Source organism: Oryx dammah, unplaced genomic scaffold (genome assembly GCF_014754425.2).
Source record: "Oryx dammah isolate SB20612 unplaced genomic scaffold, SCBI_Odam_1.1 HiC_scaffold_27, whole genome shotgun sequence".
Classification (NCBI taxonomy): Eukaryota; Metazoa; Chordata; class Mammalia; order Artiodactyla; family Bovidae; genus Oryx; species Oryx dammah.
Window position 1 is genome coordinate 134,018,554 of NW_024070211.1, and position 561,468 is coordinate 134,580,021.

The following is a 561,468-nucleotide window of genomic DNA, read 5'->3' on the forward strand; positions in this document are numbered from 1 at the left end:
TCTTTCACTTTCATCAAGAGACTCTTTAGTTCTTCTTTGCTTTCTGCCATAAGGGTGATGTCATCTGCTTATCTGAGGTTACTGATGTTTCTCCTTGCAATCTTGATTACAGCTTGTGCTTCCTCCAGCCCAGCATTTCGTGTGATGTACTCTGCATATAAGTTAAATAAGCAGGGTGACAATATACAGCCTCAACGTACTCCTTTCCCAATTTGGAACCAGTCCATTGTTCCATGTGCAGTTCATACTGTTGCTTCTCGATCTGCATCAGGTTTCTCAGGAAGCATGTAAGGTGGCCTGTCATTCCCATCTCTTGAAGAATTTTCCACAATTTATTGTGGTCCACACAGTCAAAAGCTTTGGCATAGTCAATGCAGCAGATGTTTTTCTGGAACTCTCCTGCTTTTCCATGATCCAACGGGTGTTGGCAATTTGCTCTCTGGTTCTTCTGCCTTTTCTAAATCCAGCTTGAACATCTGGAAGTTCTTGGTTCACATACTGTTGAAGCCTAGCTTGAAGAATTTTGAGCATTACTTTGCTAGTGTGTGAGATGAGTGCAATTGTGTGGTAGTTTGAACATTCTTTGGCATTGCCTTTCTTTGGGATTGGAATGAAAAGTGAGCTTTTCCAGTCCTGAGGCCACTGTTGAGTTTTCTAAATTTGCTGACATGTAAGTGCAGCACAACCAAGTTGTATAATATGGCATTTATTCCAAAAAATAGTGCTGATATATTTTGGTTGTTATCATTTACTGTGGCTTTCTTATGGGGTGTTCCACCTCCTGATAGCTCCTAGGAAAAAAGATGCTCACCTGGTCACTTCTAAGTCATGGTCCCAGCCGTATGAAAGCACTCTGTGATCTGGCACAGAACAAGAAACACTGGATGAATATGTTAGAATGCAGTAAGTGATATCAGTGATACTCAGAGAATGTGAAGGCCAAGCATCTCAGTCTAGTTGGGATGCCTCTGAATGCCACTCAAACCCCAGCACTGCCTGAGTCAGCAGAAGCTGTCAGCAGCCTTCCCAACACTGGATTTGTCCCCTTCCCACTCTTCGGTTCAGTTCAGATTCTCAGTCGTGTCCAACTCGGCAACTCCATAGACCACACCACACCAGGCTTCCCTTTCCATCACCAACTCCGAAACTTGCTCAGACTCATGTCCATTGAGTCGCTGATGCCATCCAATCATCTCATCCTCTGTCATCCCCTTCTCTTCCTGCCTTCAATCTTTCTCAGCATCAGAGTCTTTTTCCAGTGAGTCAGCTCTTCAATTCAGGTGGCCAAAGTTGGAGCTTCAGCTTCAGTATCAGTCCTTCCAATGAATATTCAGGGTTAACTACCTATAGGATTGACTGATTTGATCTCCTTGCTGTCCAAGGGACTCTAGAGAGTCTTCTCAATCACGATAATTTGAAAGCATCAGTTCTTTGGCACTCAGCCTTCTTTATGGTCCAACTCTCACATCCATACATGAATACTGGAAAAACCATAGCTTTGACTAGACAGACCTTTGTCAGCAAACTAATGTCTCTGCTCTCAAATACACTGTCTAGGTCTGTCAAAGCTTTTCTTCCAAGGAGCAAGCATCTTTTAATTTCATGGATGCAGTCACCATCTGCAGTGATTCTGTAGCCCAAGAAAATAAAATCTGCCACTGTTTCCATTTTTCCCCATCTATTTATTTGCCCTGAAGTGATGTAACCAGATGCCATGATCTTAGTTTTTTGAATGTTGAGTTTTAAAGAAGCTTCTTCACTCTCCTCTTTCATCTTCATCTAAAGGCTCTTTGCTTACATGAAAGTGAAAGTGAAGTCGCTCAGTCGTGTCTGACTCTTTGTGACCCCATGGACTGTAGCCTACCAGGCTCCTCTGTCGATAGAATTTTCCAGGCAAGAGTACTGGAGTGGGTTGCCATTTCCTTCTCCAGGAGATCTTCCCAACCCAGGAATTGAACCCAGGTCTACCATACTGCAGGCAGATGCTTTACCGTCTGAGCCACCAGAGACTATTTTCATTACATGAATATGTCTCAAAAAAGAATATCCAGTTGTTGCAGGAACTTTCTCTACTATATTTCCTTTGTGTTTTTGTCAAAATAAGCTTGGTCTGTTTCTTAATTTTTATGGGCCCAATTCCATTAACCTATTATTCTGTGTTTATTGTTTATTACTGTAGTTGTATAATAAGTCTTAAAACCATGGAGTGTTAGCTTTTCTATTCTCTACTTTAAGTTGTTTAGGCTATTCTAGATAATTTGAATTTTAATATAAACTTTAGGATTACTTTGTCATTTTCTATCAAAGAAATTCTAGTACTGTTTTCTTTGGGATATCCTGGAATCCTAAGAATCTATTTGGGGAGAATTGGCTTTTAAGAACATTAAGCCTTTCAACCTCTAAACATGGTATATCGCTACACTTATTTTGGTCATTTTTATTTCTTTCAGTAATATCTGGTAGTTGTGAATGTACCCAGGCCTTTCATATCTTTTATTTTGTTTATGTCTGAGCATTTCATCAGTTTTATATTATGTCAATAGAATAACTTCTGATTAATTATTACTAGTATATAAAATTACCATTGATTTTTCTATGTAGATCTTTTATCTTGCAACCTTGCTAAACTCTTTATTAGTTCTGCTGGCTTTTTTATTGATTCCACTGGATTTTCTTCATATTCAGGTACATGCCCTCTGTAAAAATAACTTTACTTATTTATTTCCAAATTGGATGCTTTTTATTTATTTCTCACAACATAGTAGATGGGCTAGAAATTTTAGTACAACTTGAAGATACAAAATCAGATGTCTTTGGTTTTTAGCTCATCTTTGAGAGAAAGCATTCAGAATTTCAAAATTAATTATGCTGTCACATTTGATCAAACATGCCCTTTATCAGATGAGGGAGTTTCACTTTTATTTTTATCAAAAATGGATATTAAAGGATATCAAATGGTTAGTGATATATAATTACATTTGTAATATACACTTCATATATATAATGCGTATATTATCCATACATTCATTGGTGGACACTTAGGTTGTTTCCATATCTTAGTGACTATAAACAATGCTGCAATGAACACAGGGGTACATATATCTTCTTGATTTAGTGTTTTCATTTCAGTTGGGTAAATATCCAGAAGTGGAAGAGCTGGAACCTATAGTGGTTCTATTTTTTACTTTTTGACGACTCTACACATTGTTTACTATAGTGCCTGCACCAATGTACCTTCCCACCAGCAGTATACAAGTACAACCTCACTAGCCCTTGCTATTTGTTGTCTTTTTTTTACTTTTTCTAAATTTATTTATTAATCAAAAGATAATTACTTTACAAAATATTATTGTTTTCTGTCAAACATAAGCATCAATCAGTCATAGGTGTGCATATTACTTCCCTCCCTCTTGAACCTTCCTCTTATCACCCTCCCCTTCCCACCCCTCTATGTCTGTACAGAGCTCCTATTTGAGTTCCCTGCATCATACAGCAAGTTCCCATTTTGCTGTGCTTAGTCATTCACTCGTGTCTGACTCTTTGTGACCCCATAGACTGGGGCAAACCAGGCTCCTTTGTCCATGGGGATTCTCCAGGGAAGAAAACCGGAGTGTGTTGCCATGCCCTCCTCCAGGGGACCTTACCAGCACAGGGATGGAACCCACATCTCCCACATTGCAGGAGGATTCTTTACTCTCTGAGCCACCAGGGAAGCCCAGTTCCCGCCAGCTATCTAGTTTGTATATGGTAATGTAAGTTTCCATGCTACTCTCTCCATACATCTCACCCTCTTCACCTCTCTCACCCATGTCCATAAGTCTGTTTTGTGTGTCTGTTTCTCCATTGCTGACTGCAAATAAATTCATCAGTACTATATTTCTAGATCTCTGGTCTTTCCCATTCTGTTCTTTCCCTCTAATTCATTGCATTGATCGCTGAAGAAGGCTTTCTTATCTCTTCTTGTTATTCTTTGGAACTTTGCATTCAGATGTTTATATCTTTCCTTTTCTCCGTGGCTTTTCACTTCTATTCTTTTCACAGCTATTTGTAAGGCTTCCGCAGACAGCCATTTTGCTTTTTTGCATTTCTTTTCCATGGAGATGGTCTTGATCCCTCTCTCCTGTACAATGTCACAAACCTCATTCCATAGTTCATCAGGCACTCTATCTATCAGATCTAGGCCCTCAAATCTATTTCTCACTTCCACTGTATAATCATAAGAGATTTGCTTTAGATCATACCTGAATGGTCTAGCGGTTTTCCCTACTTTCTTTGATTTAAGTCTGAATTAAGTAATAAGGAGTTCATGATCTGAGCCACAGTCAGCTCCTGGTCTTGTTTTTGTTGACTGTATAGAGCTTCTCCATCTTTGGCTGCAAAGAATATAATCAATCTGATTTCAGTGTTGACCATGTGTAGAGTCTTCTCTTGTGTTATTGGAAGAAGTTGTTTGGTATGACCAGTGCATTTTCTTGGCAAAATTCTATTAGTCTTTGCCCTGCTTCATTCTGTATTCCAAGGCCAGATTTGCCTGTTACTCCAGGTGTTTCTTGACTTCCTACTTTTGCATTCCATTCCCCTATAATGAAAAGGACATGTTTTTTGGGTGTTAGTTCTGAAAGGTCTTGTAGGTCTTCATAGAACCGCTCAACTTCAGTTTCTCCAGCATTACTGGTTGGGGCATAGACTTGAATAACTGTGATATTGAATGGTTTGCCTTGGAGACAAACAGAGATCATTCTGTTGTTTTTGAGATTGCATCCAAGTACTACATTTCAGACTCTTTTGTTGACCATGATGGCTACTCCATTTCTTCTGAGGGATTCCTACGCACAGTAGTAGATATAATGGTCATCTGAGTTAAATTCACCCATTCCAGTCCATTTTAGTTTGCTAATTCCTAGAATGTCAGCATTCACTCTTGCCATCTCTTGTTTGACCACTTTCAATTTGCCTTGATTCATGGACCTGACATTCCAGGTTCCTATGTAATATTGTTCTTTACAGCATCGGACCTTGTTTCTATCACCAGTTACATCCACAACTGGGTATTGTTTTTGCTTTGGCTCCATCCCTTCATTCTTTCTGGAGTTATTTCTCCACTGATCTCCAGTAGCATATTGGGGACCTGCTGACCTGGGGAGTTCCTCTTTCAGTATCCTATCATTTTGCCTTTTCATACTGTTTATGGGGTTCTCAAGGCAAGAATGCTAAAGTGGTTTGCCATTCCCTTCTCCAGTGGACCACATTCAGTCAGACCTCTCCACCATGACCCACCCATCTTGGGTTGCCCCACGGGCATGGCTTAGTTTCATTGAGTTAGACAAGGCTGTGGTCCTAGTGTGATTAGATTGACTAGTTTTCTGTGAGTATGGTTTCAGTGTGTCTGCCCTCTGATGCCCTCTTGCAACACCTACCATCTTACTTGGGTTTCTCTTACCTTAGGCGTGGGGTATCTCTTCATGGTTGCTCCAGCAAAGAGCAGCTGCTGCTCCTTACCTTGGATGAGGGGTATCTCCTTACCACCGCCATTCCTGACCTTAAACATGGGATAGCTCCTCTAGGCCCTCCTGTGCCCCCGCAGCCACCACTCCTTGGACGTGGGGTGGCTCCTCCCGGCCATCCCTGTGCCATCACAGCCTGGCAATTTCAGCCACTGCCTCTGACCTCGGATGTGGGGTAACTCCTCTTGGCCACTGCCCTTCGGGCATGGGGTCCTCCCAGCTTCTGCCCCTGACCTCGGACATGGGGTAGCTCCTCTCGGTGGTGCTTAGTGCGCCAGTCACAGCTGCCTGCGCTTAACAGAATGGGAAAGACTAGAGATCTCTTCAAGAAAATTAGACATACCAAGGGAACATTTCATCCAAAGATGGACTCGATCAAGGACAGAAATGGTATGGACCTAACAGAAGCAGAAGATATTAAGAAGAGGTGGCAAGAATACACAGAAGAACTGTACAAAAAAGATCTTCATGACCCAGATTATCACGATGGTGTGAACCCTCATCTAGAGCCAGACATCCTGGAATGTGAAGTCAAGTGGGCCTTAGAAAGCATCACTATGAACAAAGCTAGTGGAGGTGATGGAATTCCAGTTGAGCTGTTTCAAATCCTGAAAGATGATGCTGTGAAAGTGCTGCACTCAATATGCCAGCAAATTGGGAAAACTCAGCAGAGTCCACAGGACTGGAAAAGGTCAGTTTTCATTCCAATCCCAAAGAAAGGCAATGCCAAAGAATGCTCAAACTACCACACAATTGCACTCATCTCACATGCTAGTAAAGTAATGCTTAAAATTCTCCAAGCCAGGCTTCAGCAATACGTGAACCATGAACTTCCTGTTGTTCAAGCTGGTTTTTGAAAAGGCAGAGGAACCAGAGATCAAATTGCCAACATCCAATGGATCATGGAAAAAGCAAAAGAGTTCCAGAAAAACATCTATTTCTGCTTTATTGACTATGCCAAAGCCTTTGAATGTGTGGATCACATAAACTGTGGAGAATTCTGAGATAGATGGGAATACCAGACCACCTGAACTGCCTCTTGAGAAATCTGTATGCAGGTCAGGAAGCAACAGTTAGAACTGGACATGGAACAAGAGACTGGTTCCAAATAGGAAAAGGAGTACATCAAGGCTGTATATTGTCACCCTGCTTGTTTAACTTCTATGCAGAGTACATCATGAGAAACGCTGGACTGGAAGAAACACAAGCTTGAATCAAGATTGCTGGGAGAAATACCAATAACCTCAGATATGCAAATGACACCACCCTTATGGCAGAAAGTGAAGAGGAACTAAAAAGCCTCTTGATGAAAGTGAAGAGGAGAGTGAAAAAGTTGGCTTAAAGCTCAACATTCAGAAAACGAAGATCATAGCATCTGGTCCCATCACTTCATGGGCAATAGATGGGGAAACAGTGGAAAGAGTGTCAGACTTATTTTGGGGGGGCTCCACAGTCACTGCAGATGGTGACTGCAGCCATAAAATTAAAAGACGCTTACTCCTTGGAAGAAAAGTTATGACCAACCTAGATAGCATATTCAAAAGCAGAGACATTACTTTGCCAACTAAGGTCCGTCTAGTCAAGGCTATGGTTTTTCCAGTGGTCATGTATGGATGTGCGAGTTGGACTGTGAAGAAGGCTGAGCGCCAAAGAATTGATGCTTTTGAACTGTGGTGTTGGAGAAGACTCTTGAGAGTCCTTTGGACTGCAAGGAGATCCAACCAGTCCATTCTGAAGGAGATCAACCCTGGGATTTCTTTGGAAGGAATGATGCTAAAGCTGAAGCTCCAGTACTTTGGCCACCTCATGCGAAAAGTTGACTCATTGGAAAAGACTCTGATGCTGGGAGGGATTGGGGGCAGGAGGAGAAGGAGACAACAGAGGCTGAGATGGCTGGATGGCATCACTGACTCGACGGACGTGAGTCTGAGTGAACTCCGGGAGTTGGTGATGGACAGGGAGGCCTGATGTGCTGTGATTCATGGGGTCGCAAAGAGTAGGACATGACTGAGCGACTGAACGAACTGAATTGAAGATCTTTTTTGTATAGTTCTTCTGTGTATTCTTGTCACCTCTTCTTAATATCTTCTGCTTCTCTTAGGTCCATACCATTTCTGTTTTTATTATGCTCATCTATGCATGAAATATTCCCCTGATGCTCTAATTTTCTTGAGGAGATCTCTTGTCTTTCCCATTCTGTGGTTTTCCTCTATTTCTTTGCATTGTTCAGTTAGAAAAGCTTTCTTATCTCTCCTTGTTATTATTTGGAATTCTGCATTCATATAGATATATCTTTCCTTTTCTACTTTGCCTTTTGCTTCTCTTCTTTTCTCAGCTATTTTAAGGCCTCCTCAGACAATCATTTTGCTTTTTTACATTTCTTCTTCTTGGGGATTGTTTTGATCACCACCTCCTGTACAGTATTCATGAACAATGTTCATTTATCATGAAACTCTGTCCATAGTTCTTCAGGAACTATGTCAGATATAATCCTTTGATTCTATTTTTCACTTCCCTGTATAATTGTAAGGTATTTGATTTAGGTCATACGTGAATGGCCTAGTGGTTTCCCTACTGTTTTAATTTTAAGTCTGAATTTGGCAATAAGTACTTTGTGATCTGAGCCACAGTCAGCTCCTGGTCATGTGTTATTTATAATATTTATCTTTCTTTTTCTCACTTATTTCACTCTGAATAATAGGTTCTAGGTTCATCCACCTTGTTAGAACTGACTCAAATGTTTTCCTTTTCATGATTGTGTAATAGTCCGTTGTATATGTACTACAGCTTCTTTACTCACTCATTTTTCAACAGACATCTAGGTTGCTTCCATGTTCTAGCTATTGTAAATATTGCTGCAATAAACACTAGGGTATATGTGTCTTTTTCAGTTTTGATTTCCTCAGGGTATATGCCCAGGAGTGAGATTGCTAGGTCATATGGTGGCTTTATTCCCTGTTTTGTAAGGAATCTCCATACCATCTTCCATAGTGGCTGTATCAATTTACATTGCAACCAACACTGCAAGAGGGTTCCCTTTTCTCCCCACCCTCTCCAGCATTTATTGTTTGTAAACTTTTTGATGATGGCCACCCCGACTGGTGTGAGGTGATACCTCATCGTAGTTTTGATTTGCATTTCTCTAATAATGAGCTTTTGAACTGTGATGCTGGAGAAGACTCTTGAGAGTCCCTTGGACTGCAAGGAGATCCAACCAGTCCATCCTAAAGGAAATCAGTCCTGGGTGTTCATTGGAAGGACTGATACTAAAGCTGAAACTCCAATACTTTGGCCACCTCATGCAGAGAGTTGACTCATTGGAAAAGACTCTGATGCTGGGAGGGATTGAGGGCAGGAGGAGAAGGGGACAACAGAGGATGAGATGGTTGGATGGTATCACCGACTCCACGGACATGAGTTTGAGTAAAGTTCGGGAATTGGTGAGGGACAGGGAGGCCTGGCGATTCATGGGGTCGCAAAGAGTCCATGGGACACGACTGAGCGACTGAACTGAATAATGAGCAATGTTGAGCATCTTTTCTTGTGTTTGTTAGCCATTTTTCTTATATGTCTTCTTTGGAGAAATGTCTGTTTCAGTCTTTTTCCTGCTTTTTGATTAGGTTGTTTTTCTGGTGTTGATTTGTATGAGTTGCTTGTATATTTGGTAATTAATCCTTCGTGAGTTTTTTCATTTGTTACTATTTTTTCCCTTTCTGAAGGTTGTCTTTTCACCTTCCTTATAGTTTCCTGTGCTGTGCAAAAGCTTTTAAGTTTAATGAGGTCCCACTTGTTTATTTTTGTTTTTATTTCCATTACTCTAAGAGGAGGGTCATAAGGAATCTTGTTTTGATTTATGTCATCGAATGTTCTGCCTATGTTTTCCTCTAAGAGTTTTACAGTTTCTGGTCTTATATGTAGGTTTTTAATCCATTTTGAGTGTATATTTGTGTACGGTGTTAGGAAGTTTTCTAATTTCATTGTTTTGCATGTAGCTGTCCAGTTTTCCCAGCACCACTTATTGAAGAGACCTTTTCCCATTATATATTCTTGCTTCCTATGTCAAAAATAAGGTACCCATAGATGTGTGGGTTTATTTCTGGGCTTTCTATCTTGTTCCATTGGTCTATATTTCTGTTTTTGTGCCAGTACCATACTGTATGATGGCTGAAGCTTTATAGTATAATCTGAAATCAGGAAGGTTGATTCCTCCAGCTCCATTCTTCTTTCTCAAGACTGCTTTGGCTATTTGGGGTCTTTTGTGTTTCCATATGAACTGTGAAATTTTTTGTTCTAGTTCTGTGAAAAATGTCATTGGTAATTTGATAGGGATCACATTAAATCTGTAGATTGCATTTGGTGGTATAGTAATCTTCACAATATTGATTCTTCCTACCCAGGAACACAGAATAGCTCTCCATCTATTTATGTCTTCTTTAATTTCTTTCATCAGTGTCTTGTAATTTTCTATATACAGTTCTTTTGTCTCCTTAGGTAGGATTATTCCTAGATATTTTATTCCTTTTGCTGCAAAGGTGAATTTCCTTAATTTCACTTTCCGGTTTTTCATTGTTAGTATATGGGAATGTAGGTGATTTCTGGGTATTGATTTTTTCTCCTGCGAATTTGCTAAATTCACTGATTAGTTCTAGTAATTTTCTGATGATGTCTTTGGGGTTTTCTATCTATAATATCATGTTATCTACCGACAGCGAGAACTTTATTCTTCTTTTCCAATCTGGATTCCTTTTATTTCTTTTTCTTCTCTGATTGACATAGATAGGACCTCCAAAACTATGTTGAATAATTGTGATGAGAGTGGACACCTTTGTCTTGTTCCTGATCCTAGAGGGAATGCTTTCAGTTTTTCAACACTGAGAATGTTTGCTGTCAGTTTATCACATATGGCCTTACTCTATTGAGGTAAGTTCCTTATATGCCAATTTTCTGAAGAATTTTAATCATAAATTAGTGCTAAATTTTGTCAAAGACTTGTTCTGCATCTATTGACTTGATCATATGGTTTCTATCTTTCAATTTCTCAGTACGGTGTATCACATTTATTGATTTGCATATATTGAAGATCCTTGCATTGCTGGAATAATCCCAACTTGATCATGGTGTTTGAGCTTTTTAATGTGTTGTTTAATTCTGTTTTCCAGGGTTTTGTTGAGGATATTTTCATCTATGTATATCAGTGCTATTGGCCTATAGTTTTCTTTTTTATGTTGTCTTTCCAATCCCAAAGAAAGGCAATGCCAAAGAATGCTCAAACTACTGCACAATTGCACTCATCTCACATGCTAATAAAGTCATGCTTAAAATTCTCCAAGCCAGGCTTCAGCAATATGTACACCATGAAATTCCAGATGTTCAAGCTGGTTTTAGAAAAGGCAGAGGAGCCAGACATCAAAATGCCAACATCCACTGGATCATCAAAAAAGCAAGAGAGTTCCAGAAAGAAAAAAAAAAAACTATTTCTGCTTTATTGACCCTGCCAAAGCCTTTGACTGTGTGGATCACAATAAATTGTGGAGAATTCTGAAAGAGATGGGAATACCAGACCACCTGACCTGCCTCTTGAGAAATCTGTATGCAGGATAGGAAGCAACAGTTAGAACTGACATGAAACAACAGACTGGTTCCAAATAGGAAAAGGAGTACGTCAAGGCTGTATATTGTCACCCTGCTTATTTAACTTCTATTCAGAGTACATCATGAGAAATGCTGGGCTGGAAGAAGCACAAGCTGGAATCAAGATTGCCAGGAGAAATATCAATAACCTCAGATATGCAGATAGATATGCAGATATGCAGATGACACCATATGCAGAAAGTGAAGAGGAACTAAAAAGCCTCTTGATGAAAGTGAAAGGGGAGAGTGAAAAAGTTGGCTTAAAACTCAACGTTCAGAAAACTAAGATTACAGCAGCCAGTCCCATCACTTCATGGGAAATAGATGGGGAAACAGTGAAAACAGTGGCTGACTTTATTTTTCTGAACTCCAAAATCACTGCAGATGGTGACTGCAGCCATGAAATTAAAAGATACTTGCTCTTTGGAAGAAAAGTTATAACCAACCTAGATAGCATATTAAAAAGCAGAGACATTACTTTGTCAGCAAAGGTCCATCTACTCAAGGCTATGGTTTTTCCAGTGGTCATGTATGGATGTAAGAGTTGGACTATAAAGAAAGCTGAGCACCGAAGAATTGATGCTTTTGAACTGTGGTGTTGGAGAAGACTCTTGAGAGTCCCTTGGACTGCAAGGAGATCCAACCAGTCCATCCTAAAGGAGATCAGTCCTGGGTGTTCATTCGAAAGACCGATGCTGAAACTGAAACTCCATTACTTTGGCCACCTGATGAGAAGTGAGAACTCATTGGAAAAGACCCTGATGCTGGGAAAGATTAAGGGCAGCAGGAGAAGGGAACGACAGAGGGTGAGATGGTTGGATGGCATCATCGACTTGATGGATATGAGTTTGGGTGAACTCCGGGAGTTGGTGATGGACAGGGAGGCCTGGTGTGCTGCCGTTCATGGGGTCACAAAGAGTCTGACACGACTGAGCGACTGAACTGTCTGATTTGGGCATCAGGGTGATGGTGACCTCATAGAATGAGTTTGGAAGTGTTCCTTCCTCTGTAATATTTTTAAAGAGTTTTAGAAGTATAGGCATTAGCTCTTCTGTAAATGTTTGATAGAATTCACCTGTGAAGCCATCTGGTCCTGGGCTTTTGTTTTTTGGGAGATTTTTTATCACAGTTTCAACTTTAGTGCTTTTAGTTGGATTGTTCATGATTTCTATTTCTTCCTGGTTCAGTCTCGGAAGATTGAACTTTTCTAAGAATCTGTCCATTTCTTCCAGGTTATCCATTTTATTGCCATATAGTTGCTCATAATAGTCTTTCATAATCCTTTGTATTTCTGTGTTGTCTCTTGTAACCTCTTATTTTTCATTTCCTGTTTTGTTGATCTGATTCTTGTCTCTTTTTTCTTGATGAGTCCAGCTAAAAGTTTGTCGGTTTTGCTTATCTTCTCAAAGAACCACTTTTAGTTTTATTAAGCTTTACTATTGTTTCTTTCATTTCTTTTTCACTTATTTCTGCTCTGATCTTTATAAATTCTTTCCTTGTGTTAATTTCATGTCAGTTTTTGTTGTTGTTATTGTTGTTGTTGTTCTTCTTCTTCCAGTTGTTTTATGTGTAAAGTTATCTTTTTGTTTTTCTTGTTTCTTTTTTTTTTTTTATTTTCTTGTTTCTTGAGGTAGGATCGTCTTGTTATAAACTTCCCTCTTAGAACTGCTTTTGCTGCATTGTGTAGGTTTTTAGTTGTCATATTTTCATTGTTTTTCATTTTTAAGTATATTTTTATTGCCCTTTTTATTTCAATAACTTGTTTGTTATTTAGAAGTGTACTTTTTAATCTCCATGTGTTTGTGTTTTTTAGTTTTTTTCTTGTAATTGATATTGAATCTTACAGCATTATGGTCAGAAAAGACACTTGATATGATTTCAATTTTCTTAAATTTACTGAGGTTTGATTTGTGACCCAGGATGAGATCTCTCCTGAAAAATGTACTGTATGCACTTTACAGGTGTTTCTTCTGCATTTGGATGGAATGTCCCAAAGGTATCAATGAGATGCTTCTTGTCTAATTTATCATTTAAGACTTGTGCTTTCTTATTAATTTTCTGTATTGATGATCTCTCCATAAGTGTAAGTGAAGTGTTAAAGTCTCCTACTATTATTGTGTTACTGTCAATTTCTCCTTTTATGTCTGTTAGTGTTTGTCTTATGTATTGAGGTGCTCATATGTTAGGTGCATAGATATTTACAATTGTTATGTCTTCCTCTTGGATTGATCTGTTGATAATTGTGTAGTGTCCTTCCTTATTTCCTGCAATTGTCTTTATTTTAAGGACTATTTTTCTGATATGTAGATTGGTAGTCCAGGTTTCTTTTGATTTCAATTTGCATGGAATATATTTTTCCATCTACTCACATTCAGTCTAAATGTGCCTTTAGATCTGAAGTGGGTTTCTTGTAGACAGCATATATATGGATCTTATTTTTGTATCCATTCAGCCAGTCTTTGCTTTTTGGTTGGAGCCTTTTATCCATTTACATTTACAATAATTATTGATATATATGCTTCTATTACCATTTGCTTAATTGGAGTTTGTTTTTGTAGATCTTTTTCTTCTCTTGTATTTCCTGACCATGTAAGTCCCATAACATTTGTTGTAAAGCTGGCTTGGTGGTAATGAACTCTCAACTTTTGCTTGTCTGTAAAGCTTTTTACTTCTCCATCCATTTTGAATGAGATCCTCGCTGGGTAGAGTAATCTTAATTGTAGATTTTTCCCTTTCAGTACTTTAAATATATCCCGCCATTTCCTTCTGGCCTGCAGAATTTCTGCTGAATGACCAGCTGTTAAGTGTATGGGGTTTCCTTTGTTTGTTACTTATTCCTTTTCCCTTGCTGCTTTTAATATTCTTTCTTTGTGTTTAATCTTTGTTAATTTAATTAGTATGTGTCTTCACTTGTTTCTCCTTGGGTTTGTCCTGAGTGGGACTCTTGACAATTTCCTTTTCTATCTTGGGGAAATTTTCAACTATAATCTCTTCAAAAATTTTCTTATACACTGTCTTTTTCTCTTCTTGTTCTGGGACCCCTATAGTTCAAATGCTGGTGGTTTTAATCTTGTCCCAAAAGTCTCTGAGACTATCCTCAGTTCTTTTCAACTTTTTACTTTATTCTACTCTTCAGCAGTTATTTCCACCATCTTATCTACCAGCTCACTGATCCACTCTTCTCCTTCATATATTCTGCTATCAGTTTCTTCTAGAGTATTTTTAATTTCAGTTATTGTGTTGTTTATCTCTGTATGTTTATTCTTTAATTCTCCTTAATTTAAGTTAGGCTAAGTTAAGTTAAGTTGCTCAGTTGTGTCTGACTCTTTCCAACCCCATCAACTATAGCCTACCATGCTCCTCTGTAATTCTCCTAGGTCTTTATTAATTGATTCTTGCATTTTCTCCATACTATTTTCAATGTTTTGGATCATCTTTACTATCATTATTCTGAATTATTTTTCAGGTAGTTTTCTTATTTCCTCTTCATTTATTTTAACGTGCATTTCTAGTTTATTCCTTCATTCATGCTGTATTTGTCTGCATTTTCATTATTTTTTTAACTTATTGTGTTTGAGACTTCCTTTTCTCAGGCTTCAGGGTAAAATTCTTTCTTCCTTTTGTTTTTTTCAACATAATGTTGGTCCAGTGATTTATGCAAGCTTTGTGTAAAGTTTGACTTGTGCCTGCATTCCATGGGGAGCAGGTGTTTTTTCTTTTCCTCTGATGGGCAGGGCTGATTGAGGTAGTAATGTTGTCTGTTAAAAATTGGTTTTGTATTTTTGCCTTCTTTGTTTTTTGGATGAGGTGTCCTGCACAGGGTGCTACTGGCAGTTGGGTGATGTCAGGTCTTATATACTTTGGTTGCCTTCATGGGAGTTATCACTATTTGATACTTACTAGGGTTGGGAGTTCTCTGGTAGTCTAGGATTGTAGAGTCAGCGCTCCCACTCCAAAGTCTTGGGGCTTGAATTCTGGCCACCAACAAGGATCCCACAGGTGGAGTGATGGCATTAAATGGGATTAAAACAAATAGCTAAAAATAAGAGACAAAGGGCAATTATAAAATCAGGCAAATAATAATTAAAATAATGGAATACATACATAAATGTCCATCAACATAATCAAAAGAGCCCAACAAAAATGAAGTATAATAGACTGATCTGGTGAACAAAGAAAGCCAAAAATTATATCCACCAGTTAAAAACAAAACTAACTAAACCACTGCTAGTCTGGATGAAGCACAAGCTGGAATCAAGATTGCTGAGAGAAATATCAATAACTTCAGATATGCAGATTACATCACCTTTATCACAGAAAGCGAAGATCTAACGAGCTGCTTGATAAGAGTTTAAGAGGAGAGTGAAAAAGTTGGCTTAGAACACAACATTCAGAAAACTAAGATCATGGCATCTGGTCCCATGGTCCATCAATTCATGGCAAATTGATGGGAAAACAATGGAAACAATGACAGACTTTATTTGGGGGGGGGGCTCCAAAATCATTGCAGATGGTGACTGCAGCCATGAAATTAAAAGATACTTACTCCTTTGAAGAAAAGGTATGGCCAACTTAGCATATTAAAAAGCAGAGACATTACTTTGCCAACAAAGGTCAGTCTAGTCAAAGCTATGGTTTTTCCAGTAGTCATGTATGGATATGAGAGTTGAACTATAAAGAAAGCTGAGCACTGGACTATTGATGCTTTTGAACTGTGGTGTAGGAGAAGACTCTTGAGAGTCCCTTGGACTACAAGATCCAACCAGTCAATCCTCAAGGAAATCATTCCTGAATATTCATGGGATGAACTGATGCTGAAACTGAAGTTCCAATACTTTGGCCACCTGATGCAAAGAACAGACTCATTGGAAAAGATCCTGATGCTGGGAAATATCGAAAACAGGAGGAGAAGGGGGCAACAGAGAATGAGATGGTCGGTTGGCATCATCAACTCGGTGAACATCAGTTTGAGTAAACTCTGGGAGTTGGTGATGGACAGGGAAGCCTGACATGCTGCAGTCCATGGGGTCACAAAGAATAGGACATGACTGAGTGACTGAACTGAACTGAACTAAAGCAAAAGCCAGAAAACAAAACTAAACCAAGGTGCCAACTGGGGAATAAAACAATGAAAACAAAACTAATGAATATGGTGATAAAAAGAAAGGAACAATAAGAAAAAAAAGAATACAAATCGAAATGTAAATAGAGGTAGATAAAGAAGAGTTATATATATTAAAGATTAGCTGCAAGGAGAAATGACAGAAGGAAGAGCAAACAAAGGAATAAAGGTAGAAAAAAATAATAATAAATTTTAAAATATTTTAAATTTTAAAAGTTATATTAAATTTTCTTAAATTAAATTTAAACTTGTAATTAAAATTTTATGAGAGGGAAAAAAAGAAACAAAAAATGAAAACTCCACAGAATTGCAAAAGGCCAATGTAGAGGCAGAAGTTTATAACAGAAATAAAAAGTGTGATTTTTAAAAATCCCAAAAGCTTAGATTTAATAGTACTAATAAAATAGACAGTGGGGTAGGGAGGGAAAAAAGTGAAAGCAAAACAAAACAAAAATCCAAAAGAAACTACAGAACAATCAAAATTTAAGAATAATAAATATTTTGGCAGTCCTAAGATGGTGGAGGAATAAGACAGTGAGATCACTTTATCTCCCACAGATTCATCAAAAGACCATTTGAACAGTGAGCAGATTCCACAAAAACAATTTCTGAACACTGGCGGAGGACACCAGGCACCCAGAAAGGCAGCCCATTCTCTTCAAAAGGAGGTCACCTCTATCACTTCCCTTCCCCTGCTCTTCTCTACCCAACTCTGTGAATCTCTTTGGGTGTTCCGGGCTGTGGAGAACACTTAGGGAACTGATTAGTGGCTCACAGAACAAAGGACTGAGCAAATACCAGATGAGAGCTAGCCGACTGCGGATGGCCCTGCCCCATGCCAGAGGCAGAGAGGCAGGCAACAGACAACCAGAGCTGGAAGGTGAGGAGTAATCTCAGCCCCAGTGATGGCATCCTCCACCAAACTTTGAGCAAGCTTCCAGTTGCTATCCAAGTCTTCCTGGGATCCTGGACGGCTGAGAACCGCCAGGAGGGCCGAAGTCAGAGATCAGCTCCCCAGACGAGACACACAGCAGACCTGAGGTGGCAATCCCACTACATACAGAGCAAACTGAAGGACTGGAACCAGGGAGGTGGTAAGATGCCCCACCCACCTGGGGAGAGTGCACTTACCAAGCACCTGGTCGGCTGAGCTGCTCAGACCTGGGAAGGGCCCAAACGTAGGCCCAACTGAGTCTATGCCTTTGTGGAGTATCTGAGAACTTGAACTTGAGTGGCTTAGACCTGGGAAGTACACAAAAGCCAGGGCCTGCTTAGGACAGTTCCCATGCAGAGCAACCTGGAGCCTGAGCAGCGTAGACCAGGAAAGCACACATGCCATGAGCGGGGGCAAACCAAGTGTGGCCCAGACACTGTGAGAACTCCCCACACACACTAGTGATATTTGTTTGCAGTGTTCCTCCCTCCCCATAGCACAACTGAACAAGTGAGCCTAAATAAATGACTACCCTCAACCCTTGTGTCAGGGCAGAAATTAGACACTGAAGAGACTTGAAAACAGAGGAAACCAAAATAAACACAAAAGAGGTAACTGCTTTGGAAGTGACAGGTGCAACAATTAAAACCCTGTAATTTGCAATGACTACACTGGAAGGGGCCTATAGACCTTGAGAAGAAGTATAAGTTGGAACAAGTGAGTATCTGTAACTGAACTGACCCCACACTGCCCTCAAGAGCTCCAGAGAAATTTCTACATATATTTTACTATTATCATTTTTTAATTTTTTTAATTTATTTTTATTTTTAAGTTCTTTATTACTCCTTTAGCTTTTATTTTTATAATCTACTATTACTTTGCAAAAAAATACCCTATTTTAAAAGCAAATTTCATATATTTTTTTTAAATAATTCTTGTAATTGCTTTGTTTTTTTCAATATTGTATTTTTGAGAGTCTAACCTCTACTCTAGATTTTTGGTATCTGTTATAAATTTTGTATTTTAAGAATCAAGCTTCAGTACCTATTTTTACTTAGGAGTGTAATTACTGGCTTGATTGCTCTCTCCCCCTTTTGACTCTCCTTTTTAAGCCCAGGTCACCTCATCACCTCTGTGAATCTCTTTCAGTGTTCCAGGCTGTGGAGAACACTTAGGGAACTGATAACTGGCTAGATCTGTCTCTCTCCTTTTGACTCCTCCTCTTCTCCTCCTGGTCACCTCTATCTCCTTCCTCCCTCTTCTCTTCACTATGTAACTCTGTAAACCTCTCGGAGTTCCAGAATGTGGAGTGCATATAGAGAATTAATTACTTGCTAGATTGCTCTCTCCCCTTTTGATTCTGCCTCTTCTCCTCCTGGTCACCTCTATCTCCTTCCTCATTCTTCTCTTCTCCATGTAACTCTGCGAACCTCTCTGGGTGTCCCTCACTGTGGAGAATTTTTTCACCATTAGCCTAGATGTTTTATCATTAGTGCAGTATGGATGGAAAAGACTTGAGGCTACTGTAAGAATAAGACTGCAAGGCAAAGGCAGGAGACTTAAATCCAAAACTTGAAAACACCAGAAAACTCCTGACCAAAGAACATTAATTGACTGGAGCTCATCCAAAAGCCTCCATACCTACACTGAAACCAAGCTCCACCCAAGAGCCAACAAGTTTCAGAGAAAGACGTACCAAGCTAATTCTCCAACAAAGCAGGAGCATAACCCTGAGCATTAAAATAGTGGCCAAAAGTCACACCAAACCCATAGATACCTCAAAACTCACTACTGGACACTTCATTGCACTCCAGAGAAAAGAGATACAGCTCCACCCACCAGAACACCAAAGCATGCTTTCCTAACCAGGAAACCTTGGCAAGCCACTTGTCCAACCCCACCCACAGACAGAAAGATCCACAATAAAGAAGAAACACAAACTTCCAGCATACAGAAAGGCCACCCCAAACACAGCAATATAAACAAGATAACAAGGCATAGAAATATTCAGCAGGTAAATGAACATGATAAATGCTCACCAAACCAAACAAAAGAGGAGGAAATAGGGAGTAGGGAGTCTACCTGAAGAAGAACTCAAAATAATCATAGTAAAGATGATCCAAAATCTTGAAAACAAAATGGAGTTACAGATAAATAGACTGGAGACAAGGACTGAGAAGATGCAAGAAATGTTTAACAAGGACCTAGAAGAAATAAAAAAGAGTTAATCAACAATGAATAATGCAATAACTCAGATCAAAAACACTCTGGAGGGAACCAACAGTAGAATAACTTAGGCAGAAGACAGAATAAGTGAGGTGGAAGATAGAATAGTGGAAATAAATGAAGCAGAGAGGAAAAAATAAAAAAGAATTAAAAGAAATGAGGACACCATCAGAGACCTCTGAGACAATGTTAAACACCCAAACATTCAAATCACAGGAGTCCCAGAAGAAGAAGACAAAAAGAAAGGCCATGAGAAAATATTTGAGGAGATAAAAGTTGAAAATTTCCCTAAAATGGGGTAAGAAATAGCCACCCAAGTCCAAGAAACCCAGAGAGTCCCAAACAGGATAAACCCAAGGTGAAACACCCCAAGACACATAATAATCAAATTAATGAAGATCAAACACAAAGAGCAAATATTAAAAGCAGCAAGGGAAAAACAACAAATACCACACAAGGGGATCACCATGGGATAAAACCTGATCTTTCAATAGAAAGTCTTCAAGCCAGAAGGGAATAGCAGAACAAAATTAAGTGATGAAAGTGAAAAACCTACCACACAGACTACTGTACCCAGCAAGGATCTCATTCAAATATGAAGGAGAAATCAAAAGCTTTACAGACAAGCAAAAGTTGAGAGAATTCAACACCACCAAACCAGCTCTTCAACAAATGTTAAAGGATCTTCTCTAGTCAGGAAACACAGAAAAGGTGTATGAACTCAAACCCAAGACAACAAAGTAAATGCCAGCAGGATCATACTTATCAATAACTATCTTAAATGTAAATGGGTTGAATACCCCAACAGAAAGACAGAGACTGGCTGAATGGATACAAAAACAAGACCCCTATATATGCAGTCTTCAAGAGACCCACCTCAAACTTAGGGACACATACAGACTGAAAGTGAAGAGCTGGAAAAAGACATTTCACACAAATGGAGACCAAAATAAAGAGAGGTAGCAATACTCATATCAGATAAAATAGGCTTTGAAGTAAAGGCCATGAAAGAGACAAAGAAGGACACTACATAAAGATCAAAGGATCAATCCAAGAAGAAGATATAACAATTATAAATATATATGCACTCAATATAAGAGCAATACATAAGGCAAATGTTAACAAGTATGAAAGGGGAAATTGACAGTAATACAATAATAGTGGGAGACTTTAACACCCCACTCACAGCCATGGATAGATCAACTAAACAGAAAATTAGCAAGGAAACATAAACTTTCAAGGATACAAGGGACCAATTAGACCTAATTTATATCTATAGGACATTTCACCCCAAAACAATGACTTTCACCTTTTACTTAAGTGCACACGGAACCTTCTCTAAGATAAATCACATCCTGGGCCACAAATCTAACCTTGGTAAATTTTTAAAAATCAAAATCATTCCAAGCATCTTTTCTGATCAAAATGCGGTGAGAATAGATGTCAATTACAGGGGGGGGGGGGGAAACTATTAAAAATACAAACATATGGAGGCTAAACAACACTCTTCTGAATAACCAATAAACCACAGAAGAAATCAAAAAAGAAATCAATATTTGCATAGAAATGAATGAAAATGAAAACACAACAATCCAAAACCTATGGGACACTGTAAACCAGTGCTAATGGGTTCATAGCAGTACAAGATTACCTCAAGGAACAAGAGAAAATCAAATAAATAACCTAACCCTACACCTAAAGCAACTAGAAAAAGAAGAAGTTAAGAACCCCAGGGTTAGTAGAAGGAGAGAAATCATAAAAATCAGGGCAGAAATAAGTGAAAAAGAAACAAAGGAGAACATAGCAAAATCAACAAAGCTAAAACCTGGTTCTGTGAGAAGAAAAATAAAATAGACAAACCATTAGCAAGACTCATCAAGGAAAAAAGGGAGAAAAATCAAATCAACAAAATTAGAAATGAAAATGGAGAAAGACGGCTTCACAGCTGAATTCTACCAAAAATTTAGACAAGAGCTAACACCTATCCTATTCAAACTCTTTCAGAAAATTGCAGAGGAAGGTAAACTTCCAAACTCACTCTATGAGGTCAATGTCACCTAATAGAAAAACCAGAAAAAGATGCCACAAAAAAAGAAAACTACAGGCCAATATCACTGATGAACAAAGATCCAAAGATCCTTAACACGATTCTAGCAAACAGAATCCAACAACATATTAAAAACATCATACATCGTGATCACATCGGCTTTATCAAGGGATGCAAGAATTCTTCAATATTTGCAAATCAATCAATGTGATATACCATATTCAGTTCAGATCACTCACTCAGTTGAATCCGACTCTGCGACCCCATGAATTGCAGCACGCCAGGCCTCCCTGTCCATCACCAACTCCCGGAGTTCACTCAGACTCGCGTTCATCGAGTCAGCAATGCCATCCAGCCATCTCATCCTCTGTCATCCCCTTCTCCTCCTGCCCCCAATCCCTCCCAGCATCAGAGTCTTTTCCAATGAGGCAACTCTTCGCATGAGGTGGCCAAACTACGGGAGCTTCAGCTTTAGCATCATTCCTTCCAAAGAAATCCCAGGGCTGATCTCCTTCAGAATGGACTGGTTGGATCTCCTTGCAGTCCAAGGGACACTCAAGAGTCTTCTCCAACACCACAGTTCAAAAGCATCAATTCTTCGGCGCTCAGCCTTCTTCACAGTCCAACTCTCACATCCATACATGACCACAGAAAAAACCATAGCCTTGACTAGACGGACCTTTATTGGCAAATTAATGTCTCTGCTTTTTAATATGCTGTCTAGGTTGGTCATAACTTTCCTCCCAAGGAGTAAGCGTCTTTTCATTTCATGGCTGCGATAACCATCTGCAGTGATTTTGGAGTTCAAAAAAATAAAGTCTGACACTGTTTCCCCATCTATTTCCCATGAAATGATGATATCATTTCAACTATATGAGCCTTATAACAATATACACCCATTTTGTTCTCTTAGCCTTTGTGTTATTGTTGTCACATATATGTTGTAAATCTCACAATGTATTGTCATTATTTTTTGCTTTAAACGATTGATTCTCTTTTTAATAGATTAAAATAAAAAAATTTCCTCATGTTTAACATTTATATTGCTTTTCAGTCTTTTATATAGGCTCAAATTTCCATCTGGTAATTAAATCAGCCTTATTTCTTACAGCACAGACTTACTGGTGATGAATTTTTTCATATTTTTCATATTGGGAAAAAGAATATTTTGCTTCATTTTTGAGATATTTTTCTCAATAAAGGGGCTTTTTCCTTTAATACTTAAAAAAAAACATTTAATTGCCATTCTACTTGCACTGTTTTTATTTTTTTATTTTATTTTATTTTTTTTACTTTATTTTACTTTATAATACTGTATTGGTTTTGCCATACATTGACAAGAATCTGCCATGGGTGTACATGAGTTCCCAATCCTGAACCGCCCTCCCACATCCCACCCCATATCATCTCTCTGGATCATCCCCGAGGCACAAGGTTTATAATGTGATTACCCTCAGTAATTTTGGGGGATTTTGTTTATACTTTCTCACGCTATTTTAAAAAATTTTGGTAAGTTACAGATAACATAAAATAATTGTTCTCAACTTTTTAAAAGGTACAACTCATATTATTAAGTGCATTCCTATTGGTGTATATTTCTCTTAATACTTTAACACATACATCTAATTGTTTTTTTTCTTATAATATCTAGTTTGCACTGTTTTTAATGAAAATTTTTCTTTCATCTTTATCTCTGTTTCATTGTACATAATGTTTCTTTCTTCTTTGATTACTTTTAAGGTTTTCCCTTTGTCACTGTGTTTGACCAATTTGACTACAGTGCTTAATACAATTTTCTTCATGTTTACTGGGTTTAAAGTTTGTTGAGCTTCTTGAGTCTAAGAATTATAGTTGCATCAAATTTGTAAAATTTGAAGAAATTGTATTCCTTCAAAATTTTCCCCACCCACTTCCCCTTTTATGACTTTAACTACTTGTATATTTGGATAGTAAACCACTTGAAGTTGCTTTAGAACTCACTGATACTCTATTTGTTGTCAGTCTTTTGGTTCTTCTGTTTTGTCTTTTCTCTCTTGTTTGCATTTTTATAGTTTCTATTGCCTTGTCTTCTATTTAAGTAATATTTTCTTCTGTACTTTCTAATTTTTAACTCCCTCCCATGTATTTTTAATCTCACATATTGTAACTGTCATCTCAAGAAATTTGATTTGAGTCTTTTAAAAATCTTTCTTGTCTCTAATTAACATATCCAATCTTTTCCTCTATTGTACTGAGTGTATGAAATATTGTTATAGTGGTTGTTTTAATATCCTAGTCCACAAATTTTATCAATTGCCATTTCTGGATCACTGTTGACTGACTGATGTTTACCCTTGTTATGGGTCATATTTTCTTCTTTGCAAGCCTGGCAATTGAGTGTCAGACATTGTGAATTTGATTTTGCTGGGTGCTGGATATTCTATATAAGCCTTGAACTTTGTTTGACATGTGTTTAATTTACTTGGAAACAATTTGATATTTTGGATCTTTCATTAGTGCTTTGTTAAGTGGGACCAGAAAAAAACATTTAGTCTGAGGCTAATTTTGCCTCTACTAAACAAAACTCCTAAATATTCTATCCAATGCCATGTGATTTATTCTTCTTCACTCTGGTAGTGAGAACAGGCATAATTCCCAGCCTGGTTTGATCTATGGAGAAGGTGTCCTCTAATTCTTCTATGTCCCAACCAGTTTCCTCACACACATGCACTAATCAGTACTCAGCTGAATACTTGGTGATAACCCTCTGCAGATTTCTTTAGGTCTTTTGCATGCAGTTCTCTCCTCTGGTATTCTTCCTTGTAAATCGTAGCTGCCTTGGACACCGTAAACTTTAGCCTTGCTTTGTTCATGTCAGTGAGTCTGCTGAGCTTTGCCTGGTTTCTCTTTTCCTGCTCAATGGCCTAGGAACTTTTTGCAAGTAATGTTCTGAAGCAATTCAGAACATTGGGTTTACTTCACTTATTTCCCTCTTCTCGTGGATCACTCTGCCACATTGCCTTGTGCCCAAAGTCTTGAAAACTATTGTTTCAATCATTTGTCCTATTTTTTTTAATTGGGCAAGAAGATAAATCCACTCTATTTTTGCCTGATATGCTTTCGAATTGTGGTGCTGGAAAAGACTCTTGAGAGTACCTTGGACTGCAAGGAGATCAAACCAGTCAATTCTAAACGAAATCAACCCTGAATAGTCATTGGAAGGACTGATACTGAGCTGAAGCTCCAGTACTTTGGCCACCTGATGTGAAGAGCTGACTCAATGGAAAAGACTCTGATGCTGGTAAAGATTGAGGGTGAGAGAAGTAGGTGGCAGAGAATGACATGGTTAGATAGCATTACTGACTCAACAGACATGAGTTTGAGCAAACTCCAGGAGATAGTGGAGGACAGAGGAAACTGGCATGCTGTAGTCCATGGGTTGGCAAAGAATCAGACATGATTTAGCAACTGAACAATAACAACATCTTTGCCTGTAGTGGAAGATATAGATATGTTCATGTCAGGCACAAAATGAATTTTGGCTGTATCCGTTCATGCACAGTCTCTAGAAGGTGATACTCTGCCAGAGGACAGTTGCATCTGGTTTGACAGACAACCTCAGCCCTCATATGCAGATTAAAGCCTTATGCTCTCTGAGCTTGATGCTCTTTGGAAACTTGCCTTAACAGCAAGGAAAGAATGTGCAAACTAGATGGATGTGAGCATCTGTTACTTGCATTCCTCGTAGGCATTAGTAAATTGGCAACTTTGTGGTTCCAGTTTCTCCTAGGAGCTCTATTATCCCAAGTCAACCTCAGGGACATCAGGATGTGAGGATGGTCATGCAACATAATTGCAAAGGGTCTGGGACAGTGTTAGCAATTGACAATGTCAGTTCCTTCCACTTCTGGAAGCACTAAATGGTTGTGTGACTGAGGCTGAGTCTGTGGCCCTTCTGGTTCTGCTTCTTTACCTGAAATGGTGACAACAGTAACTTTTATGCCTGTGGCTCAAATTCTGTGGTAGCTTTCAGTCTTTTGAGAACCATAAACTGTAATTCAAATATGTGATGACTCCAAAAGCTCTTGTCTTTGTTAAATGTCACATCCATCATGCAGTCAGCAAAATCAGTCAAGTCATAAGATTCCACCATATCAAATAAAACACTTCCCAGTGGAGACCTTTGTCCCTACTAATAGTGTGTTTTCTTAATAGAAATATCCTGTTAAATGGTAGAGCATATGGCTTAGAAAAGCAGTCCCTCAATGTTGTTATTTCTTTTTCCATACAGGTTATCCCCAAAGGGATAATCTTGGATTTTAGGAAATATGACTAACCAAATAAGTATTAGGTATTTACAAAGAGAATTGGGCAAAGGTCTCAGCAACATCCCCACATGAGTGGAAGACAAGTTACCTTGAAGACATTTTATGGGGAACTCACTGCATCAAAATGAGAGATTGAGTTGGTATTTATACCTCAGAAAACTAAAATCTATCAGCTCCCCATCCAACCCCAACCATCATCTCCTCCTCCTGTAGCCCACCTCTTCCAAAGAATGGTCCCACTTGTTCCAGTGGAAGGCTGGGAGCCATCCTGGATGTAGCACCATAGGAAGTGAGTCTGATCCACATCATCTCCCTGCACTATCAATCCCCCCTCACATCCAGACACCACAGTCTACCATCATCTCTCACCACCACTCTACCACCTCCTTCTGTCCAACACTTGTTTACAAATCTATCTCCCTCACCACCTGAGCTTCTCTCTATTCCCATTACACTACTGATAACCTCAGTGTTTGAAGAACACTCACCATCCAAGACAAGTTCAATAAAACCTATCTGACTCCCCTTCTGTTCCCTAAATTCATACTCCCGTGGTTCTAAGAGTGACAATCTGACAACATCCCTCCTGCTTACCCCCTTCTATGAATCACTCAGGCCTTTGTATGGTACTAAAAATCTACTATGCCTGGTCTCTGCCTTTCACCCGAGTTGCAGCTCTTCCTATGGCCTCCTTGAGGTCCCTTCACTCCCAATCACATACAGCTTTTCAAAAATGGCAGAGCCAAGGTGAAGGGAGAGATAGCCCACACTGAATAGATGAAAGTGGGTAGAGAAAAAGCTTAAAGGTAGAAAAGAGCACACGTCTTTCTATTTGCAATCAGATCCCATTTACTGAGCACCTACTGTGTGCCAGGACAGGTGCTAGGAGGTGACTTAAAAGCTGTGACTTCCAATCTAAGGGATCAATTTGGGATAGACATTAAGTTGAAAGCAATAATACAGTAATATGACTCATGTTGGGGACTTAGATGAGGGAAATTAAGTTTGCCTTGGAGTTGGAGAGGTGCTCAAGGAGGTCTTCCCATAAGAACAGTCATTGGAATTGTGTGTGAGAGGATGAGGAGGCAGAGGATGGTGGGAGCCCCATGGAGCTTGAAAACAAAGGATAGTGTTTGTGGTACATTCAGGAAAGAGTAAGCATAGGATAAGAAGAAAACTCCTCCTTGTCAAACACATTCTTTGGCTCAGTTCCCTCCGCTTGCTTCAAGAAGCTTCCATGAAAAAGAGATGTGAAATTTTGTGGGAAAAGAAGTCCTACATATCAGATTCCAAATAACAGTACTTACAGACATGAAAATATCCACCATAAAAGGGAGCGAGGTCCAGTTTTTTAAATGAAAATACAGCAGGCTTCAAATCCTGCCAAGGTGTCTTCTTTGTCCTCTACTTAGTCACTCAGTCATGTCCAACTCTTTTGCGACCCCATGGACTGTAGCCTGCCAGGGTCCTCTGTCCATGGGGCTTCTCCATGCAAGAATACTGGATTGGGTTGCTATGCCATCCTCCAGGGGAACTTCACAACCCAAGGATTGAATCCAGGTCTCCTGCATTGCAGGCGGTTTCTTTACTGTCTGAGCCACCAGGGAAGCCCAATGTCTTCTTTAATGGTCCCCAAGCTTTACAATGTGAGCTACTTCCAATATGGCCCACAAACTCCTCTCTATCCCCTACCTCTCCCTCCCCATGGTCAGCTGATGTCAATACCCAGTTGACCTTGGAAGCCACATTTTGATGACGAGTTCCTGAATGACTCCATGGAGGAGGCCTCCTCTTTGTTGCCGTGTCATTGATCAGACCTTCTATGAGGCATAAATAAATGTTGGCTTTATTAAGCCATTAGGGCTTCCCAGGTGGCGCTATTGGTAAAGATCCTGCTTGCCAATGCAGAAGATTTAAGAGGCTGGGGTTCGATCCCTGGGTGGGTAAGATCCCCTGAAGAAGGGCATGGCAACCCACTCAAGTATTCTTTCCTGGAGAATCTCATGCACAGAGGAGCTGAGTGGGCTGCAGTCCAGAATCTCAAAAAGTGGACACAACTGAAGCAACTTAGTGCATACACATGTGCTAAGCCAGTGAGAGTATGGGGCTTTCTGTGTATCTACTACCATTTTTTTTTTAAAGACAGACAAGAAATGTCCAGAAGAGCAAAGGGAAAAGGTAAAATCCATGCAGAGACTATGGGGGAATATTCATACAACTTTCAACAGCATACATAATTGCTGCTCTGCATACATGTGTTTTTCTAAAAAGAGAGTCTATGACATTTACTAGATTTTCCAATGGGGTCAGCGATTCACTGTTTTAGATTATCTCACTTAATCATGTGAGTTAAGCATTATTGAGGCTCATTAGTCTAAGTTTACTGAGCCAGTTCATTCATCAATTCACTCAGCACACATCTATTGAGCTACCTTTCTGCCCCCATCACCCTCTGTGCTCTTGGAATGCACTGGAGAGCAAGAGAATCTAGTCCCTGTGGAGGTATGCAGGAGAGATGGCAATGCTGGAGGGCCCATGGCCTGGGGGTGTGCCCACTCTCAGGATAATGGAGGATACTCTGGAAAGGAAGATGTAGCGCTGAGCCATTCATACCTGGGCTAGAAGGATGTTGCCTCCTGTGGGAGGGGCTCATGTGGAGGCTCAGCAACAGGAAGGCAGTCAGGGCCATCATGAAGCCAGAACGCTCTGTGCAGGAGCCTGGAGCTCTAGGGAAGAGGAGAAGCTGGGGAGGTAGCAGTGCTGAGTCAGGGAGGGCCCTGTGGGCCGTATAACAGCCCAAAACCACTCAGAAGGAGAAACCGTGCAAGAGAGTCCTCTGACCCAAAGTCAGTGCCATCACTTCTATAATTCATTCAACAAACCAGCTGTGAGCCCCTCAAACCCCAGTGAGTACTCTGTGGAAGCATTCCCCAGGTGATTCTGTCACCTGACCTGAGTCCACATGGACACACTGTCATCTCCCACCCTAGGGCCAGCCTGTCTCAGGGGAAAGCTCCAGTGACTTAGCACATCTTAGGTGCAACAGGTGTGGGTGAAACAGCCAGAACTTAATTCATAATTGGCACCTTTTATCTACATTTTCCTGATCATCAAGAATGAGGAATAGCAGCCTTTTAGACTGTATCTATCTGAATTTCAGGGCTGCCACTCAGCTGCTTTGATGACTCAGTGCCTAACAGTTTGAAGTGGAAAACTGTCACATTAAGAAGATTATGCAGAATTCATTTGTCACCAGCATTTTCCCATGGCGGAGATGTCTACTTACCACCTGCTGTTAAAGTCATAATGTAAAAGACAGAAGTAAGGGAAACAAGTTAAGGTGCCAGGAGCATTGTATGGTTATAGGAAATTTAAAGAAGGGATCAAAGTCCAGTTTTGTTTTGTTTTGTTTTGTTTTTAATGTAAATACAGCAGGCTTCAAATCCTGCCACGACCTCTCCCCAACAACAAAGGCTCTGGAGAGAACGCCAACCCCCTCACTGGTTACTGTTTGGCCAACCCAGCTTGCCTGCTATACAGTGAATTGACAAAAAGGCACTGTGATAGCAGAGATTATCAACCAGCCCGAATCTGAATTAATGCAATGAAGCTGCCAGGTGAAACTATCTAGTGATACTGATAAAAAGCACATTTGAAAGCTCTCCTCAAAGAGCCAGTAAGTAAGCAGTTCAGGTCATAGTTGGTGAGGCAAGAACCTGGACCCAGTCGTGTGGTCATATCATGCTTTCCCAGAGAGCTAAGCCCAACACTAACATGTGGTTGTCCCAGAGCCAGGACAACTGGTTATCCATATGAAAAAATGAGCTTGGGTTGCTATTGAACAGTCTACTGAAGTTTCTATGCCAGGTGGATTAAAGATGTAAACATGAGCAGAGACTACAAAGCATTTAAACGATAACATAGAAGAATGACTTAAGACTTTGGGATAAGAAAGGATTTCTTTTTTATTTTTTTTTTATTGAAGTATAGTTGAGTTACAATGCTTTGTTATTACAATTTCTGCTATACAGAAAAGTGATTCAGTTATATATATATATATATATTCTTTTTTATATTCTTTTTCATTATGGTTTATCACAGCATATTGAATATCATTCCCTGTGCTATACAGTAGGACCTTGTTGTTTATCCATTCTATATATAAAAGGTTACATCTGCTAACAGCAACCTCCCACCCATTTTTCCTCCAACCCCATGGCAACCAACAGTCTGTTCTCTATGCCCATGATTTGTTTCCACTTCATAGATAGGTTCATTTGTGTCATATTTTATATTCCACATATAAGTTATATCGTATGGTTTTGTCTTTCTCTTTAGGAGAGCACTCTTTAAACAAGATATTAAAAGCACAAACCATAAAAGAAAGATGGATAATTTTAACTACATTGAAGCTAAGAACATCTGCACATCAAATGACATCACAAAGAGAGAGAAAAAGCAAATCAAAAACTAAGAAAATGCTCACAATATATGTAACTGAATTATCATGGAATACATGCAAAGAATTCTTCTGACTTAATAATGAAAGGGAGTTGGACTGTGAAGAAGGCTGAGCACCGAAGAATTGATGCTTTTGAACTGTGGTGTTGGAGAAGACTCTTGAGAGTCCCTTGGACTGCAAGGAGATCCAACCAGTCCATTCTGAAGGAGATCAGCCCTGGGATTTCTTTGGAAGGAATGATGCTAAAGCTGAAACTCCAGTATTTTGGCCACCTCATGCGAAGAGTTGACTCATTGGAAAAGACTGTGATGCTGGGAGGGATTAGGGGCAGGAGGAGAAGGGGATGACAGAGGATGAGATGGCTGGATGGCATCACTGACTCGATGAACGCGAGTCTGAGTGAACTCCGGGAGTTGGTGAGGGACAGGGAGGCCTAGCGTGCTGCAATTCATGGTGTCACAAAGAGTCGGACATGACTGAGCAACTGAACTGAACTGAACTAAACTGAACAAGCCTTCCAAAAAATGGGTGAAATACGTGAACAGGCGTTTGCCAGGACAAAGACAACCATGACCCCCAAACACATGAAAATTTGCTTAGTCTCATTTGTAAACAAAAATTGGTATAATGGAGCCATAAGAAAAGACCATTTCACATTCACAGGTTTGGAAAAATTAAGGAGCTAAAACTTTCAAGGATGTGGGTTTGCAGGAAGTCTTTACATTGCTTCTGGGTATCATTGGTCCAGTTAAGGCAGAAGTAAGTTAAAGATGCAAAAGTCTCTTTTTCAAAATATACCAAGAGCAGCAGTGCTCACACACTTTATACTCTTACACCATTTACATGCTTGGAAATAATTGAGGAAACTAAAGAAATTTATGTGGATTCTACCTATAGGTAATATATCTACCTATACTTACACCACATCAAAAATTAAAACTAAGAAAGTTTTAAATATGTATTAGTTTGTTTTAAAATAGCAATAATATTCCCATTTTATGTAAGATAACATTTTATCTGTTTTCCAAAAATATCTGACTTAATAGAAACCTGACAGCTGGATTCTCATGTCACCTTCTGTTGTGATATATTGTTTTAGTTGACTATAAGAAGAAAATCCAGCCTTGTAAAGCTAAGGAGTCAGTAAAGGAAGGAGCTATTATATCTTTCAGATAACTCTGGATATTTTTCTTGGTTTTATATCAAAACTTAATCAATGACTCTTCCTTAAAGATTAGCAGTAATGTGGAATCAGAAACTGCACCAGTGAAATTTTTGTACTCAGTTATTTTAAAATCCACTGGCCTAGCTTGACTTCCAATGGCTCTCTTAGCCACATATCAGTTTTGTAACAATGTGCAGCAGTCATTTGGAAAGTACTGAGTCTCTGAGTTGTGCAGACCTTCCAAATGAATACTTATGAGAAAATGGCAGTGAAAGGGGCAAATGATATTTTAGACTTATTATGAAAATGGTTTTGACCTCAGGAAACCCTCTGAAACTGTCTTGGGAACTGCAGGTGTCCCCAGACCAACTCTGAGAGCCACGCTATCCAGAAACTGTTGCAGATCTGCAACCAGGCAATACTAGGTATTAGAATGTTCACAGCAGCAGTGTTATGATAGGAAAATATGGCAATGAACCAAATGCTCGCCAAGACAGCAACAGAAAAATGAATTGTGGTAAGTGCACCCAAAAGAACACTGCACAAAGTAAGGCAAAGTGAACAGCTACAGCTATATCCATCAATGCAGACAGGTCTCCAATGTGTAAAAATGAGCAGAAGGGACTCACAAGAGAACACATAGTGAGAGGACTATCCCAGGTCCTCAGAGTTCAAAAACATACAAAAATTAAGCAATGTAGAGTGGGGATGCACACGTGGGTATACAAAGTACTGGATCACAGGCATCTCTTCTGGGAAGGAAAGGGACAGCAAGTTTTAGTAATCTCTTATCTCTTAACCTCTAAGGGTAGGTATGTGAGCATCTGTTTTAGCATTAGCCTTTAGATTGTGAATCCATTTTTTCACTCTTTTGTATAAATGGTACATTTCATAATAAAAAATAAACTGTTGAGGATAAGAGAAGAAAAGAATAAAAAATGAGAGAAGACAGATGAAGGTAGTTTGCTGAGAATTGCTCTCTCTGAGACTGTTTCACTATGTGAACTCTGTCTTCACAAACAGTTCTCCCCTTTATCTGGGTCATCTTCCTAAGTAAGCCATTAGCAAACCTATAAACCTTGCTGTTTCCAAGATAATAGAATCTTTGGCAAATGGACACTTTCTCAGGAATCCTGCTGTGACCTGGCTCTGGTCCTTTCATCAGAGCCCGCCCACTGATGCAGGGCATCTGAGTCTTCCCTGCCTTCCTATGAGATCCCCAGGGCAGGACTCATGCCTCACCCAGGGTCCCTGCAGAACAGAACTTCTATTGCTGTGCCTGGAGGCCAGTGTCAAATGCCAGTCAATGAATGGTGATGAGATTTCAGAGGAGAGGTAATGCTGCTTCAGGGCAGTATGCACACACCCTCACCCCACAGCACCTCTACACTCAGCTCCACTCTGTCCTGCTCCCTGAGGCAGGACCTAAGAGACCCCCCTTCTCTCCAGCATCTCTCCCCTGTCTCCCTCCACAAAGGACACTGGAGGTTTCCCAGCCTTGCCTTTACCTGAGCAGGCCATCAACCTGGGCCTGCAAACCCTCTCCCCTAGATCTGGCCACCTTCAGTTCTCAGTCATTTGTCACCTCTTCCAGGCAGCCCTCCTTGTGCCTCGCCTCCCCACACTTGTCCCCACACCAAGTTACAGACCATGAGAAAATATCCTCATCTGTCCCCTCTGTGCCCTGAGTTCCCTATATCTCCAGTGTTAAGCATAGGATCTGGCAGGAGTAGATGTAAAATCATTTTTGAATGCCACAAGGAATAGAAGGGACCCTTATCTCTTCTGGTCTTGTTGCAGAGAAGAAGCCAATTCTGACTCCAGGTTGGAAACTGTTTCTTTGGCTTGCTTTTTGTTGCTTTTGTTATTATAATCATACATAATAGCCTGCCTTAGAGGATCCTGTCCCTCTGCCTGACTGTAAACTAAAGTGCCTGTATTCAGTTTATAGAGAAATAATCTGACCCTGCCCACCTGTGAATAGCTACAACAAAAAGAAGTGATTAACACACCCCTTCCAGAGGCTGGCCATTCCTGGAGATGTTTCAAAAGACTTAGGACCCTTTCAGTTTACTTTCCCACTGCCTCTCCTTCTTTATTCTGCCTTTTGACTTTAGTTCCTCATTGCCCCTCCCTCTGGCTCTGTAAAAGAACTTGGAATCAAGGTCCTGAGAAGATGGTTACTCTAAGACATTAGTCTGCCATCTGCTATATCAACTAGTTTTTTGAATACAATGGTATTCCTTGCCTCAACGCCTCATCTTTCTGATTCATTAGCCCAATGGCAACCCACTCCAGTACTCTTGCCTGGAAAATCTCATAGGCGGAGGAGTCTGGTAGGCTGCAGTCCATGGGGTCGCAAAGAGTCGCACACGACTGAGCGACTTCACTTTCACTTTCATGCATTGGAGAAGAAAATGGCAACCCACTCCAGTGTTCTTGCCTGAAGAATCCCAGGGATTGGGGAGCCTGGTGGGCTGTCATCTATGGGGTCACACAGAGTCAGACACCACTGAAGCGACTTAGCAGCAGCAGTGTGCAGAGTGAGCTTGGACTCAGTAAGTTTTCCCTGGCCCAACCTTGGCAGAAGGACCTATAACCTGCTCATCCCCCAGAGGATTGGAAGCCCAGCCAGCAGGCTCTGTGGGAAGGTGCTGAGAAGACCAAAAGCCACCCATGCTAAGTCACGTGGCCCTGAACTATAGAAGCCTCAGGCCTATAATCTGAGATCAAATCCCCTACACACAAACAACTGCCCAGAGCAGCCAGAATCCTAGCTCATCTATCCCAAGCACACCAAGCCTGCATCAGGAAGACAGCCACACCCTTGCCTTTCCCACACTCTTGTGCCACTCAGGGGACACAAACAAGATCAGCCCTTGGGGCAGGGCAAAGACACCCCAGGGGACCTCACCACCATTCTCCTCCTCTCTGGTGTGGTTTAAAATGCAGGCAGCAGGATCTCAGATGCAGGTACTGGGATGGTTAATTCTAAGTGTCACCTTGGCTGGACCAAACAATATTCTGGATGTTTCTGTGAGAGTATTTTTGGATATGTTTATCATTTAAATCAGTGGGCTTGAGTAAAGCAGATTGCCTCCCACCATGCAAGTGGGCCCCATCCAAGTGTCAACTACAAATTGGCACTTATCAAGAGCATTGCCAGTGACTGAACAACAAAAGAATTTGCCATCTGCCTCTCTGGAGATTGAACCCCACACTGCTATAGCTTTGACCTTCAACAAACCTGAGGGAGTTCGGGGTGGAGTGAGGCACTCTGTGCTCCAGGGAATCTGATGAGACAGGTCGTTAGATAGTTGGATGTTTTCAGGAACAGATTTTATGATCTCAATCCTTGCATCTCCCCATATCTAGAAAAGCACTAAACCCCTTCATGGTGACATCAGATCTTCATGACTAACAAAAAAACGTTGTAAAATGAGTGCTTAATGGTATTGAACTCCCCCTTCACCAAAACTTTATATATTGACCTTCCCACCCACTGCCCCACCACCCACCCCTGCTGCTTTGGAGCAGTCTCTCAGAGCTATCTGAGATGCTGCCTTCCGGGCTGCAGTCCTCATGTTGCCCCAAATAAAACTTAACTTGCAGCTCTCAAGTTGTGCATTTTTTTAGTCAACACATCACCTGAAAGCCCAAATAGAACAAAAGATTGCCCTCCCTCAGAAGAGAGGATTTCTAAGCAGGTAGTCTTCAGCCTTGAACTGCAGCACTCACTCTCCCTGATCTCCAGCATGCTGGCTTGCTCTGCATGTTTTGGACTTACGGGCCTTAGTAAGCACAGGAGGCAATTCCTCAAAATAAGTCTCTATTATATGCATACATATACATCTTGTTTGCTCTATTGGTCTGGAGAACCCTGATCTGTTTGCTAGCATCTCAGGGCCAGGAGCAGCCTCTTTAGGCCTGAATTGCTTACCTGTTATATGGAGTAAGAACGACCTCATGGGAGATCTTGAAAATTAAATGAGCAAGCAGGGATAGCCGGCATTGCTCAGAGGGGCATACAGTGAATGCTGGGGCACTGGTGGGGAGTGGAAGAAAAGTGTGAGAAAAGGAGTTCAGTTCACTTCAGTCGCTCAGTAGTGTCCGACTCTTTGCAACATCATGAACTGCAGCAGGCCAGGCCTCCCTGTCCATCACCAACTCCCAGAGTCCACCCAAACACATGTCCATCAAGTCACTGATGCCATCCAACCATCTCATGCTCTGTTGTGCCCTTCTCCTCCTGCCCCCAATCCCTCCCAGCATCAGGGTCTTTTCAAATGAGTCAGTTCTTCACATCAGGTGGCCAAAGTATTGGAGTTTCAACTTCAACATCAGTCCTTTCAATGAATGTTCAAGACTGATCTCCTTTACGATGGACTGGTTGGACTTCCTTGCAGTCCAAGGGACTCTCAAGAGTCTTCTCCAACACCACAGTTCAAAAGCATCAATTCTTCAGTGCTCACCTTTCTTTATAGTCCAACTCTCACATCCATACATGACCACTGGAAAAACTATAGCCTTGACTAGACGGACCTTTGACAAAGAAATGTCTCTGTTTTTTATATGCTGTCTAGGTTGGTCATAACTTTCCTTGCAAGGAGTAAGCGTCTCTTAATTTCATGGCTGCAATCACCATCTGCAGTGACTCTGGAGCCCAGAAAAATAAAGTCAGCCACTGTTTCCACTGTTTCCCCATCTATTTGCCATGAAATGATGGGACCAGATGCCATGAACTTAGTTTTCTGAATGTTGAGCTTTAAGCCAACTTTTTCACTCTCCTCTTTCACTTTCATCAAGAGGCTTTTTAGTTCCTCTTCACTTTCTGCCATAGGGGTGGTGTCATCTGCATATCTGAGGTTATTGATATTTCACCCAACAATCTTGATTCCAGCTTGTGCTTCCCCCAGCCCAACGTTTCTCATGATGTACTCTGCAGATAAGTTAAATAAGCAGGGTGACAATATACAGCCTTGATGTACTCCTTTTCCTATTTGGAACCAGTCTGTTGTTCCATGTCCAGTTCTAACTGTTGCTTCCTGACCTTCATACAGGTTTCTCAAGAGGCAGGTCAGGTGGTCTGGTATTCCCATCTCTCTCAGAATTTTCCACAGTTTATTGTGATCCACACAGTCAAAGGCTTTGGCATAGTCAATAAAGTAGAAATAGATGTTTTTCTGGAACTCTTTTGCTTTTTCCATGATCCAGCGGATGTTGGCAATTTGACCTCTGTTCCTCTGACTTTTCTAAAACCAGCTTGAACATCTGGAAGTTCATGGTTCACGTACTGTTGAAGCCTGGCTTGGAGAATTTTAAGCATTACTTTACTAACGTGTGAGATGGGTGCAATTGTGCAGGAGTTTAAGCATTCTTCGGCATTGCCTTTCTTTAGGATTAAATGAAAACTGCCCTTTCCCAATCCTGTGGCCACAACTGCATTTTCCAAATTTGCTGGTATACTGAGTGCAACACTTTCACAACATCATCTTTAAGGATTTGAAATAGCTCAACTGGAATTCCATCACCTCCACTAGCTTTTTTGTAGTAATGCTTCCTAAGGCCCACTTGACTTTACATTCCAGAATGTCTGGCTCTAAGTGAGTGATCACAATATCATGATTATCTGGGTCATGAAGATCTTTTTTGTATAGTTTTTCTGTATATTCTTGCCACCTCTTCTTAATATCTTCTGCTTCTGTTACGTATGTACCATTTCTGTCCTTTATTGAGCCCATCTTTGCATGAAATGTTCCTTTGGTATGTCTAATTTTCTTGAAGAGATCTTTAGTTTTTCCCATTCTGTTGTTTTCCTCTATTTCTTTGCATTGATCACTGAGGAGGGCTTTCTTATCTCTCCTTGCTATTCTTTGAAATTCTGCATTCAAATGGATATATCTTTCCTTTTCTCCTTTGTTTTCACTTCTCTTCTTTTCACAGCTATTTGGAGGCCTCCTCAGACAACCATTTTGCTTTTTTGCATTTCTTTTTCTTGGGAATGATCTTGATCCTTATCTCCTGTACAATGTCAGGAACCTCCATCCATAGTTCTTCAGGCACTCTTGTCTATCAGATCTATTCCCTTAAGTCTATCTCTCACTTCCACTGTATAATCATAATGAATTTGATTTAGGTAACATCTGAATGTTCTAGTGGTTTTCCCTACTTTCTTTAAGTCTGAATTTGGTAATAAGGGGGTCATGATCTGAGCCACAATCAACTCCCAGGCTTGTTTTTGCTGACTGTATAGAGCGTCTCCATCTTTGGCTACAAAGAATATAATCAATCTGCTTTCAGTGTTGACCATCTGGTGATGTCCATGTGTAGAGTCTTCTCTTGTGTTGTGTTTGCTATGACCAGTGTGTTCTCTTGGCAAAACTCTGTTAGCTTTTGCCCTGCTTCATTCTGTACTCCAAGGCCAAATTTTCCTGTTACCCCAGGTATCTCTTGACTTCCTACTTTTGCATTCCAGTCCCCTATAATGAAAAGGATATCTTTTGGGGGTGTTAGTTCTAGAAGGTCTTGTAGGTCTTCAGAGAACCATTCAACTTTGGCTTCTTCAGCATTACCTGTTGGGGCATAGACTTGGATTACTGTTATATTGAATGGTTTGCCTTGGAAATGAACAGAGATCATTCTGTTGTTTTTGAGATTGCATCCAAATACTGAATTTCTGACTCTTTTGTTGACTATGATGGCTACTCCACTTTTTCTAAGGGATCCTTGCCCACAGTAGTCGATATAATGGTCATCTGAGTTAAATTCACCCATTTCAGTCCATTTTAGTTCACTGGTTCCTAAAATGTTGACACTCTTGCCATCTCCTGTTTGATGGCTTCCAATTTGCCTTGAATCATGGACCTAAGATTCCAAGTTCCTATGCAGTATTGCTCTTTACAGCATCAGATATAGTAGAATTAATTTACTCATTCTCTATTGTGGGACTGTTTCATCATTTCCATTTTTTTTTTCTATTATAGATGATGCTGCATTGAAAATCAACATACATAAATATTTGATTATATCTTCATTTACTTCCTTATAGATAGAGCCTGAACCAAGGTTTATTGAGTCCAAGAGTACTCATGTGAATTTTTTGTTATATAATTCCAAGCAGCTTAAAAGAAAAGATTATTATCAATTTACACTCTTACAGTTGTGTTTCAAAATATTCTTTATATCTTTATCTTTTTAAGAGGCAAAATATTGTATTGTTTCAAATATTTTCTTAGGTTGGAGAAAGAAAGACATTCCCCAGAAGCTGCAAAGTGATTGTTATTTTGATGTCTGTTGTTTTCATTTCAATTATGTATCCTCTGCTCACTGATCAATATGGATTTTTTAACATGTAAAAAATACTATTGCCTTGAAGTACACTGTTATTTTCAGTGTGTGCCTGCCTTTAAGTTTTATTTATGGTGTTTTGGAAGCATAAAATTTTCTTTTAATTTTTATATACTTAAATCTTACCATATTCTTTATGCCTTTGGTGATGCGCTAGTAAAACTTACCCTGGCACAGTTTGTATAAAATATTCAATTACATAATCTCTCGATGTTTATATTTTCTTTCTATACACATAAATCTTAATTACACCTAGAATTAATTTTGGTATATGATGTGATATATGGCTTCATCTTGATTTATGCCAATGGCTAACAAACTTTCCAGTGCTATCTTTTATGAAACAATCTATAGTCAAGTTGAAATGCCAACTTTATCATAAACTAAGTATATGTGTATATATAACAAATACATTTATAAGTTTATATATATAAAGCATGCTCATGTTTCTAAACTTTCTATTCATCATAATGGTTTCTCTGTAGTTTTGTCCTCATAAAATAGTTTCTCAACCTTGTCATAACTGTTTTCAATTTCAATTTTCTTTTTTTTTTTTTTATTCTATTTGCTAGAAAGGTTTATAAGATAGATCCTTTTACAATAGTCAGAGACACCTAAAATCTAAAGCCATCTAAAAATAGGTTTCTAGTTTGATATTATAGGGTTGGGCACATAGAAATTTCAAAAAAAGGAAAGATGATGCTGAAGAGATGTTGTAGGCAGCATGTACAGAAGTGTTAGTCATCGCAGAGACAGTAAGAGGGGATTGTAACTGGAAGAGAGCACAGCACAGGTTCTGGCGTACTGGTAACATTCTATTTCTTGATCTGGGTTAATATATGTGTTCATTTTGAGAAAATTAGACAAGAAGTGGTTTTTCTTTCCCCCCAACTCTGTACCCTTTTCTGAATGAATTTTATCATCCAGTTTTAAAAAGTTAACTAAAATAGTGAGAAAAAATTTAGGAGCTAATTCATAAACTACTTGATGACAGCCTCAGACTCATGAGAGGACAGTTCATGTGACGGATGCCACCATGTTACCTTCCCCTTGACCATGTGCTGAACTGAACTGCAATTCCTTGCAAGAGATAATCAGGTCAGTTCAGTTCAGTCGATCATTCATGTCTGACTCTCGTCACCCCACGGACTGCAGCATGCCAGGCTTTCCTGTCCACTACCACCTCCCGGAACTTGCTCAAACTCATGTCCAGAGAGTTGGTGATGCCATCTGACTATCTCATCCTCTGTCTTTCCCTTCTCTTCTTGCCTTAAATCTTTCCCAGCATCAGGCTCTTTTCCAATGAGATCTTCCCATCAGGTGGCCAAAGTGTTGGAGTTTCAGCTTTAGCACCAGTCCTTCCAATGAATATTCAGGACTGATTTCCTTTAGCATTGACTGGTTTGACCTCCTTGCAGTCCAAGGGACTCTCAAGAGTCTTCTCCAACACCACAGTTCAAAAGCATCAATTATTTGATGCTCAGCCTTCTTTTATGGTCCAACTCTCACATTCATACATGACTACAGGAAAAACCATAGCATTGACTAGATGGACCTTTGTTGGCAAAGTAACATCTCTGTTTTTTATATGCTGTCTAGGTTGGTCATAACTTTTCTTCCAAGGAGCAAGCATCTTTTAATTTCATGGCTGCAGTCATCATCTGAAGTGATTTTGGAGTCCCCCAAAATAAAGTCTGTCACTGTTTCCACTGTTTCCCCATCTATTTGCCATGAAGTGATGGGATCGGATGCCATGATCTTCATTTTTTGAATGTTGAGTTTTAAGCCAGCTTTTTCACACTCTTTCACTTTCATGAAGAGGCTCTTCAATTCCTCTTTGCTTTCTGCCATAAGGGTGGTGTTTTCTTTACAAATTTAAAAAATCTCAATTTCTTTTAAATTGTGTTAAAAGTGTGTACTAAATTCCATTCTCCACAATATCCATTCTGTTCATTGAGAAATATTACTATTAAGGAACATCAATTTTCTCAAATCTTGTTTGTGTTCATTGGCCAAGTTTATAGTTTTCTTCAACTAGTTTTTCTAACTTGATTAAGCCACTATTTGGGGGATTTTCTGTTATTCTCAGCCAAACTTAACTCTACCTAATAACAAATACTTCATTGAAGATCATTTTTAATTCTAATAAGTTGTTCTATTGTAGCTCTTGGACTCTCTCAGTAGACAAACATGTTGCCTGCAAATGATTAACAGCTCACAGAGCTATGTCTGTGCTCTGGTTGATAGAGATGTACCTGGTATCCATCAGGTTGTTCACAGTTATTAGTGACTTTGATTCCATTGGAATTTAAGATCCAACACAGAGAAGGCAAGTCAGGCCCTTCTAGTGACTATCTTTGAAGGCAGAAGCCAGCCACCCCATTATTCTGATTGACTATTTTCTTGTCTACACTTTATATTAGATTATAAGTATTTTGAGAACAAAAACCATTTCCTATGTCATTGACATATATTAGGTACTTAATAAATATTTGGTAAAGGCAGGAAGGGATGACAGAAAGAAGAAAAGGAGGGAAGGGGATAAGAGAGCTCTGCATGGAATTCATGCTCAGAATCCCTCATCTTCACTTGTAAAAATCATAGAGAATTATATTTTCCTTAAGGCTGCTATTCACTTAATAAAATAGATACTATTTTCCTAACTTCCTCATAAATGAATGTTTTAACCAGTGCCTACTTTCAGTATCTTCAAAGACCCTTGCTTTTAAAAGAATTCTCTTGGGCACACACTGGGTCCAAAATGGGTCAAAAGAAAATTCTGGGTCTTCACAGGACATGTTTTCAACAAGGACCTCTGTCCAGAATGATGATATTGGAGGAGAAAGCAAGAATAATAAGAAAGTTGTAGTTAGAGGTAGTGAGAAATATTTCTGTTGGTGTCTTCTTTCCTAAACTTGACTTGTTGGTGGAGAGTGCTCTAGAATGTGGCATGAGAGACCCCAACTCTGGTCCATGAAGTGAAATATGTAAAAGACCTAGAATAGGGCCTAACATCTAAACAGTACCTAGTGATTAGGGGTCCTGATCACTAGTAACTTTGATTACATGGGAATTTAAGATTCAACATGGAGAAGGCAGGTCAGGCCCTTCTAGTGACTATCCTTTGAAGACAGAAGTCAGCCACCTATTATTCTGATTGTTTATTTTCTTATCTATATGTCATACTAGATTATAACTTTTTGGTTGCACATGGGCAATCAGTATGCTCTCTGTTGATGTTATTTCAAGTGATTCTTTGGACTATTTCAAAATATTTCTGTATGAGAAGGAAATGCCCTCCCATACTCATAGTGAATTAAGCCAATTCCTTCTTTCTGTCTGTCTGTCACATGTTGGCATATCAGTGGTTGCTCTATGACCACTCCAGCTGCTCAGCACCACTCCTCCAGAGAGTAGGCCTGCATGGAGCCATGCTCACTGGGCACTGTCCTGCTGGTAATCCTGTTTTCTTTTGTCCCACTGATAATCAAGCTAGTCTTTAAAGCTCAATACTAAGTGAATTAGGCTTACAAAGATGATTTCATTCAAAAATATATTTATATGGCAATCAGATATCCTTGAATTCCTTGATGTAATAAGTTTCTACCTTACCTGTCACAGGAGCAGGATAGAGTTGCATGTTTAAAACTCATCTTACTGACTGCCTGCAGGCTCTGACTTTCCCATGCCCATCACATAGGCAGTCCTGGGCCTAACTATTCATCAACTAAGTGTAAGTCTGTGGTCTGAGCCAGGGGCTGAACTTCACGCTGAAGGTGGAGAAGCATGTGCAGATGGTACTCAGCCACAGGGAGCATCCATTCTGCTAAGGGAAGTGAGTGGCCACAGACCATGGTGGGAGCCTAGTGGGAAACAAACATTGGAGCTTGACTGAGTGGGTGATCAGGAGACCACCTGGGAAGACGACTGAAGAACAAAAAGAGATTCCCTCACAAACAGCCAAGAGAAAGTGTCCAGTAAAGGCAACCACAGAGTTCCCAGGGAAGGATGAGATCACATTCAGGCACAGGTCAGGTGGAGATGTGGCAGGAAGGGCTGCCGGGCAGACATGAACAGGGTCTGAGTTATATCTGTCACAAAAGCTGGAGCATTGATGAACATTTTTAACCCCAGAAGTTGCACAATCTGATTTATATTTTCCAAAGATGACTTAGGCAGCTGTGTGGAGGTGGATTGAAGTAGGGTATGAGGACAGGGAGTGAGAACAACAGGTTTGTTGGCTTAGAACAATGGCAATGTTTTCAAACTACAAGTTTAAAAGAACAAGATTTTACACTTACACTAATGTAGCAGATGAGATACACCTCCCTCCCACCACAAACAAAAAGAAATAGTAGGTGATATACAGAAAAGTGGGGCTTTCCCAGTGAATCCGTGGTAAAAAAATCCACCTACAATGCAGGAGCCACAAGAGACATGAGTTTGATCCCTGGTTTGGGAAAATTCCCCTGGAGAAGGGCATGGCAACCCACTCCAATATTCTTGCCTGGAGAATTCCATGGACAGAGGATCCTGGCGAGCTACAGTTCATGAGGTCGCAAAGAGCTGGACACAATTGAAGCAAGTTGACATACACACATATATACAGTAAAACATATTTTTAAAGCAGCATTGAATATAAACCAAAAAGTAGAGAAAATCTTCAGGAAAAAAAGCAAATGGTAACTAAAAATTACATTGACAAATAGGTGAGTGAGCTAATTCTATGGCTACCAGGGCCAGGTGGGTAGAGATGATTGCCCATGTTGGTAACCTAGGAGACTGAGTTTTAACAATCATGAAGAAATAAGAGGCAAAACTTTGAGCATTAGCTAGATGAAGAGTTGGGACTGAGAACCTCTATATGGAGTTAGAAACTTAGAATGGCTGTAACCTCGGGGGGCGGGGTGGGGGACGAGAAAATACATCTTCAAAGCATTAAAAAGACAAGAAATTTTGTTATCTTGGACTAAACACTCCCCTGAGAACTTCTAATCATTTCCCTGCCTTTATGCATGTTTAAGTTTCAAATTATTATACTTATGCAGTCTGAGGACCTCTAAGAGAAGAAGTGAACATAAAAGTGGTCTTCAGAATATCATATCCCTGGAAACTACCAGAGCAACAAGTGAAAAGTTTCTCTGGGATAATACACCATCAAAGCAGGCTTCACAAAGCCCCTGCGGAAGACAGAATTCTGAGATGCACCAAGATTGCTATCTGTAGTGTATACACACAGCTTATCCCAGTTATTCAATCATATGCAAACCTATGTGCTGCTGGGAAGAGATGCAACTGTAACCAAGACCTAACTTAATGACTTAGTTGACGTTAAGAAAGGGCTAGTATCCTAGGTGGACCCTTAGTCAGGGGAGCCCTTACTTATCAAGGAATAAGGCTCTTACTGGCCAAAAGAACTTAAAGGCAAGGAAATTTGATGCACAAGAAATGCTCCATTGCTGATTTTGAAGGAGAAGGGGTCCACATGGCAAGGAATGTGGGCAGCCTCTAATGCTGACAGTCAGCAAGGAAACAGGGACTCAGATGTTCAAAGAAGTGTGCTGCACCAGCAAGCTGGAGGAAATTTTAAGTATCTTATTTCCTGTTGAGAGTCATGTTAGGCATTACCAACAAAATGGAGGCATGGCCTCAACCCCCTCTCCTCATCCCGCAGGCACAGTCCTGGGATGAAGGAGTTAGACCTTGTGATTCTGACTTGTTCTTTCCTTTCTTCAATTGAGTTGTCTGGAAAGAATGTTAAGGCGCTTATTGTTCTTGAGAGAAGCATGAGAAAGCACAAAGCCTTCTGCAGTTGTGACCAGAAAATAATCTATAAAGTAACCATTGAGATTTGTTCAAGGATCTTTACAAAGAATGTTCCAGAATGAGCACGTAGGCCACAGCTTGAGGCCATGGGAAGGATTGTTATCTGAGACCTGTTTGCGAGGGGAATGTTTATGGCAAAGGAAGTTTGCTGAGCTTAGGGTTTAGGAATAATTAAGAATGGCTAGAAGCCTTTTTAGGAGATAGTGAGCTTAAGATACTAGGGTCAAGCAGGATTTAGAAAGATAAGATATAAACTGAGGAATGTGGTATGCAGCCCAGACATAAGCATGAGTTACAATGTAATCACAAGTAAACACGATTCTGAGAGAATCACTGAAGCAGGAATTCTGTTTGAAGGGCAACAAAGAGACAACAAATCTGGGTGAGGGGGAGCTGAAAATGTAAAACCTCTGACCTAATGCTTTTGTCTAAGTATAAAAGAAGACCTGATGCTTGCAGTCCCGCACCTTGAGTCAGAGGCTGCATCATCCTCCGCTGACACCACTCATCCCTTCAGGCTGATTCCCTGGCTGCTGGAGCTGGACTCTGGCACTTTCCCAGAGCCTCAGATGAAAACTCGGCCCAATCAACACTTTGATTTCAAGCTGGTGAGACTGAGCATAAAAACTAAACATGCTTTGCCAGATTTCTAACCTTCAGAATGATACTTCAAATGATTTAATGATTTACATATTTAACTATGTAAAAGATAATAAATAGTACCATTTTGAACCTCTAAGTTGGTGATAATGTGTTATGCATCAATAGAGAACTAATACTGGTTTTGTTACCTCGAAGTGGCATGCTGTTGTAATTAATACCTAAAAAGGTGATAGTGGATTCAGAATTGGACAGCAAGAAGATGGAATAATGTTGAGAAGCATGACCCAAAAAAGCCTCAATTGCAGTGACCAGTGGTAAATCTGTATGTGGAGTGTACTATAGGTGAGGTTGAGAAGGAAGTAACAAACAAGTTATTGAAACTAATGGATGGGGGATCCTTATTATTTATTGGCAGAACTTTGGCAAAATTGAGTCCAACAGTTAGGTGGAAAGCAAAACTCATAAGCAATAATCTTGGATATACAGCTAAGGAGATTTTTAAGCAATGTTTAAGATGCAGCCAGGATTTTTATTGCTGCTTGTGAGAAAAGAGATGTATTGAGAGAACTGTCAACCAAAAAAGAAACAGGAGTGGATGATTTGGGAGATTCTCAGCCTATCCAGGTGGCAAAAGCTAATAAAATTAAAAGAGATTGCTTTCAAAAGCATGAAATAGAGAAAAAGTTAAAGGTGCAACTGTATAACATTTTGCTTAAAAAGATCAAAATGGCACACTGAGAAAATCAGAATTGAAAAAGACATGTGTACCCCAGTGTTCATCACAGCACTGTTTACAATAGCTAGGACATGGAAGCAACCTAGATGTCCTTTGGCAGATGAATGGATAAGAAAGCTGTGGCACATATACACAATGGAATATTACTCAGCTATTAGAAAGAACACATTTGAATCAGTTCTAATGAGGTGGATGAAACTGGAACCTATTATACAGACGGAAGTAAGTCAGGAAAAAAAAACAACAACCATACAGTATATTAATGTATATATATGGAATTTAGAAAGATAGTAATGATGACCCTATATCAGTTCAGTTCAGTTCAGTCACTCAGTCATGTCCGACTTTTTGCAACCCCATGAACCACAGCACACAAGGTCTCCCTGTCCATCACCAGTTCCCAGAGTTCACCCAAACCCATGTCCATCGAGTCGGTGATGCCATCCAACCTTCTCATCCTCTGTCGTCCCCTTCTCCTCCTGCCCTCAATCCCAGCATCAGGGTCTTTTCCAATGAGTTAGCTCTTCGCATCAGGTGGCCAACGTATTGGAGTTTCAGCTTCAGCATCAGTCCTTCCAATGAACAACCAGGACTGATCTCCTTTAGGATGGACTGGTTGGACCTCTTTGCAGTCCAAGGAACTCTCAAGAGTCTTCAACACCACAGTTCAAAAGCAGCAATTCTTCAGTGCTCAGCTTTCTTTATACTCCAAGTCTCACATCCACGCATGACTACTGGAAAAACCATAGCTTTGACTAGATGTACCTTTGTAGGCAAAGTACTGTCTCTGCTTTTTAATATGCTGTCTAGGTTGGTCATAACTTTTCTTCCAAGGAGCAAGCTTCTTTTAGTTTCATGGCTGCATCACCATCTGCCGTGATTTTGGAGCCCTAAAAAATAAAGTCTGTCACTGTCTCTACTGTTTCCCCATCTATTTGCTATGAAGCGATGGGACCAGATGCCATAATCTTAGTTTTCTGAATGTTGAACTTTAGAAAGCCAACTTTTGGGGGGCAGTCCTAAGATGGCAGATGAATAGGACAGGGAGACCACTTTCTCCCCCACAAATTCATCAAAAGAACATTTGAACACCAAGCAAATTCCACAAAACAACTTCTGAATGCTGGAAGAGGACATCAGGCACCCAGAAAGGCTGCCCATTGTCTTTGAAAGTAGGTAGCCTGGAGAATCCCATGGATGGAGGAGCCTGGTAGACTGCAGTCCATGGGATCTCTGAGAGTCAGACATGACTGAGCAACTTCACTTTCACTTTTCACTTGCATGCATTGGAGAAGGAAATGGCAACCCACTCCAGTGTTCTTGCCTGGAGAATCCCAGGGATGGGGGAGCCTGGTGGGCTGCCGTCTATGGGGTCGCACAGAGTCGGACACGACTGAAGCAACTTAGCGGCAGCAGCAGCAGCAGGACAAAAGATAAAAAGAGAGACAAAAGAGGTAGGGATGGAGATCCATCATGGGAAGGGAGTCTTTAAAAAGATAGAACTTTCCTAACACCAGGAAACTCTCTGGCGGGTCTTTGTTGAGCCTTGGAATCTCAGAAGGCAAAATAACCAGGAGGAAAAATAAACAAATAATTAAAACCCACGTATTACATGCCTAACAGCAACTCCCAGTGGAGCAGCAGCCCAGACGCTCGCATCCCCCACTAGCAAGCAGGGGCTGGACAGGGAGGCGTGGGTTGCATTGCTTAGGGTAAGGACCCGGCCTGAATGCCCCGAGGGCAATCTGAGGCAACTAGCTTGAGATAGCAACCCAGACTGTGGGATAGCTATCCTGTGAAAAGCCCTAACCAATGGCACGCCACTCCAGTACTCTTGGCTGGAAAATCCCATGGATGGAGGAGCCTGGTGGGCTAGAGTCCATGGGGTCGCTAAGAGTTAGACACGACTGAGTGACTTCACTTTCTCATGCATTGGAGAAGGAGGTGGCCACCCACTCCAGTGTTCTTGCCTGGAGAATCCCAGGGACGGGGGAGCCTGGTGGGCTGCCGTCTATGGGGTCACACAGAGTGAGACACGACTGAAGCGACTTAGCAGCAGCAGCAGCAGCAAGACACCGCCAGGCCTGCTCACAGAACAAAGGACTGAGCAGAGCTATCTGGCTGTGGACTGGCCCATCCTCCACTGAAGACAGGCAGGGGAGGGCAGCCAGAAGGGGGCAATAGCCACCCCAGAGAGGCATCCTATACCAAACTGCAAGGAGACTTCATTGCTAACCAAGACTTCTTGGGATTCTGGATGGTTGACATTTACCGGGAGGGTCGCGGCCAGAGATCAGTTCCCCAGAAGAGACACACGGCACACCTGAGAAAGTGCGCCCGTTGTACACCCAGAAAGCCAGGTGGCTGGGATGGGGGAGGCGATAAGTCACAGCCTTCAACTGGGGGCCACTGTGCTCACCAAGCACCTGGTCACCTGAGCTGGACCTGGGATGGGCACAAAACACAGGCCCAACCGAGTCTGTGCCTTTGAGGAGTACCCAAGAACCTGAACCTGAGTGGCTTAGACCTGGAGTGTGCATACAACCCAGGGCCAGCATCAGACAGCTCCCAGCAGAGCAACCTAGAGCCTGAGCAGTGTAGACTGGGAAAGCACACACACCATGAGCGGGGGCAAACCCAGTGTGGCTGAATCACTGTGAGCAAATGCCATTGATATTTGTTTACAGTGTTCCTCCCTCCCCACAGCACGACTGAACAAATGAGCCTAAAAAAAAGTGACCACCACCACCCACCTTGTGTCAGGGTGGAAATTAGACACTGAAGAGACCAGCAAACAGAAGAAGCTAAAATAAACAGAGGGAAGTACTTTGGAAGTGACAGGTATAATAGATTAAAACCCTGTAGTTAGCACTAACTACATAGGAAGGGGCCTCTAGACCTTGAGAAGTACACGCTGGACCAAGGAGCTATCTGAAAATGAACTGACCCCACACTGTCTGCAACAGCTCCAGAGAAAGTCCTAGATATATTTTTTACTATTATCATTTTTTTAATTAAAAAAAAATTTTTTAAGTACCCTATTACTCCTTTAATTTTCCTTTTTAAAACCTACTATTACCTTGGGGGAAAAAAAACACCCTATTTTTGAAGCAAACTTCATATATATATATTTTATAATTTTTGTAACTTTTTTTTAATATTGTATTTTTGAGAATCTCACCTCTATGCTAGATTTTTAATCTTTGCTTTTTGGTATTTGTTATCAACTTTGTACCTTTAAGAATGCAATCTTCAATACCCATTTTTACTTGGGAGTGAGATCACTGTCCTGATTGCTCTCTTCCTCTTTTGATCTCCTTTTTCTCCACCAGGTTGCCTCTATCTCCCCCCTCCCCCTTTTCTTCTCTACCCAACTTGGTGAATCTCTTTGTGTGTTCTGGGCTGTGGAGAACACTTAGGGAACTGATTACTGGCTGGATCTCTCTCTCTCCTTTTGATTCTTCTTTTTATCCTCCTGGCCACTCTTCTCTTTCCTCTCTCTTCTCTTCTCTATGTAACTCCGTGAACCTCTCTGAGGGTTCCAGACTGTGGAGAGGACATAGGGAATTGATTACTGGCTAGCTTGCTCTCTCTTTTATTCCCCCTCTTCTCCTCTTGGTCACCTCTATCTCCCTCCTCCCTCTTCACTTCTCCATGTAACTCTGTGAACCTCTCTGGGTGTCCCTCACTGTGGACAATCTTTTCACCATTAACCTGGATGTTATATCATCAGTGCTGTATAGATGGAGCAGTCTTGAGGCTACTGTGAGAATAAGACTAAAAACCAGAGGCAGGAGGCTTAAGTCCAAATCCTGAGAACACCTGAGAACTACTGAATCCAGGAAACGTTAATCAATAGGAGCTCATCAAACGCCTCCATACCTACACTGAAACCAAGCACCACCCAAGGGCCAACAAGTTCCAGAGCAAATCTTACCATGGAAATTCTCCAGCAACACAGGAACATAGCCCTGAGCTTCAATATACAGCCTGCCTAAAGTCACACCAAACCCATTAACATCTCAAAACTCATTACTGGACACTTCATTGCACTCCAGAGAGAAGAAATCCAGCTCCACCCACCAGAACACCGACACAAGCTTCCCTAACCAGGAAACCTTGACAAGCCACCTGTCCAACCCCACCAACAGCAAGGAACCTCCACGATAAAGAGGAACCACAAAATGCCAGGACAGAAAGGCCACCCCAAACACAGCAATATAAACAAGATGAAAAGGCAGAGAAATACCCAGAAGGTAAAGGAACAGGATAAATGCCTACCAAACCAAACAAAAGAGGAAGAGATAGGGAATCTACCTGATAAAGAATTCCAAATAATGATAGTGAAAATGATCCAAAACCTTGAAAACAAACTGGAGTTACAGATAAACAGCCTGGAGACAAAAATCGAGAAGATGCAAGAAAGGTTTAACAAGGACATAGAAAAAATAAAGAAGAGTCACTATGTAATGAATAATGCAATAAATGAGATTTTTAAAAAACACTCTGGAGGGAACAAATAGTAGAATAATGGAGGCAGAAGATAGGATAAGTGAGGTGGAAGGTAGAATGGTGGAAATAAATGAAGCAGAGAGGAAAAAAGAAAAAAAAAATAGAATAAATGAGGACAATCTCAGAGACCTCTAGGACAATGTTAAATGCCCCAACATTCGAATCATAGGAGTCCCAGAAAAGGAAAACAAAAAGAAAGACCATGAGAAAATACTTGAGGAGATAATAGTTGAAAACTTCCCTAAAATGGAGAAGGAAATAATCACCCAAGTCCAAGAAACCCAGAGGGTCCCAAACAGGATAAAACCAAGGTGAAACACCCCAAAACACATATTAATCAAATTAACAAAGATCAAATGCAAAGAACAAATATTAAAAGCAACAAGGGAAAAACAACAAGTAACCCACAAGGGGATCCCCATAAGGATAACAGCTGATCTTTCAATAGAAACTCTTCAGGTCAGAAGGGAATGGCAGGACATACTTAAAGTGATGAAAGAAAATAAACTACAGCCTAGATTACCGTACCCAGTAAGGATCTCATTCAAATATGAAGGAGAAATCAAAAGCTTTACAGACAAGCAAAAGCTAAGAGAATTCAGCACCACCAAACTGGCTTTCCAACAAATGCTGAAGGATCTTCTCTAGACAGGTAACACAGAGAGGGTGTATAAACTCGAACCCAAAACAATAATGTAAATGGCAACGGGATTATACTTATCAATAATTACCTTAAATGTAAATGGGTTGAATGCCCCAACCAAAAGACAAATACTGGCTGAATGGATACAAACACAAGACCCTTATATATGTTGTCTACAGGAGACCCACCTTGAAACAAGGGACACATACAGACTGAAACTGAAGGGCTGGAAAAAGATATTCCACGCAAATAGAGACCAAAAGAAAGCAGGAATAGCAATACTCATATCAGATAAAATAGACTTTCAAACAAAGGCTGTGAAAAGAGACAAAGATGGACAATACATAATGATCAAAGGATCAATCCAAGAAGAAGATATAACAATTATAACTATATATGCACCCAACATAGGAGCACCGCAATATGTAAGACAAATGCTAACAAGTATGAAAGGGGAAATTAACAATAACACAATAATAGTGGAAGACTTTAATACCCCACTCACACCTATGGATAGATCAACTAAACAGAAAATTAACAAGGAAACACAAACTTTAAATGACACAATAGACCAGTTAGACCTGATTAATATCTATAGGACATTTCACCCCAAAACAATGAATTTTGTCTTTTTCTCAAGTGCACATGGAACCTTCTCCAGGATAGATCACATCCTGGGCCATAAATCTAGCCTTGGTAAATTCAAAAAAGTCGAAATCATTCCAAGCATCCTTTCTGACCACAATGCAGTAAAATTAGATCTCAATTACAGGAGAAAAACTATTAAAAATGCCAACATATGGAGGCTGAACAACACGCTGCTGAATAGGCAACAAATCACAGAAGAAATCAAAAAAGAAATTAAAAGATGCATAGAAACAAATGTAAATAAAAGCACAACAACGCAAAACCTATGGGACACTGTAAAAGCAGTAGCAAAGGGGAAGGTTCATAGCAATATAGACTTACCCCAAGAAACAAGAAAAAAGTCAAATAAATAACCTAACTCTACACCTAAAGCAACTAGAACAGGAAGAAATGAAGAACTCAAGGGTTAGTAGAAGGAAAGAAATCTTAAAAATTAGGGCAGAAACAAATGAAAAAGAAACAAAAGAGACCATAGCAAAACTCAACAAAGCCAAAAGCTGGTTCTTTTGAGAAGATAAATAAAAAATTGACAAACCATTAGCCAGACTCATCAAGAAACAAAGGGAGAAAAATCAAATCAACAAAATTAGAAATGAAAATGGAGAAATCACAACAGACAACACAGAAATACAAAGGATCATGAGAGACTACTATCAGCAACTATATGCCAATAAAATGGACAGCTTGGAAGAAATGGAAAAATTCTTAGAAAAGTATAACATTCCAAAACTGAAACAGGAAGAAACAGAAAATCTTAACAGACCCATCACAAGCACAGAAATTGAAACCGTAATCAGAAATCTTCCAACAAACAAAAGCCAGGACCAGACGGCTTCACAACTGAATTCTACCAAAAATCTAGAGAAGCGCTAACACCTATCCTCAATGGCAAGCCACTCCAGTACTCTTGCCTTGAAAAATCCCATGGGTGGAGGAGCCTGGAAGGCTGCAGTCCATGGGGTCATGAAGAATCGGAAACCACTGAGAGACTTCACTTTCACTTTTCACGTTCATACATTAGAGAAGGAAATGGCAACCCACTCCAGTCTTCTTGCCTGGAGAATCCCAGGGATGGGGGAGCCTGGTGGGCTACTGTCTATGGGGTTGCACAAAGTCAGACACGACTGAAGTGACTTAGCAGCAGCAACAGCAGCAGCAACACCTATCCTACTCAAACTCTTCCATAAAACTGCAGAGGAAGGTAAACTTCCAAACTCATTCTATAAGGCCATAATCACCCTAATATAAAAACCTGACAAAGATGCCACACAAAAAAAAGAAAAATACAGGCCAATATCACTGATGAACATAGATGCAAAAATCCTCAACAAAACTTTAGCAGACAGAATCCAAAAACATATTAAAAAGATCATACATCATGACCAAGTGGGCTTTATCCCATAGATGCAAGGATTCTTTAATATCCTCAAATCAATCAATGTAATACTCTACATTAACAAATTGAAAGATAAAAACCATATGATTATCTCAATAGATGCAGAGAAAGCCTTTGACAAAATTCAACATTCATTTATGATAAAAACCCTCTAGAAAGCAGGAATAGAAGGGAAATACCTCAACATAATAAAAAAGCTACATATGACAAATCCACAGCAAACATTATCATCAATGGTGAAAAATTAAAGCATTTCGCCTAAAGTCAGGAACAAGACAATGGGGCCCACTCTCACCACTACTATTCAACATAGTTTTGGAAGTTTTGGCCACAGCAATCAGAGCAGGAAAAGAAAAAAAAGGAATCCAGATGGGAAAAGAAGAAGTAAAACTCTCATTGTTTGCAGATGACATGATCCTATACATAGAAAACCCTAATGACTCCACCAGAAAATTACTAGAGCTCATCAATGAGTTAAGTTGCAGGATATAAAATCAAGACACAGAAATCTCTTGCATTCCTATACACTAACAATGAGTAAATAGAAAGAGAAATTAAGGAAACAATTCCATTCACCATGCAATGAAAATAATAGAATACTTAGGAATCAGTTCAGTTCAATTCAGTCGCTCAGTCGTGTCTAACTCTTTGCGACCCCATGAATCGCAGCACGCCAGGCCTCCCTGTCCATCACCAACTCCTGGAGTTCACCCAGATTCATGTCCATCCAGCCATCTCATCCTCTGTCATGCCCTTCTCCTCCCACCCCCAATCCCTCCCAGCATCAGAGTCTTTTCCAATGAGTCAACTCTTCACATGAGGTGGCCAAAGTACTGGAGTTTCAGCTTTAGCATCATTTTTCCAAAGAAATCCCAGGGCTGATCTCCTTCAGAATGGACTGGTTGGATCTCCTTGCAGACCAAGGGACTCTCAAGAGTCTTCTCCAACACCACAGTTCAAAAGCATCAATTCTTTGGCGCTCAACCTTCTTCACAGTCCAACGCTCACATCCATACATGACTACTGGAAAAACCATAGCCTTGACTAGATGGGCATTAGTCGGCAAAGTAATGTCTCTGCTTTTGAATATGCTGTCTAGGTTGGTCATAACTTTTCTTCCAAGGAGTAAGAGTCTTTTAATTTCATGGCTGCAGTCACCATCTGCAGTGATTTTGGAGCCCAAAAAAATAAAGTCTGACACTGTTTCCACTGTTTCCTCATCTATCTCCCATGGAGTGATGGGACCGGATGTCATGATCTTTGTTTTCTGAATGTTGAGCTTTAAGCCAACTTTTTCGCTCTACTCTTTCACTTTCATCAAGAGGCTTTTTAGCTCCTCTTCACTTTCTGCCATAAAGGCGGTGTCATCCTCATATCTGAGGTTATTGATATTTCTCCTGGCAATCTTGATTCCAGCTTGTGTTTCTTCCAGTCCAGCGTTTCTCATGATGTACTCTGCATAGAAGTTAAATAAGCAGGGTGACAATATAGATCCTTGATGCATTCCTTTTCCTATTTGGAACCAGTCTGTTGTTCCATGTCCAGTTCTAACTGTTGCTTCCTGACCTGCATACAGATTTCTCAAGAGGCAGGTCAGGTGGTCTGGTATTCCCATCTCTTTCAGACTTTTCCACAGTTTCTTGTGATCCACACAGTCAAAGGCTTTGGCATAGTCAATAAAGCAGAAATAGATGTTTTTCTGGAACTCTCTTGCTTTTTCCATGATCCAACGGATATCTACCTAAAGAAACAAAGGACCAAATATGAAAACTATAAAACACTGGTGAAAGAAATTAAAGAGGGCACAAATAGGTGGAGAAATATATCATGTTCATGGATTGGAAAAATCAGTATAGTGAAAATGAGTATACTACCCAAAGTAATCTATAGATTCAATGCAACCCCTATCAAGCTACCAACGGTATTTTTCACAGAACTAGGATAAATAATTTCACAGTTTGTATGGAAATACAAAAAATCTCAAATAGCCAAAGCAATCTTGTGAGAGAGGAAAGGAACTGGAGGAATCAACCTGCCTCACTTCAGACTATAGTACAAAACTACAGTCATCAAGACAGTGTGGTACCAGCACAAAGACAGAAATATAGATCAATGAAAAAAATAGAAAGCCCACAGATAAATCCATGCACCTACGGACACCTTATCTTTGACAAAGGAGGCAAGAATAGACAATGGAGAAAAGACAAATTAACAAATGGTGCTGGGAAAACTGGTCAACCACTTGTAAAAGAATGAAACTAGAACACTTTCTAACACCATACACAAAAATAAACTCAAAATGGTTTAAAGATCTAACTGTAAGACCAGAAACTAAAAAACTCCTAGAGAAAAACATAGGCAAAACACTCTCCAACATAAACCACATCAGGATCCTCTATGACCCACCTCCCAGAATATTGGAAATAAAAGCATTAATAAACAGATGTGACCTAATTAAAATTAAAAGCTTCTGCACAACAAAGGAAACTGTAAGCTTGGTAAAAAGAGATCCTTCAGAATGGGAGAAACTAATAGCAAACGAAGCAACAGACAAAGAATTAATCTCAAAAATACACAAGCAACTCCTGCAGCTCAATCCCAGAAAAATAAACGACCCAATCAAAAAGTGGCCCAAAGAACTAAACAGACATTTCTCCAAAGAAGACATACAGATGGCTAACAAACACATATGCTCATAAAGTAATGCTCAAAATTCTCCAAGCCAGGCTTCAGCAATACGTGAACCGTGAACTTCCTGATGTTCAACTTGGTTTTAGAAAAGGCAGAGGAACCAGAGATCAAATTGCCAACATCCCCTGGATCATGGAAAAAGCAAGAGAGTTCCAGAAAAACATCTATTTCTGCTTTATTGACTATGCCAAAGCCTTTGATTGTGTGGATCACAATAAACTGTGGAAAATTCTGAAAGAGATGGGAATACCATACCACCTAACTTGCCTCTTGAGAAATCTGTATGCAGGCCAGGAAGCAACAGTTAGAACTGGACATGGAACAATAGACTGGTTCCAAATAGGAAAAGGAGTGCGTCAAGGATCTATATTGTCACCCTGCTTATTTAACTTCTATGCAGAGTACATCATGAGAAACGCTGGACTGGAAGAAACACAAGCTGGAATCAAGATTGCCAGGAGAAATATCAATAACCTCAGATATGCAGATGACACCACCCTTATGGCAGAAAGTGAAGAGGAGCTAAAAAGCCTCTTGATGAAAGTAAAAGAGGAGAGTGAAAAAGTTGGCTTAAAGTGCAACATTCAGAAAATGAAGATCATGGCATCCAGTCCCATCACTCCATGGGAAATAGATGGAGAAACAGCGGAAACAGTGTCAGATTTTATTTTGGGGGGCTCCAAAATCACTGCAGATGGTGACTGCAGCCATGAAATTAAAAGACACTTACTCCTTGGAAGAAAAGTTATGACCAACCTAGACAGCGTATTCAAAAGCAGAGACATTACTTTGCTGACTAATGCCCATCTAGTCAAGGCTATGGTTTTTCCAGTAGTCATGTATGGATGTGAGTGTTGGACTGTGAAGAAGGCTGAGTGCCGAAGAATTGATGCTTTTGAACTGTGGTGTTGGAGAAGATTCTTGAGAGTCCCTTGGTCTGCAAGGAGATCCAACCAGTCCATTCTGAAGGAGATCAGCCCTGGGATTTCTTTGGAAGGAATGATGCTAAAGCTGAAACTCCAGTACTTTGGCCACCTCATGTGAAGAGTTGACTCATTGGAAAGACTTTGATGCTGGGAGGGATCGGAGCAGGAGGAAAAGTGGACGACCGAGGATGAGATGGCTGGATGGTATCACTGACTCGATGGACGTGAGTCTGGGTGAACTCTGGGAGTTGATGATGGACAGGGAGGCTTGGCATGCTGCGATTCATGGGGTCACAAAGAGCTGGACATGACTGAGCGCCTGAACTGAACAAACACATGAAAAGATGCTCAATGTCACTCATTTTCAGAGAAACGGAAATCCAAACCACAATGAGGTACCATTTCATGCCAGTCAGAATGGCTGCTATCCAAAAATCTACAACCAATAAATTCTGGAGAGGATGTGGACAAAAGGTAACCTTCTTACACTGTTGGTGGGAATGCAAACTAGTACAGCCACTATGGAGAACAGTGTGGAGATTCCTTTAAAAACTGGAAATAGAACTGCCCTATGACCCAGCAATCCCACTGCTGGGCATACATACCAAGGAAACCAGAATTGAAAGAGATACATGTACCCCAATGTTCATCACAGCAATGTTTATAATAGGCAGGACATGGAAGCAACCTAGATGTCCATCAGCAGATGAATGGATAAGAAAGCTGTGGTACATATACACAATGGAGTATTACTTGGCCATTAAAAAGAATATATTTGAATCAGTTCTAATGAGGTTGATGAAACTGGTCCCTATTATACAGAGTGAAGTTAGCCAGAAAGAAAAACACCAATACAGTATACTAATGCATATATATGGAATTTAGAAAGATGGTAACAATAACCCTGTATGTGAGACAGGAAAAGAGATGCAGATGTATAGAACAGTCTTTTGGACTCTGTGGGAGAGGGCGAGGGTGGGATGATATGGGAAAATGGCATTGAAACATGTAAATTATCACATGTAAAATGAATTGCTAGTCCAGGTTCGATGCATGATACAGGATGCTTGGGGCTGGTGCACTGGGATGACCCAGAGGGATAGGATGGGGAGGAAGGTGAGAGATAGGTTCAGGATGGGGAACACATGTACACCCATGGCAGATTTATGTCAATGTATGGCAAAACAAATACAATATTGTAAAGTAAATAAATAAAACAGATTTAAAAAAAATTTTTTTTACCCTCTCCTCTTTCACTTCCATCAAGAGGCTCTTTAGTTCTTCTTTGCTTTCTGCCAAAAGGGTGATGTCATCTGCATGTCTGAGGTTATTGATATTTCTCCCGTCAGTCTTGATTCCAGCTTGTGTTTCATCCAGCCCAGCTTTTCTCATGATGTACTCTCCATAGAAGTTAAATAAGCAGGGTGACAATATACAGCATTGACATACTCTTTTCCCTATTTGAACCAGTCTATTGTTCCATGTCCAGTTCTAACTGTTGCTTCCTGACCTGCATACAGATTACTCAAGAGGCAGGTCAGGTGGTCTAGTAATCCCTCTTTTAGCAGAAATCTTAAGCTTACATGCCCTCTCTCCATCCTCCAGAGCCAGATTCGGTGCGTTGTCTTCCCTAAGACAGTACTGAATGCTCAATTTTGTTATTTTTCCCAAGCTGAAAGACTTGGGGTGGCTTTCTGTGTGTGCTCACTGAAAGTGAAGTTGCTCAGTCATGTCTGACTCTTTGCGACCCCATGGACTGTAGCCCACCAGGTCCTCTGTCCATGGGATTTCCCAGACAAGAATACTGGAGTGGGTTACTATTTCCTTCTCCAGGGGATTTTCCTGACCCAAGGATCGAACCCGGGTCTCCAGCATTGTGGGCAGACACTTTACCGTCTAAGCCAACAGGGAATACTAGCCATCTGCAAAGGTTTTCTCCTGCACTGTTGAGAGCATACACAGGAGCTTGACACGAATTGGGAATGGAGTAGTGTTTGGACAAAATGCTCACAGCAGTGGGCCAGTTGGGAGGATCTGCAGGAAAGGCACCCTTACTGGCACATAGGTGGACCTCCTGATGGTGTGTGTGATACAGCTAGTACTACTAGTAGTTCTTGTGATACTTTCTTTTCTGAGCCCTGCCTGCTATTCTTCAAGCCACTCACTGGGTCCCCAGCTATACAGTTTATGACTCAGTCTTCTGAATGGGGCAAGAAAGAAATAGGACTCTTTGGCAGCACTCCACAAAGCTGAGTAAGCCAGACATTCAGTCATATTGTTACTGAGTCCAAGCTTGCTCTGATCACCACACAACAGGCCAATGAATTAGAGACAAGGAGTTGAGACAAAGAATACAACTTTATTCAAAAAGTCATCAGATCAAGAAGATAACAGACTAATGTCTCAAAATAAACATCTTGTCAAGGTCTAGATACAAGGTTCTTTTATAGAATGTAGAGGGGAAGGAGGTGACAAAGTAAATTAAAAATGCCATTAATCTTGCAAATATCTTCTGGAAAGGCCAGACTCACAGAGCGGGAGGGTGTTAATTTCTTCTATTCTGCAACTATGTGCACAGGGTCAGATTTTCTCCGTGTAAGCTGAAAAAAGGGCACTTTATTAAAACAATCATACATAGAACCAGAGTTCTCTGAGGCAGACCATTATGTAATCTCACAATAACAAAAGCAAAGATTAAAGTCAGAGAAGCAGATCCAACATGGAGTTAATATTAGCTCTTCCCTGCAACAGTTCCACACTGTCAGTGTCCATTCCACAATCTTGTGGAAAAGAGGTGACAACAATTCTAACTGCTTGTCATATGGATCCTTCTGGAAATGTCTGCCATCAGTGCCAGTGTTCCAAATACTGAGATATGTCTTCATTCTGTGCTCCAAGGCCAAATTTGCCTGTTACTCCAGGTGTTTCTTGACTTTCTACTTTTGCATTCCAGTCCCCTATAATGAGAAGGACATCTTTTATGGGTATTAGTTCTAGAAGGTCTTGTAGGTCTTCATAGAACCACTCAACTTCAGCTTCTTCAGCATTGCTAGACTTGGATTACTCTGAAATTGAATGGTTTGCCTTGGAAATGAACAGAGATCATTCTGTCATTTTTGAGACTGTATCCAAGTCTATTTCAGACTCTTTTGTTGACCATGATGGCTACTTCATTTCTTCTAAGAGATTCTTGCCCATAGTAGTAGATATAATGGTTATCTGAGTTAAATTCACCCATTTCAGCCCATTTTAGTTTGCTGATACCTAAAATGTTGATGCTCACTCTTGCCATATCCTGTTGGACCACTTCCAATTTGCCTTGATTCATGGACCTAACATTCCAGGTTCCTATGTAGTATTCCTCTTTACAGCATCAGACTTTGCTTCGATTACCAGTCATATCTATGACTGGCTGTTGTTTTTGCCTTAGCTATGTCTCTTCATTCTTTCTGGGATTATTTCTCCACTAATCTCCATTAGCATATTGGGCACCTATAGACCTGGAGAGTTCATCTTTCAATGTCCTATCTTTTTGCCTTTTCATACTGTTCATGGGGTTTTCAAGGCAAGAATAAGGTTTGACATTCTCTTCTTCAGTGGACCACATTTTGTCAGAAAATGGCTATCTCAGGAGGCCTTACAAATAGCTGTGAAAAGAAAAGAAGTGAAAACCAAGGGAGAAAAGGAAAGATATACCCATTTTAATTCAGAGTTCCTAAGAATAGCAAGGAGAGGTAAGAAAGCCTTCCTCAGTGATCAGCACAAAGAAATAGAGGAAAACAATAGAAGGGGAAATATTAGAGATCTCTTCAAGAAAATTAGAGATACCAAGGGAACATTTCATGCAAAAATAGTCACAATGAAGTACAGAATGGGCCTAATAGAAGCAGAAGATATTAAGAAAAGGTGGCAAGAATACACAGAAGAACTATACAAAAACGATCTTCATGACCCATGATGGTATGATCACTCACCCAGAGCCAGACATCCTGGAATGTGAAGTCAAATGGGCTATAGGAAGCATCACTCTGAACAAAGCTAGTGGAGGTGATGTAATTCCAGTTGAGCTATTTCAAATCTTCAAAGATGATGCTGTGGAAGTGCTGTACTCAATATGCTAGCAAATTTGGAAAACTCAGCAGTGACCACAGGACTGGAAAAGGTCAATTTTCATTTAAATCCCAAAGAAAGGAAATGTCAAAGAATGCCCAAACTACCACACAATTTCACTCATCTCACATGCTAGTAAAATAATGCTCAAAATTCTCTAAGGTTTCACTAATACGTGAACTGTGAGCTTCCAGATGTTCAAGCTGGATTTAGAAAATCAGAGGAACCAGAGATCATTGCCAACTTCTGCTGGATTATAGAAAAAGCAAGAGAATTCCAGAAAAAACATCTACTTCTGCTTTACTGACTATGCTAAAGCCTTTGACTGTGTGGATCACCACAAACTGTGTAAAGTTCTTTAAAAGATGGGAATACCAGACCACTTGACCTGGCCCTTGAGTAATCTGTATGCAGGTCAGGAAGCAACAGTTAGAACTGGACATGGAACAACAGACTTGTTCCAAATAGGGAAAGGAGTATGTCAAGGCTGTATAATGTCACCTTGCTGATTTAACTTAGATGCAGAGTACATCATGAGAAAAGCTGGGCTGGATGAAGCACAAGCTGGAATCAAGATTGCCAGAGAAATATCAGTAACCTCAAACATGCAGATGACACCACCCTTATGGCAGAAAGTGAAGAAGAACTGAAGAGTCTCTTGATGAAAGTGAAAGAGGAGAGTGAAAAGGTTGGCTTAAAACTCAACATTCTGAAAACTAAGATCATGGCATCAGGTGCCATCACCTCATGGCAAATAGATGGAGAAACAGTGGAAACAGTGGCAGACTATTTTGGGGGGCTCCAAAATCACTACAGATGGTGGCTGCATTCATGAAATTAAAAGATGCTTACTCTTTGTAAGAAAAGTTTTGACCAACCTAGACAGCATATTAAAAAGGAGAGACATTACTTTGCCAATAAAGGTCCATCTAGTCAAAGCTATGGTTTTCCCAGTAGTTTTGAATAGATGTGAGATTTGGACTATAAAGAAGCTGAGCACCAAAGAATTAATGTTTTTGAACTATGGTGTTGGAGAAGACTCTTGAGAGTCTCTTGGACTCCAGCAATCCTCAAGGAAACCAGTCCTGAATATTCATTGGAAGGACTGATGCTGAAGCTGAACCTCCACTATTTTGGCCACCTGATGTGATGAACTGACTCATTTGAAAAAATCCTGATGCTGGGAAAGGCTTAAGGTGGGAGGAGAAGAGGACAACAGAAGATGAGATGGTTGGATGGCATCACTGACTCAATGGGCATGAGTTTGAGTAAACTCTGGGAGTTGGGTATGGACAGGGAAGCCTGGTATGCTGCAGTCCATGGGGTCACAAAGAGTTGGACACGACTGAGTGACTGAACGGTACTGAACCCTACAAAAGTGAGCCCATCAACCCGCAGAAGTTTGTCAGTTCCTTGCTTCATCTGCCAAGTGCTGGGGCAGTCAGTGCCACTTCAGGGAATTCTGAAGGGAAGATCCTCAGGACAAACAGTCCCAGTAGCTACTAGGGCCTTGCCCCAATATTTCCTGACCAGGGCCAGGTAGTCATGAGCAGCATGGCTCCTAGCTGGCTCACCAAATTTTTTACTGAGTCCAAACTCACTCTGCTCGCCACATGACAGGCCAATGAATTGGAGATGAGGTGTAGAGACAAAAAATACAACTTTATTCAAAAAGCCAGGAGTCTGAGAAGATGGCAGACTAATGTCTCAAAATAACTGTCTGGTCAGGGTCTGGATGTTGGCTCTTTTGTAGAACAGAGAGGGAAATGAGGTGAGGGAGTAAAGTAAGAAGGACATTAATCTTGCAAGTATCTCCTGGGATGGCCAGACTTGAGAACAGGGTGCGTTAATTTTTTTCTTTTCTGCAATCATTCACAGATGGACAGGGTCAGATTGTCTCTTTGTGAACTGAACAAAGGCACTTCAGATTAAGTTAGGCAGAGGGGCAGGGTTCTCTGAGGCAGGCCATAATGTATGATTACAATAACAAAAGCAACAAAAAGCAAAGGTTAAAGTCAAAGAAACAGATCCAACATAGATAGATTCAGCATTGACTCTTCCCTGTAACAATATGCTCTCTTTCTCACACAGAGGAAATTACAGGGTTTTCCTGGCACTGAGCTGTGCCATTCCTGAATGGCACAGTAAGATACAAATGTTACACTTACCCTTATCAGTGTATCAATGTTGCACTAGTTAGAATGTTCACAGCAATACTGACTAGAAGTAGTGATAGTAGGCATTCCTTTCTGGTTGCCAATTTCAGGTAGAAAGCTTTCAATATTTCATTATTAAATATGATTTTGCTTTAGTCATTTAAGATATTTTTAATCATAGTAAAGAATTACCCATTTACTCCTGGTTAGTTAAAAGCTCTTGATATGATCTTATTTATATGTGGAATCTGAAGAAAACAAATTTATAGAAATAAATAACAAATTTATGGTGGGAATGAGGTGTTGCTGGAGAGGTAGGGGTGAGAGAAAGGGTGAAGGTGGACAAAAAGTTTAAACTTCTAGTTTAAAAAATAGAACTTTTGTCATGAAACCCCATGAAATGATTTTTTCATCTGTTTACATAATCAGATGATTATTTTCTTTATTCTGATAATATACTGAATTGTGCTTTTTAGTGTTATTCCAGTCTTACAACTCTTATGCAAACCTAAATTAATGTGGTATATTTTCCTTTGTTGAATACTTTTTTGGATATTTTGCAACTATGTTTTTCAGTAAAATTACCTTGTGATTTTCCTTTCTTTAAATGTCTTTATCAGGTATTGGTATGAGTCCAAACTCACTTTGTTCTCTGGAGGAGTTTTTATAATATCTGTATTATTTCTTTTTAAAATGTTTTCAAGAAGTCACCAAAAAAGCTATCTGAACTTGTGTATTTATTTATGAGAAAGGTTTTAAGTAAAGACTAAAATTTTTAAGAACTATGAGAAAATATATAATTTTGATTTTTCCATGTCATTTTCAGTAAGCTGTGATTTTTTTTTTCTCTTGGAAATTTATTTCATTTAATTTCCCTTCTTTATTGACATTAAATTTTTACAATCTTTCTTATGATCTTTTTGATGACTTTAGATTCTATAGTGATATTCTATTTCTCATTCTTGTTGTTGGTAATTTTCATTCCTGATATTGGCCAAATCAATCACATGACTATGCCCAGCTTCAAGGAACCTGAGAAGTACCATTGTCTCCTGTGCCCAGAAGTAGACAGAGTCAGGTATCAGTGAACATAAATATGTTTATCACTACTTCCAAGAATATGGAGGTTATTCAAAGGAGAAACCAGGATTCCATCTCCTCAGCCATGCTTGCACACAGAGCACTCACTCTCTCCTGGGGAAAAAAAGCAGTGTCCCCAGCTAGACATGATCCTGCCCTTCCATCCTCTTGAAACAAGTCCCATGGATTGTTGTCCAGTGATTTTTTTGGGCCTTGACCTGGACCCACAGACACAATTCCTTTTGGAGTAGACAATTCTTAGAATATGTTACATCTTTATTTTGTTTCAAAGGTAGCAATCTTCCCTGGCAAAGTTTTGCAGTGAGTGAGCTAGTGTTAAACTTACTATAAGAAAATTACTCTTGTTAATGTTCTGAACTTTCAAAAATCCATTTTCTATTACTGAAATGAGATATCTCAATTTCTTTCCACATATTATTTGTTTCATAGCACAAATTGGAAATAGTATCAATTTTCTACCAGCATATTAAAACATGTTTTTATTAACTAATAATTGAAATGAGACTTGGAAATCAGCAACAAAATGCTTTTGGAGAATTGAATATGTATACTTCTAATTTCATTAATAAAAATTATAACTCTATAGTTAGTTACTGTAGTTTTTTATGTTCATCCTTCCTGGTACAGCAGTGCATGGCAAGAATTTTCTCAACTTTTTCCCAACACATTAATATTGAGAAGCTCAAGGTTATAGATAAGTCTAAAGACCATAAATTAGCCTTACTGTAAGTACACTAACTTTTGGAGGATTTCATAAATATAGCTGATGGCATGGAATGACATTGATTTATTGAAACATAATCCAAAGATCTCAACCTGGGAGATACAGTGGAAAAGTAGAAAGGGCTAGGTGTGAGAGTCTGACATACCAAACCCAAATACCAGCTATCCTGATGTGTTACCTAAGAAAAGCTCAATCTCACTGAGCGTTTGTTTCCTTATCTGTATAGACAGAAGTCTGAGCTTAGCTTGCAAATTTGCCATGAAGATCAACTGTGACATATGTAAGTCAAATTAGCATAATGGTTTCTAGACCACAGTACACAACATAATGAAAGTGATAATGACTATTGTCATTTCCCTTACAGGACCTTCTCCAGGACTGGTTGATGTCTTTGAGGATGGCACAGCCGAAGTACTTGATGTTAGGTACTAGAGACAGGAAAGATTTATCAGTGTTAGCCAGAAAGTGTCCACAGTCCAACTTCAGATCTGAGCCCAATCAAGAAGTGATGTTGTTTGCCAAGTGGATTTCCCAGGGAACAGAGGGTGAGGCAGTTCTAGGCATGTCCAGTGGAGGAGAGGATATTAATCAGATAAAGTCATAAATGCCAATTTCTTCTGAAGAATCTATGAGAAAGAAACCAAGCATTCTTAATGAAAGTAAAGCTCATTTGTGGTGAGCTTAGGAAAGATGTGCAAGCAAAGACATCTAAAGATTTTTCTGAGAGTACTAATAAGGCCTTGGATAAAAGGTGGGATATGTCAGCAGAGGGCACCTACAAGGGATCTGAGGAGAAGCTACTAGCTGACCATTACAGAACTGGAATTCTCTCTGCTGAAGGCTTTCCCCAAGTCCAATGAAGAGGAGGAACTAAAGCTTCCTTTAGATCTTACTGAAGAGGTGTTGGATTTTCACTCTGCTGTGTTCTTCACAAATGCCTTTTGGATCTTAATAAAACTTCCAGGTGTATGAGTCACTCGAAGTATGGACTCAGATAAATGTCTGGGGTGGTCTAATGCCATATGAATGCTGTGAATACAAGTGTCAGAATGGACAGAAGCAAGGGCTTCATCCAGAAACAGCACATGTCCCAGAACCAAAGAGCTTTGTTGGAACATGGCTCTGCTCACCACCAGCTATAGAACTGCAGGCAAAATCATTAGATGCCAAATCTACAGGGAAATTTCTAAGAAGCGGGATATTTGCATGGTCTTAAGTTGGTCTCTCTGAAAGGCTTCAGAGGGTGCTGCCTGAAGGTAGGGGTAGGGGTGGCAAGCCCCATGTCCCTGGTAAAGAGTCACTGAGCAGGTCTGGGTATTTCAGAGACTGCCCTGCACATGTTTCCAGGTCTCAGTCTAGAGAGGTGAGGCGATCTCCCAGAGTCCTTGAGGTTTGGGGCACTAGAACTGGGGTCGGGAGGAGGCGGTCCCTGTCCCCGATCCTGGGACCAGAAGACAGCTCCAGGAGGCAGCCCTCCTTTCTCACCACTCTCTGTCCTGTCCTGAGCTCGGCTTGTGACGGTCCATTGTGATGTCCACACATGGTAAATCCTAGGGCTCCTGGAAGGCAGCTGCCAGTTTGGTGCAAGAATCATCTGTCATTCGTAGACTTTGTGCGTCTTACAAAGCCACTGGCCTGTTTCACTGCTATCGTCATGATACTCAGACAATACCCACCCTTGATCAGAGGCTGCACATGGCAAGTCAGTGGCTCTTGAGGGACGAATCTTCAAGTTTCCTGCTTCTGTACCACGAGGCGAGTAAGCATCCCCTTGGCCTCCCTTGTGGCTCAGCTGGTAAAGAATCCGCCTGCAATGTGGAAGACCTGGATTGGGAAGATCCCCTGGAGAAGGAAATGGCTACCCACTCCAGTATTGTGGCCTGGAGAATTCCATGGTCTATATAGTCCATGGGGTCACAAAGAATCGGACATGACTGAGTGACTTTCACTTTCACAAGTTGGTCTCTACAGATTGCTTATTAGATGAGTTACAAGAAGAAAAAGTGTTAGTGCAAAATGGAAAAACTGGACAACATCATGACCAAATGATTAAAATCAATATCAGCATTGAGGAATAGATGGATTCTGTACGTTTTTAGATGTAATGTCTTCAGTTCAGTTCAGTTCAGTCACTCAGTCGTGTCCAACTCTTTGCGACCCCATGAATCGCAGCACACCAGGCCTCCCTGTCCATCACCAACTCCCGGAGTTCACTCAGATTCATGTCCATCGAGTCAGTGATGCCATCCAACCATCTCATCCTCTGTTGTCCCCTTCTCCTCCTGCCCCCAATCCCTCCCAGCATCACAGTCTTTTCCAATGAGTCAACTCTTCGCATGAGGTGGCCAGAGTACTGGAGTTTCAGCTTTAGCATCATTCCTTCCAAAGAAATCCCAGGGCTGATCTCCTTCAGAATGGACTGGTTGGATCTCCTTGCAGTCCAAGGGACTCTCAAGAGTCTTCTCCAACACCACAGTTCAAAAGCATCAATTCTTCGGCACTCAGCCTTCTTCACAGTCCAACTCTGACATCCATACATGACTAGTGGAAAAACCGTAGCCTTGACTAGACAGACCTTAGTCGGCAAAGTAATGTCTCTGCTTTTGAATATGCTATCTAGGTTGTTTTTCTAGTATCCTCACCTAAAATATGCAACCCAAATTCAGCCATGAGAAAATATTTATTCAACCCAAAATAATTATTGTATTTTAAAAGCTGAAAGAGACAGAGAAAGAGAAAAGAGACAGAGGGAAAAGATTTATTATGAAAAATTGGCACATGTGATTATGCAATCTACCATCTGCAAACTGTTCTAGATTAAAGGACACTAAAGAGATGCTGAAACTAAATGAAATACCTGATCCTAAACAGGAGAAAACTCTTGAGAGTCCCTTGGACTGCAAGGAGATCCAACCAGTCCATCCTAAAGGAGATCAGTCCTGGGTGTTCATTGGAGGGACTGATGTTGAAGCTAAAACTCCAGTACTTTAGGCCACCTGATGCAGAGAGCTGACTCATTTGAAAAGACCCTGATGCTGGGAAAAATTGAGGGCTGGAGGAGAAGGGGACAACAGAGGATGAGATGGTTGGATGGCATCACTGACACAATGGACATGGGTTTGGGTGGACTCCGGGAGTTGGTGATGGACAGGGAGGCCTGGCGTACTGTGGTTCATGGGGTCACAAAGAGTCCGACACGACTGAGCAACTGAACTGAACTGAAACAGGATCCTGTAATGCTCCAAGAAAAATGCTATACAGGACATTATTTGGTCAATTGACAAAACTGGAATATGATCAATACATTAGACAAAAAGTTAAATTTAATTAAGTGAATAATTGTACTGAAGATTATGAGAACACCATCTCTTAGGAAACACATACTTAAGTATTTAGAGATAACGAAATGGCTTAGAAATTTTGTTTAGAGAAATAGAGAAAGCAAATGGATGAAAATGTTAACAGATGAATCCAGATATATGAATGCTCTATGTTATATTCCAGTCTTGCAACTTTCTGTAAGTGTGAAAACTAAAATATTTTTAAGTGACTTTTATTACCACCAAACTCACTTTAAAATCATTTTTGCTGACCTATTTGGTTATAGCTAAATAGAGAGCTTCAAAGACAAATTTGACCAAGAAAAAAAAAAGTGATTTAAAATTATCTAGTCAGGGGACCAAATAATAGCTGAGGAAGTTAAGCACCACTAGACCCACCATATAAGGAATTCCAAAGTGTGTTCTTCAAGAAGAAATAAATATGCTATTTAACATCATAGAAACATACAAATATGTAAAACTCATCAGTAAGTGTAAATATATAATCAAAGTCAGACTATCTAATATTGCAATGGTACATAAATTCCTTACGACTCTACTTCAAAAATTTGAAAATAAATATATAAAAAATAACTAACTATAATAATTTATTGTTGTACACAAAACAAATAAGATGCAAATTGTAATATCAAGCACCTAAAATCTGAGAGGAGGTGAGAAATATAAAGTTTATGTTAATTATCAAAGTTAAATTGTTATCAGCCTAAAAGAGGATGTAATAACTATAAAATCATTTACATATGAGTAGCCAGAAAAGTAAAATCTCCACTATGTATGCAAAAACTTATAATAAAATCAAAACATACCGCTAAAAAAATTCATCAAATTACAAGACAGCATGAGAAGAAGCAAGGAACAACGGATCTACGAAACAGTGAGAAAGCAATAAAATGGCAATAGCAAATCCTTATCAATAGTTACTTTGAAGTAAATGAATTAAATTATCCAGTCAGAAGACATAATAGCCAAATGGATTTTTTTAAATAAATTGAAAAAGAAAAATCAGGAGAACAGGATGGCGGGGGAGTAGGTGGCCATGGAGCATGTCTCTCTCCATGGATACATCAAGACTACAGATTCACACACACAAGTGCATGCAGAACACCAGCTGAGAGTGGACAGGAGTGCCTGACTAGTGGAAAGGAATATAAAAAACCACGCAAAACTTGGTAAGACAAAGGAACTAGGGAGAAAAATAGGAGTGTTAGTGGGACTTAACCTGGATGTCCTGATCCAACGTCGAGGTTGTAAATCCTATTATCGATATGGACTCTTGAATAGGATGGTGCTGTTATCCCTAGGGTAACTTGTTCCATTGATCAAATTTTGGGATCAATAAGTGATAGTGTGATTTGACTTGTGGGTCTAGTCTTTAAAATCGCTTGGAGGATTTTTTATTCTCCAAGGTCACCCCAGCCAAAACTGTTAGTCCAAAAAGAGTGTTATTCCCCCCTGGTGGTTGAGTTTACTTTCTTTGGACTAGTTAGTTAAAGCTCCATAAGGTCTTCTCGTCTTATTAGTCTATTCCTGCCTCTTCATGGGGAGGTCAATTTCACTGATTGGAAGTAAAAGACAGTAAAACCCTCGTGTGGTCATTCATACAAGTCCTTATTTAGAGAACAAATGATTATGCTACCTTTGCATGGTCAGAATACCACGGTGGTTCAACAATTTTCACTGGGCAGGCAGTGCCTCCAATACTGGGGATGCTGGAGGTGATGTTTTTGGTAAACAGGCAGGGTTTATGTTTCCCGAGTTTCTTTTACTTCTTTTAATCTTTCCTTAAGTGCATTCCTGTGTTGGATTAACAGTATAGTTAATAAATTGCTTATTATTGCATTATCTTTATTCACTATTAATAGTCAGAGTATTATCAGATACTGACTTAAACTTATGCAAGGAGAAGGTGTTTCTTGTTACTCATATTAACATTATCACTTCTATTTTTTAATAGATTAGTCCAGTATTAGAGATAGGAGTTGGTTATTTATTGTTGGGGTTAGTGTCATTTTTACTGTCATTTTTACTTTAATGCTTTCTTAATTGGTGGCTGTTTTTAGGCTTACTATGGTGTTGTTGGATCTTACTCTCTAATTAAGACTGTATCTGTTTCTAAAAGGCTGTACCTTTTTAGACTAACTTTTAAAAATACAGTGGGATCTATTTGGATTTTTTGGTATCTTTAAAGCTGAACCAAGATTCATTTTCTGGACAACCAGCTATCACCAGGTTCGTTAGGCGTGTCACCTCTACTTACAAATCTTCTCACTATTTTGCCACATAGATGAGTTGGTTCTTGATAAACTGTTCATAAGTAGCTCCTCTGGTTTTGGGTCACTTAGCTAAAATTCATTTTGTTAAGTCTTATGCTAGCTAATTCATTATGCAAAATGTTCAAGGGATAATCTTTGCTTTTTTGTACTTTAATTTTTTCTTTTATCATTCCCTTGTGGTACTTTCTCTATAGCACCATGTTTAAAATTTCTATCTCCTATACTTTAAATCAGAGGGTAAATGTTTTATTTTATCTTATTTTGGTCATTTAATTAGGAATAGAGTTATGGGCTAGGTTTAGTTCGAGATATTCATAATATGTGAAATCTTCTAGGTGTAAACTAGGTGCTTTTTTTAAGCTATATCTTGGTTTGTCCAAGCACACTTTCCAGTATGCTTACCTTGTTATGACTTGTCTCCTCTCATATAGTTGATATATGTGAATAGGTTTAAGTGCATCATTTTTATTTGAGGAGGGTAACGGACAGTGTGTGCCTGCTTCATGGCCTAATTCAACTAAGCACTCTATTCTTAGTTTACTACTAAATCCTCCTTTGGTTATTAGTTTCATAACTTTTGTATTGGGTTTTCTTAAAATAGCTCATTTCTTCCTATTCCAGAGGTTACACCTTGACCTAACATTTTTATGTACTGTTATTGTGCTTTCTGTTATTCCTTTTTAGGGTTTGCTGAAGATGGCAGTATATAGACTGTATTAGCAAGGATTGGTGAGGTTCATCAGGGTTTATTGATTATAGAACAGGCTCCTCTAGAAGGGTATAAAGCACCGCCAAGTCCTTTGAGTTTTAAGCTGTTGCCAGTAGTACTCTGGCGAATAATTTTGTTTGTACAATTATTTGTGTTATGGGGTCATACAGAGTCAGACACGACTGAAGTGACTTAGCAGCAGCAGCAGCAGCAGGGCTAAGCATAGTGGGGTATCTAATCCCAGCTTGGGTCTTAGCTATAGTGTATCAGCTATTATAGAGTTACTTTCATCATTTATTTCTGTTATAATTATGGCTTTTTACAGCTTAATTAGAATTAAACTCTATTTGGTGTAATGCTTTAGCATGCTTTACGCCATATTCCTGTTAACTTGGGCTAATTGTATGAGCACAGTGGCTGGCACGAGATTTACCAACCCTAATCAATATAACTTAGTCAAACTTTCATTTATGGCTTAATTTTTATCACTGCTCTCTCCCGTGGGGGTGTGGTTAAGCAAGGTGTCATGGGCTACAGGTGTGTGCTTGATACCAGCTCCTCTTAGTCTTATTGACCCAGAGGGCATTCTCACCCGGGTGTGGATACTTGCATGTGTAAGTTTATTGAAAGTCAACAGGAAGGCTGGGACCAAACCTATGTGTTTATGGAGTTGATATACTCATCTAGGCATTTTCAGTGTCTTGCTTTAGCATTTAAGCTACATTAACTACACGTCATAGGGCAGACCCAGGCACTTATATACTTACTTTATTTGGAATGCTAATTTGAGTATTGAAAGTGCAATGAATTTAAATAAGTATCTAGGGGGGAGCATGTTAAAAATGGTGGTAGATATTTAAGGCGGGTGGAGAATGGGTGGGGGGAAATGGTTGACATGTGTAATGTAATGTCTATGTCCCATGACCATTGACTGTGATGCTCATGCCTACCATTACGGTGATGTTTAAGATGCAGTTAAGTCCAGCTACAATACATGCTCTGGGTCAGGGCCTCATACAGCCACAGCTCAGTCCAAGCATCCCCCAAAATTAAAAAATACCAAATGCATGACATCACAGTTATGTGTGAGCATGAGCTGATTAGCCATTAGTCCATCGAGATGTCTTATTTAAGGGGAAAGAATGGGTGATTCTAGATGAGATGGCCCTGAAGAAAGAACCAGATGTCTGATAAAGTTCATTAAATAGCAACTCCCACAATTCACGGGCCTAGAGCGAGAAGAGGGATACCTGCCAAGTGGGTTGCTGGTTTCACGTGGCATGGTGATCAAGCTTGTGATCTAAGGGGCAGGATACGCATGTTGACGAGGATGGATTTGACTTAATGCACTATGTGCGATCAATGACTACATGTATTATGTATTATTAATAATAGAATGTACTTGCTTATAGGCATGGGGCATATAATATAATGTACTATATATACATAATTATATCCTATTACATTAATATTATGTATGTACCCATGTGCAAAGTAGCATTTCATGCACTAACATGCATGAAAATATGTACATACTATTAATGGTAGCAGGACTATAATATGTGGTTGTGAAGTGTGAAATTTGTGTTAGGTTGTTGAAGCTTTTGGAAAATTTAATACTAATGAGATTCTTGGTATTTGTGGGGCTATATTAATAGTTTTTCAGGAAATAGTTTAAATAGAACTTCAGCTTTGGGTGTTGATAGTGGGGCTATAGCTTCTTCCTTGAGTCTTAAGGAGGTTCGTTGTTCTCCTTTTCTGGTTTACAAGAAACTACATTTCTACAAACTACTTTGTATACTACAAAGACTTGTCTTCATTTTAAGAGATTGTTTTCGATTATGCTAGCTATTGGTATTAGTACTAGGATAAGGAGGAAATATATAATAGAAGCTAGTTGTCCAAAGATGATGTATGGGTGTTTGACTGGCTGTCCTCCAATTCACATGAGTGTTAGTAGGTCTGCTACTAAAATTCAGAATAGACATTGACTGAATGGTCAGAATATCATACATCGTTGCTTAGATGTGTGGAGTAGGGGTATAAGGATTAGGATTAGGATGGAGAGAACTAAGGCTAAGACTCCTCCTAGTTTGTTAGGGATTGATTGTAGAATTGCATATGTGAATAGAAGTACCACTCAGGTTTGATGTGAGGGGGTGTGTGGAGTGGATTTGCTGGGGTGTAATTGTCTGGGTCTCCAAGTAAGTTGGGTGTGAATAATACTAATTGTATTAGGGCTAAGACTAGTAGTAAGGCACCTAGGATGTCTTTAACGGTATAGTAGGGAGGGAATCGGAAAAGGTGATGGCACCCCACTCCAGTACTCTTGCCTGGAAAATCCCATGGATGGAGGAGCCTGGCGGGCTGCAGTCCATGGGGTCGAGAAGAGTTGGACACGACTGAAGTGACTTAACAGCAGCAGCAGCAGGGGTGGGAATGTTTTGTCTGCATCTGATGAAATTCCCGTTGGGTTGTTAGATTCTGTTTTTTGGAGAAAGAGTAGGTGGACTGTGGCGAGTGCTATGATGATGAATGGGAGGATGAAGTGGAAGGCAAAGAATCGGGTAAGGGTTGCTTTGTCTACTGAAAATCCCCCTCAGATCCATTCGACTAAGCTTGTACAGATATATGGAATTGCTGAGAGATGGTCAGTAATGACTATTGCTCCTCAAAATGATATTTGTCCTCACAGTAGGACATATCCTATAAATGCTGTGGCTATCACTGCAAATAGGAGAATTACTCCGAAGTTTCATGTTTCTAGGAAGGTGTACGATCTGTAGTATAGGCCTCGTCCTACATGTATAAATAGGCAGATGAAAAACATTGATGCTCCATTTGCGTGTATATATCGGACAATTCAGCCACAGTTGACGTCTCAGCAAATGTGAGTGACAGAAGAGAATGCTGTTATTGTGTCGGATGTGTAGTGCATTGCTAGGAATAGGCCTGTTAGGATTTGTAGAACTAGGCAGATACCTAGTAGGGAGCCAAAGTTTCATCATGATGAGATGTTTGATGGGGCTGGGAGATCAACAAATGCATTGTTTACAATTTTTATTAATGGGTGGGATTTTCAAATGTTGGTCATTAGTGTTCTTGTAGTTGAATGACAATGATGGTTTTTCATATCATTAGTCGTGGTTAGATTCCATGAAAGAATAATGATAACATACATTGTATTTATTTTAAGTATTATTTTTGTGATTGGTTTTGTAGGGTTTTCTTCAAAACCTTCACCTATTTATGTGGGGCTAGGCCATGAAATTAAAAGATGCTTACTCCTTGGAAGAAAAGTTTTGACCAACCTAGATAGCATATTGAAAAGCAGAGACATTACTTTGCCAACAAAGGTCCGTTTAGTCAAGGCTATGGTTTTTCCACTAGTCATGTATGAATGCGAGAGTTGGAATGTGAAGAAAGCTGAGCACTGAAGAACTGATGCTTTTGAACTGTGGTGCTGGAGAAGACTCTTGAGAGTCCACTGGACTGCAAGGAGTTCCAACCAGTCCATTCTAAAGGAGATCAGCCCTGGGTGTTCTTTGGAAGGAATGATGCTAAAGCTGAAACTCCAGTATTTTGGCCACCTTAGGCAAAGAGTTGACTCATTGGAAAAGACTCTGATGCTGGGATGGATTAGGGGCAGGAGGAGACGGGGACGACAGAGGATGAGATGGCTGGATAGCATCACCGACTTGATGGATGTGAGTTTGAGTGAACTCCGGGAGATGGTGATGGACAGGGAGGCCTGGCGTGCTGCGATTCATGGGGTCGCAAAGAGTCGGACACAACTGAGCGACTGAACTGAACTGAACTGAACTGAGGGTTGATTGTGGTGGAGTTGGTTGTGGTATCGTATTAAATTTTGGTGGGTCTTTCTTGGGTTTAATGGTTTTCTTAATTTATTTGGGGGTATAATAGTGGTTTTTGATTATACAATGGCTATGGCTACAGAACAGTACCCTGAGATTTAGGTCTCTAATAAGACTGTTTTAGGGCCATTTATTACTGGTTTGTTAATAGAATTTTTGATAGTTTATTATGTGTTGAAAGATGAAGAGGTGAAAATTGTATTCAAATTTAATGGTTTAGGGGATTGAGTAATTTATGATACAGGCAACTCTGGGTTTTTTACTGAGGAGGCCATGGGAACTGCAGCTTTGTATAGTTATGGTACTTGGCTAGTTATTGTAACTGGTTGATCTTTGTTAATTGTCTTTGTTAATTGGTGTTGTGGTTATTATGGAGATTACTCATGGAAATTAAATAGGATTATACTGATGGGGATTATAACTAGGAAGGAGAGGAAATACAGCTTGATTAGGCCCTTTGGGCTTGTAACCACGGTGGATGTTTTTATTTGAATTAGCGAGGTAGTTTTTGGTAAGATATTTTTTAATCAGATTAGGTCTAGAAGGGAGGACGCTGATTTTTGGCTTGTCGTTAGGTTTATGTAAGGGGTCAGGTGGTGTATGATTGTGGGAAAATATCCCAATAGGTTGGAGAATTTGAAGGCACTCGATGGATAATTAAATTTTAGGTTTGGGGTTGTGTTGCTAATTTCTAGTGCTAGAATAAAGCCTAGGATTGTTACTGCTAGAGCTATTATTTTTAGATAGTAAGGTATGGTTATTTGGGGGACTGTTGTTGGAGAAATATTGTTAGAGATAACAAATCTTGTGAAAAGGCTTCCAATTAGTAGGCATTTGATGGAGTTAATTAGAAGGGGATTGTTTTCATTGATAATGAATAGGGTTGGGAATTGGAGTTGTTCTAGAAGTGCAAAGAAGATAATATGAGTACTGTAGATGGCTATGAAAGAGGTGGCAACTAGTGTTATGAAAAGGGCTCAGGCGTTGATACATGACATGTTGGCAGCTTCGATGATCAGATCTTTGGAGTAAAATCCAGTAAGAAAGGCATTCCTGTTAGTGCAAGACTGCCAATGATGAGGGCTGTTGTGGTTAATGGTATAGCTTTGAATAGGCCTATTTTTTGGATATCTTGTTCGTTATTTAGACTGTGAATAATAGAACCAGAGCATATGAATAACATGGCTTTGAAGAAGCCATGGGTGCAAATATGGAAGAATGCTAGGTAGGGCTGTTTAATGCCAATTTTTACTATTATAAGGCCTAGTTGGCTGGATGTAGAGAAAGCAAAAATTTTCTTGATGTCATTTTGGGTGAGGGCACATATTGCTGTGAATAGCGTGGTGATAGCCCCTAGGCATAGTATAATGGACTGGGCGTATTTATTGTTCTCTATTAGTGGGTAAAAGTGGATTAGTAAGAAAATGCCTGCTACTACTATTGTGCTTGAGTGGAGTAGTGCTGAGACGGGGGTGCAGCCTTCTATTGGAGGGTAGTCATGGATGTAAGCCAAATTGGGCAGATTTTCTGGTGGCAACCAGTACGAGGCCTATTAGAGGCAGGATGGAGTTGTCTGGGTTTAATATGAAAATTTGTTGGAGGTTGCAGGTGCTGAGGATAGTTAGGAATCATGCTATTGCTAAAATAAATCCGATGTCACTGATGCGGTTATACAGGATTGCTTGTAAGGCTGCTGTGTTTGCATCTGCTCATCCTTATCATCATCCGATGAGCAAGAATGATATAATTCCGATGCCTTCTCCCCCAATGAATAATTGAAATAAGGTTGTTGATGGTAACAAGGATAAGTATGGTGATGAGGTCACTTCAGTTCAGTCGCTCAGTCCAGTCCGACTCTTTGCGACCCCATGAATTGCAGCACGCCAGGCCTCCCTGTCCATCACCAACTCCCGGAGTTCACTCAAACCCACGTCCATCGAGTCAGTGATGCCATCCAGCCATCTCATCCTCTGTCGTCCCCTTCTCCTCCTGCCCCCAATCCCTCCCAGCATCACAGTCTTTTCCAATGAGTCAACTCTTCGCATGAGGTGGCCAAAGTACTGGAGTTTCAGCTTTAGCATCATTCCTTCCAAAGAAATCCCAGGGCTGATCTCCTTTAGAATGGACTGTTTGGATTTCCTTGCAGTCCAAGGGACTCTCGAGAGTCTTCTCCAACACCACAGTTCAAAAGCATCAATTCTTTGGCACTCAGCTTTCTTCACAATCCAACTCTCACATCCATACATGACTACTGGAAAAACCATACCCTTGACTAGACTGACCCTTGTTGGCAAACTAATGTCTCTGTTTTTGAATATGCTATCTAGGTTGGTCATAACTTTCCTTCCAAGGAGTAAGCGTCTTTTAATTTCATTGCTGCAATCACCATCTACAGTGATTTTGGAGCCCAAAAAAATAAAATCTGACACTGTTTCCACTGTTTCTCCATCTATTTGCCATGAAGTGATAGGACCAGATGCCAAGATCTTAGTTTTCTGAATGTTGCTCAGCCATAAAAAAGGAACATATTTGAGTCCGTTCTAATGAGGTGGATGAACCTAAAACCTATTATATAGAGTGAAGTAAGTCAGAAAGAGAAAGATAAGTATCATATTCTAACACATATATATGGAATCTAGAAAAATGGTAATGAAAAATGTATTTATAGGGAAGAAATGGAGAAACAGACATAGAGAATAGACTTAAGGACATGGGGAAAGGGGAGGAGAGGGTGAGATCTATGAAACGGGTAACATGGAAAGTTATATTACCATATGTAAAATAGATAGCCAACGGGGGTGTGCTGTATGGCTCGGGAAACTCAAACAGGGGCTCTGCATAAACCTAGAGGGGTGGCATGAGGAAGGAGATGGGAGGGAGGTTCAAAAGGGAGGGGATGTATGTAGATAGCATATTGAAAAGCAGAGATATTACTTTGCCAACAAAGGTCCGTCTAGTCAAGGCTATGGTTTTTCCTGTGGTCATGTATGGATGTGAGCTGAGTGCCAAATAATTGATGCTTTTAAACTGTGGTGTTGGAGAAGACTCTTGAGAGTCCCTTGGACTGCAAGGAGATCCAACTAGTCCATTCTGAAAGAAATCAGCCCTGGGATTTCTTTGGAAGGAATGATGCTAAAGCTGAAACTCCAGTACTTTGGCCACCTCATGCAAAGAATTGACTCACTGAAAAAGACTGTGATGCTGGGAGGGATTGGGGGCAGGAGGAGACGGGGATGACAGACGATGAGATGGCTGGATAGCATCACCGACTTGATGGACATGGGTTTGAGTGAACTCTGGGAGTTGGTGATGGACAAGGAGTCCTGGCATGCTGTGATTCATGGGGTCACAAAGAGTCAGAAATGACTGAGTGACTGAACTGAACTGAACTGATATGTATACCTATGGCTGATTCACATTGAGGTTTGTTAGAAAACTACAAAATTCTGTAATGTAATTTCCTTCAATAAAAAATAAATTTTAAAAAAGTCAAATGACATGCTGCCCACAAAAGACTTGTATTAGCTTTAAGGACTCACATAGATAAAAATGAAGTGGTGGAAAAAGATATTTCAGGGAATTTTAAGCTAAAATAAAGCAGGAGAAGTATATACATAAATCATACAAAGTAGACTTATAGATAAAAATGGTCAAAAAATAAATAAAAATGGTCACAAGACACAAAGAAAGTCATTATATAATGATAAAGAGTAAATTCATCAAGTATATAAAACAATCATAAGTATTTATGTACTCAACATCAGACCACCTAATTTAGAAATAAAATACCACAAAACTAAAAGAAAAAATAAACAGCAATGCAGTAACAATTGAGGACTTTAAAATTTTATGCTCAACAATGAATAAATTATCCATACAGAGAAAAAAGGAAACTATAGATCTAAACAACAGCATAGAACAAATGAACTTAATAGACATATATTGCTGTTGCAACAGCAGTAGAAAAAACATTCTTCTCAAGTGTATGTGAACTGTTTCCTAGACTATATTGCATGTTAGGCCACAAAATAAGTGTCAACAAATCCAAGAAGATAGAAATTATATCAGATATCTTTTCTGAACACAAAGTTATGAAACTAGATATCAAAAAGAGTGGAAGCAACCTAGATGTCCATCAGCAGATGAATGGATAAGAAAGCTGTGGTACATATACATAATGGAGTATTACTCAGCCATTAAAAAGAATACATTTGAATCAGTTCTAATGAGATGGATGAAACTGGAGCCGATTATACAGAGTGAAGTAAGCCAGAAAGAAAAACACCAATACAGTATACCAACGCATATATATGGAATTTGGAAAGATGGTAATGATAACCCTGTATGTGAGACAACAAAAGAGACACAGATGTAAAGAACAGACTTTTGGACTCTGTGGGAGAGGGAGAGGTGGGATGATTTGGGAGAATGGCATTGAAACATGTATAATATCATGTAAGAAATGAATCACCAGTCTATGTTCGATGCAGGATACAGGATGCTTGGGGCTGGTGCACTGGGATGACCCAGAGAGATGGTATGGGAAGGGAGGTGGGAGGGGGGTTCAGGATTGGGAACACGTGTACACCCGTGGTGGATTCATGTTGATGTATGGCAAAACCAATAGAGTATTGTAAAGTAAAAGAAAGTTTAAAAAAAAAAAAAAACACTGAATAGGATACAGTAGTGAAAAGCTGAATTGCTTTCCCTATGAGCACATAAAAGGATGTCTGCTCTTGTCATTTATATTCAACATTGTTCTTGCCATTTTATTGTGCAATAAGGCACACACAAAAATTAAATTAAAATGTTATTGAACTAAAAAGAAAAAGAGTAAGAAAGAGGAAAATTTCACAAATACCTTGAAATTTAAAAACACATTCCTAAACAATTATAAAATTAACTAAATAAGAAGGTCACTAGACTGAGATGGTCAGAAGTAAACTTATGATTCTATAGTAATCCATGACAAAGGAGGCAAGAATCTACAACAGGGAAAAGACAACCTCATTAATAAAAAAACATTGGGAAAAGCGGACAGCTACATGAAAAAGAATCAAACTGGAGTACTTTCTCACATGGTATGCAAACGTAAACTCAAAAGGATTTAAAGACTTAAGAGTAAGACTAGAAACCATAAAACTCTGAGAAGAAAACACAAGCAGTACATTCTTGGCCATTGGTCTTATTGATATTTTACTGGATCTGTCACCTCAGGCAAGAGAAACAGAAGCAAAAATAAACAAATTGGATTATATCAAACTAAAATCTCTTGCACAGTGAAGGAAACTACAAAATGCAAAAGCCACCTATCAAATAGAAGAAGATATTTGCAAATTATATGTCTGATAAAAGGTTCATATCCAAAATATATAAAGAATTCATACAACAGCATCAAGAAAAACCAAACCCAATTAAAAAGTAGGCAGAGGATTTGAATAGGCAGTTTTCCAAAGAAGACTTAGAGGTGACCAAAAGGCATATGAAAAAAGGCACAACATCAATCGTTAGCAGTTCAGTTCAGTTGAGTCATTCAGTCGTGTCCGACACTTTGCAAACCCATGAACTGCAGCACGCCAGGCCTCCCTGTCCATCACCAACTCCTGGAGCTTGCTCAAACTCATGTCCATCGAGTCAGTGATCCCTTCCAACCATCTCATCCTAAGTCATCCCCTTCTCCTCCTGCCTTCACACTTTCCCAGCATCAGGGTCTTTTCCAATGAGTCAGTTCTTCACATCAGATGGCCAAAGTATTGCAGTTTAACTTCATCATCAGTCCATCCAATGAATATTCAGGACTGATTTCCTTTAGGATTGACTGGTTTGATCTCCTTGCAGTCCAAGGGACTCTCAAAAGCCTTCTGCAACACCACAGTTCAAAAGCATCAATTCTTCGGTGCTCAGCTTTCTTTATTGGGGATGATCTTGATCACTGCCTCCTGTACAATGTCACGAATGTCCATCCATAGTTCTTCAGGCACTCTGTCTATCAGATCTAGTCCCTTGAATCTCTTTGCCATTTCCACTGTATAATTGTAAGGGATTTTATTTAGGTCATACCTGAATGGTCTAGTGGTTTTCCCTACTTTCTTCAATTTATGTCTGAATTTTCCAATAAGGAATTTATGATCTGAGTCACAGTTAGCTCCTGGTCTTGTTTTTGCTAACTGTATGGAACTTTTCCATCTTCGACTGCAAAGAATATAATGTAATCAATCTGATTTCTGTATTGACTATCTGGTGATGTCCATGTGTAGAATTGTCTCTTGTTAGAAGAAGGTGCTTGCTATAACCAATGTGTTCTCTTGGCAAAATGATGTCAGCCTTTGCTCTGCTTCATTTTGTAGTCCAAGGCCAAACTTGCCTGTTAAACCAGGTATCTCTTGACTTCCTACTTTTGCATTTCACTCCCCTATGATAAAAAGGACATTTTTTTTTCTTTTTTTGTGTTAGTTCTAAAAGTTCTTGTAGGTCTTCATAGAACCATTCAACTTCAGCTTCTTCAGCATTACTGGCTGGGGCACAGACTTGGATTACTGTAATATCAAATGGTTTGCCTTGGAAATTAACAGAGATCATTCTGTCATTTTTGAGACTGCACCCAAGTACTGCATTTTGGGCTCTTTTGTTGACTATGAGGGCTAGCCCATTTCTTCTAAGAGATTCTTGCCCACAGTATAGATATAATGGTCATCTAAATTAAATTCACCCATTCTAGTCCATGTTAGTTCACTGATTCTTAAACTGTCAATGTTCACTCTTGCCATCTCCTGTTTGACCACTTCCAATTTACCTTGATTCATGGACCTAACGTTCCAGGTTCCTATGCAATATTTGTCTTTACAGCATTGGATACTACCTTCACCAATCACCTCCACAACTGGGCATTGTTTATGCTTTGGCTCCATCTCTTCATTCTTTCTGGAGTTATTTCTCCACTCTTCTCCAGTAGCATATTGCACACCTACCAACCTGGGGAGTTTTTCTTTCAGTGTCATATCTTTTTGCCTTTTCATACTATTCATGGGGTTCTCAAGGCAAGAATGCTGAAGTGGTTTGCCATTCCCTTCTCCAGTGGACCACGTTTTGTCAGAACTCTTCGCAATGACCCATCCATCTTGGGTGGCCCTACACAGCATGGCTCATAGTTTCATTGAGTTAGACAAGGCTGGTGGCTCAGTGGTAAGGGACCCACCTGCCAATGCAGGAGACATGGGTTTGATCCCTGGGTCACGAAGATCCCCTGGAGAAGGAAATGGCAACCTACTACAGTATTCTTGCCTGGGAAATCCCATGAACCAAGGAGCCTATTGGGCCATAATCCATGGGATCACTAAAGAATTGGACACCCCTTGACAACTAAACAACAACAATAACTAGCAATGTTGAGCATCTTTTCATGTACCTGTTGGCCATTGAATCTCTTCTTTGATGAAATGTTTCTTAGGTCTTTGCCCATTTTTTGAATAAGTTGTTTGATATTGAACTGTATGAGCTGTTTGCATACTTTAGAAATTAATTCTTTGTTTGTCACATGATTTGCAAAGTTTTTCTCCCACTCTTTTTGTTTTGTTTATGGTTTCCTGTGTTGTGCAAAAACTTATAAGTTTGATTAAGACCTATTTGCTTATGTTTGCTTTTATTTCTTTTGTCTTGAGTGATTGACCTTAGAAAGCATTGGTACAATTTATATCAGAAAATGTTTTGCCTATATTCACCTTTAAAAATGTTATGATGTCATGTCTTACGTTTAAGTCTCTAAGCCATTTTCAGTTTATTTCTGTGTATGGTGTGAGGGAGTGTTCTAATTCCACTGATTTGCATACAGCTGTCCAGCTTTCCCAACACCACTTGCTAAAAAGACTGTGTTTTATCCATTGTACATTCTTGCCTCCTTTGTTGAAGATTAATTGACCATAGGTGTGCTTGAGGACACTCTGTTTGTTTTGCTGCATTGGGTCTTAGTTGCAGTACATGAGTCTTTGTTGTGTCATGTGGTATCTTTCATTGCAGCATATAGACTCTCTAGTTGTGGCACCTGGGCTCCAGAGCATGTGGGCTCAGTAGTGGCAGTGTGATCTTAGTTGCTATGTGAGATCTTAGTTCCCTGACCAGGGATCAAACCCACATTCCCTGCATTGCTCGGCAGATTATTAACCACTGGACCACCAGGGATGTCCTGAGGAAATCCTTATAAACTGAAGCAAGTGTCTAAAAATCTGATCTTCATCAAAAATACTGAGTCAGCATCTACTTGTACTAAAAAAAAGAAAAAAAAAAACCTGGGCATGGAGTTTTGTCAGTGTCCTTCAGCTCAGCTCACAGCCCCAACCTGAGAGCAAGATTCAAACAGATGTAGAGAATATCTTGCTGATGTCTCTGGATGTCACATTATTCACCACTGGAGAGAAAGACCTCATTTCATGCAAGCTGGGGATTTGGGCTGTCCCCTGAGAAAGACAATCCCTTTGATTCAGTTGGTAGAGAAGAGACAGATGTTCTGTCTAGGTGGGAGCATGGGCTGAAGGAAAATCTACCTCACTGCAGTCAGGACACCTTACGTTGTGAAAACCAAGTGCCGTCATGCATTTGATTCCTCCTTTCTCACAGCAACACTGTGGTGGAGGCCAGTGAGCTGTTTACCAAACCCCTTCCTTTCCCTTCCGGGCACAAATAAGAAATACATTTCCCAGAAGGTTTTGTAGCTTATGCTGTGTGACGTGGAATGTGAATGGAGGTGATGTGTGCTCTTCTCCACTGTCTGGAGCCAGATGTCAATGCCAAGGGCATCCCAGGAGCTGAGTCCAGCCTGGGTCAGTGGATAATGACACAGAGTGCCATCCACCCCCACCCTCCATGAATTGACTGAACTTTGTGTTAGCAAAGAACACAGTGCTAAGGTGTTTAGCCAAGCCACCCAGAAGCTGAGGTTTACCTATTGTAACAGCAGACTTTATCTTAACTGATAAAAACTGAGTGACACCCAGGATCACATTCAGCCATTAGCCAAGAAAGAAAGTGAAGTCACTCAGTCCTGTCTGACTCTTTGTGACCCCATGGACTGTAGCCCACCAGGCTCCTCCTTCCATGGGATTCTCCAGGCAAGAGTACTGGAGTGGGTTGCCATTTCCTTCTCCAGGGGATCTTCCCAACCCAGGGACTGAACCCAAGTCTCCAGCATTCCAGGCAGACACTTTAACCTCTGAGCCACCAGGCAAGCCCTAAGCCAAAGAAAACTCAAATCACAGTAGCTTAAACATAAAGGGGTACTTATCTCTAACAATAAATCCCAAAGGGGAAAGTCTTAGGCAGGCACATGCCCCCACTTCTGGCTACAAAGAGCTATTCCTCTGGCCACATCTTTGTCTACTAACAAGAGGGAAGCAGAGAAAGAATATCCCCAGGTCATAAAAGCAAAAGCTTTACTGGAAACTATCAGCTTGTAACTCATCAGCAAGACTGCATTGCTTGGCAGTAGGAGTTGCACAAGAGGCAGAGAAGCGAAGGTTTTATTCAGGCATATTAACAAAACCAAGATTCTGTTACAAAGGAAGAAGGGCAACAGATACTAGAAAGACAAATAGCTACGTCTGCCACCTTAGACAACATAAAGAAGAATCACTCTTGAAGAGCAGCCCAGGCCTGGTGTTGACACTCTGTGTCATGGTTGCCATTTGTAAGGACCAAGCATCTGCCAGATCTGCGGGAGCCTGGCCTGAAAGGGCATGCATGTGGGTTTTATGAATGCATGAAACATATCACAATTTCATTCCATCCTCAAGCTTCCATCTACAGGTGCTGCATGCCCACCACAGAGCATGAAAACAAAGTTTGTGGTCACCTCTATACATTCAAAATACCTCAATAATTACCAGGGTACCAAGCAGTTGGCCATACCTCTTGGGGGCCCTCTTTCCCTGTGAGTTGTCTAAGAGGCCCCACAGGCCATGAACAACTCAGCTGGTACCACAAATTCTAAAGCTTTCTGGACCACATTTATGTTCAGATTGCCTAACTGGTTTCCAAGTATTAATCAAACAAGTCAACACCAAGAGCAAGGCTGAGAGCAAGGCAGCCATCAAGGAGTCCCTGTGGGAAGAATTGTGGGCATGCAGGGGCACTACCCCAGTGGACACAAGGGCTATGACACCTCTTCACTTGATACCAGGTAGAGAGGTTATGAAGAAAACCACTCAGAGGTCACGCAGAGACCTCCAGGAGTGTGCAATTTGCAGGAACATCTCTGACTCAGCCAAGAGAAGAAAAACACAAAGGGTAAGTTCAGGACATCTAAGACACAAAACACAAAGATGAGTGCAGCATCAGGAGAGGGCCAAACTTCTTCCAAAAGTGGGGAAAGGTCACAGGCCTCCCCAACATCACAGAAAGGAACAAATCTATAACCCTCTCAAAAGGAAGCACACCTAAAAAGTCACCAGGTAGAGGGAGATGGAAAATCCTCTAATGAGGAGTGGTCCAAGGACCCCATTGAGAGATGGAAAGAAGATCTCATGAAGCCTCCAAGGTACCCATGAGACAAAGTCAGAAACTATGCATGACTGATGTCCAGTGCTAGGTGACAACCACACCAGCCAGGTGAGACATCCTTGCCTCTTCTGTCTCATACCAGCCCTGCAGGACCAGAAGTAAAAGCTATCAGGCAAGGTGAAGTAAAGCAAGATAATAGTGAAGATGGCCTCCTAGGCTCTGTCCCCATGTCAGGCTTTCAAACCTGGTTGAATTTCCAGGGTAGGGGGAAAGAAGGGAGGAAAGAAGACTCAAATTGGATGTATTAGGAGTTTACTATTACAGAGGAACTAAGAGATATTTTGAAGCCTATCCAAAATACTCAGAAAGAGTATTGAAGGGGGCAGTGAGAAAATGAATAAAGGTGGTGTCTGCTTTGATTTTATGAAGTATGCTAAGACAATGAAATAGCTAAACCTAATTTACTTATAAATATCTTTCCAGAATCAAAGTAAGGTTATTAGGTTAAAAAAAATTCTCAGAGCAAAAAATAAAACCAATAGAATTATATAAAGCCTTCTTCATTTATGGGCTTCCCTGGTGGCTCAGAGGTTTAAGCGTCTGCCTCCAATGGAGGAGATCCGGGTTCAATCTCTGGGTCAGGAAGATCCCCTGGAGAAGGAAAAGGCAACCCACTCCAGTATTCTTGCCTGGAGAATGCCATGGACAGAGGAGCCTGGTGGGCTGCAGTCCACAGGGTCAAAAAGAGTCGGACACGACTGAGTGATTTTACTTCTTCATTTATATTCCAAAATTCATTCTTTAATTTTAAATGTTTCAGTTCCACAGAGTTCAAAAGCTTGAAGAAACTCCACTAAAAGGAGAGTTTTTCCAAAATATCTCTACTGGGAAAATTCCAGTGAGGTGTGATGCTCATACCTCATCCTTTACAACAGAACAGAGGAATTCCCAAGAAAGATGTCTCTTATTATTTCAGTTCATTCTTGAGGTATGTGCCACCTCCAAGTATGTGAAGTGAGAATTCAGGCTTCTTTTATACTAAAAGGGGAGGGGGTGTGGTTGGTTGTTTCAGCTTCTTGGTGTCAGAATCCCTTGTTCTTGCTGCTTTCCACGTGGGTGAGGTCAGGAATGCTCCTGTGAACCTCCAACAAGACAAATGTTATTCTCTGTTCTGCAACTTTTTATCCCTATATGAATGGAAAAGTCTTACACCTTTAAAGGCCAGAGCCTTAAGAATGAGATATCCTGGATATATCAGGCTATAGACAACATTCTTCAGTTCAGTTCAGTTCAGTCACTCTGGTGTCTGATTCTGCAACCCCATGAATCACAGCACACCAGGCCTTCCTGTCCCATCACCAACTCCCAGAGTTCACTCAGACTCACGTCCATCGAGTCAGTAATGCCATCCAGCCATTTCATCCTCTGCTGTCCCCTTCTCCTCCTGCCCCCAATCCCTCCCAGCATCAGAGTCTTCCAATGAGTCAACTCTTCGCATGAGGTGGCCAAAGTACTGGAGTTTCAGCTTTAGTATCATTCCTTCCAAAGATATCCCAGGGCTGATCTCCTTCAGAATGGACTGGTTGGATCTCCTTGCAGTTCAAGGGACTCTCAAGAGTCTTCTCCAACACCACAGTTCAAAAGCATCAATTCTTTGGCACTCAGCTTTCTTCACAGTCCAACTCTCATATCCATACATGACCACAGGAAAAACCATAGCCTTGACTAGATGGACCTTAGCTGGCAAAGTAATGTCTCTGCTTTTGAATATGCTATCTAGGTTGGTCATAACTTTTCTTCCAAGGAGTAAGCGTCTTTTGATTTCATGGCTGCAATCACCATCTGTAGTGATTTTGGAGCCCAGAAAAATAAAGTCTGACACTATTTCCACTGTTTCCCCATCTATTTCCTATGAAGTGATGGGACCGGATGCCATGATCTTCGTTTTCTGAATGTTGAGCTTTAAGCCAACTTTCTACTCTCCACTTTCACTTTCATCAAGAGGCTTTTTAGTTCTTCTTCACTTTCTGCCATAAGGGTGGTGTCATCTGCATATCTGAGGTTATTGATATTTCTCCCGGCAATCTTGATTCCAGCTTGTGCTTCTTCCAGCCCAGCGTTTCTCATGATGTACTCTGCAGATAAGTTAAATAAGCAGGGTGACAATATACAGCCTTGACATACTCCTTTTCCTATTTGGAACCAGTCTGTTGTTCCATGTCCAGTTCTAACTGTTGCTTCCTGACCTGCGTACAGATTTCTCAAGAGGCAGGTCAGGTGGTCTGGTATTCCCATCTCTCTCAGAATTTTCCACAGTGTATTGTGATCCACACAGTCAAAGGCTTTGGCATAGTCAATACACAACATTCCTAATTTGTAACAAAAACAATAGTGTACAAATGTTAGAGTAAAAGAAACATGCTGTACGGAATCAGATTTGTTTTTCCCTATTACATGGGCTACCCAAGTGGCACTAGAGATAAAGAATCAACTTGCCAATGGAGGAGACAAGAGACACAAGTTCGATCCCTGGGTCATGATGGTCCCCTGGAGCAGGAAATGGCACCCCATTCCAGTTTTCCCTGATAGCTCAGCTGGTAAAGAATCTGCCTGCAATGTGGGAGACCTGGGTTCGATCCCTGGGTTGGGAAGATCCCTGGGAGAAGGGAAAGGCTACCCACTCCAGTATTCTGGCCTGGAGAGTTCCATGGACTATGTCGTCCATGAGGTTGCCAAGAGTCAGACATGACTGAGCAACTTTCACTTTCCAGTATTCTTGCCTAAAAAATTTCATGGGCAGAGGAGCCTGGCGGGCTACAGTCCTTGGGGCTGCAAAGAATCAAACACAACTGAGCACATTACATGTATACTTGAGCACACACACATGTGCGCATACATGCTCACACACACACATCTCTCAGTTAATTCAAATATTACACTAAAATTATCAGAGTATTAAGTGCTGTCTATTTACCTAGCTGTTATGGTAAGCAGTTCCCCTCATCTCACCACATATTAAGTATTACCAGCTGTCTCCAAGCTGTCTCTTTTACCAAGTAAGTTTAATACCAACTGGAAAAGGGAAAGCTACACACATACCCAGAATTTCTTTAAGAATATTGTTACAATTATCTCACTTTGGGAAAAGAATATGAGACTCAAGAGAAAGCTGAAAATGTTAAGATTGGATTTATTGTTTTGTGGAAAGGGAGTAGCTAAAACCCCATACTGATGAGCAGAATCTTCCTTTTTTGGTTTGTGTTATTAAACTGTATTTCACTGCATAGATAAAGCCAATAAAATGAAAATTTGACTTCTTCTGTTGCTATTCTGGGAGCACTGGAGCTTAACCTTGTGTCTGACCACAGTGATGCACACAGGGCAGAAGGAAAGCCATGGCCTCAGACAAGCCGCAGACAGACGCCGCCTTGGTGCCTGACCAAGCGGCTGAGGCCCAGCCTGGCCGCCTTACCCAAGGGTGAAGGCACCAGCAGCTAGAGATTAGGGGGTAAGTGATTGGTGCCTCCTTTGTTCCCTGTGTGCCTAACAATTAGGTCTCTACTTTGAGGACCCAGATCGTAGAGTGCTTAATAAACTCAACCCACACACAGGAGTTTAGAAAGGGCTGTGTTCACACATGAACATGCAAATAACACCTGCACAGCACAGACACACCTAAAGCAACAATAAGAGCTCTCCTCCTGCTCTCCCCAAGGCCATGACTTGTAGTACACCACCCTTCAGGACAGAGGTCCCCAAAGCATCTAAAAGGAAAGCCATCCACTGTCTTCTGCCCCCACAAAGATGATCCTCCTCCTCCTCCTCCTAGAAAGAGATGTATCTCTGGAGCATCCATCCCATAGGATTCTACCCTTTGCATTCTTCTATGCTCAAGTCCCTGACATTTGCATATCTGTTTCCAAATTGCTTAATTACAGGACCTCTCTTATTTTCCCTTTCTTATTATCTTCCACACCCAGAGAAACTACAGTGAATGACTGATGAGTTAAAGGCTTTTTGCCTCCAAACCTCACTTTGTTCCCAAGAAATCTTATTTCTCCTCTCACAACCAGCACCCCACCCCTAGACCTTGATAATTTCTGTAGTTTACTGCCATGTTTTGCACTGCCATTTATACAGATTTCCCTAGAATTTGAAAAAGAATTCATTTTTCCACTGATGGACCCAAGAAAAAAAAAATTATCCATTCTGGAAAAAAGTGCCAAATCCACACTTGAAGGCAGCCACCAACTGGCCAGTTCCTTCTCAGCAAATTGGCATCTGCCACCCAGGGAGGGTAACATTGTAATAGGGAAAAACAAATCTGACTCCACATTAGATCTTTTTTTTTACTTTAAACTTTATGCTCTGTTGCCTGTGCTTAGTCATACTGGCTCTGCACTGTTTGTAAAAGAATGTTGCCTCTAGCCTGAAATATACAGGCTAGCCTAATCTCAAGAATCTGAACCTAAAGAGTCCATTCATATGAGACTTTTAAAAGTTACAGAACAGAGAATAACATTTGTCTTATTGGAGGTTTATAGGAACATTGTGACTGATGTACTGTAGACAGCTGAAAAAACAAAGGATTCCTACGCAGAGAAGTTTGCAATAACTTAACCACACTCCTCACTCATCTTGCCTTTAAAATGCTTTACCCTTCAAGAAGTTCAGGCCTGTTGGGCACAAGCCAGCTTTCTTCTTACATGGGCTTTCTATAAACCTTTGTTTTCTCCAAACTGTAATGTTTCAGCTTCCTTGGCCTCATTGTGTGTCAGGCACGTGAATTTGCATTCAATAACAAATTCAGTGACTGCTACTCTGCACAGTTCACCTTGGCCAAGAGTTGGCATCCTTCTGGCAGGCAAGAAAAATATAGCTTCCTTGCTGCACCCAAGCTGTTGCATCTTTCAATATAAACAATTTCCTCAGGGAACAGGATCCCCATTGAATGCTAAGGGATACCCAACTTTACAACTGAGTTTATAATTTAAGCTTTTTATCATGAGAGTTTTTAATCATAATTTGTTTTTTATCATGTTATCATGAAAATAACTTAAATAGAAAAGAACATAAAACATACATTTCAGTTCAGTTCAGCTCAGACTCTCAGTCATGTCCGACTCTTTGCGACCCCATGAATTGCAGCATGCCAGGCCTCCCTGTCCATCACCAACTTCCAGAGTTTACTCAAACTCATGTCCATTGTGTCGGTGATGCCATCCAGCCATCTCATCCTCTCTCATCCCCTTCTCCTCCTGCCCCCAATCCCTCCCAGCATCAGAGTCTTTTCCAGTGAGTCAACTCTTTGCATGAGGTGGCCAAAGTATTGGAGTTTCAGCTTTAGCATCAGTCCTTCCAATGAACACCCAGCACTGATCTCCTTTAGGATGGACTGGTTACATCTCCTTGCAGTCCAAGGGACTCTCAAGAATCCTCTCCAAAACCATAGTTAAAAGCATCAGTTCTTTGGCACTAAGCTTTCTTCAAGTCCAACTCTCACATCCATACATGACCATTGGAAAAACCATAGCCTTGGCTAGATGGACCTTTGTTGGCAAAGTAATGTCTCTGCTTTTGAATATGCTATCTAGGTTGGTCATAACTTTCCTTCCAAGGAGTAAGCATCTTTTAATTTCATGGCTTCACTCATCATCTGCAGTGATTTTGGAGCCCCCAAAAATAAAGTCTGACACTATTTCTACTGTTTCCCCATCTATTTCCCATGAAGTGATGGGACCAGATGCCATGATCTTCGTTTTCTGAATGTTGAGCTTTAAGCCAACTTTTTCACTCTCCTCTTTCACTTTCATCAAGAGGCTTTTGAGTTCCTCTTCACTTTCTGCCATAAGGGTGCTGTCACCTGTATATATCAAGTTATTGATATTTCTCCTGGCAAACTTGATTCCAGCTTGTGCTTCTTCCAGCCCAGCATTTCTCACGATGCACTCTGCATAAGCAGGGCAACAATATACAGCCTTGACGTACTACTTTTCCTATTTGGAACCAGTCTGTTGTTCCATGTCCAGTTCTACCTGTTCTTCCTGACCTGCATATAGGTTTCTCAAGAGGCAGGTCAGGTGGTCTGGTATTCCCATCTCTTTCAGAATTTTCCATAGTTTATTGTGATCCACACAGTCAAAGGCTTTGGCATAGTCAATAAAGCAGAAGTAAATATTTTTCGGGAACTCTCTTGCTTTTTCCATGATCCAGCAGATGTTGGCAATTTGATCTCTGGTTCCTCTGCCTTTTCTAAAACCAACTTGAACATCTGGAAGTTCGCGGTTCACGTAATGCTGAAGCCTGGCTTGGAGAATTTTGAGCATGACTTTATTAGCGTGTGAGATGAGTGCAATTGTGTGGTAGGTTGAGCATTCTTTGGCATTGCCTTTCTTTGGGATTGGAATGAAAACTGACCTTTTCCAGTCCTGTGGCCACTGCTGAGTTTTCCAAATTTGCTGGCATATTGAGTGCAGCACTTTCACAGCATCATCTTTCAGGATTTGAAATAGCTCAACTGGAATTCCATCACCTCCACTAGCTTTGTTCATAGTGATGCTTTCTAAGGCCCACTTGACTTCACATTCCAGGATGTCTGGCTCTAGATGAATGATCACACCATCATGATTATTTTGGTCGTGAAGATTTTTTTTGTACAGTTCTTCTGTGTATTCTTGCCACCTCTTCTTAATATCTTCTGCTTCTGTTAGGTCCATACCAATTCTGTCCTTTATCGAGCCCATTTTGCATGAAATATTCCCTTGGTGTCTCTAATTTTCTTGAAGAGATCTCTAGTCTTTTCCATTCTGTTGTTTTCCTCTATTTCTTTGCATTGATCGCTGAAGAAGGCTTTCTTATTTCTCCTTGCTATTCTTTGGAACTCTGCATTCAGATGCTTATATCTTTCCTTTTCTCCTTTGCTTTTCGCTTCTCTTCTTTTCACAGCTATTTGTAAGGCCTCCCCAGACAGCCATTTTGTTTTTTTTGTATTTCTTTTCCATGGGGATGGTCTTGATCCCTGTCTCCTATACAATGTCACGAACCTCCATCCATAGTTCATCAGGCACTCTGTCTATCAGATCTAGTCCCTTAAATCTATTTCTCACTTCCACTGTATAATCATAAGGGATTTGATTTTGGTCATACCTGAATGGTCTAATGGTTTTCCCTACAGTCTTCAACTTAAGTCTGAATTTGGCAATAGGGGGTTCATGATCTGAGCCACAGTCAGCTCCCAGGCTTGTTTTTGCTCACTTTATAGAGCTTCTCCACGTTTGGCTGCAAAGAATATAATCAATCTGATTTCAGTGTTGACCATCTGGTGATGTTCGTGTGTAGAGTCTTCTCTTGTGTTATTGGAAGAGGGTATTTGCTATGACCAGTGCATTCTCTTGGCAAAACTCTATTAGCCTTTGTCCTGCTTCATTCCATATTCCAAGGCCAAATTTGCCTGTTGTTCCAGGTGTTTCTTGACTTCCTACTTTTGCATTCCAGTCCCTACATTACATTTTACAATTCACCAAATAGTAAAATGAATACCGAACCACAGCCAGCTAAAAACAAAGGACACTATAGCCATTCAAAAGCCCACAAGTCTTTTCCTGATCCTTGCCCCACATCAAAGGTACTCTTATGAATTTTATGATTGTCAGTTCCTTGCTTGTATTTTGTTTTTCCACTAAAAACTAAATATGAATGGGATATGAATCTCTAAACTATTTATCATATTTCATAACACCTAAAACTCTGTTGCTTATGAAATGTGTCATTATTTATGCTCCTCTGTCCGTGGAATTTTCAGAATAGAATACTGGAGTGGGTTGCCATTTCCTCCTCCAGGGGGTCAAACCTGTGTCTCCAGTGTCAACTGACACCTTCTCGACTAGAATTTTTCTTTTATACTTATTGAAAAAATACATGGCTTATATGAACATAGATTTTATCACATATTATCTTGGTGCTTACATTGAAAAGAAAAATTAAGCAAAATATATTGGCTAAGGTTGTCTTAAAACGTTTTTTATATTCAGATTCCACACCAATGTTGTCCACCTTTGTCTTACTCATGATACATCATCCTCTGTGCAAAAAGTGTGCTGGAAATTGGTAATTTCCTGTAATGGTGCTTCTTCACTGTCTCCTGGCTCTCTCGCAAATCACTGGCATTCATTCAACAAGCTTGAACGTCAGTCTGTTCATCGTGACCTTTACAGTAATTACCATAATAGTCACGAATATTTGACTTCTTTAGCCAATAGGTGGCATCATCTTCAAACTTGTAACTTCATCACAATTAAAATAAATAAATTTTTTTAAAAAAGAAAACAGTTCTCAAACGCTTAAATAGATTTAATACTACTAATGAAATCAATCAATACAACACCAGAAAGGGGAAAAATGGGAGAAGAAGTAAAAAAAAAATCCAGAAGAAAGTACAGAAGGAGTTAAAATATAAAAATAATAAACGTTTTTCTTTAAAAAAAAAAAACTCACATAGAGATGCTGTTTGTACCTTTGCTTGATATCTGATTGAGGCCCTTTGCACAGCTGGCCATTTTGGCAGTTTAGGCTACTTAAAAAAAATTTAAGTTCACTTTCTTTCATGAGGTATTAACTTGGGTTATTTTCATTTATGCCATAATTTATGGGTCAGGAATTCAGACAGGGCTCAGCTGGGCTGTTCTGAGTAAGCTGTTCTGCTTACTTAGCAATGCTCAGCTGATAAACAGGTTTGTCTTGGAGGTACAAGACCAGTTCACTACAGTGGGCTACCTTGGAGGGGATGGCTGGAAGACCAGGCTCACCTGAGACTGTTGATCACAGTGTCTACATGCGGTCTCTTCAGCAAGTCATCCTCAGGCTAGTTGGCCTTCTTACATGGTAGCTCAGGGCTCCCAAACAGAACGTTACAGGAACAAGAAGATCAAGAGATATCAGATGAAATTTTTATCTTGATTATTGCTAGAGGCTCTGCTATTATTTTTTTCAAATTTTCTAAATAACTTTCTGCTCCCTGCAGTTATTTCCAAGCATGTCCTTAATTTATTAAATAGAGTAAGCAGAGTTGTTTTATATATTTGTCTGATGATTTCAATACCTGAGTCTGAGTCCATTGTTAATTTCTCAGAGTGATGGGATGATGCTCCTAATTTTCATTCATGGTATTGTATTTCATGTGTATCCTATTATCTTTGACTACAAGTACGCATTATAGTTGAAAAATTGCTTCAGGACTAATTTTTGAAGTCCTGGATGAAAGTATCTTCCTCCAAAGAAAACTGAAAATACCTCCTAAAATACTATTTCATGCCCCACAATATCTGCATAACCCATAATATTTTATGTCCTTCTGCTCGGCTTTGCCTGGTGTTTGGTTCTCTTGTGAGGACAGCAGGAGCCCGCTTCTTCACCTCGCATGCTTTGTGGTCAACAGGTAGAGTCTGCCAGTTCCTCACTTCCCATGCAGATCTCAGATCTCCAACTATTTTCTAAATCCCTCTTAACAAAAACAAAGAAAAAGCTTGTTCCATTTGGATTAACAGCATTCAGTTAAATAATGCCCTAAATCTCAAGTGTTTTATCCCCTAGCTATATTGTATGAGATTTTCCCACCCAACCCACAATTTTCCTTTCCATCAGAGACAGGAGGGACAGGGCAGAACATAGCTGCTAGATACATGAAGAAGAGCACCACTGTTAGGATGCACTGAAAACCAGCTGGAAATCCAGGTGACTTTGAGGATGGCCTGGTCATTGATCTTTAGCTCATTATATCTTCATAATAATGCTACAAATCACTCCCCTTTACTCCATGACAATTCACAGGAAGATCATAAAAAGCCAAAAAGTGGGCAATGACCCAGTTCCTCTGAACCCCAACTCTTCCCCAAATAGCAAGAATATTCCTCTAATTCATTAGCATATGAAATAACTCAGCCGGTAAAAACCAACAACCCCAGGCTCTGGGGCCACTCTCACTTTCTGAGAAGGCTCTGGGGCCACTCTCACTTTCTGAGAAGGACCACATTTGGTCTATGCATCTCTCTAAATAAACCTGCTGTCATTTTGCTTTGGCTCACTCTTGAATTCTCTCCTGCAGGAAGACAAGGAGCCTCACTTGGCAATTCTCCCTAGTGGGGCAAGCCCTGGGATCCAACATTTCCCTCTCCTGCAACACATCCAACTTCTATTTTCAACCAGAGTGACGTAAACATTTATCTACATAACCACCTTAAATTCAGTGTGACCAAAAATGAGTCCTACAAACCTGCACCCTCATCCAATATTTCCATAAATGGTGAAAGTCACAACTATTCACCCCACTGCCCAGTCCAAAAGTCTAGCCCACTTTCCTAGAGGCTTCTGTTAAGGGAAACCACCCACTCTGGCCAAGCACCACAGTAGCAATTTGCATGAGTTATTTTACTACAGGAGATACTGGTAAAGAACAAAGAACTAACAAGCCACCACCAACCAGAAGAATTCAGGAAAGGTCTAAAGGAAAGAGGAGATGCCAGTCCATATGGCCTTCTAGAATCCATCTTGGATTGTCCTTCACTGAAATCCATCTTGACTGAACACTGCCTGTACCACTGAGTCAGAGTAGTTGACCAGAGACAACCCAGAAACTAATCCTATCACCATAAGACCTGAAGCTGCAAGCCACATGGCAGAGCAGCTACCCTGCTCTCTGCCCAGGCACCCCTTCCCAGTGAAGTTTCTAACTTTGTCAGCATGTGTGTCTCCTCCGACAATTCATTTCCAATGTCACTCTTGGGTCCTGGAAGGAGTCTCCCTTCCTGTTACATTTCCTTCCGTCTCCTTGACCTTCTAGTCAGCACCAAGTACTTTCTTTATATTTATTCCATTTATCCCTGTTCCTGTCCTCACTGCCCAGCCTAAACACAGCCTGCCCCACCCTGCAGGCTTCAATGGCCTCAGTGCCTCCATATCCCACACCCCACCCCCAGCCTCCACAGAGCCAGACTGAATTATAGAAATGAGGTGATGAACTTTTAATGACTTCAGCAAGTCAGCAATTAGTCTCCCTTGTGATATTTTTGCTCCCATTAATGTTAGAAAACATTTTCTTGTTTTCATTTGCCTCCTAGCATGACACACCCAAACACATATTCACTATGAGTACAGATATTCCCATTAAGACCAGTGGCTAATTTAACAGCTCATCTAACAGCTGTGAGTTCCAGGGCTTGGGATGGTTTTATGTTTGGGAGAACATCAGCCTCTAAAGTCCTCTGAGGACTATTACATATGACACTTGCATTTTCCTGTGTGTCTCTCACATAGGCTCCATTGGTGAACAGTATAAGTCAACATTAGGAATAAGAATGTGCGATGAATCAAAACAAGACTGAGAGTTTTCCTCTGCAGCTGTGAGGTGGTCATGTTCACCCATCTGCTCAGGATCTAGCAACAGTGTGGCTGGGTTCCAGAGTTCACCCCTGCCTAGCATCACATAGGATTAGACAATAAGGCCTGCAGCCCATTGACAAGTGTCATAGGAATGTGGAAAACTGCAGTAAGGCCTAGATTCACATGAGGAAGTCAATGCCCCAGAGTCACAACCGTGCACTTTTCAAGCAGAAGCACTGCTGGTGTGACTCCTGAACAACTCAGCATCCAGAGTACACGCAGGTGAGACAGGAGGGGAAGGGACAGGGAACAACCTTTAAAAGAATGGCATAGCCATTGTGGATACAACATAAACTGGTTAGAACTCACCAGGTCCAAGATGGCAGAAGGTTTAACTTCCAATGGACCTTGAGCCTCCCTTATATGATCTTCGTAATACATCAGCTAAATAACACACCCACATGTGCCATGAACAGTTCTGAGGCTGACCATAAAAGGCCAAAAAGTGAACCATGGCCCAAATACTAGAAATCCCCACCCTTCCCCAAAATAGTTGGAATAATCCTCTCACTCATTAACCTATAGAATTAGCCAGCCTACAAAAACTAACCAGCCCCCAGGATTTCTCTGGTGGCACAGTGGATAAGAATCCATCTGCCAATGTAGGGAACACAGGTTTGATCCCTAGTCTGGGAAGAATTCACATGCCTTAGAGCAATCGGGCCCACATGCCGCAGCTGCTAACCCTGCACTCTAGAGCCCAAGAGAGGCAACTACTGACGCCCACGCACCTGGAGACACTGCTCCACAAGAGAAGCCACTGCAGTGAGAGACCCGTGCGCCACAACGAAGCCCACGGCAACTAGAGAAAGCCCAAGCCAAGCAGCAAAGACCCAGGGCAGCCAGAATAAAAAGAGAGAAAATGCTTTGAAAAGACTAACCTCCCCCACACGCCAGGGCTGCTCTCTTTGCCTATGGAATGTCTATCTCTGATTTCATTTCACTCTGGTTCACTCTTGAATTCTTTCCTGTGTGAAGCCAAGGACCCTCACTTGGCAGCCCATCCCAGGGACTCACTAGGGTTAAGACATGACCATCCTCTTGTGCCCCATTTTCTAGCAATATCTTTATAGAGGAAGAGGATGAATGCAGTCTTCTCTCCTTCCTCACTTTTCCTTTGGTTATAAAAATGTAGCCTACTTAGTTCTCAGGGCAGAGCCACCTTGCCTGCTTACATCCTTCACAAGCATCCTGTATTAATAAATCTACTTCTTGCCTAACACTGCCTCTCTCTGAATTCCTTCTGTGCTGAAACATAAACAACCTGAGCTTCATTAAGTCCTGAGATGAGTTGTGTGGTTTCAGCTGGAAGATTATGGTGTGAGGTGTGCAGATTCACAGGTAGACAAGCGGTTAATTTGGGTAAGCATAAATTTTGAGTAAGAATACCACCAACAGCCCCCTGTTCTTCTGCAGTAAAGATGGAACAGTTTATCAACGAGGAGCTCCTAACACAAGTGTGAAAACAGTACTTGCAAAGTTGGAAACCTTTATTTCTTTGGACCACATTAAGTAAGCATGAGTGATGCCTGCTGCACCACCTCTGTGAGTGGCTGAGCCTCTCAGAGAAGGCAGGGATCCTCAGCGTGGTGCAGTTGCTCCTCGTGGTGGGTCATTTCATTTGTAAAATAGGTTGGCTTGGGGATGAAACTGTTTTCCACTCAACAACTAATAACAAATATCCCAAATACTTGACATCAGTGTAACAATATTGTAAATTATCTAGGACGGCTTATGTTCTTGAGAGGCTAAAATTTTAGTAAAGCTCAAGTATCTTCTTTACAGGCACAGAAAGTGTTAACTATCTAACTAAGTTTTGGAAAATACATTTTATACACACACACAGCATTTTAACTGATAGGCAAGGGACATAAGTATTTCCTAATGGCCTTGCTTAATGACTCTAAATTACCTTGTGTCTCCTTCATTAAGAAGGTGCTTTAATTTTCCCTAGATTATGAGATGCTCTCTGAAAATTAGTTCAAACAACTCCAGTGAACATGGATTCATTTTTCAGCTTCCTATTAATCTTATTCCAAAAAGATGTAAATTCTCCATCTGAAACATTTCCAAATTCCTTTCAATGTGGTATTTTGATATTCATTTGAAATTATTTACCAGAGTGATCCAAAGAAAATAATTTGCTTTTGTTTGAGTATGGAGGTAAGTTGCAAGTGTCCCACAATTAAAATCCTTGAAGATGTTTAATTACCTCAAATAGACACTGAAGAGAAGTTGAATAGGGCCCTGGTGGGTGATCAATTTAAGAACAGCACTAATAACTGAGAAAGGAAAATAACATTTACCTGTATGCTTGTCTTTCAAAGATCTATCAAAAGATCATGTTTTATAGCCTTTTAAAGTAACTTTGCAATGGGAGCAAGAATGTCTAACACAGAAATCAATTGGTGTCCATCCCTGTTTAATGTATAATAACAGGGAGTCAGCAAGCACTGCCCAAACGAAGTGAATTATCCAGAAAAGAACTGTAGCAATGGCCAAGGAGAAGTTTCTACAAAAGGTCCCCACTAATGGATGGAGCCCAGAGTATAGCACACCCAAATGCTTTCTGGCCAACTGTGATTCCTCAATGCTTCACAATGTGAGGGTAAACAGAAACACAAGGCAGCAATTATAATACAACTGTGTCTCAATTACCACGTTGACTTGAGGGGTCTGTCACTCTGAAGCCTCTTAGGAATCATTTTTGCTTTCTGCCACCATGGAGTTCAGAACAGCAAGAGAATCAGACAGAAAAAAAAACGTTATCACTGCACAACCTGTCAGAATGATTGTGAGGACACTCCAGACAGAAGGCATCCCAAGATGTGGTTGAAATGACAGTGTGGCCCAGTCACCTTGCTGATTCTGGAAGAGACTCAAGGGTGCCACCATAACCAGTGTTCCATTTCAGCTGATCAGGCCCTACCTTCAGCCCTGCTCAAGGAAGCAATGTTGGACTGCCTGTTGCCTGGGGGTAGTTGTTTTGTGTACCTGAATGCACATTCCCACAAAGGTAGCCCATCGGTAAGTTATCAGCTACGCCCCAGCTAGATTGCTCATAAAGATCTCACACTCAAGGAATGAGTTTACTTACTAAAGTAATCAGAACAGTTCCTTCTGGAATTTGGTCTGAGAGGTCAGTTCAGAAGCAAGAGAACAAGAAGTTACTTTGAGAAGGCAAGAGAGGCTCTTCCTAAATGGTACTACAATTCCAGTTCATAGACATCCCTGCCATAATTCCCCCTGGAATTAGGTTCTTTGCCCACATATAAGCTCAGCCTTCACCAGGGCCACTCGAGCCACATTTCTAGGAGTGGGGAAATGTACTCTTGGCTTGGACTTTAGACAAGATGGACATTTCCTTGCCTCAGATCCCACTCCCATGGCACAGAGGGAGAGATAAAGAGCTTACCATTCCTACTTATTCTAAATCCTAATAGATAGACCCAGCATCCAGTGCACAAAGAATGGTAGGAAAGCAAACCCACCATGGCAATCAGGTGATTAGGTCTGAGCCCTAAGTGGCCAGGCCAGAGGCATGTGCAGAAGAAAACCAAGATCTAGCTCTGCTGCCCCAGAAGGAAGATGTTGGCATCCAGGACCTCCAGACCATGTATGGAATATGAGAAAACCTCAGGAGAATTCCAACATGCCACAAGTATTCCTTATGTTCTATATGCCCTGACTTGCCAGGGATGGTCCAAGTTTATGTCTGTCATTCCAGCATAATTTTATTCTCAGAATTGTTCCAAATAAGGTGGTTAATTATATGGTCTCCCTACTTAAAGCAGATTTACAGGTTCTTGGTAGGAGTAGGAAATGTAATAATTGCTTATTGCTGCCTAACAAATTATCCCAAAACTTGTCTACTTAAAACAACAAGCAAGGAATTCTGTGGCTTCCCAGTGGTTAGGACTCTGAATTCCATCCTTGGTCAGGGAACTAATCTTGCATGCAGTATAGTGCAGACAAAAGCAAACAAACAAAAAGGCGAATATGAACTCACAGTTTTTGCAGGTCAAGAATTCAGGTATGGCTTATCTGGGCATCTCAGACTCAAGATCTCTCTTGAGGTCACTGTTAAGCTATTGGTTTCATCTTGTAGTCTCATCTGAATGCTCAGCTGTGGTAATGGGGTAGGGATGGTGGGGCAACCCAGCTCCAAGGTCATTCACAAGATTGTTAGTGAGCTTCACGTCCTCTCAGACTACTGGACTGGAGCCTCAGTTCCTTCCTGTGGTCTCTCCACAGGGTTGCTCACAAGGAAGCTGGCTTTCCCACTGCAAGTGAGCTAAGACTGAGAAAGAGAAGGGCAGAGAGAAGAGAGAAGAGAGCCCATGACAGCCACAGTTTTCTTATAACCTTATCTTGGGAGTGACTTCCTAACATTCTGCCGTATTCTATTCTTTAGGAGTGTATCGCTAGGTCCAGCTGACACACAAGGGGAGGAGATTCCATGAGGGCCCAGCACCAGGAGGCAAGTTATGGAGGCCAGGTAAGAAGCTGCCAGGGCTTCCCAGGTGGCGCAGTGGTACAGAATCTGCCTGCTAATGCTAGAGAGGCTGGAAATGTGGGTCCAATCGCTGGGCTGGGAAGATCCCCTGGAGGAGGAAATGGCAACCCACTCCAGTATTCTTGCTTGGAGTATCCTATGGACAGAAGACCTTGGTGGGATGCAGTCCATGGGGTCACAAAGAGTCAGACACGACTTAAGGACTAAATGACAACAAGAAGCTGCCAACTACAGTGAGTGTAAGTCCTTTGTGGTCTTGCATTGTCCCCAGCGATTGTTCTCACCCGTTTCTGTTTCACCTCATTGCTATCACTTCCAGAGCTCTGGATTGAAGGAATCTTTCTGGAGACCACTATTGATGTAAGATGCAACTGGTGGACATCATCTGGCTATTGGAGAGACAGAGGTGCTGTGGCATCACCCTTGAGTGGAAACCAAAATTGGACTACTAGGTTCAAACCCCAGCTCCTCACCATTACCTTTGTGACCTGACCTTGAGCACATTATATTTTCTCTGCCCGTCTGTCCATCTTGGTGGTTAATAGTGCCTATTTTTCAGAACCATTCTGAAAATTAATGGACCTACCACACATAAGATATTTAATGGACTTTCTTGGCGGTCCTGCTGCTGCTGCTGCTGCTGCTACTAAGTCACTTCAGTCATGTCCGACTCTGTGTGACCCCATAGACGGCAGTCCACCAGGCTCCACTGTGCCTGGGATTCTCCAGGCAAGAACACTGAAGTGGATTCTTGGCGGTCCAATGGTTAAGAATCTGCCTGCCAGTGAAGGCGATATGGGTTCCATCCCTGATATGGAACGATTTCACATTCTGCAGAGTAACTAAGCCAACACACCACAACTACTGAAGCCTGCACACCTAGAGCCTGTGCTTTGCAACAAGAGAAGCCACTTCAAAGAGAGCCCTGCTCACCACAACTAGAGAAAGCCCATGTGCAGCAATAAAGACCCAGTGTAGCCAAAAATAAATACACATTTTTTTTTAATGCTTAGGATTATCAGCTCATAGGAAATGCTCAGAGGATGGTTGTCATCCTCATTCTTATCTTTATGGAGAACTGTGCCCCTCGAGTTAGAAGAGCAGGGATCTGTACCCCTAACACATGGGTCTCAGCAAGGCCAATTTCCAAGTGAATATCCGCACTGCTCACAGTGGCTCCACATTTCCTCCCCAGCCCAGATGACCCATTCTCTGAGCCCTCATCTCCAGGGAAATGGTCCTGGAAGCTAGCCCTCTGTCCAGGCCCCAGTCGCTCTGCCGATTTTCCTGAGATAAGCTCCCAGCTACCCCCCACCCAGCCTCTTTCTCCCCTTTCCTCCTCCCCTGCTCTCTCTAAACCCATAGTTCCCAGATCTGCAATTTTTTCTCAGCTCTCTCACTATGTCTCTCCCCACCACAAAGATGTACACTCCTGACACCCAGCTCTGAGCTGGCATCCCTTTCCAGTGGAGCATGCAAACATCACAAACGATCTGACTCACTTCAAATCATTTGCCTGCATTTTATCAGTAGAGGGGTAGTTGCCACAAGAGTTCAAACCAACAGATAAGAAAACTGAGTCAATCTGTGAGGGGAATTTGTAAAGCAAAGAAACATGTGCTCCTAACCCAGAAAACCACTCAAATCCTAGCCCTTCCTTTTACAGACATACAAGCTGGAGCCCCGACCTCCCCTGCTTTTGCCCCATGGGAGACACACTTCACGGCTCTGTGGGAGGATGAACCAAGGCCATGCCACCAACATACACACAAGCTCAGGCAGGTCCTAAGTCCTTCAACAGAGCCCCAGAGCGAGGGAAGACACACCAACTCGGACAATGGATACACTGAGTTCCCTTGCAGGTAACATGGGATTTCCAGCATTAGCTATCTTGCTAACATTAGAGCAGAGGCCAGAGGACCGAGAGCTGCCCAGCCCCAGGGCTGTGACCCTTGCCTGCTGGTAGTCTCTGATGAGCTCCCAGGGGAATGACACCTACCTGCCCTTGTGACCTCTGCAAGCCTCTCCTAGGCACAGGGCCAGTGTGCTTCCTGTTGCTTTTTTGCTTTTAGTTTCTTTTGGTATTTTATTCTAAGAATAACCTGTTTGGATATATAAAATCTAACTTTCCTCTCATTCTTGTCACTCTCCAGTAGTGCAGTGGGCCTGGTTGAGCAATAAAATCCATTAGAGGACCAAGTCTGACCCCTGTGTGCTGGTGGCCAGGCAGCTCCCTCAGTTTCAGGAAACAGGACTTTTGGGCTTTCACTCCTCAGAAATCAGTAAGGGTGGGCTGCTTGGCCACCTGTGACACCTCGTATGGACAGGGGCAGCCCCCACCAGCAGACACACAGACAGGGGCAACCTATGTCATTAGATTCTTGGACAAGGCAGGCCCTCACCACCAGGCAGCCAACAAGTTGGAAAAATAGGAGTTGGAGTGAGGGAAGGCAAAGCCCACCAGTTCCAGATTGATTGCACAACGCCACCTTTTCATCCGGCAGACTGTTTTGAGCTGTGTGGATTGTCCCTCTTTGGTACAAGGAGGCTGGGCCTCTGGGGGACATGACATGTCCAGAGATATACAGCTGGTATGTGGCAGATCTCACTGAGTCTGGTCTGAACTCCAAGCCCATGCTGTGATGACCAGGCTTTCTTCAGCTGGGTCCAGGGTGGCATTTTCTAAAGCCATCCAGAAGTCCTCATTCTGGGTGTGGGGGAAAGCATTAAACTGAATCCACTGGTTTGTAGCCTTCACACAACACCAGCCTCCTGAAGGCTCAAATGCACAGCCATACACTAGCCCCTTGGCCCTCCAGGACTGAAGTCTGTGCAGACAGCAGTGCTTGACAACCAGGGCCTCAGGGACAAACCCCAGCTCTGCCTTTGTCAACTATGGGATCCTGGACATTTCACTTTCCCTCCTCATGCTTTAGTTTCATCCTCTATAAAGTGAGGTAAGAACTGCACCTACTTCAAGGAGAAAGTGAGAAAATTAAGTGAACAAAACATGTACAACCCTGGCAGCTGTGTCCATACTGTACAGCATCTGGAGGCTGGAGAATGGAAATTTATAACAGTAAGCTCGAAGCTTTGAATATATGCTTGAAAATATCCACAGTGTTAAAATAGAGCCTTCAAAATGGTAATACCATACTCCTCATACAAATATAAAATAAATACTTCCCAAAGATTTCATTCAACTTATTAATTAATGATAGATTCAGATGTTGAAATAGTGCAAACAAAACTGACTTATAGAGATTTATATGTTCTCAGTTCAGTTCAGTTCAGTCGCTCAGCCATGTCTGACTCTTTGTGACCCCATGGACTGTAGCACGCCAGTCTTCCCTGTCCATCACCAACTCCTGGAGCCTACTCAAACTCAAGTCCATCAAGTAAGTGATGCCATCCAACCATCTCACCCTCTGTCATCCCCTTCTCCTCTCGCCTTCAATCTTCTCCACAGGGTGCTTTCCAATGAGTCAGTTCTTCGCATGAGGTGGCCAAAGTATTGGAATTTCAGCTTCAGCATCAGTCCTTCCAGTGAATATTCAGGACTGATTTTCTTGAGGACTGACTAGTTTGATCTCCTAGCAGTCCATGGGACTATCAAGAGTCTTCAACACCACAGGTCAAAAGCATTAGTTATTTGGCACTTAGCTTTCTTTATAGTCCAACTCTCACATCCATACATGACCACAGGAAAAACCATAGCCTTGACTAGATGCGCCTTTGTTGGCAAAGTAATGTCTCTGCTTTTGAATATGCTATCTAGATTGGGCATAGCTTTTCTTGCAAGGAGCAAGTGTCTTTTAATTTTATGGCTGCAGTCACCATCTGCAGTGATTTTGGAGCCCAAAAAAATAAAGTCTGACACTGTTTCCACTGTTTCCCCATCTATTTGCCATGAAGTGATGGGACCAGATGTCATGATCTTTGTTTTCTGAATGTTGAGCTTTAAACCAGCTTTTTCACTCTTCTCTTTCACCTTCATCAGCAGGCTCTTTAATTCCTCTTCACTTTCTGTCAAAAGGGTGGTGTCATCTGCACATGTTAGGTTATCGATATTTCTCCCTGCAGTCTTGATTCTGGCTTGGGTTTCATCCAGCCTGGCATTGTCTATCTGGGCCTTATATTTTTCCCTTTTTCCCCGACAAGAATTCCTGACAGGGCAGCAGGGAGACAGAGCAAGTGTGAGATATAACATTTCCTGGCCTCTGTCAGCTATAGAATCATTCATTGCCAGAGGCCAAGACCCCAGCTGTTGGCCCAGGACAGGGCTCTGCCTAAAGAAGCAGCAAGGAGAAAGGGAAAAGCAAGGGCTTCATGTTCAAATAAATCCAGGTACAAATCCCCTCCTCAGCACAAACGAACTGAGATTGTGCCACAGTCATGGAATATTCCAAGACACTAAATGAGGTTTTATTCCTCAGATTTCTCTGTACCCCTGGGCCACTCTCAGCCTGACAACTGAGGGAAGCATCCCACAGGTAACAGTTGTGTTGGGCATTTCAAATACTCAGACTCAGGGGAGGAACAAGAGGTTCAGAAGAATATGAAAAAAGTCAGAATAAATCCTCCCCCCATAATAGATATTGTTTCCTAAATTGAGGGAAGAGAGGAAACCAGAGGGAAAGTAGAGACAGTTTGTTGTGGCATCTGTGAGAAGGGCCACCTGACTGCCCACCAAGTCTGAGGGCTGAGCGCTGCATAGAGGGCAGAGAGATAGGCCTTCTAGTCCCATACCAACTTCCAGAGAGCAGAAAGGGGCACTCAATTCATTCTATGAGTCAACGAGAACCTGGATGTCCAAACCAGGCAAGAACAGTATGGGAAAAAAAGAGAAACTTATAGAATGATTTCACCTATGAACATAGATTATCTTAAAACAATCATTCATTTTGACCAAATGGGTCTATGCCAGAAACACAAGGTTAGCATAACAGCAGAAAATCAAAACAAAATCTACATAATAGATCAAAGGAGAAAAACTATTATTTTGTTAAAGTCAGGGGAGAAGCATTTTATAGAATCCCTAAATGTATTTAGTATAAAAGTCTTATAATAACTGAAACAGAAGGGAACTTTTTTGGCCCAAAGAGCTCATCCACCAAAAACCCCAGAGCAAACATTATTCATCTGTGTGATACAGTCATAGCTTCCCCTTTAAAATTTGGAATAAGACCAGGTTGCCATTATCCCCATTTCATGTTTGATTTTATACTGTAGTCAAGGCAGAAAGACAAAAAAATGAAATTTAAAACTATACAAAATGAAAAAGAAATGGGAAAAATCTCTTTTGATAGCTGACATAACTGCCTTTATTTTTAAAAAGACACCTTCAGATAAAATTTTAGAAATATTAAGACTTTTTCAAAGTAGTGGTGAAAATAAAATAAAATCAATTATACTTCTTCATATCAGCAACAACCTGTTCAAAAATGTAATTTTTTTAAATATATGCCATTTCCAACAGATATAAAACATATGAGGTACATAAAGATAAATCTAACAAAAGATATTACAAACATATAAAGAAAACCATATAGCTATTAAAAGGAAGTAAAGAAGAGGTATCTAAATGGAGAGATATACCATACTCCTGATCAGGAAAACTCAATATTAAAAAGAGGCTGGTTTTCTCTAAACTGAACTATAGATTCAATAAATTCCAATCAAAATCCCAATACGGTTTTGAAGGAACTTGACAATTTGATTCTAAAGTTTTCAGAAGGTCAGGGAATTCATAAAGAATTGGGAAGGGGAGTTTGCTCTATCAGTTATCAGTTCAGGGACATACAAAATGACCAGTGGAACACAATAGAGCGTTCAGAGAAAGGCAAACCATCACAGACTTCATAACTGATGTTAGTGGAAACATAGATTGTTGGGGACTATTCAAAACATGGAATAAACAATTCTAAGTTTATCTGTTTGGGGGAAAAAACTGACATCTCTTCACTCCAAAGGGGACTATTCAAAACATGGAATAAACAATTCTAAGTTTATCTCTATGGGGGAAAAAACTGACATCTCTTCACTCCAAATGACTTAGTTATTTAAATTTTAAAACTTTTCATTAAAAAATCATAGAAGACTCTTTTCATGACTTTGGAGTAGGAAAGACTTTCTTAAACCCAAACAACAAAACACAAAATATAAAGGGAAAGACTGGTAAATATTGTTGCATTAATACTAAAATTGTCTGACATCAAAAGATACCATAACAAAGGTAAAAAGACAAGACACAAGTTTGGAAAAGATATTTGTGACACATACAACTGACTGATGATGAGTATGCAAAATATACATAAAAAGAATTTCATTAAAGCAAAAAGAAAAACAACCCATAAAAAATAAACAAAAGACATAATAAGCATTTCATAACAAAAGAAACACAAATGGCAAATAAACATATAACCTTTATATATGTTCATATAGATATAAACACATACATATAGCATCTTTAATCATAAGGTAAATAAAATCAAGATCACACTGAGATATTACTCTACTCCCACTAGATTGGTAAAGAGATAGAAACCTGATCATTCTATGTGCTGAGATGTGGAGCAAGCGACAGTTCTATATGCCACCAGAGGGCGAGTACATTAGTTCAACCACTTGGCAAACAATTTAGCACCATCTGATAATGCTAAGAGCACCTTTAAAAAGCAAAATAAAATGACATTGTTTAGTGATAACATATATTTAATAAAACTGTTTTAAATAAGGAAATAATAAACAGATTTCAGAATGACGTTACCTCTGGAGAGGCTGAGGATTAAGAAGAAAGACATGTGACCCTGCAGACATTTTAGGACAAGCTATGAAGGGCTTCAAGGAAAGTGCTATATTGTCATTGTACTCCACAAACTACAGGTATGCTGATGTTTTGTTTTGTGTACTAAATAGTACATAGTAAATACTCTTTTTTTTTTAAGAAAGAAAAAAGAAAAACACAGCAGCCGGGACTACTGGTACCCCCACTTTCTAGCTCTGAGGGACACCGTCCCCATCACCCCACTGCAGAGTCTGCACCAGACCCCAGACATGACGCCTGCTATCCTTCTGCCTCTCCTCCCCTGGTCTCACTCACTAGTTCCTCCCAGCGTCTCACTTCCAGAAGACAAACTTGGCCCCCCTCCTCTCTGGCCGCTCTCAGACCTTTCTGAGGCTCATCCAATCTCCTGGCAATGACACTCACTGAAAACTACCAAGGCATGAGTCCAGCAGGTGGCTCTCCCTTAATCCATCCCCCTGTCCCCTGAGTCCTGCTGTCTGCTCTCCACCCACGGGCATCGCAGCCCCACACCCGGAATGGCCTGCCCTGTCCATCCTGGCCATCACCACTCCAGGCAGCCAGCTGCTCAGCCACAAACCACGGTGTTTCAGCTTCAGTCCCACTTGGGCTCCTGTACAACCAGACAAGGCATCAGCAGTCTCCGCGTTCAAATAGACTCGGGTTTCAAATGCTTCTCACCACCCCTCTGCTAACCCCTGGCCCGAGGCACCCACTATCCTGCTGCGTTCCTGCTCGGCACCCTGTTCCTCCCCCTACTCCTGCCCTTTAGTTTCCTCTTTAAACGAAAGTCAGCTCATATCCATCCTTCCCGCTCTCTGGCGACTTCCCAGTTCACTGACAGCGAGGGCTAAGCCTCTGAACTGGCCCAGCACACTCACCACAGGGCCTTTGCATATCTCTTTGCCTGGAACACTCCTCCCAGACTTCATACGGCTTCCTTCCTCATCTTCTTCGGGCTTCTACTCAAACAACTTCTCAAGTCACCTACTTGTAGTCACAAATCTCCTACTTGACACTCCACTCCCTCCACCTTTCCTTCTCTTCTTAGCATTGGGTTGGCCCAAAAGTGTGTTCAGGTTTTTCCATAACATGTTACAGAATACACGAGTCAACTTTTGGGCCAACATAATGTTATTTTCCATGTCACCTGTTCTACCTTTTATTGACCTGTTTGTTTCTGCACAATATGTAGGCTTCTGGAGGGCAAAGGTGTCTGTTTTGATCACTGCTGAATTTCTAGCCCTTAAAGTGGAGACCTACACCTGGGAGGCACTTAGTGTGTATTTGCTGGACATGGAACATCAGCTGAATCGAGCTTTGGTAATGTGATGCAGCATCAGTGCAAGCCCCACCCTGGCATCCAGGGAGAATAGGCATTCAGGGTGGCCATTTCCTTCCATACTCCCCTCAGAAGACACAGAACTAGAGGAAGGGCAAGTGAGACAATGGAGGGGAGGGGAAGGGCAGGTATCTTAACAGCCCTGCTAAGAAGCAGAGGTCATAGTCAGAATTTTGCAAAGTGAGAAAACCAAGGCTGTGGAAAGATAGGACCACTCAGACAGCCCTTGGTCAGGTCAGCTTTGCCCCAAACTCTGTCAACAGCAGAGTCTATCAAAATGCACTCATCACACTCTGCCCACTGATGTTTGGGAAGCTGGTCATCTGTAAGGGAATATTGAGTCTTTTTACACAGTCTCATGCAGACAGCTGACCTTGGTTCAGAACCAGAAAGTCTATTGGAGGGAGCATACTGATGGAGAGAAAGCCACAGAATGGGAGACATGTGGCCTCCTTGGACCTGAAAGTCCCTGTAAGACAGGGTGTACGTGTGCACATCACAGGACTTCCCTGAGGAGTTGGTGGGGCTGTGAATGGGAAGGGAGGCCTCACTCCTCATGCATGAGTGCAGTCAGCCTCTTGGGCTCCACAGACCCAGCCTCGTCTCTTCAGCTGAGGTATCCCCTGGGAGTCAGGAGTCCAAACTCCTGACAGTCTTCGTTCAGCCCATAATATTCCACTGGCCCCTCAGTTCATGTCCTTCTTGCAGACAAAGTGCATTCATAATATTTCAACAGCCCCAGAACTGAACTCCAGCATCAATGCTAAGGGCCAAAGTCTCAACCAAACATCACCTAAATCAGACATGAGTGAGAGAGCTTGATAAAATGGCTGGATTTTCCACGTCTCAGAGGCAGGGGAACCTGATTTCATAAGAGAAGAGAGCTGAAGCAAAACTCTTCTCCAGCTTGACATATGAAACCAGACAAGTTATGCTTCCAAAATACAATGGTAAGACAGGCAGGGGATAGACAATCCCATTCCAAAACAGTGAGGGGGGTAATGAGAGGGAAGGAAGGGGTGATGGGTCCCAAAGAAGTACAAAACCTAGCAAAGAAGCTCCACCAGATCTCAAGGCTGGAGAACAGCCTCCTTGGTTTGATACTCTGCCCTCCAGGCTCACTGGGTGGCAGTCCCTTCCACAGTGCTGCCCTGAAGGTCTTGTGACCCCAAGGCTGGGACCACCTCTCCCCTAGGGTTCCACAGAATGGTCCCAAAGAATGGTCCCACAGCATGGTCCCACAGCTTAAGCCAGACACCATCTGGCCTGTTGAAATGAAGACATGGCCCTGATGATCTCTGAAAACCTACAGTTTCTTTGCTGTCCTTGAGTTGCTCACATCTGCATCCTAACAGGGCTTCCATGGTAGCTCAGCTGGTAAAGAATCCTCCTGCAATTCAGGAGACCTCAGTTCGATTCCTGGGTCAGGAAGTTGCCCTAGAGAAGCGATAGATCACCAACTCCAGTATTTTTTGGCTTTCTTGGTGGCTCAGATGGTAAAGAATGCACCTGTAATGCAGGAGACCTGGGTTCAATCCCTGGGTTGGGAAGATCCCCCAGAGGAGGGCATGGCAACCCACTCCAGTATTCTTGCCAGGAGAATCCCCATGGCAGGCTACAGTCCATGGGGTTGCAAAGAGTCAGACAAGACTGAGTGACTAAGCAGAGCACAGAAGCCTAATAGCTCTTGGTCAGTTCCCCTGAAATACGACTCTTAGTTACATGGCTTACAAGGAAGGAAGAAAGCTTGATAGAAAGACTGGATTTTCTGCCACTCTGGAGGAGGGAAAACTGACTTCATAAGAGAATAGAGTCATCAAGTTTCTATATTTCAATGCTTTTAAAGTGTGTTTCATAAAAACAGAGGCAATTTAAATAAATTCATGTTAAGAAAGGAGGATTTGGGAGAAACTTAGCCACGTCTCCATGGGAAAGCTCAATCCAATAACAGGCTCCACTCGCAGGAGAGATGTTTATGGCATTCGTGAAACATTTCATTTCAAGGGACTCAACCCCAGAAATATCTAACATTATAACTATAGGAAATTGGAAAGGTCTATTTTAAAAGATCAATAGTGAGACTGGACATGAAATTAGCAGAGAGAAAAAGTATCCCAGAAGCCACAATATGATCACCTAGGAAATATGGTTATCAGAGAAGTTAAGTTAAAATGAGCTCATCCTCTGGATCTGGTGGTTGTCATCACCTGGATTCTCCACGGTCTCATCAGCATCATTTCTCTGCAGTTCATTAAAGGACAGCCCAGGCAGGACGGGCTTCAGTGGAGCGTGTGGGTGAGACATGGCAGGTTAAACTCTCCCACCGTCGATTTCACTGCATGTGTATCATTGCGCTTCACCCAGTTTTCTCATTTCAGTTTTGAAAATGCACCTAGGCTTTTAGAATCTGCAGACATGTACACAATATTCACAAAGACTAAAAAAATTGTATACCCTGACTAACGTTTTCTGGCAAACGTAGGCCTGGTTGTGAGAGCATATACAGAGATAAAGACTTGAGTATTCTCACTATTCTCCCAGACTCACACCTCGCAGAGGCAGGACTTCTCTGGGACCTCGAGTTCCTTGCACAGTGACTGGGGAATCTTAAAGCAGGACTGAATGAAGACCACACAGGGATTTGTTGAAATGGCTGAGCCCAAGTTCTGGAATGAAAACTATATCATGGTGAGTCTTGCAAACTTAAGCTAGTTAAGCTCTAAGACGCCCAGGGCACACCTGGGGCAGTCTCAGTTAAAGTGACTTCATCAAGAAGACACAGCAAACCCAAGGCATTGCTAACAGTGAGTGTGGGTAATCTCCCATTCCCAGGCATCTAGCTCCCTCCTGCAACTGACCTCACCCCCTACCCTTGCATCCTTGGCAGGACGCTCTGCCAAGTGTGGCATCACCACACTTGTGCCTGATAGCAGGCCACATCTAGATGTGGAAACACCTTGAAGCAGAGAGGGGCCTCCTTGCTTCCCTTGCATGGAAGGGGCTTTGACTCAGAGCTAAGACACTTTCCCAGAGTCCCAGCATCTGCCTCCCCCACCCAACCCCACTGGGCCTAAACAGCAAGCAGTGGGAGGGCAGCCCCCACACAGGTACTCCCATAAGTGACAGTGACAGCAAGGTTTCTGCTCACATAGGAAGCAGGTCAAGGGACAGGAGCTGAGTGAGCAGAACTTCCCCAACCACCTGTGCCGCTGACTAGTTTTGGGATCTCGCATAGGCTAGTTGTCTGAAGGTTTGTGAGATAATGTACAAGAAGTGCTGGTTTATTGTAAACACTCAAGAATGCATGGCTTGATGTTGTTATTTTTGTCACAAAAAGATCTCATTTAAAAAAGTATTTATTATTGTTCAGATCCTCCAATTATTCTCCTACCTGCTGGCTGAGGGCTCAGAGTTTTCTGTAATCTAATCAGGCATGAGACTGTAAATAGAAATCCTGCAGTGAGATCATGATGGCTCAGAGGGAGGAGTAAAGCAAAGTGATGATAGTAACCTGTAACTGGTCAAAGCAAACTCCACATGAGCCCAGCCCTGCTCCACAAATAAGCCTGGCTGGTTCCCGGGCAGGATGTTGTCAAACCCTTGCCTGAACAGATTTATACCTGCGGTTGGGAATGAGACCATCAGAGAAAGGAGGACTCCTGAAAGGGAAGGACAGGGACAGGGACAGTGGTTCTGGTACAAGCCTGAGGTTCTTCTATTTCTGCTGTTTGTGCATTGGGTGGACCGTGGGCTTGCCTCTAGCCCAGGTTCTCCATCTCTGAAGCTGGACTTAGTCTGTCCTCTTCCTCCTGCACTAGTGACTATAAGTTGATAGGTTAGAGGGTCCCTGGAGAAAGAAAACCAAGCATGGCTTTCTTGACATAAGAGAAGCCATTTTGGCCTAAGTCATTTGGGGATGGAATCTAAGCCTGGCCATAATGCTTGCCCTTAAACAGGTCTCAACAATAAAGGATCTTTAAGAGAAGCCAATGGCACCCTACTCCAGTACTCTTGCCTGGAAAACCCCATGGACGGGGGAGCCCGCTCCCCCGTCCATGGGGTCGCTAAGAGTCGGACACGACTGAGCAACTTCACTTTCACTTTTCTGTTTCATGCATTAGAGAAGGAAATGGAAACCCACTCCAGTGTTCTTGCCTGGAGAATCCCAGGGACGGGGGAGCGTGGTAGGCTGCCGTCTATGGGGGCACACAGGGTCAGACACGACTGAAGCGACTTAGCAGCAGCAGCAGCAGCAAGGGAACAAAGGAATGCGGGAACAAAGGGAAAGCAGCCAAGAAACGATAGTTCAGTCATAAAACAGAGTCCTAGTTCCTCCCTAAGTTCTATGTGCTATTCAGGTAGCCACTGTCTTTTTCAGGTGCTGAGTTGCTTCAGTCATGTCTGTCTCTTTGCAAACCCATAGACTGTAGCCTGCCAGGCTCTTCTGTCCAAGGGATTCTCCAGGCAAGCCTACTGGAGTGGGTTGCCATGTCCTTTTCTAGGGGATCTTCCCAACCCAGGGATCGAACCCTCGTTTCTTATGTCTTCTGCATTGCCAGGTGGGTTCTTCACCACTAGCACCTCCTCTTTATGATGGAACCAAGGCCCTGACCCAGTGGAGGAGGCAATGATGATGTTGACCCTCCTGATGTCAATCAACTAAAGCTTGGACTCTAGAATTTTGCCGCAATTTTACGCTGAATTCTCTGCTCAAGCCCCATTCATAAATATGCATGGACCCTTAGCTTAAAACTTCCCCAGTTTTGATGTTCAGTAGAAGTGACTTAGCAGCAGCCGCAGCAGCAGACGCTGCTTTACGAAAGATCCCCAGTGTTTTCCTTACTTGCTGCAAGTCGTAATAAATCTTTCCTTCTTACAATTTTTGGCTTGATTTTATCTTTTGGCTTGACGCTCACCGAAAAGAAAACCCAGTTTGTGGGGTAACATAACTTGACTGCTCTTTTCTGTCTGCCTGACCAGTGGGGTCCACCGGCTGCAATCCAGGGAGGTCCTGCCTTCCTCTGGTTACCCATGGAGCAGCTCTGAGTCAGGAGCCCAGCCCTGAACTTCTGCTGCAGCCTCCAGGGTCCTTATCTCTAGAAACTTCCCTGCCGTTCCTGGAGAAGGGTGTGTACCTTGCCAGGGCCCACAGAGTGAGAGCAGGGAACTGCAGTCTAATGCTCTGGGCCAGACGCCCAGCCAGCCCTGTGTCCTGGGCCCCACACCTGCCCCTAAATCCTTAAACCTTCTGCTTGCGTAAGATAGAAAGAGGCAGTCTCTTTCTGGTGGATCTGGTATGAGATTTACCCTCTGGCTGTGGGCTACTTCTGACTCACTGGAAATGCCCCAGCTCATCTTCCATCCACCGTTGCATGCTTCTGGGCTCTACCTGGAGGGCTCACACATTTAGGCAAGTGTGGGGAGAGAGCAAATTAGCCAAAATGGCATGTTCAGTCTCTCTCACCCCATGTTTTGTAAATAATGACTACGTAACAGCTGAGATCATTTGTAGCGCTGTGCATGCGCGTCACGAGGAGGTCGTTTGGTCACGACATACTTTGTGCTGTACAGATATGTGAGCTCCGCCTTAAAAAGCAGCAGCAATTACTGTTGCATCATGGCCATGTCCACTGTGTCAGCCAGGAGAGAGGTTGTGTGGTGTTATGTTATGGCTGCTGCTAAGGCTGCCGAGTCAGCCAGGAGAGAATAAACGTGTCTGCAGTTCCTATGGCTCTTCGCATCTCCTTCCAGCCTCTGAGCTTGCACCTTGCCTACCCTGGGTTCAACGAACAGAGTGCACAGTGTGAACAGAGAGACAGTTGGCCTCACAAATACGATGAGAAACAACACAACTGGCGTAAACGGCAGGATACCCGGTGGATGGAGGGACCTGAGTTTCCACAGAAGAAGAGCCAGCAGAATGCCCAACACAGGGGAGCCTGAGGCTCCACTGGATGTAGGAAGCCAGTGGCCACCATGTAGCATGTGGTACCATTTGGCCACGATTCTCTCAGTGTGGGCTCCAGCTGAAGACTGGAGGGAGGTGGGGGGTCACTGGATAGCACTGAAAAGGCCTTAGAGGCGGTGAGCTCCCATCTGCTGAACAAGGCAGCGGGGACTGCCACTGGCACCGTGGGCGGATTTTCCTGACTGCCCTGCATGCGATGTGGATGGTGCCCTACACGAAGCCACACCAGCACTCCGTGTGCGGTGACGCCTGGGAGAACTGGAACAACATCTATTGGTGTTAGAGCAAGAACCCCGCAGCCCTGGGAACCTAGGGTCTCTGACAGAGAGGAGGTAAGTGACCGTGATGATGAACATTATGAGACTGCGGGTCCCCATTTGTCAGTGAGACCCACTGTACAGCAGAAAGTAAGCCATGAGCAGCCTATGGCCCAGGAGCAGGCATCCTCAAGGGGCCCCCAATGTGACTGAGTTCACGACGTATCATCCGTGTACACAGGCAGAGCTGGTCGACTCGGGTAAGCAGTTTTGGCAAAAGCAAGGGGAAACTTGGCAGCTTGGCTTCTGCGATTCTGGGACACAGGGGTGCACCCAGAACCTGTGGGGGGTTTTGCGGGTCCTTATTGAGAGAAGTAGAGGAATGGCATGAGAGACACCGTTTAGAAAGTCTGAAGACCCCGAAGGGGGCCCAAGCTGGCAGCGGTCCCATCCAGGTTATGCAGATACAAATGTGGGCTGATTTGTGAGGAGGTATACTGTATAGGCTGTGTCCTATATAGAACATTCTACTGTAAATGCCATGTCCTCTCTTGCAGATTTAGAACAGAGTGCTGTAAAGTCTGTGTCCTGTGATGTAGATTTAGCAGAACAGTGCATAAAGGCCGTGTCCTATGATATGCTACTACCCTCTGATTCTCTTGCAGATTTAGAATAGTGTGAAAGCATTTTTAATCCCTTCCTTGAAGAGGTGGGCCCAGCACCTGTGGGGGTGTTTTCAGGTCCTTAATAAAAACCCTACAGGGTTGGAGTTGCCCCTGTGGAGCTTTCCCGCAATTTCACAAGGACAGATGGTGGAATGGACTTGGCCATGGAAGATAAAGGCACTCCACATGTAGTGATTGGCTCTTCTAGCCCCCTGAGGGCGAGGATTGCAGCGTGAGTTCACGTGATACCTGGCACTGGGTTTTGTTATATATTGGGCATGTGTTTGTTGTTGTACCTCTGCTGTGGCAAGACATACATCCAAGGGTCTGTTGTCACTTGCCAAGGAAATATCACAGATGAACTATGCATAGAATATAAGGCAAGAGACCCCAAAGGGGTGGAGTGTGGGGAGAGAGCAAATTAGCCAAAATGGCGTGTTCAGGCTCTCAACCCATGTTTTGTAAATAATGACTACGAAATAGCTGAAATCACTTACAGCATTGCACATGAGTGTCATGAGGTACTCGCTTGGTCATGGATTGTGTGCAGAACGCTTGTACAAGCTCCACCTAAAGAGTGGTGGCAATTACTGCTGAGGCACACCCATGTCCATTGGGTCAGCCAAGAGAGAGGTTGTGTTGTGCTGGGTTATGTTATGGCTGCTGCTACAGCCACTGCATCAGCCAGAAGAGAATAAATGTGTCTGCAATTCCTATGGCTCTTCGAGTGTTCTTCCAGCCTCTTAGCTCGTGCCATGCCTACCCAGGGTTCAACAAACAGTGTGCACAGTGTGAACGGCGAGACACGGACAGGATGAGAAGCAATACAGCAAGTCTACCAGACTCCTGGGTGTTAGTCCTTCTACCTCCAGGCTACACTACTGGACCTGCTTCCAACAGAGAAGTGCCTCCAAACCCACTTGACCCAAGTCAGGATTTCCACCCTGACAGCTCAGGCCACAGAAGACAGAATTGTCTTCTTTAAGCTCATTCCTCAGGAAAACAAAAGCTCATGAGTTTCTACCAGCTCAGTGAGAGCAAAGCAGACATTCCCCAGGGCTATGCAAGCAGGCACCTCTTTGCATCCATCCTCAACCAGTCATGGCTGCATGCTTTCCCCTCTGCCACTGCCTTCGCATTTGTTGGATGAGCAAACACAATTTCAGAGCTTGTCTCTGGGGTAGGTAGGTCATGCAGTCAAAGTGTGGGGAGCATGCTCTCTCCACAACCCTCCCAGAGCAGCAAGAGCACCCTGATGCCAGGGCAGGGTCTGTGTGGATCAGAGTCTCTTGGCACCTGCCTCTCATCTTCCTCCAAAAGCCTGGGGTTGCAGTTGCAGCCCATGCTCTGCTTTGTAAGAATCAGAGGAGAAAAAAAGTAGATCCTCCAGAGAAAAGAAAGTCAAGGAGAGTGATGGAGGAGGCCCATGTCTCCTGCTGGCTTTGCCAGGCCAGTGGCTGATTTAGTTCCATCAGATTGCAGCAGGCCTCCCAAGTCAGCCAAAATCAGTCAACACCGACCATGTCAGGAGAGGAGAGGAGGGCCTCCTTGTAAATTACAGCATGTAATTTTGTAACATTTTTTTCTGATTATAAATCTGTGTTTATTGCAGAAAATTAGAAAATGAGGGGGAAGAGGGAAGGTGAAGAAGAAATAAAAGCTATTCATAATTCTCCTGCCCAGAGAAAACTGCTGTTAATAATTCAGTATTTTTCCTACTGGTCTATATGTTTCAAAGGTGAGCTATTGAATATTCATCTGAGTACCCTGCTTTTTTCAGTTAATACTTTATACTATCATTTTCTTACTTCCTTAAATATTGCCTAAAACAAGACCTTTTATAGCAGTGCTACATTATACTAAGTAGATATTTTTGCTAATATCTCACTGCTAAACACCAGTTTTTCACCATTGTAAATAGCAGTACAATGCCAATTCATGTTCACAGAGAGTTTCTGTCATCTCTAAAGCATCCTTTGTAATTGTAGCAGTGGCTAGCTGGTCATCCCTATCCGCCAGTTGCTAGCTGGTCATCCTCTTTGGTACATAGTCAGGCTCCACTCAGCCACTGTGCCTGTGCCTGCACCCTGGCCACCCTCGAAACCCCCACACTCCTCCCCTTGGAAGTCACATGTTCAAATGGCAGAACCACTCTCAGCTCTGCCCCTGAGTAACTACATGGAAAAGAATGCCCCTAGGGATCTGCTGAGCAGCCCAGGAGAGCCATATGAACAACAATTCAGCTTCTGTTGTATTGACCCATTTGGGTCTTGTGAACCATTTAGCTGAGCTACTGCATGGTGCTGCTGCCTTGATAGCCACTTTGGTTGGCCAAGGGGGGTGATGGGGCCTTAAACTGGCTTCAGTTCAGTTCAGTTGAGTTGCTCAGTCATGTCCGACTCTTTGTGACCCTATGGACCACAGCACGTCAGGCCTCTCTGTCCATCACCAACTCCTGGAGTTTACCCAAACTCATGTCCATTGAGTCAGTGATGCCATCAAACCATCTCATCCTCTGTCATCCCTTTCTCCTCCTGCCCTCAATCTTTCCCAGCATAAGGGTCTTTTCAAATGAGTCAGCTCTTCACATCAGGTGGCCAAAGTACTGGAGTTTCAGATTCAACATCAGTTCTTCCAATGAACACCCAGGACTGATCTTTAGGATGGACTGGTTGGATCTCCTTGCAGTCCAAGGGACTCTGAAGAGTCTTTTCCAACATCACAGTTCAAAAGCATCAGTTCTTCAGTGCTCAGCTTTTCTTTATAGTCCAATTCTCACATCCATACTTAACTACTGGAAAAACCATAGCCTTGACTAGACAGACTTTTGTTGGCAAACTAATGTCTCTGCTTTTTAATATGCTGTCTAGGTTGGTCAAAACTTTGCTTGCAAGGAGTAAGTATCTTTTAATTTCATGGCTGTAGTCACTATCTCCAATGATTTTGGAGCCCCCCAAAAATAAAGTCAGCCACCATTTCAACTGTTTCCCCATGTATGGGAATTGATGGGAACAGATGCCATGATCTTCATTTTTCAAATGCTGATCTTTAAGCCAACATTTTCACTCTCCTCTTTCACTTTCATCAGGAGGCTCTTTAGTTCTTCACTTTCTTCCATAAGGGTGGTGTCATCTGCATTTCTGAGGTTATTGATATTTCTCCCGGCAATCTTGACTCCAGCTTGTGCTTCATCCAGCCCAGCGTTTCTCATGATGTACTCTGCATATAAGTTAAATAAGCAGGGTGACAATATACAGCCTTGACATACTCCTTTTCCTATTTGGAACCAGTCTGTTGTTCCATGTCCAGTTCTAACTGTTGCTTCCTGACCTGCATATAGTTTTCTCAAGAGGCAGGTCAGGTGATCTGGTATTCCCATCTCTTTCAGAATTTCCCACAGTTTATTGTGATCCACACAGTCAAAGGATTTGGCATAGTCAATAAAGCAGAAACAGATGTTTTTCTGGAACTCTCTTGCTTTTTTGATGATCCAGTGGATGTTGGAAATTTGATCTCTGGTTCCTCTGCCTTTTCTAAAACTAGCTTGAACATATGGCAGTTCACTGTTCACATACTGTTGAAGCCTGGCTTGGAGAATTTTGAGCATGACTTTACTAGAGTGTGAGATGAGTGCAATTGTGCAGTAGTTTGAGCATTCTTTGGCATTGCCTTTCTTTGGGATTGGAAGGAAAACTGACATTTTCCAGTCCTGTGGCCACTGCTGAGTTTTCCAAATTTGCTGGCATATTGAGGGCTACACCTTCACAGCATCATCTTTTAGGATTTTAAATAGTTCCACTGGAATTCCATCACCTCCGCTAGCTTTGTTCATAGTGATGCTTCCTAAGGCCTACTTGACTTCACATTCCAGGATATCTGGCTCTAGGTGACTGATCATACTATTGTGATTATCTGGATCATAAAGATCTTTTTTGTATAGTTATTCTGTGTATTCTTGTCACCTCTTCTTAATATCTTCTGCTTCTGTTAGGCCCATACAATTGTTCTCCTTTATTGAGCCCATCTTTGCATGAAATATTCCCTTGGTATCTCTAATTTTCTTGAAGAGATCTCTAGTCTTTCCCATTGTATTGTTTTCCTCAGTTTCTTTGCACTGATCACTGAGGAAGGCTTTCTTATCTCTCCTTGCTATTGTTTGGAACCCTGCATTCAAATGTGTACATCTTTCCTTTTGTCCTTTGCTTTTTGCTTCTCTTCTTTTCACAGCTATTTGTAAGGCCTCCTCAGATAGCCATTTTGCTTTGTTGCTTTTCTTTTTCTTGGGGATGGTCTTGATCCCTGTCTCCTATATAATACCACGAACCTCCATCCATAGTTCATCAGGCATTCTGTCTATCAGATCTAGTCCCTTCCACTGTATAATCTTAAGAGATTTGATTTAGGTCACACCTAAATTGGCTTAGCCTCTCACATAAGCACTTGTCTCAGACAGCAACCCACAGGGTCACAAGTAAATATAAGTTACTTGCAGGACTGCCCCTAAGGCAGGAGACAGATGGGTCCCAGATTGAGCAGGTGGAGTCTGTCCCATGTGGACAGATACTCCAAGATGGAGATAATGGCAAGAATGAGAAGGAGCTGAGTCCTGCCCAGGTCAGATATAAAGAGACCACATATTTCTCATTCCCAAGTTCAAGGAGACCTTCCTGATTACACAAGTATAGAAAGTTTCCTCTGGGATCAAAAATGGAGGATGCACCACTGCTTAGTAGGTGGTGTCAGTCTACTCATAGGCCTCTCCTAGGATCCATCTTGGCTAAGAGATGCGTGCACACATTGGAGAACCCTGAGATAAACCAAATATGGGCTCAGAATAAGGCAAAAAAAGCAAGATGACTGGCCAGAGGAAACTTGGAAGAAATGCCCCATATAAGTGATTTAAACTACTGCAAGGGTGCCACTCTCTCTCTCTCTCTCTGGGCCTGTGCATGTATGCCTATTCACATGTACTCTTTTCCTCCTAATAACCATTTTTACTTGTTTCACCACTTTCCGTTTCTTTGCTGAAATTCATTTCTGTGAACAGACAAGCCAGGGCCTTGTCACTGGCCACTGGCCCTCGTGGTCTAGTGGCTAGGATTCAGTGGTCTTGCTGTAGAAGCCTGACTTCAATCTCTGGCTGGAGTACTGAGATCCTGCTTCAAGTCACTGCAGACCAAGGTCACCCAAGATCACCTCAATGACCCTTGGATGAGCAGTCTCCCCCCACCTCCCAGGGCTTCCCTTTGTTGGCCCCTTGGGATAAGACCCAGTAGAGCTTTACCAAAACTCCACTCTGGTTCAGACTGAGCAATCCAGACTTAGCCCAGAAACAAGAAAACACACTGCCACAGACTCAAACAAAGGCATGTGCCCGAGGCCTAATCTCACTGTCTGTCTGCACTCTACCTGGACCTCCCAGTGTACCCACTCCGAACCCAGGCCTGCTACAAACATCCTCCAGGACTGGAAATAACAACTTTCTATTGCACTTCCTCTGCTGCTCTATTGTTGAATCTCAGCTTGCCCTCCAGCAGCCTGTGCTCCACTTAAGGAAATTTAATCTAACATTGTCATCAAAAACAGGAGGATGCCTCATGAAGACCTCCCATATTACTCAGCAGGCCTTGGAGGGTCTAACACAATGGCCTCCTGAGAACGAACCATTCATCCAGACTCCCAGGTTCTATAGCTTCAAAGCAGCTCACAACCCCAAGGACAGGCAGGCCACACAACCCACCTCACAGAGCAGGCTCTTGGCTCCTGGTCCTGGAGCCCTCATGTCAACATGGTTAGGAGAAAGCACTTGGGGTGGTTCTAAACAGTGGAGGGCCTTATGTTGGCACCTCTGCCAGTCGGGATCCCCAACACTCTTATATCTGGGCAGTCCTGGTGCAAGTTCCTCTCCTTAAAATAAGCCATTGCTTCACCCCAGACTCCAGTCTCAAAGGCCCAGACAGACGCCTCAAAAGGCATGTATTAGAGGCCTTCAGAGAGTCGTGCAGGCCCCTCTGCTACAAGCACTTCCCAATCTGCAGCCCCCCAGAGCATTCCCCTGGGAATGCCAGGGATGGTCACTCATTTAGAACTCTGGTGGTCCACTGGGACGAAGGCCATCATCACCAGACTATTCTGGCCCAGTCACAGTGATTTCACAGTGACTCTAAATCCCCCAAGAGAACCTCATACAGCCTAGAAGGCACAGCAGGTAAAACGGAAAGGGAGTGCCAATGCAGCTGGGTGTTTCTATCGGCACCATGTTTCTAAAATGGTTTCCAGTGGTGGTAGCCACCTCTGGCTCCCTTTTCCTATTAACTTAACCAGAGACACACTCGGAATAAACCTAAATCCCTGGACTTCCTCATAGGAGCTGCCAAATGGTAGCCTTTCCAACTGCCTCCTCCACTACAAACAGGAAATGCATCACAATATAGGCTAAAATAAGATGTAGACGACCTTGGCCCATCATTAGAGATAAGTTTGATATTAGGTCATAAGGCCATCATCTCACCCTGTAATAGCCTATGTTGCCAGAGTCAAAACTGACCATCATTGAAGGAGATTAATAATTGATTAATGATACTCTTAAATGCACAAGTTCCCACCATTAAGGTCCTCATGCCCAGCATCTTAGAGATAGTAGATGTTGTCCAGAAGATTCTAGGCTCCAACTTTGCTGCCCTAGATCTAGCCAACATGATCTACTTGGTCTTGATAACTGAAGACTCACAGCCTCAAATTGCCTTCAATTTCAAGGGTGTCCACCATACCTTCCTTGGGTGCCCATGGTTTTGTTGATCTGAATTCACTTAGAATAACCCACTCCTCCTTTTAGCATTATATAGACAGCATCCTACCACAGGGGTTCCCTTAGGATGCCATCTGAGAAGGCTTGTACCTAATTACACAATACTTACAGCAAAGAAGATGAACCATTTCTGCCATAAGATCCAAAGACCACCACTTTGTTTGCCAAGCTTCTGGGCATAGAGTCATCAGCAGGCTGTAAAATTCCTCTTGTTAAAAAATGTCAGCTCCTCACAATCAAGGCTCCAGCACACTATAACAGATATGGCATGTATTAGAGGAAACACCTCTCCATACCTACCCATTCAACTTAGGTTATTTGTGCCATGACACAAAAATTTGTTTCTTTCCACCAGAACTCGGCTAACTGCTTTATGATGGGCCAGCCAGCCACACAGCAGACCCTGGCCTTAGTCCCTCTGGCCCAGACGGCTGAGCTGAATCACTGGTGACATCTGACTACTCCTCTTAGAGTCTCGCTAAGCACAGTTCCACGGAGCTGTGCATAGGGCTCTGGATAAAATGTCCAGCCAGAGAGCAGCCACTTCGGTGACAAATCTCAGAGCCCACTGGGCTTCACGCACAACTCCCCACTCAAACAAGACTCTGGAAGGCTCCCATGTGGGGATGCGTGTCTCAGGGTGACAAACCGAATCATGATGGCAAATTGACTTTGTTGGGCCGCTGCTGCCCTCTGCTGGAACTAGAAGGTGTGCACCCACCATCGGAGATACCTTGCCTGGACTTCTGCTGGCTACACCAAGTCACCTTCTTAATCAGGTATGTGCTCACGCTCTTTGGCCCACCAGACATGATAGATTCACATCAGTGTACCCATTTCACCAAGTTGTTCGGCCAGAGGCTCTAGATTGTGGAATCTTGTGAAATTTCCACCTGGCTGACCAGCCCCAAGCAGCTGAACATAGAGAAAGGCCCAGTGTCCTCCTCAAACATGTGTTCCTCACGCTTTCAGACAATAGGTTGTCCCTCATATGGACAGAAATTTTACCCCAGATTCTAATCCTGCTCAATGTGTGGGCCTCAGGTCTCCAAACTCCCAACCAACAACCAGTCTCCTACAAAGACTCCTCTACTATTATTTACAGGGACTGCCACCTCTTTGACATCAGAGAGGATGTCATTTATATTTGCTCACCAGATGAATACTCCCCTTATATCATGATTTTTCTATCGTCTTACCATCTTCTATGAGCTGGCAACCCAATTGAACTTGGATTATGCGATACGATCCCCTTATAATAGAAAGCCAAGGGGACAAACCCTACCGACTTGCTTAGAGACTGTGATTATACAGATTTCCTTGGCCCACATGGTGGCCTAGTGCCAGCCACAAAGCAGGCTAAGGCTACCAGCTTTGCCTCACTATTTGGGTTATAAGTGAAAGTGAAAGTCGTTCAGTCGTGTCCGACTCTTTGAGACCCCATGGACTCTACAGTCCATGGAATTCTCCAGGCCAGAATACTGGAGTGGGTAGCCTATCCCTTCTTCCCAATCCAGGAATTGAACTGGGGTCTCCTGCATTGCAGGCAGATTCTTTACCAACTGAGCTATCAGGGAAGCCCTGTATTATAAAGCCTGGTTAATTAAGCCAAATTCATCACAAATTTTGCAAGATAGTGATATTATGGCTTCAGGACAAACAGCAGAATTGTGTGGGTCTCAGAACATGGGAAAAAGTTTCTCCATCCAGTGGATGGCAATCACACTAGGAAATGAAACCCAAACCCAAACCCTGGAATCTAGCAACCTCTGCCCTGCCCTAGAGGAAGAGGGAAGAAACATCTTGCCCCAAAGCAACAACACTTGGCCTTTGGTGTTCACTCCCCAAAGGAGGTCTCCTGGACACTAACCCAATTCAGATGTTCTCTTTGGGTGGCTCCTACCATTACCATGTACAACCTGGATAACAGGGATGCCAGTAGACCCCTCTGGCCTAACCCTGTCTCAGGTAATGTGCTGGAACAAAATAGGGTGACTACCAGGCATGGACACTGACCCAGAGAACACCACCCTCTATATTTAGAGGTGCCAACAGAAGTGATGCTTGAAAGAGTTGCTCCCTCCTTATACCAAGCCTCAAATTATATCTCAGACAGGATGGCTGAGATGTAATTGGTTACCCTCCCAGGGTAACTGAGGCAGATCCATCTGGCTGACAGGTTTGTGCTTTAATGGTTTTATAGTTTGAACAGGGCTAACTCTGGATTGTGAATCTGTCATCAGCAAAATGTCACTACAGTTAGCCCAGAATCTATATGCATTGTGGGTGGAGTCCACACAAAGCTTGGTTATGGACATCACGTGCTCTTTTGTAAGGGGCACCCCTGAAGACCTGCTGAAGAAGAGAGCCTGCACTTGTGGGGCTTCCTGACCCAGGCCTCCAGCACTCACATGCAGTCACCCTGACCTCTCATGACTCTCCACCTGGGAAGACTCCTCCCCAGTCAGCTCCGATTACCCCCAAGCAGACCAGTGCCCCAGACGACCTGGCCCTGGCCCAAGAGCTCGCTTTGTGAGGTGGCTGTACCAAGGCTTTCCAGAAGGGACCCTCCATTCTGCTCAGCATCCCTGTGTGCTGGCCTCCTCCCTGGATGACTGGGCCTTCTCCAATTTTACAGATAGCCTTTTTGTGGACATGATGTTGGTCTGGTTGTGTTCATCATCTTTAGCCAGCGCCCTTCCCCGGCCTCTTCTTAGGCAGAGGTAAACTGACACCATATCATCACCACACACCAAGAATTTGCCACTTGGACTTTCACAGACACTGCTTATAAGGGCCAGCCGGGCACTAGCACTCTAGTCACCACCAGAAGCTTTGAGAAGAGAGTGTGGCCCCCAGCAAACTATAGAGTCACCCAGGAGGTTCCTGTACCACCAGTGAACTTGGGAAGCTGCTGTGGGAGGCACCGCATCACTCCAGTGTCCTCACCAGCTTCCGACAGTTCTGGGGTCCTCAGAGGTCTGCCTCCATGTGCAGTTCAGATCCACCCACCCCTGCTCCTCCACTGCTGTCTGAGGCATTTAGTCAGATTTCCATAGAAACAGTGGCCAAATTCTAGCCTTGGACTTCTGTCTGCAGCTGAATCAACCTTCCAGTCATTGGATTAATCTCTTCACGTGCTGAACCATTTTTTGCCTTTTCATTCCGGTTGTTTCCACTCCTGCTCCTTGTTTTCTGTCAAGTGGAGGAGGGTGTCTTATTAGTGACTCATCCAGCTTTGACTAAGAAATTTGGGGGAAGATAAGAAGGGCAAAGAAAGACTCACCTTAAATCTACTGTGTCCCCTGCAGATTCTTGGGAGGGAAAATGAATTACATGCAGAAGGGAGCGTGCTACAGATGCTACCGGCCTCTGGGCTCCCTCCCTCAGACCCACACTCAGTGCATCATGCTCTGCCGCCTCATGACTGGGCAGTTGCTTTGACAGACGGGGTTCCAGCAGCTGCATCACCCATGTTGACATGGTCAAGAACCCAACTGCACTTCTACCAGGACTTTGCATCTCGGCTGCCTCCTAGCCTTGGAGCTTAGCCATCCTAGCCAACCCACAGGCCTGAGAGCAAGAAATACATGCTGGTGGCTGTAAAAACACGGAGGTGTTGTCAATGCATGTTACAGGGCAAAACCTGACTGGGGCAGAGAGCAGTTTCTCCACTACATGAGTTCATCATCATGTCCCAGGGTGGCGACCACAAGTCCCATACAGCCTGAGGCCAGCAGTGGCATGTGCAGTGAGAGCTTTGACAAGGGGACATTGAGTGGAAGACTGGGCAGAAGTGTGAGCAGGCGGGTGCGGTGAGGAGCAGTGACCCCAAGACAAGAGGTGTGCGCCTGCATGTGAAGGACACAGGAGAAGGGCCAAGGTGACAGCAGGAGCAGGGGGCAAACAACCAGGAGTCGATCCAGAGGAGCCTTAGGGAGTCCCTGGAGGGCAGGAAGTGTCAGAAATTCCAAGGGTCTCCCCACAGACAGGCGGGAGGCAGTAGCAGGACCCAAATAGAACCCGGTGCCCTGGGCCAAGCCAATGGTAGGGAAGGGGGTGCAGTTAGGTCTAGAATCCATCTTGAAGACAGAGGTAAATGCCTTTGCTGCAAGGCAAAGAGGGTTGCATAGGAAAGAGAGGCATGAAAGGTGCCAAGGTCTGAAGAGGGGTGTGAAAGAGAGCCAAGCTGCCTTCCACCGGAGGATCTAAGCCTTCCCTCGGAGAAGACAGTGGGATTTGGTGTTCCCTCCCTGGGCACTGACTGAGAGAGCACCCCACAAACCACTGCCACCCTCAGGTGCTTGCCGACACTGCCCAGGCTAACGCAGATGCATGTGTGTCCCCAAGCCCAAGAATGTTAATCTACTCCATCTTCCTGGAAAGCTGCTGGATTCTGCTAACACAGAAAGAAGGACAGCCCAGGAGGATGTGGCCAAAGTCACTTTCTTTTCTCATAATCACCAGGGCTCATTTCCTCCAGGCAAATATGAGCCAGAAACACCAGTACATGCCCCTTGGAGATCCTGAAAATCAGTCTCTATCACCCAAAACACCGTGGTGTGTTTATTGTGTGCCCCTAACTTTGTCTTTCATTCCACATCCAACATTCCAGAAGCTTGTATATTACCTGGACAGGCACATAAAAATGGGACCTCAGGTCACATCAATTCAAAAAGGTCCTAACTCGTGTTGTGCACAGAGAAGGCCATACAGCGCAGCATGGTACAGCACAAGAAAATGCTGTAAGTACAGAGCCTTTAAGGAAAACTAGGACACACACTCAAATTCTGTGACTTTGATAAGCTACTTAATCTCTCTGATCCTCAGATTATTCACGTGGGGAAAACATAAGAGAGCCCATTTCACAGGTACTGGTGAAATTTGATGAACTCATATGTGAAACTCCAGCCCATCCAATTCACCACCAGTCCCCACCACAAAAAAAGCCTTCATAGAGTGGTCAGGACATCTGATGACAGTCAGAGAGGAAACAATGGGCCCAGAGGATGGAGTGAATGAGCCAGATTCTCCAGGACATCTGCAAGGCCCAAAGGACACCACAATAACATAGTAGGGTCTGCTCACTAACCACAGACAGCAGATAAGCAGCAGCTGGTGACCACAGCGAGCTGCTCTTATTCACAATTACTTTCTAAGTGGGCATCAATCATCTCCTTTATTCCTCCAGCAACCTCAGGAGGAAAGTGCAGGCGATCACAGCTGCAAAACTCATGGCTGTGGCTCAGCCTCATGGCCCCACATGGCAACAGAAGGCCCATGTGCAGCCCAGTGTCCCCATACTCTACAGCCAGGCTCCCCACTTCCTGGGCAAACTCTCAGACAGCACCAAAACCCAAGGCACTGATTGAACCTCTAGCTAACTCTCACCTGGGTCACCAGTGGCTGACACCTGACCTCTTCTAGACCTGGGTCCTCTGTAAGAGGAAGAAGATCATGGCCTGGCACTGCCAAGGTATCCTAAAGGAAGGACAATGCATGGAGAAGGTGCCAAAAGCCGCCAGGTAATCCTGGACCCCTCTGTTCAGAACGCATCATGGGCCTTCCAGCTGTTGTGGTTTAGCACTAGCACAGCCTGGCCCCTCCATCTCCACCTGGCTCCCACCTCCACCCCCACGGAGCATTCCTCCCCACCAGCCACAGTGGGCCCCTCCTCAGGAGTGAGTGCCTGAGCCCCACTCTCCCTCTGCTGTCTCATGCTTGTCAGGGAAGGACTATTTACCACGGTGGGAAGAATTCTTCAGTCAAGCTGCCATCCTTCAGCAATATTTATGAGGTTGTCACAAGGTGAAACACAAATATTCACGAATATAAGAGGGCCTGCCTCCTGATACCTATATATTATAGTAAGCTATGGATGCAGACAGTTTTGGCTACACAGAAAAAAAATGACTCTGGCATGATTATTAAACTCATGAAGCAAGTCTTTCCACATTTATCCACAGATGGAGCCTCAAAGTTATCCCAACAAAGGGTGCTCTACAGTGCCTGAATCCACCCCATGGTATCTCCCCTACGTGTCATACAAGGTCCTCCCGTGTTCCCAGCAGCCAGCTCCACGGGGGCCAGCAGGGCAGCAAGGGGGAGGGGAAGAGGACAAACACAGAGGATGCCACGGTGGGCCAGCCAAGGGCACTTACTTTCCACCCCAAATCAATCTTGCCTGTTCTGCTGCTCAATGAAATGTTGCTGCTGCGAGCCATGTGTTACACCACGATTTGTGACCTCCAGAGGATAGGATTTTGATCCAGGGTCAGAGGTGAGGCTTGACCACTTGGAGCTTTTTGTGTAGCAAAGTTTTATCGAAGTATAATAGAGATAGGGAAAGCTTCTGACATAGACATCAGAAGAGGACAGAAAGAGTGCCCTCTTGTAGTTTTTAGCAAGGCATTTTATGTCTGTTAGCAAGCTGCTAATCAGATAAGAGAGACTCCTCAAGGCTGAGGGAGTTTCACCAGGTCCCTCTCCCGAGGTGTGTCATCCCCGGCCATAAGATGATTGACATGAATACTGGTTTGTTGAGCCATTATCAGTCCAAGGTCTGAGAAAAGAAAAAAATAAAAAGTTAGTCTTCGGCAGAGCTAGTTTCGTCAACAGAGAACAGAGTTGGCGGGGGCGGGGGGAATGTCTGCCATTTGCAGTTTATTTCTTCTTACCACTTGGGGACCTCTGGCCTTCCTACCTGTTCCCCTCTCATTTTCCCTTTTCTTTTAGGAGAATTATGTTGCCTAGGGGAAGGGGCAGCGTTCTCATTCCATAACTGCTTCTGAGCTGATAAGGGGCATCATCCCTAAATTGGTGAGGCAACATATTCCCCTCACCCTCATATTGAGAGTCTCTGGTCTAAAGGCCCCAAGTAGTAGTTGGAGGAAGCTGTGGCACCCAGTAGGAGTTTGGACAACCTTTTGTAACTTAAAAGCCTTCATGCAACCAAAAGCAAATCAAGCTACACATTTACAGATGCAGGGAACAAACAGCAAGAACAGAACAATCAGAATTTTTACAATTAAGATACTTTTCCACCATGGGGAACTAGTTAACATCTCCCAAAGTGAAGGGACTGAGACTTCAGGAGTATCCATAGCCTGGATCATCATGTTCATGTGTTTAGTAAAGTGAGTAACATTAGTGCTCATATCTGGTATATATGTACAACATTGGGTATGAATAATGGCCCAAGTTCCTCCTTGTGCAGCTGTTAGAATATCTAAGGCCAATTTGTTTTGTAAAACCACCTTTCTAATTTGTATTTGTTCAGCATTAAGGGCTGAAATAGCTTTTTGAGAATCTTGTAAGGTTTGTTGAGTAAAGGTAGTCAGAGGATCAACTTGTAGCATAACGTCTGTAGTTCCCAGAGAGGGAACGAATATTGCAGCCAAATAATCATACCAGGAAAATACAGACCTTATCCAGTGAGTTCCAAGTTGTGGCAAAGTAGCAGGCTTCTTTGGAAGCTCTGAAAATATGAAGCCATGAGTAAAAGCTGGACCTAGGGTGCATCTCCCTATCCAGCTAGGGTGAAGCCATGCCCATAGGTAAGAGTCACGTATCCAACAGGCCCAGTTTGAAGCAAGCCAGCATGCCTGAGGGATCCAGTCCCAATCAGTGCCTGGCCAGGCAAAAGCAGGACCTGTACTGGGGTTAGAAAACACAGGAATTATTATATTGCATATTTCATATGAGGCAAAAACCCCAATTGTTTCCAATCATTATAATTAAGCTGTCAGCTAACTTCTGGAAATGGTTCTGTTTGTCCCCAGCATATAGGGTCACTAGACATTAGGCACCCCTTTTCAGGAGTTAGCCATATGACCTCATCCCATATTTGATAAACATCAGGTAAAAGACCATTAAATCTAGACCATTTGTCTTCTTATGTACAGCAAATAGTAAACCAAGACAAAGTATAATCAAAGTTAAAAGTTACAATATGTCCATAGTTAAGGTACAAAGTGTTTCATCAGTCCATTTTAGGATTATTAAATGTGATCAGATTAAGAAGAGACACCACATATGATTGTTGCTGGCAAAGGTAGTCACAGACTTGGAGAAAGTCCTTTCCCTGAAGTGGAGATGCCAGCCACGGGAAGGCTTCCACTGAGGATGGGGGAAGTGCCCTGCAGATCCAGCAAGTAGACTGATTGTGGAATGCAGCATAGGAGTGAGCCCAGGACAGGAAGGCATTGCCTTGAGGGTCAAATGGTAGGCTCAGGATTTTTGGAGTTAGCAGAAGCAGGCCCATACAGATTATCAGGAACATCTAAAAAGTGAAGAGTAAAATCAAAGAAAATAAAGACATAAAAATGACATGGCTTAGCCTGAGGGGTCAGGATGCCACTTTTTAATTAGAGTATGGTACACCCACGAATTAATTCCTGGCACCTTGACAGTTGTGGGAGAAGAAAGAATTACCTCATAAGGGCCTTCCCAGAGGGGCTCTAGAGATTGTTCCCCCAAGGTCCCAATGTCTTTATCAGGATCTCTGTTCCTGGCTCAAACAACAGCTTGTTTGACTCAAAGGCTGAATCAGGAGTCACCTCCCAGAGTTCCGATAAAGTCTGTTGAAAAGCTGAAATTTGAGTTATATAACAAAAACTGATATTTAAGAAGCCAACTGTCTGTCATCCAAATATTAACTTTAGAGTTTAAGATTCCACTCACATCATGAAAAGTCAGTACAAGAAGATTTCACCCATTAGTAAACTAAAGAGCTTTAGGCACTATTAAAGCAATAAAAGCAATTACTCTTAGACGATGTGGCATCTAATTTTCTACTCAGGTATCCTATACATTTCTGGTGAGGCCCTTGGGGTTGTGTCATAACTCCCAAGGCCATACTTTTTCTTTCAGTGACAAACAAATTAAGCTCTGACACTGTGGGCAATCTCAAAGCAGGAGCTTGCAAGAGAGCAATTTGAAGAGCCTTAGAAGCAGAAGATATTAAGAAGAGGTGGCAAGAATACACAGAAGAACTGTACAAAAAAGATCTTCATGACCCAGATAACCATGATGATGTGATCACTAATCTAGAGCCAGACATCTTGGAATGTGAAGTAAAGTGGGCCTTAGAAAGCATCACTATGAACAAAGCTAGTGGAGGTGATGGAATTCCAATTGAGCTGTTTCAAATCCTGAAAGATGATGCTGTGAAAGTGCTGCACTCAATATGCCAGCAAATCTGGAAAACTCAGCAGTGGCCACAGGACTGGAAAAGGTCAGTTTTCATTCCAGTTCCAAAGAAAGGCAATGCCAAAGAATGTTCAAACTACCGCACAATTGCACTCATCTCACATGCTAGTAAAGTACAATTGCACTCATCTCACATGCTAGTAAAGTAATGCTCAAAATTCTCCAAGCCAGGCTTCAGCAATACGTGAACCGTGAACTCCCTGATGTTCAAGCTCGTTTTAGAAAAGGCAGAGGAACCAGAGATCAAATTGCAAACCTCTGCTAGATCATTGAAAAAGCATGAGAGTTCCAGAAAAACATCTATTTCTGCTTTATTGACTATGCCAAAGCCTTTGACTGTGTGGATCACAATAAACTGTGGAAAATTCTGAACGAGATGGGAATACCAGACCACCTGAACTGCCTCTTGAGAAATCTGTATGCAGGTCAGGAAGCAACAGTTAAAACTGGACATGGAACAACAGACTGGTTCCAAATAGGAAAAGGAGTACGTCAAGGCTGTATATTGTCACCCTGCTTATTTAACTTCTATGCAGAGAACATCATGAGAAACGCTGGACTGGAAGAAACACAAGCTGGAATCAAGATTGCTGGGAGAAATATCAATAACCTCAGATATGCAGATGATACCACCCTTATGGCAGAAAGTGAAGAGGAGCTAAAAAGCTTCTTGATGAAAGTGAAAGAGGAGAGTGAAAAAGTTGGCCTAAAGAAGATCATGGCATCTGATCTCATCACTTCATGGGAAATAGATGGGGAAACAGTGGAAACAGTGTCAAACTTTATTTTTTGGGGCTCCAGAATCACTGCAGATGGTGACTGCAGCCATGAAATTAAAAGACGCTTACTCCTTGGAAGAAAAGTTATGACCAACCTAGATAGCATATTCAAAAGCAGAGACATTACTTTGCCGACTAAGGTCCGTCTAGTCAAGGCTATGGTTTTTCCTGTGGTCATGTATGGATGTGAGAGTTGGACTGTGAAGAAGGCTGAGCACCAAGAATTGGATTCTGGGTTATGTGAAACTTGCCTGGCCTTTATATAAACTTATAACTGAAACTCAACAAACCCAAACCCAGCTTTTGAACTGTGGTGTTGGAGAAGACTCTTGAGAGTCCCTTGGACTGCAAGGAGATCCAACCAGTCCATTCTGAAGGAGATCAACCCTGGGATTTCTTTGGAGGGAATGATGCTAAAGCTGAAACTCCAGTACTTTGGCCACCTCATGCGAAGAGTGGACTCATTGGAAAAGACTCTGATGCTGGGAGGGATTGGGGGCAGGAGGAGAAGGGGACAACCGAGGATGAGATGGCTGGATGGCATCACGGACTCGAGGGACGTGAGTCTGGGTGAACTCTGGGAGTTGGTGATGGACAGGGAGGCCTGGCGTGCTGCGATTCATGGGGTCACAAAGAGTCGGACACGACTGAGCGACTGAACTGAACTGAACTGAAGTGTCTTTTGACTATCTCAAAACCAAACCAGTTTGTCAGTTTGGGTTTGCTGAGTTTCAGTTATAAGTTTATATAAAGGCCAGGCAAGTTTCACATAACCCAGAATCCAAATGCAGCCATAGCCTGTGATGCCCTAGAATCTTCTCAATTGTCTTAAAGAAATAGGTAAGGGATGATTTAGCATAGGCTTACTTCTCTGGGGCCTATGGCCCTCGAACCTTTGGCTATGATTAGGCCTTCAAATCAATGACTGAAAAATATTTGGCTCATTCAGAATTTCAGATAATAGATATACCTCACATCCTTTCATGGAGAAGGAAATGGCAACCCACTCCAGTGTTCTTGCTTGGAGAATCCCAGGGATGGGGGAGCCTGGTGGGTTGCTGTCTATGTGGTCGCACAGAGTCGACACGACTGACGTGACTTAGCAGCAGCAGCAGCAGCACATCCTTTCAAGTAAGGTCATAAAGGAGAGTAGCACCCTTAAAGGCTCTAATATATTTTTCTGGGTCCTCCAAACAGTCTCCCAGATCCTCCTTGATTCTCTGTATTTCTTGATAAGAAAAGGGCTTATTAACTCTCATCGATTGATTGTTTTTCCCGGTGGGTGCTTCATGGAGAGGCAACAGCTTCTGTAGCTGTTCCTCAGCCTCTCTGGCTGCCTTTCGCATATGATCCAGGAATAGATTGGAGAAAACTGTTTTTTCTTATCTGTCTGTCTCCTGTCCTCCATCTCAACCTGTATTTCACCCTTCATTTTACCTGTCTGAGCTTCCCTTACTTCACTGATCTGAGTTTCACTTGAAACCTGTGTAGTCCAAAGTCATATTGAGACAGGAATTTGAACCTCTACTGAGACTGGAGCAGTTTGAATTTCAGTTTGAGTTTCTACCAAGAACAAGGCCACCATCCCCTGAGGGGTGCCCTGACTCTCAGTTTGCTCAGATGGAAGCCCTGGATATGGGGCAAAGTAGGAGGACAGGAGGGAGCTGAAGGTTTCACACCCAAATCTATACCCTTAGGACAGAAGTCTGGCATGTCACACAGAGAAAAAAAGGTAACACCTATGCCATTTCTACCCATTTCCCTTATTTTCTACAGAACCGGTCTAATTGTAAGACAGTATTGTAATTAAGAGACCCTCCAACTAGCCATTGTTCGCTGTCCTCCAATGGAGACTGTGGCCATGCAGTATCACATAGGAAGTTCAGGCCTGTCTTCTTGAAGCTCTGGGGGTCAAATCTATCTCAGTTTCTCAGGATGCAGTTCAAAGGAGTGAGGCTTGAATTGTTAGCTCCCATCAGTAAGAGAGAAAAAGCAGCATCCAGCAGCCTTTTCTACCGGAGGCATCCCTCCCTGCTCTAGATGGAGGTGGAGACAGGTCTTCCACCTAAGCTTCCTTCCCTGGACAGAGTTAACCTATCTCTTACCAAAGCAGATGTGCACTACCGTTCCTTCTTGTTCTATCACCAAGGTGGGCTGGAGGTGCATCAGGGGTTAGACCTGGTGGCCTCCCAGATTGATGTCCTGTTCCTCACCATTAAAACTTTGCCTGATTTCTGCTCCTCCTCTGATGCTACCCTGGGTACAACAGAGTAGCCTTCCAGAATGCCTCTCAACCTAAGACCACCAGGGGAAATATCTGTCTCCTGCATGGCTGTGCACAGTCCTGAGTATATTCCTGACCATAATAGAACTATATAGTGAAGTCACTCAGTCGTGTCCAACTCTTTGCGACCCCATGGACTGTAGCCTACCAGGCTCCTCTGTCCATGGGGTTTTCCAGGCAATAGTCCTGGAGTGGATTGCCAATTCCTTCTCCAGGGGATCTTCCCAACCCAGGGATTGAACCCGGGTCTCCCGCATTGTAGACAGACGCTTTACCGTCTGAGCCACCAGGGAAGTCCGATAGAACTGGCAAACCATAAAAGGACGAACATAAAAGCCAAGATGTCCCTTTTGAGTGTCACCACACCAGTATATGTGATAGCAAAAGAGGTGGTGAAGGGTTGGCCAGCAAGGAAAAAGTGATTTTTGTCCTCGAGCTATTAGGGCCAATTCTTCCAAAGCCACAAGAGAGCCGCCTCTGGTCCACTAAGAGCTAGCTTTACCAAAGGAAGCATTACCATTGCACCTCCAATCTGACCAGATCCTTGGATTCCAGATCTGTGTCCTCAAAACCTCTGTATCCTCAAAAGCACTAGTCACCAGCAGTGCTTCTATCCACATAGATCAGAGGCACAGCCATAATAAAGACTCACTTTCAGGTCACTAGCCCCTGAGGCAGGCAGCTAAGAGAGCACCTTCTAGCCTGAGAGATGTTCTTGGAACTAGAGCTCCACCTAGCTACCAAACGTGCTCTTGTCTGTTGCTGCTGCTGCTAAGTCGCTTGAGTCGTGTCCGACTCTGTGCCACCCCATAGACGACAGCCCACCAGGCTCTCCCGTCCCTGGGATTCTCCAGGCAAGAACACTGGAGTGGGTTGCCATTTCCTTCTCCAATGCATGAAAGTGAAAAGTGAAAGTGAAGTCGCTCAGTCGTGTCCGACTCTTCATGACCCCATGGACCGCAGCCTTCCAGGCTCCTCCATCCATGGGATTTTCCAGGCAAAAGCACTGGAGTGGGGTAGTGCACAATAAAACAACCAACAGCACAGAACTGCAAGTCCCTTGAAAGTCTGTGATCCGACAGGTTTGGTTAGTAGTTCTAATTCCTCAGGCAGTTACAAAATGGCCAAAGAGACCAGGAGAAGGTGACTGAGAAAGGAAGGTTTTCTCCACATGAATCACCCATATCTGACCATTCCTCTGGCAGGGACATTGGGTGCCTCTTGGTATTGGCGGGTTGGTATAAACCCCCAACAAATCTCCCCTTGAGGGCTGCCTTCAGTCACTATGAGGCACCGCAAAACTGCAGAGCAGCGTTCAACACTCACTTCGTGCAACACTTTTTTTATGTCAGTTAGCAAGCTGTTAATCAGATAAGAGGGACTCCTCAAGGCTGAGGGAGTTTCACCAGGCCCCTCTCCCACAATATGCGTTTTTGAGATAGAATGGCGCAAGGTGTATCATCCCCGGCCAGAAGATGATTGACATGAATCCTGGTTTGTTGAGCCATTATCAGCCCAAAATTTGAGGAAAAAAAAAAAAAAAAAGGTTAGTCTCAGGCAGAACTGGTTTCATCAACAGAGAAGGGGGTGAACAAACATCTGCCACTTGCAGTTTATTTCCTGCCACTTGCGGACCTCTGGCCTTCCTACCCGTTAGCCTCTCACCAAACAGTGCCGGGAGGCTCAGACGGAAGTGATGCAGGGAACTGGCTGGCAGCCTGCTTGTGAAGCCCACAGTGCTCCAGGCACTTTGAGTGGTGGACTTCTTTTCCAAATGAAGATTTAAAAGGAAGTACCACATATGAAACAGGAATGAATGACACAGATCTGGATACAGTGGGTGAGGGGACTCAAGAGTCCAGTCCCCTCTGCTTTCCCTGCCCACCTCCAGCCAGCACAGGGACCTCAAGGCAGAAATCCGTAGAGAAAACACTGCTCCTGTCCCTTGCCTCAAACCCGCTGTCAGTTGCAGTACAATCTGGAGCTCTGTGAACTGCACAGCCTAAGGCTGGTCCCAGGAAACCAGCTGCATCTCTTGTGGAAGGCAGTAGCCAGGGCCCTGTCCACACAGCACGCAGGGCACCTGCTCAGCCTTTATCCCTGGGACACTGTGACCCATGCCCAGGGCCCCCAGGGAGGCAGGACATCAGTCCAACGAATCTCCACCTGAAGCCTGCTGGCTCCACAGCGACAGACCAGGTTTCCCATCTCTCAAAGAGGTCTGTTTTTACTAAAGACATAAAAGCAGAAATGTAACCTCCCATCACAATATTTTTATAATCTCTGATTTGAGTTCAACTTCTTTGTCTCTCCCACCTGACCCATAAAGAAAAGAGGTGGTCAAGGCCACACTGTCAGTACAGCATGGAGATCTCAGGACAGGACTCCTGCGCTGGGCAAGCAGCAACGCCATGCCGGGCTCCCACCTGACCTCAGGACCGCCCCCAGCCTTGGCCTCAGTTATAACAAGCGAACACCTGCAAATAAGCCTTGTGCAAGGATGAAGGGGAACCATATGGAGGCTGAAGGAGCCTTGGCCTTGCAGGGATTCTGTCTAATTCTCAGTAGACAAGGAAATATGAAGGCCACTATCTGAGACCAAGCCCTGCATAGATGTCAGCTCAAGACACTGCACCCCAGGCCCCACCACAAAAACAAATTCCAGACATCTTACCTTTTTTCTTTGACCAGGAGGAAGCCCCTGGACAGGTCTCATTGTGTGTGTTCTGTGTGTGGAGCCCCTCATCCTGGCCCATCTTATTTCCTTCACCAACAGGTCTTATTTGCTTGTTTGTTGTTACCATTGGGCTCTCAGTAAGGAGCCCTGGATCTTCCCAGCATGTGAAGACGGTCAAAGCCCAACAGCTGAGTGACAGATGAGGCTGGGTACTAGGAGAGAGGGGTGCACCCTCCATGTGGCCCAGGAATGTGTGCAGGCTGCCCCTGTCATAGCAGGAGCAGCCACGGGAAGACCACATAGACAAGGGGTCAGCTCCCAGGTCTCCATGCAGGACCGGACTCCCTTGGGCAAGGTGGCCCAGCAGGGGCATGGCTTCTCCACATCTCACCACGCACAGCCTGGTGACCCAGTGGCCAGTGTGGGATCTGGGCCCAGGTGAGAGCTGGGACATCACTCACTTCTCATGCCACCCCCACTTCATACAAGAGAAGTACAATAATACCACGTCCCAGGGTTGGCTCCTCCCCTCTGGCCCCCTGCTGCAGCCCTCTACTCCTCAGACCACCCCAGCCCAGCCCCAGTTGCCACCAGGCCTCCTGCTCTCCCCATTCCAGCAGGAACACAGTCCTTCCCATCCGTGGGCCTGAGGACACGACACGACCCTGGAGGCCACCACACCAGCTGCAGGACCACGTACCCAATCTCAGTGGGAGGGGATTAGCCCTGCTCAGCTTCCTGTCAGGCTGCCGTTTCCAGGTGCTGGGCAGCTCCTGTCAACAGCTGGCACCCCAACCCAGACCACCCAGTGCTGAGCATGTCTGCTGCTCACAGGCACAGAGAAGGCTGCTTTCACTCTCACCCTAAAGGATGGCCATCAGTAGGGCAGGGCTCCCTCCCCTGGAATATAACACCCTAGTGGAGGAACGAGAAAATCAGGGGACTCAGGCTTCCTCTCTTCTGACTTCTCTTCTCTCCAGGGTCTATGTGAATGCTCCCTGCCAGGCATATTCCTTGATCCCTATGGAGTGACATCACAAACTGGCCAAGACAGGCAAGTAGCCTCTGCAGGGAGAGTAGAACAGGCCAAGCCCGGGGCATCAGTGGACAGGGCAGTCTCACAGCAGGGGCTCTGCCCTGCCAGTCAGTCAGGAAATACTCAGGCTGCTACTGTGATGAGCCAGGCCTACCGAGGGCAGGTGGAGGGCAGTGCAGTAAACAGAAAAACCCTTGGCCCTCAGGGAGCTTACCTTCTAGTGAGACTGAACAGGCAGTAAACAAAAGATTAAGTGTGTTAGATGGTCTTCCCTTGGAGAAAAAACACAGCAGGGAACACGGGGACAGGGAGGGGTGCAGATGCAGACACTCTTCCATCATTGAGGCTTTCTGTGGACTCATCTCAATGAAATAGTATTTGGGGGAGTCCTCTGTTGAAATAATATTTGGGGGAGTCCTCTATTTGCCACAGGCATAAATGTCCAACCAACTGGCCAGAGCATAGCCTCCCATAGTCTCAGATCAAGAGAACTGGGAAAAACAGGAACTCAGTTTATTCTGTACTTAGACAAATGCCAAAGAATGACTCTTGTCATAGGAATCTTCTAACTCCCTTTCCATTTGTAAATCAGCATCCTAAACAGCACTGCTTTAGTGAGCTGGTGACAGATGCACTAGAAATGCATTCTCCCGCATGCCCATAAATTGATTTACTGTTTCAATTAATCTTGACTCTTCCTCTTCCACAATTCATGTGGCTGCTTTTTAAGTAAGTCATCTTTGGAGCTTAAATGAGCACAAGCATAGACACTAGTTAATTCATGTTTTCACTGTAGATGATTCCACATCCCTCAAGTATCTCTCAGTCCCTTAAATGGGCCAGCAGAAGGGTTCCCCCAACCAGCAATGGGGTGACAGTAGTCCCTTAACCGCTTGGCCAGTGAGAGTACCCAACATATTGTGTCTTGTCTACTTGGAGAGACCATAATTTCAGATGCCCATATGAAAGAAAAATACTCATTTCCCCCACAGAAAAGAGTGCTGAGCCTGGGCAACCCAGAAATGGAAATAGGAGGAGGCTGAGGGAGACTTGTGGAAGGAGCAGGGAGCAAGTGGCCAGCAGCCTTGACAGCATAGAAGGTGTGTCAGCCAGCATTGCTGATCTAAGTTCAGTTCAAAGACTTGCTGTTCCCTACAGAGAAAACACTGGAAAGCCCCACCGTAACCCCTCTCTGGATCCTGGCAAGGAGATTTCAGGTAGGTTAAAGAAGAAAGTCACATGGCCTGTTCCCAGCCTGGCAGGAGAGCTGGGAGGACACTGCAGAAAGGATGGGAAACCAGACTACACGTGACCAGACTACAGTGTGGAGATGCTGGGTGAAAGAGCAGGGCATCCCAGGAGCTGAGTTGGAGAGATCACTCAGGCACAAACCCACAGTCTCTAGGCTTTGTCCCTCCCTTGCCACCCCTCCCCTGCCTCCTCTGGCACTATCACCCCACCCCCAGAGGACCCGGCCTCCTGGACCTTCCTTTGGCCATCTCTTCAGTCAGCCTCTCCCTTCCCTTCACACCCTTCAGTGATTCCTCAGGGCCTCAGGATAAAGTCCCAAGTCCTCTGATGGCATTCCATGGCCTTCCTGATTTTCCTCTTGAATCTCACTCCCCATCCCCACCTGGAGGTCCATTCTCACTAAGGGGCCTGCAGTCCCCAGGACAGTCCAAGCCTCCAGGTACCTGCAGGCTAAGGCTCAAGTGACAAAACTCTTCCCACCGCTCCTGTGCCTGACAACTCAGACTTGAGTCCGACCTCAATCATGACCAGGTTTTCCACCCATCTCCTGATCCTGATGTTTCCCTGGTGCTCAGTGCTCCCTTGGGCTTTACCCATCAGAACCTTTCTCATCCAGTCCTGGACTCTGCCTATTTCTCTCCACTACCAGCCTGTGAACTCCCTTAGCAGAGGAATGGTGCCTCCTTACTGACTCAGTAAGACATGCAGCCACAGACGTCTGTGTAAGGGAAGACTGGATGGATGGAGGGATGGATGGAAAATATATTATAAACCATAAATACTTACAGAGAGGGACCTAATCACTTTCAGGAAACTAAGTCTTTGAGTCTCAAAGAGCCAAAAAGTGAAATACCATTTAGTGTGTGGTGTATTAGGAGATAGCATGTTCTTTTTTAAATATATATTTATTTAGCTTTGGCTGCTAAATAAAGTGAGTCTCAGTTGTGGCCACAGGCTTTTCATTGCAGCATGTGGGCTTTGTAGTTGCAACACACTGGCTTAGATGCCCCCACAGCATGTAGGATCTTAGTTCTCATTAAAAAGTGTGTTAGTCATTCAGTCATGTCCAACTTTTTGTGACCCCATAGACTGTAGCCCACCAGGCTCCTTTGTCTATGGAATTCTCCAGGCAAGAATACTGGAGTGGTAGCCATTCCCTTCTCCAGAGGATCTTCTTGACCCTGGCATTGAAACAGTATCTTCTGTATTGCAAGGATATTCTTTACTGTCTGAGCCTCCAGGGAAGCCCAGACCAGGGATCAAACCTATGTCCATTGGAAGGCAGATTCTTAACCACTGAACCATCAGGGAAGTCCCAGGAGATAATGAATTCTTTTTCAAACTCTGCCATGGACTTGCTGGTTGATTTTGGCCAAGACACTTCCCCACTGTGGACTCAGTCTCCCCATATAAACAAAATACTCTGATTTCCAGGTGTTATAAGATGGTGGAATAAAATAACCTCAAAACCCTTCTAATACAAAAATCAAGAAATACTCAACCGAGTACTGAACCAAGAAATACTAAGAGTATAATAATTTTTAAATGCATAACTGGGCACATAAGATATAAATGAAGGGACTTCCTTGGTGGTTCAGTGGCTGAGACTCTGTGCTCCCAATGCAGGGGGCCAGGTTCAACACTTGCTCAGGGAACTAGATCCCACATGCTGCAACTAAAAAAGAAAAAAAAAAAAAATGATGCCACAGCTAATGATCCCACGTGCTACAACAAAGATCAAAGATCCTAAGTGCCAGGCACAGCCAAATAAATAAAGAATTAGAAATAAATGAACATCTTTACATGTCAGAAACAAAAGGAACACTAAAATCTGCACCCTGAAATATATAAGCTGATGCTGTGACTGTCCAGTTAGTGGCTTGAGAGAGTTTTGGATCCAGCTGATTACAGCCTAAAGTGTTTATACCTACCCAAGACTCATGAAGATGACGTAATTCTTCTAAAGCACAGAATTTTGAAAGTTACACAAATAAAACCTCCTGAATGAAAAATATATTAATTCAAATTAAAAATCCAAAGGGATGGATTCAATAGCAAATTAGATATATTTGAAGAGAAAAATAGTAAAGTAGAAGAAAGAACTGAAAAAGTTAGAATAAAGATCAAAAGATAGCAAGTATGACAATAAGGTTAAGAAACATGGGGTAGAGAATGTGAAGGTACAACATCCACTGAACAGATGCTCCAGAGGAGAGAATAGATAGAATGGAAGACATGTAATTTTTAAAAAGAAAACGGCTGAGAATTTTCTCAAAAATTTATTAAAATATGAACCTTCAGAACTTGCCTGGTGATCCAGTGGTTAAGAATCTGCCTGCCAATGCAAGGGACATGGGTTCACTCCCTGGTTGAGGAGGATCTCACATGCCACAAGGCAAATAAGTCCATGCACCGCAATTACTGAAGTCGGTGCAGCTAGAGACTGTGCTCTATAACAAGAGAGGCCACTGCAATAAGAAGCCCTTATACTGCAACAAGAGCCCTTGCACCTCCGCTCACCACAATTAGAGAAAGCCCACATGCAGCAATGAAGACCCAGCACAGCCATAAATAAATACATAAAATTAAAATAATAATAATATATGTGAGATATATGTTGTATTATAATTATTTTTTAAATGAATCTTCAAAAAGGAACCCTCCTTACACTGATGGTGGGAATATAACTTGGTACAGCCACTATGGAGAACAGTATGGAGAGTCCTTAAAAACCTAAAAATAGTTTCCATGTGATCCTATATAGTCACTCCTGGATATATCTGAAGGAAATTCTAATTTGAAAAGATGTGTGCACCCCAGTGTTCATTGCAGCAGTATTTACAATAGTCAAGACATGGAAGCAACTGAAATATCCATCAACAGATAAATGGATAAAGAAGCTCTGGTGTATATATTTGCAATGGAATGTTGTTGTTGTTTTTCAGTCTCTAAGTCATGTCTGACTCTTTGTGACCCCATGGACTATAGCACACAATGCTCCTCTCTCCTCCACTATTTCCCGGACTTTGCTCAAATTCATGTCCATTGAGTCGGTGATGTTATCTAACCATCTCATCCTCTGCTGCCCTCTTCTGCTTTTGTCTTCAATCTTTCCCAGCATCAGGGTCTTTTCCAATGAGTTGACTCTTTGCATCAGGTGGCCAAAGTATTAGAGTTTCAGCTTCAACAACAGTCCTTCCAATGAATATTCAGGGTTGCTTTCCTTTAGAATTGACTAGTTTGATCTCCTTGCAGTCCAAGGAACTCTCAAGAGTCTTCTTCATCACCACAATTTAAAAGTATCAATTCTTCAGGACTCAGCCTTCTTTATGGTTCAGCTCTCATATCAGCACAAGACTACTGGAAAAACCACAGTTTTGACTGTTGGCAAAGTGATGTCTCTGCTCTCTAGGTTTGTCATAACTTTCCTTCCAAGGAGCAAGTATCTTCTAATATCGTTTAACAGTAGTCAATGTCCACAGTGATTTTGGAACCCAAGAAAAGAAAATCTAAAGTGCCTCCACACTGCCACCCTCTACTTGCCATGAAGAAATGGGACTGGATGCCATGATCTGAGTTTTTTTATTGTTGAATTTTAATCCAGCTTTTTCACTCTCCTCTTTGACCCCCATCAAGAGGCTCTTTAGTTCCCCTTTACTTTCTGCCATTAGAATGGTATTATCTGCATATCTGAGGTTGTTGATACTTCTCCCAGCAATCTTGATTCTAGCTTGTAATTCACCCAGCCCAGCATTTCACATGATGTACTCTGCGTAGAAATTGAACAAGCAGGGTGACAATATTCAGCCTTGTCATTTTCCTTTCCCGATTTTGAACCAGTCAGATGTCTTATGTCTGGTTCTAAGTGTTGCTTCTTGACCCTCATACAGGTTTCTCAGGAGACAGGTAAGGTGGTCTGTTATTCCTATCTCCTTAAGAATTTTCCCTTAGAAGAAATGGGGTAGCCCTCATAGTCAATAAAATTGTCTGAAATGGGTGCTGGCTCTGCTGCTGCTGCTAAGTCACTTGAGTCGTGTCTGACTATGTGCAACCCCATAGCTGGCTCTGCAGCAGGGAACAAATGCTTACATTGAAAATGTATGATCAACTTTTATTATTTTATTAAATATTCAGTAAGCACACTTGTTTACAACATACCAGATACTAGAGATTGTATAAATTTTTTGAAAGTGTCTGAAATGCAGTACTTGGGTATAATCTCAAAATGGAGTATTGCTGCTACTGCTGCTGCTAAGTCACTTCAGTCGTGTCCTACTCTGTGTGACCCCATAGACGGCAGCCCACCAGGCTCCCCTGTCTCTGGGATTCTCCAGGCAAGAACACTGGAGTGGGTTGCCATTTCCTTCTCCAGTGCATGAAAGTAAAAAGTAAAAGTGAAGTCGCTCAGTCGTGTCTGACTCTTAGCGACCTCATAGACTGCAGCCTACCAGGCTCCTCCGTCTGTGGGATTTTCCAGGCAAGAGTACTGGAGTGGGGTAAAATGGAGTATTACTCAGCCATAAAAAAGAATGAAATAATGCCATCTGTCACAACATGGATGGACCTAGAAGTTATCACACTAAGTGAAATAAGCCAGACAAAAAAAATCACTTATATATGACATCTTTTAAAAAAGTGATACAGATGAACTTATATATAAAACAGAATCAGACTCACAGACATAGGAAACAAACATGTTTATCAAAGGGGAAAGGAGAGGAGAGACAAATTGAGAGTTTAGGGTTAACATACACATACTAATATATATATATAATAGGTAACAAGGACCTACTGTATAGCACAGGGAACTATACTCAATATTTTGTAATAACCTATAACAGAAAAGAATCTGAAATATATATATATATGTATGTATAACAATCATTTTGCTGTACACCTGAAACTAACACATTGTAAATTAACTATACTTCAATTAAAAATACATAAATATAAATAAATAAACAAAGGAAATCTTCAGATGCTTAAATCATGACTTTCAAAATAAATTATATTTAAACTATACATGTTGTAATGAAACTGATAAAAAGCAAAGACAAAGAAAAAACAAAGAAGTAACTAGAGAGAAAAGATACATTACTAACAAAATGAAGAGAAATTGTATTGAAAGCAAGCCCCAAAATCACAAATTTTCACAAAAGATTGTGAAATACCTTAAATGTTGATCCAAAAGAAGAAGAATAACTATCAACATAGTCTTCTATTTTAAGTTGCAAACACTCATTCAAGAGTGATAGGAAAATAAAGATATTTGCAGACAAAAGCACAGAAAGTTTATCATTCGCATACCCAACAGAATGACTACTAAAGGAAAGAGATTGCACACAGAAGGAGAAGGGGATACAAGAAGTCAGGATGAGCAAAAAAAATAGCAAATGTAGAAAATATAAATATCTGTTTACCATAAAAATAATAATGACAAAAAAAGATGGAACTAAAATACTAGACAATAATAGAGGAGAATGGCTGGAGATGATAGGAGTTAAAACATTCTAGGGATCTAGCATCATTGAGGAGGAAAATTTGACTTTATCAAGTCTGTTATGCAGACTGAAGAATAAGCACTAGAATATATAACCTCCAAGTCATGGAGGGGAGAAGGTTAAAAAAAATTTTTTTTTTTAATGGAAAATTCCCTGGTACTCCAGTGGTTAGGACTCTGTGTTTTCACTGCCAAGGACCCAGGTTCAATCCCTGTTTGGGAAACTAAGATCTCACAACCTGCACAGTGTGGTCAAAATTTTTTTTCTTTTCTTATTCACTCAAATAAAAAGAGCAAAAGAGAAAAGTATACTTAAAAAAAAAAAGAAAACAGAACTACTAGTTCTGCACAACATAGCACAGACCCAATTCTCCCTGCTTCTCTCCACCAAGTACAATTATAAACCCTGGAAATGACACAAAAAGCAGCAAAGGAGAATTCTAAAATGTAGTAAGAAGGAGGAAAACTAGCTTAGGACCCCAATTAGGACTGGAAGAGCATACTTATATCTTACATCCCTCCACCCAAGAGAAGGTGCCCCAGACCTGATGTTTCCCAACCGAATCAGAACAGGTGGCACAGGAAGGGTCAGGCTTCTTCTAGATGTAACAGGAGTCCCTCCAATCAAGTCAGCACCCCAGGTAAGGTGGCTGATCAAGAAAGAACCCAACTGACAATTAGCAGCAAGGTAGGCCCACTTCTTCCTGGCCAGGCCTGAGACTCTTCAACCCTAGTGGCCAGTTACAACTAGCAGCCCAGGCCAGGGAGCCTATTCACTGCTGGGGCCTGAGACTGCCCTGGCCATCAATAACCCAGGGGCAGCAGAGAGGAGTTGGGAAGCACAGGGGAGAGGGCTTCCACTACAGTGAGTGAGCTGAGCAAAGATAGGCAAAGAGGATTTTTTATGCCCTTGAACCAGAGAGGCCCTTTCATGACTGGGAGACACTGAGACAGCTGAAGGGAAACATTGCACTAAGCTGGGGACCCAAAACTCATCTTTGTGCTGGTGGGCCTGAGATGCCAAGATGCACTGAGAAATTACAAGAAGTTACAGGGAATTCCCTGATTATCCAGTGGTTAGGACTCATCACTTTTACTGTCAGGGCCTGGGTTCCATTCCTGGTCAAGGAACTAAAATTCCACAAGCTTCACACTGTGGCCAAATAAACAAATAACAATAAATTACAAATTATCTTGAAACAAGTAAAAAATAGAAAAATTATAATAAAAGCTATTTTGAAAAACAAGTAGAAATTATAAAGTTGAAAATTTCAATAACAGAGATAAGAAACTCACTGAATTGGCTCAGTAATATAAAGATGACAGAAGATAGAATCTGTGAAGCTGAAGACAGATCAATAGAACTTACAAAAGAGAGAATACAGAAAATAAATCAAACTAATAGAGCCTCAGAGTCCTGTGGGAAAAGATCAAAAGAGCTAACATTCATATCTTCAAAGTCACTGAGAGGAGAAAGAAAGTGGGTTTGAAAGAATATTCAAATCAATAATGAGTAAAAACTTGCTAAATTTGATAAACAACACATACTCACAGATTTAAGAAGCTGAGAAAATCCCAAACAAGATAAACCCAAATAAGTCCATTCCACGATATGTCGTAATTAAACTTCTGAAAACTACAGACAGAAAAGAATCTTGAAAGCACTGAAGAAAAACAACATGATACCTATAGAGGAACAACAATTAGAATGACAGAGGACGTTTCAACTGAAACCATAATGGAGAAGGAAGTGGCACAATATCTAACAAGTGCTGAAACAAAAAACTGTCAAGGGTGACTCTTTTCTGAAAGGACAATTTATTTTTTATTGAGGTCACATTGATTTATAAAAGTATATAAACTTTATGTGTACAATATTATATTTCTATTTCTGGATCGCCTACAACATGCATGCATGCATGCTCAGTCACTTAGTCATGTCCAGCTCTTTGTGACCCTCTGGACTATAGTCCACCAGGCTCTTTTGTCCATAGGATTTTCCAGGCAAGAATGCTGGTGTGGGTTGCCATGCCCTCCTCAGTCCACAACATGCTAACCACCAAAAATTTACTTTCTATCTATCACCAAATAGTCAATCCCGTTTAACCATTTTACCGTCTGCCCCACCCCTTCACCTCTGGTAACCACTATTCTGTTCTTTATATCTACATGTCTATTTTTGTTTGGCTTGGTATGTTCATTTATTAATACTTTAGTTTTTCATTTGTATTTATACTGCACATTTGAATGAAACCGTACATTATCTATCTTTCTCATTTCATTTAGCATAACACCCCCAAGATTCATTTATGTTATATCAAAGTATAATATTTAATCTTTTATGGATGAGTAATATTCCATTGTACTTAAATTCCACATTTTCTTTATCCATTCATCCATTGATTGATATCTAAGTTGCTTCCATATCTTGGCTATTGTAAATAACATTTTCAATTTAATGTTTTCATATTCTTCACATGAACTCCCAGAAGTGGGATAGCTGGATCATCTAATAGTTGTGTTTTTAATTTTTTGAGGAACCTCCATACTGTTTTTCATAACAGCCGCATGGATCTACATTCCCACCAATAGTGTCCAAAGTTCCCTTTTCTCCACATCCTGGCACACCCTTTTTATTTATCTTTTTGATAACAGCCATTCAAACAGAAATAAGAAGATACTACATTGTGGTTTGATTTGCGTCTCCCTAATAATTAGTGATGTTGAACATCTTTTCCTGTGCCTGCTGGCCATCTGTATGTCTTCTTTGGAAAAACATCTATTCAGGTCCTCTGCCTATTGTTTAATCAAATTATTTTGGGGTTTTGTTGTTGTTGAGTTGTATGAATTCTTTGTACATATTGCTTAATCAGATTGTTTTGGTTTTCTGTTGCTGCTGAGTTGTAGGAATTCTTTATATATATATATCACATATATAGTTTGCAAATAGTGTCTCCCATGCAATAGGCAGCCTTTTATTTTGTTTATGGTTTCCTTTGCAGTGAAGAAGCTTTTAGTTTGATTTAGTTTAATTTGTTTATTTCTGCTTTTGTTTCCTGTGTCTAAGGAGATATACCTAGAAATATTTTGCTATCACCTATGTCAAAGAGCATACTGCCTATATTTTCTTCTAGGAGTTTTATAGTTTCAGGTCTTACATTATTTAAGCCATTTTGAATTGATTTTTGTATATAGTGTATAACAGTTGTCTAGCTTCATTTTTTTTACATCTGGTTGTTCAGTTTTCCCAACACTATTTATTGAAAAGACTGTCCTTTCTCTATTGTAGGTTGCTTACTTATAAGTTAGCCATTCCTACATGTATGTGTTTATTTCTGGGCTCTCAGTTCTGTTCCGTTGATCTATGTATCTCTTTTTTCTGCCAACACCATGTTGTTGCTGTTGTTCAGTCGTCCAGTCATGTCCAACTCTTTGTGGACTCCCATGCACTGTGGCTCTCCAGGCCTCCCTGTACCTCACTATCTCCCGGACTTTGCTCAAATTCATGTCCATTGAGTCGGTGGTGCCATCCAATCATCTCATCCTCTGTCATCCCCTTCTTCTCCTGCCTTCAACTTTTCTCAACATCAGAGTCTTTTCCAATGAGTCAGTTCTTTGCATCAGGTGACCTAAGTATTGGAGCTTCAACTTCAGCATCAATCCTTCCAATGATTATTCAGTGCTGATTTCCTTTAGGATTGAAAATGTTATAAGTTAGTTGTTCCTATATGAATGCGTTTGTTTCTGGGCTCTCAATTCTGTTCCACTGATCTATGTGCCTCTTTTTTCTACCAATCAACACCATACTGCTTTGATTATAGTATCTTTGTAATATTGCTTAATATTAGGACATAGGATACTTTCAGCTTTGTTGTTTTTCTCAGAATTGCTTTGGCTATTCAGGGTCTGCTGTGGTTCTGTGTAAATTTTAGAATTTTTCTTTTATATGAAAAAATGGGATTTTGATAGGGATTACATTTAATCTGTATATTACTTTTGGAATAAAGGACACTTTTCACAACGTTAATTCTTCTAACCCATGAACATGGGCTATCTTTTCATTTATTTGTGTTTTCTTCAATTTCCTTCAACAATGTATAACAATTTTAAGTGTATGAGTCTTTCACCTCCTTGGTTAAATTTACTCCTAAGTATTTTGTCTGTTATAATTATGTGAAATTGTTTTCTTAATTTCTCTTTCTGCTAGCTCATTGTTAGCATATAAAAATGCAACAGATTTTTTATGCTTATTTTATAGCCTGAAACTTTACTGTATTCATATATTTCTAATAGTTTTGATTGAAATATTTAGGGTTTTCTATATATAAAATCATGTCAAGGTGCTGGTGAGGGACCTCTGACAACCAGGCAGACAGGAGGAACCCCCAAGTGACTGGGGAGGATGTGGGAGGAAGCAAGGAAGGAAGAAGAAATAAGGCCAGACAGGACCAGTGCACATGACGGGTAGCTGGGGGAGGGAAGAGGAGAGGTTTACAAGCCAGAAGAGGAATGCTTGCCAAGGGGGGACCCTTGGGACTTGGAGGACGGGGGAAGGTGCTTGGCATTCCCTGCCCCACCCACTTGATCCCAGGGAGCCTGCTGAGACCCTAGGACTAGTCCCATACATCCTAAGGCAAGAGGCACTCCAGAGGCCCCGCTAGGAGGGGCTGAGCCTGGGCCTTGCCCACCAACTCACCCAAGGTCTTTCCAGTGGCATAGGTCCTGAACCTAGACCTTGCCCCCACCTAAACCCCACCTTCACCTAAGCCCTTCCCTAGCTAAGGCCTCTCCCCTGGCTTTTTCCTTTTTTTCTTATTGTTGTTCTTTGCTATTGGAGTTCAGTTTTACCCTCAGGTGATTGTTTCACATATAGTCTAATTTTTTTCTGTTATACCCATTAGTTTCATAAATATATTTTATTTTTATTCTTGGTCATTGTTCTCTTCCTTTTTTTTTTTTCTGTTGCAACCTGTGGCTTGCAGGATCTCAGTCCATGGGCCAAAGATTGGGTCTGAGTTCCTGCGATGGAAGTGCCAAATCCAAACCACTGGACTAACAGAGAATCTCAGGCTCCAGGGAATATGAATTGCAGTGAGGTATTCCAGAGGTCTACATCTCTACCAAGACCCAGCTCTACCAAACTGCCTGAAAACTCCACTGCTGGAAACCTCAGGCCAAACAACTAGTAAAAGAGGAACACAGTCCCAAAAATCACAAAGAGAGAGAGAGACAACAGAAAAATATCTTACAGATGAAGGAGTAAGGTAAAAACCTACCAGACCAAATAAATGTAGAGGAAATAGGCAACCTATCTGAAAAAGAATTCAGAGTAATGATACTAAAGATGTTCCAAAATCTCAAAAATACTATGAAGAAAATAAAACAAATATTTAATAAGGAGCTAGAAGAACTAAAAAATAAACAAACAGTAATGAACAACACAATAACTGAAATTAAAAATACTCTAGAAGGAATCATTAGCAGAATAATTGAGGCAGAAGAATGAATAAGTGAGCTGGAAAATAGACTAATAGAAATAACTGCTGAGGAGTAAAATAAAGAAAAAAGAATGAAAAAAAATTGAGGATAGACTCAGAGACCTATGGGAAATATTAATGCAACATTTGAATCATAAGGGTTTCAGAAGAAGAGAAAAAGAAAAGAATCTGAGGAAATATTTGAAGACATTATAGTTGAAAACTTCTCTAACATGGAAAAGGAAATAGCTACTCAAGTACAGGAAGCACAGAGTCTCATACAGGATAAGCCCTAGGAGAAACACATCAAGACACATATAAATCAAATGTTTAAAAAAATTAAGACAAAAAAATGTTTAAAAAAACAGGAAGGGGAAAGGAAAAAATAACATACAAGGGAATCCCCATAAGGCTATCAGCTGATTTTTCACCAGAAACTCTGCAGGCCAGAGGGAGTGGATATCTTTAAAGTAATAAAAGGGAAAAACCTACAATCAATATTACTCTACCCAGCAAAGATATCATTTAGATTTAATGGGGAAATCAAAAGCTTTCAGTTCAGTTCAGTCAGTCAGTCGTGTCCGACTCTTTGTAACCCCATGAATCACAGCACGGCAGGCCTCCCTGTCCATCACCAGCTCCCGGAGTTCACTCAAACTCATGTCTATCGAGTCGGTGATGCCATCCAGCCATCTCATCCTCTGTTGTCCCCTTCTCCTCCTGCCCCCAATCCCTCCCAGCATCAAAAGCTTTACAGACAAGCAAAAGCTAAAAGAGTTCAGCATCACCAAATCAGTTTTACAACAAATGCTAAAGAAACTCCTCTAGGCAGGATACACAGGAAAAGAAAAATACCCTCAAAAACAAACACAAAACAGTTGATAAACAAACATGTTGATAATTACATTAAATGTAAATGGATTAAATGCCCCAACGAAAAAGACACAGACTGGCTGAATGGATACAAAAACAAGACCTGTATATGTGCTCCCTATAAGAGACCCACTTCATACCTAGGGACATATACAGACTGAAAGTGAGGGAATTTAAAAAGAAATTCCATGCAAATGGAGATCAAAGGAAAGCTGAAGTAGCAATACTCATATCAGACAAAATAGACTTTAAAATAAAAACTGTTACAAGAGATATGGAAGGACAATACATAATGATGAAGCAGCTATAATAATTATAAATATTTATGCACCCAACATATGAATGCCTCAATACATAAGGCAAATACTACCAACCAACCATAAAAGAAGAAATCAACAGTAACACGATGATAGTGAGGAATTTTAACATTCTACTTATACCAATGGACAAATCATCTGGACAGAAAAATAAGGAAACACAAACTTTAACTGACACAATAGACCAGATAGATTTAATTGATATTTACAGGACATTTCACCTGAAAGCAGCAGAATAAACTTTCCTCTCAAGTGCACATGGAACATTCTCCAGGATAGACCATATCTTGGGTCAGAAATCAAGCCTAGAAAAATTTTAGAAAGTGGAAATTGTATCAAGCATCTTTTCTGACCACAACACTATGATATTAGAAATCAATTATATGAAAAAAAGTACAAAAAACACAAACACATGGAGGCTAAATGATATGCCACTAAATAACCAAGTGATCTTTGGAGAAATTAAAGGGGAAAATAAAACAATACATGGAAACAAAAGACAATGAAAACACAATGACCCAAAACCCATCATGTCTTTTTTTTTTTTTTTTTTTTTTGCTTAGTCACTGAGTTGTATCCAACTTTTTGTGACCCGCATGGTCTATAGCCTACCAGGTTCCTCTGTTCATGGGATTTTGCAGGCAAGAATACTGTAATGGGTATCCATTCCCTTCTCATGACTGCAGTCACCGTCTGCAGTGATTTGGAGCCCAAGAAAAAAACTCTATTACTGTTTCCATTGTTTCATCATCTATTTGCTATGAAGTGATGGGACCGGATGCCATGATCTTCATTTTTTGAATGTTGAGTTTTAAGACAGCTTTTTCACTCTCTTCTTTGACCTTCAACAAGAGGCTCTTTAATTCTTCTTTGCTTTCTGCGACTAGGGTGATGTCATCTACATGTCTGTTGTTGCTCAGTCACTCAGTTGTGTCTGACTCTTTGCAACCCATGTACTGCAGCATGACAGCCTTCCCTGTCCTTCACCATCTCCTGGAGTTTGCTCAAACTCATATCCATCAAGTTGGTGATGCCATCAAACCATTTCATCCTCTGTCATCCCCTTCTCTTCCTGCCTTCAGTGTTTCCCAACATCAAGGTCTTTTCCAATGAGTCAGTTCTTTGCATCATGTGACCAAAGTATTGGAGCTTCAGCTTCAGCATCAGTCTTTCCAGTGAATATTGATGGTTGATTTCCTTTAGGATTGACTGGTTTGATCTCCTTGCAGTCCAACGGACTCAAGAGTCTTTTCCAACAACACAGTTCAAAAGCATCAATTCTTCAGTGCTCAGCCTTCTTTATGATCCAACTCTCACATCCACACTTAACTACTGGAAAAATCATCACTTTGACAAGATGGACCTTTGTTGGCAAAGTAATGCCTCTGCTTTTTAATACACTGCCTAGGGTTTGTCATAGCTTATCTTCCAAGAAGCAAGCATCTTTTAATTTCAAGTCTGTGGTCACCATCTGCAGTGATTTTGGAGCCCAAGAAAATAAAGTCTGTCACTGTTTCCATTCTTTCCCCATCTATTTGCCATGAAGTGATGGAACCAGATGTCATGACCTTCGTTTTTTGAATGTTTAATTTTAGACCAGCTTTTTCACTCTCTTCTTTCATGTTCATCAAGAGTCTCTTTGGTTCCTCTTCACTTTCTTTCTCCCAGCAATCTTGATTCTACCTTGAGCTTCATCCAGCCTGGCACTTCACATGATGTACTCTGCATAGAAGTTAAATAAGCAAAATGACAATGTATAGCCTTGACTTACCCCTTTCCCAATTTTGAACCAGTCCACTTTTCTATGTCCAGTGCTAACTGTTGCTTCTTGACCTGCATACAGATTTCTCAGGAGGCAAGTCAGGTGATCTGGTATTCCCGTCTCTTGAAGAATTTTCCACAGTTTGCTGTGATCCACACAGTCAAAGGCTTTAGTGTAGTCAGTGAAACAGAAGTAGATGTTTTTCTAGACTTCCCTTGCTTTCTCAATGATCCAACGGATGTTGGCAATTTGATCTCTTGTTCCTCTGCCTTTTGTAAATCCAGGTTGTACTTCTGGAAGGCCTTGGTTCACATATTGTTGCAGCCTAGTTTGAAGGATTTTGAGCATTACCTTGCTAGCATGTGAAATGAGGATAATAATATGAAGGTTCTTTAAAAAGCTAAACATAGAACTACCATATAACCAAGCAAGTAATTCCACTATTGGGCATATACCGTTAGAAAATCATAACTCAAAAAGACACATGTACTCCAATGTTCATTCCAGTACTATTTACAATAGCCAAGACATGGAAGCAACCTAGATGTCCATTGAAAGATGAATGGATAAAAATATGTGATACATATATACAATAGAATATTTACCATAAAAAGGATCGAAAATGAGTCAACTGTAGTGATGTGGGTGAATCCAGAGCCTGTTATACATAATGAATTAAGTCAGAAAGAGAATAACAAATATTGTATATTAACACATACCTATGGAATCTAGAAAAAATGGCACTGAGGAACCTATTTGCAGGGCAGAAATAGAAATGCAGACATAGAGAATGGACTTGTGGATACAGGGGGAAGGAGTGGGTGGGATGAATTGAGAGACTAGCATGACACACATATACTACCATGTGTAAAACAGATTGCTAGCAGGAAGCTCAGCTTGTTCCTCTGTGATGACCTAGAGGGACGGAAAGGAGGAGGGGGTGGGAGGGAGAATCAAGAGGGAAGGAATGTATGCATACTTATGTCTGATTCATGCTGTTGTACAGCAGAAACTAATACAACATTATAAACCAATTATATTCCAAACAATAAAAATAAATAATTTTTATTAAAGCATGTCATCTGATTTCTCCAGACATCTGGATGGATAATAAACACATGAAGAGATGCTCAACATCACTCATTATTAGATAAACACAAATCAAAACTACAATGAGATGTCACCACACATTGGTCAGAATGGCCATAACCAAAAAATGCACAAACAACATGTGCTGGAGAGGGTGTGGAGAAAAGTGAACCCCCTTGTACTGCTGATGGGAATGTAAATTGATAGAGCCACTGTTGAAGACTATATGGAGATTCCTTTTAAAAATAGGCATAAAGCCACCATATGACCCAGCTATACCACTTCTAGGCTTATATCCTGAAGAAACTGAAAAAGACACCTGTACCCCACAGCTACTTACAATAGCTAGGACATGGAAGCAACCTAGATGTCCACCGACAGGTGAGTGGATAAAGAGGCTGTCGTACGTATACACAATGCAATACTCAGCCATAAAAAGGAATGCATTTGAGTCAGTTCTAATGAGGTGGATCAACTTAGAGCCTATACAGAGTGAGGTAAGTCAGAAAGAGAAAAACAAATATCGTATATTAACACATTTACATGGAATCTAGAAGGATGGTACTGATGAACCTGTTTGCAGTTCAGCAATGGAGATGCAGACATAGAGAACAGACTTATGGACAAGGGTAGGGGAGAAGAGAGAGAGTGAGATAAATTGAGAGAGTAGCATGGAAACATATGCACCAACATATGTAAACAGATAGCCAATGAGAATTTGCTGTATGACTCAGGGAATTCAAACTGGGGCCCTGTAATAACCTAAAGAGGTGGGAACCTAGGGAGGTGGGAGAGAGATTCAAGGGGGAAGAGACATATGTACACCTATGTTTAATTCATCTTGATGTATGACAGAAATCAAACCAATATTGTAACGCAATCATCAATCAATTAAAAATATTTTAAAAAATGTCATCCGCAAATAGTGACAGTTTTACTTCTTTCTTTCCAGATTTGATGACTTTTATTTCTTTTTCTTGCCTTTCACTCCGGCTGAGACTTCCAATACAATTGTGAATAAGAGTGGTGAAAGTCGGCATCCTGGCCTTCTTCCTGACTTTAGAGGGATTGTTTCATTTTTTTTTGTTGTTTTTTTTTTTTTTTTTTTAATTTATTTTTTATTTTACTTTACAATTCTGTATTGGTTTTGCCATACATTGACATGAATCCACCACGGGAGTATAATGTTAGCTGTGGATTTGTCATACAAGACCTTAATTATGTAGAGGTGCATTCCTCTATGGGTTTCCCAGGTGACACAGTGGTAAAGAATCCACCTGCCAGTAAAGGAGATGCAAGAGATGTAGGTTCAGTTCTTGGGTTGGGAAGATAAGATCCCCTGGAGTAGGAAATGGCAACCTGATCCAGCATTCCTGCCTGGAAAATTCCATAGACAGAGGAGCCTGGTGGGCTACAGTAGTACATGGGGTCACAAAAAGTCAGACATGACTAAGCAACTGAATGCACACACAGACACACATTCTTCTATGCCCATTTTATTGAGAGCTTTTTAAAATCATAAGTGGGCTTCAAATCTTGTCAGATGCTTTTTTCTGTATGTACTGAGATGATCATATGATTTTTATCCTTTATTTTGTTACTGTGATGTAGCATGTAGATTGATTTGTGGATGAACCATCCTTGCATCCCTGGAATAAATCCTACTTGATTTGGGGATCCTTATAGTGTATTGCTGAATTTAGTTTGCTAATATTTTGTTGAGGATTTTTTCATCTATATTCATTAGAGATATTGACCTGTAATTTTATTTTTTGTCTGATTTTGGTATTAAGCTTCATAAGATGAACTAGGAAGCATTCACTCCTCTAATTTTTTTGCTATTTTGAGACGTATAGATCTTAAGTCTTCTTTGACTGGTAGAATTCAACTGTAAAGCCATCTTGTTTGGGGGAAGTTTTTTAATTACCGTTTCAATCTCTTTACTAGTGATTGGTCTAATCAGATTTTATATTTATGATTCATCTATAATGTTGTATGATTCTAAGAATTTTTCCATTTCTCCTAGGGTGTTCAATTTGTTGGCATATAGTTGTTCATAATATTCTCTTATAATAATTTATATTTCTATGAATGTTATTTCTCCTCTTTCATTTCTGATGTTATTTTTCAGTCTTCTCTCTTTTTTAGTCAAAGGTTTGTCAATTCTTTTTCTTTTCAAAGAACCAATTATTAGTTACACTGATCTTTTTAATTTTATCTTTAGTCTGAATTTAATTTATTACTGCTATGATCTGTATTTTTCCTACCTTCTACTGACTTTGGGCTTTGTCTGGCCTTCTTTTTCTAGTTTCTTTAGGTGTAAGGTTGTGTAAGGTTGTGTCTGTGTGTGTGTGTGTGTTCACCCATGTGTGACTCTGCAACCCCATGGACTGTAGCCCACCAGGCTCCTCTGTCCATGGAATTTTCCAGGCAAGAATACTGGAGTTGCTATTTCCTACTCTAGGGATCTTCCTGACTTCAGGGATCAACTCTCTTGTGTCTCCTGCATTGGCAGGCGGATTCTTTGCCACTGAGCCACATGAGAAGTTTCGAGGTCGGTGTAAGGTTAGGTTGTTTATTTAAAATTTTGCTTATTTCCTATTGTAGGCCTGGCCTGTTATAAACTTCCCTCCCAGTACCAGTTTTTGCTGCACCCCATAGATTTTTTCCTATGTTGTATTTTCATTTTCACTTGTCTTCAGGAAATGTAGATTTATCCTTTGATTTTTCAATAGCATGGTGTTCAGTCTCCACATATTTGTGATTTTTCCAACTTATTTATAGTCAATTTCTAGTTTCATAACACTGTGAACAGAAAAGATTGATATGATTTCAATCTTCTCAAATTTAATTAGACTAGTTTTGTGTTGCAAGATAGGAATTGCTCTTGAGAAGGTTCCATAGGCACTTGAGAAGAATGTGTATTAGGGTGCATTTAGATGGAATGTTCTGTATAAACCTATTAAGCTCATCTCATCTAATATTTCATTTAAGACTGCTATTTCATTGTTGACTTTCTGTCCGAATGAGCAATCCATTGATGTAACTAGAGTGTTAAAGTCCCCTAGTGTTATTGTGCTGCTGTAAAGTTCCTTTCAATTTTTCTTACAAATCTAGTTTTGATGAACTCTCAGTATCAATTCATCTCTGAAAGCCCTTATTTTTCTTTCACATCTAAAGGAAAATTGCAGAAGTAGGATATTTTTGGATGATAGTTTTAATCTTTCAATATTTTGAGAATGTCATTTCACTCCCTCCTGGCCTGTAGAGTTCCTGCTGAGTAATCTGCTGATGGCCTAATGGAGGTTCCTCTGTAGGCTACCATCCTTTGGTCCCTGGCTGCCTTTAAAATTTCTTTGTAATTTATTTTGATAATTTTAATATAATGTATCTTGGAAAGTATTTTTGCATTGAGGTAATTAGGTATTATCTTAGCTTCATGGACTATTCAATTCCTTCCCCAAGTTTGGGAAGTTCTCAGCTATTATTTCTGGGAACTCTTTCCTCCCTCTGTCTCTTTTCTCTTTCTGGGATGCCTGTTACCATGATGTTTTCCTTCCTAAAAGAGTTTTATAGCTCTTGTAGAATTTTCTCTCTTTTTAGGCCTTAAATCTCTTTCCTATTCTGCTTGCATCATTTACAGATTTCTATCTTCAAGCTCAGCTAATTCTCTCTTTCATTAGGTTTGTTCTGTTTTAATGATTTTAAGGCAGTCATCATCTCATTTTTTGAGTTCTTCAGCTCTAGAATTTCTGTTTTGTTTTTTTTTTTAAGTTTCAGTCTCTTTGGTAAAACAAAGAGAATTTGTTCCTTACCAGCATATCCAAAGTAGTGAATATCTTTCTACTTTCGATAAAACTTAAAAAAAAAAACTTGATTCTAAGTATCCAGTTCAGTTCAGTCAACTCAGTTGTGTCCGACTCTTTGCAACCCTGTGAATCGCAGCACGCCAGGCCTCCCTGTCCATCACCAACTCCTGGAGTTCACTCAGACTCACGTCCATTGAATCCTTGATGCTATCCAGCCATCTCATCCTCAGTCATCCCCTTCTCCTCCTGCCCCTAATCCCTCCCAGCATCACAGTCTTTTCCAATGAGTCAACTCTCGCATGAGGTGGCCAGTGTACTGGAATTTCAGCTTTAGCATCATTCCTTCCAAAGAACACCCAGGGATGATCTCCTTCAGAATGGACTGGTTGGATCTCCTTGCAGTCCAAGGGACTCTCAAGAGTCTTCTCCAACACCACAGTTCAAAAGCATCAATTCTTTGACGCTCAGCTTTCTTCACAGTCCAACTCTCACATCCATACATGACCACTGGGAAAACCATAGCCTTGACTAGATGGACCTTTGTTGGCAAAGTAATGTCTCTGCTTTTCAATATGCTATCTAAGTATTCAACATGTTAGAAATTATGGGCCTTTCTTTTGCTTTTCAGTAGCTGAACATATGTTCTTGGTTTCTCTTACCTGAGAAGCCTCTGCTTAACTGCGAGTCACACTTTCCAACTCTCCACCATCTCAGTCAGAGGCATCACACAGAGTCATCATCACTGTTCGCTGCTTTGGAGTGATGGGTGCTTGGCTTCTGCCAGGTTGCTGACATGCCGCCTGGAGCACCAAGATGGTGGGCTCTACCACCATGTCCATGATATCCTGGCTCACAGGCTCCACCCCCACAAGGGGAGAGAGAGGGTGGGAAGGTCGCAGGAGCCTCTGCTGTGTCAGGTATCGTCAGGTTTGCAGACTCTACCACTGTGAGGCATGGGAGTACCAGGCCCCACTGCTGCTATTACCCAGTTACCATGGCTACAGGCAACCAGGAGGGCAGAGTCCTGTGCACCGCCTCCCCTACTCCTACCAGGTTCCCTGGGGCTGTGGCTCAGTAGCTCAGCCAGGGGACCAGGATTGCAGACACCAACTCCACTGTTCCACAGTTCCACCTCCTCTATGTGTCCAGTCCAACTACCTATTCGCTGGCATCCTGGTGTGCTGGCCAGAGGTACCTTTCCTGAGTTATGTACATTTTGCTGGCTATAGACTGAAAGAGAGAGACAAAGAGAGCATCTTCCTCTGCCATAATGCTGAGGTAATTCCAAATATAATTTTCTATATTTAGTGAAATTATCTTTCAGAAACAAAGAGGAACTAAAGGTATTTGGAAATGAAAGAAAATTAAAATAACTTGTAATAAACAGACTTAAAGATAGACTAAGGCTAGTACTTGCAATATTTCAAACATTAAGGAAATGATCAAAGAAGAAATAAAAAAGAAAAACAGTAAGAGAAGAAATATAAATATATACAATAGATTATACTTCTCTCTAAATAACTTATAAATTATACTTGGTGACTAAAACAGAAATCATTTATATCAAAAACAGCAACATTTTTAAATAGGAGAGGTAAATTGAACTAAAAGGAAGGATGTACAATTATGATTTATAGTTATCACCATTTTCTTCTGCCTATTCAAATTTGCTGTTGAATGACTCTAGTGATCTTCATTTCAGCCACTGTGCTTTTCACTTCCAGAACACTGGTTTTATTCTTTTTTATAATTTTATGTTAACTGATATTCTCATTTCAGGAGAAATATATTTCCTTACTTACATTTAGTGTCATCTATCTTCATATATATGTATATATATACACGTTTGTGTGTATTTAGAAAAGTCACTAAATGATGGTCAGCCCTCAAAAACTAAACTCAGCAGTCTTTAAAGAGGGAAGAAACAAAATTCTAGAATAAACACATTATAATATTCAGTATGTCCAGCTCTGAAAAACACCAACAACAAAATTACAAATCATACAAAGGAAAAGTTGATTCACAGGAAAGTAACTATTTGACAGAAACCATTCCTGAGGAAGCCCAGACAATGGAGGGAAATATTTTCTAACACCACACACAAAAATAAACTCAAAATGGATGAAAGATCTAAACGTAAGACCAGAAACTATAAAATTCCTAGAGGAGAACATAGGCAAAACATTCTCCGACATATATCAGAGCAGGATCCTCTATGATCCACCTCCCAGAATACTAGAAATAAAAGCAAAAATAAACAAATTGGATCTAATTAAAATCAAAAGCTTCTACACAACAAAGGAAACTATATGTCAGGTGAAAAGACACCCTTCTGAATGGGAGAAAACAATAGCAAATGAAGCAACTGAAAAACAACTAATCTCAAAAATATACAAGCAACTTATGCAGCTCAACTCCAGAAAAATAAACGAACTAATCAAAAAATGGGCCAAAGAACTAAATAGACATTTCTCCAAAGAAGACATGGATGGCTAACAAACACATGAAAAGATGCTCAACATCACTCATTATCAGAGAAATGCAAATCAAGACCACAATGAGGTACCACTTCACACCAGTCAGAATGGCTGTGATACAAAAGTCTACAAGCAATAAATGCTGGAGAGGGTGTGGAGAAAAGGGAACCCTCTTACACTGTTGGTGGGAATGCAAACTATACAGCCACTATGGAGAAGAGTGTTGAGATTCCTTAAAAAATTGCAAATAGAACTGCCTTATGATCCAGCAATCCCACTGCTGGGCATACACACCGAGGAAACCAGAATTGAAAGAGACGTGTGTACCCCAATGTTCATTGCAGCACTGTTTATAATAGCCAGGACATGGAAACAACCTAGATGTCCATCAGCAGATGAATGGATAAGAAAGCTGTGGTACATATACGCAATGGAGTATTACTCAGCCATTGAAAAGAATACATTTGAATCAGTTCTAATGAGATGGATGAAACTGGAGCTGATTATACAGAGTGAAGTAAGCCAGAAAGAAAAACACCAATACAGTATACTGACACATATATATGGAATTTAGAAAGATAGTAATGATGACCCTGTATGCGAGATAGCAAAAGAGACACAGATGTATAGAACAGACTTTTGGACTCTGAGGGAGAGGGTGGGATGATTTGGGAGAATGGCATTGAAACATGTATACTATCATGTAAGAAACGAATCGCCAGTCTATGTTCGATACAGGATACAGGATGTTTGGGGCTGGTGCATGGGGATGATCCAGAGGGATGATATGGCGTAGGAGGTGGGAGGGGGATTCAGGATTGGGAACTCATGTACACCCGTGGTGGATTCATGTCAAAGTATGGCAAAACCAATACAGTATTGTAAAGTAAAATAAAGTAAAAATAAAATTTAAAAAAAAACCATTAAATAAGCTATCCTATAAAATAAATAAATTTATATTTTTTAAAAAAGCTATCTTAAATATGCTCAATGACCTAAAGGAAACCATGGAAAAGACCCAAAGGAAATCAAATACAACTATGTGAGCAAATTGAGAATATCCACAGATACAATTATTAAAAGGAGTCAAACCAAAGTTCTGGAATTGAAAAACACAATGGCTGAAACAAAAAACACTAGAAGTCTTCAATAGAAGATGTGAGCAGGCAGAAGAAAGGATCAATGAACCTGGAGATATGGCAACTGAATTGAACCCGTTATGACCAACCTAGATAGTATATTCAAAAGCAGAGACATTACTTTGCCAACTAAGGTCCTTCTAATCAAGGCTATGGTTTTTCCAGTAGTCATGTATGGATGTGAGAGTTGGACTGTGAAGAAGGCTGAGCACTGAAGAATTGATGCGTTTGAACTGTGGTGTTGGAGAAGACTCTTGAGAGTCCCTTGGACTGCAAGGACATCCAACCAGTCCATTCTGAAGGAGATCAACCATGGGATTTCTTTGGAAGGAATGATGCTAAAGCTGAAGCTCCAGTACTTTGGCCACCTCATGCGAAGAGCTGACTCATTGGAAAAGACTCCGATGCTGGGAGAGATTGGGGGCAGGAGGAGAAGGGGACGACCGAGGATGAGATGGCTGGATGGCATCACAGACTCAATGGACATGAGTCTGAATGAACTCCAGAAGATGGTGATGGACAGGGAGGCCTGGCATGCTGCGATTCACAGGGTCGCAAAGAGTCGGACACGACTGAGCAACTGAACTGAACTGAACTGAAGACATCCACACCAACTCACATTACAGTAAGTTATCAAAGGCCAAACATAAAGAATGCTTAATGCTTAATACAGACTCATCACATAAAAGAGATTTTCAATAAGATTAACAGCTGATATTCCACCTGTACCATGGAAGCCAGAAGACATTGGATGGCATATTTAAAATCCTGAAAGAAAAGAACTGTCAGCCAATAATTTTATATCCAGCAAACCACCCTTCAAAAATGAAAGTGAAATTAAGACATTTTCAGATTAATAAAAACTGAGGGAGTGAATTACAAGTGGACCTACACTACCAGAGATGCTAAGAGAGTCCTTCATGCTGATATGAAGACCGTAGACATTAACTCCAAGTTAGAAGAAATGAAAAACAATGGCAAAGGTGACTGCATAGGTAAAGATAAAGGCTGGCACTTTAGGTTTGTAACTTCTCTTTTTTTCTCATATGATTTAAAAGGCAACTACATAAAGCAATAATTAAAAATCAACATCAATGAGTAAATAATGCATGAAGATGTAATCTGTAACAATAATGATTTAAAATGCTTGGGGCTGGTGCACTGAGACAACCCAGAGGGATGGTACGGGGAGGGAGGAGGGAGGGGGGTTCAGGATGGGGAACACGTGTATACCTGTGGTGGATTCATGTTGATGTATGGCAAAACAAATACAATATTGTAAAGTAATTAACCTCCAATTTAAATAAATTTATATTTTTAAAAAATAAAAAAATAAAAAAAAAGTAAGGGATGGCAAGGTATACAAGCAGAGTATTTCTATATTGTTGATACTAAGTTGATATTATTCGAATAAAATTTGTTTAATTGAAACAGTGGTTAATGGTTGTTAATTGTTAAAGGTAACCACTTTAAAATAACTAAAAATTATACAGAAAAGTAAAAAAAGAATCAAAATGTACACTACAAAAAAAAAATCAACTAAACACACACAAACAAAAAATAAGAGAGATGACTGTTATTAAAGTGTATCAGTTAAATATTATAAAAGCATAAAAAAAAAAATAAGAGAGAAACAAAATATATGTAAGACACAGGTATAACAAATAGGCAAATGGCAGAAGTAAATGCTTCATTGAAGTAAATTTCTTTAAATATTAGTAAACTCTCCTATTAGAAGGCAAAGGTTGGCCTCCCCATAGGGGCAGTGCCAGCTATTTCCAGACTGGAAGTGGGTCATGCAGTGGGCATGGAAGAAAGCTGGACCACACACAAGTCTGGCATTGTGGGGCCTAAACCGCCCAATGTGGGCAGTCCTCATGAATGGAGATCCCAAAGGTCCCCTCTCAAGCAGGCTTTAAATTTCCTCAGAGTGCCTGAAAGCCATGGTGGGCTCTTGTCTCTGGTGACTTCCGCTTGCAAGTGATAGGAAGAAAATTGAGATAAATAAATGGAAGTTCATTCATTCAGTATCTCCAGTCCCCCACTGCCACAGGAGGCCTGAAGCTAGAAAAGGAACAGAGATAAATTCCACTCAGTGACTGAGAGTCTTGATTGGATAATTACAAAAATATACATGTATTGAAGAAGGAGCCCCAGAGGATTAGTAAAGAAAAGGAAAGCACCATAAGAGAAATGAGACGCTTGTCTCCAAGGTCGGGGCAGGAGGTGCAGTTCCCTGAGAAAGTGCTCTTTTGGTTGAGAGTTGGAAGATGAGCTGCAACTAACTGGGGAGCAGATACATGCTGTGAGGGAGGCAGAATAGGGTGGGGAATGGGAAGCCGGTGGGTAGGGAGCAATGTCCACACTGGGAAGACAGTGAGTGAAGAAAGTGGGGGGGGACACTGGGGCAGGGAATGTTCAAGGGGTAAGAACAGCAAGTGCAAAGAGCGAAGAGGGGTGGGGGTGGGAGACGCTGGGACAGGGGACAGTGTCCATGAAGGGGGAAGAAGCCTCCCGTGGCTGAAAAGAAGGGAGGCTTGGGACAGTGCAGTGCTGGGAAGGTGCGCAGCCTGAATCCTGCGGGAAATGGGAAGTCTGCAGTGCCCAAGGACTCTGTAGCTACGGGACCAGAGGCCTTTCCCATTACTTGGTACCACGTTTCCTGCCGCTTCCTGATGTAGTCTGGAAGAACTGGCCAGTCAGTCTACACTGTCTATACTCTACACTGGCCGCTTCAGTCCAGGACAAGCTGACATCACTCCTTCATCAGCGTGGTCACTCTTTGGCCCAAGTGTTGGTCTAGTAAGATGCTTCTGTTCATCCCTGAATATTCAACAAATGTTAGTGCATTCCACCACTGCTAAGCACCTAGCCCCATGTCATCCACAAGTACATGCTGGAACCCAGTTCTAAGAGAGGGGACAGTCCCAGGAGCCCTGACTGGGTTACCTTCCTGGGCTTTGGTGTCCTCACCTGTGAAACCAGTCCTAGGAGCTGCACACAGGGTGCTCACCTATGCTGGACACTCTTTAAGAGTGTCCTGCATGTTAGCTCTGGGGCAGCTGCTGCCACGTCTCCCTTTTACAAATGAGACTGCTGAGGCTTCAGAGGGGAGGAGGGCAGGAAAGGAAACAGCTGGGCACATCTCTCTCCAAGGCTCTCCTTCCTGGTCACTGAGCAGGCACTCACCTTCCTGCACTGGTGATCAGGGCTTTCTTACAGACCTTGTGGCATGTGGCACACAGGCGCCAGGGACAGCCTGGCCCAGACACTCAGAGTGGGTGCAACTCAGGGCCAGACTCGACCCTGGCAGCAAATGACAATAATGGTGATACCCACTTCCAACTTTAGATGTGAAGTGCACCTTGAGGGTGCCATCTGGAGAGCACATACAAACTGTGTGTGCACAGCTGAGCGTCTCCTTGTGGCTCCTCCTGAAGCCAAAATGTGGCCCCTGGACCTCTCATCCTCATGTGCCAGAGCCCCCTTGGTGAGGGTCTCAAAGTAGATGAAACCCGCATGCACTGCACTCTCAAAAGATGCTCAGCTTACATCACCTGGTGTGCTCAGAGGCTTAACCCCCAAAGAAGAAGAGGAGCTTCAGAGCTGGCTGATAGCCCTAATGCCTGAGACCAGGCCCTTGAGATAGGTGCTTGGGGATGGAAAGCCGGGGTGGAAGTGTCGGCGGGGGCGGGGGGGTGTGGTCTGTGTGCAGGCCTTGTCCCAAATCGATACTCCCGCCCTCTCCATTTTCCACTGAAGCATGTCAAGATAATGACAACCTCCACTTGCCAAACCTCTATGGCCACATCCCCTGACCACTGTGTCCACACCTCCAGTAGCCTAGCTACTCTCTACATGCGCCCACCACCCCGTCAGCCTTCCTTATCCCTCACCCTGGCTGGTTGACTGGATGGCTGGCAGGGTGGTTGCTGAGTCCTTGCAGACTCCACAAGGTGGCAGCCTTATCTGTTTGGCCCAGGGCTGTGCCTGGCACCAAGCAGGGTGCAGGAGTTTGCTGAGCACATGGGAGGGTAGGCTCTGAGTGGGCTTGAGCCGATTCACACAGAGGAAAGGACAGGGCAAAGACCTCACCCTGACAAGGCTCAGGGGTGATCTCAGGCAGGCCCCTTAGCCTCTCAGGACCTCCCTGAGGCCCCTTCTCAGCCCAGAAACATTGGAGGCAGAGCCGTGGAGCAGGTGCTTCAGCCCAAGCCTGTGACAAGGAAGCAAAGCATGGGTACAGGACTTTGAGACACTGCAATCAACCCCATGCCCGGATCCAAGCACTTCCCCTTCTTCTGGGCTATGTCTGGGAAGCCCCAGGAGACAACAGCAGACGTTGGAAGGACCTGAGAGCAGGTGTGACAGCAGGGACATTCCTGGGGCTGCTCTGACACCCAGTGGTGACTCTCAGAACCAGTTGTGGCAAGGAAGAAGTGCAGCTGCTCCCAAGGTAGACAGAAAGAGCATGGGGGAGAAGGAAGAGAGGATGTGAACGAGTCTATTCTAGACCAGTGATTCTCAAGATCTGAACATACAGTGGAATCAATTTAAAGGCCAGTTGGTGACTCAAGTTTCTAAGCTGAGCCTGAGAATTTGTTTCTAATAGGTTCCCATTGGCCACTAAAGAACCACAGCTTAGGAGCAGAATAGAAGAGAAGGGATGGATGTGTTAACACTGTGTCCTCTGGGGTGGAACTTCCACTATTACCCTTACTTTATGGAAGAAGTGGGCTTCTCTGGTGGCTCAGCTGGTAAAGAATCTGCCTGCAGTGCAGGAGACCTGGGTTCGATACCTGGGTTGGGAAGATCCCCTGGAGAAGAGAACAGCTACGCACTCCAGCATTCTGGCCTGGAGAATTCTATGAACTGTATAGTCTATGGGGTCACAAAGAGTCAGACAAGACTGAGCAACTTTCAGTATGGAAGAAGTAGCTGAAACTTGCAGAGCCCATGCTATGTTCCCACAGTGCTGGCCCCAGTTCTTTCATGTGGTCCCTACTGCATATCTGTGGGGGTGGTTATTGCCTGCTCTTGTACCTGCCGTACCTATTTGGACAGGTGAGGTGGCTGAAACTGGGATAAACAGCCTCCATGGCACATTGCACAGGACACCTCCCTGCAGAAACTCTAGGCCTCAGTCACCCATTGCACCCAGATGTATTCCCTGCCCAGGCAGTGCTCACCTGGCCCCTAATGGGTAACTGAAAGAACCAGGGAGGCCCTGCCTGAGAGACTAAAGAGCACAGCAGGGCAGTGGAATGTCACCTGGAGGGCACAGCGTCACCAGCCCTCCTAGGCCCCATAGGGAAGCACTTCTGATTTAACTTCCCATCAGCCAGGCAGAGAAAAGGCCAGACAGACAAGCAAAGCCAATGCCAGGCACCCATCCCTCACTGTGTCCCACTGTGTCACTCCTCTCATCAGAGCTGGAAGGGGGAGAAAGTCTTCCTAGGTTGTCAGCAGGCACTGAAGACTGCAGGAAGGAAGATGCTCCTTGCAGAGGTGAGAGAAAGGCAGAAGTGTTCAGGTCAGGTAGGGCACTAGGAAGATAAGACCGGGTAAAAGTCAAGGCTGGACAGAATCCCCTGGGGGCTGCTGGAAGTGCAGACTCCAGCGCACCCGGGACCCCCTCGGGACTTATGCTTGAGTCCCAGGAACACGCATTTCTCAGCAGCCCCTGGGCACAAGAGTTTGGACCTCAATGTTTCTGAGCCAAAAATCACCATACGCCACATCTCAAGTGAGGTAGGGAGGTCTATTCCTCCCAGTGCAAGAAGAGACCCTGAAAATAACAGAGCAACAGGCAAGAATGTGTAACTCACAAGCACGGAAATTGAAACTGTAATCAGAAATCTTCCAGCAAACAAAAGCCCAGGTCCAGACGGCTTCACAGCTGAATTCTACCAAAAATTTCGAGAAGAGTTAACACCTATCCTACTCAAACTCTTCCAGAAAATTGCAGAGGAAGGGAAACTTCCAAACTCATTCTATGAGGCCACCATCACCCTAATACCAAAACCTGACAAAGATACTACAAAAAAGGAAAACTACAGGCCAATATCACTGATGAACATAGATGCAAAAATCCTCAACAAAATTCTAGCAATCAGAATCCAACAACACATTAAAAAGATCGTACACCATGACCAAGTGGGCTTTATCCCAGGGATGCAAGGATTCTTCAACATCCGCAAATCAATCAATGTAATTCACCACATTAACAAATTGAAAAATAAAAACCATATGATTATCTCAATAGATGCAGAGAAGGCCTTTGACAAAATTCAACATCCATTTATGATAAAAACTCTCCAGAAAGCAGGAATAGAAGGAACATACCTCAATATAATAAAAGCTATATATGACAAACCCACAGCAAACATTATCCTCAATGGTGAAAAATTGAAAGCATTTCCCCTTAAGTCAGGAACAAGACAAGGGTGCCCACTTTCAACACTACTATTCAACATAGTTCTGGAAGTTTTAGCCACAGCAATCAGAGCAGAAAAAGAAATAAAAGGAATCCAAATTGGAAAAGAAGAAGTAAAACTCTCACTGTTTGCAGATGACATGATCCTCTACATAGAAAACACTAAAGACTCTACCAGAAAATTACTAGAGCTAGTTAATGAATATAGTAAAGTTGCAGGATATAAAATCAACACACAGAAATCCCTTGCATTCGTATACACTAATAATGAGAAAGTAGAAGAAGAAATTAAGGAAACAATTCCATTCACCATTGCAACAAAAAGAATAAAATACTTAGGAATATACCTACCTAAAGAAACTAAAGACCTATATACAGAAAACTTTAAAACACTGATGAAAGAAATCAAAGAGGACACTAATAGATGGAGAAATATACCATGCTCATGGATCGGAAGAATCAATATAGTGAAAATGAGTATATTACCCAAAGCAATTTACAAATTCAATGCAATCCCTATCAAGATACCGGTGATATTTTTCACAGAACTAGAACAAATAATTTCAAGATTTGTATGGAAATACAAAAAACCACGAATAGCCAAAGCAATCTTGAGAAAGAAGGATGGAACTGGAGGAATCAATTTGCCTGACTTCAGGCTCTACTACAAAGCCACAGTCATCAAGACAGTTTGGTATTGGCACAAAGACAGACATATAGATCAATGGAACAAAATAGAAAGCCCAGAGATAAATCCACATACATATGGACACCTTATCTTTGACAAAGGAGGCAAGAATATACAATGGAGTAAAGACAATCTCTTTAACAAGTGGTGCTGGGAAAACTGGTCAACCACTTGTAAAAGAATGAAGCTAGATCACTTTCTAACACCGCACACAAAGAGAAACTCAAAATGGATTAAAGATCTAAATGTAAGACCAGAAACTATAAAACTCTTAGAGGAGAACATAGGCAAAACACTCTCTGACATAAACCACAGCAGGATCCTCTACGATCCACCTCCCAGAATTCTGGAAATAAAAGCAAAAATAAACAAATGGGATCTAATTAAAATAAAAAGCTTCTGCACAACAAAGGGAAACATAAGCAAACTGAAAAGACAGCCTTCCGAATGGGAGAAAATAATAGCAAATGAAGCAACTGACAAACAACTAGTCTCAAAAATATACAAGCAACTCCTGCAGCTCAATTCCAGAAAAATAAACGACCCAATCAAAAAATGGGCCAAAGAACTAAATAGACATTTCTCCAAAGAAGACATACGGATGGCTAACAAACACATGAAAAGATGCTCAACATCACTCATTATTAGAGAAATGCAAATCAAAACCACAATGAGGTACCACTTCACACCAGTCAGAATGGCTGCGATCCAAAAATCTGCAAGCAATAAATGCTGGAGAGGGTGTGGAGAGAAGGGAACCCTCCTACACTGTTGGTGGGAATGCAAACTAGTACAGCCACTATGGAGAACAGTGTGGAGATTCCTTAAAAAACTGCAAATAGAAATGCCTTATGACCCAGCAATCCCACTGTTGGGCATACACACAGAGGAAACCAGAATTGAAAGAAACACATGTACCCCAATGTTCATCGCAGCACTGTTTATAATAGCCAGGACATGGAAACAACCTAGATGTCCATCAGTAGATGAATGGATAAGAAAGCTGTGGTACATATACACAATGGAGTATTACTCAGCCATTAAAAAGAATACATTTGAATCAGTTCTGATGAGATGGATGAAACTGGAGCCAATTATACAGAGTGAAGTGAGCCAGAAAGAAAAACACCAATACAGTATACTAACACATATATATGGAATTTAGGAAGATGGCAATGATGACCCTGTATGCAGGACAGCAAAAAAGACACAGATGTGTATAGCGGACTTTTGGACTCAGAGGGAGAGGGAGAGGGTGTGATGATTTGAGAGAATGGCATTGAAACATGTATAATAACATGTAAGAATCGAAATGCCAGTCTATGTCTGATGCAGGATATGACACGCTTGGGGCTGACGCGCGGGGATGACCCAGAGAGATGTTGTGGGGAGGGGGGTGGGAGGGGGGTTCATGTTTGGGAACGCATGTACACCTGTGGTGGATTCATGTCAATCTATGCCAAAACCAATACAGAATTGTAAAGTAAAAATTAAAAATAAATAAATAAATTAAAAAAAAAAAAAAAAAAGAATGTGTAACTCACAGAGAATCAGGGGACCGGAAATAGTGAGGAGGCAGGATACAATCTGCCATGATGCTCAATGAATACTTGATAGACGGAATAAATTTAATGTATTAAAGAATGGATGTAATGACTATGTTCCTTGTTGGAAAGGGTGAATGTCTTTCTCTAGGTGCAAACCTGCCAACCAGTTGGTAAGAGGGGAAAGAAAGAATGAAGCAACAAAAAAATTGTGACCCAGCAACATCTGTATTACATGAACCAAAAATTTACATGTAATTTGCAACTGTCCACTGTCAGCTCAGTTCAGTTCAGTCACTCAGTCGTGTCCAACTTTTTACGAGCCCATGAATTGCAGCAACCCCCTCACCGTCCATCACCAACTCCCGGAGTTCACTCAAACTCACGTCCATCGAGTTGGTGATGCCATCCAGCCATCTTATCCTCTGTTGTCCCCTTCACCTCCTGCCCCTAATCCCTCCCAGCATGAGTCTTTTCCAATGAGTCAACTCTTCTCATGAGGTGGCCAAAGTACTGGAGTTTCAGCTTTAGCATCATTCCTCCCAAAGAACACTCAGGACTGATCTCCTTCAGAATGGACTGGCTGGATCTCCTTGCAGTCCAAGGGACTCTCAAGAGTCTTCTCCAACACCACAGTTCGAAAGCATCAATTCTTCGGCGCTCAGCTTTCTTCACAGTCCAACTCTCACATCCATACATGACCACTGGGAAAACCATAGCCTTGACTAGATGGACCTTTGTTGGCAAAGTAATGTCTCTGCTTTTTAATATGCTATCTAGGTTGGTCATAACTTTATTAACCAGTAAATGCTGTACAAGTGAGGGTTAATAGAAATCTGACTTCCACTGAATGTTAAGGATAGTTGATCATCAGTAGATCAGCCCTGGGTATTCTTTGGAAGGAATGATGCTAAAGCTGAAACTCCAGTACTTTGGCCACTTCATGCGAAGAGTTGACTCATTGGAAAAGACTCTGATGCTGGGAGGGATTGGGGGCAGGAGGAGAAGGGGCCGACAGAGGATGACATGGCTGGATGGCATCACCAACTCGATGGACATGAGTTTGAATGAACTCTGGGAGATGGTGATGGACAGGGAGGTCTGGCGTTCTGCGATTCATAGGGTCGGAAAGAGTCAGACACGACTGAGCGACTGAACTGAACTGAATTACCATTTACTCTGGCTCATCAGCAGCTGCAGCCAGGGCAACTTGTTCCTGAGCTCAGATTTATACCTCCCCAGACCCCTTGCAAGAGAAGGCAATGGCAACCCACAGTGCTCTTGCCTGGAAAATCCCATGGATGAAGGAGCCTGGTAGGCTGCAGTCCACGGGGTCATGAAGAGTTGGACACGACTGAGTGACTTCACTCTCACTTTTCACTTTCCTGCACTGGAGAAGGAAATGGCAACCTGCTCCAGTGTTCTTGCCTGGAGAATCCCAGGGACGGGGAAGCCTAGTGGGCTGCTGTCTATGGGGTCGCACAGAGTCGGACACAACTGAAGCTACTTAGCGGCAGCAGCAACAGCAAACACCTTGCATGGCACTAGGGCCACGTGACTAGCTCTCACCACTGGAATGAGAGAAGATTGAGCACCACGGCCAAGCTGAGAAGGACTCTTCCCCATCGTCTTCCAGCGGGATGCAAAAGCTCCCTGAGGACTCCAAGGTACCAGTTGGAAGCAGCCCTTATCTCCACATGACTACCAGAAGCAAAAGTCTTGCTCCCACACAGGCCTCATGGATGCAGACTTGAGCAATAGAGATTTTGGCCTTCGGCCCCTGAGGTCGCTTATCACAGCAGTCAGCCTCTGTGCACACCATTCTCCAACTCCCAGTCTCAGATGTTGGTGTGATCCTGGAGACATCAACCAATGGAGAAGCTCCAGATATGCTCCAAATAACCTTGTCATCCACTAGTTCCACAAGGTAAAAAAAAAAAAAAAATACCTCCACAAGCCCCACACTGAGATAATATATTTGAACTATATTTCATTCCTTGTTAGTGAAAGTACTGGGCTGGTCAAAACCTTTGTTCAGGTTTTTCGTAGCATTTTAGGGAAAAACCCAAATGAACTTTTTGGCCAACCCAATAAAAGGGTATGAATGGGCAAATTCCTTACGTACTGATATGGAATTACCTCAGATATGTTAAGTGAAAAAATGGATAAAACAGCATATATCAGCAGTTTTCAAGGTATGATACAAGGATCCCTGAGGATGCAAAAGACCCTTTCAGAGGGTCTACAAGGTTCTCCAACTCTGTGTCTACATGAGGCCTTATTTCCTTCTATCCTTCAATCAAAAACAAAAAAAACAGACTGAATGCATAAGTAGATAAACAAATCGAGCTATTAAGCCAGATGCTACAATCTTTCAAATATAAAAAAACAACTTGGCCTCACTGATTTTATATTGGAAAATAATTTTTATAAAGTCTATTTTTCAAATACAATGGGTTTACAATTTTGTAAAGTTTTCAAATTTTTCAACTTTATTATCTAATATAGTAAATAATGATAGATATAACTCACCCTAAAGAGTTCTTGGAAGGCCTCAAAACTTTAATCCTATAGAAGGACCCTGAGACTAAAAAGTCTGACTACCACTGGTGTATATACTATTGTTTTCATAAAAAAAAAAAAAAGGCAGAAAAATAAGAATTTATCTTTGTACTAGTTTATATATGCATGAAGAAAAACTCACAAAGAATAAATAAATCAGTATAAGTAGTTAAGCAAAGACAAAGTAGGAAATGGGCAGATAGAAGACCCTTTAGTGAATCTTTTTCATTCTGAATCTGTGTGTGTATGACTTCGTGTGTGTGTGTGTGTGTGTGTGTGTGTGTGCATGTGTGTGTATGACTTCCCTGGTGGCTCAGATGGTAAAGTGTCTGTCTACAATGTGGGAGACCTGGGTTCGAGCCCTGGGTTGGGAAGATCCCCTGGAGAAGGAAATGGCAGTCCACTCCAGTAGTATTGCCTGGAAAATCCCACAGGCAGAGGAGCCTGGTAGGCTACAGTCTATGGGGTCGCAAAGAGTCGGATATGAATGAGCTATTCAAAAACAACTAAAATATTTTTAAGAAAAGAGCCAGAGACAGCATGACAGAAGATGAAAATGAAGTCCAGCTGAAAAGTAAAACAGCTTACAAAGTTTGTGTGGAGTGTCACCCCTCCCCCATACCCAGAAATAACTGTCCCCAAGCAAAATTCTAGAGAATTATTCTCTGAAGAAATGAAACCAAGAGACTCAGAGCTTTCAGTATGAAGACCCCTCCTCTTAAACTATAACAAGCAACCACACATCACAACTTAATGGAGGTCTGCAACAGAGGAGATAGACATAAAAGCCCAGAGGAGAGTAATTCAGAAACGAAAGAAAATTTTAAATAATTTTTTAAAACAAAACAACAAAAACACGAAGTCGTACCCAAAGATATCTGAAAAGTTATTGAACCCACACTGCCAAGTTGAGGAACACACTGTCAAGTTGAGGAAGATAACTGTGCTCTCAAGAAAAGAATTTTAACTTCTGAGCCTCAATTTCATTCAGTGTAGCCCAGATAAATACCTCCTTTACAGAGTTAAGACAGGAATTTAATGAGGTATTGTTTTCCAATGTGACAATACATTCCCTAGCACTTAGGGAAAGCTCAATAAATGGCATTCTTATTGCCTGTGATGCAGCAGAAAATGGTGTTACTACAAAATAATTTTTAAAAAACTAGATCGGTGTTTGCCAGAGGAGATAGTGGGGAATGGGAGAAATGCCTGAAATTTTTTATCTTTATAGTTTAAATAAACTGAATTTAAAAAAAACAATAGAAGTCAGTGAAATATGCTTTAAGGTTAACAATCATTTAATGTATTAACATTTTCACTTATAAACATACAATTTGCATATACAGGGAAAAACTGGTTCAGAGGACACAACTGAATACTGGAGACAGGCAAGCAATCAGAAGAGAAAAGAAAAGATCAACCCGAGGGGAAAAAAATGGAACTGCATTCCATGCCGGTGTCTATAAACTTGGGAGGAGAGAAAGATCGCACAGAATCACAATTAATGTAGAAAACAAACGTGGGTCATTCTGTATCAATGGCAGGAACTTTTCCCACGATCCAGATCTTGCATCCCGGTCCAGCCCACTTCATGAATGTTGATCTGAAACACAGTCGATCATCTCTCCCTTCTCTTTAAATCTAACCCTGAATTTTAACTCAAGAAATTAAACGCACAGAGCTAAGAAACAAGCAGACTGGCATGTGTGCAATAACAGCAGCCAACTATTTAAAAGTGCACGTGGAAATAAAGTGCTGACTAAACATTTTACTTCAGTTAAAGTGAACAAGTTCCTTCCAACTCACCTAGCTTCTTGATTTAGGACTACCTAAGCGAGGTGACCAAAAGATTGGCATCTATGAGAACTGGAGCCAGGGAAATGAAGCAGCTCAGCCCATCATTATGCTGAGCACGCATTTCCTCCCAGGATCAAGTCACTAGGGACAGTGAACTTCCAGACTCAACTACAGTTGCCCAGCGTGGCTTGCTTGGCGAGGGACAGGGACTGGAGATGGGGAAGCACATGCATGTCGGGACTTCAGTCCACAGCTCCCCCCACTCTGTCAGGGGGTGGAACACAGGGAGACCATCTGCTTCAAGGGCATTTCAGCGACATAACTCAGAATCTGTGGTTCCAGTAATTCCTAATTCAAAATTAACACTCCAGTGCAACATTAAAAACTGAGTTTAGTATTTTGCTTGTAAAGGATACAGCTTGAATAATGATTACCATCTGAACAAAGCTATTCTTATTACATATGATGTAAAATAAGTAACATTTTAACCATCAAAACCAGTGTTGTCACACATCACATGTGGCAACTTTCCACCACACGACACATCCAAAGAGATGACAGCCAAGTATACTTCTTTTCAGCTGGAAGCAGACTCTCCAGTGTCAACAGGTACAGTAGAACTGGCTGGGAAACAGACCTGTGGTCACCACAACGTTCATTTGGCATCTAGTCTCCATACAGAGATAGATCTATTTAAGTCTGCCTTAGAGGTGGAGTGGACTGATAAGTGAAACAAAAGACTGAGTCTGTAACTGGCCACATAAAATAAAAACAGAATTTGTGCTACCAGGAGTGTATTTTAGGAAACATGGCCACATGGAGTATACGGGCAGAGACCTTCAATATGCCTTTATAAATGTACATTTTTTAAAACATGAGGGACAGAAAACTGGAATAACTTAAGTTTTAAAACTTCCTAGCTAAAGAAATAAGAAAATTACAGAAATGCAGGACCCTTGGTTTTTCAGAGCTTCACATATAAGTTGGGGCTCAAAATTAAATGGCTCAAGCTTCTCTGTGACACTAAAGTCAGAAATAAAAGCAAGGCTGGTGTCCTGGTCAGGTGGAGAGGTATCTTGAGCAGGTCATTCATGTCTCTGGGCCGAAATTCCCATCTATAACCTGAGTTTCCCCCACCATGCAGCACAGGCTCAGGGGCAGCAACAGTGCCCAGTCCTACACAGGACAGGAGATGGGCTCATCAGCAGCCTTCAGAAGGACATGAACACGTCCTCCATGCAGCCCAATCCCCTGGAACAGGGGCACTGCAACTGTTGCTCTCACTTCACTCTCCTCCCCACTCTCTTAATAAGACTTTCTCAACAAGTAGAAAAATAAGCTCTAAGTAGGCTGAAGTGGCAATAAAAATGCCCAAAGCAAACACTAAAACCATGATGCCTCTGAAAAAAATAAACCTACCTCCACACACCTTTTTGTAGCTGTTGTGCCTTCTTCAAGTTTTAAATGATAAAGCCCTAAAATGTTGACACTCAAGTCTACTCCTAATTTGGGATGCTTTCCAAGTATCACTACCAAAAACAAACAAATAAGAATAAAATGAAAAAGCATCGTTTTCAAGGGGGGACACTGCCATCCCATCCATCGTCCTGAGCAGTCAGCTTTGCTGGAGCCCCAGAGGCTGTGGGATATCACACCGCTGCCTAAGGAAGGTTCCAGCCTATAACTCCTGAAGTAACATGCAGCCAGTTCTGGTCTGAGGTTTCAAAGTCCAACATTAAACCAAAAAAACTGCAGTTTTTCTCGCCACGGTCATTCACTCACTCATACATCACCATGTTACCAGCAAAACACTAAAATAAATTATCCCTTAAGTAAGACCTAACTCTAAAAAGAAAATGGCCTTTCAAAACAGGTGTGTTCAAATAAAGCATTGAGAGAGTTTTATAAGGAAACCCCTCAAATGAGCCAGTGCTACCACAGAGTCCACATTTTAGCTAAACAGCAGTCCAAAGCTTTCTCTGCAGTACTTCCAAGTACTTATAAGCATTCTGTCACTACTTTCAAAAGAACTATTAAACCTATTACTAAAAACATTTATAACAAACAGAAATGCCCTGCAAATCATATTGTTGCACACGGGGTATCAGAAGCTATGCACACCGAGGGTCCACGGACTCTAGAAGACCCAGAACAGAGACCCCAGGGCCATGCCTGTGGCTGCTCCGGCCAGCATGCCCAGTGCCAGGTCGCTGTCGTTGTCTCGGTACCGCTCACGAATGATGACTTGGTTGGCAGGCTGCTGTCCATAAAGCCCTGGAAAAGAAGGGAAGAACAGACTCCTGAGGAGCAGTTTGTGAAGGTCAACACTCACTCAAAATGACAGCTCACTTGCCTGGGACCCTTCCTGAGGTTTCTCCAAGCACAGCACTCTTCCTACAGACTCGTCTCCCTTGGAGAGCTGGGCGTGGGGGGTGACTTTGGTGAGTGCTCCCAGCTCTCCTTCACCACAGGTGAAGGGGACTCGGCTTGGCCGAGTGAGGGGGACACCCCATATCTAAGATGGAACTAAGAGAAAATCAAGATGCTCAGTTTCCCAAGGTCCACAGTCCCGGACACTACAGAGAGCAGAATCCTAATGAAGCTGCAAACCCCAGCCTACAATGTCCGCTTCAGTCCCCCCAGTGTTCATCAGGATGGCAGGCAGACCAGGAACACAGGAGACACACAGAGCCTAGAAACTGTGGGAGCACCAAGGATCCCCATCCAGAAGTTAAACAGCTTCTTAGTATTCATGGAAACGATATTTAAATTAAATTAAACCTTAAATCTGCTAACATAATCTGCTCATTTTTAACATTATGCCTTTATGGAGAAAAATATTTGTCAGAGGGAAAACATCTAAAAAACAAACTTTAAACAAATTTAAACTTAGTTGCACAATTAAAAGTTCTCAATTGGAAATGTTTTCTTCTATATTTCACAATATGTTGTCCAAAAGCTAGTTAGCTTTAAAATTGTTCCCACAGGACTTCCCTGGTGGTGCAGTGGATAAGAATCCACCTGCCAATGCAGGGGACAAAGGTTCGATTCCCAGACCAGGAGGATTCCACATACTGCAAAGCAACTAAGCCTGTCTGCCACCACTACTGAGCCCACATTCCAGAGCCCACAAGCCACAACTACTGAGCCCACAGGCTCTAAAGCCTGTGCTCTACAACAAGAGAAGAGCCCCCAGTCTCTGCAACTAGAAAAAGCCCACATGCAACCATGAAGACCCAGCACAACTGGAGATAAACTTCCTCACATACAGTACTAACTTTCCTCCTTGATCCATTATTCTCAGTTCAACCCTAGGAAAGTGAGAAATTGATCCAATAGTGATATGTCCATAAAGAATGAAGATACTAAATGATAAGTGCTTACCAGTCTAAGCACATACAGTATTACAAGCATATATATGTACAGACTCACTCAATCCTCACAACAATCCTAGGAGTTGAGCTTACTGTTATCCCTATTCTATAAACAAGCAGAGAGAGAGGTACATGGGGCCTGAGCGCACTGAGTGCATGCCAACCCAGGCACTCTGGCTACAGTGTGCACTCAGACACCAATGCCCCTAATATGATGAAGGAAAGAGGCATCAAAGCCACAGAGTAGGAAAATGGGACCATTATAAACCCAGAGGCTTATCAAGGTCAAGCAATAACATTAGAAGCAAAGATTTTTTTAAATGTAATATTTAAACTACATAACTGGTGAACTGTAGCATTCAGAATCACAGCCTTGAAATTTTAAAAATTTCAACTAGGCAACTCCAATTAGTAACATGTAATACAGCAGGACCCTATAGCTGACCTAATTTAAAGACCCCTGGAAAATCTAAATCTGCATTCCAGCTTTAGCTCCACAGAAGGACCCCCTCACTCCATGACCAGGAGCCAACTTCTCCTGCAGCTCATCTCTGTTCCTACCAAAAGCTAAGTCTTTACCAAAGTCAGCTGGGGAACATTTCCAGACTGTACTCATTTTAATTATCTAATTTAATCTTTACATAAATGATCCAAACATGAATAGAAAAGAAGATGCTGTTAGATATTTTAAGAACAACTAAGTCAGATACTTTTCAGCTTCCCTGGTGGCTCATATGGTAAAGAATCCGCCTGCAATGCAGGAGACCTTGGTTCGATTCCTGGGTTGGGAAGATCCTGGAAAGACTAAACAAAGGCAGATAACTTTTACAAATTACTATCAAACCAAGAAATTGCGAATTACAAAATGTAGAGGTGTTCTCTCAGACTTGGCCCTGGAAACTGCAGAGCAATTACGTCTCATGAGTACCATCTCGACAAGACAGAAACAGAGGACTCCAACCAAAGGAGCCAATTCAAACCAAAGACCTGAAGCTCACATCAAAAGACAACTGAACAAATGTCTACTAGTGTGGGAAAATTAAAACAGAATACTTACAGTGTGTACACAGCACTTTTTAAATTGGTTTACTGACCACCAGTTCCAGTAATATTAAAGAGAAGGCCTTTAACCTTCTCTGCACAACAAGGGCCTCTATGGGCACTGCAAGGCAGTGCGTCATGAAGCTGGCAAAGCACCAGAGTCCTAGAAAGGCCGACTGAAGAGCTCCTGTCTGGTTACCAGCATGATGCTGCTGTGGGACGGCCACAACTGAGCAGCACTTTCACAGCAAGCACACTTACAGTGTGTACACAGCACTTTTTAAATTGGCTGGTAGGCATTTGGCTGTCATGATGCAAATGCCAAATGCCTACCAACTGCACTCAGCCTTCAGCAGCAAGTTATCTGAGGTTGCACTGAGAATGCTGTCTCGTTTTTCATGATGAAAGTCAAAGGCAGGGATGGAATCCTATACATAAAAATTCCCTTCACAAGCACAAAACTTCTGCTCTTCTACAGAGTAAGAAACAGCTAGGATTATCCCAATCTATGGCCTAGGGGCTGAATAAAAGTCTGGCTCTCATCAGACAAATAGGCTAGGACTTAAAAACTGAACACAAACCCCAAAATAAATGGGAAAAAATAATTCATACAAGAAAAGAATTAATTTGTAAACAATTAATTATACAATCTTTATCTTTGCCAGTAATTAGAAATGTAAACTAAGGCAACCTTGTTGCATGTTAAGACCTAATGAGGTTATCAAAACTTTCAGAGCACAACAAAAACAGCAGGTAATCTTGATGCAACTGCAGAGAAACCAGCATATCAGTAACTCCTGCTGCTGCTGCTGCTGCTAAGTCACTTCAGTCGTGTCCAACTCTGTGCGACCCCATAGACGGCAGCCCACCGGGCTCCCCCGTCCCTGGGATTCTCCAGGCAAGAACACTGGAGCAGGTTGCCATTTCCTTCTCCAATGCATGAAAGTGAAAAGTGAAAGTGAAGTCGCTCAGTCATGTCCGACTCTTAGCGAGCCCATGGACTGCAGCCTACCAGACTCCTCCGTCCATGGGATTTTCCAGGCAAGAGTACTGGAGTGGGGTGCCACTGCCTTCTCTGCAGTAACTCCTAGGGGCATTATAAACTGGTGAACTACTCTGAGAAATAACTTAGTAAATGCACAGCATCAAGAATTACTGTAATACTGTCAGATGAAATAAAGTATAAACTTCCCTCAAAACAATCCAGAGCTGGGGGAAAAAGGTACAGATGAAACAAGATGCTGTAACTGTTAAAGTCGGTAACAGGTAAATTTAACAGCTCATTTACTGTCCTTACAGTAAACTTTTATAATTTTAAAATGTATCAAAAACAAAATGTTTATGCCCTTTGACATATTAACATACAGAAATCAAAAATGTATTCTAAGACATACTTAACAGGACTAAAAAACAAACTGATTAGAAACAGTCAAAGCAATATCTATGACGGAAAAACTTAAAAGAAAAAGTAAACAGTCAATAAGTACTAGAAGATTTAATATTACTGCATATGATAGGATGTAACCATTAGAAATACTAATGAAGATTATGTAGCACTCGACAAAATATATAAAATTTTTAAATGAGAATGAAATGTAAAAAAGTAATGTTAATGCCATTAACAAAATAAAACATAATAAAGCAAACACGCTCCAAAAAAGTAATGTAAGATAACAAAGATGAAACTATTATTTTACAAGAAGAAAATAATTAAACAAAAATAGCTGTGCTAGGATCAGAGGATAGACAAATAGCTCATTTTTTAGTATCATTATTTCACTGGTTTTCAACTTGACACGAAAATAAAGAAAAATCAAGCAAGGCAAAACTCTTCAGAGTCTACGCTACCTTAGTGATCAGCATCAGATTTCCAAAACAGGTAACTGGAGAAACTCTCCTCTATTAGGTGCTAACGCACCATTAACCACCACTAACTGTGAGTCTGGGGAAATCCAGACTCTGCGGCAACCTCACTGGCTTCTTTGCGGCATTAATACCAGTGACCACTCACTCTTCTGGTAACACTGTCCTTCCACTGCTTCTGCGATAAGGCACTGTGCTAGACTGCTGATCTCTCAGCAACCTGTGGGCTCCCGTTCCAATCCATGCATCAATTCGCTCTGATGTGTGTCGCTCTGACATGCCATACTCACTGAGAACGGCCCCCTGACTTCACCTGCTCACTGGGGTCAGGGTACGGCCTCACTCTGCAGGCCATCAGCCACACAATTCAGGTCACCACTGCCCTGGCTGTAGGCTCCAGCACCATTCCCCGCATATTCCTGACCTCCACCCTACAGAAATCCCCCTGCCCAGGCTGCACCCAGGACCTGACGCTATCTCAGTTCAGTTCAGACACTCAGTCGTGTCTGACTCTTTGAGACCCCATGGACTGCAGCAGCCAGGCTTCCCTGTCCATCACCAACACCCAGAGCTTGCTCAAACTCATGTCCATCAAATCGGTGACGCCATCCAACCATCTCATCCTCTGTCATCCCCTTCTCCTCCTGCCTTGAATCTTTCCCAGCATCAGGGTCTTTTCCAATGAGTCATTTCTTCACATCAGGTGGCTAAAGTATTAGAGTTTCAGCTTCAGTATCAGTCTTTCCAATGAATATTCAGGACTGATTTCCTTTGACACTATCTACACAGGTCAATCGCTCACACCTAACACTTAGTTTCAGGTGAGATGAAAATGAAAGGAGTAAATATAAGCCTTCCCCAGAGTAAATGTAAGACTTTCTATGCCTCTACTTCATCTTCAAAATGAAGCATCACCTCCGTAGTGAAAAATTTTTTTTTTTAGTGAAAATTTTTGAAAGCTATAACCAGAAGGAAAAAAAACAGGAGAAAGATTACCTCTTATTCCTTAAAATGGGACTCTTAGATTATTTCTTAATGTAAATGTATTTCAGTAAGTACAAATTCTCATCTTGGGAATGAATCTGAATACAACAGTGAAGTTTTAAAAATCAAGCCTACTTTAACTTTGTAAAGTAGTGTGAAAATACATAATGCTTTCTTTTTTTTAAATAGCACAGTGACTCGTCATCTATAACCAGAAAAATTACAATTCACTTACCCCTAAACTGAGAAATAAAAATTCCTCAGGCTTCACTGATCTACACACTAAATGACAAGAAACTAGGAATGAAAGGCTGGCATGAGTTACCTGCATACGGGTACTGATAGGGTACAGCATAAGCCTGTCCGTTCGCAGCATAGACAACTTGAGTTCCTGGTGGGTATGCACCACTGTATGGACCATAGCCATATGCCTGCTGAAAAAGATATAAGCCCATTAGAAATACAATTTTAAAATTCAACATCCATTTATGATAAAAACTCTCAACCAAATGGTTATAAAGAAAACATACCTCAACATAAGAAAAGCTACATATGACAGGCCCATAGCTAGCATCAACACTCAACTGATGATGAAAAGCTAAACAATTTCTCTATGATCAGGAACAAGACAATGATGCCTACTGTACCCATTTTTTTTCAACATACTATCAGAAGACCAAGTCAGAGCCATTTAGACAAGAAAAGGAAATAAAAGGCATCCAAACTACAAAGGAAAAAGTACTGAGTTAGCCAAAAAGGGGGCTGGGGCTTTTCTGTAAGATGGTATGGAAAAAAACCAAATGAAAATTTTGTCACTATTTGCTGATGACAGAATAGTATATACAGAAAACCCTAAAGACTCTACAAAAAAAACTAAGAATAAATGAATTCAGTAAAGTTCCAGGATACAAAATTAATACACAGAAATCTGTTGAATTTCAATACACTAGGAACAAACTTTCAGAAAGAGAAATTAAGAAAATCATACTATGTACAATTGCATCAAAACAATAAATTATGATCTTCCCAACCCAGAGAGCAAATCAGGGTCTCCTGCACTGCAGGCAGATTCTTTACCATCTAACACACCACGGAAGCCCATGAGAAACATACTACTATATATAAAATAGATAATCAACAAGGACATACTGCACAGCACTGGGAACTCTACCCAAAACTCTGTAATAACCTATAAGGGAAAAGAACCTGAAAAATAATAGACATACATATATGTACAGATGAATCAGTTTGTTGTACACTTGAAACTAATACAATATTGTAAACCAAGTATGTTGTTGTTCAGTCGCTCAGCCATGTCCAACTCTCCCATCGCATGGACTGCAGCACGCCAGGCTTCCCTGTCCTATCTCCTGGAGTTTGCTCAGATTCGTGCCCACTGAGTCAGTGATGCAGTCCAATCAGCTCATCCTCTGATGCCTCCTTCTCCTGCCCTCAATCTTTCCCAGCATCAGTGTTTTCCAATGAGTCAGCTCTTCTCATCAGGTGGCCAAAGTATTGGAACTTCAGCTTCTGTCCTTCCAATGAATATTCAGGGTTAATTTCTTTTAGGATTGACTGGTTTGATCTCCTTACTGTGCAAGACACTCTCAAGAGTCTTCTCCAACATCACAGTGCAAAAGCATCCATTCTTCAGCATTCAGCCATCTTTGTGGTCCAACTCTCACACCCTACGTAACTACTTGAAAAACCATAGCTTTGACTATACAGACCTTTGTCTGTAAAGTGATGTCTCTGCTTTTTAATACACGGTCTAGGTTTGTCATAGCTTTTCTTCCAAGGAGCAAGTGTCTTTTGTGGCTGCTGTCACCATCCACAGTGATTTTGGAGCCCAAGAATATAAAATCTGTAACTGTTTCCACTTTTTCCCCTTCTGCTTCCCATAAAGTGATGGGACCAAATGCCATGATCTTAGTTTTTTGAATGTTGAGTTTTAAGCCAGCTTTTCACTCTCCTCTTTCACAAAGAGGCTCTTTAGTTCCTCTTTGCTTTCTGCCATTAGAGTAGTATTATCTGCATATCTGAGACTGTTGATACTTCTCACAGCAATCTTAATTCCAGCTTGGGATTCATCCAGCCTACATTTTGCATGATATACTGTGCAAATAAGTTAAATAAGCAGGGTGACAATATACAGCCTTGACGTACTCCTTTTGCCAACTCTGAACCAATCTGTTCCATGTCTGGTTCTAACTTCCTTCTTAAGCTACTTACAGGTTTCTCAGGAGACAGGTAAAGTGGTCTGGTATTCCCATCTCTTTAAGAATTTACCACAGTTTGTTGTGATCCACACAGTCAAAGGCTTTAGCATAGTCAATGAAGCAAAAGTACATGTTTTTCTGGAATTCCCTTGCTTTTCCTATGATCCAACAGATGTTGGCAATTTGATCTCTGGTACCTGCCTCTTCAAAACCCAACTCGTTTATCTGGAAGTTCTTGGTTCATGTACTCCTAAAGCCTAGATCGAAGAATTTTGAGCATAACCTTGCTAGCATGTGAAATGAGCGCAACTGTATAGTAGTCTGAACGTTCTTTAGTGTTGCCTTTCTTTGGGACTGGAATAAAAACACCTTTTCCAGTCCTGTGGCCACTGCTGAGTTTTCCCAATTTGCTGACATATTGTGTGCAGCACTTTAACAGCATCATCTTTTAGGATATGAAATAGCTCAGCTGGAATTCCATCACCTCCACTAGCTTTGTTTGTAGTAATTAATTCTTCCTAAGACCCACTTGACTTTACACTCCAGGATGTCTGGCTCTAGGTGAATGACCACACCATTGTGGTTATCTGGGTCATTAAAATCTTATTTGTATAGTTCTGTATATTCTTACCACTCTCTTAATTTCTTCTGCTTCTGTGAGGTCCCTGCTGTTTCTGTCCTTTATTGTGCCCATCTCTGGGCACAATAAAGATACCATGAAACTGGTATCTTCCAATTTTCTTGAAGAAATCTCTAGTCTTTACCATTCTGTTGTTTTCCTCTATTTCTCTGCACTGTTTACTTTAAAAGGCCTTTTTAATCTCTCCTTGCTGTTCTCTGAATTCTACATTCAATTGGGAATATCTTTCCCTTTGTCATTTGCCTTTTGCTTGTCTTCGTTCTCAGCTGTTTATAAGGCATCCTCAGACAACCACTTTGCCTTCTTGCATTTCTTCTTCTTTGGGATGGTTTTGGTGACCACCTCCTATTCAATGTTACAAACCTCCATCCACAGTTCTTCAGACACCCTGTTTACCAGATCTAATCCCTTGAATCTATTCATCACCTCCACTGTATAATCATAAGGGCTTTGATTTAGATAATACTTGAATGGTCTAGTGATTTTCCCTACTTTCGTCAATTTAAGTCTGAATTCTTCAGTAAGGAACTCAATCTGAGCCACAGTCAGTTCCAGGTCTTGTTTTTGCTGACTGTAAGAACTTCTCCATCTTTGGCTGCAAAGAACGTGATCGATATAATTTCAGTGTTAACCATCTGGTGATGTCCACATGTAGAGTTGTCTCTTGTGTTGTGGAAGAGGGTGTTTGCTATGACTAGTGCATTCTCTTGGCAAAACTCAACCTCTGTCCTGCTTCTTTTTGTACTCCAAGCTAAACTTGTCTGTAACAGGTATCTCTTGACTTCCAACTTTTGCATCCCAATCCTCTAAGATGAAAAGAACATTTTTATGGTGTCAGTTCTAGAAGGTCTTGTAGGTCTTCATAAAACCGGTCAACTTCAGCTTCTTTGGCTTTAGTGGCTGGGGCACAGATTGGATTTACTGTGATGTTGAATGGTTTGCTTGGAAACAGATGAAGATCATTCTGTCATTTTTGAGATTGCAACCAAGTATTTCACTCTAAACTCTTTTGTTTACTGTAAGGGCTAGTCCATTTCTTCTAAGGGATTCTTGACCACAGTAGTAGATACAATGGTCATCTGAATTAAATTCACCCATTCCCATCCATTTTGGTTCACTGATTCCTAAAATACCGATGTTCACTCTTGGCATCTCCTTCTTGACCATGTCCAACTTACCTTGATTCATGGACCTAACATTCCAGGTTCCTATTCAATATTGCTCTTTACAGCACTGGACTTTATTTTCACCACCAGACACATCCACAGCTGAGCCTCATTTCCTCTTTGGCCAAGCTACTTCATTCTTTCGGGACCTATTTCTCCACTCTTCCCCAGCATCATATTGGATAACTACTGACCTGGGAGGCTCATCTTCTGGTGTCATATCTTTTTGCCTTTTCATTCTGTTCATGGGGTTCTCAAGGCAAGAATACTTCAGGGATTTGCCATTCTCTTCTCCAGTACATCACATTTTATCAGAACTCACTACCATGACCCATCTATCCATCACAGTATGGCTCACAACTTCACCAAGTTACACAAGGCTGTGATCCCTGTGATCATTTTGGTTTGCTTTCTGTGACTGCGGTTTTCATTCTAAAGGTGGTGGGATTGTAGTCAAGTATATGCTAATATAAGTACACTTGATATCTAAGTGTATCAAGTATACCCTAATATAAAATGAAAATTATAAAACAAAACGAAAAAGCCATAAAATGGCTAGGATAAATTTAATCAAGGAGGTGAAGGGCCTATACACTGAAAACTATATGACAGTGATAAAAGCTATTGAAAATACAAATAAATGAAAATATATTCCAAGCTAATGGACTGGAAGAATAATTAAAATGTACCTACTATCCAAAATAATCTATAGATTCAATGCAATTCCTATCAAATTTCCAATGGCATTTTTTGTAGAAATAGAATAATTCTGTAATTTGTATGGAACTACAAAAGACCCAACATAGCCAAAGAAAGAAGAATAAAGCTGAAGGTATCATGCTCCCAGATTTCAAACTAAACTACAAAGTAATCACAACAGTATGGTATTGGCATAAAAACAGACACAGAATCAATGAAACAGGAGAGCCCAGATACAAACCCACATATATATGGTAAATTCAGTCAGTTCAGTCACTCAGTCGTGTCCGACTCTTTGTGACCCCATGAACCGCAGCACACCAGGCCTCCCTGTCCATCACCATCTCCCGGAGTTCACCCAGACTCACGTCCATCGAGTCAGTGATGCCATCCAACCATCTCATCCTTGGCTGTCCCCTTCTCCTCCTGCCCCCAATCCCTCCCAGCATCACAGTCTTTTCCAATGAGTCAACTCTTCGCATGAGGTGGCCAAAGTACTGGAGTTTCAGCTTTAGCATCATTCCTTCCAAAGAAATCCCAGGGTTGATCTCCTTCAGAATGGACTGGTTGGATGTCCTTGCAGTCCAAGGGACTCTCAAGAGTCTTCTCCAACACCGCAGTTCAAAAGCATCAATTCTTCGGTCCTCAGCCTTCTTCTCAGTCCAACTCTGACATCCATACATGACTAATGGAAAAACCATAGCCTTGACTAGATGGACCTTAGTCAGCAAAGTAATGTCTCTGCTTTTGAATATGCTATCTAGGTTGATCATAGCTTTCCTTCCAAGAAGTAAGCGTCTTTTAATTTCCTGGCTGTGGTCACCATCTGCAGTGATTTTGGAGCCCCCCAAAATAAAGTCTGACACTGTTTCCACTGTTTCCCCATCTATTTGCCATGAAGTGATGGGACCGGATGCCATGATCTTTGTTTTCTGAATGTTGAGCTTTAAGCCAACTTTTTCACTCTCCTCTTTCACTTTCATCAAGAGGCTTTTTAGTTAACTTACCACAAAGGAGCCAAGAATAATCAAAACAATGGGGAAAGGAGAGTCTCTTCAATAAATGGTGCTGAGAAAGTTAAGATAGTCATATGCAAAAGAATGAAATTTGACCATACATGGTATCTTATCACAAAGAATCGGACACGACTGAGCGACTTCACCTCACCTCACCTCTGGTATCTTATACCATACACAAAAATTGACTCAAAGTGGATTAAATATGTAAGATCTGAAACCCTAAAACTCCTAGGAAAAAGTCATACGTGAGAAGCTCAGCAGTGGTTACAGTGATGATTTTTTTGGATCTGATTCCAAAATCAAAGGCAACAAAAGCAAAAAAACATGTGAGACTACATCAAACTAAAAAGCTCCTGAACAAGAAAGGAAATCATCAACAAAATGCAAAGGCAAGCTATCAAATGGGAGAAAATATTCACAAATCATGTTATCTGATAAGAAGTTAATATCTAAAGTATCAACATATAAGGAACTCATACAACTCAAAGGCAAAAAACAATCTGATTAAAAAACAGACCAAAGAACTAAATAGACATCTTCCCAAAGAAGAAATACAGATGGCCAACAAGCACATGAAAACGATACTCAACGTCACTAATCATCAGGGAAATGCAAATCAAAACCACAATGAGTATCACTTCACACTTGTTAGAATGACTGTTATTAAAAAGACAAAAAATAACAACTGCTGACAAGGATGTGAAGAAAAGGGAACCCTCATACACAATTATGATAAGATTTTATCTTATCTGGTGCCTCCTGAATCTAAAACAATAATAGAAGGGAGTTTCTCTAAAAATTAAGAACAGAATTACCAGGTGATCCAGCAATTCCACTTCTGAGTAATTATTCAAAGGAAACAAAAACTAACACAAAAAGGTATCTGTTCACTGCGGCATTATTTACAATAGCTAAGATATGGAGACAATGTAAAGTGTCCAACAGTTAACAAACATATAAAGAAAATGTGATCCAAATATCCAATGGAATATTATTCTACCATTAAAAAAGGACATCTTGCCTTTTTTGCCCGCATGGACAGACTCTGAGTTTTTGAAAGAAGTCAAAGACAAATACCATACGAGCTCATCTGTATGTGGAATCTATCTTTAAAACAAAAAAAAAGTTCAGAGATAGAGAACAGACTAGTAGTTGCCAAAGAGAAGGGGGAACCAGAGAGGTGGGGTTGCAGGCTGGGCAGGGGATGAAAAAATTGGTTAAGGGAATCAAAACGTACAAACTTCCAGTCATAAAATCAATAAGCCGTGGGGATATAATGCACACCACGGTGGTTATAGTTTACACTACTAGATTGCATATTTGAAAGTTGCTAAGAGAGTAGATCTTAAAAGTTCTCAGCGTTTAAGAAACAATTTTTTATATACGGTGACAGATATTAAACAGACCTACTGCAGTGATTATTCTGCAATATTATTTTGCAATAATACCAATACAGATTATGCTATACACTAGAAACTAACATAATGTTGCATGCCAAATATACCTCAATATTTTTAAACACAATTTGAAACCACTGGCAATGTATTAAAATTGGTTCTCCAAGTTCCAGTCTATAAAGTATGGTAGTCTATTAAAAAAGTAAAGAATATGAGACAGTATGCTTATATACTTTAAAGTTCTAAAAATACAAACCCATAACTGAAATCTACTTTCAAGCTATAAAATAAAGAAAGCAGAAAAATACAACAAAAAAGAGAACCGGACTTGCCAGTGATTCCAATTTCAATTCAGCTCTACCATTAACCTGACCTTCAGTAAGTCATCTATCTAACTACTGTAGGCCTTATTTGGTTCATCTCAAAAATGATCAGTTTGAACTAAGTGATAAATGAGATTCATCCAACGTCAGTTTTGTCTTGGTAAAACCAAGCTAGTAGCAAAACCCTTCCCACAAAACCCTCCCCAGTCCAATTTCCAGAAGTTCCTGTGTGGAGAATATAAAAGACTGAGGCTATTGAGGAGTCTGAAGACAGAGGCCTGGACAGGTAACTGGCAGTTTTCCAACAGGACATGCCTATGAAAGAACACAGCCAGAAATGAGCAATGGACTGCTTCCATTGACCAAGTAAAGGACTGGAAAGCATGGAGATAAAAGGCCTGGCCTCCCTTACCGGCTCACAGCTGGTGGGAAGGTAGATGTGTTTACAGACAATTACAATTACTGTTACTATGTGGCAAAGGCGACTGCACAGGGAGCAGCTGCAGCCTGGCAAACACACAGGTAGATCCGAATCTGTTATCTTACAAAAGCAGGAAATAAGATTTATGCTTTTGCAGGATAAAATAGATGCAGATGTTTTCCCTATTCTTCCTGCTACATACAACTGAAAACCCTGGACATTACACATACAACAAACGTTAAGGAGACTCTGAAAGGTGGAGAGAAGGCGGTCAACTGTCTGCAGACTTCATGACCCTAAGGACATGCAGTGAGTCCCCTGAATTTTCTTTTTGCCTCCTACATCCTAGACTGGATAAAGCAGAAGTGGCAACACAGAAATGCCAGTATGTATGTGCAGACCTTTCTTTGTCTGCCTCAAAGAAAGCCTGCTGTCTCTACCCAAAGAACATGGGAAGGAAAAGGGTAATCTAGCAAGAGAGACCATTTTTAGGCAATAACTGCTCCAAGTGAGCCAAACAACACAAAAACAGCTGCGGCTGTTACTTCCACCAGCAAAGTCAAGTCTGGAGAAAGGCTCTCACCCACCCCATCCTGAAGAGTGTCAGAGAAGGTCAAGTGGGAAGCCAGAAATATCATCCCTGTCGGACAGAAACACGGCAGGCCCAGTCCCATGCCAGTGTCAGTGGAGACCATGCAGGGAGCCAGAACTTCCATCTCTGCCCAGCGGAAAGAAGGTGCCCCTTCCCATCCTGCTGGGGTAGGATCAACAGAGACCAAGTGAAGAACAAGTACGTTTACAACCTCTTACCAGTAACTATGGTTATGTAGTTATAGAGAGGCTTATGGGAAACAGCAGAAAAAGTCCCTCCAACTCCCAGGCAGGCTGGTGTCAGCAGAGACCTGGAGAAGGGCCTAAATTCCCAGGCCTGCAAGCAGTGACAAGGAGCCACAGTCAATTGGGACAGAGTGGAAGACCTGGACTTCCACCCCTTACATGGAAGAAACAAAGCAATCCTCACCCACCAGAGAAGCATTAGAAGGAACTCTGCTAAAATGCAGGACTTGAATAGATTCAGTCTTATAATATTTAAAATTTCCAGGTTTTGATAAAAAATAATTTGTCATACCAAGAACCAGGAAGATCTCACACTGAAGTGAGAAAAGACAAAAGAGACCAACATCAAGATAACAAAGATGTTGAAATTACCTAGGAAGGACTTTAAAGCAGCTACCATTAAGAAATTACAGACAGGTCGTAATGACCTTGGCTTTCCGGGTGACACAGCTGTAAAGAATCTGCCCACCATTGCAGGAGATGCATGCCGGTTCAATCTCTGGGTCAGGAAGACCCACCAGAATAGAAAATAGCAACCCACTCTAATATTCTTGCCTGGAAAACTCCATGGACAGAGAAGCCTGGCAGGCTATCATCCATGGGGTCACAAAGAGTCAGACATGACTGAGAGACTGAGCAAGCGTGCACCATTAAAATATTTCAATAAGTAAGAACACATTTGAGATACACTTAAAACAAAAACAGGGTCTTCACAAAACCAGAAAAATCTCTGTAAAAGCTATATAAAGATATATATCAAGAATAACCAAATAAAAATTATAGAAATAAAAAAATAATATACTGTTCAATGAAAAGACTCAACAGCAAATAGAGATGATGAATAATCAATGAACATGAATATAAAGAGTAGAAATTACCCAGTTAGAACAGAGATAAAACAGATTAAAGAAAAAAAATGATCAAAAACTTTTAAACATGTGGGACATCTAACATCTGTGTCATTAGTTTTAGAAGAGAAAGAGGGTGGGGCTAAAAAACATTCCAGAAATAATAGCTTAAAATTTCCCAAATTTAGCAAGAAACATAAACCTGTGTGAAACTGAATGAACACCAAATAAGACTAACCCCAAATGTACACTTCACAGGCAAACCTCTGAAAACCAAAGACAGAGAGAGCAGCCAGAAACTATGTACTGCCTTAAGGGGGAAGAAAATTCGAATGATAGCAAATGTGTCGTCAGAAATCAGGAGGGCCAAAGGAAAAAACACATTTCCCCAGTGCTGAAAGAAATGTTGACTCAATTCTATACTAGTGAAAACATTCTTCAGAGAAAAAGATGAAATTGAGACATTCTCAAATGAAGGAAAATGGAGAATTTGTTGCTAGCAGATCTGTCCTAAGAAAATGACAAGAGGAAGTTCACTAAACAGTAAATAATAAAAAAAGAAATCTGGAAACATTAGGAGGTAAGAAAGTATGGTCACACCAGAATACATGTAAATATAATAAAAACGACATATTGATTTTTCTAAGTTTGACAGCCATATTTTTTTATACGCCATCTGATTCTCAATACATGTAAAAGAAATACTTAAAACAATGATACCATGAAACGAGAGAGAAAAATGGAATTTAGAGGCAGTGGTTTGGGCTTCCCTGGTGGCTCAGCGGTAAAGAATCCGTCTGCCAGTGCAGGAGAGACAGGCTCAGCACCTGATCTGGGAAGGTCCCACACGCCACAGAGCAACTAAGCCCATGCACTGCAATCCTGAGCCTGTGCTCTAGAGCGCCGGAGCCTCAATCCCTGAGCCCGCGTGCCGCAGCTCAAGAGGCTCCCACACCCTGGAGCTGCTGCTCCGCAACAACAGAAGCCACTGCAATGAGAAGCCTGTGCATCAGAACTACAGAGCAGCCCCCACTTGCCGCAACTAGAGAAAAGCCCCTGGGCAGCAACGAAGACCCAGCACAGCCAAAGATAAGTACATACACACAATCACAGAGGCAATGGTTTGACACTTCACTGCACTTGATAAAATGCAATCATTCGACTGAAAAACATGTATATATGTATAATAACTAGAACAACCACTAAAATATTAATAGCAATACAAAGAGATACTCAAAACATCACAGGTAAGTCAAAATGTAATTCTCAAACATGTTCTATGGGAATTCCCTGGTGATACAGTGGCTAGGACTCCATGCTTTGATTGCTAAGGGCCCAGGTTACATCCCTGGTCCAGGAAATAAGGTCCCACAAGCCGTGTGTGGTACAGCCCAAAAAAATAAAAATAAGTAAAATAAAATAAGACATGTTCCAATAACCCACAAAAGGCTCTTAAGACAAAGAACAGAGACATGAAAAATAGAGCCAAAAACACAAACAATAAAACAGCATGCTTAATGTATCAAAATCACATTATATGCAAATGATCTACAGGAAAGGATGACTGATGTGTTTTGATACAAACTTGAAACAAGTATTATACAAGCTTTGAGATCCAATTCATCATATAATGACTAGAGACAATAATATTATATTGTAATTATGTAAAGTAATAAATGTGGCCACACTGGCACTCATTTACCCTATATAAAGGTCTCAAAGTAACATGGCACATCTTAAACTTACACAATAAAAATGAAGATGTCCTAAATATACCAACTACAAGTTAGAAATTTGTCAGATGAGGGGGTGAGGGCAAGACCCAACTACATGTTGCCTACAAGAAACTACATGCCGTCTATAAGAAACTCGCTTCAATGTAATATGTACATTGAAAGAAAAAAGACTAAGCGCATGCGCGACCACCACTGAGTTGTAAAGAATCTGCCTGCAATGCAGGAGACATGGGAGGCCCGGGTCTGATCCCTGGGTCAGGAAGATCCCCTGGAGAAGGAAACGGCCATCCACTCCAGTAGTCTTGCCTGGGAATTCTCATGGACAGAGGAGCCTGGGGGGTACCATCCACGGCTGCAGAAGAGTCGGACACGACTGAGCACAGAAGCACAAGCTTTACTTGCGTGCCCGCTATGTGTGTGTGCATGCTGGAGCCTGGGAGCTGGCACCGCTGAGCCCACGCACTCCGACTACTGAAGCCAGCGTGCCCTAGAGCCCAGGCTCCACCACAAGAGAAGCCACCACAGTGAGAAGCCCACGCACTGCAGCTGGAGAGCAGCCTTCACCTGCCACAGAGAAGAGCCCACCCACAGCAGTGAAGGCCCAGCACCGCCAAAAGTAAATGTAAACAAGTAAACAAACACATGAATTTAAAAAGTTAACTGCTATTGGAAATGACTCGTACGTAAACGCCAGGACTATGAACTACCAGAAGGTAACACAGGAGAAAACCTTGGGAAGCGTGGTCTCGGTGAAGTGTTAAATGTGGCAACAAAGCACGATCCATACAAGCAAAGACCAATAGATTAGACTGTATTTAAAACTGTGAAAGGCACTGTCAAGAGGATAAAAAGATACGTTACAGATCACATATCTGACAAAGGATTATTCCTATCTCAAACATATATATAAGAACTCTCAAAACTCAACAATAAAAAAATAATTAAAACAATTAGAAAATGAGCAAAAGACAAGAAAATACAGCTTACTTGAACAGCATACACAGATGGCAAATAAGCACAAAAAGATGTTCAGCATCACAGACTACTACAGAAATGCAATTAAGACCACAATGAAATATCACTACACATCTATTGAACAGTTAAAATAAAAAACAGTGACAATACCAAAAGCTGGTGGGATACAGAGAAAATGAATCTTTCACACACTACTGATGGAAAAGTGAAATGGTAGAAAAATTCTGAAAAGTAGTTTGCCGGTTTTTTAAAAAACTAATCATATACTTTAATATAGTCAACTTAGCCACTGCATTTTTGGGCATTTATTCCAGAGAAATAAAACTTTACGTCTGCACAACAACCTGTACATGACGGTTCATAGTAGGTTTACTGGTAACAGCCAAAATCTAGTAACAACCAAAATGTCCCCCAACAGGTAAATGTCTCTCAATACAAAATGTGGTACACCCATATCATGGCACACCACTCAGCAATAAAAAGGAAAAGACCACTGACACATGCAACAATTTGAGTGTTGCAGTTTAACAATGCAACAAGGGCACTGTGCTGAGTAAAGAAAACATCAGACTCACAGGCTACAGGATTCTGTTCACACACACTGTGGAAATGACACAATTATATAGATGGCCAACAAACCAGTGACTGACAGCAGTTAAGGAAGGGGAAGGAGGGTATGACTAGAAGAGGGTGTAGTAGGAAGAGGATGTTGTAACAGTTTTACATCTTGACTGAGGTAGTAGATATACATATCTACATGCATGATAAAATGACAGAACCAGATATAAACACTACACCAACTTCAAACATCTGGTTTTGATTTTATTCACCATGTAACAGCTAGGGAACAGGGTAAATAGTACAGGAGATTTTTCCATATTATCTTTGCAACTTCTTGTAAGTCTATAATTATTTCCAAATTAAAAGTGAAAAAAAAAAAAAGCAGAAGTGCCTCCCGCGACAGAGGCTTCCATATGCAGCACTGAACCCCGGCCCTCTAATTAGGGCACACCCAGACCCACTCTGGTGTTCTTGCCTGGAGAATCCCAGGGACGAGGGAGCCTGGTGGGCTGCCGTCTACGGGGTCACACAGAGTCAGACATGACTGAAGTCACTTAGCAGCAGCAGCAGAAGGGTTTGGCATGTGACTTTAAGGTTCTGGTTTTGTTTCTTCAAATTAAAAAAGGATTTTTTCTGATTATAAAGAGTATCCAAGTAAAAAAATAAAGTATAAACTTAAATCATCAGAATCATATTATTAATACCATGATTCATTTTTGGGTCTATCTTGAAAATATGAACATGAAGATTATATAAAGCAGTTGCTTTATAAAAGCAAAAGATAATACATAATCTGTTTAAGATAGAAAAAAGTTTAAAGAAGGAAAGGGTTTCAAGTACATTTCTAATTTCTCTAATACTGTTTCGCTCAAAGTTTTCTTTTCGTTTTAAAAGCATGGTAGCACAGAGACCCCAAGTTTCCCTCAGTTGGATTCTGTAAAGTGAATATCTGCTCCCTACCTCAGGGGTCGGTGCAGCATATGCTGTGTAAGGAGGTGGGGAGGAAGCCACAGCTGTCTCATCATACATGACTTCTGAGCCAACATAAGCCTTGAGAGGAGAGAAATTGTGGGGAAAAAAAAAAAAATTAAAGGCCAAGAAGTTTAATCTTTGAAGGGGAAATATAACAACTCTGAGAAGCAATGACTAGCAAGATGACCTTCTCCTTGCCCCCACCCTGCATTTAGTGTCCTGTGAATTAAAGAGGAGTTGGTCCTCCTCAGTCACCAGTAGGGGGTAAAAGAGTTCTCACTGCCCAAGAAAGCCACAGAGCCTCCAGTGTTAACCCAGGCCCTTTAAAAGATGTTATACCACTCTCAACAAGACTTTTGTTCACAAATAAAAATCCTACAGTCTAAAATGTAGCAGGCAGGGATATGTCCTGCACTCACAATCTGGTTTCTACATTAAAAACTTTTTCAATCTTTCATTAAATTACCCCTCAGTGGAAAACAAAAATATATGCGCTCCTTTAAAAAAAATCCACATAGAGAATCACCTTGGCTCTTGTCCCTAACTATATGAATCATCAATACTAAATAACTTCATTCGAGTAGAGGATTTTCATCAAAGAAAAGGTAATGGGACTTTCAGAGTAAGCTTAGGAGGAAGAATAGTCCTGAGCTAACAAAAGTAGTAAAAAATAGCATTTGAATATTAAGTCTTTTTACTTTCTTTTCCCACCTGTACAAATCATTTTAAAAGCTCCATCTATCTGTTTCTTTTCCTCTAGAGAAATAAAGGAAAAAATAAAATCCTATCTGAAGAATGAAAGAAAATGTTGACCATAGAGGGAACTGCCTTTTACTCCCTGACAGACACAAAGATGGTACCACTATCCTCTACAAATGGGGTTTACTGTCTCAGTTACCTCCTAAAGTCAAAAGAAACTAGTGACAAGTACAAGACTCAAAAATGTCTATTTCACAGGCTGAGATGCTATACATGGAAAGAGCCCTGTAATCCCTTTTGTGCCTTCTCTGCAAACCACAGCAGAATTCAAAGTGCTGTAAATCTTTGTGAGATACAGACATTTCTAAAAAATAAAACTGGGATTAATGTGCCTGTGTTAGATTGGCTCCTGCCAAAATGTTTTCCAAAATCCAGCTGTCAGTGAAACTCAGCCTGTCTATCTCTGCTTGCTCATCCAGGGCCAAGTGGCAAAAAACACTGCCATTTTCCTTCTCACCCTCCTATTCTCCCATTTTTTACAGCAAGACTATGAGAAAACATTGTAAGTGACTGCCATTAGCAACTTACTGTGTTTGTCCTGGAATCCTGGAGAGTAAATTTCCAGGCCCTGAAGAAAAGAAAAAGAAAAAAAGGTACTTTATTTGAGGCAATCTAACATCCATCTCAAACCTGCAGTGGTATCAGAATTTTTGTAAAACCTTGTTTTAATAACAGACTTTTAGCCCTTTTCATACTGTTCGTGGGGTTCTCAGCCACCTTACCTGCCTGCTGAGAAATCGGTATGCAGGTCAAGAAGCAACAGTTAGAACTGGACAAGGAACAACAGACTAGTTCCAAATCGGGAAAGGAATACGTCAAGGCTGTATACTGTCAGCCTGCTTATTTAACTTATATGCAGAGTACATCATGTGAAAGACTGGGCTAGATGAAGCACAAGCTGGAATCAAGACTGCCGGGAGAAATATCAATAACCTCAGATACACAGATGACAACACCCTATGGCACAAAGAAGAAGAACTAAAAAGCCTCTTGATGAAACCGAAAGAGGAGAGTGAAAAAGTTGGCTTAAAACTTAACATTCAGAAAACTAATATCATGGCATCTGGTCCCATCAACTTCATGGAAAACAGATGGGTAAACAATGGAAACAGTGACAGACTTTATTTTGAGGGGTTCAAAATCACCGCAGATGGTGACTGCAGCCATGAAATTAAAAGACACTTGCTCCTTAGAAGAAAAGCTATGACAAACCTAGACAGCAGAGTAAAAAGCAGAGACACTACCTACTTTGCCAACAAAGATCCATCCAGTCAAAGTTATGGTTTTTCCAGTAGTCATGTATGGATGTGAGATCTGGACTATAAAGAAAGCTGAGCACCAAAGAGTTGATGCTTCTGAACTGTGGTGTTGGAGAAGACTCTTCAGAGTCCCGTGGACTGCAAGGAGATCCAACCAGTCAATCCTAAAGGAAATCAGTCCTGAATATTCATTGGAGGGATCGATGCTGAAACTGAAACTCCAGTACTTTGGCCACCTGATGCGAAGAAATGACTAATTTGAAAAGACCCTGATGCTGGGAAAGATTGAAGGCAGGAGGAGAAGGGAACAACAGAGGATGAGATGGTTGGATGGCATCACTGACTCAATGGACATAAGTCTGAGTAGGCTCCAAGAGTTGGTGATAGACAGGGAAGCCTAGCTAGCATGCTGCAACCCATGGGATCGCAAGAGTCAGACATGACCAAGCGACTGAACTTAGCCCTTGCTTCAAGACTCACTCAGTCAACTCACTTGAGACATGCACTAGGAATATATAATATGTAAAGAAAAAAAACTACAGTATTGATACATATGTAATATTTAAACTATAATCTATACTACAGTTTTTCCTTTTTTTTCTCTTTAATTTTTGGCTGAGCCGCAGGTATATAGGATCTTATTTCCCTGACCAGGGATTGGCCCTGCCTCCATGTAGTGGAGGCATTGAGTCTTAACCACTGGACCACAAGGGAAGTCCTTTACTTTTTAATATATGTAAAATGCACCATGCTTAATTAACTACACTAAACAGTCAAGGCTATGGTTTTTCCTGTGGTCATGTATGGATGTGAGAGTTGGACTGTGAAGAAAGCTGAGTGCCAAAGAATTGATGCCTTTGAACTGTGGTGTTGGAGAAGACTCTTGAGAGTCCCTTGGACTGCAAGGACATCCAATCAGTCCATTCTAAAGGAGATCAGCCCTGGGTGTTCTTTGGAAGGAATGATGCTAAAGCTGAAACTCCAGTACTTTGGCCACCTCATGCAAAGAGTTGACTCACTGGAAAAGACTGTGATGCTGGGAGGGATTGGGGGCAGTAGGAGAAGGGGATGACAGAGGATGAGATGGCTGGATGGCATCGCCAACTCGATGTATGTGAGTTTGAGTGAACTCCGGGAGATGGTGATGGACAGGGAGGCCTGGTGTGCTGCGATTCATGGGGTCGCAAAGAGTCGGACACGACTGAGCGACCGAACTGAACTGAAGTGAACTGAAACCTTTATTTATCAGGTCATGTTACATACACAGATCTATTAATATTTGACTTTTTTAATGGCCACATAAAGTTCCACATATGAGATATAGAAGGTCAGCAATATTTTGTACTTAAAAATATTGCTGGTATTTGAGAAGCTGATATATAACAAATTAAGTTTAAGGTGTACAATATGATGACATGAATCACATATAACATAAACTGATTGCTACAATAAGGGACCTCTACCCCTACACACCTGATTAATTTTTTACTTTTTTGGTGATAACATTTAAGATCTACTCTCTTAACTTTCAAGTATATGAAACAGAACTATTAATTATAACCACTGCTGTACAAGAGATGCCAAGAACTTACTCATCTTACAGCTGGAAGCTTATACCCTTTGTCCAATATCTCACCATTTCCCTCAACCACTGGTAAACACTATTCTGCTCTCCACTTCTATGAAAATGAAAATGTTAGTTGTTCAGTCATGTCTGGCTTTTTTAGATTCTTCACATTAATGAGAAATACAGTCATTTTTCTTTCTCTGTCTGACTTACTTCACTTAGCATAAGGCCCTCAGGATCCATTTATATTGTTCTGAAAGCAGAGTTTCTTTTTCCATAGTTGATTAACAGTCCATTGCCCACACATGTGCAAGTCTGTGTGTGTGTGTATATATGCATCATTTTATTTATCAACTCATTCACTCTTCAGACACTTAAGCTGCTTCCATGTGTTGGCTACTACGATTTAATGCAAGAGATACAAGGTGCAGCTAGCTCATCAACACAACCATTTAATCCCCTTCAAATATATGCTGAAAAGTGGCATTTCAGAACCATATGTCAGTTCTATTTTTGTTTTTTTGAGGAACCTCCATACTGTTTTCCATAGAGGCTTCACAAATTTACATTCCCACCAAAAGTGCACAGGATTCCCTTTTCTCCACATCCTCACCCAACAACTTATGTTTTGTCTTTTTGGTAACAGCCATTCTAAGGTAGCCATACAATTGCACTCATTTCGCATGCTAGCAAGGTAATGCTCTAAATCTTTCAGGCTAGGCTTCAACAGTACATGAACTGAGAACTTCCATATGTACAAGTTGGATTTAGAAAAGGCAGAGGAATCGGTGATCAAACTGCCAATATCCACTGGATCATAAAAAGCAAAGGAATTTCAGAAAAACATCTACTTCTGCTTCACTGACTACCCTAAAACCTTTGTGTCGATCACACCAAACTGTGAAAACTTCTTAAACAGAGGGGACTACTAGACCACCTTATCTGCCTCCTGAGAACCCTGCAGGCAGACCAAGAAGCAACGTTAGAACTGTACATGGAACAGTGGACTGGCTTAAAACTGGGAATGGAGTGCGTCGAGGCTGTGTGTCATCACCCGTGCTTGTTTAACTCACACACAGAGTACATCATGCAAAATGCTGGTGTGGATGAACCCAAAGCTGGAATCAAGATTGCTGGGAGAGGGCTTCCCAGGTGGCCCGGTGGTTGAGAATCTGTCTGCCAATGCAGGGGATATGGATTCAATCCCTGCTCCAGGAAGATCCCACATGCCATGGGTGGAGCAACTGAGCCCATGTGCCAGGCGACTGAGCCAGCCAGCACTCTAGAACACATGCTTCACCACAGGAGAAGCCACTGGGGTGAGAAGCCTGCGCACCACAGCTGGACAGTTACCCGCACCCTCCAAAACTAGAGAAAGCCCTAGGGCGGCAGCAAAGACCCCGTACAGCCACAGATAGATAAATCTTAAAAAAAAAAGAGTGCTGGGAGAAACATAAACATCAACAACCTCAGATATGCAGCTGATACCAACCTAAGGCCAGCAAGTGAAGAGGAACTAAAGAGCCTGTTGGTGAAAGTAAAACAGGAGAGTGAAAAAATTGTTTTAAAAACAGGGTTCTATAACAACCTAGAGGGGTGGAATGGGGAGGGAGGTGGGAGGGGGGTTCAACAGGCAGGGGACATAAGTATACCTATGGTTGATTCATGTTGATAATTGGCAGAAAACAACACAATATTGTACAACAACTATCCTTCAATTAAAATAAATTTAATTTTTTAAAAATTCAGCATTCAAAAAACTAAATAAGCTCATGGTCTCTGGTCCCATCACTTCATGGCAAATAGATGGGGGAAAAATGGCAACAGTGACAGACTTTATTTTCCTGGGCTTCAAAATCACTATGGATGGTGACTGCACCCATGAAATTAAAAAACACTTGCTCCTTGGAAGAAAAGCTATGACAAACCTAGACAGCATACTAAAAAGCAGATAAGACATCATTTAGCTGACAAAGGGTCTATCTAGTCAAAGCTAAGGTTTTTCCAGTAGTCATGTATGGATGTGAATTACCATAAAGAAGCTTGAGTGCTGAAGAACTGATGCTTAAAATCAACACATTAATAAACCTCTATTTTCCCATACAGGTTAAGAAACAACCTCCTCTGACTCATCTAGCTCTTCAAATCCAAAACAAAGCAAGTCTTTCAGTGTATTTTTAACTCTTCTCCCTCCTCAATGACAACACCTCCCATGTTTCATTATTAAACTATTCTAAAATTTTAGTTCTAGATGTTTCTTTCCACTATTACTTAAAGGAACAGTCCGCACATGACATCTCAGCATAGTAGAGCAGTTAAGAACAAAGGGCTATAAAGACAAGCAACCTCTTCCAACAACCCAAGAGATGACTCTACACATGGACATCACTAGATGGTCAATAGCGAAATCAGACTGATTGAAATCTTTAAAGTCAAAGGAGAAGCTCTATACAGTCAGCAAAAACAAGACCAGGAGCTGAATGTGGCTCAGATCATGAGCTCCTTATTGCAAAATTCAGGCTTAAATTGAAGAAAGTGGGGGAAACTATTTTCTTCCACTCAGGTATGACCTAAATCAAATCACTTATGATTATACAGTGGAGGTGATGAATAGATTCAAGGGATTAGATCTGGTAGACAGGGTGCGTGAAGAACTATGGATGGAGGTTCACAGTATTGCACAGGAGACAGTGACCAAAACTATTCCACAGGAAAAGAAATGCAAGAAGGCAAAGTGGTTGTTCCAAGAAGCCTTGCAAATAGCTGAGAAAAGAAGACAAGGAAAAGGAAAAAGCGAAAGATATATACCCAACTTAATGCAGAGTTCCAGAGAATAACAAGGAGAGATAAAAAAGCATTCTTAAGGGACCAATGCAAAGAAATAGAGGAAAAACAGAATGGGGAAGACTCAAGAGATCACCTCTTCAAGAGGTGATCTTCAAGACCTTCAAGATCATCTCTTCAAGAAAATTAGAGATACCAAGGAAACATTTCATGCAAAGATGGGCACAATGAAGTACAGAAACAGTATGGATCTAACAGAAGCAGATGATATTAAGAAGAGGTGACAAGAATACACAGAAGAACTGTACAAAAAAGGCCTTAATGACCCAGATAACCATGATAGTGTGGTCACTCACCTAGAGCCAGACATCCTGGAGTGTGAAGTCAAGTGGGCCTTAGGAAGCATTACTACGAACAAAAGCTAGAAGAGGTATGGAATTCCAGTTGAGCTATTTAAAATCCTAAAAGATGATGCTATTAAAGGGCTGCACTCAATATGTCAGCAAAGTGGGATAACTCAGCAGTGGCCACAGGACTGGAAAAATGTCAGTTTTCATTCCAATCCCAAACAAAGACAATGCCAAAGAATGTTCAAACTACCAAACAATTGTGCTCATTTCACATGCTAGCAAGGTAATGCTCAAAAATCCTTCAAAGTATGCTTCAACAGTATGTAAACCCAGAATTTCCAGATGTACAACTTAGATTTAGAAAAGGCAGAGGAACCAGAGATCAAATTGCCAATATCCGCTGGTTCACAGAAAAAGCAAGGGAATTCCAGAAAAACATCTACTTCTGCTTCATTGACTACACTAAAGTTTTTGACCGTGTGGATCACAACAAACCCTGGGAAATTATTAAAGTGATGGGAATACTAGACCACCTTTTCTGTCTCCTGAGAAACCTGTATGCAGGTCAAGAAGCAACAGTTAGAATCAGACATGGAACAATGAACTGGTTCAAAATTGGGAAAGAAGTATGGCAAGGCTGTATTTTGTTACCCTGCTTATTTAACTTGTATACAGAGTACATCGTGCAAAATCCCGGTCTGGGTGAACCCCAAGCTGGTAATTAAGGTTGCTGGGAGAAATATCAACAACCTCAGATATGCAAATGATACCTCTATAATGGCAGAAAGTGAAGAGGAACTAAAGAGCCTCTTGAATTTTTTTAAATTAATTTTTTATTGAAGGATAATTGCTCTACAGAATTTTGTTGTTTTCAGTCAAACCTCAACATGAATCAGCCATGGGTATACATATGTCTCCTCCCTTTTGAAACTCCCTCCCATTCCTCTCCCCATCCCACCCCTCTAGGTTGATACAGAGTGCCTGTTTGAGTCTCTTGTTAAGTGTCAAAGAGGAGAGCAAAAAAGCTGGCTTAAAACTCAACATTCAAAAAACTAACATCATGGTATCCAGTCCCATCCTGTTCAGTTCAGTTCAGTCGCTCAGTCATGTCCGATTCTTTATGACTCCATGAATCACAGCACGCCAGGCCTCCCTGTCCATCACCAACTCCCAGAGTTCACCCAAACTCACGTCCATCGAGTCGGTAATGCCATCCAGCCATCTCATCCTCTGTCATTCCCTTCTCCTCCTGCCCCCAATCCCTCCCAGCATCAGGGTCTTTTCCAATGAGTCACCTCTTTGCATGAGGTGGCCAACGTACTGGAGTTTCAGCCTCAGCATCAGTCCTTCCAATGAACACCCAGGACTGATCTCTTTTAGAATGGACTGGTTGGATGTCCTTGCAGTCCAAGGGACTCTCAAGAGTCTTCTCTGACACCACAGTTCAAAATCATCAATTCTTTGGCGCTCAGCTTTCTTCACAGTCCAACTCTCACATCCATATATGACCACTGGAAAAACCATAGTCTTGACTAGCCTTTGTTGGCAAAGTAATGTCTCTGCTTTTTAATATGCTATCTAGGTTGGTCATAACTTTCCTTCCAAGGAGTAAGTCCCATTACTTCATGGCATATAAATGGGAAAAAGTAACACAGTATCAGATTTCATTTTCTTGGGCTCCAAAATCAGTCCAGTCAGTGACTGCAGCCATGAAATTAAAAGATGCTTGGTCTTTGGAAGGAAAGCTATGACAAATCTAGACAGCATAATAAGAAGCACAGACCTCACTTTGTCAACAAAGGTCCATCTAGTCAAAGGTATGGTTTTTCCAGTAGTCATGTACAGACATGAGAGTTGGACCATAAAGAAGGTTGAGCACCAAAGAACTGTTGCTTCAAACTGTGGTGCTGGAGAAGAATCTTGAGAGTGTCTTCGACAGCAGGGAGATCAAACCAGTTAATCCTAAAGGAAATCAATATCATGGAATATTCATTGGAAGGACCGATGCTGAAGCTCCAATACTTTGGCCACCTGATGCAAAGAGGTGATTCCTTGGAACAGACTCTGATTGTGGGAAAGACAAGGCAGGAGTCATCGACTCATGGACATGAGTTTGAGCAAACTCTGGGGGACAGTGAAGGCCTGGTGTGCTGCCATCCATGGGGTCACAAAGAGTCAGACACAACTGAGCGACTGAAAAACAACCACCCACGTTATAAAGTAAAGATTAAACAACATATATAAAGCAGTCGGCACAGAGCCCAGGTCAAAGGAAGTGTTCAATGTACACAAGCTTAAATTAATGACTAGTAAAATACACAGAGATCCAATTTATAAAACAGTAGCAAACTGGCTTGATGTGTTCATGTCTCCATTCGTCTGTATGAAAGCTACATCTCTTCCAGAAAGTGACATTTATGATTCACTAATATATAAATAAGAATGTAAAAAAGAAACTACATCTGGCATTTAAACTAAAAAGTTCAGCATGCCTATATTAAGGATAAGCCTATATGTACAATGCAGGGTCAGGCACTCTAACAAACTGGCCACCTGGATTTTATAAAAATGTCACATACATATGAGTATTTTAATATACAGGAATATTATTATAATCTCTGTTAATGAATTCTCAAAATGTCTAGAGTTAACCTATGGTAGTGGTAGAGTGTGGACAGAAAAGAAAAAAAAAAATCAGTTTTCAAGATTCTCGTCCTACATTAATGCTATATATGGGATGTTCTGGGATGAGAATTAATAAAGTTGGGCTTTCCTTCTTGTATTTCTATACTCTTTCTTGAGAGATAGCAAATGGGAGTGAGAACCATCAAAAGAGGGAAAAGGCTATATAATACAGATGTCAGTGCTATTTAAAAAGACATTTACATTAAAATAACAAAATTTAATGGTAATTCCTTGCTAGTCCACAGGTTAGGATTCTGCACTGTTGTGTGCCCAGGTCTGATTACTGGTTAGGAACTGATATCCCACAAGCCAGGCAGCGCAGCCAAAAAAATCACAAGATTTCAGAACCCACTTAGCCTTGCCCAGCATCCAGTGCACATCTAATAATGAGGAAAGAATGCAAATCCAGTGTATCTAATACTTCCTGCCATACTCAGTGTATCAGGACACTGCATGAGCAGCTCTGCAGAGGCAGAAACCAGCATCAGGGCATCAGATATGGACTAAGACACTGTTAACATTCCTTTCACACACCTCTAAGTCATTTATTCTGCTGCCTAAAGGAAAACTTAACTCCTATTCTTTTCCCTTCCTGCAACTGGAAATTAAAACAGAAAGTACTTTTTAAGTTAAAAAACTTACAAACAATCATCTGTGCTTTCTGCACAAAGACTGATGGTTTTTCCATCTCGGCAAACAATCTGCAGCATACAGTCTTTTGGCTTCCCATCTGGTGGCTGAATATCTATAAAAAATATACAGAAATATTAACACCACTTTTCCCCCCCAAGGATTTCTTCTTAATAGCTCAGATAAGCAAAGGACCAGTACTTCAGAACACTGTAATTATAAAACATCTTTATTCTGCCCTACAGAACCAAACACATGAATCATTACTCCGTACAGGACTGCCTGTAGGAGAAACAAGTAAGGCTCTTCAAGAGGGCATCCACATATGATGACACACAGAACAGCCCAGACATCAGAACAATAAGCACAATGAAAAGTGTTGCAAAGCATCAGTTACTAGAATACTTACTTCATTTAGTCACAGGAAGCATCAAACTACATCACTGCTTTAGAAGTGAACATCAGATGTTCAGGTATCTCTGGGACTTCTCTGGTGGTCCAGTGGTTAAGAACCTGTCTTCCAATGCAGGGAATGGGGGTTTGATTCCTGGTTAGGGAACTAAGATCCCACATGCCACGGGGCAACTAAGCCCGAGCAAAAGCCCGTGTGGCACAACCAGAGAGACTGTACGCCACAACTGCTAAGCCCACACACTCTACAGCTCATGCACCACAACTAGAGAGAAGTTTGCATGCTGCAACAAAATACCCGGCAACAAAGATCCCACGTGCGGCAGCTAAGACTTGACACAACCAAAATAAATATTTTTTTAAAACAAACAAAAAAAACTCATAAAAAGAAATAAAGTATATCTGTGTACCAAAAAGGATAAGGCCTATGATATCTGAGCCTGGTTCAAGTAAGTATTTCAACACTAGTCCATAGAAACTTGTGTTTCAAGAACTTATATGGGCAGGATGTTATAACACCAATGGTTACTACAGCAGACTCTGTACTCCAGAGCTAATAAAACAAACAGAAAAGTCCACATATGCCATTAATTAGAAAAGTCTGTGCTTATTAAAAAACTATTCCTTCAAAATTTATATAAGAGGTAACTCCAGGAAAGACATCAGATTTTTAAGAAACTGACTGGAGCTGCTATCAATAAGCCAGTTTCTGAGTCACAAAATCTAAACTACCTAGAGTAGCTCCATCCTTCTTGGGGTTCCCAGCACTCTGATTCCTTAGTTCTCCACTACTTTCTTCATAAGAGAGAACAGAAATGTGGACCGATGGGTCTATTCAGAGGAGAAAATTAACCTGCAGACCCATATGGGTTATAACCAGGCATCTGGTTTCATCTGGCTACCTCTTCCTACACGAAACCCTTCTTTGATCTGTAAATGAAAGCAAAGTGGCTAAGAAAGAGGAATCACTCCCACCAAGAATGGGGAAGGGTAGGTGACAGAAGCTGGACACGGCAAGCCCACTTACCCCGACACTCATGTCCCATGCGGATGTTGATGCAGTCCACTGGCATGTGGACCTTATCTTCCACACTCTGCCGAGTTTGGTCATCATAATAGATCAGGTGACCATCTGACCACAGGTCAAACCAATTCTTCTTCCAGCGCTTCAAAATAGTACCTGAAAAAAAGTGGAAATGCTGGCTTTGAGTGGAAAAGCAAGGACTCTGTCCTCTGACTCACAGGTTAACAGAAACAAAAGAAACTTTCCTCTTGACCCAAAAGTATCCCTGCATATGCCTGCCCAGGGCAGTCTATCAAAATGGAAGTGGAAGCAGACCCGGGCTGCACGAACACTCACGCTGCACCAGGGTTGCAGGCAGCACACGCTAAGATGACAATTCCACTCCTACTGAGAACGCTGCCACTTAAGTTTCAAAACACAAAAGAAAACAAAAGCTGAATAAATTTTGAGCTGATGAACTATGTCTAGCATTTAACTCTCCATGTGGTATATCTAAACCTTCCGAGTGGTATCTAACTGCTAAATTGATTAGAAAATGTTGGACTATCAACTCTCTATTTAGAAATAATAGTGATACCTTCCTCTCCTGGAAAATATCTTCTCTTTTTCTTGAAAGGCCTTCACGTATACTTTTCTCTAACATTCACCTTCCCTTACAGCCCACAGTGTAGGAGAGTCTCCCTGCCTGAGGCTATGCAGAGGCAGGCTCAGATACTGGACAGATCCACTCCCAGGGCCTGGCTCCCGTCCAGCATGCATCCATCACAGTCTATCAGTTTGAGAGAATGCATCCTTTCATTTGTAATCTTGGACTAGGCATTTAACTTCACAAAACTCTAATTTCCTTGTCAGCCAAAAAGGAAAACTAAAAGTCATCCCTGCACCATATCTATACCTAACAGCTACATCTTTTGTTCCTATAGATCCCAATTCTAGGCCAAATGTGCACAAATTCCATTGCATGCACCTCTCTACATCTCCCATGTCCACTGCAGGTATCAAAAGAATACTCATCACAGCAGCCTTCCGAATTTCTTTTACCACTATCAAGCACCCACCTTGCTGAGAGGGGTAGCCACAGCACTTGCCCAAATTGATAAACAACTGGCATCCAGTATCTATTTGATTGGCAGTGCCTGAGCTGTGCAAAAACTACTGAAGAGAGCCACCCAAACACAGACAGGTGTGATCACGAGGCTGGGGAGTACCAGCCAAGCACCACAGCTGCCGCCAAAACCCCAACTGCAGAATCCTAAACCAGACTGTCACACCCACAGAGACGAGTCCAAGAAAATGAACTCAATCTCACAGGGAAAGAACTGAGTCTCTTCTCCAGAGTCCTTTAGGAGATAAAAAAGATTTGGTTTTAGGTAAACATACTCCCTCAGATCAAATCTTAATCTATAATCGAAGACTCCAGTATTTCAGAATCTCATCACCGTTCAATTCCGAGGATGAGACAGCTATTTCCTACAAAGTAAGCAGTACCTTCATAGTAATATACCAGCTCAGCTTGGGTAGACTTAAGAACCTCAGGTCAGCCATTAATAATAGAGAATGCTAGTAAGAAAAACCAGCAGAAACTACTATCCCCTGGTTCCTGTCAAGGCAGCAAGCAAGAAGAAGCTTCATGTGTGCAGAAAAACAGTTCACAGAAATCTGAAAATCTGCAAGAGGAAATCCAGAGCGGCAAGCATTAATAAGACTTTGTTATTTGTTTGTAAATGTCAGCAGTATCAGCCACAGAAATAAAAGATGAGTCCTAAGGCAACTCTAAACCCAGACCAAGGGCTCATGTCCTATACTTACTCTGTCGCAGCAACCATCCACTCTTCACAAATGCCATTTTCTCACCTACAGAAAAAAAAACAGGCAGGTTCAAAATCATATTCAGAAAAGAGAATGACCCATATGAGCTGTTTTTACTCACTTCTGACACCAAATGTGTGTGGTTTTTCCATACCAGTAACCAATTCTCCAATTCTCAGGACACCAACTGGATGTCTACTGATTCAGGTGGATTCCAACACTAACTATGTGGAGTTAGCATCAGACCTCACAGCTTAAAGGTTCAGTTCCACAAGAGTGCTCCCACTTTAAAGAAAAGTCCTAGGCCTACTGTATTTCTGATGTATAAATTGGGAGGTTGATACATATAAATTGATTTATTTATACATACAAATTCATATAAATATATATTGACTCCCTCCTGAGATTTAATAATCTGCTATGGCTCACAGAACTCAGGAAAGCACTTTACAATTTTCTGTTTATTATAAAAGGATTCAACTCAGGAACAGCCAAATGGATGAGATGAAGAGCGCAGAGATGCAAGCAAAGCTTCCACTGCCTCTCCAGGCACCACTTCCCAGCATCTCCATGTGACCATTCAAACTCTGTCATTTATGGGGTCCTAAGGAGATTCCATTGGGTAGCCATGATTACATCACTGGACACTGGTGATTAAGCGGCAGTCTCTCTGCCATCTCTGGAGGTCCAGGAATGGGATTGAAAGTTCTAACCTTCTCATCACAAGCTTGGTTCCTCTGGCAACCAGCCCCATCCTGAAGTCACCGAGGTGCACCCCACACCAAGAGTCATCTCATTAGTATAAACTCAGGTATGGTGGAAAGGGATTTATTGTGAATTTAAAAAAAAAAAAAAAAACTCCTAATGTCTCTAATCTCTCAGAAAATGCCAACATTTTAGAAGTTCATGTTTCTTATCATATCACAAAATCACAAGTCGTTTGGTCTCTCTGTCCTTACTCCTTTCAGCTGGGTAAAGGACCAAAGTCATTTTATCTCACTGGCCATCTGGACTTTACCTAATACCTCGTTAACGGGGCCAATACAACCACCACACTTACATTCTAGTTTTTAGCCTCAGCACCCTGCCCACCTTTTTAAAAGTAAGACTGATGCTGAAACTCCAATACTTTGGCCACCTGATACAAACAGCCAACTCATTGGGAAAGACCCTGAAGGTGGGAAAGATTGAAGGCAGAAGGAGAAGAGGACGACACAGCCTGAGATGGTGGGATGGCATCACCGACTCAATGGACAGGAACTTGGGCAAATTCCAGAGATGGTGAGAGACAGGGAGGCCTGGAATGCTGCAGTCCATGGGGTCGCAAAGAGTCAGACAGACCTTGGCAACTGAAAAACAACAATTCTGCCCACCTTACTAAGTCTAACTCCACTTAGGTCTAATAGACATAAAGCAGCCCCTGAACCCAAACATTCAGCTTTGTCAAGGACTTGTGACTTCTCCTAACATGCCTGGAATGGTGGGGCTCTGGGGTCCAGCTGCCTAAACCCTACCCTGGGTGTACCCTGCTGCTGCTGCTGCTGTTGCTAAGTCACTTCAGTCATGTCCAACTCTGTGCGACCCCATAGACAGCAGCCCACCAGGCTCCCCCGTCCCTGGGATTCTCCAGGCAAAAACACTGGAGTGGGTTGCCATTTCCTTCTCCAATGCATGAAAGTGAAAAGTGAAAGTGAAGTCGCTCAGTCATGCCCTACTCTTAGTGACCCCATGGACTGCAGCCCACCAGGCTCCCCCCGTCCATGGGATTGTCCAGGCAAGAGCACTGGTGAGGTGAGGTGAAGTCACTCAGTCGTGTCTGACTCTTTTCAACCCCATAGATTGTAGCCTACCAGGCTCCTCCATCCATGGGGTTTTCCAGGCAAGAATACTGGAGTGGGTTGCCATTTCCTCCTCCAAAGGATCTTCCCAACCCAGGGATCGAACCCAGGTCTCCCACATTGTAGGCAGACGCTTTACCGTCTGAGCCACCAGGGAAGCCTGGAGTGGGTTGCAATTGCCTTCTCTGGGTGAGCCCTAATGACTTTACATAGCCCAGTTACAGTTGGGCATGCATGGGTGTCAGCCGGTGGAGTGGCCAGGTCAGAGCAGAACAAAAAACTCAAAGAGCAGAACTCACCAAAAAAAAAAAAAAAAAAAAAGTCTAGTAACTTTAACTCCATAAAAATAAAAATCTGAGTGGCAAAAGTAAAGAAGACCAATAAAAGACTAAGAAAAATACATTTTACAACCATACACATGGCAGCAGTGAGTTACTTTCCTTCACTTACAAAGCCGACTGACAACAGAAACAGCAATCATTTGGCAGTTCAGAGAAAAAGAAACAGGAATGGGCAAAAAACTCAAAAGCTACTCCATTTCTCTCTCAATTCAAATAACAAAATTCAAATCACAAGTTAACAACACTACCTATTATAGGGTCACAAATGAAACAAACTATGATACCCAGAAAGGAGAAAGCATGTCAGGAATGAAAACCACTGTAATCTCTTGGGAGGAGAATTTGACAATATCCATCCAAACTTTAAATACTGAAACACTCTGACCTAGCAACCTCACCATTACTAGGAATATGCCTCCTTGACAGACACATGCAGTTTCACCCACATATGCATAACACTATCCCCAACCAGAGGCCCCTCCACACACGGCAGGTCATTATACGGGTGGGAAGAGGACTCAAGCAGAACAGTGTGTGCTACTGAACACACAGAGCTGCTATCAACCAGCACAACTGTTTTCTGGAAGGTATCATAAAACTGTTAATAATGTGTACCTCTGAGGAGAGGAATGAGGCAATGCTGAGTGTCAGAAAAGAGGGTGAATACTCAGGCCTATTACAACTTTCTGTACTATTCAGATTTTTAAAAACAACTTGCAAATGTTGTATCATTTTATTTATTTGTTTAATTCTTGGCTGCACTGAGTTCATTGTTGCCTGAGGGTTCTCTCTATGTGTGGTGAGCAGGGGCTACTCTCCTCTCGGGGAGCACGGGTTCTGGGGTGCGGGCTGCAGCGCTCCTGGCACACAGGCTCCGTAGTTGCAGCCTGCGGGCTCAGAGCATGGCTCAGTAGTCGTGGCACACAGGCTTAAGCTCCCCGCAGCATGTGGGATCTTCCCAGGCCAGGGACTGAACACATCAACAGATACTATGTGGAGGCTGAAATTATGAGCTACTTTTGTTTTCTACTTTAGCATTTTTAGGTATTCTCTTAAGACATATAAGTTTTGGAAGGTTGGCAAAACGGAGCACAAGCCCAAGTAGCCACCTCAAAGGAACAAATGAGCTCTCCCTCGTTTAATGTTTCCCACGCCTAAGTACGGCTCACGAGTCATCCTACACTTCAGCGTCTTCAAAAGGAATGTTCTTAGTCTCCCGGAAGTTTTTGCCAATTCATGCTGCTTGTCCTCACCAAGAAAGAAAAGATGTTTCTTCATCTTTCTCTCCCACATTTAGGTACTCAAACATACAGTCCCAGATGAACTCGATGCACAGTCAGTCTCTTCCTTCTCCCAGAGGATGTGCGTGCTGCTTACTGCTGCTGATGGAGAGGGTACACGCCCGAGGCAGCTGACTGTTGAGAAGGCAGTGCTAACTGCTGAGCCACTGACTCACCCCAGCAGGAAAATTCCCGCTAATGCAAGGCTTTCCATTAAGCAAAATGATGGGTTTCGTCATTACTTAAACTGAGCTGAACTAGTTTTCTGCAACTTGCAGCCTATAATAAGGGCTCCCAGCCCCCAGGAAGCAGACTGGTGTGGTCTGTGACACGGCAGAAGGTGGGTGGCAGACAAGCAGAGCCTGCTGCCCATAGCCTGCTGGCCCCTACTCCACGAAAACAGTCCCTGGCGCCAAAAGAACGGGTGGCCTGTAACATTCCTGAAACAATCATTTACTTCCAAAAGCCTTTGAGGCAGAGAAATAATACTATTATATCTTCATTCAACAAATATTCTTTGAACATCTGATGTGTGCCCAGCCTTGAAGCAGACACTAAGGATAAAGCAGTGACCAAGCCAAAACCCCAGCTTTCATGTTAGTTGACACTCTAATGGAAGAAAAAGATTAAACTTGGAAGTTAAAAAGACAGGGGATGGATGTTATAGATGCCATCACATCTCTCCAGTGATATTATTACCCCAAAACATAAAACTGAAGGGTATTCACTCAGGCCAAATCCTGGATATTTATACTAAAACTTCCTACAATCGTTAACAGAAACTCGTTTATTTTCATGTGGAAAGGAAAATAGTGGGGATTAGGCCAAAAATTACCTGTAGGTATTGAGAGCCACCTATTTTACAATACATACATAAAACCTGACTGAAATGCTGCCACACAACTTTGCTGGTGAATGTGGAACCAAGTGAACAGTGTAAAAATGTGGAGCAATAGGAAGGAGTTTCCCAAACTTCTGTGGCAAATTTTTTAAAATATCTAATGATTGATATTCCTTTGGTTATATTTGTTGACATTCATACTGGTCAAAATGGCAGCTCAGCCTAACATGAAATTAACAGCAGCTTCATTTAGTGACAGGTCTTCAAGAATCCGAGACCAACAACTTTATCTGCCTGTAAGATTAACATCCCAAGTTTGAGCAAGCTCCAGGAGTTAGTGATGGACAGAGAAGCCTGGCATGCTGCAGTCCACAGGGTCGCAAAGAGTTGGACACAACTAAGTGACTGAACTGAACTGAAAATTAACCTCCAGATTAATCCAGAACTGACCATTCACATCCTGGATCCTCTAGCATCCAGGAAGATAAAGACTTAAAAAGAGAGTTCCTTAAGGACCGAGAACTTTCCAGTTATTTACTAACTGTATACATCAACATTTGAGTTGCCAGATATCGTGCCTACGTTTTCTTTGGCATTTGCTTGGAAGTGAGGCTGGGTTTCTTTCACTTTTCAGGTAGATGTGACTCAAGGGGATGTCAACAAGAGAAAACTGAAAACCCAACTTGGAAATCAATTTCAGGCCACTTGAGGCAAGATTTAAAACAGGAATAAAATGGGAAAAAAAAAAACAAAACTTCTACATAGATAGGACAACATTACAAATGTATCTCTAGCATGGCTAAATAGTTCAAAACAAATGAAGAAAGGGAAAGGTAGATTACTACAAGGTAGAAAGAAACAAACTGAAATTAGCAACAAAAACTCATGACTTTTTGAAAAAGGGTAATTGTTCTGCAGACTCAGGTAGCTTCTTATCTGGTATTATCCTGTCTAACCTTAGTCATTATATAGACAATCTTACATGCCCAGATATTTATCCCTAATACTGGTCTCCTCTAAAAGGAACCTGTACTCCTTGAAAATGAGCTGCTTACAATTCACGGACAAGATACCTCAAGATGTGCCTAAGATGTCTGTCAAAAAAAAACAAAGGTGCTCTCAAGAAAAAAAGTCAACCAGCTAAAGAAGGCATTTAATGGCCAAACTGTGAGAGCACAAGTGCCAATGTGAAAACAGTAATTACAGTTCATTAGAACCAACTGAGGCTAAAAGGCATTCTAAGTATAAAAATGATTAAAACCATACGGTCACATCACTACAGAATGTGCTTGAGAAAACATATACTGTGACTTCAATTTCACAATGAAGGGGATGGTGGTTAAAAAAACAGGTCAAACCATGTGATTTGTGTAATTCCTTCCCCTTACGAAATAACTCAAAGATACAGCATTAACAGTAAGAGATATTTGTTATTTACAGTCTAAGATGTTAGAATTTCTTTTTTAAGACAAAAAGTCTAGAGTTCTGAGTTAAGGACTCAAATGTACTGAAACACAGGCAGCAGAGAAGACTGTAGGAACAGGCTACAAACCATCCAAAAACTTAAAAAACAAGCTCTTTATCTCCATTAAAGAGGCGTGCTTCCTTTGTGTATGCCAGCCTCTTCTGTCAGGCACCATGTCAGACCACTACGTGGAGCATATTGCCTCATTAGCAGGAGCATCCTCAACCTCTGGCTCCCAACCCATAAGTGAGACATAACACAATACAGACCCCAACACTGGGCCGCATAAATAAGAGACACCAAGGGTAACAAGTACATCAACAAGAGCAGCTGCTTCATCTGCTCCTAAATGACCCACCTTACCAATGCCGGACCACAGCTACATCTTTTTATCTAGAGTCTGTCCCCTGCCAAGCTCCTCCAGTATATCCTGAGCCCTGATCACAGAGCGGAGGAGGAGGGATACTGCCCATCACTCAGCCTACTTGCCCTCAGCCTTGTAGAGCATTCACAGGCCACTGCCCAAATCAGGTCCATCATCAGCCTAGACCAATTCCTGGTCCTGGATCCTGCTAGCCTGCCCTGCCTTGAGGTTACCTAGGATAGGATAGCTGAGTGCTCAGAAGGGAAGAAGAAAAAAAGGCAGACTTTAAATATCCATCTTCCCCTTTTCCCATCTACGGTATTCAGAAATATTACATATTTCTAGAAGTCCATATTTCTTGTCACTAAACACTTCAATTCATATGAGAGTTAGTTTCAAAGAGAGAAAACGCAACTGCTAAGTCACTTCAGTCATGTCCGACTCTGTGCGACCCCACAGACAGCAGCCCACCAGGCTCCCCAGTCCCTGGGATTCTCCAGGCAAGAACACTGGAGTGGGTTGCCATTTCCTTCTCCAATGCATGAAAGTGAAAAGTGAAAGTGAAGTCGCTCTGTCATATCCAACTCTTAGTGACCCCATGGACGGCAGCCCAACAGGCTCCTCCGCCCATGGGATTTTCCAGGCAAGAGTACTGGAGTGGGGTGCCATTGCCTTCTCCCGAAAACACAACAGTGACATTAAAATGAGAATCCAAGACAAACAATCTATTAATAATGTAAAGATCACCCCTCCTGGTGACTGCTTTGCTATTTTCAACATTAATGACAAATTAAACACCTAATCTGCTTTCTCATGAAATGAATTTTAGTTGCATAAATCCACAAAGGCAAAAAGAACGGCAAAAGAAACAAAAGCAGATGAGCTGCTAAGAACATAGTGAAAGGTCTAAAGTAAACGAACAAGTAGTAACTAATAAATATAAAATTTAGCTTTCTCTACTTTTCATGTGCTAACAATCAAAACACAGCAAGCCAACCCTAGTCACAGAACACTGTGAAGGTTCAGGATTTAGAAGTATGAGATAATTCTAAAGGTGGGGGAGATTATCAGAATTTACCGAAAGTCTTTAAGAAGAGTCACTAGGCCCTCTTAACACATCCAGGCTACTATCCTCCGCAATCCTGAGGATTTCCTTTCTGGAAAGGCTGAAACACCGAGGATTTATTTACCTACTCTTGGTGACATCAGGGATAGCTCAGACTGAAAGTGAGATGCCACACTTAGAGCTGAGTAACAGAGTAAGTGAACATCCTGAACTTCCCGTTCTCTTCCTTTTCTTAACTCCCAGACTCTTCAGGTGTGGGCAAAGGCCACAGCCCAAGGCTCATTAATACTGAAAAAAAAATTTTTTCTATAAAACAACTGACGTCTGCCTAAAACCCTAGAAGAAAGCTCACCAAGTAGTAAACTTTAAACAAACACACAAACCTCCAGTCAGTATTTTTAAATTTTAAATAGAAACAGCATTTGTGTTCGGGCTTCGCAGGTAGTGCTAGTGGTGAAGAATTCGCCTGCCAATGCAGGAGATATAAGAGACACAGGTTTGATCCCTGGGTTGGAAAGACAGCCTGGAGTAGGAATATCCCCTGGAGTGGCACCCTACTCCAGTATTCTTGCCAGGAGAATCTTGGTGCCTGGTGGGCTACCATCAATATGGCTACAGAGAGTAGGATCTGACGGAGAGTCTGAGCACAGCATATATGTTCAGGCATCTGAGGAAGCCTCAAGATAAGAGACTAAATATAAGATTAGAAAAAAAACAAAAAACTGAAACTTTCACAGGAATTAGAAACAACTGCAGGGAGCAAAGGAAAACTTTTAAGAAAGTTATTACATTGGTGAAAAAGTAACTACAGTTTTTCACTGTTGAACTTTGCCATTTGATATTGGAAGACATTCTTAAATAAAAATAGTTATGTTATACATCATCTTAATATGCATTTCTCGATTTATGTTTTTTGGCTAATGACTTATTACTTGCAGTTTATTTTATATTTATTTTAGACCATGGAAATGATGTTAGACAAAAAGCAAATTCGAGCCATTTTCTTACTCGAGTTCAAAATAGGTCATAAAACAGTGAAGACAACTCAAAACATCAACAACCCATTTGGCCCAGGAGCTGCTAATGAATGTACAGTGCAATGGTGGTTCAAGAAATTTTGCAAAAGAGATGAGAGTCTTGAAGATGAGGAATGCAGTGGCTAGCCATGAGAAGTTGATAATGACCAACTGCAAGCCATTACTGAAGCTGATCCTCTTAAAACCACAGAATAAGTAGCCAAAGAACTCAACATCGACCACTCTACAGTCATTAGGCATTTGAAGCAAAATGGAAAGGCAAAAAAGCTCGATAAGTGGGTGCCTCATAAGCTAACCACAGATCAAAAAAACGCTTGAAGTGTTTGTTTTCTCTTACTGAACACAGCAACAATAAACAATTTCGCAACCTGATTGTGACATGTGACAAAAAGTGGATTTTATACAAATGGTGAAGACCAGCTCAGTTGGTGGATCAAGAAGCAGTTTCAAAGCACACCCAAAGCCAAACTTACACCAAAAAAAGGTGGAGGTCACTGTTTGGCAATCTGCTGCCAGTATGATCCACTCCAGTTTCCTGAATTCTGGCGAAACCATTACATCTGAGAAGTATACTCAACAAATCGGTGAGATGCAACGAAAACTGTCCCACAGTGATCAACAGAAAGGGCCCAACTCTTCTCCGCGACAACACCCAACTGCATGTCACACAACCAGCGCTTCAAAAGTTGAATGAATTGGGCTACGAAGTTCTGCCCCTTGCGCCATATTCACCCGACCTCTTGCCAACCAACTACCATTCTTCATGCATCTCAACAGTTTTTTGCAAGGAAAACGCTTCCACAACCAGGAGGAGGCAGAAAATGTTTTCCAAGAGTTCATCAAATCCAGAAGCATGGATTTTTTTATGCCACAGGAATGAACAAACTTATTTCTCATTGACAAAAATGTGCTGATTGCAACAGTTTCTGTTTTAATTAATAAAGCTGTATTTGAGCCTAGTTACAATGATTTAAAATTCATGGTCTGAAACCCCAACTACATTTGCACCAACCTAATACTGTTACCAGAGAAATGACACGCAATATTGTAGCCAAAAAACAAAATGTTCTAAAATACAAACATTCAGAGCTCTCAGTTTAAAATGATTAATCAAATCTAAAATACAAGAGCATAAAAGATCATAATGGGAGAACTCTCTCTGAAAGGGGGAAAAAAAAAGGCCAAGAAATGAAAACAAACAAATAAAGGATAACCCTGGATATAAAGCATCCTGCTTACAGGAGAGTTACATAAATAAAACACTGGAAAAAAGTAGAAAAAATACTATACAAACATTATCCAGAAGATGACAATGCATTTCTAGACACAAAAGCTTCACTGAGTGTCCAGCAAGATGAATTTAAAAAGATCCTCAGTAAGATTTAATTGAAATTGCAGACTCCACAGACAAAAAATAGAACTTAAAACTTCCGGGGGGGGTGGGGGGGTGGTGGCAGGGCACAGAGTCACATAATGGATAAACAAAGCATAAGGGCATTTTTATCAACAATACTGGAAGCCAGAAGGCGATGAATCAGTATCTTCAAAATGCTGAGAGAAAATTATTTTCAAGCCAGAATTCCATACCAAATTATTAATCAAATAGATAAAATAAGGACATTTACACACATGCTCAAAGAGTTAAGATTTACCTTCCATGCACCCGACTCTGTTTCCAGAACCTAGTGAAGAACGTATTCCACCATAAGAGAGGAACTAGGGAGCCAATAATGAAGAAAGGAAAAGAAAATGCCCAGGATGAAGGTGAAGGAAGGTCACAGGAAGATAACTGTGCCACAGGCCCAGAAAAGAAACCAGTCCAGATTGGAGGACAGTGAAAAGGGACAGAAGCTGACATTATTTAAGAGACTCTGGTAAACTCAAAGAGTGTGTACAGGAGGCAAAAGTCCTCCATGGCAGGAAGTCAAAGATTACATCTAAATCAATAGCAATGTTACTGTATCTCAAATATAAAAAAGGCAGCTAAAAAAACTAGTAGTCTCTAGTTAATGGAAAGGGAGTGGGTTTTTGACTCTTAGGTTTAAAGTGCTATTTGGATTTTCAATTTATGTATATACATTATTTTGATAAATGTGAACATGTAAGCAATAATTTTTATTATTCTTAAATATATTTCTTTAAAATCCCTAAATGAACAGCATTTACCTGAACCTTCCTTCTAATAGTTCTTTGTTTTCAAAATGGAGGGAGAAACTTGTTATATTTTCAGGAATCAAAAATCATAAAGTATGATTCTGATAATATGCTTTTAAAAATTCATAGAACCTAATGCTTCAGAGTACAGGGTTTGAAGTCAAAAGAACTGCGTTTAAATCCTGGCTCAATCACTTAGAAACCACCTTGGGCAAGTTACTTAGCTTTTCCAAGGCTTAGTTTCTTCATCTATAAAGTGAGAATACTAATTCCTACTTGGATAAGATGTTTGGAAAATTGGGTAAAATAGCTTGTGCTTGCACAGTGTGTGACAGCTACTAAAACCAACAAATGGTAGCTACTCCCACAGCAATTATTACTACTATTTTTGCTATTATTTCCTCACCATCCACCTAAAATTTGCCCAAAACATTCTAGAAGACAGAAGCACATGAGGCTGCTTCTCAAATGGCTTAGGAGACTTACTAAGAGGCCCCTGGCTGTCAAAATTTGAACACGCAGTAGAAGGAAGGGGAAGAAAAAAAAACCATAAACCAAAAAACCCTTCCCAGAATACCTAACTAAATCAGTCTCTGAAGAAACAGTAATAGCTTTCTGACATACCTTGCTGAATTTCACTTTCCGTGTGTGTTTGTGTGTGTGTGCACACGCACACAAGGGCTTAATCACTCAATCGTGTCCAACTCTTTGTGACTTCACGGACTGTAGCCTGCCAGGCTCCTCTATCCATGGGATTCTCCAGGAAAGAATACTGGAGGGGGTTGCCATTCTCTTCTCCAGGGGATCTTCCCCACCCAGGGATCAAACCCACATCTCCTACACAGCAGGCAGATTCTTTCCCTTCTGAGCCACCAGGGAAGCTATACCCTGAATAAACTAAAACTCGGTTCTACAGGACAGAATACCTACCAGCAAACTAGCTGCAAAATAGCCACCTTACTCACATACCAATAAAACCTACAAAAAGTTTTAAAAATACAAATCATATTCAACACTTCATTTTTGGGGGGTGTACCTCTTGGCTTATGGGATCTTAGTTCCCCACCTAGAAATCAAACCCAGAATCCACACCCTGCCCTCCCCCCAACCTTGGGGCAGTGAGAGCACCCAGCCCTAACCACTGGACTGCCAGGGAATTCCTCAAGTCACTTTGAATATGAACTCAAATCACTTTAAAAATCATTGAATCTTAATGGGGACCAATTTAAAAGTTGGAAAGAATATTGCCTTTGGAATCTGACAGTTCTGAACTAAAAGCCCACTTTACCTGGCTCATTTAGTTAGCACTGTCTACCTTTCCAAGGAATATGACTACCTCAAGAGTGGTATCTGGAGACTTCCCTAATACTCCAAACTCTCACTGCCAAGAGCAGTTCAATCTCTGGCTGGGGAACTAAGACCCCACAGTTGCACAGCTGGACAAAATTTTTTAAAAAGTGGTATCTGTTCTTTCTGTACCTACACATTTCACAAATTCCCCCCCCCCCCCGCCGAGATTATCAGGAAATTTACTTACTAGGGGCTTCCCTGGTGGCTCAGACGGTAAAGAGTCTGCCTGCAATGCAGGAGACCCTGGGTAGGGAAGATCCCCTGGAGAAGGGAATGGCAACCCACTCCAGTATTCTTGCCTGGAAAATCCCATGGACAGAGGAGACAATCCATGGGATCCCATAAGAGTTGGACACGACTGAGCAACTAACACTTTCACTTTCAGAGGAACTAGTATTTTAGCTGTAAAATTACTTCCTTACCAAAGGAAGGAAAACTTTGTTCTTCAAGGACTCCAAAACAACACAGGGGACAAGGACTGGGTAATCTATTATCATTCAGAGGTCAGTTCATATTTGGTGTTGGCCATTTCACATACCAATCAATTTTTAATAACAAACCCAATACAAGCACCCATCAAAGAACAGACAGACAAACACAAAGAGGCGAGAAAGTTCAATACTCTGTACTCAGGATCAAATTCAGAAGCAGATATACAGCCAATAAAGTAGGACTGATTCAACTAGCCCACTTTTTGTAACTTTTCAAAGAATATTTGTTTGGCTGCGCCAGTCTTAGCTGTGGCATGCACGATCTTCCATCATCATTTTTATTGCAGCATGTAGGATCTTTAGTTGCAGCGTGTGGATCTAGTTCTTTGACCAGGGATTGAACCCCAACCCGTGCATTGGGAGTGCAGAGTCTTAGCCACTGGACCACCAGGGAAGTCCTTTTGTAACATTTTTCATAGTTAATTTTACTCAGCAGTTTTTGTAGTTACTGACACTAATAAAGTAATTCTTTAATTTCTTTAGACATCCAGTAAGAAACAAAAAAGAGGACAGGAGAAAGAACCCAAATATTCATGTAGGATAGCAAGCTGGTAAGTACAGCAAACCTTCTAGAGTGAAATCAAGAAAAACCTCTGTTTTCCCAAGAAGTAATATGACTACCTCAAGAAGGTATCTGTTCTTTCTACACCACTTACATACACATTTCACAAATTCAGTCCCTAAGATTATCAGGTTATTTACTTACAGAATATGCTAACACCATTAAAAACATGCTAGTAAAGAAACAGCATTAGGTTCTGAGTTCTTTTCTGCAATCTCCTTCAGTAAGCATTTACTGACCACCTATATTGTACCAGACACTCTCACCTGCCAGGATAATCCTGCAACATATGTTTGATTCCTGCTCTCAAGAGATTTGAGGGGGAGTGGGGGGAAGGGCCGGGGCATTAGTTAAGTCATCACTACCACACAACAGTAAACACTAATCACAGGGAAGACCAGACAAGCACCTGCCCAGCTCTCTCCCCAGCAACTACCTTCTATCAATAACCATCAGAACAGTCCAACCCTGCCCAGGGTTAAGAACTTCCTGGGCCCAGGGGACGTGCTGAGCACAAGAAAACCAGCTGCAGGAGCAGTCTTGCTGCACATGCACATAACACGTCTATTGTACTTTGGTCATTATTTGTCAGACAAACATTAAGGCTCGTAAACAAACAGGTAGTTAACAGGTAAGTAGCTCGGGGCCCTAATTCCCCCTCCCTTCGTGACTGAGACAAGTCACTTCCTGCCCTGGAACTGGTCTCCTCAAAGTTCAACAAGACCCAGGAACTTCCTTTCCAAAGCGCTGCTCCCTCTGGCAGTGGCTCTACCCCGTCCTAGTCAGAAAAGACATTTAAAAAAAACGAAAGGTTCTCAAGAGTCAATTCCAACATGATTTAAAATTAACTATGTCCCCCTAGATTTTTTTGATACTGCGACCGTCTCACCTCATTGCTTTCCCCCGCTCACTCTGGAAACCTGGAATTTTACTATTCGGTCATTTATAAACACGTTCCTGTGTAAGTTACTCTACTTTTGAGTTAAAAGAACAAAAAACACTACTCTGACGCGAAATGAAAACCCCTGAGCTCTGAGATTCCTAATGTAACTGGCAGGCGAGACAATCAACTGTCAAAAAAAGACGTAATACAACTAGGAGCACTTAAAAATTAAGACACTGCAAAACCGAGAGTAGATGAAATCAAGCGGAGAAGGGCCCCACACGGGAGCGCAAAGCTTCAATGCCGTTCCAGACTCCTTCTTAAGGAGGATGAGACCTCCAGGTGGGAGGAGAACCAAAGAGTCCAAATCCCCGGGGCTGGCGGGACAGCAGGGGCGGAGTTCTGCGCCCACACTGCAGATACGCAGCGGGCCGGCGGGGGGCACCTGCGGGAAGGGGGGCAGCAGCAGGAGCTCTCCAACTGGCCGGGCGGCTCCAGAGGAGGTTCGAGGGAGGGAGGGAAGGAGCCGCTGAGGGGTCAGCTCGGATGGGGCGCGGTCGCGCAGCTCCAAGGGAGGCTCCAGAAGGAGAGAAAAAAGGGACGAACGGGGGGGGAGGGGGGGGTGGTTCCTCTGGAGAAGACACAGGCGGACGGCTATGGGAGAGGCTCCGAGGGATCGGAGGGGCGGAGCGCGACGGTCTGGAAGGGGGGTCGGCTTGGAGGAGGCAAGGGCGGCGGCTCCTGGACAAGCTTGGGAGGGCCCGGGGGAAGGAGGGAAGCAGAGAAGGAGGGTGACATGGAGGAGAAAGGAAGGGGAGGGGAAGGGAAGGGCTCGGGAGGGGCTGGGGGCGCGGATGGGCCTCTCCAGAGCAGACTCCGGGGGGACCGCCGCCTGGGCGGGGAACGGAGGGCGCGGGCCTGGGGTCTCCTCGGATGGGCGCAGGGTGGGTGGGCCCGGCCTGAGGGCGTCTGGGTCGCCGAAATCGGACAGGAATATTCACCTGGAAAGCCTCCGGCCACCACCGCGCACAGAAACAGGTCCGAAGCGAAAGGACACGGCCGGGTTACTCGGCACCGGCGGCCTCACGCTGGCGTCCCGGCCGCCGTCAGACGTCACGCCGCCCCGGCGCGCATGCGCAGGGCGCGCAAGGCAGGCCGGAGCTGCGGCGGGGCCCAAACGAGCCTGACTAGTGGGGGCGGCGTGGGCGGGGTCGGGCTTAAGTTTCAGCTGGGAAGGAACTGCAGACTCCCCTGATATTGCTTGTAAATACCACTTTCCCGCAAAAGGAGCTGGGCAGGGCTCTTGAGAGATACCGGCGACTCTAGAACTGGGACAGGGAAAGCACGACTGAGTCTGCAGCATCCCACAGCGCCATAAGTCAGGAATACTCAAAAATACGTGTAGGTGTGTCGAGGGACAAAGGACTCAACCTGCAACAGCTCCCAGTGCCCAAACCTGGCACAGTTTTATTTAGAATATAAGGTAAGTATACTAGAGTCTATTCTGCTGTAAATAAATATATTATTTGGGAAGGGAGCTAAGTCTTCCTTATAGAAGAATTCTAATGAATCACACTCCATCCAGAGGATTTGTTAATCGCCACCCACCAATCCCTCAGCATGAGCTGTCCATAGTCATTTCCTCCCACGGTAAGTGTTGGCAAAAGGAAAAATTACTTCACGGTGAAGAAACCTGTCAAACACTGTTCAACCACATGATCAAGGTTAACATAAACAGCAATGTCTTTTTGGTAGTATTTACCCTTGATATGACATAATGACAAGGTCACTTTTCCTACAGTCTTACTCCCCCGAAAAAGCATAGCCCTAGTCTAACTATGAGAAGAACATCAGACAAATCTCACTTGAGGGATATTCCACAAAATGCTTCACCAGTATTCCTCAAAACTCGGGTAGTGAAAAACAAAGACTGAGAAACTCACATGCAATGTAGTGTCCTGGATGGGATCCTGTAACAGAAAAAAAGAAAAGATGTTAGTGAAAGAATTCATAAATTCCAAATTCTCATTTTAGTTAACAGTAATTATTAGCCATTTTTAGTTCTGACAATTGTACCATGGTTATGTAAGATGTTAACATTAGGGGAAACTGAGTGACAGAAATACTCTTTCAGTATCCTGGGGGATGCTGACCGTCTCAGTAGAGCTACAGGTCTAACTCTGACTACCTTCAGTGTTAGCTATCTTTCAGAGCTTGGATTTGGAGGGTCCAAAAAATACACTAGCATATTGTCTTTGAGTGACAGGACTCCGGATGACTTATTTCTTCTTCCTGCTTTTCTGTACTTTCGAAATTTTCTTTAATGAATCAGTGAAACAAAAATCACTTAAGCAAATTAACAAGTTGTACTTGAGTCCAGTTTTAGGTAGAAAGATGTTCTGGGAACTGGAGCAGGTACACCTGTTAGTAAGTTTTCTGCTTTAGTAAAATTGGCTTTCTGTCCAAGCTTGCTGACAAGAAAAGTACAGTAGGGAGAAACCTAACCTTGGGTAATTCACACATTTCCCAAAACTGAATATGTGGCCAATACTTAAAGGTGTGCCTCAGGGAACCACACTGAAACTGTTTCCATCAGTTGCCTGATTCCTTGTCTCCATTGATTGTGTGGTACTCAACTCAAGCAAACCAAACTATGATCTGATTAGCCCCACTTCCCAATCACTAGTACTGCTTTAAATTGAAAAACTGAAAGTGATAAGTTCTTGTGGTTAAAAAAGAATGTCTAGATAAGACATGGAACTTGCCTGGTGGTCCAATGGTTAAGAATCCACCTGCCAATGCAAGGGACACGGGTTTGATCGCTCATCTGAGAAGATTCCACATGCTGCAGGGCAATGAAGCCCATGCACCACAACCACAGAGCCCACGCTCTGGAGCCAGAGAGCCGCAAGTACTGAGACCCGAGCCCCGAGAGCCAGTCCTCCTCAGCGTGAGAAGCCACCACAATGAGAGACCCGCACACCACAAAGAAGAGTAGCCCCTAATCGCTGAAACTAGAGACCAGCAAGGAAAACCCAGGGCAGCCAAAAATAAATTTTTTTAATTTTAAAAATAGGACATGAAGTAAAATGTCATCTCCCTGCCACACCCCACATAATCTGGAATGAGAATCTTCCAAGCAACAGGAGGTAGTAGACATATAGACGTTCTTTTATTTCCCATTTCCTTTACCTGTTCTAAATGAATCATAACTGCTCCTGTTCTATTTATGGATTACTGTCCCCCCGCCCGCCCCTCACAGTATCTGTCTGTCTATCTAAAGCAGAGGTACCACTTGGGGTAGAGCAGTGGAACTTCACCAGCTTCACAGTTTTCATCAGTACCCCAAATCTCTCCCAATAGACATACAATTCTAGTGAGAACTGACTGTGGGGCAAGTCAAAGCGAAGTCCAACCCAGAACAGAAGCTCTTACACCATACTTGATACACTTTTGCTCCTACTATGAGGACGTGCAGGAACTGCCGCTAAGAAACAAGTTTTTGTACGCTTAGATTTGACTTTATTTTGCCCTCAACATCTGCTGAGAAGCCTTGGCTTTCTTCAGTTGAGTTCATTTCTTCTGAGGAGATCAGTTAGGTTTTTGCTTACTATAAACATGAAACTAACATCATATGAGAATGGGGAAGACAGATGAGGTCCAGCTGTGGCACAGGCAGCCTTGCAGTTACCATTCCTGTTTCCAGCTTCATTTCTCACCACCTTTCCCCTCTGCCCCCATCACACCTGCTCTGGGTTGCAGCTTTTTCTGCCTATTTGAATTATCCACTTGAAAGTGAGTCCCTTCGCTCCCCAACTGCATGCACCAGGGCCTCTACTGCTGCTTCAGTTTTCTCTGATGTCTATTATTTTTTAAACATTTATATATTTCATAAAAGTGTAAGAAGAAATGGAAAAGTATGTTCTTGATCTGCCATCTTGAATCAGAAGCCTCCAACCCCCAATTGCTTTCTTTTATGATCAGTTATCTCAAATTTTCAGTTAACTGACAGTGTCCTTTAACTTGTGTTCTGGAACTATTCGGGACTTTAAAAAATACCTTCTTGGGGGACTTCCCTGGTGGTCCAGTGGTTAAGAAGCCCCCTGTCAATGCAGGGACACCAGTTTGGTCCCTGGTCAGGGAAGTTTCCACATGCCGCGAGGCAACTAAGCCCGTGAGCGCACCTGTGTCAGCACACTAAAGCCTTCGGGCCTCAGCAGTGGGACACAGCGCAGGTAGAAGCTCGTGCACCACACACTGCCACTAGAGAGCAGCCCCCGCTTGCCCCCACTAGAAAAAATCCACAAGCAGGACCAAAGACCCAGTGCAACCAAAAAAAACACTTTGGGGGACTTCCCTGGTGGTCCAGTGGCTAAGACTGAACTCCCAAAGCAGGGGGCCTGAATTTGATTCCTGGTCAGAGAACTAGACCCCACATGCCACGGCTAAGACCCAGTGCAGTCAAATAAATAAATATTGAAAAATAATTTTTAAAATACCTTTTCTTTTACCTTAACAGGGCCTTGGAAGGGAAGAGACATAGATCTCTGTGTTCATCCCAATGTGCAAAACCAGAACAGAGTTATACGTTGCCTCCAAAAACGTTGCCTCCAGATAGTGAACAGAAAACAGTATGTTCGTACTAAACCCTCAATTTATATATAGCTGACGAGAAAAAACACTGACTCCAATTTAAAAAAAAAAAAAACAGGCAAAGTATATATGAATAAATCATTCCTATAAGAAAACATGCAAATATAACAAAGATTTTTAAATAACTCTTGGCTGGAATCTAACAAATGCAAATTAAAACAAATGAAATATCGATTTTCAGTGATCAATTTAAAAAAGATTTTAGTGAAATACTCAATAGAAGTGATAGGGGGAAAAAAAAAGAAGTGATAGGGACAGAGTAAAGGGACAAAGCAGGTGATTAAGTAGCTAATCCACTTGGAGATTAAAGTAGAAAAAAGTATGAGACACCCCGTAAGTTAATGATTACTCAAGAAAGCAGGTATACTTAAGCACAAAACCAAGCAGGCTTTCTTAGCAATAAAACCATGCATCAGAAGCATGAGACAAGACCCAAAACAATAAAACAGTGGTGGCAAGATCCATATCCTGCTCGCAGAGCTCAGTGTTAATGACCCCTAGCACATGTTCTCTGCACACATAAAAAATAATTTATGGGAAGGTGACATTTCAAAGTGAAAGACCCTCATTGTACTGAGACCTAAATTTATTTTTTCATAGTGCCGTGACAGTCCTGGCTTGACAACGTAGGGAAAATAAAACTCTCCTGCCCAACGTGGAAGAGGAACTGATGATGGCAAGCTGACGTCCGTCTACTCATGGATGAGGAAGAATGTGGTTTTTCTCCCTCCCCACTTTTCCTTTGATTATAAAATTGCAGCCCACCAAGTTCTCCCTCTCACACCACTGCTTGTAAGCCTCGCAAGCATCCCACTCTAATAAATCACTTCTTTCCTTGTTGGAGCTTCAAGTAACTTCTTTGTTGAATGAGATAGTAATAGTTTTTGAATATTAGAAGAAGAGTTTTGTGCTATTCAAGGTATGACACCTACATACACTATCCCTTTAAATTCTTCATCTGTATTGTTAATACTGTTTCAATCATGTTCATAAATCCATAAAATTAAAAAATTAACAAAGCAAGAAATCAAGCCCGGATCGCTACTATCCCATGAGTTGCATTCCTGCCATGGTGCGTTTCAGGCTCTAGAGGCAGTACTGTGAAAGGGACACAGGAAGGGAGCCCAGAGCCAAATATTAATATAATAGCTCAGAGTTTCCACCTGGCAAAGCCCAGAGCTCCCCAAAACCTTAGGGAACAGGCAACAAGAAAGTAATCAGAAAAGTTTGAATTGTATTTATTCCTTTTGTTTTTACATCAAGTTCCTATAATTCAATGTTTAACAAAGTCTGGCTTGCCAAATTCCTGGAAATGTACTCTTGGATTCCCAGAGATGGGGCAAGCACTGAAAGCAACCTGCACACCACTGAGCCTGCATAGCTATCGTTCTCCTAAGGACTGCCATGTTGTCTTATCTGAAGTTTGGGGTGTTATCAATAAAACTGCTATGAACATTTCTGTACAACTCTTTTCATGGAAGAATGCTTTCATTTCTCTTTGGCGGATACCTTCAATTTACTGGCTGACAGGATAGGTGTATAGGTGTGTGTTTTTCTAAAGAAATGACCAGACCTTTTTCCAAAATGATTATGCCATTTTATATTCTTCAAAATATGAAAATGTTATTTCTTTTCAATTTAATTGTATAACATGTGATACATTCCTGTTGTTGTTTCAGTCACTAAGTTGCATACGGCTGTGACCCCACAGACTGTAGTACACCAGGTTCTACTGTCGTCCACTGTCTCCCAGAGTTTACTCAAATTCATGTCCATCAAGTTGGTGATGCTACTTAACTATCTCATCCTCTGCCATCCCGTTCTCCTTTTGCCTTCAATCTTTCCCAGCATCAGGGTCTTTTCCAATGAGTTGGCTCTTCACATCAGATGGCCAAAATACTGGAGCTTCAGCTTCAGCATCAGTCCTTCCAAAGAATATTCAGGGTTGATTTTCTTTGGGATTGACTGGTTTGATCTCCTTGCAGTCCAGGGGAGTCTCAAGAGTCTTCTCCAGCACGACAATTCACAACGATTTATTCTTCAGCACTCAGCCTTCTTTATGGTCCAACACTCACATTTATACATGACTACAAGAAAAACCATAGTTTTGACTAGACAGAATTTGTCGGCAAAGTGATGTCTCTGCTTTTTAATATGCTGTCTAGGCTTGTCATAGCTTTCCTTCCAAGGAGCAAGTGTCTTTTAATTTTATGGCTGCAGTCACCATCTACAGTAATTACAGAGCCCAGGAAAATAAAATCTGTCGTTGCTTCCATTCTTTCCCCTTTTATTTGCTGTGAAGTGATGGGGCTGGATGCCATTAATATTAGTTATTTTTGATGTCGAGTTTCAAGCCAGCTTTTGGATTCTCTTTCACCCTCATCATGAGGCTCTTTAGCTCCTCTTCACTATTTGCCATTAGAGTGGTATCATCTGCATATCTGAGGTTCTTGATATTTCTCCTGGTAAACTTGATCACAAGCTGAGTTGCTGGCATTTCACATGATGTACTCTGCATATAAGTTAAATAACCAGGGTGACAATATGTAGTTTTGTCATACTCCCTCCTCAATTTTGAACCAGTCAACTATTCCATGTCTGGTTCTAACTCTTGCTTCTTAATGCACATACAAATTTCTCAGAAGACAGGTAAGGTGGTCTTGTACTCCCATCTATTTGAGAATTGTCCACAGTTTGTTATGATTCATATAGTCAAAGGCTTTAGCCTAGATAATGAAGCAGCATTAGATGTTTTTCTGGAACTCCTTTGCTTTCTGCATGATCCAATGAATGTTGGCAGTTTGATCTCTAGTTCCTCTGCCTCTTCAAAACCCAGCTTGTACATCTGAAAGCTCTTTGTTCACATACTGCTGAATCCTAGCCTGAAGGATTTTAAGCATAACCTTGCCAGCATGTGAAGTAAGTGCAATTGTATGGTAGGTTGAACATTCTTTGGCATTGCCTTTCTTTGGGATTGGAATGAAAACTGACCTTTTTCAGTCCTGTGGCCACTGCTGAGTTTTCCAAATTTGCTGGCATACTGAGTGCAGCACTTTAGCAGCATCATCTCTTAGGATTTGAAATAGCTCAGCCTGAATTCCATCACTTCCACTAGATTTGTTCACAGAAATGCTTCTTAAGGCCTACTTGACTTCAGACTCCATAAGGTATGGCTCTAGGTGAGTGACCACACCATCACGGTCATGTGGGTCATTAAGACCTTTTCTGGTATAGTTCCGTATATTCTTGCCACACTTCTTAATCTCTGCTGCTTCTAGTAGGTCTTACCTTTTCTGTCCTTCGTCATTCCCATCCTCGCATGAAATGTTCCCTGATAGCTCCAGTTTTCTTGAAAGGATCTCTAGTCTTTCCATTCTATTATTTTCCTCTAACTCTTTGCATTGTTCATTTGAGAAGGCCTTTTTATCTCCCTTGCTCTTCTCTGGAAGTCTGCATTCATTTGAGTATATCTTCTCCTTTCTCCCTGCCTTTTTTTTCTCTTCTTTCCAAAGCTATTTGTAAAGCCTCCTCAAACCACTTTGCCTTTTTGCATTTCTTTTTCTGTGGGATGGTTTTGGTCGCTACCAATGTGGGAGACCTGGATTCGATCCCTGGGTTGGGAAGATCCCCTGCAGAAGGGAATGGCTACCCACTCCAGTATTCTGGCCTGGAGAATGCCATGGACTGTATAGTCCATGGGGTTGCAAAAAGCCAGGCGCGACTGAGTGACTTTCACTTTCAGTTTTCCTGTACAGTGTTACAAACCTCCATCCATATTTCTTCAGGCACTCTGTCTATCAGATCTAATCCCTTGAATCTATTAGTCACCTCCAGTGTATAATCATAGGGAATTGACTTATTAATAGGTCATACTTGAATGGCCTAGTGGGTTTCCATTTGCTCAGTTACTCAGTCATGTATGACTATTTGTGACCTTGTGGACTGTAGATTACCAGGCTCCTCTGTTCATGAGATTATCCAAGAAAGAATACTGGAGTGAGTTGCCATTTCCTCATCCAAGGGACCTTCCTGACTCAGGGATCAAACCCATATCACCTGTGTCTCCTACACTGGCAGGCAGATTCTTCACCACTGAGCCACCTGGGAAGCCCAGTGATTCTCCCTGCTTTCTTCAATTTCAGCCTGAATTTTGCAATAATGAGTTCATGATACAATCCACAGTCACGTGGCAGAGCTGTTCTCCTGGGTTCCCTTACCCTACTGCTCTCCACCCAGGTGCCCTTTCCCAATAAAATCTCTTGCTTTGTCAGCACATGTGTCTCCTGGGACAATTCATTTCCAAGTGTTAGACAAGAGTCCAGTTTCAGGCCCTGGAAGGGGTCCCTCTTCCCGCAACAGTTTGATAATCTTTTTCATGTAATTTAACCAACCAAATAAACACAGTTTAATTTCGCTCTTTGGGATGTTTCAGTTCAGTTCAGTTCAGTTCAGTCGCTCAGTCATGTCCGACCCTTTGCGACCCCATGAATGGCAGCACGCCAGGCCTCCCTGTCCCTCACCAACTCCCAGAGTTCACTCAGATTCACGTCCATCGAGTCAGTGATGCCATCCAGCCATCTCATCCTCTGTCGTCCCCTTCTCCTCCTGCCCCCAATCCCTCCCAGCATCACAGTCTTTTCCAATGAGTCAACTCTCCGCATGAGGTGGCCAAAGTACTGGAGTTTCAGCCTTAGCATCATTCTTTCCAAAGAAATCCCAGGGCTGATCTCCTTCAGAATGGACTGGTTGGCTCTCCTTGCAGTCCAAGGGACCTCAAGAGTTCTCCAACACCACAGTTCAAAAAGGGGCCCTCTAAATCATCCCAAAATTAGCTAGAGGTCAAATGAACTTCAAAAGAATTTGATTTAGGAAGTTTTATCAAAAAGATCAATTAAAAGCATTTAGAACATTTGGTCAGATTTAGTCAATGTTGATGGGTGTATCATTTAGCTTGTTGATATGTCACAATGGGAGTAAATACCAAGACTCGAGGTCTAATGAAAGTCAGCTCCACCATCTTGGACCTAGTTGACTCTAACCAGTTTTTTTTATGGCTGTGTAATTTTTAACAAAATCCATTTATCTACCTGTTTGTAATCCAATTTTAGAAAATCCTGATCATGCATAACTCTTTTTAGTATTTTTTAATACCTTTTTCTTTTTTTTTTACTGAAAACATACTTCCTACTTTCCTTTAGCAACCAAGAACGAACTTTTATATTAGCATTTTATAGATTGGTGAGCATAAATACCAGTGATAATTTCTAAAATCCTTGCTTTCTTAGAACATTTTGCTGCTGCTGCTGCTAAGTCACTTCAGTCTTGTCTGACTCTGCGCCACCCCATAGACAGCAGCCCACCAGGCTCCCCAGTCCCTGGAATTCTCCAGGCAAGAACACTGGAGTGGGTTGCCATTTCCATCTCCAATGCATGAAAGTGAAAAGTGAAAGTGAAGTCGCTCAGTCGTGTCCGACTCGGCAAGAGTACTGGAGTGGGGTGCTAGTGCCTTTAAGATGGCACCAACAATTATTTATTTATAGCCCCAAATCTCTTTAGTTTCTCTGTAAAAGGAAATTAGTGTTTAGTAGTAAATGTTTCAAAATCTTATTTTATTTGGAAACGACCTAACTATTTGATAGATTTCCAACACTTATCACACTTGGCACAACTTTTAGAAATTTAAGTTTCACCAATTTGGAGAGACTATTTTAGATAGATATTTCTAAAGAATAATTATTTTTAATAGCTTTTATATAAAAGCTCATATTCATTTACATTTTTTTAGAAGTTTCTTCACTTGAGGTAATTTCCTTGTTGACAAACTAGTAATAGGTATAATATTTAACTTATATTAAACCTAGGTACAATGAAAATATCATACTTAATGTTAATTACTCTAAGACATGTCTATATTAGATAGGTCAACAAACAAACATTAATATCAAGTATTTAATACTAAATATTTCCCAGTTCACATGAACCTGGAATTTATTGTTTAATTTAGAATTATTTGATTTGTAAGTGCTTACTTTTTTTTAAGCCAATTAAATAGAACTCATTTACAAATTAACCTCAAAAATATTACCCAGAGACAAAGACATATTTAGACAGACACAGTGCAAGATCTAGCTTCATTTTCTAAGTTTAGTCATGAATTAGATATTACAATATAAAATTTACTAGTTTATAAAAAAACAGTTGAAATAAATAAAAATTTTAAAGTCTTTTTCCCCTTTTCCCTCAATCTCAGGAGTTAGAGATGATCTAGATAAGTGTTCCTGAGAGCCCTGGTCTCAAGGCACAGGGAAAGAAAATCAAGTTCTAACAAAATGGCGGCAGGCCTAAACCAAATGGTGGCCAGACAAAGCAAAATGGCCATCAAAAATCACAACATAGAACACAGAGTTAAAACACACACATATAAACCTGGCAGTCCTCATCAGACACTCCCTTAAATATAAGAGTATAGTCTCTCAGAAAGCCTCCTATAGCGACACAGAACTTCAGATCCAAGTACTAACAGCTTCAAAGATTTCACAGGGAGGAAAGGAAGCCAGCTTGAAAGAAAAAGGGGGAGGAGGCAGGAGAGCAGGGCAAAAGGGGTAGCCTTACAGATGTCTCCTGCCACTTGCAGCTACCCAGGCGTTATGGGACTTTTCCCTGGGCCTCCAGAGAATGGAGGACTAGGACTCAGCCCTACCAGAAATCAGACCAGAACGGAACCAGAATTCAAGTTCTCTACCAAGAGGAGGTGATCAGTCTCCAATCCTCAGCTCAGGCTGAGGCTCTTCGACCAGATTCCTGCATCCAGGACTGGGGAACTAGAAAAATGGGGAAGGATAGGAAGGGTTAAGGAGAGGAAAGAGAGGGAAGGGGAGAGAGGTCAATAAAGTCTCTTGTTCCTTACCCGGTCGGGGCACTCTGGCCAGTTGTCCGCGTCAAGAGGAGACCAGGGACAAAAGGGTCCCAGTTATGGTTGCTGGGTCTGGTCCATTGGCAGGCAAGCTGGCCCCTGAGTACCCCGAGTGGTCAGGATGTCAGTCTCAGGGAAGAAGAGTCCTCGCCAGAGTCGCCATTTGTAGCGGGAAGGGAGACCCCTTCCAGGGCCCAAAACTGGGCTCTTTGTCTAACACTCGGGAATGAATTGTCCCAGGAGACACATGTGCTGACAAAGCAAGAGATTTTGTTGGGAAAGGGCACCTGGGTGGAGAGCAGTAGGGTAAGGGAACCCAGGGAAACTACTCTGCTGCATGGCTTGCAGTCTCATGTTTTATGGTTATCGGATTAGTTTCCGGGTGGTCTTTGGCCAATTACTAATTTAGAGTCTTTCCTGGTGGTGCACGCGTTGTTCAGCCAAGATGGATGCTACCGAGAGGGATTCTGGGAAGTGGACGGACTCATGGTGTCTCCTTTAGACCTTTCCCAAACTCATCCGGTTGGTGGTGGCTTATTAGTTCCATATTCCTTATCAGGATCTCCTGTCATAATACAATTCATGAAAATGGTTACTATGGTGCCTGGCCAGGGTGGGCGGTTTCAATCAGTGTGCTTCCCCTAACAGAAATTGATGTTCTCACAGTTCTGCAGACTGGAAGTCCAAAGTGCCAACAAGTTAGGCCTCTCCTGAGGCCTTTCTCCTCTCTCCTTGGCTTACAGATGGTCACCTACTCACTGTGTCCTCACTTGGTTGTCCATAGATCTATATTGTCTGTATCGTAATCTCCTCTTCTTATAAAAACATCAATCAGATTGAATAAAGGTCCATCCTACTGACCTCATTTTAACTTAATTACCTCTTTAAAGCCCTATCTACAAATACAGATCTTTTGAGGCAATGGGCTTTAGGGCTTCCACACACGAATTGAAATTAGGTGACACATCTCAGCCCATAACAACAGTTCTACTCTTTGCTTTGTCCATTTAACAGTTTCAGTCCAGTTCAGTATTCAGTCGCTCAGTCGTGTCCAACTCTTTGCAACCCCATGAACTGCAGCACACCAGGCCTCCCTGTCCATCACCAACTCCTGGAGTTCACCCAAACTCATGTCCATCAAGTCGGTGATGCTATCCAGCCATCTCATCCTCGGTTGTCCCATTCTCCTCCTGACCCCAATCCCTCCCAGCATCAGTCTTTTCCAATGAGTCAACTCTTCTCATGAGGTGGCCAAAGTACTGGAGTTTCAGCTTCAGCATCAGTCCTGCCAATGAACACCCAGGACTGATCTCCTTTAGAATGGACTGGTTGGATGTCCTTGCAGTCCAAGGGACTCTCAAGAGTCTTCTCCAACACCACAGTTCAAAAGCATCAATTCTTCCGCACTCAGCTTTCTTCACAGTCCAACTCTCACATCCATACATGACCACAGGAAAAACCATAGCCTTGACTAGATGGACCTTTGTTGGCAAAGTAATGTCTCTGCTTTTCAATATGCTATCTAGGTTGATCATAATTTTCCATCCAAGGAGTAAGCGTCTTTTAATTTCATGGCTGCAATCACCATCTGCAGTGATTTTGGAGCCCCAAAATATAAAGTCTGACAGTTTCCACTGTTTCCCCCTCTATTTGCCATGAAGTGATGGGACCAGATGCCATGATCTTAGTTTTCTGAATGTTGAGTTTTAAGCCAACTTTTTCACTCTCCACTTTCACTTTCATCAAGAGGCTTTTTAACTCCTCTTCACTTTCTGCCATAAGGGTGGTGTCATCTGCATATCTGAGGTTATTGATATTTCTCCCGGCAATCTTGATTCCAGCTTGTGATTCTTCCAGCCCAGCATTTCTCATGATGTACTCTGCATATAAGTTAAATAAGCAGGGTGACAATATACAGCCTTGACATACTCCTTTCCCTATTTGGAACCAGTCTGTTGTTCCATGTCCAGTTCTAACTGTTGCTTCCTGACCTGAATATAGGTTTCTCAAGAGGGAGGTCAGGTGGTCTGGTATTCCCATCTCTTTCAGAATTTTCCACAGTTTATTGTGATCCACACAGTCAAAGGCTTTGGTATAGTCAATAAGGCAGAAATAGATGTTTTTCTGGAACTCTCTTGCTTTTTCAATGATCTAGCAGATGTTGGCAATTTGATCTCTGGTTCCTCTGCCTTTTCTAAAACCAGCTTGAACATCTGGAAGTTGTTTACCTTGACGATATTTCCATTTTAGTATATAGACAACCTGCTCATTTCTATCTTGAGTTATGGAGTCAACTATGCAGTCAGTCCCATTGTGACAAACACTGGGATTGTTTCAGATATTTTGCTACTCCTAGCAAAGCTGCAATGAATAAGCCTGAACCTATTTCATTTTACACTTCAGAGAGTATTGCTGTAGGCAAACTCCTGGAAGTGGAATTGTAAAATGAAAATTTTTCTTCTGTATACTTTTCTTGATTTGTTGTTGTTGTATAGCTGCTAAATTGTGTTTGACTCTTTTTCAACCCCATAGACTGTAGCCTACCAAGCCTTTCTGTCCATGGGATTTTCCAGGCAAGAATACTGGAGTAGGTTGCCATTTCCTTCTCCAGGGGATCCTCCCCACCCAGGGACTGAACCTGAGTCTCCTGCACTGGCGGGCAGTTTCTTTACCACTGAGCCACCTGGGAAATCTATATTTGTCTTGATATACATCACTGAATGGTGCCCTCTGCAATCCAGCTATGTGTCTGCTTCCCCACAGCCTCACCAATAGAGAGTATTTCTGGTCGTATGTCAAAATTTCTTTTTGGTGCTTGCCAATCTAAGAGGGGAAAAGATGCTATCTCAAAGAGGTTTTTTTTTTTTTTTTTTTAAATATTTATTCTTTTTTTTATTTGACTGTACCGGGTCTCAGCTGTAGCACTCGAAATCTTCCATCCTCGTTGTGACTTGCAGCATCTTTAGCTGTGGCATGGGAACTCTTTGTTGTGACACGTGGGATCTAGGCCCCCGACCAAGGACTGAACCCAAGCCCCCAGCGTTGGGAACGCGGAGTCTTACCACTTGACCCCCAGGGAAATCCTCTCTCAAAGAGTTTTAACTTTCTTTTTATGAGTGAGGTTGAATCTTTTTATTTTTTATTTTTCATGTAATTAAGAGACATTTATTTCTTTTTCTGTGAACTTTCCTCATTTTTTGATTGGATTTTAGGGCTTTGTTTTATTGACTTCTGGAAGCTCTTTAAATACTAAGGAGATTAGTTCTTTGCCTATGGTATGTGTTGGAGCTATTTGTTAATGTTAATCATTTGTCTTTTAATGTTAATCATTTGTCTTTTAATGTTAATCATTTGTCTTTTAAAGTGAAATTGAAAGTCACTCAGTTGTGTCCGACTCTTTGTGACCCCACAGACTATGCAGTCCATGGAATTTTCCAGGCCAGGATACTGGAGTGGGTAGCCTTTCCCTTCTCCAGGGGACCTTCTCAACCCAGGGATTGACCCAGATCTCCCATATTAAAGACAATTTGTCTTTTAATGTTAATGTTAATCAAAGACAAATGGTTAATCATTTGTTAATCTGTCTTTCGGCTGTTCTCATGGTGCTTTTTTTTTGTCAAACCAAAGCTTTTCATACCCATGATGTCTAGATTTTGATAGGCAGCTTAAAAAGGTTTTCTTGGAACTCTGCTCAACGTCATGTGCCATGCTTAATGGGAGAGACGCTTGGGGGAGAATGGTATGTCATATCAGTTTACTTCTCTTCCTGGATTCTTGTCTCATTGCAACAAAAATTTGGAGCAATGGGCTAAACGGTCTGACAAGTTACAGCTTAGTTCAGGTCAAGCAGACAGATCTTTTATTCTGAGAAGGCAATGGTAACCCACTCCAGTACTCTTGCCTGGAAAATCCCATGGATGGAGGAGCCTGGTAGGCTCCCGTCCATGGGGTTGCTTATTAGACACTCGAACGACATGAGAAAAGGCCCACCCCAAAGGAATCCTCATTCTTCCTGTTGATCCCTCCTTTCATACTTCCAGTCTCCTCCTTTTGGTCCATGCAAAGTAGCGCTTATCATGGAAAAAGCAAGAGAGTTCCAGAAAAACATCTATTTCTGCTTTATTGACTATGCCAAAGCCTTTGACTGTGTGGAACACAATAAACTGTGGAAAATTCTGAAAGAGGTGGGAATACCAGACCACCTGACCTGCCTCTTGAGAAATCTGTATTCAGGTCAGGAAGCAACAGTTAGAACTGGACATGGAACAACAGACTGGTTCCAAACAGGAAAAGGAGTACGTCTTATTTAACTTCTATGCAGAGTACATCATGAGAAATGCTGGACTGGAAGAAACACAAGCTGGAATCAAGATTGCCGGGAGAAATATCAATAACCTCAGATATGCAAATGATACCACCCTTATGGCAGAAAGTGAAGAGGAGCTAAAAAGCCTCTTGATGAAAGTGAAAGAGGAGAGCGAAAAAGTTGGCTTAAAGCTCAACATTCAGAAAACGAAGATCATGGCATCTGGTCTCATCATTTCATGGGAAATAGATGGGGAAACAGTGAAAACAGTGTCAGACTTTATTTTTGGGGGCTCCAAAATCACTGCAGATGGTGATTGCAGCCATGAAATTAGAAGATGCTTCCTCCTTGGAAGAAAAGTTATGATCAACCTAGATAGCATATTCAAAAGCAGAGACATTACTTTGCCGACTAAGGTCCGTCTAATCAAGTCTATGGTTTTTCCTGTGGTCATGTACGGATGTGAGAGTTGGACTGTGAAGAAAGCTGAGTGCGGAAGAATTGATGCTTTTGAACTGTGGTGTTGGAGAAGACTCTTGAGAGTCCCTTGGACTGCAAGGAGATCCAACCAGTCCATCCTGAAGGAGATCAGCCCTGGGATTTCTTTGGAAGGAATGATGCTAAAGCTGAAGCTCCAGTACTTTGGCCACCTCATGCAAAGAGTTGACTCATTGGAAAAGACTGTGATGCTGGGAGGGATTGGGGGCAGGAGGAGAAGGGGACGACAGAGGATGAGGTGGCTGGATGGCATCACTGACTCGATGAACGTGAGTCTGAGTGAACTCCGGGAGATGGTGATGAACAGGGAGGCCTGGTGTGCTGCGATTTATGGGGTCGCAAAGAGTCGGACACGACTGAGCGACTGAACTAACTAAAGTAGTGTTTGTACTCACCTGCAATCAATGAAAGGGAACGCAAATAGGCATATGCTATATAACAGTAGACTGTGCTGTTTATCGGAGAAGGAAATGACAACCCACTGCAGCGTTCTTGCCTGGAGAACCCCAGGGACTGGGGAGCCTCATGGGCTGCCGTCTATGGGGTCACACAGAGTCTGACACGACTGAAGCGACTTAGCAGCAGCGGCCTGCTGTTTATGTCTTTCCATAATTCAGTCTGTTTTAATTAGGTGTAGAATATTCATGATCCCTTACTGGGCTCTTAACTGACTAAGGTTACTTGGAGAAGCCCCTGTGGTCATTTTGTGGTGCCTAGGACACAGATGCAGAAGTTGAAAAGTCTCTGTCTTTATTTTGCAGCCTATCCTTGAGCTCTCCTGGGTGTGTCTAAGATGGAGTTCAGAGATCAGCTTGCATCCCTTTCAGCCAGGCCTCCCCTTGTTGCTTTTGTCTAACTTCCTACCTAACAGATACATGTATATGTGAGGCTAAGTCCTTTAGCTGTTCACCTGAAACTACCACAACATTATTAATCGGCTATACCCAAATAAAAAATAAAAAGTTTAAAGTTTGATTTTTTTGAAAAGGCTTTTTTACTCCAAGATAAAAAAATTTGTTTATTTCTTGTTCTTTTATAATTCCATTGTTGTACATTTTATCTTTTTGATTTGGATTTTATTCTGGTATGGTAAGCTATAGATTCAATATTATATTTTTTCAGATGGCTGTTTCTGTCCAAATACCATTTATTAAGTAGTCCATCTTTCTTCGCAGTGACTTGAGATGCTACCTTTATTAGATATCACTTCTGAAAATAATCTGAGTGTATTTCTGAATGTTCTATTTCATTGATCTGTCTATTCATGTATCCGTGACACACTGCTTTGTTGGTTGAGTGTAAGGCTCGGAGAACCGAGCTCTGAAGGGAACATTCAGGGACAGCCTCTAGTGGACTGACAAAGTTTATTATTCAGCTGCACAGTTTTATGGTCTCAGGGAACAGAGCATAAAGCAGACTTGCACGTAGCCTTTCTCGATAAAGCATTCAAGCATAAAATACAGTTCCCACTGCCCAAGACATAACATAGCCTTGTCGAAACTCTAAAGGGAGTCTTATCATGAAACAACAGTCCTTGCTCCAAGAAACAGGTGGTCAAAAGGAAGCCTTTGAACGCCTCAGGGCCGGGCGTATTGACCCTTCTTCATCCGTTCCCAGCCTCAGGCACTCGATGAATGCTCATCACCCTCCGTTATGGTTGTTCCAGCTCCCAACCTTCATCATGAGTGGAGCAAATATTTGCTCAAAGCCTTCCAGCTCCTCCGCATTGAGGATTTTAAATATGTTTTCTTATTTTGATAGGTCTAGTAGCACCCTTACTATTACTCTTTGCCCTCAATGTTTTCCTGGCAAATATTCTTTTATTTTTTGGCTTGAAGGATCTTAGTTTCCCAATCAGGAACTGAGCCTGGGTCCTGGGCAATGAAAGCTGAGTCCTAACTGCTAGGGAATTCTCCAGATACTCTTGCTTTTGATTTTTCTTGTTGATTTTTTCATGTGTAAATCAGAATCACTTTACCTAATTAAAAGTAATTATTGGTGTTTGATAGGAATTGTATTACATTCATAAATTTAGAAAAAATTATCCAAGAATAATATGTTTTTCTCCATGTATTTAAGAGGTTTTTTTGTGTGATTTGGTGCATATTTTAAATTTTATTCATATAGACCTTTCACAACTATTATGCAGGTTTTATCTCTGGGTATTATTGTTATTTTTATATATTGTTTTATTTTGTCTATAAGTAATCAACCTTGTATAAAATGGATCTTCTCTTCCATCATATCTTCCAATTCGTTAATTTAGATACCTTATATTTTTTCCCATTTCGATAATCACTGGTTGCTCTTATTGTTAGTATAGTTTTTTAGATAATTCCACTTGCTCCAGATGTGATGTTTAAGTGAGAAATAAACTTCTCTATTGTGTGAAAACACTGAGATCTGGGGCTTGTTACTGCAGCATTTCCTAGCTATCCTGACAGATACAAGTGATTTTATAAAATAGAGAGACTAAATACACAAACATATTAATATTAGGGTTAAATTCTGTGCGGACAGTGGTATGCAAGCAGGAGTTTAAGAAGAAAAAGCACAATGGAATTCTGTACTGTTACAGAACTTATTCATCTGTTTCTAAATTATCTTTGGCTTATTGGGTCTTCCTTAAACTGCAAGGACTTTTTCTAGTTTCCGTGAGCAAAGGCTACTCTTCCTTAGGATACATGGGCTTCTCATTGCAGTGGCTTCTCTTAAGGTGGAGCACAGGATCTAGGGCCGGCAGGCTCAGTAGTTGTGCTGCTCTGGCTTAGTTGCTCTTCTGCATGTGGGATTTTCCCAGACCAGGGATCTAACTGCATCCCTTGCATCAGCAGGTGAATTCTTAAAAATTAAACCACCAGGAAAGCCCTTTATTCATGTACTTTTAAAATGGAAACTAAGGAAATGGCAACCCACTCCAGTACTCTTTCCTGGAAAATTCCATGGATGCAGGAGCCTGGTGGGCTACAGTCCACTGGGTCGAAAAGAGTAGGACACGACTGAGCGACTTGACTATCACTTTTCAGTGGGACTCAAATCACCATAGTGTCTATATTACAACCGTTAAGAGTAACATCTAGTTGTATTTAAAACCATCTTCTATCGTGTGACAAAAATCAAGTCCTTTGCAACTATTTTAGTGAATGTGGCTCAGTCATGTCCGACTGTTTGCAACCCTATGGACTATACAGCTCATGGAATTCTCTGGTCCAGAATACTGGAGTGGTAGCCTTTCCCTTCTCCAGGGTAGTTTCCCAACCCAGGGATTGCACCCAGGTCTCCCACATTGCAGGCTGATTCTTTACCAACTGAGCCACAAGGGAAGCACAAGAATACTGGAGTGGGTAGCATTTTAACGTGCACTTCTATCTCAGAAATGCCAACCAGTCTTTAGGAACTGTAGTAGATGTTCTCGGCTTGGTCAGGGAAAGATAGACTGCCTGGACCCTCCCAGCTGAACAGAGACCACAGGATTCCTCCACCTTTCTCCAAGGCAGAACCATTGGCTCTCAGATCCACGCAGGGAACCTGGGAGCCCTAGTAACGTTACAGAAATAGTTGAGAGCAGCTCTGGGAAAGGGCAAACCCCAAAGTCCCCTTTTAAGAGGAAGTGTCCTGAAGTCAGACGTTCGGCTTTCAATCTGGTCGGCTTCCAAGAAGTTGTCTGCTCTCAAAGGAACTTGTCAGCCTCTTCGTGCCTTAACTGCTTCATTTGTAAAACGACTTTATTGTATCAAGTGACTTAATGAATGCAGAGCACTCAGAACGGCGAACGCGAAGAGCGCCGAGCGCGCGAGCTCGGGAGGTCCCGCAGTTAAGCCGACAGCCGACCGACCACACAGGCCGGGGGACCGGAGCCTGGCATTGGGGAGGAGCGCGCCCCCGCCGCCGCGCCTGCATTTACACAAGGGTTCCTGTAGTGCGGGGCTATTTAGACACACGAAATCGAATACATTTTTTTCCCTTAAGAAGTTAATAATTATGTTCCACTGTAATTATGTTCCATTGGGCCCTTTCCATACCATGAGAGTAGGAGCCCAAAGATGGCCTAAGGAAAAATATTCCACATGAGCGTTTATTCGAATGAGTCAACAGATATCCTCCGGGCGCCATTTGACTTCTGTCTGAACACCCCCAGCCCCGGACGCTCCAGACGCCGCGACCACAGAAATTCGGCCCGACGGTCTCTGTACGCGACAGTTCCCGGAAGCCTCCGGGTCCCGTCGCCTCTCGGACGTCGGCGGGAGCGCGCACGCCGACCCGGAGCCCGGAAGGCGCCGGCGGGTCACGTGTCGGCGCGCCCCCGCCAAGGCGGGCTCCAGGCGGAAGTGAGGTTTGGGCTAGGCGGCAGCGCAGCGTCGGCGAGGAGCGCGGGCTGCGGAGAGGCGGGCCGGCAGAGCGGGGCGAGCGGGAGCGCGGGCCGGGTAAGCGGCGGCGGCGGCGACCCGGGCCTCGCGGCTCAGCCCCGCAACGGAGCAGGCCTACGCAGCGCGCGTCTCTCACCGACCCCGACCGCTGAGCCCGCCCTGGGCCGGCGAGCTCTGATCACTGAGGCCCAGTCTGCCCTCGCGGCGCGGTGAGTGCGGGCGGGGCGGGCGGCGGACTTGGCGGCGGCGTGCGCGGCCGGAAGTGCGGCGCTTTGTGCGGCCGATTTGGGCGGCGCCAAGGTCGGGCCCGCGGCGGCGCTTTGTCCCGCGGGGCCAGGCGGGCGGGTGCTGCCGGAGGGAGGCGGGGCTGGGCTGCGGGGCGCGCTGGCAGGTGCGGCGTGGGCGGCGGGGAAGCTGCCCCTGGGCGGGCGAGAGCGGCGTTTGTTGCACAACAGTGTTCTCTGGGTCTTTTTTTTTAAGGTCCAGGTGATCAGATCACGAAAATGCAAAAAATGGGGAAGCAGTGGGGTAGTGTTTCGGTTCGTAGGATCTTATCGTTTCCAGTGTGTAAACTATCCACTTTTCTCACAAAGTAAACATTATTCCATTTGCCTGGCAGAAGCTTTAGCTTGAAAAGATTTCAATGTTTTATCCAGAAAAGACGTGTCGTGGCCCAGCCTTGGTTCACTTTGAAAGAGAGGTGCGCCTTTACAGCGTCCACGAATAGGGTCTTCCTGTTTTATAGTGTATATAAGCGTGCATCTAATGGATTGTATGAGTTAATGCTTCATTAAAGTCATACATAAAAGTATTTTTGAGTGTTTTGCCGAGCAAGGCTTTCTTTAAGTGAAAAGGTTTGTCTCCTTCCCCCTCCTTAAATTCTCAAGTCACCCTTGTGTAATTTTTAAGATTATTGTCTCAAGTAGTATATGAAAAACTTGGCAATAATAGTAGGGACACATTTTAGAACTTTGGTTAAGTAAACAAGGATTCGGTTATTTTTGCTTTGACAGGAAAGAATTAGGCCAATTGTTCTGTTGTTGAAGGTACTATGGTGCACATTGTGAAGTTTTTTTGTTTGTTTTGAGGTTTATAGGGTGGGCTTGCTTTAGTATATGTTTGCATAATTACTTCCGTTCAGTCGTATTTGTGACTAAATGGACAAACTAAGGTGTGCCAACAAAGGTGCCTCTAGTCAAAGCTGTTTTTCCAGTGATCTTGAATAGATGTGAGAGTTGGACTATAATGAAAGCTGAGCGCCGAAGCATTGATGCTTTTGAACTGTGATGTTGGAGAAGACTCTTGAGAGTGCCTTGGACTGCAAGGAGATCCAACCAGTCCATCCTAAAGGAGATCAGTCCTGGGTGTTCATTGGAAGGACTGATGTTGAAGCTGAAACTCCAATACTTCGGCCGCCTGATGTGAAGAACATTGGAAAAGACCCTGATCCTAGGCAAGACTGAAGGCGGGAGGAGTAGGGAACTGCAGAGGATGAGATGGTTGTATGGCATCACCGACAGGATGGACAGTTTGAGCAAGCTCTGGGAGTTGGCCATGGACAGGGAAGCCAGGCAAGCCAGGCATACTGCAGCCCATGGGGTCGCAAAGAATCTACACAACTGAGCAACTGAACTGAAGGTGTGGTAGAGGTCCCTGCAGGCTTTTAAGAGTTGGAAACTGCAGCCTTCCTCTAGGTTCTGTGTAGCAGTCACTCTAGACACGCTGAGCAGATAGCATCCCCTCTTCCTGCCTCCTGCTCTTCAGAATAGGGGAAGGATCCTACAAGCCAGAAGGGTGGAGGAAGCTGCTGTTGGTATTACTGCCTCTGCCCTCTTATCCAGGCCTGATAGATTTGTTAGATTTTTACTTAGTATTCTACTCTACAACTGCCGTTCAACTCATTTCCGTTTTAAGGTTAGACAGAATTGTGATGTCAAAATTATTTCAATTTTCAAATGAGAAAATGAGGAGTGTAATGCCACAGAGGTAGAGTATTAGAATTGGGAACAAGAAGCTTAAGTGCGTATAAAGAATATTATTTTAAGTTTTTTTTTTTAATAGGTTCAGTAGCTTAAAGGCAAATTTTTGCCTCCCAAACTTGTCTTATTTAATCAGCTTCCTTTCACTGATCAGTTGAGAGCAATTTTAAAACAGTAGCACACCAGCCAAATAGAGGTATGGTTACTTTTCTTATGCCTGTGTTCCACTTTATGTCTATATCTTTGAAGTTCTGTGCAGAAATATGTGGATGTCTCCCAGTAGAGTGGAAATCTTGATAGTGAAGCTCGAGTTTGGAGACGTTCAGAGTCTATCTTATTATGTGCTCTTCTTGATGTTATCAGATGTTACCCAGACTTTCCAGTGTTGATTGTGTTCGGATTTTATCTTGTGTATTGCTGTCTGAGAGAGAGAATTTAAGCCCCTTGACCTTAGTTTTCTTGGTATGAAGAAAAATAATACACAAGGCCTCTACAGTCCACAGGGTAGCAAAGAGTCAGACACGACTGAGCAACTTCACTTTCTTTTTTTCTTTTTTAAAGTTTTAGAATTACTGTTTTGTGTGGGAACTTTGTGTAGGTCATGGTATATTTTGAGACTAGAGAAATTAGTACAGTGATGGATGTTAACTATACTTTCTTTCTGAGGATTATTAGATTTCAAGTTGAGAAATTTTTGCTGTTATCTTTTTTAAACCCTAATCTGCTGCTGCCAAGTCACTTCAGTCGTGTCTGACTCTCTGCGACCCCATAGGTGGCAGCCCACTAGGCCCCACTGTCCCTGGGATTCTCCAGGCAAGAACACTGGAGTGGGCTGCCATTTCCTTCTCCAATGCATGAAAGTGAAAAGTGAAAGTGAAGTCACTCAGTCTGACTCCTAGTGACCCCATGGACTGCAGCCCACCAGGCTCCTCTGTCCATGGGATTTTCCAGGCAAGAGTACTGGAGTGGGGTGCCATTGCCTCCTCCGAAACCCTAATCTGAGACTTACCTATTTTGCTGCAGGTGTCAAACCCCCCATAGGAATTCTGACATTTTCATCATTACAAATGCGAAACTTAAAAAAAAAAAAAAGTGACACTAGCCTCCCTGGTGGCTCAGAGGGTAAAGCGTCTGCCTGCAATGCGGGAGACCTGGGTTCGATCCCTGGGTCAGGAAGATCCCCTGGAGAAGGGTATGGCTACCCACTCCAGTATTCTTGCCTGGAGAATCCCATGGATGGAGGAGCCTGGTAGGCTACAGTTCACGCGGTCGCAAAGAGTCGGATAGGACAGAGCGACTTCACTTTCTTTCTTTCTTTCTTTCTGGCTCTAGCCTTGAAATTGGGATTCTTGGACCATACCAAATCAGAATGGGAAATTGGTGGTTTCTGAGTGACCATAGGCACTAAAATCCGAGGCAGAGTGGTGATGGTGGTTTTTTACCTTTAACTTTTCATTACTTAAAAAGTATGCAAATACAACATACAGACATATGCCCAACATATCAATCCCATTATATAGCTTGCTCAGGGCTGGTGCACTGGGATGACCTTGAGAGATGGGATGGGGAGGGGGGGAGGTGGGAGCGAGGGTCAGGATGGGGAACACATGTACACCCATGGCTGATTCATGTGAATGTATGGCAGAACCACCACAATATTGTAATTAGCCTCCAATTAAAATAAAAAGAAAAAAAATGTTTTAGATTACAGACATCATGTCATTTTTACCCTTGTACAGTTTAATACATATTTCTAAAAATCAATGCATCTTTACATAACAAAATGCTATTCTCACATATAACAAAATTAATGATTGTTTAATGCCATTTGATATCTAGCCCATGTTTGTTTGTACCCCTCAATCCTTAAAATACCTTTTTATAATTTTTTCCATCTTAAAATCAGGATTCAAACAAAACCCTCCTGTGGCCTTTGTTAAATCTATGTTAATCTAGAACCATCCTTCTCCCTACTGTCTGCCTTTTCCCAGACCATTGACTTACTGAAGAAGTGACCCCTTGCCCTCTAGATTCCCTCCTTTTGGCTTTGTCTGATTGCTTTATGGTGTTCAGTATTTTTCTCTAACTCCTGCCTTTTTCTGTCACCTGGGAGGTAGATGTGTAGGGTGCATTGGATTCAGATTTAGTATTTTTGTAGGAGTATGTCTCAGATGATGCACAGTGATTTCATCATATGAGGATACACGTAATAAGTAGCTTGGGGGGCTTCCCTGGTGGCTTAGTGGTAGTAAAGAATTCACCAGCCAATGCAGGAGACATGGATTCAATCCGTGATCTAAGAAGATCCCACTTGCCTGTGTGCCACAACTATTGAGCCTGTGCTCTAAAGCCCAGGAGTGGCAGCTATGAAGCCCACATCCTGTGCTCTGTAACAAGAGAGGCTGTCAAATGAGAAGCTGGAGCAGCAGCTGGAGAGTAGCCACCTCCCAGCACAACTAAAGGAAGGCTCGAGCAGCAGTGAAGTCCCAGCACAGCAGGGAAAAAAAAAAAAGTAGTTTGCTCTTATTGATGTTAAGATTGGTCAGTGGGTTCAGCATTCATGTCCACTAATCAACAAACTGAGCACAATTATATGGTAGTTTGAACATTCTTTGATGTTGGAGTGAAAACTGTCCATTTCCAGTCCTGTGGCCACTGCTGAGTTTTCCAAATTTCCTGGCATATTGTGTGCAGCATTTTAACAGCATCATCTTTTAGAGTTTGAAATAACTCCGCTGGAATTCCATCACCTCCACTAATTATTTGTAGTAATGCTTCCTAAGGCCTGCTTGACTTCACACTCCACGATGTTTGGCTCTTGGTGAGTGACCCCACCATTGTGGTTATGTGTGTCAGTAAGACCCATTTTTGGTACAGTTCTTCTGTGTACTCTTGCCACCTCTTTTTAATCTCTTTGTCCTTTGTTAGGTCCTTAACATTTCTGTCCTTTATAGTGTCCATCCTTGCATGAAATGTTCCCTTAATATCTACAATTTTCTTGACATGATCTCTAGTCTTTCCCATTCTATCTTTTTCCTCGATTTCTTTGCACTGTTCACTTAAGAAGGCCTGAGTTTAGAAAAGGCAGAGGAACCAGAAATCAAACTGCCAACATTCACTGGATCATAGAGAAAGCAAGGGAATTCCATCTACTTTTGCTTCATTGACAGTGCTAAAGACCCACTTTGACAGTGTGGGTCACAACAAATTGTGGAAAATTCTTAAAGAGATGGGAATATCAGACCACCTTACCAGTCTCCTAAGAAATCTATGTGGATCAAGAAGCTACATTTAGAACCAGACATGGAACAACAGATTGGTATAAAGTTAGGAAAGGAGTATGTCAAGGCTGTAATATTGTCATCCTGCTTATTTGATTTCTGTGCAGAGTACATTATTCAAAGTGCTGGCTTGGATGAAGCACAAGCTGGAATCAAGATTGCTGGGAGAAATGTCAATAACCACAGATATGCAGATGATACCGCCCTAATGGCAGGAAGTAAAGAGAAACTAAAGAGCTTGATGAGGGTGAAAGAAGAGAGTGAAAAGGCTGGCTTAAAACTCAATATTAAGAAAAAACTAAGATTGTTGCATCTGGTCCCGTCATGTCATGTCAGATAGAAGGGGAAAAGGGGAAGGAGTGACAGATTTTACTTTCTTGGGCTCCAGAATTACTGTAGACAGTGACTGCAGCCGTGAAATTAAAAGGCGCTTCCTCTTTGGAAGGAAGCTAAGACAAACTTAGTGTATTAAAAAGCAGAGATATCAGTTTGCCACAAAGGTCTGTATAGTCAAAGCTGTGGTTTTTTCAGTAGTCATGTACAGATGTGAGAGTTGGACCATAAAGAAGACTGAGTGCCAGAGAATTGATGCTTTCAATGGGTGCTGGAGAAGACTCTTGAGAGTCCCTTGCACTGCAAGGCTATCAGACCTGTCAATCCTAAAGAAAATCCACCCTGAATATTCACTGGAAGAATTTTAGCTGAAGCTCCAGTACTTTGGCCATCTGATGCGAAGAGCTGACTCATTGAAAAAGACCCTGATGCTGGGACAGATTGAAGGCAAAATGAGAAGGGGGCGACAAAGGATGAGATGGTTAGATAGCATCACCGACTCTGGACATGAATTTGAGCAAACTCTGGGAGATAACAAAGGAAGGAGATAACAGGGAAGCCTGGCGAGCTGCAGTTCACGGAGTTGCAAAGATTCGGACATGATTTAATGACTGAACAACAACAATCAATAAGCATATATTCCAACAGTTCTAAATTAGATTTTATATAATCTCAATTTCATGTTTATTGCTATGAAGATTCCTGTATTTTCTGTTGGACAGTTTATTTATTAAAGAGCATTCAGAGCATATGAACTGTCTTTGGACCAGAGAGATGCAGGGGGCCAGGGCTGAATAAGCTGTTTTCCCTGCCCTTGAGGGTCATCATCTTGGGGGAATCTCAGCATTTGAACAAGTAACTTAAGAAGCTGGTACGGTATTGTTCATAGACCTTGTGCAAACCTTTTTGTTGAAGTGGGAACTGCAACTTTTTCTTTCATTAATCCTGTTATTTTTTTACCTGTAAGTTTTCATTATAACTTCTTAATCACTTTAGGAAATAGTTATTAGTCTCTTGGGAAGCATAAATGCTTTTAGGAACTATAACTTCTGGGTAGTTTGGATGTATGGTATTTAGAATTCAAGTGTAATTCTGCACTTTTTTTTAGTGGCAAATGTAGAGTAAGATTTTATTAGTGGTTTAGACTGTAAGGTTGTGAAAGGAAAGCCTTTGTGGTATTCAGTGCTTTGAGTTGTCTACAGTTCTTGGCTGTAATGAATAATTTTGTTACAAACAGTTCAGGTACAAGTTTTTGTGTGGATATGTGTTTTCACTTCTCTTGGGTATATACCTAGGAGTGGAGTTGCCAGGTCAAATGGTAGCTCCTGTCTTTAACTGCTATGCTGTTCATCAGCTGCATTGCCTACCAAATGACCTCTCCTGCGCAGCCCCACATTTAAGGGTCTGCATGTGATAGTTCAACCTAACCTGCGTCTCTGTAATCTTCTTCGTTGATTCACATGTAGCCCAAGCTCCAAACAAGCCCAGTTGCAAAGTGTCCCTAAAGTGCATCTTGCATTTTCTAATTTCTGTGGCTTTTCAAGATCCTACCTGTTGAGAGCTTATACCACCTTTGTAATCCAAGTTATTCCTGACCATTCTCCTCCTCCTGCATTAAACTTTTGCTCTTTCCACTCAACCCTCACAACACTTTATTCCTTTATGGCCCTTAACACTCTGGCCCCGAGTCATCATTGTTACGTCTTCTGACTTGCAGACCTGCCTGTCCAGTACAGTACCCACCACCTACATGTTACTATTCAGAGTTCAGCTAACGTGTAGGTCTTTGGTCTAGCCACATTTCAAGTGTTCGGGTAGTGACTACTGTATGTGGACAGAGCAGATGTACATTTCCATCTTCACAGAAAGTTCTCTGGGACAGCACTTTTCTAGATGGTGAACTCAGAACAGGGACTGTGACTTGTCTTTTTCCCCGCTCTGTGGCCTTTGTGTAAGTGCTTTACTTATTCAGTTAAGAAAATGAAATTAGATTCTGGCACAGAATAGAGAAATAGAGTATTGAAAAGTATTCAGTTTTCCAGAAATGATTGTTGAACCAGAGAAGTAGATGAAGTATGTGAAAAATCTCCACATCTTATGTTGTAGATCCACCAAGAATGGGTTAAAAATGCAAGCTAATGGGGATTGACAAATTACCAGTTTGTTTCCTCTTAAACTGTGATGTAAAATACAGTTGGTTTTCGTGTCTACTTCTTACCCTTTGCTCTCCTTGTTTCTTTCTGAACTCTTCTGTAGATTTGCATTGTCCAGTACGGTAGCCTACAGCCAAACACGACTATTTAAATTCAGACTGAAGTTAAATAAAAAATCAGATCCGATCCTAGCCACGTTTTTCAGGTGCTCATTGTTTCCTTGTGTTAATAGCTAATGGATGCCCTGCCAGACCGCACAGATAGGGAGCATCTTCATCCTTGTTCTTTTGGACAGCACTGATCTAGATTTCTGTCTTAGCTGTGGTTGTGGATGTCATGTCAGACTTTGTTCTGCCATTTGGTTTGTAAGTTAAAGAAATAAGACAGTTATTTAGGTAATGAATGTCCTCATCACTGATATCTCCAATTAATTTCTACTTTAGAACTTACTGCACAGGCTAAGGACTTGACCAGGTATACTTTTGTATGTACTGAACTGCTTGGTTGTAAATATTCTAAGTCAGTAAGCTGAGGTAGCGATTTGAAGTGGTGTGTTTTTGTATTTTGTCTTTGTAATGGACTTTGATGCCAAGAGTGTTTGGAAGTACATGGGTCTTTTAGGAAGTCAGCAGGTGGCGGCACCATTTTTTGTGTGTCATTCTCTTTGGTGCTAGAGGTACTGCAAACAGGACTAAGTTCCGGTTCCCTGTCTAGATTCTAGCTGAGGATGCAGTGGGGCAGGCAGACACTGGCAAATACAGGTACACTTTACGTTTTTCTTTTTTTTTTTTTTGGCCATACCACGTAGCTAGTGGAATATCAGTTCCTCAGCCAGGGATTGAACCTGGGTCATGGCAGTGAAAGCCCAGAATTCTAATGGCGAGGTCACCAGAGAACTGCCTGTTTTTCTTTTTAAATAGATTTAATTTTTTAAGAGCAGTTTTGGGTTCGGAGCAAAACTGAGCAGAAAATGCAGAGTTTCCATATGCCTGTTGCCCCCTCCCCCATTGCTGTTTTTATTTTTAAATTTAAGATCCGTTTAATCCTTACTACCAAGTAAGTCAGTGATTGACTTCCTGGATAAGGTATACTGAATAGTCTTAATTAAGCTCACGCTTTAAGAATGCATTGGGTGATAAAATTCAGAGGAAGGGTTAAAACCATGGTTGGTAGCTGTGCAAATTCTTGAACTTGTCAGGCAAAGAAGATTGTGAATTATAGAACATTGACTGGGTTAGTAGAGTTGCTGTAGTTAATTTGTCTCTTTTAGGAAATATACATATATTTTATTTATTTTTAGGAAGTATATAATTTAACGTGTTGTTTCAGAAATAGAGAAAGGTGCAAAAAGAACATTGAACCGCTCCATCTAGAGGCAGTCACGGTTCACGCTTCCTTCTCCTCCCAGATAGTCTTCTGTCTGAGCTGGAGGTGCGCATGCCCAGGGCGTAGGTGCACATTTGGGATCACACTTCATTACAGTATTGCACTGCCTCCCCTTTTACCCCAGTTATCGTTATAACATCCTGTGCTTTTAAACACTTAAAAGAAAAAAGCAGCTGCACGGTATTTCATGCTCTGGATAGATCTGGTTAAGACTGTTCTCTGTAATAAGGACATTTAGATTATTTATAGTTTTTTTTTAACTGTTTTGAAAAACAGGGACATGGAGAACACTTTTTTCCCTTAGCTTCTGATGGACTCGAGAGTTATAAAGCAAAGCATGCAGTGTCCTGGTGGGCACCCGTTAGGGCTTTGGCATTCCTTTTCTGTTCTCTGTTGGTTAGCAGCAGCGTGGAGTGCCTTGTTTCTACATTTCAGAATTGATTAGAGAAGGGCCTCTTGCTACTTGCTCTTTTGAGACTGATGATGGAGAAAAACCTGAGAACAAAAGTGTTTGGCTAAATCCCTTTTTTTCCCTTTTTAGTTCTTGAAATCATGAATCCTGTTTATAGCCCGGGTTCTTCTGGGGTACCCTATGCAAATGCCAAAGGAATTGGTTATCCAGGTAAGCACGTAAAATTTTGTTTCCGTTATTAAACTTTGAATACATGGTCCATTTCTGTGTCATTAAGAATGCTTTTGATGGAATGACCCAGCTCAAGTGGCTTAGATAAGGAAGAAAATGTGTCAGCTCATGGAATTGAAAAAGAGCCTGATCTGGTGGTTCCAAGGGAAGGGACTCGGTCTGGTTTCTTTGCTTCCTGTGCTCAGCTTCACTTCCCCAGTGTTGTCGCAGTGTGGGTCACAGGTCACACTTCTCCCGGCTGTGGTTGTGTGGTGCTCAGCCCCTCCGTTGGCTGTGAGTCTCTCCATCCGGCTCTATAGGAAAGCCCCGTGGGACTTCTTGTTCTCTTCATGCCAGCACCCTGGATCAGGAAGGGGAGTCCACTGATGAATTTATGCCTGAGCCACATTCTCTACCATGATGAAGCCTACTAGTCAAACATGGGCTGAAATAGGGTGAAGCAAAATTTGTGAGAATAGGAATTGATGGTCAGAAATAGCAAATGGTTGCCCTAGTTGAAAGGAATAGTTGTCTGTAACATTACAATTTTGGGTTTAGAGAATATGGTGGGACAGATACTCTTAAAACCCTGTTGCTCAAAACCCCTGAAAACTTGAAGAAACATTTCAAAAATGTTTAACTGAACTTTTGCAAGAAAGCCATTTCTACAGCTAAGTATGAAGGTGACATAAAAACCAGAGTATTCGGCCATTGAGTTGATGTGCCTACCCTAGGGGCATTTGTTCTTTGTGGGTTTTAGCAACCCTTTTGGGGACGAAGTGAAGTCTCTGCTCTTCTTAAGGCTGGGATTTGGAATGGGACCCCTCGTCAGTCTGATTCCTCCAGAGGGTGATACTCCTATAAGAGAGGTAAGTAAATCAGTCCATACTGGTTCCATGGAGAAGTTCATTTCAGCTTGGGCTCTGGGAAGGAAGAAGTCTTTTCTAAGAATTTTTAACCATTCAAGGATGTTTTGGATTCTGCTTTGAATTACTTGTCCTTCTAAGGGGTCCATAAATTGAGAAACTAACAAAAAACATAGTCTCTGGGCTGCATTACCGCTAAAGCAGCTGACAGCAGCAAGCGCAGAGCTGTGTGAAGGCAGGCGCTCCCAGTCCAGGCTGTGCGGGTGGCTCAGAGTTCTGCCTGGTAAGTCAGAGTTGTTGTGAAACACCTTGCTGTTGTTCATCGTGTCTGCGTCACCAGTCATGATAGACAGCAGGAACGGAACATCAGGTGGAAACCACCTCAGACAAGCGTGCTGATAATAACTGAAGATGCAAGAGAAAGAATCACAGCAAAAAGAACCAACTGGAACTTTAAAAAAAGCATTTGAACAGAATTCCAGTTAAACCACAGGCAAAACACTGCTAAAGGAGGGACCAGTATGCAGCATAAGGAAGGGGAAGTAGACTGGTTACGAAATAGAGGTGTTAGGATGAGAAGTTTTGAGGAGAATTAAAAGCTCCAGAAGGACTAAGTAGAGAGACTAGAAGAAAAATAGTGACAGGATTTTCTGGAATTGGTAAAAAATAATTTAGTGGTGAGACCTCCTGTGTTTAATGTATTTGCACTAGTTTAAACAGAGTTCCAGGTAATCTACTGAAGAGAATCCTGTGTGGATCTGAAATCAGGGAATAGGTAACACCTGATGGTGTTAGCATTACCTGATAGACTATGTAATGAAATATTGGTTGCCTGTCATATACCAGGTCTGTGTACTTTTTAAGGTTTTTTTGTTTTTGGTCTTTCAAAGGAAATTTCTAAAACTTTAAATCTTTAACATTTTATAACTGATCCTTCTTTTATTCATTTCTTTATACCTTGGTGAAGGCAATGGCAACCCACTCCAGTACTCTTGCCTGGAAAATCCCATGGATGGAAGAGCCTGATGGGCTACAGTCCATGGGGTTGCGAAGAGTTAGACACGACTGAGCGACTTCACTTTCACTTTTCACTTTCACCCATTGGAGAAGGAAATGGCAACCCACTCCAGTGTTCTTGCCTGGAGAATCCCAGGGATGGGGGAGCCTGGTGGGCTGCCGTCTATGGGGTCACAGAGTCGGACACAACTGAAGTGACTTAGCAGTTATACCTATCTCTTGCCTTGCTTTTAGTATTTTGGTTTCCTTGACTTTGATAAAACTCTCTGATCAGCAAAAGTTCAGTATAGAAACTTGTAGCCACTCTAGGTATTTTGATTTTAAGGCTAGGATAACTTTAGTACCAAAAACAAGACATCACAAGGGAAGAAAGTACCTTTATACCGTTTTATGCTTACCGTTCTGTACTTTAATACGAACAGATGGAGAGGCTTGTCCATAATTTTCTAAAATTCACACTTAATGGGAAAAAAGGAACATCTAATTGTAGTTCCATGAGAGCTGACATACAGTCCTTCATATCTGTGGATTTGGGGTATCATGTCCTGGAACCTTGGATACTGAGGGATGACAATAATTGGGTTCATATATACCATCTTACTATTGTTTTCTAATTCATAGCTCCTGTGTTTTGTTCACTTCCTTTTTCTTCTTTTGGATTAACCAAATATTTTACATTAAATTTTTCCTTCTGTTAATTTTTGAAAAAATTACTGTTTAATAATGACTAACAATTACATTTTGCCCCCCCCCTGCCTTCTTTTGTGTATCATTACCATGCCTTAAGACATTACTGTTTTTGTTTTGTGCAGTCAACATTAACTCACACGTTATTTTCATTGCTTTCTGTATCTGTATGTTTTTTGTTTGGGGTCATTTTCCTTTTACTGGGATAAATCCCTTTAGTTACCCCTCCTCCCCCACTCTTACTGCATGTCTGCTAGCAGGGAATTTTCTTTGTGAAAATGTTTTTATTTTGCTTTCATTTGAGCCTATTTTTGATGAGTGTACTGGTTTTCTGTGACTGTTGTGACAAATTGCTACAAGGATGGTGGCTTTAAAACCATAGAAATTGATTCTCTGACAGTGTGGGAGTCAGAAGCCAAAATCCAGGTGTGGCAGGGCCTCACACCCTGTGGAAGCTGGAGGGGAGAATCCTTTCTTGCTTCTTGAAATTTCTGGAGCGTAGATTGCTTTGTGCACACATCATCCCGGCCTCTGTTTTCATGGTTACATCATTTCCTTCTTATCTGTGTTTCACAGTGTGGACACTTGGGTTTAGGCCCCCACCGCCTGTAATCTATAATGAGTATCTTGAAATCCTTAACTTATGTCGACAAAGAACCTTTTCCCAAATAAGGTAACATTTATAGGTTCCAGGGATTTGATGATATTTCTTCTGAGGAGTTCCTTTTTTATTTTTTTTGCCTGCCACACTGAGTGTACAGTTTTAGGCTGGCAGTTATTTTCTCTCAGCACTTTAAAGGTAGTTGTGTTGTCCTCTGGTTTCTGTCATTTTTGTTTCTTTGAAAGTAGTACTTCCCTGCTCCCTCCTTGCTGCTTTTAACATATCTATGTTTCTCCTGTGGAGTGAGTAGACGTGACTGTGTTTGGTGTTTATTCTGCTTAGTGCTCAGAGGGTTGTTTGACTGGCTTGATTGTTTTTTTTTTTTTAAATTTGTTTAGGTTATGTCAGATCTTAGTTGCAGCATGTGGAATCTAGTTCCCTCACCAGAGATAGAACCTGGGCCCCCTGAATGGGGAGTGCAGAGTCTTAGCCGCTGGACCATCAGGGAAGGAAGGAATGGGAAGAAAAGAGTATCTCCTCTGAAGTGAAGGTAGTTTTTCCAAAAGAGTAGAGTTTAGTCTCAATTTAAGGAGAACACTTTTAAATAGCTTGGACAGCTCAAAACTGCTATTTAGGGAACTGAAAACCAAGTAAGCCAAGAACAACATTAAAAAAAAAAAAGTTCTGGCAAAGCAGCAAGAGGATGAAAAGTTGGGTTTGTATAGTTTTCAACACAGAAGTAAGGGAAGAGGCATCTCTTCTCAAAAGGCTCTGAAAACCTGTGGCATCAATGGATAGTTGCAGGGGGTTGGGGTTTCTTTCTCAAAGGCTCCTAGGGCACTCACCCCTGTCTACCCTACCCCGTTACTACATTCACCCTTTCTCCCTCCACTTCCACACCGAAGGGGCAGCACTTTTTAGACTTGAACCTCCAGGGACCATCTCTGCAGCCTAGATTCTCCCTGGAGCCTGGGGAGTTCTGACTTGCACAAGTCTTGGAAGCCAGACTTGCAAGGCTGCCAGAGGTGCGTCGGACCTGGAAAGAGCTGGATGCAGGCGACTGGAGCCTTAAAGCTCACCCACCAAGGGGGAGAAGGAGACATGTTTTTATGGAGCAGGATCAGCCTGCTCCCTACCCCTTTGGTGATCAATATTCACTTGATGAGACAGGTACCACCTTCTGACTGTCCCCCTGGACTCTGCCCTAAGAGGCCTCTGGTATCTGTGACAGTGTGGGTCCCAACCTCCTCAGTGAGCTGAGGCCAGCGCTTCAGGGGTCCCTCCAGTCCCATCTCAGACCCCTCCTCCCTGGAGCACCGAGGGACTTGGCTGAATCAAGGGTTCCATGAGCCTATGGACTAGTTTTAATCCCTAGAGCTTGAGATTCAATTAAATATTACTGGAATCTACTGTAAGGTAGGTAGTCTTCCCTGTAGCCCAGATGGTAAAGAATCTGCTTGCAGTGCAAGAGACCAGCTGGGTTGGATTCCTGGGTTGGAAAGATCCTCTGGAGAAGGGAATGGCAGTCCACTCCAGTATTCTTGCCTGGAGAATCCCATGGGCAGAGAAGCCCGGCAGGCTCCACTCTGGCCGCAAAGAGTTGGACACGACTGAGCGAGTAACACTATTGCTACTACTGTAAGGTTGGGAGACTAGGAGACTGAGACTCAGCACTGTGGGTGCAGCCCTGGGACCTTGCACAGGGCACCCCCCTCAACTTCAGGAGGAGGGTTGCTGCAACTCCGCCAGGCCCTCTGCAGCTCCTGCTCCCAGATTCCCCCTGGACTTGTAGGTTACTGGTGGAGCAAGCCTGGCTGGTGGAGGGCAGGGGCAAGATGAGGGACCAAAGGCTTAGACACTGTGCACAGGTCTCCTAAACAGCTGCAGCAGCTCAGAGCGAACCTGAGCTCTCGTTTCCAAAGAAATACGGAGTTATTTTGAAGACCACGTTGCAGTGTCTGGATCTGTGGTCTGTTATCAGTTTATCTTTTTTGTTCTTTTTCACTCATATATGGTCCTATGCCTTACCATTCCTAGTATTTTTTTCATGGAATGTAATACATGGTGTATTAAAAAATATAGGTGGTCCAGTTGATGTCTTACCCCCCCATTTGAGGTATGATAAGAAAAAAACTGTATGTAGTTAGTTTGTACAGCACTTTTTAAAAAGTGTATGTGATGATTTAATGTATGTATATGTTGTAAAATGACCACCACAATTGAGTTTCCCCAAATAACACCACACTGGGGATTCGAGTTTCAGAGAATAAATTTTGGAGGGCACATTGACATTCAGTCATATCATGCCCCCCGTCCAACTGTGTCCATATATTCTAATTTATCCTTTGTCATATAAAGGGTGTTGTACACTGAGATGGAATTAGGAGTGCAGACATCATTGTGGTGGATGACACTTGTGAAGGAGCCGGTGGGTGGAAGCAGGATAGGGGAGGGGGAGCCTCAGGACTGTGGTGCACGTTGAGGAGCCCTGTGGTAGCATCGGCAGGGGGGGTCTCAGCAGGCACAAGTGGCCCGAGAGTGTGCTGCTGCTGAACGCTGTCAGCCTCCTTCCTCCTTGAGGCCGAATAGGCTTCTGGAATAGAGGTGCAGGTGGTGCTGTTCGCTTTGCTTTGTCAACTTCATCACTGTTCCTCAGCTCAAAGGTTTGCCTTGTTCTTTGTGTTTTACGTAATACTGCTGCATAAGCCTGCAAGTTGTGGTGTTTTCATAGTTTCATAATTCAACCAGTTCTTTGGATGGATATGTTGTTTGAAGGATTTTGCTATTCCAGTAATACTGTAGTGGATTGCGTTTGAGGAAATTATCTTCAGGGTGGATTCCTTGAGGTGAAATGGCCAGGGGAGCGAGTGCATGCAGATGTAATTTTTTTCCTGTTCTTAAAAATTTTTTTAATTTTGTATTGGAGTAGAGTTGATTGGCATTGTTGTGTTAGTTTCAGGTCTACAGCGAAGTGATTCAGTTATACATGTACGTGTATCCTTTTTCAAATTCTTTTCCCATTTAGGTTATGACAGAATATTGAGCTGAGTTCCCTGTGCCATATAGTAGGTTCTTGGTTATCTGTTTTAAATATAGCACCAACTTTAAGTAAAGAGTAAAGTTTTACCATAAGTTCTTCTCTAAGTCTGTGAGTCTGTTTCTGTTCTGTAAATAAGTTCATTTATATCATTTTTTTTTAAGATTCCGCATGTAAGAGATACCCCATGACGCTTGTCTTTGTCTTGCTTCACTTAGTAGGATGACTTCTGGGTCTGTCCATGGTGCTGCAAATGGCATTATTTCACTCTTTTAGTGGCTGAGTACTATTTCATAGTATATATACTACATCTTCTAATGCAAATGTAATTTTAAAGGTACTAGGAAAAAATCGTACTTCTTTGTATTCCTACCAGAAGTGTGTGAGTCTGTTGTTTCCCCCACAGCCTTGCCAGCAGAGTGTGTTGTCTCCTTTTGGATTTTCTCCAGTCTGAAGTTAGAAATGTGGTTGGCAGTTCTCTCTGTTCATGTCTTCTGTTGATTGCATTTTTTCTATTTTTTTTTAACTTTAAAAATTATTTACATATTGTGTATTTGCCCATTGTCTAAATAATTTGCAAGTATGTTTCTTGTGAAAAGCTTTTTTACTCAGCTAATAGTATTTTTTGCTATTCTGAAGATTTTGTTTTCATGAAGTGATTAGGATTTGAGATCACTTCCAATTTCTTGCAAGAGAGGAGTGCAGTATTTAGCTTTCCAGCCCCTGTGTGCCCGAAGAGAGGTCGAGTAGATGTTGGAGACAGTTTATGGTGCTTGCCAAGGGGCATTTTCAGGAGGACAGCTCTGTGGCCAGCGCATTGGGCAGGAACAGGAAGGGACAGTGGTTCTCAACCTTGCTGATTGGAGCCCTGCAAATTAGAATCTCCTAGAGGGATTATAGCTCCTCACAGCTAGTTATGTTGTTAGTGAAGACTAGCAGACCTTGGCTCTGTGCCCTGTAGTGCCCCAGTGACTCGTAACTGGGTCCAGCTGAACTGTGAGGGCCCTAGAGCAGATAACTGAGGCCCCTCTGGTTTTGACCGAAATTTCTTTTGTGTTCACGTGATTGATAAGTGGTTATAATTTAGTTATATTAAGGATCCCCCATTTGTGTTAATAAAAGTCAGGTTGCTTGCAAATGGATTGTGAGGTTGGATTTTTCCCAGTTCCATGTGTATATACACTTGTATATGGTTAGAGCTTCTTTAGTGCACGAAGCTCCTAGCACTCTTATTAATCTTGCTAAGTAATGAATTATGTGAATAAACTCTAGAGTAAAGCTGCCAGAAATATTGTGAGTTTTCTGACTTCATTTTGGGTTCTTGTTTTTCCTTCTTCATTTAATTCCACTTCTGTCAAATGTTTTCAGTTATAGAAAGTTGTAAGCATTTACTCATAGGTTTAAATGACATGTTTATGATCATGACCCACCACAACTCTGAGGCAAGGAGACAACTAGAGGCAGCCTGCTGAGTACCCACCCACGTGCTGTTGGGCTCCTGAGCTCAGTCTGGGAGTTGTGGTGAAGAAGATGAGAACAGGTTTTTGGGAGCCCTGGTTTTAAAATCACACTGTTTTTTATTTTTCTCCAGCTGGTTTCCCAATGGGCTATGCAGCAGCAGCTCCTGCCTACTCTCCCAACATGTACCCTGGAGCGAATCCTACCTTCCAAGCAGGTATGCAAGCCCACATGTACTGGGTTACAAAAGTGGTTTGTTAATGTGACTGTGGGAGAATGCAAAGGGGGTGAATTTCAGGAAGAGTGGTGATAGAATTAGAATTTGGGGTTTGTATTGATTTTTTGGTTCATAGGATTAGGCTTCTTGATAAGTAGAATAAAAACTTAATTCGTTTTGCATTTAAAGCTTTGTATATTGCATTTCAAATATCCTTCCACAACACGGAACTTCATTCCAGTCATAGCTTGTTTGTGCCAGACTTTGTATGTATTTATGAAATAGTGTTATTACTCGAAACTAAAGATCATCTTGCCATGTTAATGGGTATAATTTCCATGTTGCTAACATTTTTAGAGATAACTGATCTCTCTCTAGTACTTCAGCACTTTGATTATGGTTTTAAAAGAAAGTCTTATTTTCTTTGTAAGGTCCATAAGAATATTTTCAGATTTTAGAAATCAGTGGTACAGTTGAAAGTGGAATTTGAGTCTGGATCTTGTAAAGATAGTTTTTCTTAAATGGGACTTTCCTCTGTGAGCCTTCATTTTGGTGTTGGCTCATTCCAGGCTTTATTCACCCAGAGTGGACTTTGTGATTCTGCTGCAACTGTGGTGGCCTACACTCTGACCCAGAGGCTCAGCCTCCTGAGTCTGCTGGGGTGTGTCTGTCCCTCGGAACCCATAGCCTCACGTAGTTAGCTTCACAGGAGAGGAGACAGCAGATGGGAAGATGATCTTTAGTTTCGAGTAATAACACTATTTCATAAATACATACAAAGTCTGGCACAAACAGGTACTTGTACCAAGCTATGACTGGAATGAAGTTCCGTCCTGAGTTCTTGGTTTGATAATCATAAAATTCTTCCTTCCTTCTGCCCATGTCTCCCATTCCAGTCCCATCCTTGCTGCCTTTGTTCGCCTTGTAGCTCACACCCAAAGGAAGACCTTCTTGGCGTGGCCTTCTTGCCTCCAAGGTTTCTCTCCTTGACTTCGTGTTCCTTGGCCTTACACCAGAGTCATGTTTGCAGGTTGATTCCCATGACTCTTAAGACACAGTGAAGCCTAGAGTCTCCAGCTTAGAATTCCTAGGTCTTTGCCATATTGACCTGTTCTTTCCAAAAAATATTCTTCTTTTGTTTTTGCCTGGCTTTTACTTGCACTCTTTCTCTTACACCTGGACTGGAATACCTGCTCCTTCATCCGTCTTTTGGGATCTGTAAGGGAACATCCCTTCCCTGGGATGAAGCAGTATTTTTCTCTGTTATTACTCACTGAATTCTTAAACCGCTAAATGGTACTACCATCTCCTTTAACTTTCTAAACACAGCTGTCTGCAGGTATGACTGCCTCTCAGTAAACTGCATGCATTTGAAGGGCACTCGATACGACGCATGGCATCCTTTCAGTTTCATGTGTTCACTCATTCCTCATCCCCACAAGTTTTCTCCTGCCCCTTTGTGACCTTGCCTAGGCTCCAGGAAATAGCTCATTTGTTTTCCCTCACTGCAGATTACTTGTAGTTAATCTAAAATTTTGTATAAGTGAATCATATAAAACGTATTTTGTAGGGTGCTGGCTTTCATTCAGCACAATTTTTGACATCCACGTTGTAGTTTATATCAGTAGTTCATTTCTTATTATTTTTCCATTGTACAGAAATTCCACTAATTGCTTATTCGTTCACCAGTTGATGAACATTTGGCTTGTTTGCAGTTTGGGGCTGTCACAAATGAAACTGCTGTGAATATTTGTGTACATTCTTTATATGAACATACACTTTCATTTCTCTTAATGAATACTTCAGGCAGGTAGGTATACGTTTAACTTTGTAAGAAACCGCCAAACTGTCTTCCAAAGGGGTTGTGACATTGTATGCTGCCACCAGCAGTGAAGGAGAGTTCAAATTCCTTTATATCTTTGCCAATACTTGGTAGTCATTCTTTTTAATTTTAGACATGCTAGTGAATATGTAGTGATATGTTAATGCAGTTTTAACGTGAACTTATCTGATGACTAATAATGGTGAATCTTGATTCATGTGCCTGTTTGCCATTTGACTTTGGTTAACTGTGTACGTCTTTTTCTGCCTGTTTTTGTTTTCTTATTATTGGGTTTGAGAGTTCTTTATCAGATACATGATTTGCAAATATTTTTTCATAGTCTGTGGCTCTTTTCAGTCTCAACATCGTCTTTAAAAGAGCAGGAGGTTTAAAATTTAACGAAGTTCAGTTTATCATTTTGTTCTTTTATGGATCATGATTTTGGTATCATTTCTAAGACATCTTTGCCTAACCCAGCATAACAACAGTTTTCTTCTAGAAGTTTTACAGTTTTAGATTTTACTTTTAGATATATGACCAATTTTAGGCTAATTTTTCTATATGGTGGTACGAATGAATTGAAGTTATGTTTTGCATGAGTAGTAGTTTTTCTGCTGTATGTGATCATGCTGCAGACCTCCAGAAAATGTCATTGTTCTAGAATTCTTCAGTGTAGCTCACTTGTACTCATTTTCTGTGTGGTACAAGTTAATGTAAAAATGTACTAGAAGCTTCCAGTTTTTTCTTATCTTTTACAAAAAGAGCCTCAGGTTTATTTGCGGGTGGTCAAGCTGCTTTGCTTGGCCTGCAGGTATGAAGTGCTCCCCTGAGGAGGAGGTTTGGTGTGTAGAAGGCAGGTACTGCTGTCTGATAGCTTTCTCCTCTTGCCAACCTGTAGAACAGCTGCCATTCCTCTTCCTTCTTGAAGAGAACTGGGTCCTTTCTTTTCCAAGACTCCTCTCAAGCTGTTCTCTAACCCAGAAGCTGGGGCCTGCAGGGGGGAGTAGTGGGCGTAATGGGCATGGTGGCTGCCGAGAGGACCTGCCTTTGAACGGGTGTCCCCTGCTGAGTGCTGGATGGTTGTCGACTGCCGCACTGCTGGCCCAGCATTGCCAGATCTTCAGATTGTTAGGAGATGCTGGGAATAAAGATGTATGTAAAATTTGCAAAAAAAAAGAAAAAAAAAAAAGGTACTTTGAAAGCCCCACCAGTGTCCTGTTGAGTGCTTTCAGCCACCTGACTGGAGTCTGAGCTACAGCTGTGTCCCTTCTTTTTCTGAGATCCTCTCAGTATTTTTATAACTTGAATTTTTAAATTTCCTTTTTTAGTGGGCCTTTTATCTTATCTGTTGATTAAGTCAAAATTTGTCACTGTAAAAAAATTAAAAATTTTCTCCATTTCTGCTGCTTTCTCAATCTTCTGGTTCTCTCACCACCAGGTTTTCAGACAAAGCTGATGTATAGTGTGTGGAATGTGTATGCGTATGTGGCCTTTAAAGCACTTTTGAAGCCCTAACACTGTTTATGTCTTAGTTCTTAGAAGTGTGACATAGCGAGGGTTTAGAGAACCTTAACGATGAGATGTCGAGTCTTTTGCTGAAAGATTGCATTACTCAGAATCTGGAGATGAGGGTGATATTAATTGCATTCTCATGAACAAGCATAGTAAGCTGACTACATGTGCATCCGGACAGGAATGTCCGTTTTTGGAATCAGAACAATATATTGGAAAGTGTTCAGGCTGTTGTGTTAGCAAGATGTGGCGCAAATCGTGACTGTGTCTCTCCTGGGAAAGACGTTTCACTTTTGGCATTTATTTAATGACTCATTACATCTCCTCAGCTATGTTATTTGAGGATTCTAGCAGCAAGCATGCAATTGTACTCGCAAGGCACATTCAGGCACACATTCAGGATTCTTTTCTACTCCCATTTACAGCCAGCAGTATCTGTAACTAACGTCGTATCTGCATTGATCATCAAGAAAACATTCAGTTTTTTGTAGTAAGCACTGTGTAAGAGGTGATTTAGGTATTACATTGGCAATGTCTTTTTACAAGATGAAAACATTGCTAAGAGTGATGCAAAGGCTTCTGTGATTGCTTCCATGCATGGCTTGATGGTGGATAAATTAGGGAAACATGTTTGGAGGGACAGTTTGGCAGTATAATAGAAAGAAGGTTAAAATTGAGATCAGTATGCAAATAGTTATGTGTAAGTGCAGATCTACCTGGTAAAGTAATGATTTGATTAAACTGTTGGTTTATTTCAGTGTTTAACTGGTCTTACTATTTGTTTGAGAGGGATATTAAATAAGTGAAAATGCTTTGTGATATGCTGCTTTTTTTCTTTTTAAACTCAGAATTATGTCCATGAAGTAAGATCCCAGATTCGTTAAAAATTAAGGTTCACTTTGAACTTACGGTTGATGTGGGGAAAGGGTAGTTAGGGAGTTTGGGACAGACATGTACACATTGCTGTATTTAAAATGGATAGGGCTTCCCTGGTGACTCGGTGAAGAATCCACCTCCCAGTGCAGGAGAACGTGGGTTTGATCCCTGATCTGGGAACACCCCACATGCTGTGAAGCAACTAAGCCTGTGCGCCACAGCTGTTGAGTCTGTGCTCTGGAGCCTGGGAGCAGTAACTCCTGAGCCCACATGTTGTAACTGCTGAAGCCCAAGCACCCTGGAGCCTGTGCCCTGCAACAGGAGAGGCCGCTGCAGTGGGAAGCCTGTGTGCGCTGCAGCTGGAGAGGAGCTCCCAGCCTCTCTCTGCTGCGGTGACCGTGTCGGTATGCACGCTGCTGTGGACGTGTGGCTGCTTTCTTCTGCAGTTACTTGTTTCTTCCCTGGGCCTAGTGACCTTTATTAGATTTCTGTAACTGCATAGTTAATTCAATCCTCAGCTTCCGCCCAGGTGTGGAATCTCTTCTTAGCTTTTTAGACCATGTAAGGTGTTTGTGTTTTCCCCTCTTGGTGATGTCTTTTTGAAACCTTCTCTCATCTTCTGGCCTTGGCTGCTTGTCCTCTGGGGCTTAAGCTGGGTCTTTTCTCCTCCATCATCCCAGGGAGTTCCTGCCTCTTCCCTTCCACTTGATTCTTTGTCTACTTTTTTAGTTTATTCCCTGGTGTTAGTGGAGGATTTTTGCTCAGTAATCTCTCAAGAGAATATTAGAAAATCATAGTTTTAAGGTTTTTCATGTCTGAAAACAATTTATTCTGTACTCACAGTTCATGGTTAGTTTGTCTGGATATAGAATTCTAGGCTAACAGTTATTTCCCCTTAGAATTTTGGGAACATTGCTGAATTATTTGCCAGTTTTGTTGTTGCCATTAAGAATGCCATTATCAAAAAAAAAAAAAAGAATGCCATTATCAGAACGTTTTATGTATCTGTTGGCTGTGCTAGGTCTTTGTTGGTGCACATGGGTTTCTCTGGTTGCAGCGAGCAGGGGCTGCTCTTCACGGTGGTGCGCAGGGCCCTCATTTCTGTGGCTGCTCCTGTGGAGCACAGGCTGTAGGGTGTGGCTTCAGCAGTTGCAGCATTCGGCGCTAGGGCTGTTGCTCTGCATGTGGGATCTTCCTGGACCAGGGACTGAAGCCCTGACCCCTGCATTGGCAGGTGGATTCTTAACCACTGTACTCCCAGGAAGACCCAGTGTCTTTGTGATGCTTGGTTGGCTGAGCTGGGCTTGTCTTTGGTGCTCTGCCTCCGGGTTCTGAAATTTCATGATGCTGTGTTTGGTGCAGGTTTTTCCTCTTCACACGTTCTATGTGTTTCTGAATTTCCATATTTCCTAAATAAATGTCTTATACTTGGAAAGTTATTATATGAAATCTGTGTGGTATGCAGTATTTTGGGGGGAAAATGATCTGTTTCCAAGTAAAAAGCTTCTGCCCCTCCGAGTTCACAGTCGGAGAGCTATGGCCCTGTCTGTGCGTGAGTTCTACCGAGAGAGGTCAGCCCGTGGCAGTGTGTGTTTCCTGAGAGTCCTTATGAATGATCTCTAGGTAAGGAGCATGTGGAAAGCTGTTAACTGTTTTTGAAAGACCAAGCAATGAATGTATTTGGTTTTGCATTATGAATCATTCGCACATCTAAAAATTATTTCACAAAAGCTTTGTCTGTTTTTGATATTATGAGATGTATATGCTTTTGTTTGTATTTTTTAATTTTAGGTTTGTAAGACTCCTATTGAGGTTGTTTGTTGTGACACAATGTATCTAGTGCTATATAAAAGAAAAAGGAATGTGTCTACACACATTTGGTTTTTAATTGACTGAGAGACAAGTTTGCATCCCTTGAAATTGATTCACATTGGCCTCCCTTGAAATTGATCTGTCTTCAGTATTGGATAGAAAGTGATGTAATATTTGTGCCCATACGAAAAGCCAAAATCAATTTCTAAGTTTAGGACATATTCACAGTTATAAGAATAAGCAGTAGGATAATATATATATTAGAAATTGTTGTTATAATTAGCAGAAATAGTGGGTGACTATTTTTCCAATATACAGAGAAGCTGGAAAAAACTCAGTGAACATCGATAAATGGACTGTCAGAGTTCTACAGTTAAACTTTAAAATCAACTTTTAAAATTAAACATTTTACTCCATCCATCCTAAAGTGTGCCTTGTTTTTTCGTGTGTTTTGAAGTAAGCTGTGAACGTTGATACACTTTCCCCTATTTATTTCAGTGTGCATATTGTTTGTATTTGTTTACAGTTCTTTTAGGTTTTGATTTTAGGTGAAATATACACATATGAGATGTGTACATTTTAAGTACATCATTAGTCATATTTTTATCTTCAGTAAAATGTACATATGAGGCAGGTGTTGAAAAGGACACTTCAGGTGATTAAGAGACCTCAGGCCAGCTGGATGGACCTCTGCCACAGTAAGCCTCTGCTGCTGCTGCTAAGTCGCTTCAGTCATGTCCGACTCTCTGTGACCCCACAGACGGCAGCCCACCAGGCTCCCCCATCCCTGGGATTCTCCAGGCAAGAACACGGGAGTGGGTTGCCATTTCCTTCTCCAGTGCATGAAAGTGAAAAGTGAAAGTGAAGTCGCTCTGTCGTGTTCAACTCCTAGCGACCCCATGGACTGCAGCCTACCAGGCTCCTCCGTCCATGGGATTTGCCAGGCAAGAGTACTGGAGTGGGGTGCCATTGCCTTCTCCAGTAGGCCTCTAGCGTCTCTTAAAAAAGAAGCTTGACATCTTCTGTTGGCCTATCGTTGATTGTGGTAAATAAAGGACTTCACCTTTTTTCATTGGGTGTGGTGGGGCAAAAGACTGCTTCTGAGTCAGAGGGCTCAGACTCTGGAGGGGTGGGTTCTTAGATCTTCCTAACTTTGCTTTATACTATGTCCTTGAGGCTTATTTAGGTGGACAGCTTCCTTTTTCTCTTCAGTCCAAGCTTCAGGCTCTTGCTGAAGTTAGAATAGTGACAAAATGGTCATGGACTTTCTTATTAGGAATATTGAACTTTGAATATTCAGTATTGAATATTGAATAGTTTTTCTAGAGGCTCTTTTCTCCTGATTTTTCTTTCAGGTCGTGGACGTGTTACTTGTATGTTTTCACTTCATCAGACAGTTCCTCTGTTTTCTGTTCTGTTTATGAAATAGTTTGTCCTGTAGAGCTATGCCTTTCTATAGAACATTGGCTGTATGTATTGACCATTGGCATATTTTACCTTTATTTGCTTTTGTAGATGAGATAATAATATATAATAATAATAATCAGATCAGGTTATTTTTCAGATCAGATTGCTGAAGACCATGCCGTCCTAAATCATGGCCTTCTTAAAGGCTCAGCAACCTTCTGTGTTCGTTCCTTAGTAGTGGTGGGCCTCTGCTTGCTCCCTGCCTTGTCCCTTTAGCTCCTGCAGGACTGTTGTTTCCTGGGGCGTTTTCTTAGATCCTCTCTTGGCTGTGTGCCACAGTCTGAAGGCATTATTTTTTTCACTTTATTTTCCTACAGAACATTTTCAAATATACAGAATAATGGAGTGAACAATATAGTGAATCCGTAACATCCAGCACTGAGACTCATCAGTCACTGTTCCGCCATGTGTGCTTTATCTACGGTATAAGAGAGAGAGTGTGTGTGTGTCCGAACCAGATCAGAGTTACAGTCTTTTAGGCTTTTGTCCTTCGGTATGGCCCTTAATATAATGAAGACATTCCACTGCATGACCACAATAGTTATCATACTTAGAAGCTGTAATTCTCTCAGTTATTTGATAGCTCATATTTAAGTTTGCACAGTTGTCCCAAAAATTAAAAAAAAAAAAGGAAACAAGATCTATTCAAAATTTACATGTTGAATTTGTTTAAAAAGTTGAATTCATTATGTCTCGTCTGTTTTAATCCATAAGTTTACTTCACCTTTGTAAAACATTTTGAAAAACCTTTTATTGTGAAAATTTTCTAATACAAAAATACATAAGTACACAGTAGTATGATGTCCGCTTACCCGCACCCTAAGCCTCAGCAGTTACAATATACCCAAGTACACAACAGTATGGGGTCCACCTGCCCATGCCCTGGCCTTAGCAGTTAATAGCTTCTAGGCGTTTTTTTTTTCCATCTGTATTCCCATCAGTTTCCCCTATGTTATTTGAAGCCAATCTCAAGATGTCATATTCATCAGTTTTACAATATTATCTTTAAATGATGAATTTAAAATATGTATCACCACACCTAAAAAATAACAGTAATTCTTGAATAGTATCAAATACTACAGTCAGTATTTATATTTCCAGTTGTTACATCTATGTCATAGATATTTTTTAATTGTACAGTGAAGAAGGGGGCCCTTGCTGGTTCTTTTCAACCTATGAAAACTGGCTAGCCCCAAAGAATGTGATTTTCAAGTTTGAAGTCTTAGCACTTGTTCTGAAAATATGCAGTGCTGTGACTGTTTTGATTGTCCTGACATTTTTATAAAAAACTGGTATCCTTTTGGTCAGATGTAAGTTTAGTGACTTCTGTGAGGGTCTCTTAATTCAGGCCATCGGGACTGCGTTTAGCAGTGTTCTGTGAGTTACTAACTCAAGGATGCCACTGCCGCATGGTTTTGAGAAATGGGAAGGAGAGGTTAGTTCTGGGAAGAGGAAGCTGTCCAGACATACTTTGCCTGCATTCGCAGCCTTCCGTTCTTGAGGCCGCCTGCTCCTGCTTCTGTCTGCCAGGACTGTGTCAGCGCTGCTCTGGGGGTGTTCTCTTTCCCTGTGCTTTTCCCCTGAAGGCGGCACCTTGTCAAGAGGGCTGGACGTTCTCTGATGGGCCCTGTTGGCCCTGAGCATGGCAGCTGATGTTGGTGATGAAGAGCCGCTCTGCCCTGATACAGTGCTTCCGTCACTGGGACTGGTCAGGAGTGTGCCCCCCAGGCACCAGTGTCTCATTTCTGTCTCTGATTAGGAGCTGTTATTGAGCCATCTCCTGGGAGTGTCAGTGCACGGTTAGAAGTTGGTGGCTTTTGTAGTTACTTTTTTCTTTATAATTAAAGAAAATGTTTTGCTACCTTATTGTGGTGTAATTGGTGTACAGTTAAGTACACATATTTAAAGCTTCAGTGTAATGGATTTTTACATGTCTATACCTGTGAAACCATCACTTTGCTTTTCTGTCTGTCTTAAATATTGGTAGATGAGCAGCTAGAGAGAGGGACTTAACTGCTCTTGTCTTTAAAGTTGCATTTCCAAACCCTGAAAGTCTGTTTATTCTACTCTCTTTTAGCCCAGAATTGGTATTAAATTTTGGTGTCTTCAAATTTTGGCATTGTTTTTACTTACATCATATTTAGTGAATTTCAAAATACTGGGCCAGCCAAAAAGCTCCCCCCCAACCCCCGCCCATAAGGCAAGTTCTAGGAGCACTTAGTTGTTTTTAACTTCATTCAAAACACTTTTGTTAGATTGTATTGTGACAGCTATCATATCAGCATACACTTTTTAAGAATCTTATCAAAATTGGTGAATTTTTCTGTAGCCATTTTATTATTAAAGATGGTAGAAAAAGAGCAACATTTTTGGCATATCATGCTTCATTATTTCGAGAAAGGTAAAAACGCAACTGAAGTGCAAGAAAAGACTTGTGCAGTATATGGAAAAGGTGCCGTGACCGATCGAATGTGTCAGAAGTGGTTTGTGAGATTTCAGGGTGATTTCTTGCTGGACAGTGCTCCACGGCCGGGTTTAACAGTTGAAGTTGATAGCAGTCAAATTGAGATATTGAGAACAATGAACATTGTACTACTCAGGAGACAGCCAACATGTCTGAAGCAAGCATTGACAATCATTTGCACCAGCTTATGTTCATCTCTTTGACGTTTGGGTCCCACATAAGTTAGGATAAAAAAACCTCTTGATTGTATTTCCACATGTGATTCTCTACTTAAACATAATGAAAACATTCTTTCGTTTTAAAAACACTAGTGATGGGCGATAAAAAGTGGATACTGTACAATACTGTGGAACGAAAGAGACGGGGGACAGGGAAAGGAACCATCACCAGCCCTGTACCAAAGGCCGGGCTTCATCCAAAGAAGCTGATGTTCTGTGTATGCTGGGATTGGGAGGGAGTCCTCTGTTACGGACTCCTTTTGGAAAACCAAGCAATTCCAACAAGTACTGCTCCCAGTTAGACCAGCTGAAAGCAGCACTTGACAAAAAGTGTCCAGAATTAGGCAACAGAAAATGCATAATCTTCCATCAGGATAATGCAAGACCATGTTTCTCTGATGACCAGGCACAAATTGTCACAGCTTGACTGGGAAGTGCTAGTTCATCCGCCGTATTCACCAGACATTACACCTTTGGATTTCCGTTTATTTTGGTCTTTACAAAATTCTCTTATTTGAATAAATTTCAGTTCCCTGAAAGACTGTAAAAGGTACCTGGGACAGTTCTTTGCTGAGAAGGATAAAAGGCTTTGGGAAAATGGAATTATGAAGTTGCCTGAAAAACAGCAGAAGGTAGTGGCTATATTATAGTGAATGAGAAATGGTTCCTCAGACTTTTTTGAAAGCACTTTTATTGAGATATAATTTGCAGATGAGCCATCCTTAAAAGCACTCAGTTTGGTGTGTTTAGACACGTATACAGATTGTATACAGATGTATAACACCACCGCAGTTGAGTGACTTGTTTCCATGAAAGGTGCCCTCATGCCCTCTGATCCCTGGGTACCTCTAAGTGGTTTTCTGTGTAGATTATGTTGGTCTTTCTTGGAGTATCATGTCATGTGTTACCATGTCTGACTTCTTTTGCATATTTTCTTTTTTTGAGCTCTATCCCATGTAATTAACATGTGTACCAGCACTTCCACCTCTTTGATTGTTGAATAGTGTTTTGTTTGGTTGTACCACAGTTTGCTGATGGGCTTCAGTTCAGTTCAGTCACTCAGTCGTGTCCGACTCTTTGTGACCCGTGGACTGCAGCACGCCAGGCTTCCCTGTCCATCACCAACCCCCGGAGCTTGTTCAGATTCATGTCCATCGAGTTGGTGATGCCATCCAACCATCTCATTCTCTGTCATCCCCTTCTCCTCCTGCCTTCAATCTTTCCCAGTATCAGGGTCTTTTCCAATAAGTCAGTTCTTCGCATCAGGTGGCCAAACTATTGGAGCTTCAGCTTCAGTGTCAGTCCTTCCAGTGAATATTCAGGGCTGATTTTCTTTCGGATGGACGGGTTGGATTTCCTTGCAGTCCAAGGGACTCTCAAGAGTCTTCTCCAGCACCACACTTCAAAAGCATCAGTTCTTCGGCACTCAGCTTTCTTTATTGTCCAACTCTCACATCCATACATGACTACTGGAAAAACCATAGCTTTGCCTAGACGGACCTTTGATGGCAAAGTAATGTCTCTACTTTTTAATATGCTGTCTAGGTTGGTCATAACTTTTCATCCAAGGAGCAAGTGTCTTTAAATTTCATGGCTGCAGTCACCATCTGCAGTGATTTTGGAGCCCCCCAAAATAAAGTCTGACACTTTTCTGTTTCCACTGTTTCCCCATCTATTTTCCATGAAGTGATGAGACCAGATGCCTTGATCTTAGTTTTCTGAATGTTGAGTTTTAAGCCAACTTTTTCACTCTCGTCTTTCACTTTCATCAGGAGGCTCTTTAGTTCTTCTTCACTTTCTGCCATAAGGGTGGTGTCATCTGCATGTCTGAGGTATTTCTCATGGTATTCTTGATTCCAGCTTGTGTTTCATTCAGTCCAGCATTTCTCATGATATACTCTGCATATAAGTAAGCAGAGTACAGTATATAGCCTTGACATAATCCTTTCCTGATTTAGAACCATTCTGTTGTTCCATGTCCAGTTATAACTGTTACTTCTTGACCTGCGTACAGATTTCTTAGGAGGCAGGTTAGGTGGTCTGGTATTCGCTTCTCTAAGAATTTTCAAAGCTTTGGCGTAGTCAATAAGGCAGAAGTAGATGTTTTCCTGGAACTCTCTTGCTTTTTTGATGATCCAGTGGATGTTGGCAATTTGATCTCTGGTTCCTCTGCCTTTTCTAAATCCAGCTTGAACATCTGGAAATTCATGGTTCACATGCTGTTGAAGCCTGGCTTGGAGAATTTTGAGCATTACTTTGCTGGCATGTGAGATGAGTGCAATTGTGCGGTAGTTTGGGCAATCTTTGGCATTGTCTTTCTTTGGGATTAAAATGAAAACTGACTTTTTCCAGTCCTGTGGCCAGTGCGGAGTTTCCCAAATTTGCTGGCATATTGAGTGCAGCACTTTCACAGCATCATCTTTTAGGATTGGAATTAGCTCAACTGGAATTCCATCACCTCTACTAGCTTTGTTGGGCTTAGTCTGTAGGAATAAATTTGCTGTGAATGTAAAAGCTCAGAGACCCTTCCTGGAGAAAAACTGTTCTCTCTTGGGATGGGGAGTTATTAAGGGGAGCCAGGCGGCTTACAGCTTACCAGATAGATTCTCAACCGCTCTTCCAGATTGTGGTCCTTCATCACTTCCTGGAAACAGGTGCTGACAGATTTTAGGTCGTGTGTGTGTGAGCGTGTGTGTGTGTAGTTAAGCAAAGAGAAGGTAGGAAATGGGCAGATAGAAGATCCTTTAGTGAATCTTTTTCATTCTGAATCTGTGTGTGTGTGTGTATGACTTCGTGTGTTCGTGCGTGCGTGCGTGCGTGCGTGCGTGTGTGCGTGTGTGTGTGTCCGTCCCCGTGGACTGTAGCCCATCTGGCTCCTCTGTCCATGGAGATTCTCCAGGCAAGAATACTGGAATGGGTTGCCATGCCCTCCTCCAGGGGATCTAGGTCTTGGGGAAGGGGCTTTTCTGTTGTCAGGCTGCTGCTTGACCCTCTTCACTGCTGGCTAAAAGTGTAGCTTTTTTGAGTTTGCTAAGTCATCTTCCATTTCTGCTTCTTAAGGGTTCTAAGATTTTTAGGTTCCAAAATGTCTTTTCTTCCCTTCTTATCTTCGTGGCTTTATGTCTTTTTATTTATTAATCTGCTTTATTGTAATTTTGGGTGGGGACAAAGGCAAGTGTATGTGTTCAACTGCTACCTTAGACCCAGGAGTCTCTACCATAACCCTACTGTTTGACAAATTTTTCCTTTTATTTTTGCTGCAATTAACAACGCTGGGGATGAGCATGCTTACCGCTGAGACTTTGTTTAAATCTATGCTTATTTCTTTTTTAATTGAAAATTAATTCACCACCATTTTTAAAGGTCATATTCCATTTCTAGTTGCTGTAAAATATTGGCTATATTCCTTGTGTGTTTCCTTGTAGATTATTTTATACATAATAGTTTTTACCTCTGAAATCCCCTTCTGCTATGTTGTCCCCTCCTCCCTTTCCTCTCCAGTGAACCGCTGGTTCTGTATCTATGAGTCTGGTTTTGTCAGTTATATTTGCTAGTTTGTATTAAGATTCCACATATAAAAATATCATGCAGTTTGTCTTTCTGTCTTATTTCATTAAACATAATACCCTCCAAGTCCATCCGTGCTGTTGCAAACAACAAAATTTTATCCCTTTTTAATAGTTGAGTAATACTTCCTTGTGTGCCTGCATATGTGTGTGTGTGTGCATTTAATACATCTTCATCTGTTGATGGACACTTAGGTTGCTTTCATATCTTGACAGTTGTAAATAATTCTGCTATGAAAATTGGGATCCATGTATCTTTTCAAATTAGTGTTTTCATTTTCTTTGTCACAATACCCAGCAGTGAAATTGTTGGATTATTTGGTAGTTCTGTTTTTAGTTTTTTAAGACACTTCCATACTGTTTTCCTAGTGGCTACACCAGTTTTCATTCTTACCAACTAGTGTACAAGGATTCCCTTTCCTCCACATCTTCACCAACATTTGTTTTTTATGTTCTTAATTGATACTAGCCATTCTCACAGGTGTGAGGCAGTACCTCATTGCGGTTTTGATTTGCATTTCCCTGGACAGAGGAGCCTCGCGGGCTACAGTCCATGGGGTCTCGGTCTGACACAACTTAGCGATTGAACAACAATGACAGTTGTGGTTATAGAGCTTCTCAGGTCCTCAGTGGTAAACATTCTGCCTGCCAAGCAGGGGATGTGGGTTCCATCCCTGAGTTGGGAAGATCCCCTGGAGAAGGGAATGGCAACCCACTCCAGTATACTTGCCTGGGAAATTCCATGGGCAGAGAAGCCTGACAGGCTACAGTTTATGGGGTCGCAAAGAGTCGGATATGACTTAGCGACTAAACATCAACAGTAACAACAAAGACTAGCTATGTTGAGCATCTTTTCATGTGCTTGTTTCTTTAAACAAATTTCTAGAAATAGATGGTGGGCCTAAAAGAAATACATACTTTTAATGCCAAATTGTGCTCCAGGAATGGCATGCTAATACATATTCTGACAAGAAGGGTGTTTCTTTCCTGTTCTGTATGAATATGTACTCAGTAGAATGTTCTCCCTTGCCTCCACCCCAACCCCCACACACATACTTGCACATCAAGTTTAAGAAATGAAGCCAGATTGTAGTGGCGATGTCCAATATGACTGTGGTCGGGACTGGAATACTGCCTTGTTCCTTGCTGCACACTTGCTCCCTCCCTGGGTCTGGTCATGTGTGGGTTTGAATTAAGGCTTTGGCCGTTTTTGTTTCAGGTTACACTCCTGGCACACCTTACAAAGTGTCCTGTTCCCCCACCAGCGGGGCAGTGCCACCGTATTCCTCCTCCCCCAACCCTTACCAGACTGCTGTGTACCCCGTGCGAAGTGCCTACCCCCAGCAGAGCCCGTATGCACAGGTAGGCCTGGGGTGCGCTATGGGTGTCCTGAGGAGTCTCCTGGGCACTGATGTGGGGATGAGTCGGCTCCTCGGGGCTCTGACCCAGTGTGTGGGCCCCTGTGGCATTTGTCTCTTTTCTTTCCCCAGCAAGGCACGTACTACACCCAGCCCCTGTATGCAGCACCCCCTCACGTCATCCACCACACCACGGTGGTGCAGCCCAACGGCATGCCAGCGACGGTGTACCCTGCTCCCATCCCTCCGCCGAGAGGCAACGGGGTCACCATGGGCATGGTGGCGGGCACCACTATGGCCATGTCAGCGGGTGAGTCCTTGGCCCCGGGGTGCCTCCTCTGCGATGGCCTGAGGGCTGGGGGAAGGGAGAGTTCACCAGAACTCTCTTGCTTGGCTTTGACTTTTCATTGCTAGAGTTGTGTGAAAGAACATCTGATCCTTTGGGAGGAATGGCATGTTATCTTTTTCTTTACTTCCTCTCCTTTCTTTTCCCTTCTCCTTCAATTGAGTTTGAGTGTGCGGTTTAGAACCATAAGCCAAGTATCTTTTCCATAGACATGACTGGCTAGCCCTCTCCAAATTTGATGAACTGAGTTACCTGGCTGTAGGGACAAGGAGTGGCCAGATCCCTGTGGTGAGCACGTTAAAGCTTGAGCAGAAGGGAGGATATTCTCTGATCTGGGGGACTGACTCTCTGGTCCTTCCCTTTAGTGTGGGCTACTAGCACAGGCTAGCTTGTCTTAATGGGAATGTTCTCATGAATTGCAGAAAGCCAGTCTTGTGTTCACAGAGCTAAGAGCTGCTTATAGAAATCCTTTGGCATACACGTAGACTATTTCCCAAGGCTGCTTCTAGGTCAGGAAAATAAACCACAGAGAGAAGAGATCTGTGGCTTGGACCGGCCTGTCTCCATGGAACCTTGGAGCATTTGAGGGCTTGGTTAAATGTCTAGGAGTGAGGTCACCTGTGGGAATGTAAGCTATCTGTGCAGGGGCGCCAGGTACACACAGTGACTGGATTGCCCATGGCTGTGACTTTTAAAGAAATACATTGTTTCCTCTTTGTTTTGTAGACTTTACTTCAGCATAAGGGATATGTCAGAAAGGAAGGTGGTTCAGGATACCATGTGTGTTTCTCTTCAGAGTCTCTGATTTTATTTGGTTTTCCCACACTTACCCCAGAGGCATAGGAGAGTCTGGCACAGATAGAAACTCAGTGTTTGAGGCACACGGAGGAAGGGGTTGGGAGGCCCTGATGTGGGTGCGCGCAGGGAGCAGGGGGCCAGGTGAGGCTGTGAGGTTTGAGGTGGTTCTTGGCTATAAGTGGACACAGATGGCTGCTGAGTTTCCTGTATTTATAGGGAAAGGAAAATAAGCTTAGCTTAAGGTACTCAGAAGCTTGCATATTTGGGAACCTCCCTGCTTCCCTCCCTTCTTCCCAGTTAGTTATTACCATCTCAGCCATTTCCAAGTGTAGAGGTCGCTGGTGTTATCACACTGTTGTGTCACATCTCTGGAGGGTTTCATCATGCAGAACTGAAGCTCTGTATATCAAACACCTCTGTTCCAGACCCTGGCAGCCACCACTCTCCTTTCCGTACCATCCATTTGACTGCACTAGGGACCTCATGTACGTGGACTCAGGCAGTGTTTGTCTTTTGTGACTGGTTTATTTCACTGAGCATAATGTCCTCAAGGTACATCCATATTGTAGGATGTGACAAATCTCCTTCCTTTTTAAGACTAAATAACATTTTTGTTTTGTTTTTGTCATCTCACCTGCAGAAGTAATTCAGTACATTTGTGTGAAGGGGAAGCACACAGGCTTCTACAGGCATGCCGTCACGGAGCCTGCTGTGCTTATACAGCCTTGGCTTGCATATAATCGGGTTCTGAGAGCACTGTGGGTCACGGCCACCCCGCTTCCTCTCTGCCTCTCTCCTTGCCACGAGGGTCGGGCAGGAGCTCTCTTTGTTGGAGGTACGGGGCAAGGGGAGTGCTGCCCTCCACTGAGATGCTTGCTCTTCCCTCTAGGTACCCTGCTGACTGCCCACTCCCCAACTCCTGTTGCTCCCCACCCTGTCACTGTGCCCACGTATCGGGCCCCAGGAACGCCCACCTACAGCTATGTGCCCCCTCAGTGGTGATCACCCTGCAAACGTAAGTGATCAACGAAGCCCAGGCCTAGCTTTGTGGCTACAGTGCACTTCTAAAGTGGAGGATGGGAGATCTAGGACAGTTTAAACACTGACAAGGAAACTGCTACCTGACGATTCGAAGGCAAGGCCACGGTTAACTTTTTGTCTTTTCCTGGGACTACAAAGGAAGGAAGAGGAAGCCATTTGAGTTCTTGCTGTGTGCGCCCCTGCATGATGTTACCTGGGCTGTGCTCTGGTCTCCTGCCTGCCTCCTGTAGGAAGTAGGATCGCAGTTGTAACTGGAAGTTCTCAGAAACCAGGCGCAGTCACCTCTTTTGCTGTTGCCCTTTCTTGTCTCAGTGGACTTCCTCCTCCTCCAGTTGAAATGGCCCCTTTTCAGAGCGGTGGTGCCAGAGGAGCTGTGTGTGTGACTGTGTGCCCATCTCTCTCCCCGCCCTCAGGTTTGTGGATGGAGCTGTGCAGTCACATCATGGAGGTTCCACAGCTGGTGCTGCAGGCCTTCTGCCTCCAACCAGGACTTTCTTCGTAATGCTCTCGACACTTGGCTAAACACTGCTGCAGGCAGCCTACCAGGTCCCAGCGCCCTCAGTCTCCAGCTGACTCTTTGGGTTCGTCTTACAGCAAATCCTGTTTGGTGGGCTGCCAGGCAACTTTTTAGCTAACTGTAATGATAAAAGGGAGTATTAATCTATTCTGAATCATATCTAGTTGAATGCATGTTAAAAAAAACGCACACAACACACACAAAGCTTGCTCAATCTACCTGCAGTGACTGATGCAGAACCATCATATGCAAAATCCAAAGGAATGGAAAAGTATTTTACAACTTGTATCTCTAATGCACTGTTGTAATGTATGCAGAGTCTTAAAGTTATAAGTGTTAAAGTGAATTTCTTCATAGAGCATCTGAGATCTCTTCGATGATTCTTCAGCCTTCTGGGGTTGAGGTGGGTTGCCAGTTGGATACGTGGACTTCGACTTTCCAGCCATCTGTTCCTTTCACGCTGACCACAGTGAGAGAGAGTTGCAGGCCCGGGGAGAGTGTGGGGAGGCCCAGCACTGCTTGGGGTGCAGTCAGGTTAAAAGGCTTTCTTTCCATTTAGGCTTGTGGGGTCTGTGTGATGTGGATGTTCTTAGGGATTACCATGAAAGATTAGAGTAGGGTGCCAGTACAGTGAGGTGATATAACAGCAAAACAGTTTTCTCTAAATGCTGTCTAAATTTTTGTTACAAATCACAGATGGATATGATGTTTTATATCTTTATTGGAAAAGTCCTATGTAGAGCTTAAATTATTTTCCTGGGATGGAAGAGAAACAGCCACCCTTGGAGGAGGTATTGACCTGTCCTTTATTTAGCTTAGGAAAAGTCATCCCTATTTTTTTTTCCCCTAAGAAATGTTTTAGTCTCCTGAAAACATGTGTAGGAATTGCTGTTCTCCCTCCCACAAGGAAGGGCAAAGATACCAGCTGCGTTACGAAGAAAGCTGTACATTTAAGAACTGTTCAACGGGAACAAAGGTTTGACACTGATGGTTTCTTGTAGACAGGCAGGGCTGCGGCTGTCCTTAGGCCCCCGGCTTGACGGGGACTTGTCCTGAGGCCGCTTGGAGGGGCTTGTGGAGATGGAAGTGGGGGGTGAGGGAGTGACCGGCCTGTCGTCTGTGACCCCTTCGACCATTTCTCCTGTGGCTGAGGAGACTTGGCGCACAGCAGTGGGCAGCAGAGGGCCAGGCAGCATCGAAACGTGTCTGCCAGTTAGAACATGCTTGCCTGTTACTACAGAAAGGATTTTGTGTTTAAAATCTGAATATTGTACATAAGAAGCCAAGAGGATTTTTTTTTTTTTTTTTTTTTTGCTTAAATGTCCGCAGCCTGTATCGATGGTTGTGTGTGTCTGTCTGTCCTCAGATGGAGTCAGAGGGGTCGAGGGTGGTGAGGGTTTGTTGCCCTTCAGCCTGTCAGGGGTGGGGGTGCCCCTGCTCCACCCCGTTGTCGTTTCGAGTGCTGTGGGCCTTGGCTGGGGAGGGGACCCTAACTCTTCTTACAGCTCTGGCAGCTGGTCAGGGCTCTGGCACTGGGATGGCATTCAGCCCTGGTTGGTGAGTGGGACAACTGACTGCTGAGCCTTTGGTAACTGTATTTTCTATAGTAAGTATTCATCATAGTTTTCTTTTTCACATCTTATTTTATAAAAAGTTTAGGGATGTTTTTGCATGGATCATTGTACACAGAAGATTTATTTCTACTGTCTGTAACATAGTATGTTTACTGATAAGTACTTTAAATTGGAGAGCACTTAACCCACCTTTGTATGTATGTGTTTGTGTGTGTCTGTGTGTGTAGCAGTTATTTACCCCAGGCACACCATGTCCACCTCAACTCTTTGCTGGTTATTCTGTCTGTTTAGTGGGTGGTTGATAATGTTCTAATGGTTCCGGGGCAGAACTGATCCGGTAGCAGAGAAGTAGGTTTCCCCAGTTTAGTGTAGTGAGTGAGTTTTGTATAACTCTTTAAAAGTCCCAGTCTTTCTCTCTCTCTCTCTCTCTCACACACACACAGACACACACACACACACACACGCACACACGCACACACGCACACACAGAGACTGCCTGTAAGGGTTAGAGTCATTTGAATTCAGGAAGAAGTTATGAGAAGTTACATAGGCTCTTTCTTCAGTATTGTCTGAGACACACACACAGGGTGAGTGTTTTCATGAGCACTGAATTAAATGGTGTTTTTAAGAGAAAAAAAAGAGTGGGTTGTGTTTTCTCCCCATTTACATCAACTTATAAATACTATGCCCCTTTTAATTTCTAAAAAATCTTACTTCTCTTTTGTGAGGTTGAGCTGGAAAACTTCATCAAATACTTGTGCATTATGGAATACCTGTGTGTGGAAATCTTTTCAATTTTGAAACTATCAGGGCATCAGTTATCAAATATGAAAGGTAGAGCGTGTCTAACAGGTGAGAATCTGGACATAATGAATAATAACAAAACTATCATATGTTGTAATTTTAGCAGCATTTAGTTCCAGTAAAATTAAGGAATAGAGCTTCTGTTATAAAATGCATAATTTGATGTCTTAAGCACAATAGTAGAATATTCAGAGAAATTTTTCATTTTTCGTATGTGACATTCTTAATTTGAGGGTCTTTTAGCTAAATTACAGTTATTTTAGAAATTGAGACAGGAGAGTAAAGGAATTAATTCTGTAAACAGATCCCATCATGGGTATTTTTTTAAAAATTCTGTTCTACAGCCCTCCTCTAAGGTTTAGGAGATATGTTTCTCTTGTTTGGATCTGGGCCAGGTGACTGAACGTGCTCCGATGAGTGATGGTCCCGTCCGCTTGCTGTCTGTGCGGAGTGCAGCCGGCATCAGGGCCAGGGCCACTCATGGGAACAAGCACAGAGGTGCTTCAGGATCTTTTATGTCTCCTGTGTTCAGTCTTCTCTGAAAATTTTTGTTGGTTTGGTTACTAGGCCTCCCAGCTACATTACGTGACTCTGTTTGTTGAGTGCTATGCAAATGTGGTGTTTATAGGAGCCAAGGGCGGTCCTGAGCCTCGGGCTGGGCGTCTGGTCAGTGTGTGCCGCATCCCAGACCGGGCTCGCAGGGCCTCTCCCTCCTCTGGCGTTGGCACTGCACACACAGGAAGAGGATCTGGGCGCTCGGGGTGTGCCCGTCCCGCAGTGCTGTCCTGCCCGGGGGTGGCGAGAGCATAGTTGACACTGGATGCATCCATGTTGGGGCCTGCTGTCCAAGGAGACCCAGACTTCTGCACCTGAACTTGGTAGACACATGGAAACGGTATTACTCTGACCAGTTGGGCCGCCTTCTCCCTATCTGGCAGCTAATGGCTGGACGCCCCAGTTCTTGCCGGCCTGGGCATCTCCCAGACAGGATAGGACACCTGTCTGACATCCTCTGGCCATGCAAGGGCAGGCTTGAGGATGTGGGGCTTGAGGTGGGGGACAGCTTCTGGCTCTTCTTTTGGTGCTTTCTAAGGAGGGGGTGTGTCTTTAGAGCAGAGTGGTTGGCATAGGGGAAGGGCGGCCTGCGTGACTCCCTCTCTACCACATTTCAAATGTTGGCATATTTTTTGCTCCTAAGCTGTTTAATACTCAGCCTAAGCTTCTGAAAGGAGCCTGCAGATGACATGCTGCAGAGGAGGGTCTAATCTTTTCAGGTAGAAAGTTGCAGAGTTGATGTTTCAGAGGATTTGTCTTTCCCTACCCTATTGACTTGAAGAACAGAAAACCTCTGGTGTGATCTTATTTGAATCCCCAGGACCAACCTCCAGTCACTTGGGACAGAGACAGGAGAGCCTGGCACCTCTGCGCAGGGAACCTGCAGTGAGCACTGGAAGGCTATGCTTCCAGGACGCGGGTGTTGAGAGATGATGAGTGTCTTACCTGGCCTCCCGAGCCCTGAGGTCTCCTGTAGGTCCTCCTGCAGACCAGTAGTTGGCAGAAGGCCAGCTCTCCTGTGTTCCTGGGGGGGGTTGCTGTGATGGCCACCCAAGAGAGACCCAAGGGAGCCACTGTTACTGACTAGGAAACGGTTGGGTTTTTTTGTTTTGTTTTTAATGATTTTTGAATACTGTTTTTTTAGACCATTCTCTTAGTACTTTTTAAAAACTTAAGTCAGCTTTGTCTTCCAGTGTTAAAGGCACCCCTCCCCGCCCCCCGCCTTTGCATTGAACTAAGGTGTCAATCGATACAAAGGAATGGAACATCCATCCTGAGCCAATTCCATTATGTGTAAATTCTTACTATTTTAATTTTTTATGCAATCTGATGAGTGGATGAACTCAGATTTAAAATTCTTAAAAGCACGTTTATTGTAAATTGTTATGTATTAATACTGCAGTTTTCAATAAAGATTGACTTGTGTTGCATATTATGGTTTTCATGCTTTTTCCTTATAGGTTTTGCCTCCAGGTGGCTTGGCCTGGATGGGAGGTGGTGTAGCATCTCTCACCTTAGAAAATCCAGGGGGTTCTGGCTCAGCCCCTGTGACCTTGGCAGTGTGTACAAGTGTGAAGGTGGCGGGTTGTGGGGAAGGAGAGGGAAGCCACCCTCTCCTGGTCCTGTCGGCTCAGTCCTCCTGGAACGAAGACACATCCTTCCCCATTTCACCGAAGGGGAAGCTCAGACCCAAAAACATTAAGGACTGCCTGTCCCCCAAACTCACATTTCTCTTAAGTTCAGCTCAACAGAGACCCTAGAAGCAGCTGGGGACAGAGGTGCTGAGACAGCTTCTAGTTTCCCTAAGCCTCTGAACACTGAGCTGCTCTCCACCAAAGCTTTGGCGGCCTGGCTTATTCCTTTAATCTAAAGAAAGGCTTGAGGTGGAAAGGTAACAGGAGGGGAGGAGAAAATGGATAGACAACAACAGAAAACAAGGGCTGGCAGCCAGGTTATTTTTCACAGGTTTCTTTATGAAATTAAATGTGGTTTCTGCTTGGAGAAGGTATAGTGCAAGAGTGACTGTACATGCTGCTGAATTCCCATGGGCCACAGGGGCGGCTCTGTGCTCTGCCCCATGCCAGGCCCTGGCCACCCGCTTCGGTGCCCCTCCTCCATGGGATGTGGGCTTCCTTCCAACCTACATGCCCACCAGCTTCTGGGTGGGTCAGTCCTGGGTGCTGGGCCACAGAATTCAGTCCTTATGGCTTCTCACACTCACTTAGGGTAAGGCAATCTTTCTGTGTCACTAACAATTCTCTATTGTTGGAATTTAATAACAAAATCCAAACTGGAACCAGGTTATAGAATCATCCCACAGCTGCAGGTGGACTGGTTACAAATCCTGACAGAAGTTTTCAGTTGACTATGGTTCTGTTTTCTTTCCGCTATAAACAAACACATCACAAGTGAAGAGAGGGTGTCCAGCAGCCAGGAGTGTCTACAGAGGGACTGGGAGGAAGTAACAGGTAGGCTCCGGGCCAGATGTTTTTGTGCCCAGAATTCCTGGTTCCTGCCCACCAGGGGTGCAGGTTGCCTGGCCCACCAGCTGGGGGCCTGTGAAGAGGGCAGGAGGGCAGAGAGGTACACAGCCTGGCTCTGCAGGTGACTGAAGGCAGAGGCGGTCTCCTGCCCAGAGAAAATGGGAGCAGGACGGATGATTAGATGTGCAAAGAAGAGGGTCCAGAGCGGCCATTCGCACACACGCTGGCCTGTTGCGTGGTTCTGAGCTGTGGCTCCCGGGGAGCCCGGCACAGGCCTGGAGGGTGTGGGAGGTTCACGTGCCGGGGGCCTGCCTCTCCAGCCAACTTCTTCAGCACCCCAGCACTGGGGAGGAAACTGAGAATGCGGGCACTGAGCGGATCCCACACTCAGCCCTGCTAACTTGCAGTTTGCAGAACAGACAGAGGGCCGGATGCGTTGAGCCTCGGGTAGGAAGAGCTGGAGGCCCACCGGCAAGACAGGTCCAGATGGTGCCGCTGGTGGGGCACGGGCTCACTTGCGGAAGGGTGCCAGCCGGCTGATGCTGTGCCAGAAGGTGGATGGCTTTCGCTTGGGCTCTGCCAGCACCAGGACCTGTTGCTGAGGCAGGCTGGTGGGGAGGGTCGGATGCTTCTGGCGTGCCAGGTAGTAGGGTCGGCCGAGGGCTGGCAGGGGAAGAGTTGGGGTCAGAGATGCCTCAGGAGTTAGGCGGTACGAGGCAGAGCCTGTAGGGGTGGACTGGGCCATCCCCAGGCTGCTTCAGACATCCCCCTTTGCTTCCCTTGGGGTTGTCCACATCCAAAGGCTTGGGCTGCCCTCCATGGCCTGTAAGGGGTGTAACCAGGGGGAGCTGGAAGGTGTGGGGCGTGGAGTTGCTCTCATGGTGATGTCTGTAGGAATGGGCTGTCAGCTCCTTGGCTAGGCTGGCTGCCAGGAAGCAGTCCTGCCTGGGAAAGAGCACTGGTACTGATGGTGCTGCTCGGGGGGTCTGGGGGGGGAGAGCAGGAGCATCCCCCAGGTGCCTGCACTGCAGGCTTCCTCCTCAGCGGGCCCTCACAACCCACCTGTAAAGGGCAGTGGGCACCTCCGAAGACCTGGGTGCTGGCCCTGCTTCAGGCCATCACCCGCTTACCTTTGGGCTTCCCGATGGCCTGCTGCTTGCTGGCGTTCAGCATGGCCTGCTTCCTCTGCAGCTGGGTAATGGAGAAGCCTGGGAGGGGGCCACAAATGAGACACCCGCTTCCCGATGAGAACACAACTGCCTTCCCATCTCCCCTGCCCACGGTCCTCTCATTCTGGCACCAGCACAATTTGTGTGTGCCTGAGGGCCCAGCAGGCCACAGGGTCTCACCCACCTGCCCCACCAACCGGCTCTGTCCACCCAGGCAGAGGAGATGCTCTGAGGAGCTTCTCTGGGGGCCTCCCTTGCCCTCTCCCATGACTCAGCCTGACCCATTGGTGGCTACTGCCCTTTCTTGGCACTCTAGGGGAGGCTCTTGGCCAGATTGAGGACTGACCTGGTCACTGCCTACTGTGATGGCGGGGGGACCAAGGACAGGAGGGGAATGCAGTGGGCGGATGCTGTGCTCATGTGGGGTAGGGGGAGGCTTCTGGAGGCCAGGGTCCACCTCCCACTCCAACTGAGCAGAGGCCCCGCCCTCTAGAAGGTGTGCATGTGAGTGAGTCAGGAACGACCCTCAGGCATGCAGACCCACAGCGAGGGTCGAAACCAAGACATGCCCCAGAGCCTCACCAAACCCTGAGGTTTTCCCGGTGTGAGACCTGCCTCTCACAGTTGGAAGGTCATGTCGATTTCCTTGCACCCAGTATGCAAAAAGCGCCGGGCGGGCCCTCACGTGAAGCAAGGCCGAGTGGGGTCTCGCACCTGTCTCCTGGTCCAGCCGCACCTGCTCCCGCTCCCTGGCAAAGGCCTTGAGCCAGCGCTGCTTCTGCTCGGGCTTCTTGGCACACAGCAGGTGGCTCTCGCCCGAGGGGCCACAGTGCAGCCGGAAGGCGTTCCTGACGTTCACGTGGAGCTCTCTGTCCTTCCCGTCCTCCAAGTCCACCACCTGCAGGCTGTCCATGTCCACTCGGCCCTTGTAGTAGAGCACATCCCGGCGGAGAAGGTCCTGCCAGAGACAGCATGAGCCCCTGGCCTGCCTACTTGCCCAGCGCCTCGGCCTAAACCACTCTCCTGACCATGTCTAAGGCCCTGCCTCATTTTCTTCCCTGAGACTGGAAGGGCCGGTGGGCTATCACCCACCTCCCTGGCAGAAAGTTCTCTCAGGAGAGACGACAAGCCTGGCTCGGCCCACAACTGCATGCTGAAACCATGGCTAGGAGCGGCTGTTTCAGTTAACAGTTACTCAGCAGCGTGAGGGTCTCTGAACACTCATAGTCTTGCGGGGGGAGGCAGCCATGGAAACAGGTCGCAGGCAGGACTCGCACTACACAGCAGAGAAAAGCAGCAGTCTGCCAGGGCCGGGAAGAGCCCGTGCTCAGGAGGGCCGCCCAGCCACTTGGGCCCATTTTCAAGAGGGAGTAGAAGCCAGCAGCAAAACTGAAGATCCCAGGGTTGGGGAGGGGAAGCTGAGCTTCACAGGGAGAGAAGAGTTGGCTTGAGGCCCAAACAGGGCTTTATCAGCACGGAGGGTGTTCTTACCAGCACTGGGCCCTGGTCAGACTGTGAGGGTCACCCTCTGGTCCCTGGGGCAGTAGGCTCCCTCTTAGACGCCTCCCTCCCCCCACTTTGGCCCAGAGTGCCTGACCAGGGAAGGGCCTCCTGTACACACGGTCCCAGGGAGAGGAATCGCGTGTGTGTGGCTCGTTTTCTCGGGGCAGCTACTTCTAGCCCTCAGCCTCACTCCTGCCACAGCTGCTCTTAACAGGCCCATCCAGCAGGGAAGAGTGACTCGTACCTTCTTACAGTAGATGAGCTGGTGGTCAAAGAGAAAAAACATTCTCTGCTGGCTCTTGGCTTGTGGCTGTGTGACACGGGTCAGCTCCCCGGAGTGGATGAGTTCCGAGCTCCTGACCAGGAGATCTTCCCCCTGCGGAATCCAAGGGAAGCCGTGAGCTGAGTGTCCCCACGCTGGGGCTCAGAGCAAGACTCTGCTGGGCTTTGTGTCCTGCCTCCCACTGAGTTGGTGTGGTCACTGGTGGTCTTGTCTGCCGTGGCCCCCACTGGGCCAGGGCCTGCAGCAGACCACAGAAATTGGGGGAAAAAATTAGTGGTGGTTTGGCCTGTTAAGTTGTCTCTGCTAAGTGAGACCCTACAGCAGCCAGTGGCATATTTGCAATTGTGGCTGATCCCTATCGAGATGTCATCAAACTAAAAGATACTCTGATTTCGAAGACTTAGTATGAAATAGACTGTGGCTATTTCACTAATGACATTTTATATGTTGATTACACAAATTGATATTTTAGATATGTTGAGTTAAACAAAACATTGTTAAAGTTTCATTTTTTCCCCCACTTTTAAGATGGCTGTATGTGCGTGCGTGCTCTCAGTCATGTCTGACTCTTTGTGACCCCATATTCTGTAGCCCACCAGGCTCCTCTTTGTCCATGGAATTTTCCAGGCAAGAATACTGGAGTGGGTTGCCACCTCCTCCTCCAGGGGATCTTCCCAACCCAGGGATCGAACCCACATCTCTTGTATCTCCTGCACTGGCAAGCAGATTCTTTACCAACTACGCCACTTGCAAATATAAAATTCCCTGTTGTGATTCACATGGTACTTTGATGGGACAGCGCTGCCCTTAGAGAATAATCAAACTTGGCTGAAAGTCACTTCCAAGGCCAGTCTTTTAAAAGAGGTTAAGGAGGTCTTCTTCCAGCTCAGTGTACCTGAAGTCCCATCATCAGACATTACAATTTCAGATGAAGCTGTACCATGTCTGGTTCCTCCAGGAAAATGCAAATCATATCCAGGTGTTTGGGATAAGTGAGTTTGTGGGGACCCTTAGCCAGGGCTGGGCCTCAGAACCCATCATCAGGAAAGCAAAACCCAAACACTGAAAACAAAACATAAATCATAGCACTCAGCCCCACTCCTGGGGATTCTAATTCCGTATTTCTAGGGTGGGGCCCATGAATCTGTTTTTTCATTGATGTTTTGGTTGGTGAGTGAGAGTGGAGAGAACAGGCCAGGTGTGCCATCATTAGTTCAGGCCTCCTTGCTGCCCTAAGAGGTGAGACTGGCCTGCACGAGGGGATTGTGTGTGCCCGGAAAACAGAACCGAGAGGCTCTGACCGGTGGCAAGCTGTTTCTGGTCCTGCTGTGGCAAACCTGACCACTTCTGTTGAGAACCCCAGTAGTTAACTCAAACTTGGGGGCCCAGCCTGTCCCTGGAGGCTGGTTGGTTGCACCCTGGGAGGAGCATGTGGTGTATTACACCTGTCCTGAGCCCTTCACCAGGAAGGAGGCCAGCAAGCCTCCGGGAGCAGCACCTGAGGCTTGGTGCTTGGAGAAGGGCTGGGCTGGCCCAGCAGAGGCCCAGCTCTCCCTCCTGACACCAGCCTGTTTGCTGGTTCCCAGAAGCATGGCACCCTGCTTCAGCTCCCTCTTAGGATTTCTCAGGGGCAAGCATGGTTTTAATGCCAGGGCCAAGCCCTTTGGTATTTTCTGAGGTATTGGATCCTCACCTCCCAGTCCTCTATAGAGCTTTGCCACTGAGCAATCTTGTCGATGTTTTCAAGTCTCCGTTTCCGTTCATTGATGAGCTGGGCCACATTCTTCATGGCATGTAAGGCAGCTTCCACGTCCTTGAAATCCCTGGGGCCAAACAGATGGCAGAGGGCTTACTGGATCAAGAGCAGAGGAGGGCTGGGAACATCCTGGAGCCCCCCGTGGAGCCACTTCCTGCGAGGGCTCTGCCCCTGGGCTATTTCTTCACTTGTCAAGGCACCCTCCCATCTTCTGCATAAACGAGGCACAGAGCAGAACTTTATATCCTACTCATGCCCTCTTCCTTCATGTCAAGGATAGCTTATGAAGGCAGGGACTGTTATATATTTTAAGCCTGTGCTGTTGCCCCAGTGCCTGTAGCATTGCCCAGCACACTACGAGCCTCAACAAATGGACTGACCCAAGGCCTGGAGAGCCACCCCTCTCCCCCAGCACCCTCCTACCTGTGCTGGGGGTGTGTGTACTTGAGCAGCTCTGCCAGTTGCAGAGGGTACTTGCAGATCTTCTGCACAGGCGTCAGCAGGAAGCCATCCAGGGAGATGTCAATCATCTTCTGCAGCAGCCGGCAGGCCTCGAAGAAGTACACGTACTTGCTGAGCTTGGCGAGGCGTGAGAGCTCCACACAGGCATTGGGGTGGTTGTTGCAGTACTCTGAGTAGATCTGGAAGTCTGCTTGCTGCAGGCACAGCTCAGGGTGAGAAGACAGTCTCCTGCTCCCCCAGGCCATGGGCAGTGTTGGGAAAGGCGTGGGAGAGAGTGCAGGGGATTCAGGCTCTGTCTACCTGCTTCTTTGGGCACAAGCTATGCAGAATCATGCCCAAGGACATGAAAGACCCCAGAAAACTCAGGTACAGAGTGCCTACTGCCAGTTGGCTTTCTCTCCTGGGCTCTCAGCATATATTCTGACAGTATGCCAGGTACTGGGGTGAAATCAATGATACTAATATGAAAGGCCAAAAAGGCGAGAGAGAAGGAGATTGAGATGAAATGGGTGCCAGGGGCAATGGCTGTGCCCCCCAGGCTGTCTTTCTTCTCAGCCCAGGGTTTTGTTTCTTCCTTACAAAGCTCTGGCTTCACATCTGAAGACAGCCACTCTCAACATCTTTCCTCAACAGCACATGACAGACATATCCACGTTGCACGTGTGTCCTACGGGAGACTCACTGTGTCCGTTTTTGTGTGTATCTTTCATCTACCTGGAGTCACAAGGAGACCAGGGCTGGCATTTAGCAGCCTAGGACTTTGTGAACTTAGGTGGGAAAGGAGGCTGGCAGCAGCTGGCTGCCTGACAGGCCGCAGTGAGGGTCACACTGGGTAGTGCTGATAGCATGCCATGTTAGACCTGCCCTAGTTCCCACTTCCCCGTCACGACTCTGCCTGTTGATAAATGGACCCAGATCCACAGTCGCGCAGGTGCCCAGACACACCACCTGCTACTGAGGTCTCCCTCCTCAGCTCTCCACCTGCCACTAGCAAGAGGTGGCAGGGCCTCCCCACCCCCTACTGCTAGTAGCCAGAAAGGAACACAGGTTGTCCTTGATGGGCTGGGCAAGGCATCTTCTGCTCAAGCTCGTGTGACTGCCATAGGAGAGGGTTAGAAATGAGTCCATCTAGCCCAGACCGGTCCAATGAACCTTGGCTAAATGTCAACCGGCATTTAGAGTGGAAATAAGAATTACTTCAACCCAAATTGCAGTGTGCTTACTGTGTGAGGAACCCCAGAATTTGCTAGGAATGTCCTTAGGGTGCCCAGCCCACCTCTGCCCCAGGCAGTTCCTTTCAGGGCTGAAGCCTAGGCCCTCCTACTCCAAGGAGCATTCTCTTCTTGGGCCCCAGGCTGACCCCCAGAAGTGGTGACACTTCTAAAACAGAGTAGAAGGGAGAGGGCAGTTGGGGCCAGGGCTGGTGGGGTGGGGCGAGCCCCCGGCAGAGATGGGCAGAGCTGGGGCTACTGCCCGGGGAGGGCTTGGGGCCCGGGGCCTGGGGCCGGTGTGCTCACGTGCTCCAGGAAGCAGGCACCCAGCTCGCTCAGGTGCGGCCGCTCCCGGTTGAACTTCTGCTCCAGCGCCTTCACAAAGGCCTTCTGGCACCTGTATATGTCCTCGATGTTCCCGAAGATGGTGCGCAGCTGCTCCTCGCTGAACATGTCTGCCCGCTTGCGGCACTGCCTGAGGTACCCCTGGGGGTGCGGGTGGTCAGGCTCCCCTCTGGGCCCCCACCCCGCCAGCCCGCCCACCTGCCAGCAGCCTCACCTCGCAGATGTCTCGCAGGTGCTTGATGTAGTCTCGCTCCGTGCTGAGGATCTCGTTGATGACATTGGTCCGCATCTGGTCCCTGCTGCCCTGTGCCTCGGTGCCCCCGCCATCCCCAGCCCCTCCGTGCCCAGGCCCCAGCGCCTCATCGTCTGCAGGCTCGTCCTGGTTCACCCGCAGCTGCAGACAACACGGCCAGTCAGAGTCCCCCCAGGGTCAGCGCCCAGTATCCCACACGCTGACATCACGGAACTGACCCTCGGAGGACTCATGGCATCACAGGGGCAGGAAGCTCCCGCATCACCTGAGTGGTGCCCAGAGGGACGGGGAGGGCAGGTCCAAAGGCGGGTACCCAGTCCCCATTTTCTCCCTCACGTTCAGCTCTGCCAGCACAGAGGCTAGAACGGTGCAGACGCTCACTACAGGGGTTCTGCCAGCACCTGCTCACACTGGGCCTACTGGGGGCTGCGAAGCAAGTGGACAGGTGGTGTGGCCTTGCTAGCTCTGAGACTATAACTAGGAGGGGCTCAGGGGGCAGAGAGGGCTGTTAACCCAGGAGGTCTGGGGCAAGAGAAGCAATGAACCTCAGGGCCTGGGGCCTCCCCTCCCCACTGCCCTCTGCCTGACCTTTTGGAGGCTGCAGCAGGATTCCTTTCCTGGAGAGCAAAGGCTGCCTCAGGTCTGGGTTTGCTCCCTGTGATCTCCTGGGTTAAAGACTGAGCTTGTCCTTGCCTCAGTTCCCTAGGTGTAGTGACAGTTCCCAAAGTCCAGGACTGTTGTGAAAGTTAGAACTGAGGATCTGCGCACATAGTGTGCACAGCTTCTGGAGATCCTGGGAGGCGCAGCTGCCTGTGGCAGTGGTATTCTAACATGCAGACCCTCTGCCCCCAGAGGGACCCATCATTTCTGACCCATTCTTCTCTGCCACTGAGGACTCCTGGAGAGAGGGCAGGGGTAAGGTGTAGTTGGTGGTGGCACAGGAGGAAGGCTGTGTCTCAATTCCCAGGCTGGGCTTCCTGGGAAGCTCACCCAGCCCTGAGCCTGCAGTCCCACCCATGGGTGAGACATCCACATCCAGCACCTCAGACCCCAGAGCAATTCAGGCTTGTGTTTCAAAGCCCGCTGCTGGCTCTTCTCAGGTCTAGGAAAAGCCAGGGCCAGTGCCATACCCGCACAAAGTTCGCTGGAAACCAGCCCTCGCCGTCAGCGACGCGGCCCCACCACCACTCTCTGTTGGTGGCGTCCATCACTTCGATGACATCTCCAGCTTTGAAGCCCAGTTCCTGGTCATCCATGGTGACATGGTCCCAGAGCGCTTCGGCACAGACCACACTGCCATCGCTGATGAGCTGTGGAGAGAGCCAGGGAGGGCATGTCAGGGGGTAGAGGTGCTCCTCTACCCTCTGTCCCCCTACTCTGGAAAGAGGGAATCCTGGCTTGTTCACAGAGGAGTGGACTGATGGAGGCTCCCCTGAGCTTCTCAGGGGGACGGGGCTGTGCCCAGGGCATATGCCCAGACCCGCACTATGTCTAGACTGGCACTGAACTTATCACTGGAATCCTGGTGAGCCATCAAATCTGAGTGCAAGCATGCTGCTCCCCCGCTGCACAGGGCACACATTCCCCCCGTCCCCACTGGGCCAGGATTCAACTACTGGCTTTCAGCTCCCGCTGTGTCTCTGCTGTGCTCTGTGATGCTGGGCCAGGGCACTGTTGGCTGCATCTCTGCTGTACCCCTTGGACCCCATCAGGGGCTCCTACTATGGACTCGCTCCTTCCTAGTGGCTTCTTGTGGACACGCAGTACCCGTAAAGCCACCTGACAAACAGCAACGCCTCTTTCCTTGGGTCTGGCAGTGCCCAGCCATTGCAGTAGCTGGATCTGGTCTGCAGTGTTTTTTGAACGCTTGCAGAACCAGTCTCCTGGCACCCCTGGCACCAGCTGAGCAGTACCTCTCCTCATTGAGTTCTAGATCTCCAGCCCACAGGATTCTCACTCTTTCTGATTCCACCGTTTCCCTTTATTCCCCAGCTCTAAAGAAGAAGGTCCATCTTAAAACTGCCATCTCTAACAGAAAGCTCAGGGCTGTTCTTGAGCACGTGGTGACCGAGTCAGCTACTTTATACCTGCCGAATAATTCTCAACATTAATTTCTCTCTGTGAAAATGACTGGTGTGGTTCCTCTTTCCCACATGATCAGAAATCACATCAGGAGGGATGCTCCCCTCCTATGCAGTCCGTGTGCTCAGAGCTCTGTTTCACACTGGGCTTGAGGCAGGAGGTAGACCCCCCCACCCCCACCCAGGGTGAGCAATTAAGAGTTTATTCCCTGTGGACAGGAACTCCAAAATATCAATAAGCAGGACAAAGAAGGCTGAGCCCTGCCCATATAAAGATAAGATACCACACATTTCTCATTCTTGATGTTAAGGAGACCTTCCTGACTAGAAAGCTCCTTGGAGCTTTCATAGGCCTCTGCAGTGGAATCCATCTTGACTGAGATGTGCAGGCACATGGGAGGGTCCCGAGGTATACCAAATACAGACTCAGAACCAGACAAATCAAAATGACTGGCCAAAGGAAACTTGGAACAAATACCCCCTAAAAGTGATTCCAACTACCATGAGGGTATGATTCTGAGTGTGCCCATGTGTCTATCCACACGTACTGTACTCTTCTTCCTATTAGTACACATTTCACTTATTTCATTACTCTCTTTGTGGGAAATCTTTTCTGCAAAGCTGAAGGGCCAGGGCCTTGTCACCGACCACTGACCTAGTGGTCAGGATGTGGGTCTCTAACTGTTGTGACCCAGCTCAGTCTCTGGCAGGGAACTGAAGCCCTGCTTCAAGCCGCTGCAGGCCGAGGCCACCTGAGATCAGGCTGACTCTTTTATGTCATGTGGGCTCAGCACCTGCTCCGTGAATGACAAGCGGCTCTGTGGGCTTTGGGCAGGAGGAGGAGCAGACTGGGGCTGCCCAGGAGGTGAGGTCCGTGCTCCTCTACTAGGGCCGAGTGTTGGCTCTCATTGTCACAGACCTGGGCCGGCTCTTTGGCTAAGCGGTCGAGGCCTTGGGGCATCACCAGACAGGCCCTCTGTGCTGTTTCCTCTTCTGAGCTGCTACCCAGCGAGGGGCCTTCTTTGTTCCAAGGGTGGTGTGTATGGTAATCCTCCCACCAAAACAGGAACTAGCAAGACTAGCTGGTCTCTACCTCAGTTCCACTTGCTGTCTCCACAGTGTCCCAAAGGGACAGGGTGGGAGGTGGGAGGGGTGCTTAAGCACTGGCGCCCATTCCAGCTGGGCCTTGCCTCCAGGGTAGGGCCCGAGAAAGCAGGTTCAGAGACTACCATGAGGTGCTTTATGTTTTGGTGGGTGGGGTTTAAGCCTGTTCCAAACCCCAGTGAAACCACTTTTCAGAATAACCTACAGCTTATATGTACACCCATTCTCATAGTAGCAGTTCTTCATGGGCTGCACATTTCTGTGGTCCACCCAGGGACCCTGGGCTTAGAGCACTGGGCGAATCCTGGGCGTCGCAGACCTCCTCAGGACACCACTGTACTCATCCAGCTAAGAAGACCTACTGTGGGTTTGTCCTTTCCTGCAGGGAGAAGCCTCCTGGCTGCAGTGAGGCCAGGATGAGACAAGTGGACTTGGCGGAGCCAAACAAGAGGAATTGACCAGCTGCAGCCTGGGAGCAGGCATCAGCCTGGGCGGTTAGCACAAGCAGGCTGCCATCCAGGTCTTGGTGGGTCTGGCCCCAGACCAGGATGAAGCAGAGTGGCTCAAAGGTGGTATGGGTGAGCCAGTATGGACACAGCTGCAGGTGAACATCCCTGCACAGGGACAGTGACCAAAGGTGAGTGTGCCCATCAGGATGGAGGCTATTTGGGAAGATTTGTGTGTTTTGAGTGATGATTTACAGAGACTGGGGAGGAGTCAGCCCTGGAGCTGCTTAGGTAACCTGAAGTTAGGATCTGGCAGGGAACAAAGCTTCTTGTTTATTAAGCTTTGTAGATTTGATCCTGGAGAAGTGAGTGTTCTAAGACTCCCTGTTCCTGCAAGTCCCCCAGCGCAAATCTGCCAGTTCACTTTCATAGACACTCCGATTGGAGAACAATCTGCTAGATGGCAGGTGGATGCTGTCCATCCTCAGGGCACACAAGCTGCACACACTGGTCCCCACACAGGGAGGCAGTACTGCAGACCCACCAGGTAATTCCCACCAGAGGAACCAGGTCAGGTGTCTCCCCTTGTCTCCATATTCTCTCAAATGAGCCCTAAGCAAAAGCCCCTCCTGAATGGCCAGCGCTTCCTGCTCTTGCCAGTCTTTGCAAAGAGGTGCGGATCCTCCACGGGTGGTTTTCTGCTCAGCTGGAAGGGCTCCAGCTGTGGGGCAAAGAGGCACAGCTTCCTGGAGAGACCAGGATTCCTGACACCTTTATGGACAACCCTATACTCATCCTGATCCATGGTGGTCACTTTCGAGTCCCAGCACCTTGCTGGGAACAGGGGAGCCATGAGCAACTTCCACAATTTCCCTGTGCCTTGGTCCCCATCAGCTCAGAGTTACAGGGAGCTGGATCACCAAGCTCCCCTGTATATCCACAAATGGGAGGTGCTTAGATAGTTACAGCTATGACATTAACCATTTGTGTGATGTCACCAATACAGAATGTAGCTCCAGGGGGTCAGAGATGCAGTCTACCTCCAAAGCAGCCCAGCGGCCACCAGAGCCAACAATGGTGTGCTTCTGGACAGGGGCCCTTCCTGGCACTCTGAAGTGCAGCTGCACGGAAGCCAAAACTCAACCTGGGCAGGCCCAGCAGCAAGGGTTCTGGGCTCAACCTTGGCCTGGTAATGAAGAGCACAAGCTGCCTCTGAGGTGTGAGGTTTGTGGGGGCAGGTGAGGGACTGCACCAGTGGAGGGGAGTCAACTTCAAGACTAGGATAAGCCAGGGACAGGGGGCAAGATACCTTTTTGTGCTTCTGAGATTCTGACAGGCCTGGGAAAGCCAGGCTCTGCCTCAAAGTGCCCCAGGATAATCACCCATTACCCTCCCCGCCCTGCCCCGCCTCTTCTCTGTCTCACACATGTGGGTTGTTGGAGGATTCCACTCCGACAGTCTTGGGAACAGGGCTTGGCTCCCATGGCCCCCTGCGCAAGCATCCTGGGTGTGGGGCTGTTCAGAATGCTCACTTGCAAGAGGCAGGGTGGTGGGTGGCCGTGCCTTTGGTGAGGGGCATGCTGACTGAGAGCACTTAAGACCTAAAATGGTAAAAGCAACTGCAGATAACATGAACAGAGGAAACCACTCATCCTCAGACATCTCAACCCTTACAGAAAAGCACGTCCAGATCTGCTCACACAGCGGTCACATGTGCAAGGTTCCCTGACAACCAGATAGCCGCGGCCACAGCTGCATCCGCATCCTCAGTTACACACACACGCCATTTTACACACGCGCGCGCGCGACAGGCGTGGCACATGTGTTACCTCGTCCCTGAGTCACCCACCTGGCCGCACCCCAGGGGATACACACACAGACGGGCCCTAGCACCCGGGACTTGCGGCGGAGGCCTCTCTTCAGCAGCACCCCGGCCGCACCTCGGGCCGTTGGCGACTGCGGGCCGGGGGTGGCAGGAAAGATGCGCACCGGCGCCACTCACCCCGGCGGTCAGCGGAAGGCCAGCAGAAATATCAGCACGACGTTGATGAGCACAAGCAGTGCCAGCACGGCGAAGACCACCACGCGCTGGGCGCCGGGGGGCAGGTTGCAGCGCAGGAGGGCGCGTAGGACGCTCCCGGGCGGCGCGGGGCGGCGCCGGGACTGCGGGGCCCTGGCCATGGCGCCCGGCCTCTCGGCCCCGCGCGCCCCGAGATCCCGCCGCGATAGGGCGGCTGTGGGGCTGCCGGGGCGCCCGGAGTGGGGCGGAGCCGCCGCACTCTCCAGGCCCCGGCTTCTCCCTAGCCGCGCGCGCCGAGGTCCCCCCCAGTCCCAGCCCTGCTACCCGGCCACCGACGTGGGCGGGGCAGGGGGTGGGGCCGGGCGATCCGGCGTGCTCCCAGCTCCGCCCGGAGCGCCTCCCCGCCAGTGGTCTCAGGGGTCCCGGTTCCTAGCCGGCCCGGCGCACACAAGACCAGGGTGCGCTCGAGGCGCCGGAGACCAAGGGTTCTGAGTCCTAACACCAAGGACTCTCCTTGACCCTGACTTCACAGGCTAGTGAGTGCGGCTCTGAAAAGTCAGACAATTTACTGTCAGAAGCTCGCCCAGGAATTTGAATTCTGGATAGACAGCGATCCCTGCAGAGGTGCTCCAGGAAGGCCCTGACTCAGGACGTCTGCTTACCGACCTTGCCTATCAGCGCAGCATTTTGTTCGTATGAGAAAGCATCTGGCTTCTTCAGCTGCCGACCCGCCTCCCCGGTTTCATTGACGTATAACTGACAGATTGTGTATATTTAAGGCGAACGACTGGATATTAAACATACACTATAAAATTACCCCCACAACCAAATTAACTACCATTTCCATCACTTCAAAGAGGTACCATTTTGTCTGTGTGGTGAGAACACTTAAGAGCTAATTACTTAGCAAATTTTAAGTACAATATTGTTAATTATACTCATCATGCTGTACATTAGATCCCCAGAACTTATTCATCTTGTATAATTAAAACTTTGTACTCTGACCAACGTCTTCCCATTTCTTCCCCTGCCCCTCAGCCCTTAGCAACCATTCTACTCTGATTGTATGAGTTTGACTTTTAGATTACACATATAAGTGAAATTATGCAGTATTTGTCTTTCCGTGTCACTTAGCATAGGGGTCATTCACATTGTTGCAAAGGGCAGGATTTCCTTCTTTTTTAAGGCTGAATAATATATATACCACATTTTTCTTCATCCATTCATCTGGATATTAAGTATAAGACCGAATACTTAGGTATTATTAGACTTCCATGTCTTGACTATTGTGAATAATGCCGCAATGAACATGGGAGGGCAAATATCTCTTGAGAGATCCTGATTTCATTTCCTTTGGATATACATTCAGAAATGGGATTGTTGGATCATATAATGGTTCTTTTTTAAATTTTTTGAGGAATCTCCATACTGTTTTCCAAAGTAGCGGTACCAATTCACATTCCCATCATCAGTGTGTAAGGGGTTTCGGTTCTCCACCCTCACTAACACTATCTCTTGTCTTTTTAATAACAGCCATTCTAATGTGTGAGGTGACACCTCATTATGGTTTTCGTTTGCCTTTCCAATGTTGAGTGACAGTGAGTATTTTCTTTCAAGAAATGTCTATTCAGGTCCCTTTGCCCATTTTAAAATTGGGTTGTTTTTGTTTGTTTCACTATTAAGTTGTGAGTCCTTTAAGAGATTTTACCTATTAACCCTTTATCAGATACATGGTTTATAAATATATTCTCCTACTCCATAGGCTGCCTTTTCAGTCTATTGAGGGTTTCCTTTTACTGTGCAAAAGCTTTCTAGTTTGATGCAGTCCAATCCCACCTATTTTTGCTTTTGCTGCCTGTGGTTTTCAAATGTGTCATATCCAAAAATCATCGCCCAGACCAATGCCAAGATTTCCCTTTGTTTTCTTCTAGGAGGTTAATGGTCTCAGGTTTTACATTTAAGTCTTTAGTCCATTTTGAGTTGACTTTTGAGGGAACAATTTTATTCAGCAGCTAAAAAAAAAAAAACAAAAAAACCCTATGTCCAGTACCTAGGAACTTCTATTGCTTCCTGGTCAGAGCCTTCAGTCTTAACCTTGTAGGGCTCAGAGCTCACATGCAAGCCTCTTGTTCCATCCACGTGAGGAGCTCTGTCACAATCACTGTGCCCCTCCAATGGGTCAGAAGCCTACAGCTGAGGGGGCCAAGGCAACTGAAGAGCATCTCAGATGTGGGCAAAGGTTTCCAGGCTCCATGCTCAGCTCTGTGGCTCCTGGAGTAGGAGGAACCCATGGTGGGATTATGCGCAGTGGCGGAGTGTTCCCTTGTGGGTGACAGTATGTTCAGATTCCGTGTGTGTGCCAGCTTTATATGCATGTGAGAGATGAGGTTACCTGAAGACGTTACCATCCTGCTGAATAGTGCAGGTGAAATACCTGTAGGTGTGGCAGAGGAGGGTCAGGATATGTCCAGATGGGCTGTCTGCTCCCTGCAGATCTGATGGTTTAGCCTGGCTCTACCTATCTGTCTAGTAGGGGAAAACAGTCTTCTGCTCCTGCCCAGTTCTTCAAAAAACTGGTTCAAGATTTTCTCTCTCAACCTCTTACAAGGATTGTAGGGGCTCCCTGAGCCCCAGATCCCATACCTCTGGTGGGGTATGGCTCAGACCTCTGACCTGGGTCATTTTACCCCTGTGGTTATAGAGCCATCAGACACCCAGGAAAGAGGGCACAGAGGGCTGTGTGTCTTCAGGCCATGGGTCAGTGCGGTGCTTAGCCCTGTGGGTCTACAAGACCCACTTGGCCTCAGGGGCCGTGCTTTAGGACTTCAGTCATGGCTCAGTTCTTGGATGAGGTTTCTGTCCCCTCTACAGCTGAGCAGCCTAGCAGAGTTTCAGTGGGAGAAGAACCTCTGAACGTGGGCCAGGACAGAGAACTGAGCGGTGGCCTCTGTCCAACCTTGGGCACCCAGGCTTCAGACCCGGTGTCTGGGTACATGGCAGCAAAGACAATAGCAACAGGCTTTCTGTATTTCATGACCAAAAGCAAAGCCAAAAACAGCTTGAAAGCAAGGCCTAGGCCGCCGAGGGGTTCAGGCTGGAAGGATCCAAGCCAGGGAGAAGAAGGTAGGTGGAGGAGACAGCAGGGCCTGGCCCACCAGGCTGGTGGCATGGGTTGGTGTGCAGGACTGTGAGCAGACAGGACTGCTGTGGAGATGGGGGCAAGGCTTTGGGAGTTGAGGGAAGAAGAAGGCTACCCTGGGCTGCTGGCCATGGACACTTGCAGGCCTGGAGCACTGACCAGCACTGGGCTCCTCCCTGGGGCTGAGGAGTGGGTGCAAGAACCATGTCAGGTCTGGGGACAGATATCCAGGGTCCCAGGCACTGGGGAAGACAGAAACTCCTGGAGAGAGGGGGGTCAGACCTCCTCCATGGAGGGGTGGTCGCAAGTTGGCCTTGAGTCCTGTGGTGTTCTCTAAATGCTCCACAAATAAGTGCTAGGAGCAACAGGAAGGCCACACTACCTTCTACCCTTGGTAACTCTGTGGCACTGTGCGCCAGGCCAGTCCTGCTTCCTACCTGCTGTGCTGCTTGTGTGTGTGAGTCAGTCACTCATTTGTGCCTGACTCTTTTCAACGTCATGGACAGAGCCCACCAGGCTCCTCTGTCCATGGGATTTTCCAGGCACGAATACCGGAGTGGGTTGCGAGTTCCTTCTCCAGGGGATCTTCCCAATCCAGGGATCAAACTTGGGTCTCCCACATTGCAGGCAGATTCTTTCCTGTCTGAGTCATCTCAGGGAAGCTGTGCTGGCTTACTTATTGGCAAAACTCCTTAAAAAACGTTTTAAGCCCCAGGTTGGAGTACAAGCTTTATGTCTGTCTGCCCTCTAGTCTGGGTGTCATCTTCTCTTGGCAGGATGATCCACGAGCTGCCGCCAGGCTACCTTGCCCTCCTGGAGCAGGGCCATCAGAGCAGCTCGATACACAAGTGCTTAGAGGGGAGCCAGACACACAAAGGCCCTTAGTTTCATGCAGGAAGTGGGCAGAGCTGGGGGAAGCCCCACTCCCCATGTGTGCCGTCCTGCAGAGCAGCGTGGCCTGGCCCAGAAGGGAGACACTGTTGTCTGCAGGTTAGTGAGTGGCCACCAGGAGATCCCAGGCCTCCTGGCTGAGAGCTGTGCCTACCATCCTCTGGTTCTATCTCACAACTTGGTGTGGGGGTTAAAATGAAAAGGGAATCATGTCTTCCAAAGACATTGCCTACTTTCAGCCTTCAACTCTTCAGAAAAATAAAAATCCCTGGGGTAAGAATGTCCTCAAGCCTGACCTCAAGGATGTCGCTGGCTCAGCAGGGCATGGCTGAAGCCATAGAGGCAGGGAGAGAATGGAAGGAGGGTAGAAATTGGGCAGACAAGCAGGCCCAGGCTTGGGCCTGGTCACAAGCATCTGGAGGGGACAATGATGAGAGTGGACACTTCTGGGCCCTGACACTAACTCATCCTGCAGGAACTGGACCATCATGAGCTGTGAGGCACAAGTTAGGTGCGGGAAATACAGGGAAAAGACACCGCTGTGCCCCCTTCTCCTTCCATTAGGGCACATGCAGTAAAGGCCAGAGACCTGTACAGATGGGCACTGTCTGCCCCCACCTCCGCCGTCAGCTCCCTGAAAGCAGGACTGCCTCCTGTGCACAGCTCTGTCCCAAGGCTAGGACACTGCCTGACACACCCACTCAGTAAATGTGTGTCTCATGCATACAACATGAGGCGTACACTCCACATCCAGACCCTCACGTGGCCACACACACGCGCTCCTCACACACTCAGAACACAAAAGGGCTTCTCTGTGCCCCTGTGATGTGCCTGCTCTTCAGCCCAGGTGGTTTCCGTTTCCTCCTGCTTAGGAAACAGTGATCACTCCTTCTTAGGTCACTGGGAATAAGAAAGTGTCCCAATTTAGAGCATGACACTCATATGTTCTTAGAAAATCCAAGTGATGTTATTTAGTACGGACTTTTCTCTGACACCTGTGGCTTCTGTTATTTCCAAGCCTGAAACCCACGCTGAGCCCCAGCAAGCCTTCTGGCCACACACGTGAGCGCCATGGGCATGAGAGGGGCCGGGACGCAGACGAGGATGTGCTGCCCTCACAAGGCTGGGTGAACCAGCCTCTCACCGGAGCCTCAACTCTTACGCCTCTTTGGAGTTCCCGATAAGGTGAATCTTGTGAATGCTGCCAACAAATCATAACAAATACTGCCTTTCCTGAGTACCCAGTACACCTGGGCACGGTGACTCTGACATGCCAGTGGGCACAGGTGCAACATCTACCCTGCATTGAGGAAACAGAGGCTGAGATGGAATAGCCTGCAGCAGCTCCTCCACCAGCCAGTGTCAGGAAGGGGGTCAGACCCATGCCCTGCTCTGTGCTGAGCTGCCTGCTTCAGGACTTTGTACATCGGGGTCTGGGAGTGCCGGTGGGTTTCCTGGGGAGAGCAGCCCAGTCTCTGCCCCGAGGCAGCTCACTGCGTCCCTGGAGGGGCTCTGCAGCCAGCCGGTGTGCTTTGTCTTCCCTCTCCATCCCGGGGGCTCTCACAGGGTCCGGGGAAGACCAGGACCTTGGAAGCACTGAGGGTTCTAAACATAAGTACAACATCACCACCCTGTCCACTCAGTAACCTCAAACACCAGGCAGGACCTTTGAACCAAACAGGAAACAAATTCTCTAAGCAGTCAAAATAGGTCCTATACAATTCATAGTCCAAATTGCCTTCATTTTGATCAAAATGTGGCCCCCTCCTGCCCCACATCAGAGATTATTTGTTCTTCTAGAGCACTCCTGGCTCTTAGCTTTCCTCATCCAAAGCATCTGAGAGTGGACAATTCGTCAAGGGTTGATAAGGCACGTCCCCAGCCAGCAGCACGATGTGACCGGCCAGATTCCACCACCAGGTAGGAGACGGCTATAAAAAGCAGACACGAGAGCTGTAACAAGGCTGCACTGATGGCCAGTCAGATAACCCCACACCTTCTCAGAGTCCTGGAAAGCTTTACGTTCCTGTTCCTTCCTCATTATCATCCTCATCACTGGAGACCAAGAACCTACTGCACGCCACGTTACTGACGTTACTGACAGTCTGTCCTCCTGCAACCACATGGTCACCCTATTTTACAGTTCAGTAAACCAGTGCTCACAGGGCTACCGGCTCAGAGCTGTGCGTCTGGTCACTGCAGGGAGGAGTTCTGATCCAGGGGTGGAAGGCTCTCCCCCGCCGTACATGGCCTCCCACCAGGGTTGGGCCCCAAGGCTGGGAAAGGCAACTGAGTCATCAAGGAAAAGCGAAATATTTTCTGTGAATTATGCTTAAGACGACATCATTTTGGAGCCCCTTATACTCAAAACAGCTTATTAGAAGCACTTAAAGAAAGGCTTCAAATACTGGGAAAATCAACTTACTTGGATGCTTAATCCTTATGAATAATAGATTTTGAAGAAATCATTACTTCTTGGCTATTTTAAATCATTTAAGGGGCTAACCCCTGTCCTCCTTCCTCCCAAGCAGATCTTCCATTGAGGATGATATTACAGGGGTTATATCATAGGTGCTGGGTACAACACCTACTATTCTGGATTCCCTGGAGGCCCCATGAAGGCAGAGAGGAGGGACCTCAGATTTGACAAGTTCTGCTCGCGGACACCACGTTCCAAAGTGGGAGCCATAGACTGAAATTGTGCCCAGTGCACACCGTGCCACTCTCATCTACTTGGAACACAGCCTGTGGCTGTCCGGGCCTGCGTGAATGTGCTGAAGTTGCTCTCCTGGCTGGGCCATGCGTCTCAGCCCCGTCCACCCACGCAGCCCCGACTGTACCTCGTTGATGGCCAACTGCTCGCCGCCCCCTCCAGTGTGGCTGTAGTGGTGGCTGGAGCTGTGCACATCCTCATACAGGTCCTCCTCACTGCCCGCCTCATCTCCACGGAGGGCCGTGTCCAGAGCTCCATCAGGGAGGGCTGGAAGGAGAGAGAGAAGCTGCCAAAGAGGACTGAGGGAGGGGACACACGGAGGAGGAGACAAGTCTTTCAGGGATAAACAGTCCTTCTTTGAGAGGAGAGAGGGGCTCAGGGAACCAGATTCTCAAACCATTCTTGCTGCAAAAACATAATCTGGTTGAAAGAGTGCACTGGTTGACTTCATACCATCACTGTACATCACCTACCATTCAGTCCCCACCAGTTCCATAAACAAGGACACACAATTATGTCCAGTGGCAAGACACCCAAGACCCCTCCGGTTGAATTAGATTCAAAATCACAAACCAATGTATCAGATATAGATGGTATACCTTACCATACTTTATTCATGGTATAAAGCCCTTAAAAATGTTACTATTAAATATATGTATTTCCAAAGAAATATACAGTATATAGATGCAAATATTGTTTGAAAACTAATAAAATAAATACATTTTTATTATCCTGATATTTATCATCCTGTTAAGAAAATACAGACTCTTAGAACTCAAACTCCTGCATATCTCACTTCAATCCCACTCCCCACTCTCTCCTTTAGAGTTATCCAGTATTTCAAGCTTTTTATAAATTATACCCAGGCTGTCTTTGTTTTAGCATGTATTTCTGTTGACTTTTGCATGGTTTGACCTCATGTAAAAGGAACCATCCAGTAGCTTTTCTTCTCTGATTGGCTTTTTTACCCAACAGCTCATGTAGCTGTGATTGATTCAGTCTCCCTGATGCACAGTCTTGCATTTTGTGAGTATCTTCAGTTTTGCAGGCAGGCTGCACTGCTGCAGAACAGCCAGTGTTTCCCAGTCTGTTGCTGGTACAAAGGATGGTGATGCAGACCCACATGCCTCCAGGGCACACATCCCAGACTTTCTCCCAGTGTTTCCCAACTCTTTTTCAAGGGACTGTCTCCATCCAAAAAGCCTCTTACACACTGTTTTCCTATTCACCCCAATCAAAACTTAATACCACAAATATACTGTATATTTTAAAGTTCTGTGGCTCTTTGAAGGATCACAAACTATTGTAATAGCTAAGATTTTCACCCCCCTTGGATGAAATCATTACCTGTGGTGTGAATTCATGCTCCTAGGTATAGACAGCTAGGGGTGACATCTCTAGGTCCTGGGCATACCACACTCTTCCCTAAACTATCCTACCAATTTAGACCTCAGACAGTGTGTATGAATATTCTCACCACTCTACATCCTCCCAACTCTTGGGGTGGGCATTGTCAGACATTTTCATTTTTGACAGGCTGATGGGTATGAGATGATATCTTAATTTTTATTTAAAATTTTAATTAAAAATTTTTAAATTTAAAATTCTTAAAATTTAAGAATTTTGAGATCTTAAATTTTAATTTAAAATTCTCTGCTTACTCATGAGTTGAACATCTATGTTTATGGATTATTTGTATTTCTTTTAATGTGAAGTGTCTGTGTGTTGAGTTGTTTTATCTTTAATATAATCATTAATGTAAAAAATATATTTCTATGTGAGTCTAGTTTTACATACATATACTTATTCTAAATCTTTGTCACCCATCTGTGCTACAAGTATCACTTCCCTGTTTATAATGTCTTGTCTCTTTAAGGTATTTTTGATGAACAGAAGTTCTTAATTTATTTATTGACTTATTTTTTAGCCACGCCATATGGCTTGTGGGATCTTAGTTCCCCAATCAGGGATCCAACCTAGGCCCTCTGCAGTGAAAGTTGAAAGTCCTCACCACTGGACTTCCAGGGAATTCCCAAGGAGTTCTCAATTTTATTATAGACAAATTTACCAACATTATCATGTATAGTTTATATTTTTTCAGAATTTTTTTATCCCTAGTATGTGGAAACACAATTGCTGATCTGTCTCCTGCGGCTCTGGGTCTTCGTTGCCGTGTGAGGGCTGCTCTGCAGTTGCGGGGCGCATGCTCCTCACTGCGGCGGCTCCTCTTGTTGCAGAGCACAGGCTCTAGGGCACACAAGCTTCAGTAGCTACATGACATGGGCTCAGCACTTATGGCGCTCAGGCTCCAGAGCACAGGGCCCATGGGCTTAGTTGCCCACGGCATGTGGAATCTTCCTGGACCAGGGATCGAACATGTGTCACCTGCATTGGTAGGCGGGTTCTTATCTACTGGACCATCTGGGAAATCCTGGTTTATTTTTTGTGTGTTTAGGAAGTTCTTTTCTACCTCAAGGTTATAAAGATATTCTCCTTTCATGTTTTATATTTTCCTTTAGACATTTAGGCTTCCCAGGTGGCTCAGATGGTAAAGCGTCTGCCTGCAATGCGGGAGACCTGGGTTCGATCCCTGGGTCGGGAAGATCCCCTGGAGAAGGAAATGGCAACCTACTCCAGGACTCTTGCCTGGAAAATTCCATGGATGGAGGAGCCTAGTAGGCTCCAGTCCATGGGGTCGCAAAGAGCCAGACACGACTGAGTGACTTCACTTTCACTTAGACATTTAAGTTTTTAACACACTTGGAAATGATTTTTGTGTTATCGTGTGTGATTTATAGTAAGCAATAGATGCTTGATGTTCAACCTGTTCCTGGCACAGAGCTCCTACAACCCTTGGACTGTCCTATATTTGACAAAGCTGTCTTATGTTATGTTAATGATGGGGTCCTGAACTGACCTGAGCAAACCCGGGTCTGTGCCTGAAGACCAAATGGTCTGAGCCCATCTTGGGAGCAGCCTTTTACTGACATACAGTCAGGAATCCCAAGGAACTCTCATAACTTGTATTTCATTTACATTTGAAAACTGTTTTATTATGGAAACTTTCAAATGTGTACAAAGGGAGACATGATAGTATAAGGAACCTTGTACACCCATCACCCAGCTTTGATAATTCTCAACATGTGGGCAGTTTTGTTTCATCATCTGCAGAGCTTCCTCACTAGATCCAAGACAAGACATAGTTTCATCTGTAAACACTATAATATATATTTCTAAATAAGATGAGGACTATTTTTTTAAAACTACAATATATATCTAAAACCGACTATAGTCCATCCGAGTTTGTCTGTCATACCTTCTCTACAACATGAAAAAATCTTTTTATTTTGAAATAAATGTAAAGTATAGGGTGTGAGACTCTAGTGCAGAGTGATCCTGTCTCCTCTTCACCCAGTTTCCCCCAATGATTATATTTCATGTGACTCCAGGAAACTGCCCTTGGTATATGGCCTGTAAATTTTTCTATGTCATTTTATAGCTGTGTAGATTTGTGTAACAACCACAGCAACCATTATATAAGCTTGGGAGGTTGACTTTTTTCACTCAGGCAAATGTCCTTAGGATTCATCCAAGTGGTTGCTTCTATTTTTACTTCATTCCTTTTTATTGCTTACTAAGTACTCCATGCAATAGATGTAAAAATTTGTTTAAACATTCACCCATTGAAAGACATCCAGGTAGTTTTCAATTTTCAGGTTCAGTTCAGTTCAGTTGCTCAGGACTCTTTGCGACCCCATGGACTGCAGCACTCCAGGTCTCCCTGTCCATCACCAATTTCCGAAGTTTACTCAAACTCATGTCCATTGAGTCGGTGATGCCATCCAACCATCTCATCCTCTGTCATCCCCTTCTCCTCTCGCCTTCAATCTTTCCCAGCATCAGGGTCTTTTCAAATGAGTCAGTTCTTCGCATCAAGTGGCCAAAGTATTGGAGCTTCATCTTCAGCATCATTCCCTCCAATGAACACCCAGGACTGATCTCCTTCAGAATGGACTGGTTGGATCTCCTTGCAGTCCAAGGGACTCTCAAGAGTCTTCTCCAACACCACAATTCAAAAGCATCAATTCTTCAGCACTCAGCTTTCTGTATAGTCCAACTTTCACATCCATACATTTCAATTTTAGGCTCTTACAAATAAAGCTACTGGGAACTCTCATGTACAGGTTTTGGAGTGGACATAAGTTTTCCTTTTTCTGAGATAAATGTGTTTGCCCAGGAGTACAATTGCTGAGTCATACGAATGTAGGAAATAGATGAGCTCCAGGTTAGATGTTACAACTGGCCTCTTGTTCACATTTCATGAGGGATAAAAGTGGGCTTCAAGCTGGATACTAACTAACTGTTAGCATTTCTTGAGATAAGAGATAGGTGAGGTCCAATTAAGGCATTTCCAATCAGCATCCTATTTGCCCTCCAAAATGGAAGTAACAACAGAAACAGGGTAAATAGCCAGTGTTGGTCTCTTGTAAACACTAGTGTAATAGTCATGGCAAGGACAAAGAGGGGAAAAACCCTATCTGAGTAAAGGATTAAAGGATCTCCACACCCCCTTCTCTTGGGACAAGGGAGAGACTACATGTGCACAGAAAGGCTCCTAGTAGGTCAAAAGTGAAAGCCGCTCAGTTGTGTCCACTCTTTGCAACTCCAGGGACTCTACAGTCCATGGAATTCTCCAGGCCAGAATACTGGAGTGGGTTGCCTTTCTCTTCTCCAGGGGATCTTCCCAACCCAGGGATTGAACCCAGGTCTCCTGCATTGCAGGTGGATTCTTTACCAACTGAGCTATCAGATTATGTGGGTCAAAAGTTAAGAGATAATGCCAGGCCATAATGAATCATGTTCCTCCCAGAAGCATTCATTTCAAGACCTATCTTGTCTGAGGGAGTGTGTGCATACCCCAGGGGAGGGTCCTAGGGTAGGTCAGGTGTGGAAAAAGAATCCAGATAATTGGCCTGAAGGAAGACAACAGCTCAGAAGAACTGCCCTATATAAATAACTTAACCACCTCTTTACTGCTCTCCTCATAAGTGGAGATGTCCACACCCTTGCTCTCTGGGTGTGCATCTCTACATTGCTTCTGTCTTAACTAAAAAGAAGCTTCTGTGCTCTCCCACTTGTGCTATGTCTCTAATAATAAACTTTGTACCTGCATTTACAGCTTCTGCCTCCGTGATAAATGCATTTTTCACTGGGGGCAAAGATCCAGGGGAAAATAGCTTCTACCTTCTAACCTTGTTGGTCTGATGGCTAGGATTCCTGGTTCTCATCCAGGCTACCCAGGTTCAACTCCCGGGCAGGGAATTAAAATCTTGTTGCACACCACCACTTGCTGCTGCATTGCTGAGATCAATAGAACAGTTGATTTTTTTTAAAAAAGAAACTGTTGAACTATTTTCCAGAGTGATTGTACCATTTTATGTTCCCACTACAATGGATGAAAGATCCAGTTTCTCAGCATCCTTACCAGCGTTTGGTATTGTCTGTATTTTATACTGTAGACATTCAGATAGGTGTATAATAATATTGCTTGTTGGTGTTCCGTCACTAAGTTGTGTCATACTCTGCGACCACATGGACTGTAGCCATCCAGGCTCCTCTGTCCTCCACTGTCTCCTGGAGTTTGCTCACATTCATATCCATTGAGTTGGTGGTGCTATCTATCCATCTAAGAATACTGTATCTTGGTCTTTATTTGCATTTCCCAAAAGGCAGGTGGTGCTGAACATCTTTTCATGTGCCTATCTGCCATTCGCATATCTTTTCCAATGAAGTATTTCTTCATGTTTCTGCATATTTTCTATTTTATTGTTTATTGTTTTATGTTGAGATTTGAAAGTTCTGTTTATAGTCTAGGTATGAGTCCTTTTCAGACATATGGTTTGCAAGCATTTTTTCTCACTCAGTCTTTTGCTTATCTTTTCACCCTCTTAACAAGGATTTTTACAGAGCAAAAGTTTTAAATTTTGATGAAGTTCAATTTATCAATTTTTCCTTTTATGGGTGATGCTCTTGGAATCACACCTAAGAACTTCACCAAATCTTACTTCCAAAAGATATTCACTTATGTTTTCTTCTAAAACCTTTACAGTTTTACCTTTTACACTTGAACCTATGATTCACTTTACTTTTTTGTTTTTTGTATAAAATGTGAGATTTAGGTGAAATTTCATTTTTATTGCCTATGGATGTCCAACTGTTCCAGCACTATTTCTGAAAAAAACAAAACAAAATAAAACAACTTTCCTCTACTGAATTGCTTATGCACTTTTGTCAAAATTCTGTTAGCCAAGTGGGGATATTACTATCAATTTTTAAAAAATAAAAATAATTATAAGATAATACTATCAAATGACAAATTAGATAAACTAGGTTATATGAGTAAATTCTTAGAAAAACACATTACTAAAATTGACTCAAGAAGAAACAGAAAATCTGAATAGATCTATAATTAGCAGGGAAATTGAATCACAAACTTCCCAACAAAGAAAAGCTCAAGATTTGACAGTTACACTAGTGAATTCTATCAATCATTTAAACAACAATTAGTATTAATCTTTCTCAAACTCTTCTGAAAAAGGATTATATATTAAAAGAATTACATATCTTGACCAATTGGGATTCATTTCTGGAAATTCAAGAATGGTTTAACATATTAAAATGTCAATATAATATAAGACAGTAATAGAATGAAGGGAAAAAAAAACCCACATGGTCATCTGAGTTGATAAGAGAGCACTGACTAAGTTCAACACTATTTCATGATCCTATTCAAAGCAGGATGGAAAGAGAAGGTCCCCAACATGATAAAGACCATATGTGAAAAATCCATAGCTAACACCATGCTTAACAGTGAGAAACTGAAGGCTTTTCCTTAAGATCAGGAGTAAGACAAGGCTGCCTGCTTTCACTGCTTATAAAACAGTGTTGGAAGTCGTGCCCAACTAGGCAAGAAAAAGAAATAAAAATCATCCAAATTGGAAATGACAAAGTAAAATTATTTATGTTCATAGATGATACAATCTTAAATATAGAAAGCTGTAAAGATCCACATCAGATTTTAGAGCTAATACATAAATTCAACAAAGTTGCAGGATATAAATCAACACACAAAAGTCAGTTTTATTTTTATATACTTGCAGTGAACAATTTGAAAAGAAAAAATTTCAAATTCCACTACAGTAGCATTGAAAATAATAAAATATTTAGGAATAATTTTAACCAAGAAGGTAAAAGATTTGTACAATGAAAATTGTAACATTGCTGAAAACCATGAAAAGAAAACCTAAATAAATGGAAAGACATTCCATATTTATGGATTAAGAGATTTAATACTGTTAAGACAACAGTACTACTCAAAGCAACCTACAGATTCAATGCAATCTCTATAAAATCCTAATGGCATTTTTACAGAAGTAGAAAAACTCATTCCAAAATTCATATGGAATCTCAAGGGATTCTGAATAACCAAAAATATCTTGAAAAAATTAAGCTGGAGGGCTCACAACACTTGATTTCATAACTTACTACAAAGACACAGTGATCAAACAGTGTGGTACTGGCATAAGGACAGACATGTATTCTATTGGTCTAACAGAACAGAATAGAGATCTCAGAAATAAACCATCACCTAAATGGCCAATTGGTTTTCGACAAAGGTGCCAAGATAAGTCAGTGAGGAAAAAGAGTCTTTTCAAGAAATTGTTTTGGTAAACTGGATACACACATGCAAAATAATGAAGTTAGATCTTTATCTAACACCATATACAAAAATTAACTCAAAATGAATCAAAGACCTAAACATAAGAGCTAAAACTGTAAGATTCGGAAGTAAACAGAGGAAAGGTTTTATGACATTGGATGTGGAAATTATTTCTTGTATATGACACCAAAAGCACAGGGAACAACAACAAAAAATAGATAAAATGGACAATGTCAAAAATTTGAAGTTCTGTACAATATAGGATATTTTTAGGAAAGTGAAAAGGCAGCCTATTGAATGGGAGAAAATATTTGTGAATCATCCATCTGATAAGGGAATAATATCCATAAATACATAGAAGGACTCCTACAATTCAAGAACTACAACAGAAACAACAAACTGCTTTAAAATTGGGCATTAAAAACGGCCATACCACTCTGAATGTGCCTGATCTTGTCTGATCTTGGAAAAATGGGCAAATATCTTGGGTAGACATTTCTTCAAAAAAGATACAGGGCAGTTGCTGTAGAAACGAGTTCAGCAGGTCCTCAAAAAAGCAAAACATAGAATTACCATATGATCTAGCAATCCCACCTCTAGGTTTGTACCCAAAAGAATGAAAATCAGGGACTTAGATTCTAGTATACCAATGTTCATGGGCAGCATTATTCATAATAGTCAAAAGGTGGAAACAACCCAAATGTCCATCCACAAATAAATGGATAAACAAAATGTGGTATTTACATATAATGAAATATTATTCAGCCATAAAAAGGAATGATATTCTCATAATACTGCAACATGGATGGACCTGGAAAATACTCTGTTAAGTGAAATCAGCCAGACACAAAAGGACACATACATGATCCCATTTATATAAGGTACCCAAAGAAAGGCAATGCCAAAGAGTGCTCAAACTACTGCACAACTGCACTCATCTCACACGCTAGTAAAGTAATACTCAAAATTCTTCAAGCCAGGCTTCAGCAATATGTGAACGGTGAGCTTCCAGATGTTCAAGCTAGTTTTAGAAAAGGCAGAGGAACCAGAGAGCAAATTGCCAACATCTGCTGGATCATCGAAAAAGCAAGAGAGTTCTAGAAAAACATCTATTTCTGCTTTATTGACTATACCAAAGCCTTTGACTGTGTGGAACACAATAAACTGTGGAAAATTCTGAAATAGATGGGAATACCAGACCACCTGACCTGCCTCTTAAGAAACCTATATGCACGTCAGGAGGCAACAGTTAGAACTGGACATGGAACAACAGACTGGTTCCAAATAGGAAAAGGAGGACGTCAAGGCTGTGTATTGTCACCCTGCTTATTTAACTTCTATGCAGAGTACATCATGAGAAACGCTGGGCTGGAAGAAGCACAAGCTGGAATCAAGATTGCCAGGAGAAATATCAATAACCTCAGATATGCAGATGACACCACCCTTATGGCAGAAAGTGAAGAGGAACTCAATAGCCTCTTGATGAAAGTGAAAGAGGAGAGTGAAAAAGTTGGCTTAAAGTTCAACATTCAGAAAACAAAGATCATGGCATCTGGTCCCATCACTTCATGGCAAATAGATGGGGAAACAGTGGAAACAGTGTCAGACTTTATTTTTGGGGGCTCCAAAATCACTGCAGATGGTGACTGCAGCCATGAAATTAAAAGATGCTTACTCCTTGGTGTTGGGGTCCTTTAATGGACCAGAACCTGGTGGTCCAGAGTCAAAAGTGAAAGAGAGAGCCAGAGGGAGGGAGCGAGAGAGAGAGAGAGAGAGAAAGAAAGACATGGGGACCCAAGCTCTGATGGAGCAAAAGTATTTTATTAGCAGAAATGCAGGCTTATATATCTTTAGTAAGATGATTACTCAACTATTACACAGGATGAAAATTTATCAATAGCCACAATATGGATAGTCTAATACATACAAGGTCGCTGACGCTGAAAAGAGTCCAGGCAGATACCGTTTCTCATGATCTCAGTCCTGAGAGCTGCAGGCAGCTCTACTCGTTCTTGGAATAGGAACTGATAAGGAACAGAGAATTTATGACAAACAGCATGGAGGAATCCTCCTATTAATCATTCCCTGACAAAGAAAGTTATGACCCACCTAGATAGCATATTGAAAAGCAGAGACATTACTTTGCCAACAAAGGTCCATCTAGTTAAGGCTATGGTTTTTCCAGTGGTCATGTATGGATGTGAGAGTTGGACTGTGAAGAAAGCTGAGCACCGAAGAATTGATACTTTTGAACTGTGGTGTTGGAGAAGACTCTTGAGAGTCCCTTGGACTACAAGGAGATCCAACCAGTCCATCCTAAAGGAGATCGGTCCTGGGTATTCTTTGGAAGGACTGATGCTGAAGCTGAAACTCCAGTACGTTGCCACCTCATGCGAAGAGTTGACTCATTGGAAAAGACCTTGATGCTGGGAGGGATTGGGGGCAGGAGGAGAAGGGGATGACAGAGGATGAGCTGGTTGGATGGCATCACTGACTCAATGGACATGAGTTTGAGTGAACTCCGGATGTTGGTGATGGACAGGGAGGCCTGGCATGCTGTGATTCATGGGGTTGCAAAGAGTTGGACTCAACTGAGCGACTGAACTAAACCTCCCTGCTGCCTAGCACTGCCTCTCAGCTGGGACCAGATGCAGAGCCACTTTCCATATGTACTGACAGCCCGGCCCAACCCAGAAGAGAGGAGTGGGTCCTGCAGCCCCCATGCCAGTCTGTCCTCTGCATGAGACTGGCCTCCTCCCCACATACCCTGACTGCACTGCTGCCTCCACTCAGTGCTGTCATCTGCCTTCCACTCTATCTAAATCTGGTCCAGCTTTCACATTAAACAAAGAAACAAAAATTTTTTTTGGATAGACTTTACTTTTTATTTTTAATATACTTACAATTTTTTTGGCCATTTGCATGCAGGATCTTAGTTCCCCAGCTAGAGATCCAACCTGTTTGCCTGCAGTGGAAGCATGGAGTCCTAACCACTGGACTGTATTGCCAGGGAAATCCGTAGGCTTTACTTTTTTGAACAGTTAGATATTTATAGAACAGTTGGGCAGACAGTACAAAGAGTTCCCGTATAACTCACACCCAGTTTCTCTCATTAAGATCTTAATTGATAGGGTACATTACTAATAATTAATGGACCAACATTGATACATTATTAACTAAAGGCTATAATTTCCTCAGGGCTCTCCTGATAGCTCAGTTGGTAAAGAATCTGCCTGCAATGCATGAGACCCTGGTTCGATTCCCGGGATGGGAAGGTCTGCTGGAAAAGGGATAGGCTACCCACTCCAGCATTCCTGGGCTTCCCTTGTGGTTCAGCTGGTAAAGAATCCATCTGCAATGTGGGAGACCTGGGTTCGATCCCTGGGTTGGGAAGATCCCCTGGAGAAGGGAACAGCTACCCACTCCAGTACTCTGGCCTGGAGAATTCCATGGACTGTGTAGTCCATAGGGCTGCAGAGTCAGACATGACCGAGCGACTTTCACTTCACTTCATACTTTCCTCAGTTTTCCCCTTAATACATTTTCTGTTCCAGGATCCCATATCATATTCAGAGATCCCCTTAACTTAAGATTTTGGATTTAGGTTGCACAAAGTCTGCTTTTTTAAGCTCCTGAGTACTTTTTTATTCAGCAAAGAAAACTTACCAACATCTATGACATAAAATCTGAACCCTCTCTGCACTTCAAGCCTTATTTCTCAGGGTTTTCTCACAGGAAAGACTGTGACCTTCTTTTGTCCTCCCCAGCCTCCCTGTTCTCTACAGGTGAGAGTAAAATAACTTTTACTGAGAATTTATAATGTATTGCCTACTAATCTATCAGATTCAAGTCTACCTGTGAAACAGGTATTATTAGACACGTTACACAGATCATTCTTGAGGCTCACAGAGGTTAAGACACTTGCTAAAGTCTCACAGGCAGTCAGCAGCAGAAGCAGGATTAAAATCTGGCCAAATGCCCATGCTCTTGCCTGCACCTCTCCAGGGCCTCTGAGCTTCTGGCTTCCATGAGCACACAGCCTCTTGCTTCCCTGTGGCCTTTTCTCCCATGAACCATCCTGCTACATGTGGCTGTTTGCTGCCCCAATTCCCTATTATTCAAAGAATTAAGTTCCAGGGAAATCAGTCAACTATAGGTCTTCATGTATAAAAGATGCTGTTTGGTTACAATTACTTCAAAAAGCAGTTACATTTAAAATGTGTTGTCATGCTTTAGCTGTAGGTGAAACATGATTTTTGATACCTGGCTATTTTATGTTCAACAAATGTGAAGTGGAAAATTTAGGTATTGACTTTGATTTTTTAATTTAACATAATGAGCCCACAATATAGATCACAGACTTTTGGAATACAAATCCAAAAAAGGCAAATTATAAATTTTGGTAAATCAATGTAATACTCTATAATATAATGAAATTATCTCACATAATACTTTAATGAAAATTTTCATTTTTAGTTCAATATTCTGCAATGCAATAAATTCATATTATACATTACTTTAATAATAATTTTCAGTGCAAAAAAATTAAACATCATGATTGTTCATGGTAGATTTAGCTGAGCAGTTATTTTATTTTTTTTTCAAGTGTGCCAGTACATTTTATAAGTGGGATATTGTTGATTTCTAATATTAATTTAGTTTCAAGTATATCATATGCAGATTCAAAATTTTACAGATTATACTTCATTTTAAGTTATTATAAAATATTGGCTGTATTCCCTGTGCTGTACAATATATCCCTGCAGCTTATTTATTTTATACATAGTAGTTTGTACCTGGTAAGTCTCTGCCCCTATCTTGCTTCCCCTTCCTCTCTCACCCTGGTAACCACTAGTTTGTTCTCTATATCTGTGTGTCTGCTTCTATTTTATTATATTCATTTGTTTGTTTTATTTTTTAGACTCCACATACAAGTGGTAACATATAATTTTGTTTTTGACTTTATTTCATTAAGCATAATACATACCAGGTCTATCTATCTTACTGCAAATGGCATTCTAACATTCTTTTTTATGAGTAATAGTCCATACACACACACACACACACACAAACACACACATATACACCACATCTTCTTTATCTATTCATGGACACTTAGGTTGGTTCTACATCTTGCCTATTACAAATAATGCTACTATGAACATTGAAGTGCATGTATCTTTTTGAATTAGTGTTTTCATTTTCTTCAGATATATACCTAGCAGTGGAATTGATCATATGGTAAGGCTAATTTTAGTTTTTTGAGGAACCTCCAGAATGCATTCCACAGTGGCTACACTAATTTGCATTCCACCAATAGTATAAGGTTTCTTTTTCTTTTTAAAAAAATTTTTAAATTTATTTATTTTAATTGGAGGCTAATTACTTTACAATATTGTATTGGTTTTGCCATACATCAACATGAATCTGCCATGGGTGTACACGTGTTCCCCATCCTGAACCCCCCTCCTGCCTCCTTCCCTATACCATCCCTCTGGGTCATCCCAGTGCACCAACCCCAAGCATCCTGTATCCTGCATCGAACCTGGACTGGTGATTCGTTTCTTATATAATAGTATACATGTTTCAATGCCATTCTCCCAAATCATCCCACCCTCTTCCTCTCCCACAGAGTCCAGAAGACTTCTATACATCTGTCTCTTTTGCTGTCTCGCATACAGGGTTATCGTTACCATCTTTCTAAATTCCATACATATGCGTTAGTACACTGTATAAGAGGTCTCTTTTTCCACATTCTCACCAACATTTGTCATCTGTGGTCCTTTTCATGATAGCCGTGCTGACATGTAGGAGGTGATATCTCATTGTGGTTTTGATTTGCATTTCTCTGATGGTTAACGATGTTGAGCATTCTTCCATGTGCCTGTCGGCCATCTGTATGTTTTCTTTAGGAAAAAATGTCTATTCAGGTCTTCTGCCCATGTTTTAAAAAGTTTCCTTTCAGGCTCGCCAGTTTCTTTATCTCTTTCTTCCTTCCTTTCTTTCTTTCCTTTTGGCCGCACTAGGTCTTTGCTGCTGTGCATAGGCTTTCTCTAGTTGCAGCAAGTGGGGCTACTCTCTAGTTGCAGTACGCAGGCTTCTCATTGTGGTGGCTTTTCTTGTTGCAGAGCACAGGCTCTAGGGCATGTGGGCTTAGTTGTGGCACATGGGCTTAGTTGCCCCACAGCATGCGAAATCTTCCCAGACCAGGGATCAAATCCATGTCCCCTGCATTAGCAGGTGGATTCTTTTTTAAAATTTTTTCCTCTTTCTTTTTAAATTTTTAAATTATTAAAGTATGATAACACTCTCTCTTACAAGAGAGTTGGAAAATACAGAACAAAGGTACATGTAGTTCCACAATATCTTACAATTATTTTTTAAGCAGATAAATTAAGATTTTTAGTTGGAGTTTCAGTATCAAGTTCTCAAAAAATAATAAAATGAATATACAGGAAAGTAGGATATAGTAGACCTGAAAAGCACTATGAACTAATTCTACATAACTACAAGTTTCACACAACAGTAGGATACAAATTCTATTCAAGTTCCATAGACTATAAACTAGGAAACACCGGACAGGGACATAAAACAAGGTGTAAAAATTTCACGGTCTAAAGGTACGGAAGTCATACAGAGTCTGTTCTCTGATCACTGTGGAATTATGTTAGACATCAATATCAAAAGATATTTGAAAATAACCCACATATTTTCAAGTGCAATGTGACATTTACCAAGAGAAGATATTTGGCTAAGTTAGAATGAAAAAACACAAAGGGTGATTGCAGAGAAGAAAGCATTTAAGTAAGAAATTGATATCAAAATAAGAAATTAATATCAAAGATACTTAAAATAACCCAGGTATTTGGAAATTAAATGTTGACTTTTAAATGATGAGTGTATCTAAGAACCAATGACAAGGAAAATTAGAAAATACATGGGACAGAATAAAAATGAAAAGAGAATTTACCAGAATTTGTTGCATGCAGCTCAATGCAACTAAATACAGTGTGGAATCTTGAATAAGGTATGAAAACAAATAATAAGTACTAGCATGAAATTCTGTGAAATTTGAACAAAATCTGTAGTTAATAATACTGTATCACATGTTAATTTCCTTACAGTACCTCTTTATGTTTGAAGAATTGGATTAGAAGTTTCAAGCCTAAAATTTATTTTTAAAACCAAATGACTAAGATGATAAGCTTTCTAGACTTTTAGTAGTAATATTAGATGCCAAAATACATGGAATGATACCAAACATTTGAGAGGGTATAAATTAAAAATCTAGCATTCTATTCATATTAATTCAAATAAGTGGAATCAAAATGTCAGAAATTTTTTAGATAGGCAAAAATTCATATATTTTCTAAAATATGTATATTATACATAATATTTATATGCATATAAAATGTATACAAAAGCTCTTCTACTACACTTGATAAAGGCTTGAGAAAGAACAACAACAAAAAGAAGAGATGGAGGTACTGCAAAACATAGACTAAATGAAATGGGAGAATATAAAACAGAAAACATGAAATAAACTGGATAAAAGTAAAAGATCATCATATAGTCCAATTGTGTTTAAAAATGGCTGCTCACTAGAAACACATCTGGAGACTCAGAGATTAAAAAAGCAATACCTGGGCATTTGATTTTTCAGAAAATTCCAAGATAATTCTGGTATGCATCGGATTTTGGAAAATGATTACAGTTTTTCTCTTAATGGTAGTTTCAGTGATATAGAATTCTATTATTTTTCAATTGACCAATCATGATACAATGGTATTAAGAGAATAGTAGTTACATAATCACAATAGTAAGAGATGTTTATCAGTTTTCACAATCAACAGCCAGACAAAAAATAAAAGATAATTACAACTGCAAGTCATAATGGAAACATGATTAACTTAGCAATATAAAATAATTACATACAATTTTGGGGGTTAAGCAGAGTGATGTGGTAAGTCGAAGTGCATACATGCATATGTTTTAATCCACCAGCCAATCTATGTCTTTTGGTTGGCATTTAATCTATTTACATTTAAGGTAATTATCCATATGTATGATCCTATTACCATTTTCTTGATTGTTTGGAGTTTATTTTGTGTAAGTCTTTTCCTTCTCTTATGTTTTCCTGCCTAGAGAAGTTCCTTTAGCATTTGTTGTAAAGCTGGTTTGGCGGTGCTGAATTCTCTTAACTTTTGCTTGTCTGGGAAAGCTTTTGATTTCTCCATCAAATCTTAAAGAGAGTTGTTGGGTAGAGTATTATTGATTGTAGGTTCTTCCCTTTCATCACTTTAAATATATCATGCCATTCCTTCTGGTCTGTAGTTTCTCAAAGAATCAGCTGATAACCTTATGGGAGTTCCCTTGTATGTTATTTGTCATTTCCCCCTTGTTGCTTTTAGTATTTTATCTTTGTCTTTAATTTTTGTCACTTTGATTACTACGTGTCTTGGTTGTATTCCTCCTTGGGTTTATCTTGCCTGGGACACTCTGTGCTTCTTGGTTGACTTAGTCGACTATTTCTTTTTCCATGTTAGGGAAGTGTTCAGCTATCATCTTGTCAAATCTTTTTCTGGGTCCCTTTTCTCTCTACTCTCCTTCTAGGGTCCCGGTAATGCAAATATAAGTGCATATAAAGTTGTCCCAGAGGCCTCTTAGGCTGTCTTCATTTTTGTTTCATTCTTTTTTCTGTATTCTGTTTTGTGGCAGTGATTTTCACCATTCTGTCTTCCAAGTCACTTATCCATTCTGCTACTGATTCCTGATATGTTATTCATCTCTATTTGTGCTTTAGTTCTTCTAGGTCTTTGGTAAACATTTTTGCATCTTCTCCATTGTTTTTCTGAGATCCTGGATAATCTTCACTATCATTATTTTGAATTTTTTTTCTGGAAATCTGCCTATCTCCACTTCATTTAGTTGTTTCTCAGGGATTTTATCCTATCCCTTCATCTGGGACATAACCTTCTGCTTTTTCATTCTGATTAACTTTCTGTGATGCAGTTTTCATTTTAGCTGCTGTGGGACTGTGGTTTTTCTTGCTTCTTCTGTCTGCTCTCTGATGGATGAGGCTAAGAGGCTTGTGTAAGCTTCCTGATGGGAGGGACTGGCAGTAGGAAAACTGGGTCTTGCTCTGTTTTTCTGTGGGCAGGGCTGTGCTCAGTAAAATTTTAATTCAATTATCCTCTGATAGGTGGGGTTGCACTCCCTCCCTGGTTGTTTGGTCTGAGGTGCCTAGCCCTGGGCTCTATGGTAGGGTTAACGGTGACCTCCAAGTGGCACCTTCCAGGGTTGCTGCTGCCTTTGTCCCTGTCCTTGCTGCAAGCCACACCAATCCACACCTCCACAAGAGACCCTCCAACACTAGCAGGTAGGTCTAGTTCAGACTCCCGTGGGGTCATTCTGAGCAGTTATTTTAAACAAATTAAACTTTTAAAAGCTTTCTAAAAATGATACAATTTCCTTTTAGCATGTAAACTGCTAAAGTTAAATGCAATAGGACAATCTTATGTATCTAAAAGGTGCCTTTGCCCCCAAAAGAACTGATGCCAATCCTTCTCAAAATATCCCCCAAAATGGAAGAAAGAACACTTCCAAACTCACTTTATGAGGCCATAACTACCCTGATTCCAAAACCAGGCAAAGACATATTTTTCTGACAAGAAAACTACAGACTAATATCCCTGATGAATATCGATGCAAAAATCCTCAACAAAATACAACACATTAAAAGAATCATGGATCATAATAAACTGAGGAAGACTCTTACAGAGATGGAAATATCAGGCCATCTTACCTGTCTCCTGAGAAACCTGTATGCACGTCAAAAAACAACAGTTAGAACCATATATGGAACAACTGACTGGTTCAAATTTGAGAAAGGAGTATGACAAGGCTGTTTATTGTCACCCTGTTTATTTAACTTGGACATCAAATGAAATTCTAGGGTGGATGGGTTACAAGCTGGAGTCAAGACTGTCAGGAGAAATATCAACAACCTCAGATATTCAGATGATACCACTTTAATGGCAAAAAGAGAAGAGGAACTGAAGAGCCTCTTGATGAGGGTGAAAGAAGAGAGTGAAAACGCCAGCTTAAAACTCAATATTAAAAAAAACATATGGTCCCATCACGTCATAGCAAATAGAAAGAGAAAAGGTGGAAGCAGTGACAGATTTCCTCTTCTTGGGCTCTAAAATCATTGTGGATGGTGATTGCAGCCATGAAATTAGAAGATAATTGCTTCTTGGCAGGAAAGCTATGACAAACCTAGACAGTGTATTTAAAGGCAGAAACATCACTTTGTTGACAAAGGTCCATATAGTCAAGGTTACAGTCTTTCCAGTAGTCATGTATGGATGTGAGAGCTGGACCATAAGGAAGGCAGGGCACTGAAGAATTGGTGCTTTTTAACTGTGGTGCTGGAGAAGACTCTTCAGAGTCCCTTGGCTAGCAAGGAGATCAAACCAGTCAATTCTAAAGGAACTCAACCCTGAATATTCATTGGAAGGACTGATGCTGAAGCTGAAGCTCTAATACTTTGGCCACCTCATGCGAACTGCCGACTCATTGGAAAAGACCCTGGTGGTGGAAAAGACTGAGGGCAGAAGGAGAAGAGGGTATAGAGGATGAGATGGTTACATGGCATCACTGATTCAATGGACATGAACTTGGGCAAACTCCAGGAGATGGTGAGGGTTAGGGAAGCCAGGCATGCTGCAGTCTGTGGGGTTGCAAAGAGCTGGACACGACTTGGCAACTGAACAATAACAACACCATGACCAAGTAGGATTTATCCCTGGGATGCAAAGATGATTCAACATATGATAATCAATTAATGTGAAAACACACAAACATAATAAAGGATAAAAATCACATGATTGAGGGAGATAGAAGAAGATGGCAGAGGAGTTACGATGGGGAGATTGCTAGCCTCCCCCTAAATACATCAAAAACTCATTAAGATATGGAACATCTCCTACAAAGCAACCTCTAGGTAACAGCAGAAGACTCCAGGCCTCCAGGTGCTGTGGCATATAAACCCAGCTGAGTTTGACACAGCAGACAAACCCAACCAGTGCAGACAAACCCAACCAGTGCGCACAACCCTTGCAGCACAGAGGGCAAGCCCAGGTAGCCGAGTGTGACAGGCCAGACAAACAGCTGGCACAAAGGGAGGGACTAGGGTGCCGATAGAGGGGAGGCATACAAACTTGGGCAGTACACACAACCCTCCTGGGACAGCTGAAAGAACAAATAACCCCCACGACAAAGAGTACAGGCAGTGAAATGAAACAAGTGCACATAAACCCCATGATGCAGAGGGTAGGCACGGGGAGCCGAAACAATTCCACACTAGCCCCGTCACACTGGGGCCAGCTCGGAGAGCTGAAACAAGTGCACACAAGCCCTGCGACGCAGAATGTGTGCCCTGGAAGACAAGTGCACACAAGGCTGCAATGCAGAGGGTGGACCTCGGGAACTGAGTCAAGTGCACACAAGCCCTGCAACACACAGGGTGAGCTTAGGGGGCTGAGGGAAGCCCACACAAGTCACTGCAATGCGAAAGGATCCACACAAGCACCTACCTAGCAAGCTTCCACCAGCAGCGCAGGGCGGGACAGGGGAACAGAAGCACAGGCGATGATCCCAGGGACAAGTAGGGAGCTGGCGACACTGCATTTATGCTGAGAGGGCCACTTCGAAGCAGCTGCGGAAATAGACGCGCCTAACACCGCAAAAGCTAGAATGGCTGCCCAAAGGCATACTGAACCCGTAGATACTCCAAAACCTACGACTGGATACTGCACTGCCCTTCAGTGAGAGGAGATCCAGCTCCATCAACCAGAACACAGGCACAAGCTCCGCCAACCAGGACACCAACCAACCCCACCCACAGGGGCAAACTCCACAACCAAGAACTACTACCTTGAGAAACTTAAAATTTTATTTTTCTTTTTTCTTTCTCTTATAAATCACAGTTTATTCCTCCAATGTATCTTCACCTTCACCCCAGCCTTTAGCAGTGCTATGGAGTTTTCCTTGTTAAAAAAAATTGATTTTAAGATTTCTTTTTCTTTTTTTTCTTATAAATCACATGGTTTATTCCCCCCTTACATATTTCCACCTCCATATTAGCCTTTTGTGGTGATGTGGAGTTTTCCTCTTTGTGTTTCTTGTCAAAAAAAGAGAGAAAAAAATTCATTTTTTAATCTTTTTTTTCTCTCTATTTTTTTTCCTTTTTCTTGATGAGTTTTTTGGATTTTGTTTTTGATATATTCAACTGCTTTTCCTACTGTTTTTTGCTGGCTGTAGCTATTCCTGAATATATACAAATCTTTTCCACACACGTCTATTCATCTTTGCTTTTCTACTTCTTTTATCTCTCTTTTTAAAATTTTTAAAAATCTCTTCTCCACCCCTTCCTTTTCTCTCTTCCCTCCCTTCTCCTCTTTATTTTCTCTCTTTTTTTAGTCTCCCTTTTTCCTTCACTCTTTCTTCTTTCATCAAATAAGTTAAATTGCTGAGGTCTCTATGCTACTGCTACTGCTAAGTCACTTCAGTTGTGTCCGACTCTGTGTGACCCCATAGATGGTAGCCCACCAGGCTCCCCCATCCCTGGGATTCTCCAAGCAAGAACACTGGAGTGGGCTGCCATTTCCTTCTCCAATGTATGAAAGTGAAAAGTGAAAGTGAAGTCACTCAATCGAGTCCGACTCTTGGCCACCCTATGGACTGCAGCCTACCAGGCTCCTCCGTCCATGGGATTTTCCAGGCAAGAGTACTGGAGTGGGGTGCCATTGCCTTCTCCAGAGCTCTCTATGCTACCTGGTAAATAATCTGCCTGCAATGCAGGAGACCTGGGCTCAATCCCTGGGTTGGAAAGATCCCCTGAAGAAAGGAAAGGCTATCGACTCCAGTATTCTGGCCTGGAGAATTCCATAGACTGTGTAGCCCATGGGGTTGCAAAGAGTCAGACATGACTGAGCAACTTTCACTTCACTTCACATGCTATATTCCCCAGCTGGCCCTCTGCTCATGCTCAGATTTCCAGATTGAGCATTAGCTAACTCTGCTTTCAACTGGTTGATATCACTTCTGGTTTCCCTTGCTCACCAAGTCAATCTCTTTTACTCTTTTCTTTAGAACACTTTGGGTATAACTGTATGTGTGGAAGTGTGTGTGTGTGTGTATGTCCCAGTATTTCTGTAATTACCTACTTGATCTTCTCCCACTAGAACACAGGCACAAGTCACCCCCAATAAGAAATCAACACAAACCACCAACCAAAATTTCCCTCCAAGGGCAAAAATCAAAAAGACGTAATATAACCCTAAAGCTTGGGAAAAGGAGACCTCAAGTGGAGCAAGCTAGAAAAGAAAAAGATGAAAAGACAGAGAAATACAGCACAAATGAAAGAGCAAGGTAGAAACTCACAAGACCAAATAAACAAAGAGGAAATAAGTAATCTCCCTGAAAGAGAATTCAGAATAATGATAGTAAAGATGCTCTGAAGACTTAAAAATAGAATGGAGAAAATGCAAGAAGCATTTAACACAGTTTATACAATCACCAAGGACATAGAAGAAATAAAGAATAAGCATACAGAGATGAATAACACAATTACTGAAATTAAAAATACTCTAGAAGGAAACAAAAGCAGTATAACTGAGGCAGAGGAACGGATAAGTAAGCTGGAGGATAGAATGGTGGAAATAACTGCTGAAGAGCAGAATAAAGGGAAAGAAATGAAAAGAATTGAGGAAAGCCTCAGAGACCTTTGGGACAATATTAAATGCACCAACATTCAAGTTATAGGGATCCCAGAGGAAGAATAATAAAAAAAAAAGCATTGAGAAAATTTTTGAAGAAATTATAGTAGAAAACTCCCCCAACATGGGAAAGGAAATAGTCAATTAAATCCAAGAAGCGCAGAGAGTCCCCTACAGGTTAAACACAAGGAGACACACATTGAGACACATATTAATCAAGCTAACAGAGATTAAGCACAAAGAAAGAATATTAAAAGCAGCAAGGGAAATGCAACAAGTAACATACAAGGGAAAATCCATACAATTAACAGCGGATCTTTTAGCAGGAACTCTGCAGGCCAGAAGGGAATGGCAGGATATATTTAAAGTACTGAAAGAGAAAAACCTACAACCACGATCACTGTACCTGGCAAAGATCTCATTCAGAATTGATGGAGACATCAAAAGCTTTATGGACAAGCAGAAGCTAAGAGAATTCAGCACCACCAAACCACCCTTGCTAAAAATACTAAAGGGAAACACAAGAGAAAGGAAAGACCTACAAAAACAAACCCAAAACAATCAAGAAAATGCCAGTAGGAACATATGTATCAATAATTACCTTAAATGTAAATGGATTAAATACACCAACCAAAAGATACAGACTGACTGAATGGATACAAAAACAAGACCCATACATATGCTGCTTACAGGTGACCCACTTCAGACCTAGAGACACATAAAGACTAAAAGTAAAAGGATGGAAAAAGATATTCTATGAGAATGGAAACCAAAAGAAAGCTGGAGTGGCAATCCTTATTTCAGACAAAATAGACTTTAAAATAAAAATATAAAAGACAAAGAAGGGCACTACATAATGATCAAGGGATCAATCCAAGAAGAAGACATAACAATTGTAAATGTCTATGCACCCAACATGGGAGCACCTCAATACATAAGGCAAACACTAACAGGCATAAGAGGAGAAATCGACAGCAACACAATTGTAGGGGACTTTAACACCCCACTTTCAACAATGGATAGATCATCAAAACAGAATCAGTAAGGAAACACAAACCTTAAATGAAACTTTAGACCAAATGGACCTAATTGATACCTTCAGAACTTTCCATCCAAATGCAGAAGAATATACGTTCTTCTCAAGTGCACATGGAAAATTCTCCAGGATAGACCACATCTTGGGCCATAAATCAAGCCTCAGTAAATTTAAGAAAATTGAAATTGTATCAAGTATCTTCTCTGACCACAATGCTATGATACTAGATATCAACTACAGGAAAATAACTGCAAAAAACACAAACTTTGAGATTAAACAATACATTACTAAATAACAAAGAGGTTACTGAAGAAATAAGAAAAGAAATAAAAAGATTCCTAGAAACAAATGACAATGAAAACACGAGGACACAAAACCTGTGGGACTCAGCAAAAGCAGTTCTAAGAGGGAGGTTTATCTTGTATCTTGAGGAAACAATCATACCTCAAGAAGCAAGAAAAGCATCGAATAGACAGCCTAACTCTACATCTAAAGCAGCTGGAAAAAGAACAAAAAAACCCCAAAGTCAGCAGAAGATCATAAATATCAGAGCAGAAATAAATGAAAAAGAAATGAAGGAAACAATAGCAAAGATAATAAAACTAAAAGCTGGTTCTTTGAGAAGATAAACAAAATTGACAAACCACTAGCCAGACTCATCAAGAAAAAGAGGGAGAAAAATCAAATCAGGAGAGGTTAGAACAGACAACACAGAAATACAAAGGATCATAAGAGAATAGTATGAGCAACTATATGCTAATATGCTGGGGTCCAGCCTCAGCAGAGTCCAGGGATACCCTCAGGATGAACGGCATTGGTGAACAAATGAATGACATGGGGAGACCAAGCTTCGGTGAGCGAGGCCCATAACTTTATTTTCAAAAGGGGCTTTTATACCCTGTCTTGTACATAGAGGAAAATGAAAGTTGCAAGCTCGTGCAGAGTCAGCTCAAACACTCCAGCAGTTTTGCCCTTATCGAAACCAGGATTTTTTTCTGCATACCTTTCCCATAAACAAGGGTCCTATGTGGTGTACATTATCTTCTGGCCTTGGGGGCCTGTTGACATTTTATGACCCTTTTTTGATAAAGGTTGATCAACCAGAAAACTTGTTTTCCTTGAAGTGTTTTTTCTTTATACCTCTAATCTGTGTCAGCCTCAGAAAGTACTAAACAGAGTTACATTCTCATGGAGCAAAGGTGCAGTGGGTTACAACAAAAAAAGAACTTATTAGCTCAAAGGTCCAATGTGGTTAATACCAAGGCTATACTTGTTTTTCTTACATTCCAACTATATTAACTAATGCACTCCCAGGCACACAATGGATAAGGGATATGGGAACTTGGCAGCAAGCATTAGCTCAACAATGAAACCCTTCACCAGTATTATTTTAATAAAACTTTTTTACCCATTGAAGGGCTCTCTATTTTTAGAATGTTTAGGCTTCCCGTGTCATGGTTTGTGAACAATCATATGCGTAGTTGCAAGAGTCTGGATAAACCTGCCAAGCAAGTTAGAATGCTAACAGGGGGTTTGAATCAAAATGCTCCTTTCATGCCCAGGAGACTTATCAACTAGAGCCCTAAGCTGATTTTTTCCAGAAAGAGGTGGTCGGGGATAGCCCCCTGTTAATGTCAGAAGAGTTGGTGAAAGGCATAATATAGTAAACAGCAGACAGACAAATTTTGGTTTGGGGTAGATGCTTGAGCAGGTCCAGGGAGTCCCTCGAGTCCTGATCCACATTGCCTGTCAGGTCTCCTCCGCATGACCTTGTAATGGGTGGGATCTTCCATAATGGATCCCGGCACTAATAAAATGGACAACCTAGAGGAAATGGACAGATACTTAGAAAAGATCAGCCTCCCAAGACTGACCCAGGAAGAAACAGAAATTATGAACAACCCAATTACAAACACTGTAATTGAAACAGTGATCAAAAATCTCCCCAAAAATAAAAGCCCAGGGCCAGCCACATGGCTTCACAGGGGAATTCTAGCAAACATTTAGAGAAGAGCTAAGACCTATTTTTCTGAAACTCTTCCAAAAGATTGCAGAGGAAGGAACATTTCCAAACTCATTTTATGAGGCCACAATCACCCTGATTCCAAAACCAGGGAAAGACAACAACAAAAAAAGAAAACTACAGGCCAGTATCACTGATGTACATAGATGCAAAAATCCTCAACAAAATTCTAGCAAACAGGACCCAACAACACACTAAAAAGTTCATGCACCATGATCAAGTCAGGTTTATTCCAGGGATGCAAGAATTCTTCAATATATGCAAATGAATCAATGTGATACAATATATCAACAAAGTGAAAGATAAAAACCATACGATCATCTCAACTGATGCAGAAAAAGCCTTTGACAAAATCAAGCTTCCATTTATGGTAAAAATGCTTCCAAAAATGGTCATAGAAGGAACCTACCTCAACATTGTAAAGGCCATATATGAAAAGCCCACAGCAAACATTATTCTCAATGGTGTAAAACTAAGCTTTCCCTCTAAGATCAGGAACAAGATAAGGGTGTTCACTCTCACCATTATTATTCGACATAGTTTTGGAAGTCCTAGCTATGGCAATTAGAGGGGAAAAAAAGAAATAAAAGGAATCCAGATCAGAAAAGAAGAAGTACAGCTCTCACTGTTTGTAGATGGCATGATACTATACATAGAAAATACAAAACAAAACAAAAAAACTATCAGAAAATTACTAAAGCTAATCAGTGAATTCAGCAAAGTCGTGGGGTACAAGGTCAATACAGATATCACTTGCACTCCTATACACCAACAATGAAAAATCAGAAAGAGAAATTAGGGAATCAATACCATTCACCATTGCAACAAAAACCTAAGGAAACAAAAGACCTGTATACAGAAAACTATAAGACACTGATCAAAGAAATAAAAAATGACATAAACAGATAGAGAGATATTCCATGTTCCTGGTAGGAAGACTCAATATGGTGAAAATAATTATACTGCCAAATGCAATCTACAGAGTCAATGTGATCCCTATCAAATTACAAATGGATTTTTTCACAGAACCAGGACAAAAATTTTCACAATTCATATGGAAACATAAAAGATCCTGAATAGCCAAAGCAGTCTTGAGAAAGAATGGAGCTGAAGGAATCAACTTTCCTGGCTTCAGACTATACTACAAAGCTACAGTCATCAAGACAGTATGGTACTGACATAAAAACAGAAATATAGACCAATGGAACAAGACAGAGAACCCAGAGATAAACCCACACCACCTATGAGTACCTTATTTTTAACAAAGGAGGCAAGAATATACAACAGGGCAAAGATAGCCTCTTCAGTAAGTGGTGCTTGGAAAACTGGACAGCTATGTGCAAAAGAATGAAATTAGATCACTACCTAATGCCATACACAAAGATAACGTCAAAATGGATTAAAGACCTAAATGTAAGACCAGAAACTATTAAACTCTTAGACAAGAACACAGGCAGAACACTCGGTGACATAAATCAAAACAAGATCTTCTATGACCCACCTCCCAGAGTAACGGAAATAAAAACAAAATTAAATAAGTGGTACCTAATTAAACTTAAAAGCTTTTTGCAGAGCATTACAAACAAGGTGAAAAGACAACCCTCAGAATGGGAGAAAACAATAGCAAAGGAAACAACTGATAAAGAATTAATTTCCAAAATATACAGGCAGCTTATACAATTCAATACTAGAAAAGCAAACAACCCGATCAAAAAGTGGGAAAGGGACCTGAAGAGACATTTCTCCAAAGAAGACATACAGATGGCTAATAAGCACATGGAAAAATGCTCAACATCACTCATTATCAGAGAAGTGCAAATCAAAAGTACAATGAGATAACACGTCACACCAGTCAGAATGGCCATCATCAAAAAGTCTACAAACAATAAATGCTGGAGAGGGTGGGGAGAAAAGGGAACACTCTCAAATTGCTGGTGGGAATGTAAACTGATACAGCCACTATGGAAGATGGTATGGAGACTCCTTAAAAAGCTAGGAATAAAACCACCATCAGTTCAGTTCAGTTCAGTCGCTCAGTCATGTCCAACTCTTTGCAACCCCATGAATTGCAGCACACCAGGCCTCCCTGTCCATCACCATCTCCCGGAGTTCACTCAAACTCATGTCCATCGAGTCAGTGATGCCATCCAGCCATCTCATCCTCTGTCGTCCCCTTCTCCTCCTGCCCCCAATCCCTCCCAGCATCAGAGTCTTTTCCAATGAGTCAACTCTTCGCATGAGGTGGCCAAAGTACTGGAGTTTCAGCTTTAGCATCATTCCTTCCAAAGAACACCCAGGACCGATCTCTTTTAGAATGGACTGGTTGTATCTCCTTGCAGTCCAAGGGACTCTCAACAGTCTTCTCCAACACCACAGTTCAAAAGCATCAGTTCTTCGGTGCTCAGCTTTCTTCACAGTCCAACTCTCACATCCATACATGACTACTGGAAAAACCCTAGCCTTGACTAAACGGACCATCATATGACCCAGCAATCCCACTCCTAGGCATATACCCTAAGGAAATCAAAACTTAAAAAGACACATGTACCCCCAATGGTCACTGCAGGACTATGTACAGTAGCTAGAACATGGAAGCAACCTAGATGTCCATCGACAGATGAATAGATAAAGAAGCTGTGGTACATATATACAATGGAAAACTACTCAGCCATAAAAAGGAACACATTTGATTCTGTTCTAATGAGGTGGATGAAACTATAGCCCATTATACAGACTGAAATAAGTCAGAAAGAGAAATATAAATATTGTATACTGACACATATATATGGAATCTGAAGAGATGGCACTGATGAATTTATTTTCATGACAGCAATGGAGAAATAGACATAGAGAACAGACCTATGGACAAGGTGGGAGGAGAGGAGGGAGAAGGGGAGAGGTATGGAGAGAGTAACACAGAGATTTACAATACCATCTGCTGTATGATGCAGGGAACTCAAACAGAAGCTCTGAGACAGGCTGAAGGATGGGATGGGGAGGGAGATGAGAGGGAGTTCTGGGAGGGAGGGGACATGAGTGTAGCTAGGGCTGATTCTTGATGTATGACAGAAAACCACAAAATTCTGTAAAGCAATTATCTTTCAATTAAAAAAAATTTAAAATCACATACTCTCATTAGATGCAGGAAAAGTGTTTGACAAAATTCAACACGCTATTCATGGTTAAAAAAAACTCAACAGACTAGAAATAAAAGGAAAGTAAATTAATAAAATGAAGGCCATGTATGAAAATCCCACAGTCAACATCATACTCAATGGCAAAAATTTTAAAGCTTTTTCTCTAAGATCAGGAACAAGACAAGAATGCCCACTCTCACTACTTCTATTCAATACAGTAATCCAAATCTCAACCAAAGCAATTAGGGGAGAAAAAAGACCGTTAAACTGGGAAAGAAGTAAAACTGTCCCTGTTTGCAACTGAACATGATCTTACATACAGAAAACTCTTAATATTCCATAAAAATACAGTTAAAAGTAATAAACAAATTTGATAAAACTGCAGGATATGATGTCAATGTGCAAAAATCAGCTGTGTTTGTATATATTAACAAACACTTTCTGAAAAGGAAATTAGCAAAACAATGCCATTTATGGTAGCACCAAAAAAGAATAAAATACTTATTCAGGAATAAAGTTAACTAAGGAGGTGAAAGACTTGTCTACTGAAAACTACAAAATGCTGAAGAAAGAAATAGGGATTTCCCTGGTGGTCTAGTGGTTAAGAATCCATCTTGCAATGCAGGGTGTGTGGGTTCGATCTCTGGTCAGGGAACTAAGATCCCATATGTTGAGTGGCAACTAAGGCTTAGTCAGGCAATTACTTAGCTCAAACACTCCAGAGCCCATGTGTCACAACTAGAGTCTGGATGCCCCAACAAAAGATCCTGAATGATGCAAGGAAAGATGCCACAACTAAGACCCGATGCAGCCAAATAAATAAATATAAATAAAAAAACATTGAAGAGAGAAATAAAAGAAGACACAGACAGAAAGACGTCCTGTGTTTAGGGATTAGAATATGTAATATTATTGCACTGTCCTACCCAAAGTGATATACAGATTCAATGGAATCTCTATGAAAATTTATTAGGCATTTTATTTTACAGAAATAAAAAAGAAAAACCAACCCTGCAACTCACATGGAAGCACAAAAGATTGCAAATAGTCAAATCAGTCCTAAGAAAGAAGAACAGACATCCTGATTTAAATATATTATAAAGTTCTTCAAACAATACAGTACTGGAATAAAGACAAACATATAGACCAATGGAACAGAATAGTGAACCCAGAAATAAACCTATGCATGTATGGTTAACTGACCTTTGACAAGAGTGCTAAGAATATACAATATGCATTCCTCAACAAATGATGTTAGGAAAACTGGATATCCACATAAAAAAGAATGAAACTGAACATTTATCTTATACCTTACAACAAAAATGAACTCAAAATATCTTATACATAATACCTGAAACAGTAAAATTCCTAGAAGCAAACATAGGGGAAAAGCTTCATGATATCTGTCTTGGCAATGGTTTCATGGATGTGACACCAAAAGAACAGGCAACAAGATCAAAAATAAACACGTGGGATTATATCAAACTAAAAAGCTTCTGCATAGAAAAGAAACCATCAACAGGGTGAAAAGGTAAGCTATGAAATGGGAGAAAATATTTGCAAACCACATATCTGATAAGGGGTTAATCTTGAAAATCTATAAGGAACTCCTACAACTCAATGTCAAAAAGCCTAATAACTCAAAAAAAAAAAAATGGGCTAAGGACTTAAATAGGTATTTTTCAAAAAAAAGTCATACAAATGGCCAATGAGTATGAAAAAATGCTCAAAGTCTCTAATCATCAGAGAAATGCAAATCAAAACCACAACAATACATCACCTCACATCTGTCACCATGGTTATTAGGAAACAAATATACAAACCAAAAGATGATGAGAGGATGTGGAGATACTGGAACTCTAGCACACTCTTGGTAGGAATGCAAAATGCGGTCGCTGCTATGGAAAGCAGGATGGAGGGGCCTCAAAACATTAAAAATAGAACTGCCATATCATCTAGCAACTCCACTTCTGAATATTTATCCAAAAGAGTTGAATTCAGGAGCTCAAGAAGGTATTAGATTCCCATGTTCATTGCAACATGAGTATTAGATTCCTATATTCATTGCAACAATAACCAAGATGTGGAAACAAAATGTCCAGCAGCAGATGAGTGAATAAAGAAAATGTGGTGTGTATATATACATATATATATATATATATATATATATACACACAATGAAAGATCGATTCAATCTTAAAAAATGAATGAAATTTTGCAGTATGTAACAAGACAAATGAAGCTTGAGGACACTATGCTAAGTGAACTAGGCCACTCACAGAAAGACAAAAACTGTGCAATTCTACTTACAAGAATTTGATTCTTATAATTGATTATCTAAAATCAATCAAAGAATGGAATGTAGTTGCCAGTGACCAGGAGGAAGGGCAAACAAGAGTTACTAATAAATGGGCATAAAGTGCCAGTTAAGCAAGATGAACAAGCTCTTGAGGTCTGTGAATAGCGTTGGACCTAAAGTCAACAATGATACACTTAAAATTCTGTTAGGAGGGCATTGCTGTTATTGTTCAGACACTAAGTGGTGTCCAATTCTTTGTGACCCCATGGACTATAGTAAGCCAGGCTCCTCTGTCCTCCACTATCTCCCAGAGTTTACTTAATTCATGTCCATTGAATTGGTGACATTGTGGTTCAGACAGTAAAGCGTCTGTCTACAATGCGGGAGACCCGGGTTCAATCCCTGGGTTGGGAAGATCCCCTAGAGAAGGAAATGGCAATCCATTCCAGTACTACTGCCTGTAAAATCCAGTGGACAGAGGAGCCTGGTAGGCTACAGTCCATGGGGTCACAAAGAGTCAGACACGATTGAGCGACTTCACTTTCACCTAACGACTTCATCCACTGCTGCCCCCTTCTCTTGCCTTCAATCTGTTCAAGCATCACGATCTTTTCCAGCAAGTCGCCTCTTCACATAAAGTGGCCAATGTTTTGATGCTTCAGCTTCAGCATCAGTCCTTCCAAAGAATATTTAGGGTTGATTTCCTTTAGGATTGACTGGTTTGATCTCCCTGCTGTCCAAGGGACTCTAAAGAGTCTTATCAGCATCACAATTTGAAAGCATCAAGTTTTCAGTGCTCAGTCTTCTTTATGATCCAACTCTCCCATCTATACATGACTACTGGAAAAACCATAGCTTTGTCTAGATGGACCTCTGTCAGCAAAGTGATATCTCTGCTTTTTAATACTCTGTCTAGGTTTGTCCTAGTTTTCTTTCTAAGGAGCAAGCGTCTTTTAAATTCTTGGCTGCAGTCACTATCCACAGTGATTTTGGAGCCCAAGAAAATAAAATCTGCCACTGCTTTCACTTTTCCCTCTTCTATTTGCCATGAAGTGATGAGACAGGATGCCATGATTCTAGCTTTTTTAGTGTTGAGTTTCAAGCCAGCTTTTGCACTCTCCTATTTGACCTTCATCAGCAGCTCTTTATTTCCTTTTCACTTCCTGCCATTAGAGCGGTATCTTCTGGACATCTGAGGTTGCTGATATTTCTCCTGGCAATCTTGATTCCAGCTTGTGATTCATTGCTGGATGAATTACAAGCTGGGGTGCTGGCATTTCACATGATATACTCTGCATATAAGTTAAATAAGCAGGATGACATTATACAGCTTTGTCATACTCTTTTCCCAATTTTGAGCCAGTCAGTTATTCCATGTACAGTTCTAACTGCTGCTTCTTTTTCAAAAAAATAATTAATTCATTTTAATTGGAGGATAATTGCTTTACAATATTGATGGTTTTAACCATCCATTAACATGAATCGGCCACAGGTGTACATGTGTCCCAGCCACCGTGAACCCCCCTCGCACCTCCCTCCCCACCCCTCTAACTGTTGCTTCTTGACCTACACAAAGGTTTCTCAGGAAGCAGGTAAGGTAATCTGGTATTCCCATCTCCTTAAGAATTTTCCACAGTTTATTGTGATCCACACAGTCAAAGGCTTTAGCAGAGTCAATGAAGCAGAAGTAGATGTTTTTCTGGAATTCCTTTGCTTTCTCTATGATCCACTGAATTGGCAATTTTATCTCTGGTTCCACTGCCTTTTCTAAACCCAGCTTGTATATCTAGAAATTCTCAGTTCATGTACTGCTGAAGTCTAGCTTGAAGGATTTTGAGCATAACCTTGCTAGTATGTGAAATGAGTGCAACTGTATGGTAGTTTGAACATTCTTTGCCATTGCCCTTCTTCAGGATTGGAATGAAAGCTGACCTTTTCCAGTCCTGTGGCCACTGCTGAGTTTTCCAAATATGCTGGCATATTGAGTGCAGCTCTTTAACAGCACTGTATTTTATGATTTAAAATACGCTCATCGGGAATTTCATCACCTACACTAGCTTTGTCGTAGCAATACTTCCTAAGGCCCATTTGACTTCACACTCCAGGATGTCTGGCTCTAGGTGAGTGACCACACTATCATTTTTATCCAGGTCATTAAGATCTTTTTTTGTATAGTTCATCTGTGTATTCTTGCCACGTCTTCATCTCTTCTGCTTCTGTTAGGTCCTTACCATTTCTGTTCTTTATTGTGCCCATCCATGTATGAAATGTTCCCTTGATATTTCCAATTTTATTGGAGATTTCTAGTCTTTCCCATTCTATTGTTTGCCCCCATTTCTTTGCATTGTTCATTTAAGAAGGCCTTTTTATCTCTCCTTGCTATTCTCTGGAATTCTGCATTCAGTTGGGTATATTTTTCCCTTTCTTCCTTGCCTTTTGCTTCTCTTCTTTTCTCAGCTATTTGTAATGCCTGCTCAGCCAACAATTTGCCTTCTTCCATTTCTTTTTCTTAGGGATGGTTTTGGTCACTGCCTTCTGTACAATGTTGTGAACTTCCATCCATAGTTCTTAGGCACTCTATTTACAGACCTAATCCTTTGAATCTATTCATCACCTCCACCATATAATCATAAGGGATTTGATTTAGGTCAAACCTGAATGGCTTAGTGGTTTTCCCTACTTTTTTCAATTTAAGCCTGAATTTTGCATTAAGGAGCTCATGATCTGATTTCATATTAAATATTCTTAACCAAGATAAAATAAAATTAAAAATAAAATTGGCTTTGTTTCATTGTGAGTTGTCCTTAAACAATGTAAGCATGTGAAGGTTTAATGCTTAACTCATGGAGATTGAGCTTGCCAGCACCAATTTCAAGTAGAAGTAACTTTTCAAAAGTTGCTCCATCTTCCCATGCACAGTGGACCCCTAAATGTTTGCTGGTCTTCACATCTAACCTCATTCTATTGGACCTTTTAGTTTGGAAGATCTGAACTTCTCTTTAGCTTAGACTAAACATTCACCTGGCTTTTCTTTAGTCTGTTATTAAAAAATCCTGCCTAATGTAAATTCACACCTTTTAAATAGCAAATATAAATAGATATATTGCTAGATTGGAGAGACCTGAGGAAATTTGTGGTTTACACTAACTGGATGATCATTTCTCTATAATTGCTATTGTGGGTGTCTTTAGGTTCCTTCCTTCAGAGATTAATTCTTCAGTTTCAGTTCAGTTCAGTTGCTCAGTCATGTCTGACTCTTTGCGACCTCATGAACCGCAGCATGCCAGGCCTCCCTGTCCATCACCAACTCCCAGAGTCTACCCAAACCCATGTCCATTGAGTCGGTGATGCCATCCAACCATCTCATCCTCTGTCATCCCCTTCTCCTCCTGCCCTCAACCTTTCCCAGCATCAGGGTCTTTTCCAATGAGTCAGCTCTTTGCATCAGGTGGCCAAAGTGTTGGAGTTTCAGCTTCAACGTCAGTCCTTCCAGTGAACACCCAGGACTGATCTCCTTCAGAATGGACTGGTTGGATCTCCTTACAGTCCAAGGGACTCTCAAGAGTCTTCTCCAACACCACAGTTCAAAAGCATCAATTCATCTGCACTCGGCTTTCTTCACAGTCCAACACTCACATCCATACATGACCACTGGAAGAACCATAGACTTGACTAGACGGATCTTTGTTGGCAAAGTAATGTCTCTGCTTTTTAATATGCTGTTTAGGTTGATCATAACTTTCCTTCCAAGGAGTAAGCATCTTTTAATTTCATAGCTGCAATCACCATGTGCAGTGATTTTGGAGCCCCCCCAAAATAAAGTCAGTTTGGCATGTAATATTTGAAACATTATATTCAGTCATAAGTCCCAAGTAATTGCTGAGGTAATTCTTTTCACAGTGATTATGGTTTCTTGAATCAGAATAGTTTTTCCTGGATCTTGAGAATGTAGTAGGTTTATAAATAAGCCTCTCATATTCTACATGTAAATGAAACATTGGTAGATTTCATTTCCATTGTTCTGTCTATAGAATAATTAAAGTGTGTTCTTGTAATAAATCTTGATTTATGCTGTATGAATATGTGACTTCGCAGTGTAGGGTGTTTCCACCTCTGTGCTCCAAAGCCTATGAGTGTGTAAGTGTCAGTGTGAGCCAGCTGCTGTTGGCCACAGTCACTCTGGGTTCACATTTGCATATTTGCATATTTGGACATTCCGGTGCTGCAGTCATTGTAACAGCTTCCCTTAGGTGCTTGAAGATGTGCTCCGGAGCCAGTGACCCACTCTGCCAGGCAGTACCAGGTGACATGAAGCAGCGCCTGCCCTGCCCCAGTCTTTAGTCCTGGGGCTGAAGACTCACTCGAGTTCTCCAGTCTGGAGCTTTCTCTGCCACTCCTGCCACACAGTTTCAACCACCTGCTTGCTTTTCTGCCTGAAGGCCTGAAAGGTATCTCAAAGTTAATATGCCCAGAGCTGCCCTTCTACCAACACCTGCTCGGTTCACAGGCATCCGTATCTCAACAGCCCACAGCTGCATTCTTTCAGCTGCTCAGAAAAAAATACCTTGGAAGAGAACTCAAGCAATACAAAAGGAAACCACCAAACCACAAAAGGAAAAAGTAAGGAACAAAGAAGAAACACAAAATCAACTGGAAAACAAGGTTTAAAATGGCAATAAAAACATACCTATCAATAACTATCTTAAATATCAATGGCCCAAATGCTCTGTCTGATCAAAATACATAGAGTGGCAAACAGTATAGTAAAATAAGAACCTACAATATGCTGCCTACAGGAAACCCACTTTACGGTGAAGGACACACATAGATTGAAGGCGAGGGAATGTAAAAAGATATGTTATGCAAATGGAAATGATAAAAAAGGAGGGGTAGCAAAACTCACATCAGACAAGATAGACTTTTAAAACAAATGCCATAAAGAAAGATAAAAAAAATGACACTCTATAGTGACAAAAAGATCAACATATGAAGAGGATATTATACTCATTAACAAATATACACCCAATATAAATGATACAAATGAACTTATTTACAAAATAGAAACAGACTCACAGACACAGAAAACAAACTTATAGTTACCAAAGGGGAAATGAGGGAGGGACAAATTAGGAGTTTGAGATTAGCAGATACAAACTACTCTATATAAAACAGATTTTTTAAAAAGGTCCTATTGAACAGCACAGGGAATTATATTCACTGTCTTGTAATGAACTACAATGGAAAAGAAAATGAAATATAATCATATATATATATATATATATATATATAACTGAACACTTTGCTGTATGCTAGAAACTAATACAATACTGTAAATAAACTACACTTCAATAAAAATAAATATATGCACCCAATATAGGAGGACTTAAATATATAAGACAAATACTAACAAACATAAAAGGAGAACTTGATGAAAATACAATAATAATAGAAGACTGTAACACCCAACTGACGTCAATGGACAGTTCTTCCAGATAGAAAATCAATAAGGAAACAGACACGCTGAACAACACAATAGAACAATTTGATTTAATTAATATCTTTAGGAATCACATCCCTCCTGCCCTCCCCCCCAAAAAAACAGAATACAAATTTTTCTAGCACACATGGAACATTCTCTAGGATAGATGACATACAAGAACATAAACAAGGTTAAACATATACAATGGCATGAAACTAGTAATTAACCTCAGAAAGAAAAATGAGAAATAAGATGATTACATGGAGACTAAACAACATGCTATTAAAAACCAATGGATCAATGATGAAATCAAAGAGGAAATTAAAAAATAACTTGAGACAAATGACAATGAAAACACAACCATATAAAGTCTATGGGATGCAACAAAAGCAGTTCTAGGAGGGAGGTTCATAGTGATACAGGCCCTTCTTAAAAAAACAAGAAAAACATCAAGTAAACAACTAAGGTACCACATAAAAGAGTTAGAAAAAGAACAACAAACAAAACTCAAAGTCAGCAGAAGGAAGGACTAATAAAGATCAGAGAGAAAATAAACAAAATAGATATTTAAAGATAATAGAAGAAAATCAATAAAACCAAGAACTGTGCTTTTGAAAGTATAAACAAAATGAACAAACTTCTGTCTAGGCTCACCAAGAGGAAAAGAGAGGGGACCCAAATAAAATAATAGATTAAAGAGGAGAAATAACAACTGAGACTGCAAAGATACAAAAAAGCATAAGAGAATACTCTAAATAATCATAAGCCAACAGACTGGACAATCTAGATGAATGAGACAAGTTTCTAGAAATATCAATCAGTTCAGTTCAGTTGCTCAGTTGTGTCTGACTCTTTGCGACCCCATGAATTGCAGCACGCCAGGCCTCCCTGTCCATCACCAACTCCTGGAGTTCACCCAAATGTCCATCGAGTTGGTGATGCCATCCAGCCATTTCATCCTCTGTCATCCCCTTCTCCTCCTGCCCCCAATCCCTCCCAGCATCAGGGTCTTTCCCAATGGGTCAACCCTTCACATGAAGTGGCCAAAGTATTGGAGTTTCAGCTTCGACATCAGTCCTTCCAATGAACACCCAGGACTGATCTCCCTTAGGATGGACTGGTTGCATCTCCTTGCAGCCCAAGGGACTCTCAAGAGTCTTCTCCAACACCACAGTTCAAGAGCATCAATTCTTCGACGCTCAGCTTTCTTCACAGTCCAACTCTCACATCCATACATGACCACTGGAAAAACCATAGCCTTGACTAGATGGACCTTTGTTGGCAAAGTAATGTCTCTGCTTTTGAATATGCTGTCTAGGTTAGTCATAACTTTTCATCCAAGGAGTAAGTGTCTTTTAATTTCATGGCTGCAGTCACCATCTGCAGTGATTCTGGAGCCCAAAAAAGTAAACTCTGACACTGTTTCCACTGTTTCCCCCTCTATTTCCCAGGAAGTGATGGGACCAGATGCCATGATCTTCATTTTCTGAATGTTGAGCTTTAAGCCAACAGTTTTACTCCTCTTTCACTTTCATCATGAGGCTTTTTAGTTCCTCTTCACTTTCTGCCATAAAGGTGGTGTAGTCTACACATCTGAGGTTATTGATCTTTCTCCTGGCAATCTTGATTCCAGCTTGTGCTTCTTCCAGCCCAGCGTTTCTCGTGATGTACTCTGCATAGAAGTTAAATAAGCAGGGTGACAATATACAGCCTTGACGTCCTCCTTTTCCTATTTGGAACCAGTCTGTTGTTCCATGTCCAGTTCTAACTGTTACTTCCTTGACCTGCATATAGATTTCTCAAGAGGCAGGTCAGGTGGTCTGGTATTCCCATCTCTTTCAGAATTTTCCACAGTTGATACTATATATGTGTGTGTTAATCAGTCAGTCATGTCTGACTCTTTGTGACCCCATGGACTGTAGCCCACCAGGCTCCTCTGTCCATGGAATTCTCCAGGCAAGAATCCTGGAGTGAGTTGCCATTTCCTTTTCCATGGGATCTTTCTGACTCAGGGATTGAGCCCAGATCTCCCACAATTCAGGTAGACTCTTTACTGACTAAGCCACCTAAAGACCACACAGAAACTACTAGAACTGACAAATTAATTCAGAAAAGTAGCAGGATATAAGATTAACATATGGAAATCTGTTGTAATTTCTTGACATTAACAATGAAATACAGGAAAGGGAAAATTCTTAAATTGTATAAAATTCCTTTTATAACTGTATAAAAAATACTTAAGGATACATCTGACTAAGGAGGTGAAAAGTATAAAACATGGTGAAAACTATAAAACATTGATAAAGCAAACTGAAGATGATTCAAAGAAATGGAAAGATATCCCATGCTCCTGGATTAGAAGAATTAATACTGTTAAAATGTCCATACTACCCAAAGCAATCTACATATTTAATGTGATCCCTATCAGATTACCCAGGACATTTTTAAAAGAACTAGAACAAATAATCCTAAAATTTACCTGAAACTTACAGAAGACCTAGAATTGTTAAAGCAATCCTAAGGAAAAAGAACAAGCTAGAGGCATAACCCTCTCAGACTTCAGACAATATTACAAAGTTATAGTAATCCAAACAGCATGATATTAACAGAAAACAGAGACATGAATCAATGGAACAGAATAGAAAACCCAGAAATAAACCCACATGCCTACAATCAATTAATCTTTGACAAAGGAGGAAGGAATATACAATGGAGAGAATTCTCTTTGGCAAATGGTGTTGGAAAAGCTGGACAGCCACATATAAATCAACGAAGTCAGGACACTCCCTTATACCATATGCAAAAATAAACTTAGAATGTCTTAAAGACTTAAATAAAAGACATGATACCATACATTTCCTAAAAGAGAACATAGGCAAAACATTCTCTGACAGAAATCATAGCGATGTTTTTTTAGGTCAGTCTCCCAAGGCAAAAGAAATAAAAGCAAAAATAAACAAATATGACCTAATAAAATTTATAAGCTTATGCACATAAGGGAAACCATAAGCAAAACAAAAAGACAACCCATGGAATGGGAAAACATTTGCAAATGATGCGACTGACGTGTTTAATTTCTGAAGTATACAAATAGCTCATACAACCCAATAACAAAAAACCCAAACAACCCAATCAAAAAATGGGTAGAAGACCTAAATGGACATTTCTCTAAAGAAGACATCTAGATGGCCAGGCACATGAAAAGATGCTCAACATCTCTAATTACTGTGTATGCTCAGTCGCTCAGTCATGTCCAACTGTTTGCAACCCCTTGGACCTCTGTCCACTAGGCTCCTCTGTCCATGGGATTCTCCAGACAAGAATACTGGGATGGGTTGCCATGCCATATTCCAGGGGATCTTGACCCAGGGATTGAACCCATGTCTCTTCCATCTCCTGCATTGGCAGGCAGATTCTTTACCACTAGTGCCACTTGGGAAGCCCAATATATATGTATTAGTTCAGTTCAGTTCAGTTGCTCAGTCGTGTCCGACTCTTTGCGACCCCATGAATCGCAGCACACCAGGCCTCCCTGTCCATCACCAACTCCCGGAGTTCACTCAGACCCACGTCCATCGAGTCAGTGATGCCATCCAGCCATCTCATCCTCTGTCGTCCCCTTCTCCTCCTGCCCCCAATCCCTCCCAGCATCAGTCTTTTCCAATGAGTCAACTCTTCGCATGAGGTGGCCCAAGTATTGGAGTTTCAGCTTCAGCATCATTCCCTCCAAAGAAATCCCAGGGCTGATCTCCTTCAGAATGGACTGATTGGATCTCCTTGCAGTCCAAGGGACTCTCAAGAGTCTTCTCCAACACCACAGTTCAAAAGCATCAATTCTTCGGCGCTCAGCCTTCTTCACAGTCCAACTCTCACATCCATACATGACTACTGGAAAAACCATAGCTTGACTAGACGGACCTTTGTTGGCAAAGTAATGTCTCTGCTTTTCAATATGCTATCTAGGTTGGTCATAAGTTTTCATCCAAGGAGTAAGCGTCTTTTGATTTTTATGGCTGTAATCACCATCTGCAGTGATTTTGTAGCCCCCCAAAATAAAGTCTGACACTGTTTCCACTTTTTCCCCATCTATTTCCCATGAAATGATGGGATCTTCGTTTTCTGAATGTTGAGCTTTAAGCCAACTTTTTCACTCTCCTCTTTCACTTTCATCAAGAGGCTTTTTAGTTCCTCTTCACTTTCTGCCATAAGAGTGGTGTCATCTGCATATCTGAGGTTATTGATATTTCTCCCAGCAATGTTCATTGCAGCTTGTGCTTCTTCCAGCCCAGCGTTTCTCATGATGTACTCTGCATATAAGTTAAATAAGCAGGGTGACAATATACAGCCTTGACGTACTCCTTTTCTACTTGGAATATATATGTATACATACACACAACTGAATAATTTTGCTGTACTCCTGAAATTAACACAATATTGTAAATCAACTATACTTTAATAAAAAAATCTTGGCATTCTCCTGGACTCCTCTTTCTCTCACAACTCATATCCTAATCTATCAGCTCTGCATTCACATTTTTATTCAGAACTCAACCATTTTTCTTACTTCTGTCCCTGGTGCAGGTCACATCAACTGCCCCCTCCTCCATGGATGACCCAACAGCCTCCCGGCCGGCCTCACTACTTGAGTCCATCATTCTCTACACAATAACCAAAGTCACCCTTGGTAAAATACAATCAGATCACATCACTCCTCTGCCTAAAACCTTCAAAGGCTGCCATTCAATTCAGAGGAAGAGTCAGAATCCCCACCATGGCACCCAAAGCGTATGGCTTATCTGGTCTCACTTTTTCTTTCCACTCCCACTCACTGCAGCTTCCATGGGCTCCTGACCCATCTGAGACATCAGTTTGGGCACTGAAGTCACTAAGAACTGTGTGGACATTAACAGCATGCAATGCTAGTCAGAGTTGTTAATACAGAGGCACATGTCTAAAGTCTTGACCTTCAGGGCTCAAGTCCTGAAATATTGCTGAAAACATCTAGACTGTCCAGAAATTGCATTTTGTTTCTCGTCTGCTATCATCCCTCCTATCAACACCGACACTGTCTATTCAAATGAACATATCCTTTCGGAGAGATGAAATAAATTTGCCAAAGGCTTCTTTCCTACCCTTGTCAAAATATTTCCCATACAAGTCCTGTCTGTATGGGTTTTTACACTGCTGAAATGTAGAATAAATTGGGAGAGGGGAAGTGGAGTTCAAGTTGGGATAAAGAGGGCTGAAAAGACCAGGTGGGCTAAAATGCCTGGCCTCTTTTGTTTTTACTGTCAAGGGAATATAATCTAAAACTTTCAGGTTCACCTTCAAAAAATATTTTTATTTACTCCTCTGTCTTGTGAACTATGTTATTTGTCTTCATTTTACATGAGAGAAATGCTGTGTCCCGGAGAGCTTCACCAGGTTACAGAGAAAATGGCAACAGAATTGAGACACAAGGCTGAGTCCTATGGCTTCAAGTTTCTAAGACACACACACACACACACACACACACACACACACACACACGCACACTTCTGATCTACTGATTTGTCCATGTCCCTTTTCTTTTCCTTCCGGAAGATCTGTCTTAAATTAACTTTTTAAAAAAGAAATGTTCATTTTGGATCTGCTTTTAAAACACAAACGTGAATTTGATTTTTAAGGTGAACAGATGTAGGGCTCTGTAAAGATGATAAATTCCTTTCACTATATTCTAAACATGCAAATGAAATCATCTTTTACAACAGGAACACTCATTCTGACAACCATCCTCGATTATTCTGAGATAGAGGTGTTTGCTTAATTAAAACTTAATTTCCCATGACAGGGACTGTCAAAACATCTCCCTCAACCACTCCATAAATTAAATACTTATTTTATGTCAAAAACTACGTAATAGTGAACAACTGGTACCAGACAAAGTCTTCCATAGATAACTGTAGCCACTAAAAAAATATAAACACTGCTATCAGATAACACTGGGGAACGACCTAAAACAGCCTCTCCCATTACTCTTGCTGGAGGGTTATCAATTACAGACTTAAAAAAGTAACTAGACTTTGCACAGGAACAATTTTTATATCTTATCATATATTTGCTTTTCATTTAATTAATTTCTTCTCTCACATTTAATATTCCCTTCTTTCTAGCTAATTTTGAATTTAACTTGCTGCCCTTTCCCTAACTTCTTTAGATGGATACTCAGATCTTTGATGTAATACTTGGTGATTCACTGAGGTGTTGGTTCCACTGTGCTCGACAGGACACATTTGGAATACTGTTGCCTAGAAACTTCCAAGAGAAACCCTGACAAATATGACCACGCCTAGTTGAAGGAAGCTAGGATAATGACATATCTCTGAACATCAGGAAATACTGATGGTTACCCTGGCAAAGGGAAGAGTTGGAAGCAGTGGAGATGAGAATGATTTTCAGACATTTGCAAGACTGGCACATTTAAGAATAAAATTTTATTTGAATTACTTCAAAGAATGAATAACAGAAAAAAGCTATAGGAAGGTTGATTTTGCATCAGGAAAAAGCCTTTCTCAAAGCTGTAAAGTTTTCCAAAATTTAGACTAAGAGGACTTCCCTGGTGGTCCAGTGGTTAAGACTTCGCCTTCCAATGCAGGTGGTACAGGTTTGATCCCTGATCTGGGAGCTAAGATTCCACATGCCTTGTGGCCAAAATACCAAAACATAAAACAGAAGCAATATTGTAACAAATAAAGACTTTAAAAATGGTCCACATAAAAATATCTTAAAAGAAAAACTTAAGTGTTCAATTAGGGATGAGGGGAGCAACATCTGACAGGAGTAATAATGAAGGGGTTCTTGATTGCCATTAATGTTAAATGAGGATGGCTTTTAGCTTTCTGGGTGATACTCTTCTCCTAAGTCAGAGACCAGTCTTAGTTCTATGAACAGAACTACCATAGCCTACTTATCTCAGGAGTATAAGCATAAACAGAGTCATGGAGGAGGGGACCCCGGGACTGAATCACACAGCCAAGGCCTTCCTAGCAGAGCCCAATACATGCTATGCTCTTAGAAGAAAGCAGGGAGGTGAAGGTGGGGTCAGCCAAGGGGAGTCCTGAGGACAGATTTTTAAAATCAGTTTCTGTTCTCCCATCCTGCCTAGTCCCATTACCAATCAGAATCTAGGGCAGTTTATTAAAAAAATTCTACATATAAAGTCTTGATTACAGATGATTAGAAGAAGGAAAGGATTTAGAAAAGGATTCATTGCAAGATTTCTTTCAATAGCAGGCAACCCCTTCCCACCTCTGCTGCTGCTGCTAAGTCACGTCAGTCGTGTCCGACTCTGTGCGACCCCAGAGATGGCAGCCCACCAGGCACCCCCTCCCTGGGATTCTCCAGGCAAGAGTACTGGAGTGCCTTCCCACCTCTAGTACATTTAAAAGACAGTTCAGCTTTGCTCTTATATGAAACAAATCAGTTTTTCATTGTGAAAAATTTTAAACAGTGAGTACATAAAATGAATAGTGGCAGACTGCCCACCACAGTCCCGGTATAAAATACTATCAATAATTTGGCATTTATCTTTCTAATCCATATTCTGAACATATACATAGACATACATGTCAAGATTCAACTTTTCAAAATTTAACATATACATATGTATATGATTCATGACATTAAGAAGAAATGAAACCACTGAGTGCTGTTTATTAAATGGCAGGCATTAAGCTATGTATTTTACTTCATTTATCTTGCTTAATTCTCCTAACAACTCAGTAAACAAGTGTCATTCAATCTCATTTGAAAGTTGAAAAGTGGAGGCAGTGAAAAGTGCTTTTCCTAGTAAGTGCTTGAGGTCAGATTTTGAACACAGGACTGTCTGGATTAAATTCTCTTGCATTCTCTTCTGTTCTGATTCTCTCCTTGAGGCTTGCAGGTGGCATTGCTCCATCATTGTGCCTTCACAGTCAATCTGCTGATGAAGAAATTTGACCCCCATAATAAAAAGAGGCTGGAGTTGTATAAACAAGACAAAACAGTCTCAACAAAATGATATTTGCTTAACGTTTTTTTTAAAGAAATGTATTTATTTATTTTTGGCTGTGCTAGTCTTCGTTGCTGCACGTGGGCCTTCTCTAGTTGTGGTGAGTGGGGGCTACTCTTTGTGGTGGTGCCTGGGCTTCTCACTGCGGCAGCTGTTTTGTTATGGAGAATGGGCTCTCAGTGTGTGGGCTTCAGCAGCTGCAGCCCTCAGGTTCAGTAGTTGGGGTTCTTGGGCTCTAGAGTGTGGACTCAGCTTAGTTACTCTGCGGCATGTGGAATCTTCCCAGACCAGGGATCAGACCCTGACCACTGGCAAGCAGATTCTTACCCACTGCACCACCATGGAAGTCCAATATTTGCTTAATGTTTTATTAGACAGATCCTAGAACTCCTTCCTAATGCATGTGACCATAACTCATGAAATTCAACTTTTCAATCCTTCAAATGCTAAACTGCTAACCTATGGATATGTAGTTTTCCTTCCTCCTCAGTATCACAAGCTCCCCAGCCCAGCACAGCCCACAGCCTCTGGGACACAAATCTTCCTAACTGCTAACAAGGCAGTTCTAAAAGGGGACCTGGTTATAGCTGTATAAAAAGAGATCTTGCCACATTTGCTTTGTCTCCCTAGCTGTTTTTTTTTTTTTTAAACTGAGATATAATTGACACATAATATTGTGAAAGTTTAAGGTTATAACATGTTGATTTGATATTAATATATTTACATATTGCAATATGATGATCACACTGTAGAGTTACCTAACACCTACATGAAATTACGTAACTATAATTTTTTGTGGTAAGAATAATTAAGATCCATGCTCTTGGCAATAAAGCAACTGTTAAGTTTTTATAACAGTATTGCTATCATAATTACTAATTCTGTGCATTAGATCTCCAGGACTTATTTAACTCCTAGTGGCAAGTCTGTACCTTAAATAATACCCTTCTAGTTCTCTCTCCAACACATTCTCTCCCCACACATATGTGACATTAGTCACACACTTTGTTTTATGCTGAACCATTTAAAGGTAAGATGTGGCCATGATAACAGTCACCCCAGTACTCAGCATGCATCTACAAGTAAGACATTCTGCTAGATGAGCACAGTACCATGATCAAATGTAAGAAAATGAACATTAGTTCAATAATACCTAGATTAGAGCTCACATTAAAGTTCCCAGTTATTTCTCAAAGAAGTGTTTATAACTGCTACCCCTGACCCCTTGCCTCTTAGGAACAGTCTTTCAGAGTCATCTGAAATGCTGTGTTCTGGGATTAAGTCCTCAGTTTTGTCCACCAAATACAACATAACTCTTAACTTTAAGCTTGTGCATTTTTTGTTCAATTGACAATATCTACACCAGGTTGGGGGCAGGTTGGGAGGGGGTTGATCTTGCCCTTTTTAGAAGGTCTTAACTGAAATGTCCCCTGGATACAGACCATTCTTCATTCTTGAGTTAGCACAGAGATCTGGACCTGGGCTCTGAAAGGACATGGGTGAGACAGAGACCACCGTGTGCACTGGGGAGGGAGGGAGGGCTGGCAAGTGCATATAGCTCCAAACACACAGCAGGGAGCAGGACCTGGGATGTGGCCCTGGAAGGATTATGGGTACCGGCTCTCAGGGTGTGATGAGGAAGGATCAACTTTGCCACTGGGTGAGCTTCCTCACCCCCTTCCCTTCCTGGGCCTTCATTTTTACCCTGAGGGGAAGACAATCATAAAATGGAAACAGTTTAGAATGTGGTTTTAAAATGAACAGATATACAATAATTCCAAAGATGTACCAGGAGCTGGCCCACACTTGCCCAGCCTCCTCAATTTCTTATTCTCTGCCCCTTGTCTACCCCAGGCAGGTCTGGCCCCCTGGGGGATTTGGGAGCCCCTATGTGAAGCTCCCTTCCATTGATGGCCCTGTTTGTCCACTAAACAAAAAAATCACAACCTAAAAGTTGAGAATTATATTTTTTTCGTTGGATATACTGAGAACTTAAGCCTGGAAGACAGCCTTTCTGATCACTTTGAGGGACTGCTCCTAAGAGATATGGGAAAAGCCAGGATACATAGGAATTATGGCAACAAAAAGGCAGACAGTAGGAACATCAAAAGATTATTGTTAGTGAAAGAAAACTAGATATTTCAAGTTAAGTAATTTAGCACTTTTCTATGTATGGGAATATGCAAGAGTCTGGGATTATGGAGATTCACTCCTTTGATATGCACCTCAGCTATCAGGAGGAGCCAGCACCCTGCTTCCCTCCAGCCTGAACCCCTTCAAGGTGCACAGTTGGGGTGGCTGTGGGGGCTGCTGGCTTCAAGGCTGCAATGTCCTCTCTTCACTGATATGGCAAGCAACTTTCACAGCCCCTGCCAAAAACGTTCCTTTGTTGAAAGCTTTCAGATGTAAAAAGTCCTATTTTGACAAAAAATTCCTTATAATGGATCCCTACATGAACATTTCTAAATCATTATTGTCCCGTTACTTTAGTTCTTTCTAATGAAGCCCATCGATTTCATAGCAGTCAATTTCGCAAAAGATGGATCTGAAAACTCTCAGCTAATGCATATGTAACTGTGCTTAGGTTTGAATTTCAGGCTAGGTTGTCAGATATTATTTTCTCTTCAATGTTTCTGCATTTCAGTAGCATTCTAGCAACTGCTGTCACATACTATCCAAAGCAAGGCAATGCTGGCTAAATCAGAGTTCAAAAGCGATTATTCCAATTTTAACATCAGAGTCTCTGGGACATGGCAGACCCTGGCAGGCTGCTGTCTCTTTCACTGACGCAGCAATCTGGACAGAGTGCTTTTTAGACTTTTTTTTCACCCATCTGCCCACAGGCAACTCATCCTAGTGCTTCTGGGGACTCAATGAACCATGCATGCAATCCCATCAATCAGTGTTTATGAGTGTCTCACCAATGACCAGAACTCTGCTTAGAGCAGTTGCAGAGCATACTAGAGAAATTTCAAGAGATGGTTCTCATGCTCAAGAAGGAAGACAGTAAACTAACATTCACTGCGAAGTTATGATGCTGCAGGAATTTTAACATATATTATTTTACCTCACACACAGTATAAGACAGGAATCACCATTGTTTTATGAATAAAGAACTGAGTGAGGGTTGGAGAGGTTGTGTGTTAGAATAAGTGGGAGGAGGGTGTGAAATCTAGCCACAACCAGGGCAAGCTATTTCCACTGAGAAACCAAGATGAATATATAAGACAGTAAAACCAAGTCACAAGGGATTACAGACATGCCCTTGTACTAGAAACCAAGGGAGAGATGTTGTGAGCAGGAGGGTGTTTCCAAGAATGAGAGACACTGGAGCCGTACCTTAAATTCAGCTGGGATTCTGGATAGACAAAGGGAGAGGAAAGGCTTTGGGGCAGGATCAGGAGTAGGGGGGGGGCTCTGAACTCTCAGCAAGATCCAGAGGGCCCTGCCCCACTGGAGAAGAAAGATTTATCTGGAGAATTTTGGAAAGACAAAGACAGAGAAGGTGGCTACAAATACAAAAGACTCCAAAGCCTTGTGGAATTAACCTGCTTGATGAGAAATATTTTTGGCTCCTGATTTCAACACGCGTTTTGGATTCACACAACCTCATTTCCAGATAAAAGAGTCAGTGGAACGAGGCATTCTTGAACGAACTGTGTACTTCATATTCCTATTATGATCTATGGAGGTAGAGCAGTCTGCCTAGTGAAACAACCAATGTATGAGAAACAGTGAGGCAACAACTCAAACACTAACCAAGCTGGAAATGAGGAACAACAGGTCCTGGCCCTTCATCACTACCCAAGATCCATGTCACTGACTCACCTCTGTCCCAGAAGCTGTCTAGGCCTCGTGGGAGTGTTATGATTGATCTGTGAGAAACCCAGAGAGAGAGATGAGGGCTGGTACTGCCAGGGGACAGTTCTTGGAGGAAGGGGAGGGCCTCACTGAGCAGTGAAGTGTAAGTACAACTTGGAGACACAGAAAAGAATGGGGAAGGAACTCAAAATGAGGTTACCAAGTACACGAGTGGAGACACACAAGTAGGGACAAGCATGCTGATTCTATAGAGTCTGTTTTGGACAGAGCAATAGCTATATGTCAGGGATTAGAGAAATTGACCTGATGTGGAAAGGTCAATGCAGACTTCCCTCAGGAACAGATAGTAGGCCCTTTGCCACAGATGGTAGGCAAAGTGCCTCTTAATCTTGCTCGCCTCATGGTATACAGGGAACTGGTAATGTCTGTATCTGTGTACTTCCTAGGGAAAGAGACAACACTACTATATACACACAGGGAACAGATCTCAGAGGTGGCATGGATCTGGCTGAGTGAGCACGGCCACTCTTCTGGACACACTTCATCCAGGCTGTTCTGCCTTCCAGACACGGTATCAATAGTATACACATCACCAATGTCCTAGCTATGGCCTGACCAATTGCTCTATTGTCAGACTTCAAATAGCTCGATCCAACATGGGGAAGAGTGTCCTCATTTGCTCAGTCCCTCCATCCTATTGCTGACTCCTTCAGATGTCAACTAAAGTCTTTTAGCAGCTTTTCTCCTGTGCTACTGTTATGAGCCATATTGCCTATATCTCATCCTGTGCAGTGAGGGTTTTGAGGTTTTAGTTCTTATATTAGGTCTATGATGCATTTTGAGCTAATTTTTGAATATAGTGTGAGGGAGGGCCTAATTACATTCTTTTGCATGTCCATATCCAATTGTCTCAATCCCATTTGTGGAAAGACTATTTCTTCATCCAGTGAATGACCTCAACACCCTTGCTAAAAATTAACTGAGACTAGATATATGGAGCTATATCTGGACTCTCTATTTGATTCCTTTAACCTGTATTTCTATCTATGCCAGTGCTATACTGTCTTCATTCTTGTAGCTTTGTAGTATGTTTTGAAATTGGGAGGTATGAGTCCTCCAACTTTGTTCTTTTTGGAGGTTTTTTGCCTAATCTGGTTCCCTTGAAATTCTATAAGAATTAATTTCAGGATCAGCTTGTCAATTTCTGCAGCTGAGATTTTTGACAGGGGTGATATTAAATCTGTTGATCAAGAGGTGTCTTTCCATTTACTTAGGTATTATTTCAGTTATGTTTTATAGTTTTCAGTGTACAAGTATTGCATGATTTTTGTTAAATTTATTCCTAAAATTTTAATTTTTTGATGTAGCTTTCAGTGTACAAGTCTTGCACTATTTTTGTTAAATTAATTTCTAAAATTTTAATTTTTCATGCTATTATAAATGGAATTGTCTTAATTTCATTTTCAGACTATACAGTGCTAGTGTGCAGAAATACTCATTTCTGTGTGTTGATCTTATATTCTGGAATTCGTTTATTAGCTTTAAGTGTGGGTGTATTGTATGTATATTCTTTAAAATTTCACAGATGTCATTTGTGAATATGGTTTTACTTCTTCCTTTCCAATCTACATGCCTTTTATTTCTTTTTCTTACCTAATTGCTCTGGCTAGAACCTCCAGGAATGTTGAACAGAAGTGGTGAGTGTAAACATCCTTGCCTTGTTCCTGATTTTAAGGGGAAAGTTTCAGGCTCTCACCATTATTATGTTAGCTGTGGCTTTTCATATGCTCTCTGGGACATTTTCTGGGACACCCAGACTGGTTAGATTTCTTCTTCCTTGATGTACACAGCATCCCATACTTCTCTCTACAGAAACACTAACAATATCACCCTCTGCAAATACTCTTGGTAATGTGTTTTTACACTCCCTCTTGCTGGTCCTTCCCCAGCTAGGGCAAATGTTCTGTGAAGGAACAACTTGTTTCTAACTGTATTCCAACAGCTCACACAAAGCCTGACACATGCTGGGCATGCATGTGCGTTTGGCAAGTGTCTGACACTAGATTCCGGCTCTCAGCTGTGGATCCCGGCCCCCTTGGGCAGGGGCCCTTCAGGCCTGTGGCTTCCCATGAAGGAAGGCCCATCTCCAGCCCTTTCTTCTTGTCACACACAGTTGCCATTAGTGGTCTCTCTGTTTGCTCTCAGCCATCCTCAGACACCGTGTACAAGAGTAGAAGACAGACTAACCAGGTCCTCAGGAATAAGCCTTCCACCCAAGGAAGATCCAGGATGCAGCATGCGATCAAGGATGACAATACCTGAGAGCTTGGGGAAGGGTGCAGTGAGGACGTCTGGATGGAACAGGCCAGGATGGAACCTGGCCTGGGTCAAATCCCATGGAACCATTAGCACCATGACCTGATGTGTCCATGTGTTCGATGTGTCAGTATCTGTGCTAAGGTGTCTGCCAAGTTGAAGGGTGAGAGGGGGTCCTCCTGTTGACTCTTATCATCAGTGAGGCTGGGCATGTGTGCTGACTACTTAGGTGCTCTGTTAAGCACTGTGTATTCATGCCATATGCCCACTGTCATGGTGACTCCTAGCTTCCTCTTATCCACTCTCAGAAGTTCTTCATACATTCTTTACACCAATCTTTTGCCATTTACAAGATACTCTAAGTAGCTTTACTAGTCTGTGACTTGCTCTACTTCCTAGTCTGTGAAAAGTTACACTGTCTAGAAAGTCTTTTGAAGTAGTGCTATATTTTAATGTTGTCAAAGTTATCTGTCTTTTGCTATATAATAGGGTTTCTTTTTTGGCTTTGACTTTCCTGACCATTTAAAGACATATATCTTTTCCCTCTAGTAATAGTTGTATTTAGTTTTGGTTTCTCATTCAATTCTAAATCTGAACACCTAAGTAAAATGAATAAATTCCTAAAAATGTAAATAAAATGGTAAAATGTACATAAAACAGCATGGGAAAATGTGAACAAGCCATTTGAGAACAAGATTTAAGACATTAAAATGGTTAAAAAAAAAAAAAAAAAAAACCTTTCTGTCCCAAATCTCTTGGCCTGGATGGTTTTATACAGGAGGCTATCAATCTTTTAAAGAACAGCCAATTCAGGGAATTCCTTGGTGGTCCAGAGGTTAAGACTCTGTGCTTCAGCTGCCCAGGGTCCAGGTTTGAGCCCTATTGGGGGAATTAAGATCCCACAAACCACAAGGCACAGCCAAAAATAAGTTAATTCATATCTTATACAAGTTGTCCTAGGAAGTAGAAGAAGAACAAAAAACTGCTCAGCTGAGGCTAGTATACTATGATTCAAAACCAAATAAAAGAATACACGATAATAAAAAATCAGGTTCAGATCTCCTTTATAAAAGTAGGTGTAAAAATCCTAAACAAAACATTAACTCACCAATGTAACAGTACATTAAAAATATGCATAATGCTTAAATAAGGGTTTATCCAGAAGGGTAAGGATGGTTCCACATTAGATAATTGATCAGTGAAGTTCAGCACTATAGTAGACAAAAAGAGGAACAAACCAAAAGATATCTTAATCAATTCTGAAAAAGTACATTAGAGGCATTAAGTTTAATGCCTACTTATAAAAAAAATCTTTTTGCAAAACTGGAATAACAGAGAATTTCTTTCTTTTTACATATTAATTTAAAAAAGTAAAAAGAACCCATTTTATTATGAAAATATCCAAATACAGGTAGTTGTTCTACTATAATGCAACACACATAAAATCACCATGCTATGTAAAAATCATGCAATAATAGCTACAGGATTTGGGGAAAAGTGAGGCTAGGGGAATAATGACTGGTTGGTAACACACTAATAAAAGAGAGAAGTCCATTAAAAATGAAAATCAAATGCAAAGAAATGAAAAAAGAAGGAAAGAGCAGAATGTCAATAGCTAGCATTGGGAAAACTGGATTACTAGATGGAGAAAAATCAAACTGGATTCCTAGCAGCACATTATACAAAAGTGGACTCCAAGTGATTTAAAGACAAATGAATGGTAAAAATATGAAATCAAATGCTTATAATATAAGAGAAATAAGGCAGTAACTTCTTAATAGGACAAAGCACGGGCCATAGTTCAGTTCAGTTGCTCAGTTGTGTCCGACTCATTGTGACCCCTGAATCGCAGCACGTCAGGTCTCCCTGTCTGTCCATCACCAACTCCCGGAGTTTACCCAAACTCATGTCCATTTAGTCGGTGATGCCATCCAGCCATCTCATCCTCTGTCGTCCCCTTCTCCTCCTGCCCCCAATTCCCCCCAGCATCAGGGTCTTTTTCAATGAGTCAACTCTTTGCATGAGGTGGCCAAAGTACTGGAGTTTCAGCTTTAGCATCATTCCTTCCAAAGAAATCCCAGGGCTGATCTCCTTCAGAATGGACTGGTTGGATCTCCTTGCAGTCCAAGGGACTCTCTAGAGTCTTCTTCAACACCACAGTTCAAAAGCATCAATTCTTTGGCAAGCCAACAATATTGATCAATTAAGACATTATGAATAAGATTGCAGTAAGATGACAGATTGAGACTATATTTGCAATATTTGTATCCAACAAAGGGTGGTATTTAAATACAAAAGTAACTCTTGCAATCAATAAGAAAAATGTAGAAACTCAAACTGAAAAATTAGAATCAGATAAATGCCAATTAAAAGGATGAGATCACTTTATCTCCATTAGACTTGAGGTGAATTAGAAAGCTGGTATTTTCCAGGTTTTGGTGATGGTGTAGGGATATGGTACTCTCATACTCTTGGTGGAGGGATGCAATAATCCTGGCAGAACTTAATTAATACAGATTAAGATAAATACAGATACTCCATGGTCCAACAATTTCTTCCTGGATATATGTTCTCCCAAATGCCACAGTTTATAAAGAAACATTTCAATGTTATATTTTTTTGTCCAACCAATTGTGGCAGTAGCCAGTTGAAGGCAATCTGGGTATTCATGGAATACCTGGTAAAATGTGACAAAAAATCATAGACAAAATCATAGACAATGGTGAGAACAGAACAGCAGCACAGGTAGACCTCAAAAACATAATGATACGATGTTTCTGCTCTGGAGGTGGGGACTGTAATCCACACAAGCCACTTATGGAGAACAGTTAGAAAAATTAGACAAAATGTAAAATACAGGCTTTAAGACACGTGAGAGGTATCCAATGAGGTCAGGATCCAGAGAATAGGCTCAAGCAAATAAACCAAGTATTTATGGGTGTCCTTCCCTTGGAAAAGGGGTGCTGAATCACACATGACAAAGCAGAGGAATGGCTAGAGGGTGGGACAATACTTGTGATGACCCCAGGAGGTTAGAGGGAGAGAAAATGGATGCAATAGCTCTCCAAAGAGGGTGAGGGTGGGGACTTTCTCTGCTAGGACTGCAAAAGACTACATGCCTGCAGTGGGGATAAACTAGGTAGGCAGGCCCTTGTAGGACTTGGCTCAGCTTTGAATAATTTGAAACCGGACTAAGGTAAGGTAAAGTACTACTGCCCAGAGTTACTTGGCAGAAGAAAATATGAATCCCCTTTGGGGTAAGATATATCATCCTGAGCCCAAAATTATTTCTATAAACAATTCTGTAAATAGTTTGTTTGTCATAAATATAACCAGGCACATGTAAAGGAAACGCAATATAAACAAAACAAGAACTTCAATAGAAACAAACCCACAGGCAATCCAGAAACTGGTTATTTTCTGGTTATAAGCAGAAACTGGTTATAAGACACAGATCTCAAAATTAATATATACGTTCAAGGAGATAAAAGGCAAGATTGACTGTCAGCAGGGAGTGAAGATCATTAAAAAAAGGAACAAATGGTACCTTTAATTCAATAACTGAAATCAAGGGCTCAATAAATGGGTTTAACAGAAAGTTAGATACAACTGAATAGCGAAACTAGGTCAGACAAACATATTGCGAATAAAATAGGGATAAAATGATGGAAAGCAGAGAGAGAATAACAGACACAGTAAATTCACTTCTCACTAATGTCTACATGTAATTGAAGTTCCAGAATATGAGAGAGAGAACATGCTAGAAGCAATCAATGTTTGAAAAGAATGGTTGAGAATGTTCCAAAATAGGTGACAAACAACAAATCACAAGTTCAAGATGCCCTATGAACTCTAAGATGAATAAATGAAAAAAAATAAAACAACAACAAACTATATCTAGGCATATCAGTAACATTGTTGAAAACCAAAGGCAAAGAGAAAATCTTATAAGGAGCCAGGGCGGAGATAGATTGACTTTTAAATGTGCAGAAATTAGGGAATTCCCTAGCAGTTCAGTAGTTAGGACTTGGTACTGCTGCTGTGGGCCCAGGTTTGATACCTGGTTGGGGAACTAAAATCTCACAAGCCTCATGGTGCAGCAAAAAATTAAGAAACAAAATAAAACAAAACTGTAAATGCAGAAATTAGACCAACAGTTGATGTTCAACAAAAACAATGAGAACTAGAACACAATGTAATGATATCTTCGAAGTATCAATTTCTATATGCAGAGAAAAAGGAATTAAAGTAAAAGGAAGGCATTTTCCAACAAAGAAAAACTGAAAGAGTCTCAAGAAGATATACTTTAAAGAAAATACTCAGCATGTTTATCCTGAAAGAAGGAAAACGATCCTAAGTAGGAAACTGGAGGTTCAGGAAGAAATGAGCAATGAAAAATCTAAATATATGGGAAAATAAAAACAAACACTAACTCTACAAAACAGTGATGTTTTGATGAGTTAAAAATACATAGATTAAAAATATACAATTAAATTAAAATTAAAATACTTGACAATGATGGCCTATCAGTCAGGAGAGGATTATTCTAGTGTCCTTGCATTGTCTATGAACAGGTTAAGAGTATTAGTTTTACTTATTAGACTTTTATAAGAGAGTGGTAATTATAATCTCTAGGGTAACCACTAAAAAATAATAACACTAAATAATAATAACAATAGCTTAATAATAACTATCAAGCTAACAGAAGATTAAAAAAGGGAAAAATAAAAAATAGTTAATTCAAAAAAATAATGAAAAGCAAACCAAAATAGACAGAATAAATGAAGCATACTTATTAACATGGAAGACCCAAATCCAGATATATCACTAATCACATTGAATTAAATATTCCAATTAAAAAAGAGAGATTTTCATATTGGATTAAAAAAAAATCCACTTACTTGCTATTTATGAGATACATCTAAAGTCAGTCATGCAAACACTAACCAAAGGAAAGCTAATGCACCTGTATGTATATCAAGGTAGACATTAAGGCAGTATACAGTGTAAGAGATAAAGAAGAACATTTAATAATGCCAAAAAGGTATTATTTAAGGAAGAGAAAGCCAAACCTAAATTTGTATGCTTTAAAAAACACAGCCTCTAAGTATACAAAGCAAATAGAAAAATTTAAAATGCTAGTGGAAGATTTTGGCATACTTTTCTCTGTAACTAAAAAAAGCAAGCAAATAAGTGCAGCAAGAAGACTTAAACGACACATCTTGAATCCAATAAAGACACAATATACATTCTTTTCAAGTACATATGAAACACTGAAAATGCTGTAAAAATCAACAAAATTTCAGTAAATTTCAAATGGTTGAAATTATGCAGATTTTTTCTCTGCCAATGCAAGTCAGAAGTTAAGAATAAAAACCTAATTAGAAAATCCATATATATATATTTAGAAATTAATAATATACTTCTCAATAACACACAGGCCAATGAAGAAATTTCAACAGAAATTAGAATATATTTTGAACTGAAAATTAAAATATGAAAATCTCTAGAATGCAACTTAATCTGCTTAGAGTAAAGTATACTGCCTTAATCTTGTATTAGAAAAGAGGATGGGCCTTAAAGTCTTTATTTTAATCTCACTCTTGAATGATGCTTCACTGAGGTAAGAATTTTTGGCACTTTGAACTGCTCTGAAGTTATTATTAAATTTATTATTTTCCTGGCTTCCACTGTTACTAAGTGAAAGTGAAAGTCGCTCAGGTGTGTTCAACTCTTCGTGATCCCACGGAATTCATGGAGTTCTCCAGGCCAGAATATTGGAGTAGGTAGCCTTTCCCTTCTCCAGGGGATCTTCCCAACCCAGGGATCAAATCCAGGTATCCCGCATTCCAGGTGGATTACTAGTGTGGGTAGCCTATCCCTTCTCCAGCAGGTCTTCCCAACCCAGGAATCAACCGGGGGGTCTCCTGCATTGCAGGCAGATTCTTTACCAACTGACCTATCAGGAAAGCCATTACTAACTAGGCTTTCAATGTAATATGGTTCCTTGGTGGATAATCTGGCTTCTCTCTCTCTCTCTTTCTGGTTGTTTTTAGTATCTCCTACTGTCTTTAGAGTTGAGTGAAAAAGCTGGCTAAAAACTCAACATTCATAAAACTAAGATCATGGCATCTAGTCCCATCACTTCATAGCATACAGAAGGGGAAACAATGGAAACAATGAAAGACCTTATGAAAGACCTTATTTTATTGGGCTCCAAAATCACTGCAGATGGTGACAGCAGCCATACAGACTGGAAGTGAAGGGCTGGAAAAAGATATTCCATGCAAATAGAGACCAAAAGAAAGCAGGAGTAGCAATACTCATATCAGATAAAATAGATTTTAAAATAAAGGTTGTGAAAAGAGACAAAGAAGGATACCACATAATGATCAAAGGATCAATCCAAGAAGGTATAACAATTATAAATATATATGGACCCAACATAGGAGCACTGCAATAGGTAAGGCAAATGCTAACAAGTATGAAAGGGGAAATTAACAATAACACAATAATAGTGGGAGACTTTAATACCCCACTCACACCTATGGATAGATCAACTAAACAGAAAATTAACAAGGAAACACAAACTTTAAATGATACAATAGACCAGTTAGACCTAATTGATATCTATAGGACATTTCAACCCAAAACAATGAATTTCACCTTTTTCTCAAGTGCACATGGAACCTTCTCCAGGATAGATCACATCTTGGGCCACAAATCTTGCCTTGGTAAATTAAAAAAAAATTGAAATCATTCCAAGCATCTTTTCTGACCACAATGCAGTAAGAGTAGATGTCAATTACAGGAGAAAAACTATTAAAAATTCCAACATATGGAGGCTGAACAACATGCTTCTGAATAACCAACAAATCACAGAAGAAATCAAAATATGCATAGAAATGAATGAAAATGAAAACACAACAACCCAAAACCTATGGGACACCGTAAAAACAATGCTAAGGGGAAGGTTCATAGCAATACAGGCTTATCTCAAGAAACAAGAAAAAAGTCAAATAAATAACCTAACTCTATACCTAAAGCAACTAGAAAAGGAAAAAAATGAAGAACCCCAGGGTTAGTAGAGGGAAAGAAATCTTAAAAATTAGGGCAGAAATAAATGCAAAAGAAACAAAAGAGACCATAGCAAAAATCAACAAAGCTAAAAGCTGGTTCTTTGAGAAGATAAATAAAATTTACAAACCATTAGCCAGACTCATCAAGGAACAAGGGAGAAGAATCAAATCAACAAAATTAGAAATGAAAATGGAGAAATCACAACAGACAACACAGAAATACAAAGGATCATGAGAGACTACTGTCAGCAACTATATGCCAATAAAATGGACAATTTGGAAGAAATGGACAAATTCTTAGAAAAGTGTAACTTTCCAAAACTAAATCAGGAAAAAATAGAAAATCTTAACAGACCCATCACAAGCATGGAAATCAAAACAGTAATCAGACATCTTCCAGCAAACAAAAGCCCAGGACCAGATGGCTTCACAGCTGAATTCTACCAAAAAGTTAGAGAAGAACTAACACCTATCCTACTCAAACTCTTCCAGAAAATTGCAGAGGAAGGTAAACTTCCAAACTCACTCTATGGGGCCACCATCACCCTAATACCAAAACCAGATAAAGATTCCACAAAAAAAGAAAACTACAGGCCAATATCACTGATGAACATAGATCCAAAGATCCTTAACAAAATTCTAGCAAACAGAATCCAACAACATATTAAAAAGATCATACATCATGACCAAGTGGGCTTTATCCCAGGGATGCAAGGATTCTTCAATATCCACAAATCAATCAATGTAACATTAACAAATTGAAAGATAAAAACCATATGATTATTTCAATAGATGCAGAGAAAGCCTTTGACAAAATTCAACATCCATTTATGATAAAAACCCTTCAGAAAGCAGAAATAGAAGGAACATACCTCAACATAATGAAAGTTATATATGACAAACCCACAGCAAACATTATCCTCAATGGCGAAAAACTGAAAGCATTTCCCCTAAAGTCAGAAACAAGACAAGGGTGCCCACTCTCACCACTACTGTTCAACATACTTTTGGAAGTTTTGGCCACAGCAGTCAGAGTGGAAAAAGAAATAAAAGGAATCCAGATTGAAAAAGAAGAAGTAAAACTCTCACTGTTTGCAGATGACATGACCCTCTACATGGAAAACCCTAAAGATTGCCAGGATAAATATCAATAACATCAGATATGCAGATGACACCACCTTATGGCAGAAAGTGAAGAGGAACTAAAAAGCCTCCTGATGAAAGTGAAAGAGGAGAGTGAAAAAGTTGGCTTAAAGCTCAACATTCAGATAAAATCATGGCATATGGTCCTATCACTTCATGGGAAATAGATGGGGAAACAGTGGAAAGAGTGTCAGACTTTATTTTTGGGAGCTCCAAAATCAGATGGTGATTGCAGCCATGAAATTAAAAGACGCCTACTCCTTGGAAGGAAAGTTATGACCAACCTAGATAGCATATTCAAAAGCAGAGACATTACTTTGCCAACAAAGGTCCATCTAGTCAAGGCTATGGCTTTTCCAGTGGTCATGAATGGATGTGAGAGTTAGACTGTGAAGAAAGCTGAGTACCAAAGAATTGATGCTTTCGAACTATGGTGCTGGAGAAGACTCTTGAGAGTCCCTTGGACTGCCAGGAGATCCAACAAGTCCATTCTAAAGGAGGTTGGTCCTGGGTGTTCTTTGGAAGGACTGATGCTAAAGCTGAAACTCCAGTACTTTGGCCACCTCATGCAAAGAGTTGACTCATTGGAAAAGACCCTGATGCTGGGATGGATTGAGGGCAGGAGGAGAAGGGGACAACAGAGGATGAGATGGCTGGATGGCACCACTGACTTGACGGACATGAGTTTGGGTGAACTCCGGGAGTTGGTGATGGACAGGGAGGCCTGGGGTGCTGCAGTTTATGGGGTCGCAAAGAGTCAGACACGACTGAGCAACTGAACTGAACTGAATCAATGAATATAGTAAAGTTGCAGGATATAAAATCAACACACAGAAATCCTTTGCATTCCTATACACTAACAATGAGAAAACAGAAAGAGAAATTAAGGAAACAATTCCATTCACCATTGCAATGAAAAGAATAGAATACTTAGGAATATATCTACCTAAAGAAACTAAAGACCTATATATAGAAAACTATAAAACACTGATGAAAGAAATCAAAGAGGACACAAATAGATTGAGAAATATACCATGTTCATAGATTAGAAGAATTAATATAGTGAAAATGAGTATACTACCCAAAGCAATCTATAGATTCAATGCAATCCCTATCAAGCTACCAACTGTATTTTTCAGAGAACTAGAACAAATAATTTCACAATTTGTATGGAAATACAAAAAAGCTCGAATAGCCAAAGCAATCTTGAGAAAAAAGAATGGAATTGGAGGAATCAACCTGCCTGACTTCAGGCTCTACTACAAAGCCACAGTCATCAAGACAGTATGGTACTGGCACAAAGACAGAAATATAGATCAATGGAACAAAATAGAATGCCAGAGATAAATCAACCCACCTATGGACACCTTATCTTTGACAAAGGAGACAAGAATATACAGTGGAGAAAAGATAATCTCTTAAACAAGTGGTGCTGGGAAAACTGGTCAACCGCTTGTAAAAGAATGAAACTAGAACACTTTCTAACACCATACACAAAAATAAACTCAAAATGGATTGAACATCTAAATGTAAGACCAGAAACTATAAACCCCTAGAGGAAAACATAGGCAAAACACTCTCTAACATAAATCACAGCAGGATCTTTTATGACCAACCTCCCAGAGTAATGGAAATAAAAGCAAAAATAGGCAAATGGGACCTAATTAAAATTAAGAGCTTCTGTACAACAAAGGAAATAATAAGCAAAGTGAAAAGACAGCCTTCAGAATGGAAGAAAATAACAGGAAATGAAGCAACTGACAAAGAACTAATCTCAAAAATATACAAGCAACTCCTGCAGCTCAATTCCAGAAAAATAAATGACCCAATCAAAAAATGGGACAAAGGACTAAACAGATTTCTTCAAAGAAGATATACAGATGACTAACAAACACATGAAAAGATGCTCAACATCACTCATTATCAGAGAAATGCAAATCAAAACCATAATGAGGTACCATTTCACACCAGTCAGAATGGCAATCCAAAAGTCTACAAACAATAAATGCTGGAGAGGGTGTGGAGAAAAGGGAACCCTCTTACACTGTTGGTGGGAATGCAAACTAGTACAGCCACTATGGAGAACAGTGTGGAGATTCCTTAAAAAACTGGAAATAGAACTGCCATATGACCCAGCAATCCCACTGCTGGGCATACACACAGAGGAAACCAGAATCAAAAGAGACATGTGTACCCCAATGTTCATCACAGCACTGTTTACAATAGCCAGGACATGGAAGCAACCTAGATGTCCATCAGCAGATGAATGGATAAGAAAGCAGTGGTACATATACAAAATGGAATATTACTCAGCCATTAAAAAGAATACACTTGAATCAGTTCTAATGAGGTGGATGAGACCTGAGCCTATTATACAGAGTGAAGTAAGCCAGAAAGAAAAACACCAATACAGTATACTAATGCATATATATGGAATTTAGAAAGATGATAACGATGACCCTATGTGCGAGACAGCAACGGTGGGATGATTTGAGAGAATAGCATTGAAACATGTAAATTATTATATGTGAAACAGATTGCCAGTCCAGGTTTGATGCATGAGACAGGGTGCTCAGGGCTGGTGCACTGGGATGATCCAGAGGGATGGGATAGGGAGGGAGGTGGGAGGGGGATTCAGGATGGGGAACACATGTACACCCATGGCTGTACATACCAATGTATGGCAAAACTACTACAATACTGTAAAGAAATTAGACTCCAATTAAAATAAATTAATTTTTAAAAATAAATAAAAGACACTTGCTCCTTAGAAGAAAACCTATGACAAACCTAGACAGTGTATTAAAAAGCAGAGACATTATGCTGTGACAAAGGTCTGCATGGTCAAAACTACGATTTTTCCAGTAGTCATGTATGGATGTGAGAGTTGGACCATAAAGAAGGCTGAGTGCCGAAGAATTGATGCTTTTGGACTGTGGTGTTGGAGAAGACTCTTGAAACTCCCTTGGACTGCAAGGAGATCAAACCTGTCAATCCTAAAGGAAATCAACCCTGAATATTCACTGGAAGGACTGATGCTGAAGATGAAGCTCCAATAATTTGGCCACCTGATGCAAAGAGCCGACTCTTTGGAAAAGACTCTGATGATGGGAAAGATTGAAGGCAGGAGGAGAATGGGAAGACAGGATGAGATGATTGGATGGCATCACTGACTTAACGGACATGAGTCTGAGCAAGTTTGGGAGATACTGAAGGACAGGGAAGTCTGTCCTTCCTTGTGTGCCACAGTCCATCAGGTCGCAAAGAGTTGGAAACGACTGAGTGAGTGAACAACAATTGTCTTTAGGGGTTTCCCTGGTGGCTCAGTGGTGAAGAATCTGCCTGCCAATGCAGGAAACTTGGGTTCAATCCTGGGTCGGGAAGATCCTCTGGAAAAGGAAATGGCAACCCAATCAAATATTCTTGCCTAGGAAATCCCATGGACAGAGAAGCCTGGCAGGCTACAGACCATGGGGTCTCAAAACAGTCAGATACTAAACTCAGTCACTAGACTAGACTAAGAGACTAAATAGCAACAACAACATCTTTAGAGTTCTGTAGTTTCACTATGATGAGTAGTGTGTTGTCATTATTGAGTTAAGGATTCATAACTTTAATGAATTTTGGAAAATTTATAGCTATTCATCTTTCAACTATTTCTCTTATTCTATTTTCTCCTATTTGGACATTCATTAAACATATGACTGTTTCTCAAACGCCCTGGGTTATCACTAAGCAGGGACTAACTTTTAGGTGATTTCCCAATTTGTAGGGTCTCAGCAATGAACTGAGGTAATTTGGAGTCATGTATGGTACAGGCCCAAGATTTCACATTCTCAAGGAGAGGTTTTTTTTCCCCCTCACTCAGAACCTAAACAGAGATAGCAAGAGCTGAGTATAATAAAAAATCCACTCTTGCACACTGATGTACACCTCTTAGTGGGTCTCAGTTTTGGATAAGGTTTTTAGTTCCATCTTCCAGCCTCACATCAGTCTAAGGACTGATCTGTTCCCAAGTAAACACCACCAACTCTAGCTGCGACATTTTCCCATTAAATGCACTGCTCTTCCCCATTAGCTGCAGTGTCGGGGAAAAAATAGAAGAAGGCTATGCTCAGTTTGGTCTTTTTGTGGCCCCATGGCTGAGGCCTGCCATTTCCTACTCCAGGGGATCTTCCCCACCCAGGGATCAGAAACCACATCTCTTGCATCGGCAGGTGGATACTTTACCACCAGCACCACCTGGGAAGCCCCAGCGTCAAAAGATATGACTATTAACTCTTGTCTTTAGAGCCTCCTAATGCTGGCACCTGAGACTTCTCTTTCATTCCTATGTGTTGAGCTGTGTAGTTAATTTTTGTTGTATTTTATTCAGTATATCAAAAGGTTTATAGCAGGAGTTTTTCGAGTTATCTCAGCTCATCATCTTGCAGAACTGGAAGCTGTAATTTTATTTTTACCAGTATAAAAAATGCTAGCTGAACTGTGACCTCAAAGCTGTAAACTCATCAAGAAATTAGTAAGAAATTAAATATTTATTTTAACAAAGAATTATCGAATCTTGCTCTGTAAAATGTCAGACTGGTGACTTTTTAAAATTAAAACAATACCCAAAATACTACCCACAAATTTTTTACATACCCCTTTAAATTGTTTATAAATCATACTCTCCCTCTCGGTCACAGAGATTGAAGAAAAAAGAAGCAGAATTGAGCTAAGCAGAAAGAAGTCTAAATTTCAAATATAGTCAATTTTTATTAGGAAAAAAACAAAAAACTGCTATTAAGAATTTGTTCAAGAACTTAACCAGTTAATACCTGGAGATCATTATTTATGTGGATTAGCTGCCTATGTTTTTTCCACCCACAGCTCTTGGTCACAGTTGGTGTCTCCGGGATGATGGCCTCAGTCTTAGATCATAACCACTGACAATGGTCCTTAGGGAAAGTAGAAGGAAAGTTAAATGCTGATTAAGCATTTAATATGTTCCAAATACTGCTCGGAACTTTAGTTTCAATATTTCAGTTAATTAAGTGTCATTAATGTTGTTCTAGAGATAAGAAAATTCAGGCTCCAGATTAGACAATGCAGCTGAGCCAGAGTTCACAAAGGCTGGAGACAGGACTTGACCTCAAACAGGTATGACTTTGAAGCCTGTGCTAGGTCTACTCCATTAGAAAACCTTCTTTAGTATCTGCTGATAAGCAAAGAAGTTAAATCAGCATCTCTAGTTTCAACTAAATAAGAAGAAATGGATTCAAAGTGTTTAGGCTGAAAATACAAAAATGTTAAAGCAAAACAGGCTTGCTGTTTAATCCTCAGCTATTCAGTATATTTTTCTCAATAGAGGAAAATCTAGAGACGCTGATTTAATTTTTCTTTGCTTATTAAGTATCAGGAGATACTGAAAAAGGCTGAACTAGGTCTGTATGATATCAATTCATTTTATATATAATTTTTTTTCTGAATCTGTCAAACTCTAAAATCTCACTTCAAAATTTAATATCTCTAGACTCCAAAGCTGCAAATCTGACTGGATCCCAACACATCGCAGAGGTTAGGAAGTCCCAGGTACAGGTGAGCATGTGCAGGGGAAACGATTCACTGTGCACGCTGTTTATTTGCATGAGCACCTGCCTAGTGCTCCTGACAATGCTGCGTGGTATCAGGAACAAGGAGTTTAGAATGTGTGTCCTGGGAGCAGAAAGCTGATGGAGACAAGTCTAGCATATTTCACTGCACACAAGCCACACCAACACAAGTACCAAATGGGGCTATAGGATGACCTCAGCCTGTGTAAGTGAACAGAAAAAAAATCTGGAAGAAAAAATACTAAAATGTTAAGAATGGATCTAATTGGGAAGAGAGGTTATGGGAAATTTTGTTATATTCCTTTACATTTATTCTTCTCAATTTTTAAAAAATCACACTGATGCTCACTGCTATTTTACAAAATATATCATTTATAATACAGCATATTTCCCTAACACAAATATACAAGATCTAATATATTACCGAAATTTTAGAAGATAATCCTGTTCTAGGGATTCACACCAAATGGTAAATAAAATCACAATCAAGGACTTCCCTGTGGTCCAGCAGTTGAGAATCTGCTTGCCAGTGCAGGGGACACAGGTTGATCCCTGGTCTGAAATATTCCACATATCTTGGAGCAAATAAGCCTGTGTGCCACAAAGTACTGAAGCCCACATGCCTAGAGCCTGTGCTCTGCAACAGGAGAGGCCACTGCAATGAGAAGCCCACACACCATAACCAGAGATTAGCCCCCACTCACTGCAAATAGAGAAAGCCCATGCACGGCAACGAAGACCAAGCACAGCCATAAAAATCTTGTTTTCAAAGATCCACAAAATTTAATTCAAGCATATCAGAAACCTTCAAACTTTACATGCTTTGCTCAGAAAATACAAGTTTATCTAGAAGTTTATCTTAAGAAAATAATGATGAAAGGCTACAAAGATACCCAGTAGAATTTAAAATACTAAAAAGTTGTAAACAACCTAAATGTTCAACAACAATGTATTAACTAAAAATACCATGACATGTCTATAAAATTGACTAACATGTAGCCATGAAAATACTATTGTTGAGAAATATTTAATAACATCTAGAGAAGCCCACAGCATGTTATAGAGTGTGTGTGTGTGTGTGTGTGTGTGTGTGTGTGTGTGTGTGGCGGGGGGGAAACAGGTCATAAAACAATACTATGAGTTTCATCTTGTTAAAGAAAGGTTTATACACAAAATAGACTGGCCAATATATACCATAATGTTAATAGAAATGTTATCTGGGTTGGGAGATTTCAAGTGATTTTTTTCTAAAATTTCTATAATGATTATATATTAATTTTGTAATACTAAAAATCAATAAAAATTAATTCTTTAAATCTGAACTCCAGATCCAATTTCATTTCTTTGAGTCCACATATCACAACTTCATGTGTGATACTAATTTCCAGCCCAAGATGCTTCCAGATATGGAACACAGCCTACTCAGATATAGCCTGAACTGGGAGTTCTGACCTCCAAGGCCAACAGGAAGCCTCCAACCTAAGGAAGTCTCTTCCAGTGCCCCTGGCGTCTGGACTTCAGGGGTATGGAATGAGAAAAGCCTCGCTTGGTTCTGGTCTTTCTTGGCTGAGTCTGTTGCCAGTGGCCAGCCAGCCTCCCTGAGTACTCACTGGGGCATAGACTGACCTACTCATCCACAGAGGACGTACTCAGCTTGTTTTTCTACCAAGAATTAAATCATTTATTCCATGAATTTATTGAGCATCTACTCCCTCTGTGCTAGGCAATAAATTAGGAACTTTTGCACACAATACTTCCTTAATTCTCATGAAAATCCTCAGAATCATGTTATGGTTCTGATTTTACAGATGAGAAGCCCGAGGGCAGAGAATCAGGTTGCTTGCTCACTCCTCACAGTAAGAGACACAGGTGGGATCCAAGCTCTCAAACCCAGTGCTTCCTACAGGTTATTTCTTTCAAAATAAACTAAAAGATCAATTTTGATGCTTTGAACATTAATCCACATCTATTACCACCTTCATAAGCTGCTTTTCCATTAAAATCCCAGTCAATGTGGCCTTGACATAGCTAATGCCCACTGCTGAGGGTCTCCAGGCTCTGCCAGGAACCCAGTGAGGAGCAGCATCAAAATGTGGAGGTCTGCAAATAAAAACTACAGTGAGGTATCAACTCACACTGGTCAGAATGGCGATCATAAAAAAAAATCTACAAACAACAAGTGCTGGAGAAGGTGTGGAGAAAAGGGAACCCTCTGGCACCGTTGGTGGGAATGTAAATTGATACAGCCATTATGGAAGACAGTATGGAGATTCCTTAAAAAAACTAGGAATGAAACCACCATATGACCCAGAAATCCCACTACTAGGCATACACCCTGAGGAAACTAAAATTGAAAAAGACTCATGTACCACAGTGTTCACTGCAGCACTATTTACAATAGCTAGGATATGGAAGCAACCTAGATATCCATCAACAGACGAATGGATAAAGAAGCTGTGGTACATGGAATATACAATGGAATGTTGTGCTGTGCTGTGCTTAGTAACTCAGTTGTGTCTGACTCTTTTCGACCCCATGGACTGTGACCCTCCAGGCTTCTTTGTCTGTGGGGATTCTTCAGGTAAGAATACTCAAGTGGGAAGCCCTGCCCTCCTCCAGGGGATCTTCCCAACCCAGAATCAAACCCAGGTCTCCAGCATTGCAGGCGGATTCTTCACCATCTGAGCCACCAGGAAAACCCCAATAGAATATTACTCAGCCACAAAAAGGAACGCTTATTAGAACATCAGTTCAAATAAGGTGAATGAATCTAGAGCCTGTCATACAGAATGAAATAAGTCAGAAAAAGAAAAACAAGTATCATATATTAACACATATACATGGAATCTAGAAAGATGGTTCTGGTGAACCTATTTTCAGGGCAGCAAGGCAGATGCAGACACAGAGAACAGACTTATGGACAAATGGACCAGGGAGGAAGGAGAGGGTGAGACGAATGGACAAAGTAGCATGGAAACATATACACTACCATATGTAAAACAGATAGCCAATGGGAATTTGCTGTATGACTCAGGGAACTTAAAACGGGGTTCTGTAACAACCTAGAGGGGTGGGAAGGGGTGGAAGGTGGGAGGAAAGTTCAAGAGGGAGGGGAAATATCTGTACCTACGACTGATTCATGTTGATGTATGGCAGAAGCCAAAGCAATATTATAAAGCAATTATCCTTCAATTAAAAATAAATTTAAAAAATGTGGAGGTCATTCCACAGTGGAAGGAGATTCACCATCAACTGGGTTCTTTGAGGAGCCTCTTCCAGAAGCCAGAGATGCTGGGCTACCTTCTAACTTCCCAGTGCTGCCTCCCTGTGCTTCTGCCCGGGTGAATCTGGGTCCAGGACAGTGAAGCGCAGCTCACAGACTCCCTGCTGGCCTGGGACAGCCTGGGCACGGGCCTGTACCAGCACAAGGCAGACTCAGTGCCCAGGCTGGCCCAGCCCTTTGCTGCCCGGCCACATGCGGGCGGCTGCGCCCTTGTCACAGGTCGTGGGACTGCTGGAACTGTGGCAGATACATCAGAAGGAAGACATGCAGAAAGTACAGAAAAGCCTGCTTGCTGTGTGAGATGGGTGACAGGGGGCTAAGAGAGGCTCCTTCTCCCTGGTGCTTGTGCAGGGAAGGCTCTTCCCGCTGAACTGCCCAAAGCAGGAGAGGCTCTGGGAGAGAGAGCAGGTGCGGACACTTATTAAGCACCTCTTGCCAATTATTTTCCCCCAATTTCACCTGGGTCTCACACTAGCCCCTTTACAATCCTGTTTTCTTAGGGACATGGCTGCAGCCTGAACAGGAAGCAGAGGCACTGCTGAAAGGGACTGTGTGGCTAAGGAGATCTCTTAGTTGGTTGCGCTGGGCCTCAAATTAGTCTGGTTCTATTGCAGGGGGTGGGGGTCCCGAGATGTGTCCTGTGGTCCAGGCCAGCCCTTCTGATGTCTGAGCACAGAACAACTGCATCTCCACAGCACTGCAGGCAGACCCCACTGAGCCCATCTCACCAGCTTTCAGGGAGCCTCTCCACTTCAACTGGCTTAGCAGTCCTGTCTGAGCTGTGCTTTCTAGCAATCAGTGTCTTCACGGCCTCCTGTGTATAAATAGCATCTTTTTAATGAGACTAGAAAGTCCCTTGCAGTAGAGCCCTCTTCGAACATCTGTCTGCCCGGCTCATAGAGGCAATTATGATTGTGCTGGCTTCCTGGGAAGACACTGCTTTCCACAGCAGACAGAGAAGGAAGCTGGCATGGAAGAGAGCAGCAGCGAGTGCCCTCACAGACCCCCACTACTGCCTGATCCCCAGCTTCTTGCTGGGCCAGGTTGCATCTCGGCTTTCTTATACCACATCTCTTCTTTTGCTTAAGCTTAGATCTCTCATTTTATATCACTTGCCTCTAGTCTATGGGTCCGAACTTTTTTTTTTTCACTGTATCTTACACAATTCAGGTTCTTAGTTAAGACTAATGAATTGAGAGTTGTCCAGACTATTTTCTGAAAATTTCTGAAATGTTTCCACATCTGCCTTCATCTGCCTTCACCCCTCAAAAAGAATTATTTGCTGGCACTACTATCAGCTGATATCAGTGAGTGTAATTCAGAAGGCTCTTTTATAACCTCTCACCTGACTATCTAAGCATCCTGGCAATAAACTTGGAGCCCAGGGGAGGCTTCCAGCATCCTACGGTGCAGGTGGAGCAGAAAAATGTGAGCACGAGGTCAGCATCTACCAAATGTGTCCCTCAGATGTACATGTGTGGTGTACGTACACACACATACACACACACAAATTCTGGAGTCAAATGAACTTTGAAAGTGCTACAATGCAGATAAGAAAATCTTAGGCTCTGAGATAGTTGACTTGCCTTCCCCTAAGTTATCTGATTGTGGATCCCCTTTTCACTTAATATTGCTCACAACTAGTGCTGTAGTCTGGAGAAGGCAATGGCACCCCACTCCAGTACTCCTTCCTGGAAAATCCCATGGACGGAGGAGCCGGGTGGGCTGCAGTCCATGGGGTCGCTAAGAGTCGGACACGACTGAGCGACTTCATTTTCACTTTTCACTTTCATGCATTGGAGAAGGCAATGGCAACCCACTTCAGTGTTCTTGCCTGGAGGATCCCAGGGACCGAGGAGCCTGGTGGGCTGCCGTCTATGGGGTCGCACAGAGTCAGACACGGCTGAAGTGACTTAGCAGCAGCAGCAGCAGTGCTGTAGTCTAGGCCACACTCTGGGATGTGTGTTTCTAGTTTCGCTTTCACAGTAATTGCCTTAGACAACCCTGTCACATAGCAATTTCCTCACTGCTCAAGAGATCAAATAAGCATTTCAGATGAGATGCAGATGGAATGGAAGAAACATGGTAAACTGATAGACCAGAGGTCAATTTCAAGCTACCTAATCAATCATCTGTGTGACGTGATCACCACTGAGTACACTCTGCAGACTCTCATTTTTCTTCTTTATAAAATAGAACTGTTATGAGGATTAAATAGAACAATTCTTATTTAAAATGGCATTTCTTCTTTCTTTTCCTCATCTGCATTCTTTCAGCAGTGTTCTTTGAGCTACTGACAACAGAGGGTGGGTAGATAGATGCTTAGATGACAGGTCTGGAAGCCTAGATCACTTAAATTCATGTTTTAAAATGCACTCAGAATGTGTTTTAATCAAGTACAGTAACACATGCAGACACAGAAATGACCGTTATGAAGGAAGAAGTTTATACTCACACTCCCTAGAAATACGAAGCATGGCACACCATGCAGGGACAATGGGGAACCATCAGGGTCAGTCAGGAGGCCCAGGGAGAGGGGGAATGCAGGCCAGTCTTTGCTGTGGCTTCAGTGGGAAGGCAAGGCAAGGCAGGGTACACAAGCAGGACTGCCCCACCTGAATCACTTCAGTGGGTTCTGGGGTGTAGAGGCTGGCCTAGTGGTCTGGCCCCTGACCCTAGAGAGGTTAAGACAGGGCATAGAGGCACTGAGTATGACAGTGTGATAAAGGAGGTGGGCACTAGACTGGGGATGTGGGCACTAGATTGCTAGATTGCATTTAAAGAACATGGGCTCTAGAAATTAGCTAGACCTTCGAGGGGTATTCTCTTTAGTGTTAGCAAGGCCCTAAGACATCAAAGCATTCAGTTCAGTGCAGTTCAGTCGCTCAGTTGTGTCCGACTCTTTGTGACCCCACGAACTGCAGCACGCCAGGCCTCCCTGTCCATCACCAACTCCCGGAGTTCACTCAGATTCATGTCCATTGAGTCGGTGATGCCATCCAGCCATCTCATCTTCTGTCGTCTCCTCCTCCTCCTGCCCCCAATCCCTCCCATAATCAGGGTCTTTTCCAATGAGTCAACTCTTTGCATGAGGTGGCCAAAGTACTGGAGTTTTAGCTTTAGCATCATTCCTTCCAAAGAAATCCCAGGGCTGATCTCCTTCAGAATGGACTGGTTGGATCTCCTTGCAGTCCAAGGGACTCTCAAGAGTCTTCTGCAACATCATAGTTCAAAAGCATCAATTCTTTGGCGCTCAGCTTTCTCATAGTCCAATTCTCACATCCATACAGGACTACTGGAAAAACCATAGCCTTGACTAGACGGACCTTTGTTGGCAAAATAATGTCTCTGCTTTTCAATATGCTATCTAGGTTGGTCATAACTTTCCTTCCACGTCTTTTAATTTCATGGCTGCAGTCACCATCTGCAGTGATTTTGGAGCCCCCCAAAATAAAGTCTGACACTGTTTCCCCATCTATTTCCCATGAAGTGATGGGACCAGATGCCATGATCTTCGTTTTCTGAATGGTGAGCTTTAATCCAACTTTTTTACTCTCCTCTTTTCACTTTCATCAAGAGGCTTTTTAATTCCTCTTCACTTTCTGCCATAAGTGTGGTGTCACCTGCATATCTGAGGTTATTGATATTTCTCCCGGCAATCTTGATTCTAGCTTGTGCTTCTTCCAGCCCTCATCAAAGCATTAGGTAATACATAAAGTGAAAACATGATAATCCAAGTGATTCTTTGTACAACTTGGGAAAAGGGTACCTGATCCTGTTTATTGATTCCCAAGTTGTCAACATGTCCAGAACATAATCCAGCATCTTCCTACAACCTATTGGTCCTGGACTACTTACCTCAGTGAGAGCATCCCCACCCCTCTGGGCACCCAAGTCAAATGCCTGGGAGGTGCAGGTGCCTCTCTCTTGCTCTCTGTGGGCAGCTGCCCCAGTGCTGGAAATGGATGACAGTGCCCTCAGAGACTGCTGAACCTTCAGAGAGCCATCATAGCCAAGGCTCTGCCCCTTCCTGGAGTGGTCCACAATCAATTTATATGGAAGGATAAAGTTCTCACCATCTCAGCCCAAGCTAACACAACTATGAAGGGCCATTCTAGCTCCTGTGTAACTGGGAAGTTGGCCATGGCAGTTGATGGATCTGCATCATAGCCGATTCCTCCCTTTGCCAACTACCCCCTCTTTTCTCTCCTTTCATGCACGTTGATCCCCAGAGACACTCAATAAACATCCTGTGTTCTAAATTCTGAGGTTGCTTCCCAGGAAATCCAACCTATGACACCAATCTACTACCAAGTCTGGGCAAAACCTCCTACTAAACCTTTTGAAGTTTACTTTCAAGTCTTTCCCTACTGTTAGTGTTTCAGTTCATAGCCACCATCACATCTTGCTTAGATAACCACAGGAAATCTCAGTAGCTCAGTGGGTGGAGAACTGCCTGCGATGCAGGAGACACAGAAGATGTGGGTTCTATCCCTAGGTCAGGAGAAGGAAACTCCAGTTATTCGTGCCTAGGAAATCCCGGCACAGAGGAGCCTGGTGGGCTACAGTCCATGGGGTCACGAAGAGTTGGACATGACTGAACACGCATGCAACATCAATGTAGACAACCACAAAAGACTTTAAGGAGTCTAACTCCTGGTCAAAAACCTACAGTGATCTTTCAGGTCTGACCAAAGGGAGTTACACAGACTTTTACCTGGGAAAGGTACCCTATTCACAGCAGAACTGGTGCACAGCAGTCTCTGAGGGGGTTACAGTCAGGACTCAGGCCTCTTGTCTGGCCATGCTCCACACATAGCTGCATCCTTAGCCCAGGTGCTTCTATATTCAGATTTGGAGAAACCTTGAAGACACTTTTCTCCAGTCTCATCCAGTACTCCTATCCTTTCCCTGCTGCCTATCCCTGGTGCCCCGTCTATAAAATGAGTCCTCTGTTCTGGGGTCTCTCTGCAGTGAGACATTCTTTCCATCTGTGCAGATATAGGAAAAGGGAACTTTATGGGAGCCAGTGCTTTCTCCTCTTGCTTACACTATTATAGTGAGTGGTTAAAGGCTAGACTGTTACTCTCATTTTGGTGTCTCAATCAATTTTGTCAAAGCCTGGCCACCCAGCATTCTCTAGCTCAGTACAATTCTTGATGGACTCTACTTGTTCTCTGTACCAAAATGACCTTTCAAAGTGAAATTTGCACCCAACACTAACCAAGATAGACCATATTTTGAGCCATAAAATAAAGCTTAAAATTTTTTAAAGAAACTAAATCAAACAAAATATGTTTTCTAACCAAATCAAATTAAACTTGAAATCAATAAAAGATATTTGGGAAAATCCAAAGTTTGGAAGTTAAAAACACATTCTAAGTAACCTATAGATAAAAGAGGCACTCACAAGGGAATCTAAAAAATATTTTTAATTGAATAAAAATTAAAATCTGACATCAAAATTTGTGAGATACAGCTAACGCAGTGCTTAGAGGAGGATTCATAGGTTTAAATGATTCTATTAGAAAAGAAAAAAGGTCTTGAATCAACTGTCTATACTTACATCTTAGGAAACTAGAAAGAGAACAACAGGATAAACCCAAAGAAAGAAAAGACAGGAAATAAAGACAAAAGAGGAAGTCAATGAAATTAAAAACTGAAAAACAACAGAGAAAAATAAATGAATCAAAATCGGTTCTTTGTAAAGTCAACACAATTGATAAACCTGTCAGACTGACTTATAAATAAAAGAAAGTACAAATTACCAATTACAGAAATAAAAGAAACAGACTGTAAATGCATTAAAAACACAATAGGGAACATTAGGAATACTCTATGCCCAACATTCAACAACTTAGTTAAAATGAACGAATTCCTTGAAATATCTTAAACCATCAAAGGTTTATGCCCTGAATAAGCCTGTATCTATGAAGAGAACTGTATCTATGAAGAGGTCATAATAAAACAGACAAAACAAACAAAAACCTTCCAACAACAACAGCAAAGTCCTCCAGGCTCCGATAGCCTCACTTTGAATTCTACTAAACATTAACAAAACAGAAAAATAATCCCAAGTCTACACAATCTCTTTCTGAAAATAGACAAGAAGGCAACAGTTCTGACAATGTTCAAGCTGATCCCTCTGCCCACAGAAAACAGAGGAAGTGCCTCTTTTGGTGATCTTTCCATGTTCTTTGAAAGGGCAAGTCACAAAGGACCACCCTACTCTCCCATATCCTGAGATAAGACCATGCATGCCCTTCTTTAGTGACTCCCTTGTTCTATACAACCCCCAATTTTCTGCTTTTTTCTTTGAGACTTTCCTCACTAAAGTGCACTATCCCTATTACAACGGGTTGAGTAAAACCACCTCCTCAGTTGCCCAGTGCACCCTGTTGCTGACGCTTTTGGTGCTGTGACTTGTATAGGGCCAGACCTTGCCTTGATTTCTGCTTACTCCACACAGGTGATGAGCCTCTCCTTCCTGGTCAGTGATGGGGAAAAATAGTGTGTTTCACTCCTGATCTCCAGACTTGAGTCCACCAGTAGCATGATAAGCATTTTATTCTGATACCTTTTCAGTAATCACTTGATTTCTGGTGCTGAATTCTTTGGGTTTCATAGTCTGACCATTTGGTGATCTCTGTCAATAGATGAAGATGAAGTTCTCTATAGCTTTATAGAGAACTTGTTTCTGTTGAGTGGAAGATAGCAGGCAATCTGGTTAGTTTTCCACCTTAAGCTCAAATCAAGAATTCCATGCCCAGCCAGAAGTGGGTATCTGGACAGGTGATTTTATATTTCTGGATCATGAGTGGCTCATGGTTGGCATTGTATAATTGAAGTTTTTGTCTCTGTATATCTGTGTATTTACATGTTTATAATTCAGAAAAGCCTTTCCCTCTCACTGCGTGAACGTGTAGTATGTCCCTAACTCCAGATAGTATAATCAAATTAGATTATAAGATCTCTTAAAAATTATTTTATTTTTGGCTGTGCTCAGTCTTTGTCACTGCTTGCGAGCTTACTCTAGTTACAGGGAGCAGGGACCTCTAGTTGTGGTGCCCGGGCTGCTCATTAAGGTGACTTCTCTCATTGTGGAATACAGGCTCTATGGGTGTAGGCTCAGTAGTTGCAGTGGGCTTAGTTGCCCCATGGCATGTGGAATCTTCCTGGACCAGGGACTGAATTCATGTTCCCTGCATTGGCAGATGGATTTTTAACCAATGGACCACCAGGGAAATCGAGATTATAAGATCTCTTAAAGAAGCTTTATTCTGATTGGCCTAAAAATAAATATTTATATAAGTTGAATATTCCAAATATTACCAGAAGTTAAGGAAATTGAATCTCAAATATTTTCAATGTGAAAAATAGAGGTATTCGCATAGAAACTAAGAAACACTTCAAGTAAATTTAGGTAAATCTTGTGACAAATAAGACTAGCTTAATACTTGGTTTAATAAACAGAGCTGTGTCTTCTTTGTGTTAAATAACTATCCATGTTAAATAATATATTCATAAATTTTAATTTTGCCTGGGTATGTTCTTCCTTAACTTATAGGAGCTTACTGATTGTATAAGCTAGCATCATATATACTAAATGTTTAGGATTATAAAAAATGTACATTTGTACCTACTCAATTATTCTGACAAACTTTCAACAGGAAGTATGTCAGCTTGAAGATAATTTCTAAGAGCTTTAAGCAACTCAACCTTGGAGTTAACTGTTGAATGGGAAAGGTATCTAGATAATTTCAGTAAAATAGAACACTGCATCATTGATACTAAATGGAAGTTAAGTTTATATACTCTTGCTTTTATTTTTATATGCTACAGAGAGACTGCATATAGTTAGGTCTGTTAATCAATGTGTTCGCTTTTTCCACTTTGAGAAGCTCTGCTATAAGAGACGGAGAAGGCAATGGCACCCCACTCCAGTACTCTTGCCTGGAAAATCCCATGGATGGAGGAGCCTGCTGGGCTGCAGTCCATGGGGTCGCAAAGAGTCAGACACGACTGAGCGACTTCCCTTTCACTTTTCACTTTCATGCATTGGAGAAGGAAATGGCAACCCACTCCAGTGTTCTTGCCTGGAGAATCCCAGGGACACGGGAGCCTGGTGGGCTGCCGTCTCTGGGGTCGCACAGAGTCGGACATGACTGAAGTGACTTAGTAGCAGCAGCAGCAGCAGCTATAAGAAATATAACAGAGCTACATCTGTATCTGTAGATACAGAAAGTCTGTGTCATGGTCAAAGCTGACTAGGAGTTGATGGGTTTTTAATTAAGATTTTCAAAAGGAACTTTAGTATATAATATTATACTGATAATTTGATGTTCTATTAAAAGGAAAACATTTTCTTAGATTATTGGTCAGCTATATTTTTTTTGGAGCGGGGGCCACACCACATGGCCTGCAGCCAGGTCCCTAGCAATGGAAGCATGGAGTGCTAACCATTGGACTTCCAGGGAATTCCCTACTGGTCTGCTCTTAGTAAGAGGTTGTAGAATGTTATTAATTGCTTTCTGTGTAATCTGCCTATATAGTAGAGATTCTATGTGTTATCAAAATCATTCCTTTGTGCTTGATGCTAATTTTGTTATGACTTTGATTATTTAAGAAAACAAAAGTTTCTTAGGAAATAGATAAGGCTCTTTACAATAATGTTTATTTTAGAAATATTTTATAAGTTAGCCAAGTACTGTTCTCAGTAACCCAGATCCAACTTAATCAGTGTTCAAATCTTGTGACAATTTTTGATATTTTATGTTTCCAAAATTAAATCCTAAATGATGACTTTTCCACCTAAAACTGTCTTTGTGATTTCCCAGAGGGCTCCTGGGAAATCATAATGCATTTGTTCTCTCACCTTATAAAAAAGTCAAGTGCTAGATATATTTAGGCATATTTGATACTGATGAGTCAAATGGGAAGAGCTGTCAAGCCAGAAGAGTTGCATGGATTTCCCTTTGCTGTTGTTCAGTCACTAAGTCATATCTAGCTCTTAGCAACTCCATGGATTGTAGCACACCAGGCTTCCCTGTCCTTCACTATCTCCTGGAGTTTGCTCAGATTCATGTATTGAGTCAGTGATGGTATCTAACCATCTCATTCTATGCCAATCCCTTCTCATTTTGCTTTCAATCTTTCCCAGCATCAGGATCTTTTCCAATCAGGTGGCCAAAGTATTGAAGCTTCAGCATCAGTCCTTCCAATGACTATTCAGGTTGTTTTCCTTTAGGATTGACTGGTTTGATTTCCTTGATGTCCAAGAGACTCTCAAGAGTCTTCTCCAGCACCACAGTTCAAAAGCATCAATTCTTCAGTGCTCAGTCTTCTTTATGGCAACTCTCACATCCATACATAACCAACTGGAAAAACCATAGCTTTGACTATATGGACCTTTGTCGGTAAAGTGATGTCTCTGCTTTTTAATATGCTATCCAGATTTGTCATACATTTCCTTTCAAGGAGCAAGCGTCTTAAGTCTGTGGCTTCAGTCACTGTCCACAGTGATTCTGGAGCACAAGAAATTAGCCTGTCACTGCTTTCACTTTGTCTCCTTCTGTTTGCCATGAAGTAATGAGACCAGATGCCATGATCTCAGTTTTTTGAATGTTGAGTTTTAAGCCAGTTTTTTTCACTTTCCTCTTTCACTCTCATCAACGGGCTCTTTAGTTCTTTGCTTTATTGATGTTTATTAATATACAGATGCTAATATACAGACCTGATTCAGACTTACTGAATCTATATATAGATATTTTTGGCATATTCTAACTGTATACTTGCCAAATTCATAACATAATTTGGTTAGGATTTTTACATCCTGAAGATTTGTCCTCTGCAAAGATCATTCTCTGTACAGATTCCCTGCAAATGTTCATCCATTTTAATAAATTAGATGTGATGTTAATGGACTTCTTTAAGAATAGAGTTAGTCATTATGTTTATAGTTATGATGTCTCAGGTTTTTTTGACTGAATTCATTATCTGTACACTGCAAGGAAACAACTAAATTTCCCTGTCCATTACATTATTATTATGAATTCTCATCAGATGTTTCATTTTAATGTTCTATCTCTTAGATGTACAAGAACCCTCTTTTGTTCTTTTCACATTATCTTTAACTCAGAAATTGCCAGTTAGCAGACTATACTTTGTAAAGTTAAGTGAAACATTTGTAAATGATATCTTTTTCTCCCTGTCTAGCCCCTCCAGAATTTAAAAATTCTTACTGAGTATTCTTATTTTCAAAGCAATGTAATTATTTGTGTAGGTTCAATAAGAATCTATTCTCCTTGTCAATGGAAGGAATACCTGGAACACTGACTATGCAATCAAACCCTTGCCTAGAATGACATATTTGGGAATGATTTGATTTAGTCAAATGTAACCAGTCACTGTAAGTAGTTAAGGCTGACTTCATGGAGTCAATGTTTACAAAGCTCTCTTGGAAAAGTGGCCTGATGTCAGGCTAATAGGGTTCCCAGAACAGAATTAGGTGATTTACATACCTGATTTTAACACATACTAGAAAGCTACAACAATCAAGAATCATGTGGTATGGGCAAAAGAACAAACCCTTAGATCAGTGGAAAAGAATAGGGAGTTCAGACACAAACAGCAATTCAGTGGAGAAAGAAGTCTCTGAACTAAATGGTGCTACAATGCTTGCACATGCACATGCAAAAAAAAAAAAAAGAACTTTCACCTTCATCTCAAACCTTAAAAAGCTAACTCAAAACGGATCAAAGATTTAAGTATAAAATGTAAAACTATAAAATGTTCCTGAAGAAAACACAGGAAAAGCTCTTCACATCCTCAGGTTCATCAAGATTTCTTGACTATAACACTAAATGTATGATATATAAAAGAAAAACTATAAATTAAATTGCATTAAAATTACAATTTTTTTCATGCAAAAGAAACTATCAGAGAATTAAAATACAAGCCACAACTGGAAACAATATTTGCAAATCATATATCTGACAAAGTACTTTATTTGCAAATCGTATATCTGACAAAGTACTTGTACTCAGAACATAGTATACAGAACTCTCAAAACCCAATAATAAGAAAAACTGGCAAAAGACTCAGGTACTTCCACCAAAGAAGATATAAATATAGAAAATAAGCATATGAAAAATGTTCAACATCAATAGTCTTTAGGAAACAAATAAAAACCAAATGAAACATTACATACCTAACAGAATGAGTTTAAAAACTGGCAATACTAAGTATGGACAAGATTCCGAACAACGGTAACTGTCATACTTCAATGGTAGCTACTTTGAAAAAAACTTTGGGGTTTCTTACAAATGACAAAATGATCTCTGTTCAAAAATGAAAAATGATCTCTGTTTGTTTCCATTTAATATCACAATAATCCAAGTCTATGCCCCGACCAGTAATGCTGAAGAAGCTGAATGGTTCTATGATGACCTACAAGATCTTCTAGAACTAACACCAAAAAAAGATGTCCTTTTCATAATAGGGGACTGGAATGCAAAAGTAGGAAGTCAAGGGATACCTGGAGGTAACAGGCAAGTTTGACCTTGGAGTACAAAATGAAGCAGAGCAAAGGCTAACAGTTTCGCCAAGAGAACACACTAATCATAACAAACACCCTCTTCCAACAACACAAGAGACGGCTCTACACATACACATCACCGGATGGTTACTATCGAAATCAGACTGACTACATTCTTTGCAGCCGAAGATGGAGAAGCTCTATATAGGTAGCCAAACCAAGACTGGGAGCTGACTGTGGCTCAGATCATCAAATCCTTATTTCAAAATTCAGACTTAAATTGAAGAAAGTAGGAAAAACCACTAGACCATTCAGGTATGACCTGAATCAAATCCCTTACGATTATACAGTGGAAGTGACAAACAGATTTAAGGGATTAGACCTGACAGAGTGCCTGGAGAACTATGGATGGAGGTTCGTGACATTGTACAGGAGGTAGTGATGAAAATCATCCCCAAGAAAAGAAATGCAAAAAGGCAAAATGGCTGTCTGAGGAGGCCTTACAAACAGCTGAGAAAAAAAGAGAAGCCAAAGGCAAAAGAGAAAAAGAAAGATATATCCACCTTAATGCAAGGAGAGATAAGAAAGCATTTTTAAGTGAACAATGCAAACAAACAGAGGAAAACAATAGAATGGGAAAGACTAGAGAGTCTTCAAGAAACATAGAGATAGCAAGGGAACATTTCATGCAAAGATGGGCAGAATAAAGGACAGAAATGATATAGACCTAATAGAAACAGAGATATTAAGAAGTAATGGCAAGAATACACAGAAGAACTATACAAAAAAGATCTTAATGACTCAGATAACCACAATGGTGTGATCACTCACCTAGAGCCACACATCCTGGAATGTGAAGTCAAGTGGGCCTTAGGAAGCACCACTATGAACAAAGCTAGTAAAGTGATGGAATTTCAGCTGAGCTATTTCAAATCTTGAAAGATGATGCTCTGAAAGTGCTGCACTCAATATGCCCACAAATTTGGAAAACTCAGCAGTGGCCAAAGGACTGGAAAAGGTCAGTTTTCATTCCAATCCCAAAGAAAGGCAATGTCCAAAAATGTTCAAACTACCACACAATTGTACTCATCTCACATGCTAGCAAAGTAATGCTCAAAATTCTCTAAGTGAGACTTCAATAGTACATGAACTGAGAACTTCCAAATGTTCAAGCTGGATTCAGAAAAGGCAGAGGAGCCAGAGAGCAAATTGCCATCATCATCAAATTGCTGGATCATAGAGAAAGCAAGAGAGTTTCAGAAAAACATCTACTTCTGCTTTATTGACTATGCCAAAGCCTTTGACTCTGTGGATCACAACAAGCTGGAAAATTCTTAAAGACATGGGAATATCATATCAGACCACCTTAACTGCCTCCTGTGAAATCTGTATGCAGGTCAAGAAGCAACACTTAGAACTGGACATGGAACAACAGACTGGTTCCAAATCAGGAAAGGAGTACATCAAGGCTTTATATTGTCACTCTGCTTATTTAACTTATATGCAGAGTTCATCATGTGAAATGCTGGGCTAGATGAAGCACAAGCTGGAATCAAGATCGCTGGGAGAAATATCAATAATCTCAGATATGCAGATGACACCACCCTTATGGCAGAAAGTGAAGAAGAACTAAAGAGTCTCTTGATGAAAGTGAAAGGGGAGAGTAAAAATTTGGATTAAAATTCGACATTCAAAAACTAAGATCATGGCATCCAGTCCCATCACTTCATGGCAAATAGATCAGGAAACAATGGAAACAGTGACAGACTTTATTTTGGGGGGCTCCAAAATCACTGTGGATGGTGACTGCAGCCATGAAATTAAAATATGCCTGCTTTTTGGAAGAAAAGCCTGAACCAATCTAGACAGCATATTAAAAAGCAGAGACATTATCTGGCTGACAAAAGTCCATCTAGTCAAAGCTATGGTTTTTCCAGTAGTTATGTATGGATGTGAGAGTTGGACTATAAAGAAAGCTGAGTGCTGAAGAATTGATGCTTTTGAACTGTGGTGTTGGAGAAGACTCTTGAGAGTCTCTTGGACAGCAAGATCAAACCAGTCAATCCTAAAGGAAATCAGTCCTGAATATTCACTGGAAGGACTGATGCTAAAGCTGAAGCTCCAATAGTTTAGCTACCTGATGCAAAGAACTAACTCCTTAGAAAAGACCCTGATTCTCAGAAAGACTGAAGGCAGGGGGAGAAGGGGATGACAGAGGATGAGATGGTTGGATGGCATCATTGATGCAATGGACACGAGTTTGAGCAAGCTCTGGGAGTTGGTGATGGACAGGGAAGCCTGGCGTGCTGCAGTCCATGCGGTTGCAAAGAGTTGGACACGACTGAGCAACTGAACTGAACTGAGTTTCTTATAAACTTAAATATTCATTTACCAAATGATCTAACAATTTACTCCAATGTATGTACCCAAGAGCAACATAACTTACATCCATAGAGAGACTCATACACTAATGTTCACAGAAGTTTTATGTTATAGACAAAAACTGGAAATAACTCAAATGTCAATCAGTTAGTGAACTAATGAGCAAATTGTGGTACATCCATTCAGTGGAATATTATTTGGCAATTAAAAGGAGAAAATCAATTATTGATACAGGCAAAAACATATGCATATGCATTATATCAGGGAGAATAGCCAGACTAAAAAGAAATATGATATAACTCCATTTATATGACATTGTGGAATAGGCAAAGCCATCTGTATAGAGAATAGCCTAGCCAGCAACTGGAGGTGGGTGAAGGGATTGACTGCAAAGAGGCAGCTTTAGTTTTTTAGAGAGATGAAAGTTCTATATTTTGATTATGGTGGTGGTTATACAGGTGCTTAAATGTGCCAAAACTCACAGCATTATACACCAAAGAGAGTAACTTTTACTGTGTATAACTTTAAGAAAAATACAGAAAGATGGAAAAAAGTATGCAAGCAATTTGGTCATATCAATCTTCTGCTTGAAACCTTTCCATGGCTCCAATTGTCAGGCCACATTTTCTAGCACACAGCCACAGCCTGGTCTTCTTTTCTCCAGCCTGATCTATTGTTATGCTCCTCATTCAACACTATTTGCAATTCCTGCATATTGAGGCACAGTACCTAGCACAGGTGCTCAGTCAGCATAGGCTCCATTCCTTCGTACATCGTTCTGCATTTGTTTATGTTAGCCCTTTCTCCACAAAGCTCTTTCTCCTCCTCACCACAGTTAACTGGCAGGCAGCAAGTCCCAGGCAATACCTCTTCCTAACATGTCTCTCTAAACCACTTCCTCCCTGTCTCTGTCCCCCATAATAAGTTGGGTCTGGCACACTGCTTCTGCGCTTCCTTATCTGTAAAGACAAAGATGTTCAAGCCTTGCATATTCTGAAGAAAGGACTGATTTTCAGTTGGCTCCTGGAAGACTGACTCTTAAGTCCTTAAAATATTCCTGTCCACTAACAGAGTCTTTCATACCTGGGACCTTGGAACATGCCAGATAGTTTATACTAATTATATGATTTGTGCTAGGGCCCTTGAGCTACATTGTATTAGTGGCCTCTGGACAGACTAAAGATTAAATAAGTAAGGTTGGTCTTATGGATGCTGCATGCCTAAGTAACTGACTGAATGAAAACCCTAGACTTCAAGGCTTGGGTGAACTTCCCTGGTTGGCAACACTTCCTACATGTTTTCACCATGCCGCTGGGAGAATGGAGCATTGTCCATGGGCTTCTACGAAAGGGCATATTTGGAAGCCTGTGCCTGATTTCTCCTGAACTCTGTCCTATGTACCTTTTGCCTAGGTTTTAATTTGAATCCTCTCACTGTAATATATTGGAACTATGAGTATGACCATTTTACTGTGTTCTATGAGTCCTTCTAGAGAATTATCTACTGAGAGTGGTTCTGGCACATCAAACCATCGTGGTAACTTCAATCAGAGCACTTACCATAATGACTGACACTGCCTGTCTCTCTGTGCTGTGATTCCTTCAAGGGCAATGACCTTGGATGATTTGTCTGCCATCTCTGGTGCCTAGTGCTGTGCCCAGAAAATGATGTGTTACATAAATGTCTGATTGCAAGAGAGGCAGAGTCTTTTCATGAGTCTGATTCCCTTCTGAGCCAGAAAACCACCTCCAGGGCTTGAAGAGGAATGCAGATGTAGCATGGGTTCTCTCCCAAGAAATCATGCAACAGCACAGGTAGTAAGAACTGTCAACCCCAGAAGCCTGAATTAAGAATTAAGCCTCTGAGACAACACATCCAGAATAGGAATTTTAAAAAACCTCAGCCAAGTAACAACAGTGTGATAGCAATAGCAGAGGGCTACAGAGGCTATTGGCACTTAAGGGGAGATGAGCCCAGGGAGCAGAAAGAAGAGCCATGGAAATTTTACTCTGTCAACTACGTTTTATTTTCAAAATTTGCCTTGAAGGAAAGCCGTCTCCAAATCAGGATAAGTAACATTATAGTGGAAAATGTCAAGATTGGATATTTACAATTCAAGAAGTCTTTGGAAATAAGGAACGTCTACCTACAGTTCTCTGCTGGATTCCCTGCTAATGTTCTGCCCTGCAAGTTAGCTGCAATTCCAGTCTCCAGGATTAGCCTCTCTGGCTCTTGCTGACAGCTTTTAAAATGTTTAGCAATATTTTCTATCACAAGAATCACACCACCAATACTTAGGTTTTGCTAAGGCTCTTTTACTGGTAATTCTTAACCTTACTTAAGCAATAAACACAGCTCAATTCGACACACCTGTACTTTGTCTTAAATGCCAACTCACTAGCAGGAAAGTGAAAGTCGCTCAGTCGTGTCTGACTCTTTGTGACCCCATGGACTATACAGTCCATGGAATTCTCCAGGCCAGAAGACCGGAATGGGTAGCCTTTCCCTTCTCCAGGGGATCTTTCCAACCCAGGGATCGAACCCAAGTCTCCCGTATTGCAGGCAGATTCTTTACCAGCTGAGCCACAAGGGAAGCCACTAGCAGGAACCCACCTTAAATCAACATCTCTGACTAGAATCATGGAGTTGATTAGAGAAAAGGTCAGACCTTAGATTTCAATCTCCTCATTTTGAAAATGGGAGTACCTGGGACCCAGAAAAATAGCCCTGGCTGTTGAATAAAGACAACAGTGACCAGGCAAGTAGCCAAGACATTATTCCAATGTGTGAACTGCCCCAGGATTCTGCTATTCTCTGATGGGCCTGGCATAGGCTTCACTCCAAACCTAGCAGAGTCCCCTGATAAGACACACCAATCCAGGCCTGAAAGTGAAAGTAGCTCAGTTATGTCCAATTCTTTGCGACCCCATGATTATACAGTCCATGAGATTCTTCAGGCCAGAATACTGGCGTGGGTAGCCTTTCCCTTCTCAGGGAATCTTCCCAACCCAGGGATTGAATCCAGGTCTCCCGCATTGCAGGTGGATTCTTTACCAGCTGAGCCACAAGGGAAGCCCAGCAGTACTGGTGTGGGTATTCTTCCTTCAACAGGGGATCTTCCTGACCAGGAATTGAACCAGGGTCTCCTGCACTGCAGGTGGATTCTTTACCAACCGAGCTATCCTAGTCAAACATGACCTAGCTGGGAAATTCTGAGTATGTTATTGCATCTCTCTGACCCTATTTTTGTATCTGGACTGTAGGATAGCAATGGATTTTTATGTGGTTAATGAAGTACCATGGAGTCTTATGCCTGGCATATGTAGAAGATACTCAACAAATGTACCTTCCCTTTCTTTCTTCCATCAAGTTCTCTATGGCAGCCTTTCCAGTGAGATTTCCTCAACTGAACTACAGACACCCCCAAAATTATTTGAATGCTACCAAGGGTGTTATATCCATTCCCAAAGAATAGAATTCATTCATTGCATATAGTGGGTGTCTCTGGACATCAGGACTTAATTCTCTTCAGGAATTCAGTTAAGAGATGGTTCCACGGACTCCCACAGCCATATGGGGTTCATGTACCCTTTCATACCTCTAATACAGAATACTACCCATGCAGAGCCTCCCAAAACAAGGCAGAAAGTTAAGGCCTGAGGGTTCTCAGGTCAACTCTTCCAGTATCATGTTACTTTAAACCCTCCCCTGCCACTGCAGGGGCAACTCTGAGCCCCTTGAGGAGAAGCTTTCTGGGCCAGAGCTTTTACCTTGTCTCCCCTCACCCCACCTTTCTCCAACATGCACCCACCCTACATCTTCATGCACATACAGCTGTTATCTCTCAACTCATTCATGCTGCCTCAGTTCTCCTAGATCAATCTCCTAGAGAATCTCCTAGATTCTCTCAGATCTCAGGAGTGTCTAATAAACCTAGGCTTCTGCCATAGTCATCTGCCTTCTGCCTGCCCTGGGGGCCACCAGGGCTATACTCCAGACAAACCTCCCCCCTCCCCAGGGGCTCTTTGTGCCAGTCTGCCATTGCTGAGGAGGAGCAGTAATTCACTTGACTGTAGAAGTGGAAGGAAAGTTATCTGGGCAAAGAGAAGAAAGGGTTCATTTGCCAATTTTCTTAAAGTTCCCCTTTGGTATTTATCTAGTTTGGTTTTCTTAAACTGAGGGCTATTTAAGCACTCCGGAGAGGAGGGAAAGGAAAGTTTCAAGGGAACTGGGATGGGAGGGAGGAAGAGCTGCAGAATTCTGAAAAGCCTTTAGTTGGAGGGTACACCAACAGCTGAGTCATTTAACTTTTCTGAGTTTCACCTGTTTGTTCTGAGACAAGACAGATTAGAGTCATGGAGTGCTCAATGCAGGTGAATGGGCATCCTTCTTCAAGTCTACTGAGTTCAAACCCTTTATCTGCCATTCTTGGTCCTCTTACACTCAACCCAACCTCTACTCCTCCTCAACCTGGCCTGTGCTCCATCCAGAAATGGTGGGGACAGGAACGGCACAATGATGGAGAACGGGGATGCCACAAGACAACCCTGTGTATCTGGAGCCCTGCAGCTTTCACAGGCTGCACCCCAACCCCCATTCAGAAGCATAATGGGTGCACTACCTCCGTTTCCCCGGCAGCACCTGCCTACCTTTATAGCTGTCACTGCAAGGGCTCAAAACTAACTTGAACGTGTCTAAGAAGTAAAATATAAAGATTATAGTGTAATAGCTAATCAAGGGTCACCACTCTGGGCTTCCTTGCTTAATTAATATTTAGGGTCAATGTCTTCCTATCAATTTGCACCTAGAACTCGGTCCCTAGGATATGAAAGGGAACCCTAAGAGGAGCCCACTAGTCCCAGGGGACACCACAGCAAACCCATCTCCAGCAAACGCAGTGGCAGCAGGTCCAGCAGGAGAGCCCCTCCTCTGGCAGAAAGCCTCAGTCCTGGAGCCAGGACCATACACACACTGAATCCAGTCCATCTTAGCCAGAAAGCCTTCTCCTCTCTCCTATTTTACAGAACCCAAGGAGCCTCAGTTCGGAAAGCCAGACCTGTGACATCGGTCAAGAACGTTTAGAGAAGGGAAAGAGCCCATCAAGGGATCACATTCTATTCTCACCGTAAACACTCAATTTCCGAGTTGAGGACGCGCCTGGCTAAGAGTGGGTAGGGGGCCGACTAGGCTCAGCTGTAACAGAAGTGGTTAAAAGAAGGTACGAGGGTGGTGGGCGGTGGTGGTGGTAAATCAGAAAACCCGATAAAACAAAGATTCGGAAGAGCGAAGCAATAGGAACCAAGGAAGCAGAAGATGGAAACGAGCAACAGAAAAAGTGCAGGAGGAAAGGGCAGGCGGAGACACCGTCTCGAGGGGGATGGAGAGAAAGCGCTCTAGATGGACTGACGCGGGGAACCGAAGGGGCGCGGCGGCGCGAGGGGCGGCGGCGGCACCCTTACCGGCGGTGGCCGAGCGCAGGCTCTCCAGGCTCCAGGAGCGGGACAGGGCGCCGCGCATGCCCCCGCTGCCGCCGCGGCCCCCGCACACCACGCCGCTGCTGTCCGAGTCGGAGCCCGGGGACAGCCCGGCGCTACTGCCGCCGCCGCTGCTGCTGCTGGTGCCGAGGTCCCCGCTCGTCTGCCCGCTGGACTCGCTCGGGCATTGCTGCGCTCTCGTGCAGGCGGGTCCGAGCTCCAGCCACAGGTTCGCGGGCGACTGGGCCGCGGCGGCGCCGGGGCTGCCGGGCGACGGGGCCAGCGAGCCGGGGCTCGGGCCGGGCGAGGGGCGTGCAGACGGCCGCGCGGCGTCCTCGGCCCCATCCCCGCTGCCGCACGGCCGCCGCTCCGGGCCAGCTGACATCATGGGGCTCCGCTAAGGAGGCTCCCGGCCGCCGCCAACCGCTGGGGCTCTGCGGCCGCGGCGGCTGGGACCCTCAGCGGGCGCGGGGCGCGCGCGGCTCGGGCGAGGCCAGGTGTCCACTGGGCAGGATGCGCGCATGTGCTCGTGGCCCGTTCCCGGCCGCCCGGCGGGCGCTGAGCCGCGGCGCCGACCCCGGTGCGGGTCGCGGGCTCGGTCAGCACGCGCTCACGCAGGCGCGCACGCAGACTTGGGGCGGCCGCGGCGGCGACGGGCGCGGCGCGCTGGGCCCCGGGCGGTTCTCGGTCCCCGCAGGGCCGTGCCCTGCCGCCCGCATTCGCGCGCGTGGGTTAGGACTGGGGCATCCTTGGAAGGAGGCGTCCCAGACACCTCGCAACCATGGCGGTGAGGCGAGCTGGCGGGCGCTGGCTTTCCCCCTTCCAGGATCCAACGCGTCCTTGCCTGTCTGGGGCAGGAGTGTAGGCAGGAGGCCACGCTCAGCCCTGCAAGCCGGGTCGGGGAGCGCGCTTGGTGGCGTCGCGTCCCTCCTCTCCGGGTCTGCCACGCGGCGGTGCGCTGGGAACTTTCGGCACTGACGCCCCTCGGGCCAGCGGGCCAGCAGGAGTATGGCGGTGGTGCTCTGCCATCAAAAGTTGAGGCACGGTCCACGCCCAATAATTTTAGAAAGTGTCTGGGAAAGTCCAGTGACAGGTACAATCGAAAATAGGAGTCAGAAAGCACATGACATAGAGCCAAAAGCCAAGGATTCTAGGGTTTTTCAAATTTTGTTGTTGCGGAGGCAGGGATTAGAGAACGGAGAGTTTCCTCCAACGCTCCCACACACCCGTGAGCATTCTGTAGGTTCTTGGAGTGTGCCTAGAGGGAGGGTGAGATACCTCTACTGCTCCAAACAAGCGCGATGATCAGTGAGAAGTGTGAGAGGACGTCCTAGTATCTACTGACAAGGGCTAAGCAAGGCTGCTGACAGCCCCATTCCCAGGCTCATCACTCCTGCAAGCTCTAGGGAGCTGGTTGTAAAGCAGCATAAGTATTAACGATGGTGAGGATGAAATGAGAGGTCCTTGCCATGCCCTAGCATACTAGCTGGTGTAGGGTGAAAGCTGGTAAGTGGTAATTCTCTCCGCTTCCCTCCACTTGGGGTCGATTTCCTGTAGCCCATCCTGTAGTCCATCTCCTTCCCTAAGCAATGTGTGTGCCTAGCTCTGTATCATAAGGGATCTTGCCTCTTCATAGATATCATCTCCTCTTTTACAGGCCCTGGGTTATCTTTTCATATGATACCCACCCTAACAACTCAGGGGGCTGGGACAATGGCATGGCAGCGTTTATGTACAAAGTACAGAACTCTGCACAAACAGAAGGCAATACTAGTGTTTTGGAAGTTCAATCGATGGGCACTGCAGGGCGACTCAGCTAAATCTGAATCTTGAAGGCCCTCTTCCCCCTTAACTTCTCTGGGAATCCTTCTTGATCATTCCATGCCTTGTATGCACACTTTCCACCCATGCCTCCATTCTTTGCTGTCCTTGGGAAGGGCAGCCCTCCTCTGACTCCCCCTTGCTTTTTAGTGAAGGCTTTCTGCAAGGAGAGTCACCATCTGTGTTCTTGTCTGGTTGTCCTGTTGAGGCCTGTGAACCTAGCCCTTGTAGGTAGGAAGAACTGCTGCGGGAGGGATGAGTCACAGATCAGGAGACATCCTCCCAGTCTGTCAGCAAATCTGTGGGTTCTCCCTCCAAAATAAGTGTCCAAGTCCAGCAAGACCCCACTTTCTGTCATCACTTTCTTTCCCTTGCTCTTTGCACTCCAGCTATGGTGGCTTCCTTGCTGTCTCTCATTCCTGCCTGAGGGCCTTTGCACTTAACTGTTCAGGGAAGAGTAGAGTGTCTTCATTGAGTTCTGGTATGCAAAAGGGATCCACATTTCTTAAGACCACAGTGGCGATGGCAGCTGAAACTAAGGCTTACTACCTGAGGTTCAGGGAATATCAGGGGACAAAAGTTGTGCAGTGAGATGTAGCTGCCCCGCCCCCGCCACAGGAAGTATTCCGTTGTGTATATAGCACATACATACTATTGAATCATGAAAAAGAATGAAATAATGCCATTTGCAGCAACATGGATGAATCTAGAGAATATCATACTAAATGAAGTAGGTTAGAAAGAGGAAGACAAATACTTATACGTAGACTCTAAAATATAAAACAAATGAACTTATGTACAAAACAGAAACAGACATAGAAAACAAACTTACGGTTACTAAAGGGGAAAGGGATAAATTAGGAGTTTGGGATTAATGGATACAAACTACTATATATAAACTAGATAAACAACAAGCTTTTACCGTATAGCACAGAATAGTCAATATCCTGTAATAAAATGGAAAACTTAAAAAATTAAAAAATATATAACTTTATTTTCATGGAATAATAAATACAGTTGCAAAAGGAGTGAGAAAGTAGCAAGGAATATTAGTTCTATCCCATAGAAATTCTGTGAGAGTCAACTAAAAACTGTTAGAACAAGTGCATGTTTAAATGCCATACAAAAATAATCAAGTATAGGATAGATATTATAACAGATTTTTTATATCAATTATGTAATTTAACTCAGGTCTTTTATTTGTCTTTTACTTCATTTTTTTCAACTTAACCAATTATACTACATGATTTCCATATGACTGTTATTCTAACACTTTATATACTTCCCCTTTAGCCATGGATTCTAGCTGTTAATATCTCTCACATTACTACCTGTTTAAAGAATCATAAAATATAATCCTAACAGCCTGTAATAAAAGTAAAGAGTTCCTATATCAAGCAGAATGGGATAACCTATTTTAATTGGTTTGTAGAAACCTCCAAAAGCTTCAGAATTAAAAAGTAGCTTCATTAAATATCTATTGCAAAATGCTAATGAAAAATTAAAGACACAAGAGGTACGAGATCGAATCTGGGCTCTTGGCAGTGAGAGCATGGAGTCCTAGCCACCGCCAGGGGTTCCCAAGACTGATGTGATTTCTACTGCTCCCCTCTATCCTCTTTTATTTGAGTGCTCATCCTGGTAATCCTTGTCTGTAGTGCCCAGTTGAGAGAGGAAAGTAAAATTTCATCAGCTCTCCTGTCCAAGTCCTCACATACTGGTTATTGATTCTCTCCCAGGGTCAACAATTATCTTCTTGTTTGTCATTATCTGTCTTCCTTTTGGCTATCTTTGGAAGTGGCTCTAAGATCTTGTAAAGATAATATCTTCTGCATTGTCTTTGAGAACACCTTTAAATCTAGTTCAAGCTACCAGAAATATTTAGTTTGTCTCAGCTGAAATCTGACCAGACATTTGAAAGGATTTAATAACTATATCATCAGAAATTTGGCCAAAATGGAAGCCAAGGTTCACAGCCTGTCAGGACTTTTCTTAAAGCCTTTTCCCCTAAGTTAATTGTACAGAGAGAGAGAAAAAAATTCCAAAATAGGTGGATGGGTTATTAAATCCTTTCAAATGTCTTCTCAGGTTTCAGTTGGGACAAAAAATAAATATAAATCACAAACTTCAGAGAGGTAATTCTAATCTGAAGAATAAAAGAGGGGAAAGGTCATTTGAATTTAGAGAAATGAAAAATAATGTGTCTTCCCTACAAATATTAGCCAAGAAAGCTTTAGCTATCTGAAACAGAACTTATTCCAATTGTTCTTTTATAAATAGTGATTTTTACATCATTCTATCTGTCCGGTAACTAAAATTTTAAAACGAAGCTATGAGGTCCTTGTTTGCATTTGTATGTTTCTCTGTATTAGGTTGGTGAAAAGTAATTTCAGTTTTGCATCGTTGAACTTTGCCATTTGATATTGGAATACATTCCTAAATAAATTGTGATTATGGTATATATCATTTTAATGTACATTTCTTGATTATTTTTTGCTAATAATTTATTATTTGCTGTTTATTTTATATTTATTTTAGACAATGGAACTGATGTTAGACAAAAAGCAAATATGAGTCATTTTCTTATTTGAGTTCAAAATGGTACATAAAGCAGCAGAGACAGCTTGCAACCTCAACAATGCATTTGGCCCAGGAACTACTAATGAACACACAGTGCAATGGTGGTTTAAGAAGTTTTGCAAAGGAGTAGAGAGCCTTGACGATTGGAAATTGATAATGACCAACTGCAAGTCATCATTGAACCTGATCCTCTTATAACTATACACGAAGTTGCTGAAAAACTCAACATGGACCATGCTATGGTCATTTGGCATCTGCAGCAAATTGGAAAGGTGAAAAAGCTTGATAAGTGGAAGCCTCATGTGTGCTAAAAAGTTGCTGCAGTCATGTCCAACTTTTTGCAACCCTATGGACTGTAGCCTGCCAGGCTCCTCCTCTGTCCACGGGATTTCCCAGGCAAGAATACTGGAGTGGGGTGCCATTTCCTCCTTCAGGGGATCTTTCCTGATCCAGGGGTTGAACTCTCATCTATTATGTCTCCTGCACTGGCAGGTGGGTTCTTTACCACCACCACCACCTGGGAAGCCTCACAAGCTGACTGCAAATAAAAAAACCTATCATTTTGAAATGTCATCTTCTCTTATTGTATGCAACAACAATGAACCATTTCTTAATCGGATTGTGACATGTGAGGAAGAGTGGATTTTATACAGCAACTGGCAATGACCTGCTCAGTGGCTGGCCCGAGAAGAAGCTCCAAAGCACTTCCAAAAGCCAAACTTGCACCAGAAAAAGGTCATGGTGACTGTTTTGTTGTCCACTGCTGGTCTGATCTGCTATACCTTTTTGAATCCTGGTGAAACTATTACATCTGAGAAGAATGCTCAGCAAATCAATGAGATACACCGAAAACTACAACATCTGCAGCCGGTGTTGGTCAACAGAAAGGAGTCGACTCTTCTCCATGACAGTGCCTGACCACATATCACACAATCAACAGTTTAAAAATTGAACAAATGGGGCATCAAAGTTTTGCCTTAGATGCCAGATTCACCTAATCTTACACCACTGACTACCACTTCATCAAGCATCTCAAAAAATTTTTGCAGGGAGAACATTTCCACAACCAGGAGGAGGCAGAAAATGCTTTCCAAGTGTTCATCAAAATTCGTAAAAATCCAGAGCATAGATTTTTATGCTATAGGAATAAACAAATTTATTTCTCATTGGCAAAAATATGTTGATTGTAATGGTTCCTATTTTGACTAATAAAGATGTGATTGAACCTAGTTATAATGATTTGAAATTTACAGTCCAAAACTGCAATTATGTTTTCATCAACTTAATATATATGTGGTTGATGTGTGATATTTCCTACCTCTGGATGATATTACTAAAATTAATTTGTAAAAAGAGCTCTATTTAATTGCCTTAAAAACAAACAAGCACTTATAAACAAGCACAAATTAAGGGTTTGAGAATTATAAACTAACACAAACGCTTTTCAGGTTCATGAGATCTGAGAAAATATTCAGTATTAAAACTAGTTTAAGTTCATTGGCTTTGAGTCTGAGGAAACTCCAGTTCAGTTCAGTTCAGTTCAGTTCAGTTCGTCGTGTCCGACTCTTTGCAACCCCATAGACTCAGCATGCCAGGCTTCCCTGTCCATCACCAGCTCCCAGAGCTTACTAAAACTCATGTCCATCAAGTCAGTGATGCCATCCAACCATCTCATCCTCTGTCGTCCCCTTCTGCTCCTGCCTTCAATCTTTCCCAGCATCAGGGTCTTTGCCAGTGAGTCAGTTCTTCGCATCAGGTGGCCAAAGTATTGGAGCTACAGCTTCAGCATCAGTCCTTCCAATGAATATATTCAGGACTGATTTCCTGGTTTGATTTCCTGGTTGGATCTCCTTGCAGTCCAAGGGACTCTCAAGAGTCTTCTCCAACACCACAGTTCAAAGGCATCAGTTCTTCAGGGTTCAGCTTTCTTTATAGTCCAACTCTCACATCCATCCATGACTACTGGAAAAACCAGACCTTTGTTGGCAAAGTAATGTCTCTGCTTTTTAATATGCTGTCTAGGTTGGTCATAGCTTTCCTTCCAAGGAACAGCGTCTTTTAATTTCATGGCTCCAGTCACCATCTGCAATGATTTTGGAGCCCCCCAAAATAAAGTCTGTCACTGTTTCCATTGTTTCCTGATCTATTTGCCTTGAAGTGATGGGACCAGATGCCATGATCTTGGTTTTCTGAATGTTGAGTTTTAACCCAACTTTTTTACTCTCTTCTTTCACTTTCATCAAGAGACTCTTTAGTTCTTCACTTTCTGCCATAAGGGTGGTGTCATCTGAATATCTGATATTGTTGATGTTTCTCCCAGCAGTCTTGATTCTAGCTTGTGCTTCATCCAGCCCAGTATTTTGCATGATGTATTCTGCATATAAGTTAAATAAGCAGAGTGACAATATAAAGGCTTGATGTACTCCTTTCCTTATTTGGAACCAGTCCGGTTCTAACTGTTGCTTCTTGACTTGCATACAGATTTCTCAGGAGGCAGTTAAGGTGGTCTGGTATTCCCATGTCTTTAAGAATTTTCTAGTTTGTTGTGATCCATATAGTCAAAGGCTTTGGCGCAGTCAATATAGAAGTAGATGTTTTTTATGAAACTCTCTTGCTTTTTTGATGATCCAGGAGATGTTGGCAATTTGATCTCTGATTCCTTTGCCTTTTCTAAATCCAGCTTGAACATCTGGAAGTTCACAGTTCACGTACTGTTGATGCTGTGCTTGGAGAATTTTGAGCATTACTTTTCTATTGTATACGATGAGTGCAACTGTGTGGTAGTTTGAGCATTCTTTGGCATTGCCTTTCTTTGGGATTGGAATGAAAACTGACCTTTTCCAGTTCTGTGGCCACTGCTGAGTTTTCCAAGTTTGCTAGCATACTGAGTGCAGCACTTTCACAGCATCATCTTTTAAGATTTGAAATAGCTTAACTGAAATTCCACCACCTCCGCTAGCTTTGTTTGTAGTGATGCTTCCTAAGGCCCACTTGACTTCGAATTCCAGGATGTCTGGCTCTAGGTGAGTGATCACACCATAGTGATTATCTGGATCATGAAGATCTTTTTGTATAGTTATTCTGTGTATTCTTGCCACCTCTTCTTAATATCTTCTGCTTCTGTTAGGCCGATGCAATTGTTCTCCTTTATTGAGCCCATCTTTGCATGAAATATTCCCTTGGTATCTCTAATTTCCATGAAGAGATCTCTAGTCTTTCCCATTCTATTGTTTTGCTCTATTTCTTTGCATTGATCACCGAGGAAGTCTTTCTTATCTCTCCTTGCTATTCTTTGGAACTCTGCATTTAAATGGGTATATTTTTCCTTTTCTCCTTTGCCTTTTGCTTCCAGGTTTGCAAGATGGCAGAGTAGAAGGACATGTGTTAATCTTCTCCTGGGAGAACTCCAGAATTACAGGTTGCTACTGAACAACTGTTGACAGGAAATATACTCCCACCAAAAGATATCCACATCTAAGGGCAAAGGAGAAGCCCCAGCAAGATGGTATGAGGGGTGAAATTGAGTTTAAAATCAAACCCCATACCTGGCAGAGACACTCGGATGGCTCAAACAAAACTTTGTGCACACCTGAAGACCCCACACAGACTGAACCAGTCCTGCCTTTGAATGTCTGAGTGTCTCCTGTGGTGGTACAGGTTAGCTGTGGCCTGCCGCAGGGGCAGGGGCTCTGGGTGCAGCAGACCTGGGTATGGCATAAGCCCTCTTGCAGGAGGTTGCCATTAACCCCACCATGGAGCCACCAGAACTTACACAGCACTGGGGAAACAGACTCTTGGAGGGCACAGACAACACCTTGTGTGCACCACGACCCAGGAGAAAGGAGCAGTGACCCCACAAGAGACTGACCCAGACTTGCCTCTGAGTGTCTGGGAGTCTCTGGTGGAGGTGAGGGTCAGCAGTGGCCTGCTGCAGGGTCAGGGACACTGAGTGCAGCAGTGTGCATGGGACCTTTTGAAGGAGGTCAGCATTATTTTCATTACCTCCACCATTAGTTTGGCCTCAGGTCAAACAACAGGGATGGAACATAGCCCAGCCCATCAACCGAAAATTGGATTAAAGATTTACTGAGCATGGCCCTGCCCATCAGAACAAGACCCAGTTTCCCCCTGAGTCAGTCTCTGCCATCAGGAAGCTTCCATAAGCCTCTTATCCTTATCAATCAGAAGGCAGATAGAATGAAAACCACAATCACAGAAAACTAATCAAAGTGATCACAGGGACCACAGCCTTGTCTAACTCGATGAAAGTATGAGCCATGTGATGTAGGGCCATCCAACATGGATGGGTCATGGTGGAGAGTTCTTACAAAACGTCGTCTACTGGGGAAGGGAATGGCAAACCACTTCAGTATGCTTGCCTTGAGAACCCCATGAACAGTATGAGAAGGCAAAAAGATAGGACACTGAAAGATGAACTCCCCAGGTCGATAGGTGCCCAGTATGCTACTGGAGAAATAACTCCAGAAGGAATGAAGAGACAGAGCCAAAGCAAAAGCAACACTCAGTTGTGGATGTGACTGGTGATGGAAGTAGTACGATGCTGTAAAGAACAGTATTGCATAGGAGCCTGGAACGTTAGGTCCCTGAATCGAGGGAAATTGGAAGTGGCCAAACAGGAGATGGCAAGAGTGAACATCGACATTTTAGGAATCAGTGAACTAAAACGGACTGGCATGGGTGAATTTAACTCACATGACCATTATATCTACTACTGTAGGCAAGAATCCCTTAGAAGAAATGGACTAGCCCTCATCGTCAACAAAAGAATCCGAAATGCAGTACTTGGATGCAATCTCACAAAGGACAGAATGATCTTTGTTTGTTTCCAAGGCAAACCATTCAATATAACAGTGATCCAAGTCTATGCCCCGACTAGTAATGCTGAAAAAGCTGAAGTTGAATGGTTCTATGAAGACCTACAGGACCTTCTAGAACTAACACCCAAAAAAGATGTCCTTTTCATTATAGGGGACTGGAAGGCAAAAGTAGGAAGTCAAGGGATACCTGGAGTAACAGGCAAATTTGGCCTTGGAGTACAAAATGAAGAAGGGAAAAGGATAATAGTTTTGCCAATAGAACGCACTGGTCATAGCAAACACACTCTTCCAGCAGTACAAGAGAAGACTCTACACATGGATATCATCAGATGGTCAACACCAAAATCAGAGTGATTATATTCTTTGCAGCTGAAGATGGAGAAGCTCTATTCAGTCAGCAAAACAAGCCTGGGAGCTGACTGTGGCTCAGATCATGAACTCCTTATTGCCAAATTCAGACTTATATTGAAGAAAGTAGGAAAAACCACTAGACCATTCAGGTATGACCTAAATCAAATCCCTTATGATTATCCAGTGGAAGTGACAAATAGATTCAAGGGATTAGATCTGATAGACAGAGTGCCTGAAACAATCTATTCTTTTAACTTCTTTGCTTTACCCTCTTTCTACCTATAAAAACTTTCCAACTTGTGCAGTTCCTCAGAAACTCTTTTCTACTTGTTTGGTGGGATACTATTCCGATTCATGACTTATTATTGCTGTTTGGCTGCTAAGTTGTGTCCAGCTCTTTCCAACCCCATGGACTGCAGCACGCCAGGCTTCCACATTCTTCACTATCTCCTAGAGTTTGCTTAAACTCATGTCCATTGAGTTGGTGATGCCATCCAACCATCTCAAACCTCCATCACCTGCTTCTCCTTCTGCCCGCAATCTTTCCCAGAATCTGGGTCTTTTCCAATGAGTTGGCTCTTTGCACCAGGTGGCCAAAGTATTGGAACTGCAGCTTCAGCATTGATTTCCTTTAGGATTGACTTGAGAGTCTGACAGACTCTCAAGAGTCTTCTCCAGCACCACAATTTGAAAGCATCAGTTCTTTGGCGCTCAGTCTTCCTTATGGTTCAGTTCTCACATCTATACATTACTAGGAAAAACCATAATTTTGGCTATAGAGGCCTTTGTTATCAAAGCGATGTCTCTGCTTTTTAATATGCTGTCTAGGTTTATCATAGCTTTCCTTCCAAGGAGCGAGCATCTTTTAATTTCATGACTACAGTACCATCCACAGTGATTTTGGAGCCCAAGAAAATAAAATCTGTCACTGTTTCCACTTTTTCCCCTTCTATGAATAATTGAATAAAGGCAAATGTATCAAGTTTACTCAGTTGAAATTTGTTTTTTAAACACAAGTTGCAGCAAATAGAGAATATCAATAGATAAACAGCAATTATTTTTTGAAAATGGATATTCTAGAGTTGAAGAGTACAATAACTAAAATTAAAAATTCACCAGAGGGTCTCAATAGTAGGTTTGAATCACAGAAAAAAGAAGTAGCATACTTGAAGAGACAAATAGGGATTATGCAAACTGAAGAACAGAGAGAAAAAAAGAGTGAAAAAAATAAATACAGTCTCAGAGAAATAAGGAACAATCCCCTGGCACAGTCACTGTTAGGTGGAAGGATTTCTTAAAGGTGGGTACCAGGCAGGGTCCTCCTTTCCCAGCCACGAGTAGATGGAGGAACCCCATTAACCACACCAACATAATAGGAGCCCCAGAAAGAGAAGAGAGAGAAAGGAGAAAAAAACTCAAAGAAATAATAGTTGAAAACTTCCAAAATTTACTGAGACACAAAAAAACAAACATGTCTAGGAAGTACTACAAATTCTAAGTAGGATAAATGAAAAGACACCCCAAAACAGACACATCATCCTAAACATGCTGAAAGCAAAAGACAAGGAGAAAAATCTTGAAAACAGCAAGAGAAAAATGATATATAACTTACAAGGGGGCCCCGGAAAGATTAACAGTTGACTTCCCAGCAGAAACTGTGGAGGCCAGAGGCAGTGGGATAATAATAAAATTACTAAGAGAGAGGGAAAAAAGCCTCTCAATCAAAATTTCTATATCTAGCAAAGATTTCTTTCAAAAACAAAGGCAAATAGACTTTCTCAGATAAACTCTAAGAAAATTTGTTTCAGGAGACCCAACTTACAAGAAATACCCAAGTTCTTCAGACTGAAAACAAGTTACCCTAGATGGTAATTCAAATGCACACGAACAAAAACAGAGCACTAGTAAAGGTAATTATGTATTTGTAAAAGATACTATAAGTTCTTTTCCCCCTTTATTTTCTTTAACTGATTTAAAAGGTAATTGTATAAAATAATATGTATCTAAAGTATGGTTCATCCTACAACAAATAGAAATGTAATAAATGTAGGTTATATCTGCTAATACTAGCATAAAGGAGGTATGTGGGAACAAAGCTGTAATAGCTATGAAAATAATGACAGATGGTAGAGTAATAATTTTAATAATGCACGGTTGAGTTTATAACATTAATAGATATAATATGTGTAACAATAATTCCACAAAGAGGAGAAAAGGAGTAGAGCTCTATAGGACAAATACTTAATTATCTTAATGGATTAAGCTAATATACAGATGAAGTTTATTCTAATATGATGTATATGATAAACAACAAGGTCTTACTACATAGAGAACTATATTCAATATCCTGTGATGTATGCATATGTATCCATATGTATAACTGAACCATTTTGCAGTAGAAATTAACATAGCATTGTAAATCAGCTACCCATCAATAAAATAAATTTTAAAAGATGTGTATGTTAAACCCTTAGACCAGCCATTAAAATACTCTAAAATATAGAAAACAAAAAGTAAAAAGGCAAATAGCCATTTCTCCAAAGAAGACATACGGATGGCTAACAATCACATGAAAAGATGCTCAACATCACTCATTATCAGAGAAATGCAAATCAAGGCCACAATGAGGTACCATTTCACACCAGTCAGAATCGCTGCAATCCAAAAATCTGCAAGCAATAAATGCTGGAGAGGGTGTGGAGAAAAGGGAACCCTCTTGCACTGTTGGTGGGAATGCAAACTAGTACAGCCATTATGGAGATAAGTGTGGAGATTCCTTAAAAAAATTGCAAATAGAACTGCCATATGACCCAGCAATCCCACTGCTGGGCATACACACCGAGGAAACCAGAATCGAAAGAGACACATGTACCCCAGTGTTCATTGCAGCACTGTTTATAATAGCCAGGACATGGAAACAACCTAGATGTCCATCAGCAGATGAATGGATAAGAAAGCTGTGGTACATATACACAATGGAGTATTACTCAGCCATTGAAAAGAATACATTTGAATCAGTTCTAATGAGATGGATGAAACTGGAGCCTATTATACAGAGTGAAGTAAGCCAGAAAGAAAAACACCAATTCAGTATACTAACACATATATATGGAATTTAGAAAGATGGTAATGATAACCCTGTATGCAAGACAGCAAAAGAGACACAGATATATAGAACAGACTTTTGGACTCTGAGGGAGAGGGAGAGGGTGGGATGATTTGGGAGAATGGCACTGAAACATGTATACTATCATGTAAGAAACCAATCGCCAGTCTATGTTCAATGGAGGATACAGGATGCTTGGGGCTGGTGCACGGAGATGATCCAGAGAGATGATACAAGGTGGGAGGTGGGAGGGGGGTTCAGGATTGGGAACTCATGTACTCCCGTGGCGGATTCATGTCAATGTATGGCAAAACCAATACAGTATTGTAAAGTAAAATAAAGATTAAAAAAATAATAATAAAATAAAATAATGATGGTCATCAGTAAAGGATAAAAAAAAAAGTAAAAAGGCAGATGTACCTCCAATTATAGCAATAGCAACACTAAATGTAAATGAACTAAACAGTGCAATCAAGAGATAGAGTGTTGAGTGGATAAAAAATCTGATCCACATATTTGTTGTCTATAGGAGACACATTTTAGATTCAAAGACACAAATAAATTGAAAGTAAAAAATGGAAAAAGATATATCATGTAAACAGCAACTGCAGGAAAGCTGGAGTGGCTCTGTTGACATCAGATAAAATAAAATTTAAAACAAAAGATGCTGGAGACAAAGAAGGGCATTGTATTACAATAAGAGAGTTAATCCATCAAGAAGATATAAGTATAAACATATATACACCTACCTAAGATCAGAGCCATGCCCACGGGGCAACCCAAGATGGGTGGGTCATGGTGGAGAGGTCTGACAGAATGTGGTCCACTGGAGAAGGGAATGGCAAACCACTTCAGTATTCTTGCTTTGAGAACCCCATCAACAGTATGAAAAGGCAAAATGATAGGATACTGAAAGAGGAACTCCCCAGGTCAGTAGTTGCCCAATATGCTACTGGAGATCAGTGGAGAAATAACTCCAGAAAGAATGAAAGGATGGAGCCAAAGCAAAAACAATTCCCAGCTATGGATGTGACTGGTGATAGAAGCAAGATCTGATGCTGTAAAGAGCAATATTGCATAGGAACCTGAATTGTCAGGTCCATGAATCAAGGCAAATTGGAAGTGGTCAAGCACGAGATGGCAAGAGTGAACATCGACATTCTAGGAATCAGTGAACTAAAATGGACTGGAATGAGTGAATTTAACTCAGATGACCATTATATCTACTACTGCGGGCAGGAATCCCTCGGAAGAAATGAAGTGGCCATCATGGTCAATAAAAGAGTCTGAAATGCAGTACTTGGATGCAATCTCAAAAACGACAGAATGATCTCTGTTCATTTCCAAGGCAAACCATTCAATATCACAGTAATCCAAGTCTATGCCCCAACCAGTAATGCTGAAGAAGCTGAAGTTGAACGGTTCTATAAAGACCTACAAGGCCTTTTAGAACTAACACCCAAAAAAGATGTCCTTTTCATTATAGGGGACTGGAAGGCAAAAGTAGGAAGTCAGGATACCTGGAGTAACAGGGAAATTTGGCCTTGGAATGTGGAATGAAGCAGGGCAAAGACTAACAGAATTTTGCCAAGAAAATGCACTGGTCATAGCAAACACCCTCTTCCAACAACACAAGAGAAGACTCTACACATGGACATCACCAGATGGTCAACACTGAAATCAGATTGATTATATTCTTTGCAGCCAAAGATGGAGAAGCTCTATACAGTCAACAAAAACAAGACCAGGAGCTGACTGTGGCTCAGATCATGAACTTCTTATTGCTAAATTCAGACTTAAATTGAAGAAAGTAGGGAAAATCGCTAGACCATTCAGTTATGACCTAAATCAAATCCCTTATGATTATACAGTGGAAGTAAGAAATAGATTTAAGGGCCTAGATCTGATAGATAGAGTGCCTGATGAACTATGGAATGAGGTTCGTGACATTGTCCAGGAGACAGGGATCAAGACCATCCCCATGGAAAAGAAATGCAAAAAAGCAAATTGGCTGTCTGGGGAGGCCTTAAAAATAGCTGTGAAAAGAAGAGAAGTGAAAAGCCAAGGAGAAAAAGAAAGATATAAGCATCTGAATGCAGAGTTCCAAAGAATAGCAAGAAGAGATAAGAAAGCCTTCTTAAGTGATCAACCCAAAGAAATAGAGTAAAACAACAGAATGGGAAAGACTAGAGATCTCTTCAAGAAAATTAGAGATACCAAGGGAACATTTCATGCAAAGATGGGCTTGATAAAGGACAGAAATGATATGGACCTAACAGAAGCAGAAGATATTAAGAAGAGGTGGCAAGAATACACAGAAGAACTGTACAAAAAAGATCTTCGTGACCCAGATAATCATGATGGTGTGATCACTCATCTACAGGCAGACATCCTGGAATGTGAAGTCAAGTGGGCCTTAGAAAGCATCACTACGAACAAAGCTGGTGGAGGTGATGGAATTCCAGTAGAGCTATTTCAAATCCTGAAAGATGATGCTGTCAAAGTGCTGCACTCAATATGCCAGCAAATTTGGAAAACTCAACAGTTGCCACAGGACTGGAAAAGGTCAGTTTTCATTCCAATCCCAAAGAAAGGCAATGCCAAAGAATGCTCAAACTACCGCACAATTGCACTCATCTCACTTGCTAGTAAAGTAATGCTCAAAATTCTCCAAGCCATGCTTCAGCAAGACATGAACCGTGAACTTCCTGATGTTCAAGTTAGCTTTAGAAAAGGCAGAGGAACCAGAGATCAAATTGCCAACATCCACTGGATTATGGAAAAAGCAAGAGAGTTCCAGAAAAACATCTATTTCTGCTTTATTGACTATGCCAAAGCCTTTGACTGTGTGGATCACAATAAACTGTAGAAAATTCTGAGAGAGACGGGAATACCAGACCACTTGACCTGCCTCTTGAGAAATCTGTATGCAGGCCAGGAAGCAACAGTTAGAGCTGGACATGGAACAACAAACTGGTTCCAAATAGGAAAAGGAGTATGTCAAGGCTGTATATTGTCACCCTGCTTATTTAACTTCTATGCAGAGTACATCATGAGTAATGCTGGACTGGAAGAAACACAAGCTGGAATCAAGATTGCCAGGAGAAATATCAATAACCTCAGATATGCAGATGACACCACCCTTATGGCAGAAAGTGAAGAGGAACTAAAAAGCCTCTTGCTGAAAGTGAAAGAGGAGAGTGAAAAAGTTGGCTTAAAGCTCAACATTCAGAAAATGAAGGTCATGGCATCTGGTCCCATCACTTCATGGGCAATAGATGGGGAAACAGTGGAAACAGTGTCAGACTTTAATTTTGGGGGCTCCAAAATCACTGTAGATGGTGACTGTAGCCATGAAATTAAAAGACGCTTACTCCTTGGAAGAATAGTTATGACCAACCTAGATAGCATATTCAAAAGCAGAGACATTACTTTGCCGACTAAGGTCCATCTAGTCAAGGCTATGGTTTTTCCTTTGGTCATATATGGATGTGAGTTAGACTGTGAAGGAGGCTGAGTGCCAAAAAACTGATGCTTTTGAACTGTGGTGTTGGAGAAGACTCTTGAGATTCCCTTGGACTGCAAGGAGATCCAACCAGTCCATTCTGAAGGAGATCAACCCTGGGATTTCTTTGGGAGGAATGATGCTAAAGCTGAAACTCCAGTACTTTGGCCACCTCATGAGAAGAGTTGACTCATTGGAAAAGACTCTGATGCTGGGAGGGATTGGGGGAAGGAGAAGAAGGGGACGACAGAGGATGAGATGGCTGGATGGCATCACTGACTCGATGAATGTGAATCTGAGTGAACTCCGGGAGTTGGTGATGGACAGGGAGGCCTGGTGTGCTGCAATTCATGGGGTCGCAAAGTGTCAGACATGACTGAGCGACTAAACTGAATTGAAGATCAGAGCACTAAAATACATAAGGCAAAACTGACAGAAATGAAGGGAGAACTAGATAATTCAGTAATAATAGTTGGAGATATACACCCAACTTTCAATGATGGATAGAGCAACTATACAGGAGATCAAGGAAAGAGAAGACTTGAACTACACCATAAACCATTTAAGCATAATAATCATACTTAGAACAAATCACCCAACAATAATAGAGTACATTTTCTTCTTAAGTGCCCTTAAAACATTAGATCACATGTTAGCCCACAAAACAAACTTCCCCAAATTAAAAAAAAAATGGAAATAATACAAAATGTGTTCTCTGACCACATGGAATGAAATTAGAAATCAAAAATAAGGGAAATTTGAAAAACTCACAAATATGTAAAATTAAATAACAAACTCCTAAATAATTAATGGGTCCAAGAAGAAATCAAAATAAAATCATAAAATACTTTGAGATAAATGAAAATGAAGATAAAATAGCCCAAAGTTATGAAGACAGCTAAAGCAGTGCTCGGAGGGAAATTTATAGCTGCAAATACCTATATTAAGAAAGAAGAAAAATCTTAAATCAACAACTGGATCTGCATCTAATGACACTGGAAAAAGAAGTGCAAAACTAAATCTAAAACAAATTAAACCTAAACCGAAAACAAGCAGAAGAAAGAAAGCAATATGCATTAGAGCAGGAGTTAATAGATACACAATGGAGAACAGAAATATTGAGAAACAGAAATAAAGACAAGAGAAAAAACATAGAAAAATAAAAGAAACCCAATGCAGGTTTTCAGGGAAGAGGAAAAATGTCGACGACCTTTAACTGGTTTGACCAAGAGAAAGAAGACGACTCACTACTATAATCAGAAATGAAAGAAAGAACATTACTTCTGACCTTGCAGAAATAAAATAATTATAAAAGAAGACTATGAACAATGGTATACCAACAAGTTAGATGACTTAGATGACATATACAAATTCCCAAAATGACACAAGATGCCAAAACTTATTCAAGAAAAACAGACAATCTGATTAGCTCTATAACAAACGAAGGGATTGAACCAGTAATAAAACTGCCTCCAAGAGACTGTTCTATACATCTGTGTCTCTTTTGCTGTCTCACATACAGGGTTATCGTTACCATCTTTCTAAATTCCATATATATGCGTTAGTATACTGTATTGGTGTTTTTCTGGCTTACTTCTGCTTGGGGCTGGTGCACTGAGACGACCCAGAGGGATGGTACAGGGAGGGAGGAGGGAGAGGGGTTCAGGATGGGGAACACGTGTATACCTGTGGTGGATTCATGTTGTTGTATGGCAAAACCAATACAATATTGTAAAGTAATTAACCTCCAATTAAAATAAATAAATTTATATTTAAAATAGTGACTGCCTACAAAGAAAAGCCCACACCCCCAAGTGGCTTCACCCTTGAATTCTACCAAATATTGAAAAAAGAATTAATACTAAATTCTTCACAAACTATTGAAGAAGATTGAGGGAAGATTCCTAAACTTATTTTATGAGGTCCAAATCAGACAAAGACATTAAAAGAAAAGAAAATTATAGACCAGTATCTTTTATGAATATGGACACAAAAATCTTCAACAAAATACTAGCAAACCAAATTCAGCAAACTATAATGAGAATGACATATCTTGACCAAGTGAGATTAATCTCAGATATGCAAGGGTGGTTTAACATCTGAAAATTAATGTAATATACCGTATCAACAGAATTAAGAACAAAAGGTGCATGATCATCTCAACAGAAGGGTAAATGTTTTTTAAAAATCCAACACTGTCTCATGATTAAAAGAAAAAAAACAACTTGACATACTAGGAATATGAAGACTATTTACTCAATAAAGGGCATCTGTGAAAAAACTATAGCCAACATCTTATTCAAGGGTGAAGATGGGATGCTTTCCCCTAAAATCAGGAAAAAAAACAAGGATATCTATTCTTGCCACTTTTATTCAACTGTGCTACAGGCTCTAATCAAGGCAATTAGGCAAGAAAAAAGCCATTCAGATGTGAAAGGAAAAAATAAAACTGTCCCTGCTTATAGATAACATGATCTTGTATGTAGAAAATCCTAAGGAATCCATTAAAAATCTAGAACTAATAAAGAGGTTCAGCAAGGTTGCAGGATATAAGATCAATATACAAAAGTGAATTGTATTTTTATGCACTTTTAGTGACCATTCTGAAAATGAAATTAAGAAGATAGTTTCATTTTCAAAGCATCAAACATTATATAAAATACTTAGGAATTAATTTTCAAAGGAAGTACAAACTTGTATTCTGAAAATGACACACTGTCATTGAAAGAAACAAAAGATCTAAATAAATGGGAAAAAATCCTATGTTCATGGATCAGAAAACTCAACACTGTTAAGATGACAATGCTCCCCAAACTCATTTACAGATTCAGTGCAATCTTCATTAGAATCCCAAATAATATCTTTGCAGAAATTGACAACCTGATTCTAAACATTGAGAACTTCCAGGTGTTCAAGCTGGATTTAGAAAAAGCAGAGGAACAGAGATCAAAATGCCAAAATTTGTTGGATCATAGAAAAAGCAAGAGAGTTCTAGAAAAGCACCTATTTCTGCTTTATTGACTACACCAAAGCCTTTGTCTGTGTGGATCACAGCAAGTGAAGTGAAGTGAAGTCGCTCAGTCGTGTCCGACTCTTTGCGACCCCATGGACTGTAGCCTACCTGGTTCCACCATCCATGGGATTTTCCAGGCAAGAATACTGGAGTGGGTTGCCATTTTGTGGAAAATTCTTCAAGAGATGGGAATGCCAGACCACCTTATCTACCTCCTGAGAAATCTGTATGCAGGTCAAGAAGCAACAGTTAGAACTGGACATGGAGAAATGGATTGGTTCTAAATTGGGAAAGGAGTACGTCAAGGCTGTATACGGTCACCCTACTTATTTAACTTCTATGCAGAGCACATCATGTGAAATGCTGGGCTGGATGTAGCACAAGCTGGAATCAAGATTGCCAGGAGAAGTATCAATAACTTCAGATATGCAGATGGCACCACCCTTATGGCAGAAAGCAAAGAAGAACTGAAGAGCCTCTTGATGAAAGTGAAAGAGGAGAGTGAAAAAGCTGGCTTAAAATTTAACATTCAAAAAACTAAGATCATGGCATCTGGTCCCATCACTTCATGACAGATAGATGGGGAAACAATGGAAACGGTGGGCTCCAAAATCACTGCAGATGGTGATTGCAGCCATGAAATTAAACGAAGCTTACTCCTTGGAGGAAAAGCTATGACCAACCTAGAAGCATACTAAAAAGCAGAGACATCACTTTGCCAACAAAGGTCCGTCTAGTCAAGGCTATGGTTTTTCTAGTCGTCATGTAAAGATGTGAGTGTTGAACCCCAAAGACAGCTGAGCCCCAAAGAACTGATGGTTTTGAACTGTGGTGCTGGAGAAGACTTTTGAGAGTCCCTTGGAGTGCAAGGAGATCAAACCAGTCAGTCCTAAAGGAAATCAGTCCTGAATATTCATTGGAAGGACTGATGTTGAAGCCGAAACTCCAATACTTTGGCCACCTGATATGAAGAACTGACTCATTGGAAAAGACCCTGATGCTTGGAATAATTGAAGGTGGGAGGAGAAGGGGGCAACAGAGGATGAGATGGTTGGATGGCATCACCGACTTGATGGACATGAGTTTAAGCAAGCTCTGGGAGTTGGTGACGGACAGGGAAGCTTCGCGTGCTGTAGTCCATAGTATCACAAAGAGTCGGACATGACTGAGTGACTGAACTGATTCTAAATGTCACATTGAACTGGAAGGGACTCAAAAGAGCCAAGACATTTCTGAAAAAGAAGGGGAAAGTAGGGAGATTCCACTTCCTGATTTCAAACCTTACTACAGAGTAATGTAAACAAGACAGTGTGGTTACTAGTACAAGAATGGACATAGATCATGGAATACAATTGACAGTCCAGGAATAAATCCATACATCTATGATCAACTACAGTGGCCATGACCATTCAAAGTGGAAAAATAGTCTTTTCAATACATGTTCTGCAAGCACAGAGGGCTTTACGTGATGCTGTGTGCGGTCATCATGTGGGGCTCCCAGAGTCATATCTGGACCTGCTTATTCCACTCAGAGGGGAGTAGGTGTAGTAGACTTTCTCCTGGGCACCAGCCTGTGGGGCAAAGGGTGGCATGCTCTCACATCATGCTAATTCTTGACTACTCTATGAAACATAGCTAAGTTCTGAAAAGAGGCAAACATCTCACTGGGACTGCTTAAAGCTCCCCCACCCCGGGTGATGGAACCTGTGATACACATAATAGGAAAGCTTAACTTCCTGCTTCAGCTGTGCTTGAAGGATTTTAAGAGGAATCTATAACAATCTCTGAAAGGATGTCTCCAGTGCTACTTGGCAACCAGCCATTCTTGGGGAAGAGCTAATGTCTGTAAAGATAAGCAAATAGAGAAATTTCACCTATAAAAAAGTTACCAGTTATAAGAAAAGCATATGAACTTGGAAATGGATTTATAAAACATCAACAGAAAATTTTACAAAATTCTCAACTTTCTGTTTTTAAGAAGCTTCAAGAGGACATTGGAAAGATTGCATGGAGATGAAAAACATCACTGAATCACAAATATTAATGGAGGCAACGAACAGTAGATGAGGTAAACCAGAAAAACAAGGTTGAAGATAAAACTGAGATATCTCCCAGAACCGAGAGGAAAAGGATAAAATAATAAAAATAATGAGAGATTCTAGGGATAGAATCTGGGGTAGAAAGAAATCCCAGAAGTTTGGAATAGAAAAGTTGGAGTAGAAGAAATAATTAAAGAAATGAAAGCTTTCCTAAGCTAAATATTTACAGAGACCCAAGCTACCCTCATATTAATCTGGTGAATACAGGCTTTATACTGTTTTATGTAAAAAGAAGTATGAGATAAAGAAATGGAGGGGGTGTGCCCAATTTCTCACCTCTATATGACAGACAACTAAAGCCAGAGCCCTGACTTCTGACTTTCAGAGCAGTGTCCTTGACATGGGTATGCTGTGTGATTTGTCATGGAGGCTTTTAAAAATCTCTTATTCTGCAATAAATTCACCTGCTAATTAATTCAAATGAGGCCCCAAAATAATAGGAATATGATTATTAAGCATGAATTTGTCAGAATGTTCTCATTTCAAGAGCCAAAATGAGGATTATCCCAGGAAAAATGCTATGCTTACCTGTTACTGTCCCTTCCATAAGCCTCTAAACTGTTCCAAGACTTAATGAAGAGTTTATTTTAGAACTATCTTTATCTTTGGAAGGATTCTTTCAGCAGCTGTCAAATCCATTTTCATGACTTTGCTTACGGTGAATTTGAGATTATAACCTTATCTGGGGAAGAATAAAAGCCCACTGCATGATATAGCATAAGCAAAGACATTTGGTAATGGAAAACAATCATGGTAGCTAAACATCTGAGCAGCCAGCTCCTGCAGGACCAGCACCCAGTATGCACTTAGCAGATTCAGAGGTCAGTTCTCATGTCTGCACCAGAGCTGACTCATCAGCACAGCATAGTCCATGCTCTAATGATCAGGACTCATACTCTGCCATATCATCTTTTGCTAATCTCACTGGCTTTCTACAGGTCTTTAGCTCCAATAGGATCAAACTACAGACATCCTTGAATACCCACCCTGTCCCCATCCCCAAGTCTAGAAAAGTACATGTTTGATATGTATAGCCATTTTGTTTTTCCAAACCCGTCTAAGGCTTTTATTCTTATTTATCTTCTTTATGCACCATATTTGGGCTTCTGAGGTGGCGCTAGTGGTAAAGAACCTGCCTGCCAATACAGCAGACATAAGAGATGCAGGTCTGATCCTTGCGTCAGAAAAATACCCTGGAGGAGGGCACGGCAACCCACTCCAGTATTCTTGCCTGGAGAACCCTATGAACAGAGGAGCCTGGTAGGCTATATCCGTAGGGTCACATAGAGTCGGACATGACTGAAACGACTTAGTACGTGTGCACCGTATTTGGCCTCTTCCTTCAGTCAGCTGGATGCCTCTAAACCATAAAGTTGCCATCTAACGTAATCTGTACCTGAGATCTAACATCTGTCCTTGTACTCAGAGCTTTGAGCATTTTCATCATGTCCAGCTGTTCCTGGGTTAAGTTCAGGAAGGGTGGTGGCTATACATGACGAGCCTGCATCCTGGCTCTCAGTTCAGTTCAGTTCAGTTGCTCAGTCGTGTCTGACTCTTTGCGACCCCATGGACTGGAGCACACAAAGCCTCCCTGTCCATCACCAACTCCTGGCTCTCACTGGGGCCCAGTTTCCTTCTGGCACAAAAATCAGCCCTTTTATGGACAAATATGTGATATGATGATATGATGCTTTCGACATAGTTTTTGGGAAAGGGCAGTTGGTAAAGAATCCGCCAACAACCCAACCTGGGTTCCATTCATGGGTTGGGAAGATCCCCTGGAGAAGGGCATGGCAACCCACTCCAGTATTCTTGCCTGGAGAATTCCAAGGACAGAGGAGCCTGGCATGGTACAGTCCACGGGGTTGCAAAGAGTTAGACATGACCAAGTGACTTTCTCTTCACTTGGGAAAGGGACTCAGAAAGACTGCCACAAAACTCAAGAGCCTTGTCCCCGAGAAGGGGAAACACCCAAGCCTCATCACTGGATTAGACAACTCTCTCTGTAATTATTTCTTCTGTAAGTTATACACTATTATAAGTCTCAAGGAATGGTCAGTAGTTCTGCTCAAAATAAATGAATGGAACCAGTCTAGGAATTTAATAATGGAATCTTCCTCAAGCCAAGAATTCCTTTATCTGGGTACAAGGGACCTCTTCCTAATTGAAAGTGTTAAAGACAGTGATCTATTACTCACACTCAAGTTACTTCTGCCAGACAAGTAAACACAGCTGTCAACAACATGCTCTCACATCTTGTTCTTTTTGTCAGGACACTGTAGTGTGAAAAAAAAGAGAGAGAGTCATATAACTCACCAATGTCAGATGTGGACTCTGGCCAGCCCATGTGGTTCAATCCTGTTGGGGCACTCTGTGAGAATGGATGGCTTCTTCCAGGGAGATTCAAAGACTCTGGAGAGGTAGTGATCGTCTTCCTCCAACACTGGGAGAAAAGGAAAAGAGGCAGAGAGTAAATGAAGAAAAGAGATAACATGCTGTCATTGCCACATTCTAATTTTCCTAATTGCCCATGGACTTTGCTGTGAGCAGAGCAAGTAGCCAAAATGCACACAGCTCGGGGAGGTGCCATTCACTTCAAAATCCATGAAAAAAGAAAAGTTTCTCTTGGAATCAGTAGTCTGCAATCTGTACAGCCATATGTGGCAACCATGGCAGAATAGATTGTCATTCAACAATGTGAAATGAGGACTGTCAGCAGGCCTCCAAACCCCAAATTATACCAGCTGGTAAGCCCACACAGCCTGACATTTCTCCAAAGCAAGACTTTGTTTTAGCTATATTCTTGCAGGGGTGCTTAATTAAAATGCAACCCATGAAGTCTCTGACACCTCATAGCTCTACCCTTCAGGCAGTAAGGACCAGTGTTGCATAGGGGCTTGGTAGGGCAAGAATATTGTCCCTTTCTTTATCATCCCATTATCCAGAAATACACTTGGTCCCTCCAGATTTTGTCTACTTTATAAAGTTATCAAATTTACTTAAAATTTGGATATTAATCATATAAATGTTCCATTTTCTTTTGTATTCCACACAATGTAAGCAAACAGTGCTTAGAAAATTCTCTTAGTGATTTATGGAAACATAAATACAGAAACAAGGATTAGGGAGTATGATACTTCATTCCATCTCCTCATTTTGAATGCAACTAAAAACCCTGGGAGGATGTATAAGTCAGTTTCCCAAGGGCTATAAGTAAATAATAGCATGTGGGTTGGAGTAGAAAGCCAGTATTTGAAACTAAGCTAATCCTGTGGTGAGTTACCTTTTTTTGTTTGTGGTTCTTGATATCAACAGCAGCTTAAGACTGAGTATGGAGCAAACGTACTCCAAAAAGTCTTCTGTAGTCTGAAGGAAGGGGAAAGGGACCCTGAGGATATGAATAAATGGGGAAATCTATGTTATCATTTACTTCCACCCTAGACTTCCAGGAAATCCTGTTATATCAGTATGTATGGCAGTGATGGCCAGGAAGGCCCCTAAAATTCTGAGGAAAGGGATTCTTTATGACCAGGAGAAATGTAGCCCCAAGAGCATGTGGGAAGAAGCCCTATTCCTTTTTTCCCACTCTGTCCTCCTGCCACTTGGCTCCAGAGGCAGACATAGTTACCGGAAGCATAAGGCAGAGTGGGAAAATGAAAGCCTAGCTTTATAGCAAAAAGTGTAGGCAAAGGGACTCCTGGAAGCCAAGAGGTGTCTGGAAGGATACAGAAAGGAAAAAGATCAAGAAAATGATACCATAAAGTTGTTTATGAACACCTGGACTTACGCACAAACTTTGCTTGTGTGGATCTAATGCTATACAGAATAGTAAAATCACTGAGAACCAAAATTTGAGAACCAAATTATGGAGTAGATCATTTTATAAGTTTCAGACTAGCCACAGAGTGATTCACATTATCCAAATAACACTGAAAACACCTTGAAATTTTTAACTGACATAAGAAATATAGCTCCTGAAAGCCAGTAAGAACTTTTACCCTAAACTAGATCAGTTACTTGAAAATTATTATTCTTCATAGGAACTAAGGCTCATAATGTAATATTCAAACTCCAAGATACAACCCAGAATTATTTGATATACAGGGAACTATGAAAATCTCAATAACTTATAAGGGGAAGACAATCAACAGATCCCAGCACCAAGATGACACAGTGTTGGAATTATGAAAGATTTTAAAGAAGCTCATATAACTGTGTGCTAAGAAGTGCATGTGAACACTCTTGAAATGAATTGAAAATAATAGCAAATGAAGCAACTGACAAACAACTAATCTCAAAATATACAAGCAACTCCTGCAGCTCAATTCCAGAAAAATAAACGACCCAATCAAAAAATGGGACAAAGAACTAAACAGACATTTCTCCAAAGAAGACATACAGGTGGCTAACAAACACATGAAAAGATGCTCAACATCACTCATTATCAGAGAAATGCAAATCAAAACCACAATGAGGTACCATTTCACGCCAGTCAGAATGGCTGCGATCCAAAAGTCTACAAGCAACAAATGCTGGAGAGGGTGTGGAGAAAAGGGAATCCTCTTACACTGTTGGTGGGAATACAAACTAGTACAGCCACTATGGGGAACAGTGTGGAGATTCCTTAAAAAACTGGAAATAGAACTGCCATATGACCCAACAATCCCACTGCTGGGCATACACACAGAGGAAACCAGAAAGAGACACGTGTACCCCAATGTTCATTGCAGCAATGTTTATAATAGCCAGGGTATGGAAACAACCTAGATGTCCATCAGCAGATGAATGGATAAGAAAGCAGTGGTACATATACACAATGGAGTATTACTCAGCCATTAAAAAGAATACACTTGAATCAGTTCTAATGAGGTGGATGAAACTGGAGCCTATTATACAGAGTGAAGTAAGCCAGAAGGAAAAACACCAATACAGTATACTATTGCATATATATGGAATTTAGAAAGATGGTAATGATAACCCTGTATGTGAGACAGCAAAAGAGACACAGATGTATAGAACAGTCTTTTGGACTCTGTGGGAGAAGGCGAGGGTGGGATGATTTGGGAGAATGGCATTGAAACATGTATAATATCATATATGAAATGAATTGCCAGTCTAGGTCTGATGCATGATACTGGATGCTTGGGGCTGGTGCACTGAGACGACCCAGAGGGATGGTACGGAGAAGGAGGAGGGATGGGGGTTCAGGATGGGGAACACGTGTATACCTGTGGCAGATTCATGTTGATGTATGGCAAAACCAATACAATATTGTAAAGTAATTAACCTCTAATTAAAATAAATAAATTCATTTTTTTAAAAGAAAATAATGGCAGGAGAATAGATACAAAATAGAATACAATGGAAACATTAGACATGAAAAATAAAATGGCTAAAATTAAAATTTTACATGGGTGGACCTTGAGTGCATTATGCTAAGTGAAATAAGTCAGACAAGAAAGAAAAAGACTGTATGATCTTACTTATATTGAATATGTGAAATCTTAGAAAAGAAGAGACAAGCTAATAGAGACAAAATAGCCAAAGGCAGGGAATAGGTGGTAGGCAAACTGGATGAGGGAGCCAAAAGATACAAGCTTCCAGTTATAAAATAAGTCCTGTAAGGTGAGGCATGGCAACTACAGTTAATAACAGTGCATTGTGTAACAGACACAAAGAAAACAAATTGACAGTAATACAATAATAGTGGGAGACTTTAACATCTCACATCAATGGACACATCATCAAGCAGAAAATCAACAAGGAAACAGTGACATTAAATAACACATTAGACCAATTGGACTTAATAGATATCTATAGGACATTCCATTCAAAAACAGAACACATGCTTTTCACATGCACATGTAATGTTCTCATGCTGGTCCACAAAACAAGTCTCAACACATTTAGAGGACAGATATTATACCAAGTATCTTTTCAGATCACAATGATATGAAAGTAGAAACCTATTACAGAAAGAAAAGTGGAAAAAATGCAAATATGTAGAGACTAAACAACATGGTGCTAAAACCCCAATAAGTCAACCAAAAAAAATTAAAGAGGAAATCAGAAAACACTATGAAACAAATGAAAATTAAAAACACAACTTTCCAAAGGCTATGGGAAGCAGCAAAAGCTGTTCCCAAGAGGGAAGTTTATATTAATATAGCCTTACCTCAAGAAATAAGAGAAATCTCAAATAGATAACCAAACGTACCATGTAAAGGATTAGAAATATAAGAACAAACAAAATCCAAAGTCAGCAGAAGGATGGAAATAATAAAGATCAGAGTAGAGATTAAAAAAAAAAAAAAACCCCACAATATGGTGGATTCATGTTGATGTATGGCAAAACCAATACAGTATTGTAAAGTAAAAAAAAAAAAAAAAATTAAAAAAAATTAGTGAAAAAAAACAAGAGAAAAGGCTAATGAAAGCAAGAGCTGATTTTTTAAAAAGATAAACAAAATTGATAAGCCTTTAGCCAGGCTCATTAAGAGAAAGAGAGGAGCCTTCCCTAGTGGTCCAGTGGCTAAGACTCTGTGTTCCCCATGCAGGGAGTTTGGGTTTAATCCCTAGTCAGGGAACTAGGTCCTACATGCCACAACGAAAGATCCCATATGCCACAACTAAGGCCTGGCACAATAAAAATAAATAGATGGATATTTTTAAAAAGAAAAAAGAGAGAGGATCCAAATACAATAACTTAGAAATTAAAGAGGACAAGTTGCAACCAGTATCAGAAAAGTATGAACAATCATAACAGAATATTGTGAACAGTTACATACCAACAAACTGGACAACCTAGAAGGAATGGATAAATTCCTAGAAACATATAATCTTCATAGATTGAATCAGGAAGAACCAGATAATCTCAACAGACTGATTATTTGTATTGAAACTGAATTGGTAGTCAAAAACTCCCAACAAACAAAAGTCCAAAGCCAGAAGGCTTCACAGGGGAATTCTGTGTGTGTGTGCTTAGTCACTTAGTCACGTCCAACTCTTTGTGACCCTTTGTACTGTAGCCCCCCAGGCTTCTCTGTACATGAGAGTTTTCAGGCAAGAATACTGGAGTGGGTTGCCATCCTTCCTCCAAGGGATCTTCCCGACCCAGGGATTGAACTCGCACCCCTTGTGTCTCCTGCATTGCAGCCAGAATCTTTATTTGTCAAGCCATTGGGGAATTCTACCAAACACTTCATTTCATTTCAGTTCAGTTGCTCAGTTGTGTCCGAATCTGCAACCCCATGGACTGCAGCACACCAGGCCTCTCTGTCCATCACCAACTCCCGGAGTTCACTCAAACTCATGTCCATTGAGTTGGTGATGCCATCCAACCATCTCATCCTCTTTCATCCCCTTCTCCTCCCACCTTCAATCTTTCCCAGCATCAGTGTCTTTTCAAATGAGTCAGCTCTTTGCATCAGGTGCTCAAAGTATTGGAGTTTCAGCTTCAACATCTAAAGAAGACTTAATATCTAGCCTCAAACTATTCTTTTTTAAAATTTTTAAATATAAATTTATTTATTTTAATTGGAGGTTAATTAACTTACAATATTGTATTGGTTTTGCCATATATCAACATGAATCCACCACGGGTGTACACATGTTCCCCATCCCTCCTCCCTCCCCATACCATCCCTTTGGGTCATCCCAGTGCACCAGCCCCAAGCATCCTGTACCATGCATCAGACCTAGACTGGCAATTCATTTCATATATGATATTATACATGTTTCAATGCCATTCTCCCAAATCATCCCACCCTCTCCCTCTCCCACAGAGTCCAAAAGACTGTTCTATACATCTGTGTCTCTTTTGCTGTCTCACATACAGGGTTATCATTACCATCTTTCTAAATTCCATATATATGCAATAGTATACTGTATTGGTGTTTTTCCTTCTGGCTTACTTCACTCTGTATAATAGGCTCCAGTTTCATCCACCTCATTAGAACTGATTCAAGTGTATTCTTTTTAATGGCTGAGTAATACTCCATTGTGTATATGTACCACTGCTTTCTTATCCATTCATCTGCTGATGGACATCTAGGTTGTTTCCATACCCTGGCTATTATAAACATTGCTGCAATGAACATTGGGGTACACGTGTCTCTTTCTGGTTTCCTCTGTGTGTATGCCCAGCAGTGGGATTGTTGGGTCATATGGCAGTTCTATTTCCAGTTTTTTAAGGAATCTCCACACTGTTCCCCATAGTGGCTGTACTAGTTTGCATTCCCACCAACAGTGTAAGAGGGTTCCCTTTTCTCCACACCCTCTCCAGCATTTGTTGCTTGTAGACTTTTGGATCGCAGCCATTCTGACTGGCGTGAAATGGTACCTCATTGTGGTTTTGATTTGCATTTCTCTGATAATGAGTGATGTTGAGCATCTTTTCATGTGTTTGTTAGCCACCTGTATGTCTTCTTTGGAGAAATGTCTGTTTAGTTCTTTGTCCCATTTTTTGATTGGGTCGTTTATTTTTCTGGAATTGAGCTGCAGGAGTTGCTTGTATATTTTTGAGATTAGTTGTTTGTCAGTTGCTTCATTTGCTATTATTTTCTCCCATTCTGAAGGCTGCCTTTTCACCTTGCCTAGAGTTTCCTTTGTTGTGTAGAAACTTTTAATTTTAATTAGGTCCCATTTGTTTACTTTTGCTTTCATTTCCAATATTCTGGGAGGTGGGTCATAGAGGATCTTGCCATGAGTTATGTCGGAGAGTGTTTTGCCTATGTTCTCCTCTAGGAGTTTTATAGTTTCTGGTCTTACATTTAGATCTTTAATCCATTTTGAGTTTATTTTTGTGTATGGCTTTATAAAGTGTTCTAGTTTCATTCTTTTACAAGTGGTTGACCAGTTTTACCAGCACCACTTGTTACAGAGATTGTCTTTTCTCTATTGTATATTCTTGCCTCCTTTGTCAAAGATAAGTTGTCCATGTGCATGGATTTATCTCTGGGATTTCTATTTTGTTCCATGGATCTATCTTTCTGTCTTTGTGCCAGTACCATACTGTCTTGATGACTGTGGCTTTGTAGTAGAGCCTGAAGTCAGGTGAGTTGATTCTGGCAGTTCCATTCTTCTTTCTCAAGATTGCTTTCTCCAACTATTCTAAAATATTGAAGAGGATAAACATTCCCAAACTCATTCTATTAGACCAGCATTACACTGATACCAAAACCAGACAAAGACACTACAAAAATTGGAAATTACAGACCAGCATCTCTGATGAACACAGGTGGAAAAAATACTCAACAGAATATTCGCAAACTAAATTCAAAAGTACATAACAAAGGATCATACTGATACACCATGATCAGGTGGGATTTATCCCAGGGGTGCAAGGATGATTCAATATCTACAAATCAACCAGTTATACACCATGTTAATAAAATGAAGTATAAGGGAATTGATCAAGATGGCAGAGTAGGAGAAAGTAGAACTCATCTACCCCTACAAGCACATCAAAAATACCTCTATGTGTGCAACAATTGCCACAGAAAACTAACTGGAAATTGGGAGAAAGCCTCCTGTACAAACAAGGCTATAAGAAAACACAAAGTATAAAAATCACATGATCTCCCAATAGATGGAGAAAAAGCATTAATAAAAATTCAGTATCCATTCATGATAAAAATTTATCAAAGTTGGTATAGAGGTAAATTTCTTGAGATAATAAACGCCATTTATGACAAACACACCAAACATCATACTGAATGGGGAAAACCTGAAATCTTTTCCTTCAGGATCAAGAACAAGACAAGAATGCCCACTCTCACCATTTTTACTTAACACAGTATAGGAAGTCCTAGCTATAGCAAACATAAGAAAAAAAAAGCACCAAAATTAGAAGGAAAGAAGTAAAACTGTCATATTTGCAGATAACATGATATTATATATAGAAAACTTTAAAATCTCCACCAAAAAACTTTTAGAATAGATGAATTCAATAAAGATACAGGATATAAGATTAATATACAGAAATTCACTCCTTTTATATTATATGCTAATAATATTAATTATGAAAAAAGAGAAGCAAGAAAACACTACCATTTATAATTGCATCAAAAGAATAAAATGTCTAAGAATAAATTTACTAAGGAGGATAAAGACATATATTTTGAAAACTATAAGACATTGATGAAAGAAATTGGAGATGATACAAATATATGGAAAGGCATTGTGTATATATATATATATATATATATGAACTGGAAGAAGTAATATTGTTAAAATATCTATACTACCCAAAAGAGTCTGAAGACATAATGCAATGCCTATCAAAATACCTATGACATTTTTCACAGAAGAAAAATGAAAAAATAATCCTAAATTTGTATGGAACCACAAAAGTCCCCAAATAGACAAATAAATTTTGATAGAAAAGAACACAGTTGGAAGTATTATGCTGTCTGACTTCAAACTAATCTTCAAAACTACAGTAAAAAGACAGCAGCATGGTATTGACGAAAACAGACACGTGGATCAATGAAATATCACAGACAGCCCACAAATAAACCCATGTACATATGGTTAATTAGTCTATGACAAAGGCAGTAAGAATATGCAATGGAGAAAAAGTCTCTTCAATAAGCACTGCTGGGAAAACTGGCCAGCTACATGTAAAAGAATGAGATCAGAACATTTCCTCACACCATATAAAGAATAAACTCAAAATGGATAAAGACCTATATATAAGATCAGAAAGTATAAAACTCCTAGAAGAAAATGTAGACCATATACTCTTTGACATAGGCCTTAGCAAGAATGGGAAATACTAGAGATCTCTTAAGAAAATTAGAGATATCAAGGGAACATTTCATGCAAAGATGGGCACAACAAACGACAGAAACGGTATGAACCGAACAGAAGCTGAAGATATTAAGAAGCTATGGCAAGAATATACAGAAGAACTACTCAAAAAAGATCTTAATGACCCAGATAACCATAGTGATGTGATCACTCACCTAGAGCCAGACATCCTGGAAAGTGAAGTCAAGTGGTCCTTAGGAAGCATCACTACCAACAAAGGTAGTGGAGGTGATGGACTTCCAGTTGAGCTATTTCAAATCCTAAAAGATGATGCTGTGAAAGTGCTGCACTCAATATGCCAGCAAATTTGGAAGACTCAGCAGTGCCTATAGGACTGGAAAAGGCCAGTTTTCAGTTTTCATTCCAATCCCAAAGAAAGGCAATGCCAAAAAAATGTTCAAACTAGTGAACAATTGCACTCATCTCACCAATACCAAAGTAATGCTCAAAAATCTCCAAGTGAGGCTTCAACAGTATGTGAACCAAGAACTTCCAGATGGATTCCAAGCTGGACTTAGAAACTGCAGAGGAGCCAGAGAGCAAATTGCCAACATGTTAGATCACAGAAACAGTAAGAGAGTTCCAGAAAAAAATCTACTCCTGCTTTATTGACTGCACCAATGCCTTTGACTATGGATCACAACACACTGGAAAATTCTTCAAGAGATGGGAATACCAGATCACCTTATCTGTCTCCTGAGAAATATGTATGCAGGTCAAGAAACAACAGTTAGAACTGGACATGGAACAATGGACTGGTTTCAAATCAGGACAGGAGTACGCCAAAGCAGTATATTGTCACCCTGCTTATTTAACTTCTATGCGGAGTACATCATGTGAAATGCTGGGCTGGATGAAGCACAAGCTGGAATCAAGATTGCTGGGAGAAATATCAATAACCTCAGATATGCAGATGACACCACCCTTATGGCAGAAAGTGAAGAATAACTAAAGAGTCTCTTGATGAAAGTGAAAGAGGAGAGTAAAAAATTGGGGTTAAAATTCAACATTCAAAAACTAAGATCATGGCATCCAGTCCCATCACTTCATGGCAAATAGTTCAGGAAACAATGAAAACAGTGACAGACTTTATTTTCTTGGGCTCCAAAATCACTGCAGATGGTGACTGTAGCCATGAAATTAAAATACACCTGCTTCTTGGAAGAAGAGATATGACCAATCTAGACAGCATATTAAAAAGTAGAGACATTACTTTTCTGACAAAGGTTCGTCTAGTCAAAGCTTTTTCCAGTTTTTCCAGTAGTCATGTATGGATGTGAGAGTTGGACTGTAAAGAAAGCTGAGTACCAAAGAACTGATACTTTTGAACTGTGGTGTTGGATAAGACTCTTGAGAGTCCCTTGGAGTGCTAGGAGATCAAACCAATCAATCCTAAAGTAAATCAGTCCTGAGTATTCATTGGAAGGACTATTGCTGAAGCTCCAATACTTTGGCCACCTGATGCAAAGAACTGGCTCATTGGAAAAGACCCTGACACTGGAAAAGATTGAAGGCAGCAGGAGAAGGGGACGACAGAGGTTGAGATGGTTGGATGGCATCACCATCTTGATGGACATGAGTCTGAGTGAGCTCCGGGAGGTGGTGATGGACAAGAAGCTTGGCATGCTGCAGTCCACGGGGTCACAAAGAGTCAGACATGACTGAATGACTGAGTGACTGAACTGAAAATTTATATATATATATATAAAACACCACCCTTATGTCAGAAAGTGAAGAGGAACTAAAAAGCCTCTCGATGAAAGTAAAAGAGGAGAGTGAAAAACTTGACTTAAAGCTCAACATTCAGAAAACGAAGATCATGGCATCTGGTCCCATCACTTCCTGGGAAATAGATGCAGAAACAGTGGAAACAGGGTCAGACTTTATTTTGGGGGGCTCCCAAATCACTGCAGATGGTGACTGTAGCCATGAAATTAAAAGACACTTACTCCTTGGAAGAAAAGTTATGACCAACCTAGATAGTATATTCAAAAGCAGAGAGATTACTTTGCCGACTAAGGTCCGTCTAGTCAAGGCTATGGTTTTTCCTGTGGTCATGTATGGATGTGAGAGTTGGACTATGAAGAAGACTGAGCACCGAAGAATTGATGCTTTTGAACTGTGGTGTTGGAGAAGACTCTTGCGAGCCCCTTGGACTGCGAGGAAATCCAATCAGTCCATTCTGAAGATCAGCCCTGGGTGTTCTTTGGAAGGAATTATGCTAAAGCTGAAACTCTAGTACTTTAGCCACCTCATGTGAAGAGTTGACTCATTGGAAAAGACTCTGATGCTGGAAGGGATTGGGGGCAGGAGGAGAAGGGGACGACAGAGGATGAGATGACTGGATGGCATCACTGACTCGATGGATGCAAGTCTGAGTGAACTCCGGGAGTTGGTGATGGACAGGGAAGCCTGGCATGCTGTGATTCATGGGGTCGCAAAGAGTCGGACACGACTGAACGACTGAACTGAACTGATGTATCTCCTCAGGCAAGAATTTGTGGGTGTGTGAATCCTCAGTCACGTCTGATTCTTTGCAACCTCATGGATGTAGCCCACCGGGCTCCTTTGTCCATGAAGCTTTCCAGGCAAAAATATTGGAGTATGTTGCCATTTCCTACTTGAGAGGACCTTCCTGACTTAGGGATTGAATCTACATCTCCTCTGTCTCCTGCATTGCAGGTGGATACTTTACCCACAAACCATCAGGGAAGCCAAAATAAGCAAATGGAACCTCATCAAACTTAGATTTTGCACAGTGAAGGAAACCAATAAAACGATGAATGGGAGAAAATGTTTCCAAATGATATGTCTGGTAAGCAGTTTATATAAGAAATATAAACATCTCATATAACTCTGTATCAAAAAACTCCAAAACACCCAATTAAAAAAAGGGCAGAGGACCTGAATAACCATTTTCCCAAAGATGGCATATAGATGGCCAAAAGGAATGTGAAAATATGCTCAACATGGCTAATAGCTAGTGAAATGTAACTCAAAACCACAGTGACCTCCTACACTGTTGGTGGGATATAAATTGGTACAGCCACTATGGAGAATAGTATGGCGATGCTGTAAAAAAAAAAAAAACAAAAAACCATAAAAACTAGTTCAGTTCATTTAGTCGTGTCCGACTCTTTGCATCCCCATGGACTGCAGCACACCAGGCTTTCCTGTCCATCACCAACTCCAGGAGTTTACTCAAACTCATGCCCATTGAGTCAGTGATGCCATCAAACCATCTCATCCTCTGTCATCCCCTTCTCCTCCTACCTTTAAACATTCCCCAAATCTGGGTCTTTTCTAATGAGTCAGTTTTCACAACAGGTGGCCAAAGTATTGGAGTTTCAGCTTCAACATCAGTCCTTCCAATGAATATTCAGGACTGATTTCCTTTAGGATGGACTGGTTGGATTTCCTTGCAGTCCAAGGAACTCTCGAGAGTCTTCTCCAACACCACAGTTCAAAAGCATCAGTTATTTGGCTCTCAGCTTTCTATATAGTCCAACTGTCACATCCATGCATGACTACTGCAAAAGCCATAGCCTTAACTAGATGGACCTTTGTTGGCAAAGTAATGTCTCTGCTTTTTAACATGCTATCTAGTTTCAGTTCAGTTCAGTCAGTTCAGTCGCTCAGTCATGTCCGACTCTTTGCGACCACATGAATCGCAGCACGCCAGGCCTCCCTATCACCAACTCCCAGAGTTCACTCAGACTCACGTCCATCAAGTCAGTGATGCCATCCAGCCATCTCATCCTCTGTCGTCCCCTTCTCCTCCTGCCCCCAATCCCTCCCAGCATCAGAGTCTTTTCCAATGAGTCAACTCTTCACATGAGGTGGCCAAAGTACTGGAGTTTCAGCTTTAGCATCATTCCTTCCAAAGAAATCCCAGGGTTGATCTCCTTCAGAATGGACTGGTTGGATCTCCTTGCAGTCCAAGGGAATCTCAAGAGTCTTCTCCAACACCACAGTTCAAAAGCATCAATTCTTCGGCACTCAGCCTTCTTCACAGTCCAACTCTCACATCCATACATGACCACAGGAAAAACCATAGCCTTGACTAGACGGACCATAGTCAGCAAAGTAATGTCTCTGCTTTTCATAACTTTTCTTCCAAAGAGTAAGCATCTTTTAATTTCATGGCTACAGTCACCAGCTGAAGTGATTTTGGAACCCCCAAAACCAAAGTCTGCCACTGTTTCCACTGTTTCTCCATCTATTTGCCATGAAGAGATGGGACCAAATGCCATGATCTTAGTTATCTGAATGTTGAGCTTTAAGCCAACTTTTTCACTCTCCTCTTTCACTATCATCAAGAGACTCTTTAGTTCTTCTTCACTTTCTGCCATAAGGGGAGATCTGCGTATCTGAGGTTATTGATATTTCTCCCATTAATCTTGATTCCAGCTTGTGCTTCATCCAGCCCAGCATTTCTCGTGATGTACTCTGCATATAAGTTAAATAATCAGGGTGACAATATACCACCTTGATGAACTCCTTTTCCTATTTGGAACCAGGATGTTGTTCCATGTCTAATTCTAATTGTTGCTTCCTGATCTGTATACAGATTTCTCAAGAGGCAGGTCAGGTGGTCTGGTATTCCCATCTCTTTCAGAATTTTCCACAGTTTATTGTGATCCACACAGTCAAAGGCTTTGGCATAGTCAATAAAGCAGAAACAGATATTTTCCTGGAACTCTCTTGCTGTTTCTATGATCTAACATGTTGGCAATTTGCTCTCTGGTTCCTCTGCCTTTTCTAAATCCAGCTTGAACATCTGGAAGTTCATGGTTCACGTATTGTTGAAGCCTGGCTTGGAGAATTTTGAGCATTACTTCACTAGCATGCGAGATGAGTGCAATTGTGCAGTAGTTTGAGCATTCTTTGGCATTGCCTTTCTTTGGGATTGGAATGAAAACGGACCTTTTCCAGTCCTGTGGCCACTGCTGAGTTTTCCCAATTTGCTGGCATCTTTAGTGGAGCACTTTCACAGCATCATCTTTTAGGATTTGAAATAGCTCAACTGGAATTACATCACCTCCACTAGCTTTGTTGGTAGTGATGCTTCCTAAGGCCCACTTGACTTTGCATTCCAGGATGTCTGGCTATAGGTGAGTGTTCACACCATCGTGGTTATATGGGTCCTGAAGATCTTTTTTGTACAGTTCTTCTGTGTATCCTTGCCACCTCTTCTTAATATCCTCTGCTCCTGTTAGGTCCATACCATTTCTTTACTTTATTGAGCCTATCTTTGCATGAAATGTTCCCTTTGTATCTCTAAATTTCTTGAATTTAGTCTTTCCCAGTCTTTCCCATTCTATTGTTTTCCTTTATTTCTTTGCACTGATTACTGAAGAAGCTTTCTTATCTCTCCTTGCTATTGTTGGAACTTTGCATTCAGATACTTATATCTTTCCTTTCTCATTTGCTTTTTGCTTGTCTTCTTTTCACAGCTATTTGTAAGGCCTCTACAGACAGACATTTTGATTTTTTTGCATTTCTTTTTCTTGGGATGGTCTTGCTCCCTGTCTCCTGTACAATGTCAGAAACCCCCATTCATAATTCATCAGGTACTCTATCAGATCTAGTCTCAAATCTATTTCTCACTTCCACTGTGTGGTCATACATGAATGGTCTAGTGGCTTTCCCTACTTTTTCAATATAAGTCTGAATTTGGCAATAAGGAGTTCATGATATGAGCCACAGTCAGCTCCCGAGCTTGTTTTTGCTGACTGTATAGATTTTCTCCATCTTTGGCTGCAAAGAATATAATCAATCTGATTTTGGTGTTGACCATCTGGTGATGTCCAGGTGTATGTAGAGTCTTCTCTTGTCTTGTTGGAAGAGAATGTTTGCTATGACCAGTTCGTTCTCTTGGCAAAACTCTATTAGCCTTTGCCCTGCTTCATTCTGTACTCCAAGGCCAAATCTGCTTGCTACTCCAGGTGTTTTTTGACTTCCTACTTTTGCATTCCAGTGCCCTATAATGAAAAAGACATCTTTTTTGGGTGTTAGTTCTAAGAGGTCATGTCAGTCTTCATAGAACCATTCAACTTCAGCTTCTTCAGCATTACTGGTCAGGACATAGACTTGGATTATTGTGATAGTGAATGGTTTGCCTTGAAAATAAACCGAGATCATTCTGTCCTTTTTGAGATTGCATCCAAGTAATCCATCTCAGACTCTCTTATTGACTATGATGGCTAGTCCATTTCTTCTAAGGGATTCTTGCCGACCGTAGTGGATATAATGGTCATCTGAGTTAAATTCATCCATTCCAGTCCATTTTGGTTCACTGATTCCTAAAGTGTTGATGTTCACTCTTGCTATCTCCTGGTTGACCACTTCCAATTTGCCTTGATTCATGGACCTAACATTCCAGGTTCCTATGCAACATTCCTTTTTACAGCATCAGACCTTGCTTCCATCACCAGTCACATGCACACTGAGTGTTGTTTTTGCTTAGGCTCTGTTTCCTCGTTTTTTTTGGGAGTTATTTCTCCACTGATCTCGAGTAGCATACTGGGCACCTACCGACCTGGGGAGTTCATCTTTCAGTGTTCTATCTTTTTGCTTTTTCATACTGTTCATAGGGTTCTTAAGGCAAGAATTCTGAGGTGGCTTGCCATTCCCTTTTTCAGTGGACCACATTTTGCCACATTTTGTCAGTATATGATCCAGCAATCCCACTCTTGGAGAAAATGATAATTCAAAACGATACATGTACCCCAGTGTTTACTGAAGCACCATTTACAATAGCCAGGACATGGAAGCAACCTAAATGTCCATCGGCTGAGAAATGGATAAAGAATATGTGGTACATATATACAATGGAATATTACTCAGCCATAAAAGAACTAAAAAATACCATTTGCTTCAACATGGATGGACCTAGAGCTTGTCATACTGTGTGAAGTCAGACAAAGACAAGTATCATATGATATTGCTTATATATAGAATCTAAAGAAATGGTATGAATGAGCCTATTTACAAAACAGGGGTTGAGTCAGAGATGAAGAAAACAAACTTGTGGTTATCAGGGGGAAGAGGAGAGAGGGACAAATGGGGAGACTGGGACTGACATATACACACTACTATATATAGAATGGGCAAGAGAAATGGATTCGATCCCTAAGTCAGGAAAATCCCCTACAATATGAAATGGAAATCCGCTTCAATATTCTTGCCTGGAAAATTCTATGGAAATAGGAGCCTGGTTGGCTACAGTCCATGGGGGTCACAAAGAATCAGACATGACTGAGCATAAGCAAACATATATAGAATAGAGAGGTAATAAGAACCTACTGAATAGCACAGGGGACTCTATTGAATACACTGCAATGACCTACTTGGGAACAGAATCTAAAAAAGAGTGGATACATGTGTATGTATAACTGACTCACTTGTCTGCACAGCTTAAATACAACATTGTAAATCAACTATAGTCCAATAAAAATTAATTAAAAAACCACAGTGAGATATCCCCTCACATCTGTCAGAATGGCTGTTGTCAAAAAGACAACAAATAACAAATGTCGGTGAGGATGTGGAGAAAAGGCCACTGTAATACAGGTTTGGTGGCAATGTAACTTGGTACAGTCATTATGGAAAACCACACAGAAGTGAGAGAGTCAATTCCTAGGTAGATTGATAAGATGTCCAGTTCAGTTCAGTTCAGTTCAGTTGCTCAGTTGTGTGTCCGACTCTTTGTGACCCCATAAATCGCAGCACGCCAGGCCTCCCTGTCCATCACCATCTCCCAGAGGTCACTCAGACTCGCGTCCATCGAGTCAGTGATGCCATCCAGCCATCTCATCCTCTGTCGTCCCCTTCTCCTCCTGCCCTCAATCCCTCCCAGGATCAAAATCTTTTCCAATGAGTCAACTCTTCGCATGAGGTGGCCAAAGTACTGGAGTTTCAGCTTTAGCATCATTCCTTCCAAAGAAATCCCAGGGTTGATCTCCTTCAGAATGGACTGGTTGGATCTCCTTGCAGTCCAAGGGAATCTCAAGAGTCTTCTCCAACACCACAGTTCAAAAGCATCAATTCTTCGGCACTCAGCCTTCTTCACAGTCCAACTCACATCCATACATGACCACTGGAAAAACCATAGCCTTGACTAGATGGACCTTAGTTGGCAAAGTAATGTCTCTGCTTTTGAATATGCTCTCTAGGTTGGTCATAACTTTTCTTCTAAGGAGTAAGCGTCTTTTAATTTCATGGCTGCAATCACCATCTGCAGTGATATTGGGGCCCCCCAAAAATAAAGTCTGACACTGTTTCCACTGTTTCTCCATCTATTTCCCATAGAGTGATGGGACCAGATGCCATGATCTTCGTTTTCTGAATGTTGAGCTTTAAGCCAACTTTTTCACTCTCCTCTTTCACTTTCATCAAGAGGCTTTTGAGTTCCTCTTCACTTTCTGCCATAAGGGTGGTGTCATCTGCATATCTGAGATTATTAATATTTCTCCCAGCAATCTTGATTCCAGCTTGTGTTTCTTCCAGTCCAGCGTTTCTCATAATGTACTCTGCACAGAAGTTAAATAAGCAGGGTGACAATATACAGCCTTGACATACTCCTTTTCCTATTTGGAACCAGTCTGTTTTTCCATGTCCAGTTCTAACTGTTGCTTCCTGGCCTGCATACAGATTTCTCAAGAGGCAGGTTAGGTGGTCTGGTATTCCCATCTCTTTCAGAATTTTCCACAGTTTATTGTGATCCACACAGTAAAAGGCATCCAGGGGTCCTCAAGGAGAGAGGGGTCTGGAATTCTCAAGGAGGAAGAAAGGACAAATGTTTGTTTTTCCTTTACATTCCTTAGGATTATATAACAATAATGTATCCTGATTGAGCTCAGTCTCTGGAAAAACCTTCTGGCTAATCCTATTGTCTTAAAATGTAAATTATGGGAGTGGGTCTAAGTAAGGTCTTTACAACCTCCAGACATACTTTTTATTCACTGTAATAACTAATTAAAATTATATAATTTAATTATTTAAACTAATTAAAAGTATATAACTAATTAAAAGTATATAACTCCATTGCTAACACTAGTGAGGGGCCACTCTTTCTGTCCCCTTATGATGTCTGTGTCAGAAGCTTTCTCTATCCCTTTTATACTTTAATAAAACTCTATTGCACAAAAGCTCTGAGTGATCAAGCCTCGTCTCTGGCCCCAGATTGTGTTCTTCTCTTCTGGAGGCCAAGAATCCTGGCGTCTTTTCATGGGTCAGCAACAACCTTTCAGAAGTGCCTTAAAAAATTAAAAATAAAACTACCCTATGATCCAGCAACTCCACTACTGGATATATATCTAAAGAAAACAAAAAAAAATCAAAAAAAAAATATATGCACCCCAATGTTCATATCAGTACTGTTTAAAATTGGCAAGGTATGAAAGCAAACTGAGTGTTCATCAACAGATGAATAAAGAAGATTGGTAAATATATATATTAGAATAATAGCCATAAAAAGAATGAAATTTTTGCCATTTGCAACAATGGGGATGGGCCTGGAGGGTATTATGCTTAGTGAAATAAGTCAGAAAGAGAAAGATAGCTACTGTATATTTTCACTTAGATATGGAATCTAAAACAAAAAACTCAAAGATACAGAAAACACATCAGTGGTTAACAGTGGGGGGAGGATGAATGGAGGGGAAAGATAGGGAAAGAAGGGTTAAGAGGTACCAAAATACTATTTATAAAATAATAAGCAACAAAGATATATTATACAGTACAGAGAAATATAGTCATTACTTTATAGTAACTAAATATGGAGTGTAATCTATAAAACCATTGAATCACTGTGTTGTATACTTGACGCTAACATAATATTGGACGTAAATTAATCGTACTTCAAAAAAAATGTAGGTAGAGAAAACACAATAGAATTATATTTTAATAGTGGGTAGCTCAGCTGGTAAATCCACTTGCAATGCAGGAGACCCTGGTTTGATTTCTGGGCTGGAAAGATTCTCTGGAGAAAGGATAGGCTACACACTCTAGTATTCATGGGCTACCCTCATGGTTAGATGGTAAAGAATCCACCTGCAATGCAGGAGACCTGGGTTCGATCCCTGGGTTGGGAAGATCTCCTGGGGAAGATCTTGGAGGAGGGCATGGCAACCCACTCCAGTATCTTGCCTGGAGAATCCCTATGGACAGAGGAGCCTGGTGGGCTACAGTCCATGGGGTCACAAAGAGTTGGACATGACTGAGCAACTAAGCACAGCACAGTGGGGATAGTAAATGAACGTCAGTGGAACTAAGATTACTAAAGGTCGTTGGAAGTGGTAAAATGTTGATAACAGTAGACTGTGATAGATTATGTATGTATATAATGCTTTTAATGTAGTAGTGTTAGTTGCTCAGCTGTGTACAATTCTTTGCAACCCCATGGACTGGAACCTGGCAGGCTCTTCTGTTCATGGAATTCTCCAGGCAAGGATACTGGAGGGGTGATCATTTTCTTCTAGCAACCAGTATGAAAACTATACAGAACAAAATATTCAAAAATACTACAAATAAATTATGATGGAATCCTAAAAACCGTTCATGTAACTTACAGAAAAGTATATTGGGAAACAGAAGAAACAGAACACAAGTAATAAATTGGCAGACTTAAGCCCTAATATAATAATTATTTTACATGTTAACTGTCAAAATATACCATATAAAAAAACAAACATAAGCAGAATGGATAAAATAAAAAGATCCAACAATGCTGCCTATATGAAATTCAAATCAATGACAGGTTGGAAGTAAAAAGATGAAAAAAGACATGTGTAAATATTAACCAAAAAAGAAGTGGTCATATTAATATAGTGTAGAATTCAGAGCAAAGAAAACCAATTTTACACAATCTATTTAAGAATACAGGAAAAGAGAATTACTTTCCAACTCATTTTGTGAGGTTCATATTATCCTGATACCCAAACTACGGTAAAATAGTACAAAAGTGAAAACTCCAGCTCAAAATCTCTTATGAGCTTAGATACAGAAGATCTGGATGAAATATCAACAAATTAATATAAGATTTAATAAAAATTATACATTCTATATATACTACCTGACTAAGTGGGATTTATTCCAAGTAGAGATGGCTGATTCAAAATACCAAAACATTACTATAATCTACCACATCAAGAGGTTAAAGATAAAAACATAAAATGATCACATCAGTAGACACAGAAACAGCTTTTAAAAAAAGCTAACACATTCATGATTTTTAAAAAAAGTCTCAGCAAACTAGGAATAGAGAGGAAATTTCTCAACAAAATTCTACAAAAGCTCTACAGCTAACATCATACTTAAGAGTGAAAAAATGGAAATTTATCCTATTACAAGAGGGAACAAGGCAAGGATATCTTCTTTTCCCACTCTTATTCAACACAATATTGGAATTCCTAGCCACTGCAATAAGTCAATGGAAAAAAAAATCATACAAATTAGGAAATGAAAAATACAATTGTCCCTACCCATAGAAGATATTACTCTTTACATAGAAAATCCCAAGGAGTTTTTTTTTTTTTAATTTCTGGAACCAATCAATGAATTCTTCAAGGTCACAGGCTATAGTACAAACACACAAAAGTCAGTAATGTTTTAATATACTAAGAATCAACTTGTGAAAAATAAAATTAAGAACACAATGCTGCTTACAACTCCCTAAGAAAATTAAATGCAAAGATATAAATTCTAAAAAATGTATAGGATCTATATCTTAATCTTATATATAGAAATTTCTAAATAATACACAAAGATACTCAGAGTTAATAAACAAAATCAGCAAATCTGCATGTACAAGATCAATACACAAGTATCCACTGTATTTCTATACACTAGCAATGAACAAATCCCAAAGTGAAATTAAGAAAGCAATTCTATTTGCAATATCATAAAAAGAATAAAATACATAGGAAATATCTTAACCAAGGATGTGTAAGACTTGTACAGTGGAAATTATAAAACATTGTGAAAAGCAACTAAATAATACCTAAAAAATAAAACAACACCCTGTGTTCATAGATTTGAAAATTTGTTATATATATAAGAAGGTAATACTCTCCAGAGTAATCTACAGATTCAATTTAAACTTACCAAAATCTCAATGGCCTTCATTTTTTTTTTCCCCCAAGAAATGAAACAGCTGACCCTACGATTCATTTGGAATTGCAAGGGACAGCAAACAGGCAACACAATCTTAAAAAATAACAAAAAAGGATTCACACACCCCAACTTCAAAGCTTAATAGAAAGTTATGGTAAATAGTGTGATACTGGCAAAAGGACAGATACAAGGACCAATAGAATAGAATTGAGAGTCTGGGAATAAACCTATATGTCTAAGGTCATTTCATGTTTTACAAGAGTGTCAAGATCATTTCGGAGAAGGTAACGGTAACCCACTCCAGTACTCTTGCCTGGAAAATCCCATGGACGGGGGAGCCTGGTAGGCTGCAGTCCATGGGGCCTCTACGAGTCAGACACGACTGATCTACTTCACTTTCACTCTTCACTTGCATGCATTGGAGAAGGCAATGGCAACCCAGTCCAGTGTTCTTGCCTGGAGAATCCCAGGGATGGGGGAGCCTGGTGGGCTGCCATCTATGGAGTCACACAGAGTTGGACACGACTGAAGTGACTTAGCAGCAGTAGCAGCAAGATCATTTAATGAGGAAAAGAATAGTCTATTCAACAAATGGTGCTAAGACAATAAGATATCCACATGGAAAAGTTTGAAGTTGGAATCTTACCTCACATAAACCACAAAAATTAATTCAAAATGAATACAAAACCTAAATGTAAGAGCAAAAGGTATAAAAGCTCTTAAAAGAAAGTATAAAAATAAGCTTTCATGACCTTGGATTTGGCAATGGATTCTTAGGCATTACACTAAATTCCAAGCAACAAAAGACAAACTAGATAAACTGGATTACATCAGAATTAAATACTTTCATTCAACAGTAGACATTATCAAGAAAATGAAAGGCAATCTACAGATGGCAGAAAATATTTGTAAATCATTTATTTCATGGGGTCTAGTATCTGCATATGTAAAGAGCTCTGACAGCCGAACAACAAAGAAAAATAACACAGTTAAAAATTGGTCAAAGGACTTGAACAGACATTTCTCCAAAAAAAGACATACAAATGGCCAATAAATATATGAAAATATACCCAACATTAGTCACTAGGAAAATGCAAATCAAACCACAATTAGGTACCATGGTTTTAGAAAAGGCAGAGGAACCAGAGATCAAATTGCCAACATCTGCTGGATCATTGAAAAAGCAAGAGAGTTCCAGAAAAACATCTATTTCTGCTTTATTGACTATGCCAAAGCCTTTGACTGTGTGGATCACAATAAACTCTGGAAAATTCTGAGAGAGATGGGAATAGCAGACCACCTGAACTGCCTCTTGAGAAATCTGTATGCAGGTCAGGAAGCAACAGTTAGAACTGGACATGGAACAACAGACTGGTTCCAAATAGGAAAAGGAGGACGTCAAGGCTGTATATTGTCACCCTGCTTCTTTAACTTCTATGCAGAGTACATCATGAGAAACGCTGGACTGGAAGAAACACAAGCTGGAATCAAGATTGCTGGGAGAAATATCAATAACCTCAGATATGCAGATGACACCACCCTTATGGCAGAAAGTGAAGAGGAACTAAAAAGCCTCTCAATGAAAGTGAAAGTGGAGAGTGAAAAAGTTGGCTTAAAGCTCAACATTCAGAAAACGAAGATCATGACATCTGGTCCCATCACTTCATGGGAAATAGATGGGGAAACAGTGGAAACAGTGGCTGACTTTATTTTGGGGGGCTCCGAAATTACTTCAGATGGTGATTGCAGCCATGAAATTAAAAGACACTTACTCCTTAGAAGAAAAGTTATGACCAACCTAGACAGCATATTCAAAAGCAGAGACATTACTTTGCTGACTAAGGTCCATCTAGTCAAGGCTATGATTTTTCCTGTGGTCATGTATGGATGTGAGAGTTGGATTGTGAAGAAGGCTGAGCACCGAGGAATTGATGCTTTTGAACTGCAGTGTTGGAGAAGACTCTTGAGAGTCCCTTGGACTGCAAGGAGATCCAACCAGTCCATTCTGAAGGAGGTCAACCCTGGGTGTTCTTTGGAAGGAATGATGCTAAAGCTGAAACTCCAGTACTTTGGCCACCTCATGGGAAGAGTTGACTTATTGGAAAAGACTTTGATGCTGGGAGGGATTGGGGGCAGGAGAAGAAGGGGACAACAGAGGATGAGATGGGTGCGTGGCATCACTGACTTGATGGACGTGAGTCTGGGAGAACTCCAGGAGTTGGTGATGGACAGGGAGACCTGGCTTGCTGCGATTCATGGGGTCACAATGAGTCGGACATGACTGAGCTACTGAACTGAACTGAACAGATCCATTAGGATGGTATAATTTAAACAAAATAACACAACACGAAGCAAAAAGTGTTGGGAAGAATGTAGAGAACTTGCAACCCTCTACACTGTTGATAGAAATATAAAATGGTGTGGAAAAGTCTGGCAGTTCCTCAGAAAGTTAATCATGGAATTACCACATGTCCCAACAATTCCACTCCTATGTATATATCGAAAAGAAAAGAAAACATGTATACAAGCAAAAGCTTATACACAGATGTTCCTGACAGCACTATTTAAAACAGTCAAAAGTGGAGACAACCTAATGCCAGTCAATGGATGAGTGAATAACAAAAACAAACATATCCGCATGATGGAGCAAAGTGCTGCTGTATGCTACAACAGAGGAGAACTTCAAAAGGATTATGCTAAGTGAAAAAAGTCAGGCACACAAGATGACATACTGTAATTCCATTTGCATGAAATATTTATAGGTAATACATAAATCCATAGGAATGAAAATCAGATTAGTGCTTGCCAGGGTCTAGGGAGGGGAAATTGGTTGTGACTGTTTAATAGTTAGGAAGTTTCTTTCTGAGATGATGAGAATGTCTTGGAACCAGATAAAGGTAAGTCCTGCAAAATCTTGTGAATCTGCTAAATGCCAGTGAATTGTACATTTTAATATGGTTCATTTTATGTTATGTAAATTTCACCTCAATTTTTTCAAAAGTGGATATCAGGGATGATGTGAGACTCAGGGATGTGTACTTCACAAATACTTGATAATAAAAAAAGACTGCTATTTTATAAAGGGAAAAAATAAGAAACAGTTAGGGATTGTGTAAAAGGTATGCTTTATAAACTATTAAGTCATTTTTAAATAGCTGACAATTTCATGTAAAAATCATGGTGTCACTTAGAGAAAAAATCTAATTATCTTTATATGATTTTGTTTAACTGAGATTGTTGTATCAGAATGTCATGCACCTTTGAGAGTATTAAAATTAATGCTGTGCAGCGTCTAACACAATGTTTGACACAGAGTGGGCCCTCACTGAATGGTCATTACAATGGGAGGAGCTTCAGGGCAGGCCTCCCCTTCTTCAGTTCTGCTCCATCACCTGCACAGGGGCAGACACTGCAGAGCGGGAAGGGGGAGCCACAGCCTCTGTGGCTCTCAGACACATCACTGCACAATGTTTGTCCTGCAGACTGTATAGGGCAGAGGTGCAAAGCGGGCAGGAAAGGCAAGCTGATGCATTGGAAGAGGAGGTACCAGGTCATGTCCGATGACTATGGCATGTGAGCAGCTTACTTGGACTCCATCTTTGTGTGCATGAGTCTTCCTTTCAAACTGGGCCTGCTTCTTCAACTTCCTCCTCTGCGTCTTCTCCAGCCACAGGTCATCTAAACTGATGTGTGAGTGCTGAGGGATACTCCTGTGTTGTGAAGGAGTCTCCCAGGGGATGTCTTCTGCAGAAATGAAGGGAAGAATCCATGTCCCCACCTCAGCAGTAGAGAATGGCCCCGGAGCTGGCTCAGTGTGAAAAGCTTTCAGACCCTGGAAGCAACTGGGCTTCTTGCCTGGTTGTTCTTCCCACAGCATGTGGTTCTAGAAAACAGAGAGGAGAACATATCAAGTGAGCACAGTGTTCTTTCTCTGTTCACTTTCTTTCTATGTTTTGGTTAATCCCCAAAATACAGATTCCAGTGAAATACTTTGTTCACAGTAATTTTGGAAAATGTGAAGACTCGGAACAAAAGAAACCTTGTTTCTGTTGAAATGTTCTATTTTCAAGACTATTTCAAAGAATCAAGTCTTCCACCTTGATCAAAGAATTAGGTCTTGAAAGTAATTCATTAGAAATATTTTTTAAGGGTCAGTGGTTTGGGCAGAAAGCTCTTGCCTAAACAATGCCCCCTGAGAACAGAATTTGAATGGGGACACACAGGCATCTGTTACTACTTACTCAGCACAGACATTAACTAGATGTGTGCACACTGCACCTTCCTTTGGCACCTATGCTGCCATACTTTGTCTGGGTGCTATCATGCACTCAGGAACCCTAACTGAATTTCAGAGTAACATTTGTCCACACTAACAGAATACTTTGGCTTCGTGTTGCACAACCATCTCTCTGTGCTTTCAAGTCAAAGGAGCAGAAACTTTTCTTCCTATGTGTTCTTTGAGTCTAATGACCACCATCCCCAGTCCCACTCTAGTGGATACCTCCTTCATATCCCCTCTTTGGAATGTCATCCCCAAGTACTTTGTGTATACTATTTGGTGGAAACAAAGGTGAAATTTCTCTTAACTATTTCAAGAGGCTTTGTATATTCACACATACACACAGACACAGACATACACATGGAGAAAGAAGGGGAAGGGGAGGCATAATTACTACAGAATGGTTTTGGTGTACAGCCTGGGAATTGGGACTTTTCAAAGCTTGGCAAGTGATTCTAATATGCATCCAAGGTAAAGAATCACTGTGTATTTTTGGTACTGATTTAAAAAGTGCTTTACTTAGTTCCCTCTCCTCAACTTCACTCTTAGCTAGAAGCCACAGGCATATTATCCATATCCTGTAAATAAGGTAATAGAAACTCAGAACACTTAAGTGATAATCCAAGTTCACACAACTCTGTGTGTCATTAGACAGTTGATCCTTGGACAACGTGAGTTTGAACTGCATGGATCTACTCGTGGATTATTTTCAATAGTAAATAGTACAGCAGTATAGGATCCATGGGTGGCTGAATCCCTGGATGTGGAACTGTGAGTATGGAGGGCCAACTGTTAATTTATACTTGGATGTTCCATTATGCAGAGGGTAGGTGCTATTAACCCTGGCACTGTTGTGTCAGCTGTATTCTTCTGATTCTAACTTCCATATCCTTTTCACAATTCTATGTGGTAAAAATTCCTATTGTTTTACAGGTGGAAATAACATCTGCTTAACTAAGCAAGGACCACACCTTATGCTCTTTTATAATTCTCAAAGTTCTTGCAAAGGGAATGGAAGTTAATGATCACATCTTAATGCAAGACTCTCTGTTGTACATTTTATGGATTTTATGCATTTTACCTTGGATGCATATTAGAATCACTTGCCAAGCTTTGAAAAGTCCCAATTCCCAGGCTGTACACCAAAGCCATTCTCCTAAGGCTTTTAGTGAGCAAATGACACAAAGCTGCCTGAAAGGAAGCCAAGCTACCCTCATGCTAAGGTTTCCACAGGAACGCAGTTACTGCCACTAGATATGAGCTCACAAACAAAAGAAACTCGGACTTTTCCAATGCACCATCACCTAGGCTTCTACCAGCTTGTACGGGAGTTATTGGCTGGGACCTCCTGATGCTGTCAATGATCCTCAACTTTTGCTTTATCAGAATTTTAGAACATTACCATTTTCATAGCTTGGCTATAGGCTTTTAGAGGGAGTCCTGGCTGGAGAATGGTGCTCTCTAAGTGCAAAATTTCACCTTCACTTTTTCCATTAGCTTAATGGAAAACAGCCCCCCTCCCTTCCCGTTTCCCCACCTTGGGGGTGCTACTAGGGCCATATATCCATTCACTTACCAAGGAATTTTAATTTTCTCAGTAAAAAAAAGGTCTTTGTTTTGAGGTTATTAATTAGAGCAGTATTTGTAAAGCCACCACCATCACCCAGTTTTGTGGGCAGCTTCTAAGATGGCCCCAAGACCTCATCACCTTGATGACGGCCCTTGTATGAGCCCTTCCCCTTGAATATAGGCTGGACTTAGTGACTTACTTCTAATGAATGACTTTGGCAGAATGAAACATCATTTCCAAGATTAGGTGATAAAAAGGTTGTTGCTTCCATTTGAGGGTGCCTTTCATGGACCCCTTGCTCTGGGAGAAGTAAGATGATATACTGTGAAAAGGGCCATGGAAAAGCTCATGTGGCAAGAAACTGATGTCTCCAAGTCAACAGCCAGCATGGATCTGAAGCCTGTCAACAGCTACCTTAGTGAGTGTGGAAGCAAGACATCTTGCAGCCTGGCCTTGAGCTGAACACAGCCCCTTGAAAGAGACCATGAACCCAAGCTTAATCAGCAATAGGTTTTACAGCAATAGGTAGAAACTTGCTAGACCTGCAGACTTTTAAGCCCCATACTATCCAGCAATTCCACTACTGGGCATATATCCTGAGAAAACAATTCAAAAAGACACATATATCCCAATGTTCATTGCAGAACTATTTACAATAGCCAGGACATGGAAGCAATGTAGATGTTCACTGACTGATGAATGGATAAAAAGTTGTTATATATATATATATACCTACACATACACACACACACACACACACACACATATATATATATGCAATGGAATATTATGCAGCCATTAAAAGGAACAAATCTGAGTCAGTTCTAGTGAGGCGGGTGAACCCAAAGCATGTTATACAGAGTGAATAAGTCAGAAAAAAAACAAAAAAAATATTGTATATTAATGCATATATATGGAATCTTGAAAAATTGTACTGATGAACATACTTTCAGGGAAGGAATAGAGACACAGATGTAGAGAATGGATTTGTGGACACAGTTGGGGAAGGAGATGGTGGGACAAATTGAGAGAATAGCATTGACATATATACACTACCATATGCAAAATAGATAGGTAGTGGAAAGCTGCTGTATAACATAGGGAAATCAGCCTAGTGCTCTATGATGACCTAGAGGGGTAAGATGGAAGGGGTGTGAGGAAGGGAGATAAATTTATACTTATTTCTGATTCACACTGCTGTACGGCAGAAATGAATATAAGCAATTATCCTCCAATTTAAAATACATTAAAATATAACTAAGGAGATAAAATACTTGTTCACTGAAAACTCTAAGACTTTGATGAACAAAATCAAAGAAGATAAATGTCACAAGTAAATGTTAAGATGCTTTATGATCATGGATTAGAAGAACTAGCATTGTTAAAAGGGCCATACTACTTATAGCAATCTACAGTTTCAATGCAATACCTATCAAAATTCCAATAACATTTTCCACAGAAATAGCACAAACAATCCTAAACTTTATATGGAATCCCAAAAGATCCCAAATAGGCAAAGCAATTCTTTGCAAAAGAAGAACAAAGCTGGAGGTATTGTGCTTCCTAATTTCAAACTATATAATGAAGTACTCTAATCAAAACAGTAGTGACATAAACACAGACATACAGATCAGTGTAACAGAAAAAAAGCCCAGAAATAAACTCACTCATATTTAATCAACTAATTTATGACAGCGAGGCCAAGAATATATGATGGTGCCGAGAATATATGATGAAGAGGACAGTTTTCAATAAAGGGTGCTGGGAGTTAGACATCCACATGCAAAAGATTATCTTTTACCATACACAAAAATCAACCCTAAATGGATTAAAGGCTTGAATGTACAACCTGAAACCATAAAATTCCTAGAAGAAAACACAGGCAGTAAACTCCTTACATTGGGTATAGTGAAGACTTTTTTGGATTTGACACCAAAAACAAAGGAACAAAAGCAAAAATTTACAAATGGGATTATATCAAACAGTAAAGTTTCTGCACAACAAAGGAAATCTTCAACAATACGAAAAGGTAACAATACTCAATGTGAGAAAGTATTTGCAAATAATATATCCAATAAGGGATTAATATCAAAAGTATATTAATATATAGAGCTTACACAACTCAAGAATAAAAACAAACAAACAAACAAAAACCATCCCAATTCAATTAAAAGGTAGACGGGGTCGTGTGTGTGTGAATACACACTTTTCCAAAGAAGCCATAGAAACGGCCAACACGTACATGAAAAGACACTCAACAGGCCTAACCATCAGGGAAATGCACACCCACACCACAACAAGATATCATCTCACACCTGCTAAAATCATCAGAAAGACAAGAAATACCAAGTGTTGGCGAGTATGAGGAGAAAAGAGAACCCATGTGCAATGTTGGTAGAAATGTAAACTTGTACAGCCACTATAGAAAACAGTATAGAAGTTCCTCAAAATATTAAAAGTAGAACTACCATCTGATCCAGAAATTCCACCTTTGGATATTCAAAGAAAATAAGATCAGTAACTTGAAAAGATACATGCACCACTGTGTTCAACTGCAGAGTTATTTGCAATAGCTAAGATACAGAAACAATCAAGGTGTTACTGATAGATGAATGGATAAAGAAAATGTGGTATATATACAATGGAGTATTATTTAGCCTTAAGATAGAATGAAATCTTGCCTTTTGTGACAAAATAGATGGTCCTTGAGTACATTAGGCTGTTTTCAAAGTAAGTCAGACATAGAAAGTTTTATGATTTATTTTATGATCTCACATATATGTGGAATCTAAAAACAAAAGCTCATAGATACAGAGAAAAGACTGGTGGTAGCCAGAAGTAGGGGATGGGAAGGTGCATGAAAGGAGTGCAAGGAGTTAGAAGGTACAAACTTCAAGTTATAAAATAGTTAAGTCTTGTAGATGTAATATGGTGTCCCTGTTGTTCAGTCAGTAAGTTGTGTCTGACTCTATACCACCCAATGGACTGTAGCACACAAGGCTCCTCTTTACTTCACTATCTTCCAGAGTTTGCTCAAATTCATGTCCATTGAGTTGGTGATGCTATCTAAGCATTTCAACCTCTGTACACCCTTCTTCTTTTGTTGTCGATCTTTCCCAGTGAGTTGACTCTGGATCAGGTGGTCTAAGTATTGGAGCTTCAGGTTCAGCAACAGACCTTCCAATGAATATTCAGGATTTATTTCCTTGCAGTCTGAGGGACTCTCAATAGTCTTCTCCAGTATCACAATTTGAGAACATCCCTTCTTTGGCACTCAGCCTTCTTTAGTCCAACTTTCACATCTGCACATGACTACTGAAAAAAAAAACATACCTTTGACTAGGTAGACATTTGTTAGCAAAGTGATGTCTCTGTTTTTTAATATGCTATCTTAGGTTTGTCATAGCTTTCCTTCCAAGGAGCAAGCATCTTTAAATTTCATGACTGCAGTCACTATCTGCAGTGATTTCAGAACCCAATAATAAGGCCCAATAATAAGTCACTGTTTCCACTATCCCCCCTTCTATTTGTCATGAAATGATGGGACCAGACGCCATGATCTTAGTATTTGTAGTAATGAATTTCAAGCTAGCTTTTTCACTTTCCTCTGTTATCCTCATCAAGATGCTCCTTAGTTTCTCTTCACTTTTTGCCCTTAGAGTGGTATCATTTGCATATTTGATGTTGATTATATTTCTCCTGGCAATCTTGATTTCACCTTGTGATTCATCCAACCCAGCATTTTGCATGATGCACTCTGCACAGAAGTTAAATTAGCAGGGTGACAATATACTCATTGTAGTCCTTTCCCAACTTTGAATCAGTTAGTTGTACCATGTCTGGTTCTAACTGTTGCTACTTGACCCACATAACAGGTTTCTCAGAAGGTAGGTAAGGTGGACTGGTATTCCCGTTTCTTTAAGAACTTCCCAGTTTTTTGTGATCCACACAGCCAAAGGCCTTGGTGTAGTCAATGAAGCAGAAGTAGATGTTTTCCTGGACCTCTCTTCCTTTCTCCAGATTCAATGAATGTCGGCAATTTGATCTCTGGTTCCTCTGCCTCTTTCGAACAGAGCTTATAAATCTTGAAGTTCTCAAATATGTACTGCTGAAGCCTATCTTGAAGCATTTTGAGCATGGCCTTCCTATAATAGCATGTGAAATGAGCACAATTGTATGGTAGTTTGAACATTCTTTGACATTGCCCTTCTTTGGTATTGCAATGAAAACTGACATTGTCCAATCCTGTGGCCATCGCTGAATTTCCAAATTTGCTGACATGTTGAGTGCAGCACTTTAACAGCATCGTCTTTTAGGATTTTAAATAAGTCAGCTGGAATTCTGTCACCTCCACTAGCTTTGTTTGAAGTAATGCTTCCAATGGCCCACTTGACTTCCTAAGGCCACTTGACTTCACACTCTAGGATGTCCAGCTCTAGGAGTGGCTACATTGTGGTTATCTGAGTCGTTAAGACCTTTCTTGTATCGTTCTTCTGTGTATTACTACCACTGCTTCTTAATCTCCTTTGCTTTTGTTAGGTCCTTACCATTTCTGTCCTTTATCATGTCAATCTTTGCGTGAAATGTTCCCTTGATATCTCCAATTTTCTTGAAGAGATCTCTAGTCTTTCCCACTATATTGTTTTCCTCTGTTTCTTTGCATTGTTCATTTAAGAAGGCCTTTTATCTCTCCTTGCTATTCTCTGGAACTCTGCTTCAGTTGGGTATATCTTTCCCTTTCTTCCTTGCCTTTCACTTCTCTTCTTTCCTCAGATATTTGTAAAGCCTCCTGAGACAATCGCTTTGCCTTGTTTCATTTCGTTTTCTTTGGGAAGGTTTTGGTCACTGCCTCCGGTGCAAGTTACAAACCTTTGTCCATAGTTCTTCAGGCACTCTGTCTACAAGATCTAATCCCTTGAATCTATTCATCATCTCCACTGTATCAAATAAGAGATTTGATTTAGGCCATACCTGAATGGCACAGTGGTTTTCCCTACTTTCTTCAATTTAAGTCTAATTTTTACAATAAGGAGCTCATGAACTGAGCTACAGTCAGTTCCAGGTCTTGTTTTTACTGACTGTATAGAGCTGCTCCACCTTCAGCTGCAAAGAACATAATCAATCTGATTTTGGTATTGTCCGTCTGGTGATGGCCATGTGTAGAGTCGTTTCTTAGGTTATTGGTAAAGGATGTTTGCTATGACCAGCGTGTTCTTTTGACAAAACTCTGTTAGCCTTTGCCCTGCTTCACTTTGTACTCTAATGCCAAACTTGCCTGTTATTCTGGATATCTCTTGACTTCCTACTTTTGCATTCCAATCCCCTATGATGAAAAGGACATCTTTTTTTGGTTTTAGTTCTAGAAGATGTTGTACTTCATAGAACCTGTCAATTTCAGCTTTTTCAGCATCAGTGATTGGGGCATAGACTTGGATTACTGTGATGTTTAATGGTTTGCCTTGGAAATGAACTGAGATCATTCTGTTATTTTTGAGATTGCACCTAAGTACTGCATTTTGAATTCTTCTGTTGATTATGAGGTCTATTCAATTTATTCTAAATGATTCTTGCTCACAGTAATAGATATAATGATCATCTGATTTAAATTCACCCATTCCTGTCCATTTTAGTTTACTGATTCCTAAGATGTTGATGTTCAATCTTGCTATCTCCTGCATGACCAGGTTCAATTTACCTTGTTTCATGGACCTAATATTTCAGGTTCTTATGCAATATTGTTCTTAACAGCACTGGACTTTCACCACCAGACATATCCACAGCTGAGCATCACTTTCCCTTTGGCCCAGCCACTTCATTCTTACTGGAGCTTTTGGTAATTTCCCTCTGCTCTTCCCCAGTGGCATACTGGACACCTTCCAACTTGGGGGACTCATCTTCCTGTGTCATTTTTTTCTTTTGCATTTTCATACTGTTCAAAGGGCTTTCCAGGAAAGAATATTTGAGTGGGTAGCCATTTCCTTCTCCAGTGGACCCTGTTTTGTTAGAACTATTCACCATTCATCTTGGGTGGCCCTGCATGGCATGGCTCATCGCTTCATTGAGTTATGCAAGCCCCTTCACCATGGCAAGGCTGTGATCCATGGGAAGGGGGCATGTACCATGGCAATTACAGTTAACACTGTACTGTGGATTTGAAAGTTGCTAAGAGAGTAAATTTTAAAAGTTCTAATGACAAGAAAAAGAATTCTGGCTGGGACTTCCCTGGTGATCCAGTAGTTGAGAATCTGCCTTGCCACGCAGGAGACATGGATTGATTTCTTGTTGGGGAACTAAGATCCCACATGCGCCAGAGCAACTAAATTTGTGCACTGCAACTACTGACCCACGCACCACAAATAGAGTCTGTGTGCCTCAATGAAAAAGATCCTTCATGACGAAACAAAGATACTATATGCTGCAACTAAGTCCAGATGCAGCCAAATAAATAAATAATATTAAAAAATAAAATATGTAATGGCTTAGAATTTCCCAAATGTGAGGAAAGATTTTGATAACCTAGTTCATGAAACTTACAGGTTACCAAACAAAAATCTAGTTAAACAGAACCTCTCCAAGACACATTATAATAAAACTGTCAAAAATCAAACACAAAGAGAGAATCTTAAAATAATCAAGAGAAAATAAGCTTGTAACTTACAAGGGAATCTCATAGGGCTACTAGTGGATTTCTCAGCAGAATCTTTGAAGGCCAGAAAAGAGTGGGATGATATATTCAAAGTGTTGAGAGTAAAAATCTGCTAACCAAGAATACTCTATCCAGTAAAGTTATCCTTCAGAAATAAAGGAGAGATAAAGACTTCCAGAAACACAAAAGCTGAGATCACTATTAGACCTACCTTATAAGAAATGTAGAAAGGAATTTCACAAGCTGAAATGAAAGTATACTAGTTACTAACATGAAAACATGAAAATGTACAACACACTAGTACATTTTAACTGGTAAAGTTATAGTCAAATTAAGAATACTCTAATACTAGAATATGGTGGTGTATTAAGGCAATGGCAACCCACTCCAATACTCTTGCCTGGAAAATCCCATGGAAGGAGGAGCCTGGTAGGCCGCAGTCCATGGGGTTGCTAAGAGTCGGGCACGACTGAGCGACTTCACCTTCACTTTTCACTGTCATGCATTGGAGAAGGAAATGGCAACCCACTCCAGTATCCTTGCTGGAGAATCCCAGGGACAGAGGAGCCTGGTGGGCTGCTGTCTATGGGGTCGCACAAAGTCTGACACAACTGAAGTGACTTAGCATAGCATAATCATTTAAATCCAATATAAAAGTTAAAGGACAAGAGTATTAAAAAAACTAGTTACAATAATTTGTTAATAAAAGTACAATATAGAAAGAAGTAAATTATGACATCAAAAACATAAAGAGGCAGGGAATGAAAAGGTAGAGGTTTTGTATATGATTTAAGTTATTATTAGCACAGAAGAAAATGTAAGCCTCTTGCTAACCTCAGAGCAAAAACCTACAGTAGATGTAAAAAAGGTAAAGAGAAGGGAATCAAAGCATACCATTATGGAAAATCATCCATTCACAAAGAAAGGCAGAAAGTAACGAAGGAACTACCAAACGCCCAGGAAGCAATTAACAAAATGGGATTAATAAGTCTATATCTAAATATAAATAGATTAAATTCTTTAATCAAGAGTCAGAGAGTGGTTGAACAGATCAAAAAAGAAAGAAATTTTTGCTGCTTATAAGAGACCCAATCAAATTTAGGGTCACATAGGCTCAGAGAAAAGGTATGAAAAAATATATTCCATTTATGTAGAAATCAGAACACAGCAGAGTAGCTATACTTATATCAGACAAAATAAAGCTAAAAATTGTAATGAGATAAAGATAATTTTATAATGATAAAGAGCTCAATTCATAAAGAAGATATAATAGTCATAAGTATAAATACACAAATACTGGAGTATCTAAGTATATAAAGCAACATCAGAAAAACATATCAGAAGGGAAAAGCAGACAATAATACAATAATTGTAGAAGATTCCAATATCCCACTTAAAACAATGGATGGGACATCCAGAAAATCAATAAGAAAATGTTGGATCTGAACTATACTTTTAGACCAAATGGACCAAACAAACATATTCATAACATTTCATACAACAGCGGCAGAATACAAATTGCTCTCAAGTACACACAGAACATTCTCCAGGATAGATCATATGATAAATCAAGGAAAAGAAATCTTTGCAAATTTAAGAAAATTGAAATATTACCAGATATATTTCTAGACAATATTATGACTAGAAATCAATAATAGAAGAAAAACTGGAAAGCTCACAAATATGTGGAAATTGAATGACACAGTCCTGAACAATCAGTGAGTCAAAGAAGAAATAAAAACTGAAGTAAAAATATATTGAATGAAATGAAAATGGAAACATAATACTCCAAATCCTAGGAGGTGCAGCAAGAGCAGTTCTTAGAGGGAAATTTACAATTATAAATGCCTACAGTAAGAAAAAAATCTCAAATAAGCAACTTAATTTCATATTTCAAGGAACCAGGAAAAGAAGAACAAGAAATTGAGCCTGAGTTATCAGAAGGAAAGAAACAACAAAGATCAGAGCAGAAACAAATGAAATGGAGACCAGAAAAACAATAGGAAAGACAAGGAAACTAAATATTGATTTTTAGAAAAGATAAACAAAATTGACAATCCTTTAGCTAGACTAGGATAAAAAGAGCAAAGGCTCAAGTAAAATCAGAAATGAAAGAGTTGACATTACAGGTGATACCATAGAAATAAAAAGGATCATCAGAGACTGATATTGACAGCTATATGCAACTGAACTGAATATACCTAGAGAAAATGGATTGGAGAAGGCAATGGCACCCCACTCCAGTACTCTTGCCTTGAAAATCCCATGGACTGGGGAGCCTGGTGGGCTGCAGTCCATGGGGTCGCTAAGGGTCGGACACGACTGAGCAAATTCACTTTCACGCCTTGGAGAAGGAAATGGCAACCCCCTCCAGTGTTCTTGCCTGGAGAATCCCAAGGATGGGGAAGCCTGGTGGGCTGCCTTCTATGGGGTCGCACAGAGTCGGACACGACTGAAGCGACGCAGCAGCAGCAGCAGCAGCAGAGAAAATGGATAAATTCCTAGAATCAGACAACCCACCAAGACTGAATAATGAAGAAATAGAAAATCTGAGCAGACCAAGTCGTGTATTTCCCAACATAAAAGAGCTCAGAACCAGATGGTCTCATCAGTGAATTCTTAGTTCAGTTCAGTGGCTCAGTTGTGTCTGACTCTTTGCGACCCCCATGGACTGCAGCAAGCCAAGCTGTATTGTCCACTATTAATTCCTGGAGTTTGCTCAAACTCACATCCATTGAGTTGGTGAATTCAACCAAACATTTAAAGAAGAACTAATGCAAATTCTTCTTAAACTTTTCAAAAAATTGAAGAGAGAACACTTACAAATTCACTTTACAAAACCAGTATTACCCTGATACACTTCAACAAAGAAATTTATCTAAACAACCACATGCAGAAAAATGAAATTGGACCCCATCTTATACTACTCACAAAATTAACTTGAAATGAATTAAGCACATAAACATAAAACTGAATATAGTAAAAGCCTCTAGAAAAAAGGGAAGAAGCTCCTTGACATTGGTCTTGGCAATGATTTTTGGATATCACACCAAAAGGACAAGCAACAAAAGTAAAAGTCAGCAAGTGGGCTACATCAAATTAAAAAGCTTTGCACAGCAAAAACAAATAAAAAACCCAATCACCTAAATGATAAGGCAATCCACAAAATAGTAGAAAATATTTGCAAACCATATATTGGAAAAGACATTAATATCCAAAATATATAAAGAACTCATACAACTCAGTAACAAAAGAACCAAACAATTTAATTGAAAAATGGGCAAAGAAACTGAATTCATTTTTTCCAAAGAAGACATACAAGTGGATAACAGGTACATGAAAATATGCTCAACATTACTAATCATCAGGGAAATATAAATCAAAACCACAATGAGATATAACCTCACACCTATTAGAATAGCTCTCATCAGGAGGATAAGTATTGGTGAGGATGTGAAGAAAAGGGAATCCTTGTGCACTACTGATGGGAATGTAAATTTGTTCAGCTACTAGGAAATATAGTATAAAGGTTGCTTACAAAATTAAAAATAAAACTACTCCAAGATTCATCAATCCCATTTCTGGGTATATAGCCAAAGGGAATGGCAATAGGATATCAATGAGTGGTCTGCACTCCCATATTCAAGACAGCATTATTCATAATAGCCTATTTAGGCATCCCTCAATGAATGAATGGATGAAGAAAATGTGGTATATATTTCAGTTATGAGAAAGGACATCCTGCCATTTCCAACAAGAGTGCAATATGTTGAGATAAATGAGACAGAGAAAGACAAACACTGTACAATATCATTCATGTGTGAAATCTGAATTCATATGTGAAAAGCTGAATTTGTAGAATCAGAGAGTAGAATAGTGGTTACCAGGGGCTGAGGGGCAGGGTAATTTTGGAGATTTTGTGTAAGGATATAAACTTGCAACTAGAAGATGAACAAGTCCTGGAGATCTAATACACAGCATAGTGATTGTAGTCATCAATATTGTATTATAAATTGCAAATTTGCTAAGGGATTAGATCTTAAATGTTATCACAACAAAAAGAAATGAAAGTTAGGTGACATGACAGAGATGCTAGTTAACAGTGGTAATCATATTGCAATATAAAATGCGATCTATAATATATAATTCTATCAAACCAACATGTTGTACAGGTTAAACTTATACATGTTCTAATATATTTCATAAAAAGAACTCTCAAAACTCCACTGTAAAAATCAACAGTTCAGTTAGAGAATGAGCAAAAATATGGAGAGACATTTCACCTAAGAAGATACATAGGTATGGCAAATTCTATAGACTGAATATTTGGGTCTCCCCAAATTAATATGTTGAAATCCTAACCTCTTAAGGTGATGATATAAGCCATATGAGGCCTTTGGAGGTAATTCGGCCATGAGGGCAGAGCCCTCTTGAGTGGGATTAGTGCCCACTGAAATGCTGTTACAGTGAAAAGGGCCACCTAGGAAGAGAGCTCTCAGCAGACACTGAATCTGCTAATACCTCAATCTGGGATTTCCTGGCCTCCAGGACTGTGAGAAATAAATTTCTGTCATTTTTTAAGCTGGAGCCTATGGTGTTTTGTTATAGCAGCCTGAGCTATATGAAAAAAGCACATGAAGCATATGGAAAAAGCTCAACAGCACTAGCCCTCGTGGAATGTTATGTCAGAGGCACGAGACCACTACATGCTTATCAGTACAGGTAAAGTGAGAAACATTAAACGTTTCAAATGTTGGCCAGGATGCAGAAAACCAGGCCTCTCACATATGGTAAAATGGTACACCATGCTGGAAAAAAATTGACACTTAAAAAAAAAAACTAAACATATGCATATCATGCAACTCAGCAGTCACACTGATGGGGCATTTATTCCAGAGGAATCAAAACCTTTGCTCACCAAAAAACCTCTTCAGAAATCTTCATGGGAGCTTTATTTGTGACAGCCTCAAGCTGGAAGTGACCCAAATGTCCTTCAACAGGTAATTAATTAAGGAAAATATGGTAAAGTCATTCAATGGAATAATAATCAGCAGTAAAAAGGAATGGATACACACAACTCAATAGAAATCACTGGATTTATGCTGAGTGAAAAAAGCAAATATCAGATGGTAATATTTTTGAAATGACAAAATCAGAGAATGGAGATCAGATTCGTGGTTGTAAGTGGTTATGGAAAGGAAGGAAAGTTTTGACTGCAAAGGAGTGCAGTCTGAGGCTGGTGGAATAGTATATGGCTGGTGGTGGTTGTCACATGAATCTACACATGTGATAAAATGGTACAGAGGTACATACACACATGTTCTTTCAGTGTCAGTTCCTGGCTTTGATGTTGTTCTATAGTGATATAGCATATTACTTTTGGGGAACTGGGTAAGGGGAACACTGAGCCTCTCTGTATTAAATTTCTGCTTCCTGTGATCTATAAATATTTTAAAATGAAAGTTTAAAAAAGAACAAGAGGGAGTAAGAAAAAGCAATTGTAGTTAAACGTATTAACAAAACTGAATCAATATAAGAATATAAAACATCAGCAACAATATCAAACCAAAACCAAGAATTATAAGATTATAATGCTCATTATTCATGGAGATTAGGAGAAACATAAAAAACTACCAAAAATATTGTTGCCTTTTTGGAAGGCAATCTGGGATCTATTAAAATTCTTATAATCATCAGCCATCCCACTACTAAGCTTCTGTTTACTAAAATGTATCAATCTGTATGGTTATACATAAAATGGGGTTTTCTAAATCAGTATTTGTAATTGCCAGTAATTGGAAACAAAGTGTGTCATTATCCATAGGTGAAATGACCAAATTTTGATATACTTATACCATGGAATAGTAAAGTTGCTCAGTCTTGTCTGACTCTTTGCGACCCCATGGACTGTAGCCTACCAGGCTCCTCTGTCCATGGGATTTTCCAGGCAAGAATACCGGAGTGGGTTGCCATTTCCTTCCCCAGGGAATCTTCCTGACCCAGGGATCGAACCCAGGTCTCCAGCATTGCAGATAGACGCCTTACTGTCTGAGCCACCAGGGAAAGTTAGATTATAGCATGGAATATTATGCAGTTATTACTTAGAATTACAAGTACTGTGGAGATACTTCCATGAATGTGAATGTTATTAGGTGGTAAACGTAAGACACAGGAAAGGTGTTTGTATAGGTGTGTATGCATGTACACACACATATGCATCTGTTTGTGATTAAAATACCTTGGAGAAAATATAGAATGTAATTCACTAGCTTGTAGGCTCATGTTAATGGAGGCCACTGTGCAGTGATGCTGAGGTGGGAGGACAGCAAGGAGAGCACCTGTGTTAACACAACACAAATGAGATCCCGTTTATATCAAATTGTGTTTGTGGCTTTGTTAGAGCGTGTTTGCATGAAAGGAAGAACAAACTGATGGCCACCGAAATGTTAGGATGGCTAGCAGAAAAGTGTACGAATTATTGAGGAGTGAGGAAGGGGTAGGGACTGCATGGGGTGGATGAGGATGGGAACTGGACCTCTGGCGTGTTTACAATACAGCTGTACATTCTTGATGGCTCGGCTGCTGCCACCAGTGCAGCTGTCTGCTTCGGGACGTGAGGGCAACAAGAGCAAGAACAGTCTTTAAGAGCTGCCTCGCATTGTGACACGTCTGATCCCTTGCTGCAGTCCCTACAGCATGAACAAGAGATCAAACCCTGAGCCTTTGGAGTGGGAGCAGTGACTCCAAGACCCTAGACTAACAGAGAACTAACCCTAGGGGGTATCAAATAGAGAGCTCACACAAAGGAAACCACTTGAATACAAGACTGGGCATCACCCAACCACCAATGGCACTCTAAGCAGGACACCTGATCTAAAAAACAAACTAAACAAAAATATAAACCCAATCATCAGACAGGAGTACCACCTCACTCAGCCTTGCCCATTAGAGGAAAAACAAACAAACAAAAACTCAGCACAAATCTCACTGTATGCAAAGCTCACACAAAGCACTGGGCCAACCTTAGGAAGGCAGAAACCAAAAGGAAGAAAGAATTCAACCTTCTTCAAGGAAAGAATTCAACTTTCCCTGAAGCCTGGGAAAAGGAGACCTCAAACACTTAACTTAAAAAAAAAAAAAAAAGAAAAGAAAAGGCAGAGAAATACTGCACAAATGAAAGAACAAACTAGAAACACAGAAGTCCAAATAAATCAAAAGGAAACAGGAAAATTACCTGAAAAAGAATTCAGAATAATGATAGTAAAGATGATCAAAAACCTTGAAACAAAATGGAGAAAATGCAAGAATGAATTAACAAAGACATAGAAGAATTAAAGATTAAGCACACAGAGACAAAGAACACAATTACTGAAATTAAAAATACTCTAGAAGGAATCAATAGCAGAATATCTGAAGCAGAAAAATGAATCAGTGAGCTGGAAGATAAAATGATGGAAACAACTTTTGAAGAGCAGAATAAAGTAAAAAGAATGAAAAGAGCTGAGGACAATCTCAGAGACCTCTAGGACCTTCTCAAATGCATCAACATTTGAATTATAGGGGTCCCAGAAGAACAAGAGAAGAAGAAAGGGTATGAGAAATTTTTTGAAGAGATTATAGTTGAAAATTTCCCCAACATGGAAAAGGAAATAGTTGGTCAAGTCCAAGAGGCACAAATAGTCCCATACAGGATAAAGCCAAGGAGAAACACACCAAGACACATACTAATCAAACTAACAAAGATTGAACACAAAGAAAGAATATGAAAAGCAGCAAGGGAAAAGCATCAAGTAACATACAAGCGAAACTCCATACGTTTAACAGCTGATCTTTCAGCAGAAACTCTGCAGGCCAGAAGGAATGGCAGGATATATTTAAAGTACTGAAAGGGGAAAATCTACAAGCGAGATTACTGTACTAAGCATGGATCTCATTCGAAATTGATGGAGAGATAAAAAGCTTCTCAGATAAGCAAAAGTTAAGATAATTCAGTACCACCAAACCAGCTTTACAACAAATGTTAAAGGGACTTATATAGTCAAGAAATACAACAGAAGAAAAAAGATCTACAAAATCAACCCCAAACAATTAGAAAATAGCAATAGGAATATATCTATCAATAATTACTTTAAATGTAAAAGGACTAAATGCTCCAACCAAAAGACACAGACTGTCTGGATGTCTGTGGATGTCTGGATGTCTGGATACAAAAACAAGACCTATATATATGCTGTCTACAAGAAACCCACTTCAGACCTAAAGACACATATAAATTGAAAGTGAGAGGATGGGAAAATGTATTCCATGCAAACAGGAAGCAAAAGAAAGCTAGAGTAGCAATCCTCATATCAGACAAAACAGACCTTAAAATAAAGAAGACTACAAGAGATAAAGAAGGATACTATATAATGATCAAGGGATCAATCCAAGAGGAAGACATAACAATTGCAAATACCTATGCACCCAACATAGGAGCACCCCAATATTTAAGACAAACAGAGACATAAAAGGAAAAATTGCCAGTAACACATAATAGTAGGAGACTTTAACTCCCCACTTGCACCAATGGACAGATCATCAAAACAGAAAATTAATAAGGAAACACAAGTCTTAAATGATACATTAGACAAGATGGAGCTCATTGATATCTTCATGACATTCCATCCAAATGCAGAAGAATACACCTTCTTCTCAAGTGCACATGGAACATTCTCCAGGATAGACCACATCTTGGGTCACAAATCAAACCTCAGTAAATTTAAGAAAATTGAAATTGTATCAAGAATCTTCTCTGACCACAATGCTAAGAGACTAGATATCAATTATAAGAAAAAAACTGTAAGAAACACAAACACATGGAGATTAAACAACACGTTTCTAAATAACCAACAGGTTACTGAAGAAAAAGGGAAATACAAAATTTCTAGAAACAAATGACAATGAAAACACAACAACTCAAAACCTGTGGGATGCAGCAAAAGCAGGTCTAAGACGGAAGTCTGCTGCTGCTGCTGCTGCTGCTGTCACTTCAGTCGTGTCCGGCTCTGTGCAACCCATAGATGGCAGCCCACCAGGCTCCCCCGTCCCTGGGATTCTCCAGGCAAGAACACTGGAGTGGGTTGCCATTTCCTTCTCCAAAGCATGGAAGTTAAAAGTGAAAGTGAAGTCACTCAGTCGTGTCTGACTCTTTGCAACCCCATGGACTGCAGCCTACCAGGGTCCTCCGTCCATGGAATTCTCCAGGCAAGAGTACCGGAGTGGGGTGCCATTGCATTCTCCAAGAGGGAAGCCTATAGCAATACAATACTACCTCAAGAAACAAGAAAAGCATCGAATAGACAACCTCACCTTACACCTAAAGCAGCTGGAAAACGAAGAAGAAAAAAAAACCCCAAAATTAGAAGAAGGAAAGAAATCATAAAGATCTGAGCAGAAAAAATAAAAAATAAAAAAGAAATGACAGAAACAATAGTAAAGGTTAATAAAACTAAAAGCTGCTTCTTTGAGAAGATAAACAAAATTGACAAACCCTTAGCCAGACTCATCAAGAAAAAAAAGGAAGAATCAAATCAACAAAATTAGAAATGGAAAAGGAGAGGTTACAAAAGACAATGCAGAAATACAAAGGACTATAAGAGACTATTATGAACAACTAAATGGCAATAAAATAGATAACCTGGAAGAAATGGACAGATTCTTAGAAAAGTTAAATCTTCTAAGACTGAACCAGAAAGAAATAGAAACTATGAAAAACCCAATTATAAGCATTGATTTTGAAGCTGTGATCAAAAATCTCCCCCAAAAACAAAAGCCCAGAACCAGATGGCAGGAGAATTCTATCAAACATTTAGAGAAGTGCTAATGCCTATCCTTCTAAAACTCTTTAAAAAAACTGCAGAGGAAGGAACACTTACAAATTCATTCTATGAGGCCACCATTACCCTGATACCAAAACCAGACAAAGACAACACAAAAAAAGAAAACCAGCAATCCCACTGCTGGGTATACACACCGAGGAAACCAGAATTGAAAGAGACATGTGTACCCCAATGTTCATCGCAGCACTGTTTATAATAGCCAGGACATGGAAGCAACCTAGATGTCCATCAGCAGATGAATGGATAAGAAAGCTGTGGTACATATACACAATGGAGTATTACTCAGCCATTAAAAAGAATACAATTGAATCAGTTCTAATGAGATGGATGAAACTGGAGCCTATTATACAGAGTGAAGTAAGTCAGAAAGAAAAACACCAACACATATATATGGAATTTAGAAAGATGGTAACAATAACCCTGTATGCGAGACAGCAAAAGAGACACAGATGTATAGAACAGTCTTTTGGACTCTGTGGGAGAGGGCAAGGGTGGGATGATTTGGGAGAATGGCATTGAAACGTGTATAATATCATATATGAAACAAATCACTAGTCCAGGTTCGATGCATGATACTGGATGCTTGGGGCTGGTGCACTGGGACAACCCAGAGGGATGGTAAGAGGGGGAGGAGGAAAGGGGGTTCAGGATGGGGAACACATGTGTACCTGTGGCAGATTCATGTTGATGTATGGTAAAACCAATACAATATTGTAAAGTAATTAACCTCCAATTAAAACAAATAAATTTATATTAAAAAAAGAAAACTACAGGCCAGTATCACTGATGATCATAGATGATCATCAACAAATTTTAAACAAATCCTCAACAAAATTTTAGCAAACAGAATTCACCAACACACCAAACACCATGATCAAGTTGGGTTTATTTCAAGGATGCAAGGATTCTTCAATATACATAAATCAAACAATATGATCCACCATACTAACAAATTGAAATATAAAAACCATATGATCATCTCAATAGATGCAGAAAAAGGTTTTGACAAAATCAGCCCTTATTTATTATTAAAACTCTTCAAAAAATGGGCATATAAGTAACCTACCTCAACATAGTAAAGGCCATATATAAGCCTACAGCAAACATTAGTCTCAATGGTGAAAAACTGAAAGCATTCCCCCTAAGACCAGGACAAGACAAGTGTCCACGTTCACTAATATTATTCAACATAGTTTTGGAAGTCCTAGCCACAGCAGTCAGAGGAGGAAAAGAAATAAAAGGAATCCAGATCAGAAAAGAAGAAGTAAAGCTCTCACTGTTTGCAGATCACATGATACTGTATACTGTACATAGAAAACTCTAAAGATAGTATCAGAAAATTACTAGAGCTAATCAGTGAATTTAGCAAAGTTGCAGGACACAAAATCAATACACAGAAATCACTTGCATTTCTATATACTAACAATGAAAAACCAAATAGAATAACTAAGGAATCAATTCCATTCACCATTGCAAGAAAAAGAATTAAATATCTAGGAATAATCTTACTTAAGGAGATGAAAGAACTGTACACAGAAAATTAAAATACACTAATGAATGAAATCAAAGATGACATAAACAGATGGAGAGATATTCCATGTTCCTGAGTAGGAAGAATCAATATTGTGAAAATGACTATACTACAAATGCAATCTACAGATTCAATGCAATCCCTATCAAATTACCAATGGCATTTGTCAAAGAACTAGAAGAAAAAATTTCACAATTCATATGAAAATACAAAAGACCCCAACTAGCCAAAGCAGTCTTGAGAAAGAAGAATGGAGCTGGAGGAATCAACCTTCCTGACTTCAGGTTATACTACAAAGCTACAGTCAACAAGACAGTATGGTACTGGTACAAAAACAGAAATATAGACCAATGGAACAAGATGAAGAGCCCAGAGATAAACCCATACACCTATGCATACCTTATTTTTGAAAAAGGAGGCAAGAATATACAATGGGGCAAAGATAGCCTCTTCAATAAGTGGTGCTGGGAAAACTGGGCAGCTACATGCAAAAGAATGAAATTAGGACACTTCCTAACACCATTCAGTTCAGTTCAGTTCAGCAGCTCAGTCTTGTCTGACTTTTGGCGACCCCATGAATCATAGCACGCCAGGCCTCCCTGTCCATCACCAACTCCCGGAGTTCACTCAAACTCACGTCCATCAAACCAGTGATGCCATCCAGCCATCTCATCCTCTGTCACCCCTTTCTCCTCCTGCCCCCAGTCCCTCCCAGCATCAGAGTCTTTTCCAATGAATCAACTCTTCGCATGAGGTGGCCAAAGTACTGGAGTTTCAGCTTTAGCATCATTCCTTCCAAAGAACACCCAGGACTGATCTCCTTCAGAATGGACTAGTTGGATCTCCTTGCAGTCCAAGGGACTCTCAAGAGTCTTCTCCAACACCACAGTTCAAAAGCATCAGTTCTTTGGCTCTCAGCTTTCTTCACAGTCCAACTCTTACATCCACACATGACCACTGGAAAAACCATAGCAATGACTAGATGGACCATACACGAAGATAAACTCAAAATGGATTAACGACCTAAAGGTAAGACCAGAAACTATAAAACTCTTAGAGGAAAACATAGGCAGAACACCTGATGACATATCAAAGCAAGATCCTCTGTGACCCACCTCCTAGAGTAATGGAAATAAAAACAAAAGCAAACAAGTGGGACCTGATTAAACTTAAAAGTGTTTGCACAGCAAAGGAAAGTATAAGCAAGGTGAAAAGACACCCTCAGAATGGGAGAAAATAATAGCAAATGAAACAATCGATAAAAGGATTAATTTCCAAAATATACAAGCAGCTCATACAACTCAATACCAGAAAAACAAACAACCCAATCAAAAAGTGGGAAAAAGACCTAAATAGACATTTCTCCAAAGAAGACATACAGATGGATAACAAACACATGAAAAGATCAACATCACTCATTAGAGAAATGCAAGTCAAAACTACAATGAGATCACCTCACACTGGTCAGAATGGCCATCATCAAAAAGTCTACAAACAGTAAACGCTGTAAAGGGTGTGGAGAAGAGGGCACTCTTGCACTGTTGCTGGAAATGTAAATTGATAGGGCCAACTACAGAAGACGGTATAGAGATTCCTTAAAAAACTAGAAATAAAATGACCATATGACCCAGCAATTCCACTCCTAGGCATATACCCTGAGGAAACCAAACTTGAAAGAGACACATGTATCCCAGTGTTCATTGTAGCACTACTTACAATAGCTAGAACAGGGAAGCAACCTAGATGTCCACTGACAGATGAATGGATAAAGAAGTTGTGGTACATATACACAATGGTATATTACTGAGCCATAAAAAGAATGCATTTGAGTCAGTTCTGATGAGGTGGATGAACTTAGAACCTATTATACAGAGTGAAGTGAGTCAGAAAGAGAAAGATAAATACCATATTCTATCACATATATACGGAATCTAGAAAAATGGTACTGACGAATTTATTTACAGGGCAGCAATGGAGAAACAGACATAGAGAACAGACTTATGGACATGGGGAGAGGGGAGGAGAGGGTGAGATGTATGGAGAGAGTAACATGGAAACTTACATTACCATACATAAAATAGATAGCCAACGGGAATTTGCTGTATGGCTCAGGAAACCCACGCAGGGCTCTGTATCAACCTAGAGGGGTGGGACGGGGAGAGATATGGGAGAGAGATGGGAGAAAGTTGGGAAAGAGTTTCAAAAGGGAGGGGATATATGTATACCTATGGCTGATTCATGTTGAGGTTTGTTGGAAAACAGCAAAACTCTATAAAGCAATTATCCTTCAATAAAAAATTAATAAATTTAAAAAATTATTATTGAAGTATAGTTGGTTTACAATATTGTGTTAATTTCAGGAGCACAGCAAAGTGATTCAGTTATATATATATATATACACTTTTTATATGTATATACTCAGGTTATTTGTATTATAGGTTATTAAAAGATATTGAATATAAGCAGAGTAAATCTTTCTTGTTTATTTTATGTACAGTAGTTAGTATCTGTTAATCCCAAGCTCCTAATTTATCCTTCCCCAAATCCCTTTCCACTTTTGTAATCATAAATCTGTTTTCTCTGCCTGTTTTATACATATTCATTTGTATCATTTTGAGATTATACATATAAGTGACCATACAGTACTTTCCTTTCTCTGACTTACTTCAGTTAGTATGATATTCCCGAGGTCCATTCATGTCCATGCATCAAATGGCAATATTTCATTTCTCATGGCTGAGTAATATTCTGTTGTATATCTGTACCATATCTTTTTAAAACAATCATCTGTTGATGGGCCCTTGGGTGTTTTCGTGTCTTGGCTGTTATAAATAGTGCTGCTATGAACACTGGGATTCATGTATCTTTTCAAATTAGAGTTTTCTCCTGATATGTGCCCAAGAGTAGGGTTGCTATATTGTATAGCAGCTCTATTTTTTTTTTTTAAGGAATCTCCTTACTGTTCTTCACAGTGGCTATACCAATTTACATCACCACCAATAGTATACAGGGGTTCCCTTTTTCCCACACCCCTCCAAACTTTATTATTGACGATGACCATTCTGACAGGTGTGAAGTGATACCTCATTGTGATTTTGATCTGCATTTCTCTAATAATTAGTGATGTTGAGCGTTTTTCATGTATCTGTTGGCCAGCTGTATGTCTTCTTGAGAGGAATGTCTATTTAGGTCTTCTGCTCATTTTTTGATTGGGTTGTTTGTTTCTTGGATTTTAAGTTGTATGAGCTGTTTGTATATTCTAACTATTAACCTACAGGGAATTTTTTATGTTCTCTATATTTTTATGTATTGTTGCAATTCTTTATAAGGAGCATGTATAATTAATATGATCCAAAAAGTTTTTTTTAACCACAAAATAAAATTAGAGAACAATGAAAAAGTTCAATAGGAGTGCTGGCAATAAACGAGTAAAATCTCTCCAAAAAATTAATAAAACAAAGATGAAGAGAGAATGTAGAAATATGAAGACTATTAGAGCCCTATCATGAAGTTACAACCTCTAACAGGAGTTCCAGGTGAAAAGGAGAGAAGGAAATTATCAAGTAAATAATACATGTCTTTTTTCCCAATAGTAAAGGTTGAGTGTCTAGACTGAAGGGTACAATGAATGTTGAGCTCAGTGGATAAAAAGAAACTCACATCCAGGATTATCACTAAGGTATTTCAGAACAGGGATAAAAGAAAAACCCTTAAAAACTTCTAAATTAAAAATAAAAACCGAAGCCATACACAAATGCCATGGTCCTTCTCACCAGAAACATTCGATAATAGAGCACAGTGAAGAAATGTCTGCAAGTTTTTTTTACTTTAAAAAAAATTTAGTTCTTACTCCCTTTTCATTTTATCTTTTGGCTTGCCACATGGCATGTGGGATCTTAGTTCCTCCACCAGGGACTGAACCCACAGCCTCTACATTGGAAGCTCTTAACCACTGGACTTCCAGGGAAGTTTTTGAAGGGTAATTTCAACCCAGAATTCTATATAAAGCCTCAGTATCTATCAAGTATGAAAGTTAAAAAAGGAGTTTTTCTTCAGACATTCAAAAAACTCTATACCTCCTATGTACTTTTTCTTAAAGAAGATATTTTTGAGCATAATAAAGAAGTAAAGGTAGATGCAGGATTCAAGAAACAGGAAGTCAGAGAGGAAAATTATGCAGAATTCCTGGAGAACAAGTCATCTGAATTATAGCAGGAGGTCAGAGGTTTCCAAGAGGAAGGCCCCTAGGAGAAAGGAGAGACTTGATAGAATACTGACACGTTTGAACACTTAGAAAATGGTTTGTAGATGACCTGACGGAGAGTTAAGCTGAAGGACAGACATAGAAAATCACACATGCAAAAAATGCAATCATTATTAACTCCAGAAAAAAAAAGTGTCACTATAATCCACTACTTGGCTCTACATTGAATAATATTTTCATGTCCTTGGTAATATAAACACTTGTTACTGATTTAGCCATATACTGGGAAAGATGATATTAGTTGAATAGGAATAGAGAGGAGACAAAAATTTGAGATGCTGATTCTTCATGATGACCACAACTGGAGGTTAATAGATAACCTTTTAAATAATAAATCAAAATAGCAGTTTAACATTATTATTAAAATCTAACTTGATTGTCTCTGGGTGAGGGACGGACGAGCAGATGGCTGTCCTGTTTTCAGAGGTAGTCTTCTAACTCCTCACTACTCTCGAGTCAGGCTGTGGGGAGGGGATCGGCAGTATCCTGTCACATGGGAGCTGGTGAGCACTGCATCCTCAGGTCCCACCTGCACATCTAGTCAGAACATGTATTCCAGCAGAGCTCAGGCAATCTAGATGAACCTTAAACTCTGAGAAGCACAATGTTAGTACCATTTTATTTTATAACTATGTGCATGCATAATTTTGAAAACTTTTCTTAAAGTAAAAGGAAAAAAAAAACCCACCCTAAAAAACAGGGAGAATAAAGCATTTTCTAAAGCTTATGCTAAAGCTGAAACCCCAATGTTTTGGCCACCTGATATGAAGAACTGACTCATTTGGAAAGATCCTGATGCTGGCAACGATTGAAGGCGGGAGGAGAAGGGGATGACAGAGGATGAGATGGTTGGATGGCATCACTGACTCAATGGACATGAGCTTGAGTAAGCTCCATGAGTTGGTGATGGACAGGGAAGCCTGGCATACTGCAGTCCACGGGGTCACAAAGAGTCAGACACGACTGAGCTACTGAACTGAACTGAAAGCTTATTTATAAGGATGTTCACTGTGGCATATTTAAAAAATTGTGAACAACCTAACTGTTCAAAACAGTAGAAAACTGATTAAGAATTGGATGCATACATACAAATGAATACCATGTAGTCATATTAAACTAATGATATAAATGTTTTCCTAATTAAACTTTTAATTTTGATATAATAATTGTAGATACCCATGCAGATGTAAGGAACACTACAGAGAGGTCCAGTGTCCTCTCTACACAGACTCTCACAATGGTACAGTACAGTATCACCGCCAGCAAGAGACACTGAGACAACCAAGACCTCACTGAGAGTCTCTGTTTCTCTCCAGTCATTTGTATGTGCGCTTGTGTGCATATACGTGTGCATGGTATTATATATTCAGTCCTATGTGGTTTTATCACATATGTAGATTCAACTACCTACCACCACATCCAGATACAGAACAGTGTCATCACTTCAGGATCTTTGGGTTGCCCTTTTATAACCTCACCCAACTTCTCCCCTCGAACCTCTGGTAATGACTAATATATTCTTCATTGCTATATTTGTTCATTTTAAGAATGTTTTATGGATGGATTTCTATAGTATATAACTTTTGGGTATTGGTTTTTTCCCACTCACAATATTCTCTGGAGAACCACTGAAGTTATATTTCACTATTATTCATACTGTGGAATATTACTACTGTGCTATAATACTACTATGACTGTATAATATTATAATACTATTCCATGGTATGGATGTACCACACTTTGTTAACCGTCTACCCAGAGAAAGATATCTGGGTTGTTTCCAGCTTAGGGCTACTATGAATACTTATGTATTAAGTTTATGTGTAAACTAAGTTTCATTTTCCTGAGATAAAGACACAAGTGCAATTGCTGGTTCATACAATAAACCCAGGTTCAGTTTCATAACAAACTGCCAGCCCTTTTCCAAAGTAACTGGACTGTTTCACATTCCTACCAGAAATGTGTAAGATACTCAGTTTCTTCACATCTTTACCAGTATTTGGGGTTCTCATATATTTTTATTTTAATCATTCTAATTGTATTTTTAATTTGCTTTTCTTTTTTGGTTAATGGTCTTTTCATGTGCACATTTGGCATCTGAATATACTCTCTGGTTAAATGTCTTTTGTCCATTTTCTAGTTGGATTGTTTGTATTTTTACTGTTGAATTTTGAGATTTTAATTTCTAGAACTACTCTTTTGTTGGATAGTTCAGTTCAGTTCAGTTCAGTCGCTCAGTCATGTTTCACTCTTTGTGACCCCATGAATCGCAGCATGCCAGGCGTCCCTGTCCATCACCATCTCCCGGAGTTCACTCAGACTCATGTCCACCGAGTCTGTGATGCCATCCAGCCATCTCATCTTCTGTTGTCCCCTTCTCCTCCTGCCCTCAATTCCCCCCAGCATCAGAGTCTTTTCCAATGAGTCAACTCTTCCCATGAGGTGGCCAAAGTACTGGAGTTTCAGCTTTAGCATCATTCCTTCCAAAGAAATCCCAGGGTTGACCTCCTTCAGAATGGACTGGTTGTATCTCCTTGCAGTCCAAGGAACTCTCAAGAGTCTCCTTCAACACCACAGTTCAAAAGCATCAATTCTTCGGCGCTCAGCTTTCTTCACAGTCCAACTCTCACATCCATACATGACCACAGGAAAAATCATAGCCTTGACTAGACAGACCTTAGTTCGCAAAGTAAAGTCTCTGCTTTTGAATATGCTATCTAGGTTGGTCATAACTTTTCTTCCAAAGAGTAAGCATCTTTTGATTTCATGGCTGCAATCACCATCTGCAGTGATTTTGGAGCCCCCCAAAATAAAGTCTGACACTGTTTCCCCATCTATTGCCCATGAAGTGATAGGACCGGATGCCATGATCTTCATTTTCTGAATGTTGAGCTTTAAGCCAACTTTTTCACTCTCCTCTTTCACTTTCATCAGGAGGCTTTTTAGCTCCTCTTCACTTTCTGCCATAGGGTGGTGTCATCTGCATATCTGATGTTATTGATCTTTCTCCCGGCAATCTTGATTCCAACTTGTGCTTCTTCCAGCCCAGAGTTTCTCATGATGTACTCTACATATAAGTTAAATCAGCAGGGTGACAATATACAGCCTTGACGTCCTCCTTTTCCTATTTGGAACTGTTGTTGCTCCATGTCCAGTTCTAACTGTTGCTTCCTGACCTGCATACAAATTTCTCAAGAAGCAGGTCAGGTGGTCTGGTATTCCCATCCCTTTCAGAATTTTCCAGTTTATTGTGATCCACACAGTCAAAGGCTTTGGCATAGTCAATAAGGCAGAAATAGATGTTTTTCTGGAACTCTCTTGCTTTTTCCATGATCCAGAGGATGTTGGCAATTTGATCTCTGGTTCCTCTGCCTTTTCTAAAACCAACTTGAACATCAGGAAGTTCATGGTTCACGTATTGCTGAAGCCTGGCTTGGAGAATTTTGAGCATTACTTTACTAGCATGTGAGATGAGTGAAATTGTGCAGTAGTTTGAGCATTCTTTGGCATTGCCTTTCTTTGGGATTGGAATGAAAACGGACCTTTTCCAGTCCTGTGGCAACTGCTGAGTTTTCCAAATTTGCTGGCATATTGAGTGCAGCACTTTCACAGCATCATCTTTCAGGATTTGAAACAGCTCAACTGGAATTCCATCACCTACACTAGCTTTGTTTGTAGTGATGCTTTCTAAGGCCCACTTGACTTCACATTCCAGGATGTCTGGCTCTAGATGAGTGATCACACCATCATGATTATCTGGGTCATGAAGATCTTTTTTGTACAATTTCTCTGTGTATTCTTGCCACCTCTTCTTCATATCTTCTGCTTCTGTTAGGTCCATACCATTTCTGTCCTTTATTGAGCCCATCTTTGCATGAAATGTTCCCTTGGTATCTCTAATTTTCTTGAAAAGATCTCTAGTCTTTCCCATTCTGTTCTTTTCCTCTATTTCTTTGCATTGATCACTGAAGAAGGCTTTCTTATCTCTTCTTGCTATTCTTTGGAACTCTGCATTCAGATGCTTATATCTTTCCTTTTCTCCTTTGCTTTTCACTTCTCTTCTTTTCACAGCTATTTGTAAGGCCTCCCCAGGCAGCCATTTTGCTTTTTTTGCATTTCTTTTCCATGGGGATGGTCTTGATCCCTGTCTCCTGTACAATGTCACAAACCTCAGTCCATAGTTCATCAGGCACTCTATCTATCAGATCTAGTCCCTTAAATCTATTTCTCACTTTCACTGTATAATCATAAGGGATTTGATTGAGGTCATACCTGAATGGTCTAGTGGTCTTCCCTACTTTCTTCAATTTAATATGTGGCTTGCAAATAAAGTCTCCCCAATGTGTGGTTTAGCTTTTTATCTTCCTACCAGAGTGTTTGTACAGCAAAAGGTTTTGATTTTGATGAAGTCCAATTTATTATTATTTTTTTCCATTATGGATGTAACTTTGGTATTGTGACTAAGAACTCTTTATTATCTTCTAGATCTCAAAGATTTCCCCCTAAAAATCTTATAGTGTTATGTTTTACATTTAAATGTGTGATTAATTAATTTTGAATTGTTTTTTAATAAAATGTGAGGTTAGGTTTAGTTTTTTCCCCTATGGATGTCCAAATACCTGAGCCTTGTTTGTTGAAAAGACTACTGTTCTTCCACTAAATTGCTTTTGCATCAGAAACCAGTTGAGTGTATGTGTATGTATCTGTTTTGGGGTTCTCTACTCTTTTCTTGTGATCTATATGTCTATCCCTACCCCAATACCACAATTGATTAAGTAGCCCTAACTAATATTGGGTAGATGGATTCCTCTTACTTTATTACTTTTACAAAACTGTTTTAGCTATTTTAAGGCCTGTGCCTCTCCTCATAAATTTTAGAATACAAAAGATTTTTCAAGGTTAGAAAATGTTCACATTGTACTTCCCCACCCTCACTTAAAATCTCTAAGTAGAAACAGCACTTCCCAAGTCAGGGAAGAGGATAGGAGAAGGTTGGGTAAATCACTCAGCATTCATTAAGCAGATGCTCCCACAGTCATTTCTTTTCTTGCTCCCTCTTGATCTTGGTCTCCTTCTAGGCCCCCTTAGCCAGGAGCACAAACCCATCTATGTACAAATAAGATTATAAATAAGATGCTAAAATTTGCTTTCCCTGGAATCCTAAGTTCTCTGTCCCTCTACCTGAAATTAAAAATCTCTACATGCAAACAGCACCTTTTTACTCCCAAGGATTGCCTCCTCTTGTTCTTCATCATACACACAAATATGCTAGAATATCCCAGGTGTAAGGTGACATTGTGGAGGGCTAAATTACATGGCTGTCTGTAGTTAAGGAAATTCTTCCTCATCACTGAGAAAGTTGGACTGGACCTGAGAAAGCCACCTGAAACGTTCTGTTAGACTTCAGACTTCTAAGCTAAGGGAGTCCTATCCCATTAACCTTTTCGATTTCTCAATTACATTTCAATATTAATAGTCTTTTCAATATCGGAAATAATCTTATTTGCTCAGTTATTTACTCACTCTCACCTCCTACCCCTCCCTTGAGGATAGAGATCTTTTTATATGCTCTTCAATACTATATCCATAGTGCCTAGGATATTGCCTGGTCCACAGCTGGTGTTCAGTAAATATTTATCAAATTGAAGAACATGGTGAGAGGATGTGGTCACCTGGACAGCAACAGTATATACATCTACAGCAATAAAGACCCTGAACTGGCACAAGGATGGACAGAGGCTAATGGAACACAAAAGTCAGCTGTAGACATCTCAGAGACCTACATGTAAACAGTAAGTCCATGAAAGTTTTAAAAAGGTAATTTAGAGAAATCTATTTCTGCTTTATTGACTATTCCACAGCCTTTGACTGTGTGGATCACAATAATCTGTGGAAAATTCTGAAAGAGATGGGAATACCAGACCACCTCTTGAGAAACCTCCATGCAGGTCAGGAAGCAACAGTTAGAACTGGACATGGAACAAGAGACTGGTTCTAAATAAGAAAAGGAGTATGTCAAGGCTGTATATTGTCACACTGCTTATTTAACTTCTATGCAGAGCACATCATGAGAAATGCTGGGTTGGAAGAAGCACAAGCTGGAATCAAGATTGCTGGGAGAAATATCAATAACCTCAGATATGCAGATGACACCACCCTTATGGCAGACAGTGAAGAGGATCTAAAAAGCCTCTTGATGAAAGTGAAAGAGGAGAGTGAAAAAGTTGGCTGAAAGTTCAACATTCAGAAAATGAAGATCATGGCATCTGGTCCCATCACTTCATGGGCAATAGATGGGGCAACAGTGGAAACAGTGTCAGACTTTATTTTTGGGGGCTCCAAAATTACTGCAGATGGTGATTGCAGCCATGAAATCAAAAGACGCTTACTCCTTGAAGGAAAGTTATGACCAACCTAGATAGCATATTGAAAAGCAGAGACATTACTTTGCCGAATAAGGTCCATCTAGTCAAGGCTATGGTTTTTCCAGTAGTCATGTATGGATGTGAGAGTTGGACTGTGAAGAAGGCTGAGCGCCGAAGAATTGATGCTTTTGAACTGTGGTGTTGAAGAAGACACTCGAGAGTCCCTTGGACTGCAAAGAGAGCCAACCAGTCCATTCTAAAGGAGATCAGTCCTGGGTGTCCTTTGGAAGGAATGATGCTAAAGGTGAAACTCCAGTACTTTGGCTACCTCATGCGAAGAGTTGACTCATTGGAAAAGACTCTGATGCTGGGAGGGATTGGGGGCAGGAGGAGAAGGGGACGACAGAGGATGAGATGGCTGGATGGCATCACCGACTCAATGGACATGAGTTTGAGTGAACTCCGGGTGTTGGTGATGGACAGGGAGGCCTGGCATGCTGTGATTCATGGGGTCACAAAGAGTGAGACACGACTGAGCAACTGAACTGAACTGAACTGAGTCATGAGTCGGGGGTAAAGAATAGATGGATACTCTTGAAAACAATGAAATTTAGAATTTCTGTTCATTAAAAGATATCACCAAAGAAGGAAAAAGACAAACCATGGAGTGGGAAATCATATTGACGGCCCATTTAACCAACAAAGTGATTGTATCCAGAATATGTACAATCAATAAGTAAAAGACAACTTCATTGACAAATGGACAAGGTATTAGGTCAGACACGTCCCCAAAGAGAATATCCAAATTTTCAAAAAGCATTAAAAGGGTGTATAGAAGCTCTATACCTTCAGCAGAAACTAGACTGGGAGCTGACTGTGACTCAGATCATCAAATCCTTAATGCCAAATTCAGACTTAAATTGAAGAAAGTAGGGAAAACCACTAGACCATTCAGGTATGATCTAAATCAAATCCCTTACGATTGTACAGTGGAAGTGACAAATAGATTCAAGTGATTAACTCTGGTAGATAGAGTGTCTGAAGAACTGTGGATGGAGATTTGGGACACTGTACAGGAGGTGGTGATAAAAACTATCCCCAAGAAAAAGAAATACAAAGAAGCAAAATGGTTGTCTGAGGAGGCCTTAGAAAGGGCTGAGAAAAGAAGGTAAGTGAAAGGCAAAAGAGAAAAGGAAAGACATATCCATCTGAATTCAGAGTTCCAAAGAATAGCAAGGAGAGATAAGAAAGCGTTCTTAAGTGATCAATGCAAAGAAAAAGGAAAACAATAAAACAGGAAAGACTAGAGATCTCTTCTTGAAAATTAGAGATACCAAGGAAACACTTCATGCAAAGATGGGCACAATAATGGACAGAAACGGTGTGCACCTAACAGAAGCAGAAGATATTAAGAAGAGGTGGCAAGAATACACAGAAGAACTATCCAAAAAATAATGACCCAGACAACCACGATGGTGTGATCACTCACCTAGAGCCAGACATCCTGGAGTGTAAAGTCAAATGAGCCTTAGGGGGACTTCCCTGGTGGTCTAGTGGTTAAGACTCTGTGCTTCCAACACATGGGACATGAGTTCAATCCCTGGTCAGGGAAGATCTCATATGCCTTGTGGCCAAAAAAAAAATTAAAAAAAAAAATGAGCCTTAGGAAGCATCAGTATGAACAAAGCCAGTGGAGGTGATGGAATTCCAGCTGAGCTATTTCAAATCCTAAAAGATGATGCTGTTAACTCAATATGCCAGCAAATCTGAAAAACTCAGCAGTGTCCACAGGACTGGAAAAGGTCAGTTTTCATTCCAATCCCAAAGAAAGACAATGCCAAAGAATGTTCAAACTAGTGCACAATTGCACTCATCTCACACGCTAGTAAACTAATGCTCAAAATTCTCCAAGTGTGGCTTCAATATGTTAACCAAAAACTTCCAGATGTTCAAGCCAGATTTAGAAAAGGCAGAAGAACCAGAGATCAAATTGCCAACAACCTCTGGATCATAGTAAAAGCAAGAGAATTCCAGAAAAACATCTACTTTTGCTTCAGTGACTATACAAAAGCTTTTGACTGTGTGGATCACAACAAACTGGAAAATTCTTAAAGACATAGAACTACCAGACCACCTTACCTGCCTCCTGAGAAATCTGTATGCCGGTCAAGAAGCAACAGTTAGAACTGGACATGGAACAATGAACTGATTCCAAATTGGGAAAGGAGTACCTCAAGGCTATATATTGTTACCCTGCTTGTCTAACTTGTATGCAGAGTACATCATGTGAAATACTGGGCTGGATGAAATCAAGCCAAAATCAAGATTGCTGGGAGAAATATCAATAACCTCAGATATGCAGATGATTCCACGGTAGAGTCAGAGAGCAAGGAGGAACTAAAGAGCCTCTTGATGAAGGTAAAAGAGGAGAGTGAAAAAGTTGGCTTAAAACTCAACATTCAAAAAACTAAGATCATGGCATCTGGTCCCATCACTTCAAGGCTTAGAGTTGGGGAAACAATGGAAACAGTGACAGACTTTATTTTGGGGGGCTCCAAAATCACTGCAGATGGTGACTGCAGCCATGAAATTAAAAGATGCTTGCTTCTTGGAAGAAAAGCTAATACAAACCTAGACAGCATATTACGAAGCAGAGACATTACTTTTTTGACAAAGGTCTGTGTAGTCAAAGCTACGGTTTTTCCAGTAGTTATGTATGGATGTGAGAGTTGAATCATAGAGAAAGCTGAGCATCAAAGAATTGATGCTTTTGAACTGTGGTGTTGGAGAAGACTCTTGAGAGTCCCTTCGACTGCAAGTAGATCCAACCAGTCCATCCTAAAGATCAGTCCTGGGTGTTCATTGGAAGGACTGATGTTGAAGCTGAAACTCCAATACTTTGGCCACCTCATGTGGAGAGCTGACTCATTGGAAAAGACCCTGATGCTGGGAGGGATTGAAAGAAGGATGAGAAGGGGACAACAGAGGATGAGATAGTTGGATGGCATCACTGACTCAATGGACACAAATTTGAGCAAGCCCCAGAAGTTGATGATGGACAGGGAAGCCTGGCATGCTGCAGTCCATGGGGTTGCAGCGTTGGACACAACTGAGTGACTGAACTGCACTGAGCATCTTTAGACATTAGCCAGTGCGGCGCTCAGTTGTGTCTGACTCTTTGCAACCCCATGGACTGTAGCCCTCCAGGCTCTTCTGTCCATGAGATTTCCCAGGAAGAATACTGAGTGGTTTCCATTTCCTTCTCCAGGGGATCTTACTGACTCAGGAATGGAACCTGCATCTCTTGCGTCTTTAGCATTGGCAGAGGAATTCTTTACCATTTGTGTCACCTGGGAAGCCCTCTTCAGACATTGGAGAAATGCAGATTACCTCTACCTGCCTAGAAGAATGGTTAAAATTGGTTAACAATATCAAGTAAAGGCTAATGGGACTATGGGGAAAAGGAAACACTTACGGTGTGAGTGTAAATTGGCACAATCACTTTGGAATGATATCTGGGCAGTACTAGTAAAGCTAGTAAAGCTGAAGATAAGCAGCCCCAATGATCAAGCCATTTCACTTCTGGGAGGCACATCCAACAGAAAGGCATATGCTCATGCAGCAGGCACCTGGGCACAAAGCTACCTGGCAGCAACATCTGACTGATACATACGCTGTGGAATGCTGATTCAAAGTCATTGTACATAATGATGAAAATGAAAGAACTTTCGATGCACAGCACAAGGATGAGTCTTAAAACCAAATGGGTAAGGAATAAAAGAACACATAAGGTTGTATGCACATAAAGTTCAAAAATAGGCAAAAATAAACTACATTGTTTGGATGCACAAAGGTAAGCAGTAAAACTATAATGAGACAAAGAAGTGAATACCATAGAAGGTGGCACAGAGCCTATGGCCAGCCAGGATGAAGGACTCTTGTACCAGGAAGGGCTGTAGTGTTGACTCAAGTGCAGGTTACTCAGTGTTTGTTTCATAGCAATATATTGTCTACACATTTATGCACTAGGCTTTTCTGTATGATGATGCATATCTCCAATTAAAAGAGCTCTAAAGGAACAAACTGCAGGATGTGAAATCACAGGAAGTTAAAGCCTCTACAGATTACATGGAAGAAAAGTTATGACCAATCTAGACAGTGTATTAAGAAGCAGAGGCATTACTTTACTGACAAATGTCCATCTAGTCAAAGCTATGGTTTTTCCAGGAGTCATGTATGGATGTGAGAGTTGGACCATAAAGAAGGCTGAGCACTGAAGAATTGATGCTTTCAAACTGTGGTGTTGGAGAAGACTCTTGAGAGTCCCTTGGGCTGCAAGGAGATCCAACCAGTCAATCCTAAAGGAAATCGGTCCTGAACATTCATTGGAAGGACTGATATTGAAGCTGAAGCTCCAATACTTTGGCCACCTGATGTGAAGAGCCGACTCATTGGAAAAGAACCTGATTCTGGGAAACATTGAGGGCAGAAGGAAAAGGGGGTGATGGAGGTTTGAGATGGTTGGATGGCATCATCGACTTAATGGACATGAGTCTGACCAAGCTCCAGGAGATGGTGAAGGACAGGGAAGCCTGGGGTGCTGCAGTCAAGTCATGCCTGACTCTGCAACTGAACAATAACATAGATGACACGATCATAGCCATGTTAAATATATGGTTCCAGAATAAAATCTGGAAGAAAATTTAACACTGGTAGTTTTGGAATAAAAGAACTCTTGCTACTTAAAAGCATTGTGGAATGAAGAAATGGGAACACCCCTGGATTCCTTGCCAATTTCTCCTGCAATTACAGCCTGCTCTCCCAGGAGCAACCACTAGATGGAGCCTCACCTTTAGCTCTAAGTTCAGTTTCTGCTCATGGTTGCCCAGGGCTTCGGCTACAGAGAGCAAACTTTTCAAAGCTTTTCTCCCCTCTCCTTCCCATGTACATGTATCTGCCACTCACTTGTATTCGTATTAACACATGTTCTGATGCACAAGGGTGTGAGTTCTCATTCCTCCTGTGAGGTTTGACATAGAAAGAAGAATATGAATGAACATTTATCCAGCATCCACTTCATGCCTGACTCATTCTTGCGTTCTTTACCATCACAGCGTGCAGGCTGTCTGGGTGTTTGCTGAGGCTCCCCGCACTTGGGGGCTTCCCAGGTGGCACAGTGGTAAAGAACCCACCTGCCAGTGGAGGAGATGCAAGAGAACTGGGTTCAATCCCTGGGCTGGGAGACTCCACTGGAGGAGGAAATGGCAACCCACACCAATATTATCGCCTGGAGAATTTCATGGGCAGTGGAGCTTTGTGGGCTGCAGTCCATGGGGTCACGCAGAGTCAGCCACGACTGAGCACACAGCACACAGCACACACACACGGCCCCGTGCCTGCTCCTCACATAAATACAGGGACAGTCTGCAGCGAATGCCGTTTTCCATTGTGTACAGATATACACATTAATATGTATAGCACTACTAAATCAGTTTAATGATTATATTATTTAGGCACTAAAAATCTTTTTGGACTACTTGATTTTAATCTGACCGCTTGATTTTACCTCAATGTTAATCAATAGAAAAATAACTATATACTATATACAGCATAGCGGTACTATGAAATAGCATGCCGGTTTCAACTACGGAACAATGTATATAAAACCCCTGGAGGTCTGTATTTGCTGTTTTATTGAAGTAAACAAGAAAGATACAAAAAAAAAAAAATTAAAAAAAAAAGAAAGATACAGGGTAGTATGTGTGTATGACCTGCTGTGTAACCCTCTTTTCCCCAAAGTGAAAGTGAAAGTTGCTCATGCATCGTGGCTCATGCTCTTTGTGACCCCATGGACTATACAGTCCATGGAATTCTCCAGGCCAGACTACTGGAGTGGGTAGCTGTTCCCTTCTCCAGGGGATCTTCCCAACCCGGCGAGCAAACCCGAGTCTCCCACATTGCAGGCAGATTCTTTACCAGCTGAGCCATCCCCCTTATCATCCTGTTGATGTGTAGAGATCATGTAGATAACATACATCCAACTGCTGACACTATTTCCTTCTGTGGAATATGACTGGGGGCTTTAAAGGGAAATTGATACCTTTTCTCTTCTACATCTGTACTGGCTTTGTTTTTAATTTTTACTAATAATTAAAAATAAGCAAAACAATAGGAAAAAAATCTTTGAAAGCTAATATTTAACACTTTACAGATGAGGACATATGTTGAATAAAGTGATGTAATTTCACCTGGTAGTCCTCACTTGTGAATGCGAAACGTCTAATTCCAGTGTGTTGGGAATACCCTGTGAATGCTCACCTGTCCCAGCTCGTTTCCTCCTAAGCAGCCCACAAAGAGCCTGGTGGCGGCAGTGAGCACCCCAGACTTGTCGGTTATAGCACACAGGGCCTTCAGCTTGTCCTGTGCACAGAAGTGTAGTCTATGGGAAGAGCAGGTGCAGGGGGCCTCAGCAAACACCCGGACAGACTGCATGTGCTTAGCAAACAGTGAGATGATTGTCAAGTGCCCAGGAAAGGACCAGACACTAAGCAGATGCTGAAAATGTTCATTCCTATTCCTCTTTCAAATCTTAACAGGAGAAGAGAGAAGGCCATCAGTTCAGTTCAGTTCAGTTCAGTCGCTCAGTCGTGTCCGACTCTTTGCGACCCCATGAATCACAGCACGCCAGGCCTCCCTGTCCATCACCATCTCCCGGAGTTCACTCAGACTCACGTCCACCGAGTCCGTGATGCCATCCAGTCATCTCATCCTCTGTCGTCCCCTTCTCCTCCTGCCCCCAATCCCTCCCAGCATCAGAGTCTTTTCCAATGAGTCAACTCTTCCCATGAGGTGGCCAAAGTACTGGCGTTTCAGCTTTAGCATCATTCCTTCCAAAGAAATCCCAGGGCTGATCTCCTTCAGAATGGACTGGTTGGATCTCCTTGCAGTCCAAGGGACTCTCAAGAGTCTTCTCCAACACCACAGTTCAAAAGCATCAATTCTTCGGCGCTCAGCCTTCTTCACAGTCCAACTCTCACATCCATACATGACCACAGGAAAAACCATAGCCTTGACTAGATGGACCTTATTCGGCAAAGTAATGTCTCTGCTTTTCAATATGCTATCTGGGTTGGTCATAACTTTTCTTCCAAGGAGTAAGCGTCTTTTAATTTTATGGCTGCAGTCACCATCTGCAGTGATTTTGGAGCCCAGAAAAATAAAGTCTGACACTGTTTCCACTGTTTCCCCATCTATTGCCCATGAAGTGATGAGACCAGATGCCATGATCTTCGTTTTCTGAATGTTGAGCTTTCAGCCAACTTTTTCAGTCTCCTCTTTCACTTTCATCAAGAGGCTTTTTAGCTCCTTTTCACTTTCTGCCATAAGGGTGGTGTCATCTGCATATCTGAGGTTATTGATCTTTCTCCCGGCAATCTTGATTCCAGCTTGTGCTTCTTCCAGCCCAGCGTTTCTCATGATGTACTCTGCATATAAGTTAAATAAGCAGGGTGACAATATACAGCCTTGACGTCCTCCTTTTCCTATTTGGAACCAGTCTGTTGTTCCATGTCCAGTTCTAACTGTTGCTTCCTGACCTGCATACAGATTTCTCAAGAGGCAGGTTAGGTGGTCTGGTATTCCCATCTCTTTCAGAATTTTCCAGAGTTTATTGTGATCCACACAGTCTAAGGCTTTGGCATAGTCAATAAGGCAGAAATAGATGTTTTTCTGGAACTCTCTTGCTTTTTCCATGATCCAGCGGATGTTGGCAATTTGATCTCTGGTTCCTCTGCCTTTCCTAAAACCAGCTTGAACGTCAGGGAGTTCACGGTTCACGTATTGCTGAAGCCTGGCTTGGAGAATTTTGAGCATTACTTTACTAGCATGTGAGATGAGTACAATTGTGCGGTAGTTTGAGCATTCTTTGGCATTGCCTTTCTTTGGGATTGGAATGAAAACGGACCTTTTCCAGTCCTGTGGCAACTGCTGAGTTTTCCAAATTTGCTGGCATATTGAGTGCAACACTTTCACAGCATTATCTTTCAGGATTTGAAACAGCTCAACTGTGAGGTGTTCCATCACCTCCACTAGCTTTGTTTTTAGTGATGCTTTCTAAGGCCCACTTGACTTCACTTTCCAAGATGTCTGGCTCTAGATTAGTGATCACATCATCATGATTATCTGGGTCGTGAAGATCTTTTTTGTACAGTTCTTCCATGTATTCTTGCCACCTCTTCTTAATATCTTCTGCTTCTGTTAGGTCCATACCATTTCTGTCCTTTATTGAGCCCATCTTTGCATGAAATGTTCCCTTGGTATCTCTAATTTTCTTGAAGAGATCTCTAGTCTTTCCCATTCTGTTGTTTTTCTCTATTTCTTTGCATTGATCACTGAAGAAGGCTTTCTTATCTCTTCTTGCTATTCTTTGGAACTCTGCATTCAGATGCTTATATCTTTCCTTTTCTCCTTGGCTTTTCACCTCTCTTCTTTTCACAGCTATTTGTAAGGCCTCCCCAGATAGCCATTTTGCTTTTTTGCATTTCTTTTCCATGGAGATGGTCCTGTACAATGTCACGAACCTCATTCCATAGTTCATCAGGCACTCTATCTATCAGATCTAGGCTCTTAAATCTATTTCTCACTTCCACTGTGTAATCATAAGGGATTTGATTTAGGTCATACCTGAATGGTCTAGCGGTTTTCCCTACTTTCTTCAGTTTCAGTCTGAATTTGGCAATAAGGAGTTCATGATCTGAGCCACAGTCAGCTCCTGGTTTTGCTTTTGTTGACTGTATAGAGCTTCTCCATCTTTGGCTGCAAAGAATAGAATCAATCTGATTTCGGTGTTGACCATCTGGTGATGTCCTTGTGTAGAGTCTTCTCTTGTGTTGTTGGAAGAGGGTGTTTGCCATGACCAGTGCATTTTCTTGGCAAAACTCTATTAGTCTTTGCCCTGCTTCATTCTGCATTCCAAGGCCAAATTTGCCTGTTTCTTGACTTCCTACTTTTGCATTCCAGTCCCCTATAATGAAAAGGACATCTTTTTTGGGTGTTAGTTCTAAAAGGTCTTGTAGGTCTTCATAAAACCGTTCAACTTCAGTTTCTTCACCGTTACTGGTTGGGGCATAGACTTGGATAACTGTGATATTGAATGGTTTGGCCGGGACAAGCATCCCGAGGAGCAGTGGCTGCGCAGGCACAGGAGGGCCTAGAGGAGCTATCCCATGTTGAAGGTCAGGAACAGCAGCAGTAAGGAGATACCCCTTGTCCAAGGTTAGGAGCAGTGGCTGTTCTTTGCTGGAGCAGCCGTGAAGAGATATCCCACGCCCAAGGTATGAGAAACCCAAGTAAGATGGTAGGTGTTGCAAGAGGACATCAGAGGGCAGACACACTGAAACCATACTCACAGAAAACTAGCCAATCTAATCACACTAGGACCACAGCCTTGTCTAACTCAATGAAACCAATCCATGCCTGCGGGGCAACCCAAGACGGGCGGGTCATGGTGGAGAGGTCTGACAAAGCCTGGTCCACTGGAGACGGGAATGGCAAGCCACTTCAGTATTCTTGTCTTGAGAACCCCATGAACAGTATGAAAAGGCAAAATGATAGGATACCAAAAGAGGAACTCCCCAGGTCATTAGGTGCCCAATATGCTACTGGAGATCAGTGGAGAAATAACTCCAGAAAGAATGAAGGGATGGAGCCAAAGCAAAAACAATACCCAGTGGTGGATGTGACTGGTGATAGAAGCAAGGTCCGATGCTGTAAAGAGCAATATTGCATAGGAACCTGAATTGTCAGGTCCATGAATCAAGGCAAATTGGAAGTGTTCAAACAAGAGATAGCAAGGGTGAACGTCGACATTCTAGGAATCAGCAAACTAAAATGGACTGGAATGAGTGAATTTAACTCAGATGACCATTGTATCTACTATTACGGGCAGGAATCCCTCAGAAGAAATGGAGTAGCCATCATGGTCAATAAGAGAGAAGGCCATATATGCTTGCAAATCAGAACTTATACGAAGGCTGAGTGCCGGGGAAAGGTACACGTTGAGAGGGTGACTGACAATTGCCACAGGGAGACCACAGTCAGTTTGCTAAAGGGCCAGGCTTACCGGGAGCCCAGAGGCAGCATATGGGGGTGGGAGGCTGCATTTGGCCCTGCTTGAGGCTAATGCTGAACCTTTTGCCCTTCCATACCAGCACAGTGCTGGGCATGCAGAGACATCACATCTATTTGTTTAAAGAAGCAATGGGACAAGGGCAAATGGGTGCAGGAGTGGACAGGAAAAGGGAGGTCTGCTTTCACAGTCCCAAGACTACTCCTTCTGGAATTTACCTCCTTCAGAGGGCAGCCTGACTTGAGAGAAATCCCAAGCTGGTATCCCTTTTCTTGTGCCTGACCCGGCACCTGTTCCCTATCCTGGGTAGATGCCTTTGCTTTGGGGGAGAGACTGTTTTATTTTACTAGGAATTTCAGAAGCACCACTAATCTCTCCTTATATCCAAACAAGTTAAACTGGATCAGGTTTAGATTTCAGGAAAAAAAAAACACCCATAAACATACTAGAAAGCAAAGTTGGAAATTTTCCTTTAAAAATTTCACAGTGGAGAAGAATGAAGGCTGAAAGAAAAAAGCCTACATCAACCACTGGATACAAAATAACCAGACTATGAACAGGCCACTGATACAAAGGGGAATTCAAATAGCTTGAATTACATAGGCAAAATAGAGACCACACAGAATTACAGCAAAATGCAGTTCCCACTTGTTAGTTTGGCAAATTTCAAGAGATCAGTCTGGCTGTGTTGATTCTGGTGGGACCCTCATGTGTGTAAGTGGGGCAATCTCCATGGAAGGCAGAATGGCCTTCCTACTCCTCCCCTCCACTCACTTAGGAAAATGTCCTGTGTGGTACCCTCCTTAAGAGGTAAAAAAAATATGAGTTGATTGATGTGAGTTACAGATAACTCACCTCACTCCCAAGAAGGTCCTTCAGTGAGGGTGCTGTGCTTATGCCACAGGGATGCTGGCCTCTTTTCCTGCTCTCTTCCTTCTGCTCGCCCTGGTCTAATGCCTGCAGAGAAAGCAGGAGGTTTATCCAGGCCTGGGACATCTTGGGGTTTCCAGGGGCCTCTGAGCTGGTGTCCACACGGCTGTAGCTTCCAAGAGAAACCACTGAGATGGCCCTACCCTTTTCAGGGTAGTGGAAATCTGCCTGCTGGGTACCAGGTCTGAGACTCTGGGGCTTGGGGCTCAGGGGCTTACAGGGCACGCTTTGGCTTCCATGTGCCAGGCAACAGGTGGAGCTTGAGGGAAGGGTGTGGCTGATCCCCGCCTGCTGCCTCCCAGGACTGGTGGGTGACAAAGGCCAAGACTTTTCAGGAAAGGTACTCGGAGGTATGTATTTACCACTTTCCTGGGTACTTGTACATTTGATAGTTGGTTCACTTTTTCTCCTGTTATCTGAAGAAGCCAAATTGCTGGATGACAAAGGTATGGGGGAATGTGTGGGTGTCCAATGATCTCTAAAAACATAGGTCTCCTTGTGTTCCACCACTGTGTTCTCACAGTGGCTATTGGTCTCTGGTGGGAAACGGCTGGGGGTATTCAAGATTTCTGGTCCTGGAATCAGACTTACTAAGGAGGACCTTTTGGAGCCTTGGGCATCTTTGCTTTTCAGGAATGTGCGCCAGGAACTCTGGCGCAACCTGCTCTTTTCCTTCTGGTCCTTGGAAGAGCATGAAGAACATTCACCAGTGTTCTCTTTTTCTAAAAGTCTTGACTCAAAAAAATTTGCAAAGGTCTTATGAGCTGAGGCCAACCTTGCCCTGAGTCTTTTCTCTGGAGTGTTGAGTCTCTTGGCGTCGCAGCTTTCTGAGGACTGTCTTCTGCTACAGAGGTCCCCAGGCGTCTCCACCCGGCCCTCTTCCATCAGCTCTGGGGCTCCTTGGCTTGATCCCTGGAGGCCGATCACCGGAAAGGTGCTGGCATGAGCGTTGCAAGGAGTTCCGGCCTGGCCGGAGGCGCTCTGCGCGCTACCCGTTGGGGGTTGACTGTCGGAGCACAGTTCCTTGAGGCCGGAGGAGCCCCTAGGGTGGCCCCATCCTGGGCTCTCAGCGGCCGAGGGCTTGCCTTTCCGGAAGGAGATTACCTTGGGAAACGCCAGGCGCTTTCCAGGCTCTCGCGATGCTTGGCGGAGCTGGTGGGGCGGTCTGGGCGGTTGGAGTGCGCTCTGACCCGCAGGGGCCCGGGCGCCGGGCTGCTTGTCGGTGTCTGCATCGCCCTCTGCTGCGCACACCCCTCGCGTGTCCTCCGGGCTCGGCGGCCCTCGGCTGCCCGCGGGGTGAGGGCCCCAGGCCTCGGGCTTCCCAGCAGCTTCCTCCCTGGCTGCTGGAATCCTGGATTTCTGGCTGGCCCCAGGTTGGTTCTCTTCCATAGGCGCCCCTGTTCTCAGCATGTCCCCCGCGTGCTCCTGGGAAGGCGTTTTTCTCCTCCCCGGGGGCCAATCTTCCGAAGCAGCCTGGGGGATCGGAACTATCCCAGGCTCTGAGCCTTGGGCCACCGGCCGAAGAGCCCCGTCGTTACCTCGCAGGCTGCAGGCTGCTGACAGTTCACACTCTTTGCCGCAAGTTTTTGATTTCCCAGCCAGAGGAGACTCACAGGGGGTCGCTCCAGCACTGTGGAGAGACCCTGGTCTTTCCTCTAGAAACTCACAGGACTGTGTTTTTAGCAGAGGACCCATTTTCTTCCTGGTGGCCTGCAGCCCTTTCTGCTCAACAGCTATAATGATGAGCGTGCCCCTAGAAGATGTGTCTGCTATGGGCCCTGTCTGGAGGCCCTCTGCAAAAGGTATGGTATCACCCTTGTGGCCCTGCTCACATTCCTCATCCCCACAGCTGCAGTGAGACATGGTGGCTGCTGTGACTCCTGAAAACCCCTGCAAGGCATTTTTTGTGAAGCTGGGATCTGGAACCATCACGTCTTCTGCTTCCTTTAAAGTGTCTGCTGTGCTTGATTTCAGGGTTGTCTCTGGAGCATATGAATTATCGCTCACTCTGGAGCAAGCTCCCCAGTCTCTGTTCCACACTAGTGACCCGCTCTTGCTGGGATGATGTGGGAACTTGGCCCTAGCAGATGGCTTTCTTTTTTCGCTGAGGATATACTTTGATGTGTAATTGCTGGTTTGGTTTCCTGGCTCAGCAGAAATGTCCTGAAGGTGCTTCTGTTCATCGCTCACGTCCTCAGCATCTGGTGCCTGGCCAGGGCCTTGGGGCTCCTCTGGTCTGCTTTCTGGGCCGTGTCCGGACTTGCACTCTGCTGGCGCTGGCACTTCCTCTGTGGTGAGGCTCACCAACTCCTGTCCTAACTGGTTTTCCAGCCAGAGACCTTCAGAGGGTGTGTCCTGAGAGGCCCTTTTCCAGTTTAGAGCCCTGAGTTTGTACTGATTCTTCAAAGGAAGAGTCTTCCTTTGGGAAGTAGGAAGTACGTGAGACAGCTGGGTGGGAACAGGGTGAAGAGGCGTTTGTGTTATTGGAGCCCGTTCTGCTTCTGTCCCTTCCTTCAGATGGGTCCCAAACTTCACAAAGTTCTGCCCTAAAGGATCCTCAGAGTTTCTTAAGGGAAATTCTGCTATGGAGTGGGCCCTGTTCAGAGTCCTTGTGAGCCAACGGCAGTGCCTTTGGAGTGCCCCGCCTTCATCATCAGTATTTTCTGGGACACTATGGTAAAACTTGGCATGTAGGAGGCAGGATGTCCCTAAAGGAAGCCAGCGGGTGGTATCAAAGCTGTACTGGGAGCAGAGCAGGCCTGTTTTCGATGTGGGGTCTGGAGGACATTTTTTCCCTGCCCTGGCTCCCAGAGGGGCTGTGCTATTCAGCGGGCTTCTGAGGGACAGCTGGGATCCCCTCTGCCTGGTGTGGATATTCGGCCAGCTCTGACTCTGTTCAGTGCACCAGAGAAGAAGGGGCCAGTCCAGTGGGGTGCACAGATGACTCTCAGACCTGGATCTCTGAGGAGAAAAAACAGAGAACCCTGTGATGTCTTGGACAGTCACCACCTTTGCTGGTGGGAGGCCGTGCCTGCCTGTAAGCTCCCGTGCACAGCCCTGTGTGAGGAGAGCAGCCCTTCCTGGCGGCAGCTCTAGCTCTGGGCCAGCCACCTCCTCCTGGAGGATGGTTCTCACTTCTCCAGCAACTGTAGCAAAGGTGCGTAACCCACTTTTGTGAGACTCTTCCTTGAAGTCAAGGCACAGATCTAGTTCCTCCTTTGGGTCCAGCCCGGGGACATCTGTCAAATATTGCTCCCGAGGGTTCCCAGATGCTGGGGTGTCAAAGAATCCCTTGTGTGCTTCCCTGTCCTCGGAGGTACCACATGGAGGGAGGTAGATTCCCTCTAGAAGGTCACCAGGCAGGGACTCAGTGTCAGAAGTGCTTTCAAAGGGATCAGTTTTGGTGTCTGATGGACTTTCACTCTGGTGGGACGGTGTCTCATCATCGCAGTCTGTTTTCTGGCTCCACTCCTGTTCCTCTGGTTCTGCAGGAGAAGGGGGACGCTGCTGACCTTCAGTGTCAACGTGGCCTGGCAGGTGTGCACTGGGCTCTGGAGTCTGGAAGGGCAAGAAGACAAGAGTCAGAGACAAGGCCTGAGGACATCTGTACACACGCACACTGTCCCTGCCTTTGTCAGAAGGAAGAAGGCTCAAAAGCGTCTCATTAGTTCCCCATGTGCCCTTGAAAGAGAGGTAAATGTGAAAAGCTACTTTTTATTAACACAGAAAAGAAGTGATGGAGTCAAACCCACACAATAGGGAGAAAGTGTAGCGCATGGTTAAAACAACCCTAATTAAAATAAGTGGAATGAGCATGGGCAGTTTAGTTAATAAAATGTGTGAGTCATGGTGAGGAGTATATCTCTGCCTCATGATTTCAGCAAGAAAGAGCAAATGAATATGTGTTTGTTTTGTGTTCTCTTAGTTGTTATGCAACCAGCTAGATTAAAGTCAAAGTTCATTCACTTAGAAGTATTTTCTGATTTAGGTTTGCTGCTGCCAAAGGAAACAGAGAACACACACACACACACAAGAATTATTGAAACTGCAATCATGTATCAAGATGTTATAAATGCCCAAGATAGCTTTGAGAACAGGAGGAAAAGTAGGTGCTAGTATTTTCATGCTTCTCTCATTACACATATTTCAGTCAACTCTTTATGACATCATTGATATGCATCTCCTTAAAAGTACACAGACCTGAGCTTTTTGACAAACGTATATGCCCATGTAGTGGATTGGCCAAAACCCAATTAACCTGAAAACCTGAACAAAGATTTTTGAAAAACCCAGTAAAACCAATATGATAAAAATCCTGAGTATTTCCTTTTCCCAGAAATGTCCCTGCTCTTCTCCAATCACTCTTCATCTCCCCTCTTCCTCTCTGTGACCTGTTTCTGCCACACAATCTAGATTTGCCTTTTCTAAAAGTTTCAGATGATCAGAATATGCAGAATGTATTCTTTGGGACCTGGCTTTTTTCTCTCAGCACAGTATTTTATAGGTTCACCCACATACCCCAGTTGTAACATGTGTTATACATGTAACACTTTGAAATTTGTTTATAATGCTACCCAGAATTCAGTTATCTAATGCTCAACGATTCCCCAGGCCAGGAATAGGACAAACATTTCCAGCTAAGGCTCCTCACACAAATTTTGTACAGAAGTCATTCACTCAACCAGCCTTTCCCAAGTACATATTCTGAGGACCTGTCATTAGAGGTTTCTCAAAATAAATGTGTTTTTAATCTTCTTCAATTGAGAGGAGAAAAGCAGACAAACACAAAAGAATGTGATGGTGATGTGTAAGCTATATGAGCTATAAGATAGATTCAGAAAATAAAAAATAATATGATACTGTATTAGCATCAAATAATTTAGTATCATATAGTTTCAAATATGTTGCAAAGCAGGAAGGAGTTGGGAATAGGAGAGGAAATGTTAAAAATCAAACCATCTAGGAAGGAGGGCTTTGTGGCAGCCTTGGGGTACCCAAGACAAGAGAGGAAGCCCCCCTAGTCTGCTGCGGACACTTGCTTCAGCGGCCCAGCTTCCAGGTGGCAAGCCCCTCACTGTACATCAGGAACACAGCCTCTGGCCTACAGACGTCCCACGGCCTGGTAAGGCCAAGAAGGTCAGATGTGAATATACCTTGGCAAACAGGGAAGGCTGTGTAATGGCAAGACTGTGTTTCATAAACAGAGAATTGAACAGGGAGCAGGGAGCCAGCTACAGGTTCCTTGTCAGTAACTCCTGCCTTCAAAGGCACCTCTGTTCCCTCACTTTGATGCCCTGTTATTAAACTGGGAAGGGACCCCTGGCTTTAGAGCATTTCAGTAGTTCTTTCAACATTGTCAGAGTTGTCACTATCATTAATGTCACCTCATAGACTCATATTGGTGTCAATATCCACATGCTTCAGGCCTTTGGGAAAAATTCCAAAATCCCAAATTCCAGATGACCAATGATATGGACATTGACTGTGCCAAGATGCTGGGGGTCTCATCCCTGTCCCTGCTTCCTGCTCAGCATCTCTTTACTGGACATTGCCTGGGTCTTGATGAGGGTCAAGCCTTTCTTTGACTTCCAGGTATTCAGGCAAGAGGTCTCACTCAGTCTCAGTGAAAATAAAAAATTTTCTAAACTCTTCCAGGTTACAAAATTGGTATTGGGGCTTGGTTTCCCCAGTGGCTCCGTGGGTAAGGAGTCCACCAACAGTGCAGGAAATACAGGAGACATGAGTTTGATCCCTGGGTCAGGAAGATCCTCTAGAGAAGGAAATGGCAACCTACTCCATTATTCTTGCCTTAAAAATCCCATAGACAAATGAGCCTGGTGGGCTACAGTCCATGGGGGTAGCAAAGAGTTGGACATTACAGAGCACATAAACTCAGACTCTCTCAAATTACAAAATTGGTATAGTCTGTGCAAGAGCACTGGAAATCCAGCTTTAATAGTCCTTAAAGTGTATACATCCCCTTCATGGATCACTGCTTTGTCATAGCAAAGGGGCTTGCATAACTCAATGAAGCTGTGAACCATGCCGTGCAAGGCCACCCAAGATGGATGGGTCATAGTGGAAAGTTCTGACAAAACATGGTCCATTGGAGGAGGGAATGACAAACCACCCCAGTATACTTGCTGTGAGAACCCAATGAACTGTATAGAAAGGGGAAAAGATATGACACCGAAACATGAGACCCCCAGGTCATAAGGTGTCCAATATGCTACTGGGGAAGAGTGGAGGACAACTACTAATAGTCCCAGAAAGAATGAAGCGGCTGGGCCAATGCAGAAATGATGCTCGATCGTGGATGCGTCAGCTGATGAAAGTAAAATCCGATGCTGTAAGAAGAGTATTGCACAGGAACCTGGAATGTTAAGTCCATGAATCAAGGTAAATTGGATGTGATTAAGCAGGAGATGGCAAGAGTGAACATCAACATCTTAGGAATCAGTTAACTAAAATGGACAGGAATGAGTGAATTTAATTCAGATGACCACTATATCTACTACTGTGAGCAAGAATCCTGCAGAAGAAATGGAGTAAACTTCATAATCAGCAAAAGAGTCAGAAATGCAGTACTTGAGCGCAAACTCAAAAATGACAGAATGACCTCAGTTCATTTCCAAGGCAAACCATTCAACATCATTGTAATTCAAGTTTATGCGCCGATCCCTGATGCAGAAGAAGCTGAATCTGATCAGTTCTATGAAGACCTAGAGGACCTCCTAGAACTAACACCAAAAAAAGATGTTCTACTCATCATAGTGGATTGGAATGCAAAAGTAGGAAGTCAAGAGATACTTGGAGTAACAGAGAAGTTTAGCCTTGGGGTACAAAATGAAGCAGGGCAAAGACTAACAGAATTCTGCCAAGAGAACACACTGGTCATAGTAAACACCCTTTTTCAACAACAAAAGAGATGACCTTATACATGGACATCACCAAATGGTCAATACTGAAATCAGATTGATTACATTCTTTGTAGTCAAAGATAGAGAATCTGTATACAGTCAGCAAAAACAAGACCTGTAGCTGACTGTTGCTCAGATTATCAGCTTTTCATAGCAAAATTCAGGTATAAGCTAAAGAAATGGGGAAACCCACTAGAGCCAGGTATGACTCAAATCAAATCCCCTATGAATATACAGTGGAAGTGATTATTCAAGTATAATCCCTTGAATATACAAATTCAAGAGATTAAATCTAGTAAACAGCACCTGAAGAACTATGGACAGAGGTTGTAATATTGTATAGGAGGCAGCAAACAAAACCATCCCAAAGAAAAAGAAAAGCCAGAAGGCAAAGTGGTTGTCAGAGGAGGCTTTACAAATAGCTGAAGAAAGAAGAGAAGTGAAAAGCAGGGGAGAGAGGGAAATGTATACCCAACTAAATGCAGAGTTCCAGAGAATAGCAAGGAGAGACAAGAAGGCCTTCTTCAATGAACAGTGTAAAGAAATGGAAGAAAGCAACAGAAGGGTAAAGACTAGAGATCTCTTCAAGAATATTGGAAATATCAAAGGAATATTTCATTCAAAACTGGGCACAATAAAGGATAGAAATGGCCAAGACCTAACTGATGCAGAAAAGATCAAGAAGAGATGGAAAGAATATACAGAAGAACTGTGTAAAAAAATTAATGACCTGGATATCCACAATGGTGTGGTCACTCACCCAGAGCCAGATATTCTGGGGTGGGAAGTCAAGTGGGCCTTAGGAAGCACTGCTGTCAATAAAACTAGTGGAGGTGATGGATTTCCAGCAGAGCTTTTTCAAATCCTAAATGATGTTTCTAGCAAAGTGCTGCATTAAATATGTCAGCAAATCTGGAAAACCCAGCAATAGTCACAGGACTGGAAAAGGTCAGTCCTTATCCCAGTTCGCAAGAAGGGCCATGCCAAGGAGAGTTCAAACCACTGGACAGCTGCAGTCATATCCCATGCTAGTAAGGTTGTACTTGAAACCTTGCATGCTAGACTTCAGCATTACACAAACCAAGAACTTCCAGATGTTCAAGCTGAGTTTAAGAAAGGCAGAGGAACCAGAGATCAAATTGCCAACATTTGCTGAATCATAGAGAAAGCAAGGGAATTCTAGAAAATTATCTACCTCTGTTTCACTGACTATGCTAAAGCCATAACAAATGGTGTAAAACTCTTAAAGAGATGGGAATACCAGACCATCTTATCTGTCTCCTGAGAAACCTGTTCCATGCAAGTTTCTAACTGTTGCTTCCTGTATGGAACAACTGACTGGTTCAAGATTGAGAAAGGAGTATGACAAGGCTGTTTATTGTCACCCTGTTTATTTAACTTTTACACAGAGCACATCATGTGAAATTCCAGGCTGAATGAGTTCCAAGCTGGAATCAAGATTGCTGGAAGAAATAGCAACAACCTCAGATATGCAGATGATACCGCTCTAATAGCAGAAAGTGAAGAGGAACTGAAAAATCTCTTGATGAGGGTGAAGGAGGAGAGTGAAAAAGAAGCCAGCTTAAAACTCAGTATTAAAAAAAACTAAGATCATGGCATCTGGTCCCATCACTTCATGGCAAATAGAAGGGGGAAAGGTGGATGCAGTGACAGATTTCCTCTTCTTGGGCTCTAAAGACACTGAGGATGCTGACTTCAGCTATGAAATTAGATGATTGCTTCTTGGCAGGAAAGTTCTGACAAACTTATACAGTGTGTCAAAAAGCAGAAACATCACTTTGCTGACAAAGGTTCATATAGTCAGAGCTATGGTCTTTCCAGTAGTCATGTCCAGATGTGAGAACTGGAGCATAAAGAAGGCAGAGCACCAAAAAACTGATGTTTTTGAACTATGGTGTTGGAGAAGACTCTTGAGAGTCTCTTGGACACCAAGGTGATCAAACCAGTCAATCTTAAAGGAAATCAACCATCAATATTCATTGGAAAGACTGATGCTGAAAGCTGAAGCTGCAGTACTTTGGCCACCTGATGTGAAGAGCCGACTTACTGGAAAAGATCCTGATTCTGGGAAAGATGAAGGCAGAAGGAGAAAAGGGCAACAGAGGATGAGATGGTTGGATGACATCACCGATTCAATGGTCATGAAACTGGGCAAACTCCAGGAGATGGTGAGGGGTGGGGAAGGTTTGCTGCAGTCCATGGGGTCACAGAATCAGACACAACTTGGCGACTGAAGAACAGCAATAACTACAAAGTGTATAAATGCTTAATATGAAGAATATGTTTTTTAAAAAAGCATTTGATTTGATTGAATATTAGATTCTAAATCTTATGAAGAAAGTTTATTCCTCCTTAGTTGATTCAGTGGTTAATTCTCAAATACATAATTTCTCAATTTCAAGGTTGTGCCTAAGGGATGGTGTGAAATGAAATGTTTCTTACCATGTCCCATATGTCACAGCTATGAGGGAGTCTAGCCTTCCAAATGTAAACTTCTGAGACCAGGAAAAATAATACTAGCCCTCCAGCAGCCATCAGCCACTTCCTCCCTGGTAAGCACTGAGGAGCTAAGGGGGACGCAAGAAAATGCAAGAGGCAGCCATCTGCTGTACCTGCCACCCCTTACAGTAAATGAGGAATTAAGGATGTGAATAATCAGAAAGCAGGATTTGGCCCACAGACAACTGAGATGTATATGAAAGAACTGATTTCAGTAAGCCCGGATGCTTGCATCTTCCCTTGAAGAGTGGTAAATCCCTTGATGTGTGAGATCTGGTTTTCTTTAATTAACAGTGATCTTTTAATATTCAGATTATCCGCCTGTAGGGAATGAGCAAATTAGCGAAGATGGTGGTGGTCAGGCTCTTTTGCCCCATGGCCTCTTCCTCTTGCCCTGCTTTTTATAAATGCGCGGTTATGTAACAGCTGAGGTCATTTATAGTATTGTGCACATGCAATACCCTATATAAGCATGATCTGAGCAGCCACTGTGGCTTTGTGCGGCTGTGTCCACTGGGTTAACCACAAGAGGACAGAATGCAGTGTGTCTGCTGCTACAGCTGCTGTGCCAGTCAGGAGAGAACAAACGTATCTGCAGTTTTCTCCCAGCCTCCCCACTCGTGCCTTGCCTACCATGGGTTCAACAAATGGTGTGCGCAGGGAGGAACGGTGAGACAATGCCCCTTGCTGCAAACTTCTGTACAGTTTATCTCTCAGGGTCACCTGAGATGCTGTCTCCTGTGCTTGACGTCCTCACGATTCCCGCTGAATAAACCCAACTCTCAACTTTCAGTCCGGGTTTATTTTTTCAGTTGACAATGGTCTGGGGGTTGAATTCACAGGCAAAAGTATTCTTTTTGCTGAAGCTTAGAGTTTTTTCTGGGGATAATGAGTGGATCAACTTTGTATGTTTTCTGCTTAAAGCAGAAAAACCCTCTCTGTTTTGTCATAGGCCTGGCACTTCCTGATTGTGTTATTTCTATAACTTTATGAGGCTTCAAACACTAGGGTAAGCTGTCTGGACTTTCTTCTGTAAGAACTGGAGAGCTGCTACAGAGGGTTTTGCACAGAGGGTGAAGTGATGACAGACAGTACATTAGGGAGATGAGAATGAGTGTTGACAAAGGGGCTCCAGCACCCCACCCCCAACCCCCTGACTGTCACTTCTTCCATCACCTGCAACAAATCTGCTTTCATCAAAATTCCTGCTCCCATTTCCCACAGCGCCCCAATTTCTTCTCAAACTCATCAATAACAATTTACGTTTTATCTCTACACTTCATCTCCCATTCAGACTTTTAAAAAAATTAGTGTTTGATAACAAAACATAATATCTCTTTTAAATACAAATTCAGTGTCAAGACATTAGTATTAATAAGTGGTATTTACCTTATCTTGCAATTCTATTGTTTTCTAATTTCATTATGATTTGCTCTATGACTCATTATTTAGAAGTATGTTTTAGTTATCTTTTTGTTTCTGATTTCTGTTTAATTACATTGTTTTTTTCTTTTCATTTTTAATATAAATTTATTTATTTTAATTGGAGGTTAATTACTTTACAATATTGTATTGGTTTTGCCATACATCAACATGAATCTGCCACAGGTATACATGTGTTCCCCATCCTGAACCCTCCTCCCTCCTCCCTTCCCATACCATCCCTCTGGGTCCTCCCAGTGCACCAGCCCCAAGCACCCAGTAACATGCATCGAACCTGGAATGGCGATTCATTTCATATATGATATTATACATGTTTCAATGCCATTCTCCCAAATCATCCCACCCTCTCACTCTCCCACAGAGTCCAAAAGACTGTTCTATACATCTGTGTCTCTTTTGCTGTCTCACATACAGGGTTATCATTACCATCTTTCTAAATTCCATATATATGTGTTAATATACTGTATTGGTATTTTTCTTTCTGACTTACTTCACTCTGTATAATAGGCTCCAGTTTCATCCACCTCATTAGAACTGATTCAAATGTATTCTTTTTAATGGCTGAGTAATACTCCATTGTGTATATGTACCACAGCTTTCTTATCCATGTCCATGCTGATGGACATCTAGGTTGCTTCCATGTCCTGGCTATTATAAACAGTGCTGTGATGAACATTGGGGTACATGTGTCTCTTTCAATTCTGGTTTCCTCGGTGTGTATGCCTGGCCTGTATGATTCTTGGAAATTAGTTGAAACTGGCTTTATGGTACAGTACAAGTTCCTGTTGAACCATGGATAATCATTAGTTAAAACTATTTCACATGTAATCTGCATTCATTAATCAAAGTTATTTTAATTGTTGCTACAAAAGACTTGCATGTCTTCCCAGTGGCAATAAACCTAAACAATAAGATTTCTGCCTGGTTGTTTTGCAGAAACTGGGAGTCAGCTGCGTCTAGCTCAAGCTGAGCTGGTTAAGACTGGATGGAAGCCCCAGACACTTCAAGCAGGAGTGTCTACTCAGTGACCTTTTGAACTTGAAGAGATGGGCAGCTTAGCTACCAATGTACAGAATGGTGACACTATCACACTTTTTCCAATCACCTTTCCCTAAGCTTTATTCTTTAGCACCTAAATATCCAGAGGCCCTGGCTTCCCAGATTTGGTCTCCTGTCTTCACACTTGGCTGCTTTGCAAATAAAGGAATGAATTCTCCCCTGCTGCAAACCTCCTGTCTCAGTGTTCTGGCTTGAGACAAAAATGAGACCAAAAATGGACCTGGTTCTGTAACTCTGTTTCATAAATGCTCCATGGGTATTTGGAAAGATCAAGTATTCTCTAACAGTTCATTCAGGGTTTAATAATTGCTCACGAAGCTTGTTATATGTTAAATCCTTGTCAATGCCTCAGCAATTTGACTAGTTTTTCATCTGCTATTAAGAGCAGTAGGTTGATTCACCCACTGTAGTGCTGAGGCAGGAGATAGATGGGCCCCAGTATGAAGAGTTTCTCCCCTGTGGGAAAAAACCCTATAAAAGCAGGATGATGGAGGAGGCCAGGCTCTGCCCAGATAAGAGATAAAAGACCGCATATTCCTCATTCTTGAACTCAAGGAGGCCTCCCTGGCTACACGTGTGCAGAAAGGCTCCTTGGAGGTCAAAAAGGTAGGGGTCGTCCACTCATAGTAAGTGATGTCAGCCTACCCATCAGCCTCTACACTGGAATCCATCTTGGCTAAGAGATGAACACACACACTTGAGAAGTTACTGCTGCTGCTGCTGCTAAGTCACTTCAGTCATGTCAGACTCTGTGCAACTCCAAATAGCCCACCAGGCTTCCCCGTCCCTGGTATTCTCCAGGCAAGAACACTGGAGTGGGTTGCCATTTCCTTCTTCAATGCATGAAAGTGAAAAGTGAAAGGGAAGTCGCTCAGTCGTGTCTGACTCTTCACGACCCCCCTGGACTGCAGCCTACCAGTCTCCCCTGTCCATGAGTTTTTCCAGGCAAGAGTATTGGAGTGGGGTGCCATTGCCTTCTCCAAGAAGTTACTAAGATATACCAATTATGGACTCAGAACCAGGCAAATCGAAATGATTGGCCAGAGGAAGCCCAGAAGAAATGCCCTAAAAGAGTAATTCGAACTACCATGAGGGCGTGACTTGGTGCCTCTTTCTTTGAGCCTGCCCACATTTCTATCCACATGTACCCTTTTTTCCTCCTAATAAATACTTTGTGGGAATTCTTTTCTGCAAAGCCAAGGGGCCAGGATCTTGTCACTGACCACTGATCTATTTGTTAGGATTCAGTGCTCTCACTGTCCCCACCTGAGTTCAGTCTCTGGCTGGGAACCAAAGGCCATCTCAAGCCGCTGCAGGCCAAGGCCATGCAAGGTCAGTGCTGCATTTGTCAATTTCCTCCTCTAATTCCATCATCTTTCACTTTACATGTTTCAGCATTATGTTAATAGATGTAGATACAAATTCTGGCTCTTTTTATTATTAAATACGACTGGAAAATGTTAGTTTTCATTCCAATCCCAAAGAAGGGGAATGCCAAAGAACATGAAAGTGAAAGTGACTCAGGCTTGTCCGACTCTTTGTGACCCTGTGGAGTGTAGCCCACCAAGGCTCCTCTGTTCACGGAATTCATGAGAGAAGAATACTGGAGTGGGTAGCCATTCCCTTCTCCAGAGGATCGTCCTGACCCAGGGATCGAACCAGGGCCTCCCACGTTGCAGGCAGATTCTTTACTATCTGAGCTACCAGGAAAGCCTCAAGAATGTTCAGACTATGTTATAATTATGCTCATTTCAAATACTAGTAAGGTTAGGCACAAAATCCTTCAAGCTACACTTCAGCAGTGCATGAACCAAGAACTTCCAGATGTACAAGCTGGATTTAGAAATGGTAGAGGAACCAAATTGTCAACATCTGTTGAATCATAGGGAAAGCAAGAGAATTAAAAAAAAACAAAACTACTTTTGCTTTATTGACTATGAAAAGCTTTGACTATGTGGATCACAACAAACTGTGGGAAATTCCTAAAAAGATGGGAGTACCAGACCACTTTACCAGTCTCCTGAGAAACCTGTATGTGGGTCAAGAAGCAACAGTTAAAACTGCACATGGAACAATGGACTGGTTCAAATTGGGAAAAAAATATGACAAGGGTGTATATTGTCACCCTGCTTATTTAACTTCTATGCAGAGTACATCATGCAAAATGCTGGGCTGGATAAATCAGAAGCTCCAGGAAATAGTGAAAGATAGGGAAGCCTGGTACACTACAGTTCATCTGGTGGAAAGAGTCAGGCACCACTTAGCGACTGAACAGCAACTCTCTTCATCCCTAATAAAGGTTTATATTTTAAAGGCTATTTTAAATAGCCTATATTTTAAACTAATATATTTTATTTTAACCTATATATTTAGCCTAATATTTTAAACCTATATTTTAAAGGTTTAAAATATTTTATATTTTAACCAACTTTCTTTGGGTTAGTATTTGCCTAGTATATATTTTTCCATTCTTTTATTTTCAGTCTTTTTATGTTCCTTAAGTGTGTTTTCCTTAACTGATGTGTAGCTGGATTCTTAAGATCCAACAGTTCAATCACTTAATCAGAGAGTTTAACCAGTGAGCATTTATTTGGGTTTCTATCTATCGCCATATTTCATTCTTTTCAGCTCCGTTTCTCTTTTTTTCTCCTTGAGATTTGTTTATTTTTTCATGTGAACTCAGCAATGGTTTGTTCAACACCATATGTTTAAAGGAATGTATGCTTTATTTCTGTGTGTTTGTTGCAGTGAGTATATTGAGAAATACATAGACCCAGTGCGGTAGAATCAGAAATTTCCTGCTTGCTGCTCACTGCAGTCTGGCTGTCTCTCCATTCACTCACTGAAATCAGTCTGGCAGAGGTCCCTAATGACCTCCGCATTGCCAGATCCAAGACTCTGGCCTGTCTGCCTTCCTTTCTTCTTTGCCTCCTTCTTCTCTCCCTTCCTTCCTTCCCTACTTTCACTACAGTTTTGCAACTTTATTGAGGTAGAACTGACATAAGTAACTGCATATATTTCAAGTGTAAATAATTAATGTGTTTACATACATCTGTGAAACAATGACTACAAGCAAGATACCGAACATTTCTCTTGCTTCTAAAAGTTCCCTCATGATCCTTGTAATTCCTCCATCACAGCCTCCCTCACTGCATCCCCAGGGAATCTTTATCTGCTTTCTGCTACTGTAGATTAGTTTGCATTTTCTAGAATTCCATATTAAGAGAATCACATAGAATGTATTTTTTTGTCTGTTTTTTATTTTCACTCAGCATAGTTATTTTGAGACTCGTATATGTTTCATTTGTCAGCAACTTGTTTTATTGCTGTGTAGTGTTCTGTTGTATAGATATATCATGATGTGTTTATCCACTCACCTGCTGAGGGACATTTGAGTTGTTCCCAGTTTTTGGCTTTCAAATAAAGCTGTAACAATTATGTACAGATGTGTGCTTTCATTTGTCTTGAGTCAGTACTGAGGACGGGAGTGACCAGGCCATATGGTAGGTGTATATTTTTAATTTCTTAAGAAACTGCAAACTGTTCTCCATTCTCTTTTACACCAGCCTCAGCAGTATATGACAGTCCAGATGCTCCACACTCTCACCCACATCTGCTATGGTCAATTTTAAAAATCTTAACAATGCTAGTGGGTGTGAAGTGGCATCTCATTGGGGTCTCAATTTGCATTTTCCTATTGGGCTTCCCTGGTGGCTCAGAGGTTAAAGTGTCTGCCTGCAATGCAGGAGACCTGGGTTCGATCCCTGGGTCAGGAAGATCCCCTGGAGAAGAAAATGGCAACCCACTCCAGTATTCTTGCCTGGAGAATCCCATGGACAGAGGAGCCTGGTGGGCTACAGTCCACGGGGTTGCAAAGAGTCGTACATGACTGGGCGACTTCATTTTCACTTTCACATTCACATTGAACTATGATGTTGAGCATCTTTTCAAATGCTTTTTTCTATCAGTACATCTTCTGTGTGAAATGTCAGTTCCGATTTTTTGTCAATTTCAAAAAAAAAAAAACAAAAACACTGGGCTGTGTTCTCGTGAAGTTTAAAGACTTCTTTATATATCCTAGATATAAATCTCCAGGATAAATCACATCTTCGGTTACAAATCAAGCCTCAGAAAATTTAAGAAAATTGAAGTTGTATCAAGCATTTTTCCAACCACAATGCTATAGATTTGAAATCAGTTACAGAAAAAAAAAAAAACAAGAACACAAATACATGAAGGTGAAACAGTGTACTGCTAAATAACCAAGCAATCACTGCAGAAATTAAAGAGGAAATAAAAATACATTAAAAAATGACAATGAAAACATGACACGCAAAATATATGGGTCACAGCAAAAGCAGTTCCAAGAAGTTTACAGTAACTAAATATTACCTTAAGAAACAAGAAATATCTCAAATAAACAATATAAGCGTACACCTAAAACAACTAGAGGAAGAACAAAGAAAACCCAATGTCAGTAGAAGGAAAAAAAATTATAAAGATCAAAGTAAATAATGAAATAAATGAAATAGAAAAGAAAATAATAGCAAAGATCAGTAAAAGTTGGTTCTTTGAGAAAAATGAACTTGGCAAATGTTTAGTCAGATTGTTCAAGAAAAAAAAGGAGAAGACTCAAATTAATAAAATTAGAAATGAAAAAGGAGAATTCACCATTGTCGCCACAGAAATACAAAAGATAATAAGTGACTACTATGAGCATTTTATACTATAAAATGGACAACCCAGAAATGGACAAATTCTTGGAAATGTACAACCTTCCAAGACTAAACCAGGAAGAATTAGAAAATATAAACAGACCAATCACAAGTAGTGAAATTGAAACTATAAGTAAAAATCTTTCAACAAACAAAAGCCCAGGACCAGATGGCTTCAGAGGTGAATTCTATCAAATTTAGAGAAGAGCTAACACTTTTTATGCTCAAACTCTTCCAAAAAATTGTAGGGGGAGGAACACTCCCAAACTCATTCTATGAGACAACCATTGCTCTGATATCAAAACCAGACAAACATATAACTAAAAAAGAAAATAATAGACCAATATCACTGATGAACATAGAAAAAAAAAAAAACCTCAACAAAATACTAGCAAACAAAATACAACAACACATTAAAAGGTCATACACCATGATCAAGTGCAATTTATCCCAGGAATGTAAAGATGCTTCAATAATGTAAATCAATCAATGTGAAACATCATATTAACAATTAAACAATAAAAACCATATGATCATCTAAATAGATGCATAAAAGCTCTTTGATAAAATTCAACATCTATCCATGGTAATAACTCTCCAGAAAATAGGCACAGAGGGAACCTATTTCAATATAATAAAGGCCATACATGACAAATACACAGCATATATCATTCTCAATGATGAAAAACTGAAAGTATTTCCCCTAAGATTAGGAATAACACAAGGATATCCAATCTTACAACTCTTTTCAACAAAGTTTTAGAAGTCCTCGCCACAGCAACTAGAGAAGAAGAAGAAACAAAAGGAATACAAACTGGGAAAGAAAAAGTAAAACTACCACTGCTTCCAGATAACATGTTACCCTACATTGAAAATCCTAAAGATGCCAGGGATGGTAGGGGGAGGGAGGATGGAGGGGGGTTCAGGATGGGGAACACATGTATACCTGTGGTGGATTCATGTTGATGTATGGCAAAACCAATACAATATTGTAAAGTAATTAACCTTCAATGAAAATAAATAAATTTATATTTAAAAAAAAAAGAAAGAAAACTACTAGACCCAATCATTGAATTTGGTAAAGTTGCAAGATACAAAATTAAGGCACAGACATCTCGAATTCCTATACACCAATAATAAAGGAACAGAAAGAGAAATTAAAGAAATAATCCCATTTACAATGCCAACAAAAAGAATAACATACCTAGGAATAAGCCTCCCTAAAAGGCTACCCAGGTGGCTCAGTGGCAAAGAATCTGAATGCTAATATTGGAGACACAGGAGACATGGGTTCAACCCCTGGGTTGAAACACCCCCTGAAAGAGAAAATGGCAACTCACTCAAGTATTCTTGCTTGAAAAATTCCATGTATAGAGGATCCTGGCAGGCTACAGTCCATGGAGTCCCAAAGAGTTGGACACGACCAAGGATGCATGCATTAAGGAAGCAAAAGAACTGTACTCAGAAAACTATAAAATGTTGATTAAAAAAAAAAACAAAAACAAAGAGGACACAAATAGATGAAGAAATATACCATGTTCTGGGACTAGAAGAATCAATATACTGAGAATGAATATACTACCCAAAGAAATATGCAGATTCAACAGAATTCCTCTCAAATGACCAATGGCATTCTTCATAGATATAGAGCAAAAAATTTTACAATTTGTATGAAAATACAAAAGACTCCAAATAGCCAAAGTAAGCTTGAGAAAGGAAAATAGAGCTGGAGGAATGAGGCACCCCAACTTCAAGGTTCAGTAATGAAGACAGTAAAGAACTGGCACAAAAATAGAAATATAGACCAGAGAGAGAGGATAGAAAGCCCAGAGATAAACCCACACATATACGGCCACCTAATGTATGACAAAGGAAGCAAGAATATACAATGTAGAAAACACAGCCTCTTCAATAAGTGGTGCTGGGAAATCTAGACAGCTACATGTGAAACATGAAATCAGAACACTACAAATCTGTGTGCAGTACATCATACAAAATTCCAGGCTGGATGTATTATGAGTTAGAGTCAAGAGTGCTGGAAGAAACAACCTTAGATATGCAGATGAGACCCCTCTAATGACAGAAAGTAAAGAGGAGCTAAAGAGCCTCTTGATGAAGGTGAAAGAGGACACTGAAGAAGCTGGCTCAAAACTCAACATTCAAAAACCTAAGATCATGGCATCCAGCCCCATCAATTTATAGCAAATAGAAGAGGAAAAAATGGAAGCAATGACAGATTTTATTTTCTTGGGCTCCAAAATCACTGCAGATGGTCTGCAGCCAAGTAATTTTTAAAACTCTTGTTCCTTGGAAGAAAAGCTATGACAAACCTAGACAGCATATTAAAAAGCAGGGACATCACTTTGCTGACAAAGGTCCATATAGTCAAAACTATGTTTTTTCTTATAGTCATGTACAGATGTGAAAGTTGGACCATGAAGAAGGCTGAGTACTGAAGAACTGATGCTTTTGAATTGTGGTGCTGGAGAAGACTCTTGAGAGAACCTTCGACTGCAAAGAGATCAAACCAGTCAATCCTAAAAAAAAAATCAACCCTGAATATTCATTGGAAGGACTGATGCTGAAGCTCCAATACTTCAGCCATCTGTTGTGAAGAGCCAACTGATTGGAAAATAACCTGATGCTGGGAAAGATTGAAGACAAAAGGAGAAGGGAATGACAGAAGATGAGATGGTTGGATAGCATCATTGAGTCATTGGACCTGAGTTTGAACAAACTCCAGGAGACAGTGAAGGACAGGAAAGCCTGGCATGCTGCAGTCCATGGAGCATGGAGTCTGACAAAGAGTCAGACTCAACCTAGCACAAACAGCACAAACAATAAAAATAACACCATATACAAAAATAAACTCAAAATTGATTAAAGACCTAAATGTAAGATCAAACACTATAAAACTGTTAGAGGTAGACACATGAAAAATACTCTTTGGCATAAACCACAACAAGATCTTTTTCAACCCATCTCCTAGAGAAATCAAAATAAGAACAAAATAAACAAATGGGACCTAATTAAACTTAAAAGCTTTTGCACAGGAAAGGAAAACACAAACAAGATGAAATGACAACCCTCAGAATGGGAGAAAATATTTGCAAATGAAGCAGCAGACATTTGGATTAATCTCCAAAATATACAACCAGCTCACACAACTCAATAAAGAAAACAAAACAAACATACAATCTAATCAAAAAATGGGTGGAAGACCTAAATAAACGTCTCTTTAAATGTGACATACAGATAGCCAAGAGGTACATGAAAAGATGCTCACCATCATTAATTACTGCTGCTGCTAAGTTGCTTCAGTCGTGTCCAACTCTATGTGACCCCATAGACGGCAGCCCACCAGGCTCCCCCAATTACTAGAGAAATGCAAATCAAAACAACATGAGGTATCATCTCACACCAGCCAGAGTGGCTATCATAAAAAAAATCTACAAACAATAAATGTTGCAGAGGGTATGGAGAAAAGAGAACCCTCTTTCATTGTTGGTGGGGACATAAATTGATACAATCACTGTGGAGAACTAAAAAACTAAAAAAACTAAGCATAGAAGTGCAATATGACCCAGTAATCCCACTACTGGACATATACCCTGAGAAAACACTACCACGTGTAAAATTGCTAGTAGGAAGCTGCTGCACAGGATGCTTAGCTTGGTGTTCTGTGATGACCGAGAGGAGTAGGATGGGGTGGGAGAGAGAAGCTCAAGAGGGAGGGAATATGTGTATAACGTGGCTGATTTATGTGGTTATACAGCAGAAACTAACATAATACTGTAAAGCAATTGTATTCCAACAAAAAGAAAACTGATTACATTCTTACTGAGTTGTAAGAGTTGTTTATATATTGTACAGGTAAATCTCTTCTTGGATATATGTTTTTCAAATATTAATAGTTTATTCCATCCTGAAACTTGCCTTTTTATTAACATTTCCTTAAAGCAAAATGTTTTAACTTGATAAAGACAAATTCATGGATTTATTTTTTTTCAGATCATTTGTGTGTGTGTGTGTGTTTCAAGTTTAAAATTTTTTGCAACCTAAAGTCATATTTTCCTATCATTACTTCTAGAAAGAATAATGCCCCCTTTTGCCAAAAATTGCCCAGGTTCTAATCCCTAGGGTTTGTGAATGTTACTATCTAGGGAAAGAGGGACTTTGCTAATATGATTACATTAAAATCTTGAGGAGAATATCCTGAATCAACTATGTGTGTCCAATGTAATCACAAGGGTCCTTATAAGAGGTCAGTGATTATGCCATCCAACCATCTCATCCCCTGATATCCCCTTCTCCTCCTGTCTTCAACTTTTCCCAGCATCAAGGCCTTTTCTAATGAGTTGGATCTTTGCATCCGAGGGCCAGAGTATTGGGCATCAGTCCTTCTAATGAATATTCTGGGTTGATTTCTTTTAGGATTGACTGGCTTGATCTGCTTGCTCTCCTAGGAACTTTGAAGAATTTTCTCCAGCATCACAGTTCAACTCTTTGGCACTCAGCCTTCTTTGTGGTCCAACTTTCACATCCATACCTGACTACGGGAAAACCATAGCTTTGACTGTAGAGACCTTTGTCAGCAAAGTGATGTCTCTGCTTTTTAATATGCTGTCTAGGTTTGTCATAACTTTTCTTCCAAGGAGCAAGTCTTTTAATTTTATGACTGCAGTCACCATTTGCCTTGATTTTGGAGCCCAAGAAAATAAAATCTGTCATTGCTTCCACTTTCCCCCCATCTATTTACCATGAAATAATGGGACCAGATGCCAAGATCTTCATTTTTTGAATGTTGGGTTTTGAGCCAGCTTTCATTTTCCTCTTTGACTTTCATCAAGAGGCTCTTTAGCTCCTCTTTATTTTCTGCCATTAGAGTGGTACCATCTGCATATCTGAAGTTGTTGATATTTCTCCTGGCAGTCTTGATTCCATCTTGTGATTCATCTAGCCAAGCATTTCATATGATGTACTCTGCATAGAAGTTAAATTAGTAGAGTGACAATATACAGCCTTGACATACTCTTTTCCCAATTGCAAACCAGCCTGTTGTTCCATGTCCAGTCCTGACTGTTGTTTCTTGACCTGCATATAGATTTCTCAGGAGTCAGGTAAGGTGGTCTGGCATTTCCATCTCTTTAAGAATTTTCCAGTTTGTTGTGATCCACAGAGTCAAAGGCTTTAGTGTAATCAATGAAGCAGAATTTTTCTGGAATTCCCTTGCTTCTTCTGTGATCCAATTTGGCAATTTGATCTCTGGTTCCTCTGCCTTTCCTAAATCCCACTTGTACATCTGGAATTTCTCAGTTCATGTACTGTTGAAGCCTAGCTTGAAGGATACTAGGCATTAACTTGCTAGCATGTGAAATGAATGCAATTGTGTTGCAAAATGTACTGACAAAATGTGGTCCACTAGAGAAGGGAATGGCAAAACTCTTCAGTATTCTTGCCTTGAGAACCACAAGAACAATATGAAAAGGCAAAAAATATGGAACTAGAAGAGGAGCCCCCCCAGGTTGGTTGGTGTCTAATATTCTACTGGGGAAGAGTGGAGAAAAAAAAAAAAAGCTCCAGAAAGAATTAAGAGGCTGAACCAAGGCAGAAACGACCCCCCATTAGTAGATGTGTCTGGTGGTGAAGGTAAAGTCTTATGCTGTACAGAACAATATTTCATAGGTCCATGTTAGGTCCATGAATCAAGGTAAATTTGATGTGGTCAAACAGGAGATGGCAACAGTGAACACTGACATTTTAGGAATTAGTGATCTGAAGTGGACTGGAATGGGTGAATTTAATTCAGATGACCATTATATCTACTACTGTGGGCAAGAAACCCTTAGGAGAAATGGAGTAGCCCTCATAGTCAACAAAAGAGTCCAAAATGCAGTACTTGAGTGCAGTCTCAAACAGGACAGAATGATCTCCATTCGTTTCCAAGGAAAACCGTTCAATATCACAGTAATTCAAGTCTACGCTCTTACCACTGATGCCAAAGAAGCTGAAACTGAATGGCTCTATGAAACTTCCCTGATGACTTAGTCAGTAGAGAGTCTGTCTGCAATGCAGGAGACTCGGGTTCAATCCCTGGGTCAGGAAGATCCCCTGGAGAAGAAAATGGCAACCAACTCTAGTATTCTTGCCTGGAGAATCCATGGACAGAGGAGCCTGGCAGGTTATAGTCCATGGGGTTGCAAAGAGTTGGACAGGATTGAGCGACTAACATTTTCACTTTCATGAAAGTGAACTTCTAGAACTAATACCAAAAAAGATGTCCTTTTCATCATGGGAGATTGGAATGCAAAAGTAGGAAGTCAAGAGATACTCAGGATAATAGACAAGTTTGGCCTTGGAGTACAAAATGAAGCAGGGCAAAAGCCAATACTTTTGTCAAAAGAACACGCTGATCATAGCAAACACCCTCTACCAACAACCTAAGAGATGACTCTACACATGGACATCACCAGATGGTCAAAATAAAAATCAGATTGATTATATTCTCTGCAGGTGAATATGGAGAAACTCTATACAGTCAGCAAAAACAAGACTGGGAGCTGACTGTGGCTCAGATCATGAGGTCTTTATTGCAAAATTCAGACTTAAATTGAAGAAAGTAGGGAAAACTGCTAGGCCACTCATGTATGACCTAAGTCAGATCTCTTATGATTATATAGTGGAAGTGACAAAAAGATTCAAAAGATTATATCTGATAAACAGAGTGCCTGAATAACTATGGCTGAAAGTTTACAGCACTGCACAGGGGGTGGTGACCAAAACCATCACCCCCAAAAAGAAATGCAACAAGGAAAGTAGTTATCTAAGGAGGCTTTGTGGGAAATAGATGAGAAAACAGTGGAAACAGTGTCAGACTTTATTTTGGGGGGCTCCCAAATCACTGCAGATGGTGATTGCAGCCATGAAATTAAAAGATGCTTATTCCTTGGAAGAAAAGTTATGACCAACCTAGATAGCATATTCAAAAGCAGAGACATTACTTTGCCAACAAAGGTCCGTCTAGTCAAGGCTATGGTTTTTTCTGTGGTCATGTATGGATGTGAGAGTTGGACTGTGAAGAAAGCTGAGCACTGAAGAATTGATGCTTTTGAACTGTGGTGTTGGAGAAGACTCTTGAGAGTCCCTTGGACTACAAGGACATCCAACCAGTCCATCCTAAAGGAGACCAGTCCTGGGTGTTCATTGGAAGGACTGATGTTGAAGCTGAAACTCCAGTACTTTGTCCACCTCATGCAAAAAGCTGACTCATTGGAAAAGACCCTAATGCTGGGAAGGACTGGGGACAGGAGAAGGGGACAACAGGGAATGAGATGGCTGGATGGCATCACAGACAGGATGGACATGGGTTTGGGTGAACTCTGGGAGTTGGTGATGGACAGGGAGGCCTGGCGTGCTGCGATTCTCAGGGTCACAAAGAGTCAGACACGACTGAACGACTGAACTGCACTGAACTGAAGGAGGCTTTACAAATAGCTGAGGAAAGAACAGATGGGAGAAGTAAGGGAGAAAGGTAAAAATATACCCAAATGAATGCAGCATTCTTGAGAATAGCAAGGAGAGATTAAACAACATTTTAAATTGAACAATGCAGAGAAATAAAGGAAAACAATAGAATGGAAAAGACTAGAGATCTCTTCAACAAAATTAAAGATATCAAGGGAACATTTCATGCAAAGATGGGCACAATAAAGGACAGAGACGGTATGGACCTAAAAGAAGCAGAAGAGATTAAGAAGGTGGGAAGAATACACAGAACTGTCCAAAAGTGTCTTAATGACCCAGATAACCACAATGGTGTGGTCACTCACCTAGAGCCAGACATTCTGAAGTGTGAATTCAAGTGGTCCTTAGGAAGCATTACTACAAATAACGCTAGTGGAGGTGATGGCATTCCAACTTAGTTGTTTCAAATCCTAAAAGATGATGTTGTTAAAGTGCTGCACTCAATATTCCAGCATGTTTGGAAAACTCAGCTATCACCATAGGACTCAAAAAGGTCAGTTTTCATTCCAATCCTAAAGAAGGGCAATGCCAACGAATGTTCAAACTACCTTGATTTAAGCCCAAGTGACTGTCCAGCCATGGGTGTGTGTTGCAACATGGCAAGAAGCTGGAGCACTGTGTAACAGGTAATCATAAGGCCCAGACCAAATTTCCATATTGCCACAGTCACATTTGCACACTTAGTAAACCTCGTTCCTTACAAATACAAATATCTGACATTTGAAACTGAGCTGATCAGGTTTATCTTCTTACTCTCTGAAAGGCACTAGTTTCCATGTCAATGATTCACAGTGACAAGGTTCCAAGGGGGATGCATTATTCCTTACACTGTTCAAGGACTCGAGCATTCTCTATCTCATTGTACCTAAAGTATGTACCTCTCACCCATTTGTTAGACAAGGTGACAGGACTTCACCTGAAAATCCTTTCAGGCAGTCAATGTGAGTTACAATATGACTCTGGGAGTTATACTATTGTGTACTATTAGGTTTATTTAAGAATATTTCCAGACTTCATTTGGCCTTTCCTTTAACTAGCCAAATTTTGTACTCTCAGGCTGAATTTCCATATACACCAGAAATTATTTTTCAAAGGCACTGTACTTATCTGGTGCTTCATTTGATTTTTCCTTGCAAAGCACAGATGCATTTGCCAAAATTCTGGATTCAGAGCCACTTAGGAAGTTGTCATTTACTAGAAACTATTGTGTGCCAGAAACTATATTAATAAGAGACACACAAGACAAAGTCCCTCCTAATGTAACAGGGGGGAAAGGGGCAGGGCACAACTTTTGAAAGAATGACACGTAACTCAAGGACACAACAGAAACTGCTTAGAATCAAATGTGTCCAAGATGGCAAACAAGTCAACTTTGCTTAGACCTTGATTTCAATCAGCAATCTAAATGACATACCCAGAGGCCCTATTAGAAAAGACTCATTAGGAAACTGATTCATTAGCAAAGATGCTGGGAAAGATTGAAGGCAGGAGGAGAAGGGGATGACAGAGGATGAGATGGTTGGGTGGCATCATCAACTCAATGGACATAAATTTGAGCAAGCTCTGGGAGATGGTGTAGGACAGGGAAGCCTGGCATGCTGCAGTCCATGGGGCCACAATGTTAAGTAGTTAGAATAGGAAAAAGGAGTCCAAAATGGTGGAGGCCAAAAGATGAAGAAAGGGAAAAGCCCATGAAAACAGAACAAAAGAAAACCCATGGACCAGAGTGAGAACCTCAGATGAAACAAACACACCTCCTTCCTGGCTAACCCAATTTGCATAGGGCAGGCTCAGTGAGGAGGAGACAAATCATTTAAAAAGAGGAAGGCAGGGCAGATTGAGGTTCCTCCTTTGGGGTTGACCTACCTTCATGCCTCGAAGGTGTACTATTCCTTGTTTGCCAAATAAAACTCTGAGCTGTAACTGAATTGTAACACCAGTCCACCGTTTCAAATGTTTGTTGTGGTGAGACATAACTGAGGAAATTACACACTCTCCAGACATATCTGGTGCCATGCCTCGGATGTAACCTGACTGAAGCAACCCCAGCTCAACACCAGCGAGGAGGAGACCTAGCACAGAAGAAGGCCAACTTGGTAAAAGCTCATGCTGTGGAAGTTGAATGTGAAGGAAACCCAGCACAGTGGAACAGACAAGAAGCCCAGAATGCTGGAAACTGGGACAGCAAAAACAAACTTGGCAGAAACCTCACAGAGCTCAGTCTCAGATTCCAGAAGACCTCTGGTTAAGGTAGGTCCTCACCTCTATGGCTGGAAGGACATATGGCTAACAAAATCTTAATTCCTTTACAGTCTCTCTTGTCTTGTTTCCTTGAACTCCCTGTGAACGAGCAGCACTGGGTGCAACCGAGGGACTCTGGCAGGGGCTACTCCCCAGTGTGTCCTGAAGGCTCCAGTATCCTTTTCACCCTAGTAATAACTGTTGCCCAAGTGAATGGTAAGGGTTCTTCTGCCCTTAATCTCTTTTGTGCCAAGGATCAGGCCAATGAAAACTGGGGCACAGGTCAGGCAGTTAGCAGTTTTCCGAGCAGGTTATGAAGGGAGTTCCTCTGCACAATCTTCCCACAGCTTTTTCCTCCCATCCTTCAGCTCCTTTCTCTATGCCACTGTTTACAAAATATTGGGCAGGTCATCATCTTCCCATTTCTGAAAGTTGGGCTTTCACAGCTTTCATAACTAAGATTGGAACTAAAACCCACGTGACAGGGACTCTGTGCTGTGCTGCACTTAGTCACTCAGCTGTGTCTGACTGGGACTCAAGCCCAACCAAAACCCATGGTGCCTGATTTTAGGACCTATTGAAGCTCAGGTTCTTGATGTCTAATTGTAGAAAGGATTCAGTGAGAGACACAGTGAGAGATAAGAGGTAGATTTCTTCAGATTCAGACAGAAGCACACTTCTAATTTGGTTGGCTTGTATGTAGGCAACGTCACTCCATCCACCCTATTAACAAAATACTTTTAATGCCCCTAACAGGACCAGAAAACCCACTCCTTTGTTAATACTTCTGTTATTACCTAGAGTGGGTCTGTGAAAATGAAATGTTTCTCTTATGGACTAGGGGAGGGGGGACTAAGGGAGAAAATCAGTGACTTACATTCCCTCAGAGTGATAAGAGGATTAGGCTTGTGGCTACTCTGCCAGGTTTCCAGTCTCAGGGCACAGGCTTGGATTGCTTTACATCAGGGTATCTATTCCCATATGGTGTAGACAAGCTGGCAATGAGCTAAGATTACAACCCCTTGATTTGACCAAGTATTAGTCATGCTGGAGACCTTGGAGACGCCCAACTCCAGACTGGGAATCCAAGGAGGTCTACCTGCCTTGATCTGCCTAGGGATCTGATCCCTGGGAGGTTGTCACACCTCAATGTGCTTGGGGGTCCACCAGTCCAGGGATCCCAGGAGGTCAACATTCCTCAACCTGTCTAGGGATCTAGTCCCTGGAAAGTTGCCATGCTTCAACCTGCTCAGGGATCCGCCAGTCCAGGGGTCAGAGAAGGTTGACCTGCCTCGACCTGCCTAGCGATCTGGTTCCTGGGAGGTTGCCATGCCTCAACTTGCTGGGTTCCGCCAGTTCAGGGGTCCCAGGAGGTTGACATGCCCAGGCCTCAACCTGCCAGGGACCTAATTCTTGGGAGGCTGATATGCTTCAACTTGCCTTGGGATTTGACCTCCAGGATATTGTCATGCCTCAACCTGCCTGAGGATCTCCACCTCGACCTGGGGGCGCCTGGGTCTCAGGTTGCAACAGTACTAGGTAGAATAAGCTTCAGAAAGACTCATCCCTAAGGAAGCCCACCCATGGAAATGGAAGGAAGCCTATTATGGGGCTGTGCCTGGTCTCAGTGATAACTCAGGAGCCTAACAAGAATCCCATTCCCTTTCTGGAAAGGCTAAAAGAGGCCCTCCAGAAGTTTACCAATCTGGACTTAGACTCTTACAAGGGATAGGTGATTTTAAAGGACAAATTCCTATCCCAATGTGCATCATATATAAAGATAAAGTTACAACAGCTACAGCAGCAGGTCTCCCCTGCCTCTTTAGAAGAGATGGCCCAGACAGCCACCAATACCTTTTATAACAGAGAACAAGAGAGGGAGGCCAAAGCCCAGAAAAGGGAGAGAAGGAAAGAGACAAGTCATACCCAGATGCTGTCTGCCCTCCTGGGAAGTCCTATGGCAAACCCCGAGTCCTTGAAGGACAAGGCATGAGACGGATGTCTAATCTGTAGCCAGGTGGGACATTGGATCAAAGAGTGTCCAAATTATGGTAAGCCTCCTAAAACAGCTTGCTACAAATGCCATCAATTGTGACACTGGGAGGCACTCTGCCCTGGAGACCCAAGAGCCTCAGTGTCAAGTGCCAAGCCTTCCCTCACAATGGGAGTCTGCCCCAGCCAACCCATCTGCTACAGATAACCATCACAGGGCTGGAGTCAAGGGTGTAACTGAATCTGCCAGGTAGATCCGAGAATAATTTGGTTGACACAGAGGCAACATACTCTGTCCTGACCGCCTGCTCCAGAGCCTTCTCCCCCCAAACCTGTACCCTTTGGGGTACTATGGGAAAAGCAATTACAGAAAGATTCACCCGAGAACTTCTTTTTTTCCTGGGATGGACAAATTTCCCCACCAGTTTTTGGTCATCCCTGAATGTCCTACTCCCTTACTGGGGAAAGATGTAATCACTAACCTGGGGACCACCCATGATGGGAATCCCCTAGAGCCCCACAGCTCCTGGTACTACTGAGGAGTCCATTATACCTTCCTAGGGTATAATAGGGAGGGACCAAAAACTATGGGAGGCCCCAGGAGAAAAACCAACAAAAGACTTGAGAAATATTACCTCAGGGGTTCAGAGATAGCGCCCACCTGTTTGGACAGGCTCTTAGCTGGGATCTCCTAGACCTGGACCTGGGATCAACTGGCAAAATATTGCAATATATAGATGACTTGCTAATCTGCTCTCCAGATGAAAGAAATGCCCAACAACATGTGATTCAGGTTCTAAACTTTTTGGCAGAGAAGGGATAGTCTCCTGTGCTAAGGCACAGATGGTTCAGACAAAAGTCCCTTACCTGGAAGTTCAGATTATGCACGAGTCCAGGAATCTGTCCTCTGACTGAATACAAGGAATCCTCCAGTTGCCTTCCCCCATGACTCGAAAACACTTGTGAGCCTTCCTGGGGCTAACCAGGTTTTGTAGAATTTGGATACCCAAATATGTTCTAATTGCCCAGCCCTACATTAAAGCTTAAAGGGACAGGATGATTCAATCCCATTGACGTGGGGAACTCCTCAAAAGGAGGCAGAGGCTACACTAAAACAAGTCTTAACTCAAGCACCCGCCTTGAGGTTGCCAGGCCCAGAAAAAGCATTCCAACCATATGTCCACAAAAAGGAAGGAATAGCCTTGAGAGTATTAACTCAAAGGGTGGGACCTGAGCCCCAGCCAGTAGCTTACTTAACCAAGATGCTTCACCCAACCACCCAACGTTGGCCTCCCGGACTTCAAAGTCTTGCAGCCATAGAAGCTGATAGAAGAGACTTTAAAACTCTTTCTTGGGGCAAGCTAACATTTTTTTTAACCAGTCACCAAGTGAAACAACTTCTGAATGGGAGAGGCCATTTATGGATGTCTGATCAAAGGATCTTCAGATATCAAGTAGTGCTGATGGAAAGTCCAGGCCTGACTCTATCCCCTTGTGAGGTTTTTAACCCAGCTACCCTCCTGCCTACCACTGAGGGCTTTCTCCCTCTTTCACTGTACCCTATAAACTTTGGACCATTGGACAAAACCCCTAGAAGGATTGTCAAAAGATCCTCTAACCAATCCTGAGGAAATCTGGCACTGATGGAAGCAACTTTGTCTTAGATGGAAAAAGAAGAGCCAGATATATGCAGTAGTTTCCAATTTCAAGTCTATAGAGGCTAAATCTTTCCCACCAGGTACTTCAGCTCAGGTGGCTGAGCTCATAGCCCTGACTCGAGCTTTCAGTCAGTTCAATTTAGTTGCTCAGTCGTGTCTGACTCTTTGTGACCCTGTGAACTGCAGCACGCCAGGCCTCCCCGTCCATCACCAACTCCTGGAGCCTATCCAAACTCATGTCCATGAGTCGGTGATGCCATCCAACCGTTTCATCCTCTGTCGTCCCCTTTCTGCCTGCCATCAATCTTTCCCAGCATCAGGGTCTTTTCAAATGAGTCAGCTCTTCGCATCAGGTGGCCGAAGTATTGGAGTTTCAGCTTCAACATCAGTCCTTCCAATGAACACCCAGGACTGATCTCCTTTAGGATGGACTGGTTGGATCTCCTTGCAGTCCCAGGGACTCTCAAGAGTCTCCTCCAACACCACAGTTCAAAAGCATCAATTTTTTGGTGCTCAGTTTTCTTCACTGTCCAACTCTCACATTCATACATGACTACTGGAAAAACCATAGCCTTGACTAGACAGACCTTTGTTGGCAAAGTAATGTCTCTGCTTTTTAATGTGCTGTCTAGGTTGGTCATAACTTTCCTTCCAAGGAGTGAGTGCCTTTTAATTCCATGGCTGCAGTCACCATCTACAGTGATTTTGGAGCCCAAATGAAGTAGAGCCAGCCTGTTTCCACTGTTTCCCCATCTATTTCCCATGAAGTGATGGGACCAGATGCCATGATCTTAGTTTTCTGAATGTTGAGCTTTAAGCCAACTTTTTCACTCTCCTCTTTCACTTTCATCAAGAGACTCTTTAGTTCTTCTTCCCTTTCTGCCATAAGGGTGGAGTCATCTGCATATCTGAGGTTATTGACATTTCTCCCAGAAATCTTTATTTCAGCTGTGCTTCATCCAGCCCAGCATTCCATGATGTACTCTGAATTTAAGTTAAATAAGCAGGGTGACAATATATAACCTTGACGTATTCCTTTTCCTATTTGGAGCCAGTCTGTTGTTCTATGTCCAGTTCTAACTGTTGCTTCCTGACCTGCATACAGATTTCTCAAGAGGCAGGTCAGGTGGTCTGGTATTCCCATCTTTTTCAGAATTTTCCAGTTTATCGTGATCCACACAGTCAAAGGCTTTGGCATAGTCAATAAAGCAGAAATAGATGTTTTTCTGGAACTCTCTTGCTTTTTTGATGATCCAACAGATGTTGGCAATTTGATCTCTGGTTCCTCTGCCTTTTCTAAAACCAGCTTGAACATCTGGAACTTCACAGTTCATGTATTGTTGAAGCCTGCCTAAAGCATTGGGCATTACTTTTTACCTCTATTGTGCCTGGAGGCCTCAGTCTTCAGGAAAAGTAGAAAGAGCCAGCCAGTTCTTAAAATCATAAAAATTATCCAGGAGACCTTTCTCGGATGGAAGGAGGTTTTACCAATAGCACTCCTCCACTCTTGTATTGCCTCTAAGAATAGTTTGGTGTTAGCCCTTATGAGATGCTATATTGGAGACGTTTTGTTTATGACAATGACCTCTTTCTAGATCCAGAAGTTCAGACCCTCTGGTCTTATACCATGGCCATTGGACAATTCAAACAAGAAATATGCTTATGGTGTGTCAACCAGGACCCAAAAGATTCTAAAGAGCCACCACTATATGCTCCAGGGACTCAAGTCCTAATTAAAGTCTGGAAAGATGGGTCCCCAAAGGCTCATCTCCAGCCCACATGGAAAGTCCCCTACCTTGTAATACTTTCTACCCTCACAGCAGTCAAAGTACCTGGGCATGACTCCTTGATTCACTACTCATAGGTCAAGCCATGGAAGAAAACAGATGAGGACACTGAATACACCTGTGAGCCCTTGGGAGCTCTCAGGTACCTATTCAGCACTACAAATGAGTGCCACTCTAGTGAACACCCCCAAAATCAAGTTTCTGTGGATAAGCACTCTCAGGATAGCTCTAAAGAGCCAACACAGCTTGGCAGGGGTTGTAGTCCAAAACAGACAGGAGTCAGATCTCGCCACTGAACACGGAGAGACTTGAGCCATTTTGAATGAGACATGCTGTTTCTGGGTAAATACCTCCAGCCAAATTGAAGAAAGTCTCACAGTCCTCAAGAAAAATATTCAGATCCTACAGGATCTCAAAGAAGAGCTGGAGAGTCCTCAGATTGGCTACAGTCTCTCTTTGGGGGATCTTTCTCTTGGCGAGGGGGAATTTGGAATTGGCTAATGCCCCTACTAACCTGCCTGCAATGCAGGAGACTTGGGTTCAGTCCTTGGGTTGGAAAGATCCCCTAGAGAAGGAAATGACAATGCACTCCAGTACCCCTGCCTGGAGAATTCCAGGAGGAGTTCTGACGGGCTATAGTCCATGGGATTGCAAAGGGTCAGACACGACTGGTGTGACTAACTTTCACTTTCCTACTAGCCCCTGTTATCACCATATTGATACTGCTTATGATTGCTCCAGGTATTATCAATTGTTTACCCATTTTGTCTCTGCCAAGGTCAACAAGCCACAAAATGCAGTGCTAGCTCAACAAGAATATATAAAACTACACCTGATCATGGAATATCTATCACTCACCCTTAGATGAACAGCACTGTAAGGACTCTGAGGCTTGAGACTAGCAAGAGAAGGAGGCCCAATGCCCCTCACCATCCCAGCTCAGTGGGAAGTAGTCAGAAAGACATCGACATCCCTGTTCCCAAAGAATTGGGCGTCCCATTTCTTTTGTGGGGAATGTTAGGTAACTAGAATAGGAAAAATAGCCACCAAAATAGCAGTGGCTAAAAGACAAAGAAAGGGAAGTTCCCACAAAAATGGAACAAAAGAAAATCCATGGACCAGAGTGAGAACCTCAGGTGAAACAAACACACCCCCTTCCTGGTTAGCCCACTTTGCATAGGGCAGGCTCAGTCGGAGGAGACAAAATGTATAAAAAGAGGAAGCCAACAAGGACTGAGGTCTCTCTTTGGAAGTCAGCCTTCATGCCTTGAGGGTGTATTATCCTTTGTTTGCTAAATAAAACTCTGAGCTGTAACCTAGCTGTTACACTAGTCTGCCATTTCAAATCTTTGTGGTGAGACAGAACCAAGGAAATTACACACACTTCTGACAGCAAAGAGTTGGACACAATCGAGTGACTGAACTGAGAGGCACTATGACACTTTTAAGGCACTGTCAAAAGACCAAGGAGTTGGTAGTGGCCCAATCCCTGGAAATCACCCCTTCCCAAAAATAGTTGGAATAATCCTCCCACTCATTAGCATGTGAAATTACCCAACCTATAAAAACCAAGCATGTCATATTTCATGGCCACACTCGCCCTCTGGGATGGTCCACACTCTGTCTGTGGAGTGTGCTCCTTTCTGAATCTGAATAAATTCGCTTCTTACCTATCACTTTATTTCTCAAGGAATTTTTTCTGTGATGAGACATTAAGAACCCTATCTTCATTAGGTCCTGAAACTAGGTACCATGGGTTTTGGTTGCGTTTGAGTCCCAGCACATGGGTTCAAGGCATAAACTGGGTTTTAGCTGACTTTGAGGGTTCAATTCCCAAACTGTGTTTTGGCTGGGTTCGAGTTCCAATCACGGGTTCAAGTCCCACATTGGGTTCTGGCTGGGTTTAAGTTCCAGCCATGGGTTCAAGTCTCAATCTGATGTAAACATTTTCACTAGCAGAACAGTTGTGAACCAATAGAGAACGTTTGTCTCCAAGGCAAACCATTCAATATCACAGTAATCCAAGTCTATGCCCCAACCAGTAATGCTGAAGAAGCTGAAGTTGAACGGTTCTATGAAGACCTATAAGACCTTTTAGAACTAACCGCCAAAAAAGATGTCCTTTTCAATATAGGGGACTGGAATGCAAAAGTAGGAAGTCAAGAAACACCTGGAGTGACAGGCAAATTTAGCCTTGGAATGCGGAATGAAGCAGGGCAAAGACTAATAGAGTTTTGCCAAGAAAATGCATTGGTCATAGCAAACACCCTCTTCAACAACACAAGAGAAGACTCTACACATGGACATCACCAGATGGTCAACACCGAAATCAGATTGATTATATTCTTTGCAGCCAAAGATGGAGAAGCTCTATACAGTCAACAAAAACAAGACCAGGAGCTGATTGTGGCTCATATCATGAACTCCTTATTGCCAAATTCAGACTGAAACTGAAGAAAGTAGGGAAAACTGCTAGACCATTCAGGTATGACCTAAATCAAATCCCTTATGATTACACAGTGGAAGTGAGAAATAGATTTAAGAGCCTAGATCTGATAGATAGAGTGCCTGATGAACTATGGGCTGAGGTTCATGACATTGTACAGGGAGACAGGGATCAAGACCATCTCCATGGAAAAGAAATGCAAAAAAGCAAAATGGCTGTCTGGGGAGGCCTTACAAATAGCTGTGAAAAGAAGAGAAGTGAAAAGCAAAGGAGAAAAGGAAAGACATACCCACCTGAATGCAGAGTTCCAAACAATAGCAAGAAGAGATAAGAAAGCCTTCTTCAGCGATCAGTGCAAAGAAATAGAGGAAAAGAACAGAATGGGAAAGACTAGAGATCTCTTCAAGAAAATTAGAGATACCAAGGGAACATTTCATGCAAAGATGGGCTCGATAAAGGACAGAAATGGTATGGACCTAACAGAAGCAGAAGATATTAAGAAGAGATGGCAAGAATACACGGAAGAACTGTACAAAAAAGATCTTCATGACCCGGATAATCACGATGATATGATCACTCATCGAGAGCCAGAAATCCTGGAATGTGAAGTCAAGTGGGCCTTAGAAAGCATCACTAAAAACAAAGCTAGTGGAGGTGATGGATTCCAGTTGAGCTGTTTGAAATTCTGGAAGGTGATGCTGTGAAAGTGCTGCACTCAATATGCCAGCAAAATTTTTTTTAATTTATTTATTTTTTATTTTACTTTACAGTTCTGTATTGCCAGCAAATTTGGAAAACTCAGCAGTGGCCACATGACTGGAAAAGGTCCGTTTTCATTCCAATCCCAAAGAAAGGCAATGCCAAAGAATGCTCAAACTACCACACAATTGCACTCATCTCACATGCTAGTAAAGTCATGCTCAAACTTCTCCAAGCCAGGCTTCAGCAATACATGAACCATGAACTCCCTGATGTACAAGCTGGTTTTAGAAAAGGCAGAGGAACCAGAGATCAAATTGCCAACATCCGCTGGATCATGGAAAAAGCAAGAGAGTTCCAGAAAAACATATATTTCTGCTTTATTGACTATGCCAAAGCCTTTGACTGTGTGGATCACAATAAACTCTGGAAAATTCTGAGAGATGGGAATACCAGACCACCTGACTTGCCTCCTGAGAAATCTGTATGCAGGTCAGGAAGCAACAGTTAGAACTGGACATGGAACAACAGACTGGTTCCAAATAGGAAAAGGAGGACGTCAAGGCTGTATATTGTCACCCTGCTTATTTAACTTCTATGCAGAGTACATCATGAGAAACGCTGGACTGGAAGAAACACAAGCTGGAATCAAGATTGCTGGGAGAAATATCAATAACCTCAGATATGCAGATGACACCACCCTATGGCAGAAAGTGAAGAGGAGCTAAAAAGCCTCTTGATGAAAGTGAAAGAGGAGAGTGAAAAAGTTGGCTTAAAGCTCAATATTCAGAAAATGAAGATCATGGCATCCAGTCCCATCACTTCATGGGAAATAGACGGGGAAACAGTAGAAATGGTGTCAGACGTTTTTTTGGGGGGGCGCTCCAAAATCACTGCAGATGGTGACTTCAGCCATGAAATTAAAAGACGCTTACTCCTTGGAAGAAAAGTTATAACCAACCCAGATAACATATTCAAAAGCAGAGACATTACTTTGCTGACCAAGGTCCGTCTAGTCAAGGCTATGGTTTTTCCAGTAGTCATGTATGGATGTGAGAGTTGGACTGTGAAGAAGGCTGAGTGCTGAAGAATTGATGCTTTTGAACTGTGGTGTTGGAGAAGACTCTTGAGAGTCCCTTGGACTGCAAGGAGATCCAACTAGTCCATTCTGAAGAAGACCAACCCTGGGATTTTTTTGGAAGGAATGATGCTAAAGCTGAAACTCCAGTACTTTTGCCATCTCATGAGAAGAGTTGACTCATTTGAAAAGACCCTGATGCTGGGAGGGATTGGGAGCAGGAGAAGAAGGGGACAACAGAGCATGAGATGGCTGGATGGCAATACAGACACGATGGATGTGAGTCTGAGTGAACTCTGGGAGATGGTGATGAACAGGGAGGCCTGGTGTGCTGTGATTCATGGGGTCGCAAAGAGTTGGACACGACTGAGCGACTGAACTGAACTGAACAGTACAGCAACTAGCGTACACATGTTTGCATCTTTGAAAGTTCACAACTTGAAGGTGTGAAGATGTAGGGAAGTTACTATACATCCCTTTTTTAAGATTTCCATCCCATTTAGGTCACCACAGAGCATTAAGTAGAGTTCATACAGAGTGAAGTAAATTAGAAAGAGCAAAACAAATATGATATAATATTGCTTACATTTGGAATCTCCATTTCTTCTAAGTCAGGATTTTGCTACCCTGTACTCATCTCTGATATCACAACTTTGTGTTATCACTTAAATATTTTGTCATAGTTATCAGTGTCATTTAATAACATCGAAGCATGGAGGTGTCCAGGCAAACCAAGCAGATCTCATCATTGCCCCTAAAGACACACATGAACATCAAGCAAGAATCATGTACAAATGTAACTACAAATGAAGAGGAGGGTTAGGAAGGCAGAAAGCCCAGGGTGATTAGAGGCTAGGGAAGGGCTCTCCAGGAGGTGAGTAAGCAGAGTCATAAAGGCTGAGTAGGCCAGCCTGGGGATGCTTGGGGAAGAGAACATTCCAGGTGGAGGGACAGGCCTTGTGAAGATTCTGAGGTCCTGGGACTTGGCTCAAGGGAAGAAAAACAATGGGCCTCACGGTGAAAGAAAAAGGAGGCAAAGGCCAGTATTGTGGGACTCATAGGTGGATTGCGGAGCTGGATTGTATTCTGAGTTCAAAGAGGAAGCCAATATACAGTTTAAAACAGTGTGATGAGGAACATCTTTAAAGTAACCCTGGCTACTAGGAGAGAGCAGTCAGAAAGCTCCTGCAGTCATTCAGTTTTCTTCTCTGTTAACTCTGGTGTCTCATTGACAGATATGCCCCCCAAACCTTGCACCAGTGAGTACCCCAAGTTGTGAGAAAGTAGCCCAGGGGAAAGTGGGCATTTAATCACAACTTTGAGAGTTAAAAACTTAGTGACTTCCCTGGTGATGAGAACTTGAATTTGTGCCAAACTACTACCACAGGGTGACTTTAGGTGGCTTACTTCCCCTTTTTGCACCTCAGCACACTCATTTATAAATGAAGGTAGCATTTGAAAAACCATTCTGATTTTACCTTCTGATCTGATATGAAAGAGAGCTCAAGGGAGCATCATTTCACTCTTCTAATAAAAAAGCCAAATTAGCTTAACATTTATAACTTTTTTTTGGAGCCATCATAGAGCTGAGGCTGCAGAGCAAACTGCTGGCCCAAAATTTGAGGAGAGAGGAAACCCAAACATTCAAGGCCAGTATAAGATGATCCAATAGAGACATAATTGGAATCTTAGAGGAAGAGAGACTAGGGTAGAAGAAATAATTGAAGTAGCAAGTCCAATAATTTCCTGACATTAGCAACAGATATTAAACCACAGATCCACATACTTCAAAAAGGATAAATATGAAAGAAAAAAGTTCATACTTAGGCATATCATACTCAAACTGCTGAAAATGAAAGATAAAGAGACAATTTTGAAAGCAGCTAGAGTAAAAAAAACAATACACAGAGAAAAAGAGATAAGAATTAGGGAAAAAAATTTTATTAAAACTATCCAAGCCAGGAGATAGCAGAGTGATGTCTTCAAGCAGTTGAAAGAAAAAATATATATATTCAGCAAAAGAAGCTTTCAAACATGAAAAAGAAATACTTTCTCAGACTAACCAAAACTGAAGGAATTAATTTCCATTAGATCCACTCCTAAGCAATTTTAAATTTTCTTCAAGCAGAAGGAATATGATAGCAGATTGAAACCTGGATCTATGCTAAGGAATGAAGAGTGCAAGCAAGGAATAGAAGGGAATGTTCTCAACCTGTGAAGGTTAACTACAAGCCACCGCCCCCCACCCAACCCAAGTTAACATTATACTTAGTGAAAAAAGCCTGAACACTTTCTCCCTAAGACCTCAGCAAGGCAGGATGCTTTCTCTCACCACACTGGTCAACATTGAACATTGAAATCCTAGCCAATGTTATATGACAATAAAAAGAAATAAAAAGAAAGCAGATTAAAATGGAAGAAACTGAACAGTCTCTGTGTTATTTTCTATATAAAAAATCTCAAAGAAACCAGAAAACAAGCCTCCTAGAATTAATCAGTGAATTTAGTAAGGTAGGAAGATGTGAGATCAAGAAACAAAATAAATTTCAAATCCATACAATAGTGGTGAGCAATTAGAATTTGAAGTAAAAACAGCATTTACAATAGCGGCCAAAAATTATATCCTTAAAGTATAAATCTAATGAAATATATTCAAGACATGTATACTAGCATTTCATCAGGATGGCTTTTTAATCAGTGAAAGAAATAAAAGAAGACCTAAAGGTAATATGGTGCTTATGGGTTTAAAGACCTGATATTATTTAATATAATTACTTCATATTAAGTAATGTTCCTATTACTAAGAAGCCAATTTCCCCCACATCCAAGGACAAAGGAGGAGCCCCCAATAAGACAGTAGGAGGGGCAAAAGCACATTTAGAATCAAACCCTAAACCTGACCACTTGACTTTACACTCCAGGATGTCTGGCTCTAGCTAAGTGATCACACCATCATGGTTATCTGAGTCATTAAGATGTTTTTTGAATAGTTCTTCTGTGTATGTATTCTTTCCACCTCTTCTTAATATCTACTGTTTCTGTTAGCGCCACACCATTTCTGTCCTTTATTGAGCCCATCTTTGCATGAAATGTTCCCTTGGTATCTCTAATTTTCTTGAAAAGATCACTAGTCTTTCCCATTTTATTATTTTCCTCTATTTCTTTGCATTGATCACTTAGGAAAACTATCTTGTCTCTTCTTGCTATTGTTTGGAACTCTGCATTCAGATGGATAGATCTTTCCTTTCCCTTTTTCCTTTGCCTTTCACTTCTCTTCATTTCTTAGGCATTTGTAAGGCCTCCTCAGACAACCATTTTGCCTTTTTGCATTTCTTCTTGAAGATGGTTTTGATCACCACCTTCTATACAATGTCACAAACCTCCATCCATAGTTCTTCAGGCACTCAGAGCCTGAAGAACCCTTGAATCTAAGTGTCACTTCCAGTGGGGATATGGAAGTGCAGGAATAGAAAATCACCAATAGATCACCAGTAAGAGTTGTGTCAGGGATCATCTACAATGAAAGCTAAAATTATGTATAAGGAACAATCAAAAGGGTCATATTTTGACCAAGTAATCTCACTTGAGAGATTCCAGCTTAAGGAAAGATTCTGCAATGTAACACGTTCATGCAAGTGTTATTTGGAAAATTTTAAAAGGAAAGTAACTTGTATTCAACAATACAGAAATGCTTAATCAAATTAAACAATATGCACTCAATAGAAAATTACCCAGCCATTGAAAATCTAATTTTTTTGGGGGGGGGAATTAGATTTATTTATTTATTTTTTAAACTTATTTATTTTTTATTTTACTTTACAATTCTGTATTGGTTTTGCCATACATTGACATGAATCCACCACGGGTGTACATGCATTCCCAAACCTGAATCCCCCTCCCACCCTCCCTCCCCACAACATCTCTCTGGGTCATCCCCACGTACCAGCCCCAAGCGTGCCATATCCTGCATCGGACATAGACTGGCAATTCGATTCTTACATGATATTATACATGTTTCAATACCATTCTCCCAAGTCATCTCACCCTCTCCCTCTCCCACTGAGTCCAAAAGTCCATTATACACATGAAAATCTAATTTATAAAAGATATTGAATAGTAGAGGAAGTGTGTAACAATGTGGGCTAGAATTTTATATAATGTATGATTTAAATAATTTAAAAATATAAATATACACTCTACTGTACCATCATAGGGGATTTGATTTAGGTCATACATGAACGGTCTAGTGGTTTTCCCTGTTTCTTCAATTTAAGTCTGAATTTTGCAATAAGGAGTTCATGATATGAGCCACAGTTAGCTTCCTTTTTTTTTTTTTTTTTCTGACTCTATAGAGCTTCTCCATCTTTGGCTGCAAAGAATATAATCAAGCTGATTTCAGTTTTGACCATCTGGTAACGTCCATGTGTAGAGTCATCTATTGTTTTGTTGGAAGAAGGTGCTTACTAGGACCCGTGCATTCTCTTAGCCAAACTGTTAGTCTTTGCCCTTCTTTTTGTACTCCAAGGCCAAACTTGCCTGTTACTCCATGTATCTCTTTACTTCCTACTTTTGCATTCCATTCCCCTATGACGAAAAGGACATCTGTGTGTGTGTGTGTGTGTGTGTGGTTAGTTCTAGAAGGTCTTGTAGGTCTTCATAGAACCATTAAACTTCAGCTTCTTCAGCATTAGTGATTGGGGCATAGACTTGGATTACTGTGATATTGAATTGTTTGCCTGGGAAATGAACAGAGATCATTCTATCTTTTTTGAGATTGCACCTAAGTACTGCATTTTGGATTCTTTTGTTGGCTACCAGGGCTACTCCATTGCTTCTAAGGGATTCTTTCCCACAGTAGTATATATAATGGTCATTTGAATTAAATTCATCCATTTCAGTCCATTTGAGCTCACTGACTCCTAAAACGTTGATGTTCACTCTTGCCACCTCCTGTTTAACCACTTCCAATTTACCTTGTTTCATGGTCCTAACATTTCAGATTCCTATGCAATATTATTCTTTACAGCATCAGACTTTACTTCTATCACCAGCCACATCCACAACTGGTCTTTGTTTTTGCTTTGGCTCCATCTGCTTCGTTCTTTCTGGAGTTATTCCTCCACTCTTCTCCAGTAGCATTTTGGGAACCTACTGACCTGGGAAGTTCATCTTTCAGTGTTATATCTTTTTGCCTTTTCATACTGTTGCTGGGGTTCTCAAGGCAAGAATACAGAAGTGGCTTGCCATTCCATTCTCCAGTGGATGAAGTTTAGACAGAACTCTTCACCATGACCCCATCTAGTCAAAGCTATGTTTTTCCAGTAGTCATGCATGGATGTCAGAGCTGGACCATAAAGAAAGCTGATCACCAAAGAATTGATGCTTTTGAACTGTGGTGTTAGAGAAGACTCTTGAGAGTCCCTTGGACTGCAAGGAGATCCAACCAGTCCATTCTAAAGGAAATCAGACCTGAACATTCATTGGAAGAACTGATGTCGAAGCTGAAGCTCCAATACTTTGGCCACCTGATGCAAAGTACAGACTCACTGGAAAAACCCTGATGCTGGCAAAGACTGAAGGCAGGAGGAGAAGGAGATGACAGAGGATGAGATGGTTGGATGGCATCACCGACTTGATGGATATGAGTTTGAGCAAGCTCTGGGGGTTGGTGATGGACAGGAAAGTCTGACATGCTGCTGTCCATGGAGCTGCAAATAGTTGGACACGACTGAACTGAACTAAACTGAATTTCCCCCAATTTTGGAACAATTTAAGTAATGAAATAGATAACCATATTATTTAATTATAACTTCAAGATACCCATCAGCTCACATTGATATGGATAAGTGACTGAATGCATTAAAAAAACAGGGGAGAGTGGAAAGCTCTTCCTTACAGAACAATTCCAGGTAACAAATGTGGAAGGAATGGGGGAAATAGAATATCACCAATAGATCACCAGTAAGAGTTGTGTCAGGGAAAATCTATAATAAATGCTAAAATTACGTGTAAGGAACAATCAAAAAGGTCATGTTTTGACCAAGTAAATCTTCCTTGAGAGATTCCAACTTAAGGAAAGACTCTGAAATGTGACATGTTCATGGAAGTGCTATTTGGAACATTTAAAAAGGAAAGTAACTTGTGTTCAACAATAGGAAAATGCTTAATCAAATTAAACAATATGCACTCAATAGAAAACTACACAGCCATTAAGAATCTAATTTATAAAGGCTACTGAATAGTAGAGAAAATATATAACAATGTAAGCTAGAATTTTCTATATAAATGATTATAAATCATTTTAAAAATACAAAAAACCCTCAAATGAAATATACAAAAGAAACAACAATGTTTTTGTTACAGTCAAATTTTTTTCATTTTCAAAATTATTTGTCACATCAAGTGGCTTCGTTAATTACCTTTGTAACTTAAAACTATTTGGAAACAATTTTATTTATTTTATATAATATGAATTGTAGGTAATTCTGTTAATCATTCAAACAGACCTTCAACTCCAGTAAAAAGGGCCACATCAATTACTTCTTTATTTTCCCCATAGAGCTTAGTTGCAAGTCTTGATATACAGAATAATCTCAATCAGCATTTTCATACTAATTGATTTCAAATATCATTGCTATCAGTGTCACCTCAAAAACATATAGTGCTTGTTTCTCCTCAGGTGACAGCTTTTATCTCATCAATGGGGAACCAGGATTGCCAACCTCACCTGGCAGTAATGAGGTGGAACTCCCTATCCCCTGCCAGGCAGTGTGAAAGGAGGGCTGTCAAGTCACAAGATTTAAATAAGGTCTAGAGTTTGTTCTTAAGTTTTCTTTTTATCTCCAAAATATTCTGGGCTGGGAACCAGGGAGAATGGCAACCTGGAACCATCAACAGGCAAAGAAAAAAAAAAGGAAGGAATGAAGGGAGGCAGGGAGGTGGGGAGCAGGAGAGAAGGATGAAAGAAGAGAAGGGAGAAAAGTTTGCTCCACTTCACGTGTATGCACAGAACTTTAACTCAAGGAGGTGACTGAGTGACGACATGGAGAGGGGAATGCCACTGAAAGAAGATTTAGTTACGTACAGCTTCTGAGAGGAAGAGGCATGCCATGCTACAGAGGGCCTGTGGGGAAGCACCAGTGTGGGTCGGGTGGCAAAAGGAACAAAGGGAAAGTCTAGGCTAGAGCCTTTGCTGGGGTTTCCAAGAGAAACAAGACAGGACAAAGTAAACAGCTTAGGGCTGGCAAGTCTGAATAAGTACAGCAGGCTCTGAGATAGTGGTTGGCCCTGGGGTGATTTAGGGCAGGCAGACTTAGGGCAGTGTCAGCATTTGATCAGGAGGTGGTTCAGAGCATGGGCTCTGAGTCTTAGGGAAGAGGTAAACAATTTAGCCATTAGTTTTGTCCTGTAATTAATGGATGCCAAATAGAGAAATACAGACTCTAAGAAAACACAGAACCTCTGCCCAAAGTTCCAGGAAGGGAAAGCCCAGAAGGAAGATATATCCTTGTGGCAGCAGTATCCTGACCTGCCTGAAATAGTAGCTACAACAGATCCCAGGTAGTTCAAACCATGACCACCCCTTCCCTCATCCATCAGCAACACAAGGGGTCAATCTGCCAGCAGCAGAATCTGAGCAAGTCAAACCAGCCCCTGCCAGGAGCAGGTGTGCCCTCGCCCTGCACAGATGGTGTCAACAGTCTTGGTGTCTGCTCCTCTACCCAGCAGTAGAAAGCAACGCAGCACTAGTGTCTCCCAATCCTCCACCCAACAGCAGAGAACCTCCCAGACCCCATGGTTCCAGCCCTTTCCAGTGGCAGAACGTGGCTCAGGTAAGCACCTCTTTCTGTCAATGGCAATGGCAGAGAGAGAGAGTGAGAAGCCCACCAGCACTGGGTCACTGGAAAACAGCCAGGGGAAGTACTCTCTTTCCTATGGGTTGGGATTCCTATATCCATCTAACAAAGCCAGGAAGCCCAGAGAAGCCATTTCTGGACACTGCAGACAATACTAACAAGGATCAAGGGAGAACTCAAGCAGAAGAGTTAAAAAAATCAGAACAGCATTGCAAAAGGTTCAGAAAACTAAATTGTCATTGGGACTGCAGCCAATAAAATAGTCGAGACCTACAAACTAAATATAAATAGGGAAAATTCTTGCTAAAGGGTTATAAATAGGATCAAGATGTCTTAACATAATATCCAGACTGCATGGAATATAATAAAACATCCTTGTCATTCCAAGAACCACAACTTAAGTGAGAAGCCACAACTTAAGTGGGAAAAAAACATTAAGTTGATACAACTACTGAGAGGAATCAGAACAATTTGTAAAAGATTTTGAAGCAACCATCATAAAACTGTTTCAACAAGTACTCATAAATACACTTGAAACAAATGGAAACACTGTAAAACCTCAAAAAAGGGTTATAAAAAGAAACAAGTGGAAATAAAATAAATAAATTCCATTTATTTATTGAATTGAAATAAAACTGAATATGTAGGTTAAACAGAAGAATGAAGGGAACAAAAATAAATCAGGGAACTTGAGGACAAGTTAATAGAATTCTGAATAACAGAGAAAACATTGAAAAAAATCCTCATAGACTCAGGGACATTTATGTCATTGAAGTCTTGGAAGAAGAGGAGAAACAGGAAGGACTGAAACAGTTTTAAACAAATAATGCCTGAATGGTTATCAGATTTGGCAAGAGACAAACTATACATTAAAGAAGCTGAATGAATTATAAATAGGAAAAAATGAAAAGAAACCCAACCAAAATACATCATAATTAAGCTTCTGAAACCAAACTGAAACCAAAGGGAAAAAACTCTTAAAGCAACCAGAAGAAAGCTTCCACCTATTATCTATAAAGGAAAGCTAACTTGAAAGACAACCTTTTCTCACATGAAACCGAAGAGGCCGAATAAAGTGATGGATTTCTCAAGTGCTGTTAAAAGAACAGTTAACTGAAATTCAATATCGATTTGAACACATTCAGTAATGAATAAGATGAGGGTAAATTAAGAGAATTTGCTGCTAGCAGATCATTAAAAAATGTGTAAATTAAACTCTCCAAAATAAAAGAAAATGATTATAAAAGAAGGCTTGAAACTTTTGAAAGGAAAGAATGAAAGAATAGGCAAAAATAGAGGTAGATGTAATAGACTACCTTCATGAATTTAATAAAGCATACTTGATTGTTGAAGTAAAAACTGTAATTTTATCTGTTATGGTGCTCAGTGTATATGGAGGAAATAGTTGAGACAATTATACTTTAAAAGACACATTGGTAAAGGAACGTAAACAGAAAGTTTCAGTACTCCACAATAAAGGACAGAAAGAGCAAGGACTTAACACAAGCAGAAGAGATTAAGAAGAGGTGTCAAGAATACACAGAAAAACTGTACAACAAAGGTCTTAATGACCTGGATAACCACAATGGTGTGGTCACTCACCTAGAGCCAGATATGCAGGAGGGTGAAGTCAAGTGGGCCTTAGGAAGAATTACTACAAACAAAGCTAGAAGAGGTGATGGAATTCCAGCTGAGCTATTTCAAATCCTAAAAGATGATGCCGTGAAAGTGCTGCACTCAATATGCCAGCAAATTTGGAAAACTCAGCAATGGCCACAGGACTGGAAAAGGTCATTTTTCATTTCAATCCCAAAGAAGAGCAATGCCAAAGAATGTTCAAATTACCACACAATTGCACTCATTTGACATGCTAGCAAGTTAATGTTCAAAATCCTTCAAGCTAGGCTTTAATAGTTTGTGAACCGAGAACTTCCAGATGTATAAGTAGGATTTAGAAAAGGCAGAGGAACCAGAGAGCAAATTGTCAACATTCAGTGGAACATAGAAAAAGCAAGAGAATTCCAGAAAAACATACTTCTGCTTCATTGACTATGCTAAAGCCTTTCACTGTGTGGATCACAACAAACTGTGGGAAAATCTTAAAGAGTCAACATTCAAAAAGAAATCACTATAGACCAACATATCAACAAGCTACTAAAAAAATTATAAACCATATTAATTGATGGAGAAAAGTATTTAGACAAAATTCAATACTTATTTATGATAAAAATTCTCCAGAAATTAGGAATAGCAGAGAATTACCTCAACTTTATAAAAAGCATTTTGATGACTAATTTTATATGTCAACCTGACTGGGTTAGAAGGTGCTCAGATATCTGGTAAAACATTATTTCTGGCTGTGTCTGTGAGGGTGTGTCTGGAACAGATTAGCATTTGATTCAACAGACTGAATAAAAAGACAATACAGTATTGTAAAGTAAAATAAAGTAAAAATAAAATTTAAAAAAAAAACACAATTATACACCATGCGGGGGGCGGGGGGGGGGGAAGCATCTTCTCTCACCAGGCATGATCTGATCTGTTGAGGGCCTGAATAGCATAAAAAAGTGAAAGACTAGTTAATTCCCTGTTATGAGCTGAGATGTCCATCTTCTACTGCCCATGGACATCAAAGATCCTATCAGGCCTTTGGACTCTGGGGTTTACACCATTGGCTCCCCAGATTCCCAGGCCTTGAGACTTAGACTGAATTACACCACCAATTGGCCTTCCTGATTGTCCAGCCCGCAGGCAGCAAACTGTGGAGCTTCTCCATTTCCATAACTCTATAAGGCAATTCCTATAATAAATCTCCCCAGATACATATTTGCATACAACCTGTTAGCTCTGTTCCTCTGGAGAAACCTGACTAACAAAATCATCTACAAAAAACTTACAAATAAAATCATACTTGATAGTGGAAGACAATTCATTATCTTCAAGATTGGGTTTATGGCAAAAATTTCCACTCTCACATCTTCTATTCAACATATTTCTAGATGCTGTAGCCAATTCTAGCCCCTACCTTCAACACATACATACTAAGAAGAAGAAACAAAGACATACAAATTAGAGAGGAAGAAATAAAAATGTCCTTTTTGTGAATGGCTTGGTCATCTCCTAGAAAATCCCCAAGAATCTATAAAACATTCCTAGAATGAATAAGTAAGTTTAGCAAAGTTGCAACATGTAATTTCAACACCCCAAAATCAATTACATTTCTATATATTAACAGTAAGCATGTACAAACTGAAATTAAAAATGCAATATTAGTTATAATTATGCCAGAGAAAATGAACTACTTAATAATAAACTTAACAATATATGTAAAGCATATATATGCTGAAAATTACAAAATGATGATGAAAGAAATCAACGACCCAACTAAATGGAGAGACATAATGTGTTCATGGGTTGAAAGACTAAATAAAATAATGACTGTAGCCCACCAAGCTCCTCTGTCCATGGAATTCTCAAGCAAGAATACTGGAGTAGGTGGCCATTCTCTTCTCAAGGGGATCTTCCCAACCCAGGGATCAAACCTGGTTCTCCTGCATTGCAGGCAGATTCTTTACTGTCTGAGCCACCAGGGAAGCCCAATAATGATGTAATTTTCCCCCAAATTTATTTATTGGTTTAATATAAGTGCTATCAGAATCACAGCAAAGGTTTTGGACATAGACAATTATTCTAAAATTTATATAGAAAGGCACAGGACCTATAATAGGCCTTTGAAAAAATCTTAAAAAGGAATGAGATGGGAGGAGTTAACCTACACTATAGTAAGGTTACTATGGTGCTTCAGTAATCAAGGTACGTGGTATTGCAGAAGAATAGACATATGTATAAATGGAACAAAAGAGGTAAACCAAAAATTGTTGTTTAGTCACTAAGTTGTGTCCAATTCTTTTGTGACTCCATGGACTATAGCCCACCAGGCTACTCTGTCCATGGGATTTTCCAGGCTAGAATACTGGAATGTGTTGCCATTTCTTTCTCCAGGGAATCTTTCCAACCCAGGAATCAAATATGAAGTTTTAATTAGTAGGCAGATTCTTTACCACTGAACCACTGATCTACCAGGGAAGCCTAAAGTAAAAGTAGACCCACACAAATATTTCCAACTGGTTTTTTTTTTTTTTTTTGACAAATGTACAAAGCAACTCAAAAGGAAGAATACTGGTTTCAATAAATGATCCTGGAATTGGATACCCACAGGCAAAAAACCTATAAAAACCAAACCTGACATAAACTTCACAACTACAGGATAACTTAACTTAAAATGATTCAGGTACTAAAAAGTAAAATATAGAGCCTTTAGCAAAAAAAAAAAAAATAAAATCCCTTAGAAAAAAGTAGGAGCAAATTTTTGGCCTCTAAGCCTAAGCAAATAGTTCTTAGATTTGACACTAAAAGCCTCACTGGTAAAAAGAAAAACTGATGAATTGAATTTCATCAACATTTAAAACTTTTGATCTGTGGAAGGCTCTACTAAGAAGATGAAAAGACAAACTACAGACAAGGGAGAAAATATTTGCAAATCACGTGCATGACAAAGGACTAGTATCAAGAATATGCACAGAACACTCAAAACGCCACAGCACAAAAACAATTCAGTTAGAAAATGAGATGCACTGAAATTTCACTGAAGGTGATAGACAGATGGAAAATGAGCATGTGAAATGAACTTATTAGAACAGCTAAAATGAAAAGTTGAGACATCAAGTGCTGGTGAGAATGCAGAGAAATTGGATCAATCATCCATGGTTAGTGGGAATATAAAATGGTACAGTCACTGGGGGAAATGGCTTGGCAATTATATTTATTAACATAAAATTAAACAAGCAACTAACAAATGACCCAGCAGTTACATAAAAACCTGTACACAAATGTTAATAGCAGAATTATTTATAATAACCTCAAACTGGAAGCAACCTAAATATCCTTCAAAGGATGAACAGTTAAATTGTGGTACATCCATAATGTGGAATGGACTGTTAATAAATGCAATACTTTGGGTAAATCTCCAAAGAATTATTCTCAATGAACAAAACTAAACCCAAAACACTGTCTGCTATAGAAATGTATTTGTTACACATTCCTGCAATTATAAAATCATGTAAATAATGAACAGCTTCTCTGTGGTTGTCTGTGGTTAAGGATGAGAAGAGTGAGTACTTGAAGAATGTGGGTGTGTTTTTTTATATGGCAACATGAAGAATATTTTGGTGATGGAACTATTCTGTATTTTGGCAGTGGTTGAGAGTACCCTAATCTACATATGATAAAATTGCATAGAACAAAATACACACACACGAACAACAAGTAACACTGGGGAGATGTGCTCCAGATCAGTAGAATATTTCCTGTTGTAATATTTTACTATAGATTGGTAAACTATTGTTTTTGTGGGAAGCTGGGTAAAGTTTCTGTGGGAAATGCTCTATTATTTCTTAAAACTGCATGTGAATCTACAAAATTAAATTCTATAAAGTTACACTTAAAAAATAATTAACACTCAAAACTAAATAGAGGAAGAAGTATTGAGAAATGTACAGGCTCACTATCAACTAAACATGTAAACGCAGAGATGGCTCCATCTACTACCCGGAAGCAAGAGTTTTTCAGACCTGAGCCCAGGCTGTGAGGATCTGATGACACTACAAGCTGTCTTTGTCTCTTATAAAGTCTCTCTGCAATGTGTGAAAGGAATGACTACATTTTTTGGACATCTGGATTTTGATTCAAACGCCTGGTCCATCACTTTCTGGCTGAGCGACCCTGAGAAAGGGCATACGCTTTTCATCTCACTTTCTTCAATCTCCAATGATAGGGATGAGTACTTACAGGGTTGATGTCCACATTTAACAATCTCGTGTATAAGAATCTAGTACAGTTCCTGAGAACAAGAAGGCATTCAGTGACATGTTAAATTCCTTTCATAAAAAGAAAAAGCATCCCATAAAGTACCACACCCTGATGGTTTTAAAGGAACATTCTACCAAAAAATCAAGAAATACATAATTCCAGTCTCACCAAAGAACTGAAAAAGCAGGATTGTTCCTCAGCTCTTTAAATAAAGATGGTATAATGTTGACAGAAAAACTCAACAGCGGTAGCACAAAACATATTAATCTCACCCACAAATATAAATGCAAAAATTCTAAACAAAATATTAGCAAAATAAGTCTAATGTTGTAAAAAAAATTAGCATTTCAAGACCAATTGTTGGAATTATTTCCACAAAAACAGATTAAATTTACCACAAAAATAAAGGGGAAAGAAAACATACTGCTATCTCAATAGATTCAGAAAATGAATATGAAATATTCAACATCTACTCCTTGTATAAAAATGGAAAGAAACTTCAAGATCTAATGGAGGGTATTATAAAAAGGCTACAGAAGATACCATACTCAATTAACCTCTGAAAACATCATTTCAAATTAGAAACAAGACGATGGTTGCTATGACACTTTCAACATTGTACTAAAGATCCTATCCTACACAAAAGACAGAAAGATTCAATACAATATATAAGAATTGCAAAGGAAGAAACAAGCTTATTATCATTCACATGCATTCTGATAGAAATTCCAAAGGAATCTTTAGGCAAACCTGTAAGTATTATATGTATTAATAGCCTATATATAATATATGTTAATAAGATCCACATTACCTGCTATGTTTATATCATAGATTAGTTAGAAAGTACAATTTGAAAGATTTTTTTATAAAAGCAATAAAAAACATACTTCAGTACCTAAGAAAATATGTAAAAATATGCCCAAGATCTTGGAAAACATTTTTAAACTTTAAATGTGAAATTTCAATTTGAGCTTCCACCCCTCCCTGCAGCAACAAAGTGCTATGAGTCAGCCCTCTGCTTCCATTCACTTTCAAGCAAGGAGGCAATGTCAGTCAGTGCTCCATTTTCATTTGGGTGCTGTTTTCAAGGCCCAGCAGGAAGCTGACAGACACATCCATCCTACCCTAACAGAACAGCTCAGAGACTGCCTGCCAAAAAGAGAAGGTTAAATTGATCCAGAGTCATATAATACCTAAAATGTCCTGGATACAGCAGAATATCACCAGTCATATCAAGAACTAGAAAATCACTATGAGAATGAGAAAACACAACCAACAGATACTAACACCAAGATGAATCAGATGTCAGAATTATTTGACAAAGATTTTAGAGCCATTACAAAAATGCTTCAATTAAAGCAATTATAAATTTTCTTGAAACTAATGAAAAATTAAAAAAACTCAATGATATTAAAAAAAAAAGGAAAAAAAAAATTTTTTTTTTTTAATAAAAAGGAACTGGGACTTCCCTGGTGATCCAGCAGTAAGATTCTGTGCTTCCAATGCAGGGCACACAGGTTTGATCCCTGGTCAGGGAACTAAGATTCTTCATGCCACAAGGGATGGCCATAATAATAATAATAATAGTAATGATAAAGGAGCCAGAGTGGAAATTATTGAACTGAAAAATATAATGAAAGAAAGGAAAAATCTGCTGGATAGGCTCAGTATAGAGTGGAGATGACACAGGATAGAATCATTAAACTTGAGGACAGATCAACTGAATTTTTCAACCTGAGCAATAGAGACAAAATAGGTTATAAGAATATTAACAGTATTGGGAACCAATGGGATCATATGAAAAGAGTATCATCAGAGTCTCACATGGAGAGGAGAAAGAGCATGGGACTGAAGAATTATTCAAAGATAAAATGATTGATTAGCTTCTCAAATTTGGCAAAAGACATAAACATACAGAATTAGGAAGATAAGAAAACTCCAGGTAGGACAAACAGAAAGAATTCCATGCCAAATCACAGCCTAATTGAACTTATAAAAGCTAAAGACAAAATCCTGAAAATAACTTGAGAGAAATGACAATTTTTATAGCAACCACACAAACTAAAGTGACAGTGGACTTCTCATCTAAACCTATGAAGGCAAGAAGGAAGTAGGTATTTTTCAATTGCTGAAAGAAAAAAAAATGGTCAACCAAGAATTCTATAAATAGTGAGACTGTCTTTCAAGAATGAATAAGAAAGAAGTACACTAGAGAAGACACATAAATGGAGAGACATTCTATTCTTATGAATTTTAAACACTTTGGCCTGGTTTTTAATGTGATGAGTTTGTAATGCTGTGAGCCATCCCCTGTTCTGTGAATGGTAGGATCCCAGAATATCACTAAAGATGTGGAAAAGCAATCAATCTGAGTCAGAATGAGTGACCAGAAGGATCTACAATGTCTGATCCTTCTACTGGGAGACTATTTTTGGTTTTGGTATCTATAATATTAACCATGTTTTTATGAAGTTTCTTTAAAAATTCTATGTTTTCTACAGAGCCCAGACTATTTAATATAAATACCAGGAGACTCACTTGATATCTTTGTCTTTTGAACAAATAAAACTATTTATTTCAAACAAATAAAAATTATACCACATTATATCCTAAATTGTATATAATTGTAGGACATATATTTTGGTTATATTATTGATGGTATTTAACAGTTATTTCATTTATTATATATATATTCTGTCCCAATAAACTCTTTGCTAAAAGGGTCTGTTTTTAGTTTAGTTCATTGTTTTAATCCTGAAGGCACTGTAACTGGCAAATAGAAGGTACTAAAAACAAATCTTCATGAATGAACTGATTTTTATATTTTTTCAAATTTCAAATAAACTATATATTATTGCTTACAATTATCAATGCCTAGGAAATCTTTGTTTGGTTTTAATAAATAAATGCACCTACCAGATACGTGATGACCCAAGGATAGCAAATTTTATTTCACATCATATTTCAGCTCTCACTGACTAACAGCTACCAGAAACAAAATGAGAAGGATTCTAAGGCCTTGAAAGAGTGCCATGCTCACTTTGGCAAGGTCTGCTGGGGTGAGGGAGGAAGGAATTGGTCGTTCCTTGCCCCAGCCCTTACTCTAATTAAAATATGTAGCAAGGAAGAAATATACTGCTTATGTGGATTACATTGACACTTCCTTGAAAATCTCTTTATTGTACTAAAAAGACTTTTCATGCAGTGGGAAGAATAGGAATGCTGAGCTCCACAGGCCTGGGCACTCACAGCCGCTGTGTGATCCTCTTCTATTTCCCCACCAAGCACTCTCCCCCGTTCTCCACAGGCTTCTCAGAGCTTCTCTCTGCCCAGTTCCTGTGCTCCACTGTGGGCAACGTTGCTCCAGTCATGTCTGAATCTATGTTACCTTATTGACTGTAGCCTGCCAGGTTCCTCTGTCCATGAGATTCTCCAGGCAAGAATTATCTCTCCCACATTACAACTCACTTCCTCCTTCACAGAGACTACGAACTAGCCACTCAGAAATACCTTCAAATTTTTGTCTCGCATCCTTTACGTTTTCCTGAAGTTTTACTCACTACCTTCTCCTTCCTAGCGCAACTTTAGTTCTGTTCCCTTCCACCTGTCTGTGGTCCAGATCACATCATCTCCTGCTCACCTAGGCCCTACAAACTCCATTGATTATCTTGTCTTCTCTGTTTGTTCACCTTTCCACTGGCTTCTTCCCAACAGCACTTAAGCATAATCTTTGTTCTTTCATTTAAAATAAAACCCTAGAAAAATAATGAAGTATCATCTGCAAAGAAAATAGTAAAATAAAATTAACCTCCTCCGAGTTTCCTTGACCTTGATTCTCTCCAGCTATAACACTTACCTCACATGTTAGTCTTTAACGCACTGTCACCTGATCCCACCCACCTCCCACTGGAATTATTCTTCAGTTCAGTTCAGTCACTCAGTCGTGTCTGACTCTTTGTGACCCCACGTATCGCAGCACGCCAGGCCTCCCTGTCCATCACCAACTCCCGGAGTTCACTCAGACTCACATCCATTGAGTCAGTGATGCCATCCAGCCATCTCATCCTCTGTCGTCCCCTTCTCCTCCTGCCCCCAATCCCTCCCAGCATCAGAGTCTTTTCCAATGAGTCAACTCTTCACATGAGGTGGCCAAAGTACTGGAGTTTCAGCTTTAGCATCATTCCTCCCAAAGAAATCCCAGGGTTGATCTCCTTCAGAATGGACTGGTTGGATCTCCTTGCAGTCCAAGGGACTCTCAAGAGTCTTCTCCAACACCACAGTTCAAAAGCATCAATTCTTCAGCCCTCAGCTTTCTTCACAGTCCAACTCTCACATCCATACATGACCACTGGAAAAACCATAGCCTTGACTAGACAGACCTTAGTTGGCAAAGTAATGTCTCTGCTTTTGAATATACTATCTAGGTTGGTCATAACTTTTCTTCCAAGGAGTAAGCATCTTTTAATTTCATGGCTGCAGTTACCCAGGGGACATTTTTGGTCTTCATCTCACCTGATCTCCCACAAGTACTTGACTTCAACTTCTCTCTTGACACTCTTTTCTTTTCCACCACCTGAATTTCTTTCCTCCACGCCTTCTGTTTCTTCCCCCTTTGCTGGGTGCTCTTCCTCCCTCCTACCACCTAAAAGTTGTTTTTCAGGTCCTCTACTCTTCCCACACTTGAAGTTCTGGGAGGCGATTTCAGTCATTCACTGATGACTCCCAAACTTTGATCACTATCCTAGATCTGCATACAGGAATCACCCCTCAGGATCTCACAGTCACCTCAAATTATTAAACATCTCTAAAATAGAACCCATGTTTCCCATTGCCCTATTCCTCCTCCAGTCTCCATGAATAGTACCATGACACATTTAGTCATCCAGAAAGAAATATGGGACTCACTTGTAACTTGTTACCCTTTCACACTCAAGCGCAAATCATTTCACATTCACTTCTCTTCCCTCCACTGGCATTTTCACTTTTCAAGCTATCATCAGCTTACCTGGTTACTAAAACAACCTCCTGGTTGGTGTGCCACCCTCCTCCCTAGATAAATTTTCTCCACTTCCATAGTGCCAGCAGACAAGCTTTCTAAAATGAAGATCTCAGCATTCCAGCCCCATGCTAAGAAACTTTGGGGGCTCTCGCCTTTCTTTCCACCATCCCTTGTCTCTCTGGGTCCCTGAAGTGAGTTCCACAGGTCAGCAGTAATGAACTCCAAACACACAAGCTGTTCTTTCTGCCTGGGACCTTGCCCTCTTGTTAAATTCAGCCCATCTTACTAAGTTCAATTTAGATAGTTTTCCTCCAGGAAGCTGCCCCTGCTTCACTTAGAGAGACCTTCCCCATCCTGCACAGCACTGTGTGCTGCTCTCCTAGAGCATTCACGAGAGTGTCTTATAACTGCTTGCTATCAATTCTGATTCCCCGATTAGTGTGGTAGAAGGATTCTGACCCCAGGCTTTTGCCTTGGGGATTATGTCCATGAATATGTTATGTTACAGGATAGAAAGGATTTTAAAGATATAATTAAGATTACTAATCAGCTGACATTTCATGGAAAGATGGGCTTGATAAAGGAAAGAAATGGTATGGACCTAACAGAAGCAGAAGATATTAAGAAGAGGTGGCAAGAATACACGGAAGAACTGTACAAAAATGATCTTCACAACCCAGATAGTCATGATGATGTGATCACTAATCTAGAACCAGACATCCTGGAATGTGAAGTCAAGTGGGCCTTAGAAAGCATCACCATGAACAAAGCTAGTGGAGGTGATGGGATTCCAGTTGAGCTGTTTCAAATCCTGAAGGATGATGCTGTGAAAGTGCTGCACTCAATATGCCAGCAAATTTGGAAAACTCAGCAGTGGCCACAGGACTGGGAAAGGTCCGTTTTCATTCCAATCCCAAAGAAAGGCAATGCCAAAGAATGCTCAAACTACGACACAATTGCACTCATCTCACATGCTAGTAAAGTAATGCTCAAAATTCTCCAAGCCAGGCTTCAGCAATACGTGAACCGTGAACTCCCTGATGTACAAGCTGGTTTTAGAAAAGGCAGAGGAACCAGAGATCAAATTGCCAACATCCGCTGGATCATGGAAAAAGCAAGAGAGTTCCAGAAAAACATCTATTTCTGCCTTATTGACTATGCCAAAGATTTTGACTGAGTGAATCACAATAAACTGCAGAAAATTCTGAGAGAGATGGGAATACCAGACCACCTGATCTGCCTCTTGAGAAATCTGTATGCAGGTCAGGAAGCCTCAGTTAGAACTGGACATGGAACAACAGACTGGTTCCAAATAGGAAAAGGAGGACGTCAAGGCTGTATATTGTCACCCTGCTTCTTTAACTTCTATGCAGAGTACATCATGAGAAATGCTGGAAGAAACACAAGCTGGAATCAAGATTGCCAGGAGAAATATCAATAACCTCAGATATGCAGATGACACCACCCTTATGGCAGAAAGTGAAGAGGAACTAAAAAGCCTCTTGATGGAAGTGAAAGTGGAGAGCGAAAAAGTTGGCCTAAAGCTCAACATTCAGAAAACGAAGATTATGGCATCCGGTCCCATCACTTCATGGGAAATAGATGGGGAAACAGTGGAAACAGTGTCAGACTTTATTTTTTGGGGCTCCAGAATCACTGCAGATGGTGACTGCAGCCATGAAATTAAGAGCCTTACTCCTTGGAAGAAAAGTTATGACCAACCTAGATAGCATATTCAAAAGCATTACTTTGCCGACTAAGGTCCATCTAGTCAAAGCTATGGTTTTTCCTGTGGTCATGTATGGATGTGAGAGTTGGACTATGAAGAAGGCTGAGCACTGAAGAACTGATGCTTTTGAACTGTGGTGTTGGAGAAGACTCTTGAGAGTCCCTTGGACTGCAAGGAGATCCAACCAGTCCATTCTGAAGGAGATCAATCCTGGGATTTCTTTGGAAGGAATGATGCTAAAGCTGAAACGCCAGTACTTTGGCCACCTCATGGGAAGAGTTGACTCATTGGAAAAGACTCTGATGCTGGGAGGGATTGGGGGCAGGAGGAGAAGGGGACTACAGAGGATGAGCTGGCTGGATGGCATCACGGACTCGATGGACGTGAGTCTGAGTGAACTCCGGGAGATGGTGATGAACAGGGAGGCCTGGCGTGCTGCGATTCATGGGGTCACAAAGAGTTGGACATGACTGACCGACTGAACTGAACTGAACTGAATCAGCTGACAACAAGATAAAGAGATTACTTGGGAAAGCCCAAAGTAATCATATGCTTAAAAGCAGAAGAGGAAGGCAGAGTCTTGGGGCAGAAGTCAGATTCTGAATGTGACAAAACTCTAACATGCCCTTGCTGCTCTGAGCTGCAGGAGCTACAATACAAGCAACAACACTGTGCAAAGAATTCTATGATTCTAGAGACACTGTGCTATTTGAGGAGTATGAGGTACATGCATATGTTGAGAGCTGGGGGAGACTTCCCTGGGACACTCCCACACCACTGCACCCACAACATGCTGCAGGCAAATACAGCATCCTTCAGTCCCATTGCCTAAACCCAGCTCTACCTACAGTGGATTGTGTGAGCTGCAGAATCCTTCCCTACTCTTGACTCTGGTTTAATCCAGAGAAAGGAGCAAATTTCTTCTCATCTATCTACTTGTCATTCTCCTGAGTCTTGCACCTGCCACCTCCCTCTCATATGTGTGTCCTGGTCTTGAAGGGTCTGTCCTCTCCACCCTCTCCCTCTTCTCAGATCAACTCATGAACCTAATCAGTACTGCCACTTCATGAAGCACTCCCAGACTCAAATCCATAATTACTCTTCCTTCCTTCATTTACCAATTTATTCATTCACCTTCTAGAATTGAGTTTCTATTCCATGCCAGGCTCTGAGTTTGTCACTAGGATATACAGACAAACACAGAATTCATGTGTGCTTCCCCCTTAGACTCCATGATCTGGGCAAGTATTTGACTTCCTTCATCCTGGCCCATACCTGGGGAAGGCCCATTCCCGGGCCTCCAGGAAGGACTGACATAGTGTGTGTAAACATGCAGCACAGGGCTATTCACCTGAATGTGCTCTGGCCCCATCAGCCTGCCTGCTGAGGGCTCGGCTGTGTCTACTTCTTACCTTCAACCCAGGACAGTATTCAGAAGAGCTATCCATGTTCCTGGCCCAACTAGGGCTCTAACCTGGGGGCATAATAATAATAATTTTATGTCCATAGCACAGGGGGAAAATGTGGATAGAATGAAACAACTACCCTACAAATAAAAGAAAATGTTTTTTTTTTTTTTCTATTTGGGTATTTAAATATTAATCTCAGCATACACACACAAAATCCTCTATTCTGTTTGGACTTGTATATCTCTTCTGGCACATTCACCATACAGTTAATAGAGTGGTTCATTTAGTTTCTTAAATCTAAAAAAACAAACACAGCTAAAACAGGTCTGTTGTGCCTGACAGTTTGCCATCTGTGTATTCATTATCTCACTTGATCTTTACAATCACTCTGTTTTATTACTACCCCCTATTTTGAATTACCAGCAGCATGCTGTTTCAGAAAAATTAAAAGACTGTTTTGAGGAGGAGCTAACACCTAACTGTAGGTCTGTGGGAAAAGCATTTGACTTGCTTGAACCTCAGTTTTCTTTTCTGTAAGACAGAAGGAAAATGAGCTAGACCATGTATGTATGTTTGAGCATTACATGAAATAGTAGGTGTGAAATGGCCAGCAAACAGTATGTATTCAATGATATTGGACTTTTTACCCCTTTTCTAAAACTAACACAAGTGATGCTGGGGGAAAGTTAGCAAGTCTGCAGGGTGGCCAGATCTCCAACCCCCTGCTTCCAAGGTCACTGTTCTTCAATGCTGCTCCATACGACTGTCTCCTCCTGTCCCCACATGACCACCCAGGAAAGCAAGGCTTTGGGTGTCAGGAGGCCCCGTGCTCCCAGACTACAGCCAGCCCACCTAAGCTGCTGCAATTCACTTATCCAAACACTGCTTGTCCTTTGTTTCACAGGAGGCAAAGGGCACACAGGTTTTACTGAGCGTGCTGTTGGTTAAAAAAACAAGGCCATGCTCAAGGGCACACAGGAAGTACACTGTTGCAGGAATGTTTGTCTCCTGGTGGCATTAGGGTATGGTAGCTGCCATTTATGGGGTTCACTCTGGGTGCCTCAAACTTTGTATTCTTCCTTTCACTGACATCCTACAGGAACTACAGCTGACCCTTGAACAACATGAGTTTGAATTGCAGAAGTCCACTTCTATGCAGATTCTTTTCCAGTAAATATGCACTAAGGTTGGTTGAATCCATGTATCCGGAACCTTGGATGAGTGGCCAACTGTGAAGATACATTCAATTTTCAACTGCTTGGAGGGTCAGTGCCCTGAATGCCTCCATTGTTCAGGGTCAACAGTATATTCCTCTTTCCTTCTATATCCTGGAGATCAGGACCATCAGACCAACAACAATTTAGCACCTGTTACATGCCAGGCAATTTACCAACCACCCTGGAAGATGGTTTTCATTTTTCCATACAGACTTAAATTCCACTGAACCAGCATACAGGCCCTGTCATGAGCAGCTGCCAGTGCAGACCCACAAGGAGCTGAGGACTCTGTTGACCATGGACAATCCTAGATGTGAATGCTCTTCATGGTCTCCAAGGCCCACCCTTAAGCCATCTTCCCCAAGGCCTAGGTTCTCTTTGCAAATGCATCCCCACTTGCTAAGTGATATTTGGTTCTAAAATATCATTATTATGATGGTTCATTTTATGTATCAACTTGAGAGGACTAAGGGATGCCCAGATAGCTGGTGAAACATTATCTCTGGATGAATCTGTGAGGGTGTTTCTGGAAGAGATTAGCATTTGAATGGCTAGACTGAGTAAAGAAGGTTGGCCTCACCAGTGTGGACAGGTGGTATCCAACCTGTTGAGGGCCTTAATAGAACAAAATGGTAGAGAATGGGTGATTGACTCTCTCTGCTTGAGCTGAGACATCTGCCTTTTCCTGCCCTCAGATATTGGCACTCTGGTTCTCAGATATTTGGACTCAGCCTGGGATTTACACTGTCAGCTCCCTGATTCTTGGGCCATTGAACTTGGACTGAATTAAACCACTAGCTTTACTGGTTCTCCAATTGTAGGCAGCAAAGTGTGGGGCTTCTCAGCCTCCATAACCACATGAAGCAATACCTATAATAAATCTCCTTTCATATATATCTCCATATATACTACTGGCTCTGTTTCTTTGGAGAACCTTGGTAAACACAATTCAGTCAGTCAGTTCTGTCGCACAGTTGTGTCCGACCCTTTGTGACCCCATGGACTGAAGCACATACAATTAGTATGGTAAAAAAAAAAAAAAAAAAGTGAAGATTTCCAGTAAAATAGAGGCAGCATTACAGAAAGAAAAAAGCTTTATATCCAAGTTCGGATGTGTATTTGCTATGGGTCAGTCAATTATTCTCTCTAAGCCTCCTATTTGGTCAACTGCAAAATGAGATTCTCATCTCAGGCTGTTATGAAGATTAAATTAGGTACCTGGAAGATAGTATGTACTCACCGAAGAGTAGTTTCCTTCTGATATACACACACAGTCCGTATGTTGCGGGCATTGCACAATCAAATATTGTAATGGTTATGGACCATCACTGCCAGGAGAATAGTTTCTGCATGGACACCAACAAATAGAGTCTACTCTACATAAAAACTCTCCCATTCACCAGCTTGGATGGCTCCATGCAACACAAGTGATGGTAAGTTCAGGCTATTGCAAGTATTACAGTAAAGGAAAAAGAATAAAAGATCATCTACTAACATTTATATGAAGTACCACATTTTATAGCACTTTAGATTAAAAATAATTGAAAAGAAGAGACTAAAGAAGAGCAAAATCCTGTAATTCAATGTAAAAGAGAATAGCAGTCTTTTCAATAAATGGTACTAGAACCATAACCATATGCCAAAATGCAAAATATACACAACTCCCCACCTAATATCATACACAAAGTTTACTCAAAATAGACTATACATCTAAGTGTCAGAGCTAAATCATAAAACTCCTTGAAATAAATATAACAAAATATTTATGGTCTTGAATGAAGCAAATAGGATGCAAAAATTTGAAACCCTAATCCAAATTTTAAACTTCCACTGTTTACAATTCACTATTAAAGAAATGAAAAAATAAGCCATAGACTGGTAGATAATATTTGAAAAGTATACATTTGACAAGGAATTGTATCCAGACTATACAAAGATCTCTTACAGCTCAGTGATAAGACAAACAACCCAATAAAACATGGGGGGAAAAAGCTTGAAGAGACACTTCATTAAGAAGATTATGCAGATGGCAAATGAGCACACAGAATGAGGCAGCATCATTAATAATCAGGGAAATATAAATGAAAACCATGATGAGACACCACTTTACACCCGTGGGAATGACTGAAAAAAAATTGATAATACCAAGTGAGGCGAGGGTCTGGAGCAAGCGGAGCTCTCACACACTGCCGGTGGCAACGTAAAATGGCATTTGGCTGTTTCTTATAAAGTTTAAGAATGCTTACTCTGTGACCTAGCCATTCTCTTTTTAGGTTTAAAAAAAAAAAGGTGGTGGTAGGGACAATATCTACATAAAGATTTGTAAGCAAATGTTCATAACAGATGTATTCGTAACAGAAGTTCATAGAAGAAGTATTCATAGCCAAACTAGCAAGAGTTCAAATATGCACAGACTAGTGTGGCAAACAACAGTAACACCCCATGGAACACGACTCAGCCGCAACAAAGGAACAGATTTCTCGTGCTCACACGCGTGGCTGATTCCCAGAAGCAGTGTATTAAGTGGAAGAAGTCAGGGCACCAAAGGCTCTACACTCTACCATTTCATTTAAGTGCAAGTCCAGAGTGAAAGGAGACCAAGAGTGACAGGAGGTGAGATGGATATTTACTAGGCAGGGGCAGAGGGGTGCTCTGTTGCAAGGAGAAAGGTTCTATGCGATGACTGTAGAGACAACTACGCAAAGTGTACACATCTGCCAGAACTCATCGAACTGTACACTTACAGGTGGTGAATTCTATTGTATATAAATTATACCCCCCAAAACTAATTTTTTTAAAAAAGTTATAATCTCTAGGGAAAATCTCCAGGAAAGGAATAGCAGAAGAAGCTAATAGAGGGGAAAGGACCCTGAACAGCTGCACGTGTCGGGACTGAACTTGGTCGGCCTATAAGCCTGGGAACCTGCCCACCCTTGCCTGGAAAGAAAGCCGTTCAGGGAGCTGCGGAAGATGGCATTGGGGACAAGGCAAAATCCAGACTAGGGGAAATTGTTAAGGATTCACACCAGCTCTTCCCCTCCAGAAAAAAAAAAAGTTGCTTTTTCTAAAAATTAGAAAGGCAAATAGATGCTTCATTATGCAAACAAAGCCAAGAATGCGGAAGGAAATGAAATGATAGGAAAATTGCCTGCCTCTCCATTCCTGCTCTTTCCCAAGCCCCCTCCCAGGGGTGACCTCTATGGGCAGGGACCTGCCCCTCACCTGCATTGTCCTCCTGTTTCCTTTCCAGTTGTCTCAGTGGTTCTTCACTGAAAAAGGACTGGAAGTGACTAATGGATTGAGTTTGCAGCCCAGGGGTTCAGAGCTCACTCAATAGTCCTTTGTCTTCTTCATTAACTCTAAAAATCAAACATTCTGCAGGGCGTATTTAGAGTGAAGAATGCCTTCCTGACTGCTATCATTGTAGAAATGAGCAAAAGTTCTGGGTGGGCAACTGGTGAGACAAAGAACCTGAATAAATATGTGGGTAGACATCATTAATATCATTTCTGTTTAAGTTAAAGCTTAGTTTAGCTCAATAAACAGCTTTTATATAAGTAATCATATCCACGGGCTTCCCAGGTGGGGCAGTGGTCAAGAATCTGCTTGCCTATGCAGGAGACACAAGAGACTCGGGTTCTATCCTTGGGACAGGAAGATCACCTGGAATAGGAAATGGCAAACTGCTCCAATATTCTCGCCTGGAAAATTCCATGAACAGAGGAGCCAGGCAGGCCTCAGTCCATGGGGTCACAAAGAGTTTGGACATGATTGAGCAGGCACATGTACACACAATCACACTGATAGCAAACTGACATGTTATATACACAGTTTGTAACACACAGACCCAGGTTCAAACTTCTGACACTATATGCACAGGTCAGATGTACTTTAGAGGGTCCGTCTGTGCTTGGCACATCTCCCTGATACCCAGGCAGGACAGGGCCATCCACAGGGTCCTGAGAGCACTAACAGGACTTTGTAAACTTTCTAAACCTACTCTGCCATCCAGACTTCATCAGAAAGTCCCTTCCCAGACACAAGAGTAGCCGCCTCTTAGAAGTGCTTGTGGCCCTTCTCACCTGCTAGGTCCAGCTGTCCAGGAGCACAAGTGAAATGAAGTGTGGCCTCCTCCAGAAGAGCAGCTTCTCCAGAGAACTGGGGAACATGCCCAGACTGGGGAGGGAGGAAGGGACTCTGGGAAGACTAGAAAGAGCCTCTGGGTATTTGTTGCACCCGCATGTGCTTCTGTAGGGCTGTTCTGGTTGGGCTGATTCACCAGGTGTGGCCACAATCCCTGAAGCACAGGCCTCCCTCCCTCAGCTCCACCCTCCTGCTCTGCGGGACTGAACAAAGCTGTGTCTCCTCACCCTGCCCAGGCTACACTGGCTCACGGGCGGACTGAGCAGCTCAGCCCAATTCAACCTTATAGTTCCTGAGGTGACGCATGTTCCCTGTGCTGCACCAGCTCTGGGAGAAGCCAGAACAAAGCCAGAAGGGTCAAAGCTGGCACAGCATGAATTATTAGAAAACACTGCCTAACAGTTTACAGACAAGTGGAATTTATTTTTTCTCCAGAATTCAATAATTTATTCAAACCTTGCAACATAACCGGGGAGTAAAGAAAACCCCACCGGATATGCACCAACTGCAATCGCCAGTAGAGCAGTGACTCAGATGCTTGCCTCCCCCAGTGTGTGGGGGCTGGGCAGGGAGGTGCAGGCTGCATCGTTGGTCCTTAGGATAAGGACCAGGCTTGAGTGCCCTGAGGACACTCTGAGGGAATTAATGTGACATAGCAACCCAAACCATGGGATCATCAAAAAACAACAACAAAAAAGACGTTTCTTGCAAAAGATTCTCATACCACATGGTGACCCCTGGCATGCTCACAGAATGAAAGATTGTACCTCTAGCAAAAAACAAAGGAGAGAAAGTTGGCTGCCATTTAGCCCCTCCGTCCCTGGAGGCAGAGAGGCAGGCGTGCAACAGCCAGAGCAGGAAGGCAAGGTGCCACTGCAATCTCAGCCCCAGAGATTGCATCTTCCAGCAAACTGTGAGCAGGCTGCCAGTTGCTAAACAAATCTTCCTGGGATCCTGGGCAGTAAACATCTGCCAGGAGTGTCACAGCCTGAGATCAGCTCCGCAGAGGAGAAACATGGAATACCTGGGGCTGTGCCCTCTTGGCACACCTGGGAAACTGAGTGGCTGGGACCAGAGAGATACATAAGATTCAGGGCCCACCTGAGACAGTGCACTCAAAAACACCTGGTCTCCTGAACAGCTTGGACCTGGGAAGGGCACAAAACACACAGCCCATTTGGGTCTGTGCCTTTGCAGAGCACCTAAGAACCTGAGCAGCTTAGACCTGGGGAGTGCATGAAATGCAGGGCCCACTTGGGACAGTGCCCTTGCAGAGCACCCTGGAGCCTGAGCAGTGTGGATACGGGAAGTACACACCACCTTGGCCTGTAGCAAACCCAGTGTGGTCCATCCACTGTGAGCATGCCCCACACACACCAGAGGTATTTGTTTGCAGTGTCCCTCCCTCTCCATAGCACAGTGGAACAAGTGATCCTAAATAAGTGGCCACTGTTGCCCCCTCGTGTCAGGGCAGAAATTAGACACTCAAGAGTCTTGCAACAGGGGAAGCCAAAACAAACAAAGAAGGGGAACTGCCCCGGAAGTGACAGGTGCAACAGGTTAAAACCCTGCAGTTAATGCTGAGACTGTGCATTTGAGGGGCAACTATAGACCCTGAGAACAAGTACAAGCTGGAACAAGGGACTATCTGACACTGAACTGACCCCACACTGCCCACAACAGCTCCAGAGAAACTCCTAGATATATTTTTATCATTATCACTTTTTAATTTTTTTAAAAAATTTACTTATTTATTACCCCTTTAACTTTCATTTTTATAGCCTACTATAACCTTTCAAGAAAAAAACCACCTTTTAAAAAACAAATTTCATATACATATATAACATATTTTTTCTTTTTAATTTTTGTGATTGATTTTGCTTTATATTTTTTATATTGTATTTTTGAGAGTCTAACCTTTATTCTATGTTTTTAATCTTTGCTTTTTGATATTTGTTATCAATTTTGTACCTTTAAGAATCTAATCTTCAATATCCATTTTCACTGAGGGATTTGATTACTGGCTTGACAGATCTCTCCCCTTTTTACTCTCCCTTTTCTCCTCTGGGTCACCTATATATCCTTCCTCCCTCTTCTCTTTTCTATATAAGTCTGTGAATCTCTCTGGGTGCTCCTGGCTGTGGAGAGTACTGAGGGATTTCATTGCTGGCTTGAATGTTCTCTCCCCTTTTGACTCTCCTTTTTCTCCTCTTGGTCATCTCTATCTTCCTCCTCCCTGCTCTCTTCTTTATATACCTGTGAATCTCTCTGAGTGTTCCTGGCTGTAGAGAGTTGTTTCACCATTAAACTAAGGGTTTTATCTCTGTGCTCTATGGATGGAGAAGCCTTGAGGCTACTGTAAGAGAAGGACTGAAACCCAGAGGAAGAAGGGTTAACTCCAGAAGTTTAGAATATCAGAGAACTCCTGACTCCAGGGAACACCAATAGACAAAATCTCACCCAAAACTCTCCAAACTGAAACCAACCTCCACAGAAGAGTCAAGTTCCAGCGCAAGATACACCATGCTAATTCTCCAGCAAAACAGGAACACAATGCAAAACATTAAAAGACAGGCTGCCCAAAGCCATGCCAAACTCATAGACACCCCAAAACACACTATTAGACACTTCATTGCACTCCAAAAAAAATAGATCTAGCTCCACCCACCAGAACATAGACACAATTTTGCCCAACCAGGAAAACTTGACAGGCCACTGGTCCAACCCACCCACAGGGAGTAGACTTCACAAATAAAAGGAAATACAAACTTTCAGCCTGCAGAAAGGGCACCTCAAGCAGTCTAAACATAATTAAATAGCAGGGAAATAGTCAACAGGTGAAGGAACATGATAAAAACCCAACAAACCAAACAAAAGAGGAAGAAATAGGGAGTCTACCTGAAAAAGAATTCAGAATAATGATAGTACAGATGGTCAAAAATCTTGGAAACAAAATGGCATTACAGATAAATAGACTAGAGACAGGGATTGAGAAGATGCAAGAAATGTTTAACAAGGACCCAGAAGAAATAAAAAAGAGTCAATAAATGATTAACAATGCAATAACTGAAATTGAAAGCACTCTGGAAGTAACCAACAGTAGAATAAATGAGGCAGAAGAGAGGATAAGTGAGGTGGAAGATAGAATGGTAGAAATAAATGAAGCAGAGAGGGAAAAAGAAAAAAGACTTAAAATAAATGAGGACAACCTCAGAGACCTCTGGGACAATGTTAAACACTCCAACATTCAAATCATAAGTATCTCGGAAGAAGAAGACCAAAAAAAAAGGGGGGGGGGGCACGAGCAAATATTTGAGAAGATAATAGTTGAAAACTTCCCTGAAATGGAGAATGAAACAGCTACCCAAGTCCAAGAAACCCAGAGTGTCCCAATCAGGATAAACCCAAAGCAAGACACCCCAAGACACATAATAATCAAACTAACAAAAATTAAACACAAAGAGCAAATATTAAAAGCAGCAAGGGAAAAGCAAGAAAACACACAAGGGGATCCCCATAAGGATTTTTCAATAGAAACTCTTCAAGCCAGAAGGGAATGGCAGGACACGCTTAAAGTGATGAAAAAGAAAAACCCACAACCAAGATTATTCTAACCAAAAAGGATCTCATTCAGACATAAAGGATAAATCAAAAGCTTTACAGACAAGCAAAAGCTGAGAGAATTCAGCACCACCAACCAGCTCTTCAACAAATGCTAAAGGATCTTCTCTAGACAGGAAATACAGAAAAGTTTTATAAAAATGAATCCCCAAAACAAAGTAGATGGTAATGGGATATTCCTTATCAGTAATTACCTTAAATGTAGATAGGTTGAATGTTCCAACCAAAAGACAGAGACTGGCCAAATGGACACAAAAACAAGACCCCTATATATGTTGTCTACAAGAGACCCACCTCAAACCTAGGGACACATACAGACTGAAAGTGAGGGGCTGGAAAAAGATATTTCGTGCAAATGGAGAACAAAAGAAAGCAGGAGTAGCATTACTCATATCAGATAAAATAGACTTTGAAATAAAGACCATGATAAGAGACAGGGAAGGATACTACATAATGATCAATGGATCAATTCAAGAAGATATAACAATTGTAAATATCTTTGCATCCAACATAGAAGCACCTCAGTATGGAAGACAAATGCTAACAAGTATGAAAGGGGAAATTAGTAGGAATACAATGATAGTGGGAGACTTTAATACCCCACTCACACCTCTGGATTGATCAACCAAACAGAAAATTAGCAAGGAAACACAAACTTTAAATGATACAATGGACCAGTTAGACCTAATGGATATCTACAGGGCATTTCACCCCAAAACAATGGATTTCACCTTTTTTTTTTTTCAAGTGCACACAAAACAGTCCTCAGATATATCACGTTCTGGGCCATATATTTGACCTTGGTAAATTTTAAAAAATGAAATCACTTCAAGCATCTTTTCTGATCACAATGAGGTAAGATTAGATGTCAACCACAGGAAAACAACTATAAAAAACACAAACATATGGAGGCTAAACAACATGCTCCTGAATAACCAACAGATCACATAAAAAATAAAAAAGGAAATAAAAATATGCATAAAAACAAATGAAAATGAAAACACAGCAACCCAAAACCTATGGGATTCAAAAAGCAATGCTAAGAGGGAGGTTCATAGCAATACAAACGTACCTCAAGAAACAAGAGAAACATCAAGTAAACAACCAAACTTTTCACCTAAAGCAACTAGAAATAGAAGAACAGAAGCACCCCAAAGTTAGTAGAAGGAAAGAGATTAAATCAGAGCAGAAATAAATTAAAAGGAAATGAAAGAGACTATAGCAAAGATCAACAAAACTAAAAGTTGGTTCTTTGAAAAGATAAATGAAATAGACAAATCATTAGCCAGACTCATCAAGAAAAAAGGGAGAAGAATCAAATTGATTAAAATTAGAAATGAAAATTGACAAATCACAACAGACAACTCAGAAATACAAAAGATCATAAGAGACTACTATGAGCAATTATATCCCAATAAAATGGAAAACTTGGAAGAAATGGAAAAATTATTAGAAAAGTGTAACCTTCCAAAACTGAACCAGGAAGAAATAGAAAATCTTAATAGACCCATAACAAGCACAGAAATTGAAACTGTAATAAAAAAAATCTTCCAACAAACAAAAGCCCAGAACCAGATGGCTTCACAGGTGAAATTCTATGAAAAATTTAGAGAAGAGTTAAGAATTCCAGAAAATTGCAGAGGAAAGTAAACTCCCAAACTCATTCAATGTGGCCACCATCATCCTAATACCAAAACACGACAAAGATGCCACAAAAAAAAGCAAACTAGAGGCCAATACCACTGATGAACATAGATGCAAAAATCCTCAACAAAATTTTAGCAAACAGAGTCCAACAACATATTTAAAAGGTCATACATCATCACCAAGTATGTTTTATTCCAGGGATGCTAGGATTCTTCAATGTTCACAAATCAATGTGATACACCATATTAACAAATTGAAGGATAAATACCATATGATTATCTCAATAGATGCAGAGAAAGCCTTTGACAAAATTCAATACCCATTTACAATAAAAACTCTCCAGAAAGCAGGCATAAAATGAAAGCCAGAGATGACAAACCCACAGCAAACATTATCCTCAATGGCGAAACATTGAAAGCATATCCTCCAAAATCAGGAACAAGACAAGGGTGTCCACTCTCACCACTACTATTCAACATAGTTTTGGAAGTCTTAGCCATAGCAATCAGAGAAGAAAAAGAAATAAAGGAATCAAGATTGGAAAAGAAGACAAACTCTCGGTATTTGCAAATGACATGATGCTCTACATAGAAAGGTAGGACTTAAAGATACCCCACCAGAAAATTACAAGAGCTAATCAATAAAATGTATACACATTATAGGGGACAGGAATGAAAAAGTAGAAAGTCAAGAAACACCTGGAATAACAGGCAAATTTGGCCTTCAAATGTGGAATGAAGCAGGGCAAAGACTAATAGAGTTTTGCCAAGAAAATGCATTGGTCATAGCAAACATCCTCTTCCAACAACACAAGAGAAGACTCTACACATGGACATCACCAGATGGTCAACACCCAAATCAGATTGATTATATTCTTTGAGCCAAAGTTGGAGAAGCTCTATACAGTCAACAAAAACAAAAACAGGAGCTGACTGTGGCTCAGATCATGAACTCCTTTTTGCCAAATTCAGACTGAAATTGAAGAAAGTAGGGAAAACCGCTAGACCATTCAGGTATGACCTAAATCATATCCCTTATGATTATACAGTGGAAGTGAGAAATAGATTTAAGAGCCTAGATCTGATAGATAGAGTGCCTGATGAACGATGGAATGAGGTTTGTGACATTGTACAGGACACAGGGATCAAGACTATTCCCATGGAAAAGAAATGCAAAAAAGCAAAATGGCTGTCTGGGGAGGCTTTACACGTAGCTGTGAAAAGAAGAGAAGCAAAAAGCAAAGGAGAAAAGGAAAGATATAAGCATCAGAATGCAGAGTTCCAAAGAAGAGCAAGAAGAGATAAGAAAGCCTTCTTCAGCGATCAATGCAAAGAAATCAAGGAAAACAACAGAATGGGAAAGACTAGAGATCTCTTCAAGAAAATTAGACATACCAAGGGAACATTTCATGCAAAGATGGGCTCGATAAAGGACAGAAATGGTCTGGACCTAACAAAAGCAAAAGATATTAAGAAGAGGTGGCAAGAATATACAGAAAAACTGTATAAAAAAGATCTTCACAACCCAGATAACCACGATGGTGTGATCACTCACCTAGAGCCAGACACCCTGGAATGTGAAGTCAAGTGGGCCTTAGAAAGCATCACTACGAACAAAGCTAGTGGAGGTGATGGAATTCCAGTGGAGCTATTTCAAATCCTGAAAGATGATGCTGTGAAAGTGTTGCACTCAATATGCCAGCAAATTTGGAAAACTCAGCAGTGGCCACAGGACTGGAAAAGTTCAGTTTTCATTCCAATCCCAAAGAAAGACAATGCCAAAGAATGCTCAAACTGCCGCACAATTGCACTCATCTCACATGCTAGTAAAGTCATGCTCAAAATTCTCCAAGCCAGGCTTCAACAATAGGTGAACCGTGAACTTCCTGATGTTCAAGCTGGTTTTAGAAAAGGCAGAGGAACCAGAGATCAAATTGCCAACATCCGCTGGATCATGGAAAAAGCAAGAGAGTTCCAGAAAAACATATATTTCTGCTTTATTGACTACGTCAAAGCCTTTGACTGTGTGGATCACAATAAACTGTGGAAAATTCTGAGAGAGATGGGAATACCAGACCATCTGACCTGCCTCTTGAGAAATCTGTATGCAGGTCAGGAAGCAACAGTTAGAACTGGACATGGAACAACAGACTGGTTCCAAATAGGAAAAAGAGTAGGTCAAGGCTGTATATTGTCACCCTGCTTATTTAACTTCTATGCAGAGTACATCATGAGAAACGCTGGGCTGGAAGTAGCACAAGCTGGAATCAAGATTGCTTGGAGAAATATCAATAACCTCAGATATGCGGATGACACCACCCTTATGGCAGAAAGTGAAGAGGAACTAAAAAGCCTCTTGATGAAAGTGAAAGAGTAGAGAGAGAACATTGGCTTAAAGCTCAACATTCAGAAAACGAAGATCATGGCATCTGGTCCCATCACTTCATGGGAAATAGATGGGGAAACAGTGGAAACAGTGTTAGAGTTTATTTTTGGGGGCTCCAAAATCACAGCAGATGGTGATTGCAGCCATGAAATCAAAAGACACTTACTCCTTGGAAGAAAAGTTATGACCAACCTAGATAGCATATTCAAAAGCAGAAACATCACTTTGCCAACAAAAGTCCGTCTAGTCAAGGCTATGGTTTTTCCAGTGGTCATGTATGGATGTGAGAGCTGGAGTGTGAAGAAAGCTGAGCACCAAAGAATTGATGCTTTTGAACTGTGGTGTTGGAGAAAACTCTTTGAGAGTCCCTTGGACTACAAGGAGATCCAACCAATCCATTCTGAAGGAGATCAGCCCTGTGATTTCTTTGGAAGGAATGATGCTAAAGCTACTTTGGCCACCTCATGCAAAGAGTTGACTCATTGGAAAAGACTGATGCTGGGAGGGATTGGGGGCAGGAGGAGAAGGGGACGACAGAGGATGAGATGGCTGGATGGCATCACGGAATCCATGGATGTGAGTCTCAGTGAACTCCAGGAGTTGATGATGGACAGGGAGGCGTGGAGTGCTGTGATTCATGGGGTCGCAAAGAGTCAGACACGACTGAGTGACAACTGAACTGAACTGAATCAATAAACATAGTGAAGTTTCAGGATATAAAATTAACACAGAGACATCCCCTGCATTCCTATACACTAACAATGAAAGACCAGAAAGAGAAATTAAGGAATATATCCTATTCACCTTTGCAACAAAAAGAATAAATAGTTAGGAATAAATCTACCTAAAGAAACAGAAAACCTATATAAAGAAAACTATAAACACTGATGAAAGAAGTCAAAGATGACACAAATAGATGGAGAAATATATCATGTTCATGGATTGGAAGAACCCATATAGTGAAAATGAGTATACTATCCAAAGCAATCTATAGATTCAGTGCAACTCCTATCAAGCTACCAATGGTATTTTTCACAGAATTAGAACAAATAATTTCAGAATTTGTATGGAAACACAAAAAAATCTCGAATAGCCAAAGAAATTTTGAGAAAGAAGAATGAAACTGGAGGAATCAACGTGCCTGATTTCAGACTATACTACAAAACTACAATCATCAAGACAGTATGGTACTGGCACAGAAAAGAAATATAGATCAATGGAACAAAATAGAAAGCCCAGAGATAAATCCATGCACCTATGGATACTTTATCTTTGACAAAGGAAGCAAAAATATACAATGGAGAAAAGACAATCTCTTTAACAAGTGGTGCTGGGAAAACTGGTCAACCATGTGTAAAAAACGAAACTAGAACCCTTTTAACATCATATACAAAAATAAACTCAAAGTGAATTGAAGATCTAAATTTAAGACCAGAAACTATAAAACTCTTAGAGGAAAACATAGGCAGAACACTCTCTGACATAACTCACAGCAAGATCCTCTATGACCCACCCCCTGGAGTAATGGAAATAAAAACAAAAATAAACAAACGGGACCTAATTAAACTTAAAATCTTTTGCACAATGAGGGAAACTATAAGCAAGGCTAAAAGGCAGCATTCAGAGTGGGAGAAAATAATAGGAAATGAAGCAACTGACAAAGAATTCATCTCCAAAGTATACAAGCAGCTCATGTAGCTCAATACCAGAATAATGAACAACCCAATCAAAAAAAAAAAAAAAAGGGCCAAAGAACTAAACAGATGTTTCTCCAAAGAATACATGCAGATGGCTAATAAACACATGTAAAGATGCTCAACATCACTCATTATTAGAGAAGTGAAAATCAAAACCACAATGAGGTATCATCTCACGCAGGTCAGAATGGCTGCCATCAAAAATTAAACAAACAATAAATGCTGGAGAAGGTGTGGAGAAAAAGGAGCACTCTTACACTGACGGTGGAAAGGCAAACTGGTACAGCCACTATGGAGAACAGTGTGCAGTTCCTTAAAAACCTGGAAATAGAACTTCCATATGATCCAGCAATCCCACTGCTGTGCCTACACACTGAGGAAACCAGAATTGAAAGAGACACATTTACCCCAATGTTCATTGCAGCACTGTTTACAATAGATGGGCTGTGAAAGCAACCTAGATGTCCATTGGCAGAAGAGTGGATAAAGAAGTTGCGGTACATATACAGAATGGAATATTATTCAGCTATGAAAAAGAACACATTTGCGTTAGTTCTAATGAGGTGGACAAAACTGGAGCCTATTATGCAGAGTGAAGTAAGTCAGAAAGAGAAACATCAATACAGTATGTTAACACATATATATATGGAATTTAGAAAGATGGTAATGATGAGCCTATATGCAAGGCTGCAAAAGAGACACAGATATAAAGAACAGACTTTTGGACTTTGGGAGAAGTCAAAGGTGGGATAATCTGAGAGAATAGCATTGAAATATTTATATTACCAAATGTAAAATAAATGACCAATGCAAGTTCAATGGATGAAACTGGGCACTCAAGGCTGGTGTTCTGGGACAGCCCAGAGGGATGGTATGGGGAGGGCGGTGGGAGGGGAATTCAGGATGGAGAAACTCATGTGCTCCCATGGGTGACATGCTCTGTATAGCAAAACCCACCACAATATTGTAGAGAAATTATCCTCCAATTAGAATAAATTAATTAAAATAACTTTTAAAAAAGAAACTTAAAAAAAAACTTTACTTGCGTGTCAATCCCAAACTCCCAATCTAACCCTCACTTCCTACCCTCCCCACTGGTAACCATAAATTCATTTGCAAAATCTGTGAGCCTGTTTCTGTTTTGCAGATAAGTTCATTTGTATCATTCAAACTAACACAAGATTATTAATCAACTATGCTCCAGTATAAAATTAGAAAATTTTAAATGTACTTGTAAAACATAGCGTGAAGTTATGAGTAATTTAGCACAGTTGGAACATTCACTGGAAATGACTAAAAAATATGATAAAAAATCTCACCAGTAGTCAGGAATCAGGCTGCAAAGGGCTGAGCATGCCGTGCTCAGGGCTCTGGCCTTCACTGGCAAGCCAGTGCCTTTAAATACCAAAGTAAGCCAACATATTTGAGACTGAGGTGATCCACTCTGGCAGCAGGGTAGGGAATGAGCACTAGAAGGTGAAAAAGAAGGCTGAGACAGGGTGCTTGTGCATGGACCTCAAAGGCTGGGGCCAGTGGCTGCAGAGGACTTCCTGAAGGAGTTGGGTCTGGAGTGGACTTTGGATGCAGAAGAATCTACACAGGCCATACATTTTGGGAAGGGGCTAGAAGTCCAGGAGATGGAGAAGGGGAACTTGTGCATAAATGGACATGGCAGGGTATATGTCTGTGTACTGCTCCTGAGGGGATGATGGAGAGGTAACCTGGTACTGGAATGCAACAGGGCCATCTCTTGTGGTGGGAAGAAGCACTGAAGCTGATTTTGCCACCTTTCCTTCATCTATCCAAGTAGCTTTTTCCTCCAAATGAGGAACAGTTTTTCCAAGCCCTAACTCCGCAAAGATCTTACTGACTTCTTAGACCTTAGATGTTTATACCTCTCGCATAGAATATGGAAGACACCAGGAAAATTGATTCACTAAGGTGAGGGGATTGAAAGCAGGCAATTTCCAGATTCTAGACATAAGGAAAAATGGGGAAAAGTTTGCAAAAGAGGCACAATCAAGATTAATAGTCCTTAATAGTTAATAGTCTTAAAGGACAAGATTAATAGTCCTAACTGGTGCTATAATTTTGGTAATGTACACCAGATGAAGTTAAGGTTTTTGTCTACCTTATTCATACCCACCTGCCTAGCACTTCGAACTCTGTCTTATACACAGAAGCTGCCCAATACACATTTGAATGAATGAATGAATCATTGAATGGCATGACACAGGTTGGCCCATATACATCTATTGCACCAACTGCATTTAAACGGAGGCTTTGTGTCTCATTCTATAGGAAATAAAAGATAGAACAATAAAATAAAAATTGTTAAGGGCCTACTTACTATCAGAGCATTAGGTGCTTTTGATAAGTTCAGCTCACAGCTGCCTCCAAGGAAGGTTAGGAAGGTCAGAAAACAGAGCTGGCTCATGGGAGCAAGCTGACCGTAGCTTGTGAACCGTCGATCTAGCTCATGTAACTTGAATGAGTCTGTTTTCATTGATATTGCTATTGCAGTAATTTATTAATTTATTCATGCAAGTATATTTGCTTCTCAGCTATGTACCTAGAACACTGAATCATCCAATCACCAAATATTTGCTGAGTCTTGTTTTAAGCACTGTAGTAACAGGGATGTATTTAACACAGTGAGTCTTGGAGACAAAAATCTTAGCTCCACAAAACTTTATTCCATATAAAACAGCCCTATCCCTTTTTTATATGTGAAGGAAGGCCTGTCAGGCAGATGCAACTCCTTTATATATCTTCAGAAGGGATCAAACTCTAGACTTTTCTCTGGTTCAAAGCAATTTCTCTGAGCTTCAGTTGCTAGCTGACAGTAGATGATAGAAAAGGAAACGGTAGGCCTTGAAACAAGCATCTCAGTGTTCTTATCTCTGGGACAGGTATAATATTTCACAGAATGGTATTGAGGACTAAAGGGGAAAACAAATGCAATGCATCAGAAAGTACAAGTACATTTATCATGTTTAAAGAACCAAAGTGAAAGAAAGTGAAAGTGTTAGTCACTCAGTCATGTCTGACTCTTTGCAACCCCATGGACTGTGTAGCCCACCAGGTTTCTCTCCCGTGGAATTCTCCAGGCAAGATTGCTGGAGTGGGTTGCCATGCCCTGTCTCCAGGGGCTCTTCCAACCCAGGGATCAAACCTGTGTCTCCTGCCTTACAGGCAGATTCTTTACCACCTGTGCAACCAGGGAAAGGCAAGCTTAAGTACATAAAGGGAACAAGAAACTAGAAAATAACTCCTAGAAATTAAAACTCCTTGAAACTAAAAAATAAATGATAAAAGAACAAAAAGCTGAACTTCACTGGTGGTCTAGTGGTTAAGCGTCCATTTGTCAATGCAACGGACACAGGTTCAATCCCTGGTCCCGGAAGATTTCACACACTGAAGAGCAACTAAGCCTGTGCATTACAACTACACAGCCCGAGCTCTAGAGCCTGTGTGCTGCAACTGCTGAGCCTGAATGTTGCAACTGCTGAGGCCTGAGTGCCTAAAACCTGTGCTCTGCAACAAGAGAAGCCACCACAATGAGAAACCTATGCACTGCAAGGAAGAGCAGCCCCCACTCACTGCAACTAGAGAAAGCTTGCATGCAGCAACAAAGACCCAGCACAACCATAAATAAATAAATAAAAATTTTAAAACTCAACAGCTTTAACAAAAATTAGATATAGCTAAAGAGAAAATTAATGAATCAGAGAATCAATCAAAAGAACTTTAGAAAAAAACACAGCAAAGAGATAAAATGATGGAAATTATGGCAGAGAGGTTAAGAGACATGAAGGATAATGTGAGAAACTATAACTTACATTTAAGCCAAATTTCCAAAAGGGGAGGGAGAGATGATGGCAAGGACACAGGGTTTGAAGAATTGTTGTTGTTCAGTGATGCCATCCAATTATTTTATCCTCTGTTGCCCTCTTTTCCTCTTGCCCTCAACTTTCTCCAGCATCAGGGTCATTTTCAATGAGTCAACTCTTCACATCAGGTGGCCCAAGTATTGGAGCTTCAGTTTCAGACCTTCCAATGAATATTCAGCATTAATTTTCTTTAGGATTGATTGGCTTGACCTCCTTGCTGTCCAAGGGACTTTCAAAGTCTTCTCCAGCACCATAGTTTGAAAGCATCAATTCTTTGACACTCAGCCTTATTTATGGTCCAGCTCTCACATTGTACGTGACTACTGGAAAAACTATAGGAACCTTTGTTGGCAAAGTGATGTCTCTTCTTTTTAATACACTGTCTAGGTTTGTCAAAGCTATCTTTCCAAAGAACAAGTGTCTTTTAATTTCGTGGCTGCGGTCACCTTCCTCATTGATTTTGGAGCCTAAGAAAATGAATTCTGACACTGTTTCCACATTTTCCCCACCTATTTGACATGAAGTGATGTGACTAGATGCCATGATCTTTGTTTTTATGACTGTGAGTTTTAAGCCAGCTTTTTCACTCTCCTCTTTCACTTTCAACAAGAGGTTTTTTAGTTTCTCTTCACTTTCTGCCATTAAAGTGGTATCATCTGCATATCTGAGGTTGTTGATATTTTCCCCAGCAATCTTGATTCTAGCTTGGAATTCACCCAACCCAGCATTTTGCATGATGTACTCTGCATATAAGTTAAATAAGCAGAATGACAATATACAGCCTTGAAGTACTCCTTTTCTAATTTTGAACTAGCCTGTTGTTCCATGTCTGGTTCTAACTGTTGCTTCTTGACCTGCATACAGGTTTTTCAGGAGGCACGTCAGGTGGTCTGGTATTCATATCTCTTTAAGAATATCCCACAGTTTGTTGTGATCCACACAAAGGCTTTAGCATAGTCGAGTCTTTGAAGAATTAATGCCTGACAATTTTGTAGAACTGATAAAGACACCCATCCATACCCTTAAGAAATCCAACAAATCTCAAGTTCAATGAATAAAAAGGGAAATCTACTCCTAGAAAAATCAGAGTGAAACTGAAAAACTCCAAATAAGGGGAGTGGAGGCATCTTAAATGCAGTTAGAGAAAGGGAAATGATTAACTATAGAGTTAGACTGATAAGAGAGATAACAAAAACCACAATACAACCCACAAACTGGAGAATAATTATATTGTAGAGGTTCTCCCACAGGAATGAGAGTTCTGGGCCCTACATATAGTTTTACAGTCTGGGGTCTGATACCAGTGACATGAGCACCGAGAGCATTTGGCTTTGAATAGCAGTGGGGCTTAGTTGCAGGAGCCCCACAAGACTGGGGGGAAAAGAGATTTCACTCTAATATGGCACACATAAAATCTCACGCATACTGGGAACAAGGGTAAAAATTATAAATTGATAGGAGTGTTTTTTTTTTTTTTTTTTTTTTGGTCTTGGAAAGTCTCCTGGGAGGGCTGGGGGCAGCTGTCATTCATGCTGGGGCATAGACACTTATGGCAGACATTTTGGGAAACACTCAGCCGTGTGAACACTGATGCTGCTGGCAGATGATTCCTTGGCTCATTAATGCCAAGAGCCTGCCAATAGCCTGCAAGCACTAGTGCTGGGGTGCCTCATGCCAAACAACTAGCCAGTCAGGGACACAGACCCTCCCATCAGACAGGCTGCCCAAACAGTAAAAAGCTGACAGCCTTCTAGGGACACACCAGCCCTCCCTGCCCCCGCCCCAGACATGCCCCAGCCCACCAGAGGGCCAAGACCCAGCTCTACACACCAATGGATATGCACTGGTTCCTCCTGCTAGGAAGACTGTACAAGTCTCTAGACCAGCCTCATTCACTCAGAGATGGACACCAGAAGTAAGAAAACTATGAAAACTAGGCTTCTGCAGCAGCCACCTCATGATCAGGCACTGCGAAACAACACCCAGCAACATACTCATGAGGCAGGACCTGGCAAGCAAACAGACTAGGGGCCAACCAAGCCTATCAGACCACCCACATCATCAGTTCACCATAAGGTAAGGACCCACTAACCCTTCTTAGGGGGACTGTCTAGAACATATAGCTTGGGTGACAAGAGGGGAGAGCATTGCTCCAGATAAAAGAATAGGATAAAAACCTGGAAGAAGAATGAAGTGAAATGCAGACAGGTAACTTACCCAAATAATAGTTTGAAATAATGATTGTAAAGATGATCAAAGATCTTGGGAAGAGAATGGATGCACAGAATGAGAAGTTAGAAGTTTTTAACAATGAGTTAGAAAATATACAGAACAACAAAATAGAGATGAAGAATACAATAACTGAAATGAAAAATACACTAGGAGAAATCAATAGTAGATTAAATGATTCAGAAGAACAGACTGATGGGTTGGAAGACAATGTAGTGCAAATCACTACCACTGAACAGAAAAAAAAGAATGAAAAGAAATGAAGACAATTTAGAAGACCTCTGGGACAACCACATGCACACTAACATTCACATTACAGGAGTCCCAGAAGGAGAAAAGAGAGAGAAGGGGACCAAGAAAATGCTTGAAGAGGTAACAGCTGAAAACCTCCTTAATCTGGGAAAGAAAATAGTCACTCAACCCATGAAGTGTAGAAAATCCCATATGGGATTAACCCAAAGAGGAACACACCAAGACACATTGTAATTAAAATGACAAAAATCAAATATAAAGAAAGAATACTAAAAGCAGCAAGGGGAAAGAAACAAATAACATAGAAGGGAACTCCCATAAGGCTATTAGCTGATTGTCCATCAGAAACTCTGTAAGGGAGTGGCACAATATATCTAAAGTGATGAAACAGAAAAAACCTACAACCAAGAATACCTAGCAAGGTTCTCATTCAGATTTGATAGAAAAATCAGAAGCTTTATAGACAAGCAAAAGCTGAAAGAATTCAGCACCACCAAACCATGGAGAAGACTCTTGAGAGTCCCCTGGACTGCAAGGAGATCCAACCAATCCATTCTGAAGGAGATCAACCCTGGGATTTCTTTGGAAGGAATGATGCTAAAGCTGAAACTCCAATACTTTGGCCACCTCATGCGAAGAGTTGACTCATTGGAAAAGACTCTGATGCTGGGAGGCATTGGGGGCAGGAGGAGAAAGGGACGACCATGGATGAGATGGCTGGATGGCATCATGGACTCGATGGACATGAGTCTGAGCGAACTCCGGGAGATGGTGATGAACAGGGAGGCCTGGCGTGCTGCGATTCATGGGGTCGCAAAGAGTCGGACATGACTGAGCGACTGAACTGAACTGAACTGAACTGAAACCATCTTAGGTTTCCCAAATAGCACTAGTGGTAAGAACTGACCTACCCATGCAGGAGACGCAAGTGATGTGGGTTCAATCCCTGGATTTGGAGGATCCCCTGGAGTAGGAAATGGCAACGTGCTTCAGTATTCTTGCCTGGAAAATTCCATGGACAGAGGAGCTTGGTGGGCTACAGTCCATGGGGCCACAAAGACTTATACATGACTGAGCAACTAAACACACACACAAACCAGCACTACAACCAATGTTAAATGAACTTCTTACATGAAAAATAAAAGGCTATAATAAGAAACAAGACCATTACAAAATGGAAAAGCTCACTGGTAAAGGAAAACATACAGTAAAGGTAAGAATTCATCCACAAAAATTTTGGTAGGAAGGTTAAAAAACAAAAGTAGTAAAATCATCTGTATCCACAATAAGTAGCTAAGGAATACACTAAATAATTAGATAAAAAATATGACATCAAAATAGTTATCCTGAGGAAAATATTACAAATGCATGGTATTTAAAATGTAATTGAAATTAAGAGATCAGCAACTTAAGTGTGTGTTACAAAAACTTCAAAGTATAAAGTGTACAAAAACTTCAAAGTACAAAGTGTACAAAAACTTCAAAGTA

General features: G+C 41.6%; 4 protein-coding genes and 4 long non-coding RNA genes across 14 annotated transcripts; 3 read left to right on the top strand and 5 right to left on the bottom strand.

The window, feature by feature from the left end:
• The first annotated feature begins 69,471 nt into the window (after positions 1 to 69,471).
• On the top strand, positions 69,472 to 75,807 carry LOC120854069. The gene is made up of 3 exons (XR_005718911.1): positions 69,472 to 69,586; positions 74,613 to 74,622; positions 75,797 to 75,807. It is a non-coding gene; the product is annotated as an uncharacterized LOC120854069 (long non-coding RNA).
• On the bottom strand, positions 74,234 to 75,279 carry LOC120854068. Its single transcript, XR_005718910.1, has 2 exons — positions 74,964 to 75,279; positions 74,234 to 74,397 (listed from the first exon to the last, which is right to left on the bottom strand). It is a non-coding gene; the product is annotated as an uncharacterized LOC120854068 (long non-coding RNA).
• A 53,816-nt stretch (positions 75,808 to 129,623) lies between the features above and the next one.
• LOC120854070 lies at positions 129,624 to 132,239 on the bottom strand. Its single transcript, XR_005718912.1, has 3 exons — positions 131,330 to 132,239; positions 130,723 to 130,953; positions 129,624 to 129,859 (listed from the first exon to the last, which is right to left on the bottom strand). It is a non-coding gene; the product is annotated as an uncharacterized LOC120854070 (long non-coding RNA).
• A 43,243-nt stretch (positions 132,240 to 175,482) lies between these two features.
• PLEKHB2 (pleckstrin homology domain containing B2) lies at positions 175,483 to 225,157 on the bottom strand. Of its 3 annotated transcripts, none has more exons than XM_040227882.1 (8): positions 225,031 to 225,157; positions 210,358 to 210,402; positions 208,552 to 208,704; positions 207,126 to 207,228; positions 198,367 to 198,406; positions 197,068 to 197,157; positions 183,592 to 183,697; positions 175,483 to 178,278 (listed from the first exon to the last, which is right to left on the bottom strand). In XM_040227882.1, the coding sequence occupies exons 2-8, from the start codon at positions 210,392 to 210,394 to the stop codon at positions 178,142 to 178,144; spliced, it is 666 nt and encodes a 221-aa protein (XP_040083816.1). In that variant the 5' UTR covers positions 210,395 to 210,402; positions 225,031 to 225,157; the 3' UTR covers positions 175,483 to 178,141. The 3 variants fall into 3 exon arrangements, with proteins under 3 accessions (XP_040083816.1, XP_040083815.1, XP_040083817.1); XM_040227881.1 differs by having other exon boundaries at positions 183,592 to 183,700; XM_040227883.1 differs by lacking the exons at positions 198,367 to 198,406; positions 207,126 to 207,228; positions 210,358 to 210,402; positions 225,031 to 225,157 and having other exon boundaries at positions 183,592 to 183,700; positions 208,552 to 208,638.
• A 19,562-nt stretch (positions 225,158 to 244,719) lies between these two features.
• On the top strand, positions 244,720 to 284,563 carry FAM168B (family with sequence similarity 168 member B). 4 transcript variants are annotated; one of them, XM_040227884.1, is made up of 7 exons: positions 244,720 to 244,975; positions 254,440 to 254,520; positions 262,320 to 262,403; positions 277,360 to 277,502; positions 277,631 to 277,808; positions 279,532 to 279,657; positions 280,097 to 284,563. In XM_040227884.1, exons 2-6 carry the CDS (start codon positions 254,451 to 254,453, stop codon positions 279,642 to 279,644), a joined length of 588 nt encoding a protein of 195 aa, XP_040083818.1. In that variant the 5' UTR covers positions 244,720 to 244,975; positions 254,440 to 254,450; the 3' UTR covers positions 279,645 to 279,657; positions 280,097 to 284,563. The 4 variants fall into 4 exon arrangements, with proteins under 4 accessions (XP_040083818.1, XP_040083819.1, XP_040083821.1 ...); XM_040227887.1 differs by lacking the exon at positions 244,720 to 244,975 and adding an exon at positions 255,323 to 255,389 and having other exon boundaries at positions 254,443 to 254,520; XM_040227886.1 differs by lacking the exon at positions 244,720 to 244,975 and adding an exon at positions 255,281 to 255,389 and having other exon boundaries at positions 254,448 to 254,520.
• ARHGEF4 (Rho guanine nucleotide exchange factor 4) lies at positions 282,789 to 305,307 on the bottom strand. 2 transcript variants are annotated; one of them, XM_040227879.1, is made up of 10 exons: positions 305,120 to 305,307; positions 293,729 to 293,908; positions 292,560 to 292,739; positions 292,307 to 292,486; positions 290,751 to 290,983; positions 290,265 to 290,394; positions 288,533 to 288,664; positions 287,500 to 287,743; positions 286,747 to 286,824; positions 282,789 to 286,279 (listed from the first exon to the last, which is right to left on the bottom strand). In XM_040227879.1, the coding sequence occupies exons 2-10, from the start codon at positions 293,852 to 293,854 to the stop codon at positions 286,128 to 286,130; spliced, it is 1,455 nt and encodes a 484-aa protein (XP_040083813.1). In that variant the 5' UTR covers positions 293,855 to 293,908; positions 305,120 to 305,307; the 3' UTR covers positions 282,789 to 286,127. The 2 variants fall into 2 exon arrangements, with proteins under 2 accessions (XP_040083813.1, XP_040083812.1); XM_040227878.1 differs by lacking the exon at positions 305,120 to 305,307 and adding an exon at positions 298,232 to 298,407.
• On the bottom strand, positions 304,669 to 486,997 carry LOC120854172. The gene is made up of 5 exons (XM_040227944.1): positions 486,929 to 486,997; positions 480,879 to 484,511; positions 438,951 to 439,247; positions 414,752 to 414,878; positions 304,669 to 305,259 (listed from the first exon to the last, which is right to left on the bottom strand). The coding sequence occupies exons 1-5, from the start codon at positions 486,995 to 486,997 to the stop codon at positions 305,009 to 305,011; spliced, it is 4,377 nt and encodes a 1,458-aa protein (XP_040083878.1). The 3' UTR covers positions 304,669 to 305,008.
• On the top strand, positions 419,218 to 431,801 carry LOC120854077. Its single transcript, XR_005718914.1, has 3 exons — positions 419,218 to 419,327; positions 430,217 to 430,221; positions 431,790 to 431,801. It is a non-coding gene; the product is annotated as an uncharacterized LOC120854077 (long non-coding RNA).
• Positions 486,998 to 561,468: the final 74,471 nt, after the last annotated feature.

Coding starts and splice junctions, on each gene's coding strand:
- PLEKHB2 (XM_040227881.1), bottom strand. CDS start 210,394: ATGGCATTTGTGAAGAGTGGATGGTTGCTGCGACAGA. Junction 207,229..208,551: donor CATGGGACATGAGTGTCGGG/GTAAGTGGGCTT, acceptor TATTTTTTATAG/ATATTCAGCCACCAGATGGG. Junction 183,701..197,067: donor ATGCTGCACCGACCCCTGAG/GTAGGGAGCAGA, acceptor TATCTTTTTCAG/CAGGCATATGGCTATGGTCC.
- FAM168B (XM_040227884.1), top strand. CDS start 254,451: ATGAATCCTGTTTATAGCCCGGGTTCTTCTGGGGTACCCTATGCAAAT. Junction 262,404..277,359: donor GAATCCTACCTTCCAAGCAG/GTATGCAAGCCC, acceptor TTTTTGTTTCAG/GTTACACTCCTGGCACACCT. Junction 277,809..279,531: donor CACTATGGCCATGTCAGCGG/GTGAGTCCTTGG, acceptor TCTTCCCTCTAG/GTACCCTGCTGACTGCCCAC.
- ARHGEF4 (XM_040227879.1), bottom strand. CDS start 293,854: ATGGATGACCAGGAACTGGGCTTCAAAGCTGGAGATGTCATCGAAGTG. Junction 292,487..292,559: donor ACCTGCGAGACATCTGCGAG/GTGAGGCTGCTG, acceptor CCGCACCCCCAG/GGGTACCTCAGGCAGTGCCG. Junction 286,280..286,746: donor GGCCATCGGGAAGCCCAAAG/GTAAGCGGGTGA, acceptor TTCCCCTGCCAG/CCCTCGGCCGACCCTACTAC.
- LOC120854172 (XM_040227944.1), bottom strand. CDS start 486,997: ATGGTTCACAGCTTCATTGAGTTATGCAAGCCCCTTTGCTATGACAAA. Junction 439,248..480,878: donor AGGACCTTCTTGGGAGTGAG/GTGAGTTATCTG, acceptor TCTGTTTTCTAG/AACCACATGCTGTGGGAAGA. Junction 305,260..414,751: donor AGAGTCCACATCTGACATTG/GTGAGTTATATG, acceptor CTCTCCTTCCAG/CCCTCCCTGATGGAGCTCTG.